Source organism: Equus przewalskii, chromosome 8 (assembly GCF_037783145.1).
Source record: "Equus przewalskii isolate Varuska chromosome 8, EquPr2, whole genome shotgun sequence".
In the NCBI taxonomy this organism is placed as follows: domain Eukaryota; kingdom Metazoa; phylum Chordata; class Mammalia; order Perissodactyla; family Equidae; genus Equus; species Equus przewalskii.
Window position 1 is genome coordinate 27360812 of NC_091838.1, and position 576716 is coordinate 27937527.

Below are 576716 nucleotides of genomic sequence, written 5' to 3' on the forward strand. Positions count from 1 at the left end.
AGTTCCCCTCAATAAAATATTCACACTTGGTTTCTGGTCTGTGATTTTACCACTTCTATAAAATCAGGCTTATTTTCACAGTCATTTATGTTTTCATAACGTAATCATTACCAAATTTTGTGAAAACAAGAATCAAATGCTAAAGGCTTGTATGTATTATATATGTATATACAGGTTCTGATGTTTATGCTATATAGATGACAGAACGTAAAGTTATTTATAAAGTTATTCTGATATATATATTTGCTGTATTTTCATTTTCAAAAAATAAATAAATTTATAAGTAGTATTGAGCAAAAGTATGCACACAAAAGTTCATAATTCATGATTTTCAAGGCAAGGAGAAACCATATCTTGTAAATTATATATGCTATTGACTCACTGTACTTTTTCCTTGTGGTAAGCTGTGTGCATGTGTGTGTATGAGCATATCTATGTAATGGATACATACATGCATGCATTTATATGTGTAGATATTTATATGTGGCAATTGTACTAATTACTATTCTGCCTTATAATTGTTCAACTTCCTTCCTTCTAAACCAGTTCTTACTACTCTATAGTACGTGATTGAATGGCAAGTCACAGTTTTAGTATAGATTCTTATTTGTGTCAACTAAGTTAAATAATTAAATTCCATCAAAAGCAAAACTTTAAAAAGTGGGGCATAGTCTAAAATTTAATCAGGAAAGGAATATGTAGTGTTCCATCAACATCTATACTAAATTGTAAAAAGATTTAACTGCCTTTCCCCATATTAGAAATCATGCTTGTTTGTTCATTTTTAAGCTCCCTCCAAACCAGCTCATTTTTAATACTTTGGGTCCCTAAAAACCTCGGTCTAGGCCTTTCCTTCTCTTTTAGCCCCTATTGGTCACCATGTCCTGACAACTTGTCATTCTAAATATCTCTGGCATGCCCACTATCCCACCACCCCACCCTCATCCTTAACAACCACCACCCCGGTTAGGCTCTTCCCCTCTCACCTGGAATTTTAAAGAGCTTTCTCAATTGTCTCCCTGCCTCCTGGCACATCATCCTGTCCACAGGATGGCTGGAGTGGCCCCTCTCAAGAGCAATTCCAAAACCGTCTCAGTCCCTTGAAAAACACAAAAAGCTGAAAAACAAAACTTCTTTAACAGTACCACACTGACAACAGGACAAAGTCCGAGAACCTTAGCATAACTCAAGGCTTCCTTGATGCCTTCTGGTGTTTCTCAGATGTGACGTCCCAAGCACTTTTATCAGATTCATTTGGAAACTGTTAGAAATTCACATTCCTGGATTTCACCTCAGGTCTGCTCAACAGAATTGCTGAGAGAGGGCCCAGATTCTACAAAATTACCAGGTTTGACAAATGAAACATGTGAAGACTCCTGTCTACACTCGCCCTTCCCCCGAGCTCATTTGTCATCACTCACCAACAAAAACAATATTTCCCAACCCTGGATCCTTGTTAAAATCACCCAGGGAAATTTTTTAACACCAGTGCCCAGGCATCTTGAGATGAATTAAAGAAGACTATCTGGGAATGAAGTCCAGAAATTGGTATTTTTTTAGAGGTCCCTAAGTGAATCTAATATGCAGCCAGGATGGAGAAGTACCGATAGTATTTAAGGTGGAGCTGCTCTGAAAAGTGCCTACACATCTATGATGTATCTCACCTCTAGTGCTTCACCCAAAACACTCCCTACCTGGAATGTACCTCCGCCCTGATATTTGAAAACTAATTCCTCTTCATTTCTGAAGACTCGGCTTAGGTAATGTTAATAATTTCAGGGAACTCTCCCACACTCCCTCCCACAGGCTGGGTTTGGTCCACTCTCTCTGGGCTCCCTTAACACCGAGGGTGTATCTCTAATATTGTAATAAGTATAATTGTGCATATATTATAATTGTTTCTCTCTGTCTCCTCCAAATAAGTTTTGAGCTCTTTAAAGGCAAAGACCATAGCTCAGGCATCTTTGCATCCTTTGAGCTTAACAGCATCTGGCATATGGTAAGTACTGAATGAACGATTGTCAATTGAATAAATGAAACAATGAATGACTTGATCTTCTTGATAAAACAGTAGATGGGTCACCTTCTGCAGTAAGAGGACTAGGATGAAGCTAGAATATTGGAAAGAGGACAATATTTGAGACTATGGATGTGAATCACCAAGAGATGAATGAAAGAATTGAATTTTGCAAATCTATTAAAGTAAAATGCGAGAATAAATTTCTTCACTGTAGTTAAAATATTGTCTTAACCATGCAATCTATTCTGTGTGCAAGGTACTGTAGGGCTGTAATTAATTAGCTAAGACCCAAAGAGGATTTAGTAACTGTTGTAATGGATTGTCAGCCTTTTACACCCTAGCGTAAAAACAAAAAGCTTTGAAGGTAGGAGAAGGGTGCCATCTACTGAGAAAACGGAGCATAACAGAGAAGTGAAAGCTTCAGATTTCTCATTTTTAAGCTGTTTCTAGGAACTGCCCTACCTAAATTCTTGCTCTGTCCACTGCATATTTTATTAAATATTTTTCTAGATTATTTTAAAAGCATTAATATCTCAGAAAATTTTTTATCTCCTCAATAATATTCCATGCCCATTTTTAAATACATCACACTTTGTTCATATTTTCCTTAAAATTTGTAGTGTATTTTTTAAGGTCTTTAATTAAAATTTTAAAAATAAACATTTGTGGATAGCACAGCCCCAAAGTTCAGACTATCATTCATTAACAGACAAAAATATCTATCATTTATTTTGTTAATAAATTCAGGGAGGGGGAAGAATTTTTGACCCAAGGCAAGGACCAGATATGTTCACATTATTTCACACAAAAGACAAACAACGTGCAATTAAATGCATCGTTGGAGCCTGTGCGAGAAGGCATCCTCGGCGTTGTCATACACACGATGGAGAAGATGAAATCACCTGAACCACAAACGAAGAGAGGGCCACCTTTGTTCCCCCTTAGTTAGAGGGCTCGTTAGTTCCTACTGGCAGAGTCTGGATAATACTCTGTAGGTTGCGTAAGATATTTTCTCAAGATCCTTCCTTGTACACAGAGACTTTGTTATTATTCAGGTAGAAGGCCGAACCAAACATAGAGTTGGTTCCACAGCATTCCTGCTAAGAATTCCTGAAAGTTCAAACATACATAGAAATAGCATTTATTGAGCAGTTTCCACATGCCAGTCACTGAGCTTTTTATCTTATAGATACTGTATAATTTAATCAAAATATTCGTATAAGGTAGGTTTTCTGTCGAGTTTAATGATGAAGAAAAAGAGATTCAAAGCAACTGAAGAAACATACCTGAGCTCCTACATCTAATAAGTAGTTGAAATTCCAAAGCCAAACTCTGTGACTCAAAAGCCTAATTTCTTCTCCACGTGCCCAGGCTACATGCATGGCAAGGGAACAGTAAACAATCTAAACAAGAAAAACAGTTGTAAGCAGCATCAAAAGAGAAACAGATCCTTAGATCGGGGATATAGAGCTGATTAAATCCCCACTAATTTGACTTCTTTGCAATATCTATCGGGAAGTGTTTCTCAAAAATGTTGACTGGAATCCTAATCACTCACACTGTCCCCAGGAAAAATGGGTGCTGCATGTCCAAGTGGATGTGGGAAATCTCATATCTTCTCTTAAGGGTCAAAATGTTCGTTAGTGTATTAAGAGCCCTGAGAGGTAAAACAAAACAAAAACACTCTGTTGAAATTGGTTTATTCTAGGTTTCACGCAGAATTATTCTTGCACCACATCTCATATCCTAGTGAACACAAGTTAGAAAACGCTGCCCTGACCAGCAAGGAGGTGTGGATGGGTTTTAAGCAGGGCAGCCACATGGTTAGATTTGCATTTTTGACACAAGATTCTGGCAGGTGGGGTTGAGGTCTGGGAGAGACTGAATATGAAGGGTACCACAACTTGAAATAAGATATCTGGGAGAATAAAGATGGAGAGAGAGGGAGGAAAAATATTTAGGAAGCAAAATTAATAGGTCTTGGAAATAGATTAGATGCGGGACAGAAATAAATAAGTAACCCATAAATTTCTAGCTTGGGTGACCAGATAGATGTTGTACCATATAAGACAGAGAAATTGGTTTAACTTTTTAAATTCAGTACTTTTCAAGTTTACTTATCCCTACCTTATTTTTTTTTTTTGAGCTATCCAAACGGAACTGATGTCCTGCAGAACACAGTTTCAGAAACACTGCTACGAGGGTCTTATGCATCAGAAAGGCAAGTGGCCCAGAAAATCTGCTCAACATCATCCAACATCTATGGGGGAAATCCTAAGAAAAATTCTATGGAGACAAATGAATTTTGCTGTACAAATTAAAGTGTAAACATGATTTAAGGGACATATAAATCTAACTTAAGAGAAAACCTAACTCATTTTTTGTGCCACTCTAAGATCCAGAGCAAATGGTTGGCAAACTATAGCTCTCAGGTCAAATCCAGCCCACCACCTGTTTTGGTAAATAAAGTTTTATTGAAGACAGCTATACTCAACTATTTACATATTATCAATGGCTCTTTTCATGCAACAACGGGCAGTGTTGAGTAGTTGTGACAGACTGAATGACCTGCATAGCCTGAAATATTTACTATGTGCCCCTTTACAAGAGTTTGTGAAAACTTGATCCAGTAAACTGTTAAGCATGTGGTAGATACTTGTAAAAACTCAGCAAATTGATACATTGAAATCCATGAACATGAACACCAATACACATGCAACCCAAGTTTCCTCAAGCTACACCAGCTGATGACTACAAAGCAATCACAATAAAGAAAACCCAAAGTGTAGTTCTTTAGTTGAGCCTCCCACCCCACTTGCAGAAATTTAGGAACTCCAGCCCAAGCACATACCTACCAAAGTTTATGTACCCTTGGCATCCGTGAGCTCTCCCACCACCATTTCTGACAATGCGTCCCATATTCCTGGCTTCCACTGCCCTGAGTGGGCTGGTCCAGGGAGCTAGCGACACCACCTTGATGTTTATCAGCTAGCACTTGTGCTTCATGGAGCTTTAATCAGTCAGGAATGCATTCAAAGGCAAACAGCAGAAATTCCTACTATAAAGAGTTTGAGGAAAAAATAGGGATTTGTTTATCTATGCAAAAAGAAATCTAGCAGTTTAAGTGTCCTGAACTGGTTCCAAGTGGGAAGGATAAAGAAGGAGAAACGCAAAGGGCTGAAGAAGCATTCCAGCCAAAATTGTCTTTTTCCAAAACATTCCCAGTAACCCAAACTAATGGCTTCCACTTACATCTCATTACCCAGAACTAGCTCATATGGAAACCTCTTCCTGCAAGGGCATCTGGAAAGGTGTGTCAGCCTTCCAGCCCATATGGTAGAGGAAGGGAAAGGACATTAGGAATGACTTTTAGAGTAACCAAGCTACAGTATCTAACCCAGTGCCTTTGCTCTCTTCCATTCTCCAACGTGCTCTCACCATGGTTCGTCCAAGAGAAGACAATGTCCTTGTTCTTATTGGTGCCCCACATCAACGTGGGCCCCACACAGTCCTTTTGGCCGTGTTCAGCATCTCACAGAGATGTGGAGGCTGTGGCCTTGTGTGTATGACACAGCCTCCTTTCCTCATAACGCTGAGCATGGGAGATAGCATACTATGGGACAATCTGAGCAATACCACCTTACTATACTGACTTTCCCACGATCTCCCCTCCTTTCTTACTCTAAAACTTGAAAGAAACTTGTAAGTGTACCAGGCCTTTTCAAGGAAATTCTTTCCAACGCCCTCTCTAGCATCTCATGTTAGTTAATCTCTAGGAGGTCTCCTACATATCTCTAGACATGGCTGAATCTACGGGTTGTATACAGCTCGGAATCCCACTCGGGGATCCTCACAGATCAAAAAGGCTGAGGGAGAGAAAGTGAATGGAAATAGGGTTTCAGGAACACCAGTGCTCAGGTGGGGCTCCAGAAGGGAATATTTATGGAATACCCACCACTTGCCACAAGCTTAAAGTCTATATTTTAATTATAAAATACTAAATATTAAATATACATAATATAATACAAAATATTAAAGTCTATATTTTAAAGATTTTATTTTTTTCCTTTTTCTCCCCAAAGCCCCACAGTACATAGTTGTATATTCTTCGTTGTGGGTCCTTCTAGTTGTGGCATGTGGGATGCCGCCTCAGCGTGGTTTGATGAGCAGTGCCATGTCCGCGCCCAGGATTCAAACCAACGAAACACTGGGCCGCCTGCAGCGGAGCACGCGAACTTAACCACACGGCCACGGGGCCAGCCCCTAAAGTCTATATTTTAATCATAAATATTTCGTGTATCTAAAAACCAGACCAGAAAGAAATTCTTGGAAACATGGTATCATTTCATAAGTCCTTAAGTTTAGTAAGAATCTGCACTTAGAAGGTTGGATGACTAGTTGGTTGGTTGACTATTATTTTTGGTTAAAGTGTATGCTAAAAATAATGCAACATATGTAATATTTTTTGAGTATTCTAAAAAATAATCTTGCTTTAAAGTCAATCAGACAGAATTTTTATTCTCCAAGTAAAAAAAGTTGCACTCAACTCAAATGCATCACAAATTGAATATTTACCCCTCTACTGAATATACTGCTTCATGTGTGAACATTAATTAGAAATCTATGCAACAGTATGACATAACAGTAATTAATGGGGTGTAGGCTGTCCAAACCCAATTCATGTGCATTGTCTCATTTGACTTTCATAATTATTAAATCATTCCATTTTCTCCAGATTGGCTCAGAATCATGGCTGCCTTAATTATTGGCAAATTTAAGGCACTAGTTAAAGGGTCCCTATATCCCCCAAATATTTTTGCAACCAGCTCACTAAGGCTTGACATCTTTTCATAAGAGATAAATCTTTCATTCCATAATTAGAAATAAGACCAAATAAAATGTCCACGGGATAGGTAATATTTTATTCAATTTCACTCACAGGTGTGAAAGCAATGTATTGATTAAGAGTTCAGGCTCTAGAGAGACAGGCCAATGATCCAACATGGGCTCAGCCATTATTAAATATGTTTTATTTTCTATAAAATGTCTTAATAACTATCTCTATGCCATGTGTTTTTTTCCAGGATTAAATAACATAATATTTACAGAACATTTAGAGCTCCTGGGAGCAAGGACAGACACAATAAATGTTAGTTGTTCTTACTCTTGTTCTTGGACTGATGGGAAAAGGAGAGACAGTACAAAGGGCATCAAGCTATCTGAAGGGAGGAGAGACATAGTCCACAGAGGAGAAAATAGCACCAAAAGAGTAGAGATGTATCTGTGGTACATAGTGGACAGACAGGCCGAACTTTCCAGTTTTGTACCTTGGCGCCTGGGTCGGTCAAGGGCCCATGACTCACTGGGGGAGGCAGTGCAGCAGTCTACCACCAGATGGCAGCATAGAGCTACTGCCATTTTCACCCCTGGGCAGCACTGCGGCTTCACAACGCTGAACTGCACGCAACATTCCAAAGAATTGGGTTCACAGCAATGGAAATAGGAATTATCCCAGCCAGACTCCCTCTATTGCACCATCTAAGCCCTGGGCGCTGGTGTTCCTGAAATCCTGTTTCCATCCACTTTCCCTCACTCCACCTTTTCTTCTTACTGTTGTTGGGAATGTGGAATAACTAGTAAATCTGATTTAATACGAAAGAGAATCCTTCTACACCCAAAGTAAAGAATTGCAGGGTCTGCTCTGCAGCAAGCATTTTAGCTGTACCTTTTAAACCCACGATGGTTCAGCTACAGCTAAAACTTTTATTAAAACAAAACACCCTTTGCCACACTTAACAGCACCACCAGTGATAATTCTGATGAGGGTAGTTCAAAAACAAAGATGCCATAGAAATCCAATTGCTTTTTTGCAGAAAAGTTAAGTATTATCTCATCAACATCTTTAAGATCAATTTTCAAATACTGAATGGTTTCTAAATGGATTCATACAAATAAAGTATATTTCATCCAAAAATCCAAAGTCTTTATGAACTTTCATTGTTGCTCTAAAGAAACAAGTCATTTTCTTTCATAGCCACAAACAGGAATAACATTGCAGTGATCCATCGTAGATTAAAATATTATAAGACCATCATTCTGAATCCATTCATTTTTAATCAGGACCAAGTAAGTCATTCCAGGAGAAGCTCACAAGTATACGTAATGTCCCCCAAATGCTATAATTTACATTTGATGCTTAGATTTTAGGCAACAGATGTGAAAAATGTATGTATCCAAATAATACCCTGGAAAGTACACACATACAGAAGCCGAAAACGAGCAGTTATTTCCGCTTAGGTCAACATTCACTTTTACCTGAAATTTCCCCCTAATCTACATTTTTATTGTGATAGAACTCGGCCTGGTATTGCAATTATGCTCACAACCCTTGTTTCTGTAGGTGCGCCTAACTTTAACATGGATTAAATGTGAGCCCGTGTTAATTTTAAAAATATTTCCAAAACTATTTTTTAATAATGACACTGCATTGAGCTGAAGACAACAAAAATATCCACTATTTGAAATATGTAGTCTTACCCTAAAGTTAATATCACCAATAGTTAACTTTATCAGCAACATTAACAAACCACATTATGTGTCTCCCAACACGATGCCCTGAAAAACCACAACAGTTCTCAGAAAGGACTCCTTCCAAAAAGTATAACCTGAATCCCATCATGAGGAAATCGCAGATAAACCCAAATTGAGGAACATTCTACAAATAAAAAACCTGTACTCTTCAAAAATGTCAGTCATGAAAGGCAAAAGACGGAGGAGAAACTGATCCAGATTAAAGGAAACTAAAGAGATGGGAAAACTAAATGCAATGTGATCCTGCGTTGGATCTCAGCCAGGAGAAAATTGCTGTACAGGACATTACGGGGACACGGTGAGATTTGCACAAGGTCTATAGGTGAGATAATAATAATGTATCCATGTAAAGTTTCCTGATTTTGATAGTTGTCCATGGTTATATAAGTGGATGTCTGTGTTCTTAAGAAATATACATAAAGTATTTAGGGGTAAAAAGCAATGTACTCTCAGGTGATTCAGAACGAATATGTAATTTTCATGTGTAGGGTGAGAGAGAGAAAAAGAATGTGCAAACATAGTAAATATTAACAATTGGTGGATCTGAGTGGAGTATATCAAATTCTTTTAAACTATTCTTACAACTTCTGTAAAAGTTTGAAATTGTTTCAAAATAAAAGGTAACCATAAAAAAGAGGTAGGCAGAAAGTCATTTCAGGCGAACATCCAGTAAAGCAATTTTTACTTTTATTCTTTTCTTAATAAAATATGTACCAAGAAAAAAGGAAAATTTAAAAAGAAAATAAAATCACCCACAATCCACCTGCCTAGCCTACAGGTGTTCCTGTGCCTACAGGTTTCCTCCAAGCCTCCATCATGTCTTGACTAGAGGCTGGGCTCCAGCCTTTACCTGACCCCTCCCTGTCTATTCTCACCAAAGCAGCTAACACGTGCCTTTTTTTTCTTTTACCACAATTTAATTTTTTTGTTGAAGTGTAGTTGACACACAACATTACATTAGTTTCAGGTGTACAACATACTAATTCGATATTTGTATACAATGCAAAACAATCACCACAAGTCTAGTTACCATTCTGTCACCACACATAGTTACAAGTTTTCTTTCTTGTGATGAGAACTTTTACCACCTACTCTCAGCAACGTTCAAATATGCGCTACAGTAATTAACTATAGTCACCATGCTGTATATTACATCCCCATGCACAATTTCAATTTTTTAATTGAGTTCATAATAGTTTACATCAATGTGAAATTTCAGTTGTACGTTAGTTCTTGACTGTCACCACATAAGTGCTTCTCTTCACCCCCTGTGCTCACCCCCACCCATCTTCCCCTTGTAACCACTGAATTGTTTTCTTTGTCCATGTGTTTGTTCATATTCCACGTACGAGTGAAATCATCTGGTGTTTGTCTTTCTCAGTCTGACTTATTCCCTCCAGGTCCACCCATGTTGTTGCAAATGGGATGATTTTGTCTTTTTTTCTGGCTGAGTAGTATCCCATTGTATATATATATATATACCACACCTTCTTTATCCAATCATCAATGCACTTGCATTGTTTCCATGTCTTGGCTATTGTGAATAGTGCTGCAATGAACATAGGGGTGCATATGTTACTTTGGATTGTTGATTTCAAGCTGTTTGCATAGATACCCAGTAGTGGGATAGCTGTGTCATCTGGTAGTTCTATTTTTAGTTTTTTGAGGAATCTCCATACTGTTTTCCATAGTGGCTGCACCAGTTTGCATTCCCACTGGCAGTGTGTGACGGTTCCCTTTTCTCCACAGCCTCTCCAACATTTGTTATTCTTAGTCTTAGTGATTATAGCCATTTTAACAGGTGTAAGGTGGCATCTTAGTGTAGTTTTGATTTGCATTTCCCTGATGATTAGTGATGTTGAACATATTTTCATGTGTTTATTGGCCATCTGTATATCTTCTTTGGAAAAATATGAGATAATGGTCTACTGCCATTCTTTTGCATGTGGCTGCCCAGTTTTCCCAACATCATTTATTGAAGAGGCTATCTTTTCTCCATTGTATGTTCTTGGCATCTTTGTTGAAGATTAGCTCTCCATAGATGTTCAGTTTTCCTTCTGGGCTTTCAATTCTGTATCATTGATCTATGTGCCTGTTTTTGTACCAGTCGCTCCAGCTTTGTTCTTTTTTTCTGAGTATTGCTTTTGCAATTCGGGGTCTTTGGTTGCCCCATATGAATTTTAGGATTCTTTGTGTTCTATTCCCGTGAAGAATATCATTGGGATTCTGACTGGGATTGCATTGAATCTGTAGATTGCTTTGGGTAGTATGGACATTTTAACTATGTTTATTCTTCTAATCCATTTGCGTAGAATCTCTCTCCATCTCTTTATGTCCTTATCTATTTCTTTCAGTAATGTCTTATAGTTTTCATTGTATAAGTCCTTCACTTCCTTGGTTAAATTTATTCCTAGGTACTTTATTCTCTTAGTTGCAATCATAAATGGAATTGTATTCTTGAGTTCTCTTTCTGCAAGTTCGTTATTAAAGTGTAGAAATGCAACTGATTTTTGTAAGTTGATTTTGTACCCCGCAACTTTACTGTAGTTGTTAATTATTTCTAATAGTTATCCAATGGATTCTTTAAAACATGTGCCTTTTGTGTTTGGAACTTTCAACGAAGTTGTACACATTCAACAAAAAAACCTCAGAAGTAGAGATTTTGGCAAAATACATAATGAAGGGTCTGGCTGAATATTTTAGCATTTGAAGGCATCCTAACTTTGTTTAAATCCTCGCCCATCCCTAGAGTTTACCTTCTGCCAAATTGAAAAGGAGACCAAATGCTCCCAACTCCACTTTTATTCTCCCCTCTTCACTCCTCCTGTCTTTAGCCAGCTACCCAAACACTAGCTTACACTATGGCTCACTACCTGGGCATTTCTGAGGTCAGGTGGCTGTATCCAAATCTCTCAGATCAGATCAGATTGGGGTCTGCCCTCTGGTTAAGCCAGAGCTTCCTGGGTCTCACTAAAAACTTCAGGTCAAGGGTTAGGCACCTGATACTTAGCATAACTCTACCACTAACCAGCAGTAAGCCTTTGGCAAATTGTATGATCTTTCCTGTTCTCAATTTTCAATTAAGTAAAACAGAGACAGGATTAAATCATTTCTGAAATCACTTTTAGTTCTGAAAGATTATGATTCTATAATGAGGGAAAGTAGGAATAATCGTAAGTAAAATCAAGAGCAGAAAAATTTTGGAATGCAACAGAATGTAAGATGATCATGAATGTCATAAGTTTATTTTAGGGTTTAGATGCAGAGAGTAGAAGAAGAAGACTCCCCTCACGCAAACTGGTGGAATAGAATTACATAATTAGAGACTGGTAATTGTGGAACGAGATGATATATGATTTAATAAAACAGTTGACCGTGACTCTTACCAACTATGGATGAATGACACATCTTCAATGCTGTCATTAAATATCTCTGAAACCAAATTCTAGCAGTGAGGAAGTTTTTCTTCCTTTATCCTTTCTACAGCTTGGGGAGTAACGTACAGTGAGTTTTTTCGGTTACTAGATCAATGATTCTCAAAGCATGGTATACAAGTCTAGAGTAGAGATCAGAGCATTTCAGAGTGAGAATGGCAGGGTTGAAGAACAAGAAGTCCAACTTTTTATTTAGTATATGAGGAACGTAAAGACCAGGCTGGCTGAGTGATTTGTCAATGATCACACAGAATGGTGGCTTACTCTCAAAACATCTGACTAGGTGTCTCACTGTCGTGCGTCCTTATCCATAGAACACGTCTAACCAGTCAGTATTGGGCTGGTCTCTGGTGGTCTTATTGAAACCATGGCCATACTTCACTTTTGGCATTGATTCACACACTTCATCCCTGTTCATACCTCTGAGACTGCCTGTCAGCTTAGGTAGGTCATGTACAAGGAGACTTTTTGCAGTACTGCAGTCATTTTACCTGTCAGGGATGGGGTCCAAGAAGTACACCCTCCCTGATGTGGGTCCCTCTCTAAGATGGGCCCCAAGAATACAACCATAGGCAACTCTCCAGACACAACTATTCACGTGCTTTCTTTTTTACAATGGCAGTAGGAGAACACATTTACATATTGCTCTAGGGGCTTATATGTCCATCAAAGCATCATCCAGAAATTTGGAAAGTTGGAAAGCCATGGAACTCTAGCACCCTGTGAGCATTCTGAATTCGAACTAACATGCCAAAAATAAAAGCCAAACTGCATATAGCAACACAACAACATGTCTCTTCTCTGGAAAGAGTAGATAGAGGTAAGAAGAACCCCATGGTAGAAGATAATTCCCTTCATTATACCTATTGGCAATAATAAAAGTAACCTTCGTTACCTGAGATGGTTGTGGTGGTTTCCATTTAATGATGTGAGGGAACAAAGCACACAAGCCTCATGCCCTTGGCCTTGCAGTGAGCCTTCCACGGCGCTTTGTGGGTTAATCCCGAGACCCTGTGAAGGCTGGATGAGCTCATCCTGCTCTATGTGAGGACCACTCTCCAAAGCCTTAGAATCCAGAGAGACAGCAGCAAAACCTGCTATCACACAACCTGTTGCAATATTTTCTCAGGAAAACAGATTTTTTTAAATCAGGTAGAAAGCGTCTTCAGGACAAACAAAAATGTAATTTCTTGACTCTCAAGGTCTCAGGCATCTACACTGTCAATAAAAATATCCCTAATCATCTGGAAGGTTTTTTTAAATGTGACTCTATGCCTGCCCAGGTCTCTCAAGCTGTTTTGTAATCCATAATATTCCAGAGGAATGAAAGCGAATCCCCATCAACTCAAGAGTTTGAGAATTCCTAACGTGAAATCTGGATTTAGAAGGACGTAAGGTCTGAGGTCCTCATTCTAGAGAATCTAGACCTACAGTTTAATTTGTGAGATCATTCACGGGAAGGGAAATCGTGGGATTCAGTTTCCCTCATCTGAAAATCAGACTGTCTGAATATGAACCTCTATTCTTTAACTTACTAGCCGTGGGAACGCGGGTAAATCCCTTCACCTCTTCAACTCTCATTCAGATCATTTCTAAAAACAAGTTTGATAATAAACAATCAACATATTTTAGTTGTTATGATAATTATTATTATTATAAGCAGCTGCTGAGAAGGCAATATCACATAGCATTTAGGCTTGTGGGTTCTGAAATTATATTGCCTAAATTAAAATCCTGAAATTATATTGCCTAAGTTAAAATCCTGGCTCCATCCCATGCTAATTATGTGACTATGGGAAAATTATTTATCTCAAGTCACAGGCTTTTGTTCTGTAATATGAGGATGAGGGCTGTCATGAGGAATGAACAAGAAAGAAAAGCAATGTATCCACAGAAAGTGCATGGCACAGTACTCGGTGCACAGTAAACATTTTTAAAATATTAGTTATTGTTATATTAATGGAAATATAGCAGCAGCAACAGCAGTAGGGGTAGTAATATTGCTCTATTTGGGAGACAACTTATAATTATTAACAGTGGAATATCTCTGAAAAATGTTCTTGGCAGAATTAATGTTTCCATCTTTGACTGGAGCTCATTACAAATACCCATCTTCTCTGAACAGTGCAAGGGCCTTTGAAAGAATGTTCTGGATGAACTGGGAGTGTATGGCATCCAGTAATATTCTAGACGGGGAAACATTTTTTTCCCTTCTGAGCTGTTCCATTTGATTTATTAAAAGTCTTTCTTGTGCTACTTTAATAGTTGGGATACTAATAAAAATAAGAATTCCTGCCAATATTTCTAATATAAAAATTTTCACTAGCCTAGTATTATGAACTTTAAGTATTTACCTGAAGTCAATTTATTCTCAAGAGGCTCTGTTACATAATAGACGTGCACTGGATTTGAAGTTGGTACAAAACCAAACAAATTGTATGTTAAATGCTCCTCCATCTACTGTCTTGGATGGAATACTGTGGCCCTGGACCATCGCTGAATATTTTTTCATCTGTTTCCTCATCTATGAAAATAGGAACCTTAGTTGCTGCCCTGCCTGTTTTCCAAGGTTGTTATTGGAGATCAGATGAGGAAAAACTTGGATCGAATTGTAATTGAAGTCGTTGTACAAATTTAAGTTGTTCTTATTTCAAAATGTGAGCTCACTCACCCACATGAACCCAGTTCTTGGATTTTGTTTGTGCTAAGTGAAAAGCAACGTATTTGGTTGGTACATTTACCCCATCGTCGGGGCCTGAATTTGGCTCTCAAACAGGAGGGTCAGGCAGTTTCAGAGGAGGCTTTGAGGTATTCGGAGGCAGATCTATCTTCTCTGGAAACAGGGAGGCCGTGCTTCTGCTGGAGGAGCCTTTCACAGACTCCTTTAAGGAATTTTACCAGGCCTTCTCAGAGCTGTGCGTGAGCCAAAATATATATTGACATGATAAACCACAATGGATTTAAGTGTTTAAAGTCAAAAATACACTTTTAAAAATAAGTACTTAAGTTGGCTGATTGAGCAATAATACCTGGATGCTGAATTGAATTTGTTTAGAATAAACCACAGAGTAAACTTTTTCTTAACATTTTGCACCGAAGCAAGGAACACCAAAGGGGAAAAACACAATTCCATGGAACATTTCCTCATTTCTGCATTATGGAACAATTGCAATTTGTAGCAGGGTTACACAGCTAAGCCAATAAACTCTGACAGTCTCTGTAAAAATGTTTAGGTTCAAATGAAAATTAAGTATGCTTCCTATGCCCCTGGCTCTGTCCGCTTCTCTCTGGCTTACACTTGTCACTTCTCTTACACCTCCTGAATCCCTTTTCTGATGTCCAGAAAATCTGCTGCAAAAGAATTCCCCAAACTTGAAAAAAGAATTGCAAAAAAATTTAGGTGCCTATTCTTCGCTTACAATTTCTGTTTGCCTGTTGATGTTAAGAAAAGATGCACACAGACTCTTTTCTCTCTTCCTTTGGTTCTGTACAGTTCCTATTACACTTTCCAGTTGTCTCCATTGTTCTAATTTGGGTGGAATACAGTATTGTGAAATATTTTGACTTGAGCAACTTCTTGTGTGGGTGGGATATCTAGGGTGTTCTCAAGTGTAGCGGTAATTTTGTCTCATTTGGTGCATTCTGGGAAACATCACTGCCTCCAGCATCTGCTGAGAAGTGACATCTTATCTTATTTTGTGAAATTTCAAGCACCAACCTGAAGCATCTGAGGGGAGAAGCCCTGTTTAACTAGATATGTGGCTCAGAGAATTCTTGCTCATATCACTTCCTCCAATACGCAGACATTTGGTGCAATCACACTGGGGGTGGCCCTGGGAAGGTCTCAGAATTTGCCACAAGGGCTCTTGTTCCTCCCCTTCTCCTGAACCAGTTCTCCAGTCCAGGGGTGAGAATTGGAGAGCAGTACCCCACTATGGCATAAACGTGTCATCATAGATCAGAGGTTGACAAATTCTCCCTATGGCTTAGAAGCACCCTCCCCATGCTAAGACGTGGATTCATTAGGTTTGCTTGCCTCTGTCAGAGACAAATGTCCAATACACAATGTGTTTAGCATAGTATAACACACAGCACATTTCCTGAAAGGGAAAAAAGTGTTTCTTCCTTCTCTCTGAGAATACATTACTCCACTCTCAAATTGGTCTTAATTATTTTATACTAGCCCTGTGATCAAAGCGCCAAGCTTGACCATGAGTACACAGTGCAATGATGTCCTGGAGAAAGGTGAGAAACAGAGGCAATCGTCTAGGTGTCTGGCGTCACATCAGCAGACCACCAATGAAATTTTTCAGTTAGGATCTTGGAATCCCCCGTGGGAAGGAATTTTTTTTCGAAAGTCTTTAGTATTCTTTAGGTTCAAAATTGAAAGTGTTTTTGAATCCCAAAACTTCATGCATGTCCTTTGTTTATTTTATGTATGACAACAGCACCTACTCTCTCCTTGCTGCACGTGGTTTTTAAGTTCTTTGCACTTTCTCATTCTCCTGCCTTCCCTGTTGTCCTCTGCTGCCTGGAACCTGGAAAGTGTCGACACTACTTTTCACTGGAGCATTTTCATTACCTCAATAAATGTGATTTAAATGCCTACTTCTGCTCTCACAGGAACACTCATAGGACCTCTTTTACTTCCACATCCTAAAGCCCAGAAGACGGTCATTAGAAAAGCAAAGTCAGACAGAACAGCAAGAAGCAAACCCACTATTTGAGTGGTGGCCCCAAGTACTGCCAGGGAGGAATGAACTTTGTGGCCTCTGACCCTTGCCATACTTGGTACGTCCACACCCTTCCCCTCCGTGGTGTTACTCCTTGCCATCTTCTCTTGCCTTAAGGGTCCTTTTGTTCACAGCACTTATAACTTTTTAGCATGCTATCTAGTTCATTTATTGAGTTTATTGCCAATCGTCTCTCTCTCTCCACAGTCATGTGAGTCCCATGAGGGCAGGGGTGTTTGCCTATTTTCTTCAGTAATGAATCCCAAATTCCAAGGACGGTGTAACACATAGTAGGTATTGAATAAATATTTGCTGTACAAATGAATGAATGCTGAAAGATGAGTACTTCTCATATGCTGAGGTCGTAAAGCATCTCCTACTGACTGCTAAATCTCTTCCTTGCTTATTTTCTTCACCTCTAGGGACAAAACTTTGTTGAAATTTCAAATTTTGTCCATGTCTTTCTTCTACTCTCTTTCCTTACCTTCCTCCCACATTCCTGTGGCCCACACCTTTTACTTAACCTAAACACACCCATTTCTTTGGTCGCTCTGACCCATATTATTCATAGGGCCCCATGTTTCAACATACAATGCATTCTCTCTCTTGGTTATTCCCTCGTTCTAAGCAAATCCATCCCATCATTTGTTTTATTGTTCAGAAAAGTATTCAGAACCTCAGAGCCATAAACATTTCAGGAGAAAGGTCTCCTAAAGGTCTCAAATTAACGTAATGCTCTGACTATTTTTGTAAATATGCTTCTGTCTTCTTGAAGATAATTGAGTTGCTAAACCATACAATCTTACGCAGCTGGCCCTCTCCCTTAGAGATACCCAGATAGTAAAATTACTATAATTAGTTTGTAATCACTCAGCACTAAAGAATTTTTACTCAAGACTAGGATGCTATTTTGAGAATATGAGGAGTTCGACAACATGGAACTAGGCAGTATTGATCTATTATTCCAGTAAATGAAAAACAAAATACACGGCCCCTGATTTTCAACCTTTAAACCCCATTACTTGCATGGAGATTTCATGAGAACTTTTTTACTTTTTCTTCTCCTCAAAGCTAGGAATAGAGAATAAAAATAGCAAATATTTATTGATGCTTCCTATGGTCCAGTCATCGTGCTAAGCTTTTTATAGACATCATCCTACTTAATGCCCACAAACCACTCTCTGAGGTTGGCATTTTATAGTTGCAGAACTTGAGACTTTTATGTCCAAGTAATTTATCCAAAGCCCACAGCTTAGGACAGCTTAGGACAGTTGGAAAGAAGTGGGGTTACAAATCTATTCAGTACAAAGCAGGGCTCACACCTGCAACCACCAAATGCACACCTCCCAAACTACACTTTATTTCCTCAGCTTTTCACGTCTCTCCATGCCCCCATCCCAAAATTATAAATCAATAAGGGGATTTTTTAAAAGATATTGTAGGTAACTGACCAAAACACTACTCTAAACACTGCTGTGCTACATTTCAGAGGTCATAAGGCTGTAAGGGGCTGGAGATGTAAACCCATGGTTAACAGGACCACAGCAGAATTAACCAGTCTGGGTTTTGCTGTTGTCGTTTGGTTTTATTTTCCCAAGAGGTAGAGAAATGTATTCTATTGGGGTTGTGAAAGAACTTCTTCATAAGTGGGAATTATATACAGAAGCTGTCAGGGGTTTGGAATGCTGTTCTACAAGATGACATATACATTTGAGGTGAAAGAAACAGGGAGACAAGATGACACTCCAGTTGCCAAGTATATGAACTATAAATTGGAAACACTCCCACCCAACCCACAATTCCCAAGTCTTAAGGAGCCTACATACATGTGAGGAAACTCTTCAGTATAACAAAATGACAAAACCAACCTGTTTATCCAGGAAAAAAAATCCACTCTGCAGATCACCCAGGCCTTTCGCCTTACTCTTTCTAGCTATTTCACTGCCATCTCTCATGAATGTCACGTCTCACAATTACTTCAAGAGCAGAAGACAGAGACAGGGTTGACGGCACAGAGTCAACCATTTTGAAAGACTTCTTAAAGTCTATGAAAAGGCTTGGTAGAGAATCAGTTATACAGTCAATGATGCTGATTAATTTGTAAATTTCCTTCTAGAGTATAAATTCTCTCATTCACTGTTACATCCCCTACAGAAGCTTTTATGTATGTACAGACTCAACAAGTACTAAATGATGAACTGAATAGTAATTTGAATAATAGCCAAGTCAAGAGCTGCAAAGGAAATGAAAGACAGTGAGGAGGCAGAGCCCACACAGAGAAAATGGGAGTCGGTCGGGGGAGGCAACACGGCAACTGTGCTCAATCGCAGGTTGCTTAAGCTGCAAGAGTCTTAATCTTGAATCTGCGAGCCAGGAAGAATACCAACCTCACAGGCTTGGAGTGAGTTTTAAACATGATCTTGTTTCTGACAATACCTTGTAAACTGCAAGGTGCTGTACAAATGTGAAGTATCAAAATGGTCTCTGCTTTTGCAATTTAGTTCAGGACATGACAGATACAACCTATGTATACAATGCAGGCACAAAATGATAGGTTCCAACATATAATCATGGACAGAGTCAACCAGAGCTGCACTTAGTGCTGAGGTACAGGGAAGGCGCAAAGAGGGGAGGCTGTGTATAACATTAAGGACTCACTTTGGGAATAGGAGGAGTGTGAGGCACAACTGACACACAAAGATTGAAGGGGGTGGAAGAGGCTCGAGGCGATTCCTGAAAGGAATGGAGGACAGCTTTTGACCAGAAGAGAAAGGCGATCTTTCTACCCATCTACCCATCTTGTTCATGGGTAGAGAGACAATGTAACCTACAGTCAGTTTTATTTACGCATGTCATGCCCTGAACATTGATGGATAATATTAAGTTTCTCCTGAGTGACTTGGCAAATATTTCCAGTTCTTTTTATAATCTTCCTCTAAAAATGATTTTTTTTTGTACTTATTCTTGCTTATTGGAGACTTCAGGTATACACGAAGCAACCAGGATAGTGGTAAGGTGTGAGCGAGAAGAAAATTGTAAGGAGAGAACATTCTGGGCCAAATTATACAAGGAAACTGTAGAAGTGAAGGAGTGAAATAAAACAACAATCAATTTTGCTTTTTGTAACCTCTTGTAGCAGAGATGGAGTTTGGTGGATTTTCTTAGGGGAGAGCTTGAGGGAAGAGGTCAAGAGAGAGGGTTGTAGCAGTGATATTATAGCTCTACCAGAGTAGACCAAGCGCTAGCTAGGCTTCCACTTATTACAAATAAATCCAGTATCTATTTTTATAAATGCATTTCAAATATTAATATCTACTTGCACAACACATGAGAAACCTTCTGTGCGTCTCACAACAACCTATAGGAGAGTTAGAGCATTTTTAAAAATACACATTCACAGTAGGAAAGGCTCTAAAAGATTAAGCGATTTACTCGAGACCATACAGGCAAAAAGTGGCAGATCCAGAACTCAAACCCAGATATTTTGACTCCAAATTTAATGCTATTTCCATATCATGTCATGTTTTACTTCTGTGTATCAAGCAGAATTTTTTTGTTTAGGTACTGGCTTTGGAACCTTTATTTTCATTGTGAATCATCTTTTATTTTTTATTCTTCAGTCCTCATTGCAATCCATAGCCAGTGCCCTGTACTCATTGACTCACTCTCTTCTCTTCTCTCAGTGTCTCCTCACCTTTATCAATTCTTCTCTCTCCCCCTTGTCTAAGCTTCCTTGTAACTGGCCCCCTTTCCCTCATCCCGACAATACCGAAGTGCAATGCTTTGAAATGATCCTTACTTTATTTGGTTTCTTTGGGAGGACTCTTAGGACTGGCAGAGGAATCTGAGTTGGTCTCAAGCCAGTTCATTTGTGGTCTCTAAACACGGTGATACAAGAAAAAAAAAATTGAGTGCACAGACCTAGGTAACTTTTGTAGACTAGTGACAGTTTTTGTAGGCGAACAGAGTTTTAAACGTAATTTAAGAGTTTCCCTGGAAAAAAAGCAGGCGTTCTGAAACAGACTACATTTCATAGTGCAATAGCTCCATCCAGTTGTCAGAAGAAGAGCCCAGCACCCCCGAGAGAAATCCAAAGGGCTTCCGGAGTGTGAAGGCAGCGGGTGTCAGACCTCACACTCACCGACAATAGAATCCTGTCACTGAAAATTGTTCCTGCATTTGTAACCGAAAAGCAAAACAAGCCCACCTCTTTTAGTCTCCTTTTCAAATAAAGCACTTGACACTTAACCAACATTTTTCTTATTCTTCCTCTGCAAAATAAAAACAGAAGGTGAAAAATTAAAAGAATGTTTGGATGACTTTATTTCCTACCACATCCAACTACGTACCCAGCTACTGGGGGTTCACAAAGTGAATGCCACAGTACAGACGGGAGGCGAACAAAGAGGAGGTGAGAAGATACTGGGGATACTAGAAAGGCTTCGGAGAGATTACACGTGAGTTGAAAGGGCTTGTGGCATTTCGACTGCAACACTTAGGGAGGGCCATTCAAATTGAGAAAGTAGGGTGTGTTCGGGGAACGGTGAGTGTGGCAGGAAGATACTGTGCATGGCGGGGATACAGTCAGATATTTCACATCTGTCTCCCTCACTGAAATCTAAGGTCCTTAAGGACAGAGCCTGGATCTTGTGTTTCCAAACACAACCCCCTCCCCAACTTCCTGAAGCCTGCACTCTTCGTAAATGTCCTCAGATCTTAGAGGACCTTGTAAACCAAAGGAAGGAATTTGGACGTTTATCCTGAGGCAATGGGAATTTTAAGCAGGGAAATTACTGTATTTGCATTTTAGAAAGACTTCCCTAGCCACAGTAAAGAGAAGGAATCAAGTGGGGTAAGAATTTGAGGGAAAAGTTTAGACAGTTGCATGATCCGGGATCATGGTAATAACCTCTCAGTAGCAACACCTCCAGAATTACTCTTCTAAACACAAACTGGATTTGACCCTCTGCACCTCAAAAACCGTCATAGCATTCCTTCATCTATAGAATCACGTTTAAAGTCCCAAGCCCAGTGTTCGAGGCCCTTCATAAAGTGAACGGTTCTACCTATCTAGTTTTTTTCCTCCTGCTTCTTGCCTTCACATACCCTGGTTTCAGTCAGGACTAGTCACTAAATACGCCGCGTGCGTGTGCCCCTTTGTGTTTATTAAGGCTACTTACCGTCTTAGACGTTCACCCTTGTTCCTACCGTGGCGCTCCTGTCCTCCTCCCGTGTAGCATAGTGCAGTGCTTGGAGGGCCAGGCTGTAACGTACTCACCATGCTCCTCCACACCGGTTAGCCTAGCACTTCGCACATTACAGACACTTAGCAAATATTTGTGGAGAATTGAAGGATAATAGTAGTACTTGTCCTTGGATTCATTTAATATTTACTGAGCACCAGAAACCATAAACAAAAAGATTGATGCATTTAACTACATTAAAATGTAAAGCACTGCACTGAAATAAAAATGCGAAATTTAAAAACTGGGAAAAATACACAGAATACATATGACAAGAGATAATTTTCTTAATATACAAAGAATTCCCCAGATCATTCACAGCAATAATCTAATGGGCAAAGGAAATAAACACATCCATTCCATTTTTCACCCATCACTTGTAAGGCTGCAAGTTTTAAAGTACTCAGTAGGACTCAGGGTGTGAGGAAAGCAACACTCAGAGGCTCTGTCTACGGGAGTATAAATTGGTGTTCTCGTCATAGAAGTATGATTTGTCAATATCTACAAAATGTTAAATGCAGAGACCTTTAACCTAGAAACTCCACTCTTAAGAAATTTATCATATAGACAAAAACAGAATAAGCAGACTCATACACAAAGATGCCTGTTGCAACCTTGCTTCTAATAGCAAACCCATCAGTGGGAGACAGTTGAACGATGGTTTATCTACACAATGGAAAACTGTAGCCATTTAAAGAAATGGAGTAAATCTATAATCACTGATGATGAATTATTCCAAATTATATCACTAAATGAAAAAAGCAAGGTACCTCCAGCTCATGCACTATGGTGTTCCTTTTGTGCAAAACAAATATACAGATACGCTTGTATATGCACGGAAAATGTTGACAACGCTTGACATTGGCTGCTTCTGGGCAGATTGATTGACACTGTATATCCTTTTGCATTGTTTGAACCTGCATGTTTTTCAATGTGTTCAATTTTAAAAGCCACATCTCCCCAAACACATACACATTTGTTGATCATTACACATTAGAAGCTTACGCCAAGCATTATGGATATAACCATGAATGATATTCCTTATATCCTCCAGGAGCTTTCAAATAAGATACAGATTCTCAAAAGAATTTTTACATACTATACACACAGTGTGCCACCCTCCCCCATCATGTGGAGAATCTGTGCCGAGATGCTTCTTACAAGAGATGCACGTGAACACAGTAAAATGCCTTCTATATACTAATAAAAAATTCTTACAACTTAATAATGAAGATACACAACCCAATTTAAAAATGGGCAAAGGATTTGAATGAACATTTCTCCAAAGAAGATATACAAGAAGCCAACATGCACATAAAACAATGCTCAACATCACTAGCCATCAAGGAAACGCAAATCCAAACCACGATGAGATACCAGCTCACATCCACTAGGATGACTGTGATCAAAGGCAGATAGTAAGTGTTGATGATGGTCTGCAGAAATTGGAACTCTCATACATTGTGAAACGGTGCTGCCACTCTAGAAAATAGTCTGTCCGTTCCTCAAAAGATTAAACATGGTTACCACATGACCCAGCAATTTAACTCCTAGGTACATATCCAAGAAGAAACGAATGCCCACACAAAAATTTGTACACAAATGTTCAAGAAACAGCATGACTCATAATAGCCAGAAAGTGGAAACAACCCAAATACCTATCCATCAACTGATGGATAAATAAAATATGGCATATCCATATGACGGAATGTTATTCAGCAATAAAAAGGAATGAAGTGCTGATACAAGCAATATGAACGAACCTTGAAAACGTTAGGCGAAGTGAAAGAAGTTACAAAAGACCACATATTCTATGGTTCCATTTATATAAATGCCCAGAACAGGCAATTCTAGAGGCAGAAAGTAGATTGGCAGTTGCCTAAGTGCTGGGGAGGTGGGGAGGAAGGATGGTGTTAGGGGGAAATGGAGAATGTGCTAATGGAAACAAGGCTTCTTTCTGGGACCATGAGTGTGTTCTAAAATCAACTGTGGTGATGGATGTACGACTGTCAATATACTAAAACCCACTGTATTGTACACTTTAAATAGATGATTTATATGGCATATCCATTGCACCTCAATAAAGTTACTATTTAAAAAAAAAAAGCTAGGCCAGGACAGTTACCAGATGAATGTTGATACTGGTATGTACATTTAAAGAGGTGACAATAAAATTCCAAACTTTTAAGTAAGCATCCTTAAAACTGCCCAAGCACTTTTCATACAAGTACATATTAATTTCTTGTCAGGTCCTATTTTAATGCACCATTTTTAGAGCAATCAATACAAGTCAAAGAATTTCTGAAACAATCCATCTTTCATTGAAATAGAATCACTTTTGTTGTTGGGGTTTTTTTTTAGGCGAGGAAGATTGGCCCTGAGCTACTATCTGTTGCCAATCTTCCTCTTTTTGCTTGAGGAAGATTGTTGCTGAGCTAACATCTGTGCCAATCTTCCTCCACGCTGTATGTGGGATGCTACCACAGCATGGTTTGATGAGCAGTGTGTAGATCTGTGCCTGGGATCTGAACCCTTGAACCCTGGGCCACCAAAGTGGAGCACATGAACTTAACCACTACACTACCGGGCTGGCCTCTAGAACCACATTTAACAATCAAGGTCATATGGCTTAAACATGTCTGACCTGGGTTTTGGACTAAGACCAATGAGATGGATAGTCTGTTGTCAGCAGCCATTAAAATAATACTCTTGATCCAGGACCAGATGAAGAAAAGGAACACAAACTATTTGTTTTCATTGATTTTCTAGTACACACGACATCTTATTAAGTAATGTCTTTTGTAAAACTACTCCACAAACAAACTGGATTTAAAAAAGTGGTGGGTATAACAGCTGCCACACAATCTCCAGTCATCACGCTGAATATTCTTTCTTGTATGATAAAATTGAGCTCAAGTTTCATCCCAGTGTCGAGTCCACCTGATGAACCACCATACCCTCCCCTGCCCATATCATCCCACAAATAGAAATCCTACTTCTAAGAGAAGCATCTTTTTTTTTTTCCATTACCATGGTTCAAGAACTAAAACTATGCCTTCAGGTTATCCAAAATTTATGGATTTTAGTCACAGAATCCTTTAACTAAGCCTTTCCTCAAAGAAAACCAGTTCTTTTGCACGCCATTTACTTAAGACAAACTTCCCACATCCCTGCTTCCCCACCTAGTGAATGGACTAACCTACTTAAACGAGGATGAGTGAGTGAAATAAGGACAGAGATCTTAGTAATGAGCCCGGGATGTGAGACCCCCTACACATCTACCCTCAACTTACCTTGCCAGTCTTCTCTTCTCTTCTTCCACACCTCCACCCACCTTAAAGTCTAGGTGGAAGGTCTAGAGACTACTCTCCAAATCTGGCTCAAGCTTTCCTTCCACCATGTTGTTGCCCACATCATTTCTCTTCCTTGGAAACACAGCCTTCCTTTCACCCCCAGTCAGTCTTTACTTGTTCACATCTTACCTTTCTTTCAAGACCCAGCTGAACTCCTCATGTGGCCTTTCCTAACATTCCTCTACCTTCATAAGTAACATAAACTCAGTGACACAGCACTGCCAGCAGTGGCATATCAACATTTGGCACTGAGAACAAACACAAAGGACACAGGGATAACTTAATTTCGTCTCCCCCTGTAGAATTTTAGATCTGTCTGGGTAAGGCCTGTAAGGTCTTAGAAGATTACAGTAATCGTTTATTAAAAATGTTCATCTGCGGGGCCGGCTCCATGGCCGAGTAGTTAAGTTCGTGTGCTCCGCTGTGGCAGCCCAGGGTTCGGATCCCAGGTGCGGACATGGCACCGTCAGGCCACGTTGAGGCGGCGTCCCACATCCCACAACTAGAAGGACCTGCAACTAAGATATACAACTATGTATCAGGGGGGTTTGGGAAATAAAGCAGAAAAAAAAAAAAAAAAGATTGGCAACAGTTGTTAGCCCAGGTGCCAATCCTTAAAAGAAAAAAAAAAATGTTCATCTGCAGAGAAAGACAAACTCTGTATGATTCTACTCATATGTGGAAGATAAACAAATCCAGGGACAAAGAGAACAGATTAGTGGTTACCAGGGGGAAGGGGGATAGGGAGTGGGCACAAAGGGTGAAGATGACTGACAAATAATAATGTATAACTGAAATTTCACATTGTTGTAAACTAACACAACCTCAATAAAAAAAAAATATTCATCTGCTTCTAAGTTAAACAATTTTAATGCAAACATTCAATATGGCATCTTTCCCATTGCTCCCAAGATTTCATCTCTTTCTGCTGCTGTAGGCATAGATGGCTTCACTCCATTCTGTCTTCTCTGGATCATGATAGAGTTCTGTGTGTAGGCATAAACAAAGAAGAAACAAAAATCAGTCATGTATTAAATTCTAATCATTTGCCAGTAATTTGATATTGCTTCCTCAATAAGGAAATTCTAAAAACCAAGTTTAAAAAAAACCAAAAAACTAATTCTAGGACTCTAGATAATGTTTTCAAACTATTAATAATTAAATAGCAGTGATTATCCCCATAGGAATATGTTAACAGTAACTGGGATGGGGATATACCGTTTAACTACAAGAGCACAAAAGTACAGTCCACCAAGAAAAGCTACTGAGTAACTGCTAAACGAAACCAACAGTTAATTTAGCAGAGGGAGTGGAAGTGGCTGGATCCAGTGCTCAGATAAACAAAAATTACAAAACAATGTCTCAAGAAAAATGGGGCCATTTTAACTACCATGGGTGGTGGCAGGGGAGGAGGAGGAAGAAATGGAAGCTTAATATGTGTTACGACACAGCAAGTTATCCACTCTGTTCATGTCTAGGAAAGCTAAAATGATAACAGGGTTATTGTTTTAGGGCTGCAGATACTTACACACCCAGGAAGAGCCAGCTGTTAGAACGGCACTTTTTTTTTTTTTTTAAATGTTTAAGTTTTGTGGGGATTTTTTGCTGGGAAAGATTCACTCTGAGCTAACATGTGTTGACAATCTTCCTCTTCTGTTTTTTCTCCCGAAAGCCCCAGTGTACAGTTGTACATTCTAATTGTAAGTACTTCCAGTTCTTCTCTGTGAGCTGCCACTGTGGCTACTGACAGACAAGTGGTGTGGTTTCTGCACTAGGAACAGAACCTGGGCTGCCGAACTTTAACTACTAGGCACTCGGGGCTGGCTCCAGAACTGCACTCTTATATCCTGGAGTAGGATGAGGCAGCTAACAAGAGCTCTCAAGGACCCGTTAGGGCACACAGAGGAAAAGGTCAAAAGTGAAGTTTCCTACAGCCATCACAAACGAAGGATTGGGGGTACTGACTAATTTCAGGCTTCAGTTTCAAGCCTAAGAGACGATTTTTAACACAAAGCTAACCAAGCTAGGCTTACCCAGAATTTCCGGCAGTTTTTGTACTTCAAGAAGTAAGTGGAACAGCTTTCCCTGTCATAGTTATTTTCATCCATACATCTGGTAGAAGCATCAGATTCCTTAAATATGTAAGATAGGCATCATTTAAGAGGTGGAATGGGATCTAAAAAAAAAACGAACAAACTTCTGAAGCTGTTTTCCCCCAGAAGAGACAATATGACAATTCCTTTTTGTTCATTTTAATGAACAAAAACTGAATTATCTTTCCAACTATCCCAGCATTCATTCTGCTCAGAGCAGACATCTTCCTTTTCAGTCTGGGTCAGTTTTCTGAATATCCGATCACAGGAACTTGAGCTGAACGCTGACTGAGATCATTTATCCCAGTAATCATTTAACAAAGAAGTGATGCAAGGCACACTGTGCTCAAAATCACTGCTGCTCAGTGAGAGCAGGAACCCATCTCCTAACTCACAGTGCAGCACTCCAGCACTCCCAAGTTCGCACTGTGACTGCAGTGTTTGATGTTAAGCTGGTTTCAAGATCCTCAGTAACTCACTAATAACCGGTCTACATCAAGGCAACTTAAATTAACACCATTCATCTCAATGCATTTTAGGCTATCATTTACTCCATTATGCAAGTAAATACACTATTATGTAAGCCATTTTAATAGATAACATTAATATCACTTCAAAACCAAAGTGAGCAACACAAGGTTATGAGTTTAAAGGAGGGTAGCTGCCATTTGAAAATTAAATTTAAGCTGTCTGAACTGGAAGTACATTGGATAACAAACTTGGAAGTACATTGGATAACAAACTTCCAGATGAAAGGGATGATTCTGAGAGGTCATCTAAAGGAAAGCTGTAACTGAAGGGGTAGTACTTTGCTTCATAGATCTAACAAACACAATTTATCTAAAGAGACAATAAAGCTGTTGAAATGGATCTAATATGCAAAACAAAGCTAAACTCCTAGGCCAAATACCTAATGAATGCGTAAATCTGGATGAAGTATATAGGATCTGGGAATATAATTTTCATAGCACCAGTCTGATGACTGCACTATTCAAGGATGACAAAGGCATAGGTGAGTATTGCTAGTCATATCAAATAAACGCCAATAAGAGTTTACTATTACAACAAAATATTTTGTTTATATTTGTGAACACCTTTAGGCATTAAATAGGCTAAGTCTATTACGAGTCCCTTATTCTCAGCCAGGTTGTCTCAAAGACATGATGCAATTTTGCTGTTAGAACATAAATTTCAGTGACAGTTTAAAAATATCATACTTCCCAACTTTCCATGTTTGGAATAAAGATTTTCCTCAGTGTTACATATTCCTGTCTGGTATTACAGTGACAACGAAATGCTTGCAGGTTATACTAATAAAGGACATTTAAAAGAGGTGAACCTTTGTTAGCTAAATTATGAATATCTAAAAATGCTCTAGTGAAATAAGGATATGCTGGCCAGGAATATTTTTTGTACAAAAATAACTTTATTCAAGAACTGCAGAAACAGTTGCCCACAAAATCAGAAGTAGCCTGTTTTTCCAACTTAACACTCATGAAAATTAAAAGCAAACCACCTTACCGACAAGCAAGGATTTATGTCAGGATCTCTCAGCCTCCGTGTGACCATGGGCATCCTAGTAGTCTTCTTACTACAGGTAGATGTTGGGGAAAACAGTTATACAGTGGATGACAGAAAATAAATCAATAAATCTCATTAGCCCCATAAGTACTTGAAAAATTAATTTTGGCTTAATCATTATCTAGTGAGGAATTTCACGCATTCTCTGTACTTTGAGAATAAAGACTTGGATGTGTTTTTCCTTTGCATTGCCAGGGTGCCTCAGCACGAAGGCCATACTTAAATGCATCTACTGAAATTCTATTATAATGTCCAGAAAGAAAGGTAATTCAGCTATAATTCAGTTTTAGTTTATTATTTCTAAAAGTCAAACAATTCTTAGTTTTAAAGGTAAAGTACATTTGACAGCATGCACTCTAACGTTACCTACTTATTATACACTGATCGGCATACAAAATAAAAGCGTGGAATAATTTAGTACAACTTAACTTTAGCAGAAACATTTGTTAACTAAAAGACCTGAAATGCCTACTCTTTGGCCAGCCCTGGGGTGACCAATAAACCAAAAAACAAAGTTTTGCTTAGTTGACATTTTGAAAAGTTAAAAAAAAAAATTTGAAACTTTACTTCCAACGGCAAGCTCTATTTAATTAATAATTCCCTGGGTTGAAGGAAGTCAGGGAATGCTACTGTGGTTCATTAATAGTCCAACTCAAGCCTTACAGATATAGCTCTGCAGAAATCTTTATTGATTAAAGATGATCACAGTTCCCCAGGAGCCAATCAGTGATTCCAAGTCAAGCCATATACTCATACAACAGGTATGTCAACTATATCCCAGGACAATTGCTTTTTCTAACGGAATTTAACTGACATCACTATCCCTATTATCTTCAAACATATGTCATAGAAAGGAACTAAAAGAGAAAATTTAAAAAAACCAAGTCAACCAACGGTTAATTATTTCACTTATAACAAAAATTATAAGTGATTTTTTTTTGTTTCACTATATTGGTGTACAATTGATAAGCCACCCACAAATACTTTTAAGTGCTCTACACTAAGTTTAAGGAGTTGATTTAACTTGTACCCCTGAAGCCTGCTCTAGCTTAATCATCTTCCACCTAAAGATTGAAGGAGAAGCCAGCAAATAACGTAGTATGACCTACAAAATGCCACTGAATAAAAAACAGCATCAATCAGTATAACTAGACATAGGTCATAACTTTTGTATGAAATGGTTTCTACTTTCCTTGCCCAAGATGGGACCACCGAAAAAAGTACCAGTCACGTTAGGAGAAATAAAGTACATTCAGGAAAAACAATCAAACCTACAAGCTCTTGAAAAGTGGAGGTATTCTCAATCAAGAGTCACCTAGTTCAGTTTCTTCTATTATGGGAAAAATCAGGACGTCGAAGCTAAAGGAGATCGACCTTTGCAAAGAAGGACAGAAAAAAGTTTAGGCATTCTGGGGTCCTTTAACTTTCAGTACTCACTAAGTAACCTTTTTATTTTATGATTTTTATTGAATACATGAATATACCTAGCTAAGAGAAACATCTTAACAAAAAGGAAATTCAAGATGCTGTTTAATTATATCTAAAAGCTTCTTCCTCTGCTGAACACAATTCTTTCGCAAGCTTGACTTCTTCCTAAGAGATGATGGTACTCAGTACACTCACAGCCCTCTCTTTTACATCTGTCCTGCGATATGAGAACACAGAATCCTACTTAGCTGTTCATATTCCTTGGATATAATCTCAACAATGATCAGACACAGACAAAACTCAGGTTGCGTGCCTTACACGAAAGTATTCTACTCTGCATTTTATTATCATCGTTAGTCAGGAGTTCTTTAAAAATAACACCTGGGGAACATCACATATAGCCGAATCAGATTTGCTGCATGAGTTTATTCACATCTCATTTCCTTTCCCTTTCGGATTCTAAAAACAAGTCAATCTAAGTTTGGACTTCCGAATGTCACCTTCTTTGCATGAATCCTCAAGTGTTAGCTGGAAATGAAGAGGAAATGTCAATTTGCAGTGAGAAGCGGGGCTGAAGGGCAAGATCGAGTGTTCCGCTAGAGAGGCCTTATCTACTTACTTTCCGAAGGTACTAAACAAATATTACAAAGCTCTACTTGCAGAGGATGGCCACGAAGAAACCAAAGAATTGAGGGAGTGCGTGCAAAAGCACAGCACATTTGAGAAGTAACTCGATAATCTTCTTCAAAGGGCAAACTGCTTAAAAAAGTATTTCTTTATTTCCCATCCAGCTGTTCACGTCCTCACTCTCCAAGCAGCTTTGAAAGGGAAGGGGGAAGGGAACGTTACTGAACACGTCCATCCCACACGCTGCTCAGAGCCGAGGCAGGGTCTGGGGCTCTCATAAAACGCAGATGCAACTATCGGGAAGCTCAAACTCGTCAAGCGAGAACCTAAAGCTCTTAACCCACTGCTGGGTGCAGAGAGGCGGGGCAGAGAGGCAGGGTCAGGAAGTCAGGGTGGCACAATGGAGGGGGGCAGGGAAGTCGAATAGAGAAACTGGAGACGCGAGTCTGAGGCCTAGCTGCCCGCCGCGATGCTGCCTGTCCGTTTAACGGTGGACGGCGGGCACAGGTGAACACACCTTGCTTTGACCTTCTACGGCGCCAAAAGGGTCGGAGCCGAGGGAAATGCAGGACACTAGGCGTAGGAGTAGGTAGGTAGGCTTCAAGGGCCTGGAAGGAGGGGAAGGAAGAGCTAGGGGTGCCCAGGCAGGGGTCACCTTCCACGCCCCCGGCCCGAATAAACCCTTGTCGCGGGGAGGAGGAGCGACGGGAAGGGGCCCGCGCGGAGGCAAGGCCTGCTGGAAACGACTCCATGCCGAAGTGGTGGATACGGGCCCCGCGGCGGCCTGGCTGCGCCCTTCTCTTCCCGCATCCCTGCAGCCGCCGCGGACGGAAGGGAGGGGGACCACTCACCTCGGGCTGCCGCTTCTCCAGCGCCCAGGCCGTCTCCAGCTCCAAACACGTCAATGGCTCACGCAGCTGGACCTTAAGTAGCGCGCATCCCAACGTGCTGCCCCCGCTCCCCGGCGGCCGCCGGCCCAATCGGCGAGCGCCGGCGCCAGACTGACAGCCGAGCTAAGGCCTTGCGCGGCGGCGGCGGGCGGGTCTCGCCCCGCCCCTAGCTGGCCGGAGGAGGGCCGAGGAGGGAGGAGTGGGCGGAGCGGCGCGCGCGGCCCCGCCCTCTCCCCCGCCCCGCCGCGCCCCTCGCGCCGCGGCCCGCCTCTTAACACTTTGGCTTGACGGGCGGCGCCGCGGACCAATCGACGGGCCCGTCCCTGGCGGCGGCCGCTCCTAGTGGCCGGTCCTGGGGAGGAGCGCGCGCGGAGGGCGGGCGCAGTGGCGGGCGGGGACCGGGGGCGGGCCGGCGGGAGGCGGGGGCGGCGGCCGAGGAGGCCGGGGGAGGCGGCGGTGGGCGCGACGTCGGCGGCGGCGGCGGCGGCGGCGGCGGCAGCTGCAAGTTGGGCTGCAGGGGCAGCGCATACACTACAATGGCTGCTGGAAAGAGGCGTAAGGAAACAATTTCCAGGCCCGCCGCGTCCAGCCCGAAATATGAGAAAAAAATTATTAGAAATTCCGCGGGCGGTGTAAAGGCGGCGGACGGGCCGGAGGGAGGATGTTAAAGCCCCGCGGTGAGTTCTCCCGGGGTCCGGGGCGGCGGAGAGGCGTTTAGCGGGAGAAATATCAGGGTTATTTAAATTATGGGACTAGCCGAGGGGGCAGAGGAGCAGCGGCGGCGGCAGGAGGAGGAAAAGTTTGTGCTACTCACAGCCCCTGCTCAGGACCCCAGAGAGAAAAATAATAATAAAAAATAAAATAAAATAATTAAGCGGGGCTGTGAGGACTCCCGAAGTCGCTTCTGACAGGGCAGGGGGCGATGCGGCTGGAGACCCGAAGGTGAGGTCGGTGGGAAAAAAAAAAACCCCTTTATTCAGGGTCTGGAAAGTTTGAAAAGTTTTCCTCCTCCTCCTCCTCCTCCTCTCTGGTGCTGTGAATATTGTGACAGCGGCAGCGGCAGCAGCGAGAGCGGAAGACATTAGAGACCCGAAAAATAAGGGAAAAATTAATATAAATTCAGTTTTGAGAGTAAAGTCTCCGCATTTTCCACCAAAACATCCCGGGGGAAGGTCGCTTCCCAAAGGGCCTGGCGGAAACCCGCAGTCGGCAATATTTGGGGGGCACTTTGAGTGACTTGGGGTAACTTTGCCCCTTTTTCAAAAGAGGTTTTTCTTTTTTGGAGAAATGAATTTGTTTTTGCCCTTTCCTCAGGTGGGCGAGTTGGGGTCGGGGTGCGGGGTCTGCGGGGAGGTGTGAGCCCTGGATGTGTGGCTGCGAGGGGGGGTAGGGGGAGGGGGTGCTAAATGAAAGCAGGAGATCTGCACAGAGCAGGGACAGCTTGTTGTCAGTATCATAAACAACCAAAATGGAGGGAGAACTCAGGCATATAACCAAATAAAAATTTTTAAAAAATCGCAAAAAATCCCTAAAAATCCGGGATGCTCCCCCTTTTCTCGCTAAAGGTAAAAGTATGAACCGCCTTTCCCCTGAAGTCCATTTTGACTTTGCAGGGACCAAGGAGTTAATATTTATTTATTTTTTAAAACTTTCGAAGGGCAAAAGCCTTTTATAACTCAACCGACAATGAGAAAACGTGAAAATCCGATGCAAGAGAAGGAGGGGGAGGGAGGGGGGAGGTGGTAGTGCAGAAACTGCTAAACTTATTGGTAATGTGGACTGATCTGAGATAAGATAAACACTATATTTGCGATTTTATAACTCTCTTTTAATGATCTTTGCGGTTTTTCTTTTTTTTTTTTTGGTGGAAAAAAAGTGATGCCATTTTCTTAATAGAGTTAATATGTGTGATTGGAAGAATAAACCTTTCCGGCTTTAGATTGCATTTTCGTCGCATTTATGCTTCAGGTTTTGTTAGTGGCTCCCTCCTTTCTTTAAACTGGACTCTACAGAGGAGGGATAGAGAGGTGATGTTGTACAGAGAGACTGGAGAGCAAGACTGGAGCACCTTTTGGGGAGGGGTGGGGAGTTGCTTGGTTTGTCCCTTCCTGACCCGTTTGCTTCACCTGTTCATCCTCAGTAAAGAATGTTAGGCTGAGGTTTTCTGGTTTTATGTATATAAAAGGATGGTGCCTCTTGCATCACGTTGAAGTTAATGGGAAAGTGCTGCTGATGTTGGTTCCACGTGGGATATGGGACAGAGCAGGGCATTTTAAAGGGACAGCTTCTCTTTTCTTATGATTTTCATCACCTACACAGAACCACTGTCTGAGGACCAAAAGCAGAGGTGCTGGGAGGGTGTGGTGATGGAAGAGCCTTCTCTTTCCATTACTCAAGTGCACCCACCTTAGGAGTGATGGAGGGAAAGGAGGAATAAACAAGCTCAACAGAAGATGGATATTGTGTAGATTAGTTTGTATCCAAGCTGTTCTTTTGTGTAACAAGCTCTCCCAGGAACTTTTCATGTTACATTGCTTTGCTTTGGAAGCTGATTTTGGAAGGAATTGTGGAAAAATGGAAATAGTTTAAGGTGTGTGGTGTAATGGTATAGCATTATTGAACAATTATGAATTCTGTGCAGTGAGATCAAAGAGCTGTGTATGCCCATAATGTGATTTTACAGCCATTTTGTAAAAACTGTAAAATACCTAATATTCAATTTGGCTTAAGGTACATTGAGGACTTCTGGTTGAAAACTGCAGACAGAGTGGTGGAGATTCTTTTACACTGTAAGCAGTAGGCATTTCTTTAAGGGAAAAAAAGCACATACACCAACACCATGGAAAGGTTTACATATACCCATTTTTAAAGCCCATCCTATACATCTGCACTAACTCTGCGCCTTTGAAATTAAAAGATTTTAAAATCCTGAAACCCATCAGTTTGCATCTTTTAAGTTGAATTTGTTATTTAACAGGAAATGTTTACTGATCATAAACTACTGTTGACTCTAATGTTTTAGATTTCCATAGTATTTTCAAAATTTAAAATATGTGAGTTGTTAGTTGTACCCAATTTGGGATTAAGGTTAATTTTGAATAGAATTTATTTGTGTTCCATTTTCCACAGGTATATAGAGTTTCTGAAATAAATGCATATTTTCCTTTGTTTTTATGATTTATAGAAGTGGATTAAAATTAGAGCTGGATTTTTAGACTTCTTATACAGAATATTTTTCTTGCCATACTGTACAAACAAATTATTATTTTGAAGTCCATTGTATGTTAACTTGTGTTCGCAGCTGAGCTCTTATCTGCACCTTTCTGTAAATACCTCCATAAGATGTTATGTCGGTGTAGTGTTTGAGTACATCATCTTGTGGTTTATGATTTTGGAAGCAATTACATCTTTCTAAGAACTCATTAAAAAATTAATCCCATGAACTACTGTTAAATCAAAATTGATAGAAAAGTGATTAAACTATCGATGGGGAAGAGAAACTCCCCCCCCCCCCAAAATAATCTTCTGTCCAGGTTTCAGAATGCCATTAATACTTAGAAAATCTTTAAAATTTATCTTACATATTCATTGTATTTTGGCTCAGGACAGTTACATTGACTGTAAGTAGTCAGAATTAGGCTATGTGTTGAAAATAAATGAGACTTTTAGATCTTGAATAGTTGCCACTTTGACAAGCCAGATAGTAGTATCAATACATGCAATTTCTGTAAAAGTGAAGGAAAAGTGTTTCTTCCAGTTATATTAGACCCTTGAGTTATTCAGGTTATTTGGACACTTCAAGTTATGATTAGTTTATTGTCAACATAAATAAAAGTGCTGGTATTGTGATTTTTTTCTCTCTCACAGAGGGTGGTATAAAACTTCATGTTTGGGTTTTACACAACTAGCTACTTGTCTGAATTAGAAAATGCACTCAGAGTGCACAAGTATAAAATCTGTAATTCCTTAGAGAGTCTTATTTAGATAGGGCACAGCACAATATCTAATTTGAATTGGTGGTATTGAGCTTTTTTAATGCCTTGGAAATACTACCTGTTGAACATCGTTTTTCTGAAGCTACTATTAAATGATACCAATCACAGAAATAATCTAACGATACTGTGTACTCAAAATCCTTATTTCAGTTAGAATTAGAGAAACCTCATAGATTGAGATTCTTATTTGAAATTTATATGCCTAATTTTGCGATTTGAAATTCTATAAGGAATTTAGCTGCTGTGGAATATCATTTATAAATGTGGGCTAATACTGATAAAAGTCTATATCTGTATATTTATTGTAAACACAATATTTTAATAAACAGACATCTTACAGCTAAATAAATTAGTGAATTTGCTTTTATCCATATAGTTTAAAAATTTTAAAGATATCCTTTGTGTTTTAATATCATACAAAGATGGGATTTTTTCCCATCATTTTAAACATAATCCTGGTTGTTACTATATACATTTTGGTTAGGTATTCTGGAAATTTTCCTTTCTAAGGATTAAATTGTTATTTGCTAAATTACATGTAATGCTCCTGTCCTTGAGATTTGAAAAGCCAGATAACTAAAGCATATATCTATAGCTATCTTTGAAGTTTGTTTCAAAAATCATTTGCCTCTTGAGCTGTGTAATCAAAATATTGGTTCCTTGTAGGAATGTTTCAATACTTTTTATTTAGAATCCTGTTCTTTGGGAAATTAAGATATATGAAAAATTACCTGTTCCACACAGATGCACATACGCATACACACACACACGCGCTCACGCGCGCACATGAAAAAAGAAAAAAGAAGTTTTCCTGAATAACATTACTTGCACTGCCTGGAATACTTGTTCTTCTTGATGTGTTTCCAAATGTATAGGAAATAAATATAAAATTTTTCTCTTTATATTGATAACATCTTAGATTCTTTAGTTAAGTTATATGAGTAAGGGAAGAGTTTCAGAAGAAGGAAAGAACAACTTAATCTGTTCAACACAATCCAAGATAGTGAATATGTTAAAGGTAAAAGGGCTATAAATTGTCCCTTGAGCCATTTTTTAAATGTTTTAAGAACTTGATAAACACCCTTTCTGAAACATCAAATACTTTGAAAATATACCAGTCACTGCAAAAAAACAAAAGTGGACCTTTAATTTCTTTAATTTTAACAGGAATTAATATAGGCAGCATATTGAACCAATTAGTAAGTGTTTAGGTAGCCTTGGAAAAGTATTTACAAATAAGTTAAATGTCAGGCCAGGGTACATCAGACTGATGAATTGTAAAGTTCACTATGATTTTAGAATTCATGCATGGGAATTCTTTTCCATTTTATGATGAGACCACTTTGAAGATAACTAATTTTTACTTTTCATATTTATTTCAGTGCCTAATTTTTTTGGAAAGCCTGAACCTGACATCTACTCTGTTATTACTTTTCATTTATAACAGGACAAGCTTTATATCTCATTAGCAAATTTAATTTTTAAATTTAATTTGAGAAATTAAATGAAACTTTTTAGGTCTTAATATTTTATAAAAGTATTGTGTATTAACATTTGAGATTATGAGAAATATACATGTATGAAAGCCTAGTAGAAATTATTACAGAGGCATAATTTGATTTTTACTTTTAAATCGCTTGGCCTGCTGCCCACTGGTTTGCATTCTACGCATGTGTACACCTGTCCCTGCCTCCTCTTTCCAGGATGGTATTGACAAGGATATGGTGGTGTGAAACTACCAAGGATGCTTTGGCATTTTTGTTTTCTGATTTTGTGTATGTCTTGGTGTTTCTTTTTGTTAAGGTGTTAACATTTTTGCTCTTTTCTTTTTTTGATGCTTATCAGAAAACAAAAATGCATTTTTACAAGAGAGAAATAATATCTCAGTTTTAAAAAGTGAAGTGGTGTGATACTGCATTAAATTTGTTAGTATTTAAAAGTCCCTGGATGTCTTGTAAACAGAGTTACTGCAGGATCATGGTATTAAAACTAACCACAGTGTGTGTTGGGAATTTGAGATGACTACCTAAGGAATGTGTGTACATATGTAAAATGAGTGAATTTAGACAATTATGTCCTGAAATAGAATAAGCAATTTGCTTGAAGTGTTTCCTTGCGTTTTTTTAAGTGAAAACTTTTTCTAATCTAAAAACATAGAAAACCTAGAAATGTGAAGGTGTTAAGAGGCAAAAATGGTGTTTTTATGATGCTTTTTAAAAATCAGAGTTTTAAATAATGAAAGTCTATAAAAAGAACATAAGTATGAACTAAAATGTCCAAAATTGATGGGAAAGAACTAGGTAGATGAGAGTTTTAGAATAAATTAATAATCATGGTAAATTTAAAGTTTGACTTGTGTGAATAATGAATAGCTAACTACAGAGCAAAAATAATAAATTTACCCCCCAAAATGAGAGTGATAACTGGGGTAATCTATAGGAGAGTATTTTTAATACAAATTGCTGTTTTTGTGATAACCTTTTAAAAATAGATTCCCCCAAAGCCTTTCCTCCATATCTTCTTAGATTTGAATTCAACTAAATTAAATTCTAAGAATAATTTGTAGTGGCTGTTTGGAATTCTTTATTTTTAAATAAGGCAAAATGATTTTCTGCTACTTTTTAAAACAGTTTATAAATATTAGTTTAAATGTGTACTTAAGTGAAGTGTTCTGAAAAATCTCAGAAACTAATGAAAATTATTGTCTTCATTCTTCATCAGAAAGTTTAAAATTTTCTGTTAAGTTAATGAAATAAATTTTAAAACCTTGGTCTGAGAACAATGTAGTTTGTGGGCAATTTAGATAATTTCTTATAGACTTAATAACATTTAAAAAGCTTTTCACAAGGTAATGATAAGAACATTCACCAACAAAGTTCTTAATTTCTGAAATGTTTTTAGATATATGCTGACGATTAAAGGAATTTTCTTGTCCATACGTTAATTGGCAATTGATTTTCTGAAGGAGAATCTAGAGCTAGCAGAGTCTTATGTTTGGGAGTACAGGTTTCCTTCAGTTTAGAAAATATTTTGAAGGTAGAGGAGGCATCTGTTCTTAAGGGTGACTGAATCCTCTACATGTTGTGAATTATCTGCCATTGCAGAGTGTAGAACTCTACCTTTTTTAAGTGAGTGACTCATTTTAGACTTTCAGTTATTAAACATTTAAATTATTATCTCAAGCCAGTATTGGAATGGCACATGTGTATACTGATTATGATATCCTACCTTTTAGTTTCTGAATGTGGGAATATTAATTCTCAGATTAAATGTTACAACTGAAGGGCTGCCATCTGACTTTTTAAAAAATTATATCTTTTTAATCAGTAGTTAAACATTAGAGCCTTTAATTTTGAGATACATTTTGGAGACTGTTAAACTAGAAATCAATTAGAGAATGAAGAATTTAGCCACATTGGCTAAAAGGCAAAATTAGAAAATGTTTTAATCAATTTTGTTCATTTGAAGAACATTAGTAAAAAGTTGATTGAATTGTTCTTGATCAGGAGAATTTTAAGAAATTGAATTTAGAAGCTTAAGGTGGTTCAAATGTGCAGGCTCAAAATAACACCAGTTGAATTTTAGTCTGCTAGATTTTCTCAGGGACTTGACTTTATTTTCCTGGATTGTCTTAATGCTGGAATTACATAGAGCCCACATCACTTTTCATCATATCCTAAAAGAGGTATAATAATAGGTTTTATTTTTATCAACTTTAGGCAATGAAATAAAAATACTGTTTTATATAAGAGTACATTATCTTTCCTAGCTACTTTTTGAATTTCCTAAATATAATTTCTTTAACTGTTCCATTCCAAAGAAGGGAAATTAGCTGCTTTACTTTAAAACTAAATTTCTTCTAAATTTGCAGTTTATGGGAGAGTTGTCACTTTATATATTTGGATAAGATCTATTATAACCTTAAAAATAAATGTTAATATGATCAACATATCTGATTGTAAGCTACATCTTAAACATTAACTTATTTTCCTTCCACTTCTAAAATTATTTTCTAAATAAATCTAAGAAAATGTTTTTCATATGTTTTTCTTATTTGTTATTGTCTGAGGTGATTTAATTGGGTAAAATCTCAATCTTGGTAATATTTCTTTTCTAATATTAACAGTATTTTATTTGAAAATCACTATTCAAATGCATAGGGTTTCAAGCGCTAAAATAGAATGAGACATATAATAAAATAGGTAGGTTAATTATATCCAATCCTAGAAGCAGCCTTAGTAGTTCTTATTTGGAAGAGTTTAACAGGTTTCAAAGAAAGAAACTGCTTGGGACTATAGGGCACACCTCTAACAGCAGTTAGTGATATTTTATGCTTTTCTTTGTCTGTTTCATAAAATTTGAGCATCTTCAGAGCTACTGTCGTGTAAACACATAACTGATTTCATTATGCCCTTTGTAAAGTACATTTATCAGATTTAGCTTTTAATGTAATTTCTTTTAGTCTAAGGAAAAGGTACAGGACAGGTATTCTTTAGCAATAGTTTGGTGTACATCAATTTTAGAAGATATTACATGTAAAACATATTATCGTAATTGTTCACCCAAATGAAAATGAAAGTAAACTATCAAGTAATACATTTAATTAAACAGAGAATAAAGGTTTTAAATATTCAACTAGGTAACTTGATGTACTGCTGAAATATAGAGAATTTTAATTGAATGTTATTTTTGTATCTAAATCTATTTTTGTATGCCTAGAAGTTTGTAAACAAAGTGAATACATATAAAAGTCTGGCAGTTTGGAGAAGTTCCTAAACGTCTATTCTTTGACAGTTAATGAAAATATGTTTTTCAAATACAGGGGCAAAATAACTTCAAAAATCATAATCTATTCGGTTATTGCAGTTATTTTTCAAAGAAAAATGGTGATGAATGGGTTAGTACTGTTTTTATTTACATCAGTTGAATATCTATTATATTTGAAATTTTTAATCATTAAGCATTTAATACTCCTAGACATATTGTAGTTTTTTTTAAAGTAGTGTCATACATCATTATAACCTAGTTAAGATAGTTATTTTAAAATTTTAACTGCTTTTATTTAATAAGAGCATTCCTATTTCCAAGATCATGTTATTCTTAAAAGAAGTTCCTGTCTTGAAGCACTTTTAATCATAGCTTGGGTTATCTTTTTAAATATCTACTAGACTTTCCTTGTTTCTTGAGGGTAGTCATTTATCGCTATGAAGTTCCCTTTTAAAACTGCTTTTGCTGCATCTCATAGATTTTGGTATGTTCCGTTTCCGTTGTCATTTGTCTGAAGGTATTTTTTGACTTTTTCTTTGACCTGTTGGTTGTTCAGTAGCATGTTCAGTAGCATGTTGTTTAATTGCCACATGTTTCTGAATTTTCCAGTTTTCTTCACGTAATTAATTTCTAGTTTCCTATCATTGTGGTCAGAAAAGATGTTTGATATGATTTCAGTCCTCTTAAATTTATTGAGACTTGTTTTGTGGCCTAAGATATGATCTATCTTGGAAAATGTTCCATGTGCACTTAAGAATGTGTATTCTCTTGCTTTTGGATGGAATGTTCTGTACATATCAGTTAGGTCCATCTGGTCATACCTGTTATTTAAGGCTGATGTTTCCTTATTGATTTTCTGTCTGGATGATCTATCCATTGATGTTAAGTGGGATATGAAGTCCCCTACTATTATTGTATCACTGTCTATCTCTCCCTTTAGGTCTGTTAATAATTTGCTTTATATATTAAAGTGCTCCTTTGTTGGGTGCATAAATATTTACAAATGTTATATGTTCTTGTTCAAATATACAATCTAGCTTTACACTTCAAGGAACTAGAAAAAGAACAAATGAAGTTCAAAGTTAGTAGAAGGAAGGAAATAAAAAAGATTAGAGCAGAAATAAATGGAATAGAGATTAAAAAGACAATAGAAAAGATCAATGAGAGTAAGAGTTGGTCTTAGTCTTTTCTCTTGAAAAGAGAAACAAAATTGACAAGGCTTTAGCTAGACTCACCAAGAAAAAAAGAGAGAGGACTCAAATACATAAAATCAGAAATGGAAGAGGACATGTTATAACTGATACCACAGAAATACAAGGGATTATAAGAGGCTACTGTGAACAATTATACACCAACCAATTGGACAGCCAAAAGAAATGGTTAAATTCTTAGAAACATACAACCTGGACCGTATCCTATGAAGTAGAAAATCTAAACAGACCAATTACCAGTAAGAAGATTGAATCAGTAATCAAAAACCTCCCAAAAAGCAAAAGTCAAGGACCAAATGGCTTCACTGGTGAACTCTACCAAACAGAGAAAAATGAATACCAAGCCTTCTGAAACTCTTACAAAAAATAGAAGAGGAGGGAACTTTTCCGAACTTAGTTTACAAGGCCAGCATTATCCTGATACCAAAACCAGACAAGGATGCTGCAAGAAAAGAAAATTACAAGTCAATATCCCTGATGAACATAGATGTAAAAATCCTCAACGAAATATTAGCAGACTGAACTCAGCAATATATTAAAAGGGTCATACACCGTGATCAAGGGGGATTCATTCCAGAGATGCAAGGATGGTTCAACATATGCAAACAGTGAATTTGATACACCACATTAACAAAAGGATAAAAATCATCATCATCTCAATAGATGCAGAAAAAGCATTTGACAAAATTCAATATCCACTTACGATAAAAACTGTCTACAAAGTGGGTATAGAGGGAATGTACCTCAACATAATAAAGGCCATGTATGAGAAGCCCACAGCTAACATCATACGCAACAGTGAAAAGCTTTCACTGTTGGATAAGATAAGGAACATGACAAAGATGCCCACTTTTGCCACTTTTATTCATCATAGCATTGGAAGTCCTAGCCAGAGCAATGAGGCAAGAAAAAGGAATAGAGGCATGCCTGAGACATATTGTGGGTTAGATTCCAGACCACCACAATAAAGCAAATCCTGCAATAAAGCCAGTCACACGAATTTTTTACTTTTCCAGTGCAAGTAAAAGTTATGTTTCCCCTATACTGTAGTCTGTTAAGTGTGCAATAGCATTGTGTTTAAAAAAAAAAAACAATGTACATACCTTAATTTAAAAATACTTTCTTGTTAAATGTGCCATCGTCTGAGCCTTCAGCGAGTCATAATATTTTTGCTATTGGTGGGTCATGTAAAAAATGCAGTATCTGTGAAGTGCAGTAAGGCAAAGCACAAAATAACAAGGTATACCTGTACACAGGAGTCTGTTGCATTTATATACACTAATAATGAACTATCAGAAGGATAAATTAAGAAAACAATCCCATTTACAGTTGCATCAAAAAGAGTAATATACCTAGGAAGGAATTTAACCAAAGAGGTGAAGACCTGTATTTTGAAAACTACAAGATATGAAGAAATTGAAGAAGACACAAATAAATGGAAAGATGTTTTGTGCTCATGGATTGGAAGAATTAATATTGCTAAAATGTCCATACAACCCAAAGCAGTATACAGATTCAATGCAATCCCTATCAAAATTCCAATGGCATGTTTTCCACAGAAATAGATCAAACAATCCTAAAATTTATATGGAACCGTAAAAGACCCCGAATAGCCAAGCAATCTTGAGAAAGAACAAAGCTGAAGGCATCACACTCTCTGATTTCAAGCTATATTATGAAGCTATAGTAATTAAAACCGTATGGTATTGGCATAAAAACAGACACACAGATCTGTGGAACAAAATAGAGAACCCAGAAATAAACTCATGTCAATTAATTTATGACAAGGGAACCAAAAATATACAATGGGGAAAAGGACAGTCTCTTCAATAAATGGTACTGGGAAAACTGGACAGCCACATGCAACAGAATGAAACTGGACTACTATCTTACACCATACACAAAAAATTAACTCAAAATGGATTAAAGATTTGAATGTAAGACCTGAAACCATGAAACTCCTAGAAGAAAACATAGGCAGTAAGCTCCTTGACATAGTTCTTGATGATGGTTTTTTGAATCTGACACTAAAAGCAAAAATAAACAAGCGGGTTTACGTCAGACAAAATCTGCACAACAAAGGAAACCATCAACGAAATGAAGAGGCAGCCTACTGAATGAGAGAAAATATTTGCAAATCATATATCTGATAAGAGGCTAATATCTAAAATATATGAAGAACTCGTACAACTCAATAGCAAAGAAATAAACAATCTAGTTAAAAAATGGGCAGAAGATCTGAATAGACATTTTTCCAAAGAAGGCATACAGATGACCAACAAGTACATGGAAAGATGCTCTAAATCATTAATCAACAGGGAAATGTAAATAAAACCACAGTGAGATATCAGCTTACACCTGTTAGAATGTTTGTTATCAAAAAGGCTAGAAATACCAAGTGTTGGTGAGGATGTAGAGAAAAAGAACCTTTGTGCACTGTTGGTGGGAATGCAAATTGGTACAGCCAGTATGGAAGACAGTATGGAAGTTCCTCACAAAATTAATGAAACTACCATATGTTCCAGCAATTCCACTTCGGGGTATTTATCTATCTAAAGAAAACAACACTAACTCAAAAAAATATATGCACCTCCATGTTCATTGCAGCATTATTTACAGTAGCCAAGATATGGAAACAACTGAAGTGTCCGTCAATGGATGAGTGTATAAAGAAACTGTGGCATATTATATGCAATGGAGTATTAGTCAGCTGTAAAAAAAAAAGAATGAAATCTTGTTATTTGTGACTCCATGGATGGATCTCGAGGGCATTATACTAAGTGAAATAAGTCAGACAAAGAAAGAAAGAAACTGTATGATCTCTCTTATATGTGGAATCTATAAGTAAATAAATAAATAACAGGTTCATAGATACAGAGAGCTGATTGGTGTTCCAGAGGTGGGGGGTAGGAGGGTAGAAGAAATGGGTGACTGCTTTTTTGTTTTTTGGTTTTTTTAGTGTAAATAAATTGGAAAAAACACCACCACGCACAAAAATCCTCAGAAGTGTGTGTGTGTGTATATATATATGTACTAGAGATACAATTGCTCTACCTCACCATCGGATCTAATGTGGTGCTTAGATTTAATCATACTCAGTTCACCTTTTATCAGTCAGTGCAGGAAGAGGAACAGAAAGCAATTTGTTTTGAGATGAGTGCAATTGATCACATTCACGGGCTGACTCATAAGAGCTTTTCTAAAATGCGTGATACCTCTGCCCAAATTAAAAGGAATTTCTTAATTAAAACCAAAATACCCGTGTGTCTCAGCAGTGTTTTGATAATCAGATTTCAGGCACACTTATGTGCCTGCATTAGCCATTCCCAGTGTTCTGCTGTTTGCATGTGTTTTATTCTCAGTGCTGCCACCCTGTGTATGGCAATGTGTTTGTACTGTATGCACTAATTTTATGTGCTTTTTATCAAGTGATAACGTCCAAAACCACTTCTGGAAAATAAGCATACGTATTACAATAAATTTTAAAGATATTTAAGTACACTCTGCTTCTGTGACTAATGCTGTACTAAATCTAGATTTTTAAAAGTTACACAGTTCAGAAGTATGATATTCAACTGCCAAAAATGAAATTTGGGAATTTTTAAAGGTAAGTACTTTTATCTGTTTCATCTGCCACTTCACTAAAATAAAGAGGAATTGGACTAGTATTTTAAATATAGCTTGAAATTGATCAAATAAGAAAACAGAGGTTTTGATCCTTTAAAGATGAGAGATAAAATTTTGAGATTTTTTTATTTTAGCCAAGTTTTAGTTAAGTTTCTTCCTAGTAAAAGCAAAACCAAAAATGAACACAAAAAAAGATACTGTTTCTGTTTAAAAGAAAAAGAAACTTAACTTGATTGGTTATTCTCTGAATGATTAGCCAACATGACTTTTAAATTATGTCACCCAAAATATTTTGAGTATTAATACTGTGCATCAGCCATAGAATATTTTGGCTGGATGGCAGTCTTTGCTTTTACCTATATTATCTCATTTAATTTTCACAGCAATCTTGTGAGATAGGAAGTGCAGGCTTACTCTGTATGCAAGGAGCAGTAATGGTTTCACAAACTAGAATTCTGTTACTTTTTATAAGTAAGTCTTTAGAACGGACAGGCCATGGAAGCGAATTTTTATACATTAGTTTGCTAGTGTCAGCCTAAATTATATCCATATTGAAGTTAATATATTTGTTTAAAAAGTCAATTTTTTTGTAAAAATAAAATTTTCAGTCATAAAGTTGATACTGAGTAACTCAAGTTAGAAAGTGTTACGTGTCTACTTATTTTTAAGCTGCACATGAGAAATTGGGGGAAAATTTATAAATTTACTAAGTTAAAGGAGATTTTAAAGATACAAACCTAAACTTTGTTTTGTAGGATTTAATTATCTTAAATAGGTGTAGTTTTATCAATTTTTACTTTAAAATACATTTATAGAAATGCTGTCTGATTTCAAAATAATGAGCATCTCTTTTTGAATTTTTGCATGGTTTTAGTTTAGTGAACAATGTAATTCTGTATTCTGACAATTGAAAATATTGTTTAGTTTGATTAATTTTAGATGTTAGGCTTCCAAGATAGAACTGTCACTGATGATCTTACCACTCGGGAGAATTGAAAGAATTTAATACAGTATATGATATCATCTCAGTTACTCCAAAATTCCAGGTTAAGTTCAAAATCTCTATTTTGTTATTCATGTACTTATCTCCATAGGTTTAGGGAATTTAGAGACATACTCACATTTGACTGTGGCCATGCCTTTAGCTTTGTCCAGTCTCCCTGCAATGCTTTTCTCACATACCTGTGCACATCTTACCTGTCCTTTAAGTCACATCTTAAACCATCTTCCTTCTGAAGTTTCTTTATTCTTACTCCAAATAGGAGCCAGAAGTAGGGGAAGTACTTCCTGTCCTTCTTAGGACATACAAGTTTTTTCCTTGTCTTTTTTTTATGCTTTTTGGATGATGGCTTGAGGTATTTGAAGAGATCACAAAACAGTATATTTTAAAATGCCAGATGAACGGTACGGACAGTAAAAATTATAGGTATTCAAGGGAGGGAGAGGTGGAACTTAAGGTGGGCTTTGAACAAGGCATGAGTTAAGAATAGGCAGAAAGAAGGGAAGACGTTTAGGTGAAATGAATGGTTTCAGCAGACATTAGGAGGCAGAAATGTGCTTATTGTCCATGGCCACCAAGAAGACCAGTCTGACTGGAGAGGATGGTTTGTTAGGGACCAGGGCAAGGTAAGACTAGAAAGGCATGCTGAGGCCTGATTGTGAGCAACCTTGATTGCCAGCCTGAGGAATTTGCACTCTATGCTGTAGAAGGCGTTGTAACTTTTTGAGCAAGGAAAGATGAGTTAGGAAAATTAAGTCATTTCGGTATCCAGAGTAAATTGAGCCCATGGGTGTGAGACTAGAGATACAGAAATGTTAATATAATCCAGATTTGAAGTGGTGCTCCACTGTTATGCAGATGCCTCAGATCTTTATCACTAGGCCCATTCTCACCAGCAAGTTCTAGGCATACATTTCAAGGGCCTCTTTGATATAGCCACCTGGGTGGATGATTGGCATCTCAGACTCTGAGCATCCCTAAAACTAGCAGTTCACACTTCAGTAATTTTATTAATGTCCCTACCATCCTTTCAGGCCCCTGGTCACAAGACCACCTTTTCTACATTCAGTTGGAACTTCTATCGTAGGTTTAGTACTTCTGTTGAAGAGATGTAAAACAAAGTAGACACATAGAGGAAGGGGTATTAATACCATTAGGTGAATTCCATTCGCAGAGGAGGTGGTCCTCGAGCAGGGAATGGGAAGGGAAAGCTAAGAACAAGGGAAGGATGAATGTTCTCAGCAAAGAGCACATGCTGGCTGGCTCCTGTCCTGTAACTGGAGTGTAGGGTGTTAGGAGTGAGCAGAGTTATGGTAGATGAGACTAGAAAGGGAGATGGCACCAGAATGGATCAGATCTTGAATACCACACTGAAGATTTTTAAGCTGTTGAGAGGGCAACCCACTGAGATTCAGAGTTGGCTCTTCAGCGATATAAAGCCACTCTTTTTAGCTGTGTCTCCATTCTCAGTCCCCTTGCTCAGTTCTGTCACCACTGATTCTCATCACTTAACCATCTCCTGAAACCCTCTTTCCCCCACCCTCTCACCAGATGAGTTATCTAGTCACAGAGAAGACTAGTTATCTAGTCAGCGCAGCTCCCCTCCCCACCTGGCTCCTCTTTACTTCTTGTGTCCCCTGCCATGGTCATCAGCCCTCCTGTGGGGAGGACAGGGCCTCCACCTTAGCCTCAGGGAGAGTCAGTCTGGTTGGGGAGGCTGGGTCCCGTGACCTCCAGAGGCGCATGTTGCATTGGTGCTGTTGGAGCCAGCTGGTTACTCCTACTCACTCACCCCTCCCATCCTGGTATTTCCCATCTCTTCCTCACCACCTGCAAAGGATGCTGAAATCTTCTTCCCCTGGCAAAAGCAAAATATCATAGAAGACCTTTGCATTCATCCCACCCCCTCTTCACGTATCTTTCTTCCCATTGGTGCCAAACTTCCTCGAAGAGTGGTCTTTGTCCAGTTTCTGTTTCCTTCATCTCTCTTCTTTCTCTTTAACCCATCTTGCCCCACCATTTTGAGTCTATGTTTGAAGAGAATATCTGTCAATAGCCCCCAGGTACCAAATCTAGTTACTTGTGTCCATTTTATTCCCATTTGGCTTTTCTGCGGTATTTGATGTGTTTCTGAAAACTCCCTCTTCTCTTGTCCTGCTGGCCCTGCTGCTCCTTCTCTAGCACCTCCTTTGCACTTTGCTTTGATGGTGCCTGATCATCCACCTGTCCCTAATCACCAGTATTTTGGCATTTCCCAGGGTTCCCTGGCCCCCTCTCCTCTCTCAATGTTCGCTTTTCCTGAGCACTGGCTTCCACTCCTGCAATAGCTTTGCCTAGCAGGTCTGTGCTAAGAAAGCCTGGGTCTTTACACCTCTCCTGGGCCTCTGTGCCTATTCTTCTGTTTACACAGACATTTCCACATCTATGTACAGGACACCTTTCCTCCTGTCTCTTATTCAGTCAACAAACTTTACAGAGTGCCTGCCATGGGCCAGGTACTATGCCAGACACCAAGCCAGATTGAACGAAAGAGACAGACAGTAAACAGAGTTCTCTCAGCTTATGCAGATGGTATGAAGGAAATAAGAAGGAATACAAGGATGAAGAGTCTTGGGGGACTGGGGGAGAAAGGACCCTCAGAGATAATGATGAGGGAAGACCTTCCGATAAAGGAAACTTTGTGTAGAGGCCTAAATGATGAGAAGGAGCAAGTCAGGACCAACCTGAGGGAGGCACTTGCCAACAGAAGACCCTGACAGAGGAGGAGCCCAGCCAGGCAGAGGGAGTGAGGTGGGGGATGAGGCCAGAGAGCCACCGTGCTGGCCTCTCTCGTGCCCTCTTTGGGGACGGCCAGCCCAGATTGTGGTTAGAACTCCCGGGTCACCTTTTTGCAGGCTGGCTGTCACCTTGGGCCTCATTCTCATCCATGACTGCCCTTTTCATGTAGCTAAAGGCCAGGGGTGCAGTGACATCATCCCCTCCTCCAGGCATGGCACTCTTGAGAGTGCGGCTTCCTGGGACTAGTGACCTCCTGCTCACACCTTCCTCATCTCCTCCCCCCCTGCTCCTTTGGAGCTCAGTTGCTGAGCGTTTCCCTAGCCTGCCTGTCTCTCAGTTGGGGTGACACCTTTATGCTTGCACGGCCATCTCCACTCACTGCGCTGGGCCACTGCTCCAGTCCTGTGCACATCAGGCTTCCTTGCTGGGCCAAGTCCTGATCTCCTCCCCTCTTTTCTCTCTCTGGAACTAGGCACACAGTAAATATTTGGGGAGGAGTGCACTGTCCTCAGGGGCAGACTGGAGGGTCAACAGTGGTAGAAGGGAGCTGGAGGAAGCCTGGAGCAGCATTTCTGGGCTGTGTGATGAGAGTTGTCCAAGGGCGTGTCCCAGGAGAGTGTCAAGGAGAAGAATGGCAGGTGGAACTGAGCCCCATGGAGAGGGTGGCAAGAAGAGGCCTAGATTTGGCCTTCAGAAGTTGTAGCCAGCCTCCAGTTAACTGCAAAGTGCAAGACAGCAAGGTTGGGAGGTAGGGAGGTGGCTTGTTTCATCCCTGCTGCCCTTCCACCCACCCCATGCCCTCCTCCCTTCATAGCCTGTGCACTCCCCAGCACATGTAGACACCCCCTCACCACCACCAGGCAGGCTGACCCTCGCCTACAGCAAGCCTTGCGGTGGGGCTGCGGAGACAAGTACACATACCCCAGACACAGACAGACAGACAAAGACAGACATGCATATGGGGGGAGAGGATGTCTAAATACCCAGAACACCCAGAGCCAGGAGAGACCCTACAGCAGGGAAAGATATGTGATCCCACAGGATGGGCTGTGGGGAGAAACCAACACCTGGATGAGGGGGAGAGAGTGACACACATCTGGAAGGTGGAAGGTGGGATAGAGACAGACTCCAGGATGGGGAGGGGTGATAGCCACAACCAGAAGCCAGGACAGTAGACATACATGTGTCAGAATGGGGTAGAGACACTCACCTCGGGACAGGAAGGAGACACGCACGCACCCAGAAGGTGGGAGTTACACTCATACCAGAATGTGAAGGGAGAGACAGTTATCCTGGGCACACTGGGATGGGGAGGGAGAGGCAGCCTCATACCCAGAAGGAGTAGACACAGACAGGCATCCAGAGAGTAGGAGAGACACCCCCCCCCCCCGAGTGGGGAGAGAGACACCACATACACACCATCAGCAGGAGAGAGAGAGACTCCCAGAGGGGAAGAGAAGGACATACACACACACACCTAGGGGAGAGTAAGAAACACACCCAGAGTGGGGAGGGGAGACACACAAACACACAACTAGGGATATGCAAACACATGTACCCAGAGGGAGAGAGATGAGCACGCACACACACGAGGAGAGGGGAGAGAGATGTATATACCCCCAAATAGGAAATCAAGACAACAGAGAAACTCAGAAGGGAGTTGGCCCACATGTGCACACACATCTGGGTGGGGTGGCGAGAGAGGAACACAGACACCCGTAGAGGAAGATGCACATCCACACATACCAGGAGGGGAAAGAGGCAGATACGCAGGAGGGAGGCCGACATACGCAGGAGAGCCATGGGCAAAGTGAGGGCTAGCGCGTGGGGCATGAGAGGAGAGCAGACACACAGCTCAGCCACACCTTTGGTGTCTGCACTACCACACCAGGGACTCAGAATTGGGAGAAACTCACGCTTCTCACTCCCTGGGAGTAATGCCTTCTGATGCCCGTGCTGGGTTTTCCCAAAGAGAGATTCTGTAAGTAGAAGTTATCACTTGACCACTGAAGGCCCCTAAACCCCATTCTGTCCTCTTCAAGTCACAGATCTCCAGACAGAAGGTCACATCGTATTCCTCTTACCCAAATTAGAATACCAAAAGGTGTCATACCTTCACATAGAAGTCTTTTTCCTCAGCGTAGATTGTACATGTTAGTCACAATCATCTTAAGATTTAAGAATCTGGGGCCGGGCCAGTGGCGCAGCGGTTAAATTCGCACGTTCCGCTTCTTGGCGGCCCGGGGTTCACTGGTTTGGATCCCGGGTGCGGACATGCCACCGCTTGGCGCACCATGCTGTGGTAGACGTCCCACATATAAAGTAGAGGAAGATGGGCACGATGTTAGCTCAGGGCCAGACTTCCTCAGCAAAAAGAGGAGGACTGGCAGTAGTTAACTCAGGGCTAAGCTTCCTCAAAAAAAAAAAAAAAAAAAAAAAGTAAGAATCCTTTGGTTCAACCGGCACCATAGGTTGTTACCTGAAATACTACCTTTGACCCACCATGCCATTGGTTCCTGAGCATCCTTCTGCTTGGGATTCTCTTTCCCCACTTCTTACCAGACAGCGTCCTTTCAGGCCCAGCTCGGTGGTACTTCTGTGCCCCGGAGTCCTATGTTAGTAGTATGCATATTCCAGCCTTAGCCGCAGCACAGCACCTCCTTTGACTTGCAGTTGACTCCCCATCCACGGAATGAGGTCTTTATCTTCTGTCACCCTTGACCTCTATGCAGCAAGCACTCAAGAGGTTTTGTGAGACTTAAGCCTCCTGAGCTGTAGCAATTCAGTCTTGTGTCCTGTCTTCTCACCTACCCAGAGCTCCTTGGGGGCTGGCTCCCTCCCGGCTCGCACTGTCTACTGTTTCCCCACAGAAGCTAGGCCCTCCAAACTTCAGAGCCCCTTACATCCTTGGAGTTGGGTGGAGGTCGCTTCAGGCAGGGGAACCTTTCCCCAGCTGCTGGAAACAGACTTCGGGCCTCCAGCCTTCCCTAGACCCTGTAGCTGGCACCTCCATTGTGGCTCCACTACCACCCTATTGCCTGCCTCTCTGGCCGCCTGTTGCCCTGCCTGTTCTCACCCCTGTCCTGCTCATTGCAGTGGTCCAAGGAGGCTGGTTAGCTTCTGTGGAGAGGGCAGTAGTAAGCCAGGCAGCGCTATTATGGACCCTGTAAATTGGAACATTTCTTATAACAACAGTATCACCTGACATTATGAAGTACTTTGTGCTTGCTGTCAGGTGCACTTACACATAGGGACTCTTTACATCCTCGTAACCACTCTATAAGATAGGTACTGTGCTTATCCTCCGTTCACAGAGGAGGAGAACGAGGCTCAGAGAAGTTAAGTAATTAAGTATTAAATGAGAGGATGTATGAAAAACATTCTCAGCATGGTACCTGGTTCATATAAGTGCTCAAATGCTTTCTGTTTTCTAAACAACCCTGTCCACTCTGTTCTATGACATTCTAGCTCATAATGATAGTGAAGATAATAGTTCTCCCATAGAACTAGGATCTCTAGGAGTCTAATAGTCTATTGATAGACTAATATTAATCTATTAAGTAATTAATATTTTCCTTTTATATTCTACTCTGTGTTTAATAAAATAGAAATATCCAAAATTTATGTTCTGATAATTAATACTAATATATTAATAGCTAATAGTCTAATATTCTAAATAGAATCAGTAATAGACGTTAGGTAACTTTGCCCTAAGTTCACTGAGAAAATTGAGTCTATCAGACATCCCTGTCCGCAGTCTGCTCCATGACCACCAACCTTATTTGCACCCTAACCCCTTTTCTTGGCTGCTTAGAAGCTCTGCTCTCGTGCCCAAGGCTCACCATCTCTTTACCTGTCCCAGTGAATATGGAAATATATTCACCTATTGACTTTTTCTGCAGCCAGTGGAGATGTTCAGTATTCTCCAGACCAAAACAGTTCGAAGCCTTTGCTTGACTCTGCCACCTCCATCCATCCATCCATCCATCTTCTTTCTCCTACAGATCTTCACGACTTCAACTCCTTTCCCAAACACCACCAATTCGGGCTTCCACGTGAGTGCACATGTGTGTGCATGTACAACACACATGTGCACACACACCAACCCACCACCAAGTCCAGCAGATGCTTTCCCCTGGTGCCTGGTCTGTCTGCTCTGTGACTCGGGGCCCTCCCACTGTGGTGCACCCATTGCTTCCACGAGCCACTGTATTCATCCACCTCACAGCCTGACACAGTTCTTTGATCTCACTAGACTAATTTATTTTCCACCTTTATTAGAATTAAAAATTACCCTTTTATTGTATGCTAAATGATGGTTTGAAAGCCTGAATATTAAAAACCCTTCTTCCAGAATATTTCTAAAAAATAATTTATATAATTGAAAGACCATGACTACTAAAGATATGTGTTACTTTTACATCCTCTCAAATACTAAACTTAAAGTAACTACTTGGCTTCAGTAGAATAACATAGATCAAGTGATTGGCCTGTGACTTTGTGGCAGGGGCAGGAAAAGGGTTTCAGAAACGATCATGTGCATTCCTTAGTTCCCAGAAATTATAAGCGTCATAAATTACATGTAAATAGTTCCTGACTTTGTCATTATCAACCAGTTTTTATTAAGCACTCAACAGTTTGTAGTACGTCACATATATTTTTACTGTGTGGGTTAAGTGTAGTGGTGCCTTTAGAGATTTGTTTCAAAAACTTTTTATTACAGAATGTTTCAAAGATACAGAAGAGTAGAGAGAATAGTAGAATGAATCCTCATATACCCCTAACCAGTTTCAACAGTTATCACCGCAGTGGCCAGTCTTACCTCGTGTCTCCCTACCAGCACCCATCCCTTCTCCTGCAGACTGTTTTCATGCAAAATTATTTCATGTCATTTGTATATTTGTTGGTATATATTTCCAAAATGTACAAATTCTTTTTAAAGGGATAATCCTGATGTGATTATCACACCCCAAAAGGACAGTAATGCCTTGATATCATCATATATTTAGTATTCAAATCTCCACACTTGTCTCTTATTTTTTTTTTAACAATTTACATGATCCAAATCCAACAGGGCTGGTGTTTACAATTGGTTGATCTGTCTCCTACGTCTTTTTTGACCTACAGATTACCCCTTCCCATTTTTCCCCCTTAAAATTTATTTGTTGAAGAAAGGGGTTTTTTGGTATGATTTGATCTTGGTTTTGTCCTATAGAATTGCCCACAAGTTTGGATTTTTCCTAATTGCATCCCTGTAGGATCATTTGACATGATCCTGTGGCCCCTCATTTTATGTGAGATTCAGGTTCTGCCTTTTGCCTCTAAGCATGTTAAAGTCTCTTAGAAAGAAAAGTTGGAAAGATGGAATGTGGAAGAAGTAAATATGGAATTAAATGCTATAAGCAAGAAGAATAACACTGATATATAGAGAATAAATACAGATATATGATATCTTATTTCTGGTGTAGTATTATTGTTCACCTCATCAAAAATATGTTCAATACTAACAAGTATTTGCTTCTGGTATTTTTTTCCTTAAGCCTATGTAATACTTTTGTAAACTGTATTGGGATCTTTGTTTCATATCCTACTTTTTGAAAACCCAGCATTGTATAAAGGTTATTTCCCATGTACTTTCATATTACTTCTACATGTTCCTCAGAAGTTAGGCTGTTTGGGAGTGAGCACCATGGTTTATTTAACCTTCCCCCGTTGTTGGCTGTGTAGCTTATTTCCAGTCTTTAAATCTTTATGTGCATCTGCGGTTATTTTCTTCACATAAATTCTTAGTGTGAAATGAGTGGAGAAAATGATAAATGTCTCCTTTTGCTTGGTAATTGCATGGCCAGTTTGATCTCTGGGAGGACTTCCAGTCGCCACTAGTACGTGGGAGTGCCTATTTCTTAATGCTCTCCAATGTGGGCCATGCCCTCTTAAAGAACCTTTGCTATTGTCTGTTTTTGTTTATTTGTTTTGTTTTTTTGGTGAGGAAGATTGGCCCTGAGCTAACATCCATTGCCAATCTTCCTCTTTTTGCTTGAGGAAAATTGGCCCTGAGCTAACATCTGTGCCAGTCTTCCTCTATGTGTATGTGGGACACTGCCACAGCATGGGTTTGATGAGTGGTGTATAGGTCCGCACCCAGGATCCAAACCTGCAAACCTCAGGCTACTGAAGCAGAGTGTACTAACTTAACCACTACGCCACCGGGCCAGCCCCATCTATATTTTTTGGGTTTTGTTATATGTGTTTATCTTTCACATTCTCCATTCTTAGCAATCACTTCTTGCTGCCATCATTACATTTGCCTTTGACACCTGAGGCTGCTAAGCTTCCTTTCACCAAAAATCTCAATAACCCACCTGTTATCATTTTGACGGAGAGACTGGACTGAGTGAGGGAGGATGTGTGACACTCACCTCCATAATAAAGTATAGGATGTGTGTGGATTTGTAACATCTGCTTTGGCAATTCAGAACCTGTGTTCTTCCTGTCTGGTTTTCCCCCTATGTTTTAGATCAGTGATGTTGCAGGGTAAGTGGAAGATCATATTAATACTGCAAGTTCATGTTAAGGTGAGCGGAAAAAACTCAGCTGCTGAATTCTGAATTAAGCAGAATTTGCAAAGCAAATAAATTAAAGGAGTAATTAGTCTTATTACCCGATAACTCCTTTTTTAATAAATAAGGATTCAAATTGGCACCTCTTTGGGTACCTTTAAGTATTAACTATCTTGGGGGGTGTCAGTTGAGAAATCTAAAGTATTAGGAATATTCAAATGTTATCATCAAGATTCTCTGAAATTACAATACATACTACCTATACCCCACATTTGCATAATGCTTTGCAGCCTATCATCATCACTTGAAGCTGCTCACCTCTGTGAATCTGAGCCCTAAAATGGGCCTTGCTGGCCACAGCTTTATGTCCTTAAACTCTGCTTACTCCCCTGCTCCCGCCGAACCTGTTCCTTCTCTCACTGTTGATGCTTTCAGTGTCTCCTTTTGTCTTGGTCTGTCCATTTTCTCCTGGTTTCACTTGCTCCCTGCCACCACAGCATGCTCTTGCTAGTGCTCCAGAGCATTCGACTCCGTCGACTGCCCTCTGTACCCTCCTTACTACTCCCCACCCTGGAAGAACCCTCTCTCCTTTTTGTGTTTTTGGGCTTCCAGATGACTGGGGACAGTCACGTTACTAGGTGATTTCTAAGAATTAGCATGTGTGAAGTAGGCCTGAAATGACAGCTGGAGTCCAAGGCTTTTGTGATTTGGTCCCAGGTGACTCTCCAGCTCTCCCTCGAGAATGTTCCATCCCTTCCCACTTACACCCCATAGCACCAAACTGCTTAAGTTCCTCAGGCGTGTCAGTCTGGGTTTCACGTGCCTGCCCTCACTCCTGCCATTTCCTCTGCTGGAATATTCTTGCCTCCTTTTGTTTACTTGGCTAACGCCTGTTCATCCTTGAAAACTGTGCCCACGTGTCACCTCCTCTGTGAAGCAACATTAATTTGCCTGTGCTTTGTACGGTCTTTGGTTCAGCATCTGCACACACCCTGTCCTCCTCTATCTTTCTTGTGCTGTGGGTCCCATCCCCACTAATCCATTATCCTTTCTCTCTGCCTTTCCTTCTCTACCTGGTCCTTCTTGTCAGCATGTAAACATGTCAGACCTCTGCCATCTTAAAAACAAGCAAACAAACAACAAACAGTGACAGAAAGCTCTCTCCTTTCTATACCTGCACCTTCAGCTGATCCCATTTCTCCAAACAGTGATGTGTACTTAGAGCCTCAGATTTCACACGTCACACTCATTCAACCTCAGCGTTCCATCCTGCTTCCTCCATCCCCTGAAATAGTTCTTTCCTAGATTACTGAAAACCTACATGTCGCTAAATCAAAAAAGGGAGTAGGATTTAGTCCTTATCTTGAGCACTGTCTCCATGAAAAGCTCTCTTCCTTTGCCCTTATGCCAGCACAGCCTCCTGGTTTTTCCTCCTATTCAGTGCCATTCCTTCTACCCTTCTGCTAGTCGTCCTCTGTCCATTGTGTGAATGGTAGCCTCCCTCCTGCATCCCAGCCACAAGCCGTCTTCCTCTCTGGTCTTTACCCTCCTCTTTAAAACCTTTGCTGGTTCTTCCTTGTCTGTAAATAAGCTGCCTTTCAAGGTCTTTGTGTTATTGGCTGTTCCTTACCGTTGGTAAGACTCTTACTGAGTGCTGATCACTGTGGCCTGTGCTTTACATACGGTATCATTTATTCCTCAGACAACCCTGTAGGATTTAATTAGCTCACTTTTCAGCTGAGGAAACCCAAGCTGAAAAAAGGTTAAGTTGTTTACCCAAGGCTTCACAGCTGGTCCACTTGACCAGACAGGATTGCTCCACAAACACAAATGAGTCTAACCTGGCCCACAAAACTGCCTTTTCCTTCTGCTGCTCACCTTCCGAAAGCAGAGGCCCTTTCACAGCCTCCTGGTCTGCTCCCAGCCTTGCCTTGCTACAAACTGATTTCCCACTCCTTTCCTTAAGGCACCATTAGCTCCAGCCAAGGAAGTAATAACTGCCTCCCATGGTCCACACACTCCTCAGGACCTGCTCTTGCCCATGCTCCTCCTCCCCTCTGGGCCACACTCCCCACCCCTGCTGCCCCACTTGGCAGGCTCACATCTTCCCTCTCTCCACCCTCAGTTCAGTTGGCTCTTCCTTCCCAAATTCTCGTCTCCAAAGCTTGGAAGAGTCTTTCCTTTCTATGCATTCCCATTGTTCTTAATCTATACTTATTTTATGGTGTTTTCTGCCTTCTATTTTGTGTTATCAGTAATTATAAATATCCTTTTGAGATAACTCCCCTGCTAGATTACACTAGATTGCACAGTAAAACTGGTGACTGATTAATCTTTTGTGTTTTCCTGATACCTTGATAGTTAAATTAAATAATAGAGATTTATTTATCTGAAAGTTTGTTCTTTTAGCCTGTTCAAGAGCTTCTGTGTATGTAGGGGGACTATACTGGTCTATTGAGGAAGAGGAACTTTCTAGACATGGCCACAAGATGGCACAGTGACTGCAGTATCCTGGTATCTGTTGAGGGTGGGCCAAGAAAGAGAACAAGGTATTTGTGTCTTGATTGCTGGATACTCAAGGGAAATCCAAGAGAATTATCAAATTTGACGTATTCAGTCAATTCCTAATCATTCACAAAGGTAATCAAGTAGGTTGGGCAACTGTTTTCTTCTGCAGATCCATTTGGCCAACAGAATGGAAAGCTTTCCTCCTTCCCTTCTTCTCTTCCTCCTTCTATTCATTCAACAAATGTTTGAGTGCCTCCCTGTGCGTCCACTCTTGTCGACATTAGGGATACAGAAATGGACCATGAAAGGCGAGATCTCTGCTCAGATGGAGCTTATTCTGCGGCCTTCACTGGGACCCAACTGAAGATACTGGAAACAGACCTAAGAGTTTCTGTGCTGTTTTTTGTTACTCCTGAAGTCACTTTTTCCCCTTTCCTCTAGCACGGATTGATCCATAGTTTTATATTGTCCAAATGAGTTTCTGTTTAAAAAACAAAAGGATCACCAGTCACTGTATTGCTGTGGTTAATTTTGTTTTAGTCATAATTTTCTTTGGCCTTCCACCTTGCTTCCCACTTATCTCACTTAATCAAGAATTGACTGTGTTCTCTTTACAGTTAGAGATATTGAGGTTCAGAAAGACCAAAAAGCATGTCTAGTATTGCATAGGTAAATACATACTCAGGTCTCTGCGTCATTCATTATGTTATCGTCAAGATCAGTGCCAGTAAAATTTTTAAAAAGAAGAAGAAACAGGGGCTGGCCCTGTGGCCGAGTGGTTAAGTTCGCGTGCTCCGCTGCAGGCGGCCCAGTGTTTCGTTAGTTCGAATCTTGGGCGCGGACATGGCACTGCTCTTCAGACCACGCTGAGGCAGCGTCCCACATGCCACAACTAGAAGAACCCACAACGAAGAATACACAACTATGTACCAGGGGGCTTTGGGGAGAAAAAGGAAAAAATAAAATCTTAAAAAAAAAAAAAAAGAAGAAGAAACAAGCAAGTCCAGTATTGTGGTAGGTACTTATAGATAAATTTGACATACGCTGTGTTGTTGCTACAGGTAGCTGTTTTGACAAGGTAGACCTAATGTAAATTTATTTAGTTAAAATTACATGTAGTGTTTAGAAACATTTCCTCTGCACAGGGTAAGCCAAGGTGTAAAAATAATGCAAGTATGATCATTTAGAAACCTCAGAACTCACACATTGCTTGTTTAAAAACTGTGAGAAGTTACTATCTGTTAGAGCAGCCCCCTTTGTGGTATGAGCCTTAGTTGAGTACTCATTTTTGTGCAGCATTGGATCCCGGTCTCCACCCTGTGCCCTCCCTGTGTACTAATCCCTCCACCAGCCTGGCTCTGCAAGACGGGATTCAGTTCCACACCCCTGTGCCAACCCTTGCTTCAGTTTCAATACGGGATTAATCTGAGATGCTGTGTGAAAGAGACAGTCCCGTGTTGTATAATTCACAGTGTGGAATTTTGGTTTACTGTGTACTTCGATAGAGTACATTTTTTCCTAATATATAGCTGTTTTCTCTGATTTTAAGTAGTCTTAGTATTTTCACAGGTGCGTTGTAATCTTTTACCACACTTAAGCCACAGGCAGGGGTCAGCCCATCCCTGGATGGTCAGTGGTCACATATTACCCAAATACCATTCAATTCAGCACACAAAATGACTGCTGGCTCCACATGGGTCAGTTTTATTTTAGCTGTGATTTGGAGTTATCTGTGACCATGACCACCATAAAATTTAAGGTATGCCCCACCTGTGTCACTGAAATGAGAAGATCAAAAGTATACTGCTTCACCGAATATCACTTTTAATATAAATCTCACGTTACGTTTGAGTGCATAGTCTTCTTTACATGAAATATTCCAATTGTTTGTACTTCAAAGATTCTGTTGCCTCTGATTCTCTATAGGAGCCTGTGCCAGAAAAAAAAAAAAAAAGAAGAACCCTTAATTTTAAGTGCACATCAGGCCATTTTGGGGCAGCACTCATTTCTGAGAAACACACTGAATATAATAGCTTTTCATTTTGAGCCCTCAGAACTATCCTAGAGACTTTACATTGCATCACCTCATTTAATTCTCACACTACTGCAAGGTAAGTCCTTATTCTCATCCTGCAGAGGAAAATGTTGAAGAGAGATTAAATTGTCCAAACTTACACTTATGGTAAGGGTCAGGCAGGATTCAAACCCAGTTCTGATTCCCTAGAAACAAGTCCTTTGCCTCTGCGCCACTGTTCCCTTGTACTGCTCTAGGTTCTGTGAATCTGGGTTAGGACTTGTGTTTTGAGGCCCTGTCCACCTCACACCAGTGTAAAGACAGTTGCCAGAACTGTGCTGGTTAGGATTATGGAAAGATTCTGTAACACATCTCCTTATCAAAGTGGGGAGTCGGGGAGCAAACTTGGGAGTGTGTCCTGCTGTGGAGAAGGGGCTGCACCACGTCTTGGCTGAGGCTTCAAGAGAGAGGACCCTGAGGCCTCACAGTGACATGACGGGTTTAAACTCCTTTAGTTAATTATCTGTCAGCGAACACTGCAAAGGCCTAAGTGAGTTTATTATAATTGAGGAAGGTCAAATTCTTTGAAAAAATGCTAACCTAAATAAAAATTGAAAGGAGTATCACCACTTAATTCTGTTTCAGAAAGCAGCAAAGGCACACAAAGATTCGTTGTTTTCTGAATAATTTAAAAACATGGCTGGAGGTGGGAGTAGGGGGAGCAAATTTTATAGGCACCTACATTTAGGATAATTTGTAAATTATCAATAATTTAAAATTTTTCAGCCCATGGTAATATGACTCATGCAAGGCTCCTCTGCCGGTCTCCAGTCTCACAGCTCCATTCTGTGTCTTTCGCTCTTGGCTTAAAAAATAAATGGCTTTAAGTTACCCAGATACACCATACAGTTTCTGACTCCCTCTACCTGGATCACCTGCCCATGCTTGGCTAATCGTTATTTTGTTATCTTGGCTGGAGTGTTACTTCGGTTTTTTTTTTTTTTAATTAATTGAAGGCCTACCAATTAGCATGGCACTTTCTTTTTAAGGCTACCACTAATTAACATATTTAAAAGGTCTATACAGAGGCTGAATTGAAACGCTTCAGTGGTTTCTTCCTTTGGTATTTGATAAATGGAACTTATCCCAAAACTATTTATTATTTGTAGGTCTCAGTTCCAGTTAGAGTGTATTCCTGGAGTCGTTAAATCATGTAGTATGATGTGCCAGTCTGTACAGCAACAGCTGAACTGCACTGGCTTCCTCCAAGGGTGACAGCTGAGAATGTGGCTCTAAAAGCTGCCTCGACGTGTCTCCTTTCTAGTGAGGACTGAATGTAACTCTTACATTTAAGCCAATATTCCTCTTTTTTTCCCCCTCTGAATGAGAAGGAAAGATTTTAGTCATTTTGAGTCATTGCCTTTATGAAGAATTTTACTTTATCAATTCACAGAAAGTGGTTTGTTTTTTTCAAACTTCAGTAAATTCATATGAAGGTTTGTTTCTCATCCTCATTAATTTTGTTTTTCTCAACATGAAAACTTGACCTTTTTCATAGCTTTATTGTGGTACAATTGATATTTAATTAACTGCACACATTTAAAATGTGCAGTTTGCAAAGTTGTGACATACGCCTGCATCCCTGAAACCATCGCCACAGTCAGCATAGTGAACATAACCATCATTCCCAAAAGTTTGCTCATGTCCTTTTGTGAGTGATCCTCCCACTCCCACCTCCTGTCTCCAGATAACCACTGGACTGCTTTCTGTCACGAGAGATTAGTTTGCATTTCCTAGAATTTTATGTAAATGGAATCCTATAAATCTGTGCTCTCTTTTCTGCCTGACTTCATTCAGCATAATTATTTTGAGGTTCATCCATGGTACCATGTGTATCAATAGTTCATTCTTTTTATTGCTGGTGAGTAGTCCATCGCATGAGTCTACTACAGCTTGTTTATCCATTCACACATTGTTGGACATTTGGGTTGTATCTAGTTTTTTACTGTTACGAATAGAGCTGCTATGAATATTCATGTACCAGTCTTTGTATAAACATATGTTTTCATACCTCTTGGGTGAATACATAGGTGTGAAATTGCTGTGTCTGTATGATAGGCACATTTTTAACTTTTTAAGAAACTGCCAAACTTTTTAAAAGTGATTGTACCATTTTTACCTTCTTTCAAGTGGTAGGCGTTCCATTTGCTTCACATCCTCATCAGCACTTGATACAGTTGATGGTCAGTTTTTTCACTTAGTCATTATAGTGGGTAGATAGTGGTATCGCATTGTGGTAGTAATTTGCATTTGCCTGATGACCAGTGATGTTGAGCATCTTTTAAATGTGCTTATTTGCCATCCATAAATCTTCATTGGTGAAATGTCTATTGAAATATCTTGCCTATTTTTTAATTGGGTTATTTTCTTATTGTTGAGTTTTGGAAGTTCTTTATATATTCTGGATACAAGTTCTTTATCAGATACATGCTTTGCAAAGATTTTTCTCTAGTCTTCTAGTGGCTTGTCTTTCATTCTCTTAACATTGTCTTTTGAATATCAGTTTTAAATTTTGATGAAATCTAGTTTATCAATTTGTTGATTTATGGGTTGTGCTTTCAGTGTTAGAGCCAAGAAATTTTTGACTAACTGAATGTCACAGGATTTTTGTCTGTTTTCTTCTAGAATTTTTATAGTTTTAGGTTTTAAATTTGTATCTGTGATCCATTTAGAGTTAGATTTGTATATGGTATGAGATATGGATCCAAGTTAATTTTTTTTTAATATGGACAACAGACTTTTCTAGCACCAATATTTGAAAAACCATTCTTTTTGGTAAAACGACTTTTTCTAATTATAGGAGTAAGACATTTGTAAAATACAGGAAGTATAAAGCCTATGTCTTGCTGGGTTTTTTTATAACTTACCTAGGTACCTTTAAGGGTATTGGAGGGGGTGCGTAATTCTGAGTGTGTACTTTATAAAATTGAAATTATAGTAATAATCTATGTTCTGCTTTTAAAATTTTAGCATTATATCAGTATTTCCTCATGTGATTTAATATTCTTTAAATGCATGATTTTAATGGCTGCATAGTTATCCTTATAGACATATCATACTTTACCCCTTTTATTAGACATTATTAATTTTTATTCTTAAAATATACTTTGAACTTGCTTATACTTAAACCTTCGTTTCTTATCTTTTTTTTGCTTACATTTTAGAAATGAATTATTAAGTAACATACATCAACATTTAAAAGGCTTGGATTACATATTTCCACAATGTATTCCAGAAAAGTTTCAATAGTTTACACTCCCACCAGCAGTAACTAAGAAATTTAATTCTTTATGGCAAGTTTCGTTTGTTTTTTGTAAAACCCTCAAGGATGCCCCTAGACCCCCGTCTCTTGTTCTCCACAATGTCTTTGTAACTTTTTCTGCTGTCGCCAGGCCAAGTGTCTTGCTCTTCCCTAATGCTTACATGACATATGACCCTTCTATTTGGCACTGGTGAAGTTAGGCAAACTCCTTGCATCCCTTGCCTCTTTGACCAAAAAACCTACCAGGATGAATATACATCCCTCCTAGGTTAGTAAAGAAGCCTCTTTCCTTATCTAAGACAAAAACCTCTCCCTTTTCTCGGGCTCCCATTTTTCCTTGTCTCCCAAAACGCTCTGTTTTCTTCCCTGCCTCTTTATCCTCAGCACATAAACTTTCTCTTGTAACTCCCACCTGGCATCCTGAGTTCCCCTTAGCCTACCACCCTACCTTTCTTCTCTTTCAGTGCAAAGCTCTTTGAAAAAAAGCATCCTCTTTCTAGAAGTCACTTCCTGTCACTTAACTAGCAATCCTCATTTAGGTGTTCCTCACTTTTCCTCCTCGCATTCTCATTCCCTCCCACCCTGCCCCACACGCTTTCTTGCTGAAGTTTGGTGTCTTCATGCCTAAGTGGTGAAATCTGTGCAAGAATTGCAGGGTGGTTCTATAACTCTTATCTGTTAGTGGGTTTTGCCACCTTTTTCTTCCTTCTCCTTGAAGATCTATCTCTGCCCCTCCCTTCTTTAAATTACGTGGTTTTGTCTTATAGCGGTGGTCATTAGGTTTCAACATGAGTTAGCCAGTAATTTGGTTTGAATCTGTCTGTATAAGAGTAAGCTATACAACTATCTTTGTCCACCTTCCTCTTATCTCCTTTGTTAATGTTGTCAGGCACATAAGTGGCCTTTCTTCTAAGAAATACTTGTTTTTTCAACTTTCTGCTTTGGACTACTCCAGCACCCATCTTCTGTTTCTCATTCAAACAAGTGCTCCCTGTCCCCTGCTCTCCTCCCCTCTTTTTGCCTCTCCCCATCCTACCTCCCCAAGGACTTGTTCTCAGTGCTTTTGACCCATTCAGTGTTTTACAATTGTCCCACTTATCATTAATGCCTGAGTGTACAATGTCCCGGCCATTTGGGCCTCAGTGCCCTTTTCTCATTTGCATCCTTACAGTGTCTATAAACTCCACTCCACTCCAACGAGAGGGTTATCTTAGAATCTGTAATAGTTTGCAGTTCTAACCTATGAGTTTTTCTGGCTAACTGGCGTGCCCTCCCCTCACATACACTCTTTTTTTTTTTTTTTTTGAGGAAGATTAGCCCTGAGCTAACTACTGCTGGTCCTTCTCTTTTTTTTTTTTGCTAAGGAAGCCTGGCCTTGAGCTAACGTCTGTGCCCATCTTTCTCTACTTTATATGTGGGACGCCTACCACAGCATGGCTTGCCAAGGGGTGCCATGTCGGCACCCGGGATTTGAACCAGCGAACCCTGGGCCGCCGAGAAGCGGAACGTGCGAACTTAACCGCTGCACCCCCAGGACGGACCCTCTTTTTTTTTTTTTTTTTTTTTAACACTTTCTTATACTTTCTTCAAGGCAAAAATCCATACAATTCTTTTCCTTTTCTGACCTTCTGTGGTACTTGCCTATACCATTTATTGTTTTTTCTGTTGAATTGTCACTCTGATACTGCTTTACAGCAGCTTTTATTTTATTTAAGTCATATTGCTTACCTTGACATAAGGTATCTATCCCATGGCCACAACTGGCTTGTACACTCCTAGAGAACAGGGGCTGTCTGTTTACATCCCTGGTATTTCAGATTGGTGCCATATGTAATAGATGTTGATAATATTTATTACATCGATGTCAGCTATTTATCCTAATAGAATGGTAGCCACATATAGTCATGTGTTGATTAACGACTGGGATGCTTTCTGAGAAAGGTGTCGTAAGACAATTTCATTGTTGTGTGAACATCATATGGTATACTTACACAAACTTAGATGGTATAGCCTACTATACATCTAGGCTATATGATAGTAATCTTACGGGACCACTGTCATGTATTCAGTTCCTATTGACCAAAATGTCTTTATGAAGCACATGACTGTGCAATTGAGCATTGACTCTCTGGTCTAGGGAAATGAAGCAGATGATTTCTTCATAGAACTCCTGGTTCCCTTTTCTCTCTTGGTTAATGACCATGGAGGTGGGTCTTCATTATCTCTGCACTAACAGAATGAAACTGAGCATAACCCAAAAGACTGAGTACAGTAGTTCCCCCTTATCTACGGTCAACCACTATCTGAAAATATAAGTGGAAAATTCCAGAAATAATTCACAAATTGTTTTTTTTTAAAGATTGGCCCTGAGCTAAGATCTGTTTCAAATCTTTCTTTTTTTTTCTTTTCTTCTTCTCTCCACACCCCCCCAGTACATAGTCGTATATTCTAGTTCTAGGTCCTTCTAGTTCCACTATGTGGGACGCCGCCTCAGCATGGCTTGATGAGTGGTCCTAGGTCTGTGCCCAGGATCCGAACTGGTGAAACCCTGGGCTGCCGCAGCAGAACTTGCAAACTTAACCACATGGCCACAGGACCAGCCCCAATTCATAAGTTTTAAATTGTGCACTTTCACAGTAGCGTGATGAAATCTCACACAGTAGCATGATGAAAACCGGCCCCAGGACATGAATCGTCCCTTTGTTCAGTGGATCCAGGCTGTATACACTGCCCACCGTTAGTCACTTAGTAGCTGTCTTGGTTATCAGATCAACTGTCATGGTATTGCAGTGCTTGTGTTCAAGTAACCCTTATTTTACTTAATAATGGCCCCAAAATGCAAATAGTGATGCTGACAATTCAGATATGCCTAAGAGAAGCCGTAAAGTGCTTTCTTTAAGTGAAAAGGTCAAAATTCTTGACTTTTACTGCAAAGAAAAAAGTTGTATGCTGAGATTAATAAGTTCTATGGTAAGAACAAATCTTCTATCCGTGAAATTGTGAAGAAGGAAGAATAAATTCATGCTAGTTTTGCTGCCGTACCTTAAAAATGTATGTGTAGTGAAGAACATCGTATATATCGGGTTCAGTACTATCTTCGGTCTCAGGCATCCACTGGAGGTCTTGGAACGGATCCCCCATGGATAGGGGGCGCTACTGTACTTCAGAATACATTTTGGTTTTTCTTTGTGTGTTGTTGAAGATGGACTTGCAACCTGCGAGTTCACTTTAACATGAATAATAGTCTGGTCCTAAAGACTAGCTGAGGAGCTGAGCCGCTGTCCGTGCCCTGATTCTGCGTCTCCTTTGGGCACCCGTGGTTTGCACCCTTCCCTGTGAATGTTTGGCCTGAGGGGAACACTCCTCAGGCATGATTTCTCCCTCAGATATTTTTCAAACAAGATATATACACCTCAAAAGATTTTTCTGAACACTGTGTTAAGGAGGAGACTGGATGTGTTTAGAGTATAAATCAAGAAAATAAGCAGCAATTTTGAGGAATGGTGGTAAACTTGGAGTAATATTTTACTGAATAAAAATATGAACAATCTAGATAACTTAATTGTGATTCAAGGGGAAAAATATAACTCTAGGGATACTGATTTGTTGACTTTTCATTTTTCAATGTATATAATTATTTTATTTGTTTCACATTTGTTTCTAACAGAATTTGAGATAGATTTTCCAATAAAGATAAAGTATAAAGAATATGTTTAAGTGATAATGAATAAAAAACAATTTGGTTCATATGCCATTAATCAGATTGGCTCTGACTTTTGGAATTCCAAACTAACTCTTCTTTTCTTTTTAGGTTGCCCCTTGGTGCTGCATTGGCCGTATTTGGCACCCAGAATGCTTCATTCTATGGTGGTCTATTGATAAGGTTACCTTGCTAGAGTTTGGAGCAGGGCCTCAGGTATGTGGCTTTTATCATTATATGGCATGGCTTTCAAAGTGATCAATTGTTCCAGTTTCTAAATAATATAAGATATAATAATAAAAGCTTTGAAAAGCATGCCACATAATAAGCATGCCACTTACTATTTTAAGGTCTATCAATGTGTATTGTGTTCAGCAGGACTTTATTAATAGTTATGGTCTAATGGAAGGATTGGAATACTGGAAAGGAGCAGTCTTTCTTACTTTGTGCACAAAATGCATAGCTGCTGTAAAAGCTTATTTGTTCATGTTCCCCAAATAGCCCACAGATGAACTCTAAGCTCTTCCCTCTGTGAATCTTGCTCGGAGTGATAGACTATCCTATGTTGGCACTCTATCTCTTTCTGTCTCCTGGGAAGGATCTGATTAACTATGGGCAGGTGGGGAGGGAGGCTAGCTCTGCTCGCTGCGATGGCTCAGATGCTAGAATAAGGAACTCAGTGGGACAACAGCAGTTTGCTAGCCTTGTTGGACAGATGACTCACACAGGCATCTAGATTTCCCAGCCTGTAGATCCAGCTCAGTGGCACAGAATCATGGTATAGTGATACTGGGAAATCCAGGCATACATGGATTTGTTTCCAGGTAAGTCTGTCAGCAGGACCTCAAAAACAGGATTGAGATTTAGAGGCGAGGAATCTCAGCCCTAAGATGGGAAGACTGGTTAAAAAAAAGTTGGTTGCACCAAGTGCCAGAGGATGGACTCAAGGTCCTAAACTCCACCGATGGCAGGCAGGGGCCCAGCCCTGGGGAAAGGAGGGCATAGACTGAGAGCCAGGCAGGGTCTCCCAGCATACGTGAACAGAGCTGTACAATCAAATAAAAGGAACATACATTAATCTCGCTAAACTTCTCTAATCACAGCATTCTGTGGAGATTCAGCATTAAGATCAAGTTAGCTTAAATTTCTAGTCATTTGTATATTATAAATATTTTTTGAATATATGAAAAGATGTTAGTGTTTTTGTTTTTTAGTGTTACAGGTTATGAATTTTTTTCTTTTTCTACTTCATTGTAGTTTAAAACTTTTTTGAATGAAGCTGTTTTTTAGCGGCTGGAAAAGAAAAGAATTTTTATTACTTAGCCAACTACATTTGTGAGAATTTTCTCCTTTTTGATTTGTCTTGTGTCTATAATCATTCAAAAATTCTCTCTGATATTTTCAACATCATCCTCACATTTGAATTTCACATGAAGAACATCCTCTTTAAAGATCTTGAATTTTGCTTTGTTCCTTTTTCTTTCCCGTAAAGCTTCATTGGCTATTTCCAAATGATAAATCATAATCAATACAGTTTACTTGTGCCTAAGGAGCTATGGAATAGAACATTTGAAATCAGAGATGTTCTGAAATCCAGGCTGACTGAGTGCCGCCCAGGTGTGTCTCCGTGCCCTTCTGGTCACCTGGGGGCCTCTGAGTAGCATGTGCCTGAGTCTCTGACAGAAACAGGGCGGCCTCATATGTGGTTGTGATGCTCCCCAAGTTTCCAGCCCTCCGCCCAAACAAACTTAACAATTTCACTCTATGAGGTTTGTCTTCTGAGCTTGCTTTAAACTGATTTGGGGTTTCAGGAACCCCAAAACATGTTTACCTGCTTGTTTTGGTTCCTGCAATTCCTTAAAGGGACTATAATTAAGTTCAACAGATATTTATCAAATGTCTACTACGTGCCAGGGCACTGACCAGGTGCCAGGGATATAAGGATGAATAATAGTCTCCCTGTAGGTGAATTTGTGGTTCCAGGGGAGAGACACGTAATTTCAAGAAGAGCTTTACCGTCCGCATTAGGGGTAAAAGGCTCAGAGAGGTGAAGTTCTGCAGTTCATTCTCCCTCAAGCAACATCAGTCAAGGAATGTAATTATTAAATCTCTTCTAATTATGACAGCTGGGGAAGCGCACCGGCCCTCTGGAGGTGGAGGAGGGAGTGGCCACCCCTGACTTGACAGTTTTGCCTAGAACTGATTCTATTTATTTAACCATGTAGGAGTAAATAGAAGTGGTTGTTTCCAAAAGTCGTTTTGTCCTGGACAGCAACAGCAGCATAACTTAGGACAGAGAGTGTGATGGCATGTACAGGGCCTTACCTGGATGTGGGTTCTGTTTTCATTACATTATTTGTGCTACTAAAGATTTTGTATATGCCCTTATCGACATTTATACCTCATTGTATTCCACAACAGAAGCCTGTATTTAGGTGCACTTTACTTTGAGATGGCTTAAAACTAATTCTCTGCATGAGCTTTGATAGCTAAGTAAAACTTTCTTCCCGCATCACTTTTATTTTAATGTGTACAATTTCCACCTTCCCCTTTGAATTTATGGACAGATCAGTATGAGTGCTTGGAGAGTTCATACATGAACCTAGATGATGCTGTATTTGTAATTTTAATAGCATTAGACAGTTAACCATAAATGAATGGAGGCGTGTCCTCCAAATGTCCGGGGTCCTTCAGTGTGAATATTTTTATAGTTGATGTCACACATTTTTGTTGAAGCTCCAGGAATTTAAGAGGTCAGTGGTAATAAAAATAAGAACAACTCATCACAATTTGGGATATATGCAATTTTGTGATTGAGCTGACCTGTGAGCTACCTACTTTATAATCCTAGGCAGAGCACCAATATTTTGAAAATGCTTTATACCAAAAAAATAAACAAAACCAGGAAAACCTCTAAAAATAGTTAAATTTTAGGGGCTGGCCCCGTGGTGTAGTGGTTAAGTTCGGCGTGTTCTGCTTTGGTGGCCTGGGTTTGCAGGTTCAGATCCCAGGCATGAACCTACACCACTTGTCAGCCACACTGTGGTGGCGAACCACATACAAAATAGAGGAAGACTGGCTCAGATGTTAGCTCAGGGCTAATCTTCCTCAGGAAAAAAAAGACGAAAACAAAAAAACAAGGAAGATTGACAACAGATGTGGCTAATCTTCCTTAGCAAAAAAATAAATAAAGTTTTGATTACGTGGTCTCACTTTGTATTCAGATATATTTGCAATTCTTTGCTTTCTCTCTGGCATCATTGCTCCCTTTTTGCACAATTCCTCTCTCATCTCCTGTTTACAAATACTGACTAATTGTTCTATGTGAAGAAAACGAAATTACCCTGCTGTAGCACCCATCTATATTTTTTATTTTTTCATTTTGGTAAGAATATACAAACATGAGGGGCAAAATCCCCCACGTAGTAGTTAAAATGAAGTGCTAACTTCTAAGTTATGGGTCATTAAAAGAGAGCTTTTAAAAGAGAAGAAAAACTTTTTAACCTTCATGACATTTTTGCTCCATAAAATAACCAAGGAAAATATTTCTGAATTGTAAGATAAAATTTATTTGAATATTCCATCTTCATCAGATTGTCTATTTATTCTCTCTGGGTACTCTAGAAAATGAAATAAACAGTCATACCCGGGTTCAAAGTGGCCCAAAAAGGAATGTTTTAATTGTACAGATAGGAGAAGTGAGTTTGGCATTTGTTGGTTCCAGTTTGGAATTTGTTGACTTTTTCTATTGGTCCTTAAAATAAATGGGTCTGCTATTTCCCTTAATTTCTCTGTTGGCTTTTCTCATGTGTATATTTATAAGGCTCCCTAAATATCAATAAGACTAAATTGTATGGTAAATTTCAAAAAAGGGTTATCCTAGAATTGTATTTTAATGAATTGCTCAAAAGTTGAATATATCCAATACAGTAATTCAAAAAAGGCATCCTTATTTTTAATTAATTTTAGTTGACTATGACATCTACTATAGGAAAATAAATACTTTGATTTTCAGTATTCCGGGTATAAAACGAGTTATTTGGGAACCTAGTTACAGTGTAGGCAAGTCAGGCTCAGTCCTAGCCCTTTGTTGTGTTTCCTCCTCCGTTGGCACTTCTGCTCCTTTCTCTTCTCTTGAGGCATCAGCAGCCCCATTTAACCATCTAACCATCCAGCCATCCTTCCTGCTCCGTGCCAGGCACATTGTCACCTTGAAATTTTTATTAGGAATGGAGACAGAATTGATATTATCCCCATGCACTAATTGATTCCTTAGCAGTAAGATCAGTCAGAATGCTTGTTTTCTGAAACAAAACAATTATTTTAGACAGCTTTTTATTATAGTTGCTATTGTTTTAATCTAAGACTTTCCAAAAGCTGCTAAATCTCAAAAATACCTTTCTAGTGGCTTATTTAGTTTGTTGGACCAAATTGTATCCACACTCTATTATTTTTTTACTTCTATATAGATATGTATGTTCTGTATTGTGTCCCCTATGGTGACTGAGCAAGCCTATAGTTCATTTTGTTGCTGGAAAGCACTTGCCCTGCTTTAAGTATTTTCCTTCATTCATCAAAAATTTTACTTCCTTTTATGGAAAACTGCAGTGAATAAAAAACTGACACAGCTCCTGCCCCAATGCTGCCTACAGTCTCTTTTTAATTCTGTCTTAGGTTTTTATAGTTGCACGGTATTTTTTTTCCTTTTATTATTCTTTAATAAGTGATTTTACAGACCTACAGAAATTGAATGCTGTAAAAATTTCCACATTATCATACAGGATCAAAAAAATGTTCTAAGTATGCTGTTGCCTTTACTTCAGAGTTAACTGTCTTTACTTACGTTATCTTGTTAATAATATCTTTCACATTATTCAAAGCTCTGTTGTGTTTTATATACATAAATTACAGTATTAACTACTGGTAAGTTTCCTTTTGCAGCCTACCTATTTGCTCTATATGAAAAACATGTTTTAAGCAAATGTTGACATTTTCTGAATTGTTTACTAATGGCATTTTATGATTAGCGTAAAGGAGAATAAAGCTTTGATTATCGATGGCATTTGCCCTTAATTAGCAAAGTATGTGTTTGACTTTTAACCTAAATGTGAAAGAATTATTGATACAGGTAAGTGTAAAAGTTCACAGCTGTTAGAGAAATGACTCTCAAAACTGGCGTTTAAAGTACGGAAACAGCTCCAGTACAGTTCCTTTTGCCGGCATCCTCATAGGAATTTGTTTTAATAGACCTTCTGATGTAAGATTCATTTTTCCTTGTTATTTTTCTGTGTGAGTCACTGTTCTAGAACGTAAAACATAGGAAGATAAACCTGTGTGTGTGCACCACGCAGACACAATATCCCCTTTAATTATTGTTTTTTTGTATGCAGAGTTGCCCTAGAAAAAAATGTCTGTTCTGGTACCAGCAAAAACTGGAAGTGTTATTTCATCTTAGGGCTATTTGAAATGGCTACATGTACATTTTCTACCTTGCTTCACAGTTTTTAAGATCAAGGCAAGAACTTTAACCATTTGAAAAGTAGTAACCAAACTTTGATATGTAAAAAGGAGTACACGTTTTGTTGCAGACCCTTCAGAATAGTAGTCACAATGCTTTTTAAAAGTTTTTCTTAATCCTATAAAAGAGAATACACAGATAATTTTATTTGACATTTTAGGATTACATAAATGCAAACTGTATATTTTTGATGTTTATTATATCAAGCAAAATAATAATGAACTCTAACAAGTTCCTGGTTTCCTTTGCTTTGGGAAATAATTAGCAGCCCTTTGAAATTATTCGGCCACTCATAAGAACTCAAAATAGGTTGAATTTAGGGAAATTAACCGTGACTTTGGAATTATGTCTTGTGATAAAATGAATAAAAATGATGGCTTTATTATTTTGTATCAGACTTTAAATATGTAACAGGGATGATTTGTAGACTATTGTAAATATTTCAAATCAAAGTACATAATTTTAAACTAGAATGAAATACTTTTGACTCTAAAAGATTTTTATTATAAATACCATTGAACAGTAAGCATAAATAAAATTTTTATGAATGTATGTGAGATGCCATAAAATTTGTATTGGTCGGGAAAAGAAGAAAAAATATATAAATTTATTGTTTACTGGTTAACTTTGGTTTTAGATGTTTTTTCTACCCAAAATCACTACTCAGACAGATATACTAGTTATTATTTTAACTGTTATTGAAATTATTTAAAATTTACTTTGCAAACTGTGTTTATTGAAAGAAGCTTTTTAAATCTTAAGTTTGTTTTCTTGTGGGGATCATATTGGCAGCTCTGCTAGAGAAAATAGGCACTGTCCCCTGTTCTTGTCTTTGAAGTGTAATGACAGGACTTATCCACTTGCATATTGGTTTGCCAAGCTGCCCTTCTCCTAGAATGCAGTAGAATGAGAGAGAAATAGGAGTTTCTTGAGCACATTTACGTTTTCAAGATGTTCAGCTTCTGTAGGCCTCTCACCCTAAAATGGCAATGATGATAAATGAGTCCACCTCTCAGGTTCATTGAATTCCAGGGAGGTAATAGAGATGAAAACACTCTACACTTGTAAGGTATTTATATTATTAAAATAACATAATACACAAAACAGCTTTCATATTCTTAATTACCCTACCAAAAATTCAGTATGTGCCCTGGGCAAGTAAGTATTTTCAAAGTTAATTTTATTATTTTGCAATTTTGATGTGCAAAATTCAGTTCTTCCATTTATGCATGTCCTGTGCTTTACAAAAGAATGGAGCTTTTGCTTTAACTTTATAAATGTCTTTTATTAGTCTAAATTTTTATTTTTCTTGTCTTAAACTGTGAGAATAATGCTGCTTTCAAATGTACCCTTAGTATTTTTGTAATGATGCTTGAATGTCCTCTATCAAATATTTTATTTATACATCATCAAATTAAAAGTATGTGAAAATTTGATTTCAGGGTAAATTAATTAGATTCGTGTTTAGAACGTTAAGTAAAATTCTTTTCATTTAAACCTACCATTGGTGAATCTTTTTGTTATTGTATTTTACCTATTTGATTTATATTATCCCTCTCAAGGTTTTATAATCATGATTTCTGAACATTCATCTTCACAATATTCAGAGCTTACTAATCTCTCTGTGGCCTGTACTCTCTATAAAAGATAATTCTAGTTTTTTCTGCCTTTTGACCATCATTCTTTTCATATATACTTGTACAATCAAGAATTAACAGATTTTTTCCTATGTGTGTTCTTAGTTTTACTGAAGATCATAGGCATTTTTAAGATATTTTAAGATTTTTCAACAATGATCTCTTAAAACCAAATGATGCTTGCTTGCTGACACCCCCTTCTCCTGTAGCAAACCTGTATTTAACTCCCTTTGCATGCTTTCAAAATTCTAGAGAGCACAGTTATCGCTGCATCTCATCAATCCCTGCAGATCCTGAGAAGTAAATTGGCAGATAACAAAAGTGTAGCTCAGAGAAGCCCAAGGTGCACGAGTTGTGCAGCATGGGCATGTGAGGTGCTTTCATCGGGAGTCTGCTCTCCTTTGGTGAGGTTCCAGATGCACTCTCTCGAAGAGAGAACTGAGTTTGTCACTTCCATAATGTTATTAAGCTTAATGAAATTTCGTTCAGTTTGGTTTACAAATAGTAACCTTAATATCCATTTCTCTCAGTAGGCAAGTTAGATTAAAAAAATTAAATTGAATTTGGGAAAGAAGTGGGGAGTCATTCAGCATCACAAAATGCCATTATATATGTAATACTGTTTTACTTTTTGTTTCTGCATTTATTTGGTCATGTAAATGTGCTTAGAACTAATAAAAATTTGCAATTGGTGAAAATTAATGCATGACTCATCAGCAGAGTATGGAATGTAAGCATGTGCCATGAAATTACAATTCTTTTGTCCTTTATTTTCCATCATTTACATACTGATTCCATGTAGAGTGTAGTCCATTCTTATTTTTTGTTTCATAGATTGGCCAAAATGGGAAGGATTGAATTCCGCTCTCTTCCACGAAGAGTCAATGGGACTGGCTAAGATCAAGGTCTGAGGCTTTTTCCATCTGTCATCAGGTATGCATTGAACAGAAATCGCTTCAGTTCTATGCATGTATCTTTAAAGTGTTTGATTGACATGCGTATTATGAATGTGGACTTGTATTTGATGTTGAGTCACAACCTTATATTTATCCTATAGTTTTAAATGCACCTATAACTAATTTGAGTTTCGTAATATATTGAGATAAAAAGATATTATTAGCCATGAAAAAATTTCAGCTGGTCTTAGAAAAGTGTAATATTTGAAATCTGCAATTCTTCATTGCTCAGTATGTACATCCAAAGATAACATAATTCATTTGTTACTCCATATTGAGTATCACCAATTTTAATATAATTGAATGTTTGTATGTTGTTTCATGGTGCACTTTTAATATATTTTTTTCAATAATTTAGATGTTATCATTTTTCTCAACTGGATTTTCTGCCCATTATGGTTGGACCTCATAACACAATAATGACACATGACCAGTTTTTGAAATATTTTCGGATGTTAGTTATATTCAAGGATTTAGATACTTTGCATTCCATGTTGATTTCACAGTTGAAAAATTTATCAGCTTGTTTCCCACAGTGTTCTAAATAGATGCATAAAAGCATCATGTTAGGAAATGAATTAGTCATAATTACTCTTTTTTCCTGCCTTGGCAGAATGCTTTATACCAATTTGCAGTGTCATTACTGGTGACAGCAGAGTAGCTGTTTAGACATTTCTGAGAGAGGCAGAGTAGCTGTCTCTTGAATGAGAATATAAGAGGAAAAAAACAAGTCCTTGACATTCTGAAAATCTAAAACCAGAGGGAACACGTTGTGTTAGCATTAGTAATGTCAGTTGCACTAATTGTGTTAATGTCACCTTTAAACTGCAAAGGAGTCTTAGACAATTTGAACAGCTTAAATGAAGGCCTTGCCTGTACCTCCCTACTGGTGAAGAAAGAATATGTGAACCCAACACTGATTAACTTACCCAATGTGCGTTACATTTCAATGAAAGGAGTAGGCAGTTACTCTGTTTTGCCTGTTTAGTGACAGCCTCTACATGAAAATACAATAGGACCTATTGCGATATACACAATTTTATGAAAATGTAGGTTAAATTTAGAGCTCCTGCAAAAGTGTGCCTGGAATCTGTGAAAGTCAGTATCATACATTTAGCTTGTGAAGGCAAGTAAGTGTCAGTCTGTTGCCAAAACACAAGTGATATAAAGAAATGGGTTTTCATTTTTTTCTGAATATGTAATAGGATGAAAAATCCAATTGATTAGTAGTTGATAACAGTCATGTAGCCACATTCAGTTTTCAATGTAAAAATCACATCTTTTTCAAAGAGGTTGCAGGTATCATCATCTCTGTGTCTCTTGAAAGTACATTGCTAGACTAGCATTCATGGACCTTGAAGAATCATTTAACTCTTTTATATCAATTAGATCTTTGAGGAGTTGGTTTCTTACTCTGAGAAATACAGTTGATAATATTTACTATCTCTTGTCCACGAATTTTCAACGGTTACAATCAATTTAAAAATTTTTGTTCAACTAGACATACTCTTTGCATACAATATGTCCATTTCATTCTTTCTCACAGCGCCGATAATGAATTGAAACTCTGACACACCTTTTCACAACCTGAAACACCTCTATAATGTTTCCTTGCACAGGTATTGTGCTCCAAGCCAAAGGTCCCACTGGTGTGCTGCACACGGGTTACAGGTGTGTCAAAGACTGATCCCCTTAGCTCTTGGGGAGGCCTGGTGCCTGGCTCTAACCTCAGTGTGCCCAACGAACAGAATCATTTTCTGTGATGTGAAAAATGGTGAGGAAAATTACTTCAACCAAATCCTTCCCTCCAAATGACAAGGAACTATGATCCTCACCTAATAGAACATCAAAAGGTTTTACCATTTCGGGAGTGCATATTTGTTATGAGGATAAGTCATTTCTACTCTTGACTCAGAAATCCCTCTGTGTGATGACACTGCTGTAAGGAGTACGTTTCACTTTGGGTGGTGCATTCAGCTCTTTCAGGCCTCTGGTGTGTGTGCATTAAGTGCTTCTTCCGTAGACTAAATGGTTCACGAGGTGCCTAAAAGAGTTTTCAGTTGCTTCTCTTTATTTTCTTATAATACAGAGTGTGACTAGAGCCTACTTGCACAAATTAAAATGACTTTTAGACGTTAAAATATTTGTGGAAACATTTTTATGTTCTTAGTCAGATTTATGTTCTCCAGTCTCTTGTAAAAAATGAAGCTTAATAATTCCTCTTTTAGTCTCATGTTTTGATGCCTCCTGAGAGCTCCCAAAATCGCTACTGCTTTCCCTAAGTACAACATTTGTCAGGTGGAATTTGAGGGGATGTTTGAACTGTTCATTCTGAGCAATGCATTAATATGTACTTTGGCAAATATAAAGAAACCTACAGATATTACATTAGACCAGCTGAATCCATTTTATGGTTTCTTTTTTAATTCAAAAGCATCACATAGCAAATAAAATTTTTAAAAATTAAATTTAGTTACAAACTAGTTGTTTCTTATTTTTTTTTTCCAGTCCCTTTTTGCTTTCTTTTACGACCACATGAAACTTGAGAAGCCACCTAAAGCTAAATCATTTAGTGGAGTTGGGCAGTTCCCAAGTGTCCAACAAGAAGGCCTGGTTTAGGCTGCGATGGCCACTGTCATTCCTGGTGATTTGTCAGAAGTAAGAGATACCCAGAAAGTCCCTTCAGGGAAACGTAAGCGTGGTGAAACCAAACCAAGAAAAAACTTTCCTTGCCAACTGTGTGACAAGGCCTTTAACAGTGTTGAGAAATTAAAGGTTCACTCCTACTCTCACACAGGAGAGAGGCCCTACAAGTGCATACAACAAGACTGCACCAAGGCCTTTGTTTCTAAGTACAAATTACAAAGGTATTAAACTCTATTTGTCTTTCAGATTATATTTTCTATTATGTTGGCCATTTGAAGCCATTGTAAACGTATATATTTGTATACACATTTTTTAGCCTGATTTGCAGAGAGGAAATGTTAAGTAGATTAGACATTGGCTAGTTTTAGTATTCTAAATCACATACTTTTACGTGTTAGTGTCTTTCAGTTTTTTAAAATGAAATGTGTAATGAGAGTAGAATTTCCGTTTGTACAAAGAAATTACAAGAAAAGGGTATGGACGTTTACGTGAGTATGCTCAGTCTTGCTCATTTGCTTTTGTAATAATAGCTAAAAACCAGCGAAAACTGAAGTGGCAACTTAAATGGCTCAAGTTCTGCAGTATTTAGGTATAATAACTATCCTTCTAGTATATATTAAGTTAAACAGTGTCCATTATTAGGGAAATTCTGTTTTAGCATAGTAGTTTAGCTTCCATTTGAAAAGTGAATACCTACCATTTTTGTCACGATACTTACAGATTATGTCTGTGTTTAAAGGCACATGGCTACTCATTCTCCTGAGAAAACCCATAAGTGTAATTATTGTGAGAAAATGTTTCACCGAAAAGATCATCTGAAGAATCACCTGCATACACATGACCCTAACAAAGAGACGTTTAAGTGTGAAGAATGTGGCAAGAACTACAATACCAAGCTTGGGTTCAAACGTCACTTGGCCTTGCATGCTGCAACAAGTGGTGACCTCACCTGCAAGGTCTGTTTGCAGACTTTCGAAAGCACAGGAGTGCTTCTGGAGCACCTTAAATCTCATGCGGGCAAGTCGTCTGGCGGGGTTAAAGAGAAAAAGCACCAGTGCGAGCATTGTGATCGCCGTTTCTACACCCGGAAGGATGTCCGGAGACATATGGTGGTGCACACTGGAAGAAAGGACTTCCTCTGTCAGTATTGTGCACAGAGATTTGGGCGAAAGGATCACCTGACTCGACATATGAAGAAGAGTCACAATCAAGAACTTCTGAAAGTCAAAACAGAACCAGTGGATTTTCTGGATCCATTTACCTGCAATGTTTCTGTGCCTATCAAAGATGAGCTCCTTCCGGTGATGTCCTTACCTTCCAGTGAACTGTTATCAAAGCCATTCACAAACACTTTGCAGTTAAACCTCTATAACACTCCATTTCAGTCCATGCAGAGCTCGGGATCTGCCCACCAAATGATCACAACTTTGCCTTTGGGGATGACGTGCCCAATAGACATGGATGCTGTTCATCCTTCTCACCATCTTTCTTTCAAATACCCATTCAGTTCTACCTCATATGCAATTTCTATTCCTGAAAAAGAACAGCCATTAAAGGGGGAAATTGAGAGTTATCTGATGGAGCTGCAAGGTGGTGTGCCCTCTTCATCCCAGGATTCTCAAGCATCGTCATCTAAACTAGGGTTGGATCCTCAGATAGGGTCCCTAGATGATGGTGGGGGGGACCTCTCCCTGTCAAAAAGCTCTATTTCTATCAGTGACCCCCTAAACACACCAGCATTGGATTTTTCTCAGTTGTTTAATTTCATACCATTAAATGGTCCTCCTTATAACCCTATATCAGTAGGGAGCCTTGGAATGAGCTATTCCCAAGAAGAAGCACATTCTTCTGTGTCTCAGCTCCCCCCACAAACACAGGATCTTCAGGATCCTGCAAACACTCTAGGTCTTGGGTCTCTGCACTCACTGTCAGCAGCTTTCACCAGTAGTTTAAGCACAAGCACCACCCTACCACGTTTCCATCAAGCTTTTCAGTAGGATTCCATGACGTGCATTTATTACGGAAATGTATGTGTAGCCCTGCCTTAGATGACCATTTTTATTTTAGTGCCTACTTTAAGACAGTATAAAAATTTCCGCTTTTGTATAGTACCAATTATCATTAAGCCAGTATAAAATAGAAACTAACTTTTTAAACGAGCTTTGGAACCATTCGTGTTCAGTTATGTTTACCTGGGTATTTTGTCCTGATTCACTGCCAACTGTCATATTTTAAGATTATTTTTCATATAGGAAAGCCATTATTTTTAGTAAAGTCTTACAGATCTCATGTTCAAATTACTTTTCAATCTTAAAATTTTCATTTTTGTCCAATAACAATGGCTCTACCTTTTGACATTTGGCTGATTAAAAAATTTCACAATAGAATATAAATTTTCTAAAATGTATATGAATAGCCGGAGAGTTTTAAAATTTTTACTAGCCTCTAAATGGATTCATAGTCAGATGTTTCAAATGAATTGAGAATCCAGTTTGGAGAGATAACAGATGTTGCTGAGATATACCATAATTTCAGGTCAGTATATTTTGAAGACTTGCTATTGTCTGGCTCAAGTGTTTGCATCTTTATTATGCACATATAAGGAAAACAAAACCTAAACACAAAGCACCAGTATTTATAGCAAAAAGAGACTGCTAGTAAGGTGACACGGCATTCCATGTTACTTAATAGTTGGCCTTAAATTAGTACAGAGGATATTTTGCCACATTTCAAACTTCCTAACTTGCTCTCTTTCCATTTAATAATACTAATAGTATATGGCATCAGAGTCTTCAGAGTCAGTGTATAGATAGAGCTCTTTAATCTTTTCCACCTTTCATGGCCAAAGGGTGGGTCAAGTGCAGCCAGCAATTTTATTTTGATTGTCAGTCCACAGTTAGTCCGGAATCGAGAGCCATTGTGGAACACAGATGTTAGGTCTGTTCATCCCAGAGTGGACTGTCTCATCTTTTGTGGTGTGATAGCCTCCTAAGCAGGAAGACACATGTGAAGCACACGGTTCAACTTGGGGACTTGTCTAGAGATCATGTCCCCTGTTGCCAGGGTTGGAAGCCAGACTCTTCAAGAGTAAGGTAAAAGCATGTCGCTTATGTCACTTCTTGCTGAATTTGATAGAGTTTTCTTTCCCTTGAGAGCCAAAAGCAGAAAACAAAACAACAGTCCTGCCCCCATGGTATCTTTCTTATTCAGTGTTAATTCATCTCTTCTTCATATTTTTAGATGGAGACTTTAAAGTTAAATGCATTAGAAGGCTATTTAAGGAATGACCACAAAGTTTTAAGTGACTAAAAATATATACAGTAAAACCCCACTTTTACACGTCTCTGGCAAATGGGGGGAATGTTGCAAATAAGTTGAATTTGTAGAGGTGGGAACAGTAAAGCAAAACAAGCACTATCTTAGTTAATGTGAAAATAACAATCAAGAATTTTGTGTTCACTGAATAAAATAGTTATTATGGGCTTTCCTGATGTTAGACAACCACCATAATCTTCTCAAAAATCAGATTATTATATCTTTCTATCGGTTGGGACATCAACCTAAGAAACGTATCTATTAAGCACTTGTTAACACCTTATTTTGGGACCCTGTCTGTTAGGGGGGGTGTGAGGGGAGAAGGTTTATAGAAGAGTATATATCTCTTTAAAAAAAAAAAAAAAGAAAGAAAAATATTTCTGAGCACTCATTAGCCCTGTATGGAAGCTTATTTTCTTTCTTATAGGGCCAGTTATCACTGCAGATTGCAATGTTTACCAAGAATTTCTAAAAATGAGTGCAGATTACTGAGTATAATACATTATTTAAAATATTTGGGAGTAGTATAATTTGTGGAGAAATGTAAATTGTAATAATGTAAATGGGGGTTTCACTATATATATTATATATATATGTACACACACACACACACACACACCCCTATATCGCACTTCATAGAATCAAAGTTGCTCTCTTCAGGAGCTTAGGCTCCTGATATTTTATTACGCTCCTATTTTATTTTAAATCTTAGGAGCAGTAGTTTTTATACTTATGTATTTAAATTTTATTATTAAAAATTACATTTTATAAAAAAGTGTGTTCCAAAGGCATTAAAATTATATATGTTAATAAGGAAATACATTTTTAAAATTTTCAAACTGCTCCTAAGCTTTTGATTAGGAGAATATTTGCTCTGAAAGTAGGCTTTTAGCTCTGCTTTTATTACTGCTTCCTTTAGTTTCTATGAAACAGATTGCTTACCTAAATCATTAGTTGAATGATTAGTGTTCAATATTGCTTTAATCACCATTGGAAAAAAAAGAAAGAAATTTGGTGACAGAGCACAAATAAATAGAAAACCTGTTTTTCAATAAAAACCACAAATACAACTGTGGAAGCACTACTTTATTTTGTCTCAAATTTGCTTAAGGAGAAGTCAAATTAAGGAACTGAGACGTTGGCCTTAGTAGGCTGTATTTCATTACTAATAAAAAACTAAAAAGGGAGTACCAGGATTTATTAAATAAAGCATTTTGGAAACGGGGAATGGCGCCATAAACGTATATATATTTTTAGTCTAATTCTAGCCCTGCGTGGAGTTCAGATACATGGAGGCACATCTTTCATGGCACCGGTGTTAAAATCGTGGAGTCTTAATTTTCAGACGTACACCTCCTTGCCTGTTGCTGCCCCACCGACTTGAAATAACGCTTCCAAGTAAGAGGGAATTCAGCTAATTTGTTTTTTAAATTGACTGCAGTGGTCACTAAACCCTTTTTGAGAGAATTTCTATTAAACATGAGGCAGACTCATTTATTTTAATTGCACAGTGGTCTAACAAGGATGTAACAGAACTGGCTCTTTTTTTTTTTCTAAAAAAAGTTGACATTTGTTTTTTTTGTCAAATGGATGTGATTAAAAATAATTATTGCCAATGCAATTTTCATTCTCCAGTGGCCAGAATTATCATCCTTGAAATATCTAGTAGTGCCTTTGCTTGGTTAAAAAAACAAAAAAAACAAAAAAAAGGGATTATCATTAAGTAAAAATATTTCAGTTTAGAATTTGGACCTCAGACAAGATATTGAACCTCATTCAGTTTGAACTTCCACATGTGTATACAAATTAGATCACCAGACACAGAAGCACGAGTGTGGAAGGATCTTGGCACTGTAAGCAATATTATCCATTGATGTATGCAAATATCACCTTGACAGTTATTGGTCACTGTTAAAATTTGCATTTTAAAATCTATTACCAAGTTCATTTTTTCAAAACTTCAGTTGTCCTGGCTGATCATGCACCACTCTTTGTGCAACTTTTTAATTTCATTTAGTGTTTCTTCCAAGCTATGTATTTTTGCCTGTTTGTTGCTCGTGCTTTATTCTTCTTAGTCATTTGTGGAATATAGTGATATATTGTGTTAATTTGGACAGTAGCGGTTTTTAAAAACCATATACTGACTGAAACATGAGCCAGAGCTGATTGCTTTATTAAGCTAATAATGAATGTTAAAGAGTACATATTTTCAGGATCATTCATCTAGTAAGCAATACACATATATAGGCCAATATTTTTTTAAAAAATAGAGCTTGGTCAACCTCTATACTACACATATTACAAGATATAGCACTTTCAAAATGAATCTAAACCTTTACAGAAACTTTCTTATAGGTTATGCCTTTTATTTTAAGACTTATTATAATTTGTTTCAAGTGCCATTAGATGATATATATGTAGGCCTTTGATATATAATGCTTTGTGTTCAAAAATGGTAGATGGTATTTTAAACAGGTACATTTTTACAGTGTTTTCTTATCAATTTGCTATATTGCACAGGATCAGTGTGTCTTTGCATAAGGTTTTACAATGGTTTATTTTTTTTACAAGGTTTACGTGTCTCAAAACACACTGTCTTCCCAGTATGTAAATTAAAAAATACCAGTTCACCCAAGTTGCTTCTAGCCTACTGAGATCCATGTGACATTGGAGGAGATCTTTGAAATGTTGAGTATTCTTCATTAGCAATAGCAGACTTATCTCTGACAAATGAGTGCCTACGTTGACTCTGTCTTATTTTTCTCACACTGTGTCAGCAGCCATATCTACAGCACAAGTAATGTGTTGCGATTGCGTAGATCCACATAAGTTGTGTTGTGTAGTTTTGTACTAGAAACCCATATAGAGCTCCTTTTTGATCATATAAAACAAGGTAATGCTACCCAGTTTGGTGAAGGCTTGCTTAGATCACCGCTAGGCCCTTCTACAACCTTATCAACCCTCTGAGGATGGAAGGCAGTGTCTTTTGATGAGTTACCTAGCTCTAGAAATGACAGAACTATTGCTAATGTATAAAACACTTCATTGTATAAGCTTCAGTGGTACAGATGAACCAGAATGAATGTTTGTCTTCTCAGAAACACTCCTATATTATGTTGGATCATGCTGCTAATGTAACTTGGGATACAACTCTTCATGGTGCTACAAACTTCTCTGTCTCGTTCAGTCGTATTTTTTTATCCATAGGAAAAAGGACTACATTAGGTGTAAAGGTGTACAATATATTTTTATACTGTGACTTGATTTGTCATTAACAAACTTTTACACCACCCACCACAATGTATTCATGTGCACTTGCAAAAGGAAATCTTGGACATGCAAATGTTACCAGAACAAACCCAGCTTTTGTCCACAAGGTGACTATAACTCAGAAGGAACAGCGGGCTTTATAGTATGGTGTGGAGTGAAGAGCATGCTGTCTGTCACTAACAGCCCTCTGAATTTCACAAAAACTGGGAATCCATTAGGAAATGGATAGCATCATGCCTGAACATAAGCTGGACTGCTGAAATTGTATTTTTAGCTGATGAAAAAGTGTTGGGCTAGTACTCTAAAAATGTTCTAATGATAAAGTTTTGAGTCAAAATAGAAAAGAAAAATATCTGCATTCCAGGCTGAATTTTGTATATTTTTATTGCATTTAAAATCGCTATTCTGTGATATTGGGAAATCAAGTGGCTTATCATGTATATCATGTACTTAAAATGTATTCACAAACTACTGTTGTATTTGTATAAAATATAGACAAAGACCGTATTTTCTGTGTGTGTATAAGCTCTGTAAAATAGCAATCACATTATGAAGCTGCAGTGACGCTACAGTTTAAACATCCACATCCAAAGAAGCAGGCTATTTATTGTCCAGTTACCCAGATATAAAATATTAATTTGCTGCTAATTAAACAATAGTACTGCAGCTTCTTGTGGCCTACAGTGTTATGTTTGCTGTAAGAAAAAGATATGTGAACTCCACAAAATATATGAATAAAATTATAGAATGGCTTTAGATAATGTAGATCTTCCTGAAATTTTAATAGATGATAAATTTCTATTTGGTATAACATTTTTTTCTTCACTTTGAATTTTAAATATTTTCTCATTTGATAAATAGAAGATTCTAATAGCTGGCTCTAGGACACTACTTTGTTGTTGAAATGAAATGTAAAGTTCTAGGGTTTCTTTTTTCTTGTTTTGTTTTAAAACTTTTGTACCTTTAAAGGAAGGATAGAAATTGTAAATAAAAAAGTCAAAACATGATGCATCAAAACTTTAATCCAGGTGAGAATTCAAAAAGAATTCCAAAAAGGCTGTTAGAATGTATAAATTGATCATGTTTCTTGTTCCTGTGAGATAAAATTGGCATTAAGCATTCTTTAACACTATTGTCTGTCAGTACTATAAATTATCCTTTTAGAAGTTCCCCTGGGTGGTTTGTCTAAAATTTGCTGAAAACCCTCCCTTGACAATTCATCTAGACCGAAACAATGAACACACACATATCATTTCATCTAAAACTCATCAAACAGTCAGTAATGCAGCTTCAGAAAGAGAGATTAATTCTGAGAATTCAGTTGTTAATCCACCCAGGAACCAATTATAGAAATAATGTTTTCAGTGTCTCCGAGTACCTCTTTCAGTATGAAGGGAAAATTCCTCCTTCATCTCTGGCTTTCCTGTTTTTAGGCTCTCCTACTTTGACAGAGGGAAAGAAAATGAACAGTGATTACAATATTGGCAGTTCCTGTTTTCATATGCTTAATTCCAGCAAATCTAACAGCATTTCTTTGTTAATTCTTAGCATTAACAATAAATACATTTTTATTTAAATTCATGCATATGAAATATTTCAAGGACTGTTGATAGAAGGAAAATGCTTTTTTGCCGTTTATAGTTAGAATACTATGAAAAGTATGTTTGGGATTAATTCATTTAAGGTATAATCTCCCTTATGGAAAAGCAATTAGAAGTGCAGTTTGCTTATTGTGTCATAGACCCAGTTGGGCTAAAAGACTTTCATTCATGTTATTGTTAAATAAAAAGTTCAGGGGCCGGCCCGGTGGCCCAGCGGTTAAGTGTGCACGTTCCACTTCAGCGTCCCGGGGTTTGCTGGTTTGGGTCCCGGGTGCGGACATGGTACTGCTTGGCATGCCATGCTGTGGTAGGCATCCCACATATAAAGTAGAGGAAGATGGGCATGGATGTCAGCTCAGAGCCAGTCTTCCTCAGCAAAAAGAGGAGGATTGGCAGCAGTTAGCTCAGGGCTGATCTTCCTTAAAAAAAAGTTCATAGTGATAGTTTACCATTAAGGGGAAGAAAATGTTCAGTCTGGCTATAGACAGCTTGAGTTTTGCTGTCACGTTTCCTTAATCAAACATTTACTCAGCCAACATTTCTTAAGCAAAAGGCACCATTTGTGCTCGTAGGGGTGTTCCAAAGAAGTCGGCTTTATGGGAAAAAAGTTGGTTGCTGATCAAGCATCTGGGTGAAGATGGCAGCATCGATGCAACTGCAGGAAAGCCTAAATACTGTATTGAACCATACCCAGTTACCCTTTTCGTAGATCAGAAATGGCCAGATATTGGCAATTTCAGCCTAAAACTAAAACAAACCATTGAAACTCAGAATGTCTTGACTTCACCTGCATTCTATTCAACACACAGGTCAGTAATCTTTTCTAATCTGAAGATGTTTGACTCTTGGCTAGTATGATAGTTAATTTTTTGTGTGTCAACTTGGCTAGACCACAGTACCCAGACTAGATGGCTAGTCTAGTCAAACACCAGACTAGACTTGCTGTGGAGGCATTTTTTTAGATGTGATTAACATTTACAATCAGTTGACTTTAAGTAAAACAGATTACTCTTCATAATATGGGTGGGCCTCATCCAATCAGTTGAATGCTTTAAGAGAAAAGACTGAGTTCTCCCGAATAGAGGGAATTCTGCCCTCAGACTGCCTACAGACTCGAGCTGCAACATCAACTCTTCCCTGGTCTCCAGCCTGCTGGCCTGCCCTGCAGATTTCGGACTTGCCAGCCTCCATGACCACGTGAGCCAATTTCTTAGAATCAATCTCTCTCTATATATATTTATATACACATTCTATTGGTTCTGGAGAACCGTGACTAATACAGCTAGCTTCAATTCTCATTCTTTAGAGGTGCTGGTTTTACCTTGAAGGAAGTGGAAACATTTTTCTCTCGGTAACACTGTTGGGGCAGACAGCATAAATTCCCAGGTTCGGACTACTTTAGAAATGAAACGGAAAAAGAGCACAGTGCTTAAGGAGATTGTATCCATAAAGGAGTTCTCAGAGCCTTCTTTTCTATACTGTTATTTTGGCTACCATTATTGCAGATGAAAATGGTTTTCTTTTTAAAAATGTAAATAGTCTAATCTTGCTTTACTCAATAGAGGCATACTTCAGATTTAAATGTTTATTATAAACGCTCAAGGGGAAACATTTATAAATTGAATCTTTTCTGAAAACAGGCAGATAGTCCATTTATAATAATACCTCAGTCAAAGCCCTGGGATTCTGAGGGGATGAGAGTCAGAAGTGTAATGGCTCTTCACATAAGGTATGGAAGTTTTCTGTTTTGTGATACTAGAATTTTTGGAAAGGCTTAACTTTTGGTTTATTCTCTTTTTAATTAGAGAACTTTGATCTTTTTCTTAAGGCCCCTTTCAAAGTGCTGTCGGTGCTGTCAGTAGTCTTACTGGGATGATGTTGGTAAACTGCTCTGTTTTTAAAAATACGTTAATGATTTGTTATTAGTATTGACACACACACCTGATGACATTTCTAAGAAGTCTCCTGTAACCGGATTTTCATGCCCTAGGAATGTTGATTGTGTAAGTAAGTTAATAGCCAAAGCCCTGCCCTATTTAAGATTTTAAGGTATGTCAGCATTTCCTACCCCAGAATTAATGCTGATCAATGGCCGTAACAAATATACACCCTTATAAGCATCTTGAAGATCATTTTGTTTAAAGACTTCAGGCACGTGAGTTCAATTCATCCCCAGTTTTCTAAGTGAAATTACCTTTTGCAGTAGTAAAGTGCTAGTCACTGTTGTATTTTCTGTCATAAATTCTTTCATATAATATTTCCATATGTATTCCTAAATTGTACATTTACTAAGAGCTCTTCAAGTCAGTACTAGTCAGTGATTTGAAGGACCCTGAAACTTCTCTTCCATTCTTAACAATGTCTGCCAGTTTCCCCCTTTTCCTATCCTTTCCACATGAAGTTACTGTTCCTTCTGCAGATCCATCCCTTTGCCTTCAGCTGTCCTGTTCTCCATCCCTGGAATGCTTGCTTTCTCTGTTCCTCCCCATGAATGCCACATGCCAAAATCTTACCCCTCCTCCAGCCCTCTCTTAATGATACCTCTTCCATTCACAGTACCTTCTCTGGTCTCACCCACAGAAAGGTAACTTATTTTCCCTATGAACATTTATTACAACTTATTAGATCTTCTCCAGGATATATGTGTGTGTGTGTGTGTGTGTGTGTGTGTGTTTTTAACACTTCTAAGCACCTGAGGGCAAAACCCTGTCCATATAGATCCCTTGAACATGGCACATATTTGTTGACTGAAGGCCAATGACGCCTCTTACCTTTCTCAACCATCTTAATAATTAGGACACATTTTTTTTTAAATGCCCTTTCAAAATTTGACCCTAGGAAATTTTAGAAATAAAGATTTTAACACTTGGATTATCTTTGTTCTATTGAAAAGTTTATTTGATACACTAAAGATTGTGTGATCACATTTGAAGTTTCTATTTTGTTCTGCCCTTTTGCATCAAAATGAGCAAATTCAACAATAGTGTACTGTTTCTTCAGAAGTAAACCACTCTAAATGCTTTCACTACAATGGACCAAAACTAGAGAAACTTTGAGAATTCCAATTCTTATAACTTTGTACTTCAAAAACTCTAACCACGGAGTCTTTAGCTCTAAAATTTTAGAAGTTGAATGACTATTTAGATATAGGCATCAGTAGATAGGGTTCTTAAGATATTATTTATTAAATATTATAAGTTCTCATAACAGATTATTTTTGATATTTCCTTAGATCTTATTTAATTTGCATTTTCTCCTTAGCAATTAGGCCAGTGAATAAAAAGTCACTGAAGCGGACCTTTTGTTTGCTTATTCTACAGACACAGTGAAAATTGTCCTTAAAAAAAAAATCGAAACCAAACTTTAAAACTAACACAGACCTTTTACAGATGAGTCCAGGAGTTAAGGCTGCTGTCCAGAACCACACAGCTAAGACAGGGCTCAGGTCTCCTGACACAATCCGGAGCACTTTCTCTTTTCAGGTGTCTGAGGTTTTCCCACTGGAACCAGCTCTATTTGAAGGAAGAGACATAATTTAAGATGCAACGCTACAAGTAGAAATTTCTTAAAAGTCTCATGCTTTACCTTAAAATTTCAGATTCTGAGAAGATAACGAAAATCATGTCTCTTTGCGTCCTTTGTTAATACTGTTACTGTCCTCATTTTACAGATGAAGAAACTAAGGCTCAGAGAGATTGTGACTTGCTAGGAATTGACGAGATTTAAAACAGGTTATTTGCCTCCAGGACCTGTGCCCGTCATCATTATATGGTTTCAGGAGAGCCAATGTCCCGGCGTCCAGAAGAAGAGAAGAAAATAGGGATTGAGACTTGGGAAGACGCTACTCCCAAAATAACGTGAGAAGTTTTCCCTGAGCTGAGGAAAGATCCAAGACCTGAGATCAAAAGCGGTTCAACATTTGCCAGACAGGATTACCCAAAAAGGTCTGTTCTACCAAGACAAGGGAAATACAACAAACATTTTCACACTGAACAACCTAGCAGCAAAATATATGGAATAATAACTTAGAAATACTAGGAGAATTTGGTTAAGCCACAATCTTGGTTAAGAAAATTTGGGGAATTATGAAGATAAGTGGGGAAAAAAAAAACATGGGTCCCAGATACCTACACTTGAAAGAGAATCAGAATTCTCTTTCAGAGAATCAGAAAGAATAACTTACCTGAAACTCTGAGTGGGAGAACTCAGTCGAGCCATGTCAGACCAAGTTGTCAAACAGATGTTCGAGCAAAATAAGAGTTCTGACATGTAAGGATTCAGAAAGTAAATCATATTCTTTTTACTTTAAAACAATGACAGCCCAGAGAAGCAAAAAGTGAATCAATATGAACATCTCAAGAAAGCAGAAGATAAATAAGGAAGTGGTGAACAATAATGCTAGTAACTCTTGGTTAAATCTAAAGTGTTGATCATTTGCTAGTGCATAAGTATTCTTGAAAGAGGTAAGCCCTAAAGTGATGCAGATGTCTTCAAAGAGTTTTGGGTAATCATAAAAGTGACCAGGACTTACATATCAAGTTCTGATCCCACACAATCAGACACAAGAGGAATAAAATAGCTTGGGAACTTCTACATGAAGCCATGGAACAAGTTGCTCTGGAGTAAGATTTGGAAAGTCTAGTTTGGTTGGGGAAATATTTAGAGCCAAAATAATACTGGAGAAGCTCTACTTTTTAAAGAAATCTGAAAAGACCCTCAAACTTTTAACTGTTAGAAAGAAAGGGAGAGGCAATAATGGCTTACCCTTCAGGCATCAATATAGCAATTCAGACTTGGGGGACTGGATTTGATGCAAGCATGACTCACCCCCACCCCCAAATGTGATTCCCTGACAAACAGGATCTATTCATTCATTCATTCTGCAAACATTGATTGGGCACCTGCTGTGAACCAGGCATTATTCCAGGTGCTGGGAATATAGTATTGAACAAGACAAAGTTTCTGTTCCCCTGGAGCTTACAGTCCGTTGGAGTGTGTTCCCAAGGAGTGAAAGTAAGCAGGATTCCTGCTCCTGGACAGAATGCTCACCAAATACACTCAGGATCCTGCCAAGAAACTACACTTGTTTGCTTCCAGTATGTGGGATTGGGTTGCACAAGTGGACAGCTATGCTCATCAAACCATACCCTAGCCTCCACTGATTCCCCACCACCACCACTTTAGAGCATGAAGACCCTTAGAGTGGGTGAAATGGAGATGCTGTGGTTGTGAAGAGATTGCACTCACATTGAAAACTAGGGAATAAGCTGGGGGAGCTACCCCACACCTCCGTACCTCTCCTCCCCTCATGCCGACCCAACCCCAACCAAAAGATCTTAAGGTTCCAGCTTCCAAACTCCTGAACTGTTTAGTACAAGTGAACTTTGAGAGAGACCAGTAACAGGGCCAAGCATGACCAAGCCCAGGGTGTGAATGTCAGACGTAACCCTGAGACAGCATGAGTGCAGGGGCAGGCGTGGGAAAGGAAGCTATGGTAAAGCACGTCCTGTACATGGAAATTAGGAAACCGAATATATATTTTCGAAACTTTCATGAGACATAAAAATTGATCATGTATTGAGTCAAAAAAAAAATAAATTCCCCCCCAATAGAATTCTAATTGTAAATAGTAATTTCTAATTATTGGTGAAGATGGGCATTTTTATACATATTTATCCTTCTCTATGTTGCTATTTATATGTGTTTATTATTCCAGATGGATATTACTCTCATTTGCCACTTTCTTCATTATTAGGATCTTGAAATATCCAAGGGATTTGGGGGGATATAAAAGGAATGCATATTACTGCTGGTGCAAGTTCTCAACTAAATGTATATTAAGCAAAACTTTCCAAACATTAGTAACACAACTCATCAAAACTTATTAATTATATCTAATAACATTAGTCATTGATTACAAATATCTAAATAAATTTTCTTAAACATTTAATAAGAATGCTAGTGATGGGCAATCTTTTTATTTCTGGATCTTGACCACTGTGAACTATGCTTTATTGAGCATTCATGATAAAAGGTCCTTATTAATTGATCCATAGAATCACAGATTCTCAGAAGTGGAATTCCTGAGTTGAAGAGTATTTAAAATGTTAATTTTAAGGGATGTTTCCAGATTGCTTTCCAAGAACATTATACTATTCAGTTGCTCTAATGCTTCACATTCCTATAGCAATATGTAAAAACGGTATCTCCCACCTCTTGAACCAGTAAGTAATAGGCATTACATTTCTTTTTAGTTCTGCCTGTCTGATAGGAGTAAAGAGCTATTTCAGTCGTTACTTTAATTTGCATTTCCCTGACTTACTAGTAAATCTGAACATCTTTGCATTTATTTGGTGGCCATTTGTATTTTCTCTTCTGTGACTTGCCTATGTATATACTTTGCTCATTTCCACTGGATGTTTGTTTTTGGTCAATCTGTAAATTTTCTTTGTATAATAGAGAAATTAATCATTTGTCATCTGCATTATGAGCTTTTCCCAGCAATATTGTTTTTTCATGCCTGTGGTATCAAAAGATATCATAGATACCATTTTTAAAGTTTTAAGTTTTTATATGATCATACATGACTAAATTTTCTTCTGTGGCTCTAGATTTCCAGGCTTTATCATATGGGATAGATTCTCGGGACTAGAATTACGGGGTTGAAGACTATCTGTATCACCCTTACTTCCCAGATTTTCTCCTAAGATTTTTATTGTTCTAATTTTTATATTTAAACTTCAGTCTCTTTCTTTTTATATCAGTTGTAAGATGCTGATAAAATTTTATTTTCTTCCAGAAAAATGAATGGTTGTGCTGGCATCGCTCTATTCACTAGTCTGTCCTCATTGGACGTCCACACTTATCATATACTCACTTCTCATGTAAACTGGGATCCAATTCTACCTTCTCCACTCTGTTCCACTGATCTATTTGTCCATTAGTACACCAATGCTATATTGATGTGCTCAAGATGACTTTAGGGTAGGTTCCAATAACCAGTATGGCCAATCTCCCCTCTTCTGATCTTTGCCATGGTTTTCTTAGCTATCCTCATAGGCATTTGTTCAACATAAGAACCTGAAGAATATTTTATTCAATTATGAAAACAAAAACCCTGTTTTTCTCTGATTTGATTCTAACTGGGAATTGCATTATATTTTGATGTTACTTTTGAGAGAAGTGACATAATATGGATAAATCTTTACAGCCAAGAATATAGGAGACCTTTCCATTTTTTAAGATTTAGTTTAATGTCTTTTAATATTACAGATTCTTAATATTGGCCCTCAGTCTTTTTTGTTAAAATTTTCCAGATTTTTATTGCTAGAACATAACAAAGCAGTTGATTTACTTTAACACATTTCCTATCTACTTAACCAAATTTGCACAGTTATTCTAATCGGTTGTTTTTTTCACTATTCTCTTGGGCTTACTAAAGTGTGCATTCGTAGCATCAGCAAACGAAATACTCAAATATTTTCTAATGTCCATGCCAGTCATTTCCTGTTCTTGTTTTATTACATTGACTAAAATCTTCAAGAAAATATTAAATAATAACGGTAGGCACTGCTTTCTCATTCCTTGTGTTAACTGCAATGGCTTTAGTGTTTTGATATGTAAGATATTTGCTAATAGTTTTGGGGAACTCCTGGCATTTCTCCTATAAACTGATCTATTCCTGAAGAACCTTATGTTCTGTAAACATTGCGCACGAAAATAAGAGGGTTTACCACCCCGGAGAGCACGAATGTGTAGAGGGGGCCCACTGGGGCCGACCACCGAGAGATGGCTGCGTCAGGACCCTCCTCGCTCTCAGAGTTGGGCTAGGGCTCCCAGCGCTGGGACACCCGGACCGCAAGGCCGTGGTCGCGGTCAGCGGGCAGAGCAGGGCGGTCTGCCCCGGCGCCCTTGACTCTCTCCTCCAACCACCACCCCCAGCCCTTGAGGTCCCCCCCCCCCACCACGACCTTGTAGCAGATCAGAGGACTCGGAGGCCAGAGGTGTGCAGCGCCCTGCAGGAGCCCGGGCCAAAGCTTGACCTCAGGGCATTCAGGTATCCGCTGTGCCTCGTGCCAGGCTCCCAGCGAGTGGCCACCTCCTCTGCCGAGGAACTGGCTCTCCCTTGGCCCCTGACCCCAGGACAGCCTGTGCCCACTGTCTTTCTTAGACGTTCGCGGCGCCACTTCCCCGGGCATGCAAGCCTCGGGTGCCGCTGGCTTCGGGCTCCGCGGGCGGGACACTGGCGCGGCGGGACACAGGCCCTGCTGCTCTGGGAGTGAGGGAGGCCGGGGTCTGCGGGGCCGGGTGAGGGCGCTTCGCCGAACTAGGGGGCGCCCGCGTCAGCCCCCTCCTGTTACAGAAACTCCCACTCAGCAGAACAGACGGTCCTCTTTATTCCGTTTAAGAATTAACGAGTTTGTGGTATATAATAATGTACACCTGAAATTTACACCGTGTTATAAGTCAATATGACTTCAATAAAATAAGTTAAAAAAAAGAATTAAAAAGTTTGGCTTTTGAATTCTTGGAAATGCCTTCTCAGCTTCTGTTGATAAATCCATATAGTTTTCTCCTGTGGTTTATTGGTACGTTTTCATCTTATATTGAAATACCTTTATATTCCTGGAATAACCCCTCTTTAGAGATTGATACACTACTGGACTCTATTCGCCAATATTTTGTTAAAGTTTTGACTCAGTTTTAATATATGAGATTGGTACATAGTTTCCTTTTTACTGAATTTATTAGCTTTTGGAACTCTATTCTGGCTTCAGAAAGACTGGGGGAGAGGAGAATGGGGACTCATCTCTCCCCCATTCTAGAATAACTTTATCAGAAATTCAATGCTGCCTTCTAAAAACGGAGTGCCGCTTAGGCGCCCTTTCCTCTGGTCAGTTTCTACTGACCTTCCCATCTTCACTTGGGCAGCTGCTCACTTCAAGTGCCCCAGTCGTTCTTGGATCAGTTCTGGTAGTTGGAGTTGCCAGGAAATCATCCATTTCCTGTAGATTTTCACATTTGCTGCTATAGGATTTGCACGGTGTGGTTCTCTTATGGTGCTTTTTATCTCCACTGAAGTTCCCTGAAGTCTGCCACCCTCCCTTCTGTCCTCTTACTCTAGCCTTGCCAAGTTGACAAATCAGAAACAATCACAGTCCATTTGTAATGTTGTCAACCTAATCTTTGCTTGCTTTAATTTTGTGTGTGTGTGTGATACCTTACAGTTGACTCTTTTTTTTAGATTTTATTTTTTTCCTTTTTCTCCCCAAAGCCCCCCGGTACATAGTTGTATATTCTTCGTTGTGGGTCCTTCTAGTTGTGGCATGTGGGACGCTGCCCCAGCGTGGCCCGATGAGCAGTGCCATGTCCGCGCCCAGGATTCAAACCAACGAAACACTGGGCCGCCTGCAGCGGAGCGCGCGAACTTAACCACTCGGGCACGGGGCCAGCCCCTACACCTAATCTAGCAGTCTTTGTCTTTTAATGGATTGATTCAGTTCATATTTAGACTGTGATATTTGCTTTTATTCCATCTATCTTACTCAGTATTTATTACTTTAAGGAATGTTTGTCTTCTTTTATCTTATTTGTGTGAGTTTGATAGAGTTATTAATTCCACTCTTCTCCTTGTCAATTTCCATGTTCGTTTGTATAGTTTCATCCCATTCATCATTGCTGTCCCATGTTCCCTGCTTCCTTAATCGGTCATTCGTAAGTCTCCTTTTATTTGTAGACAAAAATACCAACTCTTTTCCCCCTCTGAGACCCTTCCCCACAACACGCTAATTCTTTCCTGCTCACCTCTTCTGCTCCCCCCGGAAGGATCCTTCTACCTCCCCCACCTGCACATCCCCCACTACACTACCCAGACAACTCCAGTATTTTGTAAGCATAGTTTTCCATTTATTGTTTTCTGTAACTCTGTATGACCATCTAGTGAAATGTTTTATTCCAATAGTGTATTTTTAAGTTCTAGAATTTTCATTTGGTTCTTTTTATAATTTCTCTTTCTCTACTATTTCCTATTTGTTCATTCAGTAAACATATTTACTTTTGTCTTTGAGCATAGTTTTCAAATCCTTTTCTACTAATTCTAGCTGCTGCTCCATCTCAGGGTCAACCTCCATCGATCACCTTTTCTCTTGGTTATGGCTCACATGTTCCTCTTTCTTTGTATTTTTAGTAATTTTTGTGGTTTTATGTTTCTCTGAAGAGTAAGGGGTTTGTTGGCTTGTTTGAGCCTTGTCTCCCCTCTGGTTGGCTGCAGCTGATGTAGAGGTTCTTTGAGCCTAAATCGGGCTGCTTGGGATCTGCTAACACAATGGGTATTTCAGGGGTTAGAAATCTGGGAAAAGGTTACACACAGAATTTGGCTCCTGCTCTACGGCTCTCCCCTTTCTGGGATTTTCCCCCTTCACTTTCCAGCTGCTTTTTTCCCTCCAAACTCTCTGTCTGGTTTTCAAGTCAGTAAGCCTACAGAGTTTTATCTGAGTTTTGGTTGCCTTTGGGAGTGTAATAAACTTAGAAAGTGAATTTTATTTGCCTTGGTTTATGATACCTGCATCTGAAAACGGGGTGAAATCTGTGAAATCTTAGGAAGGTTTCCTCAGTTTTTATGGGTGTGTTTCCTTGGTTTGCTGTTTATGGCCTTTGCCTACAAAAAGAAGGATTGTTCTTTTTTTATGTGTAATCTGTCTAGATAGCAATGATTCTGTGCAATTACTAGATCATAGGATAAGTCTATGATTAACTTATAACAAGCTTTCATGCTGTCTTCCAAAATGGCTGTACCACATTTTTCATTTCCATAAATAATGAAGGAGTGTTCCTGTTACCCTCCATCCTCTCAGTGTTTTGGTATTGTAGGATTTTTGGATTTTAGCTGGTATCTCATTGTTTTAATTTTCACTTCCCAGTGACAAATGATGTTGAGAACATTTCATATGCTTATTTGCCAGCTGTATGTCATCTTTAGTAAAATGTTCAGATCCTTTGCCATTTTTTAATTGGACTTTTCATTGTTTATTACATTGATTGTTTTCTTTTTGTTGAATTTTAAGACTTTTTATATATTTTGAATATGAATCCTTTATTAGATAGGCATATATTTTCTCTCAGTCTGTGACTTATCTTTTAATTGTTTTAACCATGTCTTTCCAAGAACAAAAGTTTGCTGTTTTCGTAAAGTCCAACTTATGCATTTTTCTGTCATAGGTTTTGCTTTGGAGGTTGTATCTAAAAATCCACCACTAAGACTAAGGTCATACAGGTTTTCTCCTACATTTCATGTAGAAATTGTACAGTGTTATGTTTTACAGGTAGGTCTATAGTTCATTTTATTTAATTTTTGTATAAGGTGTGAGATATGTGCTGAGATCTTTTTGTTTTATTTTGTTTTGCATATGGACAGCCAGCTGTTCCAGTACCACTTGTTTATTTCGGGCCTGTCTCTTCTGTTCTGCTGACCTGTGTGTCTGTCTTCACCAGTATCACACTGTCATAGTCACTGTCATCTTGAAGTCAGGAAATGTGTCTTCCTAGTATATTTTCCTCTTTCTGAGTTGCGTTGGCTCTTTTTGCATACATTGTGTAGATTCTATACGTTGTAGAATCAGCTTGTTGGTAACTTCTACAAGGTTTGCTTGGATTTTGATTAAGACTGTGTTGAATATGTCAATCAAATTGGGAAGAATTAACATCTTTAAAATATTGACTCTTCTAATCCGTGAACCAGGGTATAGATGTAATCCTCTAGATGTTCTTTGATTTCTTTCATTGGTTGTAAGATTTTATCCTTTTTTAATATATTGCTGGATTTGACTTGCTAATATTTTGTTAGGGATTTTTGTGTCTGTGTTCATGAGAGATATTGGCCTGAGGTTTTCTTTTCCCATGGAGATATGAGAAAAAGTGTGTGTGTGTGTGTATCTATATACATATAAGTATATAGATATATAGATAGGTATTTCCATCAGTGTACAGTTATGCACCCAAAAATTTCAACCCAACAGGTTAGAGTTCAGTCTAGCCTTCCACCTTCTCAGAAGTTAACTGCCTTCTCTAACAGTGAGAACCCAGCCTCTCATTATCTACAATATATTTACTTACCCCGTTATAGAATATGCATAAAGTAGTTTCATAATTGCTAACCCATACCTGCTAACTAGAGCACAATATTTGTTCACAGTTTTTTTGGTCTTTAGCCTGAGAGCATATAGTCAAAATACTGTGTTCAAAATTATCCCTCATCCCCTTTCAGTGTGGTCGTGTTATCCGTTTAAAATATATCTAGGTTCATTTTTTTCTATGTTCTATTTTTTTATTCCCCACCCTTGTTAATGTTTTCTTTAACTATGTGAAACATTAACATGGTTCTAAAATTCAGAACATATAAAAAAAGTAAATCGAAGAAATAACCCTCTCTCATCACTTCTATCCTGTTCCAGCACCTTTATGCTTTCCAGTCAATTTCCACCCATTAGCCTCAGTAAACAATCTCATTAGTTTCTGCTTTATGCTTCCTAAGTTTCTTTTCTTTCTTTTTTCACAAATAAGCAGATATGTGTATATTTTCTTATCTCTCCTTTTTTACACTAAAGGTGTATTATAGATATATACTGTTCTAGATTTTTCTTTTTTAATTAATAATCACATCCTGGATATCACTCCATATCAGTTCATAGAAATCTTTGTTATTATTTATTTTACTACATAGTATTACTTTGTGTGGATGTAGCATAGCTTATTTAATCATGCTCTGATGTATGGGCGCTTAGATTGTTTCCCATATTTTGAAATTACAAATAATTTTATAATTAATAAATTTGTGCATCTGCATTTTCATATTGTCAGAGGTATATCTTCAGGGTAAATTCTAGAAGTTGGATTGATGGTCAAAAGGTAAGTGCATTTTTAGTTTTGTTGATATTGCAAATTCCTCTCCAAAACAATTATACCAATGTATATTCCCATTTATGTTGCTTCTAAGAAGATATTTTTATACTTTTCTCCAACATCTGTAGTTGTTTTCATGGAAAAGTTGGTCTGAATAAACTATTTCACCATTTCAGAGAACCAGAAATCCCCTTATGCATCACTCTTAAATATGAAATGACAGTCAGTGACCCTTAGATATTTCAGGCACACCCCCCCAACACACACATAAAAGAGAAAGAGACCAAAATGGCAAAAAAGAAAAAGGAAACTCAGATGAAACAGGCAATGAGGAAAAGAAAATAATTTTTTAATCCTCTAATATCCTCAGGGGTATAAGAAAAGATATTCTGTCCATATGCCAAAAAAAAAAGACCTTAAAAAAAGCAGTGTGGGGGCCGGGCTGGTGGCACAGTGGTTAAGTTTGCACATCCTTCAGTGGCCCAGGGGTCGCTGGTTCTGATCCCGGGTGCGGACCTATGTACTGCTTATCAAGCCATGCTGTGCCACATATAAAGTAGAGGAAGATGGGCATAGATGTTAGCTCAGGGCCAGTCTTCCTCAGCAAAAAGAGGAGGATTGATGGCAGATGTTAGCTCAGGGCTAATCTTCCTCAAAAAAAAAGCAGTGTGTGTATGTGTGTGTAATATGGAGATAGAGATGTATGTTTCTGTAAATACACACAAGCACACACACACATGCTCACATAGGCATTTCCCAACTGCCTTCTTAGAGGGCTTAGAAGCAGTGCTACCTAGTAGCAGTGAGCACACTAATGGCCAGATCTTGACTGCTTCTGGGACCCGGGGCAAGGAAAGTACAAGATGATCCTGGAACATCTTCTTGTACCAAAAAATAAGGAAATGTTAAAAAAAATCATAGGGAACATGTGAAGAATGACACAAGAGCCAACTTGAAGGGGTACCATGGGCCAATTTGGGCAAAAATAAATAAATAATGACAGTAACAGATTATAACCCATGGAATAAAGAAAGAATATATGAATCCATGGTGACAAAAAAGTGAATAAATATAAATAGAGAAGTTGGATCCCAACTAATAACTGTAGAAAGAATAATGAAATTAGAAAACTATGAATTGGCAGCTATCATAGTGATAATTACTTCAGATTAGAGTAATTAATGGATGCAATCAAGAGGGCTAAGCTATGATGAGAAGTAGGATATTTATATAGGATTAAAGGATCTTCCCACAAAATACTTATTAATTACAAAAAGAGAAAACCAGTGGACACCAATATAAACAATTGATTAAGTTACCTTATCAGTAATGGGACAAATCGACAGTCTGTACCTCCTGAAATGCTGTGCCGAGAAGAACACAACAGCATTTTACTTCACTAATATTCCTGCCAACAATGCATAACCTGTACTTAGTCATGAGGAAATATCAGACAAACTTTTATTGAGCAATATTCTACAAAATGCTCTTCAAAAATATCAGTCATGAAAGACAAAGAAAGATTGAGAAATTGTTTCAGATTAAAGAAAACTACAGAGACTTGATAAATGTATTAGTTTCCTATTGCTGCTGTAATGAATCACTTCCACAAAATGAGAGAGGAAAGAGAGAAGCTCAAGAAAGATCTACAAGGATGCGAGACTTGCTGGCTCAAAATAAAACTGTTCTTATTGCCATCTTTTCCAAAATACTCAACTTGAAAAAGAGTTGCAGATAGAAGATCGAATCCAAAGTAGGACTATAAGTCTTTTGTTAATATCTCAGAAAACTAAGACAGAGCATCCGAGAACCATTCAGCCAGACAGAAGGCCCTTGGTGATCTTAATGGCATGCCTCAAGGATCCTCTGCCTTAAACAATAGAGCTTCTAAGAATGTTAAGTTTGTTGTCCCTAGACAACCTGACTGGAAGCCCACTCAATGAGACTTGTGTATGTAGTGTGTTGTAATGGAGTGGATTTGTAAATTGATTCATAGGAAATTCATAATGATTTTAAAAGAATTATATCAGCATGGAATGAAAAGGACAGAGGCAGTGTAAAATGAAGAAAGATCTTAAGTGCATGTCTCACAGATTCTCTCCATTAAACAGTAGGTCTTCTGGGACTGTTAAGTTTTTTGTCTTTCAGCAGCCTCACTTGAAGCCCAGTCAAGGAGATTTTGGGGTGTGGGGTTTTGTAAGTTGATTCATAAGAAACCCACAAAATTTTTAAAGGAACTGTATCAATATGGACTAAAAGGTACATAGGCAGTACAAAATGAAGAAGGCTTTTTACCCTCAAACCTCTTTGGACAGGAAGTAGGCTGCAAAAACTCCTCAGCTGCCAACATGGCTGTATTTTATGGAAAAGGAAGGCTAACTCAGAAGGCAGAACCAAGAACTGAGAGGCTGAACCAAGAGTCAAGGTGAATCATCCCGAACAGTGGACTGAGTCCTAATCAAGGCAATGTGTGCCTAGCTGGATTTCAGAATTATATGGACTAGTGAATCCTGTGTGTCTCCTATTTTTCCCCTTTACAAGTTAGAGTTATTCTCTCATACGGTAATTATTCTATGCCTGTCTCACCATTGTATGTTGGATGTTTGGGATGCAGCTCTTTAGTTCTCAGGTCTCAGATTGAGAGGAGCTGTACTTGAAGAGCTGTATCAAGGAACTGCATTTGAGACACCATCCCCAAGGAGCCTCATCCACATCTGGACCAGATTTAGATAATAAGATTCTGGAGCTCAAACTTGACTCTGATGCTGTAATAGATAAAACTTTTAAGGATACTAGATAATTTGCACATGGGGAAAAGTAAATAATTTGAGGCCAGAGAGCAGATTGTGGCATATTTAAAACATGTCCATAAAATCTTTGACATTCCTCCCATCAAATAATGGGCTCTAATTCTCCTTCCCTTGAATATGGACTGACCTTAGTGACTCAGTTCTAAAAAATAGAATGCAACATAAATGCTACTGTGAGAACTATGGGGCTAGGTCATAACAATGATAAAGCCTTCCTTTGACTAAAACTCTCTCTTAGGACACACGCTTTGGGTGCCCTGAGCTGCCTTTACAGTTCAGCTGCCTGGAAGCTGCCATGCAGAAAAGACTACATGAAGCAATAGACGCATGAGGAACCCCACTTGTTCCAGCTCCTGACTGATTATTCCCAACCCAGATGCCTGACACAAGGGTGAGTGAACCTCCAGGTGATGCCAGCCCCCAGTTTTCCAGCCACAAGCTGGCCTCTCTGAGCCCTGCCCAATTGCAGATTCATGGGGAAAATGCATATGTTGTTGCTGCTATTGTTTTAAGCCATTACATTTTGGGATTCAACAAATAAACTAGAACAATTAACTCTGATCCTCAAATACATTTATTTTAAGTCTTTGTCAGACTATTCAGTGAAAATAATTTCGTTTCTTTCTTTGTATTAGATTTCTTTATATGTTTTCTAATTTTGATTAGAAGTTTCATTTTGAATGAGATATTTGAGGTTTGTTTGTTTTTCTCTACTTTTCCCTGTCCATCAATTTTGCAGTTGTCTTCATCCAGGCCCCCCTTTCTTTCTGGCCCCTGGTCCAGAACAGTTCTTAAAACATCTCGTTAGGCTCCTGTCACATGGTGATTATCACATGTTCATCCCTTGAACTTGATTCAGTTCCTGGTCCCAAAGGTGGTTGTGTTCTCCCATCCCACTAGGCTGCCCCCTTTCATAAATCTATGGCCCGAGGTGGTGGACAGCAGCGCCTTTATAGAGGAAGAAGGAGCGCCCCTCCAGCTCCTGACTTCAAGCAGGAGCCTGGCTTTTATTCCCCCATCTAAGAGTAACACTTTAAGTTTAGTTTACGTTTACCTAGGATCTAAACAGCTTGCAGCCACAGCCAGCCTCTGGATCCAAAACCCAGAAAACATGTGGCTTCAGCCCCACTCACTGCTTTGCACTTCTGTACTGCATATGGTTTCTAGAGATCTTTATTTTGTTTTTGAGCCAGATCACATCTTTTTTCCTATTTTTATGTATCTATCATTGTTGTGTGTTTAGGGCAGACAGAGGGGCATGGCGTCACTGCACCATATTGACTGGTGGTTCCCTTCAAGAATTGCTGGGCCTGGGAATCAGATCCTTTACTATTGTGTTGGTTCAAGTCGGGCACTTGTTTATCACATGAGGGCACTTATTGTATAGAAATTAAATAAAGGCCTTACTTGGCTCATCTAGTTCATACTTAAGAACTGCATAAATAATTAACCCAGCCCAAGATATCTGTGGGACAGATATTTCCAATTACTATCTCTGCCCTGCCATCCATTATTGTAAATACACCACTTAAAAGTGCCACCATCTGGCCTTGACCGCTGATCACCCTTGAGATTAGAGACCTCATTTCAACTACAGTGTCTTATACTAGAATTCCTGGCTTAGAGAGAACAGCCAGTAAAGCACTTTTTGAATATTCTGGCACTTCCCTCACTCACTTGACAGGTTCCCCAGCCTTGTTCCAACATGCAAGAATTCAGAAAATATAAGACCTTTGTAACCTATCTGAGAAAAATACTTGAAGAAGTCCTCTGATTCTCTAACCTTCAAACCAGAGCAGGAGATGAAAAGGAGAGGAAAGAGTGGTGAACAGTAGATCGTGTTATTTTAATAGATGATGAGAGTGTAACTTGGAGTTTGTAGTATGTTAGGTAAGTATTCTTGAAAAAGAAGAATAATTTTAGCTTGTAATAAGTGTTTTAAACTGTCTCAGCAAGGCTCAGAAGTCGGGCAGGGGAAGCACTGGAAAGGGTTCTCCAGTTTATGTTGATGGGAGGAGATTAGAAAATATCTTAGGGGGAGGGGAGTCTATTGTTTTACTCTAAATAATGAAAAAAACATTTTAATTATGATTTCAATATCAGGATGGTAATAGCTAGGAGCACTGAAAAGGACTGTAGAACTCTGAAACTAATAAGGGAAAAAGGGGAATAAACAGAAAATTGACCAGGTCAGTAAGTGTAAGGAAAGGAAAAAACAAAAAAAAAGAAGTCATATAAACAGTAAATATTAAAATAAGTTGGAGAAGTTAATTTTATCCAGTTATTACATTGAGTGTGAACCCCTAAACAAGAGACTTTTTTTAAAAGAAGGTATTTTCCATTAAAACGTAAGAGAAACAGCTAAAGCTTCTTTTCATATAATAATGATGATACATGAGTTTGATTATGAGTGTTGGGAAAGGAAAAGCTAAGGGAAGCTTATTAAATTGAAAAGTGAAGCAGAAGTTCCAAATTAACAAGTGAACAAAAGAGAATTAATCGTAAGTTCATAAAACTTGCAAAAATGAGGTAATTAGTTGAAAGCAAACCCCAAGTAAAATTTAGACTAAACATAAACATAAAGTTAGAGTATGAGTTGTGAATGCAAATGTGGAAAATGGGCTACATTTTCCTATAAAAAGACCTACCCTGTCACAATGGAACTTTTAAAACTGATACAACAAACACACTTAAACCCAAGGGATAAAGTAAGATTAAAAATAAATGAATCTTTCTTTTTTAGTATCCAAAAGGATGTAAAGAAACTAAGAAGGACTTACGTTGATGGTATAGAAAGAAGTTGATGCTGGCAAGATAGAAACATGGCAAAGAAAGAAAGGACAAAGTTTTTCAGTCTATAATTTTACCTTTTTTCAACTGCATGGGGTCCAGTGGAAGCTGTGCTCAGAGATATTTTTGTCATGTGACTGCTTGTGATTATGATTTTATTGTGATTTAATAACAATCTTTAAATCCTGGCTTCCCACATTTAACCCCCTACCTGAGTATTACTTATTTGATATTTCACAGTAGCTGGTTTTCTTCAAACTCTGTATATGGTTTGTTTGGTTTTTTAAATTTTATTTATTTTTTAAAGGAAGATTAGCCCTGAGCTAACATCCGTGCCCATCTTCCTCTACTTTATATGTGGGACACCTGCCACAGCATGGCTTGCCAAGCGGTGCCGTGTCCACACCCGGGATCCGAACCAGAGAACCAGGGGCCACCAAAGCAGAACATGCGAACTTAACTGCTGCGCCACCAGGCCGGTCCCTGTATATGTTTTTAGACAATAGTAGGAAGATAAACTAAACATATTTTTTAATTAATTTTTTATTGAGGTAATGTTGGTTTATAACGTTATATAAATTTCAGGTGTACATCATTATATTTCCATTTCTGTGTAGACTACATTATGTTCACCATCCAAAGTCTAATTGCTATCCGTAACTGTCCACATGTGCCCCTTTACCCCTTTCATCTGTCCCACTCCCCCTTTCCTTTTTCCCCTGGTAACCACTAGTCTATCCTCTGTCTCTACGTTTTTGTTTGTTGTTGCTTTTATCTTCCACATATGAGTGATATCATGCGGTATTTGACTTTGTCCGTCTGACTTATTTTGCTTAGCATAATGCCTTACAGGTTACTCTCTGTTGTCACAAAGGGCAAGATTTCATCTTTTTATGGCTGAGTAGTATTCCATTGTTTATATATACCACATCTTCTTTATTCATTCATCTGTTGATGGGCACTTAGGTTGCTTCCAAGTCTTGGCTATTGAGAATAATGCTGTGATGAACACAGGGGTGCATGTATCTTTTCAAATTAGTTTTTTCATGATCTTTGGATAAATACTCAGAAGTGGAATAGCTGGATCATATGATAGTTCTATTTTAATTTTTTGAGAAATCTCCATACTGTTTTCCATAGTGGCTGTACCAATTTACATTCCTACCACATCCTTTCCAACACTTGTTATTTCTTGCCTTTTCAATAATAGCCATCCTGACAGGCATGAGGTGGTATCTTATTGTGCTTTTGATTTACATTTCCCTAATAATTAGAGATGTTAAACATTTTTTCCTGTTCCTATTGGCCATCAGTATATCTTCTTTGGAAAAATGTCTACTCATATCCTCTGCCCATCTTTTGATTGGGTGATTAGGTTTTTTGTTGTTGAATTGTATGAGTTCTTTATATATTTGAAATATTAACCCCTTTTGAGATATATGATTTGCAAATATCTTCTCCCAGTTGGTAGCTTGTTTTTCATTTGTTGGTGATTTCCTTTGCTGTGCAGGAGCTTTTTAGTTTGTGTAATCCCATTTGTTTACTTTTTCTTTTGTTTCCCTAGCCTGAGGAGACATGATACTCAAAAAGATACTGCTAAGACTGATGTTGATGAGCTTACTGCCTATGTTTTCTTCTAGGAGTTTTATGGTTTCAAGTCTTACATTCAAGTCTTTAATCCATTTTGTAAGGTAATGGTCTACTTTCATTCTTTTGCTCTCCAGTTTTCCCAACACCATATATTAAAGAGACTTTCCTTTCTCCATTCTATGCTTTTGACTCCTTTGTTGAATATTAGGTGTCCGTAGATATGTGGTTTCTTTTCTGGTCTCTCAATTCTGTTCCATTTATCCGTGTGTCTATTTTTATGCCAGTAGCATACTGTTTTGATTACTCTAGCTTTGTAGTATATTTTGAAATCAGAGAGTGTAATACCTCTAGCTTTGTTCTTTTTCCTCAGCATTGCTTTGGCTATTCAGGGTGTTTTGCTGTTACATATAAATTTTAGGATTCTTTGTTTTATTTCTGTGAAAAATGTCATTAGAACTTTGATAAGGATTGCATTGAATCTGTAGATTGCTTTAGGAAGTAAACACATTTTAGCTATGTTAATTCTTCCAATCCATGAGCACAGAATATCTTTCCATCTCTTTGTGTCTTTTTTATTTCTTTCAACAGTGTTTTATAGTTTCAGTGTATTGATCTTTCACCTATTTGGTTAAATTTATTCCCAGGTATTTTATTCTTTTTGTTGTGGTTGCAAATGAGATCCTATTCTTGATTTCTCTTTCTGCTATTTCTTTGTTATTGTATAGAAATGCTGCTGATTTTTCATGCTGATTTTGTACTCTACAACTTTACTGTATTTGTTTATTATTTCTAATTGTTTTTTTGTGGATTCTTTAGGGTTTTCTGTATATAAAATCATGTCGTCCACAACTAGTGACAGTTTTGCTTCTTCTTTTCCAATTTGGATCTCTTTCATTTTTTTTCTTGCCTAATTTCCCTGTCTAGGACTTCCAATACTATGTTAAATAAGAGTGGTGAAAGTGGGCATCCTTGTTTTGTTCCTATTCTTAAAGGTGTAGCTTTTAGTTTTTCACCACTGAGTATGATGTTAGCTGTGGGTTTGTCATATGTGGGCTATATTATGTTGAGGTACTTTCTTTCTATACCCATTATATTCAGAGTTTTTATGATAAATGGGTGCTGTATCTTGTCAAATGGTTTCTTTGCATCTATTAAGATGATCATGTGATTTTTATTCTTCATTTTGTTAATGTGGTATATCACATTGATCAATTTGCAGATGTTGAACCATCCTTGCATCCCTGGAATAAATGCTACTAGATCGTGATGTATGACCTTTTAATATATTGTTGTGTTCGATTTGCTAATATTTTGTTGAGGATTTTCCATCTATGCTCATCAGTAGTACTGGCCTGTAATTTTCCTTTTTTGTATTGTAATTTGTCTGGTTTTGTTATCAAGGTAATGTTGACCTCATAAAATGAGTTAGGAAGCATCGCCTCCTCTTCCATATTTTGGAAGAGTTTGAGAAGGAGAGGTATTAAATCTTCTTTGAATATTTAGGAGAATTCACCCATCAAGCCATCTGGTCCTGGACTTTTGTTTTTGGGGAGGTTTTTGATTACTGTTTCAATCTCCTTACTAGTGATTTGTCTATTCAGATTCTCTGTCTTTTCTTGATTCACTTTTAGAAGGTTGTATAATTCGTAGAATTTATCCATTTCTTCTAGATTATTCAATTCATTGGCATATAGTTTTTCATAGTATTCTCTTATAATCCTTTGTATTTCTGTGGTATCCATTGTAATTTGTCCTCTTTTCAAAGAACCAACTCTTAGTTTCATTGATGTTTTCTATTGTCTTTGTAGCTTCTATTTCATTTGTTTTTCTTGTTTTTCTTAAAGTAACAGCTTTATTGAGATATAATTCACATACCATACAGTTTACCATTTAAAGCATACAATTTAGCGGTTTTTAGTATATTCACAGAAATGTGCCTCCATCAATACAATCAATTTTAAAACATTTTCATCACCCCAAAAGAAACCCCATACCCATCAGTACTCACTGTCCATTTCCCCTAATCCCCTTAGCCCTAGGCAACCATGAATTTACTTTGTCTCTTTTTTTTTTATTGCAGTGAAATTGGATTATAATGTTATATAGCTTTCAGATGTACATCATAATGTATTTCGAATTCTGTGTAGATTACATCATGTTCACCACACAAAAACTAATTATAGTCCATCCCCTCACGTGTGAGCCTAATCACCCCCTTTTGCCCTCCCCCCTCCCCCATTCCCCTATGGTAACCACCAATCCAATCTCCATTGCTATGTGTTTGTTTGTCGTTGTTTTTATCTTCTACTTATGAGTGAGATCATACAGTATTTGACCTTCTCCCTCTGACTTATTTCACTTTGCATAATACCCTCAAGGTCCATCCATGTTGTCACAAATGGCCGAATTTCATAATTTCTTATGGCTGAGTAGTATTTCATTGTGTATATATACCACATCTTCTTTATCCATTCGTCCCTTGATGGGCACCTAGGTTGCTTCCAAGTCTTGGCTATTGTCAATAATGCTGTGATGAACATAGGGTGCATGTATCTTTATGCATTTGTGTTTTAAAGTTCTTTGGATAAATACCCAGCAGTGGGATAGCTGGATCATATGGTAGATCTATTCTTAATTTTCTGAGGATACTCCATACTGCTTTCCATAGTGGCTGCACCAGTTTGCACTGCCACCAGCAGTGTACAAGTGTTCCCTTCTCTCCATATCCTCTCCAACACTTGTTGTTTCCTATCTTGTTAATTATAGCCGTTCTGACTGGAATGAGGTGATACCTCATTGTGGTTTTGATTTGCATTTCCCTGATAGCTAATGATGTTGAGCATGTTTTCATATGCTTCTTGGCCATCCGTATATCTTCTTTGGAGAAATCTCTGTTCAGATCTTTTGCCCATTTTTTATTTGGGTTGTTGGTTTTTCGGTTGTTGAGATGCATGAGTTCTTTTTATATTTTGGATATTAACCCCTTATCTGATATATGGTTAGCAAATATCTCCTCCCAATTGTTAGGTTGTCTTTTCGTTTTGTTGATGGTTTCCTTTGCTGTGCAGAAGCTTTTTAGTTTGATGTAGTCCCATTTGTTCATTTTTTCTTTTGTTTCCCTTGCCCGGTCAGACATGGGACTTGAAAATATGCTGCAAAGACCGATGTCAAAGAGCATCCTGCCTATGTTTTGTTCTGGAAGTTTCATGGTTTCGGGTCTTACATTCAAGTCTTTAATCCATTTTGAGTTGATTTTTGTGGATGGTGTAAGGTAATGGTCTACTTTCATTCTTTTGCATGTGGCTGTCCAGTTTTCCCAACACCATTTATGGAAGAGACTCTCCTTTCTCAATCGTATGGTCTTGGCTTCCTTGTCAAATATTAGCTGTCCATAAATGTGTGGGTTATTTCTGGGCTCTTGATTCTGTTCCATTGATCTGTGTGTCTGTTTTTGTGCCAGTACCATGCTGTTTTGGTTACTATGACTTTGTAGTATATTTTGAAATCAGGGAGTGTGGTACCTCCAGCTTTGTTCTTTTTTCTCAGGAATCCTTTGTCTATTCAGGGTCTTTTGTTGTTCCATATAAATTTTATGATTCTTTGTTCTGTTTCTGTGAAAAGTGTTGTTGGAACTTTGATAGGGACTGTGTTGAATCTGTAGATTGCTTTAGGAAGTATGGACATTTTAGCGATATTAATTCTTCCAATCCAAGAGCACAGAATATCTTTCCATTTCCTCATGTCCTCTTTGATTTCTTTCAACAATGATTTATAGTTTTCGGTGTACAGATCTTTCACCTCTTTGGTTAAGTTTATTCCTAGGTATTTTATTCTTTATGTTGCAATTGTAAATGGGATTGTATTCTTAATTTCTCTTTCTGTTACTTCTTCATTAGTGTACAGAAACACGACTGATTTTCGTATGTTGATTTTGTATCCCATGACTTGACTGTGTTCATTTATTATTTCTAAAAGTTTTTTAGTGGATTCTTTAGGGTTTTCTATATATAAAATCATGTCGTCTGCAAAGAGTGACAGTTTCACTTCTTCTTTTCCAATATGGATCCCTTTTATTTCTTTTTCTTGCCTGATTGGTCTGACTAGGACTTCCAATACTACATTAAATAAGAGTGGTGACAGTGGGCATCCTTGTCTGTTTCCCGTTCTTAGAGGGATAGTTTTCAGTTTTTCTCCACTGAGAATGATATCTGCTGTGAGTTTGTCATACATCACTTTTATTATTTTGAGGTATTTTCCTTCTATACCCATTTTATTTAGAGTGTTTATCATAAATGGATGCTGTATCTTGTCAAATGCTTTCTCTGCATCTATTGAGATGATCATGTGATTTTTATTCTTCATTTTGTTAATGTGGTGTATCACGTTGATAGATTTGTGGATGTTGAACCATCCCTGCATTGCTGGAATGAAACCCACTTGATCATGATGTATGATCTTTTTAATGTATTGTTGTATTCCATCTGCTAGTATTTTGTTGAGGATTTTTGCATTGATGTTCATCAGTGATATTGGCCTATAATTTTCTTTTTTTGTGTTGTCCTTGTCTGGTTTTGGTATCAGGATAATGTTGGCTTCGCAGAATGAGTTAGGAAGCCTCTCCTCTTCAATTTTTTGGAAGAGTTTGAGAAGGATAGGTATTATTAAGTCTTCTTTGAATGTTTGGTAGAATTCATCAGGGAAGTGCTCTTGTCCTGGACTTTTCTTTTTGGGGAGGTTTTTGATTGCTGTTTCGATCTCCTTACTGGTGATTGGTCTCTTCAAATTCTCTACTTCTTCATATTATCTTCATAGGTGATTAATCTGTTACCTTTACTGTATTTTTACCTTTACCAGTGATTTTATTGCCTGGTTTTGGGGGGGTGGGGTATTTTTTGGATAATTTTGTTATCCCTATTTGTTCTCATCCTTTTCACACTTAAATAAGTCCCTTCAGCATTTCTTGTAGAACTGGGTTCTTGGTGATAAACTCCTTTAATTTTTACTTGTCTGGGAAGCTCTTTATCTCTCCTTCCATTCTGAATGACAATCTTGATGGACAGAGTATTCTTGGCTTTATGGTTTTTCCTTTTAGCACTTTTAATACGTCAAGCCATTCTCTTCTCGCCTGTAGGGTTTTGGCTGAGAAGTTCTGCTGGTAGCCTTATGGGCTTTCCTTTGTATGTCACTTGTGGCTTTTCTCTTGCCGCTTTTAGGATTCCCTCTTTATGTTTAATTTTGGACATTTTAATTATAATGTGTCTTGGGGTGGGCCTCTTTGGGCTTATCTTGTTTGGAGCACTCTGTGCTTCCTGTACTTGGATGCCTGTTTCCTTCCTTAGATTAGGAAAATTTTCATCTATTATTTCTTCAAATAAATTTTCTGCCCCTTTGTCTCTCTTTTCTCCTTCTGTGACACCTATAATCCGAACGTTAGTGTGCTTGATATTGTCCCAGAGTTCCCTTAAACTGTTCTCATTCTGTATAATTCTTTTTTCTTTTTTCTGTTCTGCTTGGGTGATTTCCTCTAGTCTTTCATCTAGCTCGCTGATCTGTTCTTCTGTATCCTCTACTCTGCTATCAAGTCCCTCTAGTGAATTTTTCATTTCCAGCATTGTATTCTTCATTTCTGATTGGTTCTTTTTTATATTTTCCAGTTCTTTGTTGATGAGCTCACTGTGTTCATCCAGCCTTCGCCTAATATCTGTGAGCATCCTTATGAGATTTTGTTTGAACTCTTTGTCAGGTAGGTTGCTTACTTCTGTTTCATTTAGCCCTTTTTCTGGGGTTTTGTCTTCTTCCCTTGCTTGGAATGTATTCCATTGTCTCCTTATTATGCCTCTTTCTCTGTGCTTATTTCTATGTGTTAGGTGAGTCAGCTATGTCTCCTGATCTTGCAGAAGTGGCCTTATGTATGAGATGCCTTTTGAGGCCTATCAATCTGCTTCCCTCTCATCACCAGTCCAAGAGATACAGGAGTGACCCCTTTGTGGGCTACTTGTGTTCTTCTGCTGTGGCAGGGTTGCTCTTAATGCAGGTACCCAGAGAGTCTAGTCTTTCCTTCCCTGGCCTGCTGTTTGTAAATCTGGTTTGGGGAGCCTCAGCACCATTGGTTACAAAGTCTAACAGCACACTACTGTTGCAGTTTTCCTGTTAATTGAGTAGGTACCCAGTGTAGCTTGTTGCTAGGCTCAGGGGCTTACAGTTGTGATAGGCCTCAGGCCTACAAGGCTATAGTCAGTCTTCTTAGGAGTGCAGCTGAGTGAGGCTGGCCCTAGGCACAGGAGCACTCAACTGTTTCAGGCTTTGGAAGGAGGGGCTGATCCTTTTTATGGCTATTTGTGAAACACAAGTCTTCTGCCACTGATAAGCCTCACCTCCTACAGGACCACACACACCATCAACACAGTCCTGGTCCATGCACACTTCCCAACCCCCTGGATCGTACGCTGATGCCCCATTACAGAGGCCCCCACCTCTCCACCAATGTCCCCCACTCTTCACCTGGTCCTCACATAGACCCTGCCCCATAGAGGCGGACGTGCTCGCCTGCCTGTAGAGGATCAAGGCACCCAGTCACTGCAGGCTGACAAGTAGCCTGAGGGCTTGCTGTTGGGTGGGCCAGGTCCCTAGAGCAGGCTGCCTGCCCTGGCTGAACTAGATTAAATCTGTGCTCTAGTGCGTGTGGAAGCCCCCCAGGCTAACAGGCCAGGGGAAGAACCTCAGTGGTGTCTCCTGGGGTCTATGTCAGCACACCCGGACCAGGTCAGAACAATGGCCCCCACCAATGTCTCAGTCTCTGGAGAGGTTCCTCCTCTCACTGAGATGCCCCCAGAGCCCACCAGGTGAGTCTCTTTTCACCAAAGAGCTGTCAGCCTTCTCTCTGGTGATTTTAGGTTGCTGAGATGGGTGAGTTTGTATGGGGGCCCTTTAAGACCCAGGTCTTTTTGGCTTTTGTCCGATAGCTTTTCTGGGGGTATTCCCTGCTGCAGTTAATAGCCAGCAAAGCCAGATTTTAAGACCTTCATCTCAGTTGTGCTGAGTCTGAAATATGCTTTTAGCAGTATCGGCCCCTGCTCTGGACCTCACCCCTCAAGAGAGGGCTGCATACCTTAGGGTGACTCCTACCTGGCCGGATGAGAAACTCCACTCCTCCCAAAGGTGATTTTTTTCTGTCCAGCAGGAATTTCTGCCACTTACGCCTTAGTCAGGACTGTCCCTTGTTGTGTGGGTTCTTCTTATCCAGTTTTCAGTTTTCTATCCAGGGTGATTTTTCCAAAAATACCTGTAACCTGGTTGTGTTCATGGGAGGAGATGAGTTCAGAGTCTGCTTATGCCACCAACTTGATGAGATCTCCTCTATTTCATTTATTTCTGCTCAATTTTTATTATTTCCTTCCTTATACTGATTTTGGGCTTCATTTGTTCTTCTTTTTCTAGTTCCTTTGAGTATATTGTTAGATTATTTATTTGAGACTTTTCTTTTTTTTTGAGATAGGCCTGGATTGCTATAAACTTCCCTTTTGTACTGCTTTTGCTGTATCCCATAGATTTTGGTATGTTGTATTTTCATTTTCATTTGTCTTCGGGTTTTTTAATTTCTCCTTTTATTTCTTCATTGACCCAATAGTTGTTCAGTAGCATTTTGTTTAATGTCCATGTATCTTTGACTTTTCCTGTTTTCTTCTTGTAGTTAATTTCTTGTTTCATACCATTGTGGTCAGAAAGAATACTTGATATTATTTCAGTCTTCTTAAATTTATTGAGACTTGTGTTGTGGCCTAATATGTGATCTGTCCTGGAGAATATTCCATGTGCATTCAAAGAGAATATATATTCTACAGTTTTTTGATGGAATGTTTTATAATATATATGTATTAAGACCATCTGGTCTAATGTGTCATTTAAAGCCAATGTTTCCTTATTTATCTTCTGTCTGGATGATCTATCCATTGTTGTAAGTAGAGTGTTAAAGTCCCCTACTATTGTGGTATTACTGTTAATTTCTCCTTTTATGTCTGTTAATATATGCTTTATGTATTTAAGTGTTCTTATGTTGGGTCCATAGATATCTATAAGTGTGATATTCTCTTGTTGAATTGTTTCTTTTATTATTAGGTAATGCTCTTCTTTATCTCTTGTTTCAGTTTTTGTTTTAAAGTCTGTTTTGTCTGATAAATATTGGTGCTCCAGCTTTCTTTTCATTTCCATTTTCATGGAATATCTTTTTCCATCCCTTCACTTTCAGTCTGTGACTGTCTTTAGGTCTGAAGTGTGTCTCTTGTATGCAGCATATGTGTGGGTCTTGTTTTTTTATCCATTAAGCCACCCTATGTCTTAATGAAGCATATATTTCATTTAAATTCAAAATAACTATTGATAAGTATGTTCTTATTGCCATCTTGCTACTTTTTTTGCTGGATATTTTTGTGGTTCTTCTCTGTTTCTTTCTTCTTCTCTTGCTCTCTTCCTTTGTGATTTGATGACTTTCTTTAGTGTTTTGTTTGGGTTTCTTTCTCTTTATTGTTTTTGCATTTATTATAGGTTTTTGATTTCTGGTTACCATGAAGTTCATATCTCATAACCTATGTAAAGAGCAATCTATATTGAGTTGATGGTCTCTTAAGTTTGACCTCCTACTACAAGCCCTAACTTTTACTCTCCCCAACCATGTTTTATGTTTTTGATATCATAATTTTCCTCTTTTATTTTTATATATCCCTTATCCTTTTATCATAGTTGTAGATGATTTTAGTACTTTTGTCTTTTGACCTTCATACTAGCTTTTTAGATGCCTGATCTACTACTGTATATTTCTTGTATATCTCCCTTTACCAGTGATTTTTTTCTTTGATAATTTTCTTATTCCTATTTGTGGCTTTTTCTCTTCCACTTAAATAAGTCCCTTTAACATTTCTTTTAAGGCCAGTTTAATGGTGATGAACTCCCTTAGTTTTTGCTTGTCTGGAAAACTCTTTCTCTCTCCTTCCATTCTGAGTGATAACTTTGCTGGGTAGAGTATTCTTGTAGGTTTTTTCCTTTCAGCACTTTGAATATATGTGTCACTCCCTTCTAGCCTTAAGGTTTCTGCTGAGAAGTCATCTGATAGACTTATGGAGTTTCCTTCGTATGTAACTTGTTGCATTTCTCTTGCAGCTTTTGGGATTATCTCTTTATCTTTGATTCTTGACATTTTAATTATAATGCATATTGTGTAGGCCTCTTGGGTTCCTCTAGTTTGGTGCTCTCTGTGCTTTCTGTACCTGGATATCTGTTTCCTTCCCCAGGTTAGGGAAGTTTCCAGCTATTATTTCTTCACATAAGTTCTCTGTCCCTTTGTCTGTCTCTTCTCTTTCTGGGATACCTTTAATGCAGATGTTAGTACACTTGATGTTGTCCCAGAGGTCCCTTAGACTGTCCTCATTTTTAAATTCTTTTTTCTGTTCAGCTTGGGTGATTTCCTGTACTCTTTCATCCAGCTTGCTGATCTATTCTTCTGTGTCATCTACTCTGTTGTTGCTTCCCTCTAGTGAATTTTTCATTTCCATTATTGTATTCTTCAGTTCTGATTGGTTCTTTTTTATATTTTCTAATTCTTTGTTGAAGTTCTCACTGTGTTCATCTATTCTCCTTCCCATATCAGTGAACATCCTTGTAACTATTAGTTTTTATTTTTTATCAGGTAGGTTGTTTATCTCTGTTCATTTAGTTCTTTTCCTAAGGATTTGTCCTGTTCTCTTATTTGGAACATATTCCCTTGTCTCCTCATTTGCCTGATTCTCTCTGTGCTTATTTCTATATATTAGGTAGACCAGCTACTTCTCCTGATCTTGGAAATGTGACCTTATGTAAGAGATGCCTTCTTAGGTCCAGCAGCATGCTCCCCTCTTTTCACCTGTGCCAAATGCTCCAGGGGTGTCCCATATGTGAGCTCCATGTGCCCTTCTCTTGTCCTGTGGTTGCTATTGCTGCAGGCACACAGGTGGTCCAGCCTGGCCCCCAGGCCAGCTGGTTATGAGGCTCAGTCATGTGTGGCTGTTATGGGCATGTTACTGGGCCAGGGCAAGTCCCCAGCATGGCTGGTGCTAGGTCTAATAGCACACAACCACTGCAATTTTGCTGGTGAGTCAGGCCCCCGGTGTGGCTGGTTGCTAGGCTTAGGGGCACACAATTGCTGCAGGTCCCTGGTGTGGCTCCCTGTGGTGCTTGGCTACCTCTCCATTGGTGAGTGGGGCAGGCTTCAGGCTAGCTGCACAGCTGTTGTCAGCTTGCTTTTGGGCAGGGCCGACCTCTGGCAAGAACTGGCTAAGCTGCCCCGGGGTACATAGCTTCCTCAGGAGTGCTGATAGGAGGGGCAGGCCTCAGGTGTGACAGTGCACAATCATTTCAGGTGTTGGTAGGTGGGGCAGATCCTCTGTGTGGCCGTTTGCAGTGACCAGCTGCACAAGTCTGCTGCAGGTCCCCAAGCCCACCGCAGGCTCACTGGTGGGCGGGACCAGTCCCTGGGTGGGCTGCCTGCTGCCTGGCTGTGCTCAATTGCCTCCCATACTCTAGTACGTGGGGCACACCCCTGCACTAATAGGCTAGAGGAAGGATTCCAATGGCACCTGCCAGTGTCGGTGTCAGCACAGGTGAACTGGTCACAATAATGGTTGCCGCCAGTGTCAGTCCCTTGGGGGTGGGCCCAGGCACCTCCTACATCTCTAGGATGTGCTCTGAGCTTAGTAAGTGAGTCTCTCTAACCAATGGACTATGTACTTTTCTATCTGGTGTTTTTGTGCTGGTTTACGACTTGTGTGAGTCTGTGCATGTACCTTTTAAGAGCAGGTTTTTCTTTCTCTGAAGTCAGGTATTACGGGATCTTGCTTGTGCTTGATGTAAGGGCTGGGGTACCTCATCTGGAGCTCAAATCGCCCACTCCTCTGGGAAAAGCTCTGTACCTTTGATATTGCTCCCAGCCATGCACACTGCTGCTAGGGTGTGGATGTTTTCTTCAGCAGGGCAGTATCTCTGTCTCTTTCACCCCTGTCTGTGTTGTCCCTTGTTGTGGAGGTTCCCTTTGTCCAGTTTCCAGATCTGTCGTGAAGGAAATTGTTCCACAGGTAGTGGTGGATTTGTTGTGTCCATGGGAGGAGGTGAGTTCAAGATCCTCCTACAGCACCATCTTCCAAACTCTCCACACATATTTTTTGTTCAATAATTTATGGGTTCCACAATAGTAATGGTATAAATATTATTACTGGTATTGGCAGTGAAAATTGGCAGGTGCGTGGTACAATTATCTATATATGTTAGAATAGTGGAGATAGTTCACTAGCTAATGATTAGATTGGTTAGAATGATAATCAGGGGGATAGATAGATAAAAAGATAGATAGATAGATAGATAGATAGATAGATAGATAGATAGACAGATAAATAGATAGATAAATAGACAGACAGACAGAGTGGATCAGATCCTCCCAGTGATGTACAATCTGGAACACAACAACTTAGGCATATTGTAGGCCCAGCAGAAGGAATACTACTATTCAGATGTATGGTTCTTTATGGTTTACAAACACGCTCCCAGTCATTCTCTTCTTTCATCTTCACAAAAGGCAAGGCATGTTTTATTTTCTTCATTTTACAGATTAGAGAAGTAAGGCTTAGGGAAAAGAATGGACGATAAATAGATACTAAATGAATACAAGCAAAAAAAGACATCACAAGTGGCATTATTAATATCAGAACACATAGACTTAAGATTAAAATATTCAGAAAAGAAAAAGGGCACACAGTAATATTAAATGTACAATTTTTAAAATAAGATATAATAGTTATAAACTTGTTGCACCAAAAAACATAGCTGCTAAATATATAAATGGAAACTATTAGAAATGCAAGAAGTTAATTCTAAAAATTCTATTAGAATGAGAGTCTCATAATTCTTTCAGAATTAGATGTATATAAAAGACAAAAATAAGAAAGGACATAACATCAAATATAATTGAACTTGATGTAAATATTAAATAAAACTTTGTCATTTGAAAAAGGAATACACACATACGCATATGTATGTCCAGGTATTATGAAATTTTTTATGCATTTGGTCACAAATAAAACAAATACTTTTTTTTTCTCAGGAAGGTTAGCCCTGACCTAACATCTGCTGCCAATCCTCCTCCTTTTTGCTGAGGAAGATTGGTCCTGAGCTAACATCCATGCCCATCTTCCTCTACTTTACATGTGGGATGCCTGCCACAGCATGGCTTGGCAAGCGGTGCATAGGTTTGCACCCAGGATCTGGACCAGCGAACCCTGGGCTGCTGAAGCACAGCGTGCAGACTTAACCACTGTGCCACTGGGCCAGCCCCCAAAACAAATATATTTTTAAAAAAATAAATTTTAGGAGGGCTGGCCCCCTGGCCGAGTGATTAAGTTTGCGCACTCCGCTGCAGGCGGCCCAGTGTTTCGTTGGTTCAAATCCTGGGCGCAGACATAGCACTACTCATCAAGCCACGCTGGGGCAGCGTCCCACGTGCCACAACTAGAAGGACCCACAGTGAAGAATATATACAACTATGTACCAGGGGGCCTTGGGGAGAAAAAGGAAAAAAATTTTAAAAATCTAAAAAATAATAATAATAAAATAAATTTTAGGGCCACGTTCTCTTAATAAAATTAGAAATAAATAATAAAAATTTGACCTTAAAACATGTGTAACTACTTGAAAACTAAGGAACGTCATCCTAAATATTCCTTGGAGTGGTGAAGAAATCCAAGCTGAAATTACAAACTACCTAAAAAGGCCATGAAAAGGAGAGTGCATCGTATCAAAACCTCTGAGTCAAAGTTTAAATTGTACTGGAGAAGTATTCGTCACTTGAAATTTCTTCATTATTAAAGGAGAAAGACAGTAAATAAAGGAACTTCGTGTTTATCTATGGGGGAAACAAAGCTATCCTCCAAAATCCATTCTGTCCTGTCACCACAGTAGAAGAGTACTAGCTGGGCACATCGCATGTCTAGCTGGTGCCCAGCTACACTGCAATCCCCAGACTTCCTTGCAGGTAGATGTGGTCATGTGACGAAGTTCTCACCAATAAAATATGAGGGGAAGTGTTATGTGCCATGTCGAAAGCATGCCCTCTCCACTGTGCCTTTCTTTCCTCTCCCCACCAGCTGTATCGAGGGCACAGTGGTGACCCAGTTTTGATTATGCACAGAGGACATTGCCTTAGAACATTGTCAACAAACTTTTTCCGAAAAAGGCCAGGGAGAAAATACTTTGGGTTTTGTGGGCCATCTGTTCTCTGTCATAACTACTCAGTTCTGCCATTGTAGCTCAAAAGCAGCCATAAGTAAAATGGAAACATATCAGTGTGGTTATGTTACAATAAAACCTTATTTTCAAAAACAGTTAATAGGCAGGATTGTCCTTCCAGTTGTGGTATGCTGGCTCCTGCCCTAGAGAATGGCAGAGTTTCCCCACTTGCTTGTGTTCCTAAGTGACTTATGGAACAGACCACCTATCCACCCAGGACTGTTCCATGAAAGAGAAGTAATAAACAGGTTTTGGGATCCTCTTGTGACAGCAATTTAGCCTTCATCCTCACTAATACATTAACTTAAAAAATTAGGAAATTTCGCAAGATTGTAACCTATCATTAACTCAATAAAAATTAAAAAAAAATTAGAAGAACAGAACAATAAAATGAGTCAGAAGAAAGTAAATAGATACAATAAGTTAAAGGTGAATTCAGTGAGGTAAGAATTAGGCAAAGTTAATGCAAAATCAGTGCTTTGCAACAACAAAAAATCAATAAGGTCGATTAAACTCTTGATGATCCTTGCTAAAGAAAAAAAGAGATACATAGATAAAGAAGACAGCAAAAGAATTATAAGAGACTACTACACCTAAATCTATTTAAATTATTTTGAAAATTTAGAGGAAATGGATGGTTTCCTAAGAAAACGTTAATTACCAAGACTCAAGAAGGAGTAGAATATTGAAATAAATCAAATACCATAGACAAGAATGGAAAGGTGATTACAACTCTATTATTTGAAAAAACCAGCACCCCATGGATAAAACTCATAGCTGAGTTCCATCTAAACTTGCAAGAGCATGTATTTATTCATTTTGTAAATATTTATTGAGTGCTTACTACCTGTCAGGCATGATTCTGGCCAGGGTGGAAACACCAGGGAACGAAACATAGTCCTCACCCACATGGAGATTACATTTTACTGCAGGAAAACAGACAATAAATAAACACATAAATAAATATATGATGCACAGCGCTGTGATAAACGCTGTGGAGAAAAACAAAGCAGGGTGTGGGAAATAGTACTCCTAATAAGAGTGAGTTTCCCTAATGACACAGTTTTGTATGTGATTATTTTTCATCTGCATATCCTCTTAGGTGAAATGTCTCTTGGTTTTTGCCCATTTTTAAATTGGATTGTTTGGTTTTTTAACTGCTGCGTTTTGAGAGTTCTTGATATATTCCAGATACTAGTCCTTTGTTGGATATGTGGTTTGCAAATATTTTCTCCTAGTCTGTAGCCTGTATTTTTATCCTCTTCTCAGGGTCTTTTGTGAAAGCAGAAGTTTTAAATTTTTGTGAAGTCAAATTTATCAAATTATCCTTTTATGGGTTATGCTTTTGGTGCCCCATCTAAGAATTTTTGGTATAACCTTAGATCTTGAAGATTTGTCTTATGTTATGTTTTACATTTAATTCCTTGATCCATTTTGAGTTAATTTTTTGTATAAATTGTGAAGCTTAGGAAAATGCTTTTTTGTTTGTTTGGTTTTGGGTTTTTGTCCATAGATGTCTAATTGCTCCAGCAATCATTTATTTAAAAGGTTATCTTTCCTCTTTTGAATTGATTTTGAAATTTTATCAAAGATGTACTAGGCATATTTGTATGGATCAATCTCTGCGTTCTCTATTCTGTTGCATTGATTTATGTGTTTATCCCTCCACCGACACCACACAGGCTTCACCACTTCAGCCATGTAATCAGTCTTGACGTGTCGTAGACCAATTCTTCCCGTTCCATTCTTTTTTTCCCAAAATTGTTTCACCTCTTCTAGTTTCTTTGCATTTCCACATAAATTTAAAAACACTCTTTATCTATCAAAAGATCTTGCTGGGAATTTGATAGGAATTAAACTTGAATATCAATTTGAGGAGAACTGACATCTTTACTATGTTGTCTTCCAATACAGGAATATAGTTGTGTCTCTATTTATTTAGGTCTTCTTTGCTTTCTTTCATCAGTGTTTTGTAGTTTTCAACATACAAGTCCTGCACATGTTTTGTTAGATTTACATGTAAATATTTCTCTTTTTTTTTGGAGTGATTGTAAATGGGATTGTGTTTTTAATTTTAGTCTGCATGTGTTCATTGCTAGTATATAGAAGTACAATTGATTTTTGTCTGTTTTTCTGTATTCTGTGACCTCATTGAACTCCTAGGCTTTTGGTTCTTTTTTGGAGATTTTCTACATAGATAATAAGCATGTCATCAGCAAAGAGGAGCAATTTTATTTCTTCCTTTCTGATCTCCATGACTTTTCCTTTTTTTTTCTTGCCTTATTACACTGGCAAGAACTTCCAGCACTATGTTGAATAAGAGTAAAGAGAGCAGACATCCTTACCTTGTTCTCAATCTTAGGGAAAATACAGTCAGCCTTTCATCATTAAATATACTGTTAAGTGTGGGTTTTATAAACACCCTTCATTAAGTTGATGAAGTTCCCCTCTATTCCTAGTTTGTAAAGAGTTTTATCGTGAATGTGTTGATTTTTTTGACTGTTTTTTTTCTGCCTCATTTTATATTCTGATGTGATTCCCTATTCAGTCTTTTCAATATGGTGGGTTACATTATTTGATTTTCATTTATTGAGCTAGCCTTACGTTCCTTGAATAAACATCGCTTGGCTATGGTGTACAATTTTTTTATATGTGGCTGAGTTCTATTTGTTAATATTTTGTTGAGGATTTTTACATCAACATTCATGAAGAATATTGGTCTATAGTTTGCTTTGCTTGTACTGTCTTTGGTTTTGGTATCAAAGTAATACTAACCTCATAAAATGAATTGGAAAGTGTTCCTCCTCTTTGATTTTCTGGAATAGATTATGTGCAATTGGTGCTAATTTTTCTTTAAACTTTAGGAGAATTTGGTTTTCAGTGAAACCATCTGGGCCTCAAGATTTCTTCTGGGAGTTTTTAAATGAATAATTCAATTTCCTTAATACTTATAAAGCAATTCAAATTATGTATTTTTTATTGGGTGAATTATGGTAGTCTGTGCTTTTTAAGGACTTGGTCTATTTCATCTAATTTGCCAAATTTATATAGAGAGAGTTGTTTGTAGTATGTCTTATTATCTTTTTTATGTTTCCAGGATCTGTAGTAATAGTCCCTATTTTAATCTTAGTTTTGGTAATTTGTGTCTTCTCTTTTATATGTCAGTCTTGCTAGAGGTTTTTCAATTTTGTTGATCTTTTCAAAGAGCTAGATTTTGTTCCATTGATTTTCTCTATTGCTTTTCTGTTTACAATTTCATTGTTTTCTAATCTCTATTATTTCCTTCCTTAAGCTTCTTTTGGGTTTATTTTGCTCTTCTTTTTCTAAGTTCTGGAGGTGGGAGTATAGATTATTGATCTGAGACTTTTTTCTTTCCTAATTTGAACATTTAGTGTTACAAATTTTCTTTTTAGCACTGCTTTAGCTATGTCCTACAAATTTTGATATGCTCTGCATATCAGTTCAGTGTTGTTGTTTTTTTATTTCCTTTGAGATTTCCCTCTTTGACATGGATTATTTTGAAGTATGTTATTTAGTTGCCAAGTGTTTGGAGATTTTTCTGTTATCTTTCTTTTATTCTTCTCTGGTTTAATTCTATTGTGATTAGAGAACATACTCTGTTTGGTTTCAATTCCTTTACATTTGCTGAAGTCTCTTTTGTGGATGTGGTCTTCATAATATATTCTGTGGACACTTGAAGAAAATGTGTATGCTGTTGCTGTTAGGTGGAATATTCTATCAATGTCAATTTGATACAGTAAATAATGGAGTACAAAGAAACATGTTGAACTACACCATGAGTATGCAATCAGTAAAATCCAGACTGGGGAAATCCTATAGATAAAATGGCCCACATGCTTCAACAGATAAATTGTAAAGAAAAGAAAGGGATGGAGAGGGAGTCTGTAGATTGAAGGCCTTAAAATACACATCAGGGTAAAAATAATGTATAATACTAACCATAGTGTCTACGGATGGACACATAGGTGATAAAGACCATTTTTTAAAAGGCACAAGGAAGCAATTACTATAAAAGTCAGAGTAGTGGTTACTTTTGGAGAGAGAAGGCTGTGATGGGATACATGTAGGGGTTACTAGGGTGGCTGGCAAAGTTTTATTTATTAGTTTGTGGTTTTATTTCTTGACTTAGGTGGTGGTTACAAGCAGTAGTGTGCTGGTATTTAACAACTTGCTCTCCAGGGGAAAAAGAAAGCCTTGACTTGTAGCATTTCCTGATTTCCATCATGTAAATACTACCGCCATGGCCAATTTCAAGCTACCAACATGATGTCATTGTATGTGGAGCTGGGAAGAGATTACACAAACAGCTCTTAGGAGACTGTGTGAGCCAACTCCAGCACAATGCTGGAAGGGTGTGTTCCTTACAACAGTTCACTGAGCTGTAGCTTTATTTTTTCATTTATTTTATGGTTAAAAAGATAATATATTTTTAAAAAATGAATAGCTAAGTGGCTGAATCTAGGACTGGGGCAAGAAATTTATAAAATGAGCCTAGAGCATCTTTTAGTGTCAAAAAGTAAGAAAGTGCTCAAAAATAGAAATTTAAAAACCCATAATGATGGGGGTATCTCAAAGGGACACAGTAGCCAGTTAAAGAGTTCCCAATGGCCAAAGCTGGAACAGTTTGAGTAATAAGATAAATATCTTTATTTGGATTGGATTGGATTATAACCCAAAGTATAAAGTAAATATCCAGGACTGCATAGTGATATAAATAAATGATTGAATAAATAAATAAATGGGAGAGAATAGACACATCTCCTGTGCAGAAGAATCCAAATAATTTATGTATATATACAACCGCATAACTCCCTGCCCATGAAGTAAAGGCTGAGCATAGTGACTTCTTTCCAAAGAGTACAGTTTGGAAATGAGGGTAAAAATAGTGACTTTACCGTAGGGAAACCTGACAAACACTACCTCAGCCAGGTGCTCAAGGTCAACATCAACAGAGATAAGTCATGTTGACATTATGCACCCTTGATATGATGTGATGAAAATGGTGCTTTACTTCTGTGGTCTTCCTCCCAAAAACTCATAGCCCCAGTCTATTCATGAGAAAAACATTAGTCAAATCCCAATTGAGGGACATTCTACAAAAATACTTGACCAATACTCCTCAAACTGTCAGGGTCATCAAAAACAACGAAAGTCTAAGAAACTGCCACAGCCAAAAGGACCCTGAGGAGACATGCTGACTACATGTAATATATCCTGGATGGGGTCCTGGAACAGAAAAAAGAGATCAGGCAAAACTAAGGACATCTGAATAAAGTATGGACTATTGTTAATAATGTGTCAACATTGGTCATTAAATGTACAGGGATAATGTAAGATGTTAGTAATGGGGAAAACTGGATGTGGGTTATATGTGAATTCTCTGTACTATCTTATAATTTTTCCGTAAGTCTAAAACTGTTGTAAAATAAAAAGTATATTTAATACTCTCTGTTTATTCCACATCTTTTCCTTGTGAAAACCACACAGTCAGGTTGACACATCTCACCTAAAATTTATGACCCCAAACCTCAAATGGTTCCTCGGTACTCTTACTACCTTGTCCTAATTGATTTACTCTCCCATTCTCCAAGTCACATCTCCTCTCTCCTCACATCTCCAACACACTCCTTGCCAGCCCGGTCCCAACTGGTGGTCTTGCTTCTTGTTTTACCAAGAAAATAAAAGCAAACAGAAGAGAATTTCCACTTCTTTTGACCACCAAATCTAACCATCTACCTGCATCTGCACTCTTCCTTCCTTCCTGTTAAAATAAATGAACTATCCACATATATAAGACGAGCTGTTCCACTTCTGCACTGATCCCATCCCTCCCCTCCCCCCAGTCATTACTTTTTCTCCTTTTGTAAGATCATGACCATCAGCATGCAAACATACTAAAATGTCTTGATCCCATATTCCCCTCCAGCTTTCCCCCAATTTTTCTATTCTTCCTTTCAGCAAAAGAGTTGTCTATACTCGCTATCACCATTGTTTTAAAATATAGTGTATTAATAGAAAATTTGAGGTAGAGGAAGGCCGACAAATCAGGAGATGACAGCCATTGAAATGATAGTTTCTTACTCACAGTTCCCAAGAGGCAAGAGGAATGCACACCATTGGGGGCCACACAGGGAAGCACCAGGTAGGTAAGGAGGCAGAAGGAAAGGGAGCAGCTGTGAGCAAGAGCCTTTGTTGTGGTTTCCATGGGAAGGAACAGGCAAGGCAGAGGAAGGCTTAAGGTTGGCTAGTTTGAATTCTTCCAGTGGGCTCTGGGGCATAGGGGATGTCTGTAGTTGTCTAGTACCTGGCCCCGGGTGATTAGGGCGGGTGGAGAGTGGCCCAGAGTGTGAGTTGGGGTGTTGGGTCTGGATTGGTTGGTTTGTATTTGAAAAGTGTGCTCAGGAGTGAGTTGTTTACTATCTTTAGGAAATGGCTAACCCAGGGAGGGGGCAGGCCCTCCAGACTCAGCAAGGCCCCAGAGTCCAAGCATCAGACTCCAGAAAACAAGAGAAATGGTTAATACAACCATTTCCTCACCTGTTTTGAACACACTCAGATCAGGCTTTCTTCCCTACCACTATTGGCTTCATCCTTCTTGTAATGACATCTTATTCTTCTTAGTTATCTTTTTACCTCATTGGCCACTCCTCACTTTCCTTTGGTGGGTCCTTCTCCTCAACCCAACCTCTAAAGGCTGAAATACCCTGAGGCTTGATGCTCTTCTCTCTGTCTTCACCAGCAACTCATAAAGTATGATGTGTGGACCCTGCAGTCTCCGAGGGTCCCTCTCAGGAACTCCATGAGATCAAAATTGCATTCACCTTTTTCACTCTGTTGATATTTCCATTTATGGTGCAAAAGCAAAGGCGGGTAAAACTGCTAGTGCCCTAGCATGACAGGCAGTAGCATCAAATTGTTCTAGTAGGTACTGTTTTTCTTCATGGCCGCACTCACACTGAAAAAAAAAAAAGAAGCAGTTTCACTTATGAATGTTCTAATAAAGTACTAAAAAGTTTTCCCTTCATGAAATCTCCACCCTTGAATACATATTAATACTCTATGTGATTAAATAGGATGCACTTCTGCTGTACACTAATGTATAATTGTCCTGGGGAAAAGCACTTGTGCAATTGTTAAGGTTTCAAGCTGAACCAACCTCTTTTTTCAAGGAACACCATTTTACTGGACAGAACAGACAATCTGTGGTTATTCAGAATTGGGTATTTGCTAGACATTTTCTCAAAAACTGAATGAGGTGAGCCTGTCACTTCTAGAAAAACAACTGACCATATTTGTTGCTTATGATAAAATTTGCTTTCAAGAGAAAATTAAAATCCTGGAAAACTTTTATCCACCACCTTGATTTGGTGGCTTCCCAGTACTCTTCTGATGAAATCTTGGTGATATTAACAAATGTGATGTTTTGGTATTGTATAATGAAATATGTCAATGTTTGGAAGGTTTGTAAAACTCAGTGAACTAATATTTTTCAAATGACCAATGTTACAAAATCATGCTGGGTAAAAGATCCATTCCGTGTTCAAGATAGACCAATGGATTTTAACGTAATAGGCACAAAAAATAGATTGATAAAATTTCCACACAGCAACTAACATTTAAGAAACTCCCACTTGCCAAGTTTGAGTATAGTATCAAAGTAGAATCCCCAATTATTTGAAAACACAAATAAAAAATGCAACTGTGCGTATCTCTGTGAGACTAGTTTTCTTCTATATGTTTCAACCAAAACAATGTATGACAGATTGAATGCAGAAGCAGGTATGAGAATCTGGTTGTCTTCTATTAAGTCAGACCTTTAATTAAATGTATTTGCAAAGTGTAAAACAGTGCCACTGTTCTCACCAAACTCTTTTGCTTTGCAAAATAGTTGGGTTTTTTTTTTTATGTGTGTTAGCATGTAATAGATCTATGATTATTTTAAAATAAATACTTATTTTTAAATTTTTTCAGTTTTAATTTCTAATAGGGCAAATATCAGTAGTCTTAACCCACATAAATCCATGCTCTCTAGGTGTGCTTATTAATTTTTAAGGATATAAAGATGTTCCTATCTTACACCACTTACAAAAATTAACGCAAAATGGATTAAAGACTTAAATGTCTAAGACCAGAAACCATAAAACTCCTAGAAGAAACCATAGGAAAAAATCTTCTTGAAAGAGGTCTTGGCAATGATTTTTTAGATATGACACCTAAAGCACAAGCAACAAAATAAAAAATAAACAAGTGGGACTACATCAAACTAAAAAGCTTCTGCACAGCAAAAGAAACCATCAACAAAATGAAAAGACAACCTATAGAATGGGAAAAAAATATTTTCAAACCATACATCTGACAAGGGGTTAAAATCTAAAATATATAAAGAGCTCATACAACTCAATAGCCATAAAAACCAAATAATCCAATTAAAAAATGGGCAAAGGACTTGAATAGACATTTTTCCAAAGAAGATGTTCAAATGGCCAACAGATACATGAAAAGATGCTGAACATCACTAATCTTTAGGGAAATGCAAATCAAAACCACAATGAAATATCATCTCACACCTGTTAAAACAGCTAGTATCAAAAAGACAAGATAACAAACGCTGGTGAGGATGTAGAGGAAAGGGAACACTTGTGCATTGTTGGTGGGAATGCAAACTGGTACAGCCACTATGGAAAACAGTATAGAGGTTCTTCAAGAAATTAAAAATAGAACTACCATATGATCCAGCAATTCCACTTCTGGGAATATATCTGAAGAAAATAAAAACATTATGTCAAAGAGATATCTGCACCCCCATGTTCATAGCAGCATTATTTACAATAACCAAGACATGGAAACAACCTTAGTGTCCATTGATGGATGAATGGGTAAAGAGGATGTGTTGTATATACATATACAATGAAATATTATTCAGCCAAAAGAAAGGAGGAAATCTTGCCATTTGCAACAATATGAATGGACCTTGAGGGCATTCTGCTAAATGAAAGAGAAAGACAAATGCTGCATAATCTCACTTATATGTGGAATCTAAAAAAAAAACAAAACTCATAGAGAAAGAGATCAGATTTGTGGTTTCCAAAACCTCAGGGTGGGGAAATTAGATGGAAGTGGTCAAAAGGTAGGAACTTCCAGTTATAAGATAAATAAGTACTAAGGATGTAATATATAACATGATGACAATAGTCAACAGTGCAGTATGGTATATATGAAAGTTTAGAGAGTAAATCCTGAGTTCTCATCACAAGGAAAAAAATATTTTTTTTCTTTTTTTTGTATCTTTTAGAGATGATGGATGTTAACTAAGCATTGTGGTAGTCATTTTATGATATATGTATGTCAAATCATTATGCTGTACACCTTAAACTTATAAAATACTGTATGTCAATTATATCTCAATAAAGTGGGGGAGGGAGTAGATACTGAAAGAAAAGAGTCATAATGCATCCATATATTATTGATAATATGTGGATAAAAACCAATGAGTAGCTATCTGTGCACTGATATGGAAAGTCCTTCACGACATATTGTAAGTAAAAAATCACATTCAGAACAATGTGCATAATGTGCCACCTTTTGTGTAAAAATAGAGAAAAATAAGAATCTGTCTATGTTACTTGGCTATACCTAAAGAAGCTACAGTGATCTCCATGGTGAGGAGGAAGGAATGGGCAGAGGAGCAGGCAGGAAGGGAGGGAGCTTTCCCTGTGCACTGTTTTATACTTAGACATATATTGCCTACTGGAGAGCTAAATGAATAATGCTTTTATATTATTGAGGAGAAAAAATAATGTAAAGAGATCTGAGCCCAAAGGTTTGAGAACCGCTGATCTCATTTACGCAAATCCGCTGTGAACCAGGGGATGGTACGCCAGAGTCTGCCACAGTCTCACGTAACAACAGCGGAAGAATTCTATTCATATTAGGATGAGAAAACTCCTACCCCTCAGGGTGATGTCCTCAAAGAAATAAACAGCGGACTAGGTACATAGCCATGCCAAGGAAAAAAATTAGCAAAATAATGACTGGGCTGTTATAACATTATAACAATCTTTGTAACCCCTAAACCTTACAAAGATCATAGAGGTAATGTTTCAGGTTTTCCTTCCTTAATCTAATCTTCCCTTCCTCTCCTCTCCTCCCAGGAACTGTTCACTTTCTTGCCCCATCGGGTACAAACTAGCTAAGAAATCCTGGGCCCTGGTTCCAGCTTGCATGTGACGGGAAAGCTCCCTGTCAGCATTCTGGGGTCTGGGAAGCCAAACGTGTCCAAAATTGCTAACTGCCATCCAGCCTTCTGGCTGATGGGGCCATGTGTTCAGGGAGGCCTCTCCTGACCTCCTCGCCTAGGCCAGGTTGGCCTCCTGGGCCTTCTCAGGGCACTGCATGCTCCTGTCACAGCCTTTTGCAGGTCCCATCTGCTCGTGTGCTTAGTGGATGGGAAGCCTGGCTCTGCTTGGTACGTTACGCTCTGTGAAGTCAAGGTCCACGTCTTTCTTTCATCCCCGCTCTTTTCCAGCTGGACCTAGAACAACAAAGTTCTGAAAAGATTCTAAACCTCTGGGAGTGCCTCGTGGGCTCGGCAGCTCTGGGTGGGGGGTCCTCTAATTCAGAGCCAGCTTGGGGGTTACTAGAATGCCCTCCCAATTGGCTCCCTTCCTCCAAGCTTGCTAGCATCCAATCCATTCCCCAGTCGCTACCAAAATGAACTTTCTAAAAATGCAAATCTGATCATGCCCTGGTAGACCCTTCAGTGGCTTCGCGCTTTCCTTAAGGTAAATGCTGAGGAGCCCTGCCTGGCCCAGCCTGCTGACAGTGGGGCAGCCCTGACTGGGCAGCATGCTCCCAATCGGGCCTGTCCTGAGGCAGCTGGATGCTGTGTTTCCAAATCTGGCACCCTAAATGCACAGCAGACACCTCCCACAAGTCTACTGCTACCCCAGTGGCATGCCGGTTGCCACCAGCCAATCAACGTCACTCCCAGACTGCTTGCCTACACTGGGGCAGGAGTTCACGGTCTTCTGGCTAGAAAAGACTTATTCTGTTTTGCCTCCTGACACCTCATTCCAACAGCTTCCCTACGCTCTGTAACAGCTAGGCTTCTCCGCTTAGTGGTGAAACTTTTCACTCAGAGCTTAATCTTGTTTCTAACAGTCTTTAGTTCTTATTTAATAATTTCAAATTCTTAAAATAGCTTAAAAGGCCCTGCACATTCCTACTTCTCCCTATTCTCTAATCTCAATTCTGAAAACTGTCCCCAGGTCTCAGGATTTCCTCCAGCAGAATAGTTCTTTCAGTTCCTGGAGGTAACATATACTTTCTCTTTTATGAGTCTTCACAAATGCCTTTTATTCAGCCCCAAATAATCATACCACTCTTCCCTATTTGCCTTCAGGTTTGCTGGTTAAATGCCATTTCTTCCCTGATGCCTTTCCAAACACCTAGTCTGGGTCCAACTTCCCTGATGTATGCTCCCACAGCATCCTGTGCTTCCCTCTGACGCTGATGAGTACCAGTCTGAAAGCTGACTGCTGTGGGTCCATGCTTGAAGATGCACCCAAAGGCACACTCTGTGGGCTGCGTAACCACACCCCATTCCCAACCCTCTTGCCTGCCTCTACTCCAGAAGAAGAAAAGCTATGTACTTGTTTTTTGTTTTTTTGTTGTCTTCAGCTAATAGTAGTCAGGTGACCCTGTTGTGGCAAATGAGAGAGATGTAAGGATAAACCGCTAGACCATTTCTGGGAAAGCTCCTGCTTTCCTAGTAAAATGAACAGACATGGCTGGCTCTGCCCTCACCCTCCAGCTTCCTGCCCCAGATGTAGCGGTGATGCCTGAGCTGCACAGACGTCTCCCGAGCATGAAGTGGCACAAACACGACAGTAAGTCTTCCAACAGCTCTGACCACCTCCTTCTATATTTCATGTTATGTGAAATAATTGCCTTCATTACTTAATCCAATGTTAGTTAGCTATTCTCTTACTTGCAATAGAAAGTATTCCATGCTGATACATGACCTCCCACCTCTGGGAACAAAGAGGTAATGACCCTCAAAAGGGCAGGAATTCTAATTTGGGAGTCATACAATTCTAATTGGGTGAGTGTGATTTCTCTTGGTTCTCCTTCCTTATCTTAGTTCAGAACAGCTCCTATAGGACCCCTCAAAGCTGATACCATATGGATAATAAGGACTTAGAGAGTCAGGGAGGCTAAATTCAGAATTTACACTCACAAGACAGTGCCCGGAGGGTCCTGCATCATCCTCTCTCCTTATCTCAAAGTGTCCAAGAGGCCACGCTGTGGAACAGAGTTTGCCCCCAGGAGTGTGTGCTTCCGTGTTCGTAGGGTCACAGCCTTCATGTGATGAATCCAAGTGAAGTTCAAAATGGTTTAAAAATTGGAGAATAATCCTTGTTAAGCCTCTTATAATTGCTATTAAATCATAAATTTCCTGTAATTAACAGAACTAAGGACCAGTTAGCTGTTGATGGTGGCATTTTTTCAGGCCAGTCAGTGGAGTGACACTAACACCGCATGGAGCATGTAGATGTTTGACAGAATCCGTTTTTGCCTAGGGTCAACTGTATACCTGCTCCACCCACCTCCAGGGATCAAGCTCCTCAGTCTTTATGCTTCTTGTACCAAACCAACAATTCTAGATAATGAATAACCCCAATTACTTTTCCATTAACTGCTGGAATTTGGCAGGTGCCCCAGAAATACCTTGGGACATTCATTCAAAATTTAAAACCACAGGGGCTGGCTCCGTGGCCGAATGGTTAAGTTCGCGCGTTCTGCTGCAGGCGGCCCAGTGTTTAGTTGGTTCGAATCCTGGGCACGGACGTGGCACTGCTCATTAAACCACGCTGAGGCAGCATCCCACATGCCACAACTAGAAGGACCCACAACGAAGAATATACAACTATGTACTGGGGAGCTTTGGGGAGAAAAAGGAAACAAATAAAATCTTTAAAAAAAAAAATTTAAAACCACAGAGGACACATAAAGGCAGCTCTGGCTTTGCCCTCCTCGGCCCAATGTATGTGTTAATACCTACTCATCAAGTCTAGTACTGAGAATTAAGAAATAGGTACAATGGATTAATCTAGTTTAGGCTCCTATTCTGAGTGCAAAGGTCTATGCACATTCATCATTTTCCTGATTTCTTCCTCATCACTACAGTGCAGGGTGAGCAGGATGAATAAAGTCTCTGAGTTTTACATGTCATATCATTAATTGATCACTCTTGAATAAGATTTCATGAGTTCTAGATTTAATAATCTTTCCTAGACCTCTCAAAAAGTCTACAAAAATTCAGTTCAAACAATTGTTGTGCAACATGGAGGAAACATGCATTCCATCCATGAGGGACAACACAATCTCCCTAATTTCAGAGTTTCATTTACAGTATCCTTCTGCTCCTCAGAACCAGAGATTTTCTAAAATCGAAGATCTTGGATTTGAATTTCTGCTCAGCCTCTAACTTCCCATAGGCATTTGCTTTCAGAACAGAAAGAGAGTGGATTGCCAGATATTTGGCACATGCCTGCTGGCCACATTATTGAGCTACCTCTATTAAAAGGTTGAGAATTGGGCAGGAGATAAGAACAGACATTTCTCCAGAGAAGATACATGGATGGCCAATAGGCAAATAAAGAGATGCTCACCGTCACTGATCATCAGGGAATTGCAAATCAAACTACACTAAGATATCACCTTACACCTGTTAGATAGCTAAAACAACCAAGACAAAAAGTAACAAATGTTGGAGAGGTTGTAAAGAAAAAGGAATTCCCACTACTTGTGGGAATGCAAATTGGTGCAGCCACTGTGGAAAACAATGTGGAGACTTCTCAAAAAATTAAAAATATAAATACCATATGACCTAGCCATCCCACTACTGGGTATCTATCCAAAGAACTTGAAATCAGCAATTCAAAGAGACCCGTGCACCCCTATGTTCATTGCAGCATTATTCACAATAGCCAAGACATGGAAGCAACCTAAGTGCCCATAGACTGATGAATGGATAAAGAAGATGTGGTGTATATATAGAATGGAATACGACTCAGCCAGAAAAAGGATAAAATCATCCCATTCACAACAACGTGGATGGATCTTGAGGGTATTATGTTAAGCGAAATAAGCCAGATAGAGAAAGACAAACTCTGTATGATTCCACTCACATGGGGAAGATTAACATACACCTGGACAAAGAGAACAGATTAGTGGTTACCAGGGGGAAGGGGGTTGGGGGTGGGCATGAAGGGTGAAATGGTGCCCCTATAATATGACTGACGAATAATATTGTACAACTGAAATTTCACAAGGTTGTAAACTATCATAACCTCAATTTTTAAAAAAAGGTTGAGAATTGATGCCAGCAGTATTCAAATGCCTTATCAGCCAGATGAGCAACTGTGGCATTATCTCCTTGCTGATCCATATTATCCCTTTAGGAAATTCCAATCTAATTACATAATCCAGCAGTTAAGCTACTGCGACCCAACACTTCTAATCTCTGTAATGAGAGTGCTGAGATGCTTTTTATAAAATGAACACCGGTCTCTTAAGAATGCCCTCTAACCACTGAGTTTCCAACTTCCTATTTTTCCAGCCATCTCCATCAAAAGCCCCAGCAGCCACCATGATTGGACACCAGCATAAGCAACCTGCCTAAGCCTACTGTGTCAGCTTCAGAAGAAAACTCAATTCATGGGCACCTGGATCATTTCCCTACCTGTTCCTAGTAGCCCCAGCCTTTTAAGGTATAGGTACCTGTCCCCTGCTCCAACTGGACAGATGGAGGTGGAGCCCTACTCAGCAGAGTCCTGAGAACTCCATGCAGTCCGCTCTCAGTGGGGGCGAGGGCACCAGCCACAGAGGAGTCGCCCCCACTCTGCCTTCTGAAGGCCTTGCAGATCTGCTGTCACATTACTGTGGGGCAAATCACTCTAAAACTACAAATGCATAAATTGTGTTTCATATCTAGAGATAGATACAGAATAGAGATAGATAAACATCAATTTTCTCCTTAAGAGCAGTTAGAATTTGGACTATCCTAATCAGGAATTCACACTCCAGAGTTAGAGAACTAGCATATTAAAATTATGATGGAAATATACATCAGAACGTTTGCTAAGGAATAGGAAATGGATGTCTTCAAGATACGTGCCTAGTTATAGAGTCTGTGGACCGCAGGATGATTTGAATGAACATAATTCAGATAACCCAGCAGCCAAAGGCTGTTGGCAGTGCTTGAGAATCCCAACACTTCCATAGGACTTGGTGGAATGACCTGACAACCAGGGGTGAAGAACATGTGTCTTCCAAAGAGTGAATCTGTCACACAAGGTGTCCAGGGGACACTGTGAGGCACTGCCCACAGCCCTCTTCAGAACTCAGGACTTTTTCCCAAGTTTTGGAGTGTTGGCAGCAGAGCCCTCCACTGTCAGCCTTCTTTTAGAACTGCCTCAGTGGAAGCGCCATCTTGCCCACCGTCACATCCCCTTCAACAGGGCAGTCCTCACTTAGTAACTGGTCAGTGTAGGTGTACAAATTCCCAGCCCTCTTGTCTCAACTTGGGACACTTCTGGAGGACCGTCCCAGCTCCAGAGGAACCATGTGACTGCCTCATAGCCCAACTTATCTCTCTGTGCAATCCTCCTTCCATTGGTCCCAAGGTCACTCCATAATGAACACCTGCATAAAATCTCCATGTCAGACTGTTTCCCAGGAACCCAACCTGCTCGGTTGTGTCAGTAGTGGTATATTGGCACCGGACCCCCCTCCACCCCACGTGCTCACAGTTATGACCCCTAGTAAGAAAGAGAGACAGATGGGTTCTGGTAAAGGTAGCAGAGCAATTGTTAAAACTTTCACCTGTGATGACCTGGAATGGGACAGTACCCAATATCAGTAACTATAAGAACAGTAGAATTGGGTGGCAATTGCTAAATGCTGTGGACTCTGACAAAAGATGAAAGTCTGGGAGTGATTAATCAGCAATTGAATACTGAGGGTGAAATTCAGAGGGTTTCCTTGGTAACATAAAAGAGACACTCATGTCCTAGACCAAGAAGGATAGCAAATATATCTATTGCGAATATCTTTTTTCTGACTCTATGGCTTGCCTTTGTATTTTCTCAATGGTATCTTTTGAATTGATTCATGATTTCCACGTCCTACCTAAGAAATCTTTGCCTAACCTACGTTTGTAAAGATTTTATCCTACACTTTCTTATAAAAATTTTATAGTTATGGGGCCGGCCCCATGGCTAAGTGGTTAAGTTTTCATGCTCCACTTCAGTGGCGCAGGATTTTGCCAGTTCAGATCCTGGGCGCAGGCATGGCACTGCTCATCAGGCCATGTTGAGACGGTGTCCCACATGCCACAACTAGAAGGACCCACAACTAAAATATACAACTATGTACTGGGGCGATTTGGGGAGAAAAAGCAAAAAAAAAAAAAAAATTATAGTTTTAATGTTTGTGTTGAGGTCTATAATTCATTTTCATTTAATTTTTGTGGATGGTGTAAAATAAGGACCAAAGTTACATTTTTTCTATATGGACATCCAGTTGTTCTAACACTATTTTTCAAAAGACTGTCTTTTTCACCTTTGAATTACCTGGCTAGTTTATCAAAAATTAATTGACCATACACCTGTAGATCCCTTTCTGAGCTTGTTATTATGTTCCATTGATCCATTTGTCCATCCTATGCTAGGACTACAGTGAGGATTACTTTCTGGAAATTAGATAGTGTTAATTGTCCAACTTGCTTCTTCTCTTTCAAAGTTATGTTGGCTATTCTAGATCTTTTGCATTTCTCTATGTGCTTCTTTAAATCAGATGATAAATTTCTGAAAACAACTACTGGGAATTTGATTAGTATTGCACTGAATCGATATAAAAAATTAACAAGTGACATCTTAGTATTTAGTCATTCCAGTCAATGAGCACAGTACCTCTCCATTCATTTAGGTCTCCTTTGATTTTTCTAAGCAATGTTTGGTAGGTTTTTTTTTGTTTTTTTTTTTAAGGATTGGCACCTGGGCTAACAACTGTTGCCAATCTTTTTTTTTTCCTGCTTTATCTCCCCAAATCCCCCCTGTACACAGTTGTGTATCTTCGTTGCAGGTCCTTCTAGTTGTGAGATGTTGTTTTGTAGTTTTTAGCGTGCAAATCTTACACACATTTTGTTAAATTTATCCTTGTTCACATTTTCTCATTCTATTATTGTAAAATAGTTGCTAATATATTGACCTTGTATCCTGCCACCTTGCTAAATCATTTATTATTTCTAGTAGATTCTTTTTTGTAGATTCTTTTTTTCCCTCTATGTGATCATTTCATCTGAAAATAAAGTCTTAACGTCTTTCTTTCCCACCTGCATGCCTCTTTTCTTTTTCTTGCCTTATTTCGCACTGCCTAGGGCCTCCAGCATAAAGCTGATTTAAGGACCGAAAATGGACGTCCTTACTTTCTTCTCAATCTTAGGGGGAACGAATTCAATCTTTTCCTAGAAAGTATGATGTTAGCTCCAGGTGTTTTGTAAAAGCCTTTTATCGGGTTGAGGACATTCTCTTTTATTATTAGTTTGCTGAGGTTTATTATTAAAAATGGACTTAAATGTTACTACATGCTTTTTTGCATTTATTAAAAAATAACTATATGGTTTGTCTCCTTTATTCCTGTGTCTTAGTGACTTACATTGGTTGACCTTTTAAAATTAAATCAACCTTGGATTCCTGGGACAAACCCCACATGATTATACTATAGTCTCTTTTTTACATATGGTTGAATTTAATTTGCTAATATTTTGTTAATAAATTTTATGTTCATAAGAGATATTGCTCTGTAGTCTTCTTCTCTGCCTTCTTTGCAATGTCTTTGTTTAGTTTTGGTATCAGGGTGATTCTGTCCTCATAAAATGAGTTGGAAAATGTTTCCTCCTTCTCTGTTTTCTGAAAGACTGTGTGTCAGATTGGTATTATTTTTTTCCTTAAATATTTGATACAATTTACCAGTAAAGCCATATGGTCCTAGAGTTTTCTTTATGAGAAGATCTTTAATTACAAATGAAAATTCTTTAACAAGTATAGGGCTATTCAAGTTTTCTATTTGTCCTTGAGTCATTTTTGGTAATTTTTTTCTAAAGGAATATGTCCATTTTACTTAAATTGTCAAATATATTAGCAGAAAGTTGTTCACAATATTTCCTCAATATCCTTTAAAGATCTTTAGGCTGCATAGTGACATGCCCTCATTCACTCAATATTGGTAATTTGTGTCTACTCTCTATTTTTCTTGATCAGTACAGCTTTAGGCTTATCAATTTTATGGTTTGGTGCGTTTTTTTACTTTTTATTTATTTATTTTTTTGGTGAGGAAGATTGGCCCTTAGCTAACACATGTGGCAGTCTTCCTCTATTTTGTATGTGGGATGCTGCCACAGCATGGCTTGATGAGCGGTGTGTAGGTCGACACCTGGGATCTGAACTGGTGAACCCCAGGCCACTGAAGAGGAGTGTGCAAACTTAACCACTATGCCACCAGGCCAGCCTCCAATTTTACTGATTTTTAAAAAAATAAAATCCCCTTTGGTTTCATCAATATTTTTCTGTTTTATTGATTTATAATCTTCTCTTTATTATTTCCTTCTAGTTCTCATTTGTTAAGATGGAAGTTTAGATCAGTAATTTTAGACGTTTCTTTTTTCTAATATAAATCTTTTAAAGCAATAACTTCTGTAAGCACTGCATTAGCTGTATACCAAAAAATTTGATATATTGAGTTTTCATTTTCATTCAGTTAAAATTTTTATAATTTCCCTGTGATTTATTTTTGGACCTATGGATTATTTAGAAGTATGTTGTTTAATTTCCAAATATTCAGGGATCTTCCAGATATCTTTCTTTTATTGGTTTTTAATTTAACTTCACCATGATATGAGAATATACTCCATGTGATATTAATCCTTTTAAATTTACTGAGATTTGTTTTATGGCTTGTTTTGGTGAATGTTCCATGCACACTTGAAAATAATGTGTATATTGGTAGTTTTGGGGTCAACTTAGTTGCGAGTTGTGATGGTTAATTCTATGTACCAACTGGGCTGGGCCGTGGTGCCCAGATATTTGGCCAAACATTATTCTGGATGTTTCTGTCAGGTAATTTTTTAGTGAGATTAACATTTAAGTTGATAGACTTTGAATAAAGCAGATTACCTTCCACAATGTGGGTGAGCCTCATCCAATCAGTTGAAGGCCTGAATAGAACAAAGACTGACCTTCTCCAACAAGAAGGAATTCTTCCAACAGATTGCCTTTGGACTCAAACTGCAACTCTTCCCTGAGTCTTCAGCCAGCCAACCTACCCTCAAGAGTTCGGACTTGCCGAGATTCCTAGATAGATAGATAGATAGAAAGACAGACAGACAGACAGACATCCTGTTGGTTCTGTTTCTCTAGAGAACCCTGACTAATACAAGTGCTGATCAATTCTGTGTACTTGATAATTTTTTTTTTTTAAAGATTTTATTTTTTCCTTTTTCTCCCCAAAGCCCCCCGTAAATAGTTGTATATTCTTCATTGTGGGTCCTTCTAGTTGTGGCATGTGGGCCGCTGCCTCAGCGTGGTCTGATGAGCAGTGCCATGTCCGCGCCCAGGATTCGAACCAACGAAACACTGGGCCGCCTGTAGCGGAGCGCGCGAACTTAACCACTTGGCCACGGGGCCAGCCCCTGTACTTGATAATTTTTTGTCTATTTGTTTTATCAGTCACTGAGAAAAGGGTGTTCATCTCTTCCACTACCATTATGGATAGTCTGTTCCTTTCACTTTTGTCTTTTTTGTTTTATTAATTTTGAAGCTCTATCATATTCATTTAGAATTATTATGTTCTCTTGATTCCTTTACCATTTTGAAGTGTCCTTCTTAATTCCTGCTTATAATTCCTTATTTTAAAGTCTACATTTTTCCTATTATTAATATAGCCAGCCTAGAATTCTTTTCATTGGTCCTTACATAGTATTTAATTTTCCATGTTTTTTACTTTTATATTATATGTATCTTTATAGTTAAACTAGGTTTCTTGTAGACAACATACAGTTTGGTCTTGCTTTTTTATCCTGACAATCTGTATCTTTTAACTGGAGTTTTTACACTATTTACTTTTAATGTAACCATTGATAGAACTGAATTTAAATTCGTCATCTTACTATTTGCTTTCTATGTAATATCTATATTTTATTCCTTTTTTCCAGTCTTCTTTTGGGTTGAATAATTTTTAAGATTGTTTTTTAAATCTCCGCTATTGGCTTATTAGCTATGCCTCTTTGTTTTATTGTTTTAGTGGTTCCTCTCAGGTTTCAATATATGTCCTTAACTTATCATAGTCCACTTTCATATAATACATCACCTCTGTTACAATGTGAACCTTACAACAACATTCTTCCATCTCCCCTTCCTTTCTTTTGTGCTATTGTTGTCACTCTTTCTATTTCTACATATGTTCTAAACCCAACAATGCAGCATTATTGTTATTCCGAATATTCAATTGTCTTTTTAAGAAACTTTTTAAATGGGAAGAACCTTTTATGTTCAGCCACATATTTACCATTTCCAATAATCTTTACTCCCTCTTGTATGTCCAGGTTTCCATCTGGTAGCATTTTCCTTTTGTTACTGCTTCCTTTGACACTTTTGATGGTGCAGGTCTTCAGGACACAAATTTGCTCTGCTTTTGGCTGCCTGAAAAAGGCTATTTTATCTTCATTTTTGAGCAATATTTTTGCTAGATAAAGATTAATTGATTGATGCTGTTTTTTTTCTCTTTCAGCAACGTAGAGATTATTCCTTTATCTTCTAGACTGCATAGTTTCTGATGAGAAGTCTGTTGAAGCACAAGAAAATTATATTATAACAAACTGTACCGCAGCCCCAGCTGAAACTTTGATTGCAGTGTATGGAGAGCCTTTGAACCAGAGGGCCCAGCTAAACTTCACTTAGATTCCTGACCACACAGAAACTGTGAGATAATACATATGAGACATAAATCCCACTAAGTTGGGGGGTAATTTGTTATGCAACAATAGATATCTAATTCAGAGAATATCCTAAAAACTTCCACAAATCAAAAATTAGTTACATGCAAAGCACCCAGAAAAAAGCACTGGGCATCTCAACAAAATTGTGTCTTCAAAATTGTCAGGGGACATCTATTTCCATATACGATTTGGACTAGCCAAATTATTAATCAAATGTCAAGGTAAAATACATTATCAGACATGTATGGACTGAAAATCTTATCTCCCATGTACCCTTTCTCAGGAAGTCACTGGAGAATGTGTTCCACCAAAATAAGAAAATAAACCAGGAAATAAAGAGGAAGGCATGGAATTCAAGAAAAAGTGTATCTAAACCAAAATCCAGCTCTTTTATTACCAAATCTTTGCCCTGCTTTATTCTACATTCACTCCACAGGTAAACACTTTCCTAAAGGTACTGTTTCTTCATTGCTCCTGAAACGGAGACTCCTTGAACCGACCATTTTAGCTAAAAGAAAGAGAATATGATGATTAGCTAGGCCTAGAGATTCTAATAAATGAAAAGAGCCCCCTTACCCACTGGAACTTATGGAGAAGTGTGTGTCCAAAATGACTGAATTGTGCTAACACTCCATGTGGGCCAGACAGACCTGGTGATTACAGACCTGATTAGTTTTCCCCTACCCAAGTGAAGTATAAGAATTGATTTATTATGGTCCTGAAGAAAAGGAAACTATCCTTGAAAAGTTTGGAATGGGTGGAGAGCACATTTGAAAGGAACTGTTATTAGGACATGCAAAGCAAGAGTCTTTGGAATCCTCTCCCACAACCACAACCAAATGATAAATGTGAAATAGCACAAGGGTCTCAGAGGACTGAAAATCATCACAGCTGAAGACAGGAATTAAATAATTAGGGTAGTTTACACTTCCATGTCTCCCATATTTCCCTGGCTTTTGCCAGATAGGTCCCCTGGTGAGTGTAGAGGACATCTGTCACCTTTGGGTTACACAATATCCAGTACTTCCTAATAACAAGTTGGTTTCTTTTTGGGAAATTACATCTCTCCCAGTGTTTCATGGTCTGGTTAAATAGTGTACCCAGATGCCTGCTTCCCACAGGGGAAGCCAATGGGTCATGTTCTATCTTTCCCCATGCTGATACAACCAGGAGGACAGAGAGTGAACAAAATTGACCTGTGGGCTGCTCCATCCTAAGACTGAAGAAATGACTGAGGGACATTCAATCCAGTAGTGGGATCCTGGCCATACTTTTCTGCCCAGACTGTTACAGTGCTTCATGCTTCCTAGTTCTGTAGAAATGTCTTGGTTCATGTCCACTTCTAAGCATGGTTCTTCAGGCTCCCATTGGGTCTGTGATCCTGCAAAAATCTTTCCAATGAATTTCTCTTTGCTTAAGTTGGCTTCTACTGCTTTTTGGAACCTACGAACCCTAACTAATATGGTGGTTAACTGTGGATTATAGTAAATTGAATGAGGCTGTTCCTGCTGTGTTGATGCTATGCCTAATTTTCTTTCTATATTGACAGATTATCCTAAATCCCCCTAATTTTTGTAAGCCTTTATGAATCAGGCTAATGCAGTCTTCTCTCTCCCTGTTAACACCACTAATAAGCAATAATTTGATGTATACATTCCCCAGATGTGTCATAATGTAATGCAATGGAATTTAAACTTATGGCCTAAACTAGATTCAAATATTATAATTACCCATTACATTGATAATATATTGATTGGGGGGATACACACATGGAGGACAGAGTGTAGGTTAATTATGCAAGAAACAAACCAAACAGTAGAGAAGTATAAGTTAAAAGCACTGGAAATGTAGAATTGAACAAGGGACAATACAACCTAAAACCAAAAGCCATTCAAAATGAAGATTTACAGTAATTTCCTATCTTCCAGTATGCTTCCCTAACCCTACTTCTTTTGACTCTAGCTATTACTGTTCAAAGTTGGAACCATGATTCTATTTCACCTGGATCAATACTCTTGCTAATGTGCTAACTCAACACTATTCCTTTTGGTGGAAAAAGAGCACAAGTTACAGAAAGTCTACTATCCTCTATGGAGTCATCTGGAACAAATTATTGTGTAGCCATCCCCTTTCTTGGGTTGGGATGAATGTGGGGACCAATATGGACTCAAGTTATTAATAATATCTTGTCATATAATTGGACATGGACTAGCAAGAGCTGGGTCATATGTGATTACACTCAATTGTGGAGGAGACCAAGCTGTTCTTTCTCAGCAATTAGCAAATTAATAGTTTTTAAAATGTGTCAATGATATTTGGGATAGACAAACCCTAAATCAACCTCCAGGTGATTAGTCCATGGACATAGTTAAAAATTATACAGTACTGATCTAATAAACACAAAACCCTAAATCAAATGTTTCTGTGAAAAGGCAACATATATTTAGTCATTGTTCGCTGGTATCCTGAGTTGAGGCTCCAGAGAATCCTTAAATATTCTACTCATCCCTCCCAGAAGGCCCCTGGCAGCTCCCAAATGACTCAGGTACGCCTTCCCACACACTTCATTGTTTCATAGGAGACCGCTGCACGCACACACAAAGAATTCTCAGAAATGTTCTGGGTTGGCCAAATAAATGGGTTGCTGAAGTTGCTAAATTAAGTTCCTTATATTTGTCCCACAAAAAGGTGATTAAAAGAGCAAGCAAAACTTCAAAGCAAAGATTCAAAGACAACCAGGGAGTCAAGCCACTGATATGTGTATGCTTCTGTATCTCTCCTTTCTGTGTACAGATTAGTAGCAAATGACAGGGTCTTAATTTAAAGTTTGAGCCTATAATCTTTATTTCCATAAGAATTTGGCAAAGGCAGCAGAATTTGTTGCAATAGGGAACCTGAGTTCAGCTAAAGAGGCTGCAGGGTTGGTCACCTGTCATTTGTAAGCCTCTTGTCTTCCCCTCCTCACTTGCCCTTTGCTGTCCTGGGTCGCCATGTTTGGACTCCAGCCAATTAAAGGATTTAATATCCTGTTTTCCTCCCTAGGCTAGACTGACAAAACATGGGCACCACCATGTCTAAATGTCAGGAAGGCATTTCCAGCTTTCCTCAGTTAGTCCTGGACCATTACAGTGTGTGGTGTGTAAAATCTGCTATAAGTCTACTAGAGGTGACCCCAAATTTCAATTTCCCCTTTCTGGATCCTGGGACTATGATATCCTGAAACATCTAAAGGAAAACCAGGGAAATCACCATGCCAACCAGACTGATCCATGGTATGCATGGAAAGAGGAAATGAGGCTCTAACACAGCTGCCAAGGAAGTGGCCAAAACCTCGTTAAAGATGCTGAGAGAAGGTTCTCTCTCCAGTTCCTGCTGAAGTATGACCCACTGAGACCGTACCCTAGCCTCCCCATTTCAACAGGAGCTAAAGGCCTTCCAATAATTGGGTTCCTCCTCCTATTCCAGAATCACCCAGAATCACCTGTGTGAAGTTCCAGCAAGTTTCCTCAAGTTCTGTTTCCAAAGAGCGGGCCAGAGATGCCAGGAGCGTCACGATAAAATGCTGCTTTATCTCATGTAAGGTTAAGCCTTCAAGCATTAGCACTGAAATCCTCAAGCTGTGAAGGCACACTCGAGAAATAATTAGAACATATTTTTGGCCATTAAAGGTAGAACATTTGAGTATTTTAGAATAGGTGAAAATGAAGTAAATCTCTCCTCAGAGGAGTCTAGACTGCAGAAGGCCAGGTGAGAAAGGAGCTGCTTGTATTTAAAATTTTAAAAGTCTTAATCTAATAAGAGGCATTTAGGGGAAACATTATATTATATATAGATATAGATAGATTAAAAAGTCTTATAGATATATTTTTAAAGCCTTAGTCTAATAAGAGGCATCGAGTAAGGCAATTATTCAATCAATAAAAAGAGAATCGTTTACAGTTTTATATATTCTATCTATCTATCTATCCATCCATCCAGACAGACACACAAATAAAACTGTAAGTAATTATCTTTTTACCAATTAAAAAGTCACCTTCCTTCCAAAAAGCACTTCAGGTGCTGTGATTGTCAAGAACGGTCTGTTTGGAAGCTTCTATGGGTTCTGTTGCTTCTATTATCTATGCAACTTTGTGTTTACTCCTCTGGTTGAATGTATGTAAGTATATTTGTATTTGTATAAAGCTAGAATTATAAGAATGGGTTTTAAGAAAATATATCTATTTTTTAAAGCATAGTCTTAAGCTCAAAAAGAAATATAACTTATCCAAAGCCTTCTTAAAAATTGGAATCCTACACTGTAATTAAAAATCGGGATAATAATAACTATTATACACAAAGTGACATCAGAAGTTTGACCCCACTAGAGAGGCTCTCAGACAAAATCTTGGAAGCTTGTAATATCTGTATCTGTGGTGGCCATGAAAATGTGCCTCTCAGATCACTGAATGCAGAAAGCATGATGGGCTGATGGCCCAGAGCTGCACTCTGAAATCCATCATGTCTGCACTGACGCCATGCTTTCCAGGGCTGCTCCCGGCCAGTGACTGTGTGCAACAGGGACACTGAAGCCAGCCCATTCCCAGGAGACACAGGATTCTCCTGATGTCAGAGTTGCCTGGAGGACTCCTCATCAGCCATATTGAATCTTCTTAGAAGGACCCTATGGACTAAGACTCTTCCACCCAACCTTCCTTGCCTCTCTCTGTCCTTCACAAGGGTCAGACCTGCACTGAGGACTCACAGCTCTCCAGCCCCCTCCTCATTTTCCCACAGAGATGGTCCTCTAGAAAATCTCTCGCATGTCTAATCCTGTCTTGCTGTCTGCTCCTGAGAAGACCTGGACTAACACAGCATCCTTTCTTAATAATATAGAATTCCAAGATATTAAACACCTCCTTACAATCCTCCTGGAGGAAAATTAAAGATTTTGGCACTGGATTATGATAAAACCAACTTAGAGAATCATTTGGATTTATACATTACAAACTTTGGTATAATGTAATAATATAAAGGTGGTAGGGAAATGTTATATATTATAAAGGGAAGCTAAAAAAGAATACATTTTAAAGGCTTTAATATCATTTAATATTTACTAAATTAAATATTAATGGGATACATGAAACTATGGAGGTTCTGACATTACCAGAAATTGAATAGAAGACAGAATTGGGTTGCCCAACCAGAACTTGTGCATATGAATCTTATGTGCATGATATTGCATTTGATCATTACATACAGACCAGCTAGCGACTAAATGAAACTTCCATACAGAACTTGGGAAATCCGTTTGCTTGATTTCCCCTTACCACCCTCCCTTCCCATCTCAGGAGGCAGCCTATGAGAGGCGTTTTCTGCCATCCTCCAGGGTTTGAATATCACACAAGAAAAAAACCTCTTGGCTGAAAGACACCACCTTCTAAGAAAACTGCCAGCTAGTTATGCTGATAACCTCCCAGAATTGAAAATAAATTAAACTAATCATACATCATATATACAATTGCAAGGCCTCACAGAATGAGGTATTATGAATGACTACAAGAAAACAATTTGACTACACATCCTTAGTGGCATTCAGTATAAGGATAAAAATAACTGCAAAAAATCTTAAATTTTATTTAGTAATTTTGCCAGATTACATAAGCCTTTTAGGAATTTCGTTTGGAATCAAGATTTTAAGTACAAGAGAAAGGGGAGGGAAATTATAAAATCAAAATGTTTTAATTAGGAACCATAATGTTAGAACTGAATTAGAAATATAAATATGATCCCATGTTTTTAAAAGAAAAAAAAAAGTATATGTTTTTCAATTCTGGTCCTTAGGAACAAGGATCTAAGAGAATGAACCTAATGCATAAACCTCATTGCTATGATTTCTAATGCCCTCTTTCAGGATACCCTGGAGAAATGGCTGAGTCCACGCCTAGGGTAAGGGAGGATATAAGCCTGGGGCAACTTGCTGTACCAGAAAATAATTCAGATTAATGGGACTGTGTCAAGAGACCACAAGTGCTTTAACTCCCTGAGTGCATCAATAAAAGACAATACATATTGCAGTTGGCAAATCACATTGACTCGATGAAAAGCCATGTGTCCGTAATGATACACAGAAGAAAAATTAGCATAAAGTTGAGTAAAGACGGTGAATTGAATAGCCTACATTACTTTTAAATCCTTTATTCAAACATGCCATTATTTTGATTCACTTCTTTAATCAGTGAAAAATACAGAATTTAGTAAATATTAAGTACATAATTAAAAAGCATTTTCTGGCTTACAGGAGAATGCCAGCAGAATGATCCCATAAGTTGTGACCATAAGTTGGACAAAGTCATGTAAGATGGCCAAATTTTAATCAGATGGACTTTCAGATAGCCATGAGCATTTTATAGCCTGAGGGACATGAAAAAATTTCAAATACCATTAAGCTCAAAAGTCTTTAAAACCAGTTTGAAAGGCATTTGCATATATCTTAAAAGCCTGTCAAGTTAAAGGTAGAGGGGTTAGAAGTCAAACATTACAGAAGTAAAAATATATTTTTGTACCTTAAGAGTCAAAATGGAAAAACCGAAATGATCAGCCCAGATGAGAGCCAGCAACCTCCGTGAATGGACAGAAGCAGCAGGCAATATGTGTAGACTCCAGCCAGGGGCATGAGCCAGGAGGTCCATTGTGTTCACATCTGTCAACTGGGAACCTGTGCATATTTCAGATTTTATACACTCATAACATGTAAAAGAACTTGGCCTATTAGAGTAATGGCCTGTATCTCTAAAGTGCATAATTCAATAATTTGTTTAAATTGGTCATTTTTAATTAAGATATTACTATGTATAGTATTGGAACTACTATAAAAAAAAACCTTGAGGTTCATCACATTCATTGTTTAACCCATTAAATTGATAAGAAGTATTTAACACTCAGGATGACAGATTAGGGAGAATTTAGCGTATTCTAAATAAAGCCCATGGACTGCTACCAAGGGCCTGAATCTTGAGATGCTTAGTACACACACTCTCTGCTTTCTGGGATGGACTTCTGGTAGGGGCTCATTCAAAGCTGTGGTCCAGACTCTCGATATCTCTTTCAACTCTTTAAGAAAAGTAAGCTCTGGAACTCAGGCCAGTCCAGATGACTCAACAGTCTTACCATATGAGGTACAGGATTGGGAACAATGTGGGTAATATCTGGATATTACTTGCATCTTTGACCATGTGCTTTTAGCTTCATATTTTATCAAAGTCCAGCTTTTGATAGCTAGTGGTGAGCTATAAACGTGATTTAAGGAAAAAAAGGCTACTGTTTGTACATGTGCAACTTAAATAGAAATATAAATTTTTGACATGATTTAAGTTTTAACGATATTTATTTTTTAAAGGAGCAATATGAATTTAAATGGTTCTCATAACTTTCTAGGGCCATTTTTAATTTTTAACTGGTAAAGCTATTGATTAGTTTCTATTTTAATCAAAACACATTTATTGAGTACTTAGTATCTCCAGGTTCTAACTGCTATACAGATATGAAGCGGGGCATTTTCAATACTTATATTTTATGGATGAAATAAATGAAGTACAGAGAGGTTAAGTAACCTCCCCAAGATCACTCAGCTGGTGAGTATTAGTTCCAGGACTGTAATCCAGGCTGACTGCTCCAGAGTCCGGGCACTTCACCACTGTTAAACTTCCTGCTGTGGTCCTACATCTGTTCTTATATTACGAGAGGCTGTATCATAATCACATAACCCCTACATATTTCTTTATTCTCCTTTGTATTCTTATACTGTGTTCTAAGAAAGCAGTTTTTTTTTAAAAAAAAAAAAGTATACTAGGTGATAAATATTACCATTGGCCAAAGTTGCATTTATGAATTGAAAAATATATAAAATTAACTCATTCTCTCCACACATAATTTTGGCCAAGACAGTCAGTACCTCATTACTAACCAAGGGATGAACCATGCCCAGTGCAGATGGAGATTCTTTAATCTGTGTTAATGAAAAACTAAATGATGATAGTAAAAACCTGGAGATGACGCAAAGTTTTCACAGAGAAATGATGTGCAGACCCACATATTTCAACGAAAATAAAATATTCAATCAAATGTTTTAGAGCATGGCCATTTGTTTTGACTTGCCTTTGTCACCAGATCAAAATACATGACCTCATTCTCATAAGTCTGTTGGATGTTTGGCAGACATTGAATAGAATTAAATATAAGCAACCTCCCCCAAGTGCTGTATGTCTTCGAAATTTTGGATTGGTTTAATTTCCATAAAATAAACCCATAACAGTAAAAAAGATGCTTATGCTGGTATTAATTGAAGTTCCACTCAAGATCCAAATTTTGATAGAATCTTTGTCATATGGAGAGGTACTAAAAAAGTGTATCTCCCCAAAATGTAAGGGAAAAGAATATATATGTGCGTCAGGGATTTTTCATTAACGAAATTATTTCTCTGGATTTTGTGATGTCTGTGTTAACTTTTTCATTTGTGTTTTGTTGTGATTTCTCATCTAAAAAATATCCACTTCCATATCTAATCTTTCAATCTTTTTCTTAAAGAGGGCCCCTCAATTTGTATAAGCTTTAAGCCCCACAAAATTTGGTCTACCTCTGACTGTATTATGTTAAAAAAACTGAAGTAGCTCTATGTGTACTGTCCTGACATGGAAACAAGTCCCTGATTATATTGCTAAGAATAAAATTTAAGGGGCTGGCCCCGTGGCCGAGTGGTTAAGTTCTTGCGCTCCGCTGCAGGCAGCCCAGTGTTTCGTTGGTTTGAATCCTGGGCGCGGACATGGCACTGCTCATCAAACCACGCTGAGGCAGCGTCCCACATGCCACAACTAGGAAGACCCACAACGAAGAATATACAACTATGTACCGGGGGGGCTTTGGGGGAAAACAGGAAAAAAATAAAATCTTTTAAAAAAAATAAAACTCAAATTTCAGAATAATATCAATAGCATATAATCCCACTTAAGTAAAAAAATTAAAATGTTTCCCAAGCTTGACTCTATAATCTTTATATTTTAATAAAGCACACGTATTCATTTATGTTTTTTAGTTCTAAAAAACCAGCAAAAGTGAATTTTCGACCTCAATTCATACTTGTAAATACTAATACAACACTGTGACGACTCCCACACGCCTATGCCTTCGCATCGGAACATCCTGAAATTGTGTTGTAACCTGAGATCACTGGGAAGCGCTCCCCGTCGTGACGCCGCGGCCACTCGGGGCGCATGCGCACACAGGGGCGGCGCCGTCCGACGTGGTCGTCATCCCCGGGGTTTTGTGCGTAGTTTGGTACGACAGCGAGTGTCCTGGCCTTTTAAAAATGTCTCCCCAAAGATTACATGAGTATTCGGAATTGGACTGAAACGGAAATTCTGTGTACGCAAGAGGGCAAGGGAACCGAGCGGCTCGCGCACGTTCGCCCTTGGGCGGCGGGCCGTCTGGGGGCGACGGCGCGTCCACGTGCTTCTCGGGCCCCCAGCAAGCCCGCGCCGCGCCCCCGCCCAGCTGCGCGCAGACCGGCCGCGGCGGGCATGCGGCCTGCGGGAGCCGCCCCGCTCCCGGCGCCTCAGCGGTCGGCCGGCCAAGCCCCCGCCCGCGCCCCGGCCCCGGGTCCGGGCCAGCCCGCCGCCGCCGCCCCTCTGCAGTCGGAGAGCCTTCGGCCGGCACCGGGGAGTCCCTGCCTCAGTCAGCGCTCCTCCATCTCTGACTGAAATCAAATGAGCCACTGATTCTGTATCTGTTGTCCCATTTGTGATAAATATGCTGTTTGCCTGATGCTGAAGCATCTCCTAACAGTCATGCTGCCAGTGAAAGCAGCAAAAGTAAAACCTTTACTCCAAGAACCTGGAAGCCTTTCGCGCCTCAGTGGGTGCACACAGTCTCTTTCATTCTCCCCTTTGTTTCCTTCGCAGTTCTACGCTGGATAGTGCCTACCCTGGTGGCAACAAGTTTTCTTCTTTGACCTTATTTGGGGATGACAAGGTTATTGCATTTGATCAGATTAATGTTAACCCTCCGCATTTTTGGCATATGACAATAAGGCAATATGCTCTTGTATCTTTACCCTTAAGTAAAATTGAAGTGCTGGAAAAAATACTCTAAATTGGTTTAGCTTATGATGAAATGAGTTCCTTCAGCTCTGATCGGGTACATTTTAAACCAATACTAACAATTCTGTTTCTTATTGGCTTAAACCCATATACATTGTTTTTTATGAGTTTCATAAATAATAATTAGCATTTAGGTATTACGTATCAGGCCTTGATCTAAGTATTTGAAACTCTGTTGATCGTCACGATAATCCTGAAATAGGCATATTTTTCTCATTTTGCAGATAAGGAAGCTGAGGGACAGTAAGAAACCCAGGCCCTCTGGCCCCAGAGGCTGTTTTAAAATGGATATTCAATTAAATATTCTTGGGCAGATTGTAGATGACAAATCTAGTGAACGTGGGGTTTGTGAATGTACAGAGTACCACGTTTTCAGTAATACCTTATATTTTATGTGAATAATAAAAATCAAACTTTGAAAAATGAATTATTTATGCTAATATCTTAAAAATAAAGATTGATAACACGTCCCATCATTTTGCATGATGTGTGATACTGAGAAGGTTGAGGCGCTCTATTGATCTTATTCTGCTAGTAGTCACAGCACTCCTAATACCAGAGGACAGTTTCAGATCCCTAAATTAGAATTCTATGGTGGCAACTGAATACATTTTGCAATATAGACTTATTATAGAATATAATTTTATTACTTTCTTATTTTACTCTATTCACTATCATCCTATTTGGGGTTTGTACAGCTACATTTCTGCTAAAAATTTTTCATAGTTTACATTTTTTAGATTTTTGTTGTTAGTAATCTGGACAAGGTTCCCCAACTTTTATTCCAAAATAAAAAAGTTTACTTTAATAATTATTATCCTAATTCCTTAAATGAAAAGATTGAGGCTCAAACAGGTTAAATATTATACACAATATCACATACTGAGGCAGATGGTAGTATAGACTAGAAATACTATCCTAGGGCTCAACAGACTTCCAATGGCTTACATAAACAGCTTGTGTTTATTAACATCTTCTCAGAACCAATATACTTCAAAAGCATAGACATACTATCATAAAAATGTGGTTACGCGTCACCTAAATACAGTGTCAGAATAGAACTTTTGATTTCAGAATCATTTGATTTTTTTTAAAATGTGGATCCTAGCATTTTCCTTTGTTTTTTAATGAAGGGTAATATTGTCGGTCTTTTTTCTAAAGATGTAGAATGAAAATTAGTTTTTTATTATAAAAATTAGAAAGGAAGAACTGATGGTTGGACAGCAAGACCCAGAATTTCATTTCAACATCAGGTTTTCCACGTTATACACAGGCACTAGACGTTCAGTACCATTTTTATTTCTTCAGACTTTTCCTCTCCTAGGATTCTCTCACATTTGTTATTATTTGAAGCTCTGATCATGGCTCTGAATCATTTTATTCTTTTTTTCTCCCGGAACTCTGTTTCAAAACTTATGTAACTCATTTGCTGCGAAGTCTAGACTCACTCTTGCAAGTAAGCTCACTGGGTGGGCCACAGTGCCATGGAGCCCAAGGATCGTTAGGAAGTCGATATGTTGCTAAGAAGTCCTGCTAATTTGCTATATAAACTGAATAGAATGTCAGAGAATTTTCCTTTCCCCTGATGAACTTAGGAGGTGTATGTTTTGACCTGTATCAGTGGTTCTATTTGGATCGATTACTTTAAGGTTACAATTTTTTATCCATATATGAATGTTGCGCCTAATTATCCCTGTAATCGGGTAAACAAACATCAGCTGTTCGTATTTCAACTCTTTCTGCCAATAACTGCTGGAAGTGATTTAATGCAGCTGGAGAAGAACGCTGACAATCATTATAGCCTGCAAAGTGTCATCATTTCATTGTACTATTGGAGTCTCTTTAGTCTGAGGACTGATAGTGTTCAGCTGATGAGACTTGAAAAAAGCCTATTTTATTATAATTAAAGACACAGTGTAGAAGAAGGGTGAGTCCCGGGGCAGCTCAGTGCTGTTTATCTAGTGAACATTTCTCCAGAGCTTGTTTTTATAAGAATCCACTTTAAGTGTTGAAGGGAAATGCTTTCATCTGAAAGAGATTTTTGTACTTCGTTCAGATTGTTTCCCCCATCTGATAAAAACCCTGGCTGAGGAACAGCCAGATGTGGCTCATTGCGGGAAGATGAAGGAAGAGGAGAAAAACGCTGGGGTGGAGCACAGGAATAGTCGGTCAGTCATGCTTCCAAACTCGCGAGATTTTTTCTGTTCTTTTCACTTCCCTGAGCCACTCTGGGGTCCACTTTGAAGACGCGATGCCCTCGCCTCTTCCGCGACCCCCTTATCTCCCGGGCGAGTTTTCTCCCTCGGTGGACTCGCGGCCCTGCAGCAGCCCCTCCCAGCTGCCGGGGAAGGCGGGCAAGCTCTCCCTGGGCGGCACCCCGCCCAGGGCCCCACGGCTGCCACGCCGGCTGGCCTGGTGCTCCATTGACTGGGAACAGGTGTGCTTCCTGCAGAGGCTGGGAGCTGGCGGGTTTGGCTCCGTGTACAAGGCAACTTATCATGGGGTGCCGGTGGCCATAAAGCAAGTGAACAAGCGCACCAAGAACCGACTGGCATCCCAGCGCAGTTTCTGGGCTGAGCTCAACATAGCAAGGCTTCGCCATGACAACATCGTGCAGGTTGTGGCTGCCAGTACGCGCACCCCTGCGGGCTTTGAAAGTCTAGGCACCATAATCATGGAGTTTGGTGGCAATGTCACTTTACACCAAGTCATATACGGTGCTACGAGCTGCCCTGAGGAGGAGGAGGCCCAGCCTCGCTGCTGTGCCGGAGAGCAGTTAAATTTGGGAAAGTGTCTGAAGTATTCCCTAGATGTCGTGAACGGCCTGATTTTCCTCCACTCACAAAGCATTGTGCACTTGGACCTGAAGCCAGCTAACATTCTGATCAGCGAGCAGGATGTCTGCAAAATTGGTGACTTTGGTTGCTCCGAGAAGCTGGAAGATGTGCCCTGCTGCCAGACTGCTCCTTACCACCTGGGCGGCACATACACCCACCGAGCCCCAGAGCTTCTGAGAGGAGACACCCTAACGCCCAAAGCGGACATCTATTCTTTTGCCATCACTCTCTGGCAGATGACGACCAAGGAGATGCCTTACTCAGGGGAGCGTCAGTACGTGCTGTATGCTGTAGTGGCCTATAATCTGCGGCCGTCTCTGTCGGCAGCTGTCTTCACGGACTCCATCCTTGGGAGAAGACTTGGGAAGATGATCCAGGGCTGCTGGAGGGCCAGTGCTGCTCAGCGGCCAAGCGCAGAGCTTCTCCTGGGTGATCTTAACACTTTAAAAGGTGAATTTGCCTCACTCTAAACCTGTATCGAGATAAGCTTTTGTCTTTGTTTCTGTTCATTTTTAAAGAAGTGAAGGTGCAGAAAAAAACATTTGTAGGATGGATTTTTAGAAAATAAAGTTACTAAAAACTTCTGTATTCTCAAAAGCTTTTTCTAAGACAAATAGCAGAGCTACAAACGTAGTGTCATCTTAGTACCGTTAGTAACTAACCATATCCCTTTATAGACTCACCTGCTTTGCTTTCACAGCTAGTGTGCTTACTTTATCAGTTTCGTAGTATTGCATTTATTTTTGCAATTTATTTATATTTATTTATTTATTTTTCAAATTTGTTTTTGATAAAACCAGTTGGTCTAAAACAACTGAATCGTAAAATGTCAAAATCCTCTACAAATTCAAATAATATGCTCCATAACTTTCACCTAAATTTAAACTATTAACAAGTAATGAAAAACTTTTCTGGAAAAAGAGTAATTCTTTTTTCTACTCCTCTCCCCGAAAAGCTTCTTGTCTGTAATGACCTTCACACGTAATATTTACAAATTGAAGTAAATTTATTTTTCAAAGAATAACATCTTAAATCATTTCTTGTGATATTTTGAACTTGTACATATCACGAATAGAAAAACTTTGCTAAAACACTTCTAAATTGGGTCTCTCTTACCTGTTGTTTGGACTCAGAAGCAGATGACAAAACAAGGAAAGATTATGTGATGTGACAAAAAATGATAACCCTGAGGAATAGTCAATTTAACATTTGGACAGAGGCGAGCAGACACGTGGAACCAGATCGCACATTCTAGAAGTCAAGGTGATGGCTGCTGGTACATAAGATTTAAAAGAATGAGGTGACTGGATTTTGTCATTAGGACAACGTTGACTTCCTTTTAGCAACGGCAGTGTCAGTGAGTGGCAGAGGGCAAGGCCATTACAGCGTACCAGGCAGCTATGGCAAGGGCTTGAAGTAGAAGCTGTATTTGGACTGTTAAGGAAGAAGGGAGAAGCAGAAACCTTTAGAAAGGGTAAGATACACAGAAATGTTTGTGGATATTTGGTTTAGTTTTAGGATGAAGTGAGTTTATGCGAAAGAAGCAAGAGGAGGCAAAGATAACTGAAAGTTTAAAAACTTGTGGAAGAAACAAAAAATCACACCTAAGGAAAGAAATTGTAGCCTTCGAAAGAAAGAGCAGCTCTTCCTGGAAAGTGAGCAAAGGAGGTGGGACAAGTGCCATTATAGATAAGTTTTTAAGTAGGAAAAGGAGAGACTGGAGAAGTTCCCATCTGTGGAATCCTATTTTTTCTACTGAGAGTGATTGAGGGTAAAGGGTCTACAGAGTGACATCATGGTTTAAAACTGTTCTTGAGAAAAGCAAAAGGGAGCTGACTGTGACTATGTAAAATATTGGCGCAGTGTTGCTGGTTCTGTCCGTGTAGCTTGGGGAACAAAGCACCCATATACCAATAAAAAATTCCCTTCTCTGTTTATTACAGCAACAGGAGTTTCTGTTGGTAAGTTTAAGATACGATGGATCAAAAAAAAATATTACAATGGATCAGTTTGTTCCACTAAGTGTGTTAAAATGAGATTCTAACTATACTTAATGCTTTATTAACAAACTATCAGTGAGCTACCTAAGGATCCCCTAGTAAAGGCATTAAAGTCCACAATGCACTTCCAGAATGAACATGGCCACAGCTTACATTCAAATATCTTCCCTTCTCCTGGAAAGCATACAGGGTGACAAAGAGAACAAGGAGGGAGGGACTTTGTAAACTCCATAATCAGTGACACTAGGAGACAGGAAATGTACAGACTTGAAAATGTACACAGTGATATCTAATGACTGTACAGAGCTGTAGGAAGAGTGCAAGGAACAGCAGGGGGTAGCTCAGAGGAGGACGGAGTGGCAGATCCCAGACAGACTTGGCAAAAATAGATGCCCTGAAGAACAGGTGCCCGCTGTGAAGTGCACAAGTTGAGGAAGAAACTCCTGAGAACAGGGCTGAGATCAAACTGAGCTGAGCTTATGAGAGTTGGCAGAGAAAGAAGCAACAGAAAGTGTTCAGGAAGATCTAGCCATGGCAGAGCTCAGAAAGTGGCAGCAAAATGCCCCTTCTGAACATGAAAGGGTCAGCCCGGGGGTGGCGTCATAGAATACAAGACAGGCGCAGAAGCTTCCTGAGCCCAGCTGGCACGGAGAGAGAAAAAGCTGTGGCTGCCTGGGGAAACCCACAGAAATGCCAAATGTGAAGGAAACGAATATGGTCTTTTCGGTCGCAGAGAAAGAAAGTCTTTGAGTTGTAAGGAGACTACCCTGATGGGAGGTAGAATACACCCACGGATTGCTTCATCTGTGATAGCTGAGTGCCACAGGAAATTATTTAAAGTAGACAAATCAAGTCAGAGGTAAAAGCATATTTGATGGTACAAAGATAAGTATTAAAGATAATACTGTTGCCTCAAACTGGGGCAGAGGAGAGGAGAGGAAAGGGAGACAAGCTGTCAATGTTGTCACTCATAGAAGTAAACTCATGGATATTGTCTAGGATTGAGGAAATTATATACAGGTAAATAATACAACAAAATTACAACACATAACCTTCCTCAGAATCAGAACTACCAAAACAAAAAGATAAAAGAGCCAAGCACAGAATGAAAGACAACAATATAAACTATAAAAACAAAATAATAAATAATAATAATGATGGCTTAACTCACCTATTAGAAGAAAAATCTCTATGCTGTCAGACATACATACTCCTTCTCAACAAAGCATGGACCACAAAAAAGGTGTGCCACGTAAATGCCAACCAAAAGTAGAAGCCACAATTTCATCATAAAATGGATTGAAGCCAAAGAAGGATATTTAATAATGTTAAAGAATGTAATTCACAATAAAGAAATAAAAGTTAGGAATAACTGTGAACCAAATACCACAGTAACAATTTTCACAGACCAGAAATAACAAGGAGTATAAAGACAGATTGAAACACAGTTCACAGGAGGCTAATTTACTTCTCTCTGCCCAAAACGGATTAGATGGGTAAAAAATAAGACTTTTTTTTGTGTAGGAGACTTTGACAAAATTAATAGGATACATCTGATTGTTACATAAAAACATTCAAGACCCTAAAAAATAAATACAGCGTCTCGTCAAGCACCTTCAAGACAAACAAAATTGAAATTTTAACAAAATTAGAAAAGAACCAGCTCCTTTTTCCAGAAATTTTTAAACTCTTAAGTAACTGTGTGTCAAAAGGAAATGTCAAACTGCAGGCACTCTAGAGAGCAACAGTAATGAAAACACTTTAGAACCCAGAGAAAACTATAAAAGTTGAAGAAAATGTGTAGTCTCAAGTAGTAATACGAATAAAAAAATAAAAATGAATTAAGCATATGAGTCAAAGTTAGGAAAAGGACAAAAAAATACACTGGGAGAAATTTGAAAACCAGGAATTGAAGTAGATTTAATGAGTTAAAAGAAGTAGAACAAGTAAATAAATGAATAAAATAGTTTGTTGAATAAAAATCAACAAAAGAGACAAACCAGGAGCTGACTGAAAAGAAATAAAAGCACATGTACACAAAATTAGAAATAAAGGCAGAATAATGATCAAAACCATTTTTTTTTTATTTTAAGAGAAAACTTTACATAACTCTATAGAAATAATTTTGAAAATCTAGAAGAATACATAATATTCTAGGAAACTATAATTTACCAAATCTGGCCCCAATGAAGATAGAAAATCTAAACAGATCAATTCTATAGAAGAAATAGAGAAAGTTGTCTAACCACCCCTCCCCACACCATAAGGCATAGCACCTGAAGCCCCACCGACTTCACCTAAACCTTAAAGACCAGGTAATCTTGATGCTACTTAAATTAGAAGGAAAATTTCCACATTCTTTTTAAGAATGACATTTACACTGACACCTGATAAAGATTGCTTTGAAAAAGAAACTACAGACCAATCTTATAATTATCAATGTAAAGGTTCTAAATAAAAGCAAACAGAGTCCAACAGTTAATTTAAAAAATCATGCACACACACATGATTAACAAACGTGCATAATGAACAAACATGGGTTTATTCCAAGATGCAAGATTAGGAAATCTGTTAACCTAATTCATCATATTAATTGGTCAAAAGAAAAAAATAGGATGGATACTGAGAAGACATTTGACAAAATTAAACGTTCATTCCCAATTTTTAAAGAGACTAAAAAAACGAGGACTCCTTAGCATGATTTTTAAAAACACTATGCATACCAATGTTAATTTCTTAGTTTTTATAAATAAAATCATGGTTATATCAGATGTTAACATTAAGGGAAGCTGGGTGAAAGGGATACAAGAATTCTCTCTACTATCTTTGCAACTTTTCTATATTTCTAAAATTATTTCGAAATAAAAATTAAAAGATTATAAGACACACACAATTTCAGCGCAATAGCCCCCATCTTAGTGAGGAATCACCGGGGGCATTTCTGCTGAAGTCAGGAAGAGCGTAAGAATGTCCACTACTGCCGCTGCTGTTCAACATTTTATTGGTCAACGAAATTAGAAAAGAGAAGGAAATTTGAGGTCTAAAAATTATAGAGAGGGGGGCATACTAATTATGTTTGCAGATTCTATTTTAAGGATGTATAACTGAAAAAAAAAGAGAATTAGTAGAAAGACTAACTCAAGCATTGGGAAGATTGTGTAAGGTAGCACGATAGGAAATGAAGTCTATTGACTTCATGTGTGTAAACAAAAACCAGATAGAATTTGTAAAAGAAGATGATTCCTTTTACAATAGCAATGAAAAAGAGGAAATATTCTCTCGAACACATCCATGTCCTGTACGGGTGGTGATACCAGGGCAAGAAGATGGGACACTTGGCCAGCGTGGGAGGGATATTAGTTGTACACAGGAAGGTTGAACAGGTAACTATATTGAGGATACTGAGAGTCAAGTTTCATAAATTTTGGAGAAGGGGGCTATGAGTACTGAAAGGAAGAAGTGTAGAATAAATTGTGTTGGATTGAAATTGGAGTTATCAGTGTGAACTCAGTTTTTAATAGAGATAGATGGACAGATATAGATAGATATAGAAATAGACATAAATGTCTGTGTGTGTGTATGCACATACATGTATTTCCTAGCTCTGTCCTTTGAGAGGGTCCAAAATAATGACATTGTGGAGTAGACTTAGCACCAGATTTTAGTTTCTGAATTCTGAAATTTCAGTTTCTGCATCCTTAATTATCCACAGCAGCAGGAAACCAGGGCTTTTTGGAGAAATGACTGATTCCAGAGCAGGGAAAATACAAAATGAATCTAGAACATCTTATACCCAAAGTGCTGCAGGAACGAGAGGGACATGTCAAAAGGACAGAGGAACTAACCTGATGCATCTCCACTGGCCAAACCTAAGACTATCTGAGCATTAAAATAATAATAGCAAATAAAATAGGAACAAATAGTCACAGTGAATGAAATAGGAAGCCATACTGATAGAAATATTTAACTAAATAAATAAGGGAGAACAGAAAGCTCTACCTTACAACAGAATGCCAACTAATATTAATTGCTAATAAATTGCTAATTGCTAACAAAACACTTTATTAATTATCCTTACAGTGTAGAGTCTTGCTGACATTGTCTTACAAGTGATGTAGATAGATACATGCTATCTTCATCAAGTTATCATGTGCCTCCTGATATGGTGCACTGAGAAAAACATAGCACCTCTTCTGTGGTATTCCTGGGAAAGATATATAACCTGACTCAAATAATGAGGAAACAACATATAAACCCAAATTGGCTTGTGTACTCCAAAACTATCAAGGTCATGAAAGACAGAGAAAGACTGAGGAACTGTTCATAGAAGGACATGACAACCCAGTGCAACACATAATCCTGGGTTGGATCACAGACATGTAAGGGACATTATTAGGACATCTGGAAAAATTTGCATGGGGTCTCTGGATAAGTATTAGATCAATTTCTTGATTTCGATAGTTATACTGCAGCCATGTTGGAGGGTGTCCTTGTTTTTAGGAAATACTCTCTAAAGTACTAAAAGAGTTATGAGGTATCCATGTCTGTTACAAACTCTCAATTGGTTCAGAATAAAAAAATAATTGTAAATATATTTGGAGAGAATAAGGTAGATGTGATCAAATTTAACATTTGGGGAATCTTTGTTGAATGAAGCCAATTTGGGAGAGCTTTGTATCATTCTTGCAACGTTTTGTTAAGTTTGAAATTACTTCAGAATAAAACAAAAGAAAAAAATAGGTATAAGTTTAATAAAAAATATGTAAAATCTTTATGGGGAAAACTTTAAAACTGTCATAAAAAGCACATAAGCCTCAAACAAAATGAAAAGACTCACCATAAACATGGCTATTCTTCTTAAATTAACTTATAGATTTAAAACAATTCATATATATATCTCCAATTGAAAACCAGACATGCTGACTCTAGAATTTATATGGAAAATAAAGAAACAAAAAAAGCCAAGAAAATTCAGAAAGAGGTGAGCAATAGGGAGCACTAACCCTATCAGATATTAATATGTAGTATAAAACCTAAGTAATGAAAATATTGTGGTATGATGTATGAATACACAGAATATGTGTATTGAAACACATATATACATATAGAGTGAAACAGAATAGAATGTTCAGAAAAAGACTCAAACACAAATGGGAATTTGGTAGATATAAAGATCGTATCTTAAATCAGTGGAGAAAAGACGGACTTTTCAATGAAATTATGTTGGGACACCTATGTGGCCAACTGGTTAACCAAAATTAGATCTAGATCTCACAACATCCACTAAGATACATTCTCAATGGGTCAAAGATTTAAGTGTAAAACTGAAGTCATGAGAAGTACAAGAAAAAATGAGTGAATTCCTTTCTAACATTAGAGTGGGAAAGTCTTTCTAAAGCCATAGAAGAAACAATTGATATTCTCAACTACAAAAAGAGGGAACATTTTTGCATGGAAATAATAAGGTCAAAAGAGAAATAGCAAACTGGGGGAAAGTATTTGTAATTCAAATCATAGCAAAGACCTAATCTCCCTAATACAAAAAAAAGCTCTTAGAACTGGATAAGAAAAGGACTAAAGGATGAACAATCAGTTCGCAAAAGCAGAAACATGAACAATCCTTAAATATATGAAAATTGCTAATTAAAGCTACTCAGAGATACCATTTTCCATTATGGAAATTGAAAACAGATCACCAAAATCTAAAAGTTTGACAAATATGCTTGGTGAGACATGGGGAACTAGGCCCTCTCAGATATTGCTAGTGGAAATACAAGTTGCTATAAAGTTTATGGAAAGGAATTTGGTAACCTCTATTAAATTACAAAATCATTTACCCTGTGATCCAGTAATCCTACTTCTGGAAATTTTTCCTGTTGATAGACTCATAGGTATATGAACGAATTTATTTATTGCAGCATCTTTGTAACAGCAAAAGATTGGAAGCAAGTCAAGTACCCATCAATAAGAACTGGTTAGATTATGATACAGCCACATAATAAAACACTGTGCACATGAACAAAAAGAATAAATAAGGCTTTTACTGTTACTGAAAAATCTGCATAATATATTTTTAAATTAAAATGAAGGTGTAAGACAGTAACTAGTGAAAGTGAGTAGGCCACACTATGCTTCTTTTTGTGAAAGAAGGAAAATAATATATATTCATATTTGTTAGTATTTCCATAAGAATTCTAGAAGGAAAAACAAAAATAAATAAAAGATGATTTGTGGTAGGAAAACGGATGGGGCAGGAATAGTAATGACAGTTTTTGCTGCATATCTTTTATATTAATTTGATTTTTGAACCGAGTGAATGTATTGCCTATTCAAAAACAATTTAGTAGTAACAAATATTTTAAAATAAAGTCAAGCCTCAACCTGCATAAGTTTCCCTTAAACCACCTTGAGTCCTCTCTCCTAACTGTTCCTGTCTCATGTACATAAAACTGTTGCCATTCCCTTCATCCAGCTTTCCTCAAGCCAACTAAATCGTGGTAAACATGCTTTTAACTGTGCCAGGAAATTCATCTCTTTCTGACCTTTCTCAAGTTCAAAGAAGAGAGCAGCTGACTGCGCTGTGGCCTTTGAAGGAAAAAGGCTAAAGCACACCCAGGTTAAGTTACATCCCTCTGATAAACATTCTGGCACACTCCACATCTTCACAGCACTCATCACTCTTGTAATTACTATCTTCACTGCTCAGAAAAATCATCATCATCATAGCTAAAATTTATTGAGAGTATTATGTACTCTTTACAAGAACTGTAAAGTGTTTTGCATAGATATCAAATTAAATCCTCACAATTACCCTAACATATTTACTATTATTATTATTTCCTTTTAAAATATGAGGCGACAGATACAGAGAGATTAAGAACTTACCAAGGGTCACATAGCTAAGTGATAGGGCCAGAATCGATGTCCTAACCATTTCACTCCACCACCTGGGATGGTAGTGGTGGCTGGGAATACCCTACACTTCGCTTACTTATTTAAAAGTTTGAACAATTTATTTCTATCTAATTCATAAAAATCAACCAAGAGAATTACTATTGAAGGCATTACTTGGTACAAATATTAGAATAGTGTAGTTAATGATTTTTAAAGGGAAACAGAAAAGGTATCTGAGAAATATAATGTGGTGCCCCAAGTTGAAAAAAAGGGAAATAGTTATAGTGTGTACTTATTCCTTTCCTTCACGTAAATCTGAGCATAAAGTAATTCTTATCCACATATTCATATATTCAGCAAGCATATATTTCATCATCCAATGTATCCTCAGCACCATACCAGGCACAGTGGGAGAAAGCAAAAGCACAGACATAGACCCAAGATTTGATATTATATTCTAGTTGAAGAGGTCATGCAATACTAAATTTAAGATTTTGTGGATACTGATTTCGTTATTGGTATATTAAATACATTTATAAAATTTAACATTGCCTGACAATCTTGGAAAATGTTGGAACTTCCAGTGAATGATGAAGGGCAAAACATACTCCTTTATCTCTCACTTCTCCTTCCTAAAATCCTCACATGTGATAGTAGATGAATTTTTCAAAGCATTAATTCACAAGGACAAAGAGAATGAAAGAGAAAATTACAGGAACAAAATTTTGGAAGCTGGCAAGTTCAGTATGTCCTAGAAAGCTTAATCTTGAGCCAGCAGTATGGGAAACTGAGATGCAACCTGAGTTGCACCACACAATGTCCCAAAGTCTTAGCATTAGCTATTTGAGTTCACAGAATCTGGCAACTGACATAATACTCTATAGGCAAAGAAATATGAATGGTCCATGAAAATAGACCTCAAGATACTGACAATGTTGGTTCCACAGTGAAACAGCCAGAATAACCTACAGTGAGACTTCCCTTCATAAAGGTCCATTCACAGGTGCAGTTACCAATCAGCTTTTTAGTGCTCTGCTGTTAAAAGGAGCAGACAGCTCATTTATTTCTAAAGAAAGCCTTTAATATGAAAGAGGAAGATCAAAAAGATTTAGCTATCCTCAGAGACATAAAAGGAGATACTGGCTACATGAAGAAAACACAGTTCTATTTTTTTTTAAACCTAGAAAATAGTAAGGAGCTCTTGGAAGTTAAAACTATAATAATATAAATGAAAAACTCCTTAGAAAAATTGATACGTAAAGATAAGTAAATCTCTCAGAAAGTAAAGGAAAAGTAAAAGAGACTGAAAATGGCAAGACAAAACAATTGTAGGGTCAGTCTGGGAAATCTAATATCCAAACAATAGAAGTTCCAGGAGGAAAAAATATGGAAAACAGGAAAAAATTATCAGCAAACAATTTAGGAAACAAATGTTTGCAGATTGAAAAGATGTAGTATTGCTTGCCCAGACAGTGAATGAAAACAAACTACAAGAAGGCACTATCACCATAAAATTTTAGAAGAGTAGGGGCAATGAGAGAGTCCCAAAAGCTCCCAGAAATTTAAAAAAACAACATCAAATCACATACAAAAGATAAGGATCCTAAAAGACAACAGAGGCTACTACCTCCAAAATTCTGAGGGAAAATAATTTCCAACTTAGAATTCTATACCCAGCCAAAGTATCCATTGAACGTGCAGGCTGACTCAAGACCTCTCCACACATGCAAGGTCTCAAAAATCTGCTCCTATGCACCCTTTCTCCAGAAACTACTTGAGGGGGTAGTCCACCAAAGCAAGAGTGTAAACCAAAAGAGAAGAAAACATTGGATCCAGGAAATAGACACAACTAGATAGAGAGACAAAGGGAATCTTCAAGGATGATGGTGAATGAAGATCACAAGCTGTCATTGTGCACTAGTGCAGACTAGAGCAGGTCCGAAGACTCAGAGAAAATAAAACTAATGAACACCTGTGTTTCAATGGGTTGAAAGAACATTTCCACAATTTGAAGAGAGTTGGGGGTTAACCTGATGAGTACAGAGCAAACTAAGAAAATGAAACAAAAAGTTTATTAAGTTTAGGGGACATAAAAAGTTGGGCGATACAAGAAGAGCAAATATTGCATAGCAAATGGTTCAGTTCAAAATAGCCTTATACAGCTATCATAATGCAGCATTGTTGATCTAACCAAAGCCATAACATAACAATGATGGAAGGATTAATGGAGGAGAAGTGTGGACTACAGGTACTGGAGATAGGAGTGGGAAAAAACTAAATCCTAATCTTCCAAAGATACAAATTAATAGATAATGCCTAAAACTAAAAAGGTCAAGAAGCGTCCATGTAAGTACACTATTTAGAGGTACAGACTTAGATACCAAAACCAACGGCAAAAGGGAGTTGAAAGTGGTTGCAAGATTCCAAGAGTTGGTGTGGCATCCTAGAAACGCTTTTTTTTTTTTTTTTTTTTGCAATAATTGTAGCACAACTACTTGACTCTTTAACTGTTGTTCATGTATAACTGATGAAAATTAAAACAATTTAAAAAATAAGAAAATGAGTATGTGGGTGTGTTCCAGGAAAAGGTGGATGACAGGGACATATTTTAAATGTGCTTTTTCTGTGAAATGAATTTTAAGAAACAAACAGTATCAAAGTGATTAAACTGAATATTCATTTGGATTACTTTGATACATGTGAATCAACTCACTATGTGAGTATGTGAAATTCATACTTTCTTTATAGTAGGGTAATAAAATAGTACAGGCTCCCTCAAAAGGTGAAAAGCCTGAAAGAAGAACAAGCCACTCATTCAGCTAAGGAAGGCAGAAGCAGCCCAGAAGGACTAAACTAAAGCAAGACAGCTTCCTGAACCAGCTGCTGAATAAGGCATCAAATTACAAAGAGGAAAACCTAAAGGTCTATGGAATAATAGAGTGCAGCCAGGAGAAGTTTAAAGGGAAAGGAGAAAAAAAAACTTGACAGAATAATGGCAGCCAATGCCAGAAGCAAGTCCCCTTACAGAGGAGTCAAGTTACAGAATTTCCCTGACTTCAGAACTGGAGGTAGATTTGCCCCCTTTCAGGAATGGTGAATCATATTAGAACACATTGTACAGTCAGTCTGAACAGACATTTGTCAAGCATTGAGTAATCTTGAAGTCCTTAAATTTTGATTTTGCCATAATCTGAAGAATAAACTGTTTCAACAGCAACAAAAAAAGACAGAAAAATAACCTGTTTTCTCCACTATTTCTCAAATGAATGTCTTGACAAGGATCATGCTAGTCTACTATGGGTAGATCATATAACTATCATTAATTGTCTACAGGAATGTATCTTTACATAATTACTTCAAATTTCCTGCTATTGTAACTTGAGCTGGAATAACCGACACTAGGACAATTCTGTTTCTGTGATAGAGTTAATTGAATTCAGGCTTGAGGACGCAATTAGTGGATTGGTCAGGATCTTCTCTTCTGGCTTTCTTGCTGTCGGTATTTTCGCCATTCTAGTACTCATTAGCAACTCCACTAGGGTGTTTGGAGAGAAAATGATGGTGTAACATTCAACAGTTTATTTGTCTGTTTTCTAACAGGTCCGGTAACAGGTATCAGCTTTAATTAGATTTGAGAACTACTTTTAGATTTCATTTATTTGTATTCTCCCCACACTCACTAATTTATAGATTCTTCCTTAGGCAGTAAAAATTCAAAAAAAATTTTTTTATCTCTTTAGTGAGGGTCCCAGAGTCAGACCTGTAGTTGGAACTCACAACTTCAGGCATCAGGAGAGTAGTGGGAGCGCCTACCCTGACTGGAATTTTATTTGTACAAAGCCTCAGAGACTTCATGGAAGACCTCACTAAGAAGTTGGGACTAGCAATTGGTCCCCACCCACAATCCCTCTGCCTCTCTCAAAAAGAAAGGCAACCAGGAAATAGTGGCTTCTCCTTAACTGAAGAGAAGCTGTTCAAATGGAAAAGAAATTTACCTGAAGAGAATGGCAGGGCGAAGTAGCCTACGCTACCTAAGGAGCCGAAGGAGATCTTTGGAGGCGCCTTCCAGGAAAAATTACCAGTGGGGAGGGTGGAGGGTTGTATGAACAATTGAAGCCAAAACAACTGAAATGAAAGAGGCGCCAGAGGGCGCTGCTGGCTAACGGCTAGGGTAGCCTGTCCTAGATTCTGCACATGTGCAAGTGTCCACAAGGGACAACAGAAGCAGCAGGCCCTGGGGAGATCACGACACTAGCCAGGGGACTGGCAGTTAGTGTCTCCGAGCAAAGGGAAGGAGGGGGAACCCATCTTTTTTGATTGTAGCTTGGGATGCTATAGCCTGAGGAAGCAGAGGCTGTGTGGAGTGATTCTTGTGTGTGGGAAAGTGGAGGAACTCAGAGTGAGTAAGTCCTGTTTTCAAGGAGCTTTTAGCCTACCACCAATAGTTTTCCTAAAACTGTATATTTTTTTAAATAAATACTTTACATACCACATACCAAAATTGTTTCCAGATGGATTGGAGAGCATCTGTAAAACTGGAAGAAAATAGAATTGAATAGTTAATATAAATTTGAAAGAGGAAGGGGTGTCTAAGCTTTTATAAAAGCACTGAAAAAACCATAAAGGAGTTTGCCAGATTTAATTACATAAGAATGAGAACTTCTGGATATTAAAATATAAATAAATAAAATACAGACAATGGGCTGAGAAAAATATTTGGCCAAAATGTAACCGACAACAGGTTAATAGTTTTTTCTATAAAGAACACACACAAATAAAAATGAAAAATCTTCATGCCCTAATAGAGAAATGGACAAAAATCTTGAAATGTCAATTCATGATAAAGAAACTGCATTTAGGAGACAAATACGGAAAATAGGAAAAGTTATCTCACAAGTACTTGAAGAATTGCAAATTAGAAATAGAATGTCTTAAAAATACACACATGCACAAAATTCTTAATGCTAATGAAGTTACGGTAGAACAGGAATCTATATTGCTAATGACAATATAGATTACTACAATTTTTTGGAAAGCAATTACAGTTTGGCAATGTATATCAATAACCTCAAGAATATTTATATTCACTGACTCAATAATTCTGCTTCTGGAAATCCATCCAAGGAAATACTACAAAATAAGAATTTTAATTAACAGAGGGTTCACTCAGAGCCATTTATTCAGGAGACAAATTTGAAACAAGGTAAGTGTCCAACATGGTTAAGTAAATTGTAACAGTTGATTCAGAATGTTATGATGATTGTAATAACCTAGAAATACCTATACTACGTTGTTAATGGGGCAGAATACAAAATTATATATCAGTTCGATTATAACTTTTTAAAAATCAACAAATTTTTCTTAAAACACACAGAGAAAAAGACTGAAAACAAAGTTTTGTTTTCCTGAGTCTGGTTGTCTGGGGGCTTGTGGATGTCTCTTTTCTTTATTTTTTTAAACTTTTCTTATTTCCCAATTTCTAAAAATTCTTTATAATATAAATGCATTTAAAAATGTGTTCACAAAAATCTGTTGTATTTTTATATATGAACAATGAACAATCTGAAAAGGAAAATAATCAAACCATTTCATGTACAACAGCATGAAAAAGAAGAAAATGCTTAGGAATAAATGTAACAAGGAGGTGAAAGACTTGTGCACTGAAAAGTACAAAGCATTGCTGCAAGAAATTAAAGAAGGCACAAATAAATGGAAAGGCATCTCGTGTTCATGGATTGGGAGACTTTAATATTGTTAAGAATGTCCATACTACCCAAAGCGATCTACAAATTCAACACGACCCCTATCAAAATCCCAATTGCAATTTTCAGAAATAGAAAACTTCATCCTAAAAATCATATGGAATTTCAAGGGACACTTAATAGCCAAAACAACTTTAAAAAAGAAGGACAAAATTGAAGGCCTCACACTTCATGATTCAAAATATATTGCAAAGCCACGTAGTAAAAACAGCGTGGTACTGGCATAAAAACAAGACAAGTAGATCATGGAATAGAATAGAGAACCCAGAAATAAACTCTCATGTATATGATCAAATGATCTTCGATTTGTCAAAGTTGTCTTCCAGTTGTCTCAGCACAGTTTGTTGAAAAACTGTTCCTTCCCTATGTTGAATTGTCTTGGCACCCTTGTCAAAAATCAGTTGTCTATAAATGCGAGGGCTAATTTCTAGACTCTCGATTCTATTCCATTGAGTTATATGTCAGTCCTTAAGCCAGTACCACACTATCTTGGTTACTGTAGCTTTGTCGCAAGTTTTCAAATCAGGAAGTGTGAGTCCTCCAACTTTGTTTTGCTTTTTCAGGATCGTTTTTGAGTTCTCATATGAATTTTAGGATCAGCTTGTAAACTTCTTCTGTAAAGAAGCCCACTGGGATTTTGATAGGAATTGTGCTGAATTCCTGTATCAATTTGGGGAGTATTGATATTTTGACGATATTCAGTATTTCAACCTACGAACGTGGGAAGTATTTCCATTTACTTAGCTCTTCTTTAATTTCTTTCAACAATATTTTGTTGTTTTCAGAGTATAGGTCTTTGACTTCTTTTGTTAAATTTATTCTAAAGTATTTTATCCTTTTTGATACTATTAGAAATGAAATTGTTTTCTTAATTTCATTTTTGGGTTATTCATTGCCTCAGTTTAGAAATACAATTGATTTTTGTACATTGATCTTGTATCCTGAAATCTTGCTGAACTCACTTATTAGTTCTCATTGGGCTTTTTTTTTTTTTGCAGTTTCTTTAGGATTTTCCATAAACAAGGTAATGTCATCTGCAAATAGAGAGAGTTTTACTTCTGTCTTTCCAATCTGATTGGCTTCTACTTTGTTTCTTGCCTAATTGCCACGGCTAGAAACTCAGTACAATGTTGAATAGAAGTCATGAGAGTGGACATCTTTGTCTTGTTTCTGATCTTAGAAGGACAGCTTTCAGTCTTTCACCATTAAGTAAGATGTTAGCTGTGGGTTTTTCATAGAAGCCCTTTATCATATTGAGGAAGTTCCCTTCTATGCCTAGTTTGTTGAGTGTTTTTATCATGACGGGGTGTTGAAGTTTGTCAAGTGCTTTTTTTTCTATGTCTAATAATCATGTAGTTTTATCCTTTTCTTTTTGAGGAAGATTAGCCCTGAGCTAACATCTGCCGCTGATCCTCTTCTTCCTTTTCCTGAGGAAGACTGGCCCTGAGCTAACAACTGTGCCCATCTTCCTCTACTTTGCATGTGGGACACCTGCCACAGCATGGCTTGACAAGCAGTGCATAGATCCACACCCAGGGTGTGAACTGGTGAACCTCTGGCCGCTGAGATGGAACATGTGAACTTAACCACTGCACCACCGGGCTGGCCCTCAAAAAAATTTTTTAATGAACATTTTCAAACATATACAAAAGTAGAGAGACCAGTATAATCAATTCTCAGACTTAATTACCACAGCTTTGCCCAATATGCTTCATTTAGTTCTTTTTCTCTTTTTCTACTTTTTTCTTTGCTGAAGTATCATAAAACAAACACTAAAGTCATGTCATTCCATTTCTACATCCTTCAGTAAGCATCTCTAAGGATGTGAATGTTTTCTTATATAACAATAATGCCATTATCACCTCTAATTAATAATAATTCCATGTTAATATCTAATAATTTGTCAACAATCAAATTTCCCTAATCATCTCAGAAATATGTCTTATGGTTGTTTTGTTTGAATCAGGATCCAAATAAGGGGTATACGTTGATTTCAGGTGTTATTTTAATCTAGAGTGTCCCTCCGCCATTGTTTGTTTGTTTGCTTATTTGCAGAAACCAGGTCAGTTTTTCTGTAGACTGTCTCACATACTAGGTTTGCTTTTTGGATTCCTCGTGGTGTCTCTTTCTATTATCCTTCATATTGTCTGTAAGTGGAATTTAGTTTTAGCATATTGAGTAAATTCAGGTTCAACTTCTTGGGGAAGAATATTTCACATGTGGTGCTGTGTACTCACCCCAGTAGGAACATACTAGTTTTCCCACCTTTAGAGATGCTAAGGTGGATCAATGGGTTCAGTAAATGTCTCCACTGTAAGGTTCCTCTCGACCTTTCTCTCATATAATGGTTCCACCCATTACATGTTGCCTGATTCAACTATTTAATTAGGAATTGCAAAATGATGCTATCCTAATTTTATCATTCCTGTCATGTTCACTAGTTGGAATTATTCTGTTAAAAAAGAATACTTCCATATAAAATAGGGCTATTTGGTGGAAATGCAGTATGTATAAGAAAGTCAAGATAAAATGCTTGGAAAAAATTTTTTCCTTTTAATTGCCAATTTTCAGAGTAAGAAGTTAGTGCCCTAGTTACTCACTAGGCATCCAATGAGTTATTAGAGTTATTCTCTTTTCTTCCTCTGTTGGTTCCTATTCTCACTCTCTCTCTCTTTCTGTCCCTTTTAGTATCACTGTAAATGTATTGGTTTACATATATTCGATGTCTATCACTTCTAGCCATTATTTTTCGATGCTCAAATGGTCTCATAACTGACTAATGGAAGCTCCTTCATATCGGCCCCTGTTCTTTTGACATAATCCATTGATCTTCCTTGCTTTGTGACACAAGATGTCCCAACTCATCTTGTAAATTCCTGCCCAGATCCAGAATTAGGCATTTCTCCAATTATTTTAGTGGTGAATGGTATTTAGATACCACAATCCAGGCACTAGCTGTGCTCGTTGTTATTGGGTGTCATTGCCTCTTGGTCTATATAGACAGCTGAGAAATGTGTACTTTTGAAATTTTAAAATAGGATAACTTAGTAAATATATGCAGTTTATTGTATGTTAATTTTACCTCAATAAAGCTGTTGAAAATGACAACAAAAATACTGCACATCAATAGGCTCTATTTCAATCCTATTTTAAGTCTTAACATTGGTAAAACAAAGATGACCATGTTTTATATGGAAAAGTACATAGCACAGGACACACTGCTATACACCACTCAGAGTTCAGCAAATAGCTCCTGGCCAATTATTTTGCATACGAGACATCTATTGGAGAGATCAAGAAATCTTAAAATTTCTTTTTAAATGAAACAACTAGGTACATCTGGGAAAAGTAATTTGAATCCACCTAACATCTTATACTAGAATAAGTCTCAGAAGGATCAAAGTAATAGATGTAAACAATGAAACCTCAGAAGCACTATAAAAAACCATGGGGATTTTAAAAAATGAAGCTGTGAGAGACAAGTGTGACCCCAAATCCAAAGCAATATGAGAACGGATTAATTACTTGGACAACAAAAAATAAAATTTCTGCATAGTAAAAACCATCATGAGCAGAATTAGAAGATGACTGACAAACTCAAAGAAAGTATCTGCAAATCAGATCACAGCTTAAGAGCTAATTTGCGTAACAGCTCCTAGCGAATCATTGAGTGAAAGGCCAATAAACTACAAGAAAAAATGTTACAGGAATGAACAGACAATTCACTGAAAAGGAAATACAGATGGCTACAAAATATATGAAATTATGCTTAATTCACTCATAGTGATAGAAACACACTTTTAGATGAATGCTAAAATTAGCGGGCAAGGAGTAAAATTGATAAATTTTACTAAATCTTGGCCTTTGTCCTTTTAATCGTCTGTGTGACCAAATGGGAAATACCCAGAAAGTGCTTCTGCTGCTTACTGAGGCACAGTGGTTGTTTTGGGGAAAAGCACTTGTGTGACTGAGTTGCAAGCTGAACCATTCTCTTTTTTTTAATGGAAAATCATTTGTACTGGAAAAAACAACTTGAAAGATAAAACTGTGGTTATTCAGACAGGAGTATCTGGCAGACAAGTGAGCCTGTCACTTCAAAAAACAATTAACAGCCAATTACCCATGATAAAATTGGAGCTTTCAAGCAAATTTGCCACCATGACCTTCACAACTTCTCAATACTTAACGACTTCTCTGACAAGATGAGTAGCGACGTTAACAAATGTGATTTTTAAAGATATGTATAATGAAATATGCCAACATGTAGAAGATCTGTGTAAGGCAGTGAACCAATACTTTCCAAATGATCAATGCATGATGTTCCAAAATCACACATGAGTAGGGGTAAAAGATCCATTCAAAGTGCTAGAGAGAGCAATGAATTTTAATGTAAGAGAGTACAAGAAGGTCCCTGATATGGTTTCAGATTCCCATTGTAACTAATCTTTAAGAAACTACTACTTACACAGTTTTGGTATCAAAGAATATCCACAAATATCTGAATAGGTTAGTAAAATCCTCCTCCCTTTTCCAACTACGTATCTGTACTCACACAGATTTTCTACACATACTTCAACCAAAACAAGATTTTGTGACATTGAATGTAGGAGCAGATATGAAAATTGAGCTGACTTTTATTAAGCCAGACATTAAAAAGATTTGCGAAAATGTAAAAACAATGCCACTCTTCTCACTAAACATTTTTCTTCTGGAAAATGTAGTTATTTTTCATAAAATATGTTAACAATTAATTTTTTTATTATTTTTAAATAAATTCATAAATAAATTTCCTCATTTTTAGCTTTTAATATGGCAATTACCAACAGAAGTAGGCCACATAATCAAAAGCTCTTTGGGATCCTCAATAATTTTTAAACATATAAAGAGTTCCTGAGACCAAAATGTTTGAGAATCGTTGTTCTAGAAAATTGCAAATTGCCAAAATCCCGGAAAAGAGATATCAAGGCAAATCAACTACCATAGAAGAAATTAAACTTTATAGTTACTTCTCAATAAAACATGTATTCTACCAAATCTTTAAGGCACACATAACCATATTACTACATAAACTTTTCCAGGGCATGAAGGGAAATCTTCCAGATTTGTTTCTTTGATGCCAGCACAACATCAATTAGTACACACACACACATTCAGGCACACACACAGATCCTACAAACAATCTTATTTGTAAGATGCTTTGTGAAGAGATATTTATTCCAGGGATGCAAGAAAGTCTCAATATTAAGAAATCTATTTACCATATTAATAGATCAAAAAAGAAAAATCACATGAACAGCTGCTTAATTATTGAAAAAGCACTTGATAAAAGTCTAAATCCATTCCAAAATGAAATAATAAAATTACTAAAAGAGACCATGAGATAATGTTTTAAAATAATCTCAGAATGTGGAAGGTCTTTCTTAGCAATCAATTTGTTGATGAGTGCCAATCCAATTGTTTATAAACATGGAAAAGTTTAAATTTTTCCTCTAATTACTAGTTTCAACTTCATTGTGTCAAATCATTTTTTCTCATTCCTTAATAAAAATCTAGGAAAGGGTCTCTGACTTTCTGGTAACTTCAGGTTATTATAACTCAGTCTAATTCAGTTTGAAAGTCTAAACTAATCCAGTTCAAAGCTTTCCCTTCCACGGTCACCTGTTAGACTTGTGCTTGAGTAAAGAGACCATAAAATTTATAATCCAAATTGGGGCACTCTTGAGTGAAAGTTGGCACTAATAATAATAATACTTTGGTCACGTACTGAGGCCATCCTGGCCAAATCAGATGAATGGCCACCCAAGTAGAAGGACTTGAATGGGGACAGGAGACCCTCCTCTGCTATTTCAAGCCCCTCCCCTGTGGATTCTAAATATAGCTCCTCAGGTCTTGGGAGCAGGAAGGAGGGACAGGAAAGGCAGAAACCGTCTTGCATGTCTGGCAATATGTTGGTGGTGAGATGTTCTTGGTTCTGTTTGGTTGCTCACAATATCCTTTCAAAGTTGGGAGATCATCTAGTTCAACACCCTCCTTTTACAAGTGAGAAAACAGAGGCCCGTGTAGATGAAATGACCCTTGCGAGGTGGCATCCCTAGTAAGTGGACTGAAGCTCGTCCTCCCAACTCCTGTCCAGTGTCCCCTTTGCCGCACCACAGCTGCTTCTCTTAGATGTGCCCATCAGAGCCAGGACCAGAGAGAGGCCTTGGGATGTATTCACCTCACGTGTAACAAGGGGGTGCCAAAGACACTCAGTAATCAAGAAAAATAATATTGTAATGCAATAGTTTTAAAAAGAAAAAATCCATGACAAACAAAATAGCATAATTTTAACCCAAGACAGCATCAGTATTACTGACTTCTCCTGCTGCTTTAGGCTGTCAGAGCCATAGTCCACACAGCTTCAGATGTCTAATACTCACCTCAGACTGAACATGTCTAAAATAGAACTCCTGATCTCAACCCACCATCTGTCCCTTCCTCAGGCTTCTCCACCTCAGTAAGTGGTCATCAGGCTCCAAACCCGAGAGTCGTTCTTGATTCCTCCCTTTTCCTCACTGCCTGCATCCAACCCATCAGCAAGTAATATAGGATCTACTTCCGAGTTATATTTCCAGTCTCCAGTCGCCTTTATCTGCAAGGCTACCACTATTGTTCTCATCACTAGGAGCACATCCCTACCTGCAATTGCTTCCTAATTTCTTGTTTTTGCTGTTGTCCTCCTATAATTTGTCTCTTTAAAACATAAATCAAATCACATCCCTCCCCTGACAAAAACCCTCAGACAGTGTAGTGGATAGAAGAGTGTCTCCAAAAAGATATGTCAAAATCCTAACACCCAGTGCCTGTGAATGTGACTCATTTGGAAATAGAGTCTTTGCAGGTGTAATTAAGTTAGGGATCTTGGGATGAGATCCTCTTAGACTTAGTGTGGGCCCCAAATCCAATGTCTGGTGTCCTTATAAGAGAAAGGAGAGGAAGAGTTGACCCAGAGACACAGGAAGCAGGCCACGTGAAGATGGAAGCAGAAACTGGAGTGATGAGACTATAAGACAAGAAACGCCAGGGATTGGTAGGAAGGTATGGATGGTTGGAGAAGACATGGAACGGATTCTCCGTCAGAGTCTCCAGAAGGAATCAACCCTACCAACACCTTGATTTGGGACTTCTGGCCTCTAGAACTGTGAGAGAATAAATTTCTGTTGTTTTAACCCACCAAGTTTGTGGTAATTTTTTTACAGTAGCCCTAGGAAACTAATACAGGCAGCTTCCTGTTGCAATTGGAGTAAAATCCAAGCCCTGGAGGAAGATGGGCACAGATGTTAGCTCAGGGCCAATCTTCCACACCTAAAGAGAGGAAGATTGGTGGGAGATGTTAGTTAATCTTCCTCAAAAAAAAAAAAAAAAAAATCCAAGCTCCTAATCCTATGTTATAAGATACTACATTACCTGATTCTTGCCCTCTCCATGACTCCATCTCCACTCACCCTCTCCCTCATCCACTGCGTTCCAGCTTCTTTGTTCCTCAAACGCAGCAAGATTACTTCTGCCCTAGGGACTTTGCTGTCCCCTTTGACTAGGAAGCTCTTCCTCCAGCTTACTACATGGCTGACTCCTTCCTCTGCTCAAACATTGCCTTCTGAGTACCCATTTGTTATTCTCTTGGGTTACACAGCTGAAAATGCCAGATACCACTTTCCCAGCAATTAGCCATGGCCACCTGAACTAGACTTTGTCCATCAGATGTTGGCATAAGGAAACAAGGAACCATGCAGAACCCCTTCTGGAATGAGTGGTGACTACAGCTGCACACAGACCCACTTTCCAGTGGTAGCAGAGGCAGTGGCTTCAATACAGTGTCCAGTGGCCACTGTGCAGAGTGGCTGGGATCAGAAGAGCTTGCTGCAACGTGGGGCTCAGCCCTCAGTCATGACCGGGGCGTTGTTCCTGCAGCATGCTCTCTAAGGCTCATTCTCCAGCCCTGCTATCTATTATTCTATTACATTTTAATCTGCCTGAAGTAATCCAGAAGCAGTTTCTATAGCTTGGAACCAGGGGTCTTGACTGATGTGCCTCTTTGGAGGCCCTCCCTGACCACACAGCCTCTACCCCCACAGTCATGCTCTACTCACTTACCCTGTCTTGTTTTCTTCATGGAATTTATCACTGTCTGAAATTATTTGTTTCACAGCTAACTATCTGTCTCTTCCACTAAAATGCATGTTCCATAGAACAGGAATGAAGGGTCTCATTTTCCCTTGTATTCCCAGTGCCTAGAACTCTGCCTGGATGCAATAGTCAGTCCATAAGTATCTGTGTAATGAATAGCCATAATAATGAAGTAGAAAAAAAAGACAAGCACTAAACTTTAAGGAGTTTCAAAAGACCAAGGACTTGACAATGGAAAATTAAGATCTCTCACATTATAATTATAAATTTAAGCTGCTCTAAGGTTACTCCTCAGCATACAACACCAATCAGAGGCACTACTGGAGACAAGCTGAATGGACGAACACGCTGAGCCTCGGGATAATGAGAAAGCGCAGCCTCCATGCTGTTGGCAGGTAAGCGCCATTTCACAAAGCCACAAAGAAACTCTGAAGGACAGGTGTGTCTCATACAATGAGCCTACAATTCTGCCTCCCCTGTAACAGCCTAGGTAAAGCAGTTCAGTACTGTCAAATCACATATTGCCTCGGGTTGCCCTTTTGGGACTCCTCAATGACCACTTCATCTGATTTCATCAATATAAAAAGGTTGTATATACACAACATAGTAATTATCTATTGCTGAATAACAAGTTTCCACACAGTTAGCAGATTAAAACAACACACAGTTATTATCTCACTGTTTCTGTGGATCAGGAATCCAGGCTCAGCTTAGGAGGGTCCTCCGCTCAGGTCTCATGTTAGGGCTACACTCGAGGTGTCGGCCAGTGTTGAAGTCTCATCTAAAAGCTCAACCAAGGAGGGAGCTGCTTTCAAAGTCACGTGGCTGTTGGTAGAATTTCAATTCTTTTTGAGCAGCTCCTTGCCGGCCATCAGCCACAGGCTGCCCCCATTCCCTTGCCATGTGGGCCTCTCCATTGTGGGGATCAGAATTGGCCACCCCAAAATGTTTCTCTTTGGCTTGATTATTTTTAAAGACAAAAAACTGTGAAAGAAACTTCCACCTTTCCCCCAATTGCCTAAAAGTATTTAAGATAGAGGGCCTGTTCCAGGAAGGAGCTAACACTATAAGATAATTATAGTAAAATACAAACTAGGTGTGCTAGGCAGGCAGGAACCTAACAAGGGCTTTTTCATCAAGGTCCTTTCCACCTCTCACTGTTTTTACAAGGTGTGGTCAACATTTGTTTATCAAACATTTGCTTTTTTTTTGTTTGTTTGAGGAAGATTAGCCCTGAGCTAATATCTGCCACCAATGCTCCTCTTTTTGCAGAGGAAGACCAGCCCTGAGCTAACATTCATGCTCATCTTCCTCTATTTTATATGTGGGGCATCTGCCACAGCATGGCTTGATAATCCGTGTGTAGGTCCACACCCGAGATCCCAACTGGCGAGCCCCAGGGCGCCGAAGTGGAGCGCACCACTGGGCCAGCTCCAATATTTGCTTTTTCATCTCTATGTAAATTGCCTTCCTTCCCTTTGAAGTCCCAAAACACTACTCCCAACATCCTCCTTTGTCCTTAGCTGAAGATGATATTTAAGGTAGTGGCTTCTGCCATTTTGGCAAGTTACTCAGTCTTCCTGGGTTTCTCCCATGTATATATATTAAACTTTGATTTTCTCCTGTTGTTCTGTCTCATGTCAATTTAACTCTTAGATCAGCCAGAAGGACTTAGAGGGTAGAGGAATAGTTCCTTCTCCCCTACACCATACAGCAGCTCCCAACGTGGTGGCTTGCTTCATCAAAGCTGGCAAGGGAGAGAGTCTGCCAGGAGGACAGAAGTCAGAACCTTACATAATCTATTTATGGAAGTGGTATCCCAGCACTTTCACCAAATTCTGGTGTTTGGAAGCAAGTCACAGATCCTCACTCTCAAGAGGAGGAGATTCCACAAAGGCACGAATAATAAGTGGTGGGGATCACTGGGGACCATATTTCAGGATGTCCACCGCACAAAATCAATGCCCCAGAATTTGTAAGTGGTGAAAGCCATAGATGCCGATCTTCTCATAAGAGAGGCAGATGATAGAAATACTTTCTAAAAAGCTGTACTAATTCTACACAACACAAAAGCACAAAGCCAGGAACAAGTGACTGATCGATAAATATATCCCTGGCTCCCCTGCATGATATCAGGATCACAAAAGTGTGGGCATAGTAGTTTATCTGCTAAAGCTAGGAAATGGCACCGTGACAGAAGTAGGCCAGTAATTTTTCAGATTGTATTTCAAGAAACATTAGAATCTCTAGGCCTGCAGGTCCAGGTACAGGATAAGGAAAAAGCAGAAATGGGTGCCATGAGACCTAGCGGATAGGACATTCAGCTCCCACCCCTACCAGCAATTCTGTGAGCTCAGCAGTTAAATATGATTGAAAATTCCCAAGTCAGTGCATGTTCCATGTGAATCATTCTCAGTGAAAAGACCTAGTTCTGTTCCATTGCTCACTTTAGTGAAAGAATTCTAATGAGCAAATAGAGTTCATTGGGCTTAGGTACCGATGGAACTTCAAACTAAAAAATGAAAGAGTTAAAAAATGGGGATTCTACCTTATAATGGACACATAGTAGTAGCTCAATAAAATTTATGACCTCGACTAAAGTGAAATATATAAAGCCCTTCTACGTCATGTTATCTAACATAGCAGGATTTTACACCTCTCAGATGTAGCATCATGACTAATGATAAAGATAAGAGCTCACACACTGAGAGACAGTATAGCCTAATGGCTAAGGTTGCAGACTCTAGAGTTAGACTGCATGGGTTCAGACACAGGCTTTTTCTGTGACCTGGTGCAGGTTACCTAACCTTGGCTTCCTCACATAAAATGTGAATAACAGTACTCATCTCCTAGGGTTGTTGTGAGGATCAAAGAAATGGATATTAGTTCAGGTAGTGCTGGCTACTAGCACATGCCCAGTACTGTTCTAAGTCCTCACATGTAATACTGGTAACCCACAGGGAATTGCTTCCACATTTCACTCCCCTACCTAAAACATGGGTAACCATAGAGAAAGTTTTAAACTCTTTCTGGTTTTTATTATTAAATTTCAGACTGAAGAGTTTTAACATGTTTTATTTAGATAAAAAATTCTGCAAATAAAATAGTGTCTAAACAGACTTATCCACACTCATTTGACAATTTGCCTTTATTATTTTATTCATAAATATACATATGTTTACCACCAATTAAGTAATTTTTAACTGCTGTTAATTTCCTTTCCAAAGTAGTATGATGACACTGTCATTGCAGCACAAGACCAGTAGATGGCTTGTCCACAGAAAGACACAGATGCCCGCAGAAAAAGTCTTTACAAGATAATTCTAAAAGAACTAAAGAAATTAGTAAAGGAAGGTTGTGGATAGAGATCTTGAAAACATAAAGTCTGTAATGGTTTTAGGAATATTTTTAGATTTTAAAATGAAACAGATATTTCATTCTATTTTTTCACACTAAAGTCTTCCTTATACTGCTGAAAGAAGGATTTATTTGGTTATAATCTTCCCAGAAGGTAATTTACTTAATACCAAAGTACTTAAAATATGCTTATTCTTTGATTAAATCATCAAAGAACCAGTATAACTAGTAGTTGATATAAGGCATTAAGGATGAGTTAAAAGATTTATCTACAGCAATGCTTCTCAACTGGGGGTGATTTTGCCCCACAAGAGACATTTGACAATGTCTGGAGACATGTTTGATTGTCACAACAGGAGGAGAGGGGTTGCTGCAGGCAGGGTGGAGGGCAGAGATGCCGCTAAGCATCCTACAGTGTGTAGGACAGCCCCCCACAACAAAGAATCTCCTGGACCACAATGTTAATTGTGCTGAGACTGAGAAACCCTGGCCCAAGAGCGTGTACCTCACGGTATTGTTTGTAAGAGCGAAAAGTGGGAAAACACTAGACACTCAGACTAGTTCCATAAATTATGAATGAACCATCCATACAATTCAGTCATTAAAAGGAATGTTGCAGAAGTATATTTATTGTGATAAAATATTCCGTGAATAAAGCAGCTTACTAACTGTATATAGAGTATGAACTCATTTTTTAAAGATATACACATATCTGAATGTATAAACAGGTGATTTATCTCTGAATGATGGCATTCTGTATTTTCTTCTCTTTTGTGCTTACTGCCAATTTTTACTTTTTCTCCAATGAATATCTTACATCTAATATTAGAACATTACATTTTTTATTGAAATTTGGGGACTACAGCAGCTGTTAACTTAAAAAAAATACAGCAAACTGCTTGAAACTAAACCTTATAAACTTTAAAATAGTGATGTTTTTCATTACATTTGTGTAATAGTATCTCGACCAGCTGTTTCCTTAGTTCCAGTCACATCAACAATTTTTCCCATACATGCTGGGACATATTTTGTCTCTTTCTATACTGAAATTTTTTTTCTATGGTCAAGGTGGTTAATTTGTTCACCATTTCCTCCAGTACTTGAAGGGGAAGGCAAGCCTAAGAACAGATGTACCAGATTTGTTATTGAAAAAAATCACAAATGTACTTCTCAAGCTGTCCGTCACTGAATTTCTGGTAGTCCTTTGAGCATTAGTCATGTTTGAAAGCTGCTCTAAGCTTTCTCTGAAGACATATTAACCTTCAGTACTAATACAGTGGTGGTGGATCACATCCCAGGTGGCTTGGGCAACTGCATTTTAGTCCACTTGTTGCTGGTAGCCATACCAATAATTAAAGCCCTAAGTTACGAAGACTCCGGTTACGGCTAGTAAAACAAGAAAGCAGACTTTTGGATTTTCTGCTGTAAATTTTACTAATATAGTATTTACAGCCAATGGATGACATTTTAAAATAACTGAACTGGAAAATATCCAAATTTCCATATTGAAATTAATTGTTAAATGGCAGCTCTAGTATATGTTCTTTGTGAGCCAAAGAAAGCCAGCTATTAGTCATGCTCAATTATCACCAAACAAGTCAATGCCATTATTTGATAAGAGTTTCAAGTATAATTTCCCTTCAAGGAACAGAAGAGAAAGGCTCAAGGAAGAGCCCTTAATTGGAGGGATCAGAGCTCCGACGTTCACCAGTTCTGTGTGTCTGAGCAAATAAATAATTCTTCTGCATTCAGCAGTCCACCTGTAAAACTACATGGGGTTTTTACTCTTCCTTCTCCCCTGTATCAAAACCCTTTTCATCTATTTCGTTCTAATTAAGCACTCTGTCATCTTTAAGTGTGTGTCCTCATTATGCTCTCTCTCCTGGCTGCGCAGGTCTGTTGACCACTCTGGGCTTTTCCACTGTAGTACGTCGGTCTCACATTTGATTATGAATAGACGCTCAGTATTAGGGAGATCTTGCAAGGTTTTACTCAGTGCTACTTTATCCGATCAGAGGGGAGATATGTTTTAGAAGTAGGCAGATAGTCTGGATCTCCAGGCTGGGCCTCCGGATGGACAAGGATCATCCCGGCAGCCTGGCACTGCCGCGCTCACTTTCCAGGACCTGGAGAACAAGTTCAGGTCCTTTCCAGAAACGCATTGTAGATGCTTCTGCCGATCCGGGAAGCCAGAAGATGAAAAACTACGAAAGGATATTTTAGGCTATGAAAACTAACTAGCTAATAATTTTTTAAAATGCCCAAGTTATCAGTCATTTTGCCTAATATCCACGTGAGTTAAACTCAGAAAAGTTACCCACTTGCTCGGAGAACGAGTGATTCGGCTTGTCTGGGCAGCAAAATTTGCACTGTAAAAACCACAGCAGTCCTTTTGGGTTTGCTGAGGCCAGGGGTTGGCGCACCAGGCAAAGGACTTTCTCAGGTTTTAGGCCAGCTCGCAGTCTCCCTGTCATCTCTACCAAGTGGCCAGAGGACCGCGGCGACTGCGCTGGCGGGGACCCCGCCTCGCGGTAGCTCTGACTCCGCCAAGCCGACAGGGGGCGGCCGCAGCCGCGCCTTTTCCGCCAGCTCTGCGGGGGCCGCTGCCCCTGCTGGCGCCGCTGCCCCTGCTGGCGCAGCCGCCTCTACCGGCCGCGGAGCAATTCCTCTTCCGGGGCAGCGCGGAGAAGCGTGCGGGACCCGGATGCAGACGCGAGCGCAGCTATATAAGCGCTGCGCAGGCCGCACGGCTTTCTCTTTGAGGAAGACGTGGTCGCTGCTGCAGCTGCGTCGTGGTCTGCCCGCTCCTGCTCCTGGCTCACCGCTGTTCGCTCTCGCAGAGGGACAAGTCGGTCAGGAAGCCGCGCCGCAGCCATGGTGAGGCGGGGGGCCGGCTGCTCCGTTCGAGGCGCGGTGGGACGCGGTCCTGGTCCCTCTCTCTTTTGGGGACGGATGCCGGGATGGGGGCGGGCGGTGAGAACGAGGCTCACTTACCACTTCGGGGGCTGCTGACGCGGGGCGGAACCTGGGGAGCTTCATGATGAAGCTCCTCTCCAGCATTGACAGGCTTTTGAGAAACTTGCCGTTTTTCTCCTGTGTGTGGTAACAGGCTTTTAAAGACACCGGAAAGACACCCGTGGAGCCGGAGGTGGCGATTCACCGGATTAGAATTACTCTAACCAGCCGCAACGTCAAATCTTTGGAGAAGGGTCTGTACAGTAGTTTCAGGGTGAGACCTTTGGGCGAAAATGGATGAATTTGACTTGTTACTGTACGAGAGTGAGTGACTTAGAAGTGAAGTGATAAGTTGCTTACGTTAGAAAGGTAAAGGAAGAAGGATGCGCTGAATGTTTACTGCTTTTTACGTCGTGGTTGGCGATGAGGAGAGAATTACTGTGTTGAATTACGGTGATAGTTTTATACGCTATTCTGAGCCAGCAGTAGTTCAATTTCTTCAGCCAACTTAGATTGTTTTGAATGAACTGAAAGGTGTTTTCGTTTCCCCGTAGTGTGTGCTGACTTGATCAGAGGCGCGAAGGAAAAGAATCTGAAAGTGAAAGGACCAGTTCGGATGCCCACCAAGGTGAAATAAATCATAGGGGCAGGAAGGTCTTCATGGTTATTGGATAAATCCGTTTTTGCTCTTTTCGTCTATGGGGTTTGGCTGCTAAGAGTTTTATATACTGATGGTAACAGTATAAATCCAAATGAAAATTGGTGGTAGAATTTGGTTCATATTGAGTAAGTACTCAGTTTTCGAGGACACCGTTGAAGTCTTTTTGCTGCTGTGCTCTTGGTGTGGAATGGTGCCTTACAGTCAGGGGCGAGGGTGCCAGCCTGGCTGAGTGAATGGACCTGCCATCGCGAATGATAGTCTGGAAACCTATTTATAGAAAGAGGAATGGGGCCCTGAGAAATTTTCAGATGGAATACTTCTGAGTAGTTTTTTAGGTGTCCTAAGGATAAGCGTAAAACCATAAATTCTTGGTTTCCTTTGTCTTTTGCTGCAGACTCTGAGAATCACAACAAGAAAAACTCCTTGCGGTGAAGGTTCCAAGACGTGGGACCGCTTTCAGATGAGGATCCACAAGCGACTCATTGACTTGCACAGTCCTTCTGAGATTGTTAAGCAGATTACTTCCATCAGTATTGAGCCAGGAGTCGAGGTTGAAGTCACCATTGCAGATGCTTAAATCAACCTTTTTAATAAATTGATACCAGTTGTTAAATTCTGTGGCCTTTTATTCATGGTACCGGCAGGTTTTAGGAATATGAGTTGTGCTATGAAATTTATTCCGCGTTTTAAGTAGAATAATCAGAAGTTGTTGGATATCCTTTGGTGGCCTAAACGTTTGATTATATTTCCTAGAGACCACTTGACATCTCTTGAAAACTGAATGATATGTGAGACCGTATACCACTGATGAATGTGTACAGTGATGGGTAACTGGCTGCGTGTTTGGAGCTTTTCCAAAGAGAACATACATCCCGGTCCTACCCTAGAAAGTCTAATTGATACGGGGTGCTACAGGGATGTACAAGGTTTCTGGGGTGGTTGCAGACCTAGGGCACTAGAGGGCAAATAACTCAGGGAAAACAGATCTTGGTTCCAGCCTTGGCTCTGTTATCATTCCTCCTTTTTGGAAGACCTTAGACTAAAGAGTAAACTCGGCAAGTTTTTAAATGTTTTGGAAACATTGGTCCTTAAGTTTTATGGACCCTGATGTCTTCTCTTTTAGATTTAAGGTTAAAAGTAAAAACTCGGTGTTTAGGTTAACATATAAATTATGTCTATAGCCATGTATTTTGTATATTCCTTGGAATTATATTTTACTTACATGTCAATCATGTAAGTAAGATGTAGTTTATATGTGAAGAGTTTATTAATTATATTAACTTTGACTGAGAAGCTAGTAATAGGACGCATTTATTTAGCCAAACCCCGATTGGCACAATAACACTGCTTAACTTCTAGCTCTGCTGTGTTTTTTTTGAATGCTGTTATTCCCATCGTGTGGATCCAGAAACTAGGCTTTGACGTTGACCTTGCCCAGTGTCCTAGAGCTTGGTAGTAGCATAGCTGAGATTTAAATGGGCTGGAGGGATGAGAATCCATCCTGTTGAAACTTTATCATCAGATGGATATCCTTTTAAATATGTCTTATTTTGTATTAGAATTTTCAGAAATATTCTTGACAAAAGTAAATGAGCGTTTTTGCAAACTAAAATTCCCTTCAGAAAATTCATGCTCTCATGTGTGCTACTTTTAATAGGATTACAGTCATGAGATTGATGCCTTCTGAGTTTGGGCCTAGGCCTTGGCTTCTCAGGACTGTCTGTCCACTGGCTTCACTCACCATCTGTGTCCAAAATGGCCTTCAACTTGGATTTCTGTGTACATCAGATTGTATACTAGACATCTGCACCTCACACAGCTCAAAGTTGACATGTCTAAAATGAAAACTGTCTTTTCTCCCAAAAACCCTTCTGTTCTGTGTTCTCTTAACTTTATGGCCCACCATGCCGCTACACGGTCATTCAAACATGGGAGTGGGAGTCCTCATCCCTTGGTCCCTTCCTCTACCATTCATTTCCAACATGCAAGTCCTGATTCTACCTTGTTGTGTCTTAGCAGATCTCTCCAGAAAACCACATTTTAAACATCAGGAATTTGAGTGGAACTGAATCAAAACTATGTAAAATTGCTCAACTCAAAAACACCAAGTATTAAATGCAAACGAACTACATATTTTTAATTTTAACTGATTAGCTTGGGAAACACTATCAAGAAGAGTTTTACGATATGAGTCAGGTTGCTGAGGCCACTGGTGATCCATTTTTCATAGAGAAGCTGGGAATCTCGGTTTAACTCCAGAAGCTGCAAAGGAATTAAAAGCCAGGTGGTAAGCTACGAATCTGTCCTCCGGCCCAATGTTAAGCGTTCTCCACACTAGGGAGTGCGAAGAGCTGTTTAGGTAGCAGTTAGGAACTTTTTAAAACAAGTATCTGGTAACGTGTGGCCCTCATACAGAAGTACAAGCTTGTTTTAATGATGTAAGGGTATTGCAACATAGAAGTCCTTGGAATACTGAATATCCTGAGAGCTGATTGCAAAAAGATCTTTAGTTTGTGAAAACACTAAGGGCACTAACAACTAAATAGATTTTTGTGAAAAATATGCCTCAGTAAATCAAGATAGGGGAAAGGAGATTTATGGCTTTCGTACAGTTCTGAATTTTAGCCGATGTGTGCCAAAGTAACTGATGCATCAGCAATTGTAATTTTTCACTCAGAAATAGTTGGAATTGTATTTTAGCTATAGGCAATATTTAAAGAGCCTGTAATACAACTAAAATACAGCACTTAAAATTTTGGGAACTGCTATTCAATTTAGATTTAAAAATATCTACTTGAAATTAAAACTCCTGCAGGGCCTTTGAATGTTGTTGGTAATGAAGTAAAGGTAGGTTAAATAGTGGTAATGATGTCAGTGATTCAGGGAGTCACAGGCCTGCTCGTATGGATTAGACAGGTAAAGGAAGGTTGAAAATGGGAGGCCTCTGCAGTCTTTGTCTCACTCCCTTTGGATTCAGAGAGTACTGCTTCAGTTTTAGAAATGCGTGCTAAACATAATCCAGACAACGGAAGCCACCATGGCTGGCATTGCAGGATCAGGTTTCTTCCCCCGACATCCTTGAGTGTGTATGTGCAGGCTCTGTAAAAGGATGTAAAAGTAGAAATTCCCATGCAGTCAGATCTCCAAACATAGTTACTTGAACATGTGGGCTTCCTAAGATACATAACTTTGAGCCTCAGTTCTCACGTGCAAAGTGAGAATACTTGTAGTATCTCTTTCAGTGGCATATGTATATGGGTGTTCCTTTGTTTCTGGGAGACATTTTCCAACTAAATCAAGACTGGCTTGCTAAGAGCATAGATTTCTCACATAGGACCTTGATTCCCACAGGGTATGATACACTGCTAGCCAATGGCAGTAGGCCAAATTACTTACAAGGACACTAAGTATATTTGAATCTCCAGGGGCATGCCTTTCTAACTGCATCCTCCTGCGCCAAAAAAGTGACCAAGCAGGTCTAACTATACTGCAGAGCCTGAGAAGCCAAAGTTTTATCTTTCGGAAGTAAGAGGAGCTAGGTTAATTCTTATTTCCTTCATCCTAGGAACAGTGTATTTCACTTTCATAGCAAATTAAGCTTTTAGAACCAGAGAACTGAATCCTTCTATACATTTTGTTCTAACTGCTTTTTTTCTTTACATAGAACCCACCCCAAAAGGTATTGTTAATATTATATTCTTCAGAACTTTTCATGTACATATAAGTGTATATAACTATAATCTATCTTCTCTTTATCCAGCTATATAAAATCTATCTCTTTTTAAAAAATATAAATGAGACAATACTAAATATATATTGTTATGTAGATTATTTTTACCTTTAATTATATATCTGGGAGATGTTTCTATATCTGCACATACCTCATTTCTTTCCATGAGTATTGCGTTGTATGCAGCTTAATTTAACCAGACTCCTCTTGATGGACTTAGAGAGATTTCCCACTTTTTTGCTATTAAAAGCGCTGCTTCACTAAACATGCTTTTAAAATTGTCTTTGTTCACTCGTACAACTGTATCTATAGGATACATTCCTGGAAGTTGAATTTCTAATTTTTGGTTGCTTTGTAGATATTTATATGTAGTGGCTGATATAAAAAAATTAGAAAGTCACTTATTTAAGAACATTTGCTATGTGTGGAAGTATGAATATTTTCCTACAGTAGATAAAAGAGAAATAGATATTTCAGTCATGGGTATCAGAATTTTTAATTTTAAGATACTACCAAATTGATGCCCTCAAATGACCGTGCCTATTTATGTGTATTCCTACCAGTTGTGGGAGTGCAATAACATCCATCTGATGGACAAAAAAATACCTCATTATTTTAGCTGTGCTCTCCATTTGTTTATTTCTCTTTCTGGGACTCATTCATTGAATGACCTTCTGGAGGTCCTGTATGTATCTTAGCTTTCCTTCATATGCTCTTTTAGTGTTTTTTATTATGAAATATTTCCTCAACTTTCTCATCTAGTACTTTTAGTGAATTATTTTTTCATTTTGATAATCCTTTTTTTTATCACCTTTATTCTGAAAAATTTCAAAGGTACACAGAAGTAGAGGAAATGATATAAATGAACAAACTCACTCAGCTGTAAGCATTGCCACCTGATGGCAGTCTTATTTCGTGTATAACTCCACCCTCCCCCACAACCAACCCTCAGATTATTTTGAAGTTAATCCCAAATGTCAAATTATTTTGTACACACAGTTTTCTCTGTCTAAATTGGAAATATAAGGACTCTTTTATTGTTTTATAGTTCAGTAGTGTTAAGTATGTTCACAATGCTGTGCGACAGATCTCCAGAACTTTCACATCTTGCAAAACTGAAACTCCACCCTTTGAACAACTCCTCATTTTCCCCTCCTCTCAGCCCTTGGCAACCACCATTCTGATTTTTGTTTCTATGAGTTTGACTACTTTAGATACTTCATAGAAGTGGAATCGTACGGTATTGGTCTTTTTGTGACTGGCTTATTTCATTTAGCATAAGGTCCTTAAGGTTCATCCTGTGCCATGTGACAAGACTTCCTTCTTTTTTTGTTTTTTTTTAAACATTGGCCCTGAGCTAGCATCTGTTGTCAATTTCTTTTTCTTCTTCTCCTCAAAGCCCCCAGTACATAGTTGTGTATTCTGCTTATAGCTCCTTCTAGTTCTGCTGTGTGGGACGCCTCCTCAGCATGGCTTGATGTGTAGTGCTAGGTCTGTGCCCAGGATCTGAGCCAGTGAAACCCTGGGCCACTGAAGTGGAGCACATGAACTTAACCATTTGGCCACAGGGCCAGCCCCAACTTCATTCTTTTTTAAGGCTGAATAATTTTTCATGTCTGTATATACCACGTTTCTTTATCCATTCATCCCTGGATGGACATTTGGATTGCTTCCACTTCTTGACTATTGTGAATAATTCTGCAATAAACACAGAAATACTAATATCTCTTCGAGATCCTGCTTTCAGATCTTTTGGGTAAATACCCAGAAGTGGGTTGCCGGATCATATGTTATAACTGTATTTTTAATTTTTTGAGAAACCTCCATAATGTTTTCTGTAGTGGCTGTACCATTTTACATTCCCACCAAGGGTTCCTATGTTTCCACATTCTCATCGAGACTTGCTTTCTGTTTTTTTGATAGTAGCTATCCTACTGAGTGTGAGGTGATATCACATGGTGTTTTGATTTGCATTTCTCTAATGCTTAGTGAAGCTGAGCATCTTTTCATATGCTTGTTGGCCATTTGTATGTCTTATTTGGAGAAATGTCTATGCAAGTCCTTTGTCCATTTTTTAATCAAGTTATTTTTGTTGTTGTTGGGGTTTAGGAATTCTTTATATATTCTGAATATTAACCCATTATTGAAGAGATGGTTTGCAAATATTTTCTCTGATAGGTTGCCTTTTCACTCTGTTGATTGTTTCCTTTGAGGCTCAGGTGTTTTTAAGTTTGATGTAGTCCCATTTGTCTATTTTTGCTTTTGTTACCTATACTTTTGGTGTCACATCTAAGAAATTATTACCAAATCCCATGTCATGAAGCTTTTCGTCTATGTTTTCTTCTAGGAGTTCTATAGTTTGGGGTTTAAGTCTTTAATCCATTTTGAGTTAATTTTTATATATGGTGTAAGGTAATTTTTGTATATGGCTTCACTCTTTTGCATGTAGATATCCAATTTTCGCAACACCATTTGTTGAAGAGACTGTCCTTTCCCCCACTGAGTGGCCCTGGCACTCTTGTCAAAGATCACTTGACCATATAATTAAGAGTTGAACCATCATTGCATTCCGGGAATAAATCCCACTTGGTGTAGAATCCTTTTAATGTGCTGTTGAATTCAGTTTGCTAGTTTTGTTGAGGATTTTTGCATCAATATTCATCAGGGATGTTGGTCTATAGTTTTCTTTTTTTTAAATTGAGGTATAATTGATATATAACATAGTTTCAAGTGTACAATGTAATGATTCAAAATTTGTATATAGTCTGTAGTTTCTTGTAGTATCTTTGGCTTTGGTATTGGAGTAATGTTGGCCTCATAGGATGAATTTGGAAGTGCTCCCTCCTCTTCTGTTTTTCAGAAGAGTTTTAGGAGGATTGGTGTTAATTCTTCTTTAAATGTTTGGCAGAATTCCCCAGTGAAGCCATCTGATCCCGGGCTTTTCTTTGTTGGGAAGGTTTTGATTACAGATTCAATCTCCTTACTAATCTGTTCAGAATTTTTATTTCTTCATGAGTCAGTCTTAGTAGGTTGTATACAGCAGTCTCCCCTTATTCATGGGGGATACATTCGAAGACCCCCAGTGGATGCTTGAAACCATGGATAGTACCATAAAGACATATACTATATGTCTTTATATGTACATATCTATGATAAAGTTTAATTTATAAATTAGGCACAGTAAGAGATTAACAACAATAACTAGTAATAAAATAGAACAATTATAACAATATACACTAATAAAAGTTAGGTGAATTTGGTCACTTTCTCAAAATATCTTATTGTCCTGTACCCACCCTTCTTCTTGTGATGATGTGCGATGATACAGTGCCTACACGCTGAGATGAAGTGAGGTGAATGACATAGGCATTGTGATGTAGCGTCTGGGCGGGATGGAATGGGATGGTGTGAGATTTTATCGCATTACTCACAACGGTGCACAATTTAAAAGTTGTGAATTGTTTGTTTCTGGAATTTTTCATTTAATATTTTCAGACTGTGGTTGACTGCAGGTATATGAAAACTTGGTGAATAAAATTGCTGATAAGGGAGGACTACTGTATTTCTAGGAATTTATTCATTTCTTCCAGGTTATCCAATCTGTTGGCATATAAGTGTTCATAGTTTTCTCTTATGATCATTTTTATTTCTGTTGCATCAGTTGCAATGTTCCATATTTCATTTCTGATTTTGGTTATTTAAGTAGTCTCTCTTTTTTTCTAGTTAATCTCCCTAAGGATTTGTCGATTTTGTTGTTCTTTTCAACAATCTAACTCTTAGTTTGGTTGATTTCTCTATTGTTTTTCTGTTCTCTGTTTTGTTTATCTCCACTCTAATCTTATTTCCTTACTTCTGCTAACTTTGAGTTTAGTTTATACTTCTTTGTCTAGTTCTTTGAAGTATAAAGTTAGATTATTCATTTGAGATCTTTCTTCTTTTTTAATGTAAGCATTTACACCTATAATCTTCCCTCTTAGTACTGCTTTCCCTTCCTCCCATAAGTTTTGGTTTGTTATGTTTCCATTTTCATTTGTCTCAAGGTATTTTCTAATTTTCCCTTGTGAATTCTTTGACTCCTTGGTTTTTCAAGAGTGTATTGTTTAATTTCCACATAGATGTGAATATTCCAGTTCTTCTTTTGCTATTGACTTCTAATTTCATTCCATTGCTGTTAGAAAAGATACTTGGTATGATTTCAGTCTTAATTTTGTTAAGACTTGTTTTGCGGCCTAATATGTTATCTATCCTCAAGAATGTTCCATACGCTTGAGAAGAATGTTTATTCTGCTGTTGTGTGGAATGTTCTGTACATGTCTGTTAGGTCCAGTTGGTCTGTAGTGTTGTTCAGGTCCTCTGTTTCCTTATTGATTTTCTTTCTGAATGTTCTGTCCATTATTAAAAGTGGGCTATTGAAATCTCCTACAATTATTATATTGCTGTCTATTACTCTCTTCAATTCTGTCAATGTGTGTATATTTAAGTGCTCTGATATTAGGTGTATGTATATTTATAATTGTTATATCTTCTTGGTGAATTGGCTCTTCTTTCATTATATATTGTCCTTCTCTTGTGATAGTTCTTGGCTTGAAGTCTATTGGTATGGCCATCCCTGCTCTCTTTTGGTACCATTTGCATGGAATATCTTTTTCCATCTTTTCATTTTCAGCCTATGTGTGTCCTTAGATCTAAAGTGAGTGTCTTGTAGACAGGATATAGTTGAATCTTGTGTGTATGTGTTTTTTAATCCACTCAATCAATCTATGTCTTTTGATTGGAGCATTTCATCCATTTACATTTAAAGTAATTACTGATAGTAAATGACTTACTGTCGTCAATTTGTTGTTTTCTATATGTCCTGTAGCTATTTTAACTCTCTTTGACTCTCTTATTGCCTTTCTTCATGTTTTTTTGATTATTTTGTGGTGACATGCTGTGATTCCCTTTTTGTTTCTTTTTGTGTATTTTCTATAGGTTTTTTTCTTTGTGGTTACCATGGGGATTACATAAAACATTTTAAAGTTATAACAATATTTTAAACTGATAACTTAATTTCAATCACATACAAAAATTCTACCACTTTACATCTCTGCCCTCTCTACTTTATATTGTTCTTTTCTACAATTACTTCTCCTTAGATTGTGTATCCATTAACATCAATTTATAATTTTTTTTGCTTTTTCTTTTAAATTCTATACAAGCATTAAAAGTGATTTATGTATCAACATTATGAAACTATAGGATCCCATATTTATCCATATATTTACTTTTGCCAGACAGCTTTATATTTTCATATGGTTTGATGTTGCTGTCTAGTCCCCCTTTGATTTCAATTTGAAGTAACCCCTTTAGAGTTTCTGGTAGGGCAGGTCTTGTGTTGATGAACTATCTTAGTTTTTGTTTATCTGGGAAAGACTTAACTTCTCCTTCATTTTTGAAGAACAGTTTCCCCAAGTATAGTGTTCTTGGTTGGCAATTTTTTTTCTTTCAGCATTTTCAATATATCTTCCCACTCCCTTCTGGCCAACAAGGTTTCTGCTGAGAAGTCTGCTGATAATCTTATAGATGCTTCCTCATGCATGACTAGTCACTTTTCTCTTGCTGCTTTAAAGATTCTCTCTTTGTGACTTTTTACAACTTGATTATAATGTATCTCAATCTGAGTCTCTAGATTTACCCTAGTTGGAATTCACTGAGTTTCTTGATTTTGTACGTACATTTTTTTCCTCAAATTTAGAAAGTTTTCAGCCATTGTTTCTTCAAATAAGTTCTCTGCCCCTTTGTCTCTCTCTTCTCTTTCTGGAACTCTCATAATGTGCTATATTGATCTGCTTGATGGTTTCCCATACGTCCCTCAGCCTCTTTTCATTTTTCTTCATTCTTTTTCCTTTTTGCTCCTCTGACTCATAATTTCAAATGACTTGTCTTCAACTTCGCTGATTCTTTCTTCTGCTTGATCAAGACTGCTGTTAAGGGCCGGCCCAGTGGTGTAGTGGTTAAGTTCTCATTCTCCACTTCAGCAGCCTTGGGTTTGCAGGTTCAGATCCTGGGTGCAGACCCACATACCGCTCATCAAGCCATGCTCTGGTAGCATCCACATACAAAATAGAAGACTGGCACAGATATTAGCTCAGCACCAATCTTCCTCAAGAAAATAAACAACTGTTGTTAAAATCCCTTTAGTGAATTTTCCAGTTCAGTTATTGTATTCTTCAGTTCCAGAATTTCTGTTTGGTTCTTTTTGATGGTTTCTCTTTGTTCATAGCCACATTTTATTCATGCATTGATTTCCTGATTTTGTTGAGTTGTCTGTCTGTGCTCTCTTTTAGCTCATTGAGCATCTTCAAGATGGTTATTTTGAATTCTTTGGTAATTCACAGGTCTCTATTTCTTTAGGGTTGGTTTCTGGAGATTTATTTTGATCATTTGATAGGCCCATGTTTCCCTTTCCTTTGTATGCCTTGTGATCTTTTATTGGGATTTGGGCATTTGATAAAACAGCCACCTCTCCCAGTCTATATGGACTGGCTTCATACAGAGGACGACCTTCGCCAATCATCTCAGCTAGAGATTTAGGGGACCTCTCAAACCTTTTCTGGGGATGCAGCTTCTCTGGGCTTGTGTATGTGATTTCCCAGTTAAGAGATGACCTTTTTTTTCCTCAGGAGTTTGTAAGCTCTTACTCCCTCTGGTGTCTGTCTGTGGTACTACAGTCTCCCTGGTATAACTCCCACACACCACGCCTTTGTTCTCTGTGCCCTGCAGTCTGGCATCCAAAGTATACCACTTTCCCATCAGTTCTCTGAGTCAGGTGAGACAGAAACCAGTCTCTCAGGCAGGCCCTCAAAAAGCCAGAGCGTTGGACTCATGTTCCACTCTTTTCTTTCCCTCCCAAGAGAGAAACTGGGAGTTTTCTTCTAATCACTCTGTGCTGCACTGGGGAGTGGGTGGGGCTGGGGCAGGCAAAATGCAAGAAATTTTCTTACCCACTTCAGTGTGACTCTTCTTGGCTTTTTGCTCACCTGGTGCTACCACCGTTTAACTGGTTTTTGACGTTCTCACAGAGACAATTTGGTCTGTATATTGTTGTTAAGTCGGTGTCTCTGTGGTGGTATGAGTGTCTGGGGCTTCCTGTTCCTCCATCTTGCTGATGTCACTCTAAGGATTCTTTTTGAAACATAATCAAATACCATTCTCACACCTAAAAATAACAGTCATACCTTAATATGCTTAAATATCCAGTAGAGTTTCAAGTTACTTGAGCGTTTTTACTGGTTATGTGTCTGAATCAGGATCAGGTTGTGTTTCTTAAATCTCTTTTAATCTAGTGATTCCCTTTTCATCTAAGAAAGCATTTAAATACAGACAGGCCTTACTTTGCACAGTAGCATGAGACCAAAGAAAATGAACATACAAAATGATCTTAATAATCAACGGGAAAAATTATGTTTGTTCTGTGACCTGCAAAATTTTTGCAAAACATTACAAAGTCTTTTGCTTTTAGTTATAAATGTAAGGGGAAATGAAATATAGTAAAACTAATATTTAGTACATTGTCATCTAAAACATTAGTAACATTGAGAATTGAAGTATTCTATGTCTTTGTTTAAAAAAAACACCCAAAGTCATCAATAGTAATTTGAACAGTGCTTGCCTTCTTCTCATCATATAAGTACTTTTTCTATGCCTTGGCGAACTGTCATATTTCTAACTTTGGCTTAGTTTCCAGTATTTTATACTTTGTGCTTTCAATGTCATGAAGTATTTCTAGTTTCTCTTTATTTTTGAATAATTTTTTTTTATTTAAAGAGTGGCACCTGAGCTAACAACTGTTGCTAATCTTTTTTTTTTCTGCTTTTTCTCCCCAAATCCCCCAGTACATAGTTGTATATTTTAGTTGTGGGTCCCTCTAGTTGTGGCATGTGGGACGCTGCCTCAGCATGGCCTGATGAGTGGTGCCATGTCTGTGCCCAGGATCTGAACCAGCAAAACCCCAGGCCACTGAAATGGAGCACGCGAACTTAACCACTCGGCCATGGGGCTGGCCCCTAGTTTCTCTTTAATATTTAGCTTTTTGATTGTGTCACTCCTCTGGGACACCTTTATCCTTTTCCTCACAACATGAACATCACGTCAGTAAGTCTTCCTTGGCTAAGTTCCTTTGGCTGTATACCTACAGTCTCTCAAATGTTGGCACTTTCAACTTGCTAATAGTCCACTATTTCTTCCGTAGACCCATTTGCATTTGATTCACATTTCACTTCCAGCATTATCACTTTTTGTTTCTTTGCCGTGCTTTTGTATTTGTTGGCCAATTTCCTGTTCTAACGCTCCATTTTTGTAAAACGTCACACGAGTTTATCACTGGGAAACAAGGATGCAACCTAGCTACACACTTTGCTGTCTTTGTTGTCTCTGTGAGAACTGAATAACAGATGCACAGTGACTGATCACCAGACTTGGAAAGAAATGACATGATTGATCATTGATCATTAAGTGTGTGTTATTTACTTAGTGATTTGTAGACTGAAGAGCTAGCCATGATGTTTGTACTTTATGCAGTTATTCACAATAAATGTACTGTGGTGGCTGATATTTGAACTGTGGTGTTGGAGAACTGTTGTTGTTTACCTAAACTCTGTTAACTAAAACATGCTTATTGGAAACTTGCAAAGCGAGGACTGCCTGTACTTGTCTTGGAATTATCTCTGATTTTTCACAGGCAATTGTCTATTTATTTTGGCTTTTCCCTTTGAAGCTACTGTTTTCCCTATATGTCCTGGAATCTTTGATTTCTTTTATCCATAATTAATTATAATTAAGCTTTTCTGTTTGGTACTGGCCTAGATTTTCCCCTATTCTTATGTAAATTGGCCTGGTTCTCTGATAGGTCTTTCTTCTCCATTAGAAGGGTTTACCTGGACTGGAATTCTCTTTAGGGTACACCTATAGGGAGCCAACTGCTATACTGGGGACCCCTCACAACAGACATCACTAAAATGAAGACCAACAATCGTCTCACTTGACACCTTATCTCCAGGTTAACTAGGGGTTATTCACTTTATGGAGAGATACAAGCTCCCTCCTGCCCTCGATGAGGCCAGGGCTTGTGGGGCAGGCTGACTGACATAGGTGTTTCAACAACACACTCTCAGTTTTAAATTCAGCTCTTGTTTGTAGCCTCCTTCCGACTCCTGGAATCTGCACCCAGACTTCTCCCTTCCCAGAGCCACCAGAGCCCCAGGAAGAGCCCCCATCAGGAGCATGTTCTGGGTTGCGCTTTGTCCATTCTGTTTCTTCTTTCACCGGGTCTTCATCAACTTTCTGAATTCCACAAAGTCATTGAACACTCAAGTCTGTTTCCATGTTCTTTTTTGTTACTGATTTATTCCTTGGGTCTCCTCTATGATCATTTCAATGAGGTCTCTGGGCAGAGATGAAGCAACGATCTTTGCTCAGTCTGCAATCCTGAGGTGAGATTTAACTGACTCTGAAAGCTTCTCGAGTGTCAATTTTCTATAGATAACCTATCGAGGACACTTCTCATTATGAAGCGAGGTAGAGTAGCTGAGTGCTGCAGTGGGGGCTCCTAAGCCAGACTATCTAGGTTCCAAATTTGGCGCTGCTCTTTTCTAGCTGAGACTTGGAGGGTGTTACTACACTCTTATTTCTTAGTTTTCCCATCAATAAAACAAGAATAATAATAGAAAATTCTTCACGGAGTTGTTTGAAGATGAAATGAATTAATATTTTAGTGTACTTAGGACAGTGCTTGGCATAGAGTAAGAGCTATTTAAGTATTTGAAAATGAATAAATTTGAATTTCAAGAAATGAAATGCATCTAAAAATGTGGCTTCTTGAATTTCTTGTCACTCATTCTGGTACAGAGTTCTCTGAATACAAGGAGGTTTAAAAATGGGTTTTTTTTTCTGCTTTGAAATCAACTAGGTTCAGTGGTGACTGTTTTTGCAGTTCAGTAGGTAGTTAATAAAAAATAAATGTATAAGTTTGAATGACTATGTGTATCCTTCACAAGACACACAGGCATCATAGTACCAACTGAAATGAATTCACCATACATCCAACTAACAGGCAAGAGATGCAACCCAGCAAAGGAAACACTCAATGAAACAAGATTCCAAAATCTGTTTCCTTCTATTTTTACTAATCATTGCATTCTCACAATATTTCTACCAAAGTTTGAGGAAAGTAAGAACTCTACCTATTTAAAGTCCTACAAAAAGAACATAATAAAATATTCAGCAAAAGATACAGTTCTAACAAAAGTGCAGTATTTTTTAAAAGGAACTGTTGACATTGTTTTCCTATAAACATTTTTCAAATGTTTTTAATCATGTATTGTTCATTATTTGTTTACTTATGGTTTAGCACCCTGTACATGATCAAGTCTCAAGTGTTTTCATTTCCTAAAGAGCCGACACTGTGAGCTTGAATCTTTTTCAAAGACAAATCCCATTAAACTTTGCTTTAAGGAAAATGAGGGAAAACCCACAAGAGCAAAAACTATACCGTCTCTTAAAACTGAGGAAAGAGAAATAAATCAGTACACCAAAACCAGTAAGCCTGATTTATCACAATTCAGTCAATTCTTGCCGCAATGACAGAAAATGATGTTGACAAACACACGTTCCTTAAAGAGTCTTCTTTTCCTTTGAAACAATCTCAAACTTACATGAAGAACAGTACAAAGAACATATTTGTTAATCATTTGGGTAAAAGTTGTCAACAGGGCACTCCATCACCCCCAAACAATTCAATGTGTATTTCCCATACAAAAATACAATCTCCAACGTGACCATAACAACCATCAAATTAAGATATTAACATTGATACACTACTACCATATAATCCTCAGATCTCATTCAAGCTTTGCCAGTTGTCCTAATTTTGCCTTTTAGAGCACAAGCATCCAGACCAGGATCAGGCATCACACTGAGTTAATAGGTCTCTTTGGTCTCATTTAGCCGAGAACAGTTCCTCAGTATTCCTTGGACTTTCATGAACTTGACATCTTTGAAGACTATAGGCACTGTAATTTGGACACCTTCCTTACCCCGTTCAGGCTGCTGCACCTCACTCATGGCTGACTCCTGCGAATATGCCTTCCTCCTCCACTGAGACCCTCCTACTTGGGCTTGCTGCCCTGAGCTGGACTGCTGTTGCCACTGCCACCACAGCGACACCTACCTCACCCTGCTCAGGGTCCAACACCCATGTAGGTACCCTTCTCACCCCACTGAGGCACCAGCACCTGCACCTGGAAGCCCCCTCCACAGACACTCACCTCACCCTGCTGAGGTGCTGACCCCTGCAATGGGGTTATTGCAGACCCCCACTTCCTGTGTGGATGATCACACCCAATGGCTGAATGGCTCAGGGAGAGAGGGATAAAGAGCAAAAGAAGAGGAAGAGCTTAGATAGTCTTAAGAAATATGTCTTAAGGGGCTGGCCCCATGGCCGAGTGGTTAAGTTCACGTGCTCTGCTTGGGCAGACCAGGGCTTCACCCGGTTTGGATCCTGGGCATGGACCTAGGACTGCTCATCAAGCCATGCTGAGGTGGTGTCCCACATAGTACAACCAGAAGGACCTACAACTAGAATACACAACTATGTATGTGAGGGGCTTTGAGAAGAAGAAGAAGAAGAAAAAGAAAAGAATATTGGCAACAGATGTTAGCTCAGGTGCCAATCTTAAAAAAAAAAGAAAAGAAATATGTTTTAGGATTTGTCTAAATATGAACTGCAGCAGACAAAACTTTGAACCGGTTAATGATCTGAAGTCATTTTACTAAGCAGAATCACAAATAAATTTTAAACAAAATGCCTTTCAGTTTATATCCTGAATCCCAGTGGAAAATTTTGAGGTGTTAAAATGAGTGGTCATATTTGACTATGTTTATTAAAAAAACAACACACAGAGAATTCACTTAAACATTTGATGTGTGTACACAAAAATGATATTCGATCTACTTTGCTCAAACTGAAAAATGAAATCAGTAAATTATTGTAGAAAACATTTAAAACAGTAAGAGATTATTATGAAACTTGAGTTTATATTCTATAATGATGTGTGAGTCAGGGTTCTCCAAAGAAACAGAACCAATAATATATATATGAAGTTTATTGAAATATGTGGAATTTATTATAAGGAATTGGCTCATGCAATTATGGATGCTGGCAAGTCCCGAGATCTACAGGGTGAGTCAGCAAGCAGGAGATGCAGGAAACCAATGGTTCAGTTCCAGCATGAGGCCAAAAGCCTGAGAACCAGGAGAGTCAATGGTATATTTCCAGTGTGAAGGCCTCGAGACCGGGGAAGAGCCAAAGTTTCAAGTCAAGTCTGAAGTGAGGAAAAAGCCGATGCCCCAGCTCAAAGGCAGTCAAGTGGGAGCAGTTCCCTCTTACTCCCAGGAGGGTCAGCCTTTTTGTTCTATTCAAGCCTTCAACTGATTGGATGAGGCCCACTAACATGAAGGAGGGCCATCTACTTTACTCATCTACAGATTTAAATGTTAATCTCATCCAAAAACAACCTCACAGAAACACCCAGAATAATGTTTGGCCAAGTATCTGGGCACACACGGCTTAGTCAAGTTGACATATAAAATTAACCATCACAAATGGCAAACTGCGTGTTCCCACAGGAAGCCCTCTTGTGTTTACTGCAACTACTAGTCCACGCCACCATCACTTCTTCTTTTTTTTTTTTTTTTACAGTTAAGACAAAAAATTTAACACCTTAACTGTTTTTAAGTGTAGTTCAGTAGTGTTAAATATATTCACATTGCTGTGAAACAGAGCTCCAGAACTTTTTCATCTTGCAGAACTGACACTCAATGCCCTTTAACAGCCACCCTTTCCCCCTCTCCCTTAGCCCCTCGACCACCATTCTACTTTCTGCTTCTCAGAGGTTGACGGTGTTACATACCTTATATCGATAGAATCATACAACCTCCTTGCTGGTCTCCCTGCTTTCATTCTTGTCCCCACCCCCAGGCTCATTCTACTTTTTTCCATGGGTGCTAAAATTACCTTTCAAGTATTTAAATCAGATTATGTCATTTTTCTGTTTAAACTTCTCCGACAGAGGCTTCTAGTTTCTGCTTGGAATGTACAAAACTAGGAAGAGAGTCACTCCCACCCTTACAACAATAACAGAGGCTAAACAAACCTCAAGTTCATGACTTTTCTTGAACTCATCAGGGAGCTGAGGTCTTAAGGCAACCAACTAACCAAATCTAAGGAGAGACAGGCACTTTCTGGGAGAGACAGAGGCAAGTACTCACCTATCTGAGGAAGATGCAGCTGCTAAGAAGAATAAACATTTTCATCTTTTATAATTTCTAAGTTTCAGGAACATGTCAATTAGGGAATGTTGCCTTCTGAAAAATAATTTTACAGAGAAGTAAAGTTTAATCCTTTTTCCAGAATTATGGAAGGTACCAGGAGACCAAAAAGGAGTGGACTGGACTGGAACCCATCTAGGGCCCTGGTCGGGCTTGTACCCATATAATTGTACTCATCTGCCCTTCCAAGGCTTTGAGAGCATATCTGAAGGACTACACACCCACCAAACTCAGAAAAGTGGGCACACCCATCTGGGTCTAGTTATAATGCTTTCTTAGAATTCTGTATGGTATTGTACCATGAACTCTTACTCTACAACGAGCTCTTCATTTAGGATCTTTGAGTCTCTAGAAATCTGTGGATGGGCTCCAGTGAATCTACTTTGAAATTATAAAAAAATTTTGTAGCTGCTTATGCTTGAATATTTTCTGGAAAGCAGGTTCGGTACTTTCATCAGCTTCTCAGAGGGAATGAGATGGGCTGAGATGTTACTCTTCTAACTCCTAAGCAAAAGAAGTGATGAAGAAAGTTACATTAGTCTTCTAGACAAGCTCAGTGTGAGCTGAGCATTAGGTATAAATAAATTCAGAGAACGAAGTGCAAGGGTTACTTCTCAGGGATTAGACCCCGAGGCATAAGTGCACATCACACTCAAGTTTTGGCGTTCTCTACACATTGTCCTTGTTTTTCTTCACTAATATATCATGGACGCCATTTTATTTTTGTGTTTATAGGAATATTCTAATCTTTCTAAGGATTACATAGGATTCCACTGTATGGCTATACCATAATTTATTTATATCTGGCACGCCATTGATAGATATTTAGACGTTTTATTCTAGTTATTTTTTGTCATAAACAATGCTACACTGAATATCCATGTACATATGACTTTGCACAATGTATGGCAATGCCTTTTTGCTCATTCCCTTGCCACACAGGGTATCACTATTATCTTTTGGGCATTTTCCAGAATGATAGGTGATAACTATGTCTTTTACTTTTGCTTTTTATTTATCCCCTTAAGATTTCCATATGTTTATGGATTATCTGCATTTGTTTTTCCATGAAATGTATGTTCACATTTGCCCCAATAAATATGATATCTCTAAGTGTTAAGTCTTATAAAGTGAGAAGCTCAGAGTGTTATGGGAACGGCCCCCATTTACTAATGGATATATGATTTGATCTTACTCTAGAATAAATTATCCATGTCTCTATTTTCTATTTCTAATTATTTTTTGCAAGATCTTTTAAGAACAGCTGGAAATCTGATAGAAAAGTTAATTGCCAAAAGTGTAATGATGTACTGATGCACTAAGTCAAGATATATTAATATCCAAACTAATATTTCAGGAAATAATAGGAACAGAGCAAATTGGGAGGTAAAAAATTCTATAGCATGACCCCAACTTGACTTAAGTATGGACCTACATGAGGAAATGCTCATAATAACTGCCATATTTCTGTATTTTTTGAAGGTAAAGAATTTTTTGTGTAGCAATAGCTCTCGCCATTATCTACAGAAAAATAATTTTATGTCCTACAGTGAAAACTTATAAAACTTCAAAAGGGTTGTGATTTTTAAACACAAACTTTGAAGTTTTATTCCTTGAGTAATCTCCCTGAAAGTTTTTGGAAGTTGGTCTACTTCTTTTAATATTTTACTTGATTCTTTGAGAGTATATTAAGAATTTGGTTTCATATAAGGAAGAAGGTTGAGCTCTGTGTTGAAGGCAATGCTTGGTAAATCATATGTTTTCCTGTAAATTTCAACATGGTTATGATAAAATCATGGTTTCAATTCAATGAGTATTTGTTTTATTATCTGCACAGCTCAAAGCTAGATGTTTCACCTAACTCAGGCTTTTGGAGTTTGCCAAGGGCCTATTAGCAATGTGAAATACAAGTAAAAATAAATTAGATTGTGGGCAGCGGGGTGTGTGGGGAGGTGCCAAGGAGGAGGAGGAAAACAGGAGAAGGAGTGTCCCAGGTGGAAGGACCAGCTCATAGATGAAAAAGAGCATGACACGTTAAAGAGTCTGAGAGAAGTGAGCTGTGAGTGGAATATCTAGTCTGGAGTTCATGTGAGGAGAGAAAGAGGGCCAGAGAGGTAAGACGGGTCACGTCATGCAAGGGCTTTACTCTATGCTGAGGAATATAGACTTAATCTTCAATAAAGGGGAGAACATTGGAAGGTTTTGGTCACAGGAGTAAGATGATGACACTATTAGGAATGGACTGAAGGGGAGGGAGAAGCCTGAAGGCCGGGAGCCCATTTCAAGAGCGCAGACAAGACATGAATGCACTTAAACTAAAAGAGTGGGAATTGGAACGAAGAGAGTTCTATCACTACGAGAAGTTTTAAGAAGGCAGAATCTACTATATTTGTAAATACATTGAATAGGAGGAAGAAGGATAAATGAAGAGTGATGCAGTGTTTTGAACATTGAATAGCTTGAAGTCCATTAGATTTATCAAAAACTTATGCAAGGATAGCTTCAAAAAGGTGATGGGGATGTGAGGTAGATTGTAGATGGTTGAGGCATAAGAGGAGAGAATGGAGACAGTGAGCACAAACAAATCTGGCAAGTTTGGCTCTAAGGGAGTTATGAGATAAAGAAAGAACTGGAGTGCAGCAGCGTGTGGTTGAGAGTGGGCTTTTGTGTTTTTCAGATGAACTTCAGGCTGATGGGAAGGAGGTAGTAGAGAGGCAAGAGTTGAACACATGGAAGGAGATGACAAGTGAAGGAGAAGGTGATGATGGATGACATCATCATGGGAGAAAGAGATGATGGAGTGAGGTTCCTGGGAAGGTGAGAGGGATGGAATCCAGAAACAGGTGGAGGGATTAGCTTCAAGAAAAGGAGGGACATCTTACTCCTTTTCTGTTGTAAGTAGAAAGAAAGAGGTAAGGACAAGGTCTATTGGCAGGTAAGTTCTCTTGTTTAGTGCCTGAAGTTTAGTGCCATAATTTCTCATGTGTTAATTCCCAGGGTCTCTGTGAATAGGAGAAAGAACCATGAGAACATGAGTAAGGAGGGAACTGGTGGGATCCAAGACTAGAAGAGAATAGAGAAAGTTTGAAAAGCTTGAGGCAGACCAGGAGAGAGAGAGAGCTGACCAGAAAACAGAAGAATTACTGGAGTAGTAAGACTTTGATTTTATAATGACAGCAATCTGAGCCATTTTATTACTTTTTCTCTAGTTGCCCTTGGTGATCAAGATTTAGAAATGAGAAAAGCAAATTGTTGTGTTGATTCAGGATCTGGGTTTACCAGGTCATGACAGTGGTGGAAGACACGACAAGGGAGTGGAGAATGTTATCAAGAATATTACCAATAGCAAAAAAGCTAATAATCCACTTTAAAAATAAGCTAAGAACTTGAATAGACATATTTCCAAGGAAGACATATAAATGGTCAACAGGTATATGAAAAGATGCTCAATGTCACTAATCGTCTGGAAAATTCAAATCAAAACCACAGTAAGATACCACCTCACACCTGTCAGGATGGGGCTATTATCAAAAAATCAAAAGACAGCAGGTAAAGCATGCGGAGAAATTTGAACCCTTGTGCATTGTTGATGGGAATGTAAAATGGTGTAGCCACTATGGAAAACAGTACAGAAGTTCCTCAAAAAATTAAAAATAGAACTACTATATGACCTAGTAATTCCACTTCTGGGTATTTATCCAAAGGACATGAGAACACTGACTCAAAAAGATATCTGCACCTCATGTTTGTTGCAGCATTATTTTTTTTAAGATTTTATTTTTCCTTTTTCTCCCCAAAGCCCCTCAGTACATAGTTGTATATTCTTTGTTGTGGGTCCTTCTAGTTGTGGCATGTGGGACGCTGCCTCAGCGTGGTTTGATGAGCAGTGCCATGTCCGCACCCAGGATTTGAACCAACGAAACACTGGGCCGCCTGCAGTGGAGCGTGCGAACTTAACCACTCGGCCACGGGGCCAGCCCCTCATTGCAGCATTATTTACAGTAGCCAAGACATGGAAACAACCAAGGTGGCTATCAATGGATGAGTGCATAAAGAAAAAGTGGTATGTGTGTGATATATATATATATATATATATATATATATATTTCTCATTATATATATTCACATATACATGTCATTGACATATGTATATATGACATATATATTATTCAGCCATAAAAAAGGGAAATCCTACCATTTACGACAACATGGATGGACCTTGAGGGCATTATGCTGAGCAATATAAGTCAGACAGAGAAAGACAAATACCATATGATCTCACTTATACATGGAATCTGAAAAAAAAAATAACCAACTGGTAGATACAGAGAACAGATTGGTGGTTGCCAGAGGCAGGGGGCTAGGAGGTGGGTAAAATGGGTGAAGGTGGTCAAAAGGTACAAATTTCCAGTTTTAAAATAAACAAGTCCTGGGGATGTCATGTACGGCATGGTGACTATGGTCAATAATGCTGTATTTCATATTTGAAAGTTTCTAAGAGAATAGATCTTGAAAGTTCTCATCACAAGAGAAAAAAATCTGCAACTATGTGAGGCAATGGATGTTAATTAAACTTACGGTGGTATTTTGCAGTATATACATATATTGAATCATTATGTTGTATACCTGAAATTAATATGTTATATGTTAATTATATCTCAATTAAAAAATGAAAATATTTTTGGAATAAGATCAACAAATTAATTAAACCTTATACTTCATCTATAGAAAGACTTTTAAAACCTGCCTTCATAAATCACACGTCTTTTCTTTACATAGAAAAAGATACGTATTACGCCACAAACATCTCATGTGAGAAAATAATTATTGAAAAATTCTGTTCGGAAAATAAGTGGGCTTGCTTATTTATAGAAATGACAATGGAAATAACATCTGAAGAATACAGTAGTTTAGATGGAAAAGGTATTCACTCTGCTGAGGAAAGAAAATAGCTCTCTGATCCTTCTTTCTCCCTCTGAGACCCTGCCTCAGTTCCCCTCCCCAACTACAAGTCCCTGACCGTCACCCCACCCCATCAGTCTCAGTCGCTGAATGTACAAATGTACACACTCTCCTCAGTGGGAAGCAAGGTCTCAACTAGGATTCAGGGGAGGGGGTGGCCCTTCCAGTAGTTTATTTTCATCAGCTACTAAGACATACTTCTAAGGGGAAAAGAGAACTCCACAAATTTCATCCAATGCCAAAGAGCCAGTGCCAAAGAAAAATAATTTTTCAGTACAGCACAGAGTTTGTCACTATTCTTCAACTGCCCAGCTTTTACAAACACCTGAATTGTAGTGAAAGGAGAGGTCTCTATAAAAAGCGGAAGAAAAATCTCTGTCAGACATTGAGAACAAAGGAAAGCCTTGTTTCCTAAACCAGATAACAATTCGGAGTGAGGAGTGGATCCCTTGAGGACACAGCCACCTTAGGGGCAAGTGGGTCCTGCCCATGCTGGCGCCTTTGATTGGCATCAGCAGCATTAGCCTTGGCTGACACTGATGGCTTCTGCGGGCCCTGGAGTGATGCTTAGCATCTCTGGCAAGTTCTGCATCATCCGCTTATTCACCTTGCACCTCAGGAAGGAAGAATTTGAAAGGACTGCTAGTTGTAAAACAGTTGATGGAGAATAGGGTGAGGAAAATACTGTTTTGTTATTGCTGTTTTCATCCTACTTTTTTCCTGAGCTGATTTATTCTAGGGAACCATGGATTACAAGAACTTCTGACACCACCTTCAAAATATCTCCAGCCCCCACTCTTACTATTTCCTTTTCCATATCACTACTTAAGCTTTCTTCAGCTCTCAGCTGTGCTGTTGCAATAGCATCCCAACTGGTTTGACTGCCTCCAGCCTCTCCCATTTCTAATCCATCGAACACAGCTTCACTAGATTGTCTCCCTAACTAATCATTGTCACCACGTCACTACGAGATGAAATTATGTATAAACTACTCACCATCTCCCTGATAATCTGGTCCCAGCTCACCTCTCCAGGTTTGAGCTTTGATGAAGCAGCCAGTTTCCCTGCTCCGGGTATCTGTGCTTAGGTCTCTGACTCTTCCCCATCTGGGTTCGTTATGATCCTCCCACTTCTTCAAGGTTTGTTTCAGAGAACAGCTTCTCTATGGAGCCCTTCCTGGTTGCCCACAGTATCACCCACGTCTGAATCCCCACAGCGCACTGTTTGCACCTCTCTCCTCCAGCAACAAGTACTTATGAAGCATCTCCTCTGTGCCAGGCAAGGATGAATAGACGGCACCTTGTGTCAAGGAAGCGAGATAGACACTTCAACAGACAGATTGTATGGCAACCTGATAACTGATGCATCAGAACTGAAACACAATTTTACTGAACACTTGATAACACTCTCCGGTAAATGGCAAATTCAGTCTGGTCCTGAGTGATGTGTGTATCTCCCACACCTCCTACCACCAACTGACTGCATTGGTTGCAGGTTGCCTGGGAATGTGTCTTACTCCATCTAGTTTCATGGCGGGAATTCACACAATGCCTGGCACACAGACATTTTTTTCATTCAAATGAATTTCAATTTGAATAGAAGGGACAGAAAGTCCTGCTCATCTCCAACCCACATCCCTCTATCATCCCCAGTGGCCTGGGAGACCTATGTTCACCTTGCTCTCCAAGCGGTAGAAACAGTACAGCTTCACCACGTGCAGGGGTACTGAGTAGCCTCCACTCCCAGCTATGTCTATGTCTGGGTTTAGAAAGCTTCCTCTACAATATCAAAATCTATATCGGAAACGATTTTTCCCCAAGCCCCAATACCTTCAAGGTCCTTGAAATAGAAACAAGAAGCAAAAAATAAAACATAGGAAACAAGGAACAAAGCTAGATAATCACACCGGTGAAAAAACATAGTATATTTAAATTCCACGGCATTGGCATTAAGTAAAATAAGGGGATAAAAAAAAAAGTCAAACTCATAAGAGCAAAGAATGGAACTGTGGTTACTAGGACTCGGGGGAAGGGGAAATAGGGAGTTGCTAATCAAAGGGTATAAGATTTCAGTTATGCAAGATGAATAAGTTCTAGATATTTGCTATACAACATTGTGCCCATAGATAAGAATACTGTGTGGTACACTATAAAATCTGTTAAGAGGTTAGAGATTGTGTTGTGTTTTTACTATAATTTTTTAAATTTTTGTTTTTGTTATTGTCGTTGTTGTTGTTTTTTGAGGAAGATTACCCCTGAGCTAACTGCTTCCAATCCTCCTCTTTTTGCTGAGGAAGACTGGCCCTGAGCTAACATGGTGCCCATCCTCCTCTACTTTTTATGTGGGACGCCCACCACAGCATGGCTTGCCAAGCAGTACCATGTCTGAACCTGGGATCTGAACAGGGGAACCCTGGGCCGCTGAAGTGGAACATGCTAACTTAACCACTGCGCCACCAGGCCAGCCCCTATAATTTTTTTAAAAAATGAGTATTACCAAGTGATAGACCATGAAATCCATGAATGAAAGGGAAGATGTGCAACAAAGGAAGATTCAATAATTACATTCCGGCAGAACGAAAGAAAGTCAAAGTATGTGTTGACAATCTCAAAGCAGCATTCAAATTGTGATTATATATAATGTAAACATTCACATGATATGGAGTTGAAAAGGGCACAAGACTTTGTATCGGAAGATATGGTTTCCAGTTCCTTTTCTTCCCTCTTGTTTTTCCTTGAGCAAGTAATTTGACCTCTGTGGGACTCAGATGCCTGCTGCATCAAGGTGTAGACTAAATGATCTCAGAAGTCCCTTTCTGCTTTGAAATTTTAGAATTCTCTGATTCTATTGAAGAGAAATAGTTTTCCCATGATCCTAAATGGATGTGATGCTAACTTTCTCCTGTGGCTATTAAACATAATTAATAGGAATGATGATGTACTCTATCATTACAAGAGGACTTTCCATCCTTTTAATTATGACTAGAGATCAGAGAACATTGGCATTAACAAGCTTGGAGAAGTGTTAGGATTTTTATTTTAAAGTGGCTACAGCAAAGAATCTAGTTGCATTCAATAAAACAAGTTTTTTTTTTTAAAGAAAGCAATTCTAGTAAATAATAGATGCAAACATTTTTCATTTTTAAATAAATATATACAGTACTGCCAATCCAAGGAGATGAACAGAACTATAGACGTAACAAGAGTCAATGTGAAGTGAAAAAGGAGTTACTCTAAACTTATCTCTTTTTTTGTCTTTTATGATATGACTATAGCTATTAGTAAGGCTGCCCATATATCCCAATTTGCCTGGGACAGTCCTGGTTTATGTCTTTTTTCCCCCCAAGTAATTAATGAAATCTCTCCCTTTTATTCTCAAAAATGTCCTAGTTTGGATGCTAAGTTATAAGGTCACCCTACTGTTAGTAGGTTCATTTCTGCTTGGCTTAATTCCTAAACCCACTTCAAAAATACTCTTCAGCTGGTTCTCAAAAGTTTCTTCAGATGAGCCTTATGAAAATCAGTTGCAGCCAGAAGAGTAGGTTTTCCTCTTTCTTTATTTTTCATTTCCTAGCTGCAGCATTATTAAGAGCCAAATTTGTGAGGATGATCAAAATTGCTGATGTTAAGGCAGTTTCTGCTCTGACATGTAAAGAGCTCAGAAGTCGTTACTGCCCTCTTTATGACAAGAAGAAGCCATACAAACTGAAAATAAAAGAATTTTTTTGTACTTATCAGAGAACTGAGGCCACAGGGCAAAACACAACCCCCAAATCTGGAGAGTTGGTCACAACCAGAAAGACACCTGGAGCGGAAGCTGCCAGATGCCAAGCTGGTAGGAATATTTAAACAGCAATTTTGACAAGTTGCTGGAGGCTGAGTGCAGACTAGCATAAAGGCGAAAATCTCCTGGGGGCTACAGTCATGGGGTGGGGCCCACACTTTCACAGGCCTTTACTTGAGGGACCTCACCAGATTCTCACGAGGAGGATTCCAAAAAGCTCCCCAAGTGAATTGTCAGGGGTAGGGAAAGAGTTGCCATTGTGAGACCCTCCCAGACTCTTTTCCCTAACAAAGGGGAAGTGCCGAGGAGACAATTCTGAAAACTTATCCCAGCTGAAGAAGGGAACTGTGCCCCTCCAGCCTACCTCAGCCTTTCTGTCTCGCATAAGGAAAAACAAATAAATAAATTCATAGTCAGCAGGGAAGGGGACTTTGAGGAAAAAATCCGAGGATGCTGATGCCAGGAAAGGGACTGGGTGCAAAGAAGGGGGAAAGCTCTGCTGGAGGAGAAGGGACAGGCACACTTCTGAGTCACACTCCTGAGTGGGACAACCAAAAGACTGAGACTTAATTAGAAAATTAAAGCACTTTCCCCACAACCTAGCACTATACTAACAAAAATAATAACTGCAGCCATAATGGATTAGAGCTGAAAGAGCTGCAAGACACAGCAGTTGAAAAGGAGGCCCCAAAATCAAGATGGGAGGAAAAGACAAACCCACTAGAGGAATTTGAAGCTTCCAGTGCTTATAGCTGCAACAAACACTAAACACAGCCCAATTCTTAACCCAGGTATCATAAATTGTTACACAAATGACCTATTTACCTCAGTTCTTATTACCTGATTAAAGAGTCTCAGGTTTCATAACAAAAAGGCATGAAAAATATGGATGTAGAGAGAAAACAACCATCAGAACCAGACTCAGATGTGACACTGATATCAGAATTATAAAAAATGTAATTAAAAATAACTATGATGAATATGTTAAAGGAAAAAGTAGATAACATGCATGAACAGATGGGTAATGTAAACAGAGGATGGAAACTCTAATGAAGAAACAAAAGGAACTAGAAGAAGTCAAAAGCACAGTAACATGAAGAACGTCTCTGATGGGCTTATCAGTAGACTAGACACAGCTGAGGGAAGAATCTGTGAGCTTGCAAATAGATCAATAGAAATTTCTCAAACTGAAATTCACAGAGAAAAAAAGAATGAAAAAACAGAGCAGAACATCCAAGAACTATGGGACAATTATGAAGGGTAACATGTGCATAATGGAATACCAGAAAGAAAATAAAGAGAGAACGGAGCAGAGGAAATATTAGAACTAACACTATCTGATAATTTTCCAAAATTATTGACAGACACCAAACCGCAAATCTAAGAATCTCAGAGAATACCATATTGGTTAAATATCAAGAAATTTACAGCTAGGCACATCATATTCAAACTGCAGAAAACCAAAGACAAAGAGAAAACTGAAAGAAGCCAGAGAGGGGAAAACACCTTATCTATACAAGAACAGGAATGAGAATTACAGCAGACATCTCAGAAACCATGAAAGCAAGAAGAGAGTGGAGTGAGGGGCTGGCCCCATGGCCGAGTGGTTAAGTTCGCACGTTCCGCTGCAGGCGGCCCGGTGTTTCGTTGGTTCGAATCCTGGGCGCGGACATGGCACTGCTCATCAAACCACGCTGAGGCAGCGTCCCACATGCCACAACTAGAAGGACCCACAACAAAGAATATACAACTATGTACCGGGGGGCTTTGGGGAGAAAAGAGGATAAAAAAAAAAGAATAAATACAGTTAAAAAAAAAAAAAAAAGAAGAGAGTGGAGTGAAATCTTTAAAGTATTGAAAGAAAAACTGCCAACTCTGAATTCTATATCCAGCAACATTATCCTTCAAAAATGAAGCAGAATAAAAGCTTTCTCAGACAAACACTGAGGGAATTCACTGCTAAAAGACCTACCCGGGAAAGTTAGAGGAAAGTCTTCAGGCATAAGGAAAATATACATCAGAAACTCAGATCTACATAAAGGAAGGAAGAATGTCAGAAATGGAATAAACGAAGATAAATATATTATTTTATTTTTCTTATTTTTAACAGACCTAAAAGATAAATGTTTAAAGCAATAAACCAACAATGTGTTAGTTGTTTATAGCATATGAATAAGTAAAATGAATGCCAGCAATGTCACAGGGATGGAGGAAGGAATGGGGATGCTCTGTTATAAAGTACCTGCACGCCGCATGAAGCAGCATAGCCTTATTTGAAGGCAGACTTAGATCATTTGCAAGGCGTATTGTAAACTCTAGGGAAACCACTAAAATGTGTTTAAAAGAAGTTAAATAATATCATAGAGGAGAGATAAAATGGAATCAAATAAAATGTTCGTTTAAAACCATAGAAGGCAGAAAAGGGGGAAAAAGAAATGAAGTACAAATAAAACAAATAGAAGACATTTACAAAGATGGTAGATTTTAATCCAACTGTATTGACAATCACTTTAAATGTGAATGGTCTAAACACAGCAGTTAAAAGACAGAGATTGCCAGATTGGATAAAAAAATAAATAAATAAGACCCAACCCAGCTTAAAAATGAAGACTCACTGTATTAACCATGTTTCTAGCTTCCTTAACTTGATGCTTTAACATCTGCCCTACGTGTATGTGCTAGACATGTTTTGTTCTAGACAACCTGTTAACGTGCCTGAGTTACCTTGCCTCAACTTCCTGACTCCCTCATTGCCTTCCTCCCAGAGGAGTATGCTTTTCAAATACAAACCAATTCATCCAGAGTCCACAGCCCCACCCACTCTTTTATCTGGCTTTCACCCTCCAAGTCATTATCCCCTTGATTCATCATCAGGGGCAGGTGATCCTATACCCCAGCATCCACTGAAATTATTCAAACTAGCCAAACCTGCCTGCCCTTCCTTGCCATTTCTGTCCCAAGGAAGCCACAATAAAGGCTCTTGCCCATAGTTCCCCTCTCTCTCTGCCTCTTAAATGATCCCAGTCATTCCCCCTGTGGCCCCTTGGCATGGCGTGCCCCATCCTCTTAGGAAGTGTGAACAATAAACTATATTTTTAACGGCAATCATCCCCTCATCTATTGGCCTTACTATACCTCAGATTTTCTATTAATACATTATATTTTGAAACACTCAGATACACACAAAGTAAAAAAGATGGAGAAAGGTATATCATGCTAACGCTAATTTAGAAAAAAGCTAGAGTGGCTATGTTAATTTCAGACAAATTGTAATTATGTTAAGATAGGATGAGGGTTTCTAAGCCATTGCACAAGCACTATGATGTGATGAGACTTCCGTAATCTCTTGTAATTTTAAAAAAATGCTTGTAATTTAAGGTTCCTGTCTACCAGGATAAGGCATTAGGCTGGAAAAGATGAGGGGATCATGTTTTGCATTTGGCTCTAACATGTGTGCTGTGCATGAAAGCATTAAGGGTGAAGATGGAGAAATTACACGAACTTTCGCAGAGACCCATGGGCTCTGGAGGACTAACGAGAACAACGGCCTGGGACGGGTAGCATCCAAACAAGTAGATGACCTGCTGGGCTGCATGGGGAGTGCATTTACATTCACAGCGAAATAGCCAGTGAAAACAACTCCCACTTCAGCCCTTATGTGAACAATGATTCAGATTTAGAAACAGGACAGAGTTCAGCATTTTCTATTCTGCGATGCACACTTGTAATGAAATACTATTTGACGTCAGTCTGACATCTAAGCCAGACTAAGAAGGTGTCAAAAAAGAAATATTCTCTTTGTGGAAGCTAAATATAGAGGAAAATTTCATGTCTTAGAACTCAGGGGCTCCCAATCCTTTGAAGAATGTCTGTATCCTATGAACGTGTCCGCAAATGACCATGCTGTCATTTATCCATTCAGGTGAGATTAAAGAAGCTAAACATTTTACATAGTGGGCTGTAGTAAACGAGATTATTTATCCTGTATACAAGGACACCAACCTTGGCAATTAATTATAATTCCCCTTGAAAATTAGTATTAACAAAGGTCCTGACTCTTTGCTCCTTTCCCCCTCACATACGAATGCCCTTAACTTTCCCAAGTACAGTGTCTTTCGTCTTCTCCTTTTTTTTTTAGCTGAGGAAGATTGGCCCTGAGCTAACATCTGCTGCCAATCTTCCTCTTTTTGTTTTTAAGATTGGTACCTGAGCTAACATCTGTTGCCAATCTTCTTTTGTTTTTCTCCCTTCTTCTTCTCCCCAAAGCCACCCAGTACATAGTTGTATATTCTAGTTGTGAGTGCCTCTGTTTGTGCTATGTGGGATGCCACCTCAGCATGGCCTGATGAGTGGTGCCATGTCTGCACCCATGATCCGAACCAGTGAAACCCTGGGCTGCCTTAGTGGACCACATAAACTTAACCACTCGGCCACGGGGCAGGCCCCCAATCTTCCTCTTTTTGTATACAAGCTGCTGCGACAGCATGGCCACTGACAGATGAGTGGTGTAGGTCCTGGCCGGGGAGCTGAAGCTGGGCCACCCAAGCAGAGCACCCCAAACTTAACCACTAGGCCATCAGGGTTGGCCCAGTGTCTTTCTTCTTGACTTAGTTGGCTTGCTATGCCTCTCCCTTTTGTGATTCTGAGAGTGACCGGCTAGGCTAATCTTGGACATCTTTTTTTTTCCTGTAAATGCCCTGAAAAAAGTTCAACCGTCCCCAAGTTGGATCTAAAATTTTTATCATTCATTGGTGGATCCTACTGAATTGATTTGGCTAGCACATAGTAGAAATCAGGGCATGCGTGCCCTGATAATTTATGAACTGTTATAAATTTATAAACAGTTAGCCTTTTTCATTCTCTTCGTACTCTTCTACTTTTACTTTTTTAAAAAGATCCCTTTTCTTTTCATTCCCATATCAGCTCCTCCTTCTCCACAAAAGGGTAAATGTTTATAATTTGTTTTTTCTTTTTGATGAGAACATGGACATAAAGCATTTACCCCAGTACCTGCCGTAGAGTGGATGGACAAGAAATGTTAATTTCTATCCCTTCTCTAGGGGAGATTAAAACCAAAAAACCAAAAAACCTTGCTTTCTGGTTCTCTGTTGACTCCCTCTTGGAAGAAGTTACATTCATGGGAATTCAAACAATCTGATGTTGTCAAGGGGCTCTTCTCTCTCTTCTCTCTAGGCTTCGTGTGGCTCCTTGGGCCCCAGGTTGCACCCATTTCAGCCCAGGAAATGCTTTGCTCTTTTTCGGAGGATGGGCCTGGAGTCCTGAGTCTGGGGCCTGTCCCTGGGAGCCCAGCTTCTGGCCTGTCTGCTGAAGTGCTCCCCTTCATATGACATCATTCTCTTTCTGGTTCCCAACGGCGCCTCATGGATTTAATCCTAAGGAAGAATTTTCCTCCCACTCTCTTCACCCAGGAGAAGTCTTTTAAAGAGTATTTTATTTGAAAAGAATTTAAGTTGATGTGGGGTTTGGGGGGAAACAAATAAACTCAACTTGTGTGGTGGGATTTTACTCTCCCAGCCCACACATGCTCTGATCTAAACGGTCTCATGGCTCTCAGGGCCTCTTTCCCCTGTCGAGAGACACTCATGTCAGGACGTGTCCCGTGCACACACACCACACTTCTTTCTTTCCTCATGCCTGGCTGGGAAGGGAGACCTTGGAAAGGCAGGGTGGCGAGTCGTCCAAGTTATGCTATGATAGTCCTAGAAAATCTTCTAGATGTTTCCTTTCGGTGAATATGCAAGACCCCTGTCTACTCTGTGGGACACAGTAAGGGTCCATTACTGACTTTGCAAGATGGTCGGCTGTCAACATGACTGGAGGGCTTTTGTAGCCACAAAGGTGGAGTTGCCAGAACCCCACAACTAGTGAGGGCAAGAGGGACCCAGGGAGCGACAGGTTAGCCTACAAGATAATTCATCCCCTAAAAACAAAATAAATAGTCTTCATGCCATACGATTCCATTTATGGGAGATTTTAGAAAAGGCAAAACTATGGTGACAGAAGGTAGATCAGCAGTTGCCTGGGGCAGGGGTAGGGGCGGGCGCAGGAACAGAAAGGGAGCATCTGGGATGATGGAACTGTTCCATATTTTGATTGTGATCATGGTTAGATAACAGTATAGACATGTCAAAACTCATTGAATTGTACATTTAAAATTGTTTGTTCTTGTTGGTGCCATTGAGTCAATTCCAACTCCTAGCAACTCTGAGTGCAGCAGAGCGGAAACCTGTCCGGTTTTTTGTGCCATCCTCTTATGGTCTGGTGCTATGTCAGACAATGCTCCATGCTGTTCATAGTGTTTTCATGGCCATTTTTTTCTGAAGTGAGTGGGTGGATGCAGAAGGATAGGTCCTAGTCTGTTTTAGTCTGGGAGCATCACTGAAACCTGTCCACCATGGGGACCCCACTAGTATTAGAAATACTGGTGGCATAGCTTTCAGCATCACAGCGACACTCAGCCACCACAGTATGACAACTGACAGACAGTGGTGTGATTCCCTGATGGGAAACAAGCCTGCGCCGCGGTGGTGAGAGCACCGCATCTTAACCACTCGACCACCAGGGCTGGCTACGTTTAAAATTACACTTCTAGAATTAGCTGATTTTTCAAAAAATCAGTGTAAGAGACCTTCATTTAAAACAGGTGGGAGAGACAAGGATGCAAACTGAAGCACCTCCTTCCATGCCTTTCCTCCCACATCTCCTGGGGATCCCCTTCACTGGAGAACACGGTCCAGATGTCCTGAACATTGACCCGAGAGAAGGAGCCCTACTGAGTGGAGCTGATGGTTTTCCTTATTTTCTCACTTTCCTTGAGGCTCCAAGGTGCTGTGGAGGGTGACAGCAATACATTGCATTAATGAAATAAATCTGGAATCATGTTCGTCTCTCTTTTCCTCCTAACTTGGGCCTTCTTGAGAACCAAGGGTAATCATTCCAAAACCCCCAGATTCCATTTTGCCACGTTCTTCTAAACAGAGATGCGATGGCATTCTCTCTCCTTTGCAGTTTTGCTGGGGCTGGAGAACTCGGCGTCCCACCCTGGCACTGCTTGGCCCCTTATAGGGAGTGGTGGCATTAGACCAGTCCTCAGGTCCTCTCTACCTACTCTGTTTCCTTGAGAATGTCTCTTCAGTTCTTCAGGAGATTCTAGAACTTACTTACAGCACCGTATATCTTTATATGTTTTTATTAATTCCGGGACTCCGGATTGGTATGAAATTTATTCGAGCAAAGTTAAATCATTGCACAATTTAATCTCAAGAGATTCCTGAAGAGATTTTTTTTTACTTAAAAATGCAATAAAATAAACCATTGGTCATTAATCTGCCTGGGCTGTTGGTAGGGAATGTGTTCGCACCTGCAGTGACTTCATTTAGTTATAAATCTCTATGACCTCAACTCACCTACTGATGGCACCAAAAGTCATGAAAATGGTTTAAATCTACTCAACCCTTAGGGGATATATAGTTATGTATAAAATTTTGCAAAATCATTGGACAGTTCCTGAGGTTATTTTATAACAAACACCAAAAGGTTGAGGAGTTGCATTAAAATTGAAATCCTACTTCATTCAATCAACAAGGAAATGCTTTTATTGTCTATAACTTTTATTTATTTTTAAATCAACTTGTAACCATTATGAAAGGACATTTTTCAAAGAAAATTCTACTAAATCCACAGTGCCTTTTGATATTGAGAGTGAGGAAGAAGTGTAGCTGTTGAAACCTCACTCTCTCGGGAGAACACGAAGGGAGAGCAGAAGCCCACTGGGGCTTCCATTTGTTGACTCAGGATTTGGACACAGAGGACCAGGGGCCACTATGTCAGGAGTTTGTGACTTTTTGCTTCATAACATCTGTTTCTCTATGTTAAAGTGAAAAGGGCCTTATCGTCATCTTTGGAGACAGCAAGAAAGTGGGAGCTAAAGAGAATTCTGTTTTGGAGGACGAAAAGCCCAAAGGATAGACTCAGTGGTGGCCACCAGTGAGAGGAAAAGATCCTTGGGACCCTCAGCAAAGAAGAAAGGAGAGTACAGGAGCTGGCCTGGGTCTAAGGTGCAGCGGGTAGACAGTGTCCCCCACGTCACCGCCTGAGGGCCCTTGGTGGCCTCGTGGAAGAGAGGAGGAAGTCATATTTCACTTGGCAGGAGCCCCACCTAACACCTGGACTATGCCTATTGGATGCCCAGCATTTCTTCCTTGTAAGTATCCTTAACGTCATTTTCTGAGATACGAAAAATAAAATCTTTCTTGAGCGTCCATTCTGTGTTGGACAGTATGGTAAACATCTTCACACACATTAGCTCCTTTACTCCTGAGCATAGCCTGTGAGGCAGACGGTCTTATCCTCAGTTTACAGGTGAGGTTTAACTGTTGAAATCCAGTGATAACAACTGTCCCATTAGCTCCCCCATGAACAGCGATGGGGAGTCCACAGGCCCAAGGGTCCCTGTAGGTGAGACCTCCCCCCAGTGAGCCCACGGGCTTGCTCCCACGTCTCGTCCCCACAGGGCAGCTCTCCTGGCTCTTTGCTGGCACTGCTCTGCTGTCTAGGAGAGGAATTCTATCTTCCTCACCACAGGACCCTTTATTCTTCACAAGAACATCTTAGCACAGCAAAAGGCTGTTCCCTCCCGACGCCGCTAAGATTCCAACCCTCTCCTCTTAGGGTCCCGGCCAGTGTTCCATTTTGTTTTCTCTTTTGGTTGGAGTTGGTAGCAATGCTGTGTCCCGGGGAAGCTGCCTCTCCTTCGTGTGCCTTGGACGCTTGTCTCCTGTTCTCCTCACAAGGTACCGATACCCTGATGCTAAGAGATCTTAAGATGGTTGAAAACCCTTAAATCTGTGAAACCGTCAGAGTACAGAGCATTTGTGATACAGACTCAAAAGGAAATGCACTATGTCCTAAGCTTTTATTAGACTGATAACAGCAGTTCCAATCATTTCTTTGTAATGTCCTAGAATTTGAGAAGAAAAAAGCATAAAACCTGCATTGCCATAAAATAAAAGCCTGTCCATCTTTAGTCATTGTGAAACCTGGGCTCTATTCTTCTGGGGCCTGAGGGCTCCTGAGGGGTTTGCTTGTAATACAGGTCAGGTTTTCTCTGTTGAACACTTGTTCCAGCTTGGCCCTCGGCCGCTTCAGCTCAGCAAGGAGAGCAACACCATCAAACAGTAACGGTTGTTCTGATAAGTTCCTGTTGTGAAAAGGAAAATGTTTCCCAAGGACTTAAAATAATTGTGTCCAGCGTAAGCTGGCAGGAGGAAGACCCCAGCTCCGTGTCCTGGGCACTTCTCAGGCCTCTGCCCCAGCGCTCTGCGGCCGGTCACCTGCGTCCATGCGCATCCTCCCCGGTACTTTCCCCGTTGTTTAGAGCCTCTGTTCAGAGCCTCATGGGCAGAGGGCCGTGATCCGTTGCTTCTTGTTTCTGTGCAGATTCCCAGCACAGATCAGAGCCGTTATCAGATCAGGATGGTGGTTCTGTCCCAAACTCCTAGCCTCTGCTCCAAAGCTTCACTTTCTGTTTGTTTCTATCACCATGAAAGTATCTGGCTTTCTCTTTCTGTCCTGGGGGAAACCAACTCTATTTCATCTCATAAGTGTCGCCATTGATAAGATGGGATCAGGAGGACAACAAAGCGTGGCTGACTTGGGGCTGCTGGACAGTGGCAGGCCCCTGGCTTGTGCCTCTTTGCAGCCTCGAGTCCGGGTTAGAGCTGCCCAGGGCAACAGTTGTGGTGAATGGGGTGGATGGAGCTGCGTGCTTCCAGGTGAGAGAAGGGAGACAGTCCCCAGCGATCACCAGGCTGACTGTCAGAATCAATTTGTCCAAATTCTTGTCCTGTGCTGTGTTACCATATAGTTCTCTGGAGGTGAAACCTTTGAGGAGAAAATATCTACACCCCTCTGCTATGTGTTTTACATTTTAGAATATCTTCTGTTTTCTTGCTGTCGCTGTTGTTTTCTTTTTTTAAGAGCTGGATAGTTTTAGTATTTCCAGGGTAATGGCATTAACTAATAAAATGGAGTAAATCGTCATCAGTCACATCACAGCTCTGAGATCATCATTTAAGTTAGATACTAAGTTACTCGATTTCAGGAAAACTGTTAATCCCCAAATCTAAGAGAAGTTTTTATGTGAAAAAACAAACCCCAAAACTAGAATAAATTATAACCTGGATAAATTGTTACCTGTGACTTTAAACTCTCTACCAACTAAACTTTAGTGAAATCCGAAAAACAAAAACCAATTTTAGCTGGAAAGTGACTTCTTAACACAAGGACACTCCTCTTAATGTGAGGTGGAGGGACATAATTGCTTCAAGGGCCTTTGTAATACGTCTTTGTGGTCAGGAGAGGGCAAGAAGCATCATTCAAATTAATAACTGGAGTGGGGTTTTTCCCTACCTATTTTATATGCCAAGTATTTAGGAAATTAGGGGGAAAAAGTAAATTCTTGCCATTTATATTCCAGGCAAACTGTTACTTTGGTTATTTGTGATCGGAAGGTGTGAGTTATTTCAGCTGTGTTTCTTTTTACGACACATTTCAAAAAATAATTCAGGTTCAAAAACAATATATATTACCTAATCGCTTGAGTTTTTTCACTTGAGACGTTTTAGACTTTAACTGAGCCCAGTTTTTTCTCTTTTACTGTTTATTCTTAATAAAGCTATAACTTTATGAATAACAATCTGATATTAAAATAAGCATGGACTTATTAGGCGAGGGAACTTGATGTAAGTGCTGGATTAAAGTTAAATAACACAGTATTAACTCGTCAGAGCCTCACACATTCCAGAACTGACGCTTGGAATTGAGACCTGCTGTCTTATAGGGCTTAAGTCATTTTATAACTTTTAAAAAGACACTATTATTATATTTTTTGTGAATTTGTATTTCGGATAAAATCTCTTTCAAAAACATTTTTGGACTGAGTTTTCGAAAATAGAAGTAAGCATTTTATAGGCAGATTCTAGGTTGAAGTTGTAAATGAAACCAAGTTATTTCAATTTGATTACTTGAGTCATTTGAGATTATAGGCACTTTCTTGGGGATACGCTTCTGTTTCGTTGTTCTTTCCAGTTTTTTTTTTCCCAAGAAAGTAAACAGATCTATTCACAGGGGGAAGAGACTGCATAAACAAACACAGACTGCAAGGAGGGAGGTGGCACAGTCAGCAGAGCCGAAACTCCTCCTCCCCACCCAGGAAGAAATGTTCTCCCTCAACAAGGTCAGGCAAGTCCTCAGGGTTCAGACCAGCATTTCCATGTGCCACTGAAATCTGCTGCTTTGCAAGTTCATATTATTTTGAGAAAAAGAGAGTTCATGGCAAATAAGTTTGAGAAACAGTGGCCCAGTTGAAGTTAAACAGGCGTTTTTTTCTTACTGCAGGACTTCTCAGAACTTTTATTATTGTGACTGTGTACAGTGAATCTCCAGGAGGGCTGACAGTAGTCGGCACTTTTCAAACTTTCTCAACCAAAGGTCCTTTGTGGTTCTTTTCAGCTCTGAAATCGAATGTAAAGTGCTGTACGTATGTGGCAGTCGAAACAGAAGCGACCAGAACCACCTGTGGTTCGTTTACATGAACAAACACTAGATGGCGCTGTCCCCCGAGGGAATTGACTACAGACCCAAGCGTCTTTTTAAGCCTATCGTCAGGGGTTGGTGTTATTCTGTTTTCCAGAAGTCAGATACAAATATTCCCTTCACTTTTTGTTCTTATGGAAGTTTTAACTTTATGAATAAGCATCTACACGTTAAACAAACATGGACTTCTTGAATAATGTAACTCTAACATGTTGGGTAAAGGTAATGACAGGACAGGAACTCTGGCCTCACAGTACCAAGAACAGACTCACGGAACTTGTTTACCTTTTAGTTGTTGTTAAACTTTATCTTTAGAACAGTTTTAGATTTACAGAAAATTTTCAAAGATCACACAGTGAGTTCCCATGTAGCCTGCATCCAGTTTCCCTTATTCTTAACGTCTTACATTATTATGGACATTTGTCGCAACTAGTGAACTGGTATTGATGCACTATTAGTAACCAAAGTCCAGACTTTATTCAGATTTCCTTAGGTTTTACTTAATGTCCTTTTTCTGTTCCAGGATCCCGTCCAGATTACTACACTGTATGTAGCCCTCAGGCCTTCTTGGGCTCCTCTTGGCTATGGCAGTGTCTCAGACTCTGTTTGACCTTGATGGCTTTAGGGTTACTAGTTGGGTATATTATACGTTGGCCCTCCATTGGAATGTGTCTGATGTTTTTCTAATGATTAGACTGGGGTTATGGATCTGGGGAGGAAGACCACAGAGATAAAGTGTCACGTCATCACATCATATCAAGGGTACAGACTATCCAGGGGACTAATCACTGTTGATGATGTTGACCTTGATCACCTGGCTGAGGGGGTGTCAGCTTTCTCCACTCTAAAGTGACCTTTCCCTCCCTCTTCATACCGAACTCTCTGGAAGGAAGTCACCATGCGCAGTGGACACTTCAGGTGGGCGGCAGTTTACTTCACCTCTTTGAAAGTGAAATATCTACATGAATTATTTGAAATTCTTCTGCATGGGAAAATTTTCTTTTCTCCTCCATTTACTTATTTATTGAATTATTTATTTATACCAGTGTGGACTCATGAATATTTATTTTACACTCTGGGTTTTAATCCAATACTACTTTATTTTGTTACTGAAATTGTTTCAGCTTTGGAGTCTGAGAGATCTTTCAGTTGGCTCCTGTGTCCCTTTCATATGCCCCCATCACTGTGAGGTTTTTTGGGTTTTTTGTTTTATCTGTGAGGAAGATTGGCCCTGAACTAACATCTGTTGCCCATCTTCCTCTTTTTGCTTGAGGAAGATTATTGCTGAGTTAACATCCATGCCAATCTTCCTCTATTTTATATGTAGGACGCCACAGCGTGGCTTGATGAGTGATGCGTATGTCTGCGCCCAGGATCCAAACCCACAAACCCCGGGCGGAAGTGGAGCGTGTGAACTTCATTGCTATGCTGCTGCGCCGGTCCCGATGTGGGGGATTTTTAAACAGCAACTTGTTTACTTTTTAATAGACTTTGTTCAGTTCAAAGGATGGAAAGATATTTCTGTCTGTCATTTTTCTTTTAAGTTTTAAAATTATCTTTTTCTCAAAGGAGAGACTCCAGTCTTTGTTCTGTATCGCTCGGTGTAATAACATGGGAGTTTCTAGGTGGCGTTTTACATTCAGATTTTCAACCTCACGCACATCGTTGAATGTCGGTTTGGGGATGTGTGTCTAGTGGGGATCATCAAGCCGAAACTCTCCTCCGGGAGGAGCTGGAGGAGATTTCGCTTCTTCCTCTGCCTCAGGCTTGTGTCCTCTCCTAGAGAGAAAGGCCCTATGTTTTAAACCCCAGCAATTGTCCCAGAAGTTTGTATATATGTGACTCACTCCTTCAAAGGATTCTTTGTTAGAATATTGCTTAATAAGGAGAAAAATCCTTATTCTCATTTAATCACTGGAGTTGAGAGTTTTAGTCTTTGAAGTTTTTCATCCTCTCTTTTATCTCCTACCACAGACTGAGCAGCTGTCTGGAGTATGGTTTGGCTATTTTTAAAGCCGTTGACAGATGGGAAGCTGCTATTCAGAGAGCTAAGTGACAACATAAATCCCTGGGGGCGTGTGCTGGGTGGGGAGATGTCTGCGTATAGATGCCCTTTAGCATGAGGTACATTCCAAGTCGTCCAGCACGGGCACAGAGCCTCGCACACAGCAGGCAATCGAGAAATAGTAGTTGGTTGAACAGATGGATGAAGAGCTGGTATTTTATTGTTATACGTTTCCCATAGTTGAGAATAATTCACTTCTATTTCCTATCCTTGAGCTCGGTTTCTTTAGGAAATACTTTCAAATGACAACATCAAGAACAAAACACCACAATCTCTGAGGATTGTGGCAAGAAATATTACGCAAGTGTTATCTCTCCCGAAATAATTTTATGTTAATAAAAGAAAAAGCTTGACATACTTACAGATCCTTTGGAATAATGATATAGTGGAAGATGAGGGCTACTGATGATAATTACTACCTGTGTGTGTGTACGTGCGTGTGCGCATGACTGTGGATGAAAATACCTGTGCTCATTGTGTTTTCCCATCCGAAGAATCAGAGATGACTCTGTGGTTATTGCCGGTGCTGCAGAACTCTCTACCCACCTTCCATTCTCCCTCTGGCGCCCAGAGCTGCCTTAGGGGTCCCAGTGGGGCAGGCTCAGCCAGGTACTTCCCCAGGGGGCCTGACGAGCATTTCAAGCAATGCTGCTCCTCACTTCTGACGTTCCTTCCCTCCCCTCCCTTCCTCTCATCCTGCTTCTTCTTCCCTCCTCTCCTCTTCAGCTTAAAATTGTCCTTATTATAAGCCCCCACGCAGCAACCAGTTGGCTGCTATGCCTTGCACGGGCCTCCAAGTGCCACATTTCCGTCTCGGGAAACGTGACTTCACACACTCGATCTGTTCGTGCAGTGGTTCTGCCGACGGCCTTTCCCAGTTACCGCGACCCGCACAGTCCATTGCAGACTGGACGCACTTCCAAGCCGTTTTCTCAGTTGGTACTCACCAGCCCCGTGCGCCTGGGGGAGCAGGTCTTGAGCAAACTAGACTCGGGGAGAGGTTCAAATGGCCTTGGGGTTGGGCAAGCCAGGGGTGGTGGGTGGGCCTGGCAGTTGTCGTAGGGGAATAGGGACAACCACGCCGCTCTACCCAGTTGGTGCAGTAGGATGCTGTCTGGTTGCCTCTTTAGTTCAACATTTGCTATTTCCTGAGAGACTGACTGCTATGCTGAATTGTGTCCCCCCATCCCCCAAATTCCTATGTTGGAATCCTAACCCCAGCAACTCAGAATGTGACTGTGTTTGGAGATAGAGTCTTTACAGGGGTAATTAAGTGAAAATGAGGCCGTGAGGGTGGGCCTTAATCCGATATGATCAGTGTCTTTATAAGAAGAGGAAATTTGGATGCAGACATGCAGAGAGGGAGACCATGTGAAGAGACAGGAGGAGGCAGCCATCTGTAAGCCAAGGAGAGGCCTCAGAAGGAACGAACCCTGCTGTCACCTTGATCTTGGACTTCCAGTAGCCAGAACCATGAGAAATAAATCCCTGTTGTTTAAGCCCCGCAGACTTTTACAGCCTTCCTAGCAAACTACCGCACTGAGCTTCCATTAGAAGTCCTTTGTGTCGGTTTATGTTCTTTACGCCAGAAGCATTCCTGGGGCTGTGGCTGGAGCACTGTCCTGGAGGGGACCAGGGCGCAGCTTCCAGCATCAAGAGGTACAGGACACGCTTGGTGATCAGTGGCGTTGATGGCTCTGAGCAGTGCCAGGCTCTCTCCCTGGTGTGCTAGGGGCACACAGCTGCACTCAGTGCAGGGTTTCCATTCATTCACCTCTCACACTCACCTCAACCTTCCAAACCCTGGGTGCTGTCTCCACAGGTCAGTTGCATCCATCGCTACCATTGCGTGGCTGCCTCTTCTGCTGAATAGACAGTGCCATCACCTCAGCCCCCATCAGATCCCCCAGCCTCTTCACTCTCCTCCTCCTCCTCCCCTGTTATCTCAGCAGGGAATAGCCTTTTTACCTCCTTCTCTTTAACTGTTTGAAATCCCCTTTCTCCTCCGCCCACTTCCAGAAACAGCTGGGGCTTAGAGGGGCTCTGCTGGGTGCTGGGGATGGGACACTAGCTTCCTGATTCCCGCCTTCAGGAAGCTTATTCTCCTCTCGTGGCAAAACCCTTCCATGCTCTGCCCCATGTTTGTCTTCCTCCACCTTGTTGCTGCCTTTGACGCTTTGTCTTATTCTTGGGTTTTATTTTGTTTTTTCTGTATTCTGATGCTTGGACATCTGGGGCCTTGCTGACCCTGGAGGACTGCCCCTCCCAGGGTAGCCAATTCCTAGAGATAGGAAATGACTCCCCTGTGAGCTCGCCTTTCACATGCAAACCAACCAATGCAGAGCCCACACCCCAACACCTCCTTTATCTGCCTCCCACTCAGGGCCACAGGCTCCCTGCCCTAAACAGCTCAGGGCCAGCAACCAGACAACCAGGGACGCCCTCCTCCCCAGAGCGGGCTGACGTCATTCACACCAGCCTGTCCTCAGCCTGCTCACCCTGCCTGCCTTTCCTGCAGAAACCACAATAAAGGCTCTTGGCCACATTTCCCCTCACTCCCTCTGCCTCCTGACCGACCCCAGTGTTTCCCCGTGTGGCTTTGCCTGGAGTGGCATGCGCTATTCTCTTGAGAACTGTAACAATCTGTCTTTTCAATGGCAATTGTGTCCTGATCTGTTGGCCTCACTATGCCTGAGTAATAATAAAATCTGCATTTGAAAACACCCTGCTGCCCAGCCACATCCTCTGAACCCTGGATGGCACACCATCAGCTCACCTAGTGTCTGCACTACCAACCTTTTTTTGTCTTGTTTGCTGGCCCAGCTCTCCTCTTCCTGACTGCAGATTCTCCCTCTTTCAGTTTTCCACAATTTTCTCTTTTATTAGCCACTCCTAAAATTTCACTAGTCTACTGCATTAATTTGCTATGACTGCTATAGGGAAGTACCGCAAACTAGGTGTTCAAACAAGAGAAATTTACCGTCCCACACTTCTGGAGGGTAGAAGTCTGAGTGAGATCAAGGTTGGTTCCCTCTGAGACTGTGGGGAGGGACCTGTTCCAGGCCTCTCTCCATGGCTTGTAGACGCTGTCTTCTCCCTGGGTCTCTCCTCAGAGTCTTCCCTCTGCATATTATAGCACTTCTCAGGGCACCGGTTATATTTGATTAGGGGTCTACCCATGATGTCATTTTATTTTAACTAATCACATCTGTAACAACTCTGTTTTCAAACAATGTCACCTTCTGAGGTACTAAAGGTTAGGACTTCTACATACAATTTCAGGAGAACACAATTCAACTCCGAAATTCACTTCCCTAGTTGAGTTTTTCAAGGTTATAATTTGAATGCTTAAATCAATATCACAAAAGGGGGTGGTTGTTCAAAAAAAACACACAAGCAGATTTCTGCATCCCACCCCAAAACCAAAGAAACCCAATCTCTGGGCATCGGGCAAGGCCTTCAGAGGGTCTGCGGCTAAGCGTCTCCCACAGCAGGCCCACACGGAGTTTGGGAGCTTGCTTTGCTCCACTGGGATGGCCATAATAGCCTCCTTGCTGGTTTTCCTGTCTGCCCATCCCTCACACTGCTCACTGATTGGACATCATAATATGCTTTTCTGACATTGCATTTTATTTAACATCTTGATCAACAAACATCTTGATTCCACGTCTTTATTTCACAAACACACTGACTTAACTGTGTGCCTGGCTCACAGTGAGATATTACAGCATTTGTTCCTGTAACAGCCCTGTGAGGTGTTACTCCTCTTCTTACCCCACTTTGTAGCTGATCGCAATAAGCAGAGCTAGGGTACAAAGCCAGGCAATGTGGCCCCGCAGCCCATGGGACGTTGGCTCTGTGTTGTTCTCCCTGGCATGAGGTTTCTCAAGTGTGCAGGGTCTAAGAAAGTGCAGGCTCCTCACCTGGGACTCCACATGTTCTCCAAGATGTGGCCTCATCTTGGTCAACTGGGGTCCCCTGCTGCTGAGCATCTGTACATCCAGTGGGTCTCCAAGGGTGGTCCAAGACCAGGACTGTCAGCTGCCACTCTAAAGTCTCTCCCTAGACTTACACCCCAGAACTGGAAACTCTTTGGGGGTCAGGTGGTGGGGGACCCAGTGATCTGTTTTAACAAGCCTTCCAGGCGATTCTGATGCACACTCGAGAATTCGTCCCTAATTCTACCAGTCTGGGGGGCTCTGCGCTTCAGCGCTCCCCTCGCTTCTCTGCCTCTTCCTCTGGCCTCGCTGCACGTTCTATGAAACTTCTCCCTGCAGTCTCCTTGCGCCTGCCAGCACCCTTCCATCTTCAAAGCGAATCCCGAATGTCACTTATTTCTGAAGCTTTTTTTCTTTACCTCTATGCCTGTTCCTGTAACCAGCTCTGAGATCTCTCCTCAGAATGATCTCCTCCATATTTTGCACCTATATTTTTCCGTTCTAATATTTTCTTGCTCTACCTATATCATCACTCTACTTCTCCCCTTAAAGCAGGCAATTTGAGACTGAGTCACTCACACATCTACTACTATCCCTGTGTTCAGGAAAGTGTTCCATAAAGCACTGTATTGAATGATTACTATTAACCCACAGACACCTTATTTAACGTTGAGTACTTTGACCAAAAGAGATTAGGAGTAATGATCCACTTGATAAAAAAGTCTTACAAAGAAGGATTCAAAATTTAATTCTTTGACAGAGCAAATGTTTTAAAATGATTTCATTTATTTCTCTATCAGAACATCTGTACCGTGGCTCCCATCAACTGCCCAAAGACTTCCACGGTGGACGTGCTCCCAGTTCCTTCATGTACACCCATGGCCAAAGCAAAGTGACTTTTCTGGGGCAGTTAAGACTTGAGAATCTGCCTTGGAGAGTTCAGAATTGAATTAATGCTCCCGCATGGTGTGACTTTTGTGTTATGAAAGAGCACCTCTTTTTGTGGGTGGCCTCTTTCGAGCTCCTAACGCAGCCTACTACTGCATTCCTTAGGCATTTTAGCGACCACAGCAAACTGGTAGCTCTTGTGGTCAACTAAAACCATTAGATATTTATCCCCACTTGAACTGCTAAGCAGCAGACCTCCCAGAGGAGGTGTATTTGATGAGAGATTATTTTAATGACTGTCTTGTTTCAAAGAGATGCACAAATATTTTCCATCTTGGAACACAGCTGCATAAAATGGGTTTTGAGTAACTCCAATCCTGACGTCCTCCATTGGAATCAGATACACCACTGGTCATAAAAGGTCTTGCACATTCTTCAAGCCCTATGGATATAGATCCATCCCCTTACCCACAATTTAAAGTCCAAAAAGTCTGAAAACCAAATGTTTTTAGACCTCATTTGGTGGCAAAACCTCACCTAAAGCTATTTATAGCAGATATTCATCCCATTTTGTATGAATTCAGGCATTTTTCTGCAGAAATGTTTTATTCAATTAAAGGTTTCTTCTCCGGTGTTCACTGAGGGCTTACCACCAGATATTCGGTACTGTATATTCATTGCATTAACCTTTTAAATAAAAAAACAAAAGCCAAATCTCAAGTCAAAAACACAGTTGATCTAAGAGTAGCAGGTGGGGGATTAAGGACTGTCCAAGGCTGGGACAAGTGTAATAAAAAAAAAATTCACAGATTGTTTTCTTGCCTTGTGACAGGACATCTACTTTTGGTGCTGTAAATAAAGCCCCCTTTGATTCTAGAAGTTCTGTGTTAACACTGCACATTGGCCAATCCAGGTTATTTCTGACTAATCTTTCCAATGACCTAGAGTTGGGGGCCACCAAGACTGTCCCTATCATTTCCACATTTAAGGAAAATACCCGAGATCACATGGTGGCCACCTTGGGAACCCTGTGACATTTTTGGCACTCACTCCTACCTGAAGTATTTAGATTCACAAGGACACAGGAAGTTAAATTGGAAGGCTTTCCTCCTACATATCTATCAGAATAGGACTTTTAGGGATTTAATTATATCAGTTTAGTACAATTTCATGTTATGAAATGGAGCATAAATGTCATCAAAGCAAATTATTCAAAGTGTAGTCTCTATAAATAGTCTTTTTAAAAAGTGTCCGTGGTGAGTTGACTTCGTGAATGAATTCTCTTCCAAAATCAAAATTTCTTAGAAGGAATTTTCCCTCACATGTGTGTGGACCCCAATGGAGCATTTTGTAAGTAATTCCTCTGCCCACTTAGAACACCCACCCAAGCCAGGGAGATTCCACTACAAAGGTGTTTCATTTGTTTTATTTCACAAGGAAACAACATGAAGGGAAGCCAATCTGTTCCTTCTGTGGCCTTTGATTTCAGATGATTGTGTGCATCTGATTTCTCAGCTGTGAAACAGGTGACAGTACTGTCCATACCTTCAAGGGTTGTTGTATGAGTTAGAGGTAATTTGTATAAAGTGCCAAAGCACCAACGGGAGCACTGAGCAAATGGCGGTGGATGGGTGTCTGTGTATTTTATCACCATTTCCATCAGGAAGAATGGCAATTCTCGTCCTCAGTCTAAAAACTTCAGGTAACCAAAATGTAGGCGCTAGAGAACTGGAGTCTCCATTCAACTGGTCAGAAGAAGAAAATGAAGATACTAAGGGGAACGGTGGGTGTTGGGATCTCCTCTGAGAGATGCTGTTGGCTAAGAATGTAAGAAACTAACTGGTTGTGAAGCATGGCGGTTAAAATCACAAAGGCTGGGGAGCTGAACTATAGGATGAGCATTTGTTTTAATTCATTCTAACAGATCGGATGCCAGTGTTTCAGCACAGAGTATCTACGTTTTAGCAGCAACTGCCCCAGATGTAGTTTGTTGGAACAACGGAAAGATAAGGGAAAGCCATCACCACAGGCGAAACTGGAAATGAGTTTATACTTAGGTTTCAGTGCCCTCGTGATCTATCCCAATGTGTAAGCAAATAAATATGGCCCCTGCTTTTATGGACCTCTTATACACTCTTGGGACAGGAGTCAAGGCTTCTGTGGTGGAGGATCTCCCCTAGAAGGCCTAGGCAGTATGCTTTTCCAGTGGGATTCCAGCAGAGCCTAGTGAGGGGCCTGGAGGGGCTCGGAAGCACCGAATGTCCCCTTCTACCAAGGATGATGGTGTCAAGCTTTCAAGTTTTACTTTAAGTCCAGTGGGCTTCAAGTTCATAAGAAAGGAAGAACGTACATTTTCTCCTCCTCTTTCCCCGTCTACTTCTACATCCTCCCTTGGGAAACCAAGCCAGCTGAGGGAAGAGAAGGCTGGTCTTCTTTTGAGCAGATAACTTTGCAATATGTGTCAAAGCAGGAGAGTGGCCTCCAAGCCTGGGTGTTCCTTACGTTCACTGGCGAAGCTTTTCAAGTACATTGCCATACATCCCTCACTGCAGACCAGTGAAGGCGGGATCTTGGGGCAAAGGGGAGTGGGGAGTCTGTTTTTCAAGTTCTCAGTAACGACCTGGGATGTGATGATTTAAGCCATTCTGCACACCACTGGAGACCCTAAGATTTTACAAACACCCCCTCAGTCCCTCATTTTGCCTGTGAGTCATGAGGAGGTTGGAATTCTACTGCCAAAGGAAGAGACTGTGCTTGCTGTCCATTGAGTGCTACGTGGCTTGAGCACACGCTGAAAGTGACGAGGCCCAAGGGGACGATGGGGACACTTGGAGGAAAGGATCACATACTTGATTGAGAGGGAAAGTTGAGTGTAAAATTGCAAAAGGAAGCAGAATTGAGAGAAGAAAAACAAGGGGAGGATGAATTTAGTAATTTTCTAGAGATTTCTTTTTGCTTTAGGGATTCTTTATGTTGTTTCTCCAAGCAACATGTTGGGTCATACGCGTGATTCTGAAGTAAAATATGAACAGGTGGGTGTATGCAGAAAACTTACCACTGTGAATCAAGCTTCATAAACATTATACGAAGATAATATTCTATCTTTGTGAATGCGGCACTTGAGAATTGAGAATTTTAGAATATTTTAGAAAGGACATTAAAAAAATGACACAGGAAAAGAAGTTAAAATTTAGGGGAAAGCAGAATATTTTATCCCTTCCCCTAGGCACCTAACACCTAGCCAGCCCATACCAAATGAAACCTTAGTGGTGCCTGCTAAGCCTATCTGAGAACAGATCCTACTTGCTCCCATCAAGGGATGTTCAGGTGTCCAGGCCATCAACTCCTCAGTTCTCCAATCTGAAAACACTCAAAGGATGGAGGGAGAAGTCGTACAAGTTTTCTAGACAACGTAACTATATGGGGTCACCTCTCATTTTCCCCAATTTGTACTCATTTTCCTATGTTGACGATAGTTGGAAATGTTAAACACAAGTAAAAAGCTTGAGACGTTACTGGGCCAGGTGTATTAAAATAAAACCACAAAATAGAAACATTAGATATATACACAACAGCAGAGTGACACGTGATGTGCCACAGCGTCTCCCATTCAGCGCTTACAGTAGGAAAGCTCAGTAAACAAGACCTCTCGTGTCCCTTGCTACAGTGGCTCATCGGAGCCTCAAGTCACTTCCTTTCCCTCACATTCTTGTATAAATAGTCTCACACACATCTTACATGATTTAGAAAAGATTGCTGAATCACGAAAATAGCCCCAAATATGGCATTTTTACTTTTTAAAGTACAACTAAAATTAATACTTGATCATTAAAATAATGTTCAAATCATCTGAAGCAACAAAGAAAATTCTTAAGTTTTATAAGGCCCTAGAAGGTTCTGCAGAGATTAAATCTTGCTGTTCTTCCACACTACACTGTCAAAAAAGTCTGTAGGTAGGAAACGGTGGAATTGAAAAGCTGGACCATTAAAAACATCCCTTTGGAAGAGAGAGCAGTTTCTGAGGCTCAGCTCTCTTTCCCGGGGGATCTGGGTGGGCCCGGCCGTCGGGGGCTCCACATTGCTTAACGCAGCAGCTCTGCAGGCTCACAAGTGACGCGTTGACAGGGAAGAGACCAGGAAAGTGCTGCTGCTTCCCATCCGGGGGTTCCAAGCAGCCTCCAAGGAAGGAAAATGTTTAACAGTCTCAGACTTTCGGGGAGGGGAAATCACTGAAATCTTGGAAAGACATTTTTTAGCTTCTGACTTTACCTGCAAAATCTAACAGGTTGGATTAGTAATTTTTTTAACAAATCAGCCAAAGCACAGAGAAAATAGAAAGAAGTGTCATGATAGGCATCTGGTTATTTTATCTTTATGAGTGAGTTTAGTTCTGCTGCTGTTGGGGATTTATTGAAACGGCCCCTGAATCTCCGAGTCACACAACCAGTTGTAAACGAGGGGCCCCAGTGGGTGCATTCTGGATAGGACAGGTGTTTTCTTCTCAGAAGTTCGTGTTCAGATCTTGGTCTAGCAAAGCAAGATGGCCAGCTGGGGGCCATCCGAGCTGCAAACCATGGGCATCGGCCTATGAGAAGAGAATACTTTTCCACGTGTAGAGTGTTCTTCCTGAGTAATTTAGCCTCACTTTCAGGAGCAGGGACGGTCGATAGTCCCAGCACATGAGTGACTAGTGCAACCAGGGATCACACTTTCTCTTTTCAGTGAGGCAGCCGTCCCTGCGAACGGCTGGAGTCTTCCTGCGCTCTAAGGCTGCTGCTGATACTGCCCTTCCGTGGCAGTGTAGAAATCATCCAGGACGCTCTGTAAGTAATCAAACGTCGGCCTCTCTTCCGCCTTTTCTTTCCAGCACATTTTCATGATGTCATAGAGCTCATCTGGGCAGTTCTCCATGCGGGGCATCCTGTAGCCCTGTGACAGGGCAGTCATCACGTCGGCATTAGTTCTCCCTAAGGCAAGAAAAAAAAAAACCCGTGTTATTTAGAAACCTGACTGAGGTCAAGCATTGCAATGGTCTTTTTGCTACCCACATCCTGCATCCATTACTGAAGCAAGCTTTAGAGGCTCTTATGGCTGAACCGTGTTCCCCTGCAAATTCATATGCTGAAGTCCGGGCCCTCAGTACCTCAGAATGTGACTGCATTTACAGACAAGCACTTTAAGAGGGAATTGAGTTAAATGAGCCCTAGCCCAGGCTGACTGGTGTCCTTATTAAAGAGGAGACTGGGACGCAGAGAGATGCCGGGGATGCGGGTGCACAGAGGAAAGGCTGCGGGAAGACAGGGAGGAGACGGCCACCTGCAAATCGAGGAGGAGCCTCGGGAGAAACCAACCCTGCCGACACCTTGATCTCACACTTCTGGCCTCCCAAACCTTGAGAAAAGAAATTTCTGTCGTGTAAGCCACCCAGTGTGCAGTATTTCGTTATGGTAGCCCTAGAAAATTGATGGAGGCTAAGGACATTTCTGTAAGGAAGAAGTAGACAAGTTTCAGGATAAAGGGGATGAAGACAGCATTCAGTTTGCCAAAGTGTAAACAGGCAAACGTGCTAAGTAGAAGACACAGCAAGCTCTCTTTAATGATGAGAGGACGCTGGACTTGACTGACCTTTTCAGTGAACTACTCAGGCTCAACTCTAACCTTTAATCTCAATTTCTTCTGTAGTATTTTTTTCAGCTTCATACATACACCAAAAAAATTCATTTTCACATACATTATCTCATGCTAGTACTTTTTTAAAAAATCAGCTTTTCGTTGTAAGTAAACTTAAAGAAGTCAGGACCCTTAAATCAGCCAGATGGATTGATTATGTCCTAATCATTACATTGTCCCAGTCCTCAGCACCGTCCAGAGTCAAAGCTCACAGGGCCCCTGGACCGTGCACCCTCTCCCACCGGGGAGGGAACTAGCGTGTTCACTATTCCCACTGAGCTCTCCAAGAGGACTGCCACTGGAGGATGGGTTTTAGTGTGGTCCAATGTGTCAGGGTACTTCAGAAGCTGAACAGTTGATATTTGATACTGAGAATAGCTTTAAGGAAAAAAATGATCATTTCAATAACATTTCCCCTCATTATTAAAATGGGATAGAGAAATGTGCCTATTTGGCAGTTTTATCAGTACCTAACCACATCTGTATGTTTTGCCTGTTTTGAGGGTACCTTATTCTGTATGGATATCGCCTCTTCTAGAGAGGAGCTGTATTTCATGAGGAATATTTTCATGTGGAATATGTACACTATCTGGCACATGAAGAACTCCCCCATCGTAACAATTTCTTTTCCATAGCTCTCTCCTTTCCATCGCCGGAGATTTGATTGCCAGTGGTCACTGGAAAGACTCTAAAAGAGAGCTAGTACTTTAGGGGAAATGTCCTTTACTAGATTTGAAACAGAACCTTCTTTTGAATTTATTCTCTAATCTGTTTTCAAATTGTGGGTCACCACTCAATTGGGATCAAAAAATGGTTTTTTTAGGGAGCTACCAGTGTTTTAAAAAATAAATTATAACAGAATAAAATAAAAAAGATCAGAATGCACTGCACGTAGTAAAAGTCGGCGTGGTTTTGTGAAATGTTCATTTTATATATGGAGCAGGTTTCTGCAGATTTGTCACTGTGGGTCATGACCAGGGACCACTGAACTCCTCTGGCCTTAACTAAGCTTTCTTCCTCTAAGGACACAATGACTGAAGGGCCCTGCCTGGATTTGAACCCCTGAAAGAAGACATGGTTATTTCTGTCTCGGAAGAGCCCTTGTTTTTGAAACTGAAAGATCCAAGCAAACTTTATAATCATTAAAGTCTCTTGAGAGTTATTTACATGGTGAATTAATTTTGCTCAAGTCTACTTCTGAAACACCATCTTCAAATATTTGCGTAACTGGAATGTTCTAACTGGAAGACTTCATGTGATTCCCATTGCTTGAAGCCAAGGGGCCTATTTGCATCCCTTTCTTTTTTTGGAGTTCTGGTCTCCAGAAATTATGTGGCTTCAGTATTGCTCTGGCTCTTGTAACTAGCCAAGCTCACTTGGATAAATTTCAGAAGAAATATCTGTGTTTACTTCTACATGGACATTGGGTGAAGTTCTGGGATCCTGGTGGGAGGACTAATATCCAGAATGACGGAAACAGCAGCTGGGATCTGCAAACTTGGTTAGGAAGACCTCTTTCACTTCCTTCCTGGAGAACCCCCAGTTGCATAAAAGGTCAGAATGTGCCCACAGATGATAAACCTTTCAAGGCCTCCCCTTGCTGCACCACAGATTTTTTTCTTCCTTGTTCTTGTATGTTCTCCTAACTCTGAAGAACTCTTTCAGTGACGCAGATAAAGGTCAGGCATGAGCCATCCTGCCTGGGGAATCTGACTTGATAAGAGGAATAAAAACAAGGAAATCTGAAATCTATCTTTTTATGTACAAGTAAATTGACAAACAAAATAAGGCTTTTAAATGACAAGTCTTATGGAAGAAAGAAGGAGAGGGGCAGGAGAGCTCCACCAGACCTAAGATTAAACCTGATACTTGGTAACTGGTCTGTTGGTGGGTTAAAGAAAGCAAACACCCATTGGCTGGTGATCTAAAAAGGCAAGCAATTTCATATTCCATCCTTCATCCTATCAACAAGCATTTATTGAGTACTTACTATGGGGCATGAGCTAGCACTAAGTTCTAAGAGATAGAAAGATAATTAAGTCAGAGTCTTGTCCTCACATGGCACACAGCCCAATGGGGAAGATACCCTTAGCAGAGGGAGGTGGGTGGGGAGTAGGAAGCGACATCTGAAACGGACAGGAATTAGCAGAAACTAAAAGTTGGTGAAGGAGCACAGGAAGAGGAAAAAGGCAGGACAGCAGAGATTGGAAAAGGAATAGGGGCTTGGTAACAGGAGACGGGAGCCCAGCAGCTCTAGGGACCATCACAATCTTTGAAGACGCAGGGGCCTTCTGTGTGTGTGAGAGAGGAAGGACCGGCTACCACAGAATCACAGTCTCACACCAACAATACTTCCAAAAGGGAAAATTATTTTCTTTCCGAGCATTGCTTGTGACTGACGTGAGCATTTGCAGCAGGATGAGTTTCCTGATTCTGAGTCACTTACAGCATTAAGATGCTAGATATATCTGGTAAGAAACAGCCAGAAAAGACACGATGCTTCAGAAAACTTTGTCATTTTCAAATCTCCGTTGTCTTTAGAAGAGCAAAGCAAAATAAAACCCCAACCACAAAGATCCCTCTTTTCACCAGAAAATTCATACATAAATATTAATACAGTTTTGCTTTTAAGATAGTGAAGTAAGAATCTTTTGCCCTCCCCTCTTTCTCACCTTTAATTCATCCCAAAACAAAAAAGAGAACAAGAAACAGAAACTTAAACTCCCTCTTTGATGAAAGCAGGAGACACCTGTCAGCCAGAGGCAGAAGTGGTCTGAACCAAGAGGAGGAACGTGAAACCAAAGCGCCTACAAGAGAGGGACACCAAGAACAGACAAGGTGCTTTATCCCCCCAAGTCCTGGGAAGGCTCCACATGGAGTTACCACACATGCAAAGGAAGGGGTGAGGCCAGTGGCCGCAGGCAGGACTGCACCCAGAGCCTGCCTGGCAGGTACCCAGGTTGACGCTGGAGAAACTGAAGGAGAGAAGCTCCACGCTCAGGAACGCCTGGCCCAGCGGAGGAGCGGATAAAGTGTGGCTGGACACTGGGGATGAGGAGAAAGGCTGAACACGAAAAAGTGAGACGCTTCTGACACATGCCACAACACGGATGAGCCTTGAGGACATTATGCTGAGTGAAATAAACCAGACACAAAAGGACAAAGACTATATGATTCCACTTACAGGAGGGACCTAGAGTAGGCAAATTCATAGAGCAAGTAAAACAGCGGTTGCCAGGGGCTGGGGGGAGGGGAAGTGGGGATTTAGTTTTTAATGGTTACAGAGGTTCAGTTTGGGAAGATGAAAAAGTTCTGGAAATGGATAGTGGTGATGGTTGCACAAGATTGTGAATGTACTAAATGCCACCGAATTGTCCACTTGAAAATGTTTAAGATGGTAAATTTTATTCTGTCAATTTTACCACAGTACCAAAAAAAAAAGACATTGATGCCCCCTCCCCAATGAGCCCCCAGAATGCTGACAGCCAGCTGGTACCCACAGACAGGGCCTGGAAAATTCTCTTCTGAATAAACTAAATGGTCCCAGAGAACAGACCTGGAGATACTGACCCATGAGGGGGCTGACAAGTAAGCTGAGTGGTCCAGAGACCCTCATTCCCAGGAGACCTCTTATCAAAGGAAGGGCGGGAAGTACAGAAGGAAAGAATGACAAGGACAGAAGACCAGGCGTGAGACTCAGAGAATCCGTCCAGGAGGTCTACCATCCTGCCAGCAAGTGACTCAGAAAGAGAACAGAAAATGGAGAGGGGGAAATTCTCAAAGAAGCAATACTATATGAAAATTTCCCAGAATATATGGCTACAAGTTTTCAAATAGAAAGGAGAAAACAAGTACCCAGCATAACATAAAAACGGCAAAAGCACCACACCAAGGTACACTGTCCTGAAATTTCAGGAATGAAGAGAGATCCAGAGTTCTTCCACAGAGGAAATGAGCCCCTAGACAGAGGACAGGATTCAGAAGCCATCAGCCTGCAGCCCAGACATTTCAGAAGTTGGATTCAGTGGAGTTGGTTTAAAAATTCTAGGTGAAAATGTTTGGTATTCTAGCATTAATAACAGGCAAATTTGATAACTGTACTTATTTAGCTATTTAATTTTATTTAAGTCATCAGTCTCTCAAGAAAAAGTCCTATTTGGGAATGTATTCTATCTTCTAAGTATGAATTAGAAGCAGAATATTAAGTTTGATGCCTCAAATTTTCATGAGGAACGACTCCAAAGTCACGTACGGCAACAACCGTGAGAAACCATCTTTACTCGTTCAACGCTCACTCATCAGTGAGACCAAGAGACTGCTTGAAGGAACAATTCCTCACAGCTTTGAGTCTATGGGGGCTAAACATTTTAAAACACAACAACAACAAATTGTTGAAATGGACCAACAGTAATTGAAGACAAAGCATTTTTGAGATTTGCCCAAAATATGATTAATAGATGCCAAGCCATTTTCTAAAAAGCACGTTACAAAAAAGCCTTTTCCTAAATTCTATTTGATGTGCACAGAAGTTCATGATATTAGATGTGCCTGCTCAAAGTATCCATTTCAATGAGTAGGACTGCAAATGGGAAGTAACACTCCTATACTATTCCACCACACGTTTAGTATTTGACTACTAGAATTTTAGTATGGAACTTTTATTGACAAAATTGCATACATAATTTATTCTCGTATTCCCAGAGGTTTGTCTATGTTGATACTATCAGTTTTGGCATCCAAGCAATATGTGTATTTGGTACACCTTTAATTACATGTGCATGGATACTCCTAGAATGATACACCAGAAATTGATAACGTGGTTGCCTATGGGGGGAGTTGTGTGGCTGGAGGACAGGGGTGAAAGACACACCTTTCACCATATACCTCTCTGTATCTCTTGAATTTAGAACCATGTGATAATATTCTTATTTAATAATAAGTAAAATTGGGGAAAAACTCTACTTAAGAATAACAGTATGTGGATAATATTTGGAACTACGAGCAGCAAATATTAGAATAAATAACCAAGATTCCTGAAAGTAGATGCCTTTGAGGAGCATCAGCAAGCAAGAGGCCAGGGAGGCAATTTTTCATTAGAAGTCTTTTTGCACTACCTGATTCTTTAATGTGCATATATTACTTAGACAAGAATGAAAATATTTAATAAAAACCCGATTGCAAAAACTAGAAATTTCAGAAATTTATTAAGAAGAAAATTAATATTACCTATTACCTCATTGCCCAATGATAGTAACATTTTGATACATTACACCTTTTAGTTTTTCTTTCCTCTAAAAATATGAATTCACTTTAAATGTGGCTTTCCTATTTTTCTTTTTTGGTTTTCCCCCCTCTTTTATAGTATTCTTTTTTTATTTTGCAAAGCTAGGCACACAGCTTCTAAACCACTTTAAAAAAAGAACAACATATCCAGCACCTAACCAGTTAAAGAAAATATTCTCAGACAACTCAATTACCAGTGGAGTCTCTCCCACAAGCAGTTTTATAACAGATGGAAATGGCATGTGTTACAATGTTCACCAATTTCTGTGCTATCTGTGAATCGAGTCCTCTGATATTTAAGTCAATAGGATTGTTCAACACGTCCTCACGCGAGAGGCTCTGCTAACACACAACTCTTGTGACTGGAAACCTCAGCAACCCAGAACTCCCAAAGGTATCTCATGTCCCCAGTCCTCGCAAAGGAGAAGCCACCTGGAGACAAGACCAGCCAACGGTTTCTGGTTGATCTTATCATATATATTTTTTTGTGATTTGCACCCTTTTTCTACTGGTTCTTCTACACTTTTTATGATTTTTCACGCCAAATATTTTTAATCCTGGGTACTGAGCACAGTGGGTGAGAGCCAGATCTCGGGAGGCACATGGGTCTTGAGTTCAGAAGCTCTGCCAGGAGCTGGCAACGTAGTTCTGGGCAACAGTCTCATTCTCAGACAAGAGGGGCCTCGTCTGTGCATCGCTGTGGAGCATGCTGTACATATCACGCATCATTTGATGAGTATAGGTTTATTTGATCAGGTATCAGATTATATATATATACAATCGCTCTTCTTGCACATTCCAGCACAGATCCTGGAAAAAGGGATGGCTGGCAGAATCTGGGATTCTCCAAGGGCTTCAGGTGCTAGGAATCTAGACACACGGGATGATGTCCTCATATCCAGTTAGTTAAAGATTTGAAGGATCTGTCACTGATAAACAGAGGTGGGTATTTCCTGAAGAGTCAGAGACTCTAAAGTACTTTACACAAACCTCTGTTTTAAAACTAACCAAAAGGCATCAGAAATCCTCATTTCTATGTCTGTTTCCTCTTCCATCAGGTGCTGTGTCTAATCCCCTAATTTATCTTTATATCTGCAACACCTATGACTGTGCCAGGCACATTCTAGGCATTAAGTGGCAGAATTAGTTAGTGAAGAACATGCACTCAAGCAAGTCGGAATGCAGAAAAGTGTCCAAGCATATTTTAGAACCCTTTCCACTAAAGACAGTCAAAATCAAGTTCTAGCACGAAATGCTTATTCTTAGCTTTTGGATATGGGTTTATTTTTATTTTATTTATTTATAAAAGATTGGCCCTGAGCCAATCTGTTGCCAATTTTTCTTTTGTTTTTTTTTAGTTCTTCTCCCCAAAGCCCCCCAGTACATAGTTGCATATTCTAGTTGCATATTCTAATTCTTCCCTGTGGCACACCACGTCAGCATGGCTTCATGAGTGGTGCAAGGTCCACACCCAGGAGCCGAACTGGTGAAACCCTGGGCTGCTGAAGCGGCGTGCAAGCTTAACCACTTGGCCATGGGGCCATCTTTGGGTTTATTTTTTTATGCCTCATGCCATTTGGCTTTTTCTCATACACACCTCTTGAATGGAAATAGGTCAACCATACCTGGGTAGGGGATTTTCCCATAGGTGACGATTTCATACAGGAGGATTCCGAAGGACCACACGTCAGACTTAATAGTGAAACATCCAAAATTGATTGCTTCTGGAGCAGTCCACTTGATGGGGAATTTAGCACCTAAGGGAGAAGACAGTGAGTCTTACTTGGGCCTCTGAGCTGAAACAAAAACGTCATGGGCATGTGACCCTCACACTTTCCTTCTTTTGGGAAAATTTTAATTATTTATTTGAATAGGCAACATACACATAATGCAAAAGAGAGATGGTACAAAATGTTATACTAGCAATGCGGGCCTCTCCTCTCTTTCCCCTTGGGGCATTCCCCTCTTAAGAAGCAAAGTTTCCGGTGTTCCTCCAGAGACACCATAACTAGCCCACATCACACGTGAAGAACATGACACAGAACGGAAAGGCATTTATTCTTAGGTTGTACATTTCTCCCTCAACACCAGCCTCCAAAGCCTGCATCTTCAGTGCTCACATTTTCTCTAATGAGCCCATACCACGTTTATAGGGAATGTCAACGTCTCTTGATGTGTACATTCTCGTGGATAAATCTCTTGAAGCCTGTACCAATAGGAATTTTAGATGCCACTCTACACTTTAATGTCTCACGCTCTCACTTGACAGGACCAAACATCACTGCACTTTCAGGAATCGGGTAAGAGGATGATGTGCCCAGAATGAGATAGTGATGACACTAGGTGTCTCATGAGGAGTTGGTGAGGCTAAGGGATACTTAGTCACTGGGTCACCTGAGAGGTAAACCTGGCTGGGGGCACCCACGAGGTCACCTTGAGGAAAGCAGGGACTCAGGTACAGACTCATTCCTACTCCCTGGAAAGGCAAAGGGTTTCAACCAGCCATATTTTACATTTTTAAACAGATTTGCCTTTATTATGTTTTTGCTTTAAAATTTTGGGTGGTGTCAGACTGAAAGTGGAAATCCGAATAAGAACAATAGGACACCAGAGAGCCTCGTGGAGCAGCTCCTGTGTGCCAGGCACTCACTGCGTACAATCCGGCGTTAAACCCCACCTGCTCCGGGCAGCGGGCGGGGGGGGGGGGAGCAGGCACGAGGGGAGGGGAGGGGCGGGTGGGGGCACACTGGGTCTGCACCGCGCAGCCGGAGTTTGGACACTGTTTCTGCTATTCCAGCTCAGTGTGACCCTGGCAAGTGACTCATTGTCTTTGTGCCTTCTTGGCACCTCCATCTGTAAAATGAGGACACAACAGAACCTCCCCAGGTTGCTGTCAGGGTTAAGTGGGTTGATTTGCATGCTTGGCACAGTACAAATACCAGGGAAAGGTAAACATCACTAGGGTTGCCCTGCAATGGCTACCGTTTAATTCTAGAGCCCAGCTCTCTGCACTACGCCACCTCTCTCGCATAAGAACAGTTATTTTTGTGAGACTCTGGACTTGTCAAATTCAACAAAACTAGTGGAATAAGTTCTAGCTCTTTTACTTTGAGGCTAGATCTCCTGGGTTTGAATCTTGGCTCTACCATTTACTATGGGACCTCAGAAGCTGCTGAACCTCTCTGCTTCCTCGTCTATAAGGTAGGAATAATATAATAATAATAATACTTATCACACAGTGTTATCGTAAAGATAAATGAGATAAGGTATGAAAAGCACTTAGAATAGTGGCTGCCACACTGCAAATGCTCATTACATTTTAGTGATTATTTTTTTAACTCCTTCTCCTCCAACTCTTCTCCTTCGCCTTGCTTTTTTTTTTTATTTTTTGCTGAGGAAGATTAGCCCTGAGCTAACATCTGTGCCAGTCTTCCTCTATTTTATAAGTGGGTCCTTGCCACAGCATGGCTGACGAGTGGCGTAGGTCTGCGCCTGGAATCCAAACCCATGAATCTGGGCCGCTGAAGCAGAGTGCGCCAAACTTAACTACTAGGCCATGGGGCCAGCCTCTCACCTGCCTGTTTGCTGAGGATAATGAAGGTCAAGGATAAGTTATCACCCACCTAGGAGAACACAGGCTGAAGGCAGGAGGAGAACCACCTTAAACATGACGGATGCAAGAGATGCTAAACAAATCAAAACAATGTTTTCAGACTCTTTGTCACCTCTCTAAATCCTGCGGACATCTTCCAGAAATCAACACACATGTAGTTAAAAGGAAAATAATCCTTGTTTAACAATTCTTAGGAATGTCAAGAGAGTGCTTGGCTCTCTCAGAAGAGAGAAAGCACTGCAAAAACATTGACTCAGCTTTCCTGAGCAAGCCCATCAGAATCCTCAGGCCATAAGCAAGAGGAAGGGCCATGGGCCCGGCCATAGAGCCACATGCCAAGGACTGGGAGATTTACGCCTCCCTGTGCGTTTTCGGTTCCTGTGTATAATATGGAATGTGGGAAAATAAAGGAGTGATTTTTGTAGCATTATATTTACTTCCATGGGTGTGATAATTTCTATGTTTTAATTTGTTATTAAAAGGCTAGAATATAGAATGATTGTCACAAATATTTTCTGTGTAGTTAAGGAAAGTGTACTTCATTGTTTGGGTGAAAACACATAATATAAACATATAATGTAAACAAAGAATCTTGATCTTGCCAAATCTCTTTTTTGTTCTGCTTCCCTTAATTGAAATACAAATGATAGCATTTGTAAACTTTATAAAAGTCTCAGGTGGAGTTAATCAAGAAGGTAACTTTTTAAAACAGTTATTAAAATAGAACCACAAACAGCTCCTGTGGTACATTTTGAATATTTTACCAAATGAGTTTTTTTAAATGATGACTATTGCAACTTTGTTAAAAAAGGACAAAAACAAAATAACACTAAACAATAACAAAACACCTAAAGATGGTCACGAGAACATACCTTCCCTTGCTGTGTACTCGTTATCTTCAATCACTCGAGCAAGCCCAAAATCCGCAATTTTGCACATGAGCGACTCGGAGACCAGGACGTTTGCTGCTCGCAGGTCCCGGTGAATGTAGTTTTTCCTCTCAATGTACGCCATTCCCTCTGCAATCTGAAAACAGAAAGGCTCTCGGTTTTTGATTAGGTCATCATAGAGGCCATCAAGGAAAACCAAAAAGCTTATGAGTTCCTGAAATCCTTTCATGTATATTATTCTGCTCATTCAAGTTTTAAAAACAGTGGGTAAATTACAATCACCATCTTGATCCTTTCTAGAATAACTTCCCCCCCAATCTCCGATGATGGCGATCACGTCTCAACATGATTTCTTAAATAACTACCTGTCTCAATATTGTCTAATGTGTGGAGAATCTTTTCAAGTTCTTGCACGTAGATATACAGATGTCATTATCCCAGTTTTTCAAATGAGAAAACAGAGCTAGAGAAAGTGACACACTGATACAAAGAACTGCCTGGGGTGTCAGGAACAGGATGTCCTTGGTCAGCAGCATCCTTGCTGTCAGGTTAATCAACAGCCCACAGAACTGGTTCCCCAGGTTTTCTCTGCACAGTCCCTCCCGGATGGCCAGAAAGATTCACTCTGACAACAAAGCGCGACAGCCGGAAGGAATCAAGGGTTTAAACAAAACAAGAAAATGGGGGACGAGAGACTACTACTTACCATTTACTAGAAAATTGGGTTTTTAAGGAAATCAAAATCAGATTTTTAAGAAAAACCTTAACAAATTATAAAGATAAGGATCTGGAAGGACGGAAGGAAAGAAAGAACGAACCAAGTAGCTGTATCTGGTGAGCAGTTAGAGGGGAAACTCTAATTAGGATTATGTCACACAGGAACGAATGTATTCGGACAGATTTTACCTTGAATTCCAGGTGGCTCAGCTTAGAGGACCTGACTCCCCACTCATCCACAACGGCACTGCTTGTCTCAACTCAAACCCCGGTTTCAGCCAGGCCATGTTGCTTAGCACCGGTTTAGCTCCTTATTACTGGGCATGTTTCTCCTTGACCTCCTCCTGGAATGCCTTTCCTCCCTTCTTGGCCAATCCCTAGGCTGACCTTCTGCCCAGGGGGCCTTCCTTGAGTTCCTCCTGGATAACTTCTGTTCACTCTATGCCCACCCTCAATGGGTCAATTTGTATAAAAACCATCTGCACCTACTGATCATAGCTTTGTCCTTATTTCACGCTGTTTGCTGTGCTTATCATTGTCATGCCATCCAGACAGGAAGCACCTTCAGGGCAGAGGCACACTTACATCTTTTCTGTTCCTGCTTGTATCTAGTGGGCCCTTTAACCCTGTCACCAAACCTCTTCTCAGAGGCAAAGAAAGTTCTTTGGAAAATGTGCTGGGTTTTGAATGCTACCAAAACACTGTGTTGTTGACACACCGCTGCAGGAATTTGGCAGATGATGTTTTTGTGGTCACAAAACCTGGCATATAATAATCAGTCTCTGATTATTAGGTCAGTCTCAAAGTCCTGTGAGCCCAGGAGTGCACGTCTGACCAGCACCAAGGAATACTTTCTTGAACAGAGAAAATCATAAATCAGAAAGAACAAAAGAGGTCTGACCTTTTCCTTCAGTTGAAATGACAATTTAATAATGTAAAGCTTCTATAGCAAAGAATAATGTGTGCAGCGCTCGAACAGCGCAGGTAAAGTGGAGAAGACCCAGACTATGTGACGCCTGCTGGCTGAACTCGCATCCAGTCCCTCCTGGACAGCTTGGCCAGCCCATACTTCCGGAGTAGTTTGGGTTACCACATCCCTCCCCAAGAATTCTTTAATCCTTTGTGCAAGTCCAACTGGGTCACTGCCTACTTAAAACTAACCTCAGGACAATGTCCAAACTCCTTAACACTGCTGCTGAGGCCCCGTGAGCCTGACCCCTGTTTATCCCTCCTGCCTCCTCACCATGACGGTCTCCTCCCCTGGATCCTGGCTTCCACACCTGCCTCTGCTTGGAACATTCGCTCCCTGCCCCTTTGGCCTAGCTAATTCATTCCGCAGGTCTCAGCTGAGGCGTCACTCGCTCTAAGAAGCCTTGCCCAACTCGCCTTCTCCTCTTGAGTGTGGTCCCAGGCTCCCTGCTCCTCACCTGTATACCTGTCTATGATCATCTCAGGAATGTAAGGACCCTAGGGAGGTATAGGATCTGCACATTGCTGTTCTTAGGTACTTATGTAACATTCCAATAATTATATACAAACTGGCCAGGAACCTGAGAGAGCCAAAGTTGGCTGCAATTCCAACTTACACGTGAAATTGCAGCTGACAGTAGCAATCAGGAATGTGTGCCAGACACGCCTCTGCGGATGCTGACTGACCCACAGATGTGTGCTGGTGGCACTGACAGAGCCTCTAAGGCATGGCACCAAGGACCCACATCTCTCTCATTCTTGGTGATGGATTTTAATGATCAGTTTGTTAGAAAAAGCATTCTAAGAACTTGTTGGCAACACATCTACCCAAGTTCTGCATTTACACAAATCTGAATGCATTTTTAAAAATGATTCTCTGAAATAATATCAGACTTGCAACAAGCCCACTTTATGTTGGCTTTCTTTTCCATGTCAGAGTGCTTTACGGAGCTCGTGTTCCACACAATAATAATAGTATTCACCAAGACCAAGATTCGAAACAACAGCATTAGCCAAGTTGAATAAATAATAGATAGGGAAGCAAAATCAAAGCTTTTAGATATGACTTGCTTTTGAGGTCATAAAAGACTACGACTCTCTTCTTATATAAAAATTATTCTTTCCCTGGTCTACGTATATTGTTCTTTCTTGGTTTCTTTTTTTTCAAAACTTAATTTTTTTTTTTTGGTTGTTGTATTTACTTTGGCTAAAGTAAATCTGGCTCTATTTCGCAACAGCAGGAAGAAATCAGAGACTACTTTGGCTAATGGAATCTAGAATCAACTTTTCTTTCACGGAATACCTTCTTCCTCCCCAGGCCTCCTGGTCTAACAGTTGTCAGCACTGCAGAAAGAGCTGTCGCATAAATACGGGGACTGAGGGAGAAGGGAGCACTCGCCTCCCACTTTCTATTGCTCCATTAGCTCAGAAAGGCGACTCGTGAAGGATTCTCTGGAGTTGGACCTGATACGGAGGTCTGGTGAGGACAGACAGGAGATTGTTTTGTGCCCACAGATATTTTACTATGATGATGATGACAGGTAGGTAGATGATGGATAGGTAGGTAGATAGATAGATGGATAAATAGATATTAACAACTGCCACTTCTTCCACCATGAATTGAGCACTCATTATGTTCCAGACACTGTTTTACATTCTTTATACCCAATTCATGCTTCATTTGAATAACAAATCTACCAAGTAACTTTTATTTCAGTTGTACAGATGCAAATGTGGCTTAGGTACAAGAACCTGCTGAAAGCCAGAGGGAAAGAGAGAGCCACGACCCACACCCACGTGTGTCTGCCCTCAGCAGCCATGCTCTCAACACCACATTCCAGGATGTCACATCAGCAAGAGAGCTCAGCGTTGCATAGATAACTAGACGCTTCTGGAACTCAAATTTTTCATCAAAAGAATACTTTTTTACTGAGAAGACAGGAAGATGCTTTTGAAGTTTTCTCCTAGAATTCGTTGTTAAGCCCAAATTTCATTCCTCTGAAAAGGTAGCACAAACTTTCCCCAGCTAGAGTTCAGGAGATCCACCTCAGGAAGTACATACAAGCTTAGTTTCGGGTGTCTCTGACTAGAACAGTGTTTCTCAACCTTTTTCCATTATCACCCCCTAAGAAGAAAAATTTAATTCAATTAAAATTTAAAATTTTAGTTAAAGTTAATTTATCCTTAACTGGGGAAATTAAATACAAAGAAATCAGATTTTGTTGGATAGATTTGAGATTTGCAGGGCCACAAACTATTGTAATATCTAAGATTTCCTCATCCTCCAAGAACCAATTTTCACTCCCTTGGGGGCGATCTTGTCCCCATTTTGAATGCTTGGTCTAGAAGATGCTAAACCGAACAAAGAAGGTTTAAAGTCAATTTTTCCCTATGACTCAAAAGTGGAAATAAGATGGATGATGATATATTCTTGGCTTGGATGAGGTTAACACTCTGTCAGAATGAAAACAACCAGGCTAAAATTAAGCAGGAAAATATTCTTTTATCCAAATAGCCCTATAAGTTGTAAAAAAAAAAAAAAGCAATAACTGTCATTCCCTTTGGAACTTTGATGGGGCCAAAAGGAAATTACTTTCCCAGAGTCACACCACAGGTTAGTGCAATGGTTTGGAAGTAAATTTAATTTCCTTTCTGTGCATTTAGCAGTTAAATTAAGGTTTAACCCTTACACTAGTATTTCTTAACTCTGGCTATGTCCCTGGGGAGCTTTTAAACACTACCACTGCCTGGGCCTTATCCTAAACCAATTAAACCCGAATCTCTAGGAGGGGGGCCTCCCAGGTGATTCTAACGTGCAGTGCAGGTGGAGAATCACTCCAGGGCCCTGCACATCATCTGGGAGCTTATCAAAGTGTGGCATTATGGACTCTGACCTCATTTACTCAATCAGAATCTGAATTTTAACCAGCTCTTTGGGTGATCTGTATGCACATTCAACTTGGAGAAGCACTGCAATAGATCATACGCTTTTAAACTTAAGCTATTTTAGGATTAAAAATTCTAGAATGATTGGAAAGACATCTCGGTCTCAATGCATTGCCTACAAACGACCTCACCAAGTGGACTGCTGTCCTCATAATGCTCAGGAAAGGAAGTCCTGATATGACTCAAGAGAATGAGCAAGATGTATGTAGCCGCCATCAAGAGCCCAGGGCAGGAGACGGCAGGTGTCACGTGGGAGCCAGAGAAGGTACAGGGCCAGACAACAGAGGTGCTGGGAACACCCTGGCAGGAGTCCTAGTCCATCAACAGCTCAGAAATGTGTCTTGACCTTCATTTTTCCTATAACTTAGGGAGGACTCCGTCGGCCTCGAAGCTCAGAGGCAGGGCACCCCAGCATCTCTCCCACTCTATCATGGCTCTGGGGCTGGGCCATTGCTTGGATGGTTTAGGAAACTGACTTAATCTTTAGGTTTTAAATCATGAGGGGATTCTCTTCATCTTGGGCCATGCCAGCATCACAATGCCTGGTGATATACAAACACGAGAAAACCTCGACTTTCTAAGCTACCTGCCAACGCTAAGGAAGTAACTAAAACTGTTTCTTGTCTTCATGTGCTAATTTCTAACTCTGCACTAGAGTCTGTGTGCGAAGCTACTGGAAATTTGAAGTAAAAAGCACCCCCCCATTGCCTAAAATGAGAACAATCATTTAAGAAGACAATGTTAGTGACATTTTCCCCCTCCTGTTCAAAGCTAACTGGTTCAGGTTTAGACGTGCTTTGCATTTCTCCTGCTCTTACGCTCAAATAGCACGGCCAACGTGCATTTCTTAGTTCCTCTTTTTGTACCTTCTGTGGAAACATATGATGACGACATTTTCTCCCTTTCGTGATTCTGTGTGTGTGTGTTTTGCTGTCCTGGGAGGACAGACAGGAACTACTAGGTAGGAGAGTGAGCCACCGAGATCCCAACTGGAAGCCGTAACGAGATGGGTTCTCGTAAAATTCTAGGCATCTAGCACCTGGTGGAAGTTCTAGGACAGAGAAGATATTAAAAATGATGTTTCCTGAGTTAAAGAGCAGTCTTATCCTGTCAGGCGCTAAATAAACAGACTCCCAGTCTCAAGCAATGCAGGTCTCCCAGAGAGGCCCTTCAAGTGCACTGTGAGAAGGAAAGGACTCAGCCGTCAGATGTCTGCCAGTCAGCTTCCACAGGCAGAGCTGCGAAGGGGCGGGAAGCACGTGTGTGACCAAAGAGAGAAATAAGGAATTATTGAATGTTCTGACCAAAAATACGCAGGCCTGCCTGTCCCACTGCTGGTGTGAATAGGCAGTGTCAACCCTCCAGGCAGACGACCTCATGGGGGCCCACAGGCACCGTTTCCTCCAGGGGGAGGTGACCCAGCTATCCTGGCCGGTGGGCGAGCTGGATCAGGGATTGATTTCAGACCCTCATCAGCCTCTCAGAGGACCATTATGGACACACACTCTGAAGGGTAGTATTGCCAGTATGTGTCTATTTTTTAGTATATCCATATCTACATACATGATTTACATACACACACACAAATACATACAATCCTCTGGAAAGTTCAGAACCCCAGCATTTTGTAAAGCATTACCGCCTCTGTGCTCTCTGCTCATCCTTTTCTACCATACACACACACACACACATACACTTACATACACGTACACTCATGATGGGCAGGGTGGGGACAGAACACAAAACCTAGAGTCCCATTTACTTTGCAAATACATTGCTTTCACGGTATGAGGTGAGAAGCATTAAATCAGACCAAAGTTGTCAGAAGCATTTGAGGTGAGCATACTGCTTTAAATTCCCTCTCCAATATCAATGTTTAAACAGAAAGTCTGTGTTCCTCTTCCCAAAATGAGGAGTTCCTGTTGTGAGCAGTCTCAGCAAACTGCCTTCACACACCTCTGCCTGGACTCCTCTGAGGAAGCCAGCACAGGTCCCTCCGTCTCAATGAACTACAGCCTCGCGTCATCAACTGCATTTACCAAGAAGTGGGTTGCCAGTGACTAACTGGGGGCTCGCAGTACAGTTACGCTTGGGACAGGAAATACCTCACAACTATGGTCCTTGGGTATACATAAGATAGACATTTTATGAGGAATACAATTCTAGAGAAAAAAATCTCAATTATGTTTTATATATCAAAACAGAGCTCGAATAATGCTCCTTACAAGTGACCTTCCTTATTAGTAATGATGACAGAGGTCACTCATCTTTCCCTGCTTTTCTCAGAAGCCCAACCAGATGCCTGTCAACCCCAGCACCCCACACAGGATGCCCCACCTTCCAGCAGGTTCGTCCCAACCACACTCTGTTCAGATGTGAAGGCTCTGAGGCACTGGCAGCGTTGGCATGTATGTGCTCTATGAATGGTTTGCTCAGCACACAGACTGGGCTGACTTCAACAGTAACTTGAGTGATGCTTTGGACAAATAACAAAATGTTTGTGTGGATGGTCTGCTCTGGAAGTCTCGTTTTAGTTTTCTTGTGTTCATCCTCATTGTTATCACTTTTCTGAGACACTGGCAAATAACAGGCTATCTTGCTTAATGAGTTATTTTTTTGTTTCTTTGGTTTTTTTATTTAGTGTTTAAAGTTAAACCTTTTTAATTTGTGTAGCCTTTTTTTTTTTTTTTTTGGTGAGGAAGATTGGCCCTGAGCTAACATCTGTGCCAATTTTCCTCTATTTTGTATGTGGGACACCACCACAGCATGGCTTGACGAGCAGTGTGTAGGTCCGTGCCTGGAATCTGAACCTGCGAACCCAAGGCCTCTGAAGTGGAGTGAATGAACTTAACCACTATGCCACTGGGCTGGCCCAAGTTATTTTTTATTTTAATGGGAAGAAACCCACATTTGAGTCAGATGACAGGGGGAATAAAGGAGTGAAAGGATCCTAATTAAGGGAATCAATGTGCTCTCTCAAGCAAAGCTAAAATCTACCCCAGGAAATTCCAGCTTCAATGAGAAACTGGAACTGAAAATGCAACGTGTTTTAGAATTGGTTGCTTGGAAAGCATTTGTCATCTAGACAAGAAGTGAGAGAATTTAAACAAGAAATCTGCCAAAAAGCAGGAAAGATAAAAATCTGGTGTTCGTGATACTTTATCTGTTCTATTAGGCATTGTCTCCTCATTCTCTAGATATGTATTTCCTTCCTACACTTGGTAAAAGTATAATTCAAATAATTCTTTACATTCAAAAGTCCTAGGAAGCCTATGAAATAGTGATACTGATAATATTAATAAGTTGGAACTGAACAAATGAGTAGCAATTGGGTGAAAGCTCCAGTCTCCCTGATGGGTTCTCGGGTCTCTCTGAGGGTCCCTTATAACAGGGAGCCCCTGGGTCCATCCCAGACAGACCTAAGAAGACCACTTACTGACAACAGAAAAATAGAATGTAAAGGAAACGGGGAGCATGCAAAAAGAAAGTTTAAGTAAGAACACACGTCCTCAGTACTCCAAATACGACAGCACTTGTTTGATAGCACTTGCCCATTCTCACAGAAGCATTGTTCCATGTGTTATTATTCATTGATCCTCCATACTGGATCCCTACACTCTTTAATCCATAATTTGGATGGAGGAATGGAGAGAACAGAAAGCTCATTCCTTGCTATGTTTTTGGGTCAAAATTTCCTAGAAATTTTGTTTTAGCTTTATTGGGTTATTATAATATTCGTCTTTATTCCTCTTTTCCAAGCAAAATTGCTAAGAAATAATGAAGTCCCTTACTTTGATGATGATGGTGATGATGGCAGCTACCATGTATTGGCTGCTTGCTCTGCCCAGGCACCTTGCTAGGCATTTATAATTCTTACAACAAGCCTATGAAGGAGCCATTACTTATAGTAAAGATGAAGAAGGTGAGTCTTGGAGAAGTTACATTTTTTTCCTAGATAGACTTGGATGTGAACCCAAGTCTGGCTGGTCCCACCACCTGTGCTCTTAACCATTCCGCCACAGTGGCTTCTTCCTTTAAAAAGAGGTACAAAGAGTGGAATGCTCATAAGGCAGTGCCAGGAAGAAGGAGGGAAAAAAAGAAATAAGAAAACTAGGTAATTTAAAAGTGGCCGAGTTAAAGTTTGCAGTGTGTCATATCTTCATAGTTTAAAACTCAGGGGAGAGTTTGGCACATACAAAGTTGGGCTGGTGAGGTCTCCGTGAATGGTCAAAATTTAATCAATCCAACAGCACCCAAGGAACCACAATGCCACAGTCAGACGTGATTTCCATAAAGACAACTTTACTGAATATCATATTTAAATCAGTATGTCTCCATGAAAGGGATTTACCTTTTCTAGCAGAAAAAAAGAGAAAAATTTGGCAATTAATTCTCATAGACTTTCTCTTGCAAAAACTTATTAGACCACTTCACATCCATTAGCATGGCTATTATAAAAACAAAGAAACAAAACAAAACCAAAAAATAGAAAATTACAAGTGTTGGTGAGGGTGGGGAGAAATTGGAACCCTTGTGCACTGCTGGTAGGAATGTAAAATGGCGCAGTTACTCTGGAAAACAGAAAGATGTTCCTCAAAAAATTCAACATAGAATTACCATATGAACCAACAATTCCACTTCTGGGTATATACCCAAGAGAAATGAAGGCAGATATTTGTATACACCTGTTCATAGTAGCATTATCCACAATTGCTAAAAGGTAGAAACAACCCAACTGTCCATTGATGGATGAATGGTTGAACAAAATGTGGTATATACATAGAATGGAATATTATTCAGCCATAAAAGGAGTGAAATTTTGACATATGCTACAACATGGATGAACCTTGAGGACATAATGCTAAGTGAAATAAGCAAGTCACAAAAGCACAAATACTGTATGATTCCACTCATATGAGGTACTTAGAGTAGACAAATGCATAGAAAAGTAGAACAGAAAGTAGAATAGCGGTTGGGAAGGGCTAGTGGGAGGGAGAATGGGGAGTTGTTTAATGGGTACAGAGTTTCAGTTTTGTAAGATGAAAAGAGTTCTGGAGATAGATGGTGGTGAGGATTGCACAACGTGAATGTACTTAATGCCACTGAACCTTGCACTTAAAAATGGCTGAAATGGTAAATTTTATGTTATGTATATTTTACCACAATTAAAAAATAAAACTACCCTGGAATCTTCCACCTGTAGACGAGCAGGAGCAGAACCTAGCAAAGGCCACTTCCTGCAGGGAGAACAGCCGGCGCTCATCACCCACCCCTGTGGCAGTGCGGCTTATGACCAAGCAAGCGTTTGGGAGCTCATGGTGGCACACTGGATGGAAGCGCCCACACACACCTGGGCAGGACCAAACCAAACTGGGAATCAGTCAAAGCTCCTCCCACGTCACTTCCTCCCCACAGGCTGCCCCTCAATCCAACCTCAAATAGACCTGGCTGTGATGTGACTACCTAATTAGGGATTAGCAGGAGGGAGAGAGAGTACCAATGACCCCTCAGAAGATAGCTGGGCAGTGTGACTGTGGGTCAGAGACTGTAGAATGAGTCAACTTGGGTGTATATAAAATGGGGCCAAGTTTCTTCTCAAAACTAGAGCTTTCCACTCTGCAAAATGGCAATAATAATAGCATCAACCTGGTAGAGTCCAGATGAGATTGAAATAGAGAATGAAAGAATGCTCAATGCAAGATAATCATTAATTGTCACTATTATTTATATTAATACAAATACTATCAGTAATGAAAAGCCCCAAATGCAAATTTAGTTTATAATGGTGAAACAACAAATAGTAGAGCTGCTCTTTTGGAGCCAAGGGTGGGAGGCTGCCCACAGGTACACAATGCAGTCCTGGCACACGGTCTCCCTTTTGCTGAGTGGCTGTCATCAACCTCGGGATTCTGGTGTGACTAGGCTCCCTTTACCAACTGCCTAAGAGTGTAAAGGGACGCTCTATCCATGACCCACCCTCCTACCCATTCATGAAAGAAACTCACCACTTCCGTACAACCGGGACAAGGCAGTGAATAAATGACACTGTGGGACTAGAAATTTCCTTTGATTACTGTCCCCTCATCTAACCAATTTCACTGATACTACTATGATCTGAATGACCTACCCCTTGATGTGTGGCTAATGAGCCCTACTTATTTGAAAGGAGAAGAAGCAAGCAAAAAGTTCTCAACTTATCCCAGTGAGGATGGAAACCAGAGAAAAGCCATCGGCTCTTATTTCATTGCTTTTGCAGGAGACAGGAGGTGCAAATGGCTGAATACTGATCGCCTCTGAGGTGAACAGGAACTGACCCAGTACACCCTCAAAGACCTCAAATTGAGAAGCAGTTCGCTCTACTCAAATGCCAAATTTTGTTCAGTGAAAACAGGCTGTGAATGTCAAGAGACTTAAAAACATTCATACTCTGATCTTGTTATCTGGCTACTGGGTGGGGGGGATCTGCGGTAAGGAAATAAGGTGAAATAAATAAAGATCTGTCCACAGAAATGTTTTATATTATTATTTATACTAATGAAAAACAAGATTCTCCAAATGTTTATCTATAAGAGAATGATGAGGAAATCATGATACAGCTATAGGACTAGAATATTATATTGTAATTGTACATACATATTTATGGAGAGTTTTTAATAAAAGGAAAAACTATAATATTCAGTTCGATACATAGAAAACAGCACATACGGTACAAATCTAATATGTAATGAATAGAATAATTAAAAAGGATGGATGGTGATGAGCTAACAGAAAAAATGGGCAAAGGGCTTAAAGGAAGAGTTCCCAGAAAAATAAACTGCAAAAACCAAGAATAAATATAGGAAAAGATGCTTGACCTTACCTATATGAAATAAACACAATTACAATAATAGAAAACTAAATTTGGCCTATCAGACTGAATTAGAGTGAATTAGAGTAGCTGGTTTGGACAGAGGGGTAAAGAAAAGCTACTCTCATTTTGTTGGAAAGAATTGTAGGAATAACCATCAAATTTAAAATGTATACCCACTTTTGATAAAGTAGATCTACAACCTAGAATTTATCCTTCAAACATATTTGCACAAGTATATAAACATTTAGAGAAGGATCATCACCATACACTGTTCGTTACAGTGAAAACAAACAACTCCCCCCAGAAAACAACATAAGTGTCCATAAATAAGGGAATAAATAGATCATAGGGCATCTATATAGGAGAATACTGAGCAGCTTTAAAAGAATGAGGAGGATCATTCTTTAGTAATGTGAAAAGACAGCCAAGATAATTAAGCTATAAAGTTGCAACATAATATATATTGTATAATTCCATCTGTGGGGGAAAAAAAGGCCATTATCTATGCTGTTATATGGAAGGATGCATTAGAATTGTTAAAATAGGTACCAAGAAGTCAGAGTATAAGGTTTTTAGTTTATAAGCTATAGTAGACTTTGACTTTTCTTCTTTTATAATTCATCATTAATGCTAACGCTTTTAAAAATCATTGGAAAAATAAAATAAAACAAATATAGCATAAGAACACACAAAAATGCCTGTAAGACCTGCCTTTGGAATCAAAGGACCTGAGTGCTATTTTTTCAATGATTCTTTAATAAACACCCACTGATTTCTAAAGAGAAAAAAATAACAAACCCTATTTTAAAAAATGAGACCTGATACAGATTCACATTTTCCCAGAACTTCCCAGAGCATGAATACTTGTTTTGTGCTATATGAACTCTGAAAGACTTTCAGGATTATTCACTAAGGATATATTGACATATTCACATTTATATAACCATATCAATACATGTATATGCCACAATGAGTTAAAAAACGGCTGGGGGTGTAATTTAGGGTTCTGGTCATTCATAGCTTCACTAGGATGCTATGCCTGGAGAAACTCATATAGTAAAAGACTGAAGGTCACTATACTTCTGGGGCAGAGTCTTCCATTAGCCTAAGAGGACTGTCGTTCATTCTCCGTCCATTTACATACAGTCCCGCCTGCCTGCTCGGAGCCCAGCCCCGTTCTAGACACAGTGGGTGACTGAACGCAGTCTCTGCCCTGTGCAGTTTACTTTCTAATGGGGCAGACAGAAAAGAACACATCAGCAAATAGATATACACGCGTCAGACAGCTAAGATGTGAAGAAAATACATAGTAGGCATGTGCGCTATATTTCAACTCCAACAAAATACCTTAAAGAACTTGAGTTTGGGGGGCAGAACGAATTCCCTTGCAAAGCCTGAACTCCAGCTCTGAAATAATCCCTGACTTATTTGTCCTGTGACAAATTTAAAGGAAGTCTGTAAGGAGAACTGATAAATTCCAAATATACTTACAACAGGTTTGCTATAATATTTACGTGTATTTCAATTCTTTTGAAATGAGTTTTCAAAATACCATGTGTTTATCAACGGAGCCTGTGAAGGTTTGCCCTTCGTGGCTGGTCATGCGTTTTCCTTTTCCTAAGGGTACGGGAGCAGGAGGGCAATTGTGCGGCTGTGGGGCTGGAAGGGGCTGAATCGGAGGAAGCAGCACCGTCAAGCATTTTGCTCACCAGGCAGAACTCCTCCAAATCTCATGGTCTGGGGAAACAATTACTGGGCTCCGCTAACTTAAAGTAGGGAGGGAAGTGCACTTCCTCCCCGGTGGCTCTAGCTGTATGAGGAGGGAAAGAAGCCTTCCTTTTTAAGATGTATGACCTAGGAAAATGATCACTCGCTCAGTGCAGCAAATTCTCCAGGGCAGTGCTTCCAGACTCACCCACGCCTCCAGGGCACCCGTGGCTTGTCCAGGCCCTACTCCTTAATTACTGATATCCAGGAGAGGGACCCAGAATAGGTTTTTAAACAAGAGCCCAAGGTGAGTCTTATGATAAGGCAAGTACATGAAACCCTGCAACACAGATTTCCAAACAAATAAGAGCATAAAAAATTCATGAAAAGAAGTGACTTCTGAAGAGAACCTATCACAAGACTAAGACTGCAGGCAAACAGCCTTTATGGGGCCTTCAGCTCGTATTCTGAGTGAGGCCAGGAGCACATGGAGGCTGAGAGGAGGAGGAGGGTGTTGATCTGATTTTGTTTCAAAAGCAGCACTCTGGCTGCTGTGCTACCAGTGGGCTCTGAGGAAGCAAGAGCTGAGACTCAAGACTAGTTAGATAGTTACCAGGCAGTTCACCCTGAGAGAAGGCATTTGACGGGTCAGAAGGACAGTGGTGGTGGAGTTAAGAATGTGAGTCTATTTTTAAGGTAGAATCAGCCAGATTTGCTGAAGGATTGAATATGCAATGTAAAAGAGAGTCCAGAATGACTTCAAGGTTTGAGGCCTGACAACTAGAAGGATCGAGTTACTATCATCGGAAGGGGAGAAGCCTAGGGGTGGCAGTTTTGGAGGGGGAAGGACAGGTGCTCGGTTTGGGAAGCGTTCAGTTTGACATGCCGGATACACATCCGTGTGGAGATGCTGAGTAAGCAGTTAGCTCAGGGGAGCAGTTTGAGCTAGGGAAGCAAACTTCAGAGTGGTCAGAGTATAGACAGTTGTGCTGCATCAAACAGCATCCCTCTCTCTTGCCCTCCCCCTATCGAATTCATGACCACCTGGAAACTCAGAATGTGACCTTATTTGGAAACAGAGTCTTTGCAGATTTAATTAGTTATGGATCTCGAGATGAAATCATATCCTGGATTTAGGGTGGGTCCTGATGACCAGTGTCTTCGTGAGCAAATGGCAGAGGGAGACTTGAGAGACACAGTCCAAAGGAGAAGCCACGTGAAGAGGGGGGCAGAGATTGAAGTCACGCTGCCACAAGCCAGGGAGCCAGCAGGAGGTGGAACAGGCAAGGAGGAGCTCCCCTAGAGCCTTTGGAGAGAGCACAGCCCTGCTGATACCTTTATGTAGGACATCGGCTTCCAGACCATGAGAGAATAAATTCCTGTCTTTTTAGCCCCCCAGTTTGTGGTAATTTCTTATGGCAGCCCTAGGAAAGCAGCACATCGCTTTCAATGAGATCACTTAGCAGGTGAGTACGGAGAAAGGGGAGGTCTGGGGATGGAGCTCTGGGACCTTCCAATGTTTAAATGTTGGGAAACGAGGAAGTGACCAGTGAGGTGGAGGAAAACCAGAGAATGAAGTCCCAGAAGCCAGGTGAAGAGAGTGTCTGGGAGGAGAGAGAGACCAGCTGCACCAAACGCTGCTGATGGGCCACCCGAGAAGAGGCTGCGGAAGGCCTGGGGACTCAGTGTCGTGGGGTCACCAATGACTGTCAAGAGAAGTTTGGTCAGGTGGTGGTGGGTTCAAGAGAGAGCAGGAGGGGAGGACTGGAAAAAGTGAGTACAGTCCTTCGAGGACTTTTGTTGTAAGGGGGAGGAGAAAAATGGAGGCATAGGTAGCTGGAGAGAGATGCAGAGGAAAGGAGAGCTTGATTATAATTCCTATGGGAGTGGTACAGAAATGAGGGGGGAATGCTACTGCAGAATTTCTAGAACAATGTCTTGAAATGCCAAGAGAGGACAGGACCTGGTGTACAATCCAGGGTTGCTGTCACACCAGGAAGGAGGAGTGTACGGGGGTTTTCTGCGATGGCTTTTTCCCCAGTAAAAGAGACAGCGAGGAAATCCACTGAGAGCTAAAGGGAAGGAGGAGTTAAGGTTTGGGGACAGAGGAGAAGGAGAAAGTGAGAAATAGCTGTGTAGGAGCATGAGTGGGATCACTAGGCGCCTCGGTTACTGGTCTTGAATTAGAAGTGCACAAAAGCCAATACGTGCCATCAGCCAAGCAGGTCACAGCTGACATATGGATGCCACAGCAAAATGGGTAAAGAGCTGACTTAAACAAGGCATGTAAGACAAAGGGAGAGGGGCAAGTGGGCATACAGAAGCCAGGTAAGGAGGGAAGAGAACACGAGGTGGGTGGAGGCATGGGAAAAGGTGGAAGGTTGGATGGATTGGAAGTGCTGGGGAGGGGGTGAAATAGTCGGAGTACTAGGGAGGAACCAAACAGACGGGAGGCGATAGGCTGGAAGGGCATCATGGAGGGGCAGAGTTATTGGTGAGATCCACAGAGGGGCTCATGGTGGCGGGAGGAGAGAAGACAGAGTACTGGAGGAAAGGAAGTCAAGAAACAAAGGCCTGAGTTTGAAGATCTACCCGCATGGATCACTGCACACAATGGCAGGGTGTCCAGGGGTTGGAGAGAGAGAGTGGGCCAGAGCACCGTGTAGCAATGAGAGGAAGTGCCCAGGGATCCAGGACGACTGCGGCGAAGAAGGACCATGGACTGATGGACCTGAAAGCTGGGGTCCTGGGAGGAGGGGAGATAGGAGGTCTGGAAATGGTGAAGAGGATCAAGGAGCACAGCTCCTTGTCATACATCGAGATCTTTAACACACCATTGGTCCCGTTTGCCAATGCTGGTATAAATATGATCTTTATTAACAAATGTGTAAGTCCTTCTAGAACAGATAGCTTTTACCCAGATACTTAGGTTATAGACCCTGAGGGAGATGTGGCAGAATAATTAACAAGAGCTGGAAATCCTGACTTTTCAAAGAATCTGCCATGACCACTAGAATTCCAGCATTATGGCCTCTGCCAGCTTGTGCAGTGCGGACAGAAGGCGCTCCCAGCGCCAAGGGAAAGGCCACAGAAGGACCTGAAGGATGCCGTGAGAGGAAAAACTTGTTCATGTATTTACTTTTCTCAAATTAAATGCATCTGCCACTGGCTTCAGTGTTAAATATTTCATTTCTAATTTCTCATTCATCCTGGTGTTCTTTATTACACAGAGAAGGCGAAACAAAGCAGCTCTTTATCTTTTTATGAAAGCCCAGCCCTGTATTCTACTTCCTTCTTTTCTCACTTTTATTTCTACCAATAAGGTAAGTTTTGTGCAGGAAAGTAAACAGAGGAGGGGGAAGAAGAAATGTATCAGGAACATACCTTACAGTTAAAAACACCTGAATAGTGACCCAGAAAACATTAAAACCACGTGTTCTTCTAATTACTCATTCAGAGCTGTATGAAGCAGAGAAGAAGGGATCCGTTGTTTTAAAGTGAATGTAGGCAGCTCCCACTTTGGTCAATATAGTCATTCAACAAATATTTATTGAGCACCTACTACATACAAGGTGCTCTGCTGAGTGCTGAGCATACAAAGATAACAAGAACTTTCCAAAACACTCCCACTGCAGTAAGAAACGGCAGGAGGACAAGATGGAGAGGAATGGGGGCGGGGGAGGGGATGGGATGATTTTAGGTGGGATGGTCAGGGAAGGGGTCCTTGGCAGGAAGGGGGCACGGCACGGAGCAGAGGGAGTAGTTTCCAGGTGTGGGCTTGGGAGGGACACTAAGATAGGAAAGAGCCCGGTAGGCTCCAGACCTGAAGAAGGCAGGATGATGCGGAGTTGTGCCCACAGGCTCAGGAGCTTTTACAAGTGTGACGGAATCTACTGAAGGCACTTAGCAGGGATGCAGAATCATCCAGTCGGTGAGAGACCGCCAGCAGTTAAATTCATAGAGACAGAGAACAGATTGGTGGCTGCCAGGGGCTGGGGAGCGGGTGTTTAATGGGTGGGGCTTTTAGTTTGGGAAGATGAAAACGTTCTGGTGATGGGTATTGGGGATGGTTGGACAACAATATGAATGTTTTCATATCGCGGCTTAATGCCATTGAATTGTATACTTAAAAATGATTAAAATGGCAAATTTATGTAATGTTATGTATATCTGACCACAATAAAAAATGCAAAAATGGATTTATCCAATTGGCTCTGCCTACTCCATGGAGCTTGGAAAGAGGAAGCCAAAGAGACAGGAGGGAGACCCATTAAGAGTAGGGTTGCCAGGTAAAACACAAAAGAAATACTTCTACTAAAAAATTATTTGTTGTGTTTCCAAAATTCACATTTAACCAGGTGCCCTGAATTTCTACTTGCCCAGTCTCGCAACACGAGTTAAGAGGTGACTGCAAGGGTCCAGAGGAGAGAAAATGGTGGGTGGGAGGCGGAGATGTGTTTAGGAAGAAGGAAGGAGAGGGTTTCCCCAACAGCTCTCTGGGCAGAGTGTGAAGAGAGGCTCAAGGAGACGCCCCTGGAGTGGGGAGAGCCAGGCGGGAGCCATTGTTCCCCGAGACAGCCTGGCTGGGAAGACTGTGCAGGCCCACCTCCTGGGGACTGGGACCTCCCTGGTGGAGAGCCACCCCTGCACATGCAGGCTCTGGCGGCCACGGGTCCCCAAGGCAGGGACTCTAGGGGGCAGGAGGTTGGGGCCAGCGCCTTCCAGGAAGGGATCTCTGTGTGAGGAGGGGGCAAGACTGCGTGGTGGCAGCCGTGGCAGGGGCTCCCTGGGGTCTTGGGCACTGCCTAGTGGCCCCCTGGTGGCCCATGGGCACTGTGGCATCCCTCAGTCCCTCGGGCAGGACCTCAGGCTGGCTGCTGAGGCCGAGGTGAGGCGCCTCAGACAGGGCATCAGGGAGGCCCGAAACATCATTTCCCAGTGGGGGACACTGAATCAGGGCTCTGCTTTGCCAGGTGGAGGCTGCAAACCTGACCACAGGGAAACCGGGGAAATGCATTCCCAGCGCCAAACCGATCTCAGGCTAAACTCTGAGACATCAAGACGTTCTTCAATTGGGGTGGGGGCTACTTTTGGTATTTTTAATACCAAATACTCAATTTAAGGCAATTATTATATTGTATTTTATGAAACCCCACGAGTAAGGTAACACAAATGTCTTAGGGGCTGGCCCAGTGGCGCAGCGGTTAAGTTCGCACGTTCTGCTTCTCAGCGGCTCGGGGTTCGCCGGTCAGGATCCCAGGTGCGGCGGACATGGCACCACTTGGCAAAAGCCATGCTGTGGTAGGCGTCCCATATATAAAGTAGAGGAAGATGGGCATGGATGTGAGCTCAAGGCCAGTCTTCCTCAGCAAAAAGAGGAGGATTGGTAGTAGTTAGCTCAGGGCTAATCTTCCTCCAAAAAAAAAAAAGTCTTAAAGCACATGTTTCAAGGGTGGGAGAAGAAAGTTAAAGTTTTTTTCCACAAAAGACTACAAAACCGTATTTTTCAAAGCGCAATCATTTAAAAGCCACTCTTTAAGTAATTTTATTTCAGTTTTTTTTTCATAGAAAAAATCAATATGAATCTGCTTTCAAATTAAGGATTTCAGTCCATTTAAGTAATAGTAGAAATAAGTATTTTCAGGAGTGTGGAGGGTATACAACTATGTACCCCGGCGGGGGGCGGGGGGGTGGTTTGGGAAGAAGAGGAAAAAGGAAAAAAAGAAGACTGGCAACAGATGTTAGCGCAGGTGCCAATCTTTTAAAAAAAAGAGTGTGGAGGGGAGTGGTCGGGGAAGAACCAACACGGCAGAGGAAGCAGAGGAGAAAGAAGAGGAAGAGGAGCCAGCCGGGTTCGGAGAGGAAGCTGTGAAGACAAAGTAAAGGTTTAAGGAGTCGGGAGCAGCGGAGCAGAGCCAGCAGCAGGGAAGGGAAACCAGGCCAAGCGTTTGGCATCTACTTAAACTGTGACACTGAAAAGAGTCTAGCCAAGTTCTCCAATGACTTCCTTGTTGCAAAATCCAATGGACATGTCTCCATCCTGAACAGGCCCTGCCTCCTCCTGGAAGCTCTCTCCCAGGACCACGTTCCTGGTGTCCCCAGCCTGGCCTCTGCACGTGTCTCTCTTGGCCCTTTCCCGGGGGGTCTGCTCTGGGCCATCCTCTGCCCTTTCACACATCTTCTCAGGGACCTCATCAAACCCCCGCTGAAGTGACTGTCCACAGAGCCGAGCTCCCAGAACTCTCTTCAGCTCACGTCTGTCTTCTCCAAGCTCCAGACATTTATACTAAAACATCTCACAACCTATGACATCTCGACCTGGGTGTCCCATGACACCTCAACTCCAGCAAAACAAAACTGATTTCATCAACCAGCACCCTGCTCCCAGTCAAACCCGGTGCTCGTGATGCCAATCGCTCCGCTGCTCAAGCCGAACACCCGAGCGAGTCCTCTTTCTGCTTCTAACGCACTTGGGAGGCGGGGCGCTAACTTCGCTCAGCCTTGTCCTCTCTCCCCGGGTTCAATGGACTCTAACTTACTCCTTTCTCACCATGTTTGGACCCTGTGGCCAGGGCAGGACTTATAGTCCAGATCTCATCATCTCATAGCCCTGCTGAGTTGTTCGACTGCTCCCCATTATTCCCTGGAATAAGGAGCAAACTCCCGCTAAGCAGTGTGCGTGGATTCGCGGCTCCGGCTCTCACCCCTGCTTCATGGGAAGCCACTTGGTTGAGAGGTTTAATTCTCTCCAGACTCGGTGTGAACTCCCTCAGATTTCAGTCTCTCAGACCAAGGTGCTCTTTGCTTTGGGGACAGGAAGACTGGTGCTGAGAAATCTAACTGACAGAAAAAGTTTAGAATGAGTCCTGTCCGTTTCAGGCTGTACCCCTTAAAATTGAGCTTGGACTGGAACACAGGCTCTGCCATTCCTTTTCCATCCCACCTTTCCTAGTTTCAGGTTTGAAAACAAAACAACAACAAAAGAACAAAACAAACTCTCAGGAGCAGAAAAGCAGAGCCCTGTGGTCCTCAATAGTCAAAACGGAGAAGTTTCTGTAGCGAACATCTCGGTTTGCGTGTGTGTGAGGCGTGGGTGGGGAGGCACAAATACATACACATTGCATACAAACAGCACCCACTCAAAGGTAAAATAAAACTAAAAGAGTAAAACTATAACTCCTGGGAGACTATTTGCTGAGTATAATCATTTTTTGTTTTTCTCAATCCTTTTTTTCAGTTATCTACAAAACAGCTGACTGCTCCTCCTACGTAACTCAAGAGTTGACAACACCTGACATTTCCTTAATGTCCACATGTATCTCTCTCAGTGTCCCCCGTCCAATTCTCTCCACACACCCCCATTTGCACCCCCTTGTACTCCTTTTCTGTGCTACATCCAACCCTTTTCCAGGCTAGCAGGGCGAACTGTGGCTCTTAGGGTCACCTCCTCCAGAAAGCCTACCCTCTCGCTGCTACCCGGGCCCACGAGGCTCCATCCTGCTTCATGTGCTCTGACAGCAGCCTTCCGTGCCTGTCCCAGACAGCCCTTGCTGAGTGTCTAGTGTGCGGTCCACCGCCCCTGCCTGTACTTATCTGACTCCCACACCAAGCCATATGCTCCCTGAGGCAGGGACGTGTCTTGCTCATCCCATCCCTAGCACATGCCTGGCTGTGCTAAGTCCATGTTTGGGTGAAAAAGAGAGAGACATACCAAGAGGATGAGAGGAACACAGAGAAAGCAAGCTAAGTGCTTAAGACGAAGATCAGCTGGAAATTACCCTCTGCAGTTCCCTACAAAGTACTTTTATCACCACTTTGAAATTGTGAGCAGCTAGTACTGAACTCAGCCCTCTCCTAAACTCCTTCAGTTTAGCTCTGGCCTGGCAGGCTTCCGTGACAAGTAGCTGAAGAGGAAATTATTTTATGACTTACAGTAGCACTGATCAGAAATTGCCACTCCTAGACGAAATAATACCCAGATAAGAGGCAGTTCTGGCACGCAGACCAAAAGTCCCACTATCTCCCCTTTACATTAGCATAAAGCTGCTTATTGGTGCTAGAAAGTTCTCCAATCAAAATGAAAACAAGCATAACTTCTTCTGCCTTATTTGCTATTTTAAACAACCAGCCATGGTTCTTCTGCTTAAATATGCTAAACATCCCCAGCACCACCTACAAAAAAGAGTTCCTGTTTTATACTATTTTTAAATGACAGTTTCCTATTCTTTCAAATTTTCAGAAGGAAACTGCATATAATCCAGTTTTGCAATTCTGACAGTAACTCTAGTTTCATTTGTCCATTTTGTAAGTTTTCAAGGCCAAAGTTTAAGCCTCAGACATAAAAAACATTATACCAAAAAGATAAATAGAGCATTTATATGTATTTATATGTATTTATATGTAGTATCCTGACACAAGGGTACTATATTCATGTGAGGCATTCATATTCCTTTATTTAGAACCATGTCAAAATCCTATACCAATGTCATCTGAATACACTCAAAATCATTAATTATAACTTTTGAGCAATGATTCACATTTTGGGTAATGATTCTAAGTAGGAGGAGATTTTTTTAGTCATGAAATATTAGAGCTGAGGCGGTGGGAAACCTAACTTGTACCTCTCATTTCACAGATGAGGACACTGGGACCTTGAAGTGACTGTCCCCAGGCAGGAGCACATTTTCCACCTCTCACTTAATGCTTTCTCCACCATTAACATCACCTACTGTTCCATTCACAAAATGAAAGTGATATTTTTCATATTCTGTAGAAATTGATAACTACCATGTCTACAAGATATTTTACATTGGGAGAGCTATGGCTTCCAACCAATGGTCCTTCATGATGCAAACTGGGGGACCACCACCTCCTGACGGCCGTGTGGCCCATTCTGTCAGAGTAGCATTGGCTCAGATTATTTTATGGAATTAATTAATTGTCTCTTCAGTGCTGGCCTCTTCCCCCTTGAGGAGGCTCTGGTGCTTGCAAGAAGAATTGAGAGTGTGGGGCCTCAAGATGGAGTCACATATGAGAATTCTCGTGTAAAGAGGTGAGATTAAATATGGAGTGGGGAGAGGATCTGGCATCCTGGATGAAACGCAAACCAAGTCTGTCACCTGAGGTTTCCACTTGCCACCGAATCTGATTCAATATCTCAATGAAATTCTTCCTCCAGTTTAAGTCAATTAACTATTAATCAGGGGTTAATATTAATAAAGGTTTTGAAAATAAAGTAGTTGTTTCACTATGATATTGGGGGTGGGGGTTGGAGGATAGCCTTTAGCTGGAAAATGAGAACTTATCTTTTAGCTCCCTTACAAAGAGGCAGAATCAGGATGCCCATGTCTGATGGTATTGAGAAATACTCTAGAAATTTCCCCAGAACATCCCCCTCCAGACACATCAGACCTAATTTACCACATCAACAGACTGGTGGATCCCAACCTAGAGTTATTACAAGGAATTCCCAACCTATATATTTTCTCAGTCCGTAGAGACTATAATGAGGGAATACTCAAAAAGCTCTGACATCAAGAGGCCGTCCTACGCAGAAAGTTTAAGAATTACATAGACAGACTGAGGCTTTCTACCTTCCTCAGTTTACCAATTTCCAACTTAAAATGTGGCTTAAAATTTAATAGTAGGGGGCAAAATATATTTGAGCGTAATTACTGTATGACAGAAAGATCTATGTCTTAGCAATAGAGTTTTTGGGGAAAAAAACAAGCTAAAGATATGAATTCTGATAAGCAAAATCCCAAAAGGGGTAAAAAAAATGCATATCAGCATAGTGTCAGGTGCAAAATGATCACAGGAGCAACTCTGATCACGCAATGACAGCAGGGTGCAGAGGAAAGAGTCAGTTACCTAGAGTCAGAAGACCCAGGATCAAGTCTAGCACTTCCCTACTAGCTCTGTAACCCTGGACAAGTCCAAGGTCACCTTCTGATTTGTAAGGTATATTAAGTAACAATCTAAATGCTTTCAAGGCTGTTGGGCTCAAACTAGATAATAGAAGTGTAAAAGCTTTATCAACCAGAAGGAGTTAAAGAAATGCCACTTGTTTTCATGATCATAATGACAACTTTGATTTTTTCATTTTTATTGCAGTTTTACTCACACATACTTGTCCATTTCACTTCTGGTAATTTTTTCACTTCAAGGATCTTGCCATGAAAGAACAAGAAACCCTTTGACTCACTTGGGCTGAATCATAAGACGATTTACCTGACCTTCACATTGCAACTGTGAGTTTCCCCCTTCTTTTTCCTCTCAGTATTACAAGTCTACGATTCCATTTCTGCTTGGGTTGAAGGAAATTCCCAGAGTTTTCAACCCCTCCTTCTCTTTCCAAGTTCATTTTTCTTCTCTTACATGAGGCAAAGGCTGGAAGGGAATGAGGCAAAGTCTCTGCTCTGAAAATATCAAAATTCCTTTGAAAGAGGGTAATTTTCCTATGTCAGCACAAAAAATACAAAACTGCCTTATTTGATACAAGAAGAAAAGCTCTGGGTAAAGCTGCTTTAGTTGGAATTTCTTATTCTCTATTAAATGGAGAGGAAGGCAAGAGGGCTGAGGGGGCGATGGAGAGTGTGGACGATGCTGGGCTCAGAAGAGCCTTTCGGAACTCATCCTGAGACAGGAAGTGATGAAACCAGCTCTCACATGAACTGAGAGGCCATTATGTGCACTCACCCCACTTCCCGTCTCAAATGGCATATGCGGAGAATGGTGAGGGGACAGTAGAGCATGGGGAAGTAGGTCATGGGGACAGGGAAGAAGAGGCCAGATGAGAGACTGTGGGAAAAGTCCCACTGCTGCCCCTCACCCCTGATCCCTTACTCTTCTGCAGCTGGCAGTAAGTAAACGGGTTTATTTCCACTCTCGATCTCTCACTGTGAAAAAGTGCTGAAGTTAACTATATCCTCCTGTGAGCACTCAATTTCCCAACCCTTTAAGGCTATTGACAATGCTAATGGAAGGAAGAAAGCATAAACACATTTTACAGCCTACCGATTGTTTAGTTAGACTTCAAATGCCAAATGGACTTCTATAACTCTTCTGCTGCTTTCCCCTATTTCCACCCTAAACAGTCAAGTAGAGGAAAGGTAGAGGAAAGGCTGGATTATTAAGGATCTGGGCACCAGGTATCTTCTTATCACCTTGGACCAGCTTTATTAATAGTTAGTATGCTCAAGTTATTCACTATAGAAAAATTGACAAAGTTAACCAGTGGCACGGGATTCAGAGAAAAAGGCAAAAAACATCAGAGATTACTTTCTTTTCATAGAGAGATAATCTCAGAAAGGTACATGAAGAGGAAGGAGGGATGTTGGGTGGCATGAGTCATAAAGGGAATTGATAGCATAACAGGTGTGACAGGGCATCAGTGTGTTTAACAGAGAGCGGACGGGTAAGGTATGTGATCTCAGACAGAGACGGAGGTGTACAAGCCCCACTCCTTGTTGCCAAGGTTCAGACGCCCTCCTTATGTTATCAATATTCTAATAAGAAAAGCCACAAGCAAATGAAACAGATGATAATGAAGGATGTGGCAATAGGGGATCCCAGGAGCTCCACCTTGAGGGAGGGACTGGAGAAGAGTCTGGGTGAGGTTTGCACCATGAACAAAGATGAACTCAAAAGGAGATGGTATTTGGTTGTAAAGAAAGTGGACTTTGTGCTGAACCCACATGCTTGGGGACTTCCTGGTTGCTGCTGACCCGCTAACTCTCCCACTGACACTGAACACTCCATGCACTTAAACTAGATGTTCCACAGTTCTACCCAAGGTCACTGCTAGGAAAGGAACCCTGGGACAGGCAAACAAGGGCTCATCCAGCAGGAGCTGGATTTGGCACACTGGTTTCGTGGTGGCCTTAATTGCCCCGGCCCCTCCTGTCACCGAGGGAGCTCAGCCCCATCACAGCTGACAGAAGAGTCAACTGAAGTTACCTGGAACCTACAATTTGAAAGTCATGGTCAATGCCAGGCTCTGGGATAATCTTCCTTGCAAGCTACAAAGGTTTAGAAAGGAATTTTTTTCCCCAATTCATTTCTAAGTTAGAAAAAGTTACCCTCTGTAGTAATAGTAGAAATTTACTACTAGTAAATTTACTACTAGTTCAAGAATAGATACAGAGACCTTGAGTTGGACTTTAAAAACTCTGACTATTTCAAGATAAGGTTTTATAAGATAAGATATGCAAAATCAAACACAAAATACCCATGTGACAAAATAAAGTCCTTCTCCAGGTATAGTACACACCCTGATATGCATAATTTCTACCCTACAGAACTGTAGGCACAGATCCGACCCTTGGGCAGACAGGAACAGCTACGAGGGGTCAGGCCTCCAGCCCACATGTCCCACTTTCCCATGTCCTTGTCAGCCCCTTTCCCTTTCTGAGAAGCAGATATGACAAACCTTCATTACACTCAATTCTTGTCCAATAGGGGCTCCCCAAATCACTGCCCTGAGTAGAGGGCCTCATTTATCTGTGTCAAGTGTGACACAAGTTTACGGGACTTCTACTTTCTCCGCTTCCTGACTCCCTTTCTACACGGGATCTAGAGCTGCATCCACTCAAGTCATCTTCCCTCTTACCACAGAGCAGTGGTTTTCAAACTATGAGCCTGGAACCCTTGGGGTCCCATAGAGCTTCTTGGGGGCCAGCTTGCAGAGTTTGAGAGGGTTACAAAGTCAGGACTCTTGGATCCTTTCCCTTCCCCCAGTTGCACCACAGCAATTTTGCTTCTTTCCATATTAGATATGGTGGGTCCAGATCATATCTGAATTTCATACTCAGATAAGGAACATACTGAGCTTGCCAGGTTCTGGTAGATGAGACGAGGGCTGAGTCGGATGACTTCATCACACACCTTTACTGGAATGATGGGGACTGTCATCCCCAAGGTTTCCTCAGCCTTCACCACCAGGCTCTGAAGTGCTTGTGTCTATGCCAGTTCATTTGATTTGACCTTCAACATCTCCTTAAAGGAGGAATTACCATTCCCATTTGATACGTGAATAAACTAATCTAAAGAGGTAAAGGACTTCCTGAAAGGGGTATGGCTACTGAGTAGCAGAGCTACGACACACTCTAGTCTTCAGGTGTTCAACCCCAGCTCTGCCCACAATCTCCAATGCAGAGCATCTGTTCTCATCCTATCTTACTTGAAGTACTTTACCTGTGTACTAATTCATTCCTTTGATCTCATCTTCCCAAGAAGGCCTTATCTTTTAAGAGGGTCTGAGGGAAGAAATGAGAGTAAGAAATGAAGATCATAAAGACCACCCTTTCCTAGAACTCCTAGAAATCTCTTGTGTTGCCTGTGCTTTATGGTACGTGGCCTTCCCAACTTGAACTACGCATGGCCAGTATTGAGAAACAAAATGAGCAAACTACTGAACATGACTAATGGACACAAGGAAGCTATGAAAAGTCAGTAGTTGGCATCATTCAAACGTGCATTTCCTTGATACACCAGGCACATTGCTGGGTTTCCGAGTAACTTCCCTCTGCTCTTAAATACACTTCAGGAAACGTGATGCCAAAGTAAACAAATTTGCCACTTGTATGCTAGTACTAGAAATATTATAAATGACTATTTCTCAGAATCCTAAAGACATATCCAACAAGAAGGTTTGAAGAGGGGTAGAGTAGGAAAAGAATATTGTTCCTCTGTTTTCAAGAATACTAAGGACTTAAAGTATCAGTAGATTAGATTAGTAACTGAAATACCACAAACGCACCATTTAGAAGGTGCTGTTCTAACACTGAGCGGAACTGCTTTTCCAAAGTGCAGCATAAAGTTATCAATTCGGCTGCATTGTTACTATCGCTTGTGTGGAAATGAATATAAGTATAAAGAGGTTGACTTGTCTTAGAGAAGACCACATCCAAGTCAAAACTCGACGCGTGCACACACACATTCCATTTGAAACACCCACTCCTGTCTCCAAGGAAGTGTACTTTGGAAGCTCTTTTGCTCATAACCACTACTGGGAAACATCCAACAGAAATGCTTTCCCCCTGGAGCAACAACCTCATCATGAATCTGAAGCAGAGAGGTCTTTGCAAATTCACATGCGCACTAGCTTTTTAACACTTCACCTGAGCAGAAAAGTCGATTAGCTTTGGAAGTAGCACTTTGCCCCCTTCGTCACTCTTCAGGAAATCCAGCAAACTGCCTGTTGACAGAGGAAGAACAAGTCAGTGTAGTTGAAACACTCAAGAAAAAAGATCCAAAGGTAATTTAAACGATCGTTGCTGTTGGAGGAGGGAACCCCACAAAGTGATTGACTTTGCAAGTCTTGCAAGTCCTGAGGTTGGTCAAAGCCAGTCCTCTCTAACCTGTTACCTTTGACTTGTTGTGACATGCACGTGCGCTCCAGGGAAGAAAGGGTGGTGGTGGACGCTGCTTTTCCCGCTACAGGTGTCTGAGAGCAATGCATTTCAGAGCACTTGGGACCTGCCACCACCATACACTTCCTGCAGCGCCTGATCTTTAGAGCTTCTCTGGGACAGAAACCAGCAAGGCCTCCTGGTGGGTCTGCCCATAACAGGCACTCAGCTGGGCCCGCTTCTATCTGTGTCCAGCAAAAGCACAGAACTGGATACATGCTGCAGGTGCTCAACGAGTACCTGATGAATGAACTGTGCTTTAGAAAAAAGTTTGACCTACCTAAAAGGGAGTGTGCCCACCGACAGACTCTCTTGCTTCCTATGGCTTCATCTCAGAAACAAGACCTGCTCTTCCCCTCAAACTTAAAGTGCCAACCGGAGGGCAGCCTTGGGTGAGTTACTGACCTCATCCAAGTCCCTGTACCATGGGCATGTCCTGGCAGCTCTCCCAGAGTCCTCGGGAGGATGGATTTAAAACTCAGGCCATAGTGCTTGGCAGGTAGTAAATTCTCAATAAATGTTCTGCTGCCTCAGCCCCAACACGGAACAACAGGACTTAGCCCTCAGACCGTGGAAAAGACTAAGTGAGAGCACCCAGGGAAGGCATCAAGAATAGTCTGGAATACAGCAGGTGCTCAACAAAGGTTAGGTATTGTTATCAGGAGATACTCTTATTCACATTGATGATTAAAATTACTCTTAATTAATTCAACCAGTGTTTACCGAACTCCTACAAAGTATCTACCCTGAGTCTCGTTTCTGGGCTTTAGCAACTTAAGCCATAAGTTTTTTTTTTTTATTTTAACAATGTCCTTTTTTGGAAAAACTAATATTCTGAAATAGTAACATATAATATTCATCTTTCTAACCTATTTGACTAAGACATCACACTATAATCTCCATCATGCATGAGAAGATTGTTAATCTTGGATTATTGCTAATATTTCTTTCCTTCCTTCCTAAGACTTTCAAAAAATCATTTGGCAGTCTATTAGCATCTCTGCTGAACTGGCGGGAGTAAGATGGTGATTCACACCCCTTTATCTGAAGCTGTAACAGTGGGAGAAAAGACAGTTGCTCAAAACCTCCTGTTCAGTGAATCTATGATTACACAGGAATTTAATCTCGACAAGTTTTAAAAATACTAACATTTTGAAGTGATAGCCTGAACATTCAGATAATGCTAAAGAGGAAAATGAAATAGTTTTAAAATTCTGAGAACTCACATTTTAAATATATAACAAAAATACTCTTATTTGAAATATATATTTACTTGGCAAGTATTTATTGGGGGCCTACTAGGTATGGGGTACTATTATTTGGGCTAGTACATATATGGAGACAAGTGTAGAGAAAATAGGAAGATCATATATTAATTTTCTAACATAGATTACTTGCAGAGAGGTGGTTTATGAAAATCCTTTGTTTTCTCATAGTTTCCGATTTTTTGGTAGTAAGCAAGCTGTTTTACAATTAAGATTATCTGAGGACTCTCTGAATGTCAGACATTTTACTTCTTGAGGTGTGAGCCTTTGACGAGCACTGGGTCCTGGGGCGCTCACCCTTGGCCATGTACTCGGTGATGATGTAGATGGGCTCCTCTTTGGTGACCACAGCATACAGTCTCACCAGCTTGTCGTGCTGAAGGGTCTTCATGAGGTTTGCCTCTTCCAGGAACGCTTGCACAGACATAGTGCCTGGTTTCAGGGTTTTGACAGCCACTTTGGTACTATTGTTATAGTAACCTAGGAAGAAAGAAGAAGGGAGGGCATGCTTTACAAACCCAAAATTAAAAAACTTCATGCAGAGTTAGATGAAAATTTACTTAAAGATAGAAAAAACTGGTATAAAACTCTCCATAGTTCTATTATATAAAACTCTATATAGTGTTAACGTTAGGGAAGGCCAAGGAAAGGATATATGGGAATTCTCTGTACCATCTTTACAAAAAAATCTGAAATTATTCCAACATCAAAAGGTTCTTATAAAACAACAGTTTAAAAAAGAACACTCTATATGCACTCCACCATGGGGACTAAGGTTTTTCTCTAATTAATAAAATTTTTTTTTTTAAGATTGGCTGAGCTAATATCTGTTGCTAATCTTTTTCTCTTTCTTTTTCCTCCCCAAAGCCCCAGTATACTCTTATACATACACACACACACACACACACACAAACAATGGTCTAGAAGAAAATACACCAAATACTGGCTATCTCCAATGATGCAATTGTAGGTGATTTCAGTTTTGTTCACCATACCTTTACTTACCAAATTTTCTACAACGAATATGTATTATTTTTATAATCAGAAAAAAAAGCTCGGTGCTTAAAATACATATATACACTAACTTTTAAGTACAATATACTAGAGCCAAATAAGTATTTCCCAAAGTTTTCAGTGAGAACCTGACTTGGGTGATTCTCCATGAACAAAGGGTCCTGTGCTGAAATGTCTGGGAACCACAGCCTGCCACACCCCTCCCTGACCCAGGAGATGCAGCACAAGCAGCGAGAGCCCTTCAGTGCAGAAACCTGTCTGACTGGGTTAGCCTTAGCATGTCCCACATTTTACTGACCACAGAACACCTTCCATGTACTTTCTCACACCCATGGAACACACTTTGGGAAATACCAACTCCTTAATATACTTCCTCCAAGGCACCACTTTTCTGGAACCTGCTTCAATGATGTGCTTAATTCTGAGCCTGACTGTCTCCTGGGAAAGCCTTTTCTCAGTGGTTTGGCAAAGCAGAAATAGAGCTAATCCCATTCCCCTTCCCTTCCCTCTGTTTCCGTACTTCTCTTGGAAGTGACAAAAAAAAATGAGGGAGGGGCAGCTGGTTACCACCTCGAGTCTCCCTACCAGTTACCTCTATCTGGTGCATTACCGTTTCATAGAACCCGCCCTAAGAAAAATACAACTCTAAGAAATGGTGACTTAGAGCGTCTAGTCCCCTTTTTTGGGCCACGTAATTATCTGTATATGTACAGCATAGAGAGATGACTGGAAGATGCTCAGTAGAACGTCAACAATGATGATCTCTGGGTGGTAGAGTTTGGTGTGACTTTTACTTTCTTTTGTTCTTTTCTATTTTGATTAAATTTGTGAATGAGTATGTATCTTTTTTTTTTTACAAAAGGAATTTTTTTTAAAAGAAAATCAATTATGTTTCTATTTCCACAAGTTCAAATGGGCAAGAAAAAGTACAGTTTACAGCTAACAGTCAACCCTAGTTAATAATTTTTCTTCTGATCATTAACACTGATTTCTCTGTTAACACTTTTTCCTGTATATTCCACATAGTGGTAGCATGCAGTGCCCTACAGAAAAAAGAAGAATGTAGTATATAAAATAAAGTAAGTGTTAAAACATATGGATAAGACAGTAAGAGAAAGCTGACAAAATACTGTCCTATTCATTTTCAAAAGCCTCAACCTACACAAAATAATGGAATCATGAATACATTAGATTAATCTTCCATCTAAATGGATAATTGCAAACAATATAATCTATCCTATGGCTCTTAAGAGTAAATACAAAGCAAATTCCACAGACAAGATTCCTTTAATATTACATTTGAATCAAGAGGATTCCATCATAAATTTGCTTAAAAGTTTATAAATAGATCCTCAGTTACGTGAATATATCTGTGGCAAAGCATAGCAAGAAAATACATTCCTTTTGGCACATGTAACCAACAAAGGACTAGTGTCCAGAATATATAAAAAATTCCTACAAATCAATAAGAAAAATAAGCAAAGGCTTGGATGGGTATTTCAAAAAGAAGAAATCCAAATGACTAATAAATAAGTGAAAGGAATTCAATTATATTAGTAATAAGAGAAATGCAAATAAATAGATGGGAGAAAGCACCATCTAGCTCGACAAAAACAAAAAGGCTGACAATCTCGAGTGCTGCTGAGCACATGCCCCTTGGTGCATGTGCCCCTTGGTAAGGAAACTAGGGCAGCCCCCTGGGCCCTTTTCTGTGCTCTTTTCTGAGCATCACTGAAATTCAGTTGCAAAGTTTCTGTCTTTAACAATATTCCCAGGGGCCCACGAAGGATGTTGACAGAACAGCCTCCTTTCAAGTGCAGTTATCTTGAGTGACCACACACACACACACACACACACACATGGGCTGCTCTGACATGGGGCCCACATCCTTCTAGGTACAACTCTGTTGGCCCGGAAGTGGGACACTGAGAACTCTTGTATACTGCTGATGAGAGTCTAAACTGGGACACACACTTTGGAAACTAAGCTGGCAGTATTTGGTAACGTTGAAGATTCATACTCCTGTGATCCAGCAAATCCACTAGAGAAACCCATGTATCCTTGCGACAGTATGAAAATGTTCATAGCAGCATTGTTCATAGTAGCCAAAACCTGGAAACAATAATTCCATCAATAAATAGTGAAATCAATGGATAAACTGTTGTACACCTTAAACACACACACAACACAATACAATGTAGCAACGAAGATGAATGAACTGTAGCTATACCCAAAAATGTGGACAAATCTCACAAACATAATGTTGAGCAAAAGAGGCAAGACATAATAAAAGAGTATATTGGGGATGATTCATTTACATAAAGTTCAAAAACAGGCAAAACTAAACTATATTGTTTGGGGATGCATATCCTCACATACAAAAGTAGCAGAACTATAAAGAAAAGCCAGGAAATTATCACAAAAGTCAGAATTGCAGCTGCCTTTGGAGGAAGGTGAGGTTATGGCTGGGAGGGGATAAGTGGGGGCTTCTGGGTGCTGGCAAGTTTCCAGTGTGTGATCTGGTGTGGCCACCACAGGTTTTCACTGTGTAATTACTTGTGGTCTTGAATATCTGTGTTGTACACTCTTTTCTGTCTGCTGTTATGGTACACAGCAATAAAAGTGACAGAAACAAAACTATTCTCCCCTTGTCATCACAAAAGCAATGGAACTCACTGGGACTTTTACACAACATAAAATTATGGATAAAGGATGAAGAAAAAAATGCTTTCCAAGGGTAGGGAGAAAAGTTATCAGGAAATATTATAGCTGCTAAAGATATTAAACATGCTGATAAAGAGTTTACGATGAACAGTGAATAAAGCAGCTGGGTCAAACACAGCTCGAGGATGGCAGCAGCTTCCGCTAAGTGGTCTACACTAAGGGCTGTGACATTTAAACAATAGGGTAGGTTTTTATCTTACACTAACAGAATCACTTTTATTCAGCACTAAAGATCAAATTATACTTTACCAAGATACTCCCCAGTAGTGTGCAGGTTCAATCAATCTAGTCATGGAGGTTTGGGTTGGCATTAAAAATGGAAAATGATTTTTAAAAAATCTTTTGAAGGTACTAAAGAATTTCTCATGGAGTGTCACTTTGCCACGGTTAAAGAAAACTGGTGTGACGATTTGAGAAAGCTCCATTTCCAAGTGTGATTAACTTCCTAAAAAATGCCTAAGTACCACAAAATGGAGGGTGGTCTTAAAAAAAGATTAATGTAGTTGATTTTGGAAGTTGGCTGGTGATTAATTTTAATGCAGCTGGCTCAAATGAAAATTATTCAATTCAAAATAAGTTTCCTTTCTTCCTCAAAGTCTCTTCATAGGCCAAGCGGTAACAGGAAACATCATCCTTAGCTTTCCTGCTCAGTCATTTGCTCAGAATCCAACAATCCACAGAGGAAAATGTGTCACCAAACCAGATGTCAAGAGGATCACACCAACAAGAGGAAACAGCTTGAGAGAGAAGCTCCTCTTTCTTTTATCCCCACCCCCTCTGCCCCCAGAACAGGTCACTTCCTAGTATTTGTCCACTGTATTTCAGACCAGAAAATGTGAGTGGTAGTCTATGAACCATTCCTCATGCTTCACAAAAATACTAACTCACTTGATTAACAGTGATGTAATTTTATACCCAAAATATTTGGAAGCAGAATCTCAAAAAGATATTTGTGCACCATGTTCACAGCAGCATTATTCACAGTCACCAAAAAGTGGACGCTATCCAAGTGTCCTTGGATGGATGACTAGATAAACAAAATATGGTCTATACACACAGTGCAATGTTATTCAACTTTAAAAAGGAATAAAATTCTGATACATGCTACAATATGGATAAACGTTGAAGACATTATGCTAAATGAAATAAGTCAGTTACAAAAAGACAAATACTGTATGATTCTACTTATTTGAGGTACCCGGAGCATTCACATTCTTAGAGAGAGAAAGTAGAATGGTAGAGACAGGTGCTGGGAGGAGGCAGGAAAGGGGAGATGTTGTTTAAAGAGTATAGAGTCCCAGCTTTGCAAGATGAAAAGAGTTCTTGTGGTACGAATGTCCCTAACAGTACTGAGCTGTACACTTAAAAATGGTTATGATGGTAAATTTTATGTTATAAACATAGAACAATTACATATTTTCGTATGCCCCATTCTCACCTCCTTGTAACTGAAAGTTCTCTAGAATCAAAGTGTGAACATTTAGCACGTGGCCCAGTGGAAGCCCAGGAATGGGAAAGGGTAAGAAATGGGCAGGAGGATCTGGTATATCTGGAATTGGAAGCAAAGAGGTTTTCTCAATCCCAGAAAGGAGCAATGTGCTTGAGCTCCAGGTAACAATTTTAGTGCAGGTTTGAGCCACTCACGACAGAACTGTACTGTGAGCAGGCCTAGTCAGGCTTGTCCTGCCCTCCCCCAACTGCTACTTTGCTCTTGACTTCCCGCCAGCTAACATCCCAGTCAGTTTCTTAGGAATGGATGAGTTGGGTGGGCAAATGGCACCTCAAAGCACCACTGTCATGGAGCTGGTAAAGAGAGTACCATTCAACTTGCTAGCAGCCCTCAAGAAAATGTTGAGAAAACACAAGAAGACTATCATAATCTCTTCCCTCTCAAAGTGATAACTTTCCAGACCAGTAGATCTTATTTCTTATCTCTCGGATGCAAACAGCACGCCGTTCGACGACTTTGTCCTGGCTTCACAGTGGAACATGAAGAGATTGCAACAAAACTCCAAACCATCACTTCATATGTTTTAGAGCAAACGACTACACCCCAGTTAAGCTTCCTCTACTTTTCTCTTCATAGCTGATATGCAATTCCTTTGCCAGCAAATATCCATAGGATAGTCTAACTGCATTATTTATAGTTTGAATTCATGATTAAAATTGGGAAAAATACATTGAAATAAAGCTTCCAGCGACTATAGTCAAATACAGCAAAACGAAAATAATAATAAAAATAGAGTGCACCGCCAAACTCTAGAGGAAACACTTCAGTACATAATCTCATTCTTTCTTTCAGCAATGGATGAGATGGTTGTTTGCCCATCTTACTGATGAGGAAACTGAGGCAAGGAGGTCTAAGTTAACTTAGAGATAGCTTAGCAAGTGAGTCCAGGTCTCTGGGATGCCAGAGCAGCCACCTTCCCCACTGCCTTCAATGACTTTGGACAAGTTGCTTACCTGACTCTCAGTGTCCTCATTTATTAAATGACGACAATAACTCCTATCTTACAATGTTATTGTGAAAAGTAGGTGAGATAATCAATGAAAATGTACCTAAAAGGGGCCAGTAGACACTGTACAACTGGGACAGTCTTTTCTCCCCTCCTCCTGTTCTTCTTCCTCCCCTTCCACATCTTGTCATCTCCTCCCCACTCAAAGTCACGGCAAATATGGAGAGGAAAGCGCACTCAGATGGACTCAGAGACATAGAGGACAATTAAATGTAATCCTGAACATGTCTTCCTGCCAGTACTCTCAATGAAGAGACAAGGCTGTGGAGGCAAGGCCAGAGAGAGAAGGCAGAGTCCCTGGTTACCAAGGTGAGCCAGGGGGTTCGAGTAGACACGTCTAGGGGAGCGTGGGAGGAGGACAGGGACGACGGCAGCTTTTTAGAGAAGTTATGGCTTCTAAGAGGGAAGAGAATTCAAAATGAGCAGATGATGCCGAAACCATTTGGAGAAAGTTCTTTCAGAGCACAGGATATTTACATAATTTTAAAGAATCTCCTCACAGATTATTAATTAATCACAAAAGGGAATTAAAAAGTAACATTTACAATGGAGAAATCTGGTGGACCTCCAAATCAAACAGAACACCAGCAATAATGGGACCACCTAATATTCTGTGCCTCCTGATGGATGGCACTGAGGACACAGCATCACTTAATACTTAGATATTACTCAGGCACAAAGACATAACCTGAGCCAAATCACGGGAAACACCAGAAAAATCCACACGAGGGACATTCTACAAAACAACTGACTTGCGTTCTACAAAATGTCAGTGTCATAAAAGATGAAGAGGGGCCAAGGGACCATTCCAGATAAAAGGAGTCTAAAGGCATGTCAACTAAAGGCAAAGACATGATCCTAGATAGCCACAAGGACATTATTGAGACAATTAGGGAAATTTGAATATAGACTCTAAATTAGATAATAGTATGTATCAATGTTAAATTTCGTGAAAATGATCACTGCATTGTGTAAGATAACAGCCCTGCTCTTAGGAGACACATGCTTAAGAATTTAGGGGTGGGGGCTGCCCCGTGGCCAAGTGGTTAAGTTCACACGCTCCGCTTGAGCAGCCCGGGGTTCAGATCCTGGGCGTGGACATGGCACTGCTCATTAGGCCATGTTGAGGTGGCGTCCCACATGCCACAACTAGAGGGACCCACAACTAAAATACACAACTATGTACTGGGGGGATTTGGAGAGAAAAAAGCAGGGGGGAATAAAAGAAGATTGGCAACAGTTGTTAGCTCAGGTGCCAATCTTTAAAAAAAAAAAAGAATTTAGGGGTAAAGAGTCCTCATGTCTGCACCTTACGCTCAAGTGGTTCAACAACAACAAAAAAGGTATGAGTATGCATGGGTATATGCACAAAAAAGATAAAGCAAATACAGCAAAATATTAACTGGTAAATCTAGGTGAAGGGTATACAATGTTTATTATACTATTCCTGTCCCTATGCTATAGAGTTGAAAAAAAAAATTAAGAAATAAATATAAATGCCTGGGGGAAAAAAAGAAGGTGGTATGTTTTTTATGCTGAGTGAAATAAGTCAGAGGGAGAAAGTCAGATGCCATATGATCTCAATCATAAGTAGAAGATAAAAACAACGACAAAAAAAAAAACCCACATACCATTGGAGATTGGATTGGTGGTTACCACAGGGGTAGGGGGGAGGGGAGAGGGCAAAAGGTGTGATTGGGCTCACATGTGAGGGGATGGACTATAGTTAGTTTTCGGGTGGTGAACATGATGTAATGTACACAGAATTTGAAATATGATGTACATCCGAAAATAATAAAAATAAAATAAAATAAAATGAGCAGACAACAGCTTGATGGCTCCTCAAAGAGTTAAACATAGAATTACCATATGACCCAGTAATTCCACTCCTAAAAGAATGTATATACCCAAGAGAAATGAAAACATTTGTCCACCCAATAATTTGTACATGAGTGTTGATAGCAGCCTTATTCATAATATCCAAAAGGTGAAAATAAACCAAATGTCCATCAACAGGTAAATGAATAAACAAATTGTGGTATATCCACATGTAATGGAATATTATTCAGCCATAAAAAAAGAATGAAATTCTGACACCTGGTACAACATGGGTGAACCTTGGGGACATGCTAAGTGAAATAAGCCAGGCCAAAAAGGACAAATAGTATACGATTCCTTAAATATGAGGAATCCATATATACTTATATGAGGTACCTGAAGTAGTCAAATTCACAGAGACAGAAAGTCGAATGGTGGTTGCCATGGGCTTGGGGGAGGGTGAACAAAAAATGACTGCTGAATGGGTACAGTGTTTCCTTTTGGGGTGATGAAAATATTTTGGAACTAGATAGAGGTGGTGATTGCACAAGAATGTGAATGTAGTAAATGTCATTGAATTGTTCACTCTAAAATGATTGACTTCATGTTACGTGAATTTTACCTCAATAAAAAGAAAAGAGCAGATAGAGAAAGGAGGAGGATAATATTACGACTTAGGCAACAGAGTGTGAAGGAGAAGAGACCACATCTAGAGGGAGCGCTCACACTTATGAATCCGCTGACTGGAATGGAGAGTGCCTGATACGCACTGCCAACTGGTTCTGAAATACCCCAACCAAAATGAAGAACGTGAGGTTGCATAATGATAATTTATCTGAAATTCTGTAAATATGTTCACAAAGACGTACAGTGCAGTAAGAATTAATTACATGCTGAGTCAGTATCCACCATATTTAAAAGACACTTGGGTTAACGCAGTGACAACAGGAGAAAGTGGACAAAGCTGTGATGTGAGGAGCCAAGATTTTAGAGGACAAACCTCTCCCTCACAGACCCCTGGATGGGGAAGTGAAAGGACACATGGCTGCGGGAGGCTGGAAGGGTCTTAGTTTCTGCTCGCCTGGGGCTGGACAGTGTTTAAAATCTGTCTACCCCAGGGGCCGGCCCTGTGGCCGAGTGGTTAAGTTCGCACGCTCTGCTTCTGCGGCCCAGGGTTTCAGATCCTGGACCCGGACATGGCACCACTCATCAGGCCATGCTGAGGGGGTGTCCCACATGCCACAGCTAGAAGGACCCACAACTAAAAATATATACAACTATGTACTGGGGGACTTTGGGGAGAAAAAGGAAAAATAAAATCTTAAAAGAAAAAATCTGTCTATTCTTTCTTCTCTTGAGAAATCACGTTTGCTTTCACTCACACAAAGCTGGCACCGAGACAGTGATCCAGCATGATGTGTATGACCTAACATATTATCCTTTCCAGAAGTTTCCAGAAAAATGTATTTTCAATTAGAACCATGAAGAGAACATGAAGCTTTAAAAAAAAAAAAAGCTTTTTTTATTCTTATCACAAAAAACAAAGAAACTCCCATTCACTATAAAAACTTTAGAAAAGATACATGGGCAAAAAGAATGGCCTGGAGAAAGCCACTGCTATAATTCTGGTCACCTCTCACCAGCCTGAGCAGGCAGCACTTAATGATAAGGAAGGACTCATTAATGATGGCATTCTGAGCCTCTTCAGAAAACTTCCTGGTGAGAAATTGCAATAACTGTGAGGCCCCTATGAAGCCCGCTAGTAAGGACGGCCCTAAACCCAAGTGCAGCTTTCTGTGAGGCGGAAGCAAAGTTCCTGTACTTGAAATGTGTGTCCAGAGAACCTGGTGATGAGAGAGTCACAGAAGAGTAGAGAGAACAACCAGGATAAACACCTGCTGCTCTCTTCCTTATAAATGTTCACTTTAAAAGAGAATTACTAAGTCACAGGGAAGAGGAAGAGTCTTATCAAATAATTCTGCAGGCCAGTTCTTGGTGTAAGGTGGACGGAGAAAAGCAAAAGAAGGGAGGCTTCTGACACAGTTGAGCGTTTGGCTGAGAAAAGTGATAGAAATTGGCTGGAGCCCTCACTTCTCCTGTCGTCCCCCTGGAGTGGACTCAGCCTCCAGAGCCACACACTCACCCATCCAGACTTCCCCAAACTGCCCAGCACCGAGCCTCTTCACCAACTTAATGGACTCCCGAGGGATCTCCCAGGCATCTTTATCCCAGGGCTTCTGTGGTTTGGGGCTGATGCACGCCTTCTCCAGTCTCCTGCACAGGCCGTCTGACTGCTCTAATTTGAAAGAGAAAATCAAGGTTAAGAAAGGTCATACTTTGCATTTTACTGGTATCTGTAGAGAAGTTTTCACTATTAGTCTTATAATTTCCAATGTGTCAAAGTCTATGAACCTAAAATGCTCATGGGACATCTTTTGGATCGTGACTTTTGAAATTCTTAAATGAAAGCTAATTTAAGACACACACAATTTGACTCATTAGTACTGCTAATCTATAAAACAAAGACAACAAACCAAATAGATAAACAAAGGCTGACAGGTTGTCACACTTCATAAAATGTAATTTCAGATTACTGAGCCCATGTAAGTGCCTCAGGGCCCAACAGGGGGGGCTTGGCCATGTCACCAGGGGGCCCCTGGCCCCAGAACAGGGCCAGAGCGCCACCAGCTCTCAACATGCATGCCAGACGAACAAGTGAACGGGGATGACAGAGGGAGGGAGAGAAGATTCCACAAAATCTGGTGTACCTTGCTCTCTCCATATTTTGAGGCCTAAGCAAATTGTATAATATGTATTCCTTAGAGTAGGTTGTAAAAATAAGCAGTAACAACAGCTGCCCACTACAACCAACTTCAGTTCATTCACAGCAGGAATGAATATAAAGGCTGGTCACAGGATAGCATAACACGGTTTGAGAATGGCATTAGAGAATGGGACCAGTGACTTGCCACTTCTAAATATTTTGTTGTTATTTCTGTCTTCTTTTACCAAGAGTACATATTACTTTTACAAACATATACACACATATACACAAAGAAACAGATCTGCAAATCTGCATTCCTATTCCAAATATTTAAAGATGTGTTGTAAAAATATGCATTACACAAAAATAATATTCATTTTCCTCTTTGTGATGTTGGAACATTAACTTTCAAATAGTGCGGACCAGGTGGGAAGGACTGAGATAATTATTCAAAGATCAAATCTGACTTTGAAGGTATTTTTAATGAAAGATTAATTTAGAATCAATTACAGAATATGATCCTCTAACTTTATCCAAAACAAATAGGATGCCTAAGAATTTTAATGTAAAAAAGTGTTTGATACCATATATTTATCATAATAAACATACTTTGTCTTGTCCAACTTTCAGTTTTGACTTACTTTGGTAATGCTTAATCATGTCACTGATACAAGGAAAAGTGATTCGTGGAGAGATGTAATAACCGCCATTGTCCAGACTCCTAATTTTGTAGTGCTTAATGACATCACCATGCACGGGGTCATAGTCTCTGACAGACAGAGAGAAACTTCCTGGAAGGGAAAAAGTACAGTAAAGATTACACTTATAGTCCATAAATAAGCTCTGCACTATACAACACTGTGGTACACATTTTGTGTAAAAATATGCAAAATATAAATTAACTATGTATACAGTGTATTATTTTAAAAGTCCTATAAAAAGTCTACTGAACAAATGAATCTAGCATTTGTTTGCTATGAAGCTTATCAACATGCCATTTTCCTTCTTCATGACAGTTTAAATTATTTCACTGAATTGAAGTTATCTTGATTTTCTTTCTCTTAAAATTTCAAGATTTACTCTAAATAATAATGTAAGAGGCTCAGCAAGCAGAAAGCATGGTAAGAAATGACCATAGCTATGTCTGCTTCCTATGTTACTTTTAGTAGCAAAACTAATCATTTCAGTTTATTTGTTATCAACCTATAAAACTTTCACTACTAGAACACAATATATCCCTTTTTCAAAAGATTCTAGCCCAGTTTCTAAGAATGATTTGCTGCTAATTAGTGTCTTTTAAGAGGGCTTCAGTGACTTCCTACCTTTTAATGTCTCACTTTCTCTGATGAGAAAAGCTCCAGGGCTGTTCCCCGGCGCCAGCAGCTGCCTCTCTGCGTCTTTCCTGGTTATATCCTTGAAAAACCACCTGAGGAGACATCGTAACATTTCATGGGTGTTATGCTCCAGGGAAGGAAACAGATAAAGAATAAACAAGAAATCCCACACAGTGCACAAAACCATCAAGATGACAACGTGCGAGGACTCACTCTTCTGTTTCCAAGGTGTTGACTTTGGCGACGTAGTTGCTGGGGATGAAGCCTTCTCTCTTTGTGGAGAGCGACTTGGCTCTCCACCACTCTCCATGCCTGCAACAGAAGCACATCTCAAAAACTATTTGTGTCCAATGACTCAGGAACTACAGGAGCAACTGTCTTAAGATGTTTGATTTTTGGGGGGGAGTGGGGGCTGTGACGGAGGGTGGGGAAGATCCCTGGAACCCCAGAATCCAGTAGGAAAATTCACTCCCCTTGCTGAAATAAAAACACATTTAGAGACTGCAGCAAAGGAAAACAGCCTCACAACTGAAGTGTGGGTCACTGTGCTCAGCACTACACAAAAAAGAGTTGGTGACAATGGTTCCTGTGGTGCAGAAGCAAAACGTTTGTAACTCCCCCAGGATAGCTAAGAAATGCGTTAGGATTCCTACAGAAATGGGAATCCAGGAATAATGATCCATAGTTTCTGTGTTATAAACTCCTTTGTTAAAACATCTGGTTTCCATGGAAAAAGGAAATAGAAAACCATAAGATAATTCCAAGTAGGTAGGCCTCATCACTGTGCTCTTGCCCTCAGTGAGGAGCCAGGAGGAGGCTGGGGCCAGTGAAGGAAGCAGGACTGGATGGGGCCCTATGAGCCTCAACTATGCTCCCCTTCAAATTCCCAAGCACAGATGGGACCCCTGTCTGTAGGACGTGAAGGACGACCTTCTTACTACATGCCTATAAAGTAGTCCCCCCTTATCTGAGGGGGGTACCATCTAAGACTTCAGTGGATGCCTGATACGGAGGAGAGTACTGAACTCTATATATAGTGTGATTTTTCCCAGACATACATACTTATAATAAAGTTTAACTTATAAATCAAGCACAGTAAGAGATTAACAATAGTTAATAATAAAAATAGAACAATTATAACAATATACTGTAGTAAAAGTCATGTGAATGTGGTCTCTCTCTCTCTTATCTTACTCTACGGTACTCACCCTTCTTCCTGTGATGATGTGAAATGACACAATGCCTACGTGATGAGATGAAGTGAGGTGAATGACACAGGCATTCTGACACAGCATTAGGCTACTATTGACCTTCTGACAATATGTCAGGAGGAGGATCATCTGCTTCCAGACCGTGGTTGACAGCAGGTAACCAAAATCACAGAAAGTGAAACTGCGGATAAGGGGGGACTACTGTGCTATATTTATATATATGCATACACACACACGATCCTCACATCAACACCATGACAGGTATTGCCATTCTCATTTTATAAGTGAAGAAACTAAGGTATAGAGTTGAAGTGACTTGTCAAGGTCACACAACTATCAAGTGACAGGGCCAGCCTTAGGCCCAAGTTCGTGGTCAACCAGTAAGTGACAACTGCTCCCAACCACTTAATGCCTTATACTTAATAAGGAGTCTCCTCCTCCTTCTAACCCTGGTCAGCAGGCCAGGGTGACAAAGTATGCAAAATTAGTAGGAAAAGCAAGCAAGAATTAAGGGACTTGGAGTTCCTTATTCTCGGTACTGTCCTGAGCCCCAAGGCCACAGGTCTGTGAGTCAGCATGGAGGCGTCAGGAAATGAGGATGTCCCAATGTCTTCACAGAAGCATCTTCACAGAAGTGTCTTCGCAGAAGTGCCACAACTGCTGAGCAAGGGCTTTTCCAAGATGACTATTGCTTCAGCACAGGGTCCTTATAAATCACACCAAGTTGGGCCCATACACCAACTCTGAATTTTAAGTAATATAACTAAATAAAGATGGCATTTAAAAAGAATATGTCAATTCCACACAGACCTCAACTTCTTTAGGCAGCACAGATGGATAAAGAAACTGGTGTCTATCTTCAAAGGAAACCTCCTAGAGAGTGCTCACAGCCAAACTTAAGAGGAAAACCCCTTTGGCCCTACTCCTCTCACTCCCAAAGCCCTCCTGGCAGCAAGGAGGCTGGGGGGACCTCATGCCCACCACAAGAGGGGCATCTGGCAATCACTGTGCTACTGGAAGCAAAAGGAGGGGGACAGCATGCAGGACTCGGTGCCTGAGCACAGGAACAGCAGGCACAGTGCACTTGGCGCACTTACTCTTCTAGCACTTTCATCTTCTCTCCTTTCTTGAAAGACAGGTCGTCTGGGTGGATGCCATCATAGGGGTACAAGGCTACCACAATGTCTCCTTGCTCCTCTGGATCTAAAAATGAAGAATACAAGCAAAGACCTTTACGAACCCATCAGCAGAAACCTTTTAACAAATGCTCATCAGGCCCAAAAGGATGAGATGACGGGCTGAAGAGCGGGGCAACTGGAAATAATGATGTGTGTTTCCTCCCTAGTGGGGCCCAGGGCCTAACATGGTCTACACAAAGTAACATGCTGTACACACCAAGTACAGTATTTGTTATCTCAAATCGTACAGACCTACAGCTATAATTAATTCCAACTCTATATTTAAGAAATGATACACCCAGGTGCATAGCAGCATTATTAACAGTCGCCAAAAGATGGAAACAACCCAACGTCTGGTGACAAATGGATGGATAAATAAAATGTGGTATATACATACAATAGAATATTATTCAGTTTTAGAAAGGAAGGAAATTCTGACACATGCTACACCATGGATGAACCTTAAAGACATCATGCTAAGTGAAATAAGTCAGACATAAAAAGACAAATATTGTATGATTCCACTTAATGAGGTTCCTAGAGTAGTCGAACTCACAGAGACAGAAAGGAGGATGGTGGTGCCAGGGGCTGGGGAGGACGGAGGTAAGTTGGTGTTTAATGAGTATAGACTTCCAGTGAGATGATGAAAAAGTTCTGGAGATGGATTGTGGTGATGGTTGCACAATAATGTGAATGTGCTTAATGCCACTGAACTGTACATTTAAAAATGCTTAAAATGGTAAATTTTATGTTACAAGTATTTTCCCACAATAATAAAATAAATAAAAACACCCAGGACAACTACTTTATAGAGTCTCTAACAGTGAAGAAACTACCATGTTGCGATGAAAACATACCTTTAGTTTGAAACCTCTGTCCTGGTAAAAGCTGAGATTCTGAAACCTAGGAGAGAATATTTGTTAGAAAAAATTTTTATGTTTAGCTTTTCTTACATTCATGTTGTAGGTGACATATTTTTCTAACAGTAGCAAATGAGGTTCAGATTTACTAATTTATCAAGCCAGAAATGAGAGGCGTACAGAGAAACCATCTTGTAAACTAGTCTTGACCTACACAGCTCAGTGAAACGGCTCTGCTTTCTAAAAGGGTCATTTGCCTGCAGTCGCAAGAAAAGAACAGGGCTCGAGGCAGGGGCTGCGAGAGGCTTACCCAATCGTCATTCTCCCTCTGATTTGGTAACAGAACCCTAATATTATTTAGGTTGGCAACTTGCCCAGCTAAATGACAATGCTTCCAAATTCTCTAGCATTCCATGCAGATGGCAGCAGGGAGTGTATCTTTTACCAAAACAGTTGTGTGGGCCTTGGGGGGCCGGCTCTCCTTTCCCTTGCCCTCTTCCTTCTGCCTAGAAACAGGTGAAGGCTGGAGGCTCAGCAGCCATGGAAACTAGACACCAGGGACAGCAGAGCAAAAGATGCAAGCGGTCTGGGGCCCTCGTGGCTTTGTGAAATTGCCACCCTGGTCCAGGACTGATGATCTCCACATTTCCCAGACTTGCTTAAAAATCTGTGGTTGGGACTCTGTTACTAGCAGCTGGAACAACTCCTACCCAATCCGGGCTTTCTGTGGCTGACCCTGATCCCATCATGGGGACAGATGCCATCCCGTGTTCTTTTAGTTGGGAGGTGAATTATCAGGAAGGGTCTGGTGGCACAAAAGGTCACCTCAATGACCTTTTAGATCAAATTCCCTTTTTTCTCAGTGACGAAGGGGAGGACGTACAAGGCCTCTTGGGCCCCTTTTAAGGAATGTCCTGTCAGAGGCCTATACCCACAAATCTAGCAACTTTTCTCTTTGATTACAGTGACTTAATGGAGTGGGACTAAAATAGTTTGCACTGAAATTTAAATTTCTGATGAAAGTCAGCCTACAAAACCCCTAATTGCAAGGTTGGGGCTGGGAAGATTACTATATTTTCTGGCATTGGAAACTCATGGGTCCATATTATCCTTCAATAGTTATTTCAAGAAGTTTTATACTGATTTTTAAAATCATTTAGATTTGCATAATTAGGAGGTATGATCAATTTTAAATGATTTAGAGGAAATAATTAGAAGATGAGAAACTAATTAAATCATTCTAAAAGCACCAAGCTGATTTTCAAATATCAGAGTCCTTAATTTATAAATGTTTTAATACACTTTTTATAAGACCAAAACACACATGTGCAATTCATCTACCATTTTTCTTTGTAATGTCTTTTCCTTAGAGGGTTGTTGAGTTTGCAACCATTCAGCCTCACTGTCTCATCACATCTCTGGAATCAATCCAGGGCGCGCATTTTGGCACATCTGGCCGGAGCTGAGAGCGTTATCTATAGCCACAGGATAAAGCCAAACCAACTGGCTCACGAAACAAGGGCACTGGTGCCCACAGAAGGCACAGACTAAAATACTTTATGGTATACATGAGGGAATTGAACGATTTCTAACATGTTGACTACTTCTGCTTTCTAACTTAATTTTTAGCCTCTTTTACTCTAAATAAGAGGAAAAATCATGTGTAAGTTTGTACTATTTCCCTTTGCTTTTCTGAATAAAGGACATCTTCGTTAATCATTCAAAAACAAAAGAAAACTTAGGTTTTAAAGCAAGTAAAATCTGGTATATGTGATACCAGCAAAAGTCGGAATCTTTTTATGGGATCTTTGAAGTCCATAACAACAAAACTATTTGTGTCTCCAATTCCTTACATCATTTTATTTTCATTAATCATATTTATATAATTTTATACCTATATCTATTTATAATGTTTTTAATTATTATATGTATTTATTATCACTAAATTAGTAAAGCTATTAATAACATATATTTTGAGTTTCTATATATAAAATTACAATGTTAATTTATCTATCTAGAAACATCATGTATGATAATTAACAGCATGCTGTATTTACTCTTCATCTCCACTTCTTTTTAAGAAGGCCAATGGTGATTTATAAATTTCAACAATGATACATAATACTGACATATGTCATACCTGCAGGATAATGGGGTCCATGGGGGAGGGGCCTGGCAGAAGGGCTTGGTAACATAACACAGTTAGAGAAGGCCAAGGCATTTAAAAACATGTCAAACTAGAGAAACTCTGAAAATTCTTAATAAAGGCATTTGGGCTAACCCAAAATAAGTTGTTTCCAGCTTAAATGCTGAGGAATTCCATAAAAACCAGGCTATGGGAAGATATATATATATATATATGGTGTAAGATAGTGAGAGAGTAGATGGAAAGGATATAAGATCTGAAATAAAGTGCATTTAATGTTGTAATTATCCAAAGTCTGCTTCTTTTTTCCACGAAATGTGGTAAGAGTTCTTCCTTTGCCAAGCATTTCCGAAATGCATTGAACAGCACATAATTCACATAAAATTTCTGGTACAGATATTTGTCCAAGGTTGGGGGCAGTTTTTTAGCTATGTTTTTTCTTAATCTTTTAATTTTCTAGAATAAGTCATGACAACTTCAGTATCTGTACTATTGGGAATTAATTAAAGAGTGATAAGATTGGATAAAGTACGATATGCCAAAGGACATTTTAGCTATTACTTATTTTAGCTTCTGACTTGACTCCAGCATTTCCTTCTGCTTCCAGACCACTGCACTAATCTCACGACCTGTCCTATGTCACCCGAGCTCGGAGAGACAGATAGATCCTCATATAAAGAGTGGGTCTTCACTCCAGTAATATGAAAGGCGATTTTCTCCACACACAAGAAGGTGACCAAAGGCCGCTATACTGTACAATAAGTGGCCTGGTTATCCCTAAAATTTAGAAGATCTTTAAAGGATTAAGTTACAAATCATACCAAAAATTATTTGAGGCCCAAGTAATTGATGTGACTTTTTGCATGCACATGTTACAGATTTGGTGTTTAAATCACGCAGCCATGCTTTGATCCTGCTGTGGGAATTCTCCCCTGAGACTATCTACTTACGGGCCTTTGCTGTTTATTGGACGTTGGATCTCTCACATAAATAGTTCGGTCAGTATTACGTACTGGTTGAGTCTTCAAATCTATTCCATCGTCATTCAGATTGTCTTTCCTTTTTGATTTTATACATCCCATATTTCCTGTTGGAATATAAGAGCAATGACATTGTTTTACTATTCGAGAACTGGCTTCAAGTCATCAAAATTCCTCCAATTAACGAAGAGTAAAAAGAATATACTTTATTCTTTATCATAGATAGTTTAACACACTCAAATGTGGATACTGTTCACAAACCAGCTTGCTTCATCATTCATTTGTGCATTCATTCACTCAAAAACTATTTATTGAACATCAATTTTATGTCAGCAAGACATAATTCCTGCTCTAAAGATGCTCATCTTCTTGTGGCAAAGATGTGTCGATTAATAGTACAGTACAATGTGACCAATCAATGATAGAGGATGCAGTGGATCTAGGAAAGGACATCTAACTCAGGCAAGAAGAAAAGGAAGCGGTCAGGGCAAGCGTCCTGAAGGAAATGCTCTGGTGAGTCAAAACGGGAGGGATGCCAGGCAGGTGGTAAAGTCAGTAAAGGGCTTCCAGGAAGAAGGAACTTCACATAGGTTCGAAGTACTGGCCCTCAGATAATATGGCCCCTTCAGGCAACTAGTTCAATCTCACCCCTGAGGGAACTAGTTCAAGCTGATCCCTTCAGGAAACTAGTTCTACAACGTGAAAGCCTTGAGTCAAGGAGCCGGTAGGGAAGGCCAGGAGTAGGGCTGGAGAGAGAGGCACACCTCTGGTGCAACGCTGAGGAGTTTTCTTACCCTGAAGACAAATGACACAATGTGCAAGGCAAAGCGAAGGGGGTGGAGGCATCAAAGGCAAGCATGACCGGGAGTTAGAATGCACAGAACAAAGCTCCAACTGAATGTGGCTTTCACCAAGACTGGAAATAAAAGAGGAGCCAGGAATGGGAGAAAAGATGCTTGTAGGAACATCCAAATGATCAAATCCAGCAGGCTTCCTAGTAAGATATGTGAGTGTGGAAACCAGGAGAGACTGCAGAGCTAGAGGCACAAATGATGGTATCACAAGTCACCATTGTACGTAAGACTTTGGAGGAAGAACCGTGGACAGAAGCGGGCTTGTGCTTGACCAGCGCAGAATGACATAACCATGCTTCTAAAGGCGAAACTCTGATTCATTTATTCAGTTAATACTAGGATGTGTAGAGCACCACACAAAGCACTCTGGGGCTAAAAAGATGATTTTAAAAATTGAAATCGGTAATGAATCTTGCCTTACAGTATAGCCTCATGGTCAAATCTACACATTAAAAACAAAGCAAAATCTCTTAGGCTCTCCATTAGAAGGCCCTGTAGGGCAGTGGTTCCCACACCTCAAGCAACACCAGAATCATCCAGACTCAACAGACAGATTCCCTGGACACATTCCAGGAAATTCTCTTGCGGCCCAGTGTGGGCAGGGTGCTCCCATATGATTTGTGTCATTCTGAAGCACCGCCCTTTGGGGACCACTGCCTGGAACCTTAGAGGAAGGAAAGATGATCTAGAGTTTGGGGAAGGGGGGGTGGGGGGGAAATCAGGGAATACTGCTGGGGAGGATTTGTTGTAAGACTTCTCAAGAACTCCTCTCTGAACTGTCACCCACAGGCATTGTTGCCACAGCTCATCTCTGTTTTGTTCTGCAGGCTTCCAGTTGGTCTGCAAACTTCCACTTGTTTATCATTTCATGAGTTGACGTCTGAAGCCTTTAAAGGACAGTCACACCTCTTTCTGAAACTAGCGAGCTGTAGTTCCCAAAATAAAGGGGAAGCAAGTACTTCTTTGATTCAAAACAGCACATTTTTTTCATATGCTAAAGTTTCTGACATGGAGATGGGTTTTAAAGACTTGTAAACAAGGGAGATGGGTTTAGAGTTGATCTGTAAACAAACAGATGAGTTCTTTTTTCACCAGTCCCCCCCATCCCACCCCCCACGCCCCCACACACTCCCACTCTCTAAAAAAAGCTGTGTTTAACTGGTAAGCCATTAAAATGGTGCTGTGTAACTGAGGGAACTTGGTACTGGAAAAGGCCTCCCAGTGCGACCCATAAGCACACACCAAGCTCTGGGGGAGGAGCCCTGCGGGGGGCCGCCCGCCCCCGCACCCCCCACGCTCTGATGATGGGCTACTGGGACACAGGAACCCCCATGCCGGGGACTCCCAAACCGGCTGGGGCTGCCCCCCCACCCACCCCCAGCCCTCAGCGGCTTGCTCCAGCTCTCACTCTTCACTTCTCTCTTCTCCCTCTCTCCCCATCTCCAGCTCTCTGTCTCTCCAGCTCTCTCTTCTCCCTCTCTCCAGCTCTTTCTCTCACTCTCTATCCAGCTCTCTCTTTTTTCTAGATCTCTACACAAATGTGACCTCCCCAGACAGGTCTTCGCCAACCACCCTATTGAAAAGAGCAGCCCTCTGCCCACTCCTCTCACTCTACCCTCTTATTTTTCTTCTCAGGACTGACATTGCATTAAACGCTGGTTCATTCATGGTCAGCTCCCCAACAGAATGGAAGCAGATGGGGCAGGCTCCCAGCCTGCTTCTCCAGTGCAGTTTTCCCAGCACTGAAAACAGTGCCTGCATGGGGCAGAGCAGGGGCTCCAAGAACATTTACTGAAAGAATGAATGGGTGGAGCGGCCCCGGCTGTGGCACTCAGCGCTTCCTACTTGCTCACCCCCACCCCTCTTGCTAAAGGTGAGCAGGGAAAAGGAAGGGAGGAGAAATCCACCTCAGTCCTTGTTTTACAAGAAACAGAGAGACAGAGACCACTAGAACCGACTTCTCGTTTATAGGAAATACAGAGGTTAGAGGAACACAAATGATCTGACCAACCCATAATGTGTGCTAAAGACAACTAGCCTGGACACTTCAAAAAGTATCGGGGGAGCGGTGTGGGGGCAAATTATTCCATATGAAGAGAGACTAAAGAGGCACAATGTGTGCACCTTGAATGAATCCTGGGTGGGGGGAGGGGAGGACACACGGCTGGGAAAATTGGGGAAATCTGAATATGTCAGAACATGATATCCAGGAATTGTCAGGTTTTACAGGCATGACAACAGTATCGTGGTTGCAGGAGAATATCCATGAGGAGCCCTGGAGGGATGCAGGCTCATGGGGCCCGCAACTTCCAACACTTCAGACAAAATGAAAAAGAGAAAGGTGGGACAAATGTGGCAAATCAATCTAGCTGAGGACATTCATTTCTTTTTTTTCTGTAGAAGTGGAATTTTCAAAATAAAAAGGTGAAGGGGGGAGAAAATAAGAGGATATTATGAACAACTTTATACAGAAAACTTGTTCAAGATGTTAGACTGCCCCCCCGTGTGTGTGTGTATGAGTGTGTGTGAGTGCATGTGTGTGTGAGGGCAGGAGATGAGATTAGAAATGTACTTTGTGGGGTGTTATTTATATGTCATGCCGAGCAGCGCAGGCTTCATTTCAGCAGGGAGCCATGGAAAGTTTTTCAACCAGGGAAACAACACGAAAGATCTCTACTTCCAAGAAAGAATGTTGTAGGAAGCGAGGACGGAGAAGAGAGCTGGAGTGGGGAAATCCATGACCAGACCTCTGAAGGGGTCCAGATGAAGAGATGATGGCGATTGTCCCAGGGCAGTGGCCGTGGGAAGGAAGAAGCATGAAAATGAAAAGCAGGTGGATGTGTGAGGGGTGGCGATAGTCCACAGATTATCACTGATTTATACTTACGTCATATTTCCCCCCGCCCCCATCACCATGGATAATTGAGAACTAAATGTATGTACTGTAGATGGGAACAATCACAACGCTACTCCGTGTGGAGTTACCATCCCGTCACGGCTCAGGCAGAACCATGCCCACTCGGCACTGAGCTTTGCGTTTGGGGCAGTGCGGTTCAGACGTGCTCCAGCAAGAAAGCTGGAGGGCTCCTCGCTGTGACATGGGAATGAACAACTGGAAGTCATACCAGCTCTTGCAATTCCTCATGCTGTGTGAAGGTACCAGCAAAGTAGAAAATACAATGCACCCCCAACAAAAACTGAGAAAGTAGTTACATGTTTGCAAGTGATAGGAGTTACTCTTCACCATGATCATATTTTTTAGTTAAACATTTATAATTTTCTAATTAGGCACCTCATTTAATCCTTGAAGAAACCCTATGACCCACGTAGTATTAAGCCCACGTTACAGAGGAGTAAACCGAAGCTTAGAGAGGTTAAATGCCCAAATCCCCAAAGCCACAATGCTAGTGAATCGTGGCACTGGGCCTCACACGCAGCTTTGGCCAGGTCTAAGCCTAAAGGCTGTGCTATTATCATTTTGCCATACACTGGCTACTTTGAAACTTGTGTTTTATCTACTTATTAATGAGATTATTTCTGTAGCCTGCTTCTTTCTCAAAAGAATTCTAAGTCCTTTACAAAAGAGACAATAATGAGGTTCATAAAATGAAAACAGAAAACTCCAGCCAAGGAAAAGAGGAAAATGCAAATGTGGTAACACGGTGGGTAACAGATTTGCTGTAGCAGGTTTCCTGGCAGGAAGACCAGGGGGCAGCATGAGTCACCTCCAAGTCACCGCACAGTCACAGTGCTTTCACGCTTTCACCAGGGGAAGAGGAAGTAACCCAGGCTCTCCACGGGAAAGCCAGTCCCCAGCCGGAAGTTAAGGTTTCATATAATAGACTTTACATAAAGCCCTGTGGATGATGTAGTTGACAATGTCTTCAATTTTTTTAACAGTAAATGAAGGCATTTCATACTTGGAGACTTTGGGTTAATAATAGTAATAACCGAGGGTTTGACATGCAAATTCAGCTCTGGATGTTCATCACACGAGCTCAACTAGATGGTCTACCAAGACACAAATAGCTGGGCAACCCTTTGCTCACATACGGACATCCACCAACACATCCAGAAAATGGGATACTGGTAACTTTTCTTTCCAGAAATTTTTTCATTGTAATAAATATCCACTAGGGGTGGCTCATCCTCATTCAAGGACCTTAGAATACTAAAATCCTTCAGAAAAAAAACCACCAAAAAAAGCAGACTCCGGGGTAAAAAACTAATTACAACTCTTTGTGTATCATCCTGCTGCCTCTGGTAAGATCTAATAATGCTTTACAATCGATTTTCCACCTCCTCAACAAAGAAGCAACTGTCCACTTGGAATTCCACTTCTGGCGATATGTTCGTTTTTTTTCCCTCCAGCTTTATTGAGGTATAATTGACACAAAACATTGTATAAGTTTAAGGGTGTACAATGTGATGATTTGATACACACAGATATTGTGAAACGATTATCACGAAAAGGCTAGTTAACACATCCATCACCTCACATAGTTATCAGGTTTTGGTTTGTTTTTATGTTGAGAACTTTTAGAGGATTTCCTTTTTAGACACACTTGCACAAGGGCACAAGGATGTTCATATTAGCATTATTTATATTATAGACTAAGACAATCTAGATGCCCATCAATAAGGGATAATTCTTTAAATCAGGTCAAACTGACATATTATGAGAGTAGGGTGGGTTAAAAAGAGAGATTTGTATAATTCAGACATTCTTGACCATCAATCATTATTGATTGAAAACAACTTTAAATATATCAATCAATTTATATCTCTTACAAACTCCTAAGGCAGATACTACAATTTGCAAAATATTTTGGAGTAAGGACTGTGGAGTTGGATTGAACAAAAATCCTGGATCCATCAATTATTAATTGTGTGATCTTGGGCAAGTTGCCTAACCTCTCTGTACCTCGGTTTCATTCTGGAAAATGGAGATAAATTTCTCTCACTCATTAGGTTGTTATGAGGATTAAATGAGTTAAATTAGTTAATATTTGTAAAGTGCTTAGAAGAATACTTAAAACAGCACACAGTAAGAGCTATATACATGTTTGTTAAATACAGAAATAAACGCAGTCCACATGCCAGTTTTTCCTCCAATACCAGAGGAGAAAGAACCTCATGATGAGAAGCACAAGGACATCCTACTCCGCCCCAAAGAGGGTAGTGTAGAAACACATCTCCCACCTCAGCCTCAGACTGGCCTCTGGGCTACCTGTACCATCCTAATGGACATTTTCTCCCCGCCCCCTCCTCTTTTGGGCAAGGTACCCTATATGCCATGCCACTCTGCTGGATACTTTTTTTTTTTTAAAGGTATGCTTTGTGTATGTGTATGTGTGTGTGTGTGTGTGTGAAGAAGATTGGCCCTGAGCTAACATTTGTTGCCAAATCTTCTTTTTTTTTTTTCTTGCCAAAGCCCCAGTACATAGTTATTAATTGTGTGATCTTGGGCAAGTTGCCTAACCTCTCTGTACCTCAGTTTCATTCTGGAAAGTGTTGTCAGTCTAGTCGTAAGTCATTCTACTTCTTTTCTGTGGGACGCCACCACAGCATGGCTTGATGAGCGGTACGTAGGTCTGCACCTGGGATCCAAACCAGGGAGCCCGGGCCACCAAAGTGGAGTGCTCGAACTTAACCACTATGCCACTGGGCCGGACCCTGCTGGACACTTTTGTATTGCATGATGACCTGAATGGACACGTATGTACTACTCTGTAATTAGGGAGGAGGAGAAAAATTGTGCCATGAAAGAGGTTTCTGAGTTTGGATAGAACATGCATTTGGGGTAAAATTTTGTTTTTCATCATGGGTTTCACAAGTTTAAAAGGTATTCCATCATATATATTATATTTTAACCTGAAGTCTATACAAGTTTGCCTACTTGTCTGCTACATAAGTTTTTAAATGACTAATTTTTCATATTATCAGAGCTTAAAGACATCAAAAATAGGAAACTGGATACTGCTCCCCTCTATGAAATCTGAATCCATGTTTTAGCAATTATTTCACACAATCCTAGATCTTAAAATTTAAAAACAAAGTTACTAGAATGTAACTCCTCAGAAACTAAATTTCTTGCCTTTAGAAAGTGTTACAAAAGAAATTGTGTTGGTACTATGTTTTGTTTTTATTATGACTCATGCATTTTCTGCCTTTATTCCAGCAGTCACCAAAAAGAAACTAAAAACGTTTTTTTTTTACTTCACCACAACTTCCCAAACTGAATGCTTTAATTTGCATTGAGTTTTCCCGGCAACAGTGAATTACTCATCCAAAGGCTCACTGGGGGCTCAAGTCTTCCTCCTGTTCCTGACCTTCTCTTGCCTGACCTTGCAATATCATGTGGTCATTCTGGAGCAACCAGAAACATCTATGACGGTAGGAAATAAAGGAGGTGGGGAGAGAAAAGGGAAGAACACGTAATTGCCTACTTTGTGCCTGGCATTTCACCAACAGGAAAGCAAAGCCCAGAGATGAAGCAGTACCAGGTTGTCAAAGGTCTTCGGTAGAGTGGATCTTGGCCCATCAGCTTCAAAGCTGCCTTCTTTACCCACCCAAGGCCTTGCTGCCTCTCTGTGGAGGGAGCTTTGTCTCCAAAAGAGTTTTCTGAATTAGAGAGTTTAGAAAGACATAGAGATGGGTGGTAAAGATCGCAAACAAAAGTGATCTTGGGCTTCAGAAGTAGTTTGAGTCTGTTCAAGGGTCATTCATAGGAATCCATCCCTAAACGAACGCCCTCCAGCCCTCACACGTGCATTCCAGTGCCAGTTATTTAACTCAAGAGATTTACTTTGCCCGCCCAAATTGAACCCTTTTGACCCCCTTTCATTGTTTCCCTTCTTACTTTACTTTAGAGACTTTTTCAGAGAAGGAAGTCTACGGAGGAGTTGCAATGTTTTCTTCAAACTACCTTCAGAGAGGGGGTCAGGGGGCCTCAGGACGGCAGAGGAGGAGAGAGCGCAGGAACTAAACTCCACAGTCAACTCCAGCAATTCCTAACTTAAGTAGTTGTCTTTTCTTTTGTCAATTTTCCTAAATTCCTTTTGAAAGAGAGAGAATGGAAAAGGGTGTCACCAGACTCTCTTTACTTAGGCAACTGAGATTTTTCTTCTTATACACCACGGTAACCATTTTCAAACATTCTCGATATTTTTCCTCTAAAAAATCTCCCAGAAAGCCATGTTGACACAGTTGGTAAGCTGGTAACCATCTCTGCCTGGCTCCAGCCTTTCTTATTTGATCAGCCTCTCATATAAGGCCCTCCCCAAGATTTAAATACCGCATGTAACAGGAACAGTGTCTTGGGGCGATTAAGTCAGTGTCGTTTTGGTCCTTGGTAACCTCTAACTCCTCATTCTCCTCTGGATTCCACATCAACAGCAAGTCCCGGACGACTTGGTCCACAGAGCCGCTCTGTGGTATGGAGCTCATCTGCAGTTTATTTTATGGATATCATCTGCAGTCTGGGGCTAAGGTTGAGCCATTGGGCTTCCCGAAGAAGGGAGGAGGATGTGATTTATAAGAAGGACTTCTTGATTTACAAGAAGGGAGAAAAAGGAGTCTGAAAGAGCATTAAAAAGAGGAAGACTGGGATAGAACCTGTGTCCAAGGGGCCTGCCATCCCCCACCCACTTTTACTATTAAGGACCGGTCAGGAAAGGGAGGTGGGCCGGGAAGGGGTTTTAAGAATATCTAGATAGTTACAGGTCCACATCCCGAGGCCCAGCCTGGAGGAGGCGCTGGGTCGGCCGGAGGGGCTGCTTCCCTCTTTGCTTCCCATCTCCCACAGGGTGAAGCACGAAGGGAAGGAGGTCGAGACAAAACAGCTGGAGGCTGTCTTGAGGCTCCCCTCACTCAGCCTGTTGAAGGTTTCAGGGGATCCAGACGTTTCTGAGTGCCCTGCCATGATCCATTCACTCTTGGGGTGGCTGTCAGTGTAACACTGCCCCAACCCCAGCGCCCAGGCATATGTCAGCAGGCACACAAGACTATGGAGAGAATCTGGCTTCTTTCTCCCCAAATAGCACAATAGAAACTCTGTTTGTGTACTTTACATACCATGTTGGAAAGAAACAGAGCAAGAAACGTGAAGGACTAAGCTCTTATCTTAAAGAAATGGAGTCATGACGGAAAAGAGACTACTTTTCCATCTCTCTGATGGAAAAGATTCAAACCCTGTTAGTAAACTTAAAGCTATTTTCCCACCTGCTGCTATTCAGAGGGCTGAAGAGAGAGAGTTAGAGAATGTGAAGCCTTTTTTCTTTTTTTTTTTTCCACAGCTGAATTGCAGTGGGTAAATTCTACAAGCCTGCTGCACACAAGATGTAGTGGGTTCTGGAATTAGATAGTGGTGAAGATTTTACAACCTCATGAATATACTAAAAACCACTGAATTGTATACTTTAAATGGGTGAATTTATGGTATGTGAATTATACTAATAAAAAATTAATTTTAAAAAATGCCCCCCCCCAAGGGTGGGCATGGGGTGAAGGGGAGCACTTATGTGGTGACAATCAGGAAATAATGTACAACTGAAATCTCACATTGATGTAAACTATTATGAACTCAATTAAAATTAAAAAAAAGCCCCCCCAAAAGAGAGGTACAATGCAGTATGGCTAGTTTCCTCTTTATTAATTTTTCTTTATGCCTTTGTGATCAAAGTCTGATAAGTTTTAATTTACCTATGTTTGCTGACGTCTTTATCTGGTTTGAAAACATTTCTTTATCATTTGCTGTAAGACATAAGCATAGGAGCAGGAAGACCCAGGGGTTATGTAGTTAGCTATAACATGGACGTGTAGTGTAAAAATGTAAAGCTAAGATGCTGAGATATTCTGAAATAATGATGCATACAAAGAGCAAACTGACTGCATTTAGCGGAACCTTAGGAAACCAATAGTTTCAATCACTGCGTTTATTAGAGTGAGTCCAGAAAAGAAGCACAAAACAATTAAGGAGGTCGATGAGGGATCAAACACCTGCAAGTTTGGAGTCGAGAGCAGAGAAGTTGCGGAGTATTTGACTCTTGGCTGGAAGAGAGAGCATGAAGGGTAACGAGAGGTTGAGGGAGGTAGGAATCGGGAAGCCTGGCTGTGGGGTCCAGTCTTGACGGTCCCTTTACTATGGACAAAACCGCTCTCTTCTCTGGACTCTTATTTCCTCACCATAAAATGAAATCATTGGGCTTGGCATGAGAGGGTAAATGATACAATCTTTAACTTGACAATACATATTACAGTCCTTTAAAATGTACGCACTTCTTAACCCAACATTACCATTTCTAGCAGTACGTTATTTCTAAGAAAATAACTGGGCAGTTACACAAAGCTTTGTATAATCAGAAATATATTTTGCCAAATAATAGATCAGCAATGAAATAAATGGAGACTAGCTCTCAAAATTCATTTCACCCATAGCCAGTTCTCTGAGGGTTTTCAAATTACAAGGTGATCAATTTACCAAAAATTTGTATCTTGTGAGGTTTATATAATTTCATATTAGATGGTTTTAACAGTTTAAGTTTACAGTAGTTTTCTATTAGTTGGAGTGTTTTAATAGCCTAAGGATATAACAAATCCTATCAAATGTAACTGTTTTAAAGGCTTTTGAAGATTTTTATGATGCCTTTTAAGGAATGTTCTATTTTTAAAAACTAAGCATTGTTGAGTCTTCTTAGGATTGTATTAGCCTTAGTTAATTGTAATTAATAGCTTAATTATTAAAAATAATTATGAGACAATTGGAGACATTTGATCATTTATTGGATATTTGATGATAAAGATATATTATCACTCTTATGTTTATTAATGCTAATAAATTTATGTTTAAAATGAGTCTTTATCTTTTAGTGATTAAAATTAAAATATTTATGGATATAATTTTAAACAGTAATTAGTGGCTTAAGTATAATATGAAATATGGATGTTCCTGTAGTTTCCTAGTTCATTTCTTACTTTACCAATCCTTACATTTTAGGATTTTAAACTAATTTCTAAAAATTCATTGACCCTGGTGACATATTTTTATTACATTTGAGGCTCAAGTCTTCTGCTTTTTTCTAGAAATTCCTCTACACATCCTCACTTCCTTTCCACATCTCAGGATGGTTCTATCCTTTTGTGCCAAATGGTTTTGCAAACAGCTGCAAGATTCACGCATCCTAATTTCTCCTTAGAAACTAGAGTTTTAGTAAGTCATGTTTTAGGAGCACTTTGGTCACTTCCAATTTCTTTCTGATGCTTCTAAATTTAAATTTAAGCTTAAATTACATTAAAATTAAAAAAAATTTTTTTTTGAGGAAGATTGGCCCTCAGCTAACATCTGTTGCCAATCTTCCTCTTTTTGCTTGAGGAACATTCTCACTTAGCTGACTTCTGTGGCAATCTTCCTCTATTTTGTATGTGGGACACCACCACAGAGTGGTTTGACGAGTGGAGCTAGGTCTGCACCCGGGATCCAAATCTGTGAACCCCAAGCTGCTGAAGCGGAGCATGCAAACTTAACCACTGCGCCACCGGGCTGGCCCCTAAAATTTTAACTTTTTAATTGCAGAAACATCAAGGCTGATACACTATTTGAAGAACTAGCAGGAAAACATTAAAAATGCATAAAGTTGAAAGAAATTGGAACTTTTTTTTTAAAGATTTTATTTTTTTTCCTTTTTCTCCCCAGAGTCCCCCAGTACATGGTTGTATATTCTTCGTTGTGGGTCCTTCTAGTTGTGGCATGTGGGACGCTGCCTCAGCGTGGTTTGATGAGCAGTGCCATGTCCGCGCCCAGGATTCGAACCAATGAAACACTGGGCCACCTGCAGCGGAGCACGCGAACTTAACCACTCGGCCACGGGGCCAGCCCCTGGAACATTTGATAAATTCATCAAATTGGCCTTAGGCAACTAGCTTTCGGAAAACTGACCTCGAAAATGATACATCAACACAAAAGAATACTATGTAGTCATTAAAATATTGTGTGTGTGTGTATATATATATGTATATATATATATTGACATAAAAAGATATTCACAATATATTTAAGTGAAAAAAGTTAAAAAAACAGTACATATAGCATGATAGCATTTTTGTGTGTAGGGGGAATATATAAACGAGCAGAAAAAAAGTCTAGGAAGAAATATCCTAAAATATTATAATGTTCCCAGTGACGGGATTTGCAGGTATTTTTGGGTTTGCCTTTCCAAATTTTTAAATTTTCCACTGATGAACAGACAGACAATCTCACATGATATTTCCTATCAATGTGTATACATATGTGCGTGTGTATATATGTATACATCAGAGGTTGAAAGACTTTAGGTCATGTGTTCAGTTATCCTTATTCTAAAATCTTAAAAGATGTTTATTCTATTTTGTATAACTTATATATTTATATACACACACAAGAATACAATGTATTTTTATTGTACATATATATAACATGTGATACACACACACATATATGTAAGCTTGCACAAAAATGGAAAACATTTTTGAAAATTTTAAAACAAAATAAGAGAATCTGCATCCATGGCCTAAGGTCCCTCAAACTCTGATAATCTGTGGGAGTAAAGGACTCAGAGAGGATGCAGCTGGAGCTGTGTCTTTGCTAAGAAGTGAAAAGGAAATGAAATGTCCATCATGAAGATTTTTATCAGACATAGGAAAACTGCTTGACGTCTGGAGGATGCACCTCTGGATGTGTACTCTGGAGGGACGTCAAGGGCTCTGCTGGGTGTCGCAGGAGGTGACAATCACTCAAGCTGCCACGTGAACACAAGAGGCAGGTTCAGTTGACACCTACAAGTCCCCTTCTCTTCAACTCCAAGCCACGTTGAAAGGTCTAAGGGGAGGGAGTTGGAGGAAGAAGAAAGAGGCTGTGCAAAGGTCCCATGACTGGGATGCAGTGAGGGTAGGAAAGGAGCGGGTATGGTGGAAGAGAAGCAAGCAAGGGGCTGAGTAGTAAGAGAAGGCCAGGGTCCTGAACCTCCTACAAGAAGTGTGCAGCTGACAGCAAACAGACGAAAGATGTGGGTGCTCTGCCCCCATCAGTGTGCAGTTGAAGCCTCTCCCACATGGCAGGTCCCATCTGCTTATTTCTTAGTCGAGCAATTTCACACCAAGGAAGAGAACAGGGATTGCCGAAACAAGTGGGGTTTTTCGGTTTTGTTTCTCTTAACAATAAAAGGGAACACTAGGAAAACAAGATGAGCTCACGGAAACTTATGTATTAGAGGGAAATGTGTCATTTAAAGGACCAGAAGAGGAAATCAAAAGCAGAGTCTGCATAATGTATGTACAACCAACCAAGAAGTATATCAGACATCAACTTTGTTTCTAGCCTCAGATTTTATGACCAATAATCCAGCCACCCATATTCAGAAATACATAAAATTACATATTTATATTCCACTTTAAGAGTTAAGTCAGCTTTACATAAATGCATATAACATAATAAAAACTATTATGAAATCAGGAAAAAGTGAAACTAAGCCCAAGACCGCAAAAAGAAGTTGAATGTTGTATCATACCATAAATTTCTGCACAATTGTTAGATGTAGACTGCAAATCTACAAAAGTCTAGCTAGAGGCTGAAGCAAAGAGGAAAGCGTGCCCATGGATAGAAATAAATCTGCTTCTCTACAACATGGTTTCTCAACCTCAGCACTATTGACATGTTGAGCCAAAAACTTCTTGGTCATGGGAGCTGTCCTGTGCATCGCAGGGTAATTAGCAGCATCCTTGCCCTCTACTCACAAGATGCCCATAACACCCCTCTCACCCTCCTTACCACGAATTTTGACAACTAAATGTCTCCAGATATTGCCAAATGTCCCCTGATGAAAACTGCATGGCAGGAAATCTGATGTTTTAATTACTGGTAATGACCTTAAAGTATTGATATTTTCTGTTACAGGTTGCGGCAGAATGCAATGCTTTGTTAATCATCAGTGAAAGACAGGTTTAATATCCCATTATAAAATTTAAGGCATAGCCAGAAATCTTGTCCAATAGACTGTACACACAGACAGACAGGCTCACAAACACACAAACACAGACCTGGTGTTTGTGGGAACAGACCCAGAAATTTTTTTTGAGAAAAATCACCCTGCCTCTATGCTTAAATATAAACTAGTCTCATGAGGTAAAGTTAGAAGAAACAGTACGAATGATCTGTTCGATCTACTCCCCTCTTACAAGGAAAGTAAGGCTCAAAGAAGTCAAACCAAGACTAGTTACTAACAGCTTTTATTTTCACTGAAGGAAACGAAAAAAATCATTTAAAAGTATATTGTGAACAAAATAGAGAGCCCAGAAATAGATCCACAGAAATATAATCAACTGATCTTTGACAAAAGAGCAAAAGCAATTCAATGGAGAAAGGATAGTCTTTTCATAAATGATGCGGGAACAACTGGAGATCCACGTGTAAAAAAAAAAGGTATAATCTAGACCCAGATCTTACATCTTTTATAAAAATTAACTCAAAATGGATAACAGAACTAAATGCAAAACTATAAAACTCCTAGAAAATAACATAAGAGAAAATCTAAATGACCTTGGGTTTGGCAGTGATTTTTTTTAGATACAGTATCAAAAGCATAATCCATGAAAGAAAAAATCGATAAGTTGGATTTCATTAAAATTAAAAACTTCTGCTCTGCGAAAGACACAGTTAAGAGAATGAAAAGACAAGCCACAGCCTGGGATAAAATCTTTGTAAAACACAAACAAAGGACTGGTATCCAAATATACAAAGATTAATTAAAAAATGAGCAAAAGATCTGAACAGACACCTTACCGAAGAAGATATACGGATGGCAAATAAGAATATAAAAAGATGCTAAATATCATGTCATGAGAGAATTGCAAATTAAGACAACACTGAGATATGCCACTGCACACCTGTTAGAATGGCAAAAACCCAAACTACCAACATCACCAAATGCTGGCAAAGAGGGGGAATGACAGGAACTCTCATTCATTGCTGGGGTAATGTAAAACGGTACAGCCACTTTGAAGGATAGCTTGGCAGTTTCTTACAAAACTAAATATAGTCTTAACATATGATTCAGTAATTGTACCCCTAGTACTTACCCAAATAAATTGAAAACATACACACAACCTTATACGGATGTTTATAGCAGCTTTACTCATAATTGCCAAAACTTAGGACCAGGATGTCATTCAGTAGGTGGATGGATAAACAAACCGCGGTACATCCATACAATAGAATCTTATTATCCATCGGTAAAGAGAAATGAGCTATGAAGGCACAAAAAGATATGGAGGAAACTTATATGTGAAAGAAACCAATATGAAAAGGCTACAAAGTTTATGATTCCAAGTATACGACACTCTGGAAAAGGCAAAACTATGGAAACAGTAAAGAGATAGCGGTTGCCAGGAATTCGTGGCGGTAAAGGATAAGGAAGTGGAGCACGAGGGGTTTTCAGGGCAGTGAACTATTCTATATGATACTATAAGGTGGATACACAACATTATACATTTGTCAAAACGCACGGAGTGACCCAACTGTAGACTTTCATTAATAATAATGTATCAATATTGGCTCATCACTTGTAATAAATGTACCACACTAACGAAGATGTTAATAATGAGGGGAAACTGGAGGGTGGTAAGTGCTATACGTGAAACTCTGTGTACTTTCCACTAAATTTTTCTGTAAACCTAAAACTGCTCTAAAAATCAAAGTCTAATTTTTTAAAAAGTATATTGTAACAGAATAGGCACCATCCACATACTTTTGAGTCAGTACTTCAGAAAACAGATCCTCAATTTTGAAAAGACTATTGCCTTAAAATATTTCTGCGGAGAAAAGTTGCACGCATCCACATAATGTGCTCCTTCTTAAACCCAATATTCTTTACAGTCATCAAGGGCAAGCTGTCACCTGCTCTGCCTTAATAATTATGATGTAAACTACAATAGAATTTCATTAAATCTTCTTGGCTGAATTCCCAAACGTTTACAATTTTAGCTAAGGAAAATAACTGGCAAGAGTTGGAAGATCTATTAATGTTTAATAATAAAGTCATTATTCCTAACAACGTGCCTATGGCCATTTACGATAAATGACAGGTACAACTGAACTAGATGTATAAAGATGGCAAGGCAAAGTACATCTGATCATGGACACATTTGTTTGCATAGTGAACAAGATTTTACCAGCAATTAATAATCATGCAGAACCACCACTGTTGACCAATTGTTCAATAAGTCAATTAAGTAAAAATAGGATGAGTAGCAGGTACATAAACTATATGGTATTATTCAAGGGACTACTGTAGAGCTGGTGAAATTGAGAATAACAAAGTGGTTGGATCTGGTGAGTAAAACTGTATAGGGAGTATTAGGAGGATAGGGTAGGAGTCTGCTGTTTTATGTTAAAGGTTTTTAGTTGTTTTGGTTTTTAAATTATGTACAAGTATCACCTTGAAAGTGATAAGAATTAATTTTTTAAAGACGGCTAAAAGAACTATGTAACTAAATAAAAAACATTTATAATGTAATTTTCTTTTAAAAAGCTAGATAAAAAGTTTTATACACATTATGATTACACATGCAGAAAAAAGTTTGGAAAGGGATATTAAAACCAAATTAAATCAAAATGAAAATAAAAATACTTTTATGCTTCTATGGTGGGTCAGTTTTTATTTTTACTTTTCTCCATTGCCAAAATGATTCCAACAAGCTACAGTGTTTTACTTTTATAAAAATATACTTGTAAAATTAAAAATCAAGCACAGGGAGCCACTGATTTATACCAGGCACCCCCACCCAGAGTGGCCTCTTCGACTTTCCCATTAACTGGGAGACAAGCTGCCCCTACAGGTGATGCTTCTGTCCTCTGCAATGCCTTGACATCGCAGCCAGCCTCAGTGTCCTCAGACACGAATGGGGTAATAATAACACTCATCCCCATAGGGTTGCGGTGGAGTTTAAATTATTTAAGGGAGATAAAGGCAAGAGAGCCTTCCCTCCCCATGGCCCGTGGTAAAGTATGATGGTTAAAAGCCAGGCAATGATTCTAACCTGGAAGACCAGAGGTCACAGCGTGAAGAGTTTGAACACAAAAGAAGTAAGGTAGAACAGGAATTGGAAACATTCTTTGGACTAAGCTTGAAGACAAAGCAGCTACTTCTCAAGTGGAGATAAGTATCAAGATACTACAAGTGGACTGGAGAGAGTCACTTTAAACTCACTCCAGGAGTTTAGAGGTGAAAAGGAGGAAACTGGAGGCCATGGCTGGGTCCAAAGTTACTTTCTTAAAATGGGTATGGCCAAGAAGTGTCATAGGATTGAGGAGGAGAAGAAAAAGACAGTAGAGAACAAGTCTGTACCATGGTTCCCAAACGGTCTGCTGAGGCACCCCAGGGCGCCATGGCAAACTCATGGGGTGCCTGGGGATGTTTCCCATTTTCAAAGGAAACACATTGACATCTATTGGACACCATGAGAACTATTAGCTTAAAGTAGTGCAGTTTCAACATTAGATTGTGCTGTATTCCTTTCAACAACCTCATATCTGTGCCAAAACAGGTTATCTGTGGGCGCTGTGATGAAAAAGCAAGTATCACATGAAGATAAGCATGGAACAGAAAGTGAGGATGGTGGCATCCAAATATGATTCCAAGAGTTGACAAGCTGTGTTGCACAGGTATACACGTCCCATTAGTGCATACCTGTGTTCATTTAAGAATAACATAAAAATATTTTTTTGTTTTCAATGTATGTGTATTATTTTTTCAAATGGTACTAAGTTATTATAACAGATATATATTAAGCTGTTTGGACCTAACTACCTAATAAATGGAACTCTTCGGTGTTTCTTCTGCTCTAGGATTGCCATGAAAAAATGACCAAGACACTCAGGGTGCTGTGGACCAAGAATGTTCGGGGACCAGTGAGCCTGTAGTTTTAAAAAGTGAACAGCAACCAATAGCAGGTTATGACAGGGCAGCTGGGTACTGTCAGCTTGAGCATCAAGGCAGAAAGACAGCAGAGGGTGGGGACACCAGCCTGTGCCCCCTGGGGAGGAGACGGCGTCTCCTGGCACCAGGAACCTACTCTGTCTACCTTTCATACTGCCCGCACTGCTGTAAAGAGAAACAGCTGATGCTCAGCAAGTATTAACATTGTAGAGGATGCCCCCGATTTGTCTCAGAAAACTTTAAATCACTTAAATAGCATGACAGATATTCTGTTGTAGTTCCATTTTTCTTAGTGGAAATTTCTCATTTTTCTCACCATCCCAGTCACCCAGGCTCAAAACCTCCGTCATCTTTGCGACCTCCACATCACATTTTATTCATGAGAATCAACTCTCCATCAGGCCCTGTTAGTTTCATAGTATAACTGTGCTTCGCTTCTGGGCTTAGGAAAAGGCATGGACCAAATAAATAGTGTTTTCTGATGGGTTTTCCCTCCATGAGTCTTCTTTCTCTAGTATACCCTACACGATATCGACTACTAAAAGGGGTAACTATTCTGGCTTGCTACAGCTGCCTCCAGCTAGTCCCTATGGCATCAGTCTTTTCCCTACCCTTTACTCAACTTTGTGAATTATATTTTCATCATGCCACTTCATATTCAAAATTCTTCACACTGCCTTTTATTTACCTGATTAAATGACGTATGACATACACATACACAGAACCAAGCTTTAAAATTGTGAGTTTTCCTCTCACCCATCCCTCCCTGCCCACTTCTCTATTTACGTTTCTCCACAGTCTTATTACAAGAGTTAAGATGACAGATCTGTTTTACCATCTGTCCATCTCTCCTTACATGAATGTGATGCCCGCGAGCACAGGGGTTTTGTCAGTTCTGTATGCTGTCGTATTGCCAAGCGCAGACAACAGTGTTTGGCATTTGTAAATGCTCTATAAATATTTGTAGAATAGAGTACCCAGGAGAATAAATGCTCAATAAATTTTAGACATTATTATTGTTTTAATACCATCGCCTCTAATACTGCTACCAACACCACTACTATGCCAACAAGATAAAATCTCAAATACTCAACTTGCCCCTCACAGTCTCTCACCGCCTGGCCCCGATCCATCATGCCATCACTTGTGTTCCTCCAAACACAGGACTCTAGTCAGACATTTGTATTTACCGACATGGCAGCATCATCCTGCCTTCACATCTTGGCTCTTACCCACGTAGGCAAATCCTACCTATCCTCCAGGGCCTAGCCCACACCCGACCTTGCCCACCCCCTTCATCCTCTCTCCCTCTGATTTCTTCTCTCCATAATGGATTTGGAACTTAGTCGCAAGCCCCAGGACATCTCTTACAGCACTCTTTCATGTCATTATGTAACTCCTGGATTGTCTCTCTGTTAAAGCGTGTCTGGCTCGCTCCTCAACTAGACGGTACACTCGTGGAGGGCAGACACTATTTACTCCACCTCTTTGCACACCACTCTGCTGCCACCACCAAAACATACAGAGTACCACTACCCAGCTGCCAAGCCAGCAACAAAACACCATTTTGAATTAAAGTTGAACTTAGAAATCCCATGGACTATATTTTGCAGTCAGAAGCAATTCTATAAGTAGAACCCATTATTTGTATTAGCCACAATCTATTTGATTTATAATGGATGATCAACAAATGTTAGATCCTCAAATTGTTTCAGTTGCAGACATATCTAGACCATGACAAGAACCAAAATGCCCCTATGAACTGAGAATCTGTGATCATTCAAAGAATTTGGGCTGAAAATGTCTGCTTTAAAAAAAATAACTTTCCCGAAATGGAGTAGCAAAGGGCTTTAAGATGAGGAAATGTGGGTCCAACTTGGTTCCTCTATTTATTAATAGCCATACAGACATCAGCAAGTTACTTAATTAAACAGCATTTTACTCATCTGTAAAATGTAGATAATACTCCACCTTCAAGGGTTACTGTGGGGATTAAATGAAATAGCATATGTTAAATGCTTCACCCAAAACAAGTAAACAATGTGTAACTTCCCGTTCTCCCTGCCTGTCCCCCAAAACAAGGAGAGCCAGATTACAGTGATGTTATTATACTTAGGTGAAGAAAGGCTCATGTGACCTTTGGCACAAACAAAATTGTTAAATAAAAATTGCTAACGAGCCTTTATGAATGTGGATTTCACTAATGACTAAAGTGCTACGACCCTCACAGCACTGCAGATAATTTCTGATGACCTCTCCCCGCCCCCTCTACCCCATCTTAGCCCTCCATCCACTCCTCTGAAATTTAAGTGATCCAGATTTCAGACTTTCCTCAACTCACAGTGGGCCGCCCACAATTAATCTGCTAGATCATTTTACTGTATTGACGGTCCACACTCACACATTTGGCAGGAAAACGAGTTCTGTATTTGCAGATACTTCTTTTTCAAGTGGCTTTGAGTTTTTTCTCTAATTTTTGTCACCAAGTGAGTAAAAAGTGAAGAATTCTATTTTTTGGCCTCAAGGAATGCTAAAGTGAAGGACAAAGGAGATGATGGAGCACAGAGCAGGGACACATGACAATCACTCTGGTCCTTCATTTTCCCAGGTGTACTCTGAAGTGGAAAGCTGCCTCTCACAGCTTCTCCTCCTTCAGAGCCATGGTCCAGCCTCACACTCAGCCCGTGTGTGTTCAGTTCTTATGCAAATGTCGTGTTCTCTCTCCCATCACTGCCTCTTTGCCTCTTGGACGTTTCCCCAGCCAGCCTCACGCTGAGCAGGAGAGGACTCACGACAGGCTATCAGGATTCAAGCAGCCCAGGAGGGGGAAGTTACTTGTTCCCACGGGCCTGGGTTTTTCTTTGGGTGGGTGTGTTTTCTCTTTCTGAAACCAGGAAGCTAAATTTGCCTAATGGTTAAACCCAAAAGGATTACAGATTCTTTCTTCAAGAACCCCAGAGGCCTGCGTCCACCCCTCCGGGTTAAACCAGTCCATTTCCAACCACCCTGACAGAGGAAGGCTCTCCACACTTGGCAGTGAAGCCTACTCGAGTCCATTATTTTTATGAAAAGTACTATGTTAACAGATCATTCATATTTAAGTTTCCCTTTCTTCCCACCAAAACTCTGAAAGTGCGAACACAAATTATATCTCAATTTCCCAACAAGACAAAAATTAAAATGTCATTTCTCCCTCCTCTATTTCTCTCTCCTCTTTTATCTAAACTACTTTTAAGTTCAGACTCACACACTTACATTCTTCACATTCCATTAACCAGCCTTGAATGCCCAGCCAGTTCTGGTTTCCTTGCAATAACTGAGATCTTCTTTCTCGCCTATCACTTTTGCTAAAAATGTGTTCTTCCTTGGTGACATATCCCAACGTTCAATAGCCCCGCCTGTCGGGGATGTCTTCCTAATGTCATCCTTTGCCGTTAAAGTCACCTCCTTCTGGTTTTAACCTTCAGACAGGTGGAGAATCCTTGCTACAGCCTGCATAGCCCCATGAGGGAACCTGTGAGAGTTGCTCAGAATCTTGGCGCACTCAGCAATGGTTGTGTTTGTCAGAGAACTGTGGGCACAGGCTGAGTTTGAATCCTTAGCTACTGGTCGACCTTGGGAAGTTATTTAATTTCTCCACTTCAGTTGACTCATTTGGAAAATGAGGATAGTGCCACCTACCCCACAGGGCCACTGTAAAGATTGATGGAGATAATACACGTAGAGCAGCTGGCAAGCATGCAATCCAGGAGGGCTCTTGTCAATATCACTTATGTGTGATTACCCAGAAATGCCTTATTATTCCTTAATAATTCTTTCTAGATTTGTCATTCTTAATTCTTTTAAACATATTTTCAGCCGCACTGGATATAGCAATACATTCTGTATTTCTTCCATCAATGTATAAGGCCATGATTCTTTTTTTTTTTATTGAGTTTATGATAGTTTACAATCTTGTGAAATTTCAGTTGTACATTATTGTCAGTCATGTTGTAGGTGCACCCCTTCACCCTTTGTGCCCACCCTCCACCCCCCCTTTCCCCTGGTAGCCACTAATCTGATCTCTTTGTCCACATGTTTAAATTCCTCATATGAGTGGAGTCATACAGAGATTGTCCTTCTCTGTCTGGCTTATTTCACTCAACATAATTCCCTCAAGGTCCATCCATGTTGTTGTGAATGGGATGATTTTATTCTTTTGTATGGCTGAGTAGTATTCCATTGTATATATATATACACCATATCTTCTTTATCCAATCGACAGTTGATGGGCACTTAGGTTGCTTCCATGTCTTGGCTATAATAAATAAAGCTGCAATGAACATAGGGGTGCATGGGACTTCTGGAATTGCTGATTTCAAGTTCTTTGGACAGATACCCAGCAGTGGGATGGCTGAGTCATATGGTATTTCTATTTTTAATTTTTTGAGAAATCTCCATACTGTCTTCCATAGTGGCTGCACCAGTTTGCACTCCCACCAGCAGTGTATGAGGGATCCTTTTTCTCCACAACCTCTCCAACACTTGTTACTTTTTGTTTTTGTTATTTTTGCCATTCTAATGACTGTAAGGTGATATCTTAGTGTAGTTTTGATTTGCATTTCCCTGATGATCAGCGATGATGAGCATCTTTTCATGTGCCTATTGGCCATCTATATTCTGTTCATGTCTCCTGTAAGGCCATGATTCTTAACCTCCACTGCACATTAGAACAACTCGGGGGCTTGTAAGAAAAATACATGTGCTCCAGCTCTACCCTAGACCAGTTATATCAGAATCTCTAGGCTAGGCATCAGTATTTTAAAATCTCCACAAGTAAACATAAGACTTTTAGGTGGTGGTAAGTGCAATGAAGAAAAAGCAGGGTACCAGGAGAGGGAGGGATGGGATGGTTGGTCAGCAAGCTCTGTGTGTGCTTAAGGGGAGGCCTCCACAGCAGGAAACAGCTATGCAGAGTCTCACATTGGGATCAGAGACAGAGCAGTAAGTGGGCTGAGCTAAGACAGCATCAGCAGCTGGAGATCCGCGAGTTACTGCTGTCCCCAGATTACCCTTGTTCTTTCCCACTACCATCTTGCTTGCTCAGCTCTTCCTTCAATTCTGTGCAGTATGTGCAATACCTCAGCTTCCTTCCAATAATTCCCCATTTTTGCTTAAGCTAGCCAGAGGAGGTTTCCATAGAAACTCAAATAACTTCTACTAACACAACAGGTTATTTAGTTTAAAGTAGTCTCATTTATGTAGGTATATTTGACAAACATGGAACTTCAAATTAGGAAATTTGGGGGAATCTATTATAGCCCCTACCACTGAGTATCCCAAACATATTCCTTAACTTTTCTGAGCCTACATCTTCTCCTCACTTATGAAACAAATGGGTCAAACAAAATATCCATCTCTTCCGGCTCAACTGCTATGCATCTATGAATCTGGGATCATTTTCACTCATTGAACATATTATAAAAGAGACACTGGAGGCATAAATATGTGCAAGACACAGACCTGTCCTCAAGGAGCTGAGTATATCGTGTCTTCATGCTAATGGAGGACAATTACCCAGTATGGGAATTTTTAGGGAACTCTTTTCCTTTCCTTCTTTCTTTAGTTCTTGTCATCAGCTCATTAGCACCAGCCTACCCTTCCCCATTCCCTCAACTTCACAAGTTTGACAAAATATTATTAGTGCATCCAGTATATAAAAACTTTTAAAGAGCAGTTTCAAAATTATATCTCTCCCTGACCTCAATCATCACCCTAAATTAACAGAAACCTGATTTTTTATTTTTGTCTGATGCAACACACACACACACACACACACACACACACACACACACACACAGGCAGCATTTCATTATTCTGCACAGTCTAAAGAGCAGTGTTATCATTCCCACATTTCTAGGATAGAGCGAGACAGAGGTTGGTCTGTGCTCTTCTCTCAGGGTGGGGGCGTTGTGAAATTCAGCACTTGATGAGGGATTGATATCTTCCTTCACATCTGGTGCTCGGGAATCATCAAAGACAGGAACCCATCTAGAACAACTGTTCCAGTCTAACAGTTAACACTGGCTGCTCTCAGATATAAATATACATCTCCATTGCTCTGTGAGCTACATTTTGCCCACACCCTTCCAGAGTGGAATCATGTTTGGAAATCAGGCATAAATCTTTCAAAATCACCCAAAATACTGACAAAGTTCAGAAGACGTAGAAAGTATAGTCTTAGAAGCACTACTTTTACATGAGAAAATGGGACAGTTTTAACAATCTACAATGAGAAGCACAACCTCATCAGTTCCAATTTATTCACATTAAAAGCACATGAATGTTGAACACATCCAATATTTCTCTCCAATATTCTTTCTCCTCTCAAAAACCAAAACAAAATGTTTCTTTAGAACCAGTACTTCTTTAGCCAATGATCAACTCAATAAATTTTTTTTGGAAGACTTGGTTAACAAACAGGACTATCACAAGAAATAATTTGACTTACTCAAAGTTCTATATTTTCCTGAACCTAAGATACCACCAATTTTTATATCATTATTTTATGTACTGTTAAAAAAAAGAAAAAGAATGGCTACTCTTTAAATATTAAGATGGCTTTAACTGTGATTTCAGAGGAATTAAAATGTAAAAGTACGCATGTCTTAGAGCTTGTGACAGTAAGTACACCTGTTTATTGAATATACAACATTCAATTATGTATTGTACTCAATATTTATTGAGTACATACAATAAGTACACATGTTTATTTCTTTATTTTAGAGATCATAATCTCTGTTCTGTTTTATCCTTAAACGTCTTTTTTTTTTCTTGGCAGTGCTGCTTCACATTCTTTCTAGGTAGGGAGAACTTAATTATTATTAAATTAAGTTTTAACGGACTTGAGTGAGAAGTAAGTCTATCCCTTTTTCCCATCTAATGGTGAAAGTGAGGAGTATTTGAAAAGCCTGGTGCATGGTTTATGTACAGTAATTGCATTATCATCATGCCTAATCCATGCTGAACTTGTTTTCCAATTCAAACCTTGCCCTGACAGTAGCTGATAAAAGCTAACATCTATTTAACACTTACTGTGTACCTGGTACCATGCCAAGCACTTTACATGGATCATTTCATTCATGCCTTAGAATAATCCTTCAGATACTATTATTATCCCCATTTAACAGAGGAGAAAGTTGAGGCTTAGAGAGGTAAAGTATCTTTTCCAAGGTGATAGAGGGGGTAAGCAATGGGATTCACCACTTGCTCTTCAGGGGAAGCAAAAAATTACCCCAAGAGGCCACATTTCAGACTGCACGGTGAAAGTGAGACCACTGCCCACCCCAAAGGGCTGCACACGGTGAACCGGGTGCGACCTGGCCTTCAGATGCCAACAGGGGGAGGGTTTCATAGTGCGTGGGGTGAACTGTTGGAGCAGAGAAAGGACCACACGGGAGAGAGTGGAAGAAGATTGCAGGAGCAAGGAGTAATTACAGAATGTACCTGTGAAAGGTGAGGGCAGAAATGCACAGACACAAACATCTATGTGGGAAATGTTACAAGTCCCCTCTTGATGCTTTACAGAAGAACACAGAATCCAAATTTTCAAGCTGGAGAAGACTGATGAGGTGCTCCAGTCCAGCAACCTCAGCACGTCCTGGGAACGGGTTAGAAATGCAAATTCTCAGGCCCCACCCCAGACCTGCGGAATCACTCTCCAGGGCTGGAGCCAGCAATCGGGGTTTGAGCCTACTCTCCAGGGGATTCTTATGCCTGCTAAAGTTGCAGAACCACTGATTAACTAGTCCATCCTCCTTATCCAACAGACAAGACAGTGATGCCAAGGTCCAGCAACATGGACACAGAGAAGTGAAAAAACGAGAATCCCAGCCTTCAGGATCTTAGTCCAGAATGTAAAATACTTAAGTGTTTAGTTCTGATTTCACAGAAGTATCAAGTTTCGAAGAATTTGAATTTAATAAGATATACTTAAACAAATCATAGTTAATATAATTAAACCTGGATATCACAGGCTTGAGGACATCTAGAACTTCAGAATGTAAGTTCAGGAAAGATCAGGCAAAGAAGAAGAGCTGCAATACAGAAAGCAGGCAGCATCCACGTCCAGAATGCCGGAGAGACTGGGCAGCTGCAACACAGCGTGACAGAAACGGAAAGAAGAAGACACATTTCCAAAAAGAAGAACAGAGAAGAGATAAGGCTTTAAGAGCGAGTGTGGCCTGTCACCAACCCACGGTTAGTTAATATAAGCATTATAAAATGTAACTTGTCATTTAACTAACAAACCTATTTGTACTCTCCCAGTCTAATTGGATATTATTAAATTATCGTAATTCAAAGCAGGTGAAACCCCAGGCACACAAACAGATAGCTAAGAGCCACTTTCAAGTTTAGCTGGCCCCTAATCCCACTTCAAACAAATCCATTAGCATTGTTCACCTTTTCTGCATTTGTTTGAAACTTGGCTCCACTCTTACAAACAAAATGAACATGGACAAAGGAGTTAAAAGACTAGCAACTTCCTTGATCTTTCTTATTTTACCAAGTAGATACATCTGCTGGATTTTGTTCTGAAATAATGTTTTCTCCTGTCTGGAAGGGGAGTGTGAGGCTGGTCAGAGGAGGGACAAGGAACACAACCACCAAGGTGGTTCTGTTGTCTGGATTCCCACCGAAGTCCCTAGAAATGGAGGCTCCAGAGAAAGGCGCCAGAGCTTTGCTGTCACTGCCACGCCTGCAGATAGCTGCAAGGGCTGCGGTCTAACCAGGGGTCCTGGTCATGGCAGCTATTCAGGCCTGGTCCACCCCGATCCTCCCTCCCTTAGCTCCAAAGGACCCGAACACTTCTCATCTTAGGCAGTAAGAACATTCTCTTTTTCTCCTTTACTCTCACTTTAAGGGAGCATTTGCACCCTTAAAGTATGGTGTCATCACAGCATATTTCATGTTAAATACATAACATGTTTCCAGGAAGCAGCAGTGCTGGCCTCCTGAGGACGCCTTCAGTGTTCCCCCATGCCTCTCAGAATCAGCGCCTGAATCCCAGTGGCTTACTTCAGGGCCCAAACCACCTCACAGAGCTGTATGAAAACTCTCTAACCTGGTTTTCCCTTCTCTTGCTTTCCTATGACCATTCTCCTCTCTCTGTCACACACACATGCCCACACACACGCACGCACACCACCACCCATTCTCCACGCTACACGCTGCTGTTCCAGTTATCTTTCCAAAAACAACTACGATTCTCTCTCCCTTGTTTCCTCGTTCCTCATACAATAGAGCTTGGCAAGAACTCCCTTCACAATAACCTACCTTCCTGGTATTATAAGCTGCTCATCTCATTCCAACCCATCCTATAGCGCAGCACCATGGAAAGCCAATACCTTAAGGCCTTTCATACCTCTTCCATGCTTCCTGCTTCCTTCCTGGAATACCCCACCCTATGAGCAGCCTCCTTCTTGTTTCAAATGACCCACTTCAAATCCCATGTCCTGCGTGAAAAACTGTCCTGAACCTCCAGGCTGAACAGCACCGCCCTCCTCCCATGTCCTGATCCATTTCAGGCAGAGCACTCGTCCCACGTCTTATTCCACTGACTTAGTACTGTCAGCGCCCAGGGCGCTGCCAAGCCCATTAGAAGACACTCAATAAACTTTGCTGAATTATTTATCTAATAAAATAATTTATGTGCAAGTACTTCTTCTCCAGCCTCTCAAAAGGCTCTTCACTCATACCTTTAATATAGCTGGAATTCCACCATCACAACTTTAATCCTTTCACTCAAGCCTGTGTAGATTTGCCAGTTCACAAGAATGACTGAAGTATTTGTTAAAAATACAAATTCTTGGGCCCTGCACTTGGCAGACCGCTGAATTAGAATCCATATGGAAGTTGCAGGCATTTGTAGCAAACAATACAGGTAATTCTCATACTGATTTGTCTTAGGTGACACTTTGTCACCTACTAAAACGTGAGTACCTTTGGAAAGAGAGCAACACAGTAAACTTTATTAAACTAAATAACTAGTCAAGTAAACTTTACTAATTTGTGATAAAATTCTTTAATAAAAGGTTTTAATAGAAGGGGTGGAGAAAAAGAAAAAGTAATGAAATACATCCAGTTGATTTTTGCAAAATATTCTCTGGATATGAGGCCATTTTACATCCAAATCCTCAAAATCAAAATACTCATATAATAAAGAATCAATAATCAAAATACTTACCTAATAAAGTGGCTTCAAAAGGCGGATCTCCCACTAACTATACTACATACATGATTTGCAATTTTTAACATGTAGCATCATCAATTCTTCTAATGGTTAAAATGCTGATATAATCACATTTAGATTTAATTATGGAATTTCACTATTATGTAAGAATAAAGTCAAGGTGAATAAACTTTTCACACAAGGGCAATTTTAAAATAAATTATAATACTTGTAGGCCATTTTTTAAAAGATTTTATCTTTTCAATCAGGAAATATAATGTCATAACGGTGCTTACATACTCTCACTTTTTCCTCACAAAAAGAATTTCTTTCTTGGGCTAAAATTTCAGAAAATACTTAAGTGCAGCCATGGTAGGATCTAACTGTAATGTTGGATTTTATAAATGTTGTGATTAAGACAATCTTGAGCCTGGTTTATCTTGTCTGTCCTTGACTGCCCACATCACCACTTCATCGCAAAAACTGTGGCGTTTCATTATGCCTGTCAACGTATCCTTAAAGATACATTGCAAAAGAGACACACAGAAATCTGTCACACAGCAAAATACCAACATTCTTGAGTTCAATTTCTATGAAGTACATTATTTCCCCCACCATTTCTCTTAGCAGTAGCCTAGCTGGGGTTTAAATATTCATTTAGAAACTAGCTTGTCCCAGTCACATTTTGTTCTGAATCGGTCCTCTCCACTTCCATTTGAGCAGAGAAAAACACGATGGGGGAGAAGGAAGGGAGAAGGCGGGAAGGGCCGGGAATGGAGGGTGGAACAAACCACGAGGACTTTTAGCTCACTCAGAATCAAACTTCCACATCTCCACTTCATGTCATCTGCACCCTTAAATAAGACTTACATCACAGTACACATACGACCCGCCCCCCCCCCATCTTCTCCATCGCAGTAAAGGGCACCTCCAGGTGCTGAGGTGCAAAACCAAGAAGTCATCCTTGATTCCTCTTTTTGTCACTCCCCAAATCCAATGCACCAGCAAAGTCTTTCCACTGACATGCACAACCTTTCCCTAATCTGACCCCCCCTCCTCTCCACCACCACCTCAGCGCCCCAACTGCCAGATAAAACACAGGACGTGCAGTTACACCAGAATTTCACATATACGGCAAATCATTTTTTAACATAAATATGTCCCAAATATTGCATGAGACACACTTATACTAAAAAATTAGGGGCCAGTCCCCTGGCCGAGCAGTTAAGTTCATGCGCTTCGCTTCGGCAGCCCAGGGTTTTGCCGGTTTGGATCCCGGGCGCAGACATGGCACTGCTCATCAGGGCATGGTGAGGCAGCATCCCACATAGCACAACCAGAAGGACCTACAATTAGAATATACAACCATGTAATGGGGGGCTTTGGGGAGAGGAAGGAAAAAAAAAGATTGGCAACAGATGTTAGCTCAGGTGCCAATCTTTAAAAACAAAAAAGAAATTAGGGGCTGGCCCCGTGGCCGAGTGGTTAAGTTTGCGCGCTCCGCTGCAGGCGGCCCAGTGTTTCGTTAGTTCGAATCCTGGGCGCGGACATGGCACTGCTCATCAGGCCACGCTGAGGCAGCGTCCCACATGCCACAACTAGAAGAACCCACAATGAAGAATACACAACTATGTACCGGCGGGCTTTGGGGAGAAAAAGGAAAAAATAAAATCTTTAAAAAAAAAAAAAAGAAATTATTCATTGCTTACCTAAAATTTAAGTTTAATCTGGCATCCCGTATTTTATTCTCTAAATCTGGCAACCCTACCTGACCCCAAATTCCCCACACTGTCAAATCTTTATTGATTAAAACTCTCCCACAGCTTTCTTCAAAATTTAAAATAAAATTTAAGTTTTTTACCAAGCTCCTCAGGGCCCTTAGTCGGAGAAGGTGGGAGAGGAAGGAGAGAGCCCTCTGCTTGCCCCTCCAACCTCTCACCCTCTGGCTTCAGCCACAGGGGCTTTCTTTCTTCTCTGGAGACACCCAAGCTCATCCCCATCTCAGGACTTTTGCACTTGCTGTCCCCTCTGCCTAGAACCCTCTCCCCTTCCTTGTCTTCCACATCATTCAGATTACAGCTCAGAGACTCTCCTGACCAACCTAACTAACACAGCACCCCTCAACATCCACACACCCTCTGTCTCCTTACTCAACCTTATTTTCCTCAGGGCTGTTCATCCAACTTGAAGATATTTATTGTATATTGTGCCTTTTTGTGCCAATGGCAATGCATGCACCATTATGTTTTTATTTTTTAGGAAGATTAGCCCTGAGCTAACTGCTGCCAATCCTTCTCTTTTTGCTGAGGAAGACTGGCCCAGAGCTAACATCCATGCCCATCTTCCTCTACTTTATATGTGGGATGCCTGCCACAGCATGGTGTGCCAAGCAGTGCCATGTCCGCACCTGGGATCCGAACCAGCGAACCCCGGCTGCCGAAGCGGAACATGCGCACTTAATCGATGCAGCACCAGGCCGGTCCCTGCATGCACCATTAGAGTAGAGCCGTGTCTCTTGTTCACTGTCTCCAGAGCACCTAGAGCTGAATCTGGCATTTAATAGTTCCTCAATATCCATTTGCTGATGAATGAATGAGTTTCCCCTCCGGAAAATGCGATCTCCTTAAATTCTCAGCAGTCTTCACTTTCGCATGTTCAACTTTCATCACATGTCGACATCTCTAAACGACCTTCCCTGCCCCAAATTCAGACTTTTTCCCATCAAGCAGCAAATGCACACTTGCGCCTGCTGCATGGTGGTGCTTCCCCCTCAAGTTCAGAGACAGCAGGAGTGGGGTCTTAGTCTGTACAAGGTGGTTGTTGGGTGCAGTTACTTGAGTGCTTCATTTAAATCTTGTAATTTTAAAAATTTAGTAGAAAGCCAAAAAACGAAGGTGTTGATACGAATACTATAAAAAGCAGTGATGCTATAAACCTAATTCAACTGCAACAAGATGAAAATCATGAGGTAGGCTAAAAGCAGGGACTTTCAGCCTTAAGGAAAACACTCTTTTTGATGTAATCTAGTAGCCTTATTGTGAAGAAATGCAGAAAATTAGAGACCAAGGATGAAATGCTGAACATGTACTGAAAATTGTCTAAATGGGAATATGCAATCAGAAAGGGTACAAATTGTTTAGCTGTCTGGGAATGGAAGCCCTTATCATGTAGAACTATTTTGGGCCTTCAGGCTTCACAGAGGAAGAAGGGGCTGCCTGGGGGCCGTCTGTGGCTAAAAAGCAATATGGCCAGGCCCTTAAACAGCAGCATATGATACTAACACCCGTTATTTTATCATCCTCCTTATTCTTGGAAACTGTTGGAGTTTCTGAAGAAGAAAAACCTGAAGTTTTAGTTTCACCTCTTAAGAGCTGCAAGGAGAATAAAACATTTGCAGTGGTCGTCCAGAATAAAATGTTTGTGTTGTTTAGATAGACAGTTTGAAGGCAGAACAGGAAACCACAGGACACAGGAGGGAGGGAATTGCCTAAGTCATGGTGTTGGGGTGGGAGGCCATAAGCTGACTCCAGCAAGAAGGAAGACAAGAGACAAACCACACACGTTAAATAGAAGTAGATGGTTCCAGGGGCCGGCCCCATTGCCGAGTGGTTGAGTTCTCGTGCTCCACTGCGGCGGTCCAGGGTTTCGCTGGTTCAGATCCTGGGTGCAGACACGGCACCACTCATCAGGCCACGCTGAGGCGGCGTCCCTCACGCCACAAGAAGGACCCACAACTAAAACGTACAACTATGTACTGGGGGGACTTGGGGAGAAAAAGCAGAAAAAAAAAAGAAGATTGGCAACAGTTGTCAGCTCAGGTGCCAATCTTTAAGAAAGAAAAAAAAAATAGATGGTTCCAGGAAGTCACCCTCGGTGCTCCCCATTTCAGGATTCTATATTCTTACATAGTTTCTTTAATCATTTTACAGACACTGATGCAAAAAACATGGACACATGTTTTCTTTAAGAAAACCTTGAAAACGTACCAAGCCATGTTCTGACATTGGGACCACTTGGCGTTCAGCACACTCTCCTGAAAGCCTTCCCCACATGGATACCAGGGAAAAGTGGACACGAGCAAGGCAGTCCCATCCCTCAGGAGCTCAGGAGAAACAGCAAATCAATGCCAACGTCGATGAGACACAACAGGTGCCACAACTGAGGAACGTCCAACATGCTCTGGGGCCACAAGAAGAACAGGCGGCCCTGAGTGTCAGGGTTGGCTTCACATACGCACAAGGTTAATACCTCGGTTACAGGTTAATTGGAACTCACCATACGGCATTATTTTTAGTTTGCTTTTCTTATTGAGGCAAAATTTATACATAGCGTTCTGGTGATGGACAGTGGTGATGGGTGCAGAGCAATGTGAAAGTACTTAATGCCACCGTACATTTAAAAATGTTTAAGATGGTAAAGCTTATGTTACATTTACGGTCATCCCTCGGTCTCTGCAGGGAGACTGGTTCCAAGACCCCAGCAGAACTAAAATCCACAGATACACAAATCCCTTACATAAAACAGTGTAGTATTTGTATATAACCTACTGCACACTTCCCACATACTTTAAATCATCTCTAGATTACTGATAATATCCAATGCAATGTAAATAGTATGTAAATAGTTGTTATATTGTATAGTTTAGGGAATAATGACAGGGCGAACAGTGAGCACACGTTCAGTACAGACACAACCATGGGAGGCCTTTTGATCGGCGGTTGGTTGAATCTGCGGATGCGGAACCGCGGATACGGAGGGCTGACTGCATTTTACCACAAAACGACCAAAAAAATAAATTTTTGATTTTCCACCAAAAAAATTATATGCATTGAAATGCACAGATCTTCAATGCTGTATGAGATCAGTTTTGATACACGTCTATATCCACATACCACCTTCCAAAGCAAGATACAGAACATCCCTATCACCCCAGACAGTCATCCCGTGTCCCCTTCTAAGTCACTCCCTCCCCACGATCACTGTTCTTGAACTTCATACAAATGAAATCATACAGTGTGTATTTCTTTTTGTCTGACTTATTTCACTTAATAGAAGGTTTCTGAGATTCAACCAGTTGTTACACGTATCAGTAGCTTTTGTTTGCCCGAATGGTATCCCACCTTACGAACATATCATCCAAATTTATTGCACCACTACTCCTCTGATAATGGATATTTGAGATGTTTCCAGGGGCTTTGGGTTTTTTATAGCTGCTATATACATCACTGCACACATGTTTTTGTGGACACGTTTCCATTTCTCTCGTGTAAAAACCTAGGAGTGGAACTGCCTGGTTGTGAGGCGGATGTATGTTGAATTTTGTAAGAAACTGCCCAAGGGTTTCCTCAGTGGCCGTACCATTTTACACTCCAGTCTTCCCACCTCCTCCCCAGCATTTCAGTATGTCAGATTTTTTTAAAGGACGCACAAAGAGGAAAATAACTCTTGGGCTGGGTTACTGGTATCTTGGAGGGCTGCTCCTTCTCCCCTAGGCAGGAGGGCACACACCTCTGGCTCAGCTGGAATTTAAATGGGGTTCTTTTCATTTCTTTCCTTTTCTTTTTTAACAAAGCACTTTCACAAACTCTTTCACAACCGATCCTGATAAGGAATTCTAACAGATGACAAAAGAGCAGCTCAGGGATGAGGTACTTTGCTCAGAGTTCACAGGGCAGACCTCACCATCCCAGTCCTCTGACGACACAGGTGCCCATTTCTGAGCATATCAGTTGACCTATGGTATGTAAAAAACTAAACAAATTACTGAACGATGAGTTATAGGAACTATGCTACATCATGGTTTCCTACTACATACTTCTTTCTCACTCATGGGTCGCTTTGACAGGGCTTCACTTTGCAGAAGTCAAGACGAATGGGCAACCCTCAGAGCTGCTGGAGCCACATCCCAGGTAGAAGGGAGCAGGCCACTCACACATGGGAGATCCTCTAGGCCTGAATGTGAAGTCCCCAGAGCAAGAGGAGCTCTGTGTCCCCTCACACAGCTTACAACACAGCCAAGACATGCCGTTGCAGTGAGTGAGGCTAGCCCAACAGGTGGTGTGTCCATGTCCCACTCAAGATGTTTCTCAAGCGTGTGGGGGAGACGGAGTGGACAAGCATTCTAACCCAAGGAAACTACCTACCCTCCCAACTGGTGCCAAATGTGGTCACCTTTCCTCCAGTGGGGAGCTTGAGGTAGCTTTTCTAGCTAGGTAGCTATTCTGGGCACACCTCAGCATTCCAGGACATTCAGGTGAGAACTGACCAGGTATTGACAGGACCACTCAAATTGATTGATCTGAATGTTTTCTTATAATAGCCCAAAGATTCTGCGATGGCTGGATCTAGTGAAATCCTTCTCAAGCTTGGGACACAAGCAGACCTCGAGGACAGCTCTAAAAGTACTAGTACCTGGGTCCCCGACTATTCTCATTTAGTAGTGGGGTGTAGCTTGGGCATGGGAAGGTTTAAATGCTCCCCATTGATTCTAACGAGCAGCCAGGGTTGAGAACCACTACAAAACCCCTCCACTACAACCTCCCCTGCTTCTGAAAGAGAAATTTACAGTCCGATAACGTTGAGAACCTTATAAAATTCTGAACTCCACATCAGAACTGAAATCATAGCAATGGAAATGCCATGGATGGTTTAACTTCAGGCGCACTCCTGGTTAACGGCTACAGTCATTACCCTACATGGCATTACGATTCCATGCCTGTATTCAAGAGTGGGAGTGGAATTTACCCACTGCCAACCTAACCCCATACTTGAACTCAAAACAGAAAAAATTCTCAGAAAAAAAGCTCTGATTGATAAATAGAGCCCACAATTGCAAATGCATTTGCAGGTATATAGTAAAGTTGAATTCATATGATAATTTTGCTTCTGTGAACTTTATTTTTGTTCTATAAACCCGACAGCCAAAAGTGGAAATTTATTAGTCTTGAATTCGGTTACACTATAGCCAAAAAGAAAATGGTAGTATTTACAAAGTATTAGCTTTGGGGTATATTTTATAAAAAACAGAATATACTTGCACTAATCTCAGATCTATCTATTACAAAACTCTCTCCATCATTTTCCTTTATTTCAGGAGTCATTCTATCTCATTGCTTATAATCAACTCTCAAAGAACAAATATTTTTATGATTGATAAAACAACGCTACTTCATGTTTAAAACCTCAAGATCTACAAAAAGGACAAAAGTCTTTCAGTTCTACATAAACAAACCATAGTCAGGTTAACCATAAATAGGTAATAAATCACTTTCAATAAACTACAACGTATTCAGATTAGACTCTCACAAAAATAAAAAGAACTTTCAGTGAACAAGAGCTTCCCAGGAAATAATTTATCCCCTGATTTTAGAGGTGAAACTTAGAACAGCAGACGATTTCCAGACTGTTCATTTTATGAAACACTAGTAGTGAAAGCATTAAAAGTAATTCAATTCATTCTTCTCTTGTTGGGGTTTACTTCATCTTTTTTAACTTTATCCCACAGGTTTGGCATAAAAAGGCTTTAATAATTTTTATTATTCGCCACTAGCTCACTTCGTTCTTCTGAAGACTTGAAATAAATACTGCAAAGAAGGGCTCCACTCTTCTGTTTGCTCCGCTGTGAAGACACCTTCCCATTGGTATAAACACAATGGGACATTTTTTAAATGACGATACATCATCACTGACTCATTTGGCTGTTCTTACCCCAGATTCTTTCCTGTGTCTGTCCAGTGATGAATCCATTAGGTAGGATATTAACTCAAATCACAGTCCTAACGCCCTTTTTGGCTTAGACTCTTCTCATCTGTTTATCATTGGTCAAGCCAGGAAGTGCAACTAGATAATGACTTAGCACAAGCTGTGCAGCTAGGGGCCCTCTCCTTGCTGCATCCGGCTCAGCCTCCGAAAGATCTCAAGTGGTCAGTCTAGGAGGGAGCAGTGGCTCTATGGCCCACAGGTTCTTACAGGCTGAGCAAGGAATCCAAACTATCCGTCAGTGGGGTTTATTTAAGTGTAGGTCCCACATTCTTTCTGAATCGACATGAAAAAATATTGATGCAAGACCTCACCAGCTCTACCCCCATTCCCACAGAAAGCAAGACTGACACACCACCTCTGTCCACACCAAGCCTTAAGCTACCATATCTGGGGACTATTAGTCCAAGGAAATCATCAGAAGTGGTTCCAGTTAACCCACAAGGTGTACCAAAAAAGGATCTTGCATGAGCCCAAGAGCAAGCAGCACAAGGGCTGATGTTGAGATTAAATAGCTCCTTTTATGTTAAAGTCAATGTCGAAACACTTCCGCTTACGCCAACTTCATCAAGACAAGAGAAAATCAGGGTTTTACTTAAAGAGTCACCTGATACCCCTGTGATGAAAGGAAGGAGAAGGAGCCTGATACATTCTCCTTTTTAAAGGCAAAGTTGAAGTCTTATCCATTTTTCTTTTAACTTCTTTTCAGAGGGCGATCATTCAGAAATGGAAACAGCCATGTATAAACCATACAGGAGACTTCAGTCATGGCGTGCCCACGTGCTGAACAAAACCGCTGGCCGCTGAGTTGACACTGCTTCCCAGGGAATAAACCAGTTTCCCTCAGGCATCTGAGACACACTGCTGCAAAGGCCACAGAGGAAAGTGAAGGAGAATGAGCTGAACATAGCTGTGTGACTCACCTGATCCCTACGTTCTTTGTCTATTGTCCTACCCTCTGCCAGCAGGAACCTATTAACTACAATCGTAACAACTTTTCAAAGTACAAGGCTGTAGTCCAAGTTCTGCAGTAGCATTTTAAGGTCAAGAGTTATGAGAATGTAAGATATCTAAGAGTTACTGCTTAATGGGAAGAAACACACAAGCTAAATAAGCATTTAGCAAAAGAAAAATGTGAGATACATACTAAAAAAAGACTTAATCCAACCATGATTCAGTCTTAGCCATGACACACATTATTTCCTTTGCTTTGCCAGAAGAGGAAAATCATTCTTTCCCAACAAACAGTGACAATTATAATAGATATAAACTGAGTTGCCAGCTTAAATTAATGTGGATAAATTCAACTGGCTTAATCCTGATAAGGCTTTAAATTCTTGATTTAATGTTTAAATTTTCAGTTCAATGAATTTTTTTTCTCTTCGTCTTTTCAAGCTGCGATCATAGTCAAAATTACACCAAATGGTCAGAATTGGGGGCTGTTTCTTGCTTCGGCTACACTCACTGGTTTTTAGTGTCTAGGCTTTTGCCTCGCCCAAGTCAGAGCAGTTGCGCATTAGATTCCTGTAGCGGGAGAGCTGGGCTTGAGGGCCAGACTTCCTGGGTTCAAGTTCAGGCTCCACCTCACAGAGCGACGTGCCATAACGTGCCATAGGGCAAGTCAATTAATCTTTTTTATCTGCAGAAAGGGGATGATAACTGTACCAATTTCATAAGGTTGTGAGGATTAAATGAAACACTTAGCAAGTGTTTAGAATAATGAATGATGACATAGGGCGTCGTGCTCAGTAAGTGTTCCCGGCATCATATTTTATTACTAATTTCCCAGGAGTAATAGTATGCCTGTGTGGACACTTAAGTTAATGTATAAAGTCAACTTGATAAACTAAAGTCAAGGACATTACCTTCCACATATTATAAACATGATTTTTAAAAAGTAACCTTTCGAAGTTAAATAAAACACATCAACTTGGGAGTCAAGCTGGCTCAGGTTCCATTTACTTAGCGGCTAAAGAAGCAAATTATTTCTTATCTCTGAATCTTGGTTTCCTTATCAATAACAAGAATATCAACAACACATCTTGTAACGAATTGGTCACCTAACGGAAGACACACATTAAATAAATGATTGCTATTTTACATTTTCTGTGAAAGATAATTATTGCCTGACAGAAAAGTAAAACAAGTAATAACTGTGCTAGCATTGTTATAAAATTCTTCCAATTAAGAAAGAAATTTGCTTTCTCTTTTGTGCCAAAACTAATCATTCCCAGCTCCTTTTTCTCCTTGGTCCTCATACATCAGTCTTTCGTTTAAAGAAACCAATTTCAGATTGGATCATCATTAGGTAGTCTTCAGTAAATAAGACTGTCTGGATTTGAGGGCCTAAGAGCCAGAAAGTTCCTTTTGCTCCCTACAGAGATTAAGCAATGCATGGAAAACTTAAGGCATCCTGGTGTGGGTTTCTCCTTTGTCCATCATTCATCCAAACATTCCTTTCCTTTTAGCTACACACTGTGCTTCTAAGCTTTAACAAACATTTCAAAACGTAGTGCTGGCTCAAGTCCAAGTATGCATCTAAGTTCAGACTATCATGGCCTTTGCAAAATCTTTTCAGTAATTTCTATATAGTTGCACAGAATAAGCTCCCTAGAAGACTACAATGGCCAAAAAATGATTATTTTAGCAAAAAGAAAAGCAAATATTAAATATTTGTTAAGCCTCTATTATGTTTCCAGTACATCCATATAAACAATCACAACTAAACTTCAAAAGACTTTCTATTATTAATGGTCATGTAACAGACGGCCAAAGCGGGACGACTGGAAGTTAAGTGGCTTGCCTGAGATTATACCTCCAACAGTGAGAATCCATACCTCCAAAAGTGGAGCCAGGTCATGTGACCAGGTCCTCTGTCAATCATCCCTACACAATACTGCCTCTCACAAAGAAGAGAACGACCGAGAAACACTGGCTCAAACAATCAGATATCACTTGATGCTTGGGAGATCCCCTGAGAAGCTATAATCATGTCCACATTCTAGGTTGGGGAGACCACAGACCACACCCCCAAAGCAAACCTGAGAGTTAAAAGCACTGTCATCCCCCTCAGGCAGCAGGGAGGGGTGGCTGCAGAATTCAGCAGAACAGACCGCTCACAGCTTACCCCCAGAATTTAAAACTCAGCTTTCCAGGATTCCCTCCCAAATAACTTTCATTCCACTGTGAATAACACTGCCCTTTCCCATCTGGGAGGATTCTCATGGAGAGGACCTGTGTCTTTCTTAAGTAGAAGATTTAAAAGAGAAAAACTACTTTGAGTATCTTTCTTGATAAAAGACACCATAAAGATTTTTCCCTCCAACAACATTAAGTTTTTTAGAAATTGTGCAATAAATTATACCTCAAAATTCTGCAAAGTTAAATTAATAAAACTGGAAAGAGTTCAGTCTGGGAAACATCAAAACCCATGCACAAAATATCATTGAAAACAGTTGCCTGGAATCTACAGAGACAGAAAGTAGATCAGGGCTGCAGAAGGCAAGGGGGCGGCGGGGTGGGGGGGGGGGTGTTGGCGGAAATGGACATGACTGTTCATGGATACAGGGTTTCTTTTTGGTGTGATGAAAATGTTCTCAAATTGATTGTTGTTATGGTTGCACAACTCTGAACGTACTAAAAACTACTGAATTTTATACTTTAAATGGGTGAAATTATATGATATGTGAACTATATCTCCATAAAGCTGTATTGTAAAAAAAAAGATCACATGCAGTATGATTTATTCATATTACATTCTGGAAAAGGCAAAACTGTAATGACAGAAGTCAGCCCTGGTGGTCTAGTGGTTAAGACTTGGCACTCTCGCCACTGCGGTCCAGGTTCGTTTCCCAGTCAGGGAACCACATCACCCGCCTGTCAGTTGTCATACTGTGTCAGCTGTGTGTTGCTGTGATGCTGAAAGCTATGCCACCAGTATTTCAAACATCAGCAGATCAACCATAAGATAGGTTTCAGCGGAGCTTCCAGACTATGATAGACCAGGAAGGACCTGGCTATCCACTTCCGAAAAAATGGTCAGGAAAGCCCAATGAATAGCAGCAGAGTATTGTCTGATACAGTGCTGGAAGACGACAAGATGGCGCAAAAAGACCCGCAGGGCTCTGCTGTGCTGTGCACAGGGTCACTAGGAGTTGGAATCGTGTTGGCTGCACTAACAACAAACAGTGACAGAGAACAGATGAGCGGCTGCCAGAGGTTATGGATGGGGCAGCACAAGGCAGTTTTTGCACTGTTCTACATCCTTATTAAGATGGCGGTTAAATGAATCTACTCAAAATCATAGAATTGTATAGCAAAATTTTAAAAGTTGATTTTTAAAAAGTTCCTTAAAATCAAATCTACTGTCCTTTAAATTTTTGTTACTCTATTCAAAAGAAAAAGTTGTGTACTAATCTTAAAAAGTTATTTTGATGCTTAGAGTGCTATATTCCTCGACTAAAGGGATTTTGAAATATTTTGGAGTACATATTAAGCAGCAGGTTTTCCACTGAACTAGGGGAGAAACCAAGATAGAAAAGGTCAATTTCAGAGTGAGACAGAGGGGACAACCAGCAGAACCACTGTCAGAACTCAGGGGTCCTACACAGTCGAGCCTCCGTAAACACCACAGGTGAAGTTAGGGGTCTGCTCAGCATCTGAAAAGCTGGTTCCTGATGTCAAGGTGTTTTTAATTTAATAAGACTTCAAGCATCATGTAAGCTATTGTTAGGGGAGGGAAAAGTACCTTTTAAGATACAATAGAGAAAACTTTACTTGCCTTAATCTGAAGTCTGAATTTTCATTTATATGGCATGATAAGAGTCACGTAAATCAAAACTCTACTGTAGTAACGTTTGCTCCTCCTCTCCTGGTCAGAAGAAAGTCGGCCACGTTTGCCAAGAGGTCAATCAGAGGATCTGTGCGGATGTCGAGCCTGCATGAAGTCAGCTCTCTGGGCACAGGTGCGGGGCTCCACACAGCTAATCAGGCCGCAGGTCCTTCACTGAAGCGAGGGCCACTGAACCCGAGGGGAGGGGGCCTGGGGGTGCCCCTCCACCAAATCAAACAAGAATTTTCTCCTATTTCTTTATCTATAAAACTAGCTTTTAAAAAAAACTGCTTTATTTCTCACACTTAAGGACCACCTACTAATAAAAGAAAATGCTTTCCCTTTGCCTTTTGCCTGAATATTTTAAGAAGAATAAGTTTGCATCTGAGGTATTCGCCAAGCCTCAGTTTCACGCAGCACTGGCAGTGAGGTACGAGCGAATCCAATCAAAACAGGCCAGGGGTACCAGGAACGGGGGAGGGGAAACAGGGATCCCCAGAAAACAAGAAAAGGCTAGGCATGCTAAAGTTGAACCCAAAACAATAGCCCCAAGTGTGTAATGAGTTAGATTTCTCCGAGGACTCTCCGACATAGTGCCTCATTTAGTCCTTGCAACAATTGGATGAGATACAAGACAAGCACGTTACTACTGTTTTATGAACTAGGAAAATGAGGCCTGAAGAGCTTAAGGAACTTCATCTGATGCCCCAAGACCAGTACTCAACAGAGCCTGGGTGAGCACCCAATTCCTGACTCGCGGTTTGTAACTACGATGTTACACTGCTCCTCAGACACCCTGAAGTTCACAATATAACAACACATTTCTCACAAGCTACCATTTTGTTACTAATGCACACCCTGCTTTGTTCAGCAGGGTAAGTAAGCAATCCAGCTGTTTCCCCATCTTCTCTTGTTTTATTCTCAACTGAAGAACGCGCTTCCCCACTTGGAAGTTACTCCACTCTGGTGAGTCTTCTTGGCCCAATACTCCCCTCCCTCCATCCCCAGGGTTCACTCCTTGTTCAGATCTTCTGCAGCATCCAGCGGCTGCCAACAGAGGTAAGCAGGGAAAAGGCAGAGACGCCAAGCATCAGAAACTGTGGCCGGAGGAAAGCTAAACTGGGGCAGCGGCTGCAGGCAGTCAAACCGCGGGCTCTGCGCCTCCTCCTCGCGTGCGGTTATTCCTGGCCTTGACCCGGACCACGATTGTGACTTTTTCATAGGAAGATGGGTACCTCGGTACTCTGCTGCCTGTGTGTGTGCTTCCTATTTCATATGAAATAGAAATTTATACTCCTCATTCTACTCTTTAAAGTAGTTTAACTTCCTGAGTACATACAGAACAATTCTGCAATTGAGAACTAATGGATGTGACTGCAAGTCATACGCATGCATATTTATGATCAGTGAGTATCAAAAAAATGTTTTCCGAATGATGAATAAATGAAGCATTACTTCATGAATTAATAAATTCCACAGGTCAAACTATGGCCCTCTCTCACCCCCAACAAAAATAAATGTCAAAACTACATGAGGCAGAACAAACAGTCAGTAATAAGGGTACTGTGTTCCTTCACATCAGAAAAATGAGTCCTATTTTCCTGAAGAATACCATAACTAAATGCACAGAGCCACTGAGCACTTTGCACAGACCGGCTCTGTGTCCTGTAGCAGAATGTTTGATTACATTTGGGTCACTGGAAACCACCCTATCACACCCACATTTATAAATTTGCATCTATAAATTTACTGAGCTATGCAGAGATGGGTAGAAAAACAAGCTATATATGGCTAGAGCCATCTAATTTTACTGACTAATGGTTGAATAAAAAGGTATTTAAATAAGGCTCTGATCGAACTCACATGTGAGAATCTCAGCACCTCAAGAGCCGGGTATGAACCAGGGCACTTGCTCTCCACTGAACTGCAGGAATTCAACACACACAAGTCTGGTGCCAGCCAAACCCACAGCTTGAAAATCTGTTTATCTGCCAAACCAAATGGCTTTGTACTGGTGTACTGCTTTTCAATTTCCTACACTTTATCATTTAAAAGCCGACATTAGAAACTAAACTAAAACCAGAAGCAGCATGGCAGATGTCTTAGAGGAGAGAGCACTGTCTGGGGTCACACAGGGAGATGTTGAGTGTGAGCACCCTTCTCCTTTTTGATCTGGGGGTGGTTACATGAGGGCTTGCTTTCAGCTAGACTTCTCTGTTCTTTTTCCAACTTTGTTGTGTGTATGTTATACTTAAATTAAAAGAAAAAAACCACTCCCACATTGGGAAAACTTTTTTAAAAACTCCCCTTCGAGCCTATTAGGAAGAACTCCACTAGAGAGATTTTTTCCTGTTATGTAGTTTGGAATCAGTGAGTACATGGCTAGAAAGAGCAGAATTATCCCATCAGAAAGCACCTTTTAGAGCCATCTAGTCCGACCTTTTCTAAAAGGTCCAGTGAGAGAATCGCTTAGCCGGTGCTTACAAACATGGAAGGATTGAGAAGGACCGCTCCACACCCCAGCCGGGTCCCCCACAGGCAGGGTGTATTGTTAGAAAGCTCCTCCTCACTCTCCAGTCCACAATCGTCATAAAATTCTCCACTATCATGCTCTCTCTCTCACGCCACAGCCATTCCAATATCTTGTGAGCCATCGATCCATGTGGCCGTGTATTGAATGACAATTAAAGACCCTGTCCTGCCCCTCAAAAATGTGATCACCAGTCAGCTTGGTGGGCAAATCCCCAGTCAGAATAAAGGCAATTTATCAAACTCAATGAAATATCCTCTGGACCAGCCTCATCAATTTGTATACATTTCTGCTTATCAAGCAATTTTTTAAAAATCATTTTCTAAAATTGTGATAATATACATATAACAAAATTTACAACTCAACCATTTTTAAGTGTTGAGTTCAGCAGCATTAAGTATATTCATATTCTTGTACAATCCTCACCACCATCCATCTCCAGAACTCTTTTCATCTTGTAAAACTGAAACTCTAGACCCATTAAACAATAAATTGCATTTCCCCCTCTCCCGAGCCCCTGACAACCACCATTTTACTCTCTGTCTCTATGAATTTGATCTCTCTACATAACTCATGTAAGTGGAATCATAGAGTATTTGTCATTTTGTGACTGGCTTACTTCTCTTAACATACTGTTCTCAAGGTTCATGCATGTTTTAGCATGTATCAGAATTTCCTTCCTTTTTAGGGTGGCATAATATTCCATTTTATGTATATACCACTTGTTGTTTGTCCATTCATCTGTTGATGGACACTTGAATTGCTTCCACCCCTTAATGCTGCTATGAACATGGGTATCCAAATACTTTTTCGAGACTATGCTTTCAATTCTTTTATATATATACCCAGAAGCAGAATTGCTGGATCATATATTAATTCTATGTTTAATTTTTTGAGGAACACGCATTGTTTTCCACAGCACTTGCACCATTTTACATTCCCACTAGCAGTGCACAAGGGTTCCAATTTCTCTACACTCTGACCAACACTTGCTATTTTCTGGATTTTGCCTTTGTTGTTGTTTGGTGTTTTTGCTGGCAACTATTCCAAGCAACTTCCTTTTGATAATAACAATAACAATGACCACCATTGGCTATGTGTTTCACATGTGGCTAGCTCTGAATCCATTACATCCTGGAATCCTCACAACCAGCCTCTGAGGTTTAAATATGAGGACCATGAGGCTAGCAAAGCCAGTACCTTGTCCCATGGCTAGAAAGGGACAGACCTGAAATATAAGCCCAAATGTGCTTTAACCACCTCACACACTGCCTTCTATCTTACCAGAAATACTGGTTTCTATGCACTGATTCAGATGCCCAAGGATACCCTGAGCAAGAAGGTTGCTGTCAGACCCACAGCCACAGCAAATTAATTTGTCAGCCTTCTGGTCTGGGAACAGCCCAGAATGAACAGAGCACAATAAACCCTTCTAGAACAGGAACCTCATACTTATGAATGTTTATGTTTCCCCCCAAGCACCCACTACAATGCTTAACACACAATACTCTATAAATATACATTTGAAAAATAAATTGTAGTTAGAGAAGCCCAATTGTCAGCATTAATGCCACACAAGTCTGTGTGACTAGAAGAAACACAGGGTGGACAACCACACAGCATGTACATTACAAATTAGTAATCAAGATACCTTACAGTATTTTCCTTCCAGTTTCTTGACTCTCACATAAGGTTTTTCGTTTCTTTATCCTTCTCTCACTTTCCTTCTCTCCCTCCATCCCCCACTCACTCCTTTTCTGCTTATATCTTAGGACCACCTATGAAATAATACTTTGCTTGACTAATTACTGTCCAACCCAAAGTATACCCATTCACGAACCAATCACTGGCAAGAATAGGATCCTTTGACCAGTCAGGGCCACCCTATAGATGGGGATGGGGAAACTTCTGCTGATACTTCAGTGGAGAATATGGATCCTGAAACTCTGGGTTCTGTTAGGAAGAGAGGTGGAAGAACAGTGCTGGGTGGGCAGGCAGTCAGTAATGTCCCTATACATCCTACGCTTTCAGCCACAGTGAACGGCTATTCGATCAATCCGACAGTGGATGGCTTCAAATGTGTGAAAAAAGTGCCAGAGGGCAGAACTAGAACCAACAGGCAGAAACTACGCAGCATGACAGAAAAAGCTTTCTAATAACCAAAGCTGTCCAAAAATGAAATGGGCCACTTTGGACAACAGGAGTCTCCCTGTCACATGCTTTTTTACAATATGACCGCCATCACCTGCATTAGAATCACCTGGGGCAGACACTGACCTCTGAGACCAAATGTTCAAGGGAAACTGACCACCTGCTAAGGACTATGTGTAAGACACACCACCAAAATCCCTTTCTTCTATAAGATTCCATGATTCTAATATTGGATATCAAGGTGGATAGGTGATGTCAGGAGCACAGTGGTTGACACTTGACACCAAAGGGGGTAAGTCATTTGTTAAACTGGATTGTATCCTAATACCTTGGTCAAAGACATAACTACAGCACCATAATAACATTTGAGAGTCATTTACCAAAGCATTCAGAAATCTTTTCTCTACTAGACTCTTGAAAGATTATCCACTTGTAAAAGAATTTATGGAAAATCACAATTAAATCCTCACTTAGTGGTTATCTTAATTTATTTAAAACTTTAAAAATAACTGAAAACCATAAAGTAAAAGATACACAGGCAGTTATGAAATTTCACTTGTTAAAATTTCTTTTTTATATACGTTTGGCATCCATTAAATTTGAAACAATTCAAAAAGTCAGTGTGGTCCAGAGAGACAAAAACCAACTCTTACGGTGCACACTTGATTATATTGATGACCACCAAGTCTATATGAAAAATGCATTTGAAGCCAGGGATTGTGCCCATTACCGTATTTGTCTGTCACTCCCCAGGTGAGGAAGCCTCTCATTACTTAAGGATGCAGTCCATCCCTGTAGCATAGGCCAGGCAACGCCTCACCTTTCTGGAATCCCCAGGCTCTTTCACATCTTTGCATTTCCCCTTTAGGCGTCACCTGGTGAAGTCCTTCTTCCCCGACCAGACCGGGCTCCAGCATCTTGTCCTATGACCCAGAACCCTTTCCTTCTGCTCACAGAGCACTTCGTACGTAGTAGGACAACACTGATCACACTCTGTGAAAACCACGTTTATGTCCCCACGCCCCCACTACGAGGGCATCTTTGAATGCAGAGACTATCCTGCTCACCCCTGTAGCCTCTGGCAATTTCTGGTACCTCGTAAGCAGATCGGAAGGTCAACTGACCAAAGACCTGAGCCTCCAGCACATGGCAAACGCTGTGTTACATAGGATGGTTTATGACTGACTCACCTACTAGACTCTGAACTTTCCCGGGGCCGTGACAGTATATAAACTTTTCACTTGATATATGTTTGCTGATGGAAGGAATGAACAGGGTTCCTCTGCTTTATGAGGGAAGCACATAGTAGTAAAAACAGCCCCCTTTTATTATGTGCCTTCTTGTACCAGAAACAATGTCGGGAGATTACATGTTCACTCTGTTCACCACCACAAACCTGAGAAGTGGGTATTACCACCATTTTGTAAACGAACAATGGTGAGAGTAAGTAACTTTCCCAGAGTCACAAGCATTGGAGCCAAGCTAGGAACTCAGATCTGTCAAATTTGGAAGCCCATTTTCTTTCCACCATATTATACCATCTCCCCACAAACTTAAGATTAATAATCCCTCATAGGCACTGAATACAGGAGATACTCAATATACTATATCGGATTATGCAAGGTTGTTACTTGCATAATTGCCAAATTATGCCATTTTGACCAAATACAGTCATTCCTAGTGATGATGGTGCTTTTGATAAACTAATTTATATATCATAAGAACAACGCCAATGCTGAGCCGCTGCTTTACAACGCATTCTCCTTTTAAATCAAATGGAAAATACTGATAACCCCACAGAAACTTAGATCTCAGCTCCAAATTGCTTATTTCTTCAAGAAAACTGGGCAAGATCATCACCATTTGGGGCAGTTATCAAGTACCTACTCGCTGGTGACTATAAGTTTAAGCCTTCTGATGTCATGTTAAATAGCAATAAATGTTACTTTCTGGCTCCAAAGTGATCTCTAGGGAAGTCCCTTTGAGTCTCAGTAATCAGCCACCTAATGAAAGCAGTAAATGCGCGCTCAGTGTCTCTTCATTATCTGGCAACATCATAAATATCTTATGAAAGAGTCAAAGCAAGAAGTTGATTGTGATGGAAAAAAACTGGCTTCCCAGTAAAAGGCTCCAATGCTTCCCCTTTGTTTACACAATGAAATCCAACACTTAGTTCCGCACATGTCCACTTCCGCGAACCTGGGCCCTCCCGCCTATCACCTCCTCGCCGGCGCGCGTTCTTGGCCGCTGAATGATCGTGCACAGTGGGATCTGCTCTTTCTCAGCGCCGACCCTCTCGCGTTCACGCGGCCCTCTGCCCTTCAGGATTTCCACCCATGTCCCCGGGCCCAGCTCCTGACACTGTGCCTGACTCACAGGCGGCCCTCAAGAAACGTTTGCTAAACTCAACACTAATTATAACTAAATATAAGAAGTGGATGCTTCTCTAAGAAAACGTTCTCTCCATTTACAACATTCCCAGCTCATTAGTTCCTCCGGGGGCAGATCTGCTTACAGTTACATCCACACAAGCGTCATAATGGTCACTTCTGCTCCAAAGTTTCCCGATTGCTCCTACCTTCCCTCTACAACCACGCTGACTTCATTTCATTGCTTATTATACTGCTGTTTCAAAAATAATACAACTGACGCTCTTTTTTAAAAAATAAAGATACACAAAAGAAAACATCAGTATTCACCCAGCACCCAGAAATAATGACTACTAAAACTTTAGTACAAAAATTATTGATTTGCATAACTCACAGATCATGTGTCCCATATATGAACATTTTATTTCAAAAATGGTACCATATAGTATTACCTACATATTTGTGTTTAGATCTTTTAAGCATCTTTCATATTCGTAAGTGTAATTTAATACTATTTTTAAAAGTATCTACAAAGCATTCCATTGTATGGATGTATCAATTTCTATTTGCGTAATAAACCTCCCTGTTGGACAGCAATTGTGGAATTGCTGGGCTCGGCTGTGTGTGTTTTATTTTTTATTTATTTATTTTTTTTGAGGAAGATTAGCCGTGAGCTAACTACTGCCAATCCTCCTCTTTTTGCTGAGGAAGACTGGCCCTGAGCTAACATCCATGCCCATCTTAGTCTACTTTATACGTGGGATGCCCACCACAGCATGGCTTTTGCCAAGTGGTGCCATGTCCGCAACCTGGATCCAAAGCAGCGAACCCCGGGCCGGCAAGAAGTGGAACGTGCAAATTTAACCGCTGTGCCACTGGGCCGGCCCCTGGGCTCGCCTCTGTGTGTTTTAAACTCTGACAGATCTCACCAAGCTGGCCTCAGAGGACTGCTCCAGATCACACCCCTCAACAAGCGAGGGAGACGGGCTCTTTCACCAAATTCTGTTTCCTTTTTTTTTTCCCCTTACAAATAGATGTGCATTCAGGCACATGGTAAAATATATTTCTTGATATGGGTTGTGGTCAAAGAAGTTAGAAGGGCACAGCTTTCTCTCAAAAATTTAACAAGAGGCTAATAGCTTAAGTAACTTTAAAAATAGCTTGAACCATTATAGTTAGGATGAAGAAATTACTACATTGCCTGAACATTAAAGATTTCAAAACATCTACTTAGAGTTTCATAATGGTTTCCATGATGGCGAATTTCAAAATGTACATATTTCTATTGCTGAAAAATCAAACATGACCACCATAGGCTTCACCAGAGAAGGCTCCACATTGACGACCAGATTCATTCTTTTTCTCTCTCCCCCATCCCTCTCTCAAGGGCAAACTGAAAATGAACAGAGCAGAAGGTGGTAGAAAGAATCCTGAGGAAAAAGCAGGGTTGGGTGGTAAGGAAGGTGGGGCTCAGGCAAACGACCGGGCCAGGGCCTTCGAAGCAGGAGGAAGTATCACTTCCTCGCAGGCCTCCTCCCTTGGGCTTCCTCTCTCAGGCCTCCCACTACAGGTCTGCTCTCCGTGACACAGCTTCGCCGTGGAAAGCAGAAGTGGTCCTGCCTCTCCAGACGGTCTCTCTGAGACAACCTTCTCCATTCCCCTCACCCCCGTGGGGGTTAACATTTACAGGAAGGCACCCAGGAGGCCCAGACACCAAGAAGACATCACTGCTGTAGCTGGAGGCAGAATGAGTCCAGACCCATCTCTCCACTCTCACTGTATTCTCTCACCAGCACCTAAAAGTGGGCCCAAAGAAGTCATTACAGCTTCCCCCCAGCGCTGTACCGAGAGAGGAAGGAGAATTGGAGAGGGGTGTTGGCAAAGAGCTTCCAGTCAGCGTGGCTTGGAGTCAATGAAGAGTAGTAGACTGACCTTACATGCTCCCTGAAAGGTGGGATTGTGGGCAGGCCCAGCAATATTTGACTTTGAACTGTGAACTGTAAAAAGGAAATGACACAGACTAAAAGACCCTCTGAGCTAAACAAATGGGGACTTCTTCCCAGTGTCCTACAACTTAACAAGAATGGAGCCTAGACCATTAAGAAACACCCACTCAGATTCTGTAAATTTACCCCTAGTGGTGTAATTTTATGGAACATCATTTATACATTTTAGCGTTATGAAAAATGAACACAGTTGCAATAAGACTAACCAATAATCTATTCCCATAAGTGATTAGCGCTCATCATGTCAATTCATGGTTTGAAGGCTTTGTAAGATGGTGAGGAAAGAGTTGGAGCAGGCAGCCAGACAAGGAAGACTGGAAATACGCTGAGGATAATAAAGCACAGTTAAATAATCAACACTTTGGAAGAGTGCTATACAAATGAAAACTATCACTTGATTCTAAATTTAACCTTCAAGAAATAACTTTGTGGCAAATACGGAGTATGGACAGCTTATTCAGGACTAAGGGAAAGTGAAGTCCAGCATGAGATTGAAGCAGCAGCCCAGGAATGAAGAGCAGAGGCCACTCCAGGCCCGGCAACTTGTCAGCAGGAGGAGCCTTTGTCACACATCATCCCAAGTAATTATTTAAACTTGCTATTCTACATTACAAGAGAGCACTTCCAGCTCACTTAAGCCAAGGCTATCTAGAAGAAAGTCCAAGTCTTTAAACTGGCCTGTTTCAAAAATTCTAACTCTTCAACTGGCAGATATCCATACTACTTGCTATACTTGGACTTCTCCCTCAAATGGGAACTTACTCCAAATAAATTTTAGAAATGATGATAGAGTGAACTCAATATTTCACAATTTAAGTATCAGGAAACTAGGGAGCTGTAAGAAATCTTTCAATATTTCTGACTGAAAAAAAAAACAAAACAACTTCCTCTTCCACGTCCCTCTCTTCACCACCATTCTTAAAAGACAGGAGGCAATGTGATCTATCGGAGGAGTGTGGGCCTATAACAGTGCCTTGGTTATCACAGGTGCTCGGTAAACACACACGTTTTAATTCTATGGACCCTGTCTCCTTACTTTACTTTTTACCTCCATTGATGCTCTCACTGTTACCACAACCACACAAGGAGGCCCCCGGGATTCACAGGGAGGCATTGCTAGCAGAGGCTGGAGGGAATCCCTTTGCAAAGTATTTCTTGGGCAATTCTATATTAACTAGTAAGCACCTGATAGCCCCCACGGCAGTCGCTAGAGCTGTTCTGAATGCAGCCAGTATAGTTGTCACCTTGGCAGTTATCAGAACTCCTCCCTCCCCAGGCAGGAAGCAGTGCTGAAAGGCACCAAAGTTCATCTCCTCAATACACCTAAGTGTCCTGCTTCACAGTGCACCTGCTCATTTGCCCCTTAGGTCACACAATTCCCAGGTGATAGGAGAAAATTACCTTGTGATCCCCTGCTTTAAAAATATTTATTAAACGAAAAACTAATTTCTTTGCTTTTAAGTAACTGAGTACCTACTATAGATCCAAAGGGAGAAAAGTGGGAAAAGCTCTAAAGCTGGAGCCAGAACACACACCTACTCCGCCCAACGATGTCACTTAACCAGGCCTGTGACCTTGGACATGACACCGACCCTCTTTCTCTGTGGCTGCCCCTGCCTACCCTGGGGGGCCATGAGACAATTAAATGAAATCAGAGTTCAGGAAGGCTTCAGAGCCCTGGATAAATGACAGGTGTTAGCACCATCATCACCAGGAAGAACCCTGGAGAGGTCTGAGGCCTTCTCTGCCATCAACGTGTCACTTATCAATGTCCCAACTAATGATTGTGGTGACTTTCAATGTTAATACTATCCACGCCTGAGGACACAGAGGTCATTCAGGTCAGCAGTGTGAGTGAGCTGTAACAGTAACATGTACACATTATATTCTCATTTATACAGGTTTAAAATTAATACAGGTTTGTTTATGGATAATATAGTTTAATTTTGTTAAATTACAACTCCATATATTCACTTGAACCAACTGGCGTCTCAGATGTTTTGGTGACTTATTTTTTAACACAAATATGATAGAACTAAAAGGTTTTGAAAGTCATTGATTCACAAACTGCTGGACCACTTTTCTGCTGAAAGAATGCCATTGGCGGGGAAGTGGAGATCACAAATTCTCCACATACCTTTGCAACACCAATGACTCTAAGATAAAGTGGATCTTTTTTTTTTTTGAGGAAGATTAGCACTGAGCTAACATCTGCTGCCAATCCTCCTCCTTTTGTTGAGGAAGATTGGCCCTGAGCTCACATCTGTGCCCATCTTCCTCTACTTTATATGTGGGACGCCTGCCACAGCATGGCTTGCCAAGCAGTGCCATGTCCGCACCTGGGATCTGAATCAGCGAACCCTGTGCTGCCCAAGTGGAATGTGCGCACCACTGCGCCACTGGGCTGGCCCCAAAGTGGGTCTTTTTGATTGGGCAAACTACCTTTGCAGGCTACCTCTTACTACTCCAAATGAAGACCTCTCTCCCAGTGGTACAGCAGAGTAACCAGGGCTGAATGGAGATTCCCACTTAGAACACTACAGCAGGGATACACTGACAATCCAAAAGAGATCCCCAAATCCCCATTTTAGAAACCAGGAAGTGGGGGACAGCAAGCTGCAAATGCTTTAGAGGCCAGCCCTATTCTTCCACCTTGCACAGGACCAGGATCAGAGCAGATTTTCATTCCTTCTTCTAAGTAATCTTGACTACGCGACAGGCACGGGGTCTAGCGTTTTGGACCAGACAGAGAAAGCTGTTTTCACGAAGCCTTCATTGTAGTGGTGAATATAGACTATACACGGGCAGACAAATCAAAATATAACTCTGCTTACTGCTATGAAGGAAATGTTGGCTGAATAAACGGCCCAAGTCACTTAGCGTAAATCACAGCTCCGGTAAATGGTGGAAGAGACCCAAACTCAGGTTTTGCTCCTGCCTTCCCTTCTCTGACATGGGCTGCCTTGTACTCTTCACTCAGGAAGTGGTCACCGCACTCTCCATCCAAAAAGGCCCAGTCACCAAAAGCCTCTTGTAATCAAATTAAACTTCCTCAAGCCTCAAGATGTTTACCTTGCACCCCCAAATGAGAACCAGTGACAACGAATCCCACCCTTTTCCAGCAGAGCTCACCATGTCAGGAGGGACTTTTTGGTACTTAGTCAGCTCCTGCGCTCCTTCAGTGCTTAAGGAGATGCTTCTGCCCTCCTGAACCCTGCAGGCGGCTGGGGGCAGCCAACAAGTCAAAAATCAGTCAAGCATCCTTGCTGGCTAGTTCTCAGGGTGAGTGAGACTTGTGGGGCCTGCTTTGGGACAGCAAATCCCTGGTGTATTTATTAAGCAGATTTACTAGTAAGGTCAGGTGGCTAAACTGGACATGTAGTCTTAGGTTTATAAGCAACAAATTACAAAGAACCATAAATCTCGATTTATGGACAGAATTATTTGCAATAAACAACAACAACAGCACCATTTATGGAATGCCTAGTATGTGCTTGGGGCTTTAAGTGCAATAAATAGCTCAGGAGGTAGATATATTCTCCTAGAGATGAGGAAACCCAAACAGGGAATTTCAATAATAAGATCAAGTTCACACACGGTTAGGAAATTGCAAGGCCTGAATTCAACTCGAGTTTCTGAGATGGCAAAGAAGTTGGGTGGATTGGGAGTAATTAAGACACATGCACACACACGCGTGGATATACAAAAAAATGAAGACACAATCACAAAACCACGCCGGCTATTAGAAGGAACGTTATAAACGTCCAGCAACCAGCAGTCGCCACGGTCGCCAGGATAACGCAGAAAAGTGGAAACTGACGCTAACACCCTTCCCCCAAGGCGAAGGAAAGGCAACCCCTGATTCTTAAAATAACTCGCGCTTCCTCTCCGCCGGCCGGCGGGGCACCGGACTGCTCCTCCGCAGGCCGAGAGGCGCCGAGCTCAGCGGGAGGGTGAGCACCAGGCTCCTTCGCAGCCCCTCGACGTCACGCTGCTGCCGGCGCTACCGAGGAGGGCTGCTGCCCGCGGGCCTGGGGGAGGGCCGGCCCGAGCCCCATCCCTCACCTCTGGGGACCCACGGCCCGGCGAGGAGACCAGACTGGGCGACCCGAGGAGTCCCCTCCAGGATCCCCGCCGCGCGCCCGCTCCGCGTGGAGAGGGGCTTCCCCGCGGCGCCGGGAGTGGCCCGAGCGAGGACAGCATCCGGCCCTCGGGTCCGCGCCACAGGGACTCGCGGGGCGCCCGCCCCCGCGCCCGCAGCTCCCGCCACGCCCCTGTGCGCTCCAGGGGGAAGACACCTGCGGAGCTGCGCGCCCCCGCGTCCTCACTCGGGCCAGGTCACCCACAGGCGCAGGGCTGCGGGGTGCCCTCGCCGCCGGGGCCGGGCGCCCGTGCGCGCCCCCCGCTCCCGCGGCCCGCGCCGACCCCCAGCCCCCGGCCCAGGGCCGGCCCCGCGCCCAGGACTCCGGCCAGGCGCACAGCCGCGGCTTCCGCCCGCTCCGCCCCGCGCCGGCGCCCACCGCCGGCCTCGCGCCCGGGACTCACCAGCTCGCGGTGAAAGTTGCGGGGCGGCGGCGGCGGCGCTCCACGGTGACTTGAGTTCAGAGCTGGGGACGCGACGGGGCGGCCCAGCGGGCCCCGCGTGGGCAGGGGCTGCGGGCCGGGGAAGGAGGGCGCGCGGCGGGGGGCTGCGGGCGCGGGGCCCGGGGTGGCGCGGCCGCCCAGCCTGCCGCGGGCTAGAGGCTGTGGCGCGTCGGGCCCGGGGGCGCCACGGCCGGGGAGCGAGCGGCGGGCGGCCCGGAGCGGCGGGAGAGGAACTGGCTGTCGCTGGGCTCGGCCGAGAGGTCCCAGCTACTTCCTGGTGCTCGGATTTGCATACTGCGCCCGGAGGGCGGGGAAGTGACCGTTTGGCCTCTGCCCAAGGTTTGGGTCTTTCGTGTGGCCGTCGCGCAGAGCTTTGAAGGCAGAGGAACCTGGCGTCCCAGTGTGCAGCTTGGGAGGGTGGAGCTGCCTCGGGCCCAACATTCTCAGGCAGATACGGACCTCTTCCACGGAAATCCTCTGAAGCCTTCGCGTCTTAGCGCGTCGACGAAACTTCTCACGCCTCCTTGCTTTCCCTTCCAGCCTCCTCCCCAAGGTGTTAGGAGGTGTTGTGCCCCTGGCAGCAGAGGGGACGCGCTTTGATCCCCCCACATTCGGAGTTCTCTAGACAGGGAATCTCATGTGCCGAGTTGATGCTCGGGTCTCATTACAGAGTAAGCTCCTGAAGGGTGTACACGAGGGTGTTCAGGGTATTGATGCGAGCTGGTGGCTGTGGATTTAATGCCCTGGCAAGCACTCAATTCTTCAAAACTTCTATTTCTTCCTGGGAAAATGGAGATAAGGATGGCTAGTTTGTAGGATTACTGGGAGGATGAAATGCCTTCTGTAAGGGGCTCACACCGTGCCGAACACCCAGTAATGAGCACTGTTATTCTGTCATTCCTACTATCTCTGCATCCCCACATGCAGTACAGAGCTTGGCATGCAGCAGGTGCCTAACTAGTGTTTGTTGAAAGAATAAGCTGCGTCTTGAAGCTCATATTCCAACTCAGTTAGTGCCACTTAAAAATCCAAGATATAATAGTAGCCTCAGACATGAACAGACATTTCTCAAAAGAAGATATGAATATGGCCAATAGACACATGAAAAGATGTTCATCATCGCTAATCATCAGGGAAATGCAAATCAAAACTACACTAAGATATCACCTTACCCCCGTTAGATTGGCAAAAGCATCCAAAACCAAGAACGACAGATGTTGGAGAGGTTGTGGAGAAAGAGGAACCCTCATACACTGTTGGTGGGAATGCAAACTGGTACAGCCACTATGGAAAACAGTATGGAGATTTCTCAAAAAGTTAAAAATAGAAATACCCTATGACCCAGCCATCCCATTACTGGGTATCTATCCTAAGAACCTGAAATCAGATATCTCAAGAGTCCGTTGCACCCCTATGTTCATCGCAGCATTATTTACAATAGCCAAGACGTGGAACCAGCCTACATGCCCAGAAACTGATGATTGGATAAAGAAGATGTGGTATATATACACAATGGAATACTACTCAGCCATAAAAAAAGACGAAATTGGCCCATTCACAACAATGTGGATGGACCTCGAGGGCATTATGTTAAGCGAAATAAGTCAGTCAGAGAAAGACGAACTCTATATGACTCCACTCATAGGTGGAAATTAGTATATTGAGAAGGAGATCTGATCGGTGGTTACCAGGGAAAAGGGGGGGTGGGGGGAGGGTACGGAGGGGGAAGTGGTGTACCCACAACATGACTAACAAAAATGTACAACTGAAATCTCACAAGGTTGTAATCTATCATAACATTAATAAAAAAAATATATATATATACCCAGAATCTAAAAAAAAAAAAAAAAGAAAAGAAAAAAATAGTAGCCTCAGTCACTGTGGATGCCCACTTGTTCTAAGCAAGATTCTGCTCACTGGGATGCCAGCACTGCACCACGCTGGAGAATTTACAAGGAAATAAACAGCACTTTGTAGGAGATTTGGTATTTGTGTTAATAGCAGCAAATACTTACTTTAGGGTCTATTGGGTGCCAGACATTGCCCTAAGCACTTCAGATGGGTTACCTTTTATTGACCATGTTATTAAGAGGTTGGCCCCACAGAAAGAGGCTGCAGCCACAGCCCAGTGGGCGAGTCAGACACCACATAATACAGTCCCATACAGCAGTCACTATTCCTGGTAACAGAGGATGAAGGTTTGCAAACTTCTGCCTTAAACAAAAAGAAGTAAGGTGGTTTATACCTATGATGTTCAGTGGTGTGTAGTTGGTTAATTTCCTGCTGAAGAGGAAGGGGTGGGTTACTTGTTGGAAGGTGTCGAAAGTGCGGGTGAAATCTGTCACAGATCCTGCGGAGTGATTCACTACCAGGGGGCCTGTTCCCTGGACTTCTCTTCAGGATGACCTCTCAAATGTATTGGCCCTAACTTAAAACATCTCCTGTTGCCAGTGAGTCCTCGAGATCCTGGCTAAAAGGATACATGTGGCAAATAAGAATAGGATACGGAATGTTTGGTGTTGGTCAATCGATCTGGAATATCCTGCCAGTGTTTTTGGTAAAATGCCTCTTGGCGTGAGGAACAAAGCATCATCAGAAAGAGCTGGGCTTGCACCCGGCTACGCCACTTCTGCCTCCTCACACACAAGCATCCTAGCTGAGTTCATCTCTTTATTCTTATTTGGAAAAGAAAAAAACTATTGTCCTTCCCACATCTCAGGCTGTATTCATATATCCTGAATACTTCCTCCACCCTCTCTCTGTATCTCTCCTTCCTCTGTAAAGTCCCATGAAAGTTGCATGGCCCAGAAAAGTTGTAGGTAAAGCCCTCATTGGTAGCCTTCTTTTCTAGGTATCTAGAGCACTTAACAGTGTGCAACAGGCATTTTAAACTAGACTTAGGTACTTGTTAGCATTGTTGGCCTTCGTTTCATGTGAATAAATAGTAACCCCTGTTTGGAAGGCATTGCTTCTTGTATTTGTCTCTTTCCTGCTGTACCTCTCAAAAGTTCTGTTAGGTGCTTTAAAATACTTCCTTAGTATTGACTGATTGGTTCATTGATTGAGGGGCTGAGTTGTCTCAACAGTATTCTCTATTGAGAATTGAGCACGGGAGGGAATGATCAGGGGGAGGTTGAAAATTAACAAAGACCCCTTGACAGGGTAAGCAGGCTTTGAAGAGGTGAGGGATGTGACTGAGAAGGACACAAGGAGGAAGTAGTGGAAATGGCATCAACCTTGTCTAGTCGATCCTCATTTTTTTCAGATTCTGTATCTGCAAATTCACCTACTCACTAAAATTTATTTGTAACCGCATAATCAATCCTTGCAGCACTTTCACAGTCATTCATGGACATGAGCACAGAGGTGAATATTTGAGTCTCCCCATGTACACCTTCCCAGCTGAGGTCAGATGAGGTGATGCTCCGCCTTCTTGTTTTAGCTCATGTTCTATCAACGTGTCCTTTGGGGGATCTATTTAGTGCCATGTTTTTTGCATTTTTGTGCTTTTTGATGGTGATTCCACTGTTTAAAATGGCCCCCAAGCGTAGTGCTGAAGTGCTGTCAAGTGTCCTAAGAAGGCTGTGATTGCCTTATGGAGATTACCTTATGGAGAAATACGTGTGTTAGATCAGCTTCATTCAGGCATGAGTGTGGTCAGTAAGCTTAGTGAATCAACAATAGACAAAGTGTCTTTAAACAGATTTACACCTAAAACAAGGTTATCTATCAATCAATTGATGAAAATGTGGTGTCCAGAGGCTTGCAGCAACCTAACCCTGTGTTCCTCCTAGGAACAATGGTCAGCGTTAACTGCTTCGTTGTTTGTGGCACTTTATAGATCATAACTACCAAAAAACTACCACAGAAATTGACGGTGCGTAAGAACATCCCATCTTCCACTGGTAGGAAAACAAAACCCCTGATCTCAAGGAAATTCTCCTTCAACACAGACCTTCACAGATCCTGGCACTTACAGCCGAGTTGGTCATGCTTGGCACACACTTTCCTTTCAGCCCACCCACCTCGCCATATAATCTGCAGCCCATCACGTTGCCATGGTGTAGACTGTCCGTGGTGCCTCTGTCCCTCTTCTGGAAGCTGCCCTTCGGAATCCTCAGGGCAACTCAGGGACTCCTACAGACTGTTTACACAAGACCCCTGGCTGGCTTTGTGGGGAGAGGCAGAGTGGAGGCTAAGGCTCTCCATCTGACTCTCACAAACATGGACACACACCTGAAGCCCAAGTAGCAAATAAGAAAGAGCAGTGCTGCTCAATCCTGGGCCACGTCAGAACCACTTGCCCAGGCCCTACTCAGATAATTAAATCAAAGCCCGGGGGGTGGATTGAGGGGAGACCCAATCATCAGAGATTCTGAAGCTCCCCAGGTGGTACAAATGAGCAGCCAAGATTGGGAACCGTTGGGAAAGAGCCCCAACTAAACACCCTGGGAGAACATGGGCCACATTTGCTAGATAGGTTTCTCCTGATCACCAGGGATCTTAATAAAATACACTAGTGGGGGGCCGGCCCCATGGCATAGTGGTTAAGTTCACGCACTCTGTTTCAGTGGCCCAGGGTCCATGGGTTCGGATCCCTGGTGCCGACCTACACGCCTCTCATCAAGCCATGCTGTGGGAGTATCCCACATACAAAATAGAGGAAGACTGGCACAGATCTTAGCCCAGAGACAATCTTCCTCACCAAACAAACGAAAAACAGGCTAGCAGGCCTCTCATCTGCACACTTGGGGCTGATGAATCAGAAATGTTGTTTAAAGTGGGGAAATCATAAAAATGATGTGAATGTGCCTTCAACATTTCACTTGAACTTCAACCTCAAGTTCATTCATTCACTGCCAACCTCTCGTGTAATGCAGGGGTTTTCTCTGAGCCGGAATCACTTACGTAGCATTCTGGGCCGTCTTTCCTACCTAAACCACACCCGTGACACCTCCCTGATTTCCAGTTACAGCTTTGTGGAAGCAGAGCCATCTCACCCACAATCTCCTGTCTTCCACAGCTGCTTCACTCACACCTAATTCAGTGCAGCTGTTGGCTTTTACCATTTTACCTGTGACTGCTTCCAAATATTGAACTTAGCTTACATGGAAACAACTTTTGCTCTCGTATTTTTTGTTTCTATATAATAAAATCGCCTATTTGTAATAGCAGGTGCACGTTGACATCAAAACTGCTGGCTTTTGGAAAAGTATGTGAGCATTGCCCAGAGGAGAAGGTTTACTTTGCTGGAGGGCTGGAGCCGTGCATTACAGAGAGAAGCGAGAGTGTCGGTTCGTCCAGAGCCCGTGGGGAAGAGGTTGATTTCTGAGGCTTTCGGTCACCACTCCCACCCAGGAACCGGGCAGGTCGTTTGATGTTAAAGCCTCCAACCAACCCCCACAACCAGCAGGTTTTACTTTCTACATTTGTTAGATAAGAAAATGGCCCAAATTCGCCTTGCTGGAGTGGCACATGCTGGATTCGAAACCAGTTCTCTCTGTCAGACGATATCACAGCTCGAGCTCGCACCCTTAGATTACAGTGCCTTCTGCAAAGTCCGGGCTTCTGAGCCTGACAAACCACAGAAACAGCACAGTGTGCCCGGAAGCAAGCAGGGCTAAATCTAAGCAGAGTCCTTTTCAGTTCTTTTACCATATAGTGTAAAGGAACAACCAAGCTAACTGGACAAGAAATTGTTCAAACTGAGCCAAATAATAATGGGAATAACACCAACCACATAATTAGGTTTGAAATCTTATCAAATTTACAACAAATCACTCAGTGGTACACAAGATTGTGCTTCATGGTAATTACAGTAGACCAAAGTAGTGAAGCATGCATAAAAAATTGCCTCATGTAGTTGGAGTTTAGGGTTCTGGGGTCTCCCAGGGAATGTCCAGAAGGTACGAGGGAGAATTGCTTGTGACTTCATTTGTGTTTCCTCTCTGAGGGCGGAGCCCCAGCACCACCTCCCCTCTGTCTCCACCTTCTGATCATCAGCAAGGCTGCCCAGCCCCTCAAATCAAGCTGGTCTCAGGACGCAGTGGCTGCCCTGCCCCAGTTCTAATTCTAGAGGTGCCAACCTGTTTTTTAGATGATCTCATGCTAAATAGGAACACGTGTTTAGCTTTTCATAATTTCAGACTTAAATAAAACTTCCAAGGATAGCACAAAGAATCACCATATATCCCTCAGCCAGACTCTCCAGCTGTTAAGGTTTAACCATATTTGTGCTCCATCTATAAGTTTCTCAGAACTGTTGTTTTAGAGTACATTGCAGAGGTGGTGCTCCTTTAGCCCTCCATACTTCAGGTTGTGTTTCCTAAAACAGAGACGTTCTCTTAACAGGAAAGTAACCTTCATACAGCACAATCTACAGGCCAGATTCAAATATTGGCAATTGTCTCAAAACTATACTTCCTAGCCAAAGAAAATCACAGATCGTGCTTTGCATTTAGTTTTCATGTCTCCTTAGTCGTCCTTTAATTTAGAACAGTTCCTCAGTCTTTTTTGTGCTTCACAATATTGACATTTTTTTAAGAATACCAACCAGTTATTTTGTAGGTTTCTCTCAATATGGGTTTATGTGCTATCTCCTCAGGATTAGATCCAGGCTGTGCATTTTTGTCAGGAGCATCACTATAGTGAAGTGCTGTTGTGTTCTTCTCAGTGTGGCTATCAGGAGGCACAGGGGGTCCATTTTCTCATTGCTGGTGAGGTCAACTTGGGTCACTTGGTTTAGGAGGTGTCTGCCTAGTTTCTCCACTTTAAAATCATTATTTTTACTTTTATAATTAATCAGTATCTTATAGTGTGATACTTTGATACTCTTTCCTGCTCTTCATCAAACTTTTACCCACTTGTATTAGCATCCATTGATGATTCTTGCCTGAATCACTTATTACTGTGATGGTTGCCAAATGGCATATCCTATGACTTTTGAAAAAAAAGAACTTTCTGGAATTGGATTGTGTCAGGGAAAGGAGATAGAAGAAATTTAGAAAAACAAGTGGCAAGGATCAAGAAAAAGGACATAAAAACCACTTGATTTTCAGAACAGCTTCATGAGGTAGTTTAATCAGAGAGCTTTCTTAAGGACTGTTGGCATTAAGACTATGGCAGTTTGGACGAAGGTGGAGGGGCAAGGGTCATGTGGTGCCTAGGACATTATGCAGGAAGGTGGGCCTTGGGGGGAAATAAATGAGTGTATTCTGTAAGCAGAGGCTGGAGCCTGTGTGAGGCGCCGGGTTGGAAAGAGCTGCAGAAAGAGACATCCCCCTCATCACCACCACCAGGCGCCCCCTGCCCCCACCCCGCCGCGGGGCAAACTTGGCCTGCTGCTCCAGGAGTCCAGGGGTGCACATGCAGACATTGATCTTGAAAGCTGGTTATATTGTTTAATTCCTTCTGGAAGATGCAGCTCCACTAATCCCCTTTAATGTTAACAGCAACAAACAAGTCAATTAACAAAGAGGGGCAGAGGATGGATGGGGGGCCTGTCTCCAAGGGTGAGCAGAGGCCATCAACCCCACTCTCAGAAACTGGGCAGGCATCCTGCTCAAGTGGGCTGGGCCGTGGACACAGATGAAGTGTGGACCTCGAATGCTCAGCTGCAGTGCTTCCGGACTCTCGCGATATGCTTTCTACTCCATCTTCTTTTAGCTCTGCTCCTCCTCACTTTCCAGAGAGCAGAGGCCGCCTGTGTAACCTGAGTGTGTGTGGGAGGAGGGCTGGCCCTTCAGGCTGGGTTCTGGTCCTAGGCCTGTGGCTGGAGGCCTGAGCCCGGCTCGCCTGCTTCTTCCAGCTCAGGGCTTGGAGTCTGACCTTAGTAGAGGTTTTTGTCCTTCCTAGAGACAGGGCTGACCCCATTCCCTCCCTTCTCCCCCCATCCCTTCTCTACTGCACATGCCAGAGGTTCACCTCAGTTAGAGGGGGTCCAGCATCCCTGGCCTAGAAACTGGCTGTCCTAGCAACAGCCACCTCACCCAGGGCCCCCACCCCGAGACCTCTCTGTCTTTAAGAGAGTCGCATGTACATATGCGTATGTGTGCATAAAAGATAAGGATTAAAAAATCAAACCTGTGTTAACAGCAAAAAAGGGTGACTTTAGCTCAAATGGTTATAGATACCAGGACATTAATAAATAAAAAAGGAAAATCATAGAAACCCTTTCAGGCTATAGAAAAATTTTAATAATTTTTGTAAAATATTGTTTATGCATAAACTACCACAAAGCAGAATTTCTCAAAACGTTTATTAAATATTAATAGGGGTTACATGGAAAAAGTATTCATGGTCAAGTTGGTTTGGGGACCTTGAGTTGCGCTGAGACTTAGATGCTCCTCATAGCGCAGTGATGTCACCGTTGAGCTCCAGGAAGGGGCTAAAGTGTGTGGGTGTCCAGACTCCTGGACCCAGGAGCTGAGTTGCTGAGAGATGCACTTGGGACCAGCTGTCAAAGAGAAAACCCAGCTACTCGTGTTAGTGCTTGGTGCTGCATGGTGCTAACAGGGCATTGTGTCTGAGGCCCCTGGAACTGTGCTGCTGCCTTGGCCACTGTCATAGACATGACAGCAAAATAGTTTAAATCCTGAGCATGAAAGTGATGCAATGGATGTCTGCACTGCTTTCCCAGGAGGAAAACATACCCAACCTCCCTCCCAGAGCTTTATGTCACTCTATGTTGGTAGAACTGTCCATCATAACCTTTCATCGTGAACTGTCAGGGGCTCTTCAGGGCCTAGCTAATGCTATCACCCACCTCTCATTCATCTACCGACCCTTTCAGTCAGCCCATAATTCTGTTCTCTGAGTACCGCCTTGTGGGCCAGAAGCAAGAGGGCGTGCTGAATCGGATCCTCACAAGCACTCTGAAAACAGCTGTGGAGTGAAGACATAGCCAGAGGAGGATGTTTACGTAAAGTTGATATCAATTCTACATTATGTAACATTCTTTGTTTGCGCTGACCGATGTTGTATCATCTTTATGTATGTACGTATTTAGTTTGATGACCATTTTGGATATTGTTTCTCAGTCAAAGCTGCCTTTCAATGAATTTAGCCTCAAATGCAACTTCTGTTTTTTGCCCTGGTAGGAGGCGTTGACTGAATTTGCCAGTTCTCTGTAGAGCCAGCCTGATATCGCGATGTGGTTATTACCACTTCTTGTACACACATGGCCACCACTGCTGTAAGATGAGAAGGATTTCACAGGAATCTATAGATTCTAATTATGTGTGAAAAGCTGTTGGTGCTTTAGTATGAACCCCATTGGCTTATCCTCAAAGAGCGTGTCAGACCAACAAGCTAGTGATGCCTTTTGCCCAACTGAAGTGTCAGGGGAGACCTCTATGGCTTCACTGTAGTCATTTTCCATCATTACCTCCACCTCTAGAAAAGTCCTGACAAGGCAGAGTATTCTTACAGGTCACTCCATAAAACCTCAACCACCTTCTAAAGGTAGAGTTCCTTCCAGGGTTGGTTGATGATTTTCTCTGCCGCTGGGTGTGTCTTTTTGTTGATCTAAATAGTTTATGTGTGTCTATCCCTCGGAAGTCCTGTTTATTTTGATTAGTTATTGTTAAACTCTGGGAATAAGAATAGACTGTCCTGTGAGACAGAGTATTTGGTTCTTACGGATTCTTCAGATCTGATTGTAAGTAGGATTCAAAGTTACGAGAGGAAAAAGTTGCATTAGGAAAGTTGGAATTTAAGACAGTATTTATTTACCTTACCACCCAGTGGGAGAGTTTTCACTGAACTAATAGGATTTTGAAACTGAATTGCTCACTTATGTGACCCAGGGATATCAGAAGAGGTTCTTCTGTGATTACAGGGGAAACTAGACTTAATTTGACTGTTTGCTCCTATGTAAAGTGAGTCACATCTAGCTCATACAAGTACAGTGAAGGCAGTAAAGTAACCCCATTTTCCTAATCTATGCATAAAGTAGTGATGGCATGAGGTGGGAGACAAGGTAGAAGGAGGAACAGGTCAACTAACGCTTTGAGTACACACGACATTGAGGATATTTTTATGTGGCTTAGTCCACACTGACAGATAACTCTGTTTTTATTTTCACATGCTCCCCTTTCCCTCCATCTTCACATGGCTAATTCTTACCCATCCTTCAAGGACCAGTTCAAGTGACGCCTCATCAAAGAAGCCTTCTTCAGATTCATTGTATCTCTTCCCCACTTGAAATCCTACGGAAAGTTACCTCTAGTTATTGTTGACACTTGCCACTTTATACCTTTATTCTAATATTGTTATTTATCTGCATGGAGCTCCTACAGTAGACCGTGAACTTCTGAAGGAGGATCCAGGCCTGGGTTTTGTTATTGAGGTATAATTGTCATATAACATTATATTAGTTTCAGGTGTACAACATAACGATTTGATATTTATATATATTGTGAAATGATCACCACAATAAGTCTAGTTAACATCTGTCACCATACATAGTTACAGAATTTTTTTTTCTTGTGTAGCACTGTTTTCTTGGCTTTGTTTTTGTTTGTCATTGTTGTTACTCCAGGCACTAAGGGCAGGACATATAAGCAGCAGGTACTCAGAGTGAGTTCGCCTAATGAAGAGTATGGAATAAGAGGTTGGAACCCAGAGAGGCAACGTTTTGTTTTGGTTCACGGGAGAAACCTACTATTATTTGTTGTTATGGGTTGAATTGTGTCCCCCTAAAAGTTATTGAAGTCCTGATCCCCAGTACCTGTGAATGTGACCTTGTTTGGAAACAGGGTCTTTGCAGATGATCCAGTTAAGAGAGGTCATTAGGGTCGAGCTCAATTCCATATGACTCTGTCCTTTAAAAAAGGACAACTTGGACTCAGATATACAAGCCTGCACACAGGGAGATGCCATGTAAAGATGAAGGCAGGGATTCAAGTCATGCATCTACAAGCCAGGGATGCCAGATATTGCTAGGAAACCAGCAGCAGCTAGGAGAGAGGCAGAGAAGAGTTTTCCTTATAGTCTCAGAAAGGACCAACCCTGCCAACACCTTGATCTTGGACTTCTGGCCTCCAGGACCATAAGACAATCAATGTCTGTTGTTTAAGCCACCAGTTTGTGGTACTTTGTTACAGCAGCCCTAGAAAACTAACACAGTTCTTGAGTTCCCAATCGGCTTCAGGAGCTGGGCCAGTGACTTATATAGATCATATATATAATTCTCACAGTAATGTTTGAGGCATATGCTGTTTACTCTGTTTTATATTCGATGAGACTAAGTCACTGAGGGGTTAAGGAGGTTTTCCAAGATCACACAGACCACTCACAGCCAGTGAGTAACAGAGTCGAGTCTTGACTTTAGGTTTAGCTACCCAAGCCTATGGCCTTCCCACTGCACCGTCCTGCCTCTTCCCACCTCCTTCCATCATACGTTCCTCTGTAGCTTTAATGTCAACATTTGACCATCTTATAGCAATAAACACCTAGTATAGTGCTAGCTACACTTGGCTAAAGCACTCCTATTTAGGACTTCTGTATCCCCTAAAGTGGGAACTGCAGACATATTCAGGCTCTGCCGTAGTATTTGTGGGACCTCTTATGAAAGTACAAATGGAGACCCAAATAATGTATGTCAAATATATCTAGTCTATAGAAGTCAAGCAACAGTTAAGTAAAATATGACCTAGGGTTCTCCAGAGAAACAAAATCAATATGATATAATTAATATACTAATATAATCACTATCAGAATATAATCAATATCCATATAATATATAGACTATATATATGTGTGTGTATATATATATGTATTGTATATATGTATTTATGTAGAGAGAGAGAGAAGAGAGATTTATTTTAAGGAATTGGCTTATGCGGTTATGGAGGCTGGCAAGTCCCAAATCTGCAGGGCAGGCCAGCAGGCTGGAGACCAGGGAAGAGCTGATGTTGCAGCTCGAGTCCGAAGGCGGTCTGAGGGCAGAATTCCTCCTTCCTCAGGGGACCTCAGTCTTTACTCTTAAGGCCTTCACCTTATTGGATGAGGCCCACCCAGATTATGGAGGTTAATCTGTTTTACTCAAAGTCTACTGATTTCAATGTTAATCTCATCTAAAAAACTTCACAGCAACCTCTACACTGGTGTTTGACCAGATATCTGGGTACCATGGCCTAGTGAAGTTGGCACATAAAACTAACCATCACAAAGGTCAAAAGGGCTTGGGAAGTTAGAATTCTCAGACTCCTTGAAGTTGTGCATCAGGGTGTGGCAATACCAGAAGGGCTGGCTGAAAGCCACCTCCTCTTCTCGCCCCTTCTGCCCCTCACTTTGAGCAGCCTTGCATGCAGGAGTGTGGCCTTCCTAACTCATACATCCAGATGCCATCTGCGTCCCCACAGCCAGCTGTCCCTTGGCCACCCCTCAGCCTGGGGTGGGGAAGAGCACATGCTGCAATGCTATCCTCCCTATGGGAGGAGACCTGAGCATCTGATCTACCCAGGGGCACATAGGCAGGGCCTCTGTGGTTTGTGGTCCTTGGAGCATGGTCTGGAAGTGGGTCCAGACCCCACTATGGAAAGGCAGGGCATGGCAGGAGCAGAGCCTTTACCATGTAGAGAATGGGGCTGGACCCCTCTTACTGGACTCCAAGGCACAGGGCATAGTCATGCCCTCTCGGCTTCTGCTGGGCGTGAGATTCAGAAAGCTTCAGTGATGGGCCTCAGGCACTCAGCTGATTTGATGCAGGGCTGGCACCACCAGCTACATCTTCTAGTTCCCAGCCGGTACAACCTCCATTATTCTATGCAGCATTGCTCTAGACACTGGGCTTAGTTTCATCACAAATAGATTGTTGGGACATTTGCTATAAGCTACCCTCAGGCATGTGTTTTCAAACTGCTGTATAGCTAAATGTGTTTCATGGGAGTGTCTTTCCTTTATTCCCATAATCACTGCTCTCGAATAGAATATCAGATTTAACTGTATCAAATTGCCATTTTTACACATCAAAAATGGTTGAAGATTGGCAATTTTACATAATTCAACATGCTACCAAAGTTTAACCTTAATATTAACTATGTCTTTTTTACAAATAGGGATTGGTCTTTCAATAAACTCCATGGGAAATAAACAAAAAATAAAAACAAAATCTTAATAAAATTAAAGACTAGAGATAAGATAAAATTACTACCTAAACTCTCTTGGAGCTTACTGAATGAAAAGTAACATTGAACCAAGGGAGATGGGGTCAGGCACACAGAAACATAACTTCTTCCCTGGTCTAAACTCCTACCTCTTACTCTGGTCTTCATGTTTTTTGGAGGGTAGTGGGCCCACACAGATGGATTTTGTTCAAGTGGTTGGAATGCTCTCACTGGAAAGAAATGAGGTGTAAGAGGGTAGTTGTGATAATATTGTGGTAAAAGAAATATAATAATAACATTTAAAAAAATTATTTTAGAATGCATTATTTCATTCAATTTTATAAGAAGTCTGTTTTTTTTTTTTGAGGAAGATTTAGCCCTGAGCTAATATCTGCTGCCAATCCTCCTCTTTTTGCTGAGGAAGACTGGCCCTGAGCTAAAATCTGTGCCCATCTTCCTCCACTCTATATGTGGGATGCCTGCCATAGCATGGCTTGCCAAGCGGTGCCATGCCCACACCCGGGATCCGAACGGGAGAACCCCAGGCAGCCGAAGTGGAACATGCAAACTTAACCGCTGCGCCACTGGGCCGGCCCCTATAAGAAGTCTTTGAGGTACAGAGGGTAGGTGTGATTTACACCCCTGCTTTTCAACAATAGAGAAAGTAACTAACATTTATTGAGTGCTAGGCATTGTTCAAGGTACATTACATGTCTTATGTCATTTAGCCCTGAAAACCACACTGACATGCTACTCCGACCCTCATTCTACAAATGAGGAAAGTGTGACAAAGAGAAATTAAGAGACTTGTTTAGGGTCGCATAACTAGTGACTGGGGAGCTGGGATTCAACTCAGGTCCTCTGAGCAAGAACCAGGGTGCATCCTGCTGGTCTACATGCCGTTGTTCAGTGATGACCCGCCTCATCTGTCCATTCTCTGCCTCAAACGCAGATGGCAGATGGCCGCATCCCAAGTCAGTGTCCCACAGGCAGGTGTCAGAGGACCCTGAGCTTCTTTAACTTGAGGACAGTGTCTCACTCACCTTCATATTCCTGTGCCTAGCACAGTGCCAGGCACATGAAGATGCTCAATGAATGTTTGTTAGATGAGTTAATTTTTCAGTGTATCACAAATTCATTTTATAAACAAAATGATTTTATGCATCAATAAAGCCTAAGTTCTCTGGATTGTCAGCTGGAGAGAAAAATAACCTTTATTTGATAGAAAGAATTATATGGGAATTATAAAATCTCAGTTTAGGCCCCAGCTCTACCTATTATTAGCTATGAAAGCTTGCTTTCCTCATTTTTGAGCTTAGAGGTTGGTCTGCATAGCATCTACAATAACTTCCAGGTTTGAGATTCTGTGCTTCTGACAGTAACACTCTGAGGACTTTCATTGCCCATTCAGGGCATTTTAACCTAAGAAAATAATTCACCTGATCAGCTGAGCAGTATGAAGCAGAATTTGTGCTTGGGACAATCGGAAGCAGCTTTTTGTTTCAATAAGGAAAATCATTCGAGGGGCATCTGTGTACAAAAGAAGTGGTAAGAAGATCGTTTGTATTAAGGAGCTTAAATCTTCACCAGCTATTGTGAGCTTTCGTAAACCAGTCCGACTAGATGCTTCTGTTCAATGGAAAGAAAGAAAACCAACCATAAATCTAAAGTTCCTCTACATGTGGACGTTTTGGGATCTGAACCTGAAGGTTAGAATGCTACTGAGTACACGGCTGCAGAAGGCATGTCCTGAGGGAGGGAAGATGGTTGTGTGAAATCATTTTTCAATTTTTACTTATTCCTTTGGCAGGACCTGAGTTTCAATCCTAAGGGAAACGTGCAAAGAAATGGGTTCAGGAAATGATTGAGAACTAATTAAGCTATAGTAATCAACTACCTTAGGCTAAAGACAGACTGAGAAAAAAATTCCAATTTTAGGACAATTTATTAAATGAAGTTGAAGAGACCGTAATTGTAGTATATGTGTATGTATATGTGTACATATGTGTATGGCCTGGATTATGACATAAGTGTGACTTAAGTCTGGAAACAGGAATAAGAAATGGGGGGCAGGGGCGCCAAGAAGGCTCCCTTTGGAAGCAGCTGTAGGCTTCAGGCTGGATTTGCCGAGCAGCAGGTTTTAAACCCGAGACAGTCATTGGCAGAGCTCCTCTGTGGAGAAGCAGGGGAATTCAAAGATGCAATGAGCTCTCTGAAAACTGGATTCTCTTTCCAGATTTTCCATTAATTTACACATCTTGCACACCTTACATTGCACTAATCAAGAAACAGTGGTTTAGTTAACATAAATGATGTTGAACTGGTTAATGGACTGGGATAGGATTAATGATAAAATGGAAATAAAAACTCTTTTTATTTAAGGGTTGTTTTTTTTTTAAAGATTGGCACCTGAGCTAACAACTGTTGCCAATCTTTTTTTTTCTTTATTCTTCTCCCCAAAGCCCCCCAGTCCATAGTTGTATACTCTAGTTGTAAGACCTTCTGGTTGTGCTATTTGGGATGCCGCCTCAGCATGGCCTGACGAGCGTGCCATGTCCACACCCAGGATCCCAACCCACAAGAGCATGCAAACTTAACCACTCGGCCACGGGGCCCGCCCAGAAGGCCGTAACTATTAATTGAACCTTTCTGTACATGATTGTTCCACGTTTGCCACACAAAACCTCTCAGACGTCACCTATCTTTAATATATGCTTCATATGTATAAAACTATGATCTATTTTGGGGAATGCTACCATTCTTCTTATAGTCTGAAATCATCTATATATGGCAAGAATACTACTTCTTTTCTCTCCCAGTAAAACTCCATCACGTTTTGTTGCTATTTTTCACTTTAATGTTATAGCTGAAGAATGAGAGGGCCAGGAAGGAGCAGAAACCGGAATGTAGTAGCTGCCTGCTACCGGCCGGGAGTGTCCTGGGGGCTTCCCATGTTTCTCTTTGTTTCATCTCACTATAAGGGAACGGACGTGCAGGAAAGAGAAAATCCTTGTCCAACATTAAATGAGTAAATTGGTGGTTCCAGGATGAAACACAGTCTTGACTCCACAGCTGGTGGTCCCTTCTGCACTCCTCACCTGCTTCATTTTTGTTATGTGCTAAGCAGGACACTTGCTGTATATTGTCTTATTGACTTCTCACAGCAATGATTTGCAGTTGGTATTGTTAATCCCTAGGTTGCAGATGAGGAAAGAAAGACTTGGCAGTGTGCCCGATATCACACCGCCGGTAAGAGGCAAGAAAGAATAATTGTCAAAGTCATACGTTACCTTTGTGTAAATATATTAACATCTACAATTAAAGGTTTCATCAAGTTCAATGAATTACATTTTTGTCCTTTGGGTTGTAACTTGAGTTCTGTTATAACTTGAATTGGACTATAACTTCTCAGTATGGAATACGATGCTTAAGAAATTTGAGGACATCTGTGAAAATCAAATACAACTTATTTTGTTAATGTTTACTAAGGGTCATTGTCATCATCATTAGGTAAAGAAAACATGCATTTTGTACTTTAAGTATAACCTAAATAATAATTTGTTGATTTCTTAATTGTTCATCCTTTTTTTACATATTAACTGACTTTTGTTCTGTCCTTGTGAATCCTCAGCCATTTCATGGGTGGCCTAGTCTGCTGCTGTCTACTTGATCTGATGATTCTTTCTTCACTCCGTTGGGAAGAAATATAAAATCATTTCAAAGTGGTATGGGAACTCTGTACAAAATAGCATGTCACCAAAACAAAATTATATTTCCTTTGGCCTTTCAGAGAAGTTCCTCATTTCCCAGTAAAAAAAAGCAAAAATAATAGCCAAAACCAGACACATGGCAAGAGCAAGAATGAGGGGGAGAGGAGAGTACCGATGAATAAAGATCAATAGGAAGGGGATTTGTGCTCTAAAATAAACATCTATTTTGCAGGGATGTTATTAGATACAATAGTCCTCTAGCAGTCTCTTTAAAATTCTCCTTTGGTACACAATTAATTGCAACTATAATTATAACATATTTTAGTATTTGGTTAAAGTCTGGTTGCCTTTACATCTCGTGCAGAGCCGAAAAAAGAAAAAATTGAAGGCATTGGAAAAACTGCACAGCGGCTACAGGATGTCCTGTTACATTTATCTGGTTGGGCAGACCCATGACTCACTGTAAAACTTGTCACGTCGGAAATGGTTTTATTGTGCATGGTACTTTTCGCCTCATAAATATTAAACACATAGATTTGAGGATGACAAGCTATCCTCGTGCTAATATAAAGGTATTGCTATCATTCTTTTCGAAGTGAGAGAAATTTACCTGTAGACATGCAGAGGATGATAACTCAGAAGATCTAAGCAGAAGCAAGCCAGGCCTTCTATCTGAACTCGAAACCTCTGGGAGTTCCTCCTTCTTCAGTTCTTGATAATAAATGGTATGAGGAAGATATCTCTTGATTGAATCTCTGTTTTGCAAAGCTGGGAAAGCACTTGCTCAACTGAAAAAACCTCTTTAGCCCTTGAGCCATACAAAAGTGGTGCATTGCAAAAACTCACCAGTAACTGAATAAGAAGAAGAAAAGGAAGAGTAACAGCTTCACATAAAAAGGGATGGCAACACTTTCTCATTGAGATGCAGTAAAGCAAATTCCATGCTTTCAATTCCACAATCCTTTGAAGAGCAAAACAAAGACACATGAAGGTGAATTCTTCCTCTTTTTTTAAATTGCACTTTTTTTTTTTTGAGGAAGATTAGCCCTAAGCTAACTGCTGCCAATCCTCTTTTTGCTGAGGAAGACTGGCCCTGAGCTAACATCCATGCCCATCTTCCTCTACTTTATATGTGGGACGCCTGCCACAGCATGGTTTTGCCAAGCGGTGCCATGTCCGCACTCAGGATCTGAACCGGCGAACCCCGGGCCGCTGAGAAGTGGAACGTGGGAACTTAACCGCTGCTCCACCGGGCCAGCCCCATAAATTGCACTTACTGACACAGTCTTATTAGGCTGCTTAAATGTCTCCTCTGCACAAAAATTCAATTACATTACCTGAAATGAACTTTCTCCTCTCAATATATATTTACTGCCAAATCATGTTATTAAAAAAAAATTAGCAAAGAAAGAAAATTTCCCTCAGTTCCATCATTGAAATTGTTAAATGGTAAAATGTATCTCTGGTTTCTTCCACTCTTCATCCATATTCAGATATTGGCCTAGTTGTGCATGTGTGTTAGGGTGTGTGTGTTCGTGCAGGTGTGTGTGTGTATATAGAGCATGTTATTTAGGGGTGTGTATATGTTACCGGCACATTGGGTTCCTGTCCCCAGGGATAGAAATCAAGAGAGACAACGGGAGTAGGAAAGTAAAAGTTTATTAGCTTGTGCACAGGACAGGCATGAGGGAGCCGGTGCGGAAAGGAAAGGGGCAGGTGACCGGCTGTTTAGGGAGCAGGATTGTGGGGCTTTTATTAGGCAAAGGCTGGGGAGGAGGGCCTTGTCATGGCATGTAGAGGCGGGGTTGTGCTTACACCTGCACTGTCATGTAGCATGCTACTACAGGCAACACATGTATCATTGGCATGCTGGCTCTCCACCCTGGGTGTGATTTGTACTATGGTAATGGGGCTAGGGTCACCTTTAGTGGACTCCTGGGTGCTAGGGCACATGTGTAAGCCCAAGAGAGTGGGGAGGCTGCGGAACATGGAGCTTAGTGGTCTCTATCTGATCCTCCAAGCTTGCGGATTGGCTAGGGGCCTTATCTTGTTAGTCCAGGGGCCTTGCAGATGGCCCTTTCTCGTTAGGCTAGTTCCTGTCTCGTGTATAGGAATGGAATTTGAATGTGTGTAGAGGTGTGAGTATGTAGCGGAGTATGTGTGTATAGAGATCTGTGTGTACACAGATGTGCTGGGTGTGAGTATGGGTAAAGACATGTGTGTGTGTAGGATGTGTGTTTGTGCTCAGGGGCATGTGTGGGTAAGGATGTGTGTATAGGGGTGTGTTGTGTGTAAGGATGTCTGTGTGTGTTTATGCAGGAGTGGGGGTCTGCGGGGATGTGTGTGTGTTATATCTGTGTGTAGAGGTTTGTGTGCATGCAGACACATGTCTGTGTGCCCAGTGAAGTGTGTAGGGATGTGTGTGTGTGTGTGTGTAGGGAGCGTAATGTCTGGGGAAGGAGGTTTGAAAAATGGGTCAGCTGTGGGGAGGGGTTGAGGGAAGTTTAGAAAATAAAGAAGACAGGGCGGCTTGAGGCCAGATAGTGCAGTCTTGAATATGGAGGTTACAACTTCGCTTAATGAACTCTGAGAGTCACTGACCACTGTTAGCAGGGGCAGGATATAAAGATGCCGTAGGGAACTACTGCCGTGCTGCTGGTTCCTGTGGATTGAGAGGTTGGAATTTGATGGTGGGGGTTGGGAAGTGTGGGGTGAAGGAAAGGTAGAGTGGTCACAGCTGGGGGAGATAGGGGATCAGTTATCCCTCAAGCAGAGGTCAAGCTTGGGAAAGTTAGTGAACTCACTAAACCTTGGTTTCTGATCGTTAAAATAGAAAGGACAAGACTTCATAGGACGGGGGTGAGAATTAAATGAGACACAACTCATAAAGGATGCAGCGTGGCTTGGCTCATGGGAAATTCTCAATAGATGATGTCAAAGGAGTAGAGGAAGAAGAAAATACAGGGAAATGAGAGGAATGCTTTCTTTTGGTAGAGAAAGAGGAACTATTCTGTTTTTGACCTTTCAAACTCTTTTTACTGTGTCTAATTCAGAGTCAAAGTATGAATGCCTCCAGACTGCATGGGGTAAAACTTTCAGCAGCATTCAGACTGCTCGAGCTGGTCAGGGAAAGGAGAACAATCCCCTGGGGGAAATACAACCCTCCTGGTCCCCCCTCAACTGCTTTGTGCTGTAGTAGCAGAGGAGGGATGACTCACTGAGATTTAGGAGGAATTGTAAATGCACCTCCAGGAGGAAGAGCTGAGTTTGAAGACTGGATGTCTCTCCAGTGCACCAAATGAAATAAAAGGAAAGTATGATGTTTTGCGTAATCTAGCATATCAATATAAAGATATGGAAAGGTTTGTCCAAAGGAAAAGGGTTACAGTTCCTCCGATTTTTAACTTATGCTGTTACACCTCCTTAGTCATTTACCCTATATATCTATAAATAGGAATAATAAAACTTGCCATTTATTTCTTTTTCTCTACTGCCTTTTTTTCTTGATTCTTCTCTGGGCTAATACGTGTTGTTGCAGAAGTTTTTGCGTTCTTCAGGCAACGCGCTGAAGTATTTGCACACATTATCTCTTTTCGATTCTCACATTTATTCCACATTGTTATCGTTGCGCATTTGCTGTGTGCTAGGTGCCCTGACTGTGGTGATTGTTCCCATTTCATGGCAGAGAAAACTGAATCTCAGGGAGATCAAGTCTTGCCCCAAACAGCCCAGCTGGAAGTTGGCGGAGCCCAGCTCTGCAGCCTGAGCCCGCACACTGCACACTCCCACTCCCCGAATTTGTTCACCCAAGCCTAGGGGGAGAAGCTTTGTGAAAATTCCTCATGACAAACATAAGTTACCCTTGGCCAGAAGGTCAAATACCACACTTGTGTTATCCAGCATAAAATGTAGGTGAGCGTGGTGGAACCTCAAGACAGTGGGCCTCTCTAGCTACCTTTAGATAGCATCCTCTACCCCGAAAGGGGCTTCCTTGGAACACTGAAACCAAAGTGGGAGAGAAATTCTCTGGTCTTTTTCAAACATTGTGCCACATGAAGGAGAAAAAAGAGGCTAGGAAAGAAAAGGAACGAAATAGCTGGTTAACCATAAAAACATTTTGAATTTATTATAAGATGAAATTATTTTCTTTTCTAAAAATAGCTTTCTGGTTGACTTTGAGATAGCTGGGAAGTTTTAGTCTAACGGATACCAATTTGTAAAAAAGCAAGATGGAAATAAATGAAGAAGAAATTTGTTTCTGTTCCAATACAGTTTAGACGTTAAGAAAAAAGTGAAACTTGGTTAAATGTAGAACTGACGATACTGTGGAACAAAGAATAAAATTTTTGAGAAGTAGACATTTCTCAATGTTGTTTTTGCTTAGGTTGAGGGTCAATCTTAAATAATGAACTTTTAATAAATTTACAAATTCTAAAAGGACATTTTTCCAGGACATTAAAAGTAAAATTAAAATTATAAATTGAATATAACTACATTACAGATGTTATGAAGAATAGACCCCCACAGGCCTATGGGAATGGTCTAGAAGGGAAGGAGGTTGTAAACTGAGGACAGACTTGGCCCACTGCACAGTGTAGACTGGGCTTCCACACTAAAGGAAGGAAATATAATGCTTTTTGTTTCTTTTAAAAATCTTTATTGTTGTTTGTTTGTTTTGATTTAGAACATATAGACCTTTGCCAAATTGCTTGCCGATTTTTCTGTAAATCAAATGTTAGGGGCTAAGTTATATCCACCCCCCCAAATTCATATATTGAAACATACGAAATATATATTGAAAATATATGAAAATAGGTTCATGTGGGTGGGCCCTAGTCTAATATGACTGGTGTCCTTATAAGAAGAGGACATTAGGACATTACCATAGACCAAGGGAAGACCATGTGAGGACATAAAGAAAAGGTAGCCCATGTACAAGACAAGGAGAGAGGTCTCCGGAGAAAACAACCCTGATGTCACCTCGATCTCAGACTTCTCGCCTCCATAACTGTGAGAAAATAAATTTCTGTTATTTAAGCTCCCCAGTCTGGGATATTTTGTTATGGTAGCCCTAGCAGACTAACACAGCAATCAACCAATAAATAAACAAAACCCAGGGAAGAACCAAATCTTCAGGATCCCAAACCTAGTGGCAGCATCTCCCCAACGTCTTCTTCTTCAATGATGAAATCACAGATTAGGGAAATGCAGACAGAGAAATAAATATAAAGGTAGTGTGTGTGTGTGTGTGTGTGTGTGTGTGTGTGTGCATGCACATGTGCACATGCATGTAAGTACGTACTTCTATTCCCTCATTCTGCTCACCAAGAGGGCTTGGGAGCAGCATCATCGCAATAAAAATGAGCACACCAGTACCTAGATATTGACTTCTAAATACTATTCTCCTCTGAAAAGGTACAGAACACCATGGAGGAATGTCCAATTCCAGGTCTAGGGCAAGGAAAGTACAAGATGAGGTTGGAACATCTTTTGAGACAGAAAGCAAGAAAGTACTCAAAAAATGGTGAGATGTCAAAAGGACACTGAAGTCACTTTTCAGGAACTGCCACTTGCCAAATCTGGTTCAATTTGGATATAAAATAAATAATGAGAGTAACAAATTTATAATGCATTATAGGTAACAGATTATAACCAAAATGTAAAATAGAAAACATGGGTTTATGCTGATATGTAAATTGAAAGTTTGATGAGAAACAGGATATTTACATAGTTTCAAAGCTTCTCCCCACAGACAAATTTGTTTTAGATCAGACAAAATAGACTTTAAAACAAAGACTATAATAAGAGACAAAGAAGAGCATTACATAGTGATAAAAGCGGTCAATCCAACAAGAAGATATAACATTTGTAAATGTTTATGCACCCAACATAAGAGCACCTAAATATAAAGAGCAAATATTAACAGACCTAAAGGGAGAAATAGACAGCAACACAATAATAATAGGAGATTTTAATACCCCACTTACATCAATGGATAGATCATCCAGACAGAAAATCAATACTGAAACATTGGCATTAAACAACACCTTAGACCGGGTGGACTTAACAGAGCATTCCTTTTATGGACTCACAAAGCATTCCTTCCAAGAACAACAGAATACACATTCTTCTCAAGTGTATATGGAACATTTTCCAAGACAGATCATATGTTAGGTTACGAAACAAGTCTTAATAAATTGGAGAGGATTGAAATCATATCAAACATCTTTTCTAACCACAATGGAATAAACCTAGAGACTAATTACATGAAGAAAACTGGAAAATTCACAGTACGTGCAGATTAAACAACATGCTGCTGAACAAGCAATGGGTCAAAGAAAAAATCAAAAGAGAAATCAAAAAAACACCTTGAGACAAATGAAAATGGAAATGTAACAACCAAAGTTTATGGTTTGCAGCAAAAGCAGTTCTAGGAGGGACGTTCATAGTGATAAATGCCTACTTCAAGAACCAAAAAAGTCTCAGATAAACAGCCTAACTTTACCCCTCAAGGAACTAGAAAAAGAAGAACATATAAGCCCAAAGATAGTAGAAGGAAGACAAATGACAAAGATTAGAACAGAAATAAGTGAAATAGAGACTAAAATGGCAGTAGAAAAGACCAATGAAACTAAGAGCTATTTCTTTGAAAAGGTAAACAAAATTGTCCAACTTTCAGCTAGACTCACCAAGAAAAAAAGAGAAAGGACTCAAATAAATAATATCAGAAATTAAAGAGGAGATGTTACAATTGATACCACCGAAATACAAAGGATCACAAGAGACCATTATGAACTATTATATGCCCAAAAATTGGACAACCTAGAAGAAATGGATGAATTCCTAGAAACATACAACTTACCAAGACTGAATCGTGATGAAATAGAAAATCTGAACAGACTGATTACTCATAAGGAGATTGAATCAGTAATCAAAAACCTCTCAACAAACATAAGTCCAGGACCAGACAGCTTCACTGGTGAATTCTATCACACATTCAAAGAAGAATTAATACCAATCCTTTTCAAACTCTACCAAAAATAAGAAAGGAAGGCACTCTTACAAACTCATTTTATGAAGCCAGCATTACTCTGATACCAACACTAGACAAGGATGCAACAAGAAAAGAAAATTATAGGCCAATAACCCTGATGAACATAGATGCAAAATTCCTCAACAAAATATTAGCAAACCAAATTCAAAACCCTGGTAAAAGGATCAAACACCATGATCATGTGATTTATTCCAGGGAGGCAAGGATGGTTCAACACTGGCGAATCAGTCAACGTGATATATCACATTAACAAAACGAAGGATAAAAATCCTATGATCATCTCAATAGAAACAGAAAAAGCATTGGACAAAATCCATTTATGATAAAAACTCTCAACGAAGTTGGTATAGAGGGAAAGTATCTCAATATAATGAAGCCCATATAGGACAAGCCTACAGTTAACATCATACTCAATGGTGGAAATCCGGAAGATTTTCCTCTAACAGCAGGAGCAAGACAAGGATGCCCACTCTCACCGCTTTTATTCAATGTAGTATTGGAAGTCCTAGCCAGAGCAATTAGGCTAGAAAAAGAAATAAAAGGCATTCAAATTGGAAAGGAAAAAGTAAAATTGTCACTATTTGCAGATGACATGATATTATATAAAGATAACCCTAAAGACTCCACCAAAAAACTGTTAAAACTAATGAATGGATTCAGCAAAGTTTAAGGATACAAAATTCTGTTGCATTTCTTTACACTAATAATGAACTATCAGAGAGAGAAATTAAGAAAATAATCCCATTTACAATTGCATCAAAAAGAATAAAATACCTAGGAATAAATTTAACCATGGAGGTGAAAGACCTGTGTATTGTAAACTACAAGACATTAAAAAAAGAAATTGAAGAAGACACAAATAAATGGAAAGATATGTTGTGCTTATGGATTGAAGAATTAATATTATCAAAATGTTCATACTACTTAAAGCAATATACAGATTCAGTGCAATCTGTATCAAAAATCCAATGGTATTTTTCACAGAAATAGAAGGAATAATCCTAAAATTTGGGTGGAACCACAAAAAACCCCAAATAACAAAAGGAATCTTGAAAAGATGAACAAAGTTATAGGCATCACATCTCCTCATTTCAAACTTTATTACAAAGCTATATTAATCAAAACAGTATGGTATTGGCATAAAAACAGACATACACATCAATGGAACTGAGTGGAGAGCCCAGAAACAAACTCACATGTTTATGGTCTATTAATTTATGACAAAGAAGCCAAGAATATACAATGGGGAAAGGACAGTCTGTTCAATAAATGATGTTGAGAAAACTGGACAGCCACATGCAAAAGAATGAAACTGGACCACTATCTTACAGCATACACAAAAATTAACTCGAAATGGATTAAAGACTTGAAGGTAAGACCTGAAAACATAAAACTCCTAAGAAAACGCAGGTATTAAGCTCCTTGAAATAGGTCCTGTTGATGATTTTTTTAATCAGACACCAAGGGAGAAAGTAACAGAAGCAAAAATAAACAAGTGGGACAACATCAAATGAAAGAGCTTCCGTACAGCAAAGGAAACTATCAACAAAAGGAAAAGGCAACCTGTCTGAAAGGGGCTAATATTCAAAATATGTAAAGAACTCATACAACTCAATAGCAAAAAACCCAAACAATCTGGTTAGAAAATGAGCAGAATATCTGAATAGACATTTTTCCAAAGAAGATATGCAAATGGCCAACAGTTACACGAAAAGGTATTCAGCATCACTATCATCAGGGAAATGCAAATCAAAATCACAATGAAATATCGCCTCATCCTTGTTAGAATGGCTGTTATCAAAAAGTCAAGAAATAACACATGTTGGCGAGAATGTGGAGAAAGGGAACACTTGTACTCTGTTGATGGAAATGGAAATTAGTACAGCCACTATAGAAAACAGTATGGAGGTTCCTCACAAAATTTAGAATAGAACTACCATATCATCCAGCAATTCTACTTCTAGGCATTTATCTGAAAAAAATGAAAACAGTAACTCAAAAGGATATATGCACCCCATGTTCATTGTAGCATTATTTGCAATAGCCAAGATGTGGAAACTACCTAAGTGTCCATCAATGGATGAATACATAAAGAAAATGTATTTTATGTATATACACACACACACACACACACACACACACACATTGGAATATTATTCAGCCACAAAAAATGAAAGTTTACCATTTGTGACAGTGTGGACGGACCTTGAGGGCGTTATGCTAATTGAAGTAAGTCAGATGGAGAAAGAGAAACACTGTGTGATTTCACTTATATGCGGAATCTAAAAATAAATAAATAAATAAACAAACCAAGGTTATAGATACAGAGTACAGATTGGTGGTTGCCAGAGGTGGGGGTTGGAGGAAGGGAGAAGTGGGTGAATTGTTTTTGTTTTTTTAGTTTAAATAAATTGAATTAAAAAAACTTTCTCCCCACAAAATGCTTATTAATTCTAAAGGGAAGAAGAATAACTGTTCAGTGGAAAAGCCTGGAAGATGCAAATTTCATCAAGTGACCAAAGTAATGAGTTGAATTGATATTGACATGACCTGCTACAATACACTGAGAAGGATGTAGCATCATTTCTGTGATATTCCATCAAAGATGCAGACCCTGAGTCTAATCATGAGAAGAAACATCAGACAGGCCCAAACTGAGGAACTTTCTACAAAATAACTTGCCTGTAATCTTCAAAAGGGTCAAGGTCAGGGGCCGGCCCTGTGGCGCAGGGGTTAAGTGTGCACATTCTGCTTCTCAGCAGCCCGGGGTTCGCTGGTTCAGATCCCAGGTGTGGACATGGCACCACATGGCAAAAGCCATGCTGTGGTAGGCGTCCCACTCATAAAGTGGAGGAAGATGGGCATGGATGTTAGTTCAGGGCCAGTCTTCTTCAGCAAAAAGAGGAGGATTGGCAGTAGTTAGCTCAGGGCTAATCTTCCTCAAAAAAAAAATGGGTCAAGGTCATGAAAGTTAAGGAAAGACTGAGGAACTGTTCCAGTCTAAATGATGCTAAAGACACCCAATAATTAAATGTGATGTCTGATTCTGCTCTGAATCCTTTGCTCCAAGGGACGTTATTGGGACAATTGGCAAAACTCAAATGGGGTCTGAAGATTAGATGATAGTAATGCATCCAGGTTAATTTCCAAATTTTAGTATTTGTTTTGTGGTTATAAAGGAATTATAGACAAATTGCTCAGAGGCGAATGTCGTTTAATATAGGTTTTATTATTATTCAGGTATGGTGAGGCCAACAGATTAGGAGATGATTGCCATTGAAAAGATAGTTTGCTACTCACAGTTCCCAAGAGGAGGGGGCACATCGCTCCAGGCAGGGCCACATGGGGAAGCACCAGGATGGGTCAGGAAGTAGAAGGAGGGAGAGGATAAATGTGGGCAGGAGCCTTTATTGTGGTTCCCATGGGAAGGAACAGGCGAGGCAGGGTGAGCAGGCTTAGGATTGGCTAGTTTGAATCATTTCAGCAAGCTCTGGGGCACAGGGCTGTCCCTGATTGTCTGGTACTTGACTCTGGGGTGATCAGGATAGGTGGAGAGTGGCCTGGAGTGTGATAGTTGGGGCGTGGACTCTGGATTGGTTGGTGTTCATTGAAAAGTGCCTTGCTGGCAAGTTGTTTGTTATCTCTAGGAACTGGCTGCCCGGAGAGGGGCAGTCCCTCAAGGGTCAGCAAGGCCCCAGATGTCAAAGCGTCAGGATACAGAAATAAAGGACATAGTTACTACAGATGGGACAGCAGGTCAATAACAGCGTAAACTGATGGAAGAGAAAAAGTCTTTGTATTGTACCTGCAATTTTTCTGTAAGTTTAGAATTAGTTTGAAATTAAGAAAACAAGAGAGAGAATGGTTTACAGGTGCGCCCACCTTCACTCCACTGGACTTTTGGAGGGCAAGGGGGATGTTTGACTCACTCTGCATTCCCCAAGGTGAATGTATTGAGTGAAGCAAAAGGTCCTGTTGTTTCCCTTTGTGTGGTTGCCTCCTCTGATGCTTCTGATGCAAGTTTCTGTGCTCTCCATCCATGGAGGACAGTTTGTGTTTTTCTCCTAAATCAAAGTCTGCTATTTTTTCAAGATTTTCTAGCAAGTATGAGACGTCAAACGTAAAATAAAAGCACCGTAGCGTTGTTACTCCCTCCTTTTTTCAGTTGCTCGATATCTACTTAGACCCAAAAAGGTACAAAGTCAGAATTATTCTCACAGGTGCTAATAGCAACCTTCCATTATTTTCTGTACTGGGCAAGTGGTCATATTTTCTCAAATGAGAGTTAGGGTCTGGCAAACAGAAAATTTTACATTAGAACTTTCTGGAAAATCTGGTCATTGTATTTACATGAGATGGAGAAAAATTGGGGGCATGAGTTATAGAACAGTCTCTGTGGAGAATGGGAGATGAGGGCAAGGGATGCTGTGACGTGCCAGCTTTGAGCCTGAGATGGGAGGAAGGGAAGGGAGTGGTTGGTGGAGGGTTATCCACCTTCCATTCCCACTGACCTACTCTCTACTGGTCCTGAGGATGGCCATGGGCTGAGGGAGAAGGGGGAGAAAGGGGAGAAGGAGGAAGAGACATCCCAAGAAGCTGAGCAGCGAAAGGAAAGGAAGCCCTATGGTCGTGGATCCACCTGACTGGGGCCCCATTCCCGGGTCTATTACTGTTTGAAGATGAAAATGGATTGGGACACATAAGTCAGAGGCCACCGCAGCTAATAATGGACCATAGTGCCACCCTGGAAATAACAAGGATGACCGAAATCGATGATGAAGTGTCCTTATCTGTGAAGTAAGGGGTATTAATAGATGATTTGGTCACTGTAGGTACATTCATGGAAGATAGAACCATAAGGAGGTGTTCAGAAACTTAAAGAGTTTTGAGGTACGTGATTGTTTGAAGGTGACATCAAAGCTGGATTATTCAATAGGCAGACTATGCAGGTACACTGGGCACTTGCAAAACAAGGCAGGAGAAGGAAGGAAGGAAGGAGGGCGGGAAGGAGGAAGAGAGGGAGGGAAGACAGGGAGGGAAGAGAGGGTAAGAGGGAGGGAAGGAGGAGTGAGGGGGTGGAAAATTACCCCAAATTTGACAAAGAAATCTAGAATGAAGCTATTTTGTTTCAGCATACGTGTATTTTTCGGTTATATGGACTGCTCATCCATCATTTTTGTTTTGCCTGATACATGAAGTGTGAGCTAACTTGTCGATGCTGAGGGACACGTCGAAGATAAGAGGAGGTGACTGCCAGAGGCTTGAGTGGCATGGCCAGTGTGGGAGAGAACTCAGATGCCCCACTGGTCTGACCTAATGAGGCACAGTTTATGTTTACAGAGATAACTCTGGCCTTTCAAGCATTTACAACAAAACTTCATACTTGGTATACAAGTTTGAAAAGATCTGAAAAGCTTCAGTTTTTTTAAGCATTTGGAAAATTAAACAGGGGTTTGTTGTGTGTTAAAATCCTCGTCCAATTTGCCTTGGACAACCATTCTCGGGGCGCATCTGCTCATATTCTGTTAACATGAGAGACTATTCCTTGAAACACTTTTTTGGGAAAAGCTACAGCCCTCTTCTCACTGAAAACAGACAGCAAGGCAACCTGTCCCAGGTCCCAAGACACAGGGACAATGGGGGCCTGGCAGAGCCCCAGTAGATATCTGTCACTGCAGTGGTCCCTCAGGGTCCTCACTCAGAGCTTTCTGTGTTCCCTGAAGCTCTGAACCCTGCCCTTGCCATCAGCGTGGGGTGTTGGGTGACCTCTGGCATGTTCCATGGCCGTGCTTGAGTTCTGCCTGATTCCCTGTGTTCTCCACGTATGACCAACTGAAGCCTCATCCAGAACCTTAGCAGATGGTTTGCTCTGTGCTGTGTTCCGGAAATAACATTTTTGGCCACTTGGAAAAGAGACCATCAGTTATCAGGAGCCATCTGTATTTGGGTGTTGCTGCCTATTTCCTCGAGCTTCTACCATCAGGAACTGCCCCCGGACCGTGCTGCACTATCAGCAGTTGGTATCAATCTAGCATCCTACAGCCTTTTCCGATAACTCTACCACGTTCATAAATCTACAGCTGTCTTTTTACCAGGCCCAAACATTTGAATGAAAAGCTAAAACATTTATTCATCAAATTTTTTGGCATAGATGAAACCAACCATTTGGCTGTTCCCAGGATCCAGCTGTTCAGCATCACGTAGCTACATCCTAAGATCTTGTTATTTATCTCCCTGTCTTTCATCACTTACCAGGACTGTAGCCCCTAAAAAGTAGGGAAAGTCTCATCCCACGGGCAAGTCATAGTAAAAGGACTATTTTTTATAGGCACTGAAAGAACGTGAAGTTAATTTTCCTCCTTTATAAGCACCGAAAGAATATGAGTTAAATAGAAATCCAGACAAGATTAGAGCCGAGACGCCTGGTTCTTGGGGTCAGCCTTGCTCTCCCTCAGCTCTGTGGCATTGGGCAAGCCACAGCCTCATCTGTCAAAGAGAAGGCTGTGTCACATGACCTGTGATTCTTCCGTGTTGATAGGCCCGATGCATAGACTGTCTCAGTAAGATGGGGCTCTTAACTATTCAGCAGTAAATACTCATCCCGGATGTTACATTTTCTTTGGAAAAGGTCTGAGATGGATGTGAGGTTATGGTGGGAGGAGATATGATTCTCATGATAGGGTCTGATAGGGTCTGGGGATTACTGAATGGTAAAGTTAACTTGAAAGGGGCAAGCCATTCCTCCACGGCACAGAGACGGTCCTTTTTGAAGGGGGCCGACTGCGACGGTCCGTTTGGCTACCTGTGGATGACGTGACTGTCTCAGACTGAAGAATAGAACTGAGTGGGAGGGCTGTGAGAAGTGGGGACACAATCAGAGAACTTTTGTGCTGGACAGTGGCAAGGAAGTAGGCACGTCCCCTGGAGAAGGTTCCTGCAAGGCAGGAGATAAGGCCATTGTCAGAGCAGCACGTCAAATGGAAATACAGTGCCAGCCACACATATCATTGTTAATGTTCTAACAGCCACATAGCGGAAGGTAAAAAGAAGCAGGTGAAATTAATTTTAACTGTCTATTTTATTTACCCCAAATAACCAAAATATTATCATTAAACATGTAATTGATATAAAAAATTATGAATATATTTTGTATTTCTTTTGGTGCTAGGACTTTGAAATCAGGTGTGTGTTTCCCCCTTAAAGTACATCTCAGTTTGGACCGGCCACATTTCTAGTTCTCCATAGCTGCGGGAGGCTGCGGCCGCCATACTGGACAGTGAAGTGCTGCAGACTTGAAAGGAGCTGAGTGGGTGGTCCCTGGGACCCTGATCTCCTCCTCTGGAAGCAGAGGGTATGTCATTAGTACTATCAGAAAACTGTTTCTTTCTTTAATTTATTTCATTTAATGAATTAATTTGTTTTTGAGGAAGAATAGCCCTGAGCTAACATCTGCTGCCAATCCTCCTCTTTTTTGCTGAGGAAGACTGGCCCTGAGCTAACATCCGTGCCTATCTTCCTCTACTTTATATGTAGGACGCCTACCACAGCATGGTTTGCCAAGCGGTGCCATGTCCGCACCCAGGATCTGAACCAGCGAACCCCGGGCCGCCACAGAGGAACGTGTGCACTTAACCGCTGTGCCACCAGGCTGGCCCTAGAAACCCATTTCTTTTGGACCATGACCTCAGTTATTCCCTAAATAATTCCTCCTTTGGTGGCCCCCTCCTTGGTTTTATGCATGCCAGGCTGCTGTGTATGCAAAGTGGAATCCTGGGAGTTCATTTGTCTGAACCCCTCATTGGTATACTTAAAATAATGTCTAAGAGAAGTGGCCTAGGGCTGGGGCCAGTCACTAAGCGAGACGAAGGAATCACAAAGAGATGCTCAAGGAGCGGGAGCCTGCCAAGAGGGTCCTGCAGTCCCTGTCCACTGAGAACTCGTCCTTGCAGCGTTGGCTGTGGCCATGGCCAGGGGTTCAGATCAGAAATAGATGAAGATGGAGGGAAGAGGGAATGAAACAGATGGTAATAGATGGGAGATACAAATACAGAAATACCAAGCTGTTGTTTATAACTCAAAACCTGCAGAAGCCACATGCTGGGACTCCCCTTCAGGAGGCACAAATAAAACAGTGTATTGCAAATCTTTGGAGAGAAAAGAGAAGGGTAAATCAATAATTCCAACAGAAGAACCCCCTTGCCGGCCCAGCAGGCGCAGGTATAAGCAACCCCTGGCTCTCTCACGGGTCATTCAGCACGAGGGGATCGGGGGCGGCCTCCAATTAAACACTAAAGATTATTATCACCAGTAATAAAGGAAATAATTCCGCTGATCATGGTTTGGGCAAAACTTTTGACACTCCTTTGGTAATCAAAAATAGCATCATACGTAATTTAATGTACAAAAACAAAACAGTGACAAAATATAATCGTGTTGAAAAAGAAAATCCTTTTTGTCCAAATTTCATTGCAGACCAAGCATTTGAAAAAACGTTTTATGCTGCGTAAACAGTCATTTAAAGTCCTCCCGGGGAGCAGGTGTTGGGATTAGAGTACTTCTTAGAAAACCAGCAATTTAGAACTGTGGCAACTTGCTGAGGAGTTCCAGTCCCGCATAGAGCCCCCAGCCGCTCACACGCGGATAGAGACCCGCCCAGGGCCGCCCCATTCCCGCCTGGGACCCGCGACGACCGCGGCTCGTGCGACATTCCTGCACAGCCAGGGGAGGACGGCAGATGCCAGCAGCGCTCCGCCCCCGCCCCGAGACGCTCTCCCGGGTGCGCAGTTTTCTCCTCTCTCGGCTCCGCAGAGCTCTCCTGAATTCACCTTCACGGGGAACAAGAGAGCCTCGTTCAGCGAGTCCCAGCGCGGGGCTGGTAGGGGATTCGGTGATTCCCTGTTGGGGTTGCCCTCTGAAAGTGCTCTAGAGTCTGAGACTGAAAACAAGTATTGGAGATACCGCTGGGAGCGGGGGATGCACACAAAAGGCATTCAGAGACCTACGTTTCTCTCCGAAGGCCTTCGCTCCTTCCCTTGGAGCCAGTGGAGGCTTCTCGGGAGAAGAACGTCTGAGTGGCAGTTGGAACGACCATCTTCCCCGTCACTCTCTCTCCATCTCCGCCCTTGATTCCCCATGCCGGCCTGAGGCTGGAGATTGAGAATACAGACTGTGCAGTTACGCTTTCCTTAAAGTACATTTCTGCACACTTCAGATAGATGTGCATACAGAGTTTATTTGAACTGTAGAAAATACCTCCCACTTCTCTATATGTAGAATATTCTGCATGTCCCTATGCAGACCATGGAGACAGACGCGGAGCGGGGAAGAGTATGGCATCCTCTTTTACAGCCCCCCAGCCACACCTCACACAGACATCTGTTCAGAGGATGAATGAAGCTTCATTCAGCAACCTTTCCTGAGACCCACTTTGTTGGAGGAACTGTCCTAGGCATTGGGAACACAGAGACATCCGCTAGCTCACCTGGAGGGAAGCTAGCTGTCATCAAAATAAGGTCTGGGGAGATAAAGGGTTAAACGTGCACGTTAGATAAGGGAAGAATAAGGTCGGTGTGCTGTCACATTACAGATACACCTAGACAGGTGCCCAACATATTTTTGATGAGTGACTAGGTTAGGAAAATAAAGGTGCTACACTAATTAGGGAATAAAATGGAAGCTTTTAGCTAGAAGTTGAAAGGCCGTCTGGGGTTTTTATGTTTAAGAAACTTGCAAGGTATCAGATCCTAGAGATTGAAGCTTGAAATCTAAAAGGTAATTTAATGATAAGCTAAATGGCTTCATCCAAATTAGGAACCAAACCAAACCAAACCAAACTGAGGAGGGGACAATGCATGGGATAGTCTTTAAAACCATCAAGGTATCCCCCTCAAGTCGGCCTCTCAGCAGTCCTCCCGCTCGCTGTCCTGTCGGGCAGGCAGGCTCGGCTTTGCACCACCCCTGAGCAGCGAGGGGTGTGGCTTAGGTCTTCTCGGTGCCTGGAGGGGTTCCCGAGGTGTCACTCCAGGATCCGCCGCAGAGATCTAATTTAATTTATTTTCCCAAATGGTTAACTAATTTATAGGAGAAAAAAACTCGCTTCCGTTAGCAAATAAGCCCTTCCTTTTGTTCCACGTGTTTGGCAGCGATTACCAATCTGTTTACGGCGTTTGTGAGGGGACAGAGGGCTCGCAGCCTCGGAGGAAGGCCGCACGGATCCCGAATTGGGCCGCGTGGAATCCGCTCACAGCACCTCCTGGCCGGAGCGCCTTACCACGTCCACAGAGAACCGCCAGCTGGTCGCCAGCTGGTCGCCAGGAGGAAGCCCCGGGAATGGAGAAGTGAGAAGGTTTCAGCATCGTAACGAAGTGCACAGCCCCTCTGACCGTGGCCGGAAAACCGCGAATGGAAAAAAAAAAAAAACTGCCCTGAGAAACCCTTCGAGAACTTGCGCAATATCAGTACCAGGGCTTGATTTCCTTACCCGAATTAAAACACACACTTTTCTTTTTAATTGCAGACTCCTCTTCCGTGCTAGTTCAAGGTTCGGAATCTCGCAAAGGGCTTAGTCGGGAAAGGCGAGACGTGCGGGTCCTCTGCTGTTTGGTTTTCAAGGAGGGCGTCGGTGCGCCTGCCGAACACAGCTGAGCCGAGGAGAGGATGGGGTCCCTCGGTTCCCGTCAGCCTGGGCCCTGGGGCCGCGCCGGCGTTTCCAGGCAGCTCCTCTGGTGCCCTGAGACCCGCTAACTTGTGTGACGGCTCTGAGCTCGATTTCCTCATCTGCAAACTGTAGCCATGGGTAGCGCTTCTCTCCCAGGGCGTTGTGAAGAGGATATGAGATTAGGGTCAAGAGAATCACCTTGTATAGCCTTAACGCACTATTTCAATCTTTGCTTAACTGTTAACTAAGAGAATCACTTTGGTTAACTATTAACTAAAAGAATCACTCATATAGAAATGTCAATGTCTACCCCAAACTAACTTTCCCCCTCTCTTTTCTCACTTCTTCTTTTTCACAGAATCAGATTACACATTTTGTTATTAGATTAAGTCAATAAACATCTAGTGAGTTCTACAAGGACACTGAGCTAAATAGGTTCGGGTTGAAATGCCCTCAAGAACCTTACTATCTAGTTGGGAAAAAAACCACATAAATACACTAGAAGCTTTTAAGTGATACTCACATCAAATTATAAAGGAACAGGGGAGGAGGTCTGTCTCCCCATGGCGTGGTTAAGTACTGTTTTCGTTTGCTAGGGCTGTCATAACAAAATACAGACAGGGTGGCTTTTAAACAACAGAAATTAATTTTCTTATGGTTCTGGAGGCTAGAAGTCCAAAATCAAGGTGCTGGCAGTTTCTTCTGAGGCTTCCCTCCTTGGCTTGTAGATGGCGGTCGTCTTCTCCCTGTGTCTTCATGGGGTCTTTTCTCTGTGTGTGTCTGTGTCCTAATCTTTTCTTATAAGGACTCTAGTCCTTTTGGATTTGGGCCCATCCCAATGACCTCATTTTAACTTCATTACCTCTTTAAAGACCCTATTTTTACCTTTTTAAAGACCCTAAGATTGTAGTAGGAGATATCCTAATACAGTCATATTCTGAGTTACCGGGGTTAAGGTTTCAACATACGAATTTTGGGGGACACAGTTCAGCTCATAACATTTAGCAAATAAATGGTGCAGACTAGGGGTCCAGATGCTGCCAGGGGAGTCCTGGATGAGCCACAGAGCGACCTCTCACAGGAGGTTCAGGCAGGTCCAGACATACAAATCCTTCTTTGGTTCTTTTGGGGATAGGCTGCCTGCAAATTAGTGCTATTTAAATAATTTGCTATCTTCTAGTTTAAAAGTTCAATAATTCCTGGTTTATTTTTATGTCTACAGGATATTGTATCAAATGAACAAGTTCAAAGAATCATTTGAATAAATGACTTTGCTTGTGAAAAACAGTAAATAAGTTCATTGCAATTTAATTATTTTTATCGTTCCCCTCTTTCCCTTCCTTATTCCTTTGGAATGGGGAGGGTGCACAAGGCTGTGGAGATTTTGACCATACGTAGGCCATGGTAACAACAGAGGTGAACTGTAGATGCTGAACCATGGGGCAGGAGATGTTGCGGGAAATTTGGTGATGTGGTGCCTCTTCACAGAGGAAGTGCCCCTCAAACTGAAGACTTGAGCAGATCAATAGATCAATAGATCCAGTTCTACCAGATTGTCATAATGGCTGCACAGAACTTGTCTGCTGAGTTTTACATAGTATTTCCACAACTGTGCTGCATAGTTCTAAATAGTATTTCTCTATGTGTGTGTACCACAATCTATTTAAGAATTCACTCCTTTTGAGTATCTTAGCTGTTTTCAACTCTTTACTCAAAAGAGCACTGCAATGAACATCTACCTTATGAGTTTTATTTTGCATTTAAATTCTTACTCTCCTATAACCTGACTTTTCTTAAGCATAAGCAAAGTTCTCTGAGGCTTATGGTCTTTGACCTATGATAACATTCATGGCTTGCTTCTGGTGCCTAGTCATCAAGATTAGACTCAGCTACTGAACTGGTGTCGCTATTACATTCTCTCTCTCTGTCCTGCCATCCACAGACGCAGACACACAGACACACAGACACACACACACACACACAGTAAGCCTCAAGAGTCTTGTAAAGGAAAACCTTTGAAATTCTAGGTAGGATTTCCTCTAGTCAACGTAATCTAGCTTACCTTGCGACCAAAGTAAAATAGAGAATTAAGGGAGTTATCTCAACAACCGCTGCTAAAACCTTGAATAATTTAGCTGAGGATTTTAATTTCATTTTCCACAGTATCAACTTCAGCTTCATGCCTAGTCAAGAACAACTGTTTCTTTCCTTTTTGAATAAGAATTTCAGACACAATCATGGGATAGGGAGTGCATATTTGGCATTTGGTTTACAGAATAAAGATTAAATACAATACTTTTTGTTATGGTTTTCTCCTTTGTTTGGGTCAAGTCCTAAATATTTACAGATTAAATTCTGAAATTAATTTTTGACTTAGAGCACTGCTGGAAAATCACAATTTGTCATATTAGGGTGGAAGGATTTCTTGTTTTATTTATTCATTTATTTTTGTTAAACTGAATGGAAAAGAAACTTCCCAACTAATAGTGAAGCCCTGCTCTTATATCACAAAAGCAACCAAAGACAATGTGTAAATGAATGTTCTGTGTTCCAATAAAACTTTATTTATAGGGGTCAGCCAGGTGGCATAGCAGTTAAGTTCGCGTTCTCCACTTCGGAGGCCTGGGGTTTGTGATTCGGATCCTGGGGACAGACCTACCCCCTGCTTATCAAGCCGTGCTGTGGAGGCATCCCACATTGAAGAAGGAGAAGGACTTATAACTAGGATATACAACTATGTACTGGGGCTTTGGGGAGAAAAAAACCCCAAAACCAAAACAAAACAAAACTTTATTTATAGACACAGAAATTTGAATTTCGTTTCATTTTCATGTGTTATAAAATAAAATACTTTTCTTTTTCAAAATAAGTATTTATAAATATAAAAACCATTCTTATCTGACAGGACTTACAAAATAGGTAGTGTGCCAGATTTGGCCCGTGGGCTATAGTTTGCTGACCCCTGACCTAGAAGAAGTGAGAAGTTTTGAATATGCACCGCTATCCTTTTTAGTTATAGGAAATTGAAGGACAGTTGGCGCAAGGTAAGGAAGATGAGGTACACCAGCCAGGGAGTGAAGCTTTCTCACTTTAATATTTCTAGAGACTGGCTATGGCCACAGTAAGTCTAGAATTGCTGGGTCCCCTCCTGGTTGCACTGGCTGCTTGTTGCATGGTGGCTTTGAACAAGGGCTACAACATGTTTTGAATGAAAAAACACCTGCTTACAATGTTAACCAGACTCAAAGGCAGAAAGCATAGCAAATGAAATCTTTCCATGCAAGCAGGCTTTTCCGGTAGTGAAACTAAAAAAGCAGCAGCACATACTGATGAATCTGTTTTCACATTTGTACTTGAGGGCATGACATGGGGACCACACCTGGGAATTCTTCCACTCTGAGTTGCTGCACAGTAGAAACCAGCAGACTTCCCAGGAGGGGAGGCTGTCTCATGAGTGTTTCATGGAGTGGGCCCATAACTGCCTTTAACGTTGAATCCTAGTTTTTTGAATGGTATTTTAAATCCCATTCTTAAAAGTTGTTTAGGAAGTAACGGAAATAATAACCTGTATTTTCTTAGCACTTTCACAACCCTACAGCATTGTTATCATCAACATCTTCATAGTCTAATTTTTTAAGGCAATATAGTGTCTGGAACAGCACTAAGTGCTTTGAGCCCTACAGCAACCCCATGGGATCTGATCACCTCCATTTTACAGCTAAGCCAAAGGAGGGTCGGTGAGACACTGGCCTATAAACACAGGGGTGAATGACTCTCAGACCTTTAACCACTACACTACACCGTCTCTTAATTTATCTCCCCAATTATTTTGTGAAGCCAGAATTGTTATTTCCATTTTAATGGGCAAAGAGTCAGAGACACCGAATGACTTGTCCACACTGGATTAAATTACCGTCTTAAGCTTTCAAGCCCAGTATTGACACTTCTTTATGATGAAAACAACGCAATCAGGAAGGTGAGGCTTTTAGGTTTAAAAACAAGAAGACATAACTCTAATATTCATGCCTTTAACTTTACTCATTTGCAAAAAGATGAAAAATGACAAAATTCTTAGGAAGGTAGGGTTTTTTGTTTTGTTTTGTTTGAGGAAGACTGGCCCTGAGCTAACATCCATGCCCATCTTCCTCTACTTTTTTAATATGTGGGACGCCTACCATGGCATGGCTTGCTAAGTGGTGCCGTGTCCGCACCCGGGATCTGAATCGGTGAACCCCGGGCCACTGAAGCAGAACGTGCGAACTTAACCACTGCACCACTGGGCGGGCCCCAAAAAGGTAGTTTTTATGTAACAAAATAAAAGGTTTCTCATTAACACCCTGACAAACATCTTTTTTTAAGTTGAGATATAACTGACATAGAACATTGCATTAGTTTTAGGGGTACAACATGATGGTTTGATATATGTATATATCCTGAAATGATTAGCACTATAAGTTCCATCACCACACACAGATACAAATGGTTTTTTGTGATGACAACTTTTAAGATCTACTCTCTTAGCAACTTTCAAATATGCGATAAAGTATTGTTAACTATAGTCACCATGCTGTACATTACATCACCAGGACATATTTATCTTATAACTGGAAGTTTGTACATTTTGACCGCCTTCACCCATTTCACCTGCCCTCCACTCCTGACCTCTGGTAACCACCAATCTGTTCTCTGTATCTGTGAGTTTGTGTTTTTTAGATTGCACATATAAATGAGATCATATAGTATTTATATTTCCCTGTGTTACTTATTTCACTTAGCACAACGCACTCAAGGTCCACACATGTAGTGACAAATGACAGGATTTCCTTCTTTTTTATGGTTGAATAATATTCTATTGTGTGTGTGTATCTGTCTATCGATCACATTTTCTTTATCCATTCATCCATCAGAGGACGCTTAGGTTGTTTTCATGTCTCGGCTGTAGTAAATAACGCCACAGTGAACATGGGGGTGAAGATAGCTTTTTGAGATAGTGATTTGGTTTTCTTTGAATAAATACTCAGAAGTGGAATTGCTGCATCATATGGTAGCTCTATTTTTAATTTTTTGAAGAACGTCCATACTGTTTTCCATAGTGGCTGCACCAATTTACATTCCCACCAACAGTGCACGAGGGTTCTCTTTTCTCCGCATCCTTGCCAATACTTATTTCTTGACTTTTTGATAATAGCCGTTCTAACAGGTGTGAGGTGATATCTCATTGTGGTTTTGATTTACATTTCCCTGATGATTAGTGATGTTAAGGACCTTTTCATGTAACTATCGGCCATCTCTGTGTCTTTGGAAAAATTCGGAAACTCTGCCTAGTTTTTAATCAGATTTTTTTTTCTATTGAGTTGCATGGGTTCTTTATATTTTTGGATATTAACCCCCTATCAGATATGTGATTTGCAAATATTTTCTCCCATTGTGCAGGTTGTCTTTTCATTTTGTTAATGGTTTTCTTTGCTGTACAGAAGCTTTTTAGTTTGATCTTGTATCACTTGTTTATTTTTGTTTTTGGTGTCAATCCAAAAAATCATTGCCAAGACCAATATCCAGGAGCTTACCTCCCATATTTTCTTCTAAGGGATTTATAGTTTCAGGTCTTATTTTTAAGTCTTTAATCCATTTTGAGTTGATTTTTGTGTATGCTGTAAGATAGCGGTCCAGTTTCTTTTGCATGTGGCTGCCCAGTTTTCCCAACACTGTTTATTGAAGAGAGTGTCCTTTCCCCATTGTATATTCTTGGATCCTTTGTCATAAATTAATTGGCCACATATGTGTGGATTTATTTCTGGACTCTTATTCTGTTCCATTGATCTATGTGTTTGTTTTTATGCCAATACCCTACTGTTTTGATTACTATAACTTTGTAATATAGTTTGAAATCAGGAAGTGTGATGCCTCCAGCTTTGTTTTTCTTTCTCAAGATTGCTTTGGCTATTTAGGATCTTTTGTGGTTCCATATAAATTTTAGGGTTATTTGTTCTATTTCTGTGAAAAATGCCATTGAAGTTTTGACAGGGATTGCGCTGCATCTATAGATTGCTTTGAGTAGTAGGGACATTTTAACAATATTAACTTTTCCAATCCACAAGCATGGAATATGTTTCCATTTATTTGTGTCTTCTTCAATTTCTTTCTTGAATGTCTTATAGTTTTCAGTATACAAGTCTTTCACCTCTTTCGTTAAATTCTTTTATTCTTTTTGATGCAATTTTTAGTCTTTTTGATGTGATTGTAGATGAGATTGTTTTCTTGATTTCTTTTTTTGGTAGTTATTTATTAGTATATAGAAATACAACAGATTTTTGTATATTGATTCTGTATCCTGCAACTTTACCAAATTTGTTTATTAGTTCTAGCAGTTTTTTGGTGGAGTCTTTAGGGTTTTCTATGTATAATACCATGACCTCTGTAGATAGAGTTAGTTTCACTTCTTCCTTTCTGATTTGGGTGCATTTTATTTCTTCTTCTTGCCTAATTGCTGTGGCTAGGACTTCCAGCACTATATTGAATAAAAGTGGCAACAGTGGGCATCCTTGTCTTGTTCTTGAACTTAGAGGAAAAACTTTCAGCTTTTCACTGTTGAGTATGATGTTAGCTGTGGGTTTATCATATATGGCCTTTATTATGTTGACATATGTTTCTTCTATACTCAGTTTGTTGAGAGTTTTTATCATGACAACCATCTTTGATCCTTCAGTTTTCCTTAAGAATAATAACAACGAATACTAGCTAGTCCTTACCACATGCCGGACACACAGAGCACTTTACAAACATTAGCTCATGTAATCCTCATGACCACTCTATGAGAGAGGTGTCATTGTTATCTCCATTTTTCAGATGGAGAAATCAAATCGCAGAGAGGGAGTCTCCATTTCTAGAATCATCTCTGTATCCTCATAGGTCTAGGGCATAGAGGTCCCCAGTTTGTTAAGTCTCATTTGGGCAGAAGAGTGCAGTAATTCTGGAAATGGAGTACCTGGGTTACAATCCCTGCTCTCTCATTTACTAACTCTTTGTACTTAAGACAAATCACTTAGTCTTCCAGTACATCAGTTTCTTGATCTTCAAAAGTGAGTGAGATACTATTTAACTCATAGAGCTCTTATGTGCGTTAACTGAGTTAATACACACAGAGCATTGGCAGCAGTCTGCCTGTTGTGAGCAGTGCATTATGTCATTTTACCACAGTTGGAGTTGCCTCCATGGAGCTGTTTCCCAGCCCTGATGATGACGTGTGCTGATGTCATCTAGTTTCTCTAGTCTGCTCCCTATAATCATCAAGGGCTAGGCTGGAAAATGGCTTAATGAGGAAGTAATGCAGGTAAGGCCACACTAAAAATTATAGTTGTATAATTATGTAATGCCAGCCCTGGTCTAGTGATTAAGATTTGGTGCTCTCACCACCACGGCCCAGATTTGTTTCCTGGTCAGGGAACCACACCACCTGTCTATTGGTTGTCATACTGTGGTGGCTGCATGTTGCTGTGATGCTGAAGGCCATGTCATCAGTATTCAAATACAGGCAAGTTCACCCATGGTGGACAGGTTTCAGTGGAGCTTCCAGACTAGACAGACTAGGAGGAAGGACCTGGCCACCCACTTTGGAAAAAATTGGCTGTGAAAAGCAGTGGACCATTGTCTGATATAGCGCTGCAAGGTGAGAGGATGGCGCAAAAGACCAGGCAAGCTTCTGCTCTGCTGTGCACAGGGTCGCTGTGAGTCAAAATCGACTCGAGGGCACTAACAACAACAAAATTATGTAATAAGTACTACATATTGATGTACATCAATGTATATTTATATACATACTTTTGCATTTTTTTGTTGTAGTAAAATATACATAAAATTTACTTCTTTAAAATGTATATTTCAGTGGCATTAAGTACACTCACACTGTCATGTAATCAACACCACTCTCCATCTCCAGAAATTTTTCATCATCCCCAACATAAACACTGTACCCATTAAACAATAACTTCCATTCCTCCCTCCTCCCAGCCCCTAGGGTTATCTGGGTTACTGTTCTACTTTCTTTCTCCGTGAACGTGACTATTCTAGGTACCTCACATAAGTAGAGTCAAATTTAGATATATAGATTGAACACGAAGAATTATGTGCGTGAGTTAGAGTTATTCACTCTATTTTTTTCCACTCCATTTTTTTCCTTTCTTCTTTTTCTTCCTCTACTTCATTTTAAAAACAAATCATCTTTTGCTGCTTTTTCATGTGGGGAAAAAAGGCCCTCAAAATCTGTGGGGGAAGGAACATAGACTTGGGCAAGGAAATCATGGCAAAGGAGAAGCATGAGCCTCATGAGAGAGGAAGAGTGGGAAGTCATTAGGACATAAAAATCATCCCTGTAAAAAAAGAGTAGTAAGGTGAAGAAGGTAGAAATCCCTTCCCCCTTGGTGGGCCCCTCCATTTTCTCATTCACTTTATTTTTTATCCATGTTTTTCTGGACTCTTTCTATACGATGGTGGAAGCAATTGAAGACATCCCCGAGAGCTGTTTTTAGGTCTGTACTTTTGAAAGGCACAGTCTGATGGATAGGATCTTGATGGCCACTCTCTATATTTACTTGTTTTAGTTAGAATGCCTTCAGCTGCAAGAAACAAAAAACCTGGCCCAACTGGCTTCAATAATAAATGGAATCATTACTAATGTTGAGTTGATCAGGAGTATGGTTTCGGGTGCGATTCGTTCCAGAGATTTGTGGCTGTGGTTTACCCTAGGCTGTAAGAAGGCTGCTCTACCCCAGGGGCTATAGCTTCTTATTTATGTCTTCTTGACCATATACAGCAAGTTCTACTTTCCTGCTGATTGAAGTGACTTAGGTTGTGTGTCCACTTCTGATCCAGCCATTGTGACAGGGCACATCAGCTTTGATTGGCTTTGGCTACTCAGGGCCCACCTTTAGAAGAGAGGAGAGGGTCCATCCGTCCAAGTCACATGGCAGGGAAATTTGGGATTCTTTAGGGATGACTGGTAGGTTGGCAACCACTAATATCCTCTATGATAGTGCATAGGTTATTAACGCAAAATCATGTATATTGTACTTCATAGGGCAACTTAGGGAATATCAAATCAGAGCTTAAATTAAAACATCCCAACTCCACCTTGCTGTTAACATCAATTGCCTTGGGGTATTTTAATTCAAGTGCTGCCTCGAGAGCCTTGTCCTGCTGCCTAAGATGTGACTCTGCTTTAGGAACTCAGTGTTGGGACTGGGTTTTAAACCCAAAATTAAAGTTGTGGCTCTAGCCTTTAATAACAAATCTGCTCTTAGAGCTGGGCCCTGGGCCCCATGCTTTAGAGGGAGCCACATACCAAAACACCAGTATACTGACAGGCACAGTGTGTGGGCTTCCAGTGGTACTCTTGGCCTGGGTCCTGCAAATGGTAGGGGCGGGCCTGACCATGGATTTATTGAAACGCTCTCAATCTCTGCTACTGTGTGAAGGATGATCACAGCTGCCAAACATCCTCCTGGGACCACCTGGTCGACCAGCTGAGGTAGCCAGCTCTGTGAAGGTGCATGCTGAACCGTGAAAGCACCACACACACAGATTAATTGCTACAACATACAGTTGCTGCTATAAATATTCTCTGGAAGGATATAGACTGCTTTACAGGTTTTGTTTTTTTCAAGTGCCCAAATATTTAGTTTTGATTACAGATTTTTTTCACTGATTTATGGCTCACTTTTTCAACTGGAGTAGGTCACTTTCCTCTAAGGTGAGTGAGAGAGAAGCAATTTTAAAAACTTGTCACATTACAGTCTTCCATAATTCAAGAACTAAAAAATTATTTTAAAAAGAAATTAAAATTAAAAAGTTTAATGTAAATTTTACAATCACTTGAAAAGTAGTAAAATAGTAAAATTAAATCTTTAAAATTCTTTCATGTATGAACAGTAAAAAATCAGACAGAGCAAAGCTACAAAGTGAGCTCAAAATTGGCACTTTACTATTGATCACATGGTGATGCAAAAATGTCACTAATTTTTGTCATTTTTTTTTCATCAAGAGAATAGGAAAAGTAAATTTACCTTTAAGAGTCCTGCTGGGTCTGAATTTTTCAGATATGGTGAAAATGTTCATGTAAATAAAGACTTCCCTGTCAAAGTGTCTTTGGGACATATGCAGTGTTTGGTAAGGCTGGATGGGTGTTGCCTGTATTATGGGCAGAAAGGAGAAATCAGTGGATAAGTGAGCATGAGTCGAGAAAGTGCTCCTAGGAGCTCAGGGCAGAAGACAGAGATTTAAGAATTGTATGTACTATTCTTGATTTTGAAATGAACTGATCATCTGATTGTGGGTTAACCTCAATTTCTCTAAACTAAAGAATTAGACGATGCCAGAAATGCTTGCCATGTATTGAATGGAGTAATTTGTAAGAAGAACTTTTTGCCATCTTTCCAGGAAAGTACAAGGACACATAATTATTCTAGCTGCAGATACGAAATGCAGTGATTCTTAAGGGTTTTACATTTTAGCAGAGGTTTTTTTGCTCAAGGTTTCGACTCAAAGAAGTGGTCCATAAACTGTCATAGGACAGTGTGATGGTCTGCAGGTGAGTATGCAGGAATTCACAGGAGCTCAGGGAGGAATGGATCCTACAGAGGGTTTGGGGAAGAAAGAGGGGACTGGAAGGCAAGGCAGTGACAAGGAAGGCCTCCTGAAGTAGTGACGTCTGAACAGAGACCTGAAAGCTGAGTTGGTTTTAGTCAGGTGAATTACAGCTCGTTGGGGGAACATTCCAGTTGAGGCAACAGCCTGTGCAAAAGCTGGGAGGAACTGAGAGCAGTAGGATCAGGGTGGGATGGTAGGACGCAGAGGGTGAACGGTGTGGCTGGGACGTAAGCAGGAGCCAGACTGTGCTGGCGTTTTAGGCCATGGGAAGGCATTTGAGCTCTATCGTGAGGGCAATGTGAGGCAGGATTCATAAGTGATACTCAGAATTTTCACTTGGGCAAAGGATGGAATAGCCATGAAAGAATTTTAAGTTGGGAGAGATGTGATCAGATTTAGCATTTAGGAAGAGCACTTGCTCTTGCTGCAGAGTTAGAAGACAGATTGAAGGGGAATGACCCTGGAGTCAAAAATAACAGTTAGGAGGCCACTGCAGAAATTGATGCTAAAGATGAGGATGGCCTAAACTAGGATGTTATCAGAGAGACTCAGTGGAGAAAAGATGATTCATCAATTATTTAGAAATTAGAAATTCTTGCTGATAAGTTGCAGACGAACACTAAGTCAAAACTTCTTTGATCAACCAGGTGGACATAGTAGCCTCCGTGGCTTCCGTACTGCGTTAGTATCTATTGCCATGTAACCAACTGTCCCCAAACTTAGCAGGTTAAAACAACATACATGTTCACCTCACAGTTTCTGTGAGTCAGAAATCTGAGTGCAGCTTGGCTGGCTGTCTCTGACTCAAGGTCTCTCATAAAATTGCAGTTAAGCTATTGGCTGGGGCTGTGGTCTCATCTGAGGGCTGGGCTGGGGAGGCATGTGCTCCCAAGTTTGCTCACTCACTTGTTGGCAGGCCTCAGTTGCTTGTCACAATGGCTGGTTTCCTTCAAGGTGAGCAATCCAGGAAAGTGAACAAGAGAGCCCAAATGGAAGCTAGTCTTTTTGTAACCTAATCTTAGAAGTGACATACCATCACTTCTGCCAAATTCTATTTGTTAGAAGACAGTCAGTAAGTCCAGTCCACACTAAAGGGGCGGGGACTCATACAAGGGTGTGAATACCAGGAGGCAGGGATCATCGGGAGGCCGTCATAAAGGTGGCTCACCAGTTAGCAACTATACATTAAAGGCATCACCTTAGCTTAGGTTGTCCATTAGTAAAGATTTTAGAAGGCACTACTGCAAAATGATGCAGAATTCCAGAGAAAAAATTATGAAAATGCAAATCAGTTTTTAATGTCTCATTATCGGTGTTATTAAGAAGCACTAATGATTATCTGATGACAGTGTAAAGATTTACTTCTCATACCATTTGTAGTTTTTTATCCATTTTTTCTGTCTCTTTTCATGCTATACTGTTCACTGGTTTTATTTTCATATGCTACTGTACAAAATCTTAAAACAGATGGTCTCATCTGATATAGTTGTCTGGTAAAATGCAACTAGAAACTATTTCTCTCTAGAGAGAACCTTGATACCAAATGGTGAGACTGTCACCAGAATCTAATTAAAAAAAATTAAAAGCCCATTTTGTGAAATTCAATTCTAGGGAGATAAGCCATAATGGCTTCAAACTGTGGTTTACATTTTCTCCAAGAGAAGAGCATGTGACCATTCCAAGGTATGGTATCTTTTCTGGCACAGGTGTTAATTTTGTGGCACGAATAAATACGTGTGGTGAGTCCATGCAGTGGGCACAGAGAGAACAAACGGGTTGGGGTCCCAAGGGGGAGAACTTGAAATCTCCCTCTTCAGCCCACTCTCAGCTCTCCTGGGCTCTCCAGTGTTTGTCTTGAGGTTGAACAAGAACAGAGAAGGACAATGTAGATGTGCTGGGCTCTGCAAGGCTGAGCAGACAGAAATCACAGGGCTCACTCTGATCACCCGAGAGGTGGTATCAAGACCGAAGAAGGGGGCCTCAGAGTGCACTATTTGTGCTAGAGAATATGCTGTCAAAATACTTTTGAACTGTAAACATTTTGAAAAAATGCATTTATGTGTTTTCATCATCTTAGTCAAAATACAAATAGCTGTATAATATTTCCTTGAGTAGAAGAAATATAATTTACTTATCTATTCCTCTTCATGGAACATATGGGTTGTTTTTAAATTTTTCCTTATATCAATAAACATCTTCATCTCCCCCCGACCCCCACCACCCCACTCAAGTGCTTCCTTAGGACAGATCCTCAGGAGTCAGATAAGTGACATAAAGTTAGTTTATCCAGGCTGGACTGAGGGCTAAAGATCAAGAGGCCAGGATGGATGAGACCATGGCCAAAGGCAAAATGGGAGTGGAAATGGACAGCTGTGCAGCCAGTCCAATGAACGCATCAGTGGAGAGGGCCCAGGAGGAACAGCAGAATCCGGGGACAAGGCAACAGACACAGGGACACAAGACAAGAAACTGTGTATTTGGAATGAAACGTACCTGTTGGAACATAAATCATTGAGTTGTGGCCACAGGCTTGGGTTGGAAGTGAGCTTTAAAGAGCTCTAAGCCATTTCAGATTCCATTCCGCTGCTTTTGCAAAAGGCATTAATGATGACCAGCCAGTGAATGAGTGAGTTATTTTATCATGACACACTGGCACTGGATGTTACTACTTTTAAATTGCTAACTGATGAGATACAAACTAGTATGTAAAGGTTGCTTTAATTGGTATTATGAATCTCTGAAGTCTACCAGGGCCTAACACACTTATTTAATAAATGGGGAGAAGAAATATATTTATTGTGTTTGCATACTATTTGCATTTTATCATGTAAATTAATGTTTAGATGCTTTTTTTTTCTATTTATTACTAGAAAAATAACTTAAAGAAAATGAATTTGGATGAAGGGAGCACATGTCTTAAACAGAGTTAAACGCTTCTCTGGGCCCTTGCTGCATGCAGGTTGGGAAGGGATTCCCCAGAATGGCTTCCTGTGGAGCCTGAGCTCTTCATTAGGTCCCAGGGAGAGGTGGTCAGGCCTCCTGAAAGAATTCAAGCAAATTCATCCAAGATCCATAGGCAGTCTAGGCTCAGGAACAGGTGGCTGCAATAGATACAGCAAAAACCTTCAGCATATACATATACTAAGTTTAATCTGTTATATAATTCTTAATTATTTAAAGGATTAAAAAATCAAGAATATATTTCAATCGGGACAATTAAACTATTACAACCTTAATTTAGGACTTCCTAAGCTCTTATCTGAGATAATGTGAAAGACTGATTTTCACATTTCCATTTGGCAGGAGGAAGACTTTTACAGTATTTCATCCTGTGCTGTAAAATGCAGATCTGGTAATTTTACTTTCCAGCTTAAAGTCCTATGGCTCCCTATCACTAAGAATGAAATCCAGGGGCTGGCCCCGTGGCCAAGTGGTTAAGTTCACGTGCTCTGCTTCGGTGGCCCAGGGTTTCACTGGTTTGGATCCTGGGTGCAGACATGGCACCGCTCATCAGGCTATGCTGAGGCGGCTTCCCACATAGCATAGCCAGAGGCACTCACAAGTAGAAATATATAACTATGTACTGGGGGGCTTTGGGGAAAAGAGGAAGGAAAAAAAACAAAACAAAAAAAGAAGAAGATTGGCAACAGTTGCTAGCTCAGGAGCCAACCTTCAAAAAAAAAAAAAGAAAAAAAGAATGAAATCCCAATTTCTAAGCATTTTAGATTTAATTATAAAGTACCAAAAGCCTCAAAATGAAAAATAGCGTTCTTTTCTGTTCTTCAGAAATCTAGACCTGCACTATTGAAATGGGAGCCATTAACAACTAGTTACATGTGGCTGCTGAGGCTGAAGCGTACCCAGTATAAATTGAGATGAACTCTAAGTTTAAAACACATACTGGATATTGAAAACTTAGTAAGAAAAAAAAGTAAAATATCTCACTAATAATTCTTTATAGCCTTTACATGTTGAAAAGATAATATTCAATATGGTTAAATATATTATTAAAATTAATTTCACCTGTTTATTTCTTCTTTAAATGTGGCTACTAGAAAATTTAAAATTACATTTGTGGCTCATACTGTATTTGTGAGATAGTGCTGATCTAGATGATTCTCATTAATATTCTTTAGTATTTCCACTAGGCACCTTGCTTAATTACAGAATGCCTTCCCCAATCAAAGCTGGAGACTTAACCCACTCTTCTCTTGCAGATAAGATAGTTTTGTCTTTCTTCCAGGGTCTCCGGGAACTCAGCATCTAGTGGGGAGAGTGAGTAAGGAACTGCACACAGGGCTGACACTAACTTGCCTCTCTCCTGCGAGCCCCACCGCCTACCCTCTCTCAGATCTGCTCCCCCCACACTGCCTCCCTGCTGCGGGCGCATCACTGATTGTGGATGAGGACCGCCTCCCATGCCTCCCACTTCCAGTCAGGCCTAATGCTTGAGCTAGATCTCTCGAAAGGGGATCTTCACCTGGAGTCTGTGGGCCACTATGGGGATCAAGATAGAATTCAGGCAGTCTGTGAACGTGCATGGCCAACACAAAACAAAAACAAGCTTTTAGCAATACCTGTGCTCTGCCATCAAAAGAAATTTAGAAGTTTTCATGTAATATTCTAGTTGTGGCAGCTTTCTTGACATACCGTTTACATGTATCACTACTTAGAAACTGCTGTAGCCAGTAGATTGTCCCATAGATTTTACTTAATGTGCTAATAAAAAAGGGTCCTGCTGGGTTCAGGGTGCAGTTGGTACTCCCTAGCATGGCACAGGATATCCTGCGTACTCTTTAGCAACTTCTCCATGAATTTGACATTTTATATACTCAGTATTCTTTTGCCTTTGTTTCTTCTAAGTGTTGTTTCCTTTCTTGGAATGTCTCCTCCCAATTTGTTAACCTGCAAAATTTCTATTTCTGTATCTCCTCCTGTGATAACTTATCACGCTGTTTAAAGGGCAACCTTTCCATGGTACACAGCATACTATGTCACACGTCCCAGCTCCTTGAGGGGACAATATGAGTCTTTATCATTCACCATCCATTCCACTGTTTCTCAAAGTCTGGTATGTAGCATTCTTCTAGGTAGTAAATGGATGAACATTTTTTATATTAACATACAAATACTAAAGGGGATAGTGATTTTTCCTTTATGGCACTATTTGAAATTCATTTTTGAATAAATTTTAGGTTTTTAAAAATTAGCTGAGTTAAAAAAAACAAACAGCACATATTGACACAGATGTGGCAACATTATGATGGTAGCAGACAATGGCCTGAAGTTTGGGAAGCACTGGCGTGGCTGAGGTCTTCCCTCTGCCTGGTTAGGCTGTGACCATGGCAGGTGAGGGCTTGGGGAGTATTTCAAGTTGCCTCTTAGATTCCTCTGCTATTTCCTTCAGTATTCACCTGGGTCCACTTCTCAGTAGCGTGAGATAAGATTAACATTTGGGAAGATGAGTGAAATGCATACAAAAATCTTTTGTGCTAGTTTTTCAACTGTTTTATGACAGAAACTACTAGAAATGAAAAGTTGAAGAATGAGAGCAAATATCAGGAGATATGTACTAACTTTATATCAATAAACAAAAATCTAAGTGAAAGCAGATATTTTCTAGGGAATTATAAATTATTAAAAAAATTTTGAAGGCATTAAAAAACTTGAATAGAAAGGTAACTTAAGGGGCTGGCCCCATGGCTGAGTGGTTAAGTTTGCGTGTTCTGCTTTGGCAGGCCTGGGTTTCGCCAGTTCAGATCCTGGGTGCAGACCTAGAACCACTCATCAGGCCATGCTGAGGCGGCATCCCACATAGCTTAACTAGAAGGACCTACAACTAGAATATGCAACTATGTACTGGGGGGGCTTTGGGAGGAAAGAAAAAAAAAGAAGAAGATTGACAATAGATGTTAGCTCAGGTGCCAATCTTGAAGAAGAAAAGATAATTTAAGAAAATGCTACCATCACAATATCTTGCTTAAAAGGTATCAGGCCCAATTTTCCTGGAGTTCTACCAAGGGTTCAATGAACAGATATTACTAATGTTATTTAGGACACAGAAAAAAATGGAAGATTTTCCAAAGCATTCTGTCAGAATAGTGTAACTCTGATACCAAAACCAGGCAAGGTGCACAAAAAACAAAACTAAGCAAAACAAAGTAAACTTATCAAGTGCAATCCCAGAGTGAACTAAAATAATACATTATGATAAAGCAGGATTTAATGGTTGAATAATTTGAAATTTTTAAAGCAATTTAGTACTTTATTAGATTAAATAAGAACAAAAAGACTCTGGAAAAGTAATGCCTTTAATTTTAATGCAAGCTACAATAACATTTAATAGAAATGCTTCTAAACTTTCACTGCAAAATGAAAAGCAAGGCAAGAGTGCCATTATCACAACATTCCTGGCAGTTCTAACCAATGCAATAGGAAAAGAATAAGAATTAAGAGGCACACATATTGGCAAAGACAAAAACTCATATGTGGATGCCATAACTGACTATTTAGAAAATCGAAGTCAATCAATTGAAAAGCTATTAGAACTATTAAAAGAGTTCAGTAAGGTGACTGGATATAAGAAAAACTAAAAGCATTATTACACACAAAGGATATATCTACTAGAAAAGTTAACAACAAAAAAGATCCCATTCAAAATCAGACAAACTAAAATATCAAGCAATAAACTTGGCAAAAATATGCAAGATTTATACAAGTAAAATGATATAGACATAAAAGATCAGAATAATAGAGGGACACATTAAGACTTTGGATAGGAAGATTCAATGGTTGAAGATAGCTTCCTAAACTAAAATTAAAAATCCCAAAGGATTTTTAAAATATACCTTGAGAAATTCCAGTGCATCTAAAAACGTGAAAATACTTAGAAAGAGCCAAGAAAATTTTAAGAGACTAATGATGGGGGGGGGTGGCGGGTGGGGAATACACAACAGTCAACACATATAATGAAAACTACAGCAATCAACAACATATGGCACAGGAGTGGACAAGTGATCAATGGAACAGCAAGAATTTCAGAAACAGAATTACATACACACACACTGGTTAGATTTCAAATTAACAGAGAAAGGTTAGTTCATTTAATAGAAAATGACGCAGGAATTAGCTATTCATTTGGTGAAAAAATCAGATGCCTCACACATGTATTTGGGTAATAAATATACGAAAGGTTGCTTATACCTCACCAGTAACCAGGACATGCAAATTAAAATAACTTTATTGTCTGTTGATTACTTTGGTAACAATAAGTGAAAACATGCAATGTTTTGAGGGGGTGGGGAAAACTCACCCCTTTCATGCATAGTTGGTGAGAATATACATTTTCGGAGTACAACTTGACATTATATACTAAGTAAAAAAATAAGCATGAACTTCGACCTAAAAATGGCACTTGTAGGAATTTATTCTACTGAGAAATACACATTGCAGTACTACCTGCAATTGGAAAAACCAGGAACAATTTGAATGTTCACAATTGAGTAATGGTTAAAGAAATTCTCATAGATTTGTACTATGTGACTATTAAAATGATAACGCAAATATGTATGTATTGATGTGAAAAAATTTCTAAAACGTATTAAAAACAAAATCAAATGTCAAAATAACATAATCCCACTCCATCTCACTGTGGGACAGCTTTCATTGCATAGGGAAATGCTTCAAAGGATTCATACCAAAGTGTTAACAGTGCTGGCCTCTGGGAAAGGGAAAGGAAGCTGGGAGAGGGGGTGCAGAGAAGGGGCTCAAGGCAGGGGGTGTGGGGGGGTGTTCACTTTATATTCAAATTGTTAAAATATATATCCATTTTTACAAAAATGTGTTCAAAAAGTTTTGCAATCTAACAAGAAAAAAAAGCCTGAGTTGGGCTAGAGGAGGGCTGTCGGCCTCGCTTCTGCCTGACGCGGAGCAGCTCCAGGGCTTTACTTTTCAGTCACTTCACACATTTGGCTTCTTGGTAAGATTTCACTTGAACACAGGGGTCTCCTAACAGACTAAGGTTCTTGTGAGCACTAATCATCTATCAATGAGTGTATAAATCAGTTATATGTGCTGTGATTAGTGGGCAGGAATATTTTAATCTTGGTTAGGCTTCCTGTTACTCATCTCACAGAAGATCATGTATGTTCAGGAAGACAAATTAGTTTTCATATTAACAATACACAATTAAGAAAATGTATTGTGGAAAATGTGTATGCATGAAAGGTTAAGTGACAAAAACTAAAAATAACTGGTGATTTTGGAAATCTGCTTTTACCCCTCAACCTCCTACCCCAGAGGCTAAGTATAAGTAGTTCTAGGGGCCACGTATAGAACAGTTTATCACCAATGCTGCCATTATTTAAAAAATGGTGACAAGTTTATGATATACACACTAATACTCCATGATGAAAAATTACAAAAACTGAGAACACTGACAGATTTTGATGTTGTAAATTAATAAAAAATTAATTTAATACTTAACGACCAGCTCAATTGCTACTGTACTGCAGGGCAATCACACACACAAAGTTTCCAGAAACTAAAGTTAGCATTGTCTCCATTCTCCAACAAAGTTCCTTTTATTTAATAGTTATTTTTTCCAGTACTTACTGTAAATCCCCTCAATTTATTTTGATTCCCCCATCTCCATCCCAGCTGAAGCCATGTTTTCTTTGATGTTTAACATGCTCACACTGTTAAAAGATAAAGGTCCCAGATCCCCCAATGGCCAGAGTCCTTTGTCTCTGTCTTTTTACCTACGTGTAAAAATGAATGAACACACCTTTTAGATGAATGAATAAGCAACACATATTCTTCCTCCTTTCATGCCATTTTAATAGAAAAAGAATACAAACTCCTCTATTACAAAATATATTTCATACTGTTTTTGCAGTGTAAATTTTAAAAAATAGTAACATTATAAAAGGATGTTAAAAAGAAAATTCCAGATGGAACAAAGACACAAAAACAAGAAAGTTCTAGAAAAAAGCTTGGATAAATATATTTATATTCTAGGATTGGAAAAGATCTTTCAAAGGATGTAAACCCAGAAACAAGGAAGAAAAAAGACTGCTAAGTCTGAGTACACAAAAATTAAAAAGTTATGCATGAAAAAAAAAAAAAAGAAATCGCAAAGTAAGTCTAAAGGCCAACAGCAAACTGGAAAAACACATTTTTAACACCTACTAAAGACAAAGGGGTCTTCAATTTACAAAGAACTCATACATATTAATAAGAAAAAGGTACAAATCCCAAAGAGAAATTGATAAGACAGGAATAGCCAGTTTAAAAGGGGAAAACTATTTTAAAAAACCCACGATATATGGAAATACTCTCAAATCTCATTCATAATTAAGGAAACGCATACAAACAATAAGATACCATTTTTCTTGCACAAGATAGCAAAAATTAAAATGCTTGATGATGGGGAGCTGTGGAGGGGCACTCTAATCAGAGCACAGAAGAGCTGATAACTGCAAAAATCTGAAAACAGCCCAGTGCCCATCATTAGGGAACTGGTTAAATTAATTATGGCATATCCAGAAGATGGAATACAAGCTGGCCATTACAAGGAATGAGGTAGATCTGTATGCATGTACGACTGTGGAAAGGTCTTCAAGATACACTATTAAAAAAGTAAATACTTAAAAAAAAAGATACGTTAAGTAAAAAAAAAAAGGAAGGGGCTACTGAAGAGTGCAACGATAGGGAAAAAAGTATATTAGGGTATACTGCAATTCCTTTCTGCCCTCCAAGGAATTACACAACACAGGTGTGGTTATCTTTAGACAAATGAAGAAAGGGCGGTGGGAGACTTGTACTTTTCATTTTGTATATTCTGTACTGTTTATGTTTCTACCCTTAAAGGTATAACATTATTTATTTCAGCAGGGGTTAAATGGGTGGATAGACTTTTTTCTTTCTGTCTCTCTGTATTAAAAAAACCACCATAATTGTTTACACATACACACACAAAGGTGTTAAACCAAAACATACGAAATTAAAAAAATATACAGATACACGCACGTACATACATAAACATACACTGACTGATGTTAAGCACAAAGAAAAGACTACCTTTTCCATATCAGACACTCACTATCCTAACATAGTTAAAATTATCCAAATATCTCCAAGTGCATCATTAAAAGTCATTTAACTTTCAATTTCATATGTGATATAAGACTATGGGTACAAAATACCAGTGACTACAGAAAAGAAATTCCGAGTGCCCCATCTGAATAACGTTCTGACCACTGCCTGATCTTTTTGTTTTTGTCCCACCTCACAGTGATGATTCAGGGGCTGATCTTCGGATCAGGTCCCCAAAATAAGCAGTGATTGTCTTCAGTTTGTTATTAAGAAAGTTTTGTTCTATTTCCACTTGCCCTCCAGGCCCAGCTAAGGACGCCACCTAAAAAAAAGAAAAGAAGAAAGTCACACATAGATAAGTATGATTTCAAAATAAATCTTTCATCCATATGCTTTATCAAATAAGATGACTCTGGCTTTTTCTTTAAGTCCTTCAAATCATGAGACATCTCAAAAGCTCATTATTATTTTCCAGGTAGGTGTTAATGAATATTTGGTGGCAGAAATACCTTTTTCAGACACTTTTGATATTATGGGAAAGACCATAGGGCTATCTTACTGTACAGGACCTAATCTCTCCAGGGCCAGAAGCTAAAAAACTCAGAGGAAGAGAAAACGAACATTATCCTTACCAAATATCAGATTTATTTATTAAGATAGAAATGTAAAGAATGACTCCCTTTCCTGAACTTTTGTCCTGTTTACCTTACCTTCTGCCTCTTGCCCTCATCTTCACTCAACAATATTTGTTGAGTTCCTGCTTTACGACACTAGGAATACATCAGAGAGCAAGACAGATATGACCTCACTCTCATGAGAGTTCTAGTCTCTACTACCTAATTTTTCCTTCTCTAATTGGCCTCTTGTGCTGTTCTCCCAATTTGGACCACCTCCTCCACCTGCTGCTCTTTTGCGTATGTGTGTGTGCATGTGTGTATTTCTAATGTTCCCCCTTTCTTATTGTGGTAAAATAAATATGGCTCTTTTTAAGGTCTACGAGAGTACAGTGAGCAATCCCTTTATTAGGAAGCTAAAAGCACCAACCCCCCTCCACCTCCACAGAGTTAACATCAAAAGGATGCTTCAGACTAGCAATGCTTTACCCTAAATTCTTATAAAGTTTTGTTTTAGTCCAACATTTTTTCATCCAACCTCTCAGGTCTATTAACTAGCAAATATATGACCTTCTAACCCATGATTACATCACCAGAGATCAGTTCACCAGGGTAGCAGTGAGAATGATTAAGGGAAAGGGGAACGTAGTGGGAAGCCCCGGGTGTCAGAGAATTGGAGACACTGAATGTTGGAGAAAGGCATACCCAAAGTATCAGGGACAGGTACAAACAACAGGAGACATGCAATTTCTGTTACAAATTCTGTAATTGTAATTGGCAAAACTGTAGCTGTGTATTTTGCAAAGAGAGGTGTGGTCGGTTTAGTTTGGTTTGGAGGCTGCAAGCTCTACTGTCACAGGTATTACACATACGACACCAGCATCTGGCACAAGGTAAGATTTATTGTGCATCACCAGTGAGTATGTATTTTAAAGCACTTCAACTTCCTCTTATAAAAAAAAGTCACAGATACAGAAATAGGGAAGAAACAACAGGTCATTCTATGGTACATTCTTAAAATAAGAAAAAAAAGAAGCTGTCCCACCAAGGCAGTAACAGTGTCAACATGAACCCTCGCCCACAATGGGACATGAAAGAGATGGCTGTGTTTTTATCAACAGGAATAGATGGTAACAGAAGTTAAACACAGTATTATAATTATTAAAGTAAAACTAGAAGTTAAAAATAGCTTAGTAGTCTTAGAGTGACAATTATTAGGAATAATTATTTTATTTTCTATCTTGGTAGCTTCATGTCAGTCTGATTTTTCACAAGGAAAGGCAAAATGAAGAATTTTGTCTTTAACCAATAAAAGGCATTTTTGACTACTATATCTAAAGTACAATTGTTTCACAATTTACCTATGAGTTTTACCTACAATTTTTCTATGAGTTAAGATATACCTTAAGTGCAGTACTTCTCTTGTTCCTTTAAACAGAGATTTATTTAAAGAAGGTGAGGTTGGTGAGCCGAAGCTTTCTTGGGGAGTTGGCGGGCTGAGTAGGGGTGGGGAATGAGAAGGGAGAACAGGTCAGGTTCAGAGAACCCAAGTAGACCTGAAACAACAGCAAAAAATCTGCTACGGTTGGCCTAGCAGGAAAAAAAGCAAAGTCAAAGGCAAATTTTAATACCAGTTCTACCAATAATTTGCTACATCAATTTAGAAAGCCATTAAGATAGGCTTTGGTTTTCTAGATCTGAAAAATAGGAACACTACCTGTCTCTCTGAAAACGGCATTTTGTAAGCCATAAACAGGATTACATTAAAACATATCTGAGAAGATAGGGTAGTTTCTTTTCTCTCTCTACTTTTTAGAGGGTTGCCTGGAGTTGGGGGCTTTGGATAGAAAAAGGAATGAAGACAGGCTTCATGGGAGTTTTCTGAGGTCCATTACAAAATAGTTAACAAATTATTTTATTCAGCAATTATTTACCGAGTGCTTATAGTTTTTTGTTCTAGGCAGTGGAGTACAGCAAAAAAAACCCCCAAAATCCCTGCCTTCATGAATCTTATATTCTAGCCGGGAGAGTCAGACAATGGACAAACAAAGCAAGTATTGCTCTTGATACTTCAGGAAAAGGTAAATCTATGTCAAAATATAACGAGCAAACTCTTATCTGGTTCAGAGTTTAGAAAGAAATAAAAAGGCCAATGTTACTTTCAAGTGTTCTAATTAAAAATAATTTCTAACTTTGGCCTTTTTGTACTTTTCCACAACTATATATATTTTAAAGGTTAGAATTCTGGAGTTGGAAAGACTGTAAAGATTACGTAGATCAAGCCAATAATACTTTGCTTTAAGCAAACAATGCCATCAATTTCCATCTGTCTTTAATTTTTCACTAGCAGGTTTAACTGGCAAAACGTTATTTGGTTCCTTCCCCTTTCTCAGTTAAAGTTTAATAAATTGAGAGAGAGAGAGAGAAATAGAGGGAAGGAAGAGGGGAGGAAGAGGCAAGGAGGGAGGAAAAGGTAGGTAGGTAAACATATAAAGATTAGCAGCTGTGGTTTACATGCTAAGTTTTGGCATATTACCTAAACATACTAGATTTACCAAAAGAAATCCCAATTAGCCCGGACTGGAACTACAACTAAGGACTGAACTTCCAGCAACTAGATTTTATACCAGGCAAAAATTTGTCTTCAGGGACTGGGAGGGGAGAGACAGGTGAAAATCACAATGAAGGTCAGAACTTTAGTAAAGGGTAAGGCACAGATGATTTAAGAGTCAAAGAAACAGTAAAAACTGCACTTTTTTCAAAAGCAAACTGACAAAGCAAAAACGTATGATAACAACGAATGAGAGAGCATAACTTCTAAACTGGATAGTAATGGAAAAAGATATAATAAAGACTAAAGACAAGAACACTTCATTATAAAAAAGATGCAGAAGAATTAGAGCACTGAAAAAGAGCTATTATTATACTGGAGAAGTGATTATCTCTGTAATATGCAAAAGCTTGCTCAGAAGCAAATTATACTGGGTGAAAATGAAGCGCACTTTTTATGGGGCCTACAGATCTGTCGATTACAGTAAGAGGGGCAGGAGGCATCTGAAATACTGGCTGTGATTAGAAACCTAAGGCCAAACAGGAAAGTGTGGTACCCATGATTCCTTTTTGCCCTCATGTTTCCTCTGTTACATCCAACTAATAGTTACACAGAAATAAACGTAAGTTGGGTGAAAATATTTCTGGCGAACAGTTCTCTGGGAGATAAAAGAAGAAAATATTTTCTATCAGTGGAAAACCAGGCAACACTCAAACTTACAGATATTTATTAAAATTAGTTTCATTTCTCTATGTGGCAGACAGAAATGAGATTTCTGTGCCTAAGTGAATAAATCTTACTTTTTTGCTGAGAGTTTTCCAGATAACTTTACTGCTATCTCAGGCTCTCACAGATATTATTTCCTCTCTTTTCTTTCTTTTCTCAAATATTTGCTTGTTGATTAAAACAAATATGATTTTAAAAAGTCATCATTGTCAACAGAAGCACACTGGCGACAGGTTGAAAAACTTCTCCTGGGCACCAAAAGCTCCCCTATGTTAGTCTCTTAGGAGAAGGCTGTCACTCACCAGTTCACTAAGCTTAGTCCCTCACTCATTCTCAGAACCCGACACCGCAAACATGAAGACTGCTCTCAAATTCAACAAGTCACATATGGCACAACAGACCACAGAACTGGGAAGCCCCTGGCTATTAGCACAGGACCTGAAGGTAGTACCATGTGTGGCATCCTTTTATTTTCTATCTACATCATTTATTGAAAAATTTATTGAACGGAGTGAAAGAAATATAAGCTTATCTTCAGAAGCACTGTGCCTTCTCAATTTGACTTACAAGGCCAGTGCTCCCAGCCCTTCTGGAGAATGATTATGTTTGCAATACAATGAACAATATTATTCTAATTGTCCAGTGGCAAACTTTGAGGGAAAAGCTGGCTAACAAACACTAGAAGCTGATCAACTGCATCCTTAATTGCAATGTATGATTAAGCAGTGGATTTCTGTAAGAACAGAGTTGGTCCAAAAACCTGGCAACCAGTTACTAGAAGAGATGAAAGAATACCTGTGGCAGATAAAGCTCAGCAGCAAGTGCCTTTCATTTTGTGGCGAATTTTTAGCCCTCTGTTGTCTTTCTCTCCAATCAGGAATGGAAAAGAACTCCTGCAGCAGAAATTCTTTATAATTCCCTTTGCTTCTCTTGTCACCTCAACTTCTATTCACTGCTCCCAATCTCATGGTGGGCTAACTCTCTAACAAGAGATGAATCTGCTCCTTTTTGGCAATGAATACCTCGTCAATGGAAGACAGCAAGGCACTCTAACTCTGCCCTTGAGAGCCAGAATGACTTGGCAAATCACTAAACTTCCCTAGTTCACTCATCAATAAAATCAGGCTGATAACCTGACTTGCTTACTCCAGAGCTGTTACAAAGATCCAATGAAACATACAGGGGACCCTACAAACTCCAAGAATGCCATTAGGACAAGAAAGATTTATTAAGCTTCTATGTTGTATATAAACGCAGGGTACTGGTCCTTTGGAGGATGAATGTAATTTTGAGGGTTCTTTTTAAAATCTGGGTATTTTCAGGTTAAGCAGTTTTAGAGTTTACTATCCCTACATGTACCAAAAGTCTAATCCACTTCGTAGCCCTCCTTCTACTCTCTCCTGCTCTGGTGTCTACACTGGTTGGGATGACATCATCATACTTACCACATGGATACAGTCGTATGAGAGTGCTGCCATTAGACAAGATTTTCACCATGGAAATTTCATTTAGAACAATTTGATACAAATTTCTTATCAATCTCAATATTTAGAAACCAGTAAGGCCCCAACTGTCCTTTTATTAAATAAGCAGATACTATAATAGCTTAGAATGAATACTTGCAAAGAAATTAGTGGTAAATGTTTATTGTATTCAGCCAAAAACAAACACTAAAAATGCTAATAAACTCAATTCAATTATATTTAAAATGTTTTTCCAAATAACAGTATTACTCAACAGTTTCCATATTTATAAAGCTTTAAGCATTCAAAGGCATATATATATATATATATACATATATGAAACTATATTCTTCTATATGGTAAGTTTTAGAAATATTGCCAATAAATAAGTCCTCCCTCCCTAATAAAATAAACTATTAGAAGTGTGATGACTGCTACAGGTAGAAACTTTTCCCTGCCTAGGCACCGTGTATTGGCTCCAATGGGAGCCTCAAGAACCCTGCCAACTAGAAAGAGATCTGTTGATTAAATCTAACATTAATTTCTAGACTTAAATATAAAATTTAAACAACTGCAGGATAAGGTTTTACCTACAGTATTAGGTCAATCTGTAAACATTTTCCTGCTTTATCAAGAAATAAAGGGGCCAGCCCGGTGGTGCAGCAGTTTGTTCTGCTTCAGTGGCCTAGGGTTCGCCATTCGGATTCCAGGTGTGGACCTATGCACCACTTGCCAAGCTGTGGCAGGCATCACACATATAAAGGAAGATGGGCATGGATATTAGCTCAGGGCCAGTCTTCTTCAGCAAAAAAGAGGAGGATTGGCAGCAGATGTTAGCTCAGGGCTAGTCTTCCTCAAAAAAAAAAAAAAAAAAGTAGTAGTAGTATAAACTAGATGGGGTCTAGCCTCATTGTTAGCATGTCTACTATCTGGGGGAAGTCATGGAAAGGTGGAGTATGTCTACTACACGAGTGCCAGAAATTATAAGATGTAAGGCCTCCTAGTTAATGTTTTCAACACAATTCTTAGCAATGATGCTCAAAGTTGCCCTGCTCTGTATATAGAAATGCGTCATGTAACAATGTTTTGGTCAACTATGGACTGCATATATGACAGTGCTCCCATAAGATTAGTACCACATAGCCTAGGTGTGTAGTAGGCTACACCATCTAGGTTTGTGTAAGTACACTCTATGATGTTCACATGATAAAATTGCCTAATGACGCATTTCTCAGAATACATCCTTGTTGTTAAGCGACTCATGACTGTACTGATATAAACATATTATAAGGAAAAGTAACTAATTTGACCCAAAAAGTACAAATGCTATTACTTTTCTGAGGCTAGACATTTTAAGAGTTATGAAATCAAACAAAAATAAGGAGGTACTATCTCAAAGCAACCAAGAGCCATTCCTCTCACCATTCCTGTGTCTGCCTAGGAGACAGGACTCCTGTTGGAGATTCCACTCACAGGGATTTCAAACAAAGATGGGGTCTGACAATCGTTACTGCGTAGCTTCCTTGGGGAGACTAACCATTCTACTCTGCTCAGAGACCTCTATCTGTATTGTACATGTTTACTACTTAAAAGAGAAGCTTTTCATGTTTGGAAAGCATGGTAGATCCAAAGCTAGTACTGGCTGTAATTCTATGGCTGCCAAAGGAAAGAAAGAAAAGAAAACACAGCAAGATACAGGCATCAAGGAGATAAAATACTTTTACCCTGGGCTCTCTGAATGGAATCTAATCAGTTCCCAAGTTTCCATAGTGATTTCAGAGCGTGAGATATACCTCCCCTCCAAAGAGCCTATCACAAAAAGATTGTCTAAATTATTCACTTCTTGAGTTTGATAGTGAGAGTATGGATAACAAGGGATACATGTCCTGGAATAGCCCCCTAACAGAAAAAGGGAATAAGAGATGTAGGTAGTAAGGGACCTAGAAAAATATTTTACTAGATATAGAAAACAATTAGACTCATCTCCTATATGGAAAGACTACAAGACAAGTTATATTGGTACTGAGTCCATACTCTGTTTAACTATTCTCAATATAAATATTATCCAGAATACAAATCTCCCTGGATGGGAAATGAATTGTTCTTTATAGACATTCCTATGGGAAAAATACAGCCTGAGCTTCAAAAGCAGACCCATAAACTTTGGGAACTCAACCCATTTGTAAGTTCAGGTTGTTGTGACCTTCTAAAGGTTCCTTAACGAAAAAGTTGACTTCTCTGTAACTCTGCTCTCTCGATCTTGTAGTACTGTCTCTCATTTTTTAAAATCCTACATATGGATAGATTTCCTTCACTTTAAAAAGAAAACTTGACTTCCCACCATAATTTGATCCAAATTCAATACCAAACAATATAATGTACTTGAAATCTCAAGTTTCCTTTTTTGACTTTTATTATTCTCTAGTGTCGTTACTCCCTCTAGAGGTAGAAAATTTGAATCAACTACCAACTGTAATTCTGGTAGGTTTTTGAAAGTAATAAACTAAACACACAAGTTAAAGAAAAAGAGCTAACTTTCTCCTTGGGCAAGTGTTAATTTAACTAGAAAAAAATTTACTCACTGTAACTTTTACAATAAATAGTGAATTGCCTATTGTCATTCAAGTACCCAAATAAGCCCATCTAATGTTTAATTTAAGAATCACATAGCCTCTAATGAGACTAGTATGGAGTATAATATTTACATATGAGAACAATAAGAATTATAGAATCAATAGGCTCAACCTTATCTGGGAGTCTAGAACGCAGATCTTAGTCACCAGAGCAGCAGATATTAGGTTTAATATCAAATTTGATATGTAAATGCATGAAGCAAGGGGAGAGTGCTTTTTCTTGTAACCGGTATAGCATACAGTATTTGGGAGGCCTAATGTTTAGATGAAATGGCTTATAAATAGATGACAGGCAAGATCTAATTCCTTCTTCTTCTAACTCATAGAGTACGACCTTAGGCTTGTTAATTTTATTTATTTTTTATTTAACCGAGAGACTCTCAACTCTGGCAGCACATTACAATCACTTGGGGAGTTTAAAAGATTTATGCTTGGGCTTCAACCCACAAAATAAATTAAGAGAGAATCCTTCCTGGTGAACCAACATATCAGTGGTTTAAAAAAGCCACTCAGCTAAAACCATAAAACTCTTAGAGGAAAACATAGGGGAAAATTTTCATGACATTGGATTTGGCAATGATTTCTTGGATATGACATCAAAAGCAGAGGCAACACACAGAAAAAATAGGTAAGTTGAACTTCATCAAAATTAAAAAATTTTGTGCAGCAAAGGACACTATGAAGAGAGTAAAAAGGCAACCCATGGAATGAAAGAAAATACTGGCAAAGCATATATCTGATAAGGATTAATATCCAGGATATATGCACATAAAAAGATGGTTAACATCACTAATCATTAGGAAAATGCATGCCAAAACTACAATAAGATAACATTTCATACTTATTACTATGGCCATCATTAAACAATAACAACAAACAAAATAACAAGTGTTAGCAAGGATGTGGAAAAACCAGAATGAATTGCTGGTGGGAATAGAAATAGCTCAGCTTACGTGGAGAACAATATGGTGATTCCTCAAAGAACTAAACACAGAATGACCATATGATCTAGCAATTCCACTTCACGGTATCTACCCAAAATACCTGAAAGCAGGGACTCCAATAGATATTTGTATACCTATATTCACAGCAGCATTATTCACAACAGCCAGAAGGTGGAAACAATCCAAAATGTCTGTGGTGAATGAATGGATAAACAAAATGTGGTATACACATACAATAGAGTATTATTCAGCCTTAAAAAGGAAAGAAATTCTGACACATGCTAAAACATGGAAGAACCTTTAAGACATTATGCTAAGGGAAATAAACTAGACACAAAAGGACAAATACTGTATGATTCCACTGAAATGAGGTACCTACAACAGTCAAATTTATAGACACAAAAAGTAGAATGCTGGTTGCCAGGGGCAGGTGGTGGGGGAATGGGGAGTTAGTGTTTAATGGGTCTAGAGTTTCAGTTTGGGTAGATGAAAAAGTTCGGCGACGGATGGTGGTGATGGGTGCACATAATGTGAATGCACTTAATGCCACTGAACTGTATGCTTAAAAAGGATTTATGGTAAATTCTGTTATGTATTTTACCACAATTGAAAAAAAAAAGCCACTCGAGCAACTCCAACTTGCAGCCAGAACTGAGAACCAGTGTTCCAAAGACTAACCAGAGAAGCCGAGGATGGGGAAGAATAACAAATGAACATGAAAATATGTCCAGTAACAAGTGAGTGTATCTGGTTTCTGACAGGAGGAAGAGAAAAATCTATAATCTGGGATATGTGTATAAACTAAATTCTATCATTTCACAAATATTAAAGTGGTCTATTCTTCCCTCTGGAGAAAACGTTATTTTTTCATACTGGTCCTCTTCAGAATCTTAGTCACATTTACATTCTTTTGGTAATAACTTTATAATAGGATCTTCTACACAACAGACACGAGACTTTATTGAGGGTTACGGGCTAAAGGTACTGTGATAAATGCTTTACACACTTATTTCATTTATTTCTTAAAACCACCACCTGAAAGCTATTAAGTGGCAGGGCTGAGAATAAACTCAGGTTTGACTCTGAACAGCTCTTTTTTTTTTAGTCCATTACCTGAACATTATCCACATATTCCCACTTCCATGTCATCAATGTTCTTGCCACGTTCTCTGAACCTCCTACAACCAACTCTTCTTTACCTTTAAAGTCCAGTTTACATGCGATATCATCCAGGGCCTTTTCTGAAATCATCCACCAGAAAACCAGCGCATTTAATCTCTACCTTTCTTATGAGAAGGTTGCATTATAATAATAATTTATGTATTTATCCTGTAATCCCTCGGAAGAAGCTGAACTAGTATGACCGCTGACTCCTGTAAGATAGCTCTGGAGACACTAGAGGGAAACCACCAAACAAAAGAACGGTAGGATGAAGGGTAGTGCCTCTGGCCTGGAGCAGGAGGCAGGTGCTTGTGGGAAGATAAGACAGGAAGGAGGAGAACATGAAACGTGAAATTCTCTCTTGTTTCTCCCTGCCCAGTGCCTTTGCCTCGTAGGAACAGTGTATGTCGTCTCACTTGCACAAACTGAGAACTCTGGTCTATGCTCAGAAGTAAAGTTAGGGCAGTCTAAAAAGAAGTTCTGCTGTGAGAAGCTGAGACAAACAGGTGGGACCCAAGCTGTGGCAGCTGCCTTCTCACTCCTCCCTGTCCAAACCCCAGAGCTAATGAATTACACTCTAAGATTAGAGTACAGCCTTTAAATGCTGCTTCTGTTTGGCCCCATACCAAAGAGGCGGGAGCTGTGTCCTGAGATGGTATTCCGTGATAAGTATCTATGGTCTTGCGTGCCTGGGTTAACCACCCCAGAGCTTACTTGCCTTCATCTCAAGGTTATCACTGGGGCTGTCACAGCCTTCCACAGGGGTTCTCATCCAGGCTACACATCACAATGACCCAGGAAGCTTTACTAAACTGAGGCTTGGACAGCCACGGTTTTTACATGTGTCCCCAGTAATTCTAAAGCGCAGCCAGGGTTGACACTCACTGGATTCTGGCCTGTCTTTTATCCTTTTGCATTACCTGAGAATACCCAACACTCATGAACACAGATAGTTGAGGATTACAAGTATTTCATAGAAGAAAAACAAGCCAGATTATAAATTACATCAAATGCAGAAAGGACAGAACAGATTAAGAATTTAAACTTCTTATAATAATAAGATTAGGGTGCAAAAGAAGAAAAACAATGCAGAAATATTAAGCATAAAGAATATAAAAGAAGTCTAAATAACAGTTGAATTAAAAAACAAAACACATGGGCCTGATAATAGAATGTACACACTTGAGGAATGAATGAGATGGGAAACCAGGTTGAGATAATTTCCCAGAAGGACAAAGGAGACAAAACACTAGAAAATATACTTTTGGAAGGTTAACATCCCCATAATAGATGCCCCAGAAAAAGGAAAACAATGGCGAGGAGAACAAAGCTGAACAAATAATGGAGATAATTTCTCCAGAATAAGATGGAAAAGCTCAGAATGATAAGGTAAGCTCTCAGAGCATCAAAAGGAGAGAGAGAAAAAACCCACACCTAGGAACATTGCAGTAAAATTTAGAATATGAAAGACAAAAGATTTTCAAAAGACTATTTAGCACAGAGTAGACATGTAATAAGTGTTTATAAAAAATCAACAGAGGCCGGCCCCGTGGCCAAGTGGTTAAGTTCGCCTGCTCTGCTTCGGCAGCTCAGGGTTTTGACAGTTCAGATCCTGGGCACAGACGTGGCATCGCTCATCAGGCCATGCTGAGGCGGCATCTCACATAGCACAACCAGAGGCACTTACAACCAGAATATACAACTATGTACTTGGGGGACTTTAGGAAGAAGAAGAAAAAAAAAAAAGAAAAAGATTGGCAACAGACGTTAGTTCAGGTGCCAATCTTCAGAAAAAGAAATCAACAAAAGCACGAAATAAAGACATTATCAGATCTTTATGAGGCAGTTATGACACCAGATCCAATTCTACTAGGGAAAAAATAAGATGACTAAAATAAGTGTTCATGGTAAGAATGGAATAAGGATATGAATGTTAGAATGTCTGAATGTTAGTCAAGCATCCTATATCCCAAGACTATAGTTGAAACTGATCTTGGCCAAATTAAGGTTTCATCTGCCTGTATATTTCTATTTAGGCTACTAGTTTCAGGAATACCTAAAATCTCTATTCTCAAGGTAGGTTCCAGTTTAGAGACAAACCTTGGCTAGTTTAGGCGAGCACATTTGAATCATAACACATTCAGTTATCTTTTCAGAACATATAATTAAAAGCGCAGAGCGCTCTATTTATGTTTAATTATGCCAGGAGCCGTGGAGATGAAGAGGATGAAACAGGCAGGGATTCAATGGCCAAACACTTCCAGTTTTCTAATAATAGTCAAAACCATGGACTTCTCATGAACACCTTCTCAATTAAAGAAATACTCTGTATCTTTTTCTGCCCATTCTTTGTAATAGTTATGCCAGGGGCTCATAGAAATTCCTCAGTAATGGCTTACCTGGTCAATATCAGCATTTCTTGGAAGAAAATAAACAATGTTATTGGTGATCTTCTGAGACAGTCTGAAAATTTCAAAGGTAGACAGCATTAAGGAAAAATAACAAAAGCAGCAGTTAATTTCTGATCACAGATATGTTGTTTACTTATTATAGCACAACCCAAATGTATTTTGATATGTAACAATGAGGCGCACATTTAAATCCTCTAATGGAACCTAAGAGAGAATTAAGTAGCGGATTTTATAATTCCGCAGCATACTGCCCTTGACAGATCCGAGGTTAGAAGTTAAACCTTTTTATTCAATTATCCTAGTGGTGGGCAACCAAGGGTGAGAAATATACATGCTTCCTCTTTTCTGCCATTTCCTAGTTATTGTGAAAGACAAAGAATAGGAAAACAGTACCACCGCTCTCCAGTTAAGTAACTGTCCATCGTAGTCTACATTCTGTTTTAATTAGCAATTGAGAAACACATTTCCTGTTAGAGTCAAACAGATGATTCCTCTGGGGAGTAGAGATTAAAAGGGGATAAATAATAAATAAATGCTATTCTTTATGAAATAAAGGTATGCTTCAGTATCTTGGAAGAGCAACAGGAAAAATCTGAAGATACACAGAGAATTCGCACACATCAGTGTGCGTTGAAGAAAAGTTAAGCAATAATCACCCAGACTTTAGGGACAGGTCTTGAGGAAATCCCCAATTTCCAGACACTAACTCCACAAACAATTACTGCTTTCTAGTTCTTGTTTTGTAATGGTAACACTGGATAGTAACCAAAGTAAATATGATCTCACATTTGCCATAACTTTCGGAGATCACTAGTTAATTTTTACATACCTGCTTTTTAGGCAAAACAAACTGGACTCTATCAAGTGCTATCAGCTAATATCTCTCCTCTTCACTAATTTCTTTCTTTCTCTCAAAGACACACACACGCACATACCCACACACACACAAAACCCTGCCTCTCCACAACCTCTGTTTGAGTAAACTCTTAGGTCTTTCAAAGGATATCCATCAGGAGACATCATCGTCCTAATGTCAAAGGTCTCTGCAGTAGCATAGTCTGGCCCTCCCCACGGAGGGCTGAGGAACACAACATCGGCCTTTAATTGAGAAGCCAGCAGCAGGAAATCTCCACAGATGAACTCTATCTTGTCTGCTATCCCATAAACTTCTGCATTATTGCGAGCAAGATCAATCTTAACAGGATCAATATCAATGGCAATCACTAAAAATGGGAACGGGAAAGACAAATCAAATGATACCGGGTTACATAAAGTAGTTCATCTCAGCAGTCTGTTTATTCTCTGTATAAGAACCTTTTTTTCAAAGACTAAGGGAGATTTGGCCATATATGCCAGGGACAGAGAATTTAATAAAAATTTAAATCTAAGTTACAATGTTTCACTTGTGTTGTATCAAGAGAATGCAACTGAAGGACCTGGCTTTCAGTTCTGACTCACTCAAAAAGCTTTACCAAAGCAAGTCGCATGTATCTACGCCACCATGTATTTACTGAGAGCCACACATGTGGTCGGCCCTGCGCTCCATGCAGTGGACAGTCTGAGGAGCGAACAGCTGGAAAAGCCACCAACTGCACGTAAAGCCTATAAATGCCAAGATTGCAGAAAAGACCAATTTCCTCAGAACGAGGCAACCTCCAAAGGAAGACAAATTCGACAACTTCTACAGAAAAGCAAAATAAAACACATTTTGAGAAACCTATATGGCCACCTTATGAAGAAGAAATGCAGAAACACCTGCTGATGATGTTTAATGAGACGTTTTAGGTAGAGGGAACAGACAATGTTATGTTTTCACCAAATGGGCTTTCATTTAATGTATTACAATTTCATAATTAGCAATGCAAACATGAGTTAATTTTAGCGCTCTCATGTCTTGCAGTAAATTACTACTCGAGTGCAGCTGTATGTGCACCAGTGTGTTAGTGGCAATATTTTATATCTGGAAGGGCTAAGTGCAACCCTGATGCATATACCATGGCTGTCAAGGAAATGGAGGTGTTTTCCAGAAAATGCTGGTTTTGAAATATGTTAACACTTTTGAGAAATAATGCACTAAATAAATTACTTGAACAATGAATACAAGCAGCAATTATATGTTGCAAAATCATGCATTTACGATACTATTTTTTCTGTTCTAAATGAACTGACATACATATTTATAAGAGGAAGGATGAAAATGTCCTTTTCAGCTGCTCAGTCTGCAACATTTATAGTACAGAGACAGATGGAAAGAAATGCTGACAATACCAAAAATTCGATGGAGAAAATGACTTTCAACATCAAATATATTCAGTAATCGTCATGTTTTCATCTGCACTTCTCTTGGAGGCCGACTTGTTTCTAGGTCTCACAGAATGTAAGCATTCAATCTATCATATAAATGAAATACTGACTAACGTTTGATGATACCATATTGAATTGCACTATCCACTAACGGTAGCCACTAGCCACATGTGGCTATTACCTTTAAATTGATTAAAATTAAATAATATTATGAATTTAGATCCTCAGTTATACTGCCACATTTCAAACGCTCAATAGCCATGTGTGGCGAGTGACTAGTATACTGGGCAGTGCAGATACAGAATATTACTTCATCACAGAAAGTTATACTGGATAGCACTGATACAGAAATACTGGAATACATAAAAGGGAAAAAAAATCTTTAACAGCAAAACACAAAACTTCGTGGATTCTCTAACCATTCAGTTGTTATATGCATAGATAGCAAATATGTGGAAAGAAGTCTGGCACAAAGGGATCATGTCAATTATACACAATGCCATTTTCTCATATGTGTATGTATAAATGCTTGTGTATGTATATATTTATACAGAGTTAAAGAATAATTGATTACATGCATATGTGTGTATATAAACACACACACACACACACTACTTTAATCGTTTTGAATTCCCTAACATAAGGCAGTCAGCTCGACCACACTAGGGGTAGCATATCTAACTAACATTAGAGTACCTGTGAGCTACTATCTTTGGTTTGGGGAGAAGGTCATGGGACATCCTACGCTGAACATGCTTGAGGGTTTCTGAGCTTCCAGTTCCATATGCTGCAAGGACAGAAGCCAGACCATGACGACAGTGGGGAAGCACGGTGTTTACTCCGTGTCTCCTTTTCTTCCCAGAGGCTTGCAGTCCGTGAGTGCGACTGACTGGAAGACCCTGAGCGGCTGTGAAGGACGTCAGCTCTGTGAGGACACGGCAGAAGCAGTCTCCTCTCAGCTCCACACGAGACCTCGCCCTTCACTGAAGGCCTTGGTAACAGGCCTCCATTTGAAGAAATATAAATCTACAATACGGACTGTTTCCACAATATTTTGAAAAAATTTCTGATCTATTTGCTGCTTTATCAGAGGGCAGATATTTTCATTGTCATGTTACAATACAATGCCAAAATGAAGACAAATTTTACAACTTTTGAGGAAAAATCATGTTCATGCAATAAAAATTGATTTGAGTTTGTAGAAAAGACAGAGAAGAACTTTAACAAGAGTAAACAGTGAATTGAAGGGGCAGGCCCAGTGGCGCAGAGGTTAAGTCCACATGCTCCACTTCAGCATCCCAGGGTTTGAGGCTTTGGATCCCAGGTGCCAACTTATAATCAAGCCATGCTGTGGTGGCGACCCACATACAAAAGAGAGGAAGAATGGCACAGATGGTAGCTCAGGGAGAAAAAAAACTAGTGAATTGAAGGAAAACGAGAAAATAATTACTATTCCAGTAAATATGAAAAAACCTTTCATCCAGGCTACCACTAAAGTCAGCAAATGTCATACTCTGAACTGTAGGAGTGACTGGATAAAGTCATCAGTATCAGTCTTAAAATCAATGTTAAGTTTCACTTTATCATTTTCTAGCTTCTATATTATGCTTTTCAGAACCATATGCTCTCCTAGTTAACATTAACAACTTTATATAAATTAACGAGCCTCAACTGAAATTTTCAAAATGGAAGCTATAATAAAAAGACACTGGGGGAAAGAAAAGCATTTTAAGATTATGACTTAACAACTGATATCTCTAAAATATCACATCATACTACACTTTAAAAGGAATTTAGAGGGCCAGCCCCAGTGGCCTAGTGGTTACATTTGGCATGCTCTGCTTTGGAGGCCCAGGTTTGGTTCCTAGGCAAGGACCTATACCACTCATCTGTGAGCAGCCATGTTGTCATGTCGGCTCACATGCAAAAAGAGGAAGAATGGCAGCAGATGTTACCTCAGGGAAAAATCTTCCTCAGGGAAGAAAATAAAAAAGAGTTTAGAATGAAAGACAAAAGGTATCAGATTCCGAAAAATGAGTAAAAGCCCTGGCTTCACAACTCAGCTATGTCAATTTGGGCAGATTGTTCAATTTTTTACAGCCTTCTTTCCCTGGGGAAACAGCACACGGACTAGCTACTTGACGCAGTTCCTGGCAGATACATATTAACAGAGGTTTTCCTTCTGGTGATTCCAAAGTCTAACCACCACCAGGATGCTCTAATAGTTAAAAGATGTTCAGTGTCTTAGAATGTTAAAGCTGAAAGGTATCACAGAGGTTACTTCAATTTAACGTCTCCTTTAAATTAAGGTTAATTGATGTCCAAAGTCATAAAGGTAATGAGTGGCAAAGCTGGGACTCCGGGTCTACTCTTCCTGTCTTCTAAAAAATAGGCTCCCATTTTGACATTTTAAGTTTTATATAATGTTATAATCCTGGCTCCACCAAGCTGTGTCTGGGTAACCTTGGGAAAGTTACTTCATCTCTTTATCCCCGTTTATCTGTGAAACGCAGATAATAAAAGATACACTTCACAAGACTGTTGACTAAATAAACGCATATTAAGCCATTATGCTTAATACATACTAGCTATTATAATTTTAAATATGTGGCATTAAACTTTTAATTATATATTAAATCTCAGCAAAGGTCAGCTGAAGCAAAATGAAACATTTAGAATAAACTGAAAATAAATTACTTTTCTTCCATTGATGGCTAATTACCTCTCTTTCCCGTTAAGGCAAACTGAATGGTATTTCCTCCAACTCCACAAAATGCATCTACTACAGTGTCACACTTGAAGGACTGACTGACCCGGCCAGCAATGTGCTCAGCGATCTTCTCAGGTGTAACTGAAAACCAGCCCTCTGTGAAGAAAGGGGATTGCTGTGAAGATGTTCAATTTCAGGAAGCCAAGCCAAGCATAAACACAGCAAACGTTACTATATCTTATATAGTTAAAAAAAACCCTTAGTTTCTCTTTTCAAAAACTTATAAATTACCTAGTTTAAAGAAAAGCTCTCTCTCTACAAAGCTTGTTATAAAAAGCAGTAGTACCATTCCCATTCCAAATTTCCACAAAAGCAATGACCTCAATTCTTGCCTGATTCTTTTGTCATATACTTCCAATAACTGAACGCAATTCCAATTTTTCTGTTAGAAGTATTAACTATTGACTATCTACTATGGGAAATGGGAAGTTAGCTATTCTAATAGGCCAGTTCCCCAAACTCCACTGAGTTTCCCAATTATTTCATTCCCAACGGGGAAGCAATGATCCCAATTTGTACTGGACATTTTGGAGAAGTTCACATATTTCTAAACGGTCAGGAAAAGCAAGGAGCTGATAGCAAAAGGCTGCAGAGTTGTAGGAAGAGCAGAACCCTCATCATTTTCAGAAATGACGTCCTACACCCACTCCAGAGGAAAGAGGATACTGTCCTCCTTCTTTCTTAATAGAAGAAATTTACATTTTTCGTAAAGATATTTCTCTGAATAAAATGATGCACCAATTTTCTGGTTGCCTTTCCCTACCAAAACTTTAAATGGCTCCTCATTGCTGGAAGAATAAAAATATAAACTTGTTTTATAGAATTAAAAGCTTTTACCTAGTCTTACTTCTCCTAACTAATTTCTATGTACTTTCCTCAAAGCACAGTATTTTGTAAAAAATTATGAGGTTCACAGAACTCCTGAAATTCTACCACAGATCAAGTCCTCCTGATTTTGACAGTTAATAAAGATCAATATTTAAGTGGTCCCAATATGAAAATAAGCATCAGTGTGCTGAACTAAGTAAGCTGTTCGAGGTCACAGAAGGAAAATGAGAAAGAATTCAACATTTTCAGCATTAATTCATTAAATTACATCTTTCTGCGCTAGGTATTTCTTCATCAGACGTTGTGTTTAATAGCCTATCAATTCCTTTTGCTATCTACTCTAAGATGCTACAAATACAGATTAGACCTGAGTCTGAAGTTTTAAATCACGTATAAACCCAAATTGAGAGACTGTAGAAAATAACTGGCTGCTGTATTTTGGAAAATGTCAGTCATGAAAGACAAAGAAGGCTGAGCCATTATTCCAGATTAAAGGAAACTAAAGAAACATGAAAACTAAATGCAATACACGATCCTATACTAGAAGAAAAAAAATGCTTTAAATTATTTGATGAAACTAGAGTACGGACTGTAGATTACAATAGTGTAACAATGTTAAATTTACAATTTTACTAAGTACATAAAAATATCCTTGTTCTTAGAAAATACACACTGAAGTATTAAAGCAAAGGGGCAACTGGATGAGGAAAAAACACACACACACATTTATATACATATACAGAGAGAATGATAAAGCAACTGTGGCAAAACATTAAAAATAGCTGCACTTTGGTAAAGGGATATGAAAATTTTCCTTCCATTCTTGCAACTTTTCTCTAAGTTTGAAATTCTTTCGAAATACAGGTAAAAATTACATGTATACTTTACCTCTGTCCAATTTAATCCCATCATCAAAACGGGAGAAGAGCCTGTATCTCTGGGCCCAGTACTTTGCCAGCTCAGGAACAGCAGCTATCTCTGGAGGCAGACCAATTATCTTTTTGTTCTTGTTTTTCTTTTTCTTCTTCTTCTTCTTTTTAATTTCAGCTACAGTAAAAGAATATAGATGCTAACTATGAAAAAAGGAAGGCACAGGTGAATTTATCTAAAAGTGTAGCCACACCAAATCATTATTTGGGACTGTGCTCCAGAACATGTACACAACACCAGCACCACACCATCACCACACCTGGAGAAGCAGGAGGGTATAATGGAAACTGACTTCAGAGCACAGCCTCTAGTTTGCTACTCATTGGCTCCTCAAGCTTGGAAAAGTAACCCAGGCTCTCTAAGCTCCAATTTTTAATTTCTCAAAAGGAATGAAGGAATGAGTGGTATTTTATATACTTACTTCACAGGATCGTTAAGAGATATGTAAAGGTACTATCATAGGTATAAACGTTATTCTCTCTGTTAGATAAGACACTGCCTTATTTGGTGAATTATAGAAATCCAAACATTACCCTTCCCTTCTTTAAAATAAAACCTCCCAAGGACTGATTAAGCTTGAACTCTCAGCTACATCAATCCTCTGAACCCAGCCATGACCTGGAAGTCATATGGCCTCTGAGAAATTGAAACAGAGGTCACTAGCTCTATTCAATAGAAAAGGATCTCATTCATTCAGAGGCTGACTTTTTCTTGGATAGACAATTTTTATTAGTTTTGTTATTTGGCTTCAGTTCTGAACAGATTAGAAGCAGCAACTTAGAAAGATGAGAGGGCTGTCACAGCTAAGCACAGTGACAAGAACTGATGTTGAGAAATAAAACTCTACTACATTTAAATGGTCCTCAAGGATAGCACTGTATCTTAATATGGTTATCTGATCATTGCAAATAGCAAAAGGTGTCATCAACAGCAATGTGCAGCGAGAGCTTGTCAAGAGAGGGGACAGTGACATTTTGAAGGAACAATTCCTTAGTGTGCAAGACCCTTCCGTACAAGACTTAACATTAAGTAATCCAAAGTACTAACTGCCAGAATTCCCCAGGTCACTCTAACAACCAACATCTTCCAAATGCCCCTGAGACGGTGCTATCACCACACATAAGAACTACCAGCATCGACACAAATGGTGATGAGGGAAGTAGGGTAGAGCAGGAAAGGGGGATTTAGGAATCAGACAACTTGGTACCAAGTCCTAGCTATGCCACTTACAGCTGTGTGATCTCAGGCAAATTTCTTAATTTCTCTGAGCTTTACCTTCCATATTTATAGAACAGACATAATTACACCTACCTACTTGGGCTAATTTACAGATTAAATGAGAATAAGGCTTGTAAAAGCATTTCAAAAATCTGCAAGTGCCACAGGAACATCAGTTGTACCATGACAGTAAAAATAATTTAAACTACTTTAAGTATGCTGTTTAGAAAGGCAAAGAATATGTGATTCAGAGATCACAGGTCTACACAAACACACACACACAAAGAAAAAAAAAATCAAGATTCAAATAAGGTATTTTCCTCAATACTAAGTTAAGAAAGAAACCATCACAATAAATATAATTGTTTCATTAGGGCAAGCTGAAATAATTCATCAATAAAACTGAATATTATGGAAATAATTTTTACCTTATAAAAGCCTGAATGCTCCATTGAATACAATTATTATTTTGTAAATTATAAAAGAACATCTGCTGTAAAAATAAATTCAAATAGTACACAAGGGTATAAATTGAAAAGGCTACTCTGTTCTCCATTCATTATAGCCGATTACTGTAAATACTTTTTTATATCAATGTACTACTCAAAAAACAAACTATCACCACCAACCACCACCACCACAAAAAACCCAAAAATATAAAAAAGAATTATTAAAAAGAAAGCCAGGGCAATACTAAATTTCAAGAGGAATAAAAAGGACTGGCCACTTTTGGCCCATTGAACAGAATGTAGTGGCAGAGATCAATCTTAAGGGCAAAGACAAAGGTACTCAAAGAGTTCTCCCACATACTTTATCTTTTATTTTATCGAGCTTGCTCAGCCAAGAGTGAAGTGTGCTCTGGGGGCCAAATCATAGCCATTAGCACACTTACACTTAATATGCCTTCTCTCAACTTAAAAATAAATAGCAGTGAATCCTTAGGTCTAGATGTTTCATAAGTGAAAACTAAGGAAAAACATATTTTAAAAAGCGCATTTATCTAAATCCATCAGCAAGTTCAAGCACATTTAGTCTTACCTTCAGTTTCTACCTGAAAAGACACTGGTGCATCCTGAGTAACGCAATCCTCCCTATCTGTAACAGCTGCCACTGTACTGTCCCCTTCACGTTCTTCTGTTTCGAGTTCACCAGTTGAAGAGATGGCATGGCATGTTTCCGGTTCTGGATTGCTTGTCTCCAGTGGGTCATCATCTTTTTTAACAGACGTTTCTTGTTCCTCTGAACCACTGCTTGTACAAGTGTCTTGCACATTGTCATGAGAAACTGACTCCTGCGATGCTTCCTCATTCATTGGTTCATTAATCCACTTTAGGAATTTTTCTACCTGAAATTGTAAGATGTTACAAGCATGAATTAATTCCAAATTACACAGAATATTTCCACCTGCTTTACCATTTGTGACTTGACTGACAAGCTGCGTCATAGTTATTAGCTCTGTTAAGTATACAAGCTAATGTGAGGAAGTAATTCCGAGCTAACTGTACTTTGTTATCTGAACATACCATGACTTTGGTAAAGACTTCTTTAAAAGGAAGAAAATACCAGATTAAACACAAGACTATGACTTTCCTGTTATCAATTAACACTAAGACGACAAAACTGTTCCAGTAGCTTTCCATAAAGGCTTCTAACAATGTAACTGTACCATTACAAAAGTACTTATCTATTGTTGAGTCATTAATTTTAGTTTTTCAAATCATATAGAGCTTTCCGCAATGGCCCAGGCCACAATCTGTGTTAAATGGTACTCAGCATCAAAGAGGAACTCTAAAAAGATTTAGTGCCAATCTGTCTATGAAGCAGGAGAGCCAGTAAAATGATTTCTGAAAACTAGGTTTCTTCTTAAATGTTAGCAAGGCTCAAGGTCAGATGCCATATACTTCCTTGCAATCTTCTGGAACAAGAATATTCTTTGTAACAGATCTTCATGACCTTCCTAAGAGTTAAGAAATCAGAACAAGAGTGGTAGACAGAAGATGGGCATGGACGACAACCCAGAATCTCCCTTTGTGGGGGCTGTGCCCGTGTATCAATCAGATATCTAAGGACACAACAGCCACATTTATTTTTTTCCTCAACAATACTTAGTAGTTATGTTTCTGCTCTTCGACAGATGAACGTATGGGGACTATCACACCCAGCACACTATAAAAAGTCCTATATGACTGACTGGACTGATATTGGGAAAGCTGTTCCCGATATAACCAGGGCCACCAAAAAATTAAAATATCACCAGCAACCAACCTATCTGAAATATAATGAAAACTAAAACCAGCTATAAATTTGTAGCATGGTCTGGAAGAATGCTGGAGTTAGGAAGGATCATGAATGTATCCTGAGGGTAAAGCCAAGTCCTCTCAGGCTCTGAGATTTTGCTCCATTGCCCTGAAGAGCCGCTGGAGGTGTGACTGTGACAAAGGTTCTGCTCACTAGAAGGTGGCTTTTTTTCCAATAATGGAGAAGGATCACTCATCAAACCAAGCGATAGCAACTGCAATTACGTTTGCTTTCCAGGTACTTGGATGGCAGGTACAGCAAAGCCCGAGAGAGAATATGAATATTCCAGTTAACAGTGTAAATCACTAAATCAGCCTTGAGCCTGATGCTGTTAGGACGAATTTGTCAGGGTAAAGGCTGATCGATCACTTCTAAGTGACCTCAAAATTAAGGCTGATAAGCTTAATAAAAGCTTTGTCAGAACTGGACTTCTAGGATCCTACTTAGACGCAAGTAGATAAGAAGAGAACGTCTCATTGTAACTATTTACACAAGGCAATTTTACCTATTTATCTTCCCAGACACTACATTTTGAAGCTTTCAGAATGTCCCCTTTTCATTTTATCCCCAACTTACTTTTCTCCAAATTTAGTTCACACAATATATGCCTTTAGGATGCAAGTGGAAAAGAATTTTAGGTACCCTTATACCTGGTAGAAACAGGGTTCCCAATTGAAAACAACAATTTCAATAAGTCAAGCTAACAAAATGAGATTCTACCTGTAAATATAAAACAAAATTTATGCATACCTTGCTCAAAGTTTTGCTTTTCTTGAAAAATGTTTTTTCTGACTCTTCAGTAAAGAAGATGTGTTTGTTTTTCATATTTATTTGCCTTCTCATGTCCAAGAACTTTGACTTATACTTCACATTCTTCTGTAGATACCTGACCCGTCGCTGACTGAAATTTGAAATTCCACCATATCTGTGACCAAACCAAAAGAAGCTGACTCAAACCTTAAGTTCTATGAATTTGTTTTTTTATGACTAGAGAATATAACCACAATTTTCACTATTTTTCTATTTAGCAGATCTACTTTAATTTCATTTTTCTAAACTATGAAAATTATGAAATAAAGTTTAAAATGCAGAGGAGTTTAAGGTCTAGCTTGTATGTTAATTCTCAAGTAAATGTGAAACATCAAAGTTGGAAATATCAGCATATCTTATACAGAGAAGAAAGCAGAAATTACATAGTAAAACGTAATAAAGAAATAGTAGGAAAATATAACCCCATTGCATGTTGGGGAAATACAATTTTTTCTTATGGTGAGGTGATGCCAAACGTCTTTAACACATACCTGGATATGTTCAAGTTATCTTAAAAGTAGTCACTAAATTCTTAACCTAAATCAATCTGAACTCACCAAACAAGCAAACCCCTATTACTAAAATAGAGAATGTCAACTGATTTAACCATCTGAATTTTTCCAGTCCTAAAAAATATATATTTGCTATGAAGCCATCTTTGACTCTGTCAAGCTTCACTGACTGCCTCTCCTACAGACTATTAGGGACTTAGGGTGTAGTATACATTTTAGCACTTATAAACTCCTGAACAGTTTGATTTTAAATGTCAGATGTTTTCTTCTAGCCATATTATAAACTTCCTTATAAAAAGTATATCTTATCCTTCTCTTTTAAGCAGAATTGGGTTATTTAAACAGGAGAATAGTTAAGTTAAATCCCAGGTAACAGAATAAATTTCTGTGTGTGTATACCAGCAAGAACTACCCAAGAAATTTCTCAATAAAACCACATGTGGGTAGAAATAAATTCTGCTAGCAATTCAAACATGGCAATATCAGGAAAACTCTTTATACTACTAATTTTTGATTGTTAGCCTTAAATGGTTACATGAACTACAACTGCCTTGAAGTACCATACAGGAGAGATTAACTGATAATCTTTAAAAAAAATATTCATAGTATTACAATTATGAGATGTATTTCTGAACTAATTTGTATTCAATTTATGTCAACCTTGAGACCTATGTCTTTTTTTTGCTGATTTCATAATGTGTAGGTATCCACTAAAATTTCACAACTAACAAAAATAAATCTCCATGCTTAGAAACATCAAAGACTTTAACCTTCATTTAAAGCACTGGTGCAAGCTGACATAAATGGCAGGTCTTTAGTGTGTCTTATCTACTCAGTTCAGTCATCAAGTCACATGCAATAAAGCTTTCAAGTTTCCTTATATTTAATGCTTGGGAATTTAATCCCAGAGAAAACTTGTATTTTCTGTACACAAAAGTTCAGGGTAGCTTTATTTGTAATAGCAAAATACCACACAGGATCCAAATGTCCTTCAATAGACGAATGGTTGAACAAACTATGGTACACCCATACAATGGAATACGATTCAGCAAGAAGAAGGAATGAACTACTGGTACATGCAATGAACCAGGGGGACCTCAAGGACATATGATTAGATCTCAGGAAACAACCTAGATGTACATACAGGATGACAATTAACGCATGCCTCCACCAAAAGGGATGAGGTAAATGTATTGATAAGGCAGGGTGTTCATGGTACACCGTTGAGGGAAAAAAGCAAGCTGCAGAATATGTATAGTGTGATTCCATTTTTGTGTTTTATAAAAAGGCAGTAACGTGTATATGCACATAATCATAAAAATGCACATTAGTAAATTTAGTAAGGATATATGCCAACCACTGCCTACCTCTGGGAATGATATGAAGAAAAGATTTTCACTCTTTACTTTTTACTTCTGCTTTGTTTGAGTTTTACCACTTTCATAATAAAAAAGAAAAAAAATACTGCAGGTTTGAACTTTTCAAGGCATGTTCACTATACACTTTAGATGTACACAGAGGTAGATACGTGATATGTTAGGTGAAGAGACAACCATGCTTAGAAGTCTCAAGCATTGGGCTTGAGTCCTCTCCAGGAAATGCTGTGATCTTGACAAAATGAAAACCTTTGTGAGCTGCAGCTGCTTTACCTGTGACATTGGAATTGTAACACTGGGTTGCTATGAGGTGCAAATGAGTTGATACATGTGAACATATCAAATGTACGGTGACATCTCTAACATTCTTATCAAGACAGGTTAGTGTCTTAATTAACATCTCAGATGCGACCAAATACATAATCATTATTAGCTATCTGAATATCAGAGAGCTTTAAAATAGCTGAAGTGCTTAAGATTTCTGGAAGACAAGAGTATTTATGTATAATTACTTTTGTCCTGAGCCATGCTGGAATCCTAGAAGGGAACCATTGTCATCAAAGTCTGAATCTGGGTTTTCATCGATGTCCAGTTCATGGCTAAACAAATAAACAAAAGGGAAACAGTGATAAGCCATTACCTCCAGAGCACACCAGTACAGGCAAATATCAAAAGGTACATATAGTCAACCCATGCAAATTCCCCATCACAACAATCAACCGTGGCTCACAAATCGGGGAAGACAGGAAAGAGCACTTTAATCAGGATTTTTCCAAACAAGATAAAATACGTAGCATGTTTGGAACACAGCAATAAGCACTCAAATCTTAAACCATGTCAAGTAATTATCTCTATTCTTGAACATGGTACAAATATGGATCTCTCCATTTTCCTTTGGGAAAACACCAGTAAAAGCAGCAGCCTTAAACTAATCTCCTAGAGTGCTATCTCTAGAGGTTTTCCTTGAAAATAAACAAGGAAACATTTGAAAAGTATCAATCCAACCAAAAAAATTACAAAGGAAAAAATACTGTTAAGAAGAATAAAGTTGTGATACAAGTGAGTGACATTAAGTAACCCAAGATCATCCATCTACTGGGGATGCCTTCTAGGGAGCCCTACTACCTGGGCGACAGTAACAAATGAAAATGGTGAGAAATAATTCTTACAAATTACCTTAAGCTCCCTGAAGATTTATGGAGGAACTACGAGGTCCCAGGAATCTAAGTACACACACAGTCTCTGCCTCCAGGAACTAGCAGGAACTAATGGAGGAGTTAACAAGCAACGTCTACCATGTAGAAGGAACACAGTAAAGGCATGCTTTTATGCGCTAAGGTACTGAGCCTCTGAAGCTTGCTTACTGTTTTTCTAGAAGCTGTACGGAACATAAAAGTCTTATGTGAAATACTTCATATCCTGTCAGAGAAATGAAACGTTTCCAGCTAACAACCAAGTTCTGTAATGTGCATCTTTTTCTTGTATTTTACAGCACTAGCATTTGACCATATCCTACCTTACACTACTCTCTACTTGTTTAATTATACATATCAAGGGAGTAGCTAGAGAGTACTGCCTCTGAAAAAGCTGGTCTGGGCTCCGGTTTCAGAGCTGCCGCTGTTGCTATATAAGTCCGGGCAAGGCATTTACCCTTGTTTTGTCTTAGTATTCCTATCTATAGAATGGGAGCATTACATTGGATATATCTGAGGTCTATTTTAGCAATAAAATTCTGGATAATACATACTCAGACTTTTGGAAAAGAACTAGAACCTCCTCAAGAGAGACCATACCTACTTCTACATTATTAGTTAAAAGCTATCATCCATTGATAGCTACTGTGTCAGATATATTACAAGCTACTTCCAGTCTTCCCAATGATCTCGCAAAAAGGCATCAGTTCCTTTTTACAGATAAAAAATTATGGCAGAATAAGAGGCAGAGTTGGGATCTGACCATGCTCCAAAGCCCAGGGTCTTGCCAGTGTGTCTTGTCTCTTCTCCTCACAGGATCTGCAATGTTGTAACATAACAAGTGCTTTATAGCCACTCACTCCTGGACATGAGTGCTTATGCTCACACATTCTGGAGAGAGAGTAACAGCAACTTGCCTCCTCTTGAGTTTGCTTGGCTTATGATCAGGCGGATCTTCTTCACTCTCATCCCCATCAATATGTTTGGGATGAGGTCTGTCTTTGACTGTGTTTGCTTCTGAAGACCTCTGTGAATCTAAAGAGGCAGAGATATTGCAGTGAAGTTTCCCCTTGGTTTGACAACTCTTCTGCCATTTGCAAAGGCAATCAAAATATTTCAGTGCCTTTCCTGCAATGAACCCTACGTGCACATCAGGGAAAATGCCAGATCACATCTACCTGGTCTGTGTATCTACATGCAGAGTCTGACCACAAAAAATGGAAGCTATGTCTGTTAAAGTTTAAAAGTTTCCATGATCTAACTACTTAAAAAGTGAACTAAAACTACCTTTATCTCTTGGCTGTCCAAATCTACACAAATTAATCCACACAGTTACCTTTGCGATAGCTGTTACCTATCACACTTTGATGGAATTTTAATCTAAATGACTCTAAAGATGGCACGATCATATTGATTAAAAATAATTTCTCACGACTGGCCTGGTGGTGTAGTGGTTAAGTTCATGCACTCTGCTTCATCGACCGAGGGTTCATGGGTTTGGATTCCAGGTGTGGATCTACACACCACTCGTTAAGCCATGCTGTGGCAATGTCCCACATACAAAATAAAGAACGATTGGCACAGATGTTTGCTCAGGGCTAATCTTCTTCACCAAACAAACAACCAACCAACAAACCAAAAAACCTCTTAAGAAGCAAATACATTTAATTGTCTCTAATATAGCTCTGAAATTAATGATGGAAGTAACAGAAAGATAAGCATTTAAAAAGCATTTTTAACTTGTGGTGGCTCCAACTGAGGCATATGTGTTTGTTCTATATTTCTTCCAACTGGAAAAAAGTGGGTGGGCAGGACCAGAAGTTGAGAGGTGTCTGCAACGTAGACAATGGGAAGCTTTGACCGCATGGGGACAGACTATTTCAGGAGAACAAGGAGGCACAAAAAGTAGAAAGTATACTTATAGAGAAATGCAATAAATACCCTACGTTTTGATCTCAATGGAAGATCTACAACAAAGCAAAACCTAGAATTCTCAAGCTGATCTGACGGCAGTCACACTGGAGCTAATTATAGAAACGGCCAATTAGATACATAACTAAGGGAACAGGCAACAGAAATGGTCGGTCTACGCATAACTTAGGAAACAGGCAACAGAAGGCAGAAACTATCAGGTTTACTATGTTTGAAAAAGGAAAAAAGTAAGATCAGAAAGGATAATCAAAAGGAGCAGCACGAAGCAGTAAGATAGGGGCCAACACGCTGACCAATACACATATTTCAAGTTGTATGGTCAAAAGAAGTAAAGAAAGTAATCAGGAGAGTAGTGAAGAGTATGAAAAGACTGATATAAAATAATCATATAGAAAAAGGATGGAAAAACAGCAAAAGAGAAAGAATGAGAATACTGTACTGAATTGAGCTCCATTGTAAGAGTATAGAGAAAAGAGAAATAAAAAAGTAGATAGAGCACTTTCGTAACTCAGTAAAGGAAACTCTCAACTCGATGAAGTAAGATCAGCGATCTGAGACAACAAAGCAAACCCAAGTGTTAAGTAAAAGGCCAAAGCCTTTTGCTTCATATAGGAAAAAGGCTGGGAAGAAAGTCCTTATAAACCAGACTTTTCCAGCACCAAACATCAAGGATGTCAAGACAACATCTTAGTGGGCTTCATAAAAAATTCAAAAGTTATATAAAAATTTCCTCCTCCCCCGTTTTCCTAGTGCCATCAGTTGGTAGTATCCTTCTCTCTAGCGAGAGCATTCTCATTTGCCCTACCCTAACTTCTCTGAACAGACCTCTTGCTGGCTTTTAGTCCTGACAGTGGCACCAGTCTGCAAAACGATTTTTTTTTAAATCACTTAGGCAGGAGTCAACCAATTTCCTAATCCTGGATATTTTACGAGAATCCTGAGAGCAACCCTTCCACTTATAAATTAGTATTGTGCTCTGTTCAGATTCTCTGTAGACCAAGACTTCACTTGCTCTGACTGAATTCTAGATATGACTCACCTTCACACTGGCCTAATGTCAAGTGCGTACTCTCAATCACCCTCTAACAACCTCCCGTGAGCTCACAGGAGAAACTCTGACCTTCCAAGCTCATGCTCAATTAGATTTCTCAAGGGATTTCCAAGTTTTAATTCACTGGCCAACAAGGTACAAGAGGAAGGAATGATAATTCCAGAACCCCATGCAAATATTCTTTTTATTTATATAAACGGTAACAAACAACTAGTGAAATAAAAATGACAGGATTAAATCATTTCATTGTTATACTAGAAAGCATCAGTTGGCATTATTTAACTCTACCATAAAGGATTAGTGCTAGTTATTTTGGGAGAGAGATTCATTTTGCTAACCATTACTCAGTAGGATAAATCTTGGTCAATCTTACCCTGAGCTGGTTGGTCTGTGCTTCTATTCCCAGATGAGCTCCTTTCCTTGGTTCCACCATTACATGGTTCACTTTGGCCAGAAGCAGGGCATTCTCTTCTGCTGTTAACTTCACTTAGCGCCTGACGTCCATCACAACTTACAGAAGAATCTAAGTGGCTCTGTTCTACTTCCTCTGAATTCAGACTTATATTACTAATTCCATCAAGTATTTCATTATGATCTTTATCACCTGAACTAGAGCTTTTGCTACCAATTGATGAAGATGGAAGGGAAAGTAAGCCTGCTGTCATGCAATTTTCACCTTTCTTGTCGTCAACTTCTGTTTTAGACCCACAAGTATCTGTGTCACAGCTTTGTGAGGCATCAAACGTCCAACCCTGAGCTTCCCAATACTGAAACTGTTCCAAATAATACCAGTAAAGTTGACTATAATGTTGTTCCCATTCTTCTCTTGTATCAGGAACGTTCCAAGGTTCAGAGCATAACGTTTGACCCGAATGTTTTTCTTGCCAGCTTTGCCATAAGAGTACTCCACCATACTCGTTCCAATACTTTTCCCATTTCTCTGTAATTTCTAGCTTTGGAGATAACGTATTTTCAACAGGAAGATTTTCAGTTTCAATGTCTTTCTTGGTTTGAAGCTTACACCTTCTGGTGTTCTCACACCGTTCAACTGAAGATGGATCATCTGAAGCCAAAATGTCATCCTCTTCATATTCTTGTCTCCAAGATTCTCTCATAATTTCATCTAAGTACTTCTTTTGATGCTTCTTCTTTTTCTTCTTTATTTTAACTTTATTTCTAGTATTCATAGATACCTACATAAGATAAATAACTTGGATATAAAATGCACTTCATAAACTATAAGTAGAACCCAAGTCTACTTTGGATCCAAGTCTATTTGACATTAAATTAAACAAAATACCTTCAACCTCCCCCACCCTGGGCTTTCAGTTATACAAACAAGTGAATCTTACTATCTAAGTTTCTAAGAGGAGGAAAAAGCACGAGACAGATCACAACTTGCAGTTTTGGTTAATTTATAAATATGTACATTTAAAAAGAGGTGGAGTGCTCTAATTCATAAATGCATTAGATTTAAGATAAACAAATTCCCTGTGTTGGGCCTGGCCCCAGGCCTAGTGGTTAAAGGTCTGCACGCTCTGCTTCAGTGGCCTGAGTTCGGGTCCTGGGAGCAGACCTACTCCACTCACAGCCATGCTGTGAGCACGTCCCACAAACAAAACAGAGGCAGACTGCCACGCATGTTAGCTCAGGGCTAATCTTCCTCAAGTTAAAAAGAAAAAAAAAAAAGGAGGATTTGCAATGGATGTTAGCTTAGGATGAATTTTCCTCAGGAAAAAGAGAAATTCCATGTGTTATTTTATGAAGAAAACTAAGAAATAGAAATAATAAAAGCAAATTAATATTTACCTCAAAATTTTTATGTGCAGATGTCCCACCAAACTGAAGTGGCAGTCCCATACTTCTCATGAGTTCAGCCTCGGAATCCAGTTCACTTTCATTTAGGCCTATGCTTTTGCTGTCATGTGATTCTGTAGTGCCATGGGAATAACCACCTTCCTCCTCTTCTGTAGCCTGCTCTCCTACAGACAGCATTTGTTAGCTTAGTTTTACAGACAATTTACACACAGGTTTTATTATCCTCATTTTAAAGAAGAACCAGAGATATAGTTATTACATGATTTGCCCAAATAAAGATACATAAATGTTACAATTTTTAAGGGGAAGAAAAAAAACGGAAAAAAAGGAATTGATGGTAATATGAACTAGTAAGAAAACAGCTAACTAAGAATTAAGAGACAACGTCCAGTCTGGCTCTGCCTGCCTCTATCCCTCCAGCTGCCAACTCGGCTTGCACTTACTGAGCATCTCCTCTGTGCTAAGCACTGTGCAAAGTACTGAGGATGTAAGAGGGAACACGGCAGAGTAACCAGAGGGAAAAGATGTACATCTTCACATCCGTTACCTGAACTAGATCAGTGGATTTAAAATGATGATTTGTGGAGTTATTCTAGGAGCTGTTAACAAGAGAGGTGAGAGGTGAGTCTTTAGGCCCCTCACAGGTACTGCAATCACAACTGGGATTTACGCCCTGGGACTCCGTGGGAGAGCTGACTTAACGAAAGTGTTCTGCCATTAAAAATGTGAAATCCACTGAACTGAAAGATCCTTTCAAGCTCCCTGATCCTAGGTCTTCTAGGAAACCTGTTTTATTATAACAAAACCAAGTTTTCCTTTATCCGAATATGATTGTCTAAAAGTAGATCATACCACTAATTGGACTAATGCCATTCAAATACTCTATTAACCACTTAAAATGTGAGCCAAAAATCACTTTATATATTAGCATACTCAATTAGGGCTGAGCTGCACTCCCACTAAATGATTTTAGGCAACAGAACAGGGAATCTTACACAGCAAATAAGGAGACTGAAAAAAAGAGAAATCCTATATGCACAAATTCTACTAAAACAAAGAGGGAAATAAGATACCTATCTAAATAATGAAGGGCAGTCCACTCACCATTCCATTCAATGACCTTATGATAGCTCAGGAGAGAGCAAAATAGGAAAAACAAATCAGCTAAGTTTTACGTTTCTCTCACGGTGTCCGTATTTTCTAACGTTCAGTGGAAGTCTCGTATCTAAAAGAATCTTGTTTGTACAACATAACACTGAAACACAACCAAACATTTCAGCCACTGAAGAAACAGTGATTTGCTCCATTACTGTGAGAATTAAAGGGCAGGTAACATGACACACTACTTGTGCTGATTTTAGCCTATAACTCATGCTGCAGTTTTCCCTCTGTCTAGAAAAACATAAAAGATCTGTGTGCAAAGAACAAATGGGGTCCTGATAGTGAAGTCTGAGAGAGAGCAAAATGGTTTTCAGGTAACTAGGTGAGGCTCAAAGTACAGAACAAATTCTATTTGTTATTTGAGAAAGTTAACCCAGACTGTGTCCTCTTTACTTCAGGCAAGACTATGGATGTTCACTTGGAATTTACCCTGAATCATTTATCTACACAACTGTTCAAGTATTTAAACAAAGAGGCCATCAGGGTGAGGTGGTTCTAATGTCTTGGTAGCCTAGCCAAACAAACCAAACCCTAAGCCAGAGTCAAAGCACTGGAAACTGAGAATATGAAACTTAACACCAACCAATCACAAACAGCTAATTCAGCTTTCCCAAATAAGGTGACTGCTTAAACTACGGCCAATCAAATCATTTCCTTGCTTTGCTTCAGCATCTTCTCTAGAAAAATCCCTCCCGGAGCTTCTGTTGGTGGAGCGCTCCTAATCACCTTTGGTTTGGTGGTGCCCAATTTGAATCTATGTGTGCTCAAATTAACTCTTGAAAATTTTAATGTGTCTCAGTTTACCTTTTAACATAATAAAATTCTGCTGAAGAAACTGTACATTCTCTGCTTTTCAAAGCTTTAAATTTTAGGTTGCTTTTATTTAAAGACGACAACTGGGGAAGGAATGCTTACAAAGGGTAAAAGAGGCTACCTGGAGCCCACACAGGAGCTACCTACAGGAAAAGAAAACACCTGCTTTGATAGGGATTCTAGAACCAGATTATAATAAAAAATAAGGACTGCCTCTGATTATAGGATTATTTGCCATTTATAGTATTTTATGCTAACAATACAGTATTATAACAAATCATACTTAAATTAATACAGTATTATAGTTAATTTTAGCAAAAAAGGGCTATATAGTTTTATACTGTATTACCTGCATCACTGCCATTGTCTTGAACATAGTACCCTTTTAATCCCAAATTGCACAATTTTCGATCTCTGTGAAGCAAATTAAACAGTCAATATCGAAAAAAATTAAACTATAAATTTAGAGAAAAAACAAGTTCAACGCAGCATAGATTAATTAGTAAGAAAGTTAAGAAACAAAAAAGCAATCTGCTAATATATTTTCTTCATCTGTAATATAGAGGTAATAATACATCTCATGGGGTTGTTATAAAGATTGAGAGTATATGTAAATCATTCAGTATACACCATATGTCAAGCATTTATAATTAAAACTACTAATTATTAAAATTAAGTGGTAGTTTTGGATATTGGGGGAAGAATCTGACCCTCCCTATGATATATAAACAATGAAACGTTCTCTAAGAAGTGAGCACAAAACTGGAAAGACTGTCTTACACATGTATAAAGCCACATGCCGACCCTAGACCATTTGCAAATGGGCCAAATTATTCATTGCCTAGCAGACAAGATGCTCAGAGGCTGAGCAAAAACTATTTTGGGGACTAACATAAAATGAAGTTCTTATTTAAATATCATCAAACTGAAACATAAATCAAGACAAAACAATTCAATGCCAATGACCTTTAAAAACAGTGAATAAACTGTTTCTTACATACATACTTCTAAATGTTTCCTTTATTTTCTAAGATTGGAAACTACCTAACTAAAATAAACCTAACAAAACGCTTAAAAAAAGGTGGGGTGGGGGGAGGGAGGATTTTGCTGTTATTACCTTCCTACCAGTAAATTCAACTCCATCATAACTGCTATAATAAGGCCATCTGCAAGTAATAGCTAATACTACTTTTCTAATGGAACTACAATAAATTCAACAAAAGAAAATTCTTGTGTACTTGATATATTTCATATCCTTCTGTTTGTTTTCTGATACTTTATAAAACAAAGTAGGTGGCGACACCCAGGATAGTGAATGGGGGAGGGGACGAAGTGCAAATGTGATTTGGCAGCATGCCCACTGGCCTCCAAGAACATGGGATACTGGTGGGGCGAGGGAGGGAGTGGCAGCCGCACAGAGGGTATCAATGGCGTGCCTTGAGCACTCAAGGATATGGGACACTAAGGCGTCAGGTGGAGGAGATTGCCCAATATGGTTGCAAGATTGGTTACATGTAGCAAATAAGTAAATGTACTGAGGATAATGATAGCCAAGATTCTCCTACACACACACACATTTATGTATGTATGTAAAATACATATATGTACTGCCTAACTTTGTCTGCTGAGAGGGCACAGAAGCATTGAAATTCCAGGAGCAATGAGCACAATGAGCACCCAGGACTTGGTTTCTAAATACTCTCCACTAAAAGGAAGCAGGGCACCTTGGAGAAATGGCAATTCCAGGTTGGAGCACGGACTGTAAAAGATATACCTGTAGCATCTTTTTGTACCAGAAGGTTAGGAAGAGTTCAAAGAATGCCAGGGACACATCAAAAGGATACAGGAGCCACCTCAAGGGACCCCCAATAGCCAAACTGGAGAAAATATGAACATCAAAATAAATGATGATAGTAACAGAATATAACTCATCAATAAACCAACAACCCACAGTCCATGTTAATATAAAAGGAGTAAACAAATACGGGGGAGAGAAGGGAAGTGCTCCATACAGAATGCTAACCAATAAGTGCAGAAGGAATGATGCAGACAGAAAATTGCTCTTTGGCAACCTCCAGAGGTAGCTGATTCAGGCAGCAACAGGGCACTTGACATTGGAATACCTCCCCACAAAACACTAATTCACACAAAGGGAACCATTCTGAGTTTACAGTAGAGAAATCTGGGAAAAGCAACACGATGAGTTAACGGAGGTCAACATCACTAATGGTGGTATGAGTCTATAGAAAGTGCCTCCAGAAGTGAAGCAGAGCTGAGCAAAGGATCATTTCTGTGGCATTCCTGAAGAGAAGGCTGGCCTGGCTCTTCTCCTGTTGAAACGTCAGACAGACCCAGGTTAAGTAAGGTCATCCTACAGAAGGTAAGGTCTGAACCTTTCAAACTGTTGAGGACATGAAAGGGAGAGAAGAGTGAAAAATTTTTCCAGATTGAAGGAGACTGACAAGACATTAAGTAAATATAACAAGTTCCTACATGGAACCCTAGATCGGAAAGGAAAGAAACCCTGTTGGCAAAGTTGGGAAATTTGAATTTGAGTCCACTAAAGTGGTTATGTAGAACAATATCCTTGTTTGGGGGGAAATATACAATGAAATATTTAGGAGTGATGGGGAATCAGGTCTGCAGCTTGCTCTCAAATGGTTCAGAAGACTCAAGATTGTGATTGTGTGTGTGTGTGTTTATGGAGAGGGAGAGATGCAATAAATGCAGTTAATTGTTAACCGTTGCTGAATCTGGGTGAGGGAAATATGGATGTTCTTTGAACTATTCTTGTAAGTTTGAAATTATTTCCAAATGAATTATTTCAAAAATAATTACATAATTAAAGCCTGTTATTTATAGCACAGGCAGCTTTATAACAAATATCTACCAATCCATCATTTTCTATTCTAGGCTTTGTATATAAGGACACACAAGTTTACATAATTCTAATCATAGTATAGCTATTTTGTATTCTGAGATGTCAATTAACACAAGGCATTTTTCATGTTACTACAGAGCCACTGTAACGATTATTTTTAAGAGGCCCCTAAAATTGTAATTATGTCGTCTTCATACAGATGATGTATAGAAAATTGAATGTGTAGATGAAATAGAATTATTACTCCAATTACAGAGTTCATAAGACAGTATGTTAATGTAATGTCCTCAGAAAGCAAAAATTAATTACAATACAATGTTCTATTTCCCACTTTTGAGAGGAAGTGCACAAGTGACCGTATTTAGTATGAGAATCAACTCAATTACTGAGAAGTTATTTGGAACCTATGCTAACACTCATTTTCTATGCTTTCTGCTACATGGTACTGATTTTTCAGTTTAATAATCTGTTTTAGAATTTTGCCAACAATCAAATCTGTTGTTGTGAGATTTTGAAACAGACTTTTCTCTACCTGGAAAATCAGGGTTACACTTAAAAGCCTCTGAACTTCCAGCATGTCTCCCACTCTGGAGGACTTCTCAACAATTCCAAGATCATATCTCCAGGTTCTTATTGTTCTAAAGGGTTATAATTTGAGCATTAATTGATCTAAAGGAAAAAGCCATTCTTTTTTCTCTACTTATTTTGAACACAGAATGTAGTTTCTGAAAGTGAAGTAGAGCTTCTAAGTTTTAAGAATATACATGAGAGGCCAGCCTGGTGGCATGGTAGTTAAGTTCGCACACTCTGCTTTGGTGGCCTGGGGTTTGTGGGTTTGGATCCTGGGCAAGGGCCTACACATTGATTATCAAGCCATGCTGTGGCGGCATGCCACATACAAAATAGAGGAAGCCTGACATAGATGTTAGCTCAGGGACAATGTTCCTCAAGCAAAAAGAAGAAGATTGGCAACAGATGTTCACTCCGGGCCAATTGTCCTCATCAAAAAAAACACAAAACTATGAAATTATGTGTAATGAAAAGAGTGTACATTTTAATTCAAAAAGACTAAATTCAATGTAATTGGTGATTTATATGGTAGTTAAATTGTTTTAAATAAAGTCACTCTAATTGAAATTCTGTCACAAATTGTTTCCTAGAGGTATGGTATGAGAATTTTTCTCAACTTTTTATATTTTGTAACTTAGATTCCCTCTCTTTCTTTTCTTTTTTGGAAAGGAGACTTCACGAGGACAGTGCCAAGACTCAAATGGGCTGCAGGCTAAGAATTAAGGATGTAGCCTTGGCTGGCACCATATGCAAGCTGACTCTTTCTTGGCTTGCACATCCAACAATACAGCCAGGTACTCTCTTCTGGTGAGCTCCTCGGCCCCACCCACAGCGCTAGCCTGCACGCCTTTCAGGGTATGGGCCACCCCAATAGGTCAGGCCAAGTCCAGAGGATGGAGCAGAAAGACACTTCTTCGTGGGTGAGAGGTGAAATAGGTGTCCAAAGTTACCACTAGTATATCACAAGGTTCTGGATAATCTGAGGCAGAAAGATTAGCAGCAAGAGAGAATGCTAGCTTCTAAATTTTTATGAAAAGTGTTTCTTACTTAGGGCAACTTTCAACAATCTCCAAGAACATTCATCACCGGAAAGGATGTATTTCTGATGCCTGGTATTCAAAGAATTTTCCATTATACTTGCTAAGTGTTCTCTATAAAGCAATCTTTGAGTTTGATCAGTGTAACTCAATCCACAGAGTATAACGATTCTGGAAGAGTATCTGGACCTGGCACATTGTAAGGACTAAATAAACCCTAACTGCTAAATTGAGTTGTAAAGCTGGAGAAGAGACCTGCACTGTAGTGACCCCACTAAGATACTGCTCCCCTCAGAGCCCTGACGAAGCCGCTCATCATCACATCTTTGAACACAACCATCATCACTACCATGCCTAAGTCATCCTGTTATTGCAGTACCTGACACATGGATGGCTAAAACACATGCTGAATAAATGAGGAATTTTGTGGGAAAAAACAGATGAAATGATTTTGTTGTGCTGTATATGAAATACTAGAGATCACCAACAGACACTGCTACCTGGGTATAATCAGAAGTAAATACAGGCCCTTCAATTTCCAGAATGGTTCCCTATCTCGACTAAAATACACTAAAGTATTTTAATAAGGCTCCAGCTGTCCTAGTGACTTGAGACCACTTACGTACCTCAGTCAGGAAGATTCAATAAAATCTTATGTTCTAGACAAATTAGTGGGATAGTGGAAAGACTATGGAGTCACACAGACCTGGGGTAGAAACCAGGGCTGCCATTTACCTGACTGTGTGATTTTTTTAGGCCATTACTGAAACTCAGTTTTCTACTAGGATAAAGTAAGGATAACAGGACATTCCAGCTCAGAGGGCTGCTAGAATGCTTAAATGGAAAACAACAATAACAACAAAAAACCCCCACACATATATGAAATGTAAAACAATTAGTGCCTGGCACTGAGCAATTCATCAGTCTGGTAGATTTTTAAAAAAAACTTCTGCCAATTCTACTGGATATTTTTTTAGTCCTCATTTTGCTTGATTTAGCAGCTTTGCAATGTACTCCTTCCTTCAACTGTTTGGTGACAGTATACTTGAGCTCGCCTTCTACCTCCTTCTCAGTTAATCCATCTCTCTTCTCTTTTAATCTTTAAAAAATGTTGGAATTCCTGAAGGATGGATCCCATCCCTGTCCCTGTCTTAAATGTTAAATGACTGGCTTCAGTTACTGTCTGTACCAGAATGGCTCAAGTTTTTCAGACCAGCTCAGACTTCTCCAGAGCTCCAAACCAATATATCCAACCATCTATAACATCTACCCTTGGACATCTCATGGTACTCCAAAATCAAAACGTGCAAAATCGATTACCTTCTCACTGCCATTCCAAAATAAAAACCCATGGCTCTCCAGTGATCCCTATCTCAGTGAAAGCCATCAATACAAGCCGGAAAGAGAAAAGAGGGAGTTACCCTTGACCTAGTCTCCTCCTCCTCCTCCTTTCTCTTCCCTTCATTCCCCGACATCTAATCCAATCCTAAACTCAACAATTTCTCTCCTATGTTTCCCCCTTTCTCCATTTCCACTGCCACCAACTCCAATCCAAGCCACCATCATCTGTAGCCTGAAAAATGGTTTTAAGCGGTTCTCCTCCTCCAAACCATCCCCCATGCTGCTGCTGGGGTAGCCTGTCTTCTACAAAGCCCTGCGTGTTTGACGCTGCCTACCTCATCAACCCTGTCTTCTACCTTCCTTTCCCGGTCGTTCTGCTCCAGTTTCACAGGCTTTCTTTTGCTCCCTCAGGCTTTTATAGAGTTCTGCTTCCGGAATGCCTCCTCCCACTCAAACACATCCCAGTATATTTCCACACGCTCTTTAGACTTCTTTCCAAACACTACTTCTTCAAAGTTAACTCTCTGTGATCCGTGGAGAAAGGTTAGGTTTCTGCTGTCCTGGCATCCTGTACTTCTCTCCTATAGCACTTTTAACTATAATTAACCAAATAATTATGTAATTATGTAGTATAATTACATTAATTATGCAATTATGTAGTATAATAATTAATTATGTAGTTGTCTTAATATTGATCTCCTGTGCTAGAACGTAAACTCAAAGGATGTAGGGACAGCTGTGTCTTGTTCCCCAGTGCCTATCAGTACTCAATACAAAAAGCACTCATTGAATGAATATGTGCATGCATGAATACAAAGATAATACTTTTTACCTTACATTTGACACAGTGTTTAATTTCTTTTTGGATTAATTTTCCGATTACTCCACAAAAACACATGACAAATAAGAATTTCTTCAAACTTAAATTCTACAACATTAAACTGTATTAAAAGTCTATCACCTAAAATTCACTTCCACAGGTTGTAACAGTAATACCTAAAGGATTAGGGTAAATATACCTGTTTTACAGAGGGAAAAAAGATTTAAGAAGTTAAACGCACACACCTAATATGAAGAAAACCATTCTTAGCATCCAGTTCTTTAGTCATTTTTTTTTACCTATCTTCCATGCAGGGTAATTTTTTACACAAAACAAAGATTTTCCAAAAATAAAGACAGCTCAAAAACTGATGTAATTATGGTTAAATCTTTTATCTCAGGTAATCAGAAATTCTATTTGTGAGCATTTGCACTTTAACAAATCTTAAGCTTTTAAAAAAAAATGCTAACCAAAACAAGTTACTCATCTTTAAACCTGCACCTTGAGGTGTCACATCCATTAGACATTTCATTTTACATTTCACTTTCCCCCAACTTTTAAAGTCCCCTCAATTTATTATTATAAAATGATATCTATCAGCTACCACAGTTTTTCCTAACAGCTTACAAGGCAGATTTACTCCCTCACTTAACGGCAGTAGGCTACCACGCCGCAGTCTGAAAACGTTTTTTCTCTTTCTTAATCACCACCATGCCCAAGGGTCAAAGACTCCGGTCGTGGTTTCCGGGATCAATTACAACTAGCAAGCATCAACTACATTTCTGGGAAACGATGGTACCAGAAATGAAGAGGAACACGTTTTTACTTACTCCACAAACGCCCTGGAGCAGAGGCAAAGGATTTTATAATCCTCCCCTAGGTCTTCAATGAAGAGAAACATTTCGGCCACGCGGCTCCACTTCTCGCAGCACATCTTCCCACCTCGGAAGAGGCAGCCCTGCGGTCAACGGCGCGGGACCTGCCTCCGCGGGCTCTGCTCGGTTTCTGGAGACCAAAAGAAGCCTCGGCGGCCCGTCCCGGAGCGAGGGGTTAAGAACTGGCCCGGGGCCGCTCGAGACCGCAGCAAGCAGAAGACCGCCGCCGGAAGTGGCTCCGGGAGGCCACGGGAAGGGGCGGGGCGACGGGCGGTGTCACACTCAACTCCTCCCGGGCTGCAGCCGGGGCGCCGTTTGGCTTCTTTCTCATAGGTGGGTCGGGGAAAAGCCGGCCGCTCAAATTTCTCTGCTTCCCGCGGCCGCTGAGCCGCCGAAGACCTCCCGCTGCCGCTCGAGGGTGAGGGCGAGCCGCCTTTGCTCCCTCCCGCCCGAGGTGCGTCGGGGCCCGCCTTTGAACTCCCCGCGGTCCTCCCGCCCGGCGCCCGACCGCCGGTGAGATGCGCGGCGCTGGGAGTGGCCCGGGCCGCGCGTGTTGGGTCCCCGGGGCCGCCCTGGAGTTCCCGGACTCGGCTTCCCGCCGGCCTCGGTGTTCGGCTCTGGCACCAGAGTGGCCGGGAGGGGAGGCCCTGCTGGGTCACAGCGAGCCCATTCACCTCGCCCTGCATCTCCCCTCGCGCGCAAAAACCTCCAGTTCGGCGTGTTTCGTCCCACCTCAGGTCACGGTGGGGCGAGGTGTCTCCGGGCGCCCTGGAGGCCTCTGGGCCTCCCGCTGACCTCCCTGATTCCGAGATCCGAACCGAGCCTGCTGTGTATCGAGCTCAGGGAAATTGTGTGGCGATCACGAGAGTGTAGTGGAGAGGCCGCCTGGGTAGTGGGTGAGAGCGCTCGCGTCCAGACAAGTCGGGCTTGGCATCCTGATTAATGCCCCTTACTACTACCTGATACCCGCGCAACTGACTTAACCTCTCCGAGCCTCATTGTGATTATCTGTAAAATGAGGATGATTAATAGTACTGCTTCCTAGGGCTGCTGAAAGGACTAAATGAAACCATGCTTATCAAACCTTTTATCTGTGCTGTTAATAGTTTGGACGGGTACAGGCTTTGTAGCCGCCGGACTGTCTCGGTCCTTGGGATTTGCAGTTTGTAATACAGGTCTGTGCCCTCAAGCTGCTGATTAATAAGAAAATTGCATGTGCCCACAATCAGGATGTCGAAAACTGGAACTGCACTGCTAGATTTGAAAAAAGTCAGTATTTGGTGCGTGGTGTTCTCTGAGACTTCCCAGGCGGCTTCCTCCGAGGAACAGGTTCGGACTTGAAGGTTGTTGGAGCAGTTAGGGCTTGGCTTGTGCTATTGATGCCGAAATTGCTTTGGTCTTTCTTTAGAGTATGTAAAACCTGAGGTAAAACCCAGACGTTTAAAACAGTCGCTGATGTTTTGCCCGCATTTACAGGTGGGTGGAAATAGAAGCTTAATTTTCATATGAAATGTTTATTCCCGCATCCTTCCTACTGCCTTACTTTGATGTTGGAGAGTTGCTCGTTTTAATGACTCAAGAAGGTAGGGGTGCTACACGGGTACGGATACACCAACATGGCTGTGCAACATTATAGGGATGAGGCTAGGTTAAGAAAATAAGAGTGGAACAGTGATTATCAAACAGTGGAAGATTTTAGCTAAAAGTTGGAGGACATTCTAGGATTAAAAAAAAAAAGCCTTGAAGGGTAATTCATATCAGAACTAGTGTCTGAAGCTTCAAATCTAAAAGGTGTTGTTTTAAAGCTAATATGATTGGCTTTGCCTGATACCTCAACTAAAATATTAAACTTCAGCTTTACGGATTGTTTGAAGTAGAATGCTTATTCACTGCAACTGAGTACTAAGCACCTGTTAAATCATTATTAAATATGCAAAAAGGAAAAGGGCAAATTGACTTGTATTTCAATGAGTATTTCTTTTAATTCACATTTTCAGGATATCCTCAATGTGGCTCATATACTGAAAGTAAGAAATGGATCTGCTGCCATCTGTGGTAAAAGAACTGGTTTACTGTTAGCGCTGTCCAGTTGCTTCCAATTCCTAGTGCCCTTGTGTACAGCAGAGTGGAACTCTGCCTCACCTTTTGTTCCATCCTCTCATCTTCCAGCAGTACATCAGATGATGCTCCATTGCTATTCATAAAGTTTTCATGGCCAACTTCTTTGGAAGTAGGTGACCAGATCCTTCTTCCTAGTCTGTCTTAGTCTCCTCCACTGAAACCATGTCCACCATGGGTGACCCGGCTGGTATTTGAAATACCAGTGGCATAGCTTTCAGCATCACAGGAACATGTAGCCGCCACAGTATGACAGCTGACAGATGTGTGGTGTGGTTCCCTAACTGGGAAATGAAAGTAGGCCAGGGCAGTGAGAGGGCCAAATCTTAACCGCTAGACCACCAGAGCTAGCGAAAAGTACTGGTAATGGGTGTTCAAAAACAGGTTTATTCCTTTAAAGTTTTCTAGGAAACAAACCAAAAAGTTCTCTGTTCTGATTTATTAGTTTTTGAAATATACTGATTTAAACATCTGTAACGTCAATTGTAGTAAATGTTCTTCACCATCAGTATCAACATGGTGACATTTCAGCCTGTCAACTTTTTCTTACAAGTTACATGAATTTCGGGTGAGAAAATTGAGATACTTTAAATGTGATGCATAGGATTGCATTTTATCATAGATTTTTTTTTATAGGAAATAACCTGGAATTTTGGTAACTAAAATATTCTATCTCCTCCCAAAATCTTTAAACAATTACAGTTTTTATTGGATTAAAATAAAGTGATAAGGAGTCAAGTGCAGCCTGTGGTAAATCAGAGGGGGAGAAGGGCCAGGCATAAGCAGAGGGAAGACGGATATTGCAGTCTTAATATTTTCAGCTTTTCTATCAGACAGAGAGGGAGAGAGAGATCAAAGAAAGTGTAATGAATACCTGAGTAGGAAGTAGCAGAACTGGGTTTTAATTTTGGCTCTTGATTCTTCACTGAATTAATATAGTAACTTTGGGCAAGTCAACTTGGCTTTCTGTTTTTAACTTTTTTCCTTCAAAATTAAGAGGTTGCATTCAGTGAGTTCTAAAGCCATTTTCTCGTATTATCGAAAGTAAGTTAAATTTTATCAAAGCATGTTACTCAAATTCCTCTCATAGTTCTCTAGTGGCAAGTTTTAGGACACTGTCTTGGTCCACATTTTTGTAAAAGATTTGGATCTATAGTTCAGATCTATCTGTATTTAGTTGGCATTTGTTAGGTGCCTGCCATGTGCCAGACACAGTGTTCTAAGTGCTTTATGTGTGTTTTCTCGTATAACTATCGATTTTGTTTGCTGCTGTCTCCCCAGTGTTTAGAATAGTGTTGAGCACAACCTACTTGCTTGATAAATATTTGTTGAGTAAATAAATGCATAACCCAATGATGAAGTCTTCTTGGGCCATCCCCTTTCTTGTACACTGTGTTCTATCCCCTCTGGCCTAGTCAAGGACAGGCCCCAACAGTTCCCTCCTCTCCTGCATTATCCTTCTCTCACTCTCCCGTTGACAACATTATCATTGGTATTAAAAACTGCTGTGTTTTCTCTCATCTTAAAACAAGAGTAAACTTGACCTGCATTTCCCTCTGGATACCCATCTGTTTCTCTATTCGTTTTTGCAGCGGTATTCCTCTGAAGAGTTGTCCATATCTGCTGTTTACAATTCATTTCCTCCCATTGGTTCTTGAACTTCCTCCACCTGACTTTCATCCCCACTGTATCAAAGTAGTTCTTGTCAGGGCTTGCCAACGCCTCTGTGTTGTAAAGTCCGGTGGTCAGTTATCATTCCTCATCTTACTATACCTTTCAGCATCTTTTTAAACAGCTGAGTACTCCTTCCTTCTTGAAACACTTTCTTACTTTGACACACAGAATGCTGCTCCTGGAAGAAGGATGCTGGTTCTTCATTGTCTTCCCAACTTGTAAAATGTTGAGTGCCCCAAGGCTCAGTCCTGGACACTTTTTTATTCTAAATTCACTCCCTAGAGGGGTCTTCTTTAGTTTTATGTTTTTCAGTACTGTCTATATGTCTCCAATTTCCAGATATTTCTCTAACCCTGAACTTCCTGCTAAACTCTGCTTATGTCTAGCTCTCCATTTAACATCTTCACTTAGATGTCCAGTAGAATCTTAACATGTTCAAAACTGAGTTCCTGATCTCCATCCCACCCCAAACCTGTTCTTCCTGCAACTCCGTCTTTTCACAAGCAAGCTAATGATGATGATGATATGGCAATGCTTATTTAGTACTTACATGGTGAAAGGCACTCTTCTTACCTTTTTTAACGTATAATCTTCACAACAGTCTTATTAGGTAGGTACTGTTATTATTCCCATTTACAGATGGAGAAACTGAGGCAGAGGGGTGTTCAGAAACTTGCCAAGGTCACATAGTAAGTGGCAGAGGCCCGCAGGATACAAACCCATGTTACCAAAAAACCAGGTAGTCATCCCAGACCTCTTTCTCACTCACATTCTGCATTCATTCATCAGCAAATCCTGTTGGCTTTATCTTCCACATATATCCAGAAGCTGGCCATCTCTTAGGACCTTCACTCTGCCCCACTTGTCTAAGCCACTTTAATCACTCATCTCCATGATTGCAATGACTTCCTGTTTGCTCTTTCTACAGTATGTTCTCAATACAGTACTCATTTAAAACCCAAGTCAGGCAATCTCACCCTTCTGATGCTTTCTCCATCTCACTTCGATAAAAGCTGGCCTACATAGTTTTAGTTTCTGTGCATAGTTTCTCTCTGCGCATTGCTGACTGCTCTTCCTGTCTTCCTCAGCCTGCCAACCTTGCTGCTCCTCAGACCACACCAAGCGCACATCCTTTGTACTTACTGTGCTTTTAGCCAGGCATTCTCTTCCAAATACCCACGTGGTTTACTTTCTCACTTCCTCCGGTCTCTGCTCAAGTGTACCTTTAGAGAGGTCTTCCCAGACTACGCTATATAACGTAGTGACCCCCTCTCCACTCCTACCCTGTTGCCTTCTATAGAACTCCATATTCGTCTTACCCTGCTGTCTATTTTTCTCCATAGCACCTATCATCATTTTACTGTTATTTTCCCAATTTTACAGATCTGTTATTATCTGCTATTCTCCCAATTTTATATATACTGTTATTATCCTAATTTTACAGATTATCCTGTTATTACCCCAGTTTTACAGATCCCAGCAAACTGAGGCACAGGTGGGTTACTCTGCATGTTTCTCTCAATATCAGGTACCTCAAGTCAATCACAGTGAGTGACCTGAATGATGAAAAATTATGAAACCAAAATATGAGGAGTGGTTGAAAGAATTATGGATTTTGACTGGAAAAGGGGGTTTTGCAGCTCATGATAGCTGTCCTGAATCTTAAGAGGTTATCGAACGGAAGAGGTTCTATGGTACAGAACTCTTCCCCACTAGGAAAAAGTTACAGTGACGTAAGTATAAGGAAGATCTTTTTAGCAGTTTGATGGATGGTTCTGAAGATAGAATGGGACACCGTTTGAGTTTTCTGGAAGGGTTTAAATCAAAATCAAGGGTGACCATTTGTGGAGAAGGTTCTCACACGCAGCACTGCGGCGCTATAAAGGGACTGCCGGATCTCGTGAAGGTTTCCGTGTAACCTCTCTCACTGGAAGTCTTCCCTGTACTGTGTTTATTAAGTATATATATTAAATCAGAATGCAATTGAGGTTAAGAGGTGTAATTCTGTTAGCAATTTGGGTTGGGGGAGGTACTAAAGAAGGTTTTAAAACCATAAGATTTTACAATCCTATTAAAAATGGGAAAGGAGACTAGATTATTGTAGGCAATTGTATTAAGCAGTAAGGGTTTGATATCAAAATGATTGGTTTTTAGGCCTTGGAAAAGCTCCTTTTAACATATTTGAGAGGCTATCATAGATTTTATTTTAACAATATTTAAAAGCTCTTTTTCTGTTGAGATATAATTCACCATAACATTTGCCATTTTAAAATGTACAACTCAGTGGTTTTTAGTATATTCACAAGGTTGTACAACCATCACTACTATGTAATTCTGGAACATTTTCAATATCCCCAAAAGACACCTCTGTTTCCATTAGTGGTTACTTATCGCCCCATCCCCCTGGCTCCTGACAACTACTAATCTTTCTATCTCTATGGATTAGCCTCTTCTGGGTATTTCATATAAATGGAATCATAGAAAATGTGGCCTTTTGTGTCTGACTTTTTTTTTTTTACTTAGTATGTTTTCAAGGTTCATGTGTATTGTAGTGTGAACCAGTACTTCATTCCTTTTTATGGCTGAGTAATATTCTATTGTATGGGTCTAGCACATTTTGAGTTGTTTCCGCTTTTTGGCTATTATGAATAATGCTGCTGTCAACATTCCTATACAAATTTTTGTGTGAATATATTTGGTCCTCTTGAATATATATCTAGGAATAGACTTCCTGGGTCATATGGTAATTGTGTGTTTAGTTTTTTGAGGAACTGCCAAACTGATTTCCACAGTGGCTAGACCATTTTATATTCCCACCAGCAATGTATAAAAGTTCTAAGTTCTCCACATCATCAACACTTATTTTCCATTTTTTGGATTATAGCCGTCCTAGTGGGGAAAGCTCCCATTTTAAAAAGTAATAGGTTTTGGGGCTGGCCCCGTGGCCGAGTGGTTAAGTTCGCGCGCTCCGCTGCAGGCGGCCCAGTGTTTCGTTGGTTCGAATCCTGGGCCCGGACATGGCACTGCTCATCAAACCACGCTGAGGCAGCGTCCCATATGCCACAACTAGAAGGACCCACAACGAAGAATATACAACTATGTACTGGGGGTCTTTGGGGAGAAAAAGGAAAAAATAAAATCTTTAAAAAAAAAAAAAGTAATAGGTCTTGCTCTTTGGCATTCTAAATGATCAAATACTGGTAAATTATAGTGGTTTGACTCTTTAGAGGGATTAATTAGAATTAATGTAAATAAAGCCCAGGTTGTGAGCTTGGTGTGAACTATCTTCACCTTCTGGTACCATAACCAGCCCAGATGTCTCACAAGTAAATGCTGTTGGTTACAAGGAAATTAGGCTGAATCCTCCATCCCTGGAAGAACGTGTAAAAGTGCATGCCCTGCTAATAAGTCAGTTCGCAGGGTAATCTTGGCATAAAGACAACACGTAATTGCTCTTGTGTATCTGTTTCTCCTTCTCCCGCCATCCCTTTCTTTCATTCAGTCACTTTCTGCCTCACCCACAAAGGATTTGAGATGATTTCCATTAAGTTTATGTGGTATGGAATAATGATAAAATGTCTTTAAGAATAGATTCAGAACCTGAGAAAGCAGGAATGGAAGAAAGAAATCTTATGTAAGAGAACATGATCATGAGGGCTAGTGTGATCATATCATCAAGTATCGTGTTTGACCATCAGCTTATTATCTGGCAAAGTTACTAAAAAGAGACATAGCTGGTTACATCTTAATGCTTTTTCTCTGAAGAAGCAAAGTTTTTTATAGCTATGAATTAAAAAAAGTCTCAGGTGGGGCTTTATATAGTGGAACTAAACAGTGTAAGAGGTGTCCTCACTAAAACATTGGTAGTGTGAGTATAATTTTTAACTGTGATATGCTAGTGTGGGGCTGTATTCATATTTCTCACACATTTGTGAATATCTCCTATTTATTTTATGGAAATTCTAACTCTAGGTATTAACAACAATCTTTTTTTAATCATGTTTTTCTTCCATTTGTATTCTCTTTTCCAGAATTGATACATTGAAGCTTAGAACAAGATATTTGTCTAATTTCTGGTGAGTTAAGTGGCCGGTTTAGAGAGTGACATAATTGTATGGCTGTATTTTCAGTCATTTGAGATTTAAGAGACGTTTTAGTGATTATAAGATAAAAATGATACTGATAAATTTTTATTATTGCATAATGTCAAAAGAGCTTTTCTATAAACCTGCTTATAAAAGACAGTACCCAACAATGAATGTCATCATTTCCTAAAGAAGTGGGTTACTTTTATTCAGTCAGATATTGATGTTTTCTTTTGTGAAGAACAGAGTTATCTCAGCATAACCTAGTTTAAGACACAAACGTTTAATATGACCTACTTAAGATGTAAGTCAGATTATTAAGATCAATCTGAAATTTCGTTCTTCATCAGCTTCATTTTCCTCTCTAAATTACAGCTTGCGAGTTATTTCAAAAGCTGAACTGAACACGCTTCATGAGTGGACAGATGAAACCTTATAATTTTTGCATTTAAACCTGCAACAAAATTAACCATTAACAACCTACTAATTTGTGTATTAAGAAAGGACTCTATATAGTATTTGTGTAGACTGAAACATACAACTTTTCAGCTGTGAAGAGAATAACACTGGATTATTTTCCCCTTCTAGTGACAAAATTAAAGACCTGCCATGACAATGAAGAAAGAGACTGGATTTGTCATTTTCACCTAAAGAAAAATGATAGACAATAATCAAACCTGTGGTGTGGGACAGGATACTATACCCTATATGACTTGTCTGATTCACATACTCGAAGAATGGTTTGGTGTGGAGCAATTAGAGGACTATTTAAATTTTGCAAACTATCTCTTGTGGGTTTTTACACCACTAATACTCTTAATACTTCCTTACTTTACTATCTTTCTTCTCTACCTTACTATTATTTTCTTACACATTTATAAGAGGAAGAATGTATTAAAAGAAGCATATTCTCATAATTTATGGGATGGTGCAAGGAAGACGGTGGCAACTCTGTGGGATGGACATGCAGCAGTTTGGCATGGTAAGGAAGATTACTTTGATCTCTGTATGTTGCTATCCGTGTGTGTGGCACTGAAGCTATATCATCATTCCATTTTATTGATTGAGAAGATCCTGAAAAGCATAATGGGCAGGATATTAACTATTTTCCTGTTATTTATTTGTATGCCTTGTGTATAAATATCTTTCTTAAAGTGTTTTTTTCCAAACACATAAGTTTCCATTAAGCAAAGAACCACACAGCAGTGTAGAGCATTACTGTAAGCTAAAATATAAAAATCTGTATTTAAGATATCTAAGAGTAAGAGACTAATTAAAACTATATAGAAAACTTTTGAAAATGCTTTATGTATCATTTACTTCCATTTTGTTCAAAATAAGTTTGACTTTCCCAGTGTAGAGATTTTTAAAAACTGAAATAATATTTTAATTTAATTTTATTTAATATTATTAAGTAATATTTTAATATAAGTGAATAATATAAATATTAATGTAATATAAATAATGTTAAATTAAATATAATTTGCATACAATAATTTACCCATTTTCTATTTGATTCATTTCAGCAGTCATTATATCTTTCTGAATAAATAAGATAGCAATAAGTTTCTCTCCAGGATATTTGTTCTTTGAGATTGTGATGTTATATGTTTAATGATTGGTTCTTCATTTGGCCATCATGAAAATTGCCCTCTAGTGGCCTATTTTCAAGGACTTGGTGTTTTTCTCTACCAGTGTTTACCTTGTTTGTTGGTCTCTTCTGTTTTTGGACTATATAAAAATATAGAGCATTCAAAAGGCAGGTAACAAAGATGTGCTTTCTGTATCCTGTTGTTGAGCATCAAAGTGGTTTCATAGAAAGACGTGGAAGGAAGCACAGATTTTGATACAGGCTCTTGAGGATATGCATCACTGAAGTACAGGCTGCTGTTAGCAAAGATCACTGATGACATGCTTATCAGGCTAACATGTTGTTATTTTCATACTACATACATACTTACATACTTAGAAATCTCTTTTGAGCATTTACTATGCCATACGCTGTCAAATGCTTAACATGCATTAATTCTTTTAAACCTTGTAACATAATAGATAGATTCTGTGTATTATCTCCCTTTTACAGTTTTCCTGTGAGGAAACTGGAGAACAGAGAGGTTGTTATTTGCCCAAGACATGCTAGGAAACTAGGGAGAAGAGCAAGGATACAGCCTCAGATGTCAGGCTCTAAGGCCTGTGCTGTTGTGCTCTGTGCTGTGTGGTAAGTTTGTGCCAGGTCAGGGATTCAGGGTCATAAGTAGTGGTATTCAGCAGGTTTGCAAACAGGAACCATATTTCTTTGATGTATTGAATTCTTAATATTTACTTATTAATGCTAGTGCTCTTGCCACTCAGTATATCTCTCATCCCCTCTCATGGTTGTTTTACGTGAGGCAAGATGATGCTTCAGCATTCCATGTGTGTATGTCTGCAAAGACTGCATCTGTGTAGACTGCTGTTGTTCATTGTCTTTAAAACACTGATGGAAAAATTCAGTGGCATCGTTTGTAATACAGCCCCCTCCCATATATACACCCCCTATATTTCAGGATAATATATATTTGAAGAATTTGGATTTATTTATATTTCAGGAGCATGATTAATTTGGAATAATTCAAGCACTAAACTTATTTTGTAGCAGAATATATAAGGTTTATTTGTTTATTTTTCCGAGGTATTTTTAAATGTACATTATGGCTCAGAAGCAGTCAAATATATAATTCTTAACCTGTTTTAATGTTTTATTATTGATAACATTATATTTTATTAGGAGAAGTGATACTTTAAAAAATGATTTTCTTTACCCTGTTCTTTGGTAACATATATAAAAGGCTTTTGTGTGCATATTTGGACTTTGTATTGGTGTCAAATCAGTTTTAATTCATGGTTTTTAAAGACTCTTCAAAGGAATTTTTTAACTAATAAAATTTTCATTGTAAAAAAATGGCAAATATAAAAAAATATAAAGAAGAAAATAATAGTGACCTAAAATTTATCATGCAATTGAGTTCTGTTAAAATTGTGGTGTGATTATCATTTTTTGTATTTGTGACAAATTAGTCTTTTCTCTACTACTAAAGCCTTCTTAGTGACTTCTAATGACTACATGGGACTCTGCAAATCCTGTAACTAATTTAGTCAGTTACCTACTGAATCATCATTTATTTGTAATTTGTTTACTGTATCTTTGTACAAGAATCTATCCAATGTTTTCTGTTTTGAAGTTAAATTTTATTCTCATACTGTACATAATGTAAGCGCTCTGTTATTTTTCAAAAAATTCTCTGATTCTTATGGGCACCATAATGCCTATACTACATTAAGAGTTAATTTGATGTTTCTTAAATACCTATATTTCAAGGTAATTTGCTTGGTGATAGGTCAAGGAAGTCCCCAGTCTCAAGTTGCTGACAGCCTTTAAGCTATAAAAATTTTGACTTATATTTCAAAAAACATGTTTGGAAAAAATGAATGGTGGACTCTTAATATTTAGTGATTTCCCGTGAAAAGTAATATGATGAAGAGTCCTCAATTAGATATGGAGATGTTTTTGAGAAAATTAACAACTATATATTTTAGCACAACTGTAAAGGTAATGAAGACCATAGCTTTCACTTCAGGGAAATAAGGAATATTTTATCTTTGGGGCTTTGAGTTTGTTTTATCTTGTGTTTTTGTATGTATTGTTGTGGTTTTGTTTTTTGTTTTACAAAGGAATTTACTTCATTTTCTGAAAGTGATGTTTATGCTTACCTAACACTAACATAACTGATTCGGTTCATTGTTAATGCAAAATTTTGGAAGAATGCAGTGATTTGATTAAGTAGTCTGATCATATGTTTTACTATTTATATTAGTTACTGATTTAAAAAAAATAGAACCTAATAGCACAAACTCAACTTTCTTTTACTTCATATTATTTTTTTAAGAAATGGACACACTTTATTCACTGAAAGCTTCCTATAAATTAAACCATATGTATCAAAGTTTTTTATGGGGAAATTAAAGTGGAGTATCAAGAGAACATCCCTCTCTACGTCAGTTGGGTGAGAGTTTCCTTTCACCTCTTCTGTCTTTCATGCTGTGAAGGACTTCTCAAAACCAGGCGCTCCCAAGACCTGTCTGGGTGACTTTGGACAAGTTACCTAACTTCCTTCCCCCTTTTCTCTTTCTTCTCTTCCTCCTACCCGCTTCTTCCTCTTCCTTCTCCTCCCTTCCTTTTGCAACAATTATCATTTTCTAAAACTTCATTTTGAAAAAAATTTAGAATTACAGAAAAGTTGCAAAAATATACAGAGAATTCCTGTCTATTTTTCACTCAGCTTCCCCTGATGTTAGCATCTTATATAACCAATTGAACAATTGTCAAATTAAAAATGGTACAATATTATTAGCCAAACTACAGATCTTATTCAAATCTTACCGGTTTTCCCACCAGTGTCCTTTTTCCAGGATCCCATACTGTGTTTAATTGTCATGTCTACTCCAATCGATGACAGTTACTTAGTTTTGGGGTTTTTTTGTCTTTCATGACCTTCACGTTTTTGAACAGTACTGCTCAGTTATTTTGTACACTGTCTCTCAGTTTAGATCTGCTGTTTTTCCATAATTGGATTAAATTACATATTTTTGACAAGAATACCACAAAAATGATGATGTGTTCTTCTCAGTGCATCATCTCAGAGGTTCATGATGTTGATATGTCTTATTACTGGTGATGCTAACTTGATCACTTGGTTAAGGAGGTGTCTGCCAGGTTTCTCCACCATAAAGTTGCTATCCTTTACCTTGTAATTGCTATGTATCTTGGGGGAGCTACTTTAAAACTAGGTAAATAATCCTTCTCAAAGATGATTAACTTTTCTGAACTTCATTTTCCTCTTCTGTAAAATGGGTTGTAAAAATTCAATGAAATTTGGTGTAAAGTATTTAGCATAATTTCTATTACATACCAAATGTTCAATAAATGTTAGCTATCATAATTATCAAGCATTTTTCTCCAGTAATTTGGAAGGCACTAAAATACATCACCTGCCTCTCAATCATTATTCATATGTTCAAAATCACTAGTATTTTCAAGATACAGTTTTAGGCTATCAAAGTTTTGACTATTATTCCTGGTAGGAAATGTAGTTTGCCACCTAATATGCACACACATGTAGGTACTGTTTCATGAAAAGTGGATATACTTCCTGCGTGTGATCTGTTCTATTTCCTATTCTACTCTTTTTTATTTAAAAAGAAAATCCTGGTTATAACTTACTAAAGTGATTTCACAGCTCACTAATTAGATTATAATGAGCATTTGAAAAATCACAGATGTAGGTTAGTGTGGACTTCCTTGTAGTAGGAGGTGTGATATGCGGCAAAAGCATACGCTTTGGAGTTAGACAGTGGGCTTGCATCCTGGCCCTGCCACTGTGACCTTGAGTAAGTTATATGGGCTTTTCTCACTTAGGTTTCCTCATCTGTGGAGGCTTTTTGTGAGGGCTAAATTAAATAATTATTATGGATCCAGTACAGTCCCTGGCATGTAAATGCTGAGTGAATGTTCATTCTTTTTTCTACAGGACAAAAATAAAAGCACTGTTCACAGAGGAGGTAACTTTTGAACAAAGCTTTGACAAATGAGTAAGAAAAAAATTGAGTAAATATTTCCCACTACTGTATTTAAAAACTAAATGACAGTTTTGCAGGAAAACAGAAATGATCAAAATTGGTTTAAGTAGAAGAGAGAAATAGAATAGACCAATAATCATAAAATAAATTGGAACAGTTGTCAAAGTCTATCTCCTCCTCCCTTCACAAAGGGCCAAGAGCTTTATGACAAATTATACCATATTTTTAAGGAACAAATAATGCCCATCAAACTGTTTCAGAGTGTAGAAAAAAGTGTGGAGCTACACAGTTTATTTTGCAAGGCTAACATAACTTTGCCGTCAAAACTAAGGAGATTTGCAGGTCAGTCTCATAGAAAATAATTTTACGAAGTTCAATACTTCTGATAAAAAATCTTACCAAGTGAGGACTTAAAAGTACTACTTTAACTAATAAATGGAATGTTCCAGAAATCTTCAGCAAACATGATCTGTAATGGAGAAGTGGAGAAATATTAAAGCAATTCCAGTAAGTAGGAAACGACGAGAGTGCTCTCACCTGTTTAACATTGTCCTGGAGGTATAATATAATTATAGAAATAAGAAGAAAGATTAGAAAAGAAGAGACAACTGAAAGAACCAAGTGAAGCAACTAACAAACCTACCAGTACTAATAAGATTGGTTAGCAAGGGAAATGAGTATAAGATCAGCATAAAATTAGTAACTGTTCATATGCCATATCCGAAAGATGACACAGAAAAACAAAAGCTACTGAAAAAGACATAGCTAAAACAGATGTCAAAAGATGGGGCAGGTCAGAACAAGTTATTTACAACATCTTAGAGAATAATAAATTAAGAAGAAAAAAATGTAACTTAAAAATAGCCTAAGTGTGTGATTAGGAAACATAAATGGCTGATAATTATAACATACATAAGCACACTAGTAATCAGGAAAACACAAATTGAGACCACACTGAGATATCATTTTTATCCAAAGATTGGCAAAAATTAAAAAGCTTGATAACGTTAAATGACGAGAATGTGGAAAAATGGGAACTCTCATTCAATGCATGTGAGAAAGTAATGTAGTACAGCCAGTCAGGAGGATGGTTTGGTAGAATCTATTGTAATTTAAAATGGGCATGTCATAGACCAACAGCTGCCCTTCTTCGTATCTGTTCTATTGGTATACTCACATGTTTAGTGCACAAGGATGCGTATAAAGGGATATTCAATGCAGTGATGTTTGTAAAAACTTGGAAACAATCCACTTGTCCTTGAATAGGGAAATGGCTAAATGAACTGTGATAGGAATTTTTTATAGAATACTTTGTAGCCTTTAAAAAGAATATGATCACTATATGTGCCTGTCCAGGGTAGATCTCCAGGATACGTTGTTGAATGGAGAAACTATAACTATAGTCATAGTGGGGTACCATTTATGTTTTTTTTTTTTAAGAGACACCAAATTGGATATTGAAAGAGGTGAATTTATTTTTTTTAAAGATTGGCACCTGAGCTAGTAACTGTTGCCAATCTTCTTTTTTTTCCTTCTCCCCAGTACATAGTAGTATATATTCTATACATATGAGTGAGTGCCTCTGGTTGTGCTATATGGGCCTCTGCCTCAGCATGGCCTGATGAGCAGTGCCATGTCCGAGGCTGGCATCCCAACCACTGAAATCCCGGCTGCCAAAGCAGAGCACAGGAACTTAACCACGCGGCCACGGGGCTGGTCCCAGGATACCATTTATGTTAAACATACATCAGTGTCAGTAAATAAAATGCAGGGTGTCTTCAGGACTAGAAGATGGATCATTCGCGGGTGAGAAGTATGCTGCATGATGAACCTGGAAAGGCAGACTGAAGCTAGGTTTGGAGGAATCTTGGATGCTGTGCTCAGGACTTTGGGCTTTGTTTTGTAGGTAGTTTAGTTCTACGTGCTTTCCTGAGGAAGGCCCGAAAGGATGGCATTGCTAATTTACCGTGGTGTGAAGGCACATAGGCTTAAAGGTGGATTTTTGATGACAAAGTTAGAAGGGATCTACCTCTTGGAAGATTATCGTTATCTAAATTCATGATACTGATGTCTAAAGCAGTAGGCAGTTAACTCATTTACATAATGAATAATTGCTATGGAGATGAGCTCCATGTGACCTTCAAATCCCCTCTCTGTGGGCTAAGCTGCATGGGAAGCCAAAAAGTCAGGACAGTGCTTAGTGAGCATGGGGTCAGAACATGGGAGATAAATAAATTCATATTTAATGGCATCAAATAAGAGCCATTTTTATCACAGAATAGGAATTCTCTTATTAATGAGGCCAAGACTACCACTCAAAACCTGTATTTTGAGGCTTCCCTTCTCAGGACAGTGGTTGCACGGACAGTGACAATAATTGCCTTTGGGCTTGCTTTTTCTGAGCTGCTATTGCTCATCAGATCCCCTTAGCGTTGGTATGCTATAGTCAGGAAATGATGGGGCTCGACTTTGAAACTAAGATTGGGAAGATGGATAGATTTAACAGAGTTTGGGAGGTAAAATGCACAGAACTTGGTGACCAGGTGGATAGAGCCTACAGGAGGAAGAGTTAAAGTGCGCTAAGATGTCTACTACTGCTAGACAGGGAAACATGGGACAGGAAGTGCTGTGTTTGGGGGCAGTCACATGAACAGGAGCACAAAGGTGGGAAGGTATATTCAAGGAGCCACTGTTAGTCTGTGTGATACATGAAGGAATCTGACTAGTATCACTTGATAGGCAGTTGATCTAAAGGGGCTTCAAAATGTTGGACTGGAGTGATAATCCACTGATGCTTTCTGAGCAAGGAGTGGCATGATCACGTCTACTCCAAGAGTGACACAGTTAAATAATATTTGAACATAATGGTTGCTGGTACTGTGGTAGCTATAGTCGTCAATAATTGAATTGATTAATTACTGAATTTTTCTGCTTTCAATCAGGTAAGTTGGTTTAATATAAGTAGTTCAATTATTTCTTAATTCTTTTTGTTTTAATATTCTGGAAAGTGAGAGAGAACCTCAGGAATATTCTGTATGGAGTCCCTCAAAGAAATATTCTTTATTTCTCAGAAAATTTATCTGATGGGACAATTGATCCTGTTGGTAACTTCAGACAACCTCAGTGATTGTTCTGTAGAGCTTAAAGTAAATTGAATTACTTGAATTAGAATTAGGTAATTGGAAAGAAATGTTCAAAGCATAGAAACATACAAAGTCTTGAAATATCATTAAATTTAATTTTTAAAAACATTCTCTTGAGTCAATTTAAAATATTGCCAAGTAGTTTATTCCTTCAATACTAGAATCACAGTTATCACACGTAATTTAATTTGTTTGGTGAAGACATTGTAAACTACATTAAAAATGAATTTTCTGCTCTAAAATATACACTGAAGCTATTTAAATGCTTGTTTCTTAGTAAATCAACAGGGATAAACTTAAGGCAAGCAACAGACTGCTAGCTTCAGATTTCTGTCTTCTGGACTTTCCTTTCCTCTTGTGCTTGTGAGCGGCAGGCCTTCCTGGGACAGATGTTGTATGTGGGGCGATGTGGCAGCAGGAACTTCCTTTCCTTTTCCGCTAGAGCCATTCGAGCTTTCCTTCGTTTTTACCCTTCCTTTTTCTTTGAGCTTAATTCTGCCCTTGGCCTCTGAACACCTGTGTTTTTTTTGCCAGGACCAGGTGAGGCCATGGTCTGTGATGGCATACCTGACAGTGGTGAGATGGGAAGGAAAAGCGGGTCTTATGACTAGAGCCGTGATCACATTCCATCTGCTCCTCATAGTATGAGTTCCCAACACCTGTGATAAAATACCCAGGGTATTTTCCTCTGAAGCTTAGGTGGATCTTACATAAATCTTTTATATTCCCCACAATCCACCAACAGCACAGGATTGCTGTGAAAATGTGTTGTTGGTGGGTAGCAGTGTGAAGGACTGTAGGCAGGTTAATCTCTTTAGCTGGTGGAGGAGAAGAAAGGGATGGCCAGGAAGCCAGCCTTGAACTGGGGTTAAGTTAGCAGGCAGCCTGGGAGGGTTTTCTGCGCCTCTCCCGATGTCAGGTTTTGCTTTTACAAGAGAAGCTTCCAGGAAGTGAGTGGGGTTTTGTTCTCTGTACTGTTAGCAGGGCCTCTCTTGGGTCTCCTGCCTGCCCTTCCCCTAATTTTTCTCGTGAGCACCGCTGAGGCCTGTGGAGGAATGCTGGTGCGTGAGCGTAGACTTTGTGTCGGGTTCCCAGGGATTCTACGCTCAGTGTTCGCCTACATCCGGCTTTTAGTGGTTGTGAATGTTGCCGTTGTTTTCTTCTTACCCCCTTGTATGGCACCTGCCTCTTCCTCCCGTACTCAGTTTTTTTGTCTCTTGTTAGAGGGGCTTGTCACCCTTTGGAGCTCAGTTCACCTGATTGAGAGGACCACAGCTTTCTGACATGCTGCTTTGTCTCATTCTTAGGGTGAGAACAAGATTCTCTTATGGCTACAGAGTTTATTCTAGTTTTCTTCTTTTCTCTATTGGCTACCACCTCTCTAACATTGAGAAACCTGGCTCACATTGTCTTTAATATGTAGACTTATTTGATCAATTCCCCTGTATGTAACCAATTTCCCATCACTGCCACCATCCTCTGCCACTCACAGATACCACCTTACTCCATTCGGGTTATGACATCCCAAACCAGGCTACTTATGTGTCTGGATGCCATCCTCATTTCACTCAGCTCTCACCCCCATGCTTACCCCAACCTTGGCTTCCCTCTTTTTCCCACTCAGGCCCCAGCACCCCACTCTCGCCTCTTCTGTGCTTGGGCTTTGACTCTCCACTTTAGGACACCCAGTATGGATGCCCTCGTCACCCTACCTGGGCTCAAATACTCCAGGCCACCCCTCCATACAGGTGCCTGCTTCACTCTGGCCCACCTAATGGCTACAGGACTGATTTGTTCAAGAAGGGAAAGAAGGGGAAAGAGGAAGGAGAAGAAGGGAGAGTGGATGGGAAAAAGGAAGGCGCATGCACTTCTGTAAGGAAAGACTGAGTTTCTGAATTAGTAACCATGCTTTAGGTGTAAATAAACTAATAAATATATTTTAAGCATGTGTATTTTGTCTTTCTAACAGGTTATGAAGTTCATGGGATGGAAAAAATACCAGAGGAAGGACCAGCACTTATAATTTTTTATCATGGAGCTATTCCCATAGATTTTTACTACTTCATGGCTAAAATTTTTATCCAGAAAGGCAGAACTTGCCGAGTAGTAGCTGATCACTTTGTCTTTAAAATTCCAGGTAAATTTTCACGGTAGATAATGATATTAAAATATTTAATTAACATGATCAAACTATGTGATAGTTTATGTCTCTGAGCTCTCTGGTATCGTTTGGAAGAGCTTTTTGCCTTTTCAGGGTGACACCCTTGGAACTCCAATTTAAGAGTGTCTAATTATCCTTTTTAAGTAATATATCTAAATGTCAAAACTTTATGGCCAAAATTTTCTTTCTTTATTAACTGGTATTTAGTCATTATTTTCCGAAGTTAAATCCTGAGCTTCACTTCTTAAAAATAAATATAACTTTTGCCAAACAATTAATATATGTTTTGGTGTAGCAGATAGTTTATTTTTCATATGACGAATTTTTTCAATGATTTTTGGAGTTTAGTTTTATAATGATTAGTGTTTGATTACTGTCAGTTTGATAGCAAATCAAAATTAGTAAAAAAATTAGCCAGGATGTATTTTGTCTTCATGTAGAATAATATTTCCTCAGAAATCCTGTCCTAAAGAGTCTATTATATCTTTTATCATACTTGACTTGCCTGGTAGACTTATAACGCTTAAAATTGAGGACTACATTCTTTTTAATCTGTTCATAAAGGCTTTCTACCTTTTAAAAAAGATTAATTAGCTGAATGGTTTCAAACATGATAAAGTTTTAAAAAATCATTCTAAAATAAACTCATTGAGATTAAATCTTATTTTCTTCTGTCACTAAATCACCAGAAACAAGCTAAGAAAGTGTATAATATGTTCTCTGGAATAATAAAAGCAAAGGCCACCCATCAACCAGGCAGATAAACACCAAGCAGTGAATGAAATGACAATCTACTCAGTGCCTTTCATAGACATGGTTAATGTTTTGCATATCCTTGTGTCACTAAAAAGCCCTTTCTGCTTTGTCTGTAAACTAAATTGGCTATAAAAAATTTTTCTTTAGAAAGTAATATGATCACTTTATAATAAATTTGGAAACTAGAGAAGAGTAGACTATCATTATAATCTCACCACCCTAACATAGCCAGTTATCAGTTTGATTTATTTTGCTTCATTTTTGACTTGAATTTTTCACATATTTGCAAACTATTTTGTGTTCTTTTTAAAAAAAATTTAATTTAGCATTAACATTTTCCCATATTTTATAAAGAATAGTTTTAATGTGTGACTAAAATACTTGATTAAGTAGTTTTCTCTTATGGAACATTAGGTTGTTTCCATTTTTTTTTTCTTTTTATACATAATAGAATGTGAATATTTTTATTTAACATTTGGCTTTTTTTTGTGGTGAGGAAGATTGTCCCTGAGCTAACATCTGTGCCAGTCTTCCTCTATTTTTTTTGTATATGGGATGCTGCTTCCACGTGGCTTGGTGAGTGGTATGTAGGTCTGCGCCCAGGATCCGAAGCTGTGAACTCTGGGCCGCCAAAGTTGAGTACACAATCTTAACCACTACACCACTGAGCTGGCCCCTAGTATTTGGCTTTTAAACTATTTTTTTCCTCTTTATGATCTTGTAATTTATATAACCTCCCCTGTTCATTTCTTACGAGAATGCATATAGTTAAATCAGTGAACTTTTAATGTAATGTAGGATGAAAACTATTTCAGTCTTAATAATATTTATAATCTTGCTTCAGATCCTTAAACCTATGAGAAGTTTGGTTAGTCTGTACAGTTTTCACTACCCATCCCCATATTTTCCAGTCTCAAGGAATAATGTATACTAACATCAGTCCTCTAAAGTTCCAGTTTAGGATTTGGTTAAAATATTTAATTACTGATAGAATTATTTCTTGCATCTATAAGTAGTTATAATTTGAAAAACTGTATAATATTAAGACCTAGAATTAGCTGTTCCTGAGTTAAACACTCACTTTATTAAAAACTCTTAGTGATTTTGCTATTATTATTGATTTTAAAAAATTTAATTGTGGGGCCTGGCCCCGTGGCATAGTGGTTGAGTTTGCACACTCTACTCCGGTGGTCCAGGGTTCACAGGTTCAGATCCCCAGCACGGAGTCAAGCCACACTATGGTAGCATCCCACATAAAATAGAGGAAGATTGGCACAGATGTTAGCTCAGCAGCAATCTTCTTTAAGCAAAAAGAGAAAGATTGGCAAAAGATGTTAGCTTAGGGCCAAGCTTCCTTACCAAAAAAATTAAAAAAAAAATTGTGGAATTAACATCTAACTTTTCGTTTCAATAGATTTGATTGTGGCTTGCCAATTTTGGCAGGGCTAAGCATAGTCAGATTCATGTTCTCTTGAGTGATTCTCTTACAGGGTTCAGCGAAGATTAGTTTGGTGATGGCTGATGGGTTACCATTTCCGATTGCACTAATAAATACTGTAGACAGTGTTTGGCCATGAGATGCAGCAGAAGGTGCTTTGGCCATACATGCCTGAACCGGAATCTCTGCCCTGCCATTTGCTAAGTGTGTGACTTTGAGCAAGCTACTACTCTCTGAGCCAACTTTCCTCATCTGTAAAATGGGGATAAGAATCCCTGTTTTGCAAAGTTTCTGTGAATTTTAATTGAGTTTGAATACATAAAGTAGCCAGAGTAGTAGATGATCACTAAGGAGGTGATCATTAGTAGGTGATCCAGAAGACATAATTATTACTTTACCAACAGTATTAATCTTACATTAACCCTAAGAGTTCTTGTTGATTTTAAAAAACGTAAAGAAGAACTTGCTGATTGAAGTATAGATAGTAAGTTGTGTAGATTGTGAAAATTTTTGTCTTAAAGAATAGACAAGAAGTACTTAAGATATGTCTTCATCCTAATGTTTCTTACAGGGTTTAGTTTATTACTTGATGTATTTTGTGCTCTACATGGACCAAGAGAAAAATGTGTTGAAATTCTGAGGAGTGGTCACTTGTTAGCTATTTCACCAGGTGGAGTTCGAGAAGCCCTAATTAGTGATGAAACCTACAACATCGTATGGGGTAATCGTAAAGGCTTCGCTCAAGTTGCAATTGATGCAAAAGTGGTGAGTTGGATAAAACTAATTATTAAAGTAAAGCTAGGTTGAATTTAAAATAAATGCTTAAATAGTGAGCCAAAGTATATAAGAATGTAGATACTTACATTGCACTGTTTTAAAAATCAGTGTATATAGCTCTTTATAAGGTAACAATAGAGAAATATATTTCTTGTGCATGGGAAGCCATCTTTAAGAAAAATAAATCTGGAAATCTGGCAAATATCTAGCAGAGTTTTATTTTACATTTCAAAATCTGGCTTCTTTTAATCAGATTTGTAAAATTCTTTGTATTCCCTCAGTTATCTTTTTTCGTAAGTATAATCCAATTCTATGTATTTTAATCTTTTGGTACAATTGAGTTGGCATATTTCAATGCTGGTTGTTGGTTGGTTCCATTACAATTCTTTCATCTTTGACCGATTTATATAACAATAGGACTCAAATAATATGTGACTCCTATCATTTTTTATCAATAAATGTGATCAGCTATCTAGTAGTATGAAGATGAGAAATAGATATTGATGTAATTTTGATATTTTTAAAGACTTTATGAATGAATTAGTCACTAAAATTAAGTGTTGCTCTGGGATTCACTGTAATTATTCTACTTGGTAGACTGAAGAATGTGAAAGCCATTTGTCCCTTTCTTTTGCTTTGGTTAGTATTTCTTAGCTTTGTGGTCTCCATATTGTACTTTATCCTATGAAACACTTATTTATTACTTATGGAATGTTTCTTCTTTGTTTTCATTTTAGATTGTCTGTCAGAAAAAGAAATTGTAGTACCTTTGGCAAGGTGGTGGTGTTTTTTCAGGCCAGTTAGTTAGAATACTGTCAGTCCTTTCACATTTCGCTTTTTTTGTATACCCATTGCTGCCACATAAAGAGACCAGTCTGCACCCTTAGCTTGCCTGTTCACCTTGCAAATACAGACTGTTGATTAAAAAGGAAAAGATTATGGGTGACTCATTCTAACCCAAGACCAGTATTTGAAGAAGAATGGAAATTTTTATATAAGTTTTTGGTTGCAAAGTTAAAGTGCATTGAGCTTTGTTCTCTCCCGTACATGTGTGTATATAACTCCTAGAAGTAAGTTATTGCTACAGTGCTTTAATAATGTGATCCTAGTATAAAAGTTAATGTGCCTGCCCAAGTGCTTAACAATAGACAATGTAAAAATTTAAACACTACTGTCCTTCAGTAGATTGTCAACTCCCTGAGGACAAGGCCGTCCTTTATATTCTGAGTCCCTAGAACAATGACTAGCACTTAGTAGGCTATTTGTATTTGTTGAATTGAATTGATTTTTTTAAACACAATATTAAACATTACTAGAAAGGAGCTTTTTGAATTTAATTTTATGTTAATAGTATTAGTGATATAGAAAATTAACTTATAACACATTTATTTTCCAAAAAGTCTTAAGTCCTGATATAGAAAACAAAACCTTAGACTATATGAATAATATAGACTACAAAAGGATATATGCACAGTTGTACAAAAAGTAAGAAAAACCAATGTAATGTGTATTAAAGCAATGATAAAAGCTAAAAACCTAATCAAAGATAGTTCAATTTTTAGGCTTATATTTTGAAAGAATTATTTCTTCTAAGTTTTAAGATAAAAATGACAAAAATAGATTTGGAATCACATAAATTGATCATCGGATTCTAATTTCTCAGCTTTGAGTTTACAGTTTTAAGGAACATCATCTGGAAGAAGGCCTGAAAGAAAGAAATTATATAGAGAAAGAAACTCTTTTTTCCAATCCTTGAAAGAGTTTCTAGAGAATTGACATAATCTAGATAATTTAATTAAGGCTTTTATACAAAAATGAGAAAATTTAATAAACAGTCTTTTCTAAGTTTTAAAACAAAAGTCTTTAACGTTTGCTGATTTACAAAATAGCAATATAAGTTTGATAACTATTGTACCACTTCAACTTTTTGTAGTGCTTTTAAAGGCTTTCTGTTGGTACTCCTGTAGTAAGTAGGTGACATATGTAATTATTCCAATGTTGCAGATGAGGAAACTCAGTCACAGAGAGATGAAGGGATGGAGGGATCGGGTCATGCAGCAAGGCAGAAGCAGAGCAGAGCAAACAGTTCAGGACTGCAGGCAACGGTGCTGTTGCCATCCCTGACTGCGTTTCACAGTGAGTCTGCTGACCTTGAGATTAGAGGGGCCTTCCAGGTACATGAGGGAAATCTCTCAGTCACATGAGGATATAGTTGTAAATGGCACAAGTATCCCGTCTGGAAAACCCCTTCACAGGCCTCACACAATTATCGTAAACTTTGAGTAAAAATTTAAGACTGTTGTTGCAGGATTAACTACATTTAAATTGTGACGTAGAAATTAAATTGAAAAAAAATCTAGATTGTCAATGCAAGTTCGTAAAATATTGGTAGAAAATATTTAAGGTTCATCTGAAAGTTACAGGCTTTTTGATATAACATAAATCTCTTATTTTGTGAGTTTCTGAGAATTATGGTTTTGATAAGTAGTTTTAGGTCGCTTCATATCTAAATAAGTTGGGAAAAAAATTTGCCCATTTACTCTAATTGGAAAACAACAGATGTAAAAGAAAATAGCATTTGTTTCAATAAAATTGTTTATGTGTATTATTGTAATCTATAAAAAACCTTTGAGATAGGAAAATTATTATTACCCCCATTTTTTACATGAAGACTTAGACATGGTAAGTAACTTGTCAAATGGTTCCTGCTTTTTTTAGTGGCGAAGACTCCAAGACCATGTTAAATTGTTTCCGCAAGACTAGTTTTACCAAAATACACCTCTCTCTCTCTTGCACACATATGTGCACACACGTACATACAAAGACACATGTATACATGTAAGCAGAATTTAATTCTGGGTTACTTATGCAGCTACCTTGTATACAAAGTATGTACAAGGAAAGGAATGAATAGTTGTTCTAGAGTATCCAGTTGTAACAAGGTAATAATGGTTTGTAGCTTTAAGGCTGCAAGCTTGAATGCAAATTTAGAAACCATGTGTCCAGACTATAGCCTGGAATACCCAACCTGCTAGGGTAAGCTTTCTCCTGTTTAGTAGAGTCTAGAAAAGTCCAGCTTCTGGAGAGTTAGCTATTTAAAGGATGATATGTAACCTGAAGAGTCTTTATAAAGTGCACACTTGAATACAACTTTGCAGTTCATGCTAGTCAGTAGACATAAATCCAGCAGTACTGGTCAGAGAAGGCAGAATGGTATATATATATATATATATATATATATATATATATATATATATAGCTGAATGGTTTCTGTTCCTTTTTGGGCATTTTAAATTTTCACCTCTAAAGACATTTTATAGCTATTGAAGACATTAGGATTTCAACCTTTTATTTTACAAAACTAGTGGTGGTTTTCTAGATTATAATCTGAATTTTTTACAAAAGAGTCAGTATACTTTGTCTTATGTGTTAGCTTTGTCAGTTAACTCCATCAGATTTTAAATTCTTTACCTGACTACTTTTCTTTACCTGACTGCTCGTTTTTCTAACTGGTTTTAAGATTGCTACTGCCTATTTCTGCCTAATTCGTTAGAAGCAATGTCTCTCTGTTCTGTTTGTTCATTCATCACACTTTCTTTTAGCACTAAATCTGTTCCAGGCACTGTTCTAGGTGCCGGGGGTACAGTAGTGAACAAAGCAATGTCTCTGCTCTTAGGGGTCTTCCTTCTGGTGAGAGGAGAGATGCAATAAATAAATGATCAGTTACATGTGACGCAATAAGTTTTATGAAGAAAGCTATACTTTTAGTCTCTTTCCTTCTGTCCACCATGTTTTACTGTTTTCCAAAGCTGAACAGGAATGACTTTTTAAATGTTAGCTTATTTAAATATTTCAAACTCTGCTCACTAAGGCAGGTAATTCTGATTTAGGCAAATGCTGATGGTAGACTACAAGTAGAGTGGTGCTCACTCCCTTCCCCAAGTTTTATCTATTGTAAAACATCATTTAATTTGGTATATTTTGTACACAGGTTAAAGTGTTTCATTCAATTTTTTATCTACTTCAGTTCCACCATAGCATAACCTCCTTGCATGATCCTTTGCTACTTCATCCATTGTTTTATGACGTTTAGTTAATGTCGCCATTTAAAAAAGTCATACTTAATCATTGATATTCATGGAAAAATAAAACCCATGAATATGTGAGCAGAAATCCTCTAAAACTGATATACAAAGTTCTTTTCTATATTTCCTTTTTCTTTTTGAGGAAGATTAGCCCCATGCTAACATCTGCTGCCAATCCTCCTCTTTATTTTGCTGAGGAAGGCTGGCCCTGAGCTAACATCCGTGCCCATCTTCCTCCGCTTAATATGTGGGATGCCTGCCACAGCATGTAGCTTGACAAGCGGTGCCATGTCCGCACCCGGGATCCAAACCGGCGAACCCTGGGCTGCCGAAGCGGAATGTGCACACTTAACTGCTGTGCCACTGGGCTGGACCCCGCTTTTCTTTTGAAGTGAATCTTGTAGTTACTTTTCATTGATGTTGGACATTTTTAGGTTTAATAAGCTCACACACAAAAAATGGACCCATCATTTAAATTTATATAAATTTGCTGTAGAGAGAATCTCTATCTTGTAACTTTTCCTTCAGTGAGCATACTATTCAGTAGCACACTAAAACCAATTTAATTTACCAGATTCATTTTATTTAATGACGTTATGATAACTGTAATCTTTATTTCGAGTTTCAGGTGATTATGTGGAATGATAGGAAAGCTGGTAAATGAAATACTAGATACTACCACTAGAGGGTGGTGTTTCCCATTTATATTTTTACAAATGATCAAGTTAAATTTAGTCTGATAAATCACACTAGTGATAAAGTATATCTTTATTTTAAAATACCCTATTTTCATAATCTTAAACAGGCTCTTAAAAGTTTGCACTAGTGACTCAATAGAGACATTGAATGGATTAATTTATTTACTTTTTAATTCAAATTCTCTCTTTAGCCCATTATTCCTATGTTTACACAAAATATTCGAGAAGGATTTAGATCACTTGGAGGAACAAGTAAGTTCTGATTCATATGGTTTTTATAATTATAATGTAGTATTTAGAATGTAACATTTTAAATATTTGGGCTTTTGAACTCTGTAAGGAATCCTATTGAATTGTCACTTTAGATAATGGATGTACTATTTAGATGTTTTTCTGTGTAAAGTCTAAATGATAACTGATTCTAAGTAATGGCAGTTCTTTAGTTAGATTTTTGTTGAGTCTCATATACATACTGAAGCTTATTTGTCAAGGGTTTTTTGAAATTACAGAGTGAATTATCTAATTTACTGTGTTAAACCATATTGTTGAGGTTTAGAACAAATTTACGTATTACCCAGACTATCTTCCTAACTTACCCCTGAAGGAATATGATGTTGAAATAAGATTAACAAGCTAAGGAGATACCATTTGCTTTGGTTTATTTCTGTTACTTCTTGCTTTTTGTTTTTTTGTTTTTTTTTAAATATTTTGAACTACGATACATTTACATTGAAGAGTTCTTTTTGCCTACCTCTAATTTATTGATAACAGAATAATTTGGATCTAGTTATAGGAGTGATAACAGTTAGATTTTGCTTTTTCTTTGCTGTAGCTTTGTTGCTTTCTTTTATTTTGAAATTTTTGTAGTTTGTTTTTGTATCCGCTGGTTTATGTGTTCTAGCTAATTGATTATATTTTATATCCCTAGCACTGTATTGTTAGTGTTCCCATCCACATGCAACTCTCCTCCTGAAGAGCTTTAAACTGCTGTTGTTTCTTTTATGTCTAATGTTAGTATATTGTTGGTATTCCATTATGTTTTTTAGGTCTTACTTTTTTTTTCCAAATTTAAGTGGAAAGGCAGATTGATGTAATATTTAACTTTTGTTGTAGAATTATTTCTTCTAATTTTCTTTGGATTATTTCTGCAGAATTTAAGTTGCAACCCAGAAGTTATTCCTAATTTTGTTTCTTTAATTGTAAAGTGGTTTTAAAATTCTTTTTGACTTTTTCTTTTACATTAACAGTTGAATATCTCAAAAATTAGTCTAGTGATTTTTTTGAGTATTACTTTGGGTCTTATGGTATATTCTCTGTTTCCTTATGTAAACAGTGTTTTAAAGTTTCAGTATAGTTCATGACTGTGTATTTCATGTTGCTTGCCGTTTTGGATTCATTTTTTTTTTAAACTTAGTCCATCAGTTTGTTTTACATTATTACCACTTCTAAAAATCTTGCTAAATTTCATTCTTGGTCATTTGCATTAATAATTCCTTGCTTGTGTTTTTTTCAATTTACAATAATGTTTTTAGTCTTTACCCAGTTTATTGGATTTTTATTACCCATTTTAGTCTCAGGTTTACATTAATTTACCTTATGCTTCCTTTTTTTTCTTCTTTTGTTCATATAAGTCATGTATTTGAGAGTCTCTAGACTTTTTAGCTTCTAGATTTGGTTGAAGTCTTTACCCTTTGTTTTGCCTTTTAGGATTCTCATATTTTTTAAAGATCGTCTTTTCTTTTTGATTAACAAACATTATTTTGTTGAGCACTTTTAGGTTTACAGAAAAATTGAGTGGAAAGCACAGAGGATATATACCCCTCTCGTCCCCCAGTTTCTCCTATTAACATCTTGCATTATTGTGGTACGTTTGTAACAATTGATGAGAAGCTCATCTTTTAAAAAAAAAATACTGTATTAATTGCCAGGAGGTGATACTGTTTTCCACCTTGCTCGAAGTCTTACGTATTACAGTTTGAAAGTTTACAATTACATTCTCAGAATATTTAACCAATTAAAATGATTTTGTTACTTTAAAACAGGGTTTTTTAGGTGGCTTTATGAAAAATTCCGCTATCCATTTGCTCCAATGTATGGAGGTTTTCCAGTGAAGTTACGCACCTATTTAGGGGATCCCATTCCGTATGATCCAAAGATAACAGCAGAAGAATTAGCTGAAAAGGTGAATTATTCTTTATTTCTTAGTCTTCGGATGGATTTTTGCTTTCAATTATCATATTAAAAATTTATTTATTCATTTATTTATTCATTCATTCAATAAACATGTTTCAGATCTGTGGGGACTTTCCACCCAGGGGACATTTGGTTACGTCTGGAGACATTTTTTATTGCCACGATGGATAGGACTTGGGAGGTGGTGGTGCTACTGGCATCCAGTTGGTATAGGCCAGGGATGCTGGTAAACATTCTAAAATGCACAAGACAGCCCCCACAACAAAGAACTGTCCATTCTAAACGGGCAGTATGCTGACATTGAGAACCCCTGTTCTTGGCACTGATAGTTATGAAGTTTTGTAAGTGATGTTCAGAAAAAGAAAGCTTTGACCTCCATGAAAAGAAAGAAATTGTTCCTGTCTGGTAGAAATATCTTGGGAGGAAAATGGAATCGTGTTTAAGAGTGTGGATTATGAAGTCAGGTTGTTCCTGGCTCTGCTATTTGCTTGCTGTGAGACCTTGGGCAGTCCCCACCTCACTCTCCTAGTCTGCAGAGCAGAGAAGAGGATAGTACCCACTCATAGTTATCCCTGAGGAGTGCATGGGGTTCTTCATGTTGATTGTTTAGAACAATGTCTGGCAGATAGTAAGTGCTCCATGAATGCTGGCTTACTGTTGTCATGGTCCACTGGGGCGGATAAATAACGGGATCGGTGTTTATAATGTGATAAGTGTTACCACAATGGTGTGCCTATGGCAGAGTTTCTCACCCCGGGCACTATCGACATTTTGTTACGGGGCCTGTCCTGTGCGTTGTGGGATATTTACCACCATCCCTGGCCTCTACTCACTAGATGCCACTAACTCTCCCCCTCCCCACCTCTCACCAGTAATGACAATTAAAAAGTGTCTCTAGACACTGCCATATGTCCCCACAGAGGGCAAAATCTCCCCTGGTTAAGAACTGCTGTGCAGGGTATTATGGAAGCACAAAGGAAAGGCATCTAAATTAGATCAGGGACGCCTCCTTGAGGGAGGTAATACTTGGACTGAGTTCTGAAAGACAAGAAGGGATTAGCTGGGCAAAGAGTAATGAGGTAGAAGAAACTGAATGTTTAAAGGGACGGCAACATGAAATAGTAGAAAATCTTTGGGAAGTTGAGGGTAGTCTGGTTTAGCTACTAGGGAGATTGCAGGAGATGAACCTAGAAATGTAGGGAGGGTCTAGACTGTGATGGCCTAAAATTGATTTTGTTTCCTGGAAGTCGGGGGAGCTGTTGAGAGCAGACGACTGAGGTAGTAGGTTTGCATTTTGAAAGATCACTAGAAGCAAGATGGAGGCTGACTTTGCATGAGACCAGTAGAAGCTCAAAGGGGAAGGAGACTGCTTTGTGAGGGAAAAGTAGGCAAAGCTTCCTAGAATGAGAGCATCTGTGGTGGGTTTTGAAAGATGGGCATGACTTGGACGTGTGGACTTGGGGCGGGGGGGAAGCGTATGAACAAAGAAACAGTGGAAGGAAAGCTGACCGCTTATACCAACAGTGCTGAGCAGTCTGATGTGATTAGAATAGCAAGGTTGGGATAGACCTAATAAATTCTCCTCCAGGAATTTTGCAAAGCACATTAACGTGTTAAAGGTTCTAGGGAGCCCTGCAGTAAAGGGATCTATTTAACTTTGTTTCAAAGAGCATTTCCCAGTCTCATCTGACCAAAACTCTCTCCCTGTTTTCCCGTGAATAGCACTTAATAATAGCTGTGGAATAAAGTTGGGGGATCACTAGCTTAGTGGGTAGAGTTTGGTTAAGATCAAACTGGGAAAGTAAGTAGGAGCTACATTTTTAGCCCCTTAAATATCAGACTAGGGAATTGGTCTACCAAATACATTTCAATTGGGGTTGGCCTCTGTTTGCAAGTGGCTTACATTGGTTCCACTCAAATTTTTTTGGCCAAGGCAAGCAGATGTATGACCTCTTCCTCTACAATGGTTTGTGAAAATGACTCTAGCAATTGTGATTATGTAGATACATATAAATAAAAGTGCAGAGGTTATGCTATTTTTTTTTTTAGTTTTCTTATTTATTTATTTTTTTGTGAGGAAGATTGGCCCTGAGTTAACATCTATTGCCAATCTTCCCTTTTTGCTTGATGAAGATTGTTGCTGAGCTAACATCTGTGCCAATCTTCCTCTATTTTGTATGTGGGACACCGCCATAGCATGGCTTGATGAGCGGTATGTAGGTCCTCTCCCGGGATCTGAACCCGTGAACCCCAGGCCGCCGAAGCAGAGCACATGAACTTAACCACTGGTCTGGGTCCTAGTTTATTTTTTAAGAGCTGAGGTTATGCTATGAATTTTTGTCTCTAGTTCCCAGAACAGTGTTAGGTGTTTAACTAGATCTCAGTAAATATTTGAGGAATGAATGAATTAGATAATGATCTCCTTATTTACTTGAAAGGGAGAGCAAAGTACAAACTTGAGAGATTTTACAGCTATAGAGTGTACCACACTTGAAAACTAATTCTATATAGTTACCTGCAGGATATCCAGGTATATATTTATGTACATAGGTTTTTGGAAATATTGTACTAGAGTTTGGGAGAGAAGTCAGAATCGGTGATAAAGATTTAGGAGACATTTGTACTGAGACGATTACTGAAGCCATGAGCTTTACAAGGCAGATTAGAGAGAGATTAGAGGACTGAGGAGAGACTGTGGGAGACGTAACATTTAAGGAGTGGGCCAAGGAAGTACTATCAAAGCTGACTGAGGGAAGTGGCGGAGAGGTAGGATAACAAGTCAGGTTGTATGAGAGAAGTCAGCAAGTGAGGTTTGTAAAAAAATAGGAGTGAACAGTAACATTAGTTCCTGCAAAGAGGTCGAGGAAGATGAGCATGAGAAAAGACCACTCAGTTTGCGATTATACTTTCAAAGAGTATAAAACTACATAAGAAGCAACAAATATCTTGCAATTGAATCACCTAGGAAATAGGATGAGGTATTTTGATTATAACTTTTACACCAGCCTTTTGTATACATAGCCTGACTTTTAAAAAATGTTTTAAATTATGATCAGAAACACGTAAGTTTACCAACCATGTTGAGGCGTGCCGTTCAGTAGTATCACATGTCTTCCTGTTGTGCAGCAGCTCTCTAGAGCCTTTTCATCTTGTAGAATGAAATCTCGGTACCCTCTGACACCAACTCCCCATTTCCTTCTTTCTTCTTTTTCATATATATCCATCAACACTTTATTTGGGTTCCTTTACGGGCTGCACAAGATTCTTTTCTATTTCCCAGCTTTATTGAGATATAATTGACATATAACATTGTGTAAGTCTAAGGTGTACAATGTGAAGATTTGATACATGTATATATTGTGAACTGATTACCATAATAAAGTTAGTTAACACCTCCATTATCTCACATAATTCACCATTTTTTTTGTGTGTGTGACAAGATTATTTAAGATCTACTCTCTTAGCAACTTTCAAATGTGTAAGATGGTATTCTTAACGGTAGTCACCATGCTGTTCATTAGATCCTCAGAATTTACTCATAACTGGAAGTTTATACCCTTGACCAGCATCTTCCCATTTCCGCCACCTCCCAGCCCCTGGCAACCACCAGTCTACTCTCTGTTTCCATGAATTCGGCTTTCTTAGCTTCCACATAGAAGTGAGATCATACACCAACCCTCTGTTTCCTCCTTCCCCCAGCCCTTGGCAGCCACCATTCTACTTTGTGTTACTGTGAGTTTGACTACTTTAGATTCCTCATATGAGTGGAATCATATACTATTTGTCTTTTTGTGACTTGCTATGTGTCATTTCACTTAGGATGATGTCCTCAAGTTTCATCCATATTGTAGCATGTGACAAGGTTTTCTTCTTTTTCAAGGCTTCGTAATGTTCCACTGTATGTATATACCATATTTTGTTTATCCATTCTATTCATTGATGGTCATTTGGGTTGCTTCCATTTTCTTGGCTATTGTGAATAATGCTACAGTGAACATGGATGTGCAATTATGTCTTCAAGATCCTGCTTTTAATTCTTTTGGCTGTATACCCAGAAGTAGGATTGCTGGATCATATGATAATTATATTTTTAATTTTTTGAGAAACCTCCTCCATACTGTTTTCCATAGTGGCTATGCCATTTTACATTCCCACCAACAGTGTCCAAGGGTTCCAATTTCTTCACGTCCTAATCAACACATTATTTTCTGGAGGTTCTTTATAGTAGCCATCCTAATGGATGTGGGTGGTATCTCATTGTAGTTTTGATTTGCATTTCTCTAGTGATTAATGATGTTGAGCAACTTTTCATAACTTTTTGGCCATTTGTCTTTCTTCTTTGGAGAAATGCCTGTTCAAGTCTTTTGCCCATTTTTTAACTGTATTATTTGGGTTTTCTTTGTTGTTGAGTTATAGAAGTTCTTTATATATTCTGGATATTAACCCCTTATCAGATAGATGATTTGCAAATATTTTCTCCCATTCCATAGGTTCCTTTTCACTCTGTTGGTTTTTTCGTTTATGTGCAGAAGTTTTTGAGTTTGTTATAGTTCCATTTGTCTACATTTGCTTTTGTTGCCTGTGCTTTTGGTATCATATTCAAGAAATCATTACCAAATCTAATGTTGTGAAGATTTTTCTCCTGTTTTCTTCTAGGAGTTTTATACTTTTAGGTCTTATGTTTAGGTCTTTAATCCATTTTGAGTTAATTTTTGGGTATAGTATAAGGTACACATCAAACTTCATTCTTTTTCATGTAAATACCTAGTTTTCCCACCACCATTTTTGAAGAGACTGTCTTTTCCATATTGTATGATCTTGGCACCCTTGTCAAAGATCATTTGACCCTATATACAAAGGTTTAATTCTGGGCTGTCTGTTTTGTTCCATTGGCTTGTATGTCTATCTTTATGCCAGTACCACACTGTTTTGATTACTGTAGCTTTGTAATGTGTTTTGAAATCAGTGTGTGTGAGGCCTGTAACTTTGTTCTTTTTTAATTCAAGATTACTTTGGCTGTTCAGGGCCCTTTGAAATTCCATATGAATTTCAGGGTGTTTTTTTCTATTTCTGCAAAAAATACTGTGGGATTTTGATAGAGGTTGCCTTGAATCTGTAGATCACTTTGGATGGTGTGGACATCTTAACTATATTAAATCTTCCAATCCATGAACATAGGATATCTTTCCATTTATTTGTGTCATCCTTAATTTCTTTCAGCAGTGTTTTATGGTTTGCAGTGTACAAAAATTCCTCCTCCTTGCCTAAGTTTATTCCTAAGTATTTTATTCTTTTTGATGCTGTTATAAATGAGATTGTTTTCTTATTTTCTATTCAGATTGTTCATTGTTAGTGTATAGAAACACAGCTGATTTTTGTGTGTTGATTTTATATCCTGCAACTTTGCTGAATTGTTTATTACTTCTAATAGTTTTTTGTGTGGAATCTTTAGAGTTTTCTATGTATAAAATCATGTCATCTGTGAATAGAAATAATTTTACTCTGTCTTTTCCATGCATACTCTGATTTAATCCTCACATCTACCTTATAAGGTAGCTCTCTTATTGCTGTTTTACACATGAGAAAACTGGATGAGTTATTCAGCTTTGCTAGCTTATGCTGTGATAATAACCAACCACAGAATCTTAGAGACTTAGGACAATAAAGCTTTCTTCTTGTTCATGTTGTGTTTCCCCTGAGGTCCATGTCTTTATTCTGGGATTCACCTGAAAGAACCACATGTGGGATGTTGCCATTTGCATGGCCAAAAGAAAAGGTTAGGAGTGCAACCATGAGATGGCCCTTAAAGTTTCTGTTTTAAAGTGGCTCGCTCACCCCCACTGACATTTTATTGGCCAAAGCAGTCACATGGCCACCTTGGACTTTAGTGGGGCAGGACCTGGATTCCTCCGACAGGGATGGCCCAGAAGAGAGGGGCCTAGGAGGCAGAGGGGATGAATGACTGTAATACGCTCTGCCTTACTGGGACTCGGCAAGGTCAGACATTTAGAAAAGGATGTGCAGCTGAAGTAGCTGTAATGTTGTATTAGATGAGACCGTTCAAACCAAGCAGCTGATATGGAGGAAGTTTCACAAAAGTAACATTAATGATACGTTACGTGCCTCGTGTATGAACTTCATTCTTAGAAAACTTACCTCCAGTTACTCTGCTGGTTCATTAAGTATACTCACAGTTTATTGCTCTCCTTTTCCTGAAAGTAAAACCCCATGACAGTGGTTTCCCGGGTCAGGACCTGCTCTCCACACAGTGCGACTCTTCTCTCAGCCACAAGCGATACCTTCCTGAGATGGCTCCGGGAGCCTTCCACCAGGGCTGAGACCTCCCCCCGTGACGCTGTTTGGCCCCCACACACTTTCTGTTAATATAGCACATTTCTTTGCTGCTTCCTGACAAACTCTTTCTTCTTTAGGATATAACTGAATTCTGTTTTGTTCTTTTTAAATTTTTTCTGGCCTATCAGGATTTAAGTGAGTCAGAGCTACTTAAGACTGCTTTTTACAAATACTGTCTATTTTTATGGTCACAATAGAAGGTAGTGGAGAGAGAAGGGGAAAAAAGCCTGGATGCTAATCCCCTTTCTCCCGCTAGGCAGCAGTGCCACTTTGGATAGCTGCCATGCTCTTCTCCTGCCTTGGTTTCCTTATTTGTAGAATGGGGAAATCGAACTAGGTGATCTCAGAGGTTTCTTCCAGGTCTAAAATTAAATGATTCCTGTTCCCTTATTTTTCTCAGTTAATGAAAATATATTACTGATAGTTAAACTCCAGTAATTTTTCATATGATAGAAAAATTTACTCACATTCATGTCTCTGGTAGAGTTAGATATTTTGTGTATTAAAATATATAAATGTAGTAAAATCTTAACTATTTCAAGTTAAATAAGAAAGAAAAGGCCTTTCCGAATCATTGAAATACCTCAGTTATTGCCCCCAGTTACTTTATGGACTTTATTTTCAATACTTAAAGTAACAGAAGTAGTCTACCAAAGCATAGTTTAGTAGAATTTCTTGAGGGAATTTACTTAAATATATAGTTGCCATATCCATATTTTTTATTGTAAATTGTCATTATTGAACTAAAGTATACTTGAAATAATACTTGAAATTTTCCTTTTGTAAATATATCGTTGTGATTTTCCCATCTTCATTGTTAATAATATAAGCATAAACTATAGCATAATGACCCCTGGATTATCACAAACTCAAAATTACTAGCATCCAAATTAATGTAGAAATGAAACTTCATTTAAAAAATGGATGATAGACTGTTCAGGTATTTGATTGTGGAGAATAACCATTTTGTAAACACTATCTAAATCTAAATTAAAATACCCTGTGCTGATGCTGAAGAGGACACCTGGGATATTTCCTTAAAGTTCTCTCAGTCTTAATCTCTCTGTTGTTTTGTTTCCATGTTTACACTTTCTGTCTCTTTGCCTCTCTCTACATTCTTATACACACATCCACATATAAATACATTTATATAAATAATATATATAAATATAATATACATATTAAAGTAGAAAGAAGATGGAGAGAAGTAGATAGATTTGCATGGTATTGAGGAGGTGAAACTAATGGATGCCGTCAGTGGATTGAGTGTTATGAATGAGAAGCGTGAGTTAAGGATGACTCCCAGGCTTTGGCTTGGCTAGATTCATGGTAGTGTCATTTGCTGAAATAGGGAACTCAGGAAAGGACAGAGTGTGAGGGAGAAAGAAGGTTAGGCTAGTCTTGAATTGAGCAGTTTGAATTTGAGGTGCCTTTAAAATATTCAAGGGAAGTCTTATTGAACGTTCCTATCTGTAGCTGAGAGGGCTGGAGATAGAAATTTGAGAATCATATGCAAATAGGTGGTAATTAAAGCTGTGGAAATGGGTAAGATTACTGAACCTTTGAAGAATAAGTCAGTGCCTGATTCTGGGATTATAAATCTGCAAAAAGAGGTTGAAAGGCCAAAGCTAGCTTTTCTTCAAGTGTGTGAGTTCCAGAAGCAAGTTCAATGGTGATTGAGAAGTCAAGTAGGATTAAAAGGACGTCCATTGGATTTAGTGACAAAAGGAGGTCGTTGGTGATCTTTCCAAGAGTTGTATTTTCTTAATGCAAAGCCCTGATATTTCTTCACCCAGCAATCATTCCTTGACACCTCAATTTGTACTGAACAAATTCTGTTCTTTTTCACTTGGTATTTAACTCCATTCACGACTTAATTAAAACCTCATTTTAAAGCCTTATGCCACCCAGCTTATGAATGCATACCTGAAACTCCAGCAGAACTCTCCAACTTGCCTTTCCTTAGACAGTGTTTCCCTGTGGTCTTTCTCCTCATGCTCCTTCCTTATGGAAATCTTTCTGGTCCTTGGAGACCCAGACTGAACAGTACCCCTGTTCATGCATCCTTCCCTGGTCACTGCCCACCAAAGGGGCTCTTGGTCTGAACTTTCACACCTTCTTTTCACATTTCAGATGATATGTCTCACAAATGATCTTATATTTTACTTACTTTGTACTTGATTATGCTTATTAAGTTATGCCCTCCTTGAGATTAGAAAGTTAGTTCACTAACATTATGGCTTTCAAAGCATCTAATATTTTCTGAATGAATGAATAAAATTTTAAAAAATACTTCACAGAACACAACCTATGTGTTAGTCACTGTACGAAGTACCTGAAGACACGGTTTCAATTTCATTTAATTCTTATAGTAAGTGTATGAAATAGTTCTTATTCCACAGACATGAAAACTTGTGGTTTAGAGAGGCGTATTTTTTAAATACATCTTTGGGCTAGGGTTTATTAATTATATTTAAAAAGAGATGAAGGTCCAAGATTATAAAAAAGAAGGCTCATTGAAAGGTTGGCATCTAAAAGGAAGTGTGTTTGCATGTCATGCATGCACTATCTATATGCATAAAACATTTTCTTAGATAGCCACAAACTGATTTAAAAGTAAAAATGGTTGAGGTTGGCCCAGTGGCATAGTGGTTAAGTTCGCATGCTCCACTTTGGTAGCCTGGGGTTTGCAGGTTTGGATCCTGGGCACGGACCTACATACTGCTCATCAAGCCATGCTGTGGCAGTGTCCCACATACAAAGTAGAGGAAGATGGGCACGGATGTTAGCTCAGGACCAATCTTCCTTACAAAAAAAGAAGGGTAAAAAGTGTTGAAATTTGTCATGAATTTAATGGGAAACAAATAGTTTTAGAAGATTTCTTGATATATCCTAATTGACTTTTCTGTTGCTATGACTTAATTTAAATTCCTGGTAAACTGTCTAGAAATTAAGGTAATGAACAAAGATTATCAGCTCATTCGTAGTTTTCCTCACTTTTTCCTGTTGTGTTGCCTGATGTAATTGGTAGGTCTGGTGATGAAAGAAAAATACACAGAAGTTTATTACTGGCTGGAAAGGAGTGAAGCTACCACTTGGCTGCTAGAAAATTTCCTGCTACTTTTTTTCTTCGGATTTTTTTTCAGTCCTTTGTAGTGTTTAATGTGTGCAAGGCATTGCTGTGCTCAATGCTGGAGAAACGCTAAGCTGTATCTTAAGGAGCTTATGATCGGGGTGGGACATAGCCCTGTGGACACTAACTGTGATTCATGCGTAAGTGTAAGAAATATGCTCTGGGTGTCTGAGGAGGAAATGATCAATTCTGAGGAGAGATGGCTGCCACATTAGGGAGGGCCTTTTGAAAGTAGTGGTATAGTAACTCTTCACAAAATAAATGATCTATATTGAGAACTAAAAGAATAATGGCTTGTCTTTTGTTTTCTTAATAGACAAAGAATGCTGTTCAAGCTTTGATTGATGAGCACCAAAGAATACCGGGAAACATCATGAGTGCTTTGTTAGAACGTTTCTATAAAAAACAAAAGATCAACTAGAAGATGATTTGATACATTTATATTAATATGTGTGTCTCTAGTACTGTCTTCTAAATTTTGTAGGTACTACAATAAGTATTTTTTAACAAATCATGTTAATAAGCATCTTTTGCTGAACTTGTTTAAAATTGTATTGTCAGTTTTGTGTTTGCAATCAAATGTGTCAAATTTAAACAATAACTCATTACATGCCTATTAATTCAGAAAATGATCATGTTTCTTTTTATAAATTCCTAATGTATGATAAACATTTAGATTCTTAAAGTTAAGTTTATTAATAAGAGCAATTTATGTTAAACAAACATTCCGAAATATGCATCTAATTTCTGTATCTGTTGCACTGAGGTAATTTTGCGAGATGGCGTAACCTAGGGTTTAGGACAGACGCTTAAGTTAGAAAAGAAAATGCGCTTTCCTCTTCCTTTCATGATCTTGGGCAAATCGTGTAATGCTTTCGTGCCTCAACAATTCACTTTTTAAAAACATGTTATACTATGGTGAGCAATATTATTTTAAATTCTTTATATTTGCTGTGGTTGATAACCATAGAACCGAAATTATAAGTGAATTAATTAAACAATACCAAGATCTTTTAGAGTTTATGTATATATTTTGTTTATAAGATGTTTAAATTATTCCTTCAGATATGATGTCGAGTTGCCAAGCACAATGAAAAACATGTATTGCTTTTCATAATGAATAAAAATGTAGAAAAAATAAAATTTCTAATTATTATTATTTTTTTAGTATTGTGTTTTTAATGAGAATCTGTGAACAAACAGTATAGGGTGTTCTGTACATTGTCAGCCCTTACTATGGCATTTAATAGTGTCAGGTTAAAATCACTGTTGTGCTGTGTTTCATATCTTAGAAGTGGATTCTAGGCTGATGACAGTGGAGCTAAAGAAAGCTCTGCTTTTGCTCCATATCGTGGCTTGTTCAGTTTGACTTTGCAACTAGTCAGATGGTTTATTGTTTCATTAAAAATATACTTGAATGATGAATTTATGTGAACACACAGCTTTCTGAAAAATTAATGGCTTTCAATTTGTTGTCTCCTTGAAATCTGAATTTTAAAAGTATTTAAATAGAATAGTACCAGAAATCAAATGCAGTATCTCTTCTTCCTTTATAGATATTAAATTACTTGGATTTTTGTATAACAAGTGTATATGTATGATATGTGTAATGTGTATAAAATTGAACAACATAAAAATAAAAGTCAAACTGCATTGTAATTCATTTTCTTGTGAAGTTGCATGTGTGACATTTTCTTATTTTAAACTGATTTTTTTGTTTTATTGTTTATGCTTTCTCACCCACAATCATAATCATCTATCTCAGCCACAATGAATAAACCTTACTTTCCAATGTAATAAGTATATTTGAATTTCAATTTCAGTGAAAAGACTCAATTAATGATTATTTGCAGCTTTTTTCCCCTCTAGCAGTTTGCAGTGTTTATTTAAAATTGATAAATATTTCCAGAATGAATGAATAAATGATCATAAAGTGAATGAGAATAATGTTTCTGGGCAACTATTGGATTTTAAAAACTGAAGAAAAAGCAACATTCATTGCTAATGTAGCAAAAGCGATCATTTTTTGCAGTAAAGTTTACTGCTTTACTTAAAACCGTCTTTTGTTCTCTGATACTCGAACAGGAAGCCTTCCTGTCTTGCTTGATACGAGATTTTTATCTTTGCTATTTTATCTTTGAATTTAAATCTCACGTAGAAGAATGAGAGAATATGACTAAATATAGAAATATAAATAATAATGGAAAGAGGGTGTTCTTGACCCTTTTTGAAGGGAGTGTTCACAAGTCAGAATCTGAGGAAAGGTAGAGACTCTCCAGAAGCATGAACATGGCACACTTTTATGGAAATCTTTCATACCCTTTTTAAAAAAACTTTCATTTTGAAACAGTTTTAAATTTACAAAAAATTTGCAATAATAGTGCCGAGTACTCTCATAAACTCTTCACCCGGATTCACCAGTTGTTGTGGCACATTTGTTTTATTCCTTTCACACACCCCTCCTCCTCTCTCTCTCTCCATGTAGATAGCTATAAAATTTTTTCTCCTGAGTCATCTGAGAGTAAATCGCAGACACCATGTCCCTTACCTTTACCCTTGACTGTAAGGCCATCTGTTTGCAGCACCACAGAGCAATGACCAAAATCAAGAAATTTATCATTGCCATAATAGTATGATGCAATCTGAAGACTGAGTTCAAATTTTACCAGTTGTCTCAATAATGTCCTTTCTATCAATTTCTCTTCTTATCCATGGTTCATAGCAGGATCACACATGGCATTTAGTTTTCCCCTCTTGTTAGTCACCTGTAACTGGAATGATTCCCCAGCCCCTCTTTGTCTTTATGATACTGACATTTTGGGAGATGACAGACTATTTGTTTTGTTGGTAACCCTTCAATCTGTGTTTCCCTGACATTTTGTCATGATTTGATTCAGGTTATGTGTTCTTCCAGAAATATGACATTATTGGTGCTCTTCCCAGTGTGTCACATCAGGAGGTGCACGATTTTTGTTTGTGTCATTAGTAATGGTAGTAACTTTGTTCACTTGGTTTATGGTGCCCACCAGCTTTCTTGCTTGTATAGTTATTTTTTCCTTTGTAATGAATAAGTTTATGGGGAGATGCTTTGAGACTATGTAAATATCTGTTTCTCATCAAACTTTCACCCACTAGTTTTAGCATCCTTTGAACGAAATATTGCCTGAATAAATTATAACTATGAGAGTTTCAAAAGTGTGATTTTTCTACCTCTATTATTCTACGCTTATTATTTGGCATTCTACAATAAGAAAGATCTTTCCAATTTCCATCCCTCACACAGTTATTTATTATCAGCATGGACTAAAATTCAGATTTTGAGTCCCTGCTTTCAATTCTTTTGGGATATATACCTAGGAGGAGAATTGCTGGATCATATGGTAATTCTGTAACTTTTTGAGGAGCTGCCGAACTTACCCACAGAGACTGTACCATTTTATATTCCCACAGCAATATACAAGGGCTCCAATTTCTCTGTATCCTCACCAACACATTTCATTTTTTTTGATAATGTCTATCCTAATGGATGAAGTGGTATCTCATTGTGGTTTTGATTTGCATTTCCCTAATGACTAATGATGTTGAACATCTTTTCATGTGCTTATTGGCCATTTGCATATATTCTTTGGAGAAATGTCTATTCAAGTTCTTTGCCAATACGTGAATTAGGTTGTTGTTGTTGAGTTTTTGGAGTTCTTTATATATTGGATATGGATATTAACACATTAGATATATGATTTGCAAATATTTTCTCCTGTGGGTTGCCCTTTTACTCTTATGATAGTGTCCTTTGATGCACAAAAGTTTTTAATTTTGATGAGGTCTAATTTATCTTTTCCTTTGTTGCTTGTGCTTTTGGTGTTATATTCAAGAAATCAATGCCAAATCCAATATCATGAAGCTTTTCCCTCATGTTTTCTTCTAAAAGTTGTTTTTTTGTTTGTTTGAGGAAGATTAGCCCTGAGCTAACTACTGTCAATCCTCCTCTTTTTGCTGAGGAAGCCTGGCCCTGAGCTAACATCCATGCCCATCTTCCTCTACTTTATACATGGGACGCCTACCACAGCATGGCTTGTTGAGTGGTGCGATGTCTGCACCTGGCATCATGGCACCCGGGATCTGAACCGGAGAACCCCGGGCCGCCGAGAAGCGGAACGTGTGAACTTAACCACTGCATCACCAGCCGGCCTCTCTTCTAAGAGTTTTATACTTTTAGTTTTTAAGTTTAAGTTGATTTCTGTGGTTTAAAGTAAGGGTTCAACTTCATCTTTTTTGCATGTGGATGTCCAGTTTTTTCAGAACCATTTTTTGAAAAGACTGTCTATTCCATTATGTGGTCTTGGCACCCATGTCAAAAATCAACTGACCACATATGCAAGGGTTTATTTCTGGGCTCTCTATTATATTCCATTGGTCTATATGTCTGTTTGTATGCCAGTACCACACTGTTTTGATTACTGTAACATTGTAGTTAGTTTTGAGACCTAGAAGTGTGAGTCCTCCAATTTAGTTCTTTTTAAAAATTGTTTTGGCTATTTGGAGGCCTTTGAGATTTTACATGAATTTTAGGATGGGTTTTCCTATTCAGGGAAAAAAAAAACTATTGAGATTTTGGTAGAGACTGTATTGAATCTGTAGATTGCTTTGGGTAATATTGTCATCTTGACAATATTAAGTATCCTATGAACACTGAATATCCAGTGGATATTGAGTATTCATGAACATGAGATGTCTTTCCGTTGGTTTATATCGTCTTAAATTTCTTTGGGCAATGTTTTATAGTTTTGAGAGTAAAAGTGTTTTGCATCCTTGGTTAATTATATTAAGTATTTTATTCTGTTTTAAATGGAATTGTTTTCTTAATTTCCTTTTCCACTGTTCGTTGTTAGTCTATAGAAATGCAAATGATTTCTGTGTTTGATTTTGTATCAGCAACTTTGCTGAATTCATGTATTAGCTCTAACAGATTTTTTTGGTGGAATGTTAGCGTTTTCTATATATAAGTTCATGTCATCTGCAAACAGAGAAAATTTTTCTTCCTCCTTTCCAGTTTGGATGTCTTTTATTTCTTTTTCTTGCCTAGTTGCTCAGGGAAGAACTTTGGACACTATGTTGAATAGATGTGGTAAAAATACACATCATTGTCTTTATATGATTATTTTTCATGTTCCAAGATGATGCCTGTTTATGTAACTGAAAGAATAGATGTGAATCTATATATCTCTTCCATGTCACATATGTTGACTTCTACACATAATGCTGGTTTGTGGTAATAGGGTTATTTTGCATTCTGGGTGGCTTATGGTATATTTTAGATCATAATTCAATATCTGTGAAACGTTTGTTCTGTCTTGATCATCCCATCTAATTTACTGTACAGCAGCTGTTTGCTTATCCTATTCTCACTTTTCTACTATGTGCCATACAGCAGTGTTGAAAGTCAAGTACTCATTCTTTATTCAGAACCTTTGTTCAAAACTACATTTAACATTATTTCCCTATTTAGGACTATTGTTTGATAGGGAATACAGAACACGCTAATCAACCTAGTAGGCAAAATCAAATTTCAAGCGTAAACCCTCTCTTTTAAAAATTACTGTCTATATATCATTTTATACAAATCAAAATTGTGACCCTAAACTCTATAGCTCTAAATCAGAAGACACCATTTTCTGAAAAAGCTGTATTACTCTTTACCTCTCCTCAAAAAATTCTCTAACGCAAAGCTGCCTTTGGCTTATTCTGGGTCAATGAAGGAAGAAAAATATTCTCAACAAAATGTATCTACTAAAAGCTCAGTAATTCTCTGCCAGTGAAATTGGGCTTGATCCTGGTATCTATTAACTTACGGAAGTAAAAGTACACTCTCATTCTTGTTTTAAATCCAGTTTTCTTTTATATCGGAGAAGTACATGTGCTGAATAAAGCGTCTAAGGAAAAGCAGCGAGCGGTCCTTTGCCCTACGTGTTCCCACATCGGCTAGTCTCCCACTCCAGACCCTTGCAGTTCTAGCTGCTTCTGGGAATCACCTCTAAATAACGTGCTTATATACCACTACTTCTGGATTTGCCTGCTCATTTTCCTACTAATGTCCTACTGAGAAAGCTGGTGATCACTTACATCCACTGTTCCTCACACCTCTGCTATCTCCGTTCTTCCAATTGAGTTATCACAACTGGGGCTTATATCAGTATTCAGTATTACTACGACTATGCAAATATGTTTACGGAGGAGCCATATAGTAGACTATGATTAAATTTCCTTTCTTCCACAGCCTTTTCCATTCTCCTGCCAAATTTGTAAGTATTTCCTTTTTCATTTGGTTAATTTTCTGTGGGTCCTTACAGTTCGTCCCCAATCTTTTCTACATAGTTGTAAAAACACTCAAAACAGCATTTACAGTCAAGCACATCAGCCAGTTTTTATTTGCTCCTCTCTTTTCGTGGTGCTAACTCTGCTGGTGCCTTCTGTACATCTGTTGCAATCTAGCATAGTTTCTCGAATCCTGCTGCGTCATCCTAGGAATTCCTTTGACTTTGCTCCTTTGGATTCCTGTTTCCTCCATCCCATTCTCCCTTTTTCTTGGCTAATACCTTTTAGTGAGACATGTCCTCCAGCAGTTTCCAGAGAAAGGTTGCATCAGAGATACATGGTTAAGCTTTTGAGCAGCTTCACACTTGTTTGGTAAATTACCTGGGCATAGAATTCTACGATGGAAATCATGCGCAGAATTTTTGAATCGTTTTCTATTATCTTCTAGTATCTATTGTTGCTCACATAAGATATTTGGTGCCATTTTGATTCTGAATGCTTTACATGGCATCTATTTTTCTCTCTGGTAGATTCGTTTTATCCCAAGTCTGAAATTTTTTGATGCTTGTTTAATTTTTCATTGTTTGAACTGGGTACTTGATGGGTTCTTTTAATTTGGAAATTTACATATTTTATTTCTCAGAAATTACCTTCCTGTTTTTGTTTTTAGGTCTTTGAAATTTTTTTCTTCTTTTGTTTTTGTGAGGAAGATTGGCCCTGAGTTAACCTCTGTGCCAATCTCCCTCTATGTTGTGTGGGATGCGCCATAGTGTGGCTTGATGAGCGGTGCTAGGTCTGCACCCAGGATCCAAAACTGTGAACCCTGGGCTGCTGAAACAGAGGACACGAACATAACCACTATGCCACTGGGCCAGCCGCAGGTCTTTACAATTTTTAATTGTGAAATGTATCATTTTATCCAAAAGTGACTATAATGTATATCCACATTTGCCTGTAAGTTTTCTTTCTTGCAATGTTTTTGTCAGGTGTTTTTGTTTGTTTGTTTGTTTTTTTGTGAGGGAGATTGGCCCTGAGCTAATATCTGTTGCCAATCTTCCTCTTTTTGCTTGAGAAGGATTGTTCCTGAGCTAACATCTGTGCCCATCTTCCTCTATTTTGCATGTGGGACACCACCACAGCATGGCTTGATGAGCAGTGTGTAGGTCTGCACCTGTAATCTGAACCCAGGAGCCCCAGGCTGCTGAAACAGAGAGTGCCTACTTAGCCACTATGCCACCAGACTGGCCCCTGTCAGGTTTTTGTATCAAGGTTATGTTGGGCTTAAAACTTATAAAAATAAGCTTTTCTACAGTCTGGAAAAATTTCTATAATACTGCTATTTCTTCCTTAACCAAACAGAAGAATTCACCAGTGAGACCATCTGGTCTTGGAATTTTCTTTCTAAGAAAGTTTTTACTTGCTAATTCAATTTTTGTAATAGGTATGGTTTTTCTTCTTGGTAAGATTTTCTATTTCTTCTTGATAAGTTTGGATAAGCTATGTTTATATAGGAATTTGTCCATTTCCCTAACATTTTATTGTCATGAAGTTGTTTGTAACATCTTGTAGGATTTGTAGGATAATCCTCCTTCTCATTCCTGCTATTGAGAATTTGTACTTTCTCACGCTCTCTCTGTCTCTCTAATCTCTTTGTGTCTCTCTTTTTCCCTTGATACAATAGAACAGGGCTTGCCAAGCTTTCTTTCTGTAAAGGGGCTCTTTTACAGTAGATATTTTTGATGTTGTAGGCTATAAACTGCCCTAACTAATATAATGAGGCTTCAAAGTCTACAAATTGATTGGTTGCTCGTTTATTGAGCTGACGAGTTTTTAATCAGCAGGTAGTTTTCAAGTATTTATTATGTGCTAAGCATTGCTGTATGCTCTGTAAAGCGCCAGATAGAAAATATTTTAGACTTTGTGGGCCATGCAGTCTCTGTCGTGACTACTCAACTCTGCAATTGTACTGTGAGAGCAGCCACAGACAATATATAAATAAGCAAGCATGACTATGTTCCAAGAAAGCTGTACTTACGGACACTGAAATTTGAATTTCATGTGTCACAAAATGTTGTTTTTCTTTTGATTTTTTTCCAAACACTTAAAAATGTGGAAACCATTCTTGGCTCACAGCCCATCTAAAACAGGTGTAGGGCTGGCTCTGGCCCACAAGCTATAGTTTGCCAATCCTTGCTATAGAAAATTCAGATTCCTTGTCCTTTTCAGAGTCTTCTTTTTGTTGTTGTTGATTTTCTTCCCATTTATGTTTCTTTTCTTTTCCAATAATTTCTGCTCTTATCTTTATTATTTCCTTTTTTCCAGTTTCTTTAGGTTTAATTTATTGCTTTTATAATTTTCTGTGATGGATACCTAAATCATTGATTTTTCAGCCTTGCTTCTTTTCTAATACATGCATTTATTTTTAAAAGTTGCTAGGAGAGTAAATCTTGAAAGTTCTCATCACAAGTACAAGAATTTTGCAACTATGTCTGATAACAAGTGGTAACGAGATGTATTGTGGTGATCATATTGCAGGGTATACAAATATCGAATCACTATGTTGCACCCCTGAAACTGATACAATGCTATATGTCAATTATGCCTCAGTAACAAAGAATAAAGTCGTAAATTTCTTTCTAAGCTCTATTTTAACTGCATCTCACAAATTTTGATGTTGTTATTTTATCTTTCAATTCAAAATGTATCTAATTTCATTATACTTTCTTTTTTATTTTCTTTATTTCTTTCTTTGATACTAGAGTAGCTTAGAAGTGTTTTGCTGGGTAATTTAAAAGTGTATTGCTGGGGCCAGTCCAGTGGCGCAGCAGTTAAGTTAACACGTTCCACTTCTCCGTGGCCCGGGGTTCGCTGGTTCAGATCCTGGGTGCGGACATGGCACCGCTTGGCAAAAGCCATGCTGTGGTAGGTGTCCCACATATAAAATAGAGGAAGATGGGCATAGATGTTAGCTCAGGGCCAGTCTTCCTCAGCAAAAAGAGGAGGATTGGCAGCAAATGTTAGCTCAGGGCTAATCTTCCTCAAAAAAAACCCCACAAAAACAAGTATTGCTTAATTTCCAGCCACTAAGTATTTTCTTTTTTGTTGTTGTTTGTTTTTAGTTGATTTCTAGCTTAATTCTACTGCAGTCAGTGAACATACTTAAATGATTTCAATCATTTGAAATTTGCTTTATGGTCCAGTATATGGTCAATATTTGCTAAATGTTCCACGGGCACTCACAAAGAGTTTTCTCTTTTAGTTTTGAATGAAGTATTCTATATCTGTCAGATAGGTCAACTTTGTAGTTTGTAGTTTTATCGTTATTCAGGTGTGGTGAGGCCAACAGATCAGAAGATGACTGTCATTGAAAAGATAGTTTGTGACTCACAAATCCCAAGAGGGGTGGGGTGAAGACACCACACCATGCAGGGCCACAGGGGGAAGAACCAGGATCAGTCAAAAGGCAGAGAGGGGTGGGGCACCATGGGCAAGAGCCTTTATTGTGGTTTCTGTCGGAAAGAACAGGCGAGGCAGGGTCAGCAGTCTTGACCAACTTCAGTGGGCCTAGGGCATAGGGGCCATCCATGGTGTCTGGTTCCTGGGCCTGGGGTGGTGAAGGCAGGTGGATGATGACCCTGAGTGTGAGAGCCAATAGAGGAGGTGGTTGGGGAGTGTGGTCTCTGAATTAGTTTGCATTTGGAAAGTGAGCTCCAGGGCTAGTTGTTTGCTATCTCTTAGAATTGGCTAGCCCTGGGCGGGCCAGTCCCTGCAGGGTCAGCAAGGCCCCAAGATGTCAAAGCATCTGAAGACAGCAGATAAAAAGATGTGGTCAAAATGGGGGGAAACACGAATCCACAGGCCTGTGTTGAGTTTTGGGTAACTGTGAGACTCTCAGGGATGTCTACAGGTGCTTAGGTGCTTGTTTTGAGCTGGAGACTTAAATTTGGGGACCAAACTATTAGAGGTAGTGACAATCAAGTGGTTTCATAAGGTTATTTATGGAGAGGATGTAAGAGGAGAAGAGCAGAAACACCAATAGTTCAGGGGCAAAATGGAAATGAGATCCCACAAAGGAGATGGAGCAGGCGAGAAACCATGGGAGGGTGCTGTGGCACATAGCTGACGATGGCACACACCGCGGCGCAGCACCCATGCGCTCCTCTTCCTGCAGGAGGAGACGGCAGACAGAAAAGGAAGTGGAGAGAGGACTAGAATGTTTCTGTCATGGCTCCAGCCTACTTAAGTTCAATCTTCTAGTAACCCCCCTGCCTTTACCTCCCCTGCTCTTCTACTTTTTTTTTTAATTGTAGTAAAATACACAACATAAAGTTTACCATCTTAACCATTTTTAAGTGTACAGTTCAGTCCTGTCAAGGGCAGTCACATTGTTGTCCAACCAGGCTCCAGAACTCTGCTTTATCCCAAACTGAAGGTCTGTAGCCCTGGAACAGCTCCTCATTCTCCCCTTCCCCCAGCCCCAGGCAAACGCCATTCCACTTTCTGTCTCTACGAATGTGACCGCTCTAGACACCCCATGTATGTGGAATCATACAGTATTTGTCTTCTTGTGTCTGGCTTATTTCACTTAGCACACTATCCTCAACGTTCATCCACACTGTAGCATGTGTCAAAATTTCCTTCCTTTACAAGGCTGAATAATATTCCGTTTTACATATATATTACATGTTGTTTATCCGTTCATCTGTCCATGGACACGTTAGCTGTGTCCACCTTTTGGCTATTGTGAATAGTGCTTCAATGAACATGGGTGCACAAATAGTTTTTCAAGACCCAGCTTCCCATTCTTCAGGGCATGTGCCCAGCAGTAGGGTTGCTAGGTCATATGGAAATTCTTTGCTTAATTCTTTGAGGAAACTCCACCCTCTTCCCCTGCCCTTCTACTTTTACAGAATGCTTTGACCAGAAAAGATGTGTTAGAATGTAACAACAGGAAAAATGTTTTGATTTCTTCTAGAACATTGAGAGTAAGCTTAAGATGCAAGTGGATAAAAAGTCAAGACAACGGTAAGGGGAATGACATGAGGACAGATAAGAAAAAGTCATACAGCGGAGGTCAGAGGGCCTCGAGATGAAGAAAAGTATTCAGTGCTGGGTGCACGGAATATCATGGCAGCAACAGAAAGAACGCTTTCTAGATTCCAGTGCTCTGAGGGAGCAGCAACAGAGTCAATACAATAATTGAGCCTTTTTAAAAAAAAATGTACTGTCACATCACTGTTATCACACTCATAAAGCTTAAAGTAAACATTGTAAAACTTACAGAATTAAAAACACTGAAATTTCGAATCTGAGCACGGCCTTCGCATTTCCCAACCCAGGTCCCTTCCTTGCTAGATGAGAAAACATGTTTTTTTCATTATTTATTTCTTGAATTGTTAATGGGAGAATGGGTGAACAGTTAGGGGAAAAAAAAGCTAAATTATGTGACATTTATGGGGCTTATTCCGGAAAAAAATTCTGACACAATAGGTACTCAACAATGTTTGTCAAATAAAGGAACAAATGCATTACATTTCAGTCTTCAAGACATTTTAAATTAAATTATGTGTTTAAATGTAGAAATGAAAAATAAAGTTCTTCTAGTATGGGAAACTTTGATATAAGTTTAAATTAAAGAATTTATTGGCTTTTATACAAAAATCTTTATATTTTCAGCAAAGAATTGAATTCTGGCCAATTTCCAGTCTGCTCTCAAGCTTTTCTCAGTCTTTTCAGTGACATTGCTCCAGCTTTACTCCCTCATCCAGGGACATTGACTTGGGCACCTTCATCACAAGTGCCAAGTTTCAGGGCCCTTCATTCCAGAGCAGAGACTTTCAGGAAGTGACCACCTGCAGAGCTGTGGTCAGGTTGTGGAAACAATCAGGATGGTGACACCTGGGACTGCCAGCAGCAGGCCCTGTCACTACCCTGAGGGCTGTAGGGCCGGGAGAGAACACGGTGTTTCCAAGGCACAGGAGGAAGTGAACCTTAGAGAATGAGCGTCTGGGTAAGGTACGGAAGCAGGGAGTGAGCAAGGAAGAAATACCCATTCTCTCCTTCGTCCTCCAATTGCCTGCTGATGTCTCCTGCTGTCCCAACCCAATGGGAAGCCAGTGGAAGGGAGCCTGGGGATGCAGTCAGCAGGGGGCTTCCTATCGTAAAGGTCAGGGCAGATAAAGGTGGGGAATGGACACAAGAGGTGGGAGAGGGGGCAGAGTAACCAGTGCGGAATAGGATTTGATAGCAGAAAGTGACAGCAAGGGGAACAGAGCTGCCAGATCTTCCTACTCCCGATTCCTTTAAGACAGGGCCATTGCTTTCAAGCAAGTCAAGTGGTGAAAGTCCATAGAGGGCAGCTGAGGCATTTAGGATGAGTGAAGAGAATCCATTCTCTCTGGATGACACTTAGCACTCACTCCATAAATATTTATTAAGCACTTACTGCTGGGCAGGGGTGACTCCCTATAACTCTGGAGCGTAGGTACACGCTGCTTCTTTAGGAGGAGTCAACCTGCAAACGTGTTTTGTTTATTTTCAGTTTTCAGTTTCAGTTCCTTTAGGTGGGCCTGTCCCGTCCAGCTCATCAAAGGCCTCGTGGCTCACGCCCATCTTGCACCAGCCTGACTCACACCTGCCCCCTGCTGGCAGGAGAACAGAGCCAAGCTGGGTCTTGAGGTCCAGAGACTGTTTCCAGCATAGCTTACCCTCCACAAACTACAGCTTTCTTTTCTCCTTCCTTCTATCACTGCTCTAGCTTCCCTGTTAATATTTAATTTGGCACCCTGACAACACGCTTGCCCCACAGGTCAGCATGTACCCTACCTCTGTGCCCACTCTGTCCCCTCTCTGGTCCCTGTGGGGCCCTTCTCACTCATCTCTGGTCACACGGAGCGCTTGGGCTAACTCCTGACAAGTGTAGACAGGTTCTTGAAGACCAGCTTGGGGCTTTTAGCGCAGGCTCCTCAGGTGGATGTCCTGCTCCTACCTGCCAAGAACTGGCACCACCCAGTCCCCGAGGACTGTTCCCCGAGTCCACATCTCGAAGGGAACCGGAGCTCCTCCACCTTCCCCGCTGCCATCCCACCTAAAATCCAGCAAAGTCTGGGGAAGGGTTTGGCTTTTGGCAGAGAAGTTTGTCCGTGGACATTTATTTGCACCGTTTCTAAGCGGAGATCTTCGATTTGCAGAGGGAGGCCTCACCTGAAATGGAATTTGGTCTTTGCAGATGAAAACAGCTGGAATGTTCAACACAGGGCTGGAAGAAATCTTGTATATGTGTTTAGTATTTATTTATGTGTGTGCTTTTCCCCCTGAGGAATACAGGAGTCAGACCCTCAAGGCTGAAGCCTAAAATTCACATTACAGAAATAATGAAGGGTTTTCCCCCCTTCTTTAAATACATACCTCGTACGTCTTCATGTTTGTTATGCATTCAACATTTCTGGAGGAAATACACAAAAATCTACTTATAACGGTTACTTTTGGGGAATGGGAATGGTGACAGGGAAATTTTCCTTTCTCCTTTGTACTCTCCTGTACCGATGTTTATTTTATAATAAAGGAAAACAAGAATGCCCAATATTTAAATTTAAGGTGTTAAGATTCTGTAGAAGTAAATCCTGTCCATCTCTCCCAATCTTTAGTAAGACCACTAAAGGGCCTAGTGTGAGTGAGATTCTGCAGGGTTGGGGATGAAGGGGTTGTTTTTTTTTCTGTGGAAATCAAGAAAAGGGACCAGGATTTATGTCGAGGTGGGTTGGGGGCAGAGCTCATTGGGGCTTTCTAGGCAATTCTGGAACTGAACAAATTCATCAGAAGCTCATCTGGAGACCACGATAACCAAGTAAACAGTATGCTCCTAGGAATTTACAGAATTTGGTCTTACTTAATTTTCCCAGCAAGTCTGCAAGGTAAGTGTTATCAAGATCCCCATTTCACAGATGAGGGAACTGACGCTTAGAGTTTATACAACTTGCTGAAGTTCACACAGGGGGCAAATAGCAGAAGTGGGATTTGAACATGAGTTTAGTTAGACCTGAGTGAGTCCCCACTCTTATGACTATGCTACACTTCCACATCCTCTGTGATCTCTGTTTAATATTCCTCTTAAAATGTAACATCAGGAGTTGATGCCATAGCCCCAATATGACCCGTCTGGTATTGAATAAAACAAAACTATTCCTTCTTTTGACCCGGGTGTTCTTATTAATGAGCTCAAGATTACATTAGCCATCTGATACATTTGGCTTACATTGAATTTATAATCAATATAAAAATCACAGCTCTTTTTCACAAGAACTGTTTTAAAGCCACAGGTCATCTGCAAAAGGAGGATGAGACGAGAATTTATTTCTCTGAACCAAACGTTGTTGATTATCTACTCAGTATCCGTTCTTTCCTTCTTTGCTTCTCCCTAATAGCAGCCTAATTTTATTCAGGTATCCTTCCCTGCTCCAAGATTTCTGTGTGTCTTAGGGGATGCTGACCCCACCTACAATTCCAGGTGTGGCCCAGTTGGTCTCAAGGTAGTCTCATGCTCTTGAATTGCTAATAATTTTGACCTGGGAGATGGAAGCAGAGGTAAGCTGGGGCCTTTGGAAAAATTCTTTCTCATTTTTCTGGGTGAGCTCCTGGAAATGACACTTTCTCTCTTTGTCTGGATTTATTGCACATGGATGTGAGCCTTGGATCTGCTGTGAACTTGTCACTCCCAGCCTGGGAAGAAGCCAACATCAGAGGAGACCAAGTAGAGAGATTTGCAGGGAAATAGAATTGGAGCCATGGGATTAAGTCAACCCTCAATGTCATTCTCCCTCTGGACTCCCAGTTCTACAAACAAATTCCTTTCTCTCTTGTTTAAACCTATTTAACTTGAATTTCTTATTACTTGCAAGTTACCCATCCTGACTAATGTGGGGATCAAATGATATAACATATAATTTGTTGTGGGCTAGTTTCCTTTCTCTCTGACATTGGAGAGTAGCTGGTGCGGGGGTCACGTGGGAAAGCTTTGGATGTCAAGGTTCTCAGATAATTTCCTGTTTCCACTTCCTCTTGGTTGTGTGACTTTGGGAGACTTACTTACCCCTCAAGCTGCAATTCACCTCTTTGAAAAGCAAAGGTAATAAAGCTCCTGTCTCACAGGTTTGCTGAGAGGATGAATGGAAATCATCACTGTAAAAGGTTTGCACTTTGTGGCATCAGTTGCAAAATATAGAAAGCAAAGGGTGTAGGGCCTACTTCATAATAGGCACTCAGTACTTAGTAAATATCTGCTATTATTGTTTACTTCCTGGTGTGTGTGTGTGTATGTGCAATGTAACTGTTGGACCCATATGAAATACTTCACATGCATCCCTGTTAAATTTTATACTCTTTATATCACCTCATCATTCCAAGTTGTAATGATCTGTCTGATTCTGTCCTCCAACATATTGATATTTCTCTTTTAAAATTTCATTTATTTTTTAACAGCTTTGTTGAGATATATCTTTAAGTTTTGATTCAGCCACAGTTTTGATTTGCAAGTTTTCTCTTGATCTTAACCCAAGTAGTTGGTAAACCTTCATCTCTGAGTGTTATTCTGACCCCACCTGATTTCAAGCCCCATGTCCCCCTTCTCTCTACTGCCCAAGTCACCGATTCTCACTGGTAGGTTCTGCCCTTCCGAGAGCCCAAGAGGGAAGGAAACGAAGACTTACTAAGCATCTACTATGTGCTAGGCTTACTGCCAGGCCTCCATATATTATGCCTTTTAATCCTCACCCCAAGTGATCTATAAATACAGAGGAAACTGGAGCTCAGAGGTTAAATAACTTGCTCGAAGGAGCTGATCTGTCCGCAAAAGTCCTCGACTTTTCCACAACTACCACTGCTGCTCTGATTCCCGTCTGGCTCGTGGCCTAGGCAGGCTGGAGGCACTCTTCCTCGGTGTTGTGGAGACCCAGCATTAGGCCAGGCGTAGTGGGTGCTGTGGTGCACTGCCAATCCTCCTGCGGCACGGAGGAGATTTTTCCCTCAGTTGCTGAAGGTTGAGAGGTGGGCAGCTCCTCTGGCATTGCTGTCTGCTCAAGGGGCTGCTGCATTACCCAAGGGCATACCCCTACCCAGGCACTAGCTCACATCCAGTGACTGGTCCGTGGGGGCAGAACACAGGCCTGACCCCTGTCCCAATTCAGGATGTCTCTAAAGGGCCACCCCAGCTCCAGACCTCCCCATGGGGTTGGCTGAGGTCTTCTGCAAGTGCATCATTGTTCGACTGCTCCTTCTGCAGTCCTGTTTCCTTCACTCTCTTGTGGTCTGGAGACTAGCCCTCTGCATGCTAACATCCATCTCAGAGACCAACCACACTGCTTGTCCAGCTCTGTGAATGTACTCCATTTCCAGCTCTGACCAGGCTCCTTATACCCTAGTTCTGATCATGGAGTCCTCAACCCTGAATCTTATTTTCATCCCTCATGTTCAAGCCCAGGTTCCTGTGCATCTTCTCCCCATCACCTGCTGGAGCCATGAATATTGCCTGTTTCTAGGCTCCTAGATATAATACATTGTTTTCCCAGATCTCTCATTAAATAAACTTTCTCCAAAAAAGAGTTGAGACTAGTGTGGTATGACTCATTCTTAGCAAATTGAGGGTGGTTTTAGCTGATCGTCTCTTCCTTTTCTAAGTGATCACAAAAATCTGCTTGATCAGCAGAGCTAGAATTGTTGTAAGCAGAGTGTCTGTGTTAAACGATTTGCTTAGCTTTCAATATCCGCATTTTCTTTCTTTATCAGTCTTGTGTTCTCAGACTCCACCTCTGCCCCCTCTTGAAAATTAAGACATTTATCCAAGTTCCCCCTGGAAATTTTGGTCCCAATACTGCTGTCCAAAATTCCTTGGATATTATTAATTATAAATTCTAATTCATCTGGACCTGGAGATTTGAAAACATCAAAAACGATCAGAAGTTAGCGTGTTTTGACAAACATATCTTAAGCATCAATTCCCTCGCAGAGGCTTATTCACACTTTTCTAGTTTGAAGACATTTTCTAATGAAGAAGACCAAATCTAAATTAAAAGTGAGCGGTTTTGCTCTGTTATTAAATGTTTAGCTTTGTTATTAAATGTTTTCAATTTCTTATTTAATGCTCTGTTATGAAATGTTTAGTACTCTCTTAGATCACAGGTACCTGCTGTGTGATAAATCCTTTACAGACATGACTTAACTGAGAATCCGATGAGGTAGAACTTATTCTCTCTTTTACAGAATATATGAAATGGTCCCATTGCTGTAGAGAGAAAGAAATTTAAGCCCCCAGAGGCGAAGGGATTTGCCCACAGTCATGTCACTAGTCAGGAACAGAGGAGAGCATCCCACCGCAGCGCCCTCTGTCTGCCCCAGAGCTTGCCCCTTTCCACCTGCACTCACTGCTCCTCACTGGGCCACCAGCCCCAAGCGTTGGTCTGTCCTTCTCTTCTTCTTGCCGTCTAAAAGGCTCTTGCATTGTGATGGTCAATTTTATCTAATAACTTGACTGGTCCACAAGGTGACCAGATATTTGTTTATACATTATTCTGGGTGTGTCTTTGAGGGTGTTTCTGGATAAGATTAACATTTTAAATTGTTGACTGAGGAACACAGATTGTTCTCATTAATGTGAGTGGACCTCATGCAGTCAGTTAGAGGCCTGTGGGGAAAGAGAGAATTCAGCCTCTGCCTGTCGGTTTTCGAGCTGAGACATCAGTCTTCTCCTGCACTCAGACTGGAACTTACACCGCTGGCTCTCCTGGGGCTCTAGCTGGCAAGTGGTACACCATGGGACTCCTCAGCCTCCATAATTGCGAAAAGCAATTGTTGTCTGTTTTGCTTTAGTTTTTATTGAGGTCACTTTAGTTTATAACATGTGTAAACTTCAGGTATGCATCATTATATTTCAATTTCTGTGTAGACTACATCACGTTCACCACAAAAGTCTAATTACCCTCCGTCACAGTACACATGTGCTCCTTTATCTCTTTTCTCCTCCTCCCTCCCCACTTCCCCTCTAGTGACCACCAATCTAATCTGTGTATCTATGTGTTTGTTTGTTGTTGTTGTTTTTAATCTTCCACTTATGAGTGAAATCATACAGCATTTGGCTTTCTTTGTCTGACTTATTTTGCCTAGCATAATGCCCTCAAGGTCCATCCACGTTGTTGCAAATGACAAGATTTAATCTTTTTTTATGGCAGAGTAGTATTCCATTGTGTATATATACCACATCTTTATTCATTCATCTGTTGGTGGGCACTTAGATTGTTTCCAAGTCTTGGCTATTGCGAATAATGCTGCAATGAACCTAAGGGTGCACGTATCTTTTCAAATTAGTGTTTTCATGTTCTATGGATAAATACCCAGAAGTGGAATAGCTGGACATGTGGTAATCCTAGTCTTAATTTTTTGAGGAATCTCCATGCTGTTTTCCATAGCAGCTGCACCAGTTTACATTCCCACCAGTAGTGCATGAGGGTTCCCTTTTCTCCACATCCTCTCCAGCACTTGTTATATCTTGTCTTTTTAATAAAAGCCATTCTGACAGGTTTCATGTGATATCTCATTGTAGTTTTGATTTGATTTTCCTTAGTAATTAGTGATCTTGAACATCTTTTCATGTGTCTGTTGACCGCCTGTATATCTTCTTTGGAAAAATGTCTGTTCAGATCTTCTGCCCATTTCTTGATTGGGTTGCTTATCTTTTTCTTTGTTGAGTTGTATGAGTTCTTTATATAATTTGGGATATTGACCCCTTATTAGATATATGATTTGTAAATATCTTCTCCCAGCTGTTAGGTTCTTTTTTCGTTTTGTTGATGGTTTCCTTTGCCATGTAGAAGCTTTTTAGTTTGATGTAGTCCTGTTTGTTTATTTTTTTCTTTTGTTTCCCTTGACTAAGGAGACATGATGTTAAAAAAAATACTGCTAAGACTGATGTCAAAGAGCATACTGCCTACGTTTTCTTCTAGGAGTTTTATGGTTTCAGGTCTTACATGCAAGTCTTTAATCCATTTTGAGTTAATTTTTGCGTATGGTGTAAGATAATTGTCTACTTTCATTCTTTTGCATGTGGCTGTCCAGATTTCCCAACACCATTTATTAAAGAGACTTTCCTTTCTCCATTGTACGTTCCTGGCTCCTTTGTTAAAAATCAGCTGTCCGTGAATGTGTGGGTTAATTTCTGGGCTCTTGATTCTGTTCCATTGATCTGTGTGTCTGTTTTTGTGCCAGTACCATGCTTTTTTGATTACTATAGCTTTGTAGTATATTTTGAAATCAGGGAATGTAATATCTCCAGCTTTGTTCTTTTTTTCTGGAGATTGCTTTGGCTATTCAGAGTCTTTTGCCATTCCATATGTATTTTAGGATTCTTTGTTCTAGTTCCATGAACAGTGTCACTGGGACTTTGATGAGGATTTCATTGAATCTGTAGATTGCTTTAGGAAGTATGGATATTTAAAATATGTTAATTCTTCCAATCCATAAGCACAGAATGACTTTCCATTTCTTTGTATCTTCTTTGATGTCTTTCAACAACATTTTATAATTTTCAGTGTATACATCTTTCACCTCTTTGGTTAAATTTATTCATACGTATTTTATTCTTTTTGTTGCAGTTGTAAATGGGATTGTATGCTTGATTTCTCTTTCTGCTATTTCATTGTTAGTATATAGAAAAACAACTGATTTTTGTATGATTATTTTGTACCCTGTAACGTTACTGTATTAGTTTATTATTTCTAATAGTATTTTAGTGGATTCTTTAGGGTCTTCTGTATATAGAATCACATCATCCACAAATAGTGACACTTTTATATCTTCCTGTCCAATTTGGATCCCTTTTATTTCTTTATCTTGCCTGAGTGATCTGGCTAAGACTTCCAATACTATATTAAACAAGAATGGCAAAAGTGGGTATCCTTGTCTTGTTCCTGTTCTTAGAGGGTTAGCTTTCAGTTTTTCACCATTCTGTATAATTTTGGCTGTGGTTTGTCATATGTGGGCTTTATTGTGTTGAGGTACTTTCCTTCTCTACCCATTTTATTTAGAGTTTTTGCCATAAATTGATGCTGTATCTTATCGAAAGTTTTCTCTGCATCTATTGAGATGATCATGTGATTTTTATTCTTCATTTTGTTAATGTGGTGTATCATGTTGATTGATTTGCAGATATTGAACTATCCTTGCATCCCTGGAATAAATCCCTCTTGATCATGGTGTATGATCCTTTTAATACATTGTTCTATTTGATTAGCTAATATTTTGTAGATGATTTTGCATCTATGTTCATCAGTGATATTGGCCTGTAATTTTCCTTTTTTGTGTTGTTCTTGTCTAGTTTTACTCTAAGGACAGTGTTGGCCTTGAAAAATGAGTTAGGAAGCATCCCCTCTTCTTCAATTTTTTGGAAGAGTTTGAGAAGTTATGTGTTAAATCTTTTTTGAAAGTTTGCTAGAATTCACTAGGGAAGCTGTCTTGTCCTGGACTTTTGTTTTTTGGGAGGTTTTTGATTACTGTTTCAATCTCCTTACTAGTGATTGGTCTATTGAAATTCTCTGTTTCTTCTTGATTCAGTTTCAGAAGGCTGGATAATTCTAAGAATTTATCTGTTTCTTCTGGATTAGCCAAGTTGTTGTTGGTGGTATATAGCTTTTTATAGTATTTTCTTATAATCCTTTGTATTTCTGTGGTATCTGTTGTAATTTCTCCTCTTTCATTTCTGATTTTATTTATTTGAGCCTCCTCTTTTTTTTCTTGGTGAGTCTAGCTAAAGGTTTGTCAGTTTTGTTTATCTTTTCAAAGAAGCTGCTCTTAGTTTCATCGATCTTTTCTATTGTCTTTTTAGTCTCTATTTTATTTATTTCTGCTCTGATTTTTATTATTTCCTTTCTTCTACTGATTATGGCCTTTGTTGGGTCTTCTTTTTCTAGTTCCTTTAGGGGACTTATTAGATTGCTTATTTGAAATTTTTTATTGTTTGTTGAGGTAGGCATGTATTGTTATAACCTTCCCTCTTAGTACCACTTTTTTGTATCCCACAGATTTTGGTATGTTCTATTTTTATTTTCATTTGTTTCTCGGTATTTTTTGATTTCTCCTTTGATATCTTCATTGACCCAATAGTTGTTCAGTAGCATGTTGTTTAGTCTCCATATATTTGTGACTTTTCCAGTTCTCTTCTTTTAGTTGACTTCTAGTTTCATAATTTGGTGGTCAGAAAAGATGCTTGATATTATTTCAATCTTCTCAAATTTATTGAGACTGCTTTTGTGGCCTAATGTGTGACCCATCCTGGAGAATGTTCCATGTGCATTTGAAAGAATGTGTATTCTGCAGTTTTGGGATGGAATGTTCCATATTTGTCTATTAAGTCCATCTGGTCTAATGCGTCATTTAAGATCAATGTTTCCTTTTTGACCTTCTGTTTGGATGATCTATCCATTGGTGTAAGTGGAGTATTAAAGTACCCTACTGTTACAGTGTTATTGTCAATTTCTCCTTTTTTGTCTGTTAATATTTGCTTTATGTGTTTAGGTACTCCTATGTTGGGCACTACATATCTACAAGTGTTACATCCTCTTGTTGGATTGTTCCCTTTATCATTATGTAATGCCCTTCTTTGTCTCTGGTTGCAGTTTTTGTTTTAAAGTCTATTTGTCTAAGTATTGCTACCCCAGCTCTCTTTTCATTTCCATTTTCATGCAATATCTTTTTCCATCTCTTCACTTTCAGTTTGTGAGCCTTGTTAGGTCTGAAGTGTCTCTTGTATGCAGCCTATATGTAGGTCTTGTTTTTTTTAAAAATCCACTTAGACATCCTATATCTTTTGATTGAAACATTAAGCTCATTTACATTTAAAGTAATTATTGATAATTACGTATTTATTGCCTTTTTATTCTTTTTTTCTGGACATTTTTGTAGTTCTCCTCCACTTCTTTCTTCTTCTCTTGCTCTCTTCCCTTGTGATTTGATGACTTTCTTTAATGCTATGTTTGGATTCTTTTTTCTTTATTTTTTGTGTATTTGTTATAGGCTTTTGGTTTGTGGCTATCATGAGTTCATATATAATAACCTATGTAAATAGCAATCTATATTTAGTTCATGGTCTCTTAAGTTTGACCTCTTACTAAAAGCCCTACACTTGGAAAAACTGAGAACCAATTTCTCATAACAAACTCCTTGATATACATACATATCTCCTATTGGTTCTGTTTCTCTGGAGAACCCTGACTAACATATTGCTCTTAGCATTGTCATCTCATCTGGTGCTTCAGTCTGGAATGCTGATCTAAAATTCTATGTCGTGCCATTTCGGAATTTGTTCCTGAACATTTGCAATTTCTTCCATCTTTTATAAATGAGCTATAAAAGTTTGAGATTACTAGAGGGCAATTTGTGTAACTACATAGGTTTTGTTATGTTCCCTTTCATTTCTTTTTTTTTTTTTTAAAGATTTTATTTTTTCCTTTTTCTCCCCGAAGCTCCCCGGTACATAGTTGTATATTCTTCGTTGTGGGTTCTTCTAGTTGTGGTGTGTGGGATGCCGCCTCAGCGTGGTTTGATGAGCAGTGCCATGTCCACGCCCAGGATTCGAACTAACAAAACACTGGGCCGCCTGCAGCGGAGCGCGCAAACTTAACCACTTGTCCATGGGGCCAGCCCCTCCCTTCCATTTCTTCATACTTTGTGTTGATACTGGGAGGACTTATTTTTGGATTCCCTCATTCCTCTCAAGCCATTTCCTTTTTTTAGAATCTCCAGATATGGAAATGTGCCCACTGTTATCTAAAGTCAAGATGTCAATGCTCAGAATTCCTTTGCTTGGCTTTTAAGATATCATTGCGTTTCACCTTTCCAAACAGTTCTTGGTGTTCAAAATTGAGTTAGAATAACAATTCTTTGCATTCTTTTCTCTACTGAATGTGGGATATAATTAACTTCAAGGCAGGTCAAGATTTATAAACTGCACTTTGTTTGTTTCTTCTTGGTCAAATGAGATCCTCAGCAGACGTTTTCCTATTTCACCAACTCCTATTTATTTTGGAAGGGAGGCATATGTTTTTTCTCCTCCTTTACTTGAATCTTCCTGCTTTATAAAATCTCCTCTTTTTCATTCTCTATTGTGTTACTTTTGAGGTCTTTGTTTCTTAATAATGCAAAGTTCACCTTTTTGTTAAAAAAGAAGAAACAATAGTTATAAAATGCACAGGGGAAATGAAAAATAAATCAGGAGAAAATTTTGATGCCACTTTCCTTCAACTTGTCAAAGTGACATATTTGTATTCTACTTCATATTAGTTTTTTTTTAAAGGTCTTTAGTGCCTAAATAGCAAGAATTATTTCTTTTGAGAAACTTTTATCCACTACTAACATATCTCATATCCTTAAATAAATATTTTTCGTTGGTGGCATTAAATGAAAATGAAAATAATGTATCCTCATCCTCAACGATCTTTCTGAGGTAACACAAGATCCACCTTGGTGAGTGGTTGAGTGACATTCCTGATTACATGGTGCCTGGTTCCAGAATGATGATTTATCAGAGTACAACTTTTTTTTTCTTTTTTCCTGAGGAAGATTCACCCTGAGCTAACGTTGTGCCAATTTTCCTCTAATTTGTATGTGGGCTGCTGCCACAGCATGGCCACTGACAAGTAGTGTAGGTCTATGCCCAGGAACTGAACCCAGGCCGCAGAAGTAGATTGTGCTGAACTTAACCACTAGGACATGGGGCCAGCCTTCTTTTTTTTTTAATTTTAAAATTTATTTTTAACTTACATAAAATACAATTAACTCTTTTTGATATATAGTTCTTTGTGATTTGAATGTATAACTATGTACCCACCATCACAATCAAGATACAGAACTGTTGCATCATCCACCCAAAAATTTCCTCCATGTGCCACTTTAGTAGTCAACCCTTCTCCAACTCCATCTCCCAGTAACTACTATTCTGCTTTCCATCCTTAAAGATTTGCCTTTTCTAGAATGCCATATCACTGGTGTCATACACACACAGCATTTTGCATCTGGCTTCTTTCACTTACCATAATTTACATTCGAAATTCATCTATGTCATTACATGTAGTGTAGTTGGTTCCTTTTTCTTGCTGAGCATTATTCCATTGTCTGGATATACCACAGTATGTTTAACCATTCCCCAGTGAAGGGACATTTGAGATTTTTACAATTTCTGGCTATTACAAAGAAAATTGCTATAAATATTTTTGTATAAGTTTTAGGGGAACACAGGTTTTCATTCACTTGGGTAAATACCTAGGAGTGGGACTGCTGAGTAATTAGTTTCCTGTGGCTGCCATAACAGATTACCACAAACTTGGTGTCTTAAAACAACAGAAATTTATTCTCTCACAGTTGTGAAGGCCAGAAGTCCAAAATCAAGGTGTCGGCAAGGCCACACAGGGAAGAATTTGTTCCTTGCGTCTTCTAGTTTCTGGTGGTTGCCAGCTTCCTTGGTTTGTGACCACATCGCTCCAATCTCTACCTCTGTCTTCACATTGCTCTCTCCTCTGTCTGTCTTCTCTGCATGATCACATTCCAGCATATGGGCTCCACTTTTGACTCCAGCTGACAAAGAAACACGTTTAGTCAGAGTGCACACAGCTCCCCTCTGATGCTCATTGATGAGGTTAAGGGTGTTTTGGGAAGCCTGGTGTCACACCAGGAAACATATTATTTTCCTTATGACTATTTCTTGAATTCTGTTACTTCCTTCTGGGTTCACTTTTTTCCTTGCTTGAGTACACTGAACCAGTCAGAGTTCTTGGTTGCAAACAGCAGAAACTAATTCTGGTTAACTTAAGCAGAAGAAGACTTTTTGTAAGGTTAGTGAGTAGCTTGCATTGTCAATGGAAAGTGTCTATTCCCGGGCTTAGAAAATGTGTAGTCACCAAGGGAACCTACTTATGACACTGTTGCCCCTGAGCTCCTGCTCTGTGTCCCAGGATTGTTGGCTCTACGACCCCCGTCAGGAATAATCTCTGCCTCATCATCTTTACATTATATCTCAAGATTCAAATCAGAGGTGGGAACCTCCAATTGGCTAAGTCAGGACACATGGTCATGCCTTAGCTGGGAAGATATTGTAACTGTCTGTTCACGCTGCTCTGCTGGGACCATCTCATTCTTATGAATTTGGTTTTCTCCCAAATAGGATGTATGTTTAAATTCTGGCTAGCCAAAACAAAACAAAAATCACAAATGTTTGCTCCACTTACTACATGGTTCTTTTAGTCATTTTTTTTTCAGTAAGGATGGCTGACTGTTACTTTTCTACTTCTAGTACCACAGAGGATGAATTTATCTTAATATTTTTAACCTCTATCACTGCCATGGTTTGGAACTGAGGAGGAAACGCAGAACTTGAACTCACAGCATTATCTTGATCAGAATTTCTCACACTGCCCAGATTTTTTAGCTAATGTCCACCACTCTGAGCACCCTTGTTTACTGTATCAAAAATGTCATAGCCTAAATTACTCTATAATTTTTAAAAATAAATTTAAAAAAAAACGAGACCAATGGTAAAGATATTTTTAAGCATCTCCACTTAGCATGTGGCTCTATAACAGGATGAAAACCTTGCCTTTGTCCTCGTATTCCCTTCACTGCCTCCTCGTTCGTGCTTCCTTGGTTGGCATGCTACCCACACCATTTGCCCTTCTACTTTTGGACTTTGTTAAAACTTTACACAGAAGAGTGCAGCATTTGCCTTTCTGAGTGGCCGCCAATGGGCCAGATGATGCTCTCTGGGCACATGAGGGAGTTAGCTTCCCTTGAGGTGAATGCTGGCAAGGGGGAACTGAGAGGTGAGTGGAAGCTGGGCACATGCATTCCCCTTCTTTCTCTCTGCTGTGGCCTGTTCTGAGCTGCAGTTCCTCTTTGCAACACTTCTGGAAAATCACGTGTGATGAGTAAACATACTACTTAGCAACCTGCTGTTTTTTGTTGTCACTGAATGAAAAACAGTAGCTCAAGCAGTAACACTAGCACATCCCGTTACACTGCACCACAACTCTGCTTGCCTCCCTTCTCATTTTACTTCACCCTCACTGCCCTGGGCTTGCGTTTCCCAAATAAAGTATTGCACCTTAATCCTTGCCTCAGGCTCCTTTTGTAGAAGATCTGGGCTAAAAGAAAGACACGGATTTTAAGTTAACAACTCTCAGATGACTTACTCTGTCCACAGCTACCGAACGTGACTGGTGTAAGGCTCATTTCCATATCTATTCTGTTTTAGAAATCCAGGGAAGGGGTGGGGAATTTTTGTTAACTCCTTAGATTCCAAACAAATCCAATCATATAGAGCATATAGTTTTGGTGCTATAAATGTATAAATCTGAGCGGCAATGATTTATACAGCTACACTTCCAGTACAAAGGTCAGAGGCAGAGAGAAAGTTGGGATTTTAGTAATATTAAACAGATCAAGAATACTATCAGTGGCTATTAACTGGCTGGAATAGGGAGAGGCAGCCCGACGTGGACACCAGCAATGAGAGACCCAAGAAGACTTGTGCTTTTCCAATCCTCCTCACGTTTCTGTCGGAAAACTGAAGCAGGTCAGCCAACTCACAGGGCTACACAAACGGTACCTTCTATACATGTGTAGAATAATCATCTCTAGTCATCGCTCGTCATTTGTACAATAATTGTGTATTCTGTTAATAATTTTATCATCCTAGCAATTCGTGATTTATTTTAAAATTCTAACCTGAAGTATTAAATGAGGAATAATAGATCTTTAGAGAAATCATTTAGCTCTGTTCACAACAGCAGAATTTATAGGCATTCCTCATTGAAAACACATCCATTCTTATAAAATTAAGACAACTCCAGCTCTTCTAAGCTTCCATATCTCTAAACTCTTCTTGCACTTTTAACCACTGTCACATAATTCAATTCAACATTGTGCCGGCTCGTCCTGCTCGCTCTTTGTGGTCTTATTTTGGTCTTAGCTTCCTAAGTGGGAGGTAAACCTCTTCAGGGCTGTGACTCGACCTTTCTGGTTGCTGTGTGTCCTTCAGGGCACGGAGCTGTGCTGGGCACATAACGGAGGCTTCACAACTACCTGCTAAGGGAAAGTTAGACAACAAATACGCAAGCACTCAGGCGCTACAGAATGTGAAACCTCAATACACGGGTTAAGACTAGTTTGTTGGCATGTGACAGAAAACCCCCAATAACAGTGGCTTCAAAACATTACAAGTTTATCTTTCTTTCACTAAAAAGAAATCCATGCCCCAGACCCCTCGATCATTATCTCCTCTGCCCCCTGAGTCGGGTCAAAGTCCAGCCTCGTATTGCCATCTAGGCCACAGGAAGGAGGGTGGGCAGAAGATGGCTCTGTCCCTTCTCTTCAAATATTTCCCAGAATTTTTCATGTAGTACTTTAGCTTACATCTCAATGGCCAACACTTACGCATATGACTACATCTAACTGCAAGAGATGCTGGCGGCAGAGGCCCAGCTACACAGTGAGCCTCCCATTCCTGCAGAAGAGGAAAGGACCCTGCCTGCAAGAGCACCCCGTCCACAGCACCTTGAGGAAATCGTGAGGCGAATGCAAGGCATGTCACAGCGGACTTGCAGCCTTGGTCCACTTCTCCTGGCAGATACTGAGCTTCAAGGAGGAGGGCCCACAAGTGGGAGACTTTGAGGAAGGGCACCTCCAGAAATGAGGAATTTCACTTGCTCTGGGGAAAAGTGATAAACTAGGGCACGTGATCTGGTGCAACTCTACCTGGGTTCAACTGAACAAGAGGGGAAATCAAGTCCAGTTCTTAATTCAGGACCAAAGGTCTGAGGGTAGTCAGAGCCAGTTACCAAGAGGCCGCTGAGAGATACGGGGTGACTGAGGAAGCTGCTACTGATGGTCCATGGGGACAAAGAGGTAAAGATCAGGCCCTAGAGAGGAGGCACTGTCCTGGGAGCTGGGAACACTCACGGGAGGCCAGAACAGGTCACGCCATCTTCAGGAATCAAGAAATACACACACACAGCATTAGACAGTTTAGATTCCACTCCCTCCTTCCCGAGATGTTCGTAAATTTTATGATGGAGGTTTAATGGGAAAATAGAAGTCTCTAGGGAAGGGGTTTTTTATTTTTGGTTAGAACAATTTTTCCTGTTTACATCATATTTAACAGATTTCTAGAATACAAAAGTAAAGCATGCTCTTTGTAATGAGTGAACTTGTCAAAGGTATATAAAGTGAAAAAAATGGACTATCCTCCTCACGTCTTCTCCTCTATGAGCCTCTGAGGTGTGCAGTGTCAGCCTCCTGGTGTGCAATGAACACCTCCCCCTCCTTCCTCATGCATGCGCAAAAGGTCAAATGTACATACATGTAGACGGGAATGTTGTCCTCTGGTTTGTGTGTGTGAGTGTGTGTGTGTGTTTTATTTTGCAAAAATAGGATCTGATCATAAACATTACTTTATTATTATTATTATTTTTTTATGATGAGGAAGATTGGCCCTGAGTGATCATCTGTTGCCCATCTTCCTCTTTTTCCTTGGGGAAGATTGTCACTGAGCTAACATCTGTGCCAGTCATCCTCTATTCTATATGTGGGATGCACAGCATGGCTTGGTGAGCAGTGTGTAGGTCTGTGCCCGGGATCTGAAGCAGTGAACCCCGGGCCACTAAAGTGGAGTGCACAAACTTAACCACTATGCCACTGGGCTGGCCCCTATACACATTATCTTGAAACCTGTTTTAAGAAGGAAAAAACCCATCTTGAACACCCCTCCAAATGAATATAGACATAACTCATCCTTTTTCATAGATGTGTATTATTCCATAACATATATACCTGTTAATTTATTAAACCATCTTTTTACAGGTGGACATTCAGGAACTCATTCAGTAGTCAACTATGTTAGAGTATCTCTTCTCTACAAAAGAGGCTTGCAGATAAACTCCACGCACTAAGTGTGGCAACCTGAGAAACATCAACATTCCTCATGCCTCCCCTAGCTGGGGAGTCATAGTATCCAGGATCCCGTTGAGGACCTGAGAAGAGGAAAACACCATCAAGCCTTCAGAGGGTAAGAATTAATTATGTGATGGAGCATAACTATTTGAAAACTTTGAACTACAAGAACTTCGCCAACATGCCAAAGAGGACAAATGCATTGCTCAAGGAGACGTCCCTCTTCCCAGGGAACTAAGGTTAAGTTAATTAAGACGACAATTTTGTGTTTTTGGTCTGCATGGAAATCTTTGTGTTGTTAGTCAAGAGGAGAAAAGTCATTTAAAAGTGATACCTCCAGGATAGAGATTAAGCAGCTCCATTAAAAATTACTAGTCATCTAATCTATAACTAACGAGACATGACAAGCCCTGTCACAGCATAAGTCTCTTTGTCATGGATCCCCCACAGCTCGGCCGGTGCTACAGGCATGTCATGCTCCTGTCCCAATAAGACTCATTCATAACTGTCTCCTTCAGTTCAGTGGGCACACCACTTCCCTCGGAGTGCCAGGCCCATTTCTAAGGCCTGGGGAATCTTCTCTAGTAACCTGACAGTGTTTGTAAGGCTTAATTTTGAACATTGTAAATACATGAGCATCCTTATTTAATAACAGCCGACACCTGCTCGAGCACTTCTCATCAGCCAGGTGCTGTTCAAAGCACTTTACTCGTCTTACTTTTAAAAATCCTCACAGCAACCTTTCGAAGCAGGCACAGGCTACTCCACCAGCACATGTGTTTCCTCAATGCGTATCAGCTCACATGCAATCTGCAAGCAGAGGAACGGCGTCCATATAACAGGAAGGCATCATGGTTCATATGTGGTCTCCCCACTCCTTGTTAATATTTTAAGTTGATCAGGGGCAAGATTTTTCGTGAATAAAAAGAAGCCTGAGCAATACACAAAGAACTTAAGAAAAAGGCTGAAATTCTGCAGAAGTGCTTTCTTCAATGCAAGTGTCTTCTTTAGTGGATTCAAGAACTGCCATTCTTTCCACAAAGTTAAGATATCTGGGGAAGCTGTGTGCTGATGAAGAGGCTTTGAGTGTTCTCCATGAGCTATATTTTTTCATTGATGTATAAGATTACTCCTGTATCTGCATTATAGTTTTAATTTTAACAGGTGTCTATGACAAGCAAGTGCCTTCAAGGACTTACCTCTTGAAAGTGGAAGCACAGGCTCTGGGCTGCAAGATAGATGGACTATTGTTCTAGGTGGCCCTGCCGGAAGCTGGACCCCAACCTGCGAACCAACTGTCAAAATGTGGTTTATAAAGCAGAAAGTATCCACTTATGATAAGGTCTCTGCTTTTCAAGTAGCTGTAAATGCTAGGATCCCCTTCCTATTCAAATACTTTGCAAAACCAGTCAAAACAAAACTTTACAATGAAAGAATCTACCAAGAAGTGGAATTCGTAATCATTAAAGGACACTTTTCAAAAAATAGTTCAGTAACCCAAGTCACATCTTTATTTTGTACAGACATACCTCGGAGATTTTGTGGGTTTGGTTCTAGTCCACTGTAATAAAGTGAGTCACACGAAGTTTTTGGTTTCCTAGTGAATATAAAAGTTATGTTTACTTGATACTGTAGTCTATTAAGTATGCAACAGCATTATATCTAAAAAGCAATGTATATACCTTAATTAAAAAATACTTTAATGCTAAAAAACGCTAACTATAATCTGAGCCTTCACTGGGTCGTAATCTTTTTTGCTGGCGGAGGGTCTTGCGTCGATGTTGTTGGCTACTGACTGATCAGGGTGGTGTTGCTGAAGGTTGAGGTGGCTGTGGCAATTTCTTAAAATAAGATGGCAAGGAAGTTTGCCATATCAATCAACTTCCTTTCATGAACGATTTCTCTGTAGCGTGTGATGTTCTTTGAGAGCATTTCACCCACAGTAGAACTTCTTTCAAAATTGGAGTCAATCCTCTCAAACCCTACCCCTGCTTTATCAACCAAGTTTATGTAAAATCCTAAATCCTTTGTTGTCATTTTCACAATCTTCACAACATCTTCCCCAAGAGTAGATTCCATCTAAAGAAACCACTTTCTTTGCTCATGCATAAGAAGTATCTCCTTATCTGTTAAAGTTGATCATGAGACTCCAACAATTTAGTCACATCTTCAGGCTCCACTTCTAATTCTAGTTGTTTGGCTATTTCCACCCCATCTGCAGTTACTTCTTCCACTGAAGTCTTGAGTCCCTCAAAGTCATCATAAGGGTTGGACCCAACTTCCTGCAAACTCCTGTTAATGTTGATGTTTTGACCTCTTCCCATGAATCGTGAATGTCCTTAATGGCATCCAGAATGGTGAATCCTTTCCAGAAGGTTTTCAATTTACTTTGACCGGATCTGTCAGAGGAATCACTATCTACAGCAGCTATAGCCTTATGAAATGTATTTCTTAAAGAATAAGACTTGAGGGGTCAGCCCCATGGCTGAGTGGTTAAGTTCACGCACTCTGCTTCGGCGGCCCAGGGTTTCGCTGGTCGGATCCTGGGTGTGGACATGGCACCACTGGTCAGGCCATGCTGAGGTGGCATCCACATGCCACAACTAGAAGGACCCACAACTAGAATGTACAACTATGTACTGGGGGGACTTGAGGAGAAAAATCAGGAAGAAAAAAAAGGAGATTGGCAACAGTTGTTAGCTCAGGTGCCAATCTTTATAAAAAAAAATCTGGGTCTTAAAATCAGTCGAATATGGTATTGTAAAATGATAATAATAAGACTTGGAAGTAAAAACTACTCCTTGATCCATGGGCTGCAGAATGGGTGTTGTGTTAGCAGGCATGAAAACAACATTAATCTTGTACGTCTCCATCAGAGCTCTTGGGTGACCAGGTGTCTTGTCAATAAGCAGTAATATTTTGAAAGGAATCTTTGTTTCAGAGCAGTAGGTCTCAACAGTGGGCTTGAAATACTCAGTGAACAATGTTGTAAACAGATCTGCTGTCACCCAGGCTTTGCTTCTCCATTTTTAGAGCACAGGCAGGTTAGACTTTGCATAATTCTTAAGGGCCCTAGGATTTTCAGGATGGTAAATGAGCATTCAACTTAACCTCACCAGCTGCCTGACCTCCTAACAAGAGAGTCAGCCTGTCCTTTGAAGCTTTGAAGCCAGGCGTTGACTTCTCCGTAGCTAATGAAAGTCCCAGATGATGTCTTCTTCCAAAATAAAGTTGTTTCATCTACATTGAAAATCTGCTGTTTAGTGTAGGACCTTCATTAATTATCTTAGCTAGATCTTCTGGAGAACTTGGGGCAGCTTCCAAATCAGCACTTGCTGGTCACCTTGCAATTTTATGTTACGGAGACGGCCTCTTTCCTTAAACCTCACGAACCGACCTCTGCTAGCTTCAACTTTTCCTCTGCAGTTTCCTCCTCACCTCCCTCAGCCTTCACAGAATTGAAAAGAGTTAGGGTCTTGCTCTGGATTAGGCTTTGGCTCAAGGGAATATTGTGGTTCGTTTGGCCTTCTATCCAGACCACTAAAACTTTTCTCCATATCAGCAATAAGGCTGTTTCACTTTCCTATCAATCATGTGTTCTTGGAATAGCACTTTTAATTTCCTTCAAGAACTTTTCCTTTGCATTCAAAACTTGACTGTTTGGCACAAGAGGCCTAGCTTTTGGCCTGTCTCAGCTTTCGACATGGCTTCCTCACTAAGTTTAATCATTTCCAGCTTTTTTTTTTCTTTTTTTATAAGCACTCGTAGTCTCTCTCATAAACTGTTACATAGTAGGTGCTCAGTAGAGAGCAATCACTAGAATCTGTTGCATCAACAACCCTCTTCATTTCCTGGTGGAATGTCTTTTTTTTTTTTTTTTTTAAGGTTGGCACCTGGGCTAACAACTGTTGCCAATCTTTTTTTTTTTTCTCTTTTCTGCTTTATTTCCCAACCCCCGCCCCCACCCCCCCACACCCCCCACCGTACATAGTTTCATATCTTAGTTGCAGGTCCTTCTAGTTGTGGGAGGTGGGACGCCGCCTCAGTGTGGCCTGACCAGTGGTGCCATGTCCGCGCCCAGGATCCGAACCCAGGGCCGCCGCAGCGGAGCACACGAACTTGGCCACGGAGCCGGCCCCTCCAGCTTTTGATTAGAAGTGAGAGATGTGCAACTCTTCCTTTTACTTGAACACTGAGAGGGGATGGTGAGGTTATTAATTGGTCTAATTTTAATATTGCTGTGTCTCAGGGAATAGGGACGCCCGACGAGAGGGAGAGAGATGGCGGAATGGCTGGTTGGCGCAGCAGTCAGAACACGCACAACGTTTATTGATCAAGATCGCCATCTTATATGGGCGCAGTCCATGGTGCCCCAAAACAATTACGATAGTAACATCAAAGATCACTGATCGCAGATCACCATAACAAGCGTAATAATGAAGAAGTTTGAAATACGGCGAGAATTACCAAAATGTGACACAGAGACATGAAACAGGCAAATGCTGTTGGAAAAACAGCACCAACAGGCTTGCTCAATTCAGGGTTGCTACAAATCTTCAATCTGTGAAAAACGCATATCTGCAAAGCACAATAGCATGAGGTATGCTTATGTGTTAAAAATGGAAGAAAACAAATTTACCCTCATTCAATTTATAATTTAAAAAATCAAAATATTCAATTAAAACTAAAGGAAAATATGCAAGAAAATAGAAGAATATAGGACCCCCATGTTTAGGTGGTAGATTATGTGCTTCTGCCTTTAGATAAAGGCCCGTGTTATTAACAAGATTCACAAGTAAGCCTGCCTCTTACTACTCGCCCTTTCTCCCTTCTCCCACCACTTGGTTTTAGCCATACAGGATTTTTTTCTTCTAGTTTCTGGGCACCTTGCCCCGACTTTTCTTCTGCTTAGCTGCGCAATCCCTTCAACTCCTCCAGGTTTCCTTGGCTAATTCTTGTTCAGCAAAATGTCATGTCCGTGATGTTCTTCTCTGTCCCCCTGAAGCTTGGGTGCCTTAGATTTCCTTTCTATCTCATTCGTCACACTTGTGATTCCTTAACATACGTTATCTGCCAGAAGCATAACCGTGGTTAAGAGCTTGGGTTCCAGAGACAGCCAAACTGGGTTTGAATGTCGTCTTTTCCCCTTCTCAGCTATAGCAGCTTGGGCAACTTCCATCACCTCTTTAAGAAAAAACAGATGTAACTCACTTGGGCACAGTGCTGCCATATACACTGGACACATGTCAGATATGGTTAATATTAGTCAGCAATGGTTTGTATCACTGACTGTTGTGTCCCTGGTTCTTTCCAGAATACTTGCCATGTTATAAATAGTTATTGAACAAGTGAACAAATAAAATGCATGGAAAAGATTAAAACATTTTCTTGTGAGAAAAATCATTTGACTGAGTTTATATAAAAAAAGCAATTTTATTGATTTATAAAAATGCACCAATGTTTTTAAATCCCAAGCAACAAGTTCTACTAGCCAGGAAATTAGAATCAGTTCAAAAATGTTTCTCTACTGATAAATCAAAATAGCTTGATTCCCCTAAAGATCAATGTTCAAGACTACACTGAGCATAGAATGCAGACATAACAAAGAGATTCTCTCTGTAAAATGTATTGAGTTTTCTGCAAATTGAATCTAGGAATTGTTCATTTTTATTGATTGGTACTGCCGTCGTGAAATGCTATTAAGAAATATCTTTTAAAAGTTCCAGAATACAATTAAACAGATTTTGTGAAATCTGTGTGGAATAACTTTTGGAAATGAACAGTTGTATTTCATGTGTGTTTAAGACTGAAAAGGAATAATTGGCCTTAAATGTAGGCAAGCATGGCATTGATTAGGTTTCTTGAGCCTCGAGGTGATAAAGGACTATAATCGGCTAGACAGGGAGATTGTGAATCCCAGAAAGTGTTAAAAAAAAAAAAGATAATACCACATGAAGGACACAATCCATCCACTTTTTCCTGGAAAAATTTTATTTTTCCTCATCCACTGAGCCATATTATTTGAGCATGTATTCTCTCATCTCCCTTTCCTACTTAGGAACTCTGAGGAGGTTGTTAGCGTTTATGAAAAAGATGGGTTGCAAGGTTCTTTATGCACTTCACACTGCCATGCCCATCACCACTTCGTGGCCACTATTTGCCCGTTTTAACCAAACCAAACAAAAACCTCTTTTCAGGTTCCTATCTTCTGCCTACAGTATCATTTTTGTGTGTTTGCTGGTGGTGTCTACCCATCTCCACATGTAGTTTACAATCTCCTCCCGCAAACCTCCCCCAAGTGTGACCCTGGATCCCCTACAATGTCTGTGTGAATGCATCATCTAACACTCTAACTTGCAGCTGGCCTTGGCACTGGAGGTCCACTGTCCATCAGCCATTCCTGTTTCTTTCCTGTTGCAGAGCCACACTTTGGTTTGGGTGACCACCCTTCCCCACATGGCGCCCAGAGAGTTGCTGGATAGTCTGGGAATCCCCGGGACCCTGCTGGGGATTTGTTCAGGGGTTGGCTCTTGACTCAGTTTGAGCCAAAGACCCACGGAGGTAACCATGTTGGGGCTTCTAGGAAACATTTTCCTCACTGATTAAACGTGATAAATATCAAAAGAAGCAGCTCCCCGTCTCCCTTGCCCATTGTTACGTCTGGAACACAACACAGGAAGCACAGCCTCTGTCCTGCAAATGTAGAGGGGCTAAACTCACAGGCTGAGGATGGCAGAGTGAAAAACGTACAAAAACAAAAACAAATGGTTAAATGCTAAATGAGCTAAGCCTGGATCCGTCCTACCTCGGGGTAAAAGAAAAAAATATTCCTGTTGTAAGACAGTTGAACCAGGAATTTCTTTTTTTTTATTGTGGTACTTTTTATCCTGATATTTCCTCATAACTAGGTTTAGGCTATGCATTTTTGCAGGAGTACTGCTGAAATGAAGTGCTGTTGTGTTCTTCTCAGTGTGGCTATCAAGAGGCACAAGGGGTCCACTGCACCCAGTACCAGTGAGGTTCATTTTGGTCACTTGGTTAAGGTGGTGTCTGCCTGGTTTCTCCGCTCTCAAGTCACTGTTTTCCTTTTATAACTAATCAGTATCTTGTTGGGAGCTGCTTTGACTCTGTAAGTTTCCTGTTCTTCATTAAACTTTTACCTACTAGTACTATTATCCATCGATGCATCAATCACTTATTATTGTGATGGTTGCCAAATGGTGTGTTCTGTGACTTTTAAAAAGATTATGGGGGGGCCGGCTCCGTGGCCGAGTGGTTAAGTTTGCGCGCTCTGCCGCCGCGGCCCAGGGTTCGGATCCTGGGCGCGGACATGGCACCGCTCACCAGGCCACATTGAGGCGGCATCCCACATCCCACAACTAGAAGGACCTGGAACTAAGATATACAACTATGTACAGGGGGGGTTTGGGGAGATAAAAGCAGAAAAAAAAAAAAAAAAGATTGGCAACAGTTGTTAGCCCAGGTGCCAATCTTTAAAAAAAAAAAAAAAAAAAGATTATGGAGGCCGGCCCTGTGGCCGAGTGGTTGGGTCCGCACATTCTGCTTCGGCAGCTCAGGGTTCGGATCCTGGGAGCAGACATGGCACCGCTCATTAGGCCATGTTGAGGCAGCAGCCCACATGCCACAACTAGAAGGACACACAACTAAAATACATACAACTATGTACTGAAGGTATTTGGGGAGGAAAAAGCAGGAAAAAAAAAAGGAAGATTGGCAACAGTTGTTAGCTCAGGTGCCAATCCTTAGAAAAAAAGATCCTTAGAAAAAATAAAATCCTTAGAAAAAATAAAATAAAAAGATTATGGTAAAATATGCATAACATAAAATGTTCCGTTTTAACTTTTCTTGAGTATACAATTCAGTGTCATTAAGTACATTCACATAGTCGTGCAACCATCACCACCATCCATCTCGAGACCTTTTTCATCATCCCAAACTGAATCTCCTTACCCAGTACGAACTCCCCATTCCCGCCTCCCGCAGCCCCTGGTAATCACTGTTCTACATTCTGTCTCTATGAGTTTGACTATCATAGGTATCACATATAAGTGAAATCATGCAATATTTGTCCTCTCCAAGTTATTTCATTTAACATAATGTCTTCAAGTTTCATCCATGTTGCAGCATATATTAGAATTTCTTTCCTTTTGAAGGCTGTATAATATTTTGCTGTGTGTGTATACTGCATTTTTTTATCCATTCATTCTTCTATTGACATCTGAGTTGTTTCCATCTTTTGGTTATTGTGAATAATGCTGCTATGAACATTGATGTACAAATATCTATATTTGAATAGATATTCCTGCTTTTACTGCCTTTGGGTATATACCTGTAAGTGAAATTGCCATATCATATGATGATTCAGTGTTTAATTTTTTGAGGAACCACCATAATGTTTTTCATAGTGCCTGTCCTATTTTACTTTCCCACTAGCAATGCAGAGGGTATCATTTTCTCCATATCCTTGCCAATAATTATTTTCTATTTTTTTGATAGTAGCCATGCTAATGGGTATGAAGCGGTGTCCACTGTGGTTTGGACTTGCATTTCCAGAATGATTAGTGATGTTGAGCATCTTTTCATGTGCTTCTTTGGAGAAATGTCTATCAAGTCTTTTATCCATTTTTGAATTGGTTTGTTTATTTTTTGTTGTTGATTTTTAGGAGTTTTTTAAATATATTCTAGATGTTAACCCTTTATCAGATATGTGATTTGCAAAGATTTCCTCCCTTTCTGTGGCTTGCCTCTTCACTCTCTTGATAGTGTCCTTTAGTGAACAAAAGTTTTTAGTTTTGAAGAAGCCCAATTTATCTGTTTTTTCTTTTGTTGCCTGTACTTTTGGTGTCATAGCCAAACAGTCATTGACAAATCCAATGTCCAGGTGAAGTTTTACCCTATGTTTTCTTCTAAAGGTTTTATAGTTTTAGTTTTTCCCTTTAGGTCTTTAATACATTTTGAGTTAATTTTTGCATGTGGTATAAGGCACAGGTTGAACTTGATTCTTTTGCATGTGGATATCCAGTTTTCCCAGCACTGTTTGTTGAAAAGATTAGGATTTTCTTTTAGATGGAGCTGAAAACATGTTAGCTCTGAGACTCCCAGGTCTTTCTCAGGTCATGGTACCCTTAGTGCCTCAATAAATTTTTCATGGTACACCTAGGCCAAAAGAAATACCTGACAATTCCATTTATTAAATAGTTAGGTCAAAACAACTTAATATATATTAATACCCGAACAACTTAGCCATTTGAAAAATACTACACACAAGTTGAAAGAAAAAATACTATTTTAATTTTATTTTTAAATAACACAATTACTTATTGTTGGGGTGTGTGTGCTTGTTGGTGATGCACAACATCTCAGACCTTGGAGTCAGACTAAATACTGCTGCCCTCCTTTCCTGTTCACATTGGTTTTTGTGTAGTGTCTGCTTTCTATCTCAGCTATTGTGGAAAGCTCAGTTTTCCAAAGACATAATGTCGTTAAAGATAAGTAGTGTGATCTAATGTTGAAACAGTGATCTTTTTTGGGCGGGGGGAGATTAGCCCTGAGCTAACATCTGTCACCAATCCTCCTCCTTTTGCTGAGGAGGACTGGCCCTGAGCTAACATCCGTGCCCATCTTCCTCTACTTTGTATGTGGGAGCCTGCCTTAGCATAGCTTGACAAGTGGTGAGCAGATCTGCACCCGGGATCCGAACTGGTGAACCCCGGGCCACCAAAGCAGAACATGCAAATTTAACTGCTGTGCCACTATGCTGGCTCTGGAAACTGAACTATTTTAAGCTAGTAATTCACAACGTATCTGAAAGATGCTTTGTGTCACTGTCCTTGCCTCGCATGGCGCCCCATGAGTTCGCTGTAGCATCTCAGCACTTGGTGTAGTTTGGAGATGCTGTCTTAGCTGAGACAACTTCTTTAACTTTGAAGAACTGCGCCCTTTCCTCAGCCACCCTCTAATGACTGCACTTGTTCTTGCCATATCCTGGAACATCTTTACGTTTTACTCTTCTATTCCCCCGTTTCACGCCTTGGTCATACCCTCCTGTCATCCATCACACACTCCTCCTAATTCCTACTTTCACTTCGTGAAAATCTCAAGGTTCTTCACTTTTCCATTTTCTGCCAGTCTATCAGCTTCTTTCTGTTTAAGCATTTCCCTGGCTAGCCAATCCTTCAATTTCTCTGTTTATGTCCCCAGCCTGCTGAACACTAAAAATTCCTTGTAAATTGGGATCCGTAGCCTCTAAAATCATTGAGACCCTAAATATTGCCTGGCAGTCCTTTATATAAGTTCTTAGTGGCTATCCCAAAATGATTCCAAACTCCCCCGCTCCCACCCCCCATTTCTCAAAATTCCTACTACGCTACCTTCGGCCTCATAATTACAGCTCCATGAACTTTACTAAGAAAATAAAAATCCTAATCCCCATGCTAGAACTCATTCAACTTGCTACCCCACCCCCCACAAACATCTCTGTGTCTACTGAGACATCTTCCTCCCATTGTAGTTCGGTAGAGGAGGGTCCCTTTCTTCTATCATGGAAACCCCGCCACCTCTGCTTAGACGCTCCATCTGTCCCTGCAGGTACGCGCTCCACTCTGCCCTACCTGACCCCTGCTCTGGGAAGCCATTCCCTTGCCCTCTTGTTTCTGGTGGACTTTTGGCCAATAAACGCATTGGCAGGAGATTGGGGAGTGGGAGGAGAGGAAGGTCGGCTGATTCAGGCCCCTGGCCCCCTCCACGCCCAGCCTTGAGATGCCAGTGGCTGCACATCTCTGTCAGGCCACAGCTCCTGCTACAGCCCTCTCTCAGAGCTGGGACACTTTCTCCTCTGGCCCCTTCAGGTCACAGGCTGCAGTGGCTTTTGCTACTAGCTCAGAAGGGATCTACTCTTCTCCTTTGGTTACTTTAGGTAACCGGCCCACACCGTGATAAATAGACCCTTTATTAGTCTCTGTTTGAGCGTACCATCTGTTTCCTATCGGGACCCTGATGGGATACAGACGGACCCTCTATACTTCTTTGTGGCATCTCTTTCCAGAAAATGCATTCTCTGGCTAATGGTAATGCTGATGATAAACTGACAATAATAATATAGCAACAACCATGACTTATTGAGTAGTTTTGACATTCTAGCCACCTGACAACAGTTTAACACGTGTGATCTTATTTAATCCTCACATTGAAACTGCTGTGATCTGTTCACAGTCCCATTTTACGGATGAGAGACCTGGGATTTACAGAGGACAAACAATTTTCCCTGGGTCAGTCACACACTGGGAAGTGGCAGAGCTGGAATCTGAGCCCAGGACCGGAGAGACTCACCTGTTAGATATCTAACCACAAGGACACATTTCCTATCAGTCCAGATGGGCTGATCATGACCTCCCCAAAACAAAGAGAGACCAGGAAAAGGTCCTGTATGGTTGGTAGTGTCACAATGGTGAGTTCTATTATTTTCAGGTTTTAAATTTGGTACTTGAGTCCCGGGATTTAAGAAGAATGTGAACCAGCCAGATCTGGAGTTGCAGCTTGTTCTGTCAAAGTTCTCCTGCAGAGCTGGAGTGCAGTGGGGACAAAACGTTTGCGGCAGTGAGCAGGGAAGAGCGGAAGGCCTCATGGCGTGAAATCAGTCTAAAGCCATGCCTCTTGCTGCTCCTTCTGGTGGTGGGAGGAGCGCCTGCACACCACTGAGAATTCACATTTATTGTACGCCCTGCTCTGCCCTGACACGGAAAAAATTCATGACACTTCCAGTAGAGTGTTTTCCTAACAAAGGGACTAAGTTCTATCAGAAAACATTAGGAAAGTTCTTTAAGAGAACAAGATTGTGCCTTTACCTAGAGATGATTGATGCTCTAAAGTTTCGTTTTGAGCCTCTGCAGAATGCTATCTGTTCTCAGGCAGAAGAACAAACGATGGGGGTGGGAATGTGGTGGTGAGGAAGAATGAAGCAGAAACATTATTTTTTCTTGATTTTCTTTTCAAAATGTTGGGGATAATTTGGTAGGGAAAATATGTAAGTGAAGATAACATAATCCTTATTCTTGCCTTGACCTCTTTAGCCTTGGCCAGCACTTGAACAATGAACATATATCCAGTAATATGATTCAAATAAATCCTTTCTGAGTACTCACCCTTTAAATCCAACGTATTCCTCCTGAATCTTTGCTTAGCTTTCAGACAGAGAGAGCATAGGAGAAGTCCAGACAAATGAGTAATTTAGATTCTTCCACAGAACATCTGCTAAGTTTCCATCTTTTCCTACTCTAGGAAAATGGGCAGACACGGCAGAAAGAGATCTGAGAACTCTAGAGCTGGTTCTGGGGCACTCACTTTGGGTTTCCTCTCCTCTTGCCCTCGTCTGCCCTCTGGCCTGCCACATCAGGGGTACCTCTTGAGCAAAAGGTGGCTGGCTGAAGAGGATGGTCTGCTCAAAGCCTCAGGACCCCCGAAGGCCCAGAATTCCTTTAAGCAGCAGAGTTACCTGGCTTCCTCTTCTACTTTTGTTGGGTCTTCTCTTTCTCTTCTGCACTCTCAACTCTTTGGCTTTTTTGTGTATTTATACCTAAGAGTGAGGGAAGAAAGGAGAAATGAAGCTCTGCCATTGTGGTCTACTGTTTCATTCATTTACCATCTAAAGAGTGAATATGTGTGGTTTGTCATCTTCACCAAACCCAAATCTTTGGATCTTTTGCATACTATGGAGATTCCCCATTTCTTTCACCACGTCCTCCTTAATTTCCTTCCTGAGTGTTCTTGATGGGAACTAACAGGAGCTCGGTTGAATGTAGTATATCGGGGGTGGGAATATCCCATAATTTTGTTTTCAAACTTTTTTCCAAAAAGGACTCAGAGAGCGTTGAGAGATTCTGAAGGAGTTTTTCCCAGGAAATGAGTTTCTAACTTACTCCTTGTCCATTTCATAGCATCTTTTTGATTTTCCTATTAGATCATAGGTGTGTTGCTCTTTTTCTTAGCTTCTTAGACTTCTGAAATTGAAGGAGAGTCTGAAAAAGGGGAAGCCACTCTATTTTGAGTAGCAGCAAGAAGAGGGAAGCCATTTTCTTCATGCCAGAGGGCAGCACTCTGGTGAGTGGCAGCTCTTTTCCTCTCACACTGGTATTCTGGGGGCAGCATGCTCCAGTCACCTTAAATTATGCACTTTCATTCTAAATAAAATAAACTTCTATCCTGTGTCGCTCTATGGCCAGTGTTGTTACAACCTCTGTTGGAGTAGCTTCTTTTTTTTTTTTAAGGATTTTATTTTTTTCCTTTTTCTCCCCAAAGCCCCCCGGTACATAGTCGTATATTCTTTGTTGTGGGTCCTTCTAGTTGTGGCATGTGGGATGCTGCCTCAGCGTGGTCTGATGAGCAGTGCCATGTCCGCGCCCAGGATTCGAACCAACGAAACACTGGGCCGCCTGCAGTGGAGCGCACGAACTTAACCACTCAGCCACGGGGCCAGCCCCTGGAGTAGCTTCTTGAAGTCTAAATATATTTCAGTATTAGGTTTCTTGGTACAAACACTTCTGATGGCCTCATATTTTTCAGAGACTGTCCTAACTCGAGACACACCAGACTTCTCCTGATAAGTATCTTGTAAAACGTACAATCTTTTGTTAGGAGGTCTTTTTATAGCTCTTCTATCACTTTTACCAGAATGACCTGGGATGTAACTGTTAAAAAGTCAGGTTCCTGGGTCCCACCCCAATCCTACTAAATCAGAATGTCTGGGTTGAAGTCAAGGAGTCTGAATTTCTGACTTGCTCCCCACGTTTGAGAACTTCTGTTCTAAATCACATACAAGCTGATTCCAGAGCAAAAATGTTTCCATCTGGGCCCAGACCATTGTTTCTTGGCCATGGTTGCATACTAGAATCACCTGGAATATTTAAAATATAAGACGCCTGGGCCTTTTCCCCAACTAATTAAATCAGAATGTTGCTTTGGGGGCGGTAGGATTTTTTTCAGCTTCCAAGTGTTTCTAATGTGTAACCACAATTGGAACTCCTGGTCTAAACCTAGAGGCCTAAGAACTGCCTTCAGGGTATTGATAAACTCACTGAAATTGCACAATATACAAAAATTGGGGTGCCTGCCGGGCTCATGATGAATTTCCCTTCTCCAAGAAGAGTCTTCCCTCACAGTATGGGGATCCAGCAGCCAGAGCCCATTGATTTGGCTTAGACACACAACCTAAGCCGAGACCTCAGTATCTTTGCCATGGAAGTATTTTTTTTTGTTTTAAAATTTTTTTTGCTTTTATTTTTCCTTTACCAGACTGTTTCTCAAGATAAACATAGTTTTACTTTTTCTTGTAACAAAAATAACACATTAGTAGAAATAAATCCAGACAATACAGAAAAGCGTAAAGTAAAAATGAAAATTACCACCATGCAGAGAGAAATCTTATTAACATTTTGATTCCGTATTTTTTATGTACATATAAAAAATATGATCATGTTACATATGCTGTTTTGTAATCTTTTTTTTAAATGTAACATATCATGGACATTTTTCTTTATAATGAATATTGATTTTTGTTATTATTTTTAAATTTGCATAGCAACATGTCTTTGTATGGCTGTACCATAATTTATTTAATGAATTCCCTATTGAAAATTGAGGAAACATGCTTTCCATCTTTTCACTATTACGAATAATACTGTGATGAACATATTTGTGCATATAACTTTGTATGCATTTCCAGTTATTTCCTTAGGATAAATTCACAGAAATAAGATTGCTGTAAAAGGGTATGCATATTAAAAAACTGATTACATATTCCCAAATTACTCCCTAGAGGAGCTAATCCTATTTATATTACTACCATCACAGCATGACAGTAGCCTGCTCCACACATTACCAACACCAGCTACTAGTAATCTTAAAATTTTGCCAATCTGTTAGGCAAAATTTATACTCCATGTTGTTTAATTACTTTAATTTCTTGATAGCAGAAGCACCGAGCAAATTCTAAGAGAGAAAATTTCACTGTAGCCGTGAAAGCCCCTGGGGTTCCGGAGGTTCAGTTCCATGTTGGAGAAGTAACCAATGACCTGAATCTGACAAAGGCTAAGACGACATCCTGCTTATTATTATTATTTTTGTAAACAGTCTGCTTTTGAGGTCTACGCAGTTAAGCTACTGGCTGTTTTGATTTTAAGATCTCCTTTTGGTTCCACATATCCAAATTAAATTGAGAAGAATTTGGGAGGATCTTGAAGAAGTTATTCCTTACCCTTACATCCCCCTCAGCTCACTGTGAAATAGTCTGAAACAGCTCTGACACTTCAGATTACTACTATAACTCTATCACTTTTCTTTGCATCTTCACGTTTCCTGATTGAAATATTCTTTTTTTCTCAAACATTATCTCTCTCATCCAGCACTGATTTATTCCTTTTCCCCCCATTCCACTGTTGTTTTGTTTTAATTGCGGTAATATCCAAATAACACAAATTTAAACATTAGCCATTTTAAAGTGTACAATCAAGTGGCTTTTAGTACATTCACAGTGTTGTGCAACCATCATCTCTATCTAGTACCAAGGCCTTTTCTTCGCCTCAAAAGAAACCCTATCCCCATGAAGCAGTCATTCCCCATTCCCTTAGGTGTGGGCCCCTTGCTAGGCTGACCCATGAGCTTAGATATGGACATTCAAAAGAAATGGTCAAACATCAAACATGTCTTGTAGGGCATGAATCTCAGCCAGGAATGCAAAGACCACCTTTTAGGATGGCTATTATAAAAAAAAATGTGGAGAGGATGTGGAGAAATTAGAACCCTTTGCACTGTTCGTGGGAATGTAAAATGGTGCAGCTGCTATGGAAAACAGTATGGTGGTTCCCTAAAAAAATTAAACACAGAATTACCATATGACCCAGAAATTCTGCTTCTGGGCATATACTTAAAAGAATTGGTTGGAGGGACTCCAACAGATATTTGCACACTCATGTTTATAGCAGCATCATTCACAATTGCCAAAAGATGGAAGCAACCCAAGCGTCTATTGATGAATGAGTAGATGAACAAAATGTGGTACATATATAAAATGAAATATTATTCAGCCTCAAAAACAATGGAATTCTGATACATGCTGCACCATGAATGTAACTTGAAGTTCATGCTAGGTAAAATAAGCCAGCTCCAAAAAGACAAATACTGTATGATTCCACTTATATGAGGTACCTAGAGTAATCAAGTTAGGAGACGGAAAGTAGAATGGTGGTTTCCAGGGCCTGGGGGCAGGAGGGAATGGGGGGGTTATTGTTTAATGGGCATAAGGTTTCAGTTTGGGAAGATGAAAAGAGTTCTGGAGATGGATGGGGTGATAGTTGCAAAACAATGTGAATGTGCTTAATGCCACTGGACTGCACACTTAAGAATAGATAAATGGTAAAATTTTGCTATTTATACCACAATTTAAAAAATTACTAGGGTCATCTCTAAAGGACACAAGAGGCATCTAAAGAGGGCAATTTAACCATCAAAAAGAATAATGATTGAAGTAAATTAATATATGCATATGTCATCTTAAAATCTGTGATATGTTTCTGATGCTAAAAAAAATTCTCAGTCACTTTTGGATACCGCTAGGGCATCAATTAACTCATTATTCTGAAAACGGGCAAATAAAGGTAAAAGAATTATGAAAAGAAAGTGATAGGTATGGGGGAAATAACATTTGCAGCCAGTTTGAAGGATCTGTCATTTTGGCCTCATTTTGGTTTCTATTTTCGCTGAAACCTGGTTATTACCTTTTATGTGGGCCCCTTGCCAGCCTGACAGATGAGCTTAGATATGGACGTTCAAAAGAAAAATGACTGAGCATCACACATGTTCTTGTGGGGCATGAATCTCAGCCAGGAATGCAAAAGTGACCTTTTCCCTTGATCTGTAGCTCTAGTCGTTGAGACAATATTGTATTGTTCTCTTGTCAGAACTGGATTAAATTTGATCTGTTGAAAATGGAACTTTAGAACACTAAAGTTAGAAATCTCTTAAATTGTACTTTGAGTAGCGTGCAATAGATATTACAGAAATAGGCATAAAATATCTATTTCCTTCTAGGTTTTGTCCATGTTTGTTATGGAACTTTATAAAAAATTGTTGACTGGATTCTTCTCCGTGAACAAAAGTACCTCAAACAGTAAATAACACCAGCAACTATTTATATTTTATTTAATGTCCATTTTATTAATATTATAATTTATTTAAACCATTAACATTCCTTTAAATATTAAACATAAATGATTAAAATTTCTCTAAGTATTTACATACTTAAGATGAAGAAGTCGAAATCTGCACATTTAGCAAATTAAATTACCTAAATGCTTAAGCATTGATTGCAAACTTTTTGTTGGTTTGCAGCCTCCTTGGGAGCTTCCTGGGTGTAATCTCAAACTGTTCCCCATAGAAGAGGGCAGGGAGTGACCAAAGAAAGAGGCAGGCCACTCCAGATTGGTGGGTGGCAGGTTTAATAAGCAAGGGAACTTGCTTAAGAGGCTGGTGTCTGGGGAGGCTGCAAGACGAGTACATCTGCACACCCACCCAGCAAATCTTAGAAAATTATACAGAGGCCTTAACTGGGTTCAGTCAAGTATACCACCCAGATGGGCTCAGCAACACACTGCTCTCTCAAGGCTGTGTCCTTGGAAAAGCTCCCACTGTGGGAATGGTGGGTGGACTGTCCATTCCAAGCACAGGGGAGGGAGTGAGGAGCCTCTGATTGCCCAGGTCCAGTTCTCAGGTCAACTGGAGGTCACATCCTCTCATTACCTCCTCCAACATTTATTTAATCAAATTCTTCTAACCACTGAACAAAATCATGAATCTCATCTCTCTAATGCTTCAAATGCCTTAAGAAGCAGAAAAAAAATGCACAGAAGTAGAGCAATAATTATAGAACTGATTACCCTTACTAATACCAGTTACAAATGTGCTAATGCTATGGATTGATTGATTGAGTGATTTCTTATATTTTTCTGGGGTTGTCTTCCTAGAGTTGTAGAGAGTTTTACAAGACCTAAGAAAAAGAATACCTCCTCAGACCAGCTGAGGTTGCAGGATCTGGTTATAAAGCAACTGATTCCTGGTCAGGACCCAGCATCCACCGTGCAGTTCAAGTCCTAAATGTGAGCCTATATAAAAAGGCTGAGTTGCTTTTTATAATTCAGTTTCTCTTTTACATCAATGAGATTTTAAGTCCACATCTTTCTGGAGGCTTTTAGTTCTTGAGGTTTTCTGTATTTCCAAGAAATGGTATACTCTTTAACTTTCACGTGGTCTGCATTACCAAGCTTATCTTGCCATTATGACCCGATTTTAGTATTACTGCAAGTTTATGAGTTGTATGCATTATATTTAATAAGATCATTCAGAGTTTCTGTCTAGAAGTGAATGAGGGCTAGTTCCGTCTTTGGGACATTTGGCTAACTGCTCGCCTTGGAACAGTCCTGTATGACCACTCGTATTGAGGGCCTGCTAGATCCTGCTTTCACCTGAGGGTCTTATAGTTATCTGAGGTTCTGTTCACTTTTAAAAACATCGTTTTTCTGTTTTTCATATTGGATAATTTCTACTTTTTTTATTCTGACATTTTCAGTCTGCTCTTAAACTCATCCAACGAATTATTAATTTCAAGTACTATATTTTTCAGTCATAGAATTTCCCTTTGGTTAGGTTTTTATTTCTCTGCTGAGATTTTCTGTCTTTGCATTAGTTATGAACATATTTTCTTTTATGTCTTAGAGCACAGTCATAATAGCTGTTTTAAAATCTTTGTCTACTAATTCCAACCTCTGTATCATCTCAGAGTTAGTGTCTGCTGCTCATCTTTTCTTTTAAGTATGGGTCATGTTTTCCTGTTTCTTCGCACGTCAAATAATTTTGGGACATGTCTTGGATATTGTAAGTGTTATACTATATAGATCCTGGATTTTGCTGTGTTACTACAAAAAGCATTGATGTTTTGTTTGGGCATGTAGGTAACTTGAATTCAAACTGCAAACTGTCTTCTGTTTCACTCTGGCCTGGAGTTGGGCCGTGCAAGTGTGATTCAGAGGTTGGTGAGGGGTCTTGGCCATGTTTACACACAGAATTTGGTTCTCTAGCTCTCTCCTTTCTGAGATTTTCCTCCTCATTTTCCAGCTATGAGTTCTGCCCAATCTCAGGTCTCTTATTCTTCAAGCCAATAAGGCTTACTTTTTCTTTCTTCTTAAATCCTAGGTTTAGCCACATGGTACAGACTAGGACCTCCCCTTAGGAGGTTAAAACCCATAAAGACGGGAAGCTCACCCAGTGTTTTCTCTTCTCCCTCATATTGCTGTCCTTCTAGTACATTCCTGCTTTTGTTTGTTCTTTAGTATCTTCAGGCAGTTGTTTTTGCATTTCATCTGGAGTTTGTAGTTATTATTTGTGGGTAAATTGGTCCAACAGGAACTATCCAGGACATCTTTTTAGGGTCAAGAGTTCAGCCTAATTTTTCCAATTTACCATAATATATATTGCTCTCCCTACTCTTTTTTACAATATAAAATCTCATTGGCCATTAAAATGTTTTACTACATTATCAGCAATGATTGCAAGGAAAAGGTTTTCTCTAAAATGGAAGTACTAAAAAAGTTGGCTAAGTCTTGTACAAATGTAATCCTATATTATTTTTCCAGAGGTTATGGTGGAATGATCTATGTAGAATCTGGTTTCACCTGATGACAACTGTATGATTTGTGGTAAGATTTTTAACTTCTCAAAGTTTTAGCTTTCCTTTTTATAAAAGAAAGACAGTGATTCACTGTTCTCTCTACAGCCACAAAGATGATATTAGAATTAAGTGATACGCTATACTTAAAAGCATTTTAAAATGAAAGCAATTATAATAACTTCCTTCCCCTGGTTTCACCAAATATTCTGAGTGTTAAGAGTCTTATGAGAACATAACGGCTTTAGCCCAAATCCTTGCCCTCCCATCCTTCATAGGTTGCTGGTAGAGGACCAGGACAGGGCGGTACTCTCAGGGCGGCCTGGTGGCCAACCACTTAGGAAAGACCTCACCAGATGGCAGTACCACAGGATGGCATTCCAGCTTCTGAGCCTCAGTTTTACATATATTTAGGTTTAGTTTTACCAGTGTTCCAGGACTGATCAGACTGATTCAACTAACCAATCTCACAGAAGACTAGTATACACACCGGAAAGCTAATTTACTAATTTGCAACAGAGACCAGAATATTTGTGTCTGATGTACAGAATGCTCTGCCTCATGGTATCAGTGTGTCTGTAAGCTAAATTAATAATTCACAAGTCGTTTCCTGACACAGAACTGGGGCAAAGAGAGATGAATAATAATGACACTATCAATAATAAAAAAAATTTATGTGATTGCTGAGTGCTTTTTATTCCTTTTTGTTAATTTTCACAACAACCTTGCAAAGAAGATATTATCATTCCTATTTTATGGTTGAAGATACTGAAATTCAGATAATTTAAACATCTTTCTCAGGGTCATAAATCTTGGAAGCAGTGGGGCCACTTCTCCACTGGGATGAGATCAGACTGACCACCTTGGCCCCACGAGAAAAAGCAGGGCTCTCTAGGGATGGGGAGATTTACGTCTGCAGGTGCCATGTCTGTACATTCAAGGTGCTGGGTAAAGACCTGCAAATTCTCTTTCCCAAATGCCCTTATTATCTAGGCTCTGTGCAGACTGTCCCTCTTTGGTATCCCATTGCCGTCCCCACTGTCCAGTACAATTAATCTGTTAGTTGCATTCACATTCCAGTCTAGCCTCCTGATGTTATGCCCAACTCCGTGTTTGGTTGGATAAGTGAGTCTCCCCAAGGCTTTTGGGTAAAACAGTCACGTGCATTCGCTGGGCTGAGACTGTGAGACCCTGCCAAGGGCTAATAGCGTTGCTCCCCTCAAGCTGGTATTCTTTACACATAGTTCAACGTTTATTAAATGAGCCCAGGAGAAACTGATAGCCCATTACCTAAAATTGTGTCTTTTGTTATGTTCAAAACAAGAGAATGAATTTGTGATATAAACTGACATGTTAGCTTATTTGGAATTATCTTTCATTTCATAGTGTTGCTTTCACTCATAGCTGGACCGTATAAGTGATCCAACTCACTGAGGGCAGAAGTAAATTCCTTTGAAATATCAATGCTTATTATGATAGTAACATTTTCTGAGCTGAACAAATGCCTGTCACTGCTCTACGTGCCTTTCTTATCCTCATAAAAATCTCTATAAGGTAGATACTATTATCTCCATTTTTTCAGGTGAGGGAAATGAAGCACTGAGAGGGTAAGAAATTTGCCTAAGGTCACACGGCTTGTTAAAGCCTGAAGCTGGAATCAAACCCAGGCCCTCTGCCAATATAGTGACCTGCCTGGTGGTTAAAGTTACTAATTGTTATGGGCTGAAATGTGTCCCCTCAAAATTCGTGTTGAGGCCCTAATCCACAGTACCTCAGAATGTGACTGTCTTTGGAGTAGGGCCTTTAAAGAGGTGACTAAGTTAAAATGAACCGTTAAGGTGGGCTCTAATCCAATCTGTCCAGAATCCTTATAAGAAGAGACGATTTGGACACACAAATTTCCTCTTCTTAAAAGAGGAACACCGGGGTTGTGCACACACAGAGAAGACCACATGGGACACAGCGAGAAGGAGGCCATCTGCATGCTGGAGAGAGAGGCCTCGGGAGAAACCAGTTCTGCCAACGCCTTGATCTTGGACCTCCAGCCTCTAGAACGGTGAGAAAATACATTTCTGTTATCTAAGTCACCAAGTCTAGGGTATTTTGTTATGGCAGCCCTACCAAACTCACACATTAATCTTGTTCAAAACAAGCTTTCAAGTTTTTTCCCCCAACTTCATTCATCAAACTATTTTCCACTCTTCTGTAATTCTTCTTTTAGCCTTCCTTCCTTCCTTTTTTCCCTTTCTCCCTCCATCCTCCATCCCTCCCTCTTTCTTTCACTTCTCTCTCTCCCTCCTCCACCTCTTCCTTCTTCTTCCTCTTCTTTTCTCTCTCTTTCTTTGTCTCTCCCTTTCTGCAAACTTGCTGAACCAGAAGACTTCTCAATAATCATATTAAAGGATTTAAATTTTAGATAGAAAAAGAAATCATTGGTCCTAGTAGAAAGCATCAGGCCATGTGTGGTTGATTATAGCATTTCTGAGGTTTTTGCTGACTTTTGGCCTCCTTTAGCTGGCTGGCCTCAGGGTCTCCCCACAACTGTGGTTGCCTTGTGTGGTGAGCACGTGCATGTCAACAAGGAGCCTCAATGAGTATGGACCAGCTCTCTGCTCTACTCCAGGGTTCTTTCTACTTCGGAGGAAGTAGGGCAGGTTTACATTCTGCTGTGTAGGAAATCCTGAGATGGCCCACACTACACTTGTGAGTTAGTCTAGTGATGCTGTTGTGCCCTCTAGAAATTATCTCAGGGTGGCTGACTGGCTGACTGGCTGCTTAACGTGGCTCTGATTAAAAACATCCCAGGAAGCTGTTTTTTTTAATTTAAATCCTCAGTGCCTAGTTGTTTTAATATAGGTTTTATTATTATTCAGGTATGGTGAGGCCAACAGATTAGGAGACCACCATCGTAAAGATAGTTTGCTACTCACAGTTTCCAAGAAGAGGGGACACGCCACCCTAGGCAGGGCCACATGGGGAAGCACTAGCTAGGGTCTGTCAGGGGGCAGAAAGAGTGAGGGGATAAATGTGGGCAAGAGCCTTTATTGTGGTTCCCACAGGAAAGGCAAGACAAGGCAGGGTGAGCATGCTTAAGACTGGCCTTAGTTTGGATGATTTCAGCGGGCTCTGGGTCACAGGGACTGTGCCTCGCTGTCTGGTACCTGGCTCCAGGATGATTAGTGCAGGTGGATAGTGGCTCAGAGTGTGAGGGCCCCATAAAGGAGGCAGTTGGGTGTCGGCTCTGAATTGGTTGGTTTGTGTTTGAAAAGTGCACTGGCAGGCAAGTTGTTTACTCTCTCTAGGCTAACCTTGGGAGGGGCAGTCCTTCCCACATCTGCAAGGCCCAAATGTCAAAGCATCAGAATACAGAAATAAAAGACACAATTAATACACCAGCACAAAGTTATGCTCACTGACTAATGAGATTTTGAGCCTCTCCTGCCCTGAATCACTGGGCCGCAGTGTTGACGTGAATGGCAAAGCACCTGCTCTGGTCCAGGGGGGCTGACGGAGCACATGAACCTCTGGGGTTTCTTCTACTGCAGATTTAGACTTTGTTATTGTCACAAGAATATTTTTGGTATTTGTGTTTGAAAGAGAGGCTGCAGGGGGATCATTTCCTTGTAGCTTCCAGGCCTACATGCACCTGGCCAGAGAGCACCGTGTGCCCCACAGCCCTACCCGGGCAGGCTGTGGAGAGCTGCTTCGCCCCATCCGAGGCCAGAGGGCTCTTTGAGAGTGGACACTTTGCTATGTGTTGTAGCACACCTGATTTCATGGAGCCTCACACTGCCTTCAGAGGTGGGATTTATATTTGTTCCAGCTCCTCAGATGTGGAAATGTAGACACCAGGAGATGAATAACTTGCCTGAGGCCGCACAACTAGTGGGTCGGGTGGAATGGGAACCCAACTTGTGTGAGTGCAAAGCTATATGCTTGGCTGTCATCCAAAGATGCACCCTTAGTTCCTGCTCACACCCACCTTGGCTCCAAGAAAGCAAAGGAGTTGACTTACTAAATGCATTTACACATTTCTATCTCCTCCACCTCATCCCCCAGACCAGAGGATAGCATTTCACTATCTTTTACAATCTGAAGCATCTTGCTGCCAGTTTGGCTACATGGACTTGGAACAGTGGAGAGGAAGGGAACTCTTATAAGGACTTTCCAGTGAGCATCTGTTACCCTAGATCTCTAGGTTTATGGTGACAAGAGATTTTCACATATTGAGGTATGTGGGGTAACTGTTTGGGTTCAAAACTGATTTGGCTTGAAAAAGTCTGACTTGAACTAAATAGGCCTATGAAACATACATTGTACAACTGCTTTAACCATTAAGGTAAAGGATGCACTTTCTTAAGATAAGAATCACACTTCCCCTCCTACAAAGCCAATAATGCCCTATTGGTAACGCCCATGTTAGTATTCTGAAAATAAGTTCCCTTTCCTGACATTGGGGTCATGTTTACCTGCTAATTTGCAACTGAATACTTCTTTGAAACTTTGATGAATATGTATCCTGGGAGTGTTTAATGAATGTTCTTTGTTCTAAAAATGTATAAGACTGTACGGTCAACGAAAATAACCCGTAATCAATCTATAAATGAAAACTGGGGTGAGTTTATTATGAGCCAGATCCTAGGACTACCTTAGCCTGGGGCCTTCCTTCCCGAAGGAAAGAAGGGCACCAAAGAAGTGGGAGTGTACAGAGTGGTTATATACCGTCAAAGAGCATGTATCACATGTGATCGAAATGTCCCTTTTACAACAGTCACAAGATTGCTCTGTTGGCCCAGCGATTGATGGACACAGCAGGTAGTTAGTCTGCTGTCTCAAGCTGGGAGGTCACAGGGTGCAGCAATCAATTCCTAGCCTAGAAAGAGATGCTTATCCTTAAGGAAATGCCATTGTGGGGAAGTTGCATCTTTTTCTTAAGGCCGTTTGTTCTTGTCTTTGGGACTCATAGCAAATGCTTAAAGCAGATATACAATGCATGCTCAACGGCCATGTCAGGCCCTTTGGGAAAAACAAGGTCAGGCTGAATTAGGTTTACACCAGATGGCTTCCTCATATACCCCAATATATCTATTACTTGCCATCTGTTTGTCAGTACTGAAAACCATGCTTCTCTGGATGCTTTCTTCCTTTCTGGAAAAGGCCTTCCCAGGTGATAATCCTCACTCAAGTAAAACTCACCTATCTCTCCTATCTATAGAATGGTTATTGGTTATTTTGCATTGACAGTGAGTTTAGGAAGAAAAAGAAATATTGACGGGACATTTCCTGGAGCCTCAACATCACCTGGATTTTAGGTGGGAGGTGATAGAGTGAGGCAGGAAACCCCAACTAGGCTGCCCCCGAAGCCACCTTGTACCAAGGTGTGCATGTGCAGTCCAGCTCTACCTTCCTTTCTGATGGTGTCAATAAAGCAAGAGGTTGTGTCTAAAGTAAGCCATAAGTGGGGAGGATCCTGGTGTTTATTCTGGCTCTTCTTTTCTGCTTTTCTGGATTTTAGGAAAGTTACTCAGAAGAGATGGGAAAGGAGACAATTTGACCTGCCTCCTTTATTGCCTGTTTTTGCAGAGATGTCCATATCGTGGAAAGGGTCAGTGAGAAGAGAAATTTGAGAGTCTCAGCAGGGCTTCCAAACAGGTCTTGCCCTTCCAGGCCCTGTGATGGCAAAATGATGCCAGTTGTCACCCTTGTGTCAGCAGTTCTTCCACTCTGAGAGCACAGATCAATATGCTGAGTGTTGACACCTCTTTGTTCATGCTCCTGCCTGGAAATCTGGAAAACTTACCTCAGTACTATGGCTTGAAAGTGTGATATTCTAGCTTGTCAGGAAACATTTTAATAAGAAAGACCAGGCAACTGAAAGTCAAATTCCCTGCCTTGAGGAACTAGAAAATCTGTTCTGAGGAAGAGGCTTTCTGCGGCTGCCCCTTCTGGCATGGGGGTTCCCACAATGCCTGTGGTTCCCTGGCTGTTCTTCATGCTAAGGTTTCCTACATGAGTTTGGTTCGTCTCCAGCCTACATGCTGTTCTCTCCTCCCTTCTCTGTAGGTTCTTATCCTCAGAAGGTCTAGAGTGTGTCTTAGAAATCTGCTTTTTGACAAGAGGAAAAAGCTCAGGTCAATGGCTAAGTGAATGGCACAAGCATGACGTAGTTAGGTCAGAGCAGGACACTATACTTACAGACAAGTGGAAGACACTGTATTAACCATATTATCTTATTTTCTGTATTCTTAATGCTCTGGCATCTGGGTCTCACTGACCGTGTAGAGATCCTGCCCCTCCCAGGGCTAGCTAATTCCTAGAGAAAGCAAACAACTTGCCCACAAGACTGCCTTTGATATTCCAAGCCGCCTATCCCAAATCTATACTCCTACCCATCTCCTTTTATCAGACTTCTGCATTCCAGACACTATCCCTCTGCCCTAAATCACCTCAGGGCCAGAAACCACTTAACTAGGGACCACCTCTGTAGCCCAGTCTGCTGAAATTATGCAAATTATGCAGTCCTAACCCTGCTCAGCTGCTTACCCTGCCTCACCCATCCCTTCCAGGAAAACCACAATAAAGGCTTTTGCCCACACTTTCTCATCACTCCTTCTACCTCCTGATTGGCTCTGATGCTTTCCCTTGCGGCCCAGCATGGTGTGGCATGCCCCCTCTTCTTTGGAACTGTGATTTACAAACTAATTTTCCAATGGCAGTCATCTCCTGATCTGTTGGCTTCACCATACCTGGATAATAATGAAATCTGCATTTAAAACAGACATGGGTGAGATCATATCCCCTTAGGTGGAGTCATAACTGATCCCCAAAGACTATTTATTAATGATAATCAATTTAGGAAGATTCTGTAATTCATCTTGTCAATATTTTTACTATAGAATTGGGTAAAAATATAGAAAGCATGTAAAAATTTTCGATGAAAAAGTTTGGGATAGCTTATGTGTTAGATGATAATGCAGTCATGTGTTGCTTAACAATAGGGATATGTTCTGAGAAATGTGTCGTTAGGTGATTTCATTGTGTGAACATCGTAGAGGGTACTTACACAAACCTAGATGGTATAGCCTACTACACACCTAGGCTATATGGTACTAATCTTATGGGACCACCACTGTGTATGCGGTCTGTGGTTGACCGAAATGTCATTATGTGGCTCATGACTGTATAAAGTTTTAAAAATATGTCTACACTTTAAATTTATCACTAATGCAAACAAAGGAAAGTTGAATAGAATAAACATAATGAGCTCTATTAAGAAATCAATTGCTTAAGGGTAGCGTAAATATGTTCACATGAAAAAGATTTAGGGGCTATAGGATATAACATGGTTGCTGTAAAAAGCACAACATAAACATGGGGTTCAGTACAACCAGTGTTAATGTCCAGGTCAAAGGATCTGATAGTTCCACACCTTACACTTACATATCATGTGAAAAAAGGTTATGTCCTGTGTGATCATCACTTTTTGAGAGAGCCCCTTATGAACGGGCATGTATCCATAAAAGGATAACCATTCAAGTGGATGGCAAGGGTTAAAATATCTGCCTAGGTGCCATTGGGAGGAGAGAGTTGGAAAGCAAGAACCCCTTAATGGGGTTTAATGTTACTAAAAACTCTCTCACGCATGGGGTGTTCAGGAATGAAGTCCTAGGGCCTCAAACTGGAAACCTTTTGGGCATAATTGGAGTGAATCTGGGCCCACCTTTAAGCCCAAGTAGTTGTGTGTGAGTAGGCTCAGTGGGTGAAGGGAGGTGGAGCGGGGCTGAGTCGGGTATTGCGTGCGACTGAGTGGGAAAGTGAGTGATTTTCCACTTGAGGTAAACTAAAGATTTGTTAACTTCGGGAACCAATCAATCAGCCAGCCACTGTTGGTTGAATGAGGACAGGAACTCTACAACCTGCACAGAGACTTGGCCCAAGAGGAGCAACAACATAGTAGTGATGAAGGATGCACTGAATGTTCAGAAACTATTTCCCATAGCAAAACTTGTGTGAGAGAAGAAATAGCAGCCCAAAATGTTTCATTCTCTAGTTCTCTCTTTGCCATGAATTTGGAAAGAGGCTTCTTTGGATTTTTATAAGGACAAAAACGGGGTGGGAGCTTCCAAAAGAAAGAAATTGGATGTCCTATTAATATGAGCTGGAGAGGGCCCCAGAATTTAATGTAAATGTTAAAAAGAGATAATTTAATTATTCTCGAGGCTAGTGAGTTGGAACCTAAGTGTAATACTAGAACTGCCTACATTTGTGTATGTACTTCCTCTTTATTTAAAGCTGTGAGTCTAAAAAATTACTAAATTCCCCAATAAAAAGTGGGAAAAATCGAGTTTGGGAGATTTGTTTGTACTATAACACATTAGCGGGCTACTTGGAAACGCATGTCACCGTTTAGCCTTTGAGAGCTAAAATTTTCTCCTTGTCTTTGGTTTTATTGTGGAGGAGTTTATTTGGAAACATAATTTATCAGCTATGTGAACTGTGGGTTTTCCTTTGTCCTTCTCTGTGAACTTTAGTTACCACCCTGGAACTGCCCTGAGATTGCATAACGTCATGTTTATGAAAGTGCCCCAAATCAAATCGAACAAAAGAATCACCAGAATTATAATGGGGTGGAAGCACTCAACTGAAATGAACACCGGTTAAGGGTTATACATGCAAAGGGCCTGGATGCATTCTGTGCAGATAGAAGGTACAGAACTAAGACCCATAGGGATATTCAGGGGACTTGACCTTTACATGAGGAACAGCTTTCTAGTATTTAGTGTCATTTGAAAGTGGAATAAATATTTTTGAATCATAAAAATTACTCAAACAAGAAATAAACAATCACTAGTTGGAGATGCTGGAGATGAAATCTCTGCATTACATGAACTGTTAGCCTTGCTCACTTCAAAGATATTTTCTCAGTCTAAAATTCAAAGCAAATTTTTAAATCCTTTGGGATCTAAGTTTTCTCATATGTAAGATAGCATATACTTCATAGAGTTTCATTAGTATAGCATTATTCTTTTGATTATAAAAATATAAAAATGTTTTAAATGACTAGATTATTTTTCTTCAATCACATTGATAATATTTCTTTGGAAGAAGAAGCATAAATCAGTATAATAGCACAGGGTGAGTCTGATTTCCATTCCGAAGCTAATGTGAAAGACAAAACAGCCAGCCTCTTCCTACTTATTCCCGGTCCTGGATACATGGCTCACCCTGAGTGGTCAGTATTGTCCCTCATCTCATTCTCTGTTCTGTAAATGTGATCAGTGAGACTAGAGGTTGTGGAGAGGGAGGTAGAACGAGGTTTTTCAATTTTATTGCTGACTTTTATGCTGTTTGAAGATCTTGAAACTAAGCCTTAACTTCTTTGATAAGTTTCTCTTCAACAAATTGTGAACAAATTAAACTGGCTTTATCAATTTCATAGCTGGGGAAATTATAAATCTTTTTCCTACAAATTTTTGGCTTGACAGGGACTCTCTGTTAGCTTGAAAAGGAAGAAACAAGAGACAAAAAAATGCCCTAAACTGACCAGGTTACGAGTTGTCATATGAAATAGAAATTGGAAGAGACCATCACTGATTTTATTTTAAATCTATCACTTCTTCCAAACGCGAGTATAATAAATTCCATGTGAGAGGCTCTAAGTCTGGGCATCTGAAATGAGATTGATGGCAAAATGGTGGACAAAGATACCTGTTTATAAGTTTTGTGAGTGAAACTGGAGAAACGTGCCACTTTTTATTGACATTCTGGAGTCTTCCTTGTCCTAGTTTTATAACCCAGGGGACAAAGTGCTCTGAACTTTGCACACACCTCCTTTATTTGGTTTGATAATGCTTCCTCCTTAACAAGGTTATTTAGACACAAAAGTTAACTAAAACACCTGACGGATGCTTCCTGCCACCCGTATTCTTCATGGTCTGTTATAATTGATGGTTATTTTGTTTATTCATAACAACTGTATTGGAGTGTCCTCTCTGGTTGGACTCAGGATAATTTTTCTAGGTTATATTCAAACCTTTTACAAGACTACTTTTTTCCCAGATAGAATCCTAGATGGAAGAATAATCAAAGAAAACAGATAAAATAAGAGCTATTGTGGCTGGAGCAGTGGGAGGAGTCCTGGACCCAAACTTTCTGGCCCTTCTCTTTCATACGATTCTGCTTAAGAGCATACTGGTCTGTCCCATATTTAAACAGGAAAATTCTGTACTACTCTAAATTACCGACCATTCAGGACATTTCATTTACAGATAGCAGTTGTTCTTTGACAAATTGCAAGTTTCTTTCCTTAGGCTGATAAGTGGGCTTTAAGAACTTATGCCGCTGTCAATGGTTGTTATGGAAATTTGGGTGAGGGACTAGGTTGCTCACAATCTGTGTTGACTTTGATTATGGAAGGAACTAGTCAGAGTTAAGACACATGAACTGACTTTGAATCCCAGTTACTGATGTGTACACCTAATTTGTAAATTAATACTATTGTGAGATTCAAGATCAGCAGCAAGGACTGTCTACTGAGAGACTAGGTAAGTCTAAGGAGTTTAAAAGAGGAATATATTTTGCTTTCCTTTTATACCCCATATAAAAAACATATATTCGTGATTTGAACTGCTTTTAGAGGCATTAGGATCATACCCTCTGGTCCTATTTGCTAAAGATAGGGGTTTATAGTCACAATTAGAAGTAGTCTCAAGAGTGGCCCTGCTCTCTAAGAACTGTTAGAGTGGGTTACAATCAACTACTCTAAAATCTTTTAGGTCAACATTTATGGAAAACGCCCTTCAAAATTTAACTGGCTGATAGCCACCAATTACTCGCAGTTGGATCAACTCATTTAGATACCCAGGAGGACGTTTTCCAACTAATTCCACCCTGGAGGCTTTACTAGCACACTGTTTAAATTAATTGCTTCATGGGTGCATCATTGAGGGTTTTTTTTAATGGCAAAAGTGAGAAGTTTATATGTGCTTTATATTTTTTCTAGGCCAAATTGATATCAGTGATGCCTCTAGGGTGGAATTTTGGACCCCAGCCTTAAAGCAGGCACAGAACTGTGTCTTGAAGAAATATTGGCCTCAACTTGGGAATATTTCTTCTTGTACTTCTTCTAGTCTGGCATAAGTCTGATTATGTTCTTAATTTTTGTAAGATGATTCAAATCTGTTAAAACTATATGGCTCTTTTTAAAACTTACAGCAAGAATATGTACTCTGGGCTCTTGTTAGCCAATATAACCTTGAACAGAACCTACTTCTTTCTATGGCTTAGTTTCAGGCAGAAACTCTGCAGGATGTATAGTTTATCTATCTTTCCTAGATTTGTGTTTCAAAAAATGTGGTCCATGGGCCCTCAGCACAGAATCACTGAGGAACTCTTTAAAAACGCTGAGGCCCTGACCCCACTGTGCAACTTTCAAATCCAAATCTCTGGAATGAGGCAAGGAGACAATTAAATGAGCAGCGTTACACTCTGAATCGAGATCCCACACTTTCCACATTCTAAATCTACCTGGGACCAAGCCAGGTCATAGAGTCATTTTTACTAAATTGTATTCTGGCATTAGGCCCTCAGAGACCTCAGAAGAAGCAGCTGTGTAGAGAAAGCATCCAATTTTCTGAGGAGCCATGGCTGTTGTACCATTCCTGCTTACTCTCCATCGTCAGTGGGGATGCAACACTGCCTGGAGCGGGAGCACCGGGAAACTTGCCCCCCCTCTTTGGTCAGGATTCATCTCCCTTTGCTTCCCCATCAGGTCTCAGAAGGATCCTCCAGTTTCTTTCTTATTTTAATCATTAAAGAGAAATGCAACATTGCTGTAGTTATTGTGGAATATTCTTCAGGATGTTGCCCACTGTCACTCAATGCATAGTACATCATTCAGTGTCACCTGGGAAAATTTTTCTTAGGTCTTGCTGCTACTGACAACTACAACCTCTCACGTAAATATTATTTGTTGCATCTTATGGGCAAATGAATGTTGTAACTGATCATGTTTTTGGCTTTGCTTTGGTAACTGGGCAATTCAGCATTAAATACATGGGTCACTTTTAGTAATTATCTATGCAGGCCATTATGGCATATATTTCTATATGTTAACTTTCCTTGTTTTTATCTCATTATGTGACACCAATTCTCCCTTCACCATGATTTTTTAATCTTTGGGGTAAAATCTTTTAATTGTCCAGTATGTATTTTTTGATTCTTTAAATCTTTTAGGAATGAAGATATAAATTCAATCCTAAATAAATAAAAACAATAATATGTAAAAATTACATTTCTGTTTTCATTGTGCTCTGCACATAAAAGGCATTTAGTAAAAATTTGCTGAATGAATGAGTGGTGAATTCTAGAGGCACGTAAAGAAAATCTGGACATATGCTATTTTAGCAGAGGATATAAGAATAGAAGGAATAGTTAATAATAGTAATAATAGCAGTGATTGTGAGCTATGTGCTATAGACATGATCCTACTCAATCTTCACAAGAAATGAGTGAGCTAGGTATAATCAATACAGATGAAGACACTGAGCCATAGAGAAGGCAATGACTTCCCCAGCTCACCAGAGGATAAGTGGCAAAGCAGGAAGTTTTGAGGACATCTCTTACAGCCAAACCCTTGGTTCAGGTATTGGTCAGAATCCAGTGGCTATGAGACTTTGGTTGGCTTCTGCCCTCTTTGTTCCAGGTGTTAATTTGCCCTAACTGACTCAGCCTTTAGCTTAGGTGGTCCTGTTCTCTGAGATCAAGACAGATTAACATGAACTCTTGCTTCACATCCTTGACAAAATCCAACGTCTTCCCCAAGGTCTCTGCAGATTCCCGGAGGCTTTTGTTCCCACAATCAATTCTGGCTCAAAGTCTCTGCTTGGATGGGGTTCCTGAACTCTTCTCTCCTTTTCAGCTATTCTCTTCCCTCTGCTCTGTGCTGATCCAAAACAGAACTCGGTTTCTTTGGCTGATTTCTCTAGGCCTTCTCTTTTGATGCACTTGTGTGTGGCAGATTTTAGGAAGATTTGGGGAGACAGAGACTATTTACAGGCAGAATCCCAAACCATTAAACACTCATCATTGGCCGCTCTTGTCCTTTAATGTCCTTCTACTTTGCCACAGGATATTGCTCATTGGCCACTTTCTCCAACAGGTGCCAGGCTTGTGGCTCAAGACCTCTCCCTTCTCCCCAGACAGTGGCTACACAACCCAGAGAGTTGGGGGAGTGAGAGGCGTGGGAGTGCAAAGGGCGTTCCATGTTGTCTGAGCTTGGAGAGCTGTAAGGTAATCCATTTTAGGATCATCAACTTGCAGACCAATTGATCTGCCTGAAAAGGCCTCTGTGGTCCAGGTGTCTTTCTGCTTCTTCTTCCCCACCTCCCCTTTCATGATGACCCCCTTTCATGCTTTACAGAAGAATGATATACCTCACTTCCAGCTCAAATTTTATTGTAGTATATTGCCTTGGAGTGTTAAAATCTTTGCACAAAGGAATCATTTGAGCTATTGATGTGGATCTAAAAAAGTGATAGACTCTAGCCTAGAGTGCATAGCTGTTCCTTTTCAAGTCAGGTGGTTTCCAATTCTTGCTTTACAACAAAATTGAAAGAGATCTTGATAGAGCTGTCAGCTCATAGATCATTTGAAAATACATTTTAAGGACACATACCTATGCTAATTTGGGGAAATATAACTCAGGGAGAATTCAGCAGTTGAGTGACATTGCTATAATGCCTTCATTCCCATCTACTTATTTACGTGAGTAAGGAGCTTTTAGCATTTTCATCTATAAAAAAGAAAAGTCAGGATAGAATGAACACTGTGCCCCGTGTCATTTTATCAATAAGTCGTAGTCATCTAAGGATATAGAAGTTCATCAGAAAAAGAACTGTGCAAAATCTACTAAGATGAACATTTCCAATTTTTCTTTTCCTTTTCATATAATATGTTTGATCATTTTTCTCAGTGGTGTATTACTAATAATCATAATGATAATTCAATCCACACATTTTTTAAAAATTTAGAACTTTATAATTCATAGGAAATAAACAACCAACTTCAAATTTTAACTTTCATTCTTTTAGGGTAATCAATAAAAAGTCTTTCAAACATAAAACTACAGTAAATTTGAACAAAATTCTATGGCAGAAGTGGAATGGAAATCCAAGTTTAAGGATAAAACATAATTTTTTTTTTTTAAAGATTTTATTATTTCCTTTTTCTCCCCAAAGCCCCCCAGTACATAGTTGTATATTCTTCGTTGTGGGTTCTTCTAGTTGTGGCATGTGGGATGCTGCCTCAGCGTGGTCTGATGAGCAGTGCCATGTCCGCGCCCAGGATTCGAACCAATGAAACACTGGGCTGCCTGCAGCGGAGCGCGCGAACTTAACCACTCGGCCACGGGGCCAGCCCCCAAAACATAAATATTTTTAACCTATCAAAGGATAAGATACACATAAGTATAAAAAGAAGTAAATGAAATTTTAGCATTTTCTTCTCGCAACTCAGTTGATCATCTTGCACAGGCCTGAGTGCAAACACAGTGACCCACCTTGGAGGGTCCTGCCCTAATCCAGGGGCAGGGTGCGCCTCCTCTGCGTGGAGAGGGAGGGGCAGGGTGAAGTGAATTGTGACCACACTCCTGCACAAGTCCCCGCCATGGGCTGGGTGTTCTCTGTACACTGACCTTGCAGTTATTACTCAGTTTTTATTTTTTCAATTTAGTTACTCCTCACTGAAAAATGGAAATGCTTTACGAATACTAACCAATAAAAACAATCTTATCTCTTCTCCCCAGATGGTGCAATAAAGGGCTAAAAATATTAAGGAACTTTTCTTAAATATTACCAGTAAGTGGAAGAAAGAAGAAAAAGGTCCTTGAGTCCTCATTCCAGGATTATTAGACTGTAATTTGTGACTGTAGGTATGAGGTGAGGAACATAACTGGAGGATTTTAGCATTATGGTTTATTGCGAGTTGCTAAAACAGCCTGCTGAATAACCAGCTCTTCCATTTGACATGCCCTCTGAAAGAGGCCTGGTCAAGTTTGTCCCTGACAAGTCTCATGCTCTTTTCCCCCACTTCCTTCAATGGTAACATCGTACAAAACTACAGAACAATATTGGAGTCAGGATTCTGATAGGGGTACATGAGGAAATAACAGAGATTTTCATTGATTGTGTTGGCTACTCCCTCCACTTCCTGGTGCTCAAGTGAGGTGAGCATGTCAGTACCATGGAGGAAGTCATGGGGAACTGCAGGGGGGACGTGGCAGGAGGGGTGAGGTGTGTGATGGTGGCACCTAGTCGGGGAAAGTCCTGCTGTGGGTGATGTGGATCAAGGCTGCCCCAGGGAGAGAAGCCCAAGGCATCCTGGCCTACATGCCGATCTATATGACCCGATTCATACGTAAAGTTATACGACCACACAATAACCTGCACTGACACTATTTGAATGACTTTTAAAATTTTTTTTATTGAGTTCATAATAGTTTACATCGATGTGAGATTTCAGTTGTACATTATTTCTTGACTGTCACCACATAAGTGATCCCCTTCACCCCCTGTGCCCCCCTACCCCCCTTCCCCTGGTAACCACTGAACTGTTTTCTTTGTCCCAGTACTTGTTTATATTCCACATATGAGTGAAATCATCTGGTGTTTGTCTTTCTCAGACTGGCTTATTTCGCTTAGCTTGAATGACTTTTTACATCATCCTTCCTTCGTCTAGTAAAAATAAGTCATGTACCCATGCCTGATCAATTTAGCCCTAACCTTCAATACATTGAAGCTCTTCACTGCCCATGGATCCTGTCCCCATGCTTGCAGCCTTTCACTGCCCATGGGTCCTGTCCCCATGCTATTCTCTGAATAAAAGAGCACTACTACCAGACTCTGAGAGTCCAAGAAATCTTTCTTTCGACTCCTCGGCTCGCTGAACCAGCATCAGTGGGGACATGTTTTGTTGATTCAGATAACTCCTTGAATTCTGCCTAAGCCCCTCACGATATCCCCCACAATACAAGTACCTGTAAATTTGGGGTCAGTAAGTGTCATGTTCAAGAGAGAGAGTTAACATCACATTCATCGCAGCCCCATTGTGACGGGAGGGAGTCCTTGACTTTGAGAGGGTTAGAGTGGAGAATGAAGGTCTAGGCATCTGATGTCATCTCTGGTTTTATCCCTTTTTGAGACATAATTCACATGTCATAAAATTCACTCTTTTAAAGTATACAATTCAGTGGTTTTAGTATATTCTCAGAGTTGTGCAAACATTACCACCATCATACTCCAGAATGGTTTCATCACTTTGGAAAGAATCCCATGTCCATTAGCATCACTCCCCATTTCTCCCTCTTTTCAGCCCCTGGAGACCATTTGTGCCTCTATGGATTTGTCTAATTTGTCTATTATGGACGTTTGTAATGTTCTCGAGGTTCTACTACGTTGTAGCATGTATCTGCACTTCATCCCTTTTAATGGCTAATAATATTCCACTGTGTATATATACCACCATTTGTTCATCCATTCATGACATTCGGGTTATGTCTGCTTTTTGGCTCTCACAAATAATGCTGCTATGAACATTTGTGGAAAAGTTTGATATTTTTAAAAATGTATGTTGTTGAGAGCTCATTTTATTTGAACAACACTGATGGACTAGTCAAGATTCATTTACTCTAGACTTTGTTTGTCTGGCTAGTCCAGAAGCCACTGTGGATTGGAAATAAAAGAAATAAAAGAAGCTCTGTTTACATTATTATGCATCAGGGATGTGAAGAGAAAAGGTTTATTTGCCTGTCTCATCTATATATTTGCAAATCACCTTTAGAAATTGAGTTCAAAGCTGTTGTTGGTCGATTACATCTTCATTGTCATGGCCACGTCACATCTGTATTTGAGAAATGTCTCCTTATGTGTAAGATCTTTTATGTTTGACTTCAACCTGTTCACTAGCCCAGTGCTTCCCAAACTGGGTGCTGAGGTGCTGTTGAGTCCTGCAAAAAAATTACAGGGGTGCTGCAGGAATATGTTAAATTTTCGAGTTCAGAGCACTCAAAATTAGGTACTGCTAGCTGAGGACAAGTTACAATTTCAACATTAAATAGTAACACATTCTACTGAAGTAATATCTTTGAGAAGCTGGGATTTTGGTAGTGGCTCTGATAACAAGCAAGTGCTGCAAGAAAATCAACGAGGAACAGGAACTTGGGGTGGCTGTGTTCAATCTGATTCAAATATTTGAAAAGTTACATAGTGGCCAACTGATACACATCACCCCAAAATATGTAATTGTAGTTATTTAAGAATGAAGCAAAAATACATTTTTTTCTTTTTTGCCACTTAAATGTTATTTGAACCTAGCTACTTAATAAATGAAACTTAGTTATTTCTTTTGGCCTCAGGGGTGTCATGAAAAAAATTACTGAGACGCAAAGGTTGTCATAAACCAAGAACTTTGGGAACCTTTTCTTCCAGTCTTTTTTCCCCTTAATTTCTAATCTTTGCCACATGGAACTCTCACTATTTCTAAAACATGCCCTGCCTTTTCATGGGTCTATATCCTTACATGTGTCTCTAACTTGGAGTTCCCCAGTTTTCTCCATTCTTCTTCTCCCTAGAAAACTTCTACCCTTCCAGACTCTTCTCAGACATGCCCTCCTCTGGGAAGTCTTCCTGGACCTCTCCAAGTGTAATCAGTTACTGAATCTTCAGGGTTCTTATCACACCCAGTTCATTCTTCCACTCTAACGCCCACCACACTGTGCTGTAATTTGTCTGGATGACACAACTTCCTCTCCCATTCTGAGTTCCACAACTGCAGAAACCACATCTTAGCACCTCTGTATCCCCAGCACACTGCCTGATGCATTGTGATTGACTAGTTAACTGCATGAATGGACTGAGTGATACTGCAAGGTATCCATCAAGCTATCTACCGCCTCTCCTTTAGGATTCACATTTTTCATTGGAAGCAATTTACTGTGGTAATACTGGAGAGGACTGTAAATAATCGTGATTGCGGTGCCAATAAAGCTTTATAATCACCCAGAGAGACTATTTGAATACAAATTGTGACTATTTCAAAGGCAATTTCCTGATCAGCACCTCAAAGCACATGTCAAACACAAAAGTTGTGCCAGTCTAAGATCTCCATTTTAAATGATAGAGTTCACTGCAAGTTCAGTCTGAATTGGGCTTAAATGAAATGAAATTGATAGCAGATGAAAGCTCAACAGGTTCCAGAATAATTATAGACTTGTTATGATGTTCTCACTAATTGGAGCACTAGCTCAATGAACCTCAGCTTCTGGAACTGCTACTGGGGTAACTGGCAGACACATCTGTTTGGTACAAATCTGCATATTTGCTCATTTGCCAAAAATGTAAAGTAGAGCTCCGAATTAGTTTCAGTTCACTTAATCACTTCCAAGCTGAAGAATCAGCTGAATATATTATAATACCTCCCCCTCCCCTCAACATGCCAAATTTCATCCACAAGTGAACATTCAGAAAAGGTGACTTGAGAGCTGGGTGTCTGGAATGGTGATGCACAGGGATGCCTGCATCTGTTGGATGAATGTGTATTACTCTCATTTCTCTAACTAGGAGCTGAGTGCTCACACCAAAGAGGAGACTGACAAAAAGACACTCTTTAGAAGCTTTTATTTTCCAGAGTAGGGTTAAACTTGCATTTTCTTAAAGGAAGGCCCTTTTCTTTTAACTCATATTTCACTTCCTTTGGCAATGTGTGCATTAGTAGATAAGTATTTGCTTCAGGGTTTCAAAAGTTGTGCTTCTAAGAGAATTAAAGTTTAACCTTCATTAGTCCCAGTGGTGTTCTCTCTAAAATAACTTCTGTCACAGCACTTTAATGCCATGTTCATTTTATTTTATCATGGTTCTTAAATTACAGTAATACTCCCATCCCTTAGATTCAGTATAAAGCAATTTGTATTTATATTGTACTTGGCAGACTCAGGTTATCTTCAAACGTTCTACAGAAATAAAACTATCTGTCCACAGAGCAGGAACCACTCTGTGGAGATGAAATGGGTTATAAAGAAAGGGCTTCTCTTCCTCTTCAAAACGTCAGTGGGAACAATGTCCCCAGTGGTAGTATTTATGTAACCTTTATTTCAGAGCACAAGGGGCAGTGAATGTCTGAGTGACCTTTGGGATAGAAATTCACTTATGGGATATGTCCTCAGCCTGCAACGCCAGCTCCATCCTGCTCACAGGGGGCCTGAATCTCCCCTCCCCAGTCTCACCTGTTTCCCTGAATTGGTGCAGGTATCAAGGATCGCCTGGTCCCTACTGTATGCCAGGCACCTTCCTAGGTACTAGGTGTTCAGCAGTGAGGAAGACAGACAATATGCCTGCCCCAAGGAGTTTACAGTCTAATGGGAGACACAGATGGAAAGTAACCTAACCGATAAAAGTCAAGATCATTATAAAATGATGATATGGTTGAAACAGGGTGATGGGAAAAGAACAATTTGTGGGTATGGGGGTAGTGCTGGTGGTCAGGGAAGGCTTTTCTGAGGAGGTACCATTTGAGATGAAGTCAAGGACAAGAAGAGACCCCAGGGAAGAGCACAGGTAGAAGGAACAGTAAGTGCAGGACCCTGAGGACTGAAAAATGCATAGCTCTGTCCCGTGAGCCCTCCCCTCTCTCCTGCCTCCTACTAGAGCCCCCCCATACTTTGTTTCCCATTCATCTTTCTTGTATGTAAATTGACCAAAGATTCTATCTGGTAGACCCCCTGAATGGGACAAAAAGATCTGGATGATTCAAAGAGCCAGCCATACCTAATCCCCAGAAGGCAGGGGTCTTAACACATTACAAGTACTAATACTTGGATCTGTGAAAACTAGAACTGTAGAGCTCTTCTAGAAGACAGTTTCGTGCAGGCAAGGTCTGTATGTGATCAGTGAACCCTTTGAAACTTACGGATCTCTAAGGCACGCCCTCTTCTAAGGTTTTGTGAAGTCTACTTAAACAAAGATGAGTTCCATATGAAGATGAGGAGTTGCCATTTTGCCTGCTTTGTCTCTGAAATGTCACTAGCCGCTTGGATTCTTTTTAGGTACAGGGGGCCTAAACAAAAGGCAGACTAAGCACAATGGCTGTGTTCTTAGCCTGTGGCCTGCAAGGCATCCCTGTGGCTGTGGGGACCCATAGCCATCTCACAGTAGTGTCATCTGCAGTCATCACATTCTTCATTCTTCCTAATTCAAGAAGAAAGTTCCATCAAGAAGAGATAAAATGAACACCAAGGGTAACAATGCATGTGGACAACCTGTTATCATCTACTTGGGGTATGAAACAGAAGAACACAAAGATGGGGCGACTTTGCCTAACGGGTAAGGACTTATGATGCTCTCCCTATAAGCCTGAAGAATTCCCATGGTTGTTCAAGACCCAGTCTAACTGACTTTCTATGAAACTTTGCCTGATCACACCTTATTCCCAGCCCAGACGTGAGGGCACCATTAGTTTGCACAGTTTCTGTGCACCCCAGATCTCTGTACTTGCACATCCTGGTGAATTGAGTGTATCAGACTGTAAGCCCAGATCCCTATTTGGACTGTGAGCTCATCTCTGTTTTGCTCATTTAGCTGTCTCCAGAGTGCCTGCTCAAAAGATGTTTGCTGTAAATGAATAAATACATGTATGATATATAATAAATACAGCTCTATCAAAGCAATATCAAAAATGTTGGCCGCAAACCAGCGATTGTTGCAGAGCCCAACACACTATGATAACTGGAGGAGGAGAGAGAGGCGCCTTTCTCAGCAGAAGCCCTGTCCACATGAAATAAGGACCATCACTCACCTAGGATTGTTAATCTTCCATCCATGCAGACATTTTGTTTTCCTCTGCTTTGGAAATTAATGGGCAGAAAGTAGAGGGACTGAGATGTTTTGATGAAATTATCTTATTACTTAATGGGTCAGCCTGCATGCTCTTTTTGTTGCTGTAGTCTGTCCAAGATGTGTGTTTTGGCCTCTCTGTCTTAGTAACTTAGTAAGTGCAATATTCTGAACAAAATGGAATCTTTATTTGAAAGTTGAAGCTATTGTAATGCCTTGAGGCCATCATAACATCCAGACCCCTGCCCTGGTTTTTTCTGGAAAATGCATAGGAAATACAGCCAAGTCTTCACTGACCCCAGGGCATGACTGGCACAGTAACTTTTTGAATAAATCTTAAAGTAATCTGGTTTTCTTATGACCCATGCTTTTTTCCCCAAAGTCATAAGCTATAAAAAATTCGGATGGGTTTATGTTTCTGGTTAATCAAGCTTTACTGTCTGCTTTAAACTTAGTGCCAAGAGACATTCAGTCTCATCATTCTTTGTTTGGAGCATCCCAGCAGCAGAGAAGTCAAATTCATCACCAAGTGACAATTGCACTCACATTCCAGAAGAGAGACAATTCATAAACCTCTCATCCTTATTTATTTTTCTTTTACCCCTATCAGGGAATCTTCTAGCTTGATGCTATTGGTAGACAGGGCATGACCTTCCACACTGCTATAATATTTCTTCAGTTGGTGTGCTTAGTAAGAAGTCTCTGGAAAAATTGGATATGGAGAGGGCAGGATGTATAATTCCTGCCTTCCTAGAAAATGTCACAGTGATAAGTGGATGATGAATGCTGATGAGCATTGACTGCTTCCTCAATCAAGCCCTGTGTTCTGGGGTGTGTGTGTGTCGCAGCTGCTGTGTAGACTATACTCTCTATTACTAAACCATCAGGATGATCACAAATAATCAAAGAAAAAACTGAAATGACATCACATGCATTATTTTATCCACCTATAAGATTAAAAATGTAACTCAACAACATTCCTGGAACACATTTTTCCTTAATAATATATCAGTGGCAACAGCCGCAAAGAATTTCTGAAATCTCACTCAAGTCACAGATGTGGACATGTTTTTATAAATTGAACTATAACAAAATAATTCTTTTGACTAGAGAGTATGTAGTAGAAACGGACTTCTACTCGTAATCATTCTTTTTGATATCATCCATATCTGAAGACAAAAGGACCTGGTTCAAACACTTAGCGCTTGGGTACTTTGGTCAGCTTGTTAACCCTCCTAAACCTTGAAAACTTGCCTCTAGTGGTTGTTGGAAGGATAATGCTGGAGAGGAAGGGTGTCACAGGAGGAGAACACCGGCTCTGGAGTCTGACCACCAAGCTTCACTTCTCATTGACCGAGTAACATTGGACTAACCACCTATCTTCTCTGAGTCCCACTTCCTTATTTAATGGCTGTGGATAACAGTATGGACCTCAAAGGATTGTTATGAGGAATTAGATGGAGATATTACAAGTAAGATGACTGGAATATAGTAGGTGCTTCTTGGGTGTAAAGGCTGTTCACACTCTCCTCATAAGCCTGCAGAAAATCTATTCCTCATATAAGACTCCGATCAAATGACTGAAGTCAAATTGCTTAGCTCAATCAATAAATATGGAGTAATAAAAAATGATGTGAAAACACTCTGTCAATATTAGTTATTATTAATGACAAAATTTATCCCACTGTAAAATCACTAAAACTGGATGCAATATATGAGGCAAGTCTTTTCAGGCACTGAACAACAAGGAGCACTGCCTGGTGTCCAATGTCTGCAAACTTGTTTCACATATTTTGTTTGATTTTTAGTTGTTTCAGGTGGGATGATAAATCCAGTCCATGTTACTCCATTGTGGCTGAAAGTGGAGACTGCCAGTGGTCTGTGATGAACTAAAGATGCATTTACTAAAAAAGCAATAATAAGAGGCGTGGCTAAAAAGCCAATATGAGAAATAAAATGAAATATTAAAAATTATTTGATTGATCCAAATGAAAGCAGGAGAAGAAAAACAGGAACAGCAAAATTATATGAAACAATAGAAAACAAATAAAAATATTGTAGATTAAAACCCAGCCATATCAATAATTACATTAGATGTAAGTGGACCAAACATTCAACTTAAAGACAGAGTGCTGTCGAGACTATGGTGGACATGGAGCTGCTCCACGAGACCCTCTTCAAGGAACGACTGCTGCCCAGGTTGTCAGAAGTGGGCTTTCACCTCTTAGCTCCTTCAAGTTTTGCCACAGCTGCAGAGAACTACTTCACTCAAAGCATGTTCTTCCCAGTGTGGTCCACATCAAATTACTGATTGAGAGAGGGGCATAAAGACCTGGCCATTTCAGCCCAATGTGGGCTCTGACAAGCCGTATATGCACCAGAGCTCCCCATGGGGTGGGCTGAGGTTCTGTCAAGGCTTCAATGCAGCTTGATTTTTCCTTCTACCCCATCCTACTTCCACAGTTGCTGATTCCAATAAATACTCTGCACAGCAAACTCCAGTTCAGCATCTGCTTTTGGAGAATCCAACTTATGACCAGATGCAGTTATATACTGTCCATAAGAGATGGACTTTAAATATAAAGAAGGATAGATTAAATAAAAGGATAAGAAAAGATATACCACACAAATAGTAAACTTAAGAAAACTGATGTGGCTATAGTCATATCAGACAAGGTAGAATTCAAAACAAGGAGTGTCACTAAAGATAAAGAGAGTTGTTCTAAATGATAAAAGGTAAATTCAATAGGAAATCACAAAAATCCTAAATGTGTAGGTACCTAATAATAGAGTTTCAAAATATATGAAGAAAATTGACATAAATAAAGGAAGAAATAGACACATCCATAATCATAATAGGTGAGTTCAACACTACTTTCTAGAAGTGGAAAAAAATCAGTAGGAAGTTAAAAGGTATAAAGGAATAGCAGTCAACTTGACTCAATTTTCATTTATAGAATACTATAAGCAACAATGGCAAATGTACATTTTTTTCAAGTGAACATAGTATATTCACTAAGATATTATATGCTAGAGTACAAACAAATCTTAAAATATTGGAAAGTACATTTTCTGACTACAACAGAAATAAATTAGAAGTGAAAGCAATAATATATCTAGAAAATCACCCAAATATTTGGAAAGTAAACAACACAATTCTAAATAATTCATGGGCAAAAAAAGATGTCACGAGGTAAATTAGAAAATATTTTCAGTTAAATGATAATGAAAACACACATAGAAAAATTTATGTGGTGCATCTAAAGCAGTAATTAGAGTGAATTTTATAGCTTTAAAGGCCAGTATAAGAAAGAAGAAAGATCTAAAATCAAGCAAGTTTCCATAAAACAAAAAACTAGAGAAGATTGACAATTGAGAAGCTAAAATCAGTTCTTTGAAAATAATACTGATAAACTCTAATCAAGATTTATAAGGAAAAGAGAGAAGGAACACAAATCAACAATGTTAGGAGTGAAAAAGGGATGTCACTACAGATCCTACAGATGTTAATTGGATAATAAGGAAATATTAAGAAAAGCTTTATGCAAATAAATTTAATAATTATATAAAATGGACAAATTCCTTGAAAAACACAAACTACCAAAGTGTGTTCAAGAAGAAATAGAAAATCTAAGTATTTCTGTAGCTTTTAAATCAATTGAATTCATAATTACAAACCTTCCCATAAAGAAAATTCCAGACCCAGAGCCTTACCTGATGAAGTCTACCAATTAATAAAGAAGAGAAAAGAAATAATACCAGTACTATGCAAGCTCTTTCAGAAAATAGATGAAGAAACACACTCTAACTCATTGTGAGGCCATCATAAGCCTGGTACCTAAACTGGATGAACATATTAGTGCAAAGAAGATTACAAACTGGTATTCTCCAGGAACTTGGATATGAAATCCTTGACAAAATTTTAATGTCTATTCTAGCAATATATGAAAATTATAAAACATCATGAAGTGAGGAATATCAGGAATGCAAGTGTGATTCAAAGTTCAAAAATATCAATCAATTTGGGACCGGCCCTGTGGCCTAGTGGTTAAGTTTGGTGCACTTTACTTCAGAGACCTGGGTTCAGTTCCTGGGCACGGACCTACACCAGATGTAGGTGGCCATGCTGTGGGGGTGACCCACATACAAAATAGAGGAAGATTGGAAACAGTTGTTAGCTCAGGGTGAATCTTCCTCAGTAAAAAAATAAAAATTAAAAAATTAAAAACTCAATCAACTTAATTCATATTATAACTTAATCATATTACAGTCATGTGCCTCATAGCAATGTTTTGGTCAATGACAGACTGTATATACAATGGTGGTCCCATAAAATAGTACCATACAGCCTAGGTGTGTAGTAGGCTATGCCATCTAGGTTTGTGTAAATACGCTGTATGAGGTTCACAGAATGATGAAACCACATAATGATGCATTTCTCAGAATATATCCCTGTCATGAAACAATGCATGAGTATAACAGAATGAAAGAGAAACACTATATGATCATCTCAATAGATGTAGAAAGAATCACTCAATAAAATTCAGCACCCATTCATGATAAAAATTCTCAGCCATGTAGGAGCAGAAAAGATATTTCTCAACTTGATATGGCTAGCATCTTAGTGGTGATATATTGAACACTTTTCTTCTAAGAGAGGGAGAAATGCAAGAATGCCCACTCTCATCACTTCCATTCAGCACTATTTTCTAGCCAGTGAAATAAGGCAAGAAAAAAAAGGCATATAGTTTAGAAAGCAAAACATAAAACTATCTTTATTTACAGATGATATGATTGTATGCATAGAATATCATAAGGAATCTACCAAAAAAAGAGAAAGCTTCCAGAATTAGTAAGCGAATTTAACAAACCCACAGGACAGAAATCAATATACAAAAATCAGTTGTATTTCTATATACTAGCACCAATTAATTGGAAAATTAAATAAACTACATTTACAATACCACTGAAAATCATTAAATAGGAATGAGCAAAAGATGTACTTTCATTTGGGAAATTATCTTCAGGTTATACTATACTGAGATCAGAAAGTCTCAAGGCTAAATTAAAGCATTAAATTAAAGTCCAAATCACAAAATCTGGGGCTGCTGGTTTCTGGTTCTTCTTGGAGCTGTGTAAGGAGATTGGAAGATGCCCCTCTGTCCTAACAACAACTAGAAAGCTCAATAGACTGAAAAATCAATAACTCATTGGGTATCTAAAACAGTGGAGAATACAGCACAAACTACTACCTACAAGATTGGAGAGACAGATAGGTAAACACAGGGAGTTGTGGCTTACTGGAGCAGAGACTCACAAGCAGAAACCACTGCAGGAACTAGAGCCAAGTAGGAAAATCTGAACTGTAATTGACCAATTGCTGGAGGCTCAGTGTGGACAAATCTGAGAGTTAAGAACTCCAGGACAACCCAATCGTAGGAGGACCTCCACAGTACCACAGGAGCTCAACCAAGTTCCCACAGTAAACAGAGAAAAATCTCTTTGTATTTCTGGTAGAGGAGGTGAAAGGAACCATTGTGAAATAGACCAGAGCACTCAATTCCTAACAAGGCCTGCCCGCAGGGTAAACTAGTTAACCAGAGCCTAACTGAATGAGTATTATTAGAACCCACTTACCTGGAGAAAGGGAATACTCAACTCCAGCCCCCTCTAATTATCCCGTCCCACATAAAGAGGGAGAAAAAACCCTGAGAAACACTTGCAAAGTTCATGGTCTGGAGGCATAGCCTTGCTAAAAGACTGAGATGTAATCATAGGACTATAGACTGCTTCCCCTCCCTCCACACCTCACCACCACATTACCAAAGCCTTATTTATAGCAGTTCATTTTACATGGTACATTATGCCTGGCTATTAAAAAAAATACAAGCCAGGGGGCCGGCCCGGTGATGCAGCGGTTAAGTTCACATGTTCCACTTCTCAGCGGCCTGGGGTTCGCTGGCTTGGATCCCGGGTGCGGACATGGCACTGCTTGGCAGCCATGCTGTGGTAGGCGTCCCACGTATAAACTAGAGGAAGATGGGCACAGATGTTAGCTCAGAGCCAGGCTTCCTCAGCAAAAAGAGGAGGACTGGCAGTAGTTAGCTGAGGGCTAATCTTCCTCAAAAAACAAAACAAAACAAAAAAAACAACAACAAAAAAATACAAGCCATACCAAAGGCAAAAATCACAATTTCAAGAGACAGAGCAAGCATCAAAACAGACAAGGCAGTGATGTTGTAATTATCAGACTGGTAATTTAAAACAACTATGATTAATATGCTAAGGGTTCTAATGGGTAAAACAGACAGCATGCAAGAACAGATAGATAATGGAAGCAGAGAGATGGAATCCTAAGAAAGAACAAAAAGAAATGCTAGAGATAAAAAACACCGTAAGAAAAATGAAGAACACCTTGATGGGCTCATTAATAGACTGGTCACAGCTGAGGAAAGAATCTCTGAACTAGAGGATATATCAATAGAATCTTCAAAACCAAAAAGCAAAGAAAACAAAGACCGAAAGAAAGAACAGAATATCCAAATACTGTGGGACAACTACAAAAGGTATAGCATATGTATACCAGAATACCAGAAGGAGAAGACGGAGAGAAAGAACAGAAGAAATATTTAAACAATAATGACAGAAAATTTCCTCCAAACTAGTATTAGACACAAACCCACAGATCCAGGAAACTCAGAGAACACTAAGGAGGATAAATACCAACACCAAACCAAACCAAACCCTACACCTAGGCATACCATTTTCAAACTACAGAAAATCAAAGATATAGTAACTCTCCTGAAAGAAGCTGGAGGAAAAATCCTTGTCTACGGAGGAACAAAGATAAGAATTATATTTTACTTCTCCACAGAAATAATGCAAGGAAGAAGAGAGTGGAATGAAATATTTTAAGTCTTGAGAAAAGAAAACCACCAACCTAGAATTCTGTACCCTGTGAAATTATCCTTCAAAGTGAAGGAGAAATAAAGACTTTATCAGACAAACCAAAATTGAGGGCATTTGCTGCCAGGAGACCTACCTTGTAGGAAATGTTAAAAGAAGTTCTTTAGAGAGAAAGAAAAATCATATAGGTCAGAAACTCGGATCTACATAAAAAGGAGGGGCCGGCCCTTGGCCAAGTGGTTGAGTTCACAGGCTCTGCTTCGATGGCCCAGACATGGCACCACTCATCAGATGATGCTGAAGGCAGTGCCCCACATGCCAGAACTAGAAGGACCCACAAGTAGAATATACAACTATGTACTGGGAGGCTTTGGGCAGAAGAAGAAGAAGAAGAAGAAAGATTGGCAACAGATGTTAGCTCAAGTGCCAATCTTTAAAAAAAAAGAAAAAAAAGAAAAGCTTAGAGGAAGGAATAAGTGAAAGTAAAAAACATCTTTTATATTTCAAATTCTTTATTCTTTATCTTTGTATTACAGAAACATTGGATTATAACAATATATAGCTTTCAGGTGTACATGGTAATACATTAGAAATTCTGTGTAGATTATGCCATGTTCACCACCCAAAAACCAATTATAGTCCATCCCCTCACATGTGAGCCTAATCACCCCTTTTGCCCTCCCTACCCTTCCCCTATGGTAACCACCAATCCAATCTCCATTGCTATGTGTTTGTTTGTTGTTGTTTTTATCTTCTACTTATGAGTGAGATGATACGGTATTTGACTTTCTCCCTCTGACTTAGTTCACTCAGCATAATATGCTCAAGGTCCATCCATGTTGTCACAAATGACCAGATTTCATCATTTCTTATGGCTGGATAGTATTCCATTGTGTTTATATACCACATCTTCTTTATCCATTCGTCCCTTGATGGGCACCTAGGTTGCTTCTAAGTCCTGGCTATTGTGTATAATGCCGCAATGAACACAGGGGTGCAAGTATCTTTATGCCTTTGTGTTTTCAAGTTCTTTGGATAAATACCCAGCAGTGGAATAGCTGGATCATATGGTAGATCTATCCTTAATTTTCTGATACTCCAAACTGCTTTCCATAGTGGCTGCACCAATTTGCACTCCCACCAGCAGTGTACGAGGATTCCCTTCTCTCCACATCCTCTCCAACACATGTTATCTCCTGTCTTTTTGATTATAGCCATTCTGACGGGAGTGAGGTGATACCTCATTGTAGTTTTGATTTGCATTTCCCTGATAGCTAGTGATGTTGAGCATTTTTCATATGCCTGTTGGCCATCCATATATCTTCTTTGGAGAAATCTCTGTTCAGATCTTTTGCTCATCTTTTTAATTGGGTTATTGGTTTTTCTTTGTTGTTGAGATGTATGAGTTCTTTGCATATTTTGGATATTAGCTCCTTGTCTGATATATGGTTTGCAAATATCTTCCTCCAATCGTTAGGTTGTCTTTTCATTCTGTTGATGGTTTCCTTTGCTGTGCAGAAGCTTTTTAGTTTGATATAGTCCCATTTGTTCATTTTTTCTTTTGTTTCCCTTGCCCAGTCAGACATGGTACTTGAAAATATGCTGCTCAGACTCATAGCAAAGAGTGTACTGCCTATCTTTTCTTCTAGAAGTTTCATGGTTTCGGGTCTTACATTCAAGTCTTTAATCCATTTTGAGTTCATTTTTGTGCATGGTGTAAGGGAATGGTCTGCTTTCATTCTTTTGCATGTGGCTGTCCAGTTTTCCCAACACCATTTATTGAAGAGACTCTCCTTTCTCCATTATATGCTCTTGGCCCCCTTGTTGAATATTAGCTGTCCATACATCTGTGGGTTTATTTCTGGGCTCTCGATTCTGTTCCATTGATCTGTGTGTCTGTTTCTGTGCCAGTACCATGCTGTTTTGGTTACTATGGCTTTGTAGTATATTTTGAAATCAGGGAGTGTGATACCTCCAGCTTTGTTCCTTTTTCTCAGGAATCCTTTGGCTATTTGGGGTCTTTTGTTGTTCCATATAAATTTTAGGATTCTTTGTTCTATGTCTGTGAAAAATGTTGTTGGAACTTTGACAGAGATTGTGTTGATTCTATAGATTGCTTTAGGAAGTATGGACATTTTAACGATGTTAATTTTTCCAATGCAATAGCATGGAATATCTGTCCATTTCTTTCTGTCTTCTTTGATTTCTTTCAACAATGTTTTATAGTTTTCAGTGTACAGATCTTTCACCTCTTTGGTTAAGTATATTCCTAGGTATTTTATTCTTTTTGTTGTAATTGTAAATGGGATTGTATTCTTAATTTCTCTTTCTGCTACTTCATTGTTAGTGTATAGAAATGCAACCAATTTTTGTATGTTGATTTTGTATCCTGTGACTTGACTGTATTCATTTATTATTTCTAAAAGTTTTTTTAGTGGATTCTTTAGGGTTTTCTGTATATAAAATAATGTCATTTGCAAAGAACAACAGTTTCACTTCTTCTTTTCCAATATGGATCCCTTTTATTTCTTTTTCTTGCCTGATTGCTCTGGCTAGGACTTTCAACACTATGTTAAATAAGAGTGATGACAGTGGGCATCCTTGTCTGGTTCCTGTTCTTAGAGGGATAGCTTTCAGTTTCTCACCATTGAGAATGATATTTGCTGTGGGTTTGTCATAGATAGCCTTTATTATGTTGAGGTATTTTCCTTCTATACCCATTTTATTCAGAGTTTTTGCCATAAATTGATGCTGTATCTTGTCAAATGCTTTCTCTGCATCTATTGAGAAGATCATGTGATTTTTATCTTCATTTTGTTAATGTGGTGTATCACGTTGATAGACTTGCAGATGTTGAACCATTCCTGCATCACTGGACTGAAACCCACTTGATCATGATGTGTGATCTTTTTAATGTATTGTTGTATTCGATTTGCAAGTATTTTGTTGAGGATTTTTGCATTGATGTTCATCAGTGATATCGGCCTGTAATTTTCTTTTTTTGTGTTGTCCTTGTCTGGCTTTGGTATCAGGATAATGGTGGCTTCATAGAATGAGTTAGGAAGCCTCCCCTCCTCTTCAATTTTTTGGAAGCGTTTGAGAAAGATAGGTATTAAGTCTTCTTTGAATGTTTGGTAGAATTCACCAGGGAAGCCATCTGGTCCTGGACTTTTATTTTTGGGGAGGTTTTTGATTGCTGTTTCAATTTCCATACTGATGATTGGTCTATTCAAATTCTCTACTTCTTGGTCTAGTTTTGGAAGATTGTATGTTTCTAAGAATTTATCCATTTCTTCTAGATTATCCAATTTGTTGGTGTATAGCTTTTCATAGTATTCTTTTATTATCTTTTGTATTTCTGAGGTGTCCATCGTAATTTCTCCTCTTTCACTTCTGATTTTATTTATTTGAGCCTTCTCTCTTTTTTTCTTCGTGAGTCTAGCTAAGGCTTTGTCAATTTTGTTTATGTTTTCAGAGAACCAGCTCTTGGTTTCATTAATTTTTTCTATTTTTTTTAGTCTCTATTTTGTTTATTTCTGCTCTGATTTTTATTATTTCCTTCCTTCTGCTGATTTTGGGCTTTGTTGTTCTTTTTCCAGTACCTTTAGATGTGCTTTTAGATTGTTTATTTGGGACTTTTCTTCTTTGTTGAAGTAGGCCCGAACTGCTATAAACTTTCCTCTTAAAACTGCTTTTGCTGTATCCCACAGATTTTGGCATGCCATATTTTCATTTTCATTTGTCTCCTGGAATTTTTTGATTTCTTCTTTTATTTATTCATTGACCCAATCGTTGTTCAGTAGCATTTTGTTTAATCTCTACATTTTTGTGGCTTTTCTGGTTTTCTTCCGGTAGTTGATTTCTAGTTTCATACCTTTGTGGTCAGAAAAGATGCATGTCATTATTTCGATCTTCTTAAAATTATTGAGACTTGTTTTATGGCCTAATATGTGATCAATCCTGTTCCACGTACATTTGAAAAGAATTTGTATTCTGTGGTTTTTGGATGGAATGTTCTATATATACATCAACTAAGTCCATCTGGTCAAATGTGTCTTTTAAGGCCAGTGTTTCCTTATTGATCTTCTGTTTGGATGATCTATCCATTGGTGTAAGTGGAGTGTTAAAGTCTACTATACTAAAGCCTACTATTATTGTTACTGTCTATTTCTCCTTTTATGTCTGTTAACAATTGCTTTATATATTTAGGTGCTCCTATGTTGGGTACAGATATTTACAAGTGTTATATCTTCTTGTTGGATTGTTCTCTTTATCATTATGTAGTGCCCTTCTTTGTCTCTTGTTACAGTTTTTGTTTTAAAGTCTATTCTGTCTGATATAAGTATTGCTACCCCCACTTTCTTTTCTTTACTATTTGCATGGGATAGCTTTTTCCAGCTTTTCATTTTCAGTTTGTGAGTGTCTTTAGGTCTGAAGTGTGTTTCTTGTATGCAGCATATGTATGGACCTTGTTTCTTTATGCAATTGGCCATCCTATGCCTTTTGAGTAGAACATTCAGTCCATTGACATTTAAAGTAGCTATTGACAAATATGTATTTATTGCAATTTCATTACTTTTTTTCTGGGTGTTTTAGTAGTTCTTCTCTGTTGCTTTGTTTTTCTCTTGGTCTTTTCCCTTGTGGTTTGATGGCTTTCTTTACTAACATGTTTGATTTCTTCTGTCTTACTTATTTGCTTACTTATTATAGGTTTCTGATTTGTGATTACCATGAGGATTCTATATAATATTCAATGTATATAACAGTCTATATCGAGTTGATAGACTGTTTAGCTTGACCTCTTTCTAAAAGCTCTACTTTTTCACTCTCCTACTCCCACATTTTATGTTTTTGAAATTGTATCTAATCTCTTGTTTTGTGTGAGTCTATCCATTTCACTTGTCATTGGAATAGGTAATTTTAGTACTTTTGTCTTTGAACCTTCATATTATCTTCACAGCTGGTTGATCTGCTACCTTTACTATATTTTTACCTTTACCAGTGATTTTATTGCCTGGTTTTTTGGGGTTTTTTTTTTTTGATAACTTTTTTTATCCTTATTTGTGGTCATCATTTTCCCACTTAAATAAGTCCCTTCAGCATTTCTTGTAGAACTCGTTTCTTGGTGATAAACTCCTTTAACTTTTGCTTGTCTGGGAAGCTCTTTATCTCTCCTTCCATTCTGAATGACAGCCTTGATGGATAGAGTATTCTTGGCTGTAGGTTTTTTCCTTTTAGCACTTTAAATACATCATGCCATTCTCTTCTTGCCTGTAGTGTTTCAGCTGAGAAGTCCACTGATAGCCTTATGGGCTTTCCATTGTATGTCACTTGTTGCCTTTCTCTTGATGCTTTTAGGATTCTCTCTTTATCTTTAATTTTGGACATTTTAATGATAATGGGTCTTGGTGGGGTCCTCTTTGGGCTTATCCTGCTTGGAGCTCTCTGTGCTTCCTGTACTTGGATGTCTGTTTCCTTCCTTGGGTTAGGAAAATTTTCAGCTATTATTTCTTCAAATAAATTTTCTGCCCCTTTGTCTCTCTCTTCTCCTTCTGGGACACCTATAATATGAGTGTTAGTGCGCTTGATATTGCCCCAGCATTCCCTTGGACTGTTCTCATTCTGTCTAATTCTTTTTTCTTTTTTCTGTTCTGCTTGGGTGTTTTCCTCTAGTCTTTCATCTAGCTCGCTGATCTGGTCTTCTGTATCCTCCACTCTGCTATTGAATCCCTCTTTTGAATTTTTCATTTCCAGTATTGTATTCTTCATTTCTGATTGGTTCTTTTTTATATTTTCCAGTTCTTTCTTGATGAGCTCACTGTCTTCAGCCAGTATTCTCCCAATATCTGTGAGCATCCTTATGAGTTTTTGTTTGAACTCTTTGTTGAGTAGGTCACTTATTTCTGTTTCATTTAGTCCTTTTTCTGGGGTTTTGTCCTGTTCCCTTGCTTGGAAAGTATTCCTTTGTCTCCTCATTATGCCTCTTTCTCTGTGCTTATTTCTATGTATTCAGTGAGTTGGCTATGTCTCCTGATCTTGGAGAAGTGGCCTTATGTAAGAGATGCCTTATAAGGCCCAGCAGTGTGCTTCCCTCTCATCACCAGTGAAAATGATCCAGGAGTGACCCCTTTGTTGGCTACGTGTCCTTCTTCTGTGTCAGGGTTCCTCTTAATGCAGGTATCCAGGGAGTCTAATCTTTCTTTCCCTGGCCAGCTGTTTGTAAATCCAGTTTGTGGAACCTCAGCACCATTGGCCACAAGGTCTAACAGCACACTTCTTTTGCAGTTTTCCTGTTAATTGGGTGGGTACCCAATGTAGCTGGTTCCTAGGCTCAGGGGCTTACAGTTGTGATAGGCCTCAGGCCTCCAAGGCCTTTGTCAGTTCTCTTAGGAATGCAGCTGAGTGGGGCTGGCCCTAGGCACAGGAATACTCAATTGTTTCAGGCTTTAGAAGGTGGGGCTGATCCTTTTTATGGCTATTTGTGAAGCAAAGGTCTTAGCTGATAAGCCTCACCCCCCACAGCACCACACACACCATCTACAAAGTCCTGGTCCGTGCACACTTCCCAAGCCCCTAGAGCATACCCCGACGCCCCACTGCAGAGACCCCCACCTCTCTACAAATGCCCCCCACAGTTCACCTGGTCCTCACACAGGCCCTGCCCAACAGAGGCAGACACACTTGCCTGTCTGTAGAGGATCAAGGCAGCCAGTCAATGCAGGCTGATGAGTAGCCTGAGGGCTTGCTGTTGGGTGGGGCCAGTCCCTAGGGTGGTCTGCCTTCCCTGGCTGAACTGGATTAAATCTGCTCTCTGTTGGGTGTGGCAGAGCCCTGGGCTAACAGGCCAGGGGAAGAATTTCAATGGCGTCTACTGGGATCTGTGTCAGCATGCCTGGGCTAGGTCAGAACAATGGCCACCACCAATGTCTCAGCCTGTGCGGAAGTCTTCCTCTCATGGAGATGCACCCAGAGCTCACCAACTGAGTCTCTTTTCACCAAAGGACTGTTGTCAGCCTTCTTTCTGGTGATTTTAGGTTGCCGACATGGGTGAATTTGTGCATGGGCCCTTTAAGACCTGGGTCTTTTTGACTTTCTTCCAATAGCTTTTTTGGGGGTATCCTCACTGCAGTTAATAGCCAGCGAAGCCAGATAGTAAGACCCTTGTCTCAGTTGTGCTGAGTCTGAAGGATGCTTATAACAGTATTGGCCCAGCTCTGGACCTCTCTCCTCCAAGGAAGGCTGCATACCTTAGGGTGACTCCCACCTGAGTGGCTCAGAGAATCGGCTGCTCCTGAAGGTGGCTTTTTTCTCTCCAGAAGGAATTTCTTCCTCTTCTGCCCTAGTCAGGACTATCCCTTGTTGTGGGGATTCTTCTTGTCCTGTTTTCAATTTTCTATCCAGGGTAATTTTTCCAAAAATAGTTGTAACCTGGTTGTGTTCATGGGAGGAGATGAGTTCAGAGTCTGCTTACACTGCTATCTTCATGAGATCTCCTATTTTTCTTATTCTTAATTGATGTAATAAAAAACAGTTTGTTCAAAATAATACTAGCAACAATGTATTGGATTACATATACTTATGTATTATATAAGTGTGTATATATATGTACATATGTATGATTATATATTAGCAAAATGAATGACAGCAATGTCATGGGAGTGAGGGAATGATAATATTTTGTTATTATAAGGTACTCACACTACCCATGAAGTGGTATAGTGTTTTTTGAAAGTGGATTAGAATTAGCTATAAATGTATATTGCCAATTCTAGGGCAAGCATAGAAAATGGTAAAAAAAGAAGTATAACCAATATGCTAAGAAACAAGAGAAAATTAAATCATACAAAATGCTCAATCAAATCACTGAAGGCAGAAAAAGAGTGGAAGACAAAAATAGGAACAAAGAACACAGGTACCAAATGGAAAACATTAATGAATATGGTAGATATTATATATCAATATATGAATGATCAACTACATTAACTAGATATCAACTACATCAATAATCACTTTGCATGTCAATGGTCTAAATGCTCCAATTTAAAAACAGAGATTGTCAGAGTGGATCAAAAACAAGACCCAATTTTATGTTGTCTGCAAGAAACCTACTTGAAATATAAAGCCACACAGATTAAAAGTAAATGGTGGAGAAAAATATACCATACTAACACTAATCAAAAGGAAGCTAGAGTAGCTGTATTAATTTCAGACAGAGCAGACTTCAAAGTGAGGAAAGTTATCAGACATAAAGAAAGGCATTTATGATATAATGATAAAGGGGTCAATATAAAGACAAAAATAAGGGGATCTATTCTCTAAGAAGACATAATAATCTTTAACATGTATGTACCCGACAGGAAAGTATCAAACTATGAGGCAAAAACTAACAGAATTCAAAAGAGAAATAGATGAATGCACTATCATAGTTGAAGACTTTGACACCTCTCTTAGAAATGGACAGATCCAGCAAGCAGAAAATAAGTAAGAACATAGTTGAACTCAACAACACCATCAATCAACTGGATATAATTATCTATAGACTATTTCATCCAACAACAGCAGAATGCACATTTTTCTCAAGCTGACATGGAACACTCAAGATAGACGACACTCTGGCCCATAAAACAAACCTTAACACATTTCAAAGAGTAGAAATCATACAATGTCTACTCTCAGACCAGAATGAAATTAAACTAGAAATCAATAACAGAAAAATACCCAAATATTTGAATATTAGACAACACACTTCTAAATAATACCTGGGTCAAAGAAGAAATTTCAAGAGAAAAAATATTTTGAACTAAATGAAAATGAAAGCACAACTTATCAAAATGTGTGAGGTGCAGTGAAAGCAGTGCTTAGAGGGAAATTTATAGCATTGAATGAATATATTAGAAAAGAAGAAAGATCTAATACCTATCATCTCAGTGTCCATCTTAAAAAACTAGGAAAAGAAGAGCAAATTAAATCCAAATTAAGCAGAAGAAGAGAAATAATAAGAATTAGAGGAGAGATCATTGAAATTGAAAACAGGAATCAATAGAGAAAATCAATGAAGCCAAAAGCTAGTTCTTTGAAAAGATGAAGAAACTCTATAAACCTCTGGCCAGGCTACCTCAAAAACAAAAAAGAGGGTCTGGCCCTGTGGCATTGTGGTTGAGTTTGGCATGCTTTGCTTTGGTGGTCCAGGTTTGCAGATTTGGATCCTGGGCATGGACCTACACTGCTTGTCAGCCATGCTGTGGCAGCAACCCACATACAAAATAGAGGAAGATTGGCACAGATGTTAGTTCAGGGCTAATTTTCCTCAAGCAAAAAAAGAGGAAGATTGGCAGCAGATATTAGCTCAGGGCAAATCTTTCTCAGCAAAAAAAAAAAAAAAAAAAAAAAAAGAGGGGACACCAATTACTAATATCAGAAAGGAATGAGGGAATATCACTACAGATCTCATGGACATTAAAAGGATAATAAAAAAAATACTATGAACATCTCTATGCCCCAAAATTCAATAATCTAGATGAAATGGATCAATTTCTTGAAAGACACAATTTGCCAAAACTTACACAAGAGGAACCAGATAATTTAAATAGGCCTATATCTATTAAAGAAATTGAATCAATAATTAATAACCTTCCCAAACAGAAAGCACCAGACCCAGATGGGTTCACTGCTGAATTCTACCAAAGATTTAAGGAAGAAATTTTACCAATTCTTTACAATCTCTTTTAGAGGACAGAAGCACAGAGAATACTTCCTAACTTATTCTATGAGGCCAGCATCACTCCAATATCAAAACCATGCAAAGACATTACAACAAAAGTAAACCATAGACTGATATGTCTCATGAACATAGATGAAAAATTCTCAACAAAATATTAGGAAATTGAATCCAACAATGTATAAAAAGATTTACAGACCTCAACTAAGTGGGATTTATCCCAGATATGCAAGACTGGTTCAACATTTGAAAATCAATTAAGGAGATCCATCACATCACACTCTAAATAACAAAAATCACATGATTATATCAATAGATGCACAAAAACACTTGGCAAAATCCAACACCCATTCAAGACAAAAAGTCTCAGTAAACTAGGAATAGAGGGGAACTTCCTCAACTTGATAAAGACTATCTATGAAAAACCTACAGCTAACATCATGCTTAATGATGAGAAACTCAATGCTTTCCCATTAAGATCAGGTACAAGGCAAGGATGCCTCCTCTCAGCAGTCCTTTTCAACATCATACTGGAAGTCCTTGCTAATGCAATGAGACAAAAAAAGGAAATAAAAGGAATATGGATTGGGAAGGAGGAAATAAAACTGTCTGTTTGCAAATGACATGATCATCTATGTAGAAAATCTTAAAGACTTGACAAAAAGTCTTCTGGAACTAATAAGCAATTATGGCAAGGTTTTAGGATACAAGGTTGATATATAAAAGTTAATCACTTTCCTATATACAGTAATGAACAAGTAGAATCTGAAGTTGAAAACACAATACCATTTACATTAACACCTCCCAAAATGGAATACTTAGGCATAAATCTAACAAATATGTACAAGATTTATATGAGGAAAATTACAAAAATATGATGAATAAAGTCAAAGAAGAGCTAAATACTTGGAGAAATATTTCATGTTCCTGAATAGGAAGATTCAATATTGACAAGATGTCAGTTCTTCCTGACTTGATCTATAGATTCAATGCAATCCCAATCAAAATACCGGTAAGTTATCTTGTGGATATCAATGAAGTGATTCTAAAGTTTACATGGAAAGACAAAAGACCCAGAACAGTTAACTCAATATTGAAGGAGAAAAACAAAGTTGGAGGACAACTTACCTGACTTCAAGACTTAATATAAAGCTATAGTAATCAAGACAGTATGAAATTAGTGAAAGAATAGACAAATAGATCAGTGGAACAAAATAGAGAGCTCAGATATAGACCCAAACAAATACAGTCAACTCATCTTTGACAAAGGAGTAAAGACAATACAATGACGCAAAGAGAGTCTTTACAACAAATTGTGCTGGAACAACCAGACATCCACATTCAACAAAAATGAATCTAGACACAGACCTTATACCTTTCACAAAAATTAATTCAAAATAGATCACAGGCCTAAATGTAAAATGCGAACTATAAAACTCCTAGAAGATAACATAGGAGAAAACCTGGGTGACCTTGAGCCTGATGGTGACTTTTTAGATAAGATGGCAAAGGCATGGTCCATGAAAGAAAGAACTGATAAGCTGGACATCATTAAAACTGAAAATGTCTGCTCTATAAAAGACAATGTCAAGAGAAGGCAAGCCACACTATGAGAGTGTGAGAAAATATTTGCAAAAGACACATCTGATAAAGAATTGTTATCCAAAATATACTAAGAACTCTTAAAACTCAGCAATAAGAAAACAAATAACCCAATTAGAAATTGGGCCCAAGACCCTAATGACACCTCATTATAAAAGAAGATATACAGATGAGAAATAATCATGAAAAGATGCTCCATATCATATGTCATTGGGAAAATACAAATTAAAACAACAAGATACCACTACACATCTATTAGAATGGCCACCATTTGGAACACAGACAACGCCAATTGCTCATGAGGATGTGGAGCAACAGGAACTCTCGTTCATTGCTGGTGGGAATGCAAAATTCTACAGTTACTTTGGTAGACAGTTTGGTGCTTTCTTAAAAAGCTAAACATACTCTTACTATATGATCCAGCAATCATACTCCTTGGTATTTACCCAAATGGACTGAAAACTTATGTCCACACAAAAACTTGCACATGATGTTTATAATAGCTTTATTCATAATGGTCAAAACTTGGAAGCAATCAAGATGTCCTTCAGTAGGTGAATGGAGAAATAAACTGTGGCACATGCATACAATGAGGTACTATTCAGTGCTAAAAAGAAATGAGCTCTCAAGCCATGAAAAGACATGAAGTAACCTGAAATGCATATGACTAAGTGAAAGAAGCCAATCTGAAAAGGCTACATACTGTATGGTTGCAACTCTGTGACATTCTGGCAAAGACAAAACTTGGAGACAGTAAAAAGATAAGTGGTTGCCAGGGGTCAGCATGGGGGAAAGGATGGATAGGTGGAACACAGGATTTTTAGGGCAGTGAAAATACTCTGAATGATACTACAATGATGGATACATGTCATTATACATTTGTCCAAACTCATAGAATGTACACCACCAAGTGTAGGTTCACCAATTGTTGGTAAATATGTGGAATGACTAGAACTTTCATAGTCTGCTGTGGGAGGATAAAATCATGCAACTACTTTGGAAAACCTTGAGCCAATTTCTCACAAAATTAAATGTACCATGACATATGATCCAGTGACTCTAATGCTAGGTATTTACTCAAGGGAAATGAAAACATGTGTCCATGAAGAGACTTGTATCTGAATTTTGATAGCAGTTTTATTCATAATAATTCTGAATTGGAAGTAACCTAAAAATCTATCAACAGGATAATGTCTAAACAACATATAAAAAGCATAACCAATATAACGGTATATATTATAGACACCCTCAGAAGACTCTGAATCCTCTTACTGCCTTCTGTCTCTGCTCACTCCCAGTGGGATTGGTGAAAACACTGCTCTGTGGACCCCACCTTAATAGGCAGTGTTAAGAAGAGCTTTCCAAGGCAGGTAGCTGAAATAGAATCCAGGGAAGAGGAAGAAACTTCTTTACTTCTCTCTTTTCTACCCCCTGGAGAGTTTTCACACTTCTTTGAGAGCAAGGGAATATCCTTGCTATAAAAATCTGTTGGTGTACAATGGAATATTACGCAGCCATAAAAAGGAAGGAAGTATTGACATATTGTGTACTACAAAATGAATGAATCCTGAAAATATGCTAAATGAATGAAGCCAGATACAAAAAGCCACATACTCTATGATTCCATTGACATGAAAAAGTCCAGAATAGGTAAACCCGTAGAGATAGAAAGTAGTTGCCAGGGACTGGGTGGGGGGGGGGGGGTGCGGTGTGTGGGAACTGACTGCTAACATGCCTGAGTGTTCTTTTGGGGGTGATGAATGCTCTGGAATTAGATCATGGTGATGGTTGCACAACCTTGTCAACATAGTAATAAAATCACTGAATTTTAAACTTTAAAAGGATGAATTTTATGGTATGTGAATTATATTTCAATTAAAATCCAATGGATGCTTTGCCACATTTATCTTATTTTACGTTCCTGCAGCATTTTTCAATTTTAGCAATACCCTCTTTCTTGATTCACATTCTTCTATTTTTCTCTGTGATGTCATATCCTTCTGATTTCACCTTTATTTCTCAGACTGTTTCTTTTTGATTTCCATTGGAATATTCATTCCTTAAAGAAATATTGGTGTTTCTCAGACAGCTTTCATAGGCATCCTCTCTCTCTGAGCATCTTGCCTCTAGTTTTGATTATCCTCTATGTTATAATTGATTGGTGTGTCTATATGTCCCACTCCCATCTCTGTCCTGAGCTTCATACCTTATGTCCAACTTCCCATACTTGGCTATCCCACAGGCTTCCAACCTCAACATGTGCCAAACAATTTATATGCCTTTGCTTCAAACCAAACTTGCTAGTCCTCTTGTTTTTCCTTATCTGAAAAAAACAGAGAGCACTCTTGACCAATCCACTCCTCTCAGAATGGTCTCCCAGAGAGGTTGATGGCCTCCAGCAGAGCCCCACAACAACTGGCCGTGGCCCAGTTCTGATGGCCTTCAGTTCTGGTGGAGTGCCTTGGTGGCAGATGGACAGTGGAAGCCCCTGCTCCGCTGCTTCAAGGCTTGGACCTCACTACCTGTTTATTTCAAGAGACATGTTGAGGATTCAGAACAAAATGATTAAATGAAAAAGAATCTAGTATAATCAGGAAAATAATTTGGCTTCAGTAAGAGATAAATACCTAACTTATAGCTCTCTGAAGATGAGAATAAATATGAAGAAGGTAAAAACATTGCCCAAATAGAGGAACTGCTTAGTTCAATTTCCCTCTTATTGCTTCATGGGCGTGGTTCATGGATTTCCAAACTAATCCCAGAAAAAAGCAAGTTGTCTTGTTAGGGAAATATCATCTCATCCTGGACCATTCATCATTTCAGGGCGACAGAGCAAAACCACATCTGTCTAAACATAAAAGGTGTTAGAGAGACTGCAACTGTAGAAATAAAATTACCAGTGTTTATAACAACATATAAAGGAACCAAAGAAACCCATCTGGTGGAGAAGGGAAATGAAGAACACCTTAGGACACACATGGATGCTTACAAAATACAAAAGAACTGTGAAGAAAGGGTGTGCGACAGTTATGAAAATTATCAGGAGCAGAGGGGGGAATAAGTTAGAGCTCAAAGAAATAAAAAATGAATATTGCAAAAACTGTCTCAATAAGGAATTTTCAAATCACTGAACACAATATAGATAAAAGATAGCATGTCTTCACCAACGTGGTTTTGAAGGGCTTATTTCAGATTATAAAGAAATGCTAGAGCAATGAAATGGTAACTTTGCATTTGTTTTAGAAAAGGGACAGAGAGAATTAAGATCAAAAAGTCAATGTTCTCTAGGAGCTATGGAAACAGAACTAAACGGTGCTTAGAGATACAGCAATTGATGCTAAAGGAAATGCATTATCCTGTTTCCGTTTTCTTCTGACTACGGGTTTTAGAGCAAAGAATTGGTGAGTCAGTTAGAGACAGGGCTAAATATGAACTTAAACACTGGCTCACGAATTTGAGCCGACACCGCGTTGCTGAAAAGGTCCTTGATCTTGGCTCAATCTTTTCCTGTCTCTGTCTCATTGTTTGACATCTACAGGCTGAGATTTGTTTGCTCATTCAGCAAGCATTATGAAGGCCCCAGTGTGTGCTAGGGCTGCACGGCCTTGAGCATCTTTACAGTTACCTTAATGACAGACTCTTATTCTGATATGAGATGCCGCTTTCAGTTCACATCCCTCACTTAAAGATAGCGTAAACTGAGACCCAGAAAGGTTAAATAAGTTAGCTGCATGTTAGCCGGGGACAGAGCTGGGATGAGAGCCCTAGTCCCCTGCTGCCAGGCCGCGCTGCATGGCTGCAGGCTGCAGAAGGGACGCTAAATTGATTATGCTTCATGAGAAGTGGAAAGTTCCAGTTAATGTGGAGTGAAAGTTCCATTACTTCATTTGGTAGAAAAATAATATCAGCGTTAACAAATTATTTACCTTTTTTAAAATGCATAATAAAACCTCACTGCGTTCCATTCTTCTGAAATACAAATCTCTTAAAGGAGATTAGAAGCTCTAACAAGACTAGTTAACGTTTGCTGAATAAGCATGATGCGCGGAGAAGGACGTTGGAAGCACTGTGTTTAGTACTCAGCACCATTTTGTGGGCTGTTACCAGCCCCGTTTACAGATTAGGGAGCAGAGGCCTAAACAGAGAAGAGACGTGGGAGGTCCGGGGACGCCCTCGGCGCTGGTCAGCGCTGCCCACTGCGGTACCGGGGAGGGGCGGAGAGGTTTGGAGGACCTGATGGAGTTTAGAAGCAAGACTAGGCATCCGCCCATGGAGTGAATGGCCGCGGAGTGGAATTGGGAAGAAAACTGAGTAGTGAGGCCTGGGAGGTGGGGACGGATGCTGAAGAGGTCGTGGAAGGTGACAGCCTGGAGCGCTCCTAGACATTCCCGGCACCAAACATCAGCCAGGGGCCACGCGACTTCCCTTCCACCCATACCTTCTGGGCCCTTTGTGACTGCCTTTTTCCTTTCAAAGCTGCCAATTCTATCAATCATAATTAACACAAGTTGTAATACATGTAATAATGTAAAATGATATGAATGCAAATAATATTTGGAGTATTTAAATGTATGTTAATGTATAATACATATATGCATAGTATAGATTAATAAATATAATAGCCACCATTTACTGAATGCTATATAGGAGGCTTTATGAGATATATTTAAAAATCCATATAAAATATTACTCCATTTTAAGAACTTGCCTAAGTTTAAGAACTTGTCTAAGGTCACCCGGTTACAGGTGGTGAAGCCAGGGTTTGAGCCTAGTCTGTCTGATTCTAAAGCTTATACGTAGTTCTTCAATCATACTCCTCCTCGTGGTCGAGAGCAAGCGGAAAGATGCACGTTATTTGCTCACGGCCCAGGAGAGACCCTGTTTCAGACCTGTTGTTAGCATGGTGGAGCAAAGAAGCACGCTGAGAGTAAGCCTGGTAGGAGTGACTGTGTCCTGGGCCACCTGTGGCTGGGAGACCAGAATGTGCTCCAGGCGTTTAATCTGTCTGATTGGAGGGCTGAATGTGTGCATGTGAGTCCTTCTGGAGATAAGGTGTGCTCTGTCAGGGAGGCTTGGCATCTCCCAGCCTGCACATCTACCTGCTACCCCTTCCAGGAATGCCCATGACCCTCCGGGCTGCCTGCTGCTGCCCCATCTCTTCAGTTACAGAGGAAAGCACTGGCGATAAACAGTCTTCGAGGGATGCTGTGACTTTACTGGGAGCCAGGAGACTTGGGCTTCAGGGGGAATGCTTTCCAGTAGCTTAGTGTGACCCTGATGAGTGATGTGCCCTCCCAGAGCCTCCAGTAAATCCCAATAGGAGGAAGAGGGTGAGTCAGGGGGCCTGGAACAGTCTCTTTAGCACGGCAAAGTAGAAAGAATGTTAACGTTAACTCTGTGGTTACTGGTTTGACTGTGCTGCGTGATCTTGAGCTTTCAGCTTAACCTCTCTGAGCCTCAGTTTTCTCATCAGTAAAATGGGAATAACAATTTCTACCTCATAATGTTACTGCAAAGATGAACTGAATCTAGCCCCTCTGGTATTTTCCATCCCAACATCCACCTAGTTGCTCAAGCTAGAAGCCAGGGACTTCTTAACCCTTCCCTCTTCCTCACAAACTCCATTCCTACCTGTCTCAGTGACACTCACTTCTCTCCAACCCCAGGACTACCCTTGCCCTCCCCCCTTCACTGTCTACTTTGCAGCCAGAATAATCTTTCAAAAACAATTTTGAATATGCCCCTGCCCTTTTTACAATGTTTTAGTAGCTTCCCACTGCTCTGGAAATGGAGCCCGAGACTTCCCAGACCTCCATGCCCTCTCCAACCTCCTTTCTCACCTCCCCACCCTGAATTCACGCTCCGGCCAGACTAAGGCTCTTTGACTTCTTGGACTCCTGTGCTCCCCCTCAGCTGCAGTCTCCTCTGTTGTGGTCACCTTATTCCCCTCTCTGTCCTCCTCCTGCTTCAGCCCTCAGCATGGAGCCCCTCTTCTTGGAAGTATTCGCTGAGCCCCAGGTTTGGTTAGGTGCCCTCTGTGTGTGCCCTTCTCAGATCTCGTCACTGTATTATAGCTGCTTGTTTACTGGTCCACGTACCCCACTGAGCTCTGAGTACTGCAAGTCAGGGATGGTGTCAGGGACAATTAGCCCAGCACCTGTGATGCCAACAGGCCATAGGGGTACTTCATAAGTATTTGATTGAATATGAATATGAAGTGCAGGGTACAGAGCCTGACAGAGAATAGGTGCTAAATAAATGGTAATGATTATTTTTTATTATTCCAGCTCTAATATCCTGGGATTCTAGAAAACTGACTAATTGCATAGCTGGCATCTGGTTGGCACAGATTTTACTGTGATGAGCCTACAAATTTGCACAATTTAAAAACCAAATATAGGCTGCAAGGGCAACGAATTCCCACTTACAAATGGAGATATGCCAATGCGTGCCAAATGGCTGGATCTGGGGGACTGTCTTGACAGCTAACCCGCTGTGGCTCACGCTGTTGGGAGATGCCATGTGCTCTCTGGTGGGCCGGCTCCTGCCTGCGCGCTGCAGTTTTCTTCTCTTATTGTCAATCCCATGCTTTGTGCTCAGGAGCCTTTCTTGATTTCCCAGCTAGGCGTAGTTTCTCCTTTTTCTCCACTCTCAAAGCATCTCTCCTCAAAGCACAGGAATAGACAACCAGTGGGTGCTGAACTCCTACTAGTTACTCCACACGGTCGTGAACATTCTCTGTCCTGTATTATTGCATGTAATCCCAATAACAATCTCTGAAGAAGGTCCCTTGTCATCCCCATTCTATAGATGGGGAAACTGAGGCTCAGACGCCTGCTCAGAAGTAGCAGAGCCCTGGGTCTGTCTTGACCTAAATTCCATGAACTCCAACTCTACCTCAAGACAAGGATATTTTTGACTTACTTGGGGGTGGTAGACTTAGAGATATAACTTTTCTTCTGACTTTGTGGGTTTTTTTTCAACATAGACCTTTGAAAAGAATTTAATGTCGTCAAATCCCTTCACCTCTTTTTAAACGGCACCTGAATTTTGAGTCTTTGTTACAAAGGCCTTTCCCACTTGGGCATAATAAAAGAATCTGCCAAGATTTCCTTCAATGCTCTTATAAAGGTTTCATTTAAAAAAAATGTTGAAATCTCTCAGACATCTGGAGTTTATTTTGGTGTAAAGAGGGAGTTAGAGATGCAACTTACTTTCCCCTAATAGCTACTGGTTGTCGGAAATGTCCATCTTGTCCCCCGGTGCAAAGCCGCCTTGTTCCTAACTCAGTGCTCATCAGCATATGGACTAACTTCTGGACTCTCTTTTCTGTTCCCGTCTCTCTCTATATCCTTACACCAGTACTGTTCTGTCAATTATTACAGCTTTGTAACATATATAACTCTTTGGAAGGTTAGAGTTAAATATTTACTCAAGAACAATTACCCTATTGTTCTTGTTTTTAGAAGAATTTTCCTCCTTTTTTTGCACGTTTATTCCACAGTTCGTTCTTTCTTTCTTTTTTTAGTGGCACCTGAGCTAACTACTGTTGCCAATCTTCCTTTTTTTTTACTCCCCAAATCTCCTAGTATATTGTATATATTGTATATTTTAGTTGTGGGTCCTTCTAGTTGTGGCATGTGGAACGCTGCCTCAACATGGCCTAATGAACGGTGCCGTGTCCATGCCCAGGATCCGAACCCTGGGCCACCGAAGCGGAGCACGTGAACTTAACCACTCGGCCACGGGGCCGCCCCGCCACAGTTCTTTCTTAAAACTTAGCTTGACACATATGACATAGATGTGTACACATTGAACGCGTTGATAACTTCACTTTAGGTTTCTGGACACAAGGACTCATGAGCTTCTTATTAAGCTGTAAGCTGCTGACAGGTGGAAAAGATGCTGCACTTTGCACTGACTGGTCCAGAGCTCAGAGCAGTCTGCCAAGGAAAAGGCACTTGGAAGGAGAGAGATGTCGTTAGAGAGCAATCTACAGTTGCCTGAGAATCAAGAACATTAGTGTCAGAAGGGATCTTAGAGATTAACTTGTCATTTGGTAGATGAGGGAACAATGTTTTGGAATTTAAGTGACTTGGTCAAGATCATACAAAGAGTTGGTGGCAAAATCAGGATGAGAGCCCCAGTGTCCTGTCTCTCAACTGAATCTTCTTTCTGCTACACAGTGCATCACCCCCTCCAGAGCCATTAGCAGAGGGTTTTTTTTTTTTCTTAATGTGTATTTTTTTTGTAAAGATTGGCACCTGAGCTGACATCTGTTGCCAATCTTCTTCTTCTTTTTTGTCTTCTCCCAAAGCACCCCCAATATGTAGTTGTATATTCTAGTTGTGAGTGCCTCTGGTTGTGCTATGTGGGATGCCGCCTCAGCATGGCTTAATGAGCTGTGCCCAGGATCTGAACTGGCGAAACCCTGGGCCGCCAAAGTGGAGCACACGAACTTAACCACTTCGCCACAGGGCTGGCCCCCAGAGGATTTTGTTTTTGAAGTAAAAGTGTGGGAGACCTTTGTTCTTTCTAGTCCCTCCCCTTCAAACTCACCACAAAAGGTACCGATTAACATAAACATACCAGATCTGAAAATTCTGTTAGATTTCTTCTTCATTTAAAGCCTACATAGTAAGTTTGCAAGAGTTGAAGCATAAAAATGGGACTCTAGAATGTTCTTTTCTTTACCCAAATTAGTAAGGGTAACTCAGGTAACATTTTGTATGAATTGTACCCATCTTTACCTCTGTTTTTCATTTTTTCCATTGATAAAATATCCTAAGCCATCTGGAGAGAGCTGGAGCTTGGCTTCATTTCCGTGTGGCAGCAATTACACTTTGGTTAGTGAGGGGAGGAGAATGAAATGTCTCTGGAGTAATCATCTCCCAGCCAGTGACTGCTAGGTCTAGAGATAACTATATATTT

General features: G+C 39.8%; 8 protein-coding genes, 2 long non-coding RNA genes and 1 other non-coding gene across 27 annotated transcripts in view; 7 read left to right on the forward strand and 4 right to left on the reverse strand.

Moving 5' to 3' along the window:
• The window catches only part of LOC139085322 (uncharacterized), a 5867-nt gene extending 4524 nt beyond the window's left edge, over positions 1 to 1343 (reverse strand). Inside the window, exon 1 of the long non-coding RNA XR_011543604.1 lies at positions 987 to 1343. This is a non-coding gene — a long non-coding RNA (uncharacterized lncRNA). The remainder of the gene's footprint in view (positions 1 to 986) is intronic.
• A 24882-nt stretch (positions 1344 to 26225) lies between these two features.
• CHCHD7 (coiled-coil-helix-coiled-coil-helix domain containing 7) lies at positions 26226 to 32160 on the reverse strand. 6 transcript variants are annotated; one of them, XM_008522556.2, is made up of 5 exons: positions 31955 to 32073; positions 30324 to 30422; positions 28989 to 29058; positions 27408 to 27506; positions 26226 to 26360 (listed from the first exon to the last, which is right to left on the reverse strand). In XM_008522556.2, exons 3-5 carry the CDS (start codon positions 29040 to 29042, stop codon positions 26256 to 26258), a joined length of 258 nt encoding a protein of 85 aa, XP_008520778.1. In that variant the 5' UTR covers positions 29043 to 29058; positions 30324 to 30422; positions 31955 to 32073; the 3' UTR covers positions 26226 to 26255. The 6 variants fall into 6 exon arrangements, with proteins under 6 accessions (XP_008520778.1, XP_070486661.1, XP_008520777.1 ...); XM_070630560.1 differs by having other exon boundaries at positions 27408 to 27550; positions 31955 to 32071; XM_008522555.2 differs by lacking the exon at positions 30324 to 30422 and having other exon boundaries at positions 31955 to 32160.
• A 263-nt stretch (positions 32161 to 32423) lies between these two features.
• Positions 32424 to 81922, forward strand: PLAG1 (PLAG1 zinc finger). Of its 4 annotated transcripts, XM_070630590.1 has the most exons (5): positions 32428 to 32670; positions 67587 to 67691; positions 75465 to 75563; positions 78095 to 78453; positions 78972 to 81922. In XM_070630590.1, the coding sequence occupies exons 4-5, from the start codon at positions 78212 to 78214 to the stop codon at positions 80227 to 80229; spliced, it is 1500 nt and encodes a 499-aa protein (XP_070486691.1). In that variant the 5' UTR covers positions 32428 to 32670; positions 67587 to 67691; positions 75465 to 75563; positions 78095 to 78211; the 3' UTR covers positions 80230 to 81922. The 4 variants fall into 4 exon arrangements, with proteins under 4 accessions (XP_070486692.1, XP_070486691.1, XP_070486693.1 ...); XM_070630591.1 differs by lacking the exon at positions 67587 to 67691 and having other exon boundaries at positions 32424 to 32670; XM_070630592.1 differs by lacking the exon at positions 78095 to 78453.
• Positions 81923 to 153136: 71214 nt separating this feature from the next.
• On the forward strand, positions 153137 to 154437 carry MOS (MOS proto-oncogene, serine/threonine kinase). Its single transcript, XM_008522567.2, has one exon. It carries the CDS (start codon positions 153268 to 153270, stop codon positions 154321 to 154323), a length of 1056 nt encoding a protein of 351 aa, XP_008520789.1. The 5' UTR covers positions 153137 to 153267; the 3' UTR covers positions 154324 to 154437.
• Positions 154438 to 182688: 28251 nt separating this feature from the next.
• RPS20 (ribosomal protein S20) lies at positions 182689 to 184261 on the forward strand. Its single transcript, XM_008522553.2, has 4 exons — positions 182689 to 182909; positions 183142 to 183241; positions 183542 to 183615; positions 184043 to 184261. Exons 1-4 carry the CDS (start codon positions 182907 to 182909, stop codon positions 184223 to 184225), a joined length of 360 nt encoding a protein of 119 aa, XP_008520775.1. The 5' UTR covers positions 182689 to 182906; the 3' UTR covers positions 184226 to 184261.
• Positions 183406 to 183472, forward strand: LOC139085379 (small nucleolar RNA U54). Its single transcript, XR_011543651.1, has one exon. It is a non-coding gene; the product is annotated as a small nucleolar RNA U54 (small nucleolar RNA).
• Positions 184262 to 231499: 47238 nt separating the features above from the next.
• Positions 231500 to 345398, reverse strand: LYN (LYN proto-oncogene, Src family tyrosine kinase). Of its 2 annotated transcripts, none has more exons than XM_070630596.1 (13): positions 345083 to 345398; positions 290895 to 290968; positions 287733 to 287778; positions 286795 to 286900; positions 284700 to 284798; positions 284475 to 284578; positions 283794 to 283943; positions 282532 to 282684; positions 272614 to 272796; positions 270761 to 270837; positions 243434 to 243587; positions 240574 to 240705; positions 231500 to 232962 (listed from the first exon to the last, which is right to left on the reverse strand). In XM_070630596.1, the coding sequence occupies exons 2-13, from the start codon at positions 290961 to 290963 to the stop codon at positions 232760 to 232762; spliced, it is 1476 nt and encodes a 491-aa protein (XP_070486697.1). In that variant the 5' UTR covers positions 290964 to 290968; positions 345083 to 345398; the 3' UTR covers positions 231500 to 232759. The 2 variants fall into 2 exon arrangements, with proteins under 2 accessions (XP_070486697.1, XP_070486696.1); XM_070630595.1 differs by having other exon boundaries at positions 290832 to 290968; positions 345083 to 345330.
• Positions 345399 to 377692: 32294 nt separating this feature from the next.
• LOC139085061 (uncharacterized) lies at positions 377693 to 380936 on the forward strand. The gene is made up of 2 exons (XR_011543060.1): positions 377693 to 378506; positions 379137 to 380936. It is a non-coding gene; the product is annotated as an uncharacterized lncRNA (long non-coding RNA).
• An 11811-nt stretch (positions 380937 to 392747) lies between these two features.
• On the reverse strand, positions 392748 to 441879 carry TGS1 (trimethylguanosine synthase 1). 5 transcript variants are annotated; one of them, XR_545268.2, is made up of 15 exons: positions 441384 to 441879; positions 434254 to 434318; positions 431922 to 432094; positions 430486 to 431305; positions 428047 to 428164; positions 426449 to 426535; positions 423989 to 424163; positions 421979 to 422285; positions 419681 to 419839; positions 417917 to 418060; positions 413897 to 414113; positions 412879 to 412957; positions 400580 to 400709; positions 398906 to 399051; positions 393140 to 393393 (listed from the first exon to the last, which is right to left on the reverse strand). XR_545268.2 is itself a non-coding variant. In XM_008522550.2 (14 exons), exons 1-13 carry the CDS (start codon positions 441485 to 441487, stop codon positions 400581 to 400583), a joined length of 2577 nt encoding a protein of 858 aa, XP_008520772.2. In that variant the 5' UTR covers positions 441488 to 441879; the 3' UTR covers positions 392748 to 393393; position 400580. The 5 variants fall into 5 exon arrangements, 4 of the variants coding, with proteins under 4 accessions (XP_008520772.2, XP_008520771.2, XP_070486698.1 ...); XM_008522550.2 differs by lacking the exon at positions 398906 to 399051 and having other exon boundaries at positions 392748 to 393393; XM_008522549.2 differs by lacking the exon at positions 393140 to 393393 and having other exon boundaries at positions 396586 to 399051.
• Positions 441734 to 481322, forward strand: LOC139073284 (DGAT1/2-independent enzyme synthesizing storage lipids). Of its 4 annotated transcripts, none has more exons than XM_070630600.1 (6): positions 441734 to 441941; positions 460034 to 460201; positions 462991 to 463184; positions 468171 to 468231; positions 470022 to 470161; positions 479976 to 481322. In XM_070630600.1, the coding sequence occupies exons 2-6, from the start codon at positions 460051 to 460053 to the stop codon at positions 480078 to 480080; spliced, it is 651 nt and encodes a 216-aa protein (XP_070486701.1). In that variant the 5' UTR covers positions 441734 to 441941; positions 460034 to 460050; the 3' UTR covers positions 480081 to 481322. The 4 variants fall into 4 exon arrangements, with proteins under 4 accessions (XP_070486701.1, XP_008520769.1, XP_070486703.1 ...); XM_008522547.2 differs by having other exon boundaries at positions 441734 to 441882; XM_070630602.1 differs by having other exon boundaries at positions 441734 to 441846.
• Positions 441742 to 450505, forward strand: LOC103552498 (DGAT1/2-independent enzyme synthesizing storage lipids). Its single transcript, XM_070630603.1, is given in 5 exon segments — positions 441742 to 441882; positions 446665 to 446715; positions 449252 to 449296; positions 449894 to 450313; positions 450316 to 450505. Coding segments are annotated over 2 exon segments (408 nt in total). The 5' UTR covers positions 441742 to 441882; positions 446665 to 446715; positions 449252 to 449296; positions 449894 to 449962; the 3' UTR covers positions 450373 to 450505.
• Positions 481323 to 576716: the final 95394 nt, after the last annotated feature.

Excerpts from the sequence above, each read along its gene's own strand:
- TGS1 (XM_008522550.2), bottom strand. The coding sequence starts at position 441,487 with ATGTGCTGCGAGAAGTGGAGCCGCGTGGCCGAAATGTTTCTCTTCATT. Across the intron at positions 432,095-434,253 it reads AGACAATGGCAGTGATGCAG|GAGAGCAGGCTACAGAAGAG; the intron begins GTAATACAGTAT and ends TGCTGTCTGTAG. Across the intron at positions 431,306-431,921 it reads CTGCACATAAAAATTTTGAG|GTATCTATGAATACTAGAAA; the intron begins GTAAATATTAAT and ends TATCTTATGTAG.
- RPS20 (XM_008522553.2), top strand. Across the intron at positions 183,242-183,541 it reads CGTCAAATCTTTGGAGAAGG|TGTGTGCTGACTTGATCAGA; the intron begins GTCTGTACAGTA and ends GTTTCCCCGTAG. Across the intron at positions 183,616-184,042 it reads CAGTTCGGATGCCCACCAAG|ACTCTGAGAATCACAACAAG; the intron begins GTGAAATAAATC and ends CTTTTGCTGCAG.
- CHCHD7 (XM_008522555.2), bottom strand. The coding sequence starts at position 29,042 with ATGCCCATGGTCACACGGAGGCTGAGAGATCCTGACATAAATCCTTGC. Across the intron at positions 27,507-28,988 it reads ACATAAATCCTTGCTTGTCG|GAATCTGATGCTTCTACCAG; the intron begins GTAAGGTGGTTT and ends TACATATTTAAG. Across the intron at positions 26,361-27,407 it reads AAAACTGCCGGAAATTCTGG|AACTCTATCATGATCCAGAG; the intron begins GTAAGCCTAGCT and ends GCCTACACACAG.
- MOS (XM_008522567.2), top strand. The coding sequence starts at position 153,268 with ATGCCCTCGCCTCTTCCGCGACCCCCTTATCTCCCGGGCGAGTTTTCT.
- PLAG1 (XM_070630591.1), top strand. The coding sequence starts at position 78,212 with ATGGCCACTGTCATTCCTGGTGATTTGTCAGAAGTAAGAGATACCCAG. Across the intron at positions 78,454-78,971 it reads TCTAAGTACAAATTACAAAG|GCACATGGCTACTCATTCTC; the intron begins GTATTAAACTCT and ends CTGTGTTTAAAG.
- LYN (XM_070630595.1), bottom strand. The coding sequence starts at position 290,963 with ATGGGATGTATAAAATCAAAAAGGAAAGACAATCTGAATGACGATGGA. Across the intron at positions 243,588-270,760 it reads TAATCGACTTTTCTGCTCAG|ATTGCAGAGGGAATGGCGTA; the intron begins GTGAAGTGTTAA and ends TTCTGTTTTCAG. Across the intron at positions 232,963-240,573 it reads TGGGAAAATCCCCTACCCAG|GGAGAACTAATGCCGACGTG; the intron begins GTATGGTTGACC and ends TTCTTGCCTTAG.
- LOC139073284 (XM_070630600.1), top strand. The coding sequence starts at position 460,051 with ATGGAAAAAATACCAGAGGAAGGACCAGCACTTATAATTTTTTATCAT. Across the intron at positions 463,185-468,170 it reads TTGCAATTGATGCAAAAGTG|CCCATTATTCCTATGTTTAC; the intron begins GTGAGTTGGATA and ends TTCTCTCTTTAG. Across the intron at positions 468,232-470,021 it reads TAGATCACTTGGAGGAACAA|GGTTTTTTAGGTGGCTTTAT; the intron begins GTAAGTTCTGAT and ends ACTTTAAAACAG.